This window comes from Cydia fagiglandana, chromosome 4 (assembly GCF_963556715.1).
Source record: "Cydia fagiglandana chromosome 4, ilCydFagi1.1, whole genome shotgun sequence".
In the NCBI taxonomy this organism is placed as follows: Eukaryota; Metazoa; Arthropoda; class Insecta; order Lepidoptera; family Tortricidae; genus Cydia; species Cydia fagiglandana.
This window is the reverse complement of record NC_085935.1, coordinates 18,073,206-18,649,921: the sequence shown is the minus strand read 5'-3', so window position 1 is coordinate 18,649,921 and position 576,716 is coordinate 18,073,206. Positions and strand designations below refer to the sequence as shown.

At 36.7% G+C, this 576,716-nt stretch overlaps 20 protein-coding genes across 21 annotated transcripts; 3 read left to right on the top strand and 17 right to left on the bottom strand.

Moving 5' to 3' along the window:
* Positions 1 to 175,024: 175,024 nt before the first annotated feature.
* On the bottom strand, positions 175,025 to 177,603 carry LOC134664179 (chymotrypsin-1-like). Its single transcript, XM_063520766.1, has 3 exons — positions 177,128 to 177,603; positions 175,540 to 175,682; positions 175,025 to 175,224 (listed from the first exon to the last, which is right to left on the bottom strand). The coding sequence occupies exons 1-3, from the start codon at positions 177,533 to 177,535 to the stop codon at positions 175,053 to 175,055; spliced, it is 723 nt and encodes a 240-aa protein (XP_063376836.1). The 5' UTR covers positions 177,536 to 177,603; the 3' UTR covers positions 175,025 to 175,052.
* Positions 177,604 to 189,859: 12,256 nt separating this feature from the next.
* On the top strand, positions 189,860 to 483,586 carry LOC134663993 (dual specificity calcium/calmodulin-dependent 3',5'-cyclic nucleotide phosphodiesterase 1). Of its 2 annotated transcripts, XM_063520554.1 has the most exons (13): positions 189,860 to 190,107; positions 192,059 to 192,523; positions 388,626 to 388,712; positions 395,431 to 395,587; positions 402,652 to 402,765; positions 436,954 to 437,203; positions 446,295 to 446,411; positions 452,505 to 452,645; positions 453,974 to 454,143; positions 474,684 to 474,909; positions 475,406 to 475,682; positions 476,193 to 476,285; positions 476,798 to 483,586. In XM_063520554.1, the coding sequence occupies exons 2-13, from the start codon at positions 192,307 to 192,309 to the stop codon at positions 476,866 to 476,868; spliced, it is 1,920 nt and encodes a 639-aa protein (XP_063376624.1). In that variant the 5' UTR covers positions 189,860 to 190,107; positions 192,059 to 192,306; the 3' UTR covers positions 476,869 to 483,586. The 2 variants fall into 2 exon arrangements, with proteins under 2 accessions (XP_063376624.1, XP_063376625.1); XM_063520555.1 differs by lacking the exon at positions 388,626 to 388,712 and having other exon boundaries at positions 189,862 to 190,107.
* On the bottom strand, positions 236,239 to 239,904 carry LOC134663978 (maltase A1-like). The gene is made up of 9 exons (XM_063520534.1): positions 239,692 to 239,904; positions 239,281 to 239,460; positions 238,940 to 239,097; positions 238,269 to 238,850; positions 238,083 to 238,190; positions 237,847 to 237,997; positions 237,433 to 237,628; positions 236,678 to 236,815; positions 236,239 to 236,365 (listed from the first exon to the last, which is right to left on the bottom strand). The coding sequence occupies exons 1-9, from the start codon at positions 239,837 to 239,839 to the stop codon at positions 236,296 to 236,298; spliced, it is 1,731 nt and encodes a 576-aa protein (XP_063376604.1). The 5' UTR covers positions 239,840 to 239,904; the 3' UTR covers positions 236,239 to 236,295.
* Positions 240,505 to 258,373, bottom strand: LOC134663977 (maltase A1-like). Its single transcript, XM_063520533.1, has 10 exons — positions 258,174 to 258,373; positions 256,862 to 257,041; positions 255,567 to 255,724; positions 255,057 to 255,182; positions 253,273 to 253,728; positions 252,926 to 253,033; positions 252,545 to 252,692; positions 251,695 to 251,890; positions 250,934 to 251,071; positions 240,505 to 240,670 (listed from the first exon to the last, which is right to left on the bottom strand). The coding sequence occupies exons 1-10, from the start codon at positions 258,328 to 258,330 to the stop codon at positions 240,514 to 240,516; spliced, it is 1,824 nt and encodes a 607-aa protein (XP_063376603.1). The 5' UTR covers positions 258,331 to 258,373; the 3' UTR covers positions 240,505 to 240,513.
* LOC134663362 (maltase A1-like) lies at positions 265,325 to 267,934 on the bottom strand. The gene is made up of 7 exons (XM_063519725.1): positions 267,898 to 267,934; positions 267,279 to 267,458; positions 267,002 to 267,159; positions 266,339 to 266,920; positions 266,162 to 266,269; positions 265,921 to 266,071; positions 265,325 to 265,537 (listed from the first exon to the last, which is right to left on the bottom strand). Exons 1-7 carry the CDS (start codon positions 267,932 to 267,934, stop codon positions 265,338 to 265,340), a joined length of 1,416 nt encoding a protein of 471 aa, XP_063375795.1. The 3' UTR covers positions 265,325 to 265,337.
* LOC134664178 (maltase A1-like) lies at positions 269,102 to 272,621 on the bottom strand. The gene is made up of 10 exons (XM_063520765.1): positions 272,414 to 272,621; positions 272,151 to 272,330; positions 271,885 to 272,042; positions 271,568 to 271,693; positions 271,034 to 271,489; positions 270,841 to 270,948; positions 270,616 to 270,766; positions 270,157 to 270,352; positions 269,809 to 269,946; positions 269,102 to 269,177 (listed from the first exon to the last, which is right to left on the bottom strand). The coding sequence occupies exons 1-10, from the start codon at positions 272,577 to 272,579 to the stop codon at positions 269,111 to 269,113; spliced, it is 1,746 nt and encodes a 581-aa protein (XP_063376835.1). The 5' UTR covers positions 272,580 to 272,621; the 3' UTR covers positions 269,102 to 269,110.
* On the bottom strand, positions 273,591 to 282,045 carry LOC134663996 (maltase 2-like). Its single transcript, XM_063520557.1, has 11 exons — positions 281,861 to 282,045; positions 281,454 to 281,633; positions 278,659 to 278,816; positions 277,687 to 277,812; positions 277,138 to 277,394; positions 275,955 to 276,141; positions 275,506 to 275,613; positions 275,274 to 275,424; positions 274,687 to 274,882; positions 274,142 to 274,279; positions 273,591 to 273,725 (listed from the first exon to the last, which is right to left on the bottom strand). Exons 1-11 carry the CDS (start codon positions 282,015 to 282,017, stop codon positions 273,656 to 273,658), a joined length of 1,728 nt encoding a protein of 575 aa, XP_063376627.1. The 5' UTR covers positions 282,018 to 282,045; the 3' UTR covers positions 273,591 to 273,655.
* On the bottom strand, positions 349,924 to 354,004 carry LOC134664177 (uncharacterized). The gene is made up of 2 exons (XM_063520764.1): positions 352,991 to 354,004; positions 349,924 to 352,628 (listed from the first exon to the last, which is right to left on the bottom strand). Exon 1 carries the CDS (start codon positions 354,002 to 354,004, stop codon positions 353,075 to 353,077), a length of 930 nt encoding a protein of 309 aa, XP_063376834.1. The 3' UTR covers positions 349,924 to 352,628; positions 352,991 to 353,074.
* A 195-nt stretch (positions 483,587 to 483,781) lies between the features above and the next one.
* LOC134663998 (protein arginine N-methyltransferase 1-like) lies at positions 483,782 to 485,533 on the bottom strand. Its single transcript, XM_063520560.1, has one exon. It carries the CDS (start codon positions 485,447 to 485,449, stop codon positions 483,890 to 483,892), a length of 1,560 nt encoding a protein of 519 aa, XP_063376630.1. The 5' UTR covers positions 485,450 to 485,533; the 3' UTR covers positions 483,782 to 483,889.
* Positions 485,534 to 485,646: 113 nt separating this feature from the next.
* On the top strand, positions 485,647 to 492,960 carry LOC134663992 (intraflagellar transport protein 80 homolog). The gene is made up of 14 exons (XM_063520553.1): positions 485,647 to 485,816; positions 486,986 to 487,153; positions 487,430 to 487,536; positions 487,815 to 487,993; positions 488,269 to 488,358; positions 488,541 to 488,678; positions 489,023 to 489,147; positions 489,415 to 489,663; positions 489,768 to 489,928; positions 490,406 to 490,615; positions 490,937 to 491,081; positions 491,869 to 492,022; positions 492,553 to 492,693; positions 492,884 to 492,960. The coding sequence occupies exons 1-14, from the start codon at positions 485,722 to 485,724 to the stop codon at positions 492,929 to 492,931; spliced, it is 2,010 nt and encodes a 669-aa protein (XP_063376623.1). The 5' UTR covers positions 485,647 to 485,721; the 3' UTR covers positions 492,932 to 492,960.
* Positions 492,961 to 493,595: 635 nt separating this feature from the next.
* LOC134664020 (carbohydrate sulfotransferase 11) lies at positions 493,596 to 505,363 on the top strand. The gene is made up of 4 exons (XM_063520584.1): positions 493,596 to 494,121; positions 494,734 to 494,991; positions 497,345 to 497,549; positions 505,031 to 505,363. The coding sequence occupies exons 1-4, from the start codon at positions 493,861 to 493,863 to the stop codon at positions 505,258 to 505,260; spliced, it is 954 nt and encodes a 317-aa protein (XP_063376654.1). The 5' UTR covers positions 493,596 to 493,860; the 3' UTR covers positions 505,261 to 505,363.
* A 6,071-nt stretch (positions 505,364 to 511,434) lies between these two features.
* On the bottom strand, positions 511,435 to 524,132 carry LOC134663988 (protein-glucosylgalactosylhydroxylysine glucosidase). The gene is made up of 14 exons (XM_063520546.1): positions 523,833 to 524,132; positions 520,325 to 520,656; positions 519,731 to 520,036; positions 519,207 to 519,307; positions 518,908 to 519,043; positions 518,415 to 518,562; positions 517,785 to 517,932; positions 516,735 to 516,825; positions 516,566 to 516,653; positions 516,059 to 516,256; positions 515,283 to 515,451; positions 514,342 to 514,513; positions 513,702 to 513,842; positions 511,435 to 513,106 (listed from the first exon to the last, which is right to left on the bottom strand). Exons 1-14 carry the CDS (start codon positions 524,006 to 524,008, stop codon positions 513,006 to 513,008), a joined length of 2,307 nt encoding a protein of 768 aa, XP_063376616.1. The 5' UTR covers positions 524,009 to 524,132; the 3' UTR covers positions 511,435 to 513,005.
* Positions 524,133 to 540,699: 16,567 nt separating this feature from the next.
* Positions 540,700 to 543,400, bottom strand: LOC134664175 (trypsin epsilon-like). The gene is made up of 3 exons (XM_063520763.1): positions 542,921 to 543,400; positions 541,689 to 541,831; positions 540,700 to 540,918 (listed from the first exon to the last, which is right to left on the bottom strand). Exons 1-3 carry the CDS (start codon positions 543,371 to 543,373, stop codon positions 540,759 to 540,761), a joined length of 756 nt encoding a protein of 251 aa, XP_063376833.1. The 5' UTR covers positions 543,374 to 543,400; the 3' UTR covers positions 540,700 to 540,758.
* Positions 543,401 to 548,074: 4,674 nt separating this feature from the next.
* Positions 548,075 to 551,058, bottom strand: LOC134663361 (hypodermin-B-like). The gene is made up of 4 exons (XM_063519724.1): positions 550,797 to 551,058; positions 549,656 to 549,852; positions 549,250 to 549,395; positions 548,075 to 548,234 (listed from the first exon to the last, which is right to left on the bottom strand). The coding sequence occupies exons 1-4, from the start codon at positions 551,056 to 551,058 to the stop codon at positions 548,075 to 548,077; spliced, it is 765 nt and encodes a 254-aa protein (XP_063375794.1).
* Positions 551,059 to 551,479: 421 nt separating this feature from the next.
* On the bottom strand, positions 551,480 to 555,227 carry LOC134664174 (hypodermin-B-like). The gene is made up of 3 exons (XM_063520762.1): positions 554,768 to 555,227; positions 552,708 to 552,853; positions 551,480 to 551,656 (listed from the first exon to the last, which is right to left on the bottom strand). Exons 1-3 carry the CDS (start codon positions 555,197 to 555,199, stop codon positions 551,491 to 551,493), a joined length of 744 nt encoding a protein of 247 aa, XP_063376832.1. The 5' UTR covers positions 555,200 to 555,227; the 3' UTR covers positions 551,480 to 551,490.
* Positions 555,228 to 557,394: 2,167 nt separating this feature from the next.
* On the bottom strand, positions 557,395 to 558,872 carry LOC134664173 (mite allergen Der f 3-like). The gene is made up of 3 exons (XM_063520761.1): positions 558,376 to 558,872; positions 557,897 to 558,042; positions 557,395 to 557,566 (listed from the first exon to the last, which is right to left on the bottom strand). The coding sequence occupies exons 1-3, from the start codon at positions 558,829 to 558,831 to the stop codon at positions 557,407 to 557,409; spliced, it is 762 nt and encodes a 253-aa protein (XP_063376831.1). The 5' UTR covers positions 558,832 to 558,872; the 3' UTR covers positions 557,395 to 557,406.
* A 1,103-nt stretch (positions 558,873 to 559,975) lies between these two features.
* On the bottom strand, positions 559,976 to 561,638 carry LOC134664172 (hypodermin-B-like). The gene is made up of 3 exons (XM_063520760.1): positions 561,120 to 561,638; positions 560,444 to 560,589; positions 559,976 to 560,205 (listed from the first exon to the last, which is right to left on the bottom strand). The coding sequence occupies exons 1-3, from the start codon at positions 561,573 to 561,575 to the stop codon at positions 560,046 to 560,048; spliced, it is 762 nt and encodes a 253-aa protein (XP_063376830.1). The 5' UTR covers positions 561,576 to 561,638; the 3' UTR covers positions 559,976 to 560,045.
* Positions 561,639 to 565,246: 3,608 nt separating this feature from the next.
* On the bottom strand, positions 565,247 to 567,788 carry LOC134664171 (trypsin epsilon-like). Its single transcript, XM_063520759.1, has 3 exons — positions 567,336 to 567,788; positions 566,871 to 567,016; positions 565,247 to 565,458 (listed from the first exon to the last, which is right to left on the bottom strand). The coding sequence occupies exons 1-3, from the start codon at positions 567,783 to 567,785 to the stop codon at positions 565,296 to 565,298; spliced, it is 759 nt and encodes a 252-aa protein (XP_063376829.1). The 5' UTR covers positions 567,786 to 567,788; the 3' UTR covers positions 565,247 to 565,295.
* An 873-nt stretch (positions 567,789 to 568,661) lies between these two features.
* On the bottom strand, positions 568,662 to 572,887 carry LOC134664170 (trypsin epsilon-like). The gene is made up of 3 exons (XM_063520758.1): positions 572,372 to 572,887; positions 570,249 to 570,394; positions 568,662 to 568,838 (listed from the first exon to the last, which is right to left on the bottom strand). The coding sequence occupies exons 1-3, from the start codon at positions 572,825 to 572,827 to the stop codon at positions 568,679 to 568,681; spliced, it is 762 nt and encodes a 253-aa protein (XP_063376828.1). The 5' UTR covers positions 572,828 to 572,887; the 3' UTR covers positions 568,662 to 568,678.
* A 523-nt stretch (positions 572,888 to 573,410) lies between these two features.
* Positions 573,411 to 576,356, bottom strand: LOC134663360 (trypsin epsilon-like). Its single transcript, XM_063519723.1, has 3 exons — positions 575,852 to 576,356; positions 574,549 to 574,694; positions 573,411 to 573,570 (listed from the first exon to the last, which is right to left on the bottom strand). Exons 1-3 carry the CDS (start codon positions 576,305 to 576,307, stop codon positions 573,411 to 573,413), a joined length of 762 nt encoding a protein of 253 aa, XP_063375793.1. The 5' UTR covers positions 576,308 to 576,356.
* Positions 576,357 to 576,716: the final 360 nt, after the last annotated feature.

Below are 576,716 nucleotides of genomic sequence, written 5' to 3'. Positions count from 1 at the left end.
GAAAGATTATTGTAGATGGTACACTATGTAGAAAAGGAGGTAAAACCACCCACTTTTCTACTAGCATTTCGCTTCTGTATAATGGCTCCTCTACAGGATGGGCCAACGCCGGCCACTCCAAGGGACGCAGCCATGCGGTAGAATGAGATAGCAATATCACTTGCTCCCTCTAACGCATAAATGCGTCCCTTGGAGTGGCCGGCGTTGGCCCATCGTGAAGAGGAGCCATGAGGGTCGTAGTTCTAGCCTAACCTAACCCACTCCTCAGATAGCAGTTCGGTTCTGTGCGGATCGCAGTTCGAACCTAATCAAACCCACTTTTCAAGTAGCATTTCGTTTCTGTAAGGCTCGCAGTTCTAACCTAACCTAATCCTTGTTCGGTTCTGTGAGGATCGCAGTTCAAACCTAACCTAACCCACTTAATGGCGCATGCCGTGCGGTGTACGGGGGTTTAAGCGGGAGGGGCTAGGAAGATTGGCATCATCGTACTTTATACCTAAATTAATTTTATGGTAGGTAATCATAGTTGTTTATTTAGTTAAGGTATCATAGTGGTTTTCTGGGTCAAGGTCCGGGTCCGAGTCCGGGTCCGTATCCGGGTCCGAGACCGGGTCCGAGTCCGGATCCGAGTCCGGTTCCGAGTCCGGGTCCGAATCCGGATCCGAGTCCAGGTCCGGGTCCGAACCGGATCCGGGTCCGAACCGGATCCGGGTATGACTCCGAGTCCGGGTCCCAGTCCAAGTCAAAATCGAAATTCGTAATCACCAAACGTGTACCATGCGTCATTGAAGAGTTCTGTTCTGGTCATCATCAGCAGTTCCACTTCATCAAATGCAACAGTTTTTAATGAAAATGCTTGATTTTCTGATGTAAATACAAAAATCTCTATACGCATGCCTTTAAGATTTGAGGAGTTCCCTTGATTCCTCATGGATCCCATCATCAGAACTCGAGCTTGACAAAAATGTGGCTTAAAAAATTAACTTGCTTAACAAACATAACGAAGAGGACAAATCGCCAACCGTGAACTATGCGTCGTTGAAGAGTTCCGTTCTGATCATCATCAGCAGTTCCACTTCATCAAATGCGACAGTTTTTAATGTAAATGCTTGATTTTATGATGAAAATACAAAAAAATCTATACGTATGCCTTTAATATTTGAGGACTCGATTCCTTATGGATCCCATCATCAGAACTCGGGCTTGACAAAACGGTGGCTTAAAAACTTAACTTGCTTAACGAACATAACGAAAAGGAAAAATCGCCAAACGTGAACTATGCGTCGTTTAAGAGTTCTGTTCTGATCATCATCAGCAGTTCCACTTCATCAAATGCAACAGTTTTTAATGAAAATGCTTGATTTTCTGGTGTAAATACAAAAATCTCTATACGCATGCCTTTAAGATTTGAGGAGTTCCCTTGATTCCTCATGGATCCCATCATCAGAACTCGAGCTTGACAAAAATATGGCTTAAAAACTTAACTTGCTTAACAAACATAACGAAGAGGACAAATCGCCAACCGTGAACTATGCGTCGTTAAAGAGTTCCGTTCTGATCATCATCAGCAGTTCCACTTCATCAAATGTCACTTTTTTGGGTGTATATGCTTCATTTGTTGATAAAAACCCAAAGATCACTATATGTATGCCTTTAAGATTTGAGGAGTTCCCTCGATTCCTCATGGATCCCATCATCACAACTGGGTTTTGACAAAAACGGGACCAATCTGTATGCATATACATTCAATCAAAAAAAGAATTTTCAAAATCGATCCAGTAATGACGGAGATATGGAGTAACAAACATAAAAAAAATAAAAAATAAATAAAAAAAATAAAAAAAAACATACAACCGAATTGATAACCTCCTTCTTTGAGATTTGGAAGTCGGTTAAAAAAAAGTGACCAATGCCTCTAATGCCCCGGGCTGGAATCGAACCAGCGTCCTCTGTTATCGCGGCAGGTCCCTGTGCCATTCGGTCACAGGGCCACAGCGGCATGGGTCGAATTTTTCCAAGCATTCGCTATGTGCACGACTGACGCTGCCCTCATTTTGTCGGAATTTCTACGTTAAATGTTATGGAGTAAAATTAGTTCAAGCGGCTGCCGCTAGTACTAATGTCGGACATTCCATAAGATTACCTGCGTTTGTGACAATCAGCGCCACTGACTTCGCACGTTCCCAATATGCACTTCTTACTGAAGGCTTATGGCGCCCCCTGGCCATCCCTTCGGTAGAATAGTATGGCTTGACCATCTAACTAGTCGTTTCGTAGTGTTATACATATATGTCTCTGGTAGTAGTTTCTTCTTATTTCAGTTCTTGTTCTGGATTGTCATTAAATCACATATATTATGATTATTTAAATTTACAGGAGAACAGCTGTATGAACAGCTACAAATGTACAGGAGTTTGTTATGAACAGCTGTATCTTTAAATATTATGCTGCATTTGCAAAATATATAAATCATAATTCTAGCCCTAAATTAGCCTGAGGCATTGTTCCCAGGACGCTGGCCAGGTTACGGAATCCTTGCAAAATACATATATCTACTAATATATTTTTATTTTGCTGGTTCTTAATTATTTCAAGTCAACAAGGTGATACATCACTATTACCCTCCACCCGGGATGTGTAGCAATTCATTTCAACATAAAGCTAAATTTCGGCACTTAACCGGTAAATGAGCGTTTTACCTCAAAGGAGTTTTAATCTCCTCTATAGTGTTCTAACATACAGCGTCGTAAATAACATTGTTACTGCGATTTTACGACGCGTTAGGCTTTTAGGTCGAGCCACTGTTGCACGTTTGTGTATAGCCAGCATTAGTCGTTACTAGATGGTCCTTTTATTACCTACTTCTTGATGATAGGTAATTTCTTATAGTCTACGCTAGAGCGGTGAAGATATCAGGCTACGGCACAGAATAAATAATAGTACTAGGTACAGAAGACTCACTCTCTAACAAAACGCGTCTGTCACGATCAGCACGGATATGGCCGCTAGGTGGCGACAGCGCCACGCGAGGCTTATGGCAATCCCCAAAATTGGGTCGAACGGATGTACTTTTAGCTACCTGTAGCAAAGCGACGAAATCGCGGAGTGAGCCACGCCTGGCTACGGGATGTCTCTGATTGGTAATGATTGATATTTTATTTATTTAAGGATCTATTAATCGATAAGAAAATTAATGATCTACATAGATACTATGACTTATGAAAGCAAAATTTCCAATCTACCTACACGTAATACTGAAACTTTCATGTCAGAAGTTGGATATTTGTCTTGCAACTTGGAGTAAGCGGATGTGAAAGGCAAACTTCTCAAAGTTGATGCCAGATGTATATGCCTCTGAGAAAGTAAACGTGGGACTTTAATAATTATAAGTTGCAACTGTCAGGCAGCCTTTTAGTGAAATTGAATTTGTTGACGCTTTATATATTGGTTGTTAGTTAGTTCATGTTTAGTTAGTGGAGTAAACTCGGACATTTGACTATTTCAGATCAGACTATACATTATAGCATTATGGCATTATATGTGTGAAGAGAAAAAAGTATAACACTATACTTGTAGGAGTAAGATTTAATTTTGTTAAATCCAACAAAACTCTGAGATCTCAATCTAAAACAAACAACAATATAAAACTGATATCGTTTTAATTTCTCTTTATAAAAAGTCCGTTATATGACTTCTCATGTTTCAGTATAAGTACACAAGACGGCGTCTAAACTAACAACCTTAAAAGCCCTTGTCAAATGCGATCCTCTCTTTCGAAAATTCCATTCGAAAGCGTAACGTGACGTACGCGTTTGCGTTAATTCTCATTTTATACAAATATCATAACTTTTTAGCTGTTTTTATGGGAAATTAAGTTTCCAAAACGTCCCGTTTGGCGCGCTATTTATCCCATACAAAGAGAGACTTGACGCAAACGCGTACGTCATGACACACTATCGCATGAAATGAAATTTACACTAGAGGTTATACCACCTAAATGGTACCTACTTAAGTTTTCGTATCAAAAAGGTGTCATTTTGTACATGTACAGTCGCCAACTAAATATCGGAGCGGCCAAGGTGCTCACAAATATCTGAACACGCCTCTATTGTCAAGGCGTTAGAGTGCGTGTTCTGATGTTTTTGAGCACCTTGGCCGCTCGGATATAATATGATAACGACTTTACCTACGAACAAGTACGAACGGAATGCACCCGCGAATGATAACAGAGCTGACATCAATTTAATATTGGAATGTAAGCTTGAAGCTTTGTATCTCCTACTTTACGTATCAGCTAAAGGTCATTTTAAAGGTCAACCCAAGAGTAACAAAATCGTCGATCATGCATGAAATATTGAAGTAAATGAAGTGAAAGATTTATGACTAAAATCATAGCAAGCTTGAAAATATCTCATCTGGAACGAGTTTGCATCAAAGAGGGCAAACAGGTTTAAAAATGTTTATATTCTCATGTTTGCAATTGCAACGTATCAAATACTTTTTTCTTTAGAGTTCGCTATTTTTCAGGGATATTTCCATACCTACACATGTTACAAGGATTTATTTACAAGTATTAAAAATTGTAAATAAATCCTTTTGTTTGGTCTGAAGGTATCAAATAATAGATGAGGGAATTTCATGCCAAAAACGTATCTTCCCCTGCCGTGATGTATATTATGTAGTCTCTTAAATTAAAATATATATATATATATAATAATTGTTTTATAAGCATTATTTCAGTATTTAATTAAATACAACAACAAACAATTCATACCTATGTCGCGCGTAGGGTATCGCTTAATTTAATCAAAAACAAGCTTCACAGTTTAATTAACAACGTTAATTTCTAAAATAAATTACAAAACAGTTACTCGTAGGTCGGTGACAGAAAATTTGTTTCAATTTAAAGCTTGTGTGTTTGTGTGTGATTTAAGCGGGGTTTAGTTGTGCCAGGCAAATTATAAACACACATACGATCAGTGATTTATATTTTACGTAACCTTTGATGGTGTTTACTATAGGAAAATATTATATTATTATAAGAATTAACTTTTTAATATTTAACTTTGTTATGTCCTTTCGCTTAACGAGGACATAGTTGGCTGCCTTTGTCCAACAGTTCCTTGCAATTGGACAAGATCATTTGTTCCCAAGTATTAGGCTTAGCACAGGAACGCCGCGACAGTGTCTCGCCCGCGAAATAGACTACGCGTCTCTCTATAATTAATACAGTTAGAAAAATACGTGTACTTTGTTTCGCAGGCGATATACAGTCGCGGAGGTCGTGTGCTAAGCTGGCAGTTGTTTCGATACGTAGTTTCCACTTTAAAGACTTTCTGCCTGGGCGGCCATCTGTTCTACAATCCGTCACAATCGTCACTTTCGAAAAATCGTAAATCGAATTAGTCTTAGTGTTCGATTTATCTGAACAGTTAAAAAAGTCTTAAGGCCGAAAGACGTAAATTGTAGTTAATATCTTCCGTAACAGACGTAAGATGGCAGGGGAAGTTCCAATTTTATACTTAACGACTCCTTTGCAACGTTTATTGTAATTGCCGGGCTGTAACAACTTTTTGGACGATAAAAATAAATTGGACCTAGCATGCGTGCAAGGACACGATGGAGAGTTGTTACCCAACAAAAGTAAAGACGGGTAATGTTTTTATATGTTATTGTGGTGTCATATTTCAACCCAAAAATCGAGATACTTATGTCACTGGTGTTTCTTATATTAAGAACAACTCCTAACCAACTCCAACAATGGACTTCCGTTCCCATGTACAAAAGCCTGAATCTGATGGCTCCTCTACACGATGGGCCAGCGCCGGCCATTCCAAGGAACGCAACCATGTGGTAGAATGAGATAGCTATATCACTTCTTCTAACGCATAAATGCGTCCCTTGGAGTGGCCGGCGTTGGCCCATCATATAGAGGAGCCATGAATTGAATAATATAATCTTAGGTTTAATTTTTTAACGAATTTTATTTTCGCATGAATTTCATAGGTAATTAAACTAATAAACAGAATATTCACCTTCTTTTAATTACCAAATATATTGCAAAATTGTTGTACCTGTATTCTTCTGTTGCCTTTGATGTGTTACGTCTGTGATATGAAGTCATTAGTAAAATGACGTTTTATTTTAATGGCCGTTTTACTCGTGAATTGATCGTTTCAACGTCAAAAACCTTTGTAAAGTTACAAACTGGAAGGCATGATTCAAACCAGCCATTTTAGGCCGAAAACATCATCGTTTGATGTTCTTGAAAAACCGGCTAAGTGCGAGTCGGATTCGCTCACAAAGGGTTCAACAAAAAACGGCAATATATCGCGTTTGTTGTATTCCCATACAACAAACGTGAACCACTTAGATATTTATTATATCCCGTTTTTAGTCTTTGTAGTTGTAGCGGCAACAGAAATACATCATCTATGAAAATTTCAACTGTCTAGCTATCACGGTTCATAAGATACAGCCTGGTGACAGACAGATAGACGAACAGTTAAAGTTAAGTCTTAGTAATAGGGTCCCGTTTTGACCCTTTGGGTACGGAACCCTAAGGTAATTTCTTCAAAATGTCGGATACGGAAGTTATCCCGGATCAGAGAAGCTTGTCTTCCGGTCTCATGAATGGAGCTTAAGCACAAAAGATGGCTTTAATTATAGACCTTAAACAAAACCTTTAAAGGGCATACTGTTTTGGCCCCGATTATTAAAGCGATACACCGGTTTTTGACAATATTATTACTGTCGAAGTAATGGGGTCGTTAAATTGTAGTTTTAACGCTAATTCAGTCACATCATTTCAGTTTTCGTTACCTAGATTATTTAATTTATGGGAAGAAAAAAACCTTAGAAAAAGCTTTTGTTTTTAAATATCACTGTGAATTTATATGTACGCGTATTTTAAAATTGTTCACCAAAATAGCTACATATTTCCTGTTCTAATTTTATTATACTATATCATTAAGTAATTCTCTTTGTGGCTCACCCTCAAACGTTTAAAGAGGTACTAAATAATTCTTGGCAAAAATGTGGTGTGTGTAGCACTCACGTGAAGGTACAGTTAGCAAATTAATTAAATGCGGGTACGCACATTTTATATTTTACCTATCAAGCTGTGGTTCAACTGGCGAGGCGGACATGGTGCAACCTTAATATCGTTGAGGCTGAGTAGACTTCCCTGCATGTCACTATGGTGCCGTGAAGCAGAGTAGGTATCCGATATATTTGTGGCGTCTCCTCTAGCTGTCACTGCCAACGCCGTGCTACAATAATCTAACAGATGGCGTTAGGGAGCTAGAACGCACAAAAAACTACTGAGAAGATACGATACTACGTCTAGAAGGCAATTAGTACGAGTATGTGAGACCTACATCGCGCTTACGGAGTTATAATGTCAGTTTCCATATATATAACTTCCGACCAACTCTCAATGGACTTCGGTCCCCAGGCATAACACCCGCCTGGAGAGAGTACTCTCTATTGCCTCTCTACCTTCTTCAGTGGAATTTGTAAATTTATGTAAATAATATTGTAAATATACTTGTACATACTTGTACATACCTTTTCTACATATTTTCTAAGAGTAAGAGTAACGAGGCCTCTCGAGAACCTTTATAAAACTTAACGACGAAGCTCTTAAGTGTTTTATGATTTATCTGTTACCTACCTAGGTTCTGTATGCTAACGCCATACGGTTAAATTAAGCATTGATTAGATGTGTTGAACATAATACTTGTTTCAAGAAACTCATTGGTAGCCAGGGGGCAGGGGCATCCAAACTGAAGGTATGGGGCTCAAATCTTGACTTAAACAATGTATTTCTCGGATAAAAGTGGCTAGCAATTTATTTTATAAATTTCATTTGCGTTACAAAATGAAAACGAGTTGTTGGATTTATGTGACTGACTGTACTCGTATTCTACGAAACAACGGGGCATTAATCAGATACAGGAATCTCTGCAGGATGTTTTATTCTGTAATGTGGGTATTTAAATAACGCTCCCTGTGGTTTAAATACGGCATTATGAATTAAAACAAATACATTTGAGGATATTTATTGTTTAACTGACAGTGATACATATTTGTAGACAAAAATAAATGATTTTCGTTAATCGTTCTATTTAATATTGTTAAATAACTTGTTCTAAAACTAGCCAATCTTAGCGGTTGTATGTACCTGTAAATATACTAGATTTAGTGTCAAGTAAGGAATAAACATACCTACTTAAAGGGTGACTCACGTTAGACCGGGCCGTGTACGGGCCGGAGCTTCCGGCGCTTACTTTTTTATGACATGACAGGCGATCATGTGATGCTTTCCATAGAAAACGGTGCGCCTAAAAGCATAACGGTATTATACAAGGAATATTTAAAAAGCTTCCGTTTAATCAATATACAACGCTTGTTTCCTTGAATCACATAATTATTATTAAAAAGTATTGAGATTTAAGCAGATTTAAAACTAAATTAAATTTGTCCCTTTCAAAAGCCCCAAAACCGAGGCAGGCAACAAATGTCAACGCTCACTAAATGTATTGGCGTAGTCAGAGGGCCTACCGCGAACCATGTTCGACGTGTTGCCTCCCTGTCACACTTACGAACAAATTTACACGTGCGACAGAGAGCCAACACGTCGAACGTGGTCCGCGGTAGGTCCTCAGTTCATTTAGTAGGCTCTAGCTGTGTAAAGGTACCCAAAGCGGGACTAGTTTCGCAATCAGTTTAGTTCGGGCGGAATCAAACTGAATGGGGACACAGTGGAACCCTGTAAATGGGAGCCTGAATTTTAGAGAAGAGAACTCTTTTTTTTTTTTCACGGAGTGGGAATGCGTTTACGCATGGTGTGTGGGACTCGCCGCTCCTTTCCCCTCTCCTGACAAGAGAGGGGGAGAATTTGGCCCTACCCACTAAACCCACTCCGGCGTTTCACCCTCTCTGCCGTTCGTGAGGGCATACTGGGATCGACTAGGATGACATTCCACCAGAGAAGAGAACTCCTGTGGAGTGTTAACGACTCTGGTACTTAGATGACAACAGTTGATATTTATGTTAATGTTTTTTTGTTACACTCAAAGCTGTGTCTAAGTTTTAAATAAGTATTTTGGTGGGCGGCATATTCACTTGTTCAATCTCTATGAAGTCATATGTCAAATGTACTTACTCTTTGGTTTATTTGATGGAATATAAACACAACTTTTTTGTCACTAAAGTCATGTTGTAAATACACGTTTTCTTTACAAAAATATCACAATAATATTACACAACAATAGATATATGTATATGTGTATTATATTCACAATAATAGAGCAAACATGGTACGGTGGCGTAAAAATTAGCTTTAGATTCCTTCGCTTCGCGATGTCTACGGGAAAGACACGAACGAGTCCAAACACCTTTTAGAAAAAGGTCACTTCTGTGGACAATATAATAAACGTCAACTCAGGTTGTCGGAAAAATTGCGGCTCTTCAACTCACTCAAAAGATAAATACGTGGGCCATACTGAAAGTTTCTGGGTTCTGATAATATACGTGGTGTGTCTGACCACGGGCCTTAAATCCAGGGCTTGATTTTACTCGCTAAACTGAGCTACTTTTACTATGGGACCAACCCTAAAATCGGGGAAATTTTTTTGTCTCTTCCATAGAAAACGTCGACATCTGATCAACCAAAATGTATGAAAAAGTAAAAAAAAAAATTCGGGATTTCGGGTTTGGTGCCATAATAAAAGTAGCTCAGTTTAGCAAGTAGAATCGAGCCCTGGATTTAAAGCCCCATGGCCAGACACACCCTGTATAAGAGACGACTTATTTTTTCTAAGTGGCTAGTCCAGGAATTTTTTGAATGACCTAAGTATATTGAAATTCCTAGACAACGGAAGATAACACTTGGCTCTTTGAGATTCCAAACCGGTGATTTCTACTGCAGTTGGCTCTTTTCCTCCATAGTTTGCCGACTCCTGATGATGCCGACATTGCCTCAGCTGCCACAAATGCCGGTCCTAATTGGTTTATACAGCCACGAGAGACGTTGTTCCTCGCTTGCGCTGCATAAATCATCTGTCAAGTTGTTAAAGGCCTGATGAATTGCCGATTCCTTAGAGATTCCATTTGTCTAGGTTTCACGCATTAAAAAAGATCGAACTATCGAAAGAGTCGATTTGTGCTCCCATTGTACTCGACATCCATTACATTGCCGTATCTTTGATGTGAAAGCGATAACGTCTCAGAAACGATCCTTTAAATTGAGGAACTTAATAGCGATAGGTACCTGATCCCATTTAGTTATATTGCAATCGGAAAATAACATACGACGCATTTTGGAGATTCTTAATCCCCTTATAGGCCCCAATTTGATTTTGAGAATATCATTTGATATTTGCCAGTCAATTTTCGGTGAAGGAAAACATCGTGAGGAAACCGGATTAATCCCAATAAGGCCTAGTTTCCCCTCTGGGTTGGAAGGTCAGACGGCAGTCGCTTTCGTAAAAACTAGTGCTTACGTCAAATCATGAGATTAGTTGTCAAGCGGACCCCAGGCTCCCATGAGCCGTGGCAAAATGCCGGGATAACGCCGGGAAGAAGTAAATTGATTTTCCATATTGACCAATCGTGATATGCTACCATATTCCTATGTCATGCTGTGTGGTGTCAACTTTTGATTTTCGTGGTCCCCGTAAACGAGAGTTAGAATATCAGAGACTCGTTTGCTCCTTAATAAATGAAACTGTACCGTAAAACGGGGTGAGTAGGTTTCGCGGAGAGAGTTGGGTTATGAACGGGGAGAGAAGGTTTGAGAGGGGGGTGAGAAGGGATTTTTAGGCTACTGCTACAAAAATAATGTATTCCAATTTAAAATGGGGCTATAGTTAATACGCATAATAAAAAAAATCGATCCAACAATCTTCCAAAATCACCTGGGTGGGTGAGAGGGTTTTTCATATAAAGAAAAACTCTCTCACCCCAAATACGAGGCACTACGGGGTGAGGTGGGTTTTCCTCTTTATCGTCAAAGTTATGAAATGGAACTACCCAAAATAAAATACAAAAGTCCGAACCACTTATTATATACACCATTCAGTTTCCCATGTAAAAATAAAGTTTTATCGAGGTTTGAAAGTCAAATTTCACCCAACTCACCCCATTTTACGGTATGCGGCGAGCAGCTATCGTGACCGCCACTTAATGCTCTGTTAGTACTTGAAAATAGAGGCTAAAGGCTCATTAAGACTGTGCCAGAACTCGCATGCGAGTTTCATTACATTGCGGTATTTGATTGGTCGGCTGAATTGGATGCAGGCAACCAATAGTCCTCAATGTAACTAAAAATACATAAGTTAAACCGTATAAATTAGATTAATGTTAGTATGACTCAGAATAATCTAAGTATAAAGTATCATTTCAATTGCTTTACTTTTCATGCAGACTTAACAATCTGGAAGAGAATGAAATAGGCTTGTGTCGTCCACCGGATTTTGATCGGCCTTTCACAGCTGAACAGCTCAACCCAGATACCAACTAGACTGTGTTGCTAAAGGAAGGACGCTTAGCTTGAAGAATTTCGTACATTGGCCCGCCTGTTCCTATCTCTATCGCATGCGCACAGTTAGTATGTTACTGTCCCGCCCATGATGGCGGCGGTCATGTGTGAGCGGTACAGTAATAATTATGTCAGTCAAAATGTCGTTTTATTGAGTGTGTCATCAAATGCCGTAATAGTCGTCGCAATCGTATAGAGCGTATAATATGTACACGTATGTGTGTAGATAAAGTAGTGTCTGTTGTAAGTACGTAATTGGGCATTAAAACACTCTTATAACACTCTATTTTAGCTCGTTTAATATCTTCTTCTTTAGGTGCCATATCCTCTACGGATGTCGTCTACCACAGTCCGAAACTCTTCTCTATTCGCAGCTTTTCTGCCTAGCGTGGCAGCGTCGATTCTCGTCCAACTCCTAAGGTTATCCATCCAAGTTGTTTTGTTGTTTTGTGTCGTTTAATATACCCACACTTGTATTGTGTAGGGCTGAGATGGTCAGCTCTTTATCATTTGTCACTATGCCTGTCACGTTCTAACAAATATGTAAGTACAAAAGTGTCGCATGGCTTGACAGGATATAAAAATGCGACCATGATACCACTTCTGATGTCACTTGATACCACTTCGTCTACAAGACGTCTGTCTAAGCCATTCCGTTGCACAGTTTAAGGAAGCTGGCCGACCGGCGGCGATCAGCAAGAAGTGGGGAATCAAGAGTGAGTATTTTCTCAGGAAAAATGTATCAGTATATTTATAGGTCAATTATATAAAAAAACTCACATATTTTTAAGTGGCACTTAACTACAAGAGCAGGCGGCTACCTCGCACAACGTATCGGCATTGCGATACAGCGAGGAAATGCCGCCAGCATCCTTGGTACAATGCCTCAAGGACCTATTTTAGATTTATTTTAGTAATGTTTTTTTTAATAACTATTTATAGACTTCTTCCCATATTGATACGGCAAAATGAAACATTTTTCTATTTCATTTCGTCCACCCTGCCACGCTTTGATTTATTTTGTGCTTCTACCAAAATTAAAAAAGGTGTACTAACCTAGTGAAAATAAATACCTATAATAAAACACTTGTTTCATACAAACTTTAAGGATTACTGTAATATTTATAAATAATATAAATTCAGATAGTAAAAATAGACTTTATATTGTCATCAATTACATTTTACTGCCAGGACCAACAACAAAGTATTTTATCAAGAATAATATTTACCGCTACTCTATCCGAGGCAAATACGGTGTTGGATTTCTGTTTGGGTCCATATTGCTAGCTAGATGTATCATACTTAGCCACTAGATTAGTCCCTTCATGTGTGAGACCTTCAAAAGAGGTGAAAGGACATAGTTTGACTGCGAAATTTGAGAATTATTATATGTGAAACTGCCCACCAGTGACCACCACCACCACTGGAAACTAAAAGGAACTGGTAAACTTGCGTGTCCGAAGGAAGGTTATTAGTTTTTAATGTTTATCTGTAGCAAAGTTCAAAGTTTTTATATAAGCACGCACAAATTCACTCTGATTTTTTTTTACGTATAATAATATCTCATAAATATAATGTTGACACTGATGTTAACATTCCTAGGCTTTTAAAAAAGTCCCTACAGCTCTGTACTTTGCGTTAGCCAGGACTCTGATTCAGGACTTTGTTGACTCGCTCAAAATTTGTTGCATTTTCCCATAACAGGAATACCGGCTGTTTCTGTCAAGCTAAATGCAGCGGACCAGTCGAGCGCTAAATCGAAGCCTCAAGACAAGTTAAACCAATTTGTGGGCCCGGGGCTATATTCACTACCTCCCATAGATAGCATTAAGCTGTTCCTGAGTGTCTTCGTAGTCAACTGTGAATCATTCAAAACTGTTAATGTCTTCGTAGTTAAAAATATACTTTTTCATTAAGGAAATTAAAATAATATATAATTATATTATATTTTCCTTTCCAACGAGGATACAGACCAAATTTTAAATCACTTTTAGAATTTTTTTCGTGAACAATATTTTCTGTTCTGCATAGCACAACCGAGGTTTTAAACCCATACATTTAGACCCCCACACATATATTTAAGGTTAAATCAGTATCAGTTGAAGTGAAAATAAAATTAAAATAAGCCACGAGATGTGGCGCGTCACACATACCCGTCGGGCAAGTCGGCTATAGTTTATCCTGATCATTCTTTGATACAGGGCTCGAATTTATATGTATAGGTAACTACTTATATATAAGTTGAACGAGTACAGTGAGAGTCATTAGTAAGCCGATAATGCATACAGCGAATGTGATACGGCGCTAATAGCGCAGCAATATCCGACGGACATCGCGCCTCGGATGAGATTGAGGGTCGAGCACGAATAGGGCCGCCCCTTCAAAATACTCGTACCTTGCACATAGTTATGTGACTTCGCAAGACACGCGTATTCGGGAAACGAGATAATCACAAGATCTAGAAACGATATAAAGATCGACTAGATTTACATTAGATATCGACTAGATGTGACTTGGATATCTAAGTCATAACTTGTCGAAATCGTTCAAGAGGACCTCCAGAATCGCGGAAACGTCAAATTTGACATATCTATCTTACAAATATCTTTAAATTATCCATATCGTAACTTGTTGACGTCTAGTAGAGATCTATTTCATTTTCTGAATCGAGCCGAGAGTCATTAATGGACCGTTAAGACATACGAATGTTATATGACTTTGCATGGAGGAATATCAACGGACATCCGGACCGGGATAAGGGCTGAAATTAATATGAATAGGGTTGTCACCATCAAGTCAATTTTGAAGTACAGTATATTATTTGAATAAAGAAAACCGATTCGGATATGCCGAAGATTTAAACAAAATATTTAAAATAACAAAATAAAAATGCCGTCATTGAACGTTGTCTAACTAGATTGGTATTGCCCAACTTATTTCTTTATTGCCTAACTTAATTGGACTATAAATTTCTGGACACTATTAAAGGGACACTAACTTTTTTACTAGATATGTTTTTTTGTATGTGGCTTTTTGGTGGTATTAAATAATGTTTGAATGCTAATTTAAATACCTATATTTTTGTTTCAGGTAAGCAAACAGTATAATACATGGGAAAACTCAGGTAGAAGAAATAATGGTTTAAGTAAGAATCTAATAACAACACTCGGTACGTACATTACCTACATAGCTGCGATGACGCAATTTAAATGGCTATTATAGCAAACATATTATAAGTCTGTATTTATATACAAAGACAAATAAATAACGTATGAACTAAATATATCTATGAATAAAACTAAGAACCCTGAATAAATATATCTAAAATTAAACAAGGAATATAAAAACTAGGTACTGAAAGAGGCCTCCCCGCGGTACCCCCGGCGCAAAGGTGCCCATCACACTCACTGCGTTACCGCGTTGAATTACGATGGTCAGCCTGTAGAGTCCGCTAAATATCTTCCGGCAAATATTTTTCTCATTAATTGTAAATAAATATTATACTTTCCTCTCACTCACTGATTCCAAAGACTTTACGATTCAGTCCCAATTAGCGTCGTATTCTAACACCGAGGCTCCAAGTAGTCTTCCGTATCATACAATGAGTCGTATCATACAATGCAGACCCAGCAGCGGTTGAAACTACATTGTATTGTGTAACCCGATTCGCTCTTTCTATTTTAAGACTAGATCAGCCTCCTGACCTTTATGGACGCAACAATAGCACAGGAGTTTTACAGTCAATTTGACCTATTAGTACTACCCCTGGATAACAATTAGGGAGTGCTCCCGGTACTGGTTTTACAAACACAGTACCGGAACCGGGAATTCCCGGTTCTCGCCATACAAACTCAGTACCGGGAGCATTCCCTAATAACAAAGGTAGGTTTGACCATCCTTTTTCGCTGATTCATAAAAAATGCTTAGGCCGCGTAGCCAACGTGTCAATCACTTACGCTCCGTAGCGAACGAAAAGCAACTGTCATTGTTGCACTAATATGGAACAGTCATAGAGAGATACAAAGTTTTTCTAATTGTCACCTTGGCTAGGCCGGTAGGGCAACTTCGTCCACAGTTCTATTTCATATCCTTCTGTTTTTGTAATGTCGTTGTGATTCATTCAGTCAGAAATGATCACAATTTTAATTCTTTGACCGTCGCGGACGTCAACAGACACTCGCGGCTTCAGCCCAATATCCACCTTAATGCATTTCGACAAGGTTGACAATGAGCGTGCCCTAAAAATACTAAGTTGCATTTCGTGTGCGGCTTACGTGCAATTAATGGTCGTATTTTTTGTTTGTTTTCGACAACAGTGTCGAAACCTACCTCACAAAATTGCTTTTCCTGATATGTATTTACCACAAGTATGAATCACTGCTGACAAAACTTAATATATTGTGGTAGGTATGGTTTATGATTTAGGGTCGATACAGAAGGACTGCAACCCGACTGTAATTTGCATGGGAACTGCATGCCAACTGCAACGTCGGCGTGTAGTTCCCATACAAGTTGCAGTCGGGTTGCAGTCCTTCTGTATCGGCCCTTAGCTACCCTGTATAATTTACCTATAATGACGCCGCTACGCTTGAAGGCGGTTTAATGAAATATTTAATTTATTTTCTAATTGAATTTATTTAGCGACAGTAGACAATTACTACGGGAACCGTTTCATTTTAATTTTAATTATATTTGCTCTAAAAGTACAATCGCGTTGAATTTAAAAAGCGTTCCTCGATATCAAAGGATTCCCTCGCGACCCTATACTGCCACGACCTTTTTCACTCTTAGTACAGCCACGTCATAAATATGTATACGGCTTCGCAAGCTATTGGAATAAATTCTAAAATGTACGGGTTACTTGGTATGTACCTATGCATAAAAGAAAACGAAACAAAAACTGGCACGGATTTTTTCGCAAATCGCGGGCATCGTTGAAGCTGTCACAGTTTAGGTTTTCGCGGTAGACTTTCAGACCACTTCGACTACTAGGTACTATAGAATGTGCTCGAGGGTCACCGGCACATTTTGAAATAGGATTCCTTTATTCAGTTACTCTTTGCACAAATTTTACAACATTTATTTTAAGAGTTCTTAAAAAAGTCATTAGGTCTAAAGCCAAGTCTTTAGTTAATTCACCAACCGGCTACCATGAAATTGGACAAAGATATTGTACAGATGGAATACTATCCTAAGCGAAGTTAACCAAAAGATGCAAAAAGAATTATAATGGTAGCCGGTTGGTGAATTAACTAAAGACTTGGCTACCTATAGACGCATTTAAGACCGCCTCAGCAGCCCCCGTTTTTTCATTTCATTCATTTCGAGGAGGCGGTGTATATAATTCAGCGTATTATGCAACACGGCGCATCATTTCGGCGAGAAGCTTCGCTGTACTATGCACAAAGCGGTGCTACAGTCAAATAATTTGCAGTAGTATTATTTTAATTCGAATGTTGAAGATAATAGACAAGATTACTAGGCGTAACGCTGCCTTTCCACTGTGACTTTTCGGTTGAGATGAGAGGAGACGTGAGGGAGTCAACAAATAGGATTGGTTGTCTTCTACGTTCATCTGGATTATAAACAATGCTATAGTCGCACCAATAAAAATCTGCAGTGGATTTTATAGCCCCCGCAGTGTAAGTGTTATCGTCATAATTTCATAGAAGTTTGACGTTGAAAATTACACTTGCACTGCGTGGGCTATCGAAATCACTGCAGATTTTTTAAGGTCTAACTCTATTATTCGGCCCCATTCGAACTTTAGGATACGTCAAATATATCGGCGAGATACGACATGGATTGGTAATGTCAGTGTCAAACATGACGTTTCTTCAAACAAAAACGGCACTTTTGACACTGACATATCTAATCCATATCGTACCCTAATATTTGACGTATCTTAAAGTGCGATTTGTGTGGTGTATATTAAATGATCTTGAGGTTAAATTTCTTGAATTATACACAGGGTCAGGAAATAATCGCGCTTAAGTGGGACTGAACAGGACTCGTCTACCCTATATCAAATTAATTGTGAGGAAAAACAATGACGAATTGTGTCTCGTAAAATCGAATCCGGGATCGCGAATACTTAGACAGCTATGGCGAGATAACCTCGATGCTGAAAGGAACTGATGATCGACGTGGAAAGGCTATTAAAAATGGATCTACATTTATTTTCTTGTGAAAATGGAACTGGGGAGAAAGATAAGATAAGAGAAATGAGAGACAATTTCAAGAGAAAGTCTGTAACTATACGACTACTGTTATTTTTATGCTGTGCTTTCGGTTATGCAGACTTTTTAATTCACCTAAGCCTTCTGAATTACGCCCCACCATTTGTATGCAAACCCCGTTTTTTGCTGACAGTAGAGTGTTTCTAGGCTATTGAAAATATAAATGTACAAACGTACAGAAGGTCAGTTGCAAATTTTATATTAAAGGAAAAAAAAATGGAAAAATTACGCTTCCGGCAAAAAAAAAATTGGAATATCGCTCGCAGTCGTATCTGCATGTTTAAAAAATGAAGAAGGTCAGTTGCTTGACGCATCCAAAGTTTGACAAAACTTATTTTTACCTCACGGTTTAGGAATGGTAGTGCATTTACCATGAACGATTACGATTCCCCGGGGCCACAATATCGCCGGATCTTGACAACCTTCGACCAAAACTCCTCAGTACCACGTTGTGTCGAGATTCCAACTTCGCGTCCCTGAGGACGAATCCGGACTTTTTTTTCAGAATATACCAGGAATAAGGTATATTAGGGTAATTAGGAATGTCGAAAACCGTTGGAAAATTCCGAAAACGGACTCTTATTATGATGGGATTCTGAGTCATTTTTATCTAATTTTCGGAATTATCCGACATTGGAAATTACCCGAATACACCTTATTCTACTGTTTTAGGCTGCATTACACTCGATTGGATTAGTAGTGAAGAATGAGACTCGTAATTTGTTGTGATGTTTTTTGTTGTCGTAGGTTTACCTGAACCTTTATTTAAAATGCTGAAAGTAACACTACAAAGGTTGGATTAAGCATATTATAGAACACAATCTAGTCCACGCATTTTCTCAGGAGTGGGTGTACTTTCATTTTTATAAGTATCATAGAAAAAAATAATATAATTCTGCAGGGATAGCAATAAATAGGTACTCATTAGTGATTCTGATTAAAGAATTGAATTTCATATTTGTACGGGTGCCTTAATCAAAAATTTAAAATGATTCAGAAAGAGAAAGTAAAAAGACAAACTACCAAATAAACGCTCAACAACCAAATATCCCTACTTATGTGAAGCGGAGATTCCTTATACCCTAAACATTTTTTTAGAAGAGTTAATTCCACCTGACATTTTCGTTGGTGTAATATCACCTTAAATATACCAAATTTATTTCCATAACTTATCTTCAAAAGCTTGATTTGAATTTTATCTTAAAAAATGTTTTGCTGTCATTTATTCCCGTTCAAGCCAGTCTTACTAATGGTCTGTCCAACGTAATGCTGCAGAATGTTTGCAAAATCGAAAGTCAACTTAACGGTCTGTAGCTCCATTAGTCATATTTTTGTTGAATGGATCACTTTCTCATTCTTTAGATAAACGCTTCAATAGTTCTTCCATATTGAGTAACTTCTATTTTTTGTTAGGAAGATTAATACGTTGAAGTCTGAAATACGCAATGACCTAGGAATGAAATCGCTGATAAAAGGGCCAGGCGAGACCGACCTTACCGAAAGCTATAATTTGGCATGGGTATATAAATCAATCATCATCATCAATCATTATCATCGTGGTGGCCTTTTGGTCATCGAATCTTGGATGTCGGCTTATTCCCTCTTCTTCCACTCCTGTCGATCTTGTGCCCGATACATCCAGTCCTAACCTCCGTGTCGTCGGATGTCGTCCACAGTGCTGTGCGGTGGTCTACCGTTCCCTCGGTACCTACCCTAAAAATAGCATTGATCTATTTTAGAATAGAATAGAATAGAATAGAATGTTTTTATTCGTGACAAAATTGACGAAAAGTATTTTAACAATCATCAATCACTACTAACGCTTGAAAAACCCGATATCCCGAAATGGATGCTCATATTGTTCACAAAATATATGTTTTATTGCAACCGTGTTTTTATTTCATCCATCGATCACATGAAAAATTATTCCCAAAATATTCCCATAAAGATTGAAACGGCTCTATTAAAAATAACAAACGACAAGTGATTGAGTCCATTTTTCCAAAAATGGGAAATAAGTATATTAATAAAGTAAGCTTAGTCGATAATAACAATCGTTTTGCCCCATCGCAACTTGCGTTCAACAAATGTAGGTCGTCAAATCAAATTGCCAGCATTTGCAAAACAAATGTGGATGGATGTGCAACACGGTGGAAAGATATTACTGGAATGAATTTTATTATCTTCATTATCAGAGATTTATGGCTCAAAATTTGGGCCTTTGTCTTTAAAAGTAACGTTCTCTCTTATTCTAAAATTTCCATTGTTGAAAAGTGACATTCTTATATTATTTACTAACCGTTTTCAGACTTGTTTTTTTTTGAGATTGAAGTAATTTGTACAATTTTGACAGTCACCAACATTATAGACAAATATAGAAATTGCATTTTGCCAAAACAATATGTTTGCAAAATAGGAGCTTCTTACCGTTCACTTGTAGGGGAGACCGAGGTGAGTTGTGACAGAGGAGAGTTGTGACATCGTCGATTTTTTGGAATCTATTACAACTCACGTCACAACTCCTCTGTCACAACTCCTCTGTCACAACTCACGTCGGTCTCCCCTACTAAGGACCTTATCAAAAATGTAACACATGTTTCTTTCCCGAAAGATTTTTAACTTGGCCGCACACCATCTCCGCAATTCCGTACCTCGTTGCCACTCGGAATTGCGAGACAAATGGTCCAGAAAGGTGTGCATCAGGGTCGCGTATTCGGCCGTGTTTTGTTCCGCGCAGTGTCACAGAATAAAAACACTCCGTATAAACCGCTGATGTACTGGTGATTTATGATATGACGACTGTGAGGGTAATTTAGGGTGAACGGACAAAGTGAAACCGTTTTGTGAGTTTTATGGACGTTCTGTGTGTGTGTCTTGGGCGTGTTTTAGGGACTCATATCTGTCATAATACTCTGAAGGTTGTTCCTATTAATGTTAGATTTGAATTTAATACGCTTGATGATATTTAATATTATGAGGTGTGCAAGGATTATTAATTAAGAAGTGTCACTCAATTTTATTTATATTCACTCATGCGTGTGCCACAATCATTACAGGCTATTAATGATATGAATAATAATTGACTAAACCAGTATTATTCATGCCTTACTACGACTACGTATATTAATTATATAAAAAAAACTAAATGTTAAAATTAAAACTAAACTATAACAAATTTTACATTAAACTTATAAGTAAAAAAATGCTCCTAAGGTCATTTTCATATGTTATGGTGCCCAGAAGGCTGGCAGCGTTACCTTTTTGGATGGCCAGATGCTGACCAAGGTAGCTAGACTAACCAAAGCTAGCTAACCAGTATTCTAAATAATAAGAGAAATAACTATCCAGATATTTAAATTATTTCCCTTATTGTATAATATTTTCCTGTTATTTTCCTCTCCTATCTATCCAGTCTATCCTTTTCGCGGAGAAAATGAATGGAGATAAATCACTGCATATATGAAAAAAGCGGCCAAGTGCGAGTCGGACTCGCCCATGAAGGGTTCCGCAGCAGCAAGTGAGTTTCAGTTCTAAGTATGGGGAACCACCAAAAATGATTGTTTTTTTTCATTTTTGTGTGAAAATCTTAATGCGGTTCACAGAATACATTTACTTGCCAAGTTTCAACAGTGTAGTTCTTATAGTTTCGGAAAAAAGTAGCTGTGACATACATGGACAGACCTATAAGGGTTCCGTTTTTTGCCATTTCGCTACGGAACCCTAAAAATCATTCATGTATCCAGTTTAAGTATTCCCCAGGTATTCTCCAGTCGGGATGAATGTACATAGAACCCCTTTAGTAAGCAAAGATCAAGTGATTTTTCTCACCCCTTTTTAACGGGCAAAGGGAAAAATTGGTCATTAAATTGCTTGGGTTGAAACATTTGCTTTTACGCAAATATTAATTAACTTAAAATAAAATTTTTATTAAGGTTTATGAAAGGAATAACAATACATTTGTGGTATTAATAAAAACAAACTTATATTTAAATAAAACTAAATTAATAACGAATAAATCTAAAATATTTCTAGTAAACGTGGCCTCTTCGGCATGACTCAACCGCTTAAGGTGCAGTGAGTTCAGAAAACGGAGTTTTTTAAAAGCCGTAGCTCTTTTTTGGATCACAATACGGCTGCCATACATTCAATTAGCAAACTTGAGGGCTTTTTCTAGTGAGTGGAGTGATTAGAATCCTAAGTTTTTGACTTTTGCTCGATAGAAAACGATCACGAACATAGGTCTAAAACGGACTTTAAAGATTCGTAACAATTTGTGCACAAAAGATAGAAATATGAAAACTGCTTCTATGTACGCGCAATTGTATGCTTGAACGACTACCAGGATTACTTTTTTTTTTAATTTCACATTCACTAAATAAGTTCGAAAATATGATATCAGCGGTTCCGTGCACGCAACTTCTTTGATCAGATGCCCGCTGGGCTCGGATCAAAGCACACGTATCGCGAATTTAATTAAAATGACAGTTGGTTTTCGCATTTATTTCGACATTAAGTCATATACATATACGAAAAAGTATACCAGTAGACAAATAGTATTTAAAAAAACAGGGTAAATAATTATCATCACATGGAGCTCGAGTCTGTACCCTCCCCCTCATATATATATCTAAATAAATAAATATCCCCTTAATAAACTACTCGTAATATTTGGCCTCGTAATCGTCTAGTTAACAGTTAGGACCCCTCGAAGTGGACCGCGGAAACCTAGATCCTTTAATGAGTAATGCTTATTTTGGACTCTGTTCTATTTTATTATTACCTAGTTCATAAAATAGAGATTTTATTACCGATAATATTTTTTATTATGTTATTAAAGAACATTTTCAGGAATATTTTATTAAGTTATTGTCGCAGCATATTCAACGTGTTCTAAGGTAAAATATAAATGGTATTGCTAAAAATATTAGAATGGTATGGTATGCAGTATATAAAATATTAAGAAAGTTATATATTCTTGATAAAATGAGTTTAAAAATTTTGTTGGTAAAAACCTGCCACACCTATTAAGCCTCCGGGATAACGTATAAGTAGCATTCCTGGGATAAGCCCATTTACACCCTAACTTTTCAAGATTATAATTAACTACCAGCTTCTTGCGAAAATGCTACTCATACGCCCGATGCAGGATTGGGGGCTCTTAGTCCAGTCAACAAGGTTAGTCGGAACACCTATCCTATCTTGTTAGCCAGACGGGCTTTGACCAACACTTCGGAACTTATGCGTATCTAGATGACTATGAAGAGAAGTGCCAAGTATTCATCAGTCATCAAAATTAATCTTTTTTACATTCAAAAGCTAAGGGATATTAATCCCATTTCCATTCCCCAAACTAAAATATAAGCTGCATTTCTGGTATCTTAGTAGTATAAACGAAGTACTAAATTTACTATGAAACTGAAAACGAATTATGAATATCAAAATGAGTATTATTTCACTCAAAGTATCCTTTGGTTTACTCTTGCCTGCCAAAGGTCCCCTAAAACAGCTATTCTTTGATATTCCATCTCAGAATAGACTGCATTTCCTAGCAACTCAATTTGATATTTTAGAATTTGTTTTATAAATACCTTGGAAACCTGATTATGTTACCCAGTACTTCATCTCTACTCCAGACGACCAGAATTTTAATAGATAAAATTAGAATAAGATGGAGAATACCCTTTTACCCAGATACATTATAAGTTCATTAGCAGTAACAGTTAACTCCGCATAATTTTATAATAAAGAAACCATATTCGAAGGTTTTAAACGAGGAAAAATATCAACCGTTTCAATCTTAGACCCTAAATCTCTAAAGAAACCCTAATTCCCTAGTAATAGTGTGCGATTCTACCCTATTAACCCTATCCTCTGTCCCTACTCTAGTATAACCAAAGCACAGTTCGTACTTACCATCGACCCTGGTACTTTGGAATATACGCAAGTGTGTCCCTATTAGATATAAGCTAAGCATTCGGCGAGTGACTCCGAGATTGCAACCTATCAACTCGAGTTATTGCCCCCCCCCATGGCGTTTTGCACAAAGGCAGGGATGCAACATGGATAGGGCAGGTCCCTATTGTGTATATAATTGGTATAAATAAATATATTTAAAATACAAAGCCTTCGAATACTGTAGATTTCAAGCAAGCCCAGGTTACCCCGGATGACGCGCACGTGACGTCCTTGCTATTCATCTACAGTTGGACATCGAAAAGCTAGGGAGGGAGACGTTTTAAGTCTGCTATGATGATAAAAAGCAGACCCCAAGACAACCCTCATCTTGGAACAAAATAGACCTCCTTCCATCCGCTGTTTGTCACCGTTAGGATAGCAGATGAAAGGCTAGACTAAACTGTATGTCTAGGCACTGATTTGGTTTTGAATCATATGAAAAATAAAAATTAGGAGTTTTCAGATTTAGGACAAGTAAACACTTTCCAAACAACTACATTTCTATTGAAAATCTCCTATAGAAAACTATTAGTAAAATGGGCACACTCTAACCAAAGATGCTTAAGTTTCAACAAAGCGGAAACTTATTTCCGCCATGCCAAAACAAAGACACAATTCCAAGTGCTACTCTATGAGATTTGGGACTTGCGTCTTAATCTCGATAAAGCCCAGCGACTCAGAAAAAATTGGACAGAGTATCCCCACCCTTCACCAATAATCTCCGCGTACTATACAAAAACCAAAGTCAGTTGTCGGTCCGGACGCTAGTAAAAGACTAACTCGCGTCCTTCCCCATCAATCCTTTTATACTTTTACCCATGTCGTCACTGAAGACATCCCATTGTTCTCGGACATTCCATCTGTCGTCAGTGAAGACAAAATTGACCTTGGCGAGCGCAACCCATTGACCTCAGACATTCCTTTTGTCGTCAGTGAAGACAAAATTGACCTTGGCGAGTGCAACCCATTGTCCTCAGACATTCCATTTGTCGTCAGTGAAGACAAACCATCGTCCCATATTATACCCACTTACTTTACCGAAACATAAGTCTTACATACTTTACTTAAAGCTTATTTTTGGTTGGATAATTTAATAAAGCCGTTTAATGCCGATTCTTGACATGCTTCGCATGTAGTCCCTATGCCTTGTACTTTAAGATTTACTCTTGATTAACCATGATGATTTTAATCTGAGCCACCTATGAATCTCTTACGTAACTACTTAAACCTTATATCCTACATGTTAAGGTCCATATTCTAATAATAAAATGCTGATGAGGGTAGTTTTAAATCGTATTTACGTACGCGCATGCACAACCAAAGTACGTTTGAGTTAACATTTTTCCCTTTATGATTCCAAATATTGCGTTCATACTAAAGTATTTCATGTTTACCTTTATAATAATGTTTTTTAAACATATAAAAGAAAATAATTATTTAATTATTGTAACCTTTTATCTACCTCACGCTTTTTGAATTTTACGGTTTAAAACAATACCTAAATGGCTCCTCGCCCATACCTGTCAAAGTCAACGTAAACAACCTCTCTTACTGTCAAATGTTTTCGTAAACAAATCCTTGTCGTTATTTTGTTTTTACTAAGTCAATTAGCAATTAATCTAATTGTGGTTACATGTGATAAAGACTGGACTATGAAATCAAGTGCTTTTAGTTTGTTTAATCAAAATCGCGAACGTAAACACACGACCGGCAAGAAAGCTCCCGGAAGCTTTCCTTCACCGCTAAAATGTAAGTTTTATATTGATAAATGAGCTTAATATTACGTAATAGGCATATGGCCAGTCACAAGTCTCATCTTAGATTTGATTTGTTGGGGCATAATGGTTGAAAAAGGCAGTAAACTATCTTAAAACAATACGATTCCAATATCATTTAAGTAATTTGCTCCTTGAAACCCGGCTTAGAATGAAAAAAGTTTGAAGACTCATACTTACTGATTGGAATTAATTTTCATTATGCTGGTATTAATATTGCATACCTATTTGACGTACTTTTGTACGTCAACGTCAATGAACTGTTATGACAATGTTGTGATCTTGTATTTATGTTAGAGAACTTTTGATCTTCAAATATTACCTATTAATACGGAACATTATGTAAATATTTCGTGTACTACTTGAAAATCGTGCAGTGGTAAACCTGTTTTGTTGCTGTGAGGTCCGTCTAAGATAGATGTATAATGCGGTTACGTACTGTTCTGCAAACCTTCATGAAATCAAGAATAAATAAACGGCTATGGTCTAGACTCAGTCCTAGCGAGTTTTTGCGGCTTGTGAGGCCGAGATATACCTACTGGCCTACGAGGCTTACAGCCCAAAATCGCTGCGGCCTGGATTGTGATTGCCTGTGTATCGAGTGTTATACTAATTTACTATAAAATAAAACAAAGTTTTTAATTCAATGATATTCTGTGCATATTTAATTTTATTTTTTATACCTCGTCGCTAAAAAACAAGCATACGGCCCGGCCCGTCTGATGATAAGCAATCTTCGTAGCCTTTGGACGCCTGCAACTCCATGCGCGTTGCCGAGTCTAACACTCCGCACCCCTCGTTGATAACTGGCAACCATACTCACCGGCAGGAAGGACACTATGAGTAGGGTCTAGTGCTAGTGTTATTTGGCTGCAGATTTCTGTAAGGTTGAGCTCTGCTCTAGATCTGGAATGACATCCGCTGTGCTGTGCCCTACCACACAAAGCGAGATGTCATTCTCAGTTCCCATTCCCATACCTCTCTTTGGACGTAGTTCAAGGACCAGAGGTATGTCCATATATCTTAAATATTTTCGTCTTAAATGACTATAGAGATTCAGAGTCTGAACATATAACCGTAAGTTTACCAAAAAATTGCCGTAATAGCCGTATTGTTGTACTATAGGTACAGTCAGATGCAGAGAGAAAGAATCCGCCAAAATGAAAGTTCCACCCTGCCAGGACTTAATTTATTGATAAAGATAACCATATATTTATTTGCAAAAAATACATATAGTGATGAACATAGGTGGACAGTAATTTTGGATGCGTAGGGTAGAGCGGGGAGAAACGTAACACTTTGTACTTTGACCTTAGTTTCTGGTTAACCCTTATTATTTTGATGAGTTTAATGTAGTCATATATAACGTCAGTGCATGTTCTGTACATTAACGTCTTGACTAACATTATAATTGTGTATTTTGTTTTAAAAAAATCGTCTTTTGTTACTAATCACCCCGTTGGCGTGCAGAAAGTAACACGTTGTGGGTCAAAAGTAACAAGACACAGTGGGCTGTAATTTAATATAATATGACATATCAAATCAAAATAAAAACCGGTCAAGTGCGAGTCGAACTCAAGTCCCAAGGGTTCCGTACTGCACACATTTTTGAACGAGCGAGCAAAGCGAAGTTCTTAAGTACATTCAACTGTTTATTCAATTTGTCCACACACAGCTGGCTATCTTAGGATAGTTAGTTACCCATTTTTTTTTTGTTCAAGTATTATGTTAAGCATAGTGCCTACATTTTTTTTTTCATTGTTAGGTGTATCTCTGTTAATTCAAGATAACAGGGCTATAACCGCGGAAATCGAAGCTCGAAGTTCGCAAATTGCTGGCATTTCTCTGTCACTCTAATTACCTACGGTTTCATTGGTGTAATAGAAAAATCCCCGCAATTTGCGAAATTCGATGGTCGCGATATACGGCAGTTCAGCCTTCTCACTTAGCTACTCGTACTTAAACCAGTTATTTGTTCTGTTTGAGCTCTAACCTCCTAAAGGTCATGCTTCGACCTTGCGTGGAGGTGCACCTCTCTCGGATGCGTCAGGCCTTTGGCCCAACGCAGAGCTTGGCCATCAACCTTCGCACTAGCTGTCCGCACCACGTTTCACGTAAACCATTACGGCTGTGTCCTTAAAACAGCCCAACCGCGTTTTCTTTCTTAAGTCCGACTCACGCTTGACTCTAGATTTCTAATAGGTTTTCCTGTCATCTAGAGGTAGAAGGTTGTGTATTTTTTTTTCAAAATTTTAGACCCTATATTATCGGAGATAAGGGGGGGGGGCGGTCATTTTTTGCCTATTTTCTTAAATAATTTCTTAACTGTTTTATATAAAATTATAAAAAAAATATATTTGAGATCCTCAAAATAAGCCCTTTTAATATGTAACACGATATGGTTTGCAAAACTTGGTTTTATAATTTTCTCATATTCCCCTTAAAATAGCCCCCTATACTTAAAATTTATTTGTTTATGTTACATGTCCGTCTTTGGGTAGCAGACTTCCATATGTGTACCAAATTTCAACTTAATTTGTCCAATAGTTTTGGAGAAAATTGGCTGTGACAGACGTATAGACAGACGCACGAGTAGGCGTCACAAACCCGGTTTCACCGAAATCGAAAAAACCGGAAAAACCGGGTTTACAGCCAATTGTCAAAACCGGGTTTTTACTTTAATAAAACCGGCTTTTTCGAGTTTTTCGATTTTACACTTTTGTAAACATAGTTTCATTATTTTGAAGAGCAAATTAAAAAAACAATACACTATACGCACTAATTGTATAAATGAACAGCTTTTTAGTCTCCAACGTTATATCTATTTGCCCAGTTTTGCAGATAGACTGCTTTGATGGTCCTTGAAGTTAAGGCTTCAATCCAGGATGCTTCGGAGATATTTAGGAAGGAAGTTGTGTCGGAGAAGATTGCCTCTGAATTTTAATATCAGCTCCGTGTTGGCTAGTTTGTTGCACTGGTGAACGCAGAACACCTCGGTCTTGGAAGGGCAGGGGCACAAACGCCACTGAGAGAAATAGTCATCTAATAGATCCAGGTCCTTTTCCAGGATATTTAGTTCAATTTTCAAGCTGTCTTTTTGTGTCACAAGGGCATCATCAGCATAAGCAAACTTCCGCGATGTGGTGTTAGGCAGGATACGACTCAGACCTTTTCAGACCTATGACAACTAATACTAGGCTGTGTTGAGAGTGTGGAAAATCCGCTAGCACGCTCACGGCCAGCTCGGCGGCCACTGGGGTACCGTCTATTGCTCTTGTTGTGAAGACTAGGTCCGGGTTCACTTCTCCATCGAGCTGATTTGAACGTTCCTTTGCCTTTGTGAGAAACGACTAAAACAGTGTTGTTTTGTTCCTATCTGCCCAGTCCATGATCGCCTTCTCGTTGGCGTCAGATTTCCTTTATTCCCAGCCGGTATGGTGGCTATTCAAGTCTCAAATGTAAAGGGATGGGTGTTCCAAGTAAGGAAGGCGTGGAGTATGCCAGCAGCTACGTGGAGGATTATATATGCTGCATATCCGCGTTCCGCCGATTTGAATAATCGTGGTGGCGATATTGTTGCCATCGATGTTATTTGAAATCACGTTGACCAGGGCAGTAAGAGAAGACCGGCCGCATGTCGAAGTTCTATATTAATTGTTTATGGTATTATAATGCCGCTACCAAATCAAATCCCGGTATTTTATCTCGTTTAGCGAGTTGGGCATCATCAGCGGTGTATTTCCAGAAGGAGGACTATGTCAACACCGTTGTCATATAATAGGTTGCTTAGGCAAACCGGTTTAGAATTACTGCTTAGTTAAAAACTTTATTGATGGATTTGGATTGATTTATTGATATGGTCTTGGTAAAGTAAATAGAAATGTCGTGGAAGACGTAATATCAAAACATTGAACCTAAAAATAATTGCTTATTTTACAAATTATACGTAAGATCGAAATCACCGAAAAAACCGAAAACCCGGTTTTGCAATCTCACAAAAACCGAAAAACCGGTTTTATAAAATACGCACGGTTTTGTGACCCCTACGCACGAGTGATCCTATAAGGGTTCCGTTTTTTCTTTTTGAGTTACGGAACCCTAAAAGTACCTACTAATCATGTAAATTATTATTGATAACACACTTTAATATTTGCATTTCAACTACATAAACATTAGTATTTTAAGAAAACAAATCAATATTAATTCCTCGTTAGAAATTGTTTTTATTTCAAGTGATGAGATAAACATGTTATCTCATCAGATAATTCAGGGGTCAGAGTTTTTTCACTTACAAATATGGCATACATCGTTTACTAATATGGCATAGATCCAATAGGTATATTGTATGGGATGTAAATGTTACTTTTGTATGGCTTTGTTACTTTTGTACCCGACCGCATTTTTCTGAAAACATGAAAGATATCTTTGAATTTGAAACGCAACGTGTGCGAGAAAAATAAATTGCAATCAATCTAATCAATATCCCTTCGGGTGGCAGGGCCTCCGGTTGAACGGTAGGAAAAATGGCGCGGCCATTTTTAAAACATGCCCCTGCGTGGCAGAGGCCGGGAGCCAGACACTCCCCAATTAGCGGTGAACCGGGAGACGGTTCCGTCACAACAAGCCCGTGTGTGGCAGAGACCGTCTCCCGGCCTCTGTGCGACGCCGTATTTTGCGCCTAAAATAAAACCATTAAAACTATGCCTTGCTTGCTCACTTTTGCAAGATGCATTCTTCATTAAACAAGGATGGTATTCCTTAAAGGTTGAATTCCCGCGTAAAATAATGTTTTTTAGAAATGGCGTGATGTTCATGCCCCACCAGACCTCGTAAGCAACGACCGTCGAGCCGCGAACATTCAGAAACCAGAAATTTATTTGCTAACAACATTGTCCTTACAAAGGTACACAAATGGAATACGCAGTGATAAAAAGTGAAATAAACTGTGTGAATCGTGTTAAATGTAATGTTTTGTCATAAAGACTGCTTTTTTTCAATCAATTGTTTTTTTTTCCTAATTATACATATTTTTATACACGAAAGAAAAAATAATTGGTAATATGAGATTTGATCAAGTCCAGCATAATTCATATAAATATAATGAAATTCATTGGTACCTATACAATCAAATAAGCTATTTTATGCTGAATTCAATTCAATCATACATATTTTTGAGAAATGGTCATATTTCTAGCACACGCCAAATTCGCGATGACCACCCATGGAGGCGCCGCCACTTGACGTATATTTTTCTAAAATGGCCGCACCACTCAACCTCAAGCCACCGTTAAATCTGAGGCGCCGCCATTCAACGGCATGTTATATCTGTCCATCTCCCGGCTCCCCACCACCATAGAGACCTAGCCAGACAATGCCACTCTAGGGGATATGCAAATATTCAGAAAATGTATGAATTTTAATACAACATAAACATCAAATAACTAAAAGTCAAAAAACGTACTTTTGATTCGAAAAATTTTGCGTCACGTTGCGTCCTCTCACACAACCTAATAGCACGTGGCGCTCGTTTCGACTGAATGCGCTGACTGAGTGAAGGGGGCACCACTGTCTATCACTTAATAGCAGCGGAGTGGTATTTTGTCTATTAGATAAACCTACAGAGCAATAGTTACTTTCCACCCGCAGTTACCTTTGTCCCCGCTCTCCCCTATATTTCACTTGAAGAAGCATGCAAATTTTGCTTAGTAGCTAGGTAGTATAACTAAATATATACAAATTGAAGCTAAGCTAAGGTAAGTTATATAATAATAACATCATCGGAATACACATATGATTTTAATGAAATTGTCATTGAATTGATTTGTGCCTTATCGAAAGCCCTATTAATTAGAGTAGTACCTAAATAATTTTTTTCATTTGACGACTTCTGTATTTATTCGGTTTATTTAGTTCGAGTATCTAATGAATTCGATTATTTAGTTAATTTACATTTAAGTACGTCACATGTGACATGAACAGACAAGGAGAGCAAGATAAAATATATTGTTTTGTCTTCCTTCTTTCAATGGAACTTTTTTAGAGTTTCTCTTCCTCAAAGGAGGCTAGTGGTTAAGACGAAACTCAAAATACTCTCTTTTGCATCTTAAAAAAAACAGGATGGGTCACTGACCTGTCCCGGTAAAGTGAGGTAGTGTGAGTGACGTTTGCTTGTGTGTGAAATGGGGTAATTTGACAGAATCTGAAAATTTTCCCCGGGCATACCTCACCTTAAGCACAATTAGAAATTAAGGAGCATTTTGATTCGGTTAAATTTGATATTTTAATTAATATGTGTGTTCCTTTTCGACATTCGCAATTAGTCTTAATTGGACGTAATTAAAAAGCTACGCGTATTAATTACTCATAAGGAAAGTAATAATTGATACGCCTGAGTTTACGCTTTACTCAAATTACGTATGTTAGTAAAATAATGTGTAAAGGGTGCATGTTTTAGATACTGCATGAAGGTGACTGTACTTATAAATGGTTTGTATGTTTTTTTTTAATTAAGTACCTACAACGACCGAACCGACCGAATGGGCACCTCAGATCACCAGAGGCAGAGGCAGACCAAAAATGAGACGGCGAAACGACCTGGACTCATTTTGTGGCGACTGACTGGAGCATGCACAAAGCCGTGACGAGTGGCGAAAGACGGGGGAAGCCTTTGCCCAGTAGTGGGACACAATATAGGCTATACAAAAAAAAGTACCTAAAAGATTTTATCAAACTTGCTATAGTTGTTAGTATTGTGTGTCTATTTGAACCAGTATCCCTAGTGTAAATTTCACTCGATAGCGTGACGTGACGAACGCGTATGCGTTAAGTCTCATTTGATATGGAATTTTGAGTTTCCAAAACGTTCCGCTTGGCGTTCAAAATCCCATACAAAAATAGACTTACTTAACGCAAACACGTACGTCTATCACGCTCTCTAGAACCATTTCCTAAAGTTAAATAGAGCGATTCAGCGAAGAAAGAGTAACTAAGTACCTGAAAATATCTATTTTTGAAGTGAAAACTTCTTTAGCGGCGCTGTGCACATTTTAAGGTGGGGAAAAAATGTCAAACTCGAGACAGCGTAAGGGCCCCCCCACATCTGGCGTCTTTCGAGCGTCGGCGTTTACAATTCTATGGCCGCTGCTCGACGCAACGTCGACGCAGCGTCAACGCAACTGCGCAGCGTCGTCATTTTCCATAGCGCTGACCAGACGCCGACAGACGCCGACGCTCGAAAGACGCTAGATGTGGGGGTGGGGGGCCCTAAGGCGTAAGACGTAAGGCGTAATGCGTAAAGCGTAACCCTCTCTTTCTACCGCGCGGCGAAAATATATGCCTAAGCCTGCTGTTTGGTTTAGGCGACGCAGGGCGCTTGCGTGACGTCATGTGTGACGGATAATGTCATTGTTTTTGGATTTAAATGCCGTCTAGTGAGTTTCCCTCAAACTGGTATTAATATAACTGTAGTAAATCAAGTCAACTAAGTCATACATAGTGCTGCAGACATTTTGCACTAGATGGTGCTGTTATTAATATTTAGAGTTACAATGTCGTTGAGTTTTTACTTCTGCTGGCATTCCCCGAGTGCAACCCGTTGTTTTTTTATTATATTTATACCTTTTATACCTACCTTACCTATACCTCTTTTATCTTCTTACAATTACTTAGTTGCTAGTTTGGGTGAAAGTTTGTGGTCAAAATTTTATCGACGTTTTTTCACAAAAAAACAATTTTTGGTGAATCTATCAAACTACTATGTCACTGTCCATCTTGACAGCACTGAATGGGCATACATTGATTAATGAATAGAAATAAGATGATAAAATGTTGGAAAAACGTGTCTAGACGCGAGATTTGAGTGTAGAGACAGATTAATGGTCACTCATTATATACAAGCATATGCTTGAATATGAATCCTAGCACTTATAGGCATAAAAAAAGTGTACCGTAAACTCGGGTTACTTTGACCCACATGAAAATCTCATTTAAAAGGGTGTTTAAAAAACATAAAAACGTCAAAGGTTAGCTAAAACCAATCTTATGGCATATTTCCATAATTATGGTGCAATAATACATATAACCTGAACCGAGTAAATCTCAATGGCCAAAGCTAAAGCCTAAATGGCTAAAGTAATCCGACTTCACTAAGCTTGAAATGCTCTATACAATATACATACCTCGATAAAAACTTTTTTATAATAATAAATGTGTAAATGTATTTTATTTCCAGGTAAATACTTTGGTGTTCGCTTCTCAACTTAAGTTACCTACAGCTACACTAATGAGGTAAACACAGATGCCCAGCTGGGCCCCATTTCTCGAACGATATTAGACTAATATTATTAGTCCACGAACTGTCAAATCGTATGGATTGCCATGACAACACACTAATAATATTAGACTAATATCGTTTGAGAAATGGGCCCCTGTACGCATAACAGCGGTAAATGATGTTATACAATCAATTTGAGCTTGACGTTTATGATATACGAATTAAGAGTTTTCATACCCCTTTACGGCCGGGAAAAATATTTTGCAAAAACTAATGAAAAATGCATGTAAATCGTTTTCATTTGTTATAAAATACACGTAAAAAATGATAAAAAAAATCCAACGACCCTTCATCATAAAAAAAATCGCAAGCACGAAAGTGACGTTCAGGATTTATCTGTAAATGCACGAACGTGCAAATTCATTTGGATTCGTAAAATGGTATGAAAAAATCGCAACATTTTACACAAGAATACACTAGTATAATAATTAATCTTTAATTTTACATAATCATCACAGTTCTCTATAAGAATCAATACCGAAACGATTACAGAATCATTGAAAACATTAATCAACAATTATAAAGTAATCTCAATTCAACTACCTACATCATATGGAAATCCTTGAAATAGTTCTCATAAAATGAATATTGATACATTCACAAGTAAAAAGAAAGTATTGACATGTGTTTAATATAGTTTATAACTAATTCTCGAGCTGTTACATCAACGATTTGAACGAATCTTTTTCTCTCATCTCTTTACAACCCTAATATTGATTGTGCCTGAACAGTTGAACTGTTAGAAGTCGGGGAACATAATTTACTGTCTTTCCACTTAACTAGAATGTTACTGAATCTATCATCATCAGCCGACTCTCTCCAAGTAACATATCATTGTCGTCTTTGAATGTCAAACTCGATCTGTCAGGAATTCGATTCACCACTACTTTACCCGTGCTGTGTATCTGCTATTATTGAGTTTTACAGCAAATAATATAGTTGTAAAGAATCTATGGCGATATAAACTAACTACCTTGGCATACACTTCGAGAAAAGATCGAGTATAGACCAACAGCTGGACCTAACCCCAGTGACATAATATCACAGCCAAACCGCTTTATATGCATGTACCGAATTCAAGCATAAATCCGGCAGAATTATAATCACGATACTTTTAGCCCTATTGGATGGGTTTTATAAACCATGACCTGACGCAGCGAAGCTATAACATCGTCTGATTTTTGGCTTTCATAGAGAATCCATTTCAAAAGCGAATAAGGAGAATAAGGTGGTCGTGAAATTCTTCAATATTTGATATCTATATCACCATAACATAAAATTCAAAGAATTTGTCTGGCTCCTAATGGACGTCTTAAAAAATACAAACCTAAGAAACGGAATATATTATAAAATGATCAAACGTATGCTATCTATTGTGATTTAAGTTTTTGCGCAAAAACCGGATACTCAAAAACTTGCAAATAGTAATTACGGGCTACGGCCGAACCCACAAATTCGTGCACTTATTTTTTACGAGCATGTAGTTTTCCGTAACTAATATATTTTTGATCTAATTTGTGCTAATTAACTCATTTAACTCTTTTACTGTAATAAATAGGTATTAAAGAGCAACTTCGATACCAAAATTATACGAAATTATGAACGTACGTGTGTCACTACTCACACCAAAATAGGCCACCATCTTTAACACTGTCTTGCGACCAACTGATGCCATTGACCTACGGTATTTAGTACTCAAACGTGACGCTAATATCTGCAGTATAGATCGGAATAGGTTTGAGCTCGAAAACACGATTTGCTTGCGGACAGGATTTTTTAAAAGTAGTTTGCAGGATTATATCGAACCGGTCGGAAAGGGATACGCCACCTGAGATTGTTACTCGTCTTGGGACAAATATTTTGCTCACATTATTTTTTTTTTGTATATTTTTGCAGTTTCTTCTATAAATAAAAATAATATTTTAGTAAACAATGCCTAGGTCTAGGCGATATTTCAAGTTTGGAAAAGTGAAATGGGTAAATTCAATTTGCATGAAAGTCAAATAAGTTTATTACCGAGAGTAAACTTTTTTTTTAATTTCACAAAGTTAGCCTATCAAAATGTACGTAATACGAGCTACGCCGACGTAGCAATGGCTACGAAACCCGTAGCTAAGGCTTCTACGCCACAGTGAAAAGTACTAGGGCCGTATAAATCCAAGAAATCCATGACCGGCGCTTGAAAGTAAAAGCGAGGGGTACTCGCGAATTTAGACTTAGTTGGGGCTTGATAAGGTTGAAATTTGATTATTCGTCAGATTTACATACCCCTATTATTGTGGGAAATATTAAGCTTGTAACATCTTTGAACCTTGTAGAACCCGCATAAAATATTTCGGACAGTGTTATGATTTTAGATAGTAATAAAGTGAGAAAGGTACTGCGTAAAGGAAAAGCGTTTCGGTAACTTTCGCAAGTTCGTTTGGTTTAAGGAGAAATACTAGGGAAAATTATTATGTCAAACTTGGTAAAACTTTAAAACTTCGCTACGCTCATGGTTCAGTTTTGAAATCTTTCGCTTGCTCACGTTTCAATTTTAACACACATTAGGGGTTAAACAACAACTTTGCCCTCGTAAAGCAAATAACTATTGTTGGGTACTTACTAACTTTATAAAAAAGATGCAATTTTGTAATTTAATTTCTCTCTCGATCCCACCTTGGTATGGTCGTAGAGCTATAGTGCGACATAAAAAAGTAGAGATTACTTAATGTACTTACATAAAAGGGAATTAAAAAAATCCATACTAAATTGTTGCCGTGTAAGCATTTTACGTCAAAAATGTTACAGTTACGTAAGAAGTGGCGCGCTCAAAAATTTTCTACAATTTCTTGTCGGCCTATACTCCTCTAAATACCGCTAAATCTTCCTGCCGACACTGCCGACTAACAAAATCCATTGATCTGACCAAAGAGATTGAATGATGTAGCACGATTGATGTTTGACACACTAAAGAGGTCGGTGCTCTTTGAGAAAAAGTGAAACAATATCCTGTTTGAAAGTATTTTGATTTGAATGAAACTTCTATCTTGCTTCTATCAGACAACAGACGTCAAACTTTGGCAAGTCTCCGAGGATGCCATTTTCATAATGAAATATTAATAAATACTAACTTACCAACTTCCACCAGAAAGACAGTAATTCATCAAGTATAGATATACATCTATACCTACTTCACCTATCTCACCTATCTAGGTGAGAAAATAATGTTGTGAATTTTTGAAATATCAGAGTTTTTAGTCAGTGAGTGAACCAGTTTTAAGAGCCCTTCAACGTACACACTAGCGCCACAGCTAAATAATCGTGATTATTTAAATTTAACGAAAGATATTGAAAAAAGGGGGCCGCTACGTACTGTATTGTGTATTTAAGTACCTTTTGAATACATCAGACTAGTTCTAATCTATGCGTCCAAAGTTAAAACGGCCGTTTTTGTTTTGAGTTCCTAGATCGACGAAACCAGCAACACAAAAACTAGTTTAATGTATTCAAAAGGTACTTAAATACACAATACAGTACGTAGCGGCCCCCTTTTTTCAATATCTTTCGTTAAATTTAAATAACCACGATTATTTATCTGTGGCGCTAGTGTGCACGTTGAAGGGCTCTTAAGGCGTTTTTGTCTTTGCAATAGTAATTAAAACATGTTTTGTAACAGTGTCAAACATAATTTTACTGCTACACGAATTGGACACAACCCGAAGTAAAATAAACATGTTTGAGGTCCGAAAACCGACTCCATTTTCCCAGATGACCCAAGGTAAGTAATTAAATCACTCTTACGGCTTCTATCTAGTTAAGAATGTTGCATTTACCTTTGTATAATAACAAATAAAATACTCAGGCTCACGGAAGTTATAATGTCCATCCCTTAAATAATTTTCGTTAGGTAACCAGAAGAAGCCTGCACAAATATCCCGAAATTTTGTTATTTTTGAATACCGTTAAAAAAAACGTTAGCGGTAGCGGCCTGAATCGTTTTGGCAAAAATAGAGTATGTAGTAAAACAAATACCCTTAACTATAGTTCGCTTTTTTAGCATTAGAAAGAACCTTAAAGAAGTTAAGCGATCTTGGCATGTATTTTAATTGAAAAACGCTTTTTAAAAATCAGTAACTATTACTTATGAAAGCAGAAGAATATAAATGATCGCACTAAAATCATAATTGTTACATATTGGCCGTAACTTATTTTTAGAATGTTGTTTTCAATTATAAGACACGTCAAGATTGTGTACCTTATTTCTAATGCTAAAAAAACCGGCCAAGTGCGAGTCGGACTCGCGTTCCAAGGGTTCCGTATATTACACAATTTTTAACAATGTATTTTTTATGTGAAACGTGAGTGATATCTCTTTAAAAAATCCGTAGGGGTCGGATCAAAAACTGTAATTAAGTCCGACTCACGCTTGACTGTACATTTCTAATAGGTTTTCCTGTCATCTATAGGTATAGACCTATTTTATGTATTTTTTTCAAAATTTTAGACCTAGTAGTTTCGGAGATAAAGGGGGGGGAATGGTCATTTTTTGCCTATTTTCTTGAATAACTTCTAAACTGTTAATTCGAAAATTATAAAAAAAATATATTTGAGATCCTTACAATAAGCTCTTTCATTTGATATGTAATAAAATTATACCAAACCATAAGTGTACCAAATTTCAACTTGATTGGTCCAGTAATTCCGGAGAAAATCGGCTGTGACACACGGACAGACAGACAGACGCACGAGTGATCCTATAAGGGTTCCGTTTTTTCCTTTTGAGGTACGGAACCCTAAAAAAACGAACTATAATACTACAGATATGAATGCAGTACGCCTAAGCCTAAGATTGAATGCCAGTACGTCAGATGCATAATCATGCAGCGGTTCAGCTCCCTGCTTAGTCACGCCAGTGCACACACCGATTGTAAAATTTGGAGCATTATTTCTAGAAGTGGAACTGAATTAGAGCTCATTTAGACGATCCGAGAACTCGCATGCGAGTTTCTTTACATTGCGGTTTTTGATCGGTCGGTTGAATTGGACGTAACCAACAGTCCGCAATGTAAAAAATACGAATTCGCGCGCCGTCTAAATCAGCCCTTAGTGTTGGTTAAGACCCCCTGAACTGACTGAAACCCGATTTTTTCTTAAATTATTAGAGGCCCTAGTCGTTTGTAGAGATTTGAGACCTTTACAGATATTTTTTGAAGTGAAAACTTCTTTAGCGGCGCCGTGCACTTTTTGAGGTGGGGAAAAAATGATAAACTCGAGACAGCGTAAGGCGTAACGCGTAAGGCGTCTCTCCTCTCTTTCTACCGCGCGGCGAAAATGTATGCTTGAGCCTGCTGTCTCATTTAGGCGGCGCAGGGCGCTTGCGCGATGTGTGACTGACAATGTCATTGTTTTTTTATTTAAATGCCATCTAGTGAGATTCCCTCAAACTGGTATTAATGTACCTAACTGTAGTACCAGTAGTATTTAATTTACAGTGATGTGCTTAGGGATTTCAAGTAATGCGAGGATACAATGCTAGATGGCGTGAACCTCAATTACACATAGTGCTGCAGACATTTTGCACTATATGTTATTAATATTTTGAGTTACAATGTCGTTGAGTTTTCACTTCTGCCGGCACTCCCGGAGTGCAACCTGTTTTTTTTTTTACATAAAATATTGTTATGCGTAAAATTCATGGCTTATTGGGTGCACAAATCAATACAATACACTTTTTCTTTGACGATATTTAGACGAAACCTAAAAAATAAAATTGTTGATGGAGTCGTTTATTTTGACGCGGAAGTCCTTTTGAGATGCCCTTAAAAAGACTAATTGAAGGACTCAACTTGAAACTTAAAGGGTTTGCAAGGCTTCACCTCTTGCATAGCGTAACTGTAATAAAATCGCTTTTGCTAAATTTGCTATGGTTCTGCTGAAAGTTATAGTTGCCAAAGAATAAATACCAGTTTAATATTAACTTTTGCAATCTTTGAAACAGTTTTTACATATTTTCTAAATTTCTTCTTCTTCTTCGTCGAAACCTCATGACTGAGGGTCGTGACCCACATAAATCGTTTTTTCTTGGATTGCTCTCCAACCTGGCCGATCTTCTGCCTTCCGCATAGAGCCCTGGAACTTGACGCGTGTGACTGTCTCTGCCTCTTCTGCCCTCAACCTGGCCACCGATCATCAACTTCTCTAGACTGTCGGGTTCCCGCCGGGAAGAAGCCAAAGAAGCCAAGGATTCTCCTGAGACAGATAGTAGAGAGACGGGTTTTTATGTTGAGCTCGTTCAGAATAGACACGTTGGTGCGATGCGCTGCCCATGAGATGCCCAACATTTTGCGTCAGCACCACATTTCGAACGCCTCTATTCTTGCCCTTGTGCGAGCTTTTAGGCTTTTCTAAATTTAGAAACCCAGTAAATTGTATCTCGCATTTTAAAATAAGATATGATAAAGTCAGTCATATTGAATCAAATTTAACTTTTCTAGAGATCTTTCTGAAAACTAAATACTAAGTCTTTTCTCCGTGTAAACTTCGTCGCTGGAATGAAATATAAACTAACGTTTCTTTCTACTTTTGACGTGTCTTGAATTGTTTCTTTTTAATCTAAAGCTATTTATATTCGTTGAGTATTTTAGTTTCAAAGTCAGTTTATTCAATTATATGATATTGTACAGAGATGCATAAAACAAATAAAGCTAAAACCATAAAGCTATAGTCGCACCAATAAAAGTCTACAGCGGATTTGATAGCCCACGCAGCGTAAGTGTTATTTATACGTCATAATTTCATAGAAGTTTGACGTTTAAAATGACACTTGCACTGCGTGGGCTATCAAAATCGCTGCAGACTTTTTACGATATGACTTTATTCAAATTTTCTATCTTCAACTAGAAAATGTCACTCTGACAGCTGTCAGATCATATCCATAACCGTTTCATAACAAGACTAGCGGCCTGATTCGAACTTTAGGATAGGTACGTCAAAAAATTGCTAAAGATACGACATGGATCGGCCATGTCAGTGTCAAAAGACAAAAACGTTTATTGTTTGAAGATACGTCACTTTTGACACTGACATATCCGATCCGTGTCGTATCTTCAGCAAACTTTTGACGTATTTTAAAGGTCAAATCAGGCCCCGTGACTGCGTGATAATATATGATTGATAAAAACTACTCCTTCCCGGGTCTCACTATAGACACAAAATTTCATCTAAATCAATTCAGTGCGCGTGTAGAGGCAATCGTCTGCCAGTTTTCCCATTCATAATATTACGAGTATATGTAAGTATTATGTTTGAAATTTGAATCGCGCTTGATGTCTGTTAGGTCTTTATTCTACTCACTCTTTCCAAACCAAACCATCTGGTTGTAAGCCTTAATGTTAATTTTTTTTTATAAGGTACAATATATATACAGTGGTACAACTAAACGAAATTAATAACTAGCTTAAATCTAAAATTTACAATTCATCGTTTTATTCAAATCATACAATGTTAATTTATAAAAACAATTTTGACTACAAACAGTTATCCCGAAAAGGAAACCAAATAGACCTCAATTACTTTTTGATCTCCAGTTCCTGGCCGCGGGCCAAACAATACCTCAAACAGCAGAACCAGAACGCCGGATGTCCATAATTAAGGACAAATATATACACCCATTCGGATTCTAATCTCAGGGCCGAAATTTTGTTTCGTTTTAATTTTCTATTATTTGCTGTAGCGATGATGATAATATTGACTACCTACTTTTGGAATATCGCATTGAATTAATAATGACATTAAAATCACAACCGTATTTCTTGAAAAATAGAGCTTTTATTTGAAAACAGCGGAAGATACAAGTGACGTTTTGTATGAAAGCGTTACAAATGGAATTTCATTCATGTCGATCGTCTTTGTTTACTGAATAAATCGTCAATGGAGTACAAAGAAATTATTATTTATTGGTGATTTTTTACAGTCACTTGGTATAAAACGGTAAGAGGATATTTCTTTTAGCCATGAATTATTTTTATAAAATGAAATAATAATGTGCTTTTATTTAACGGTACGCATCTCAGGAAGTTTTCTGGATTTTGGATTTTATTTGCTTTGGTTATCATTAGTAGCAACTAACTCAATATTATATTTATAACTTCCAATCTAACTAAATATAAATTCATTCATTATGAAATATGTTTTTAGAACACATTTTTTACTGTTTACCAAAAAAAAATTATTTTAAATATAACACATTAAATTGAAAAAAATAATATAAATTACAATTGTACCAACCTTCATAACCAACGCCATCTATTAATTTGAGTATAAACTAAGCGCCAGCTAACGTATTCCCTCTTCGTTGGTCTGTCGTATACGTAGTTCCAAACGATTCAAATAGATGGCACTGTTAGCATATGTTAATGTCCTTATATTTTATACTTGTGTAATTAACTTTTTCATGAAATAATTTTAAACATAATGAGTTTAAACTATTTTAATTTACTTTTTATAATACGATATCACACGATTATAAATTAATAAATTAACAAGTTTAGTTTTATAAGCACAAAGTTACCCCTGGTCACAACGGAGGGTGGATTCGCAGCATAGCGCGTGCGCGAACTTCCTTGTCTAACCCCTAACATTTTCTTTCTTTCTCTAAGACACCCCTTGCTTAGCTAACTCTCCGTACGTCATGATATCCTAGTACCAAGTAGACATTTTCCGCTCTAATCGGGATTTCCAGAACCTATTAGCCATAGGTGAGAATTAGATTTTCCCTTAATCCCAGCCCCTCGTCCAACGTCGAGTTTTCCACCATGTCTGAGGGTTGGTTGGACATATTCGGGTTTATGATCGCCTGGTACTTTTTCCCGTAACGCGGAAGCCTTTGCTACGAGTGGGCGCTACGAGCTCTCGTTGCCCGTAGTGCAGCTACGCTTGAGGCTACACGCCTTCTTGAGAGTGGCGGTATATTGGTTAAGTTTTAGAGCTTTACTAAGAATTGTATTATATTGTATATTTTTATACTTAAAATATCGAATATTAACTACCAAAGCTAATTGAAAAAAATACATATTCAAGAGTACATCCAATCAAATTAAATAAAAAAAACCGGGCAAGTGCGAGTCGGACTCGCGCATAAAGGTTTCCGTACTATAATGCAAAAAAGGCAAAAAAAAACAGGCAACGGTCACCCATCCAAGGACTGACCCGGCCCGACGTTGCTTAACTTCGGTCAAAAATTACGTTTGTTGTATGGGAGCCCCACTTAAATCTTTATTTTATTCTGTTTTTAGTATTTGTTGTTATAGCGGCAACAGAAATACATCATCTGTGAAAATTTCAACTGTCTAGCTATCACGGTTCGTGAGATACAGCCTGGTTACAGACGGATGGACGGACAGCACAGTCTTAGTAATAGGGTCGCGTTTTACCCTTTGGGTACGGAACCCTAAAAAGCGTTTTGAGGAATTAATTCCCAGCAAGCTAGAAATCATTTTAATACCTTCATAAGGTCCTAAATTCGTATAATCCAAGTTTGCTCCATCCCAGGAGGTGTGGATACATTTTGAGGGCCTTAGGATATACATTTTACCTTGGATTGACAAAACCACTCGATGTAGAAGGAACCCACCGTCGAAATCAATGTTACTACCAGTTAGGTTGTTGTGGATCAGACACTGCTAATAAAAAATAGGATTTTGATACAATTTTCCAAAATAAATTCAAAGTGGCGGCCATTTTTTACAATCTGTGCTTACGAACTCATATTAAGGTATCTTTGGGATCCTCAGATGTAATTTTTTATCATGATTAGAGCAAAGTTTCCGTTTTTGAACAACAAGCAAAAAACTGAAAAAAAGAGCAATTTTTTTTCCACAACCTCCTGGAATGGAGCAAACTTACGCTAATTTAGGACCAATGAAGGTATTAAGATGATTTCCAGCTTGCTGGGAATTAATTCCTGGAAAAAATCTTATTTGATATAAGAAAAATGATTTAACACAAAAGTCTAAATACCTAAAGTTCAAAACCTTCTTGGCGTTCAATATAAACAGTAAAATACAGTATGTGTCCGACCATCGGGCTTTAATTCCAGGGCTTGATTTTACTCGCTAAACTGAGCTACTTTTACTATGGGACCAACCCTAAAATCGGGGATTTTTTTTTGGCTTTTCCATAGAAAACGTCGACATCTGATCAGACAAAATGAATGAAAACGTAAAAAAAAATTCGGGATTTCGGGGATGGTGCCATAATAAAAGTAGCTCAGTTTAGCGAGTAGAATCGAGCCCTGGATTTAAAGCCCGAGGTCAGTAACACCCTGTATATTTGTCAACGTATTTTTAGGCCAATTTTCAGATAGACTAGTTCAAATCCTGTTTGTATTTCCAAGCTAATCTTAGCTATGTCTAATACAGTCGCCATCAGATATATCCGAGCGGCCGAGGTGCTCACAATATCTGAACACGCACTCTAACGCCTTGACAATAGAGGCGTGTTCACATATTTGTGAGCACCTTGGCCGCTTCGATATATCTGATGGCGAATGTACATCTTGTTTACAATATTGTTTATCAAAATTTCAAGTTAAAGCTAAGATCATCAATCATGGATGCAAATACTCGGGTCGGCCTTAAGCCCGCATTATCGACGCCAAATGAAGACGGATAGGCTGACGGGTAAATAAACAACCAACGGTGGATTATGTAGTAGACATTTAGGAAAACTTTAACAAAATCGTGGTAAAATAGAAGGGATGAGCATGGAACTATGGATTTACTTAATGGCTCCTCTACACGATGGGCCAGCGCCGGCCACTCCAAGGGACGCATTTATGCGTTAGAGGGAGCAAGTGATATTGCTATCTCATTCTACCGCATGGCTGCGTCCCTTGGAGTGGCCGGCGCTGGCCCATCGTGTAGTGGAGCCATAAACTACTCAAGTCAACTCAAACTCAAAATATACTTTGTTCATGTAGGCCTAGCAACAAGCTCTTAATTATGAATCGTAATTAATCTAATTATCAGAGCAATTTATTGATGTTAATATTATTACATATTAACATTGGATTTAATTTAGATCAAATTTAACACTAAGAATTTGACAAAAGGATCATCAAACATTAAAAAAATTGTATAAAAAAATACTACAAAGATATTAATAAGATTTATAAGCTAATTCCGATTAGTAATGATTTCGAACAGCTGCAATATACCCACCGCATTCATACCGTTATTATATTAAGGTTTAAAATAAGCCCTTAGAGTTATAGCCCAATTCGAACTATGCTTATAAGATATCACATACCGATAAGCCATTGTCAAAAGTGACGTTTTTGGTTGAAAAGAATGTCATCGTCATACGGCGCGATTCGGAAAGTGAATTAGAGATTAACTAGATACGATATAGTGAAGATATGTGACGTCCCATGGATAAAGGTACCGGTTGGTACCTATCTTTATTTATTTAGGTGGCGGTGGGCGCTTACGATTATTAACGTCGCTCCAATATTATTGCGGCGACGTAAGCGCCAGCCGCCACAAGGTACCTTTTGCCGTGGAACGTCACATAACTTTACTATTTCATATCTAGTGAATCTCTAATTAATTCCCCGAATCGCGGCGCCAGCCGCCATAAGGTACCTTTTGTCGTGGAACGTCACATATCTTTACTATTTCATATCTAATGCATCTCTTATTCATTTCCCGAATCGCGCCGATAGTTCCGAAAAAATGTTGTAAGAAAACATTGAACGACCACTGCTACCGACATAACTAACATTAATTTATTTAAACTTTATTGCACGGTAAAAAAATACCTACAGTTACAAAAGGAGGACTTAATGCCATACGATATTCTCTACCACTCAACCTTAGACGGTTCTTTTGTTGGACAAGGTGCAAACTCTTACAGTAAAAGTGACTTTATATTTATTTATTTATTTTGTTTCATTTTATTTGAATGTATATGTCGGCGGCCGATTGTAAGATCAGGCATGTAAAATTCCTAGGCATATCGTGAAACGTGAAAATCTTTGACTCATTTTCTGAATCGACGCCTATTTCTGGGCAGTTTGCCCTTCGAGCATATGAAGCAACCTAACGAACCTATCCTTGTATTACAGTTTATTATCGCAAATAAAGAATCACAAGCAGTTTTGTCTCTTGCGATACCGACTTTCTTTGAGGGGTGAGTCTTCTTATTAAATGTATGGGAGGGTTTGAAGTTAATGTTTGGGATATTTCTGATTTTATTAAAAAAAAGTTAATAATGTAATTTTACTTATTGGGTAACGCACTTATGATATCAATTTGAAGTTTTCTGATATCTGTTATATTTACGGAATTATAGCCTGGCTACACTTAACGATTACACCCTGTATATTCGTTTAATATGACTATCGTCAAAACATTACACAGGAACATTACGATCTGCCTAATCTTACGATCGGCCGCCGACATATACATCACATTTTTCCCTGCACCCCTCTGTCTCTTGAAGAGGCATGCGGCCCTGGTACATTTGTCCGGGATACGGAAGGCTTTGCTACGAGTTTCGTAGCAGGCGCTACGAGTTTTATAGCAGGCACTACGCTGCTACGTGGCCGAGACGTGGCAAGATTGCTACGGGCCGAGTCAGCCTGTACGCGTTGTACTGCCCGATTCGAACTTTAATATACGTCAACCAATAGATATACAAACGATATAGATTAGATATGTCAGTGTCAAAAATTATGTTTTTGTTTGAAGAAACGTCACATTTGACACTGACATATCCAATCCATATCGTTTCTATCTATTAATTGACTTATCTTAAAGTTCGACCAGAAAAAAAAAATAAGTTTAAACTTAGATTTATATCGTTAAATAGCAATTGGATTAAAATAGGTCTCAAAAATTAGATCTAAGCAAGAAATATTATTTAAGGGTAAATCTTCTCACCCCTGTACGAGTAACTACCCTTCACCTCTGAGGCCTTGGTACATTTGACCGGGTTGCGGAAGGCTTTTGCTACAAGTTTCGTAGCAGGGGCTACACCACAAGCAAGTCCCTACGGCCCGCTATACTGCATTTTAACTGCAACAACAGGCCGATTCGAACCTGCACTGACATTAAACCGATATCACGTCGGTTGAGAATATGTTTGAGCTTGAGCCATATCCATTTTTGGCAAAATCGTTTTTTAATGATTCCTAAAATAGCAAAACATATGCTATCATTGACAGTAATCAGTTTTTGAAAACAACTATTTTTGAAATATGTTGTGCCATATCCTCATTTGCTATAGGATAATTACACTCTTTTAACAGAAAATCATCACAAAAGTGTTACATATCCAAAACGTTTGTGTCATATCATATCATTATTAAAAATGCTTTTATTTTGTGATTACTACTATATATACAATAGTAAATATATGTGCCTAAATGATAAATAATTTCAACATTTCCTAAATGTAAAACTTTTCGATAAATTTTTTTTTTGCTTCGCTTTCGCTCTCCTGCAAACCAATGTAAGTGGCGTGTGGCACAAACGTATTCTCACCCGACGATTAGAATGATATTGGAATCATATGAGTTAACTGTCGGCCCTATTCGAACTTTAAGATACGTCAGCTAATAGATCTTGAAACGATATGGATTAGATATGTCAGTGTCAAATGTGACGTTTCTTCAAAGAAAAATGTCACTTTTGACACTGACACATCTAATCCATATCGTTTCAAGATCTATTAGCTGACGTATCTTAAAGTTGGAATAAGCCAGTGTCTTTCGGCGCGATTCGGGAAATGAATTAGATATTAACTAGATACTACATAGTAAAGATATGTGACGTCCTACGGAAAAAGGTACCTTATGGCGGTTGACGCTTACGCTATTATTAAAGCCGCTCCAATATTATTGCGGCGCTACGCGACGTAAGCGCCGGCCGCCATAAGATACCTTTTTCCATGGAACGTCACATATCTTCACTATTTCATATCTAGTGAATCTCTAATTCATTTCCTGAATCGCGGCGCCAGCCGCCATAACGTACCTTTTGCAGTGGAACGACACATATCTTTACTATTTCATATCTAGTGAGTCCCTAATTCATTTCCCGAATCGAGCCGTTTGTCACTAATACTTGGGCAGACACGTCTGAGCGAAATAAACATGCGAAATCTGTTTCATGTATTATGAAAAATTCTTAAACGAAATATTTTGGAGCACGTCACGCTTGCGCTTATGTAAAATTTTGAGCTAATATAACCTCTAGCCGCCCATACGTCAAACCTTGCCAAGCAAAATGAAATTTTATTTTCTCAACACAAAGTTCAAATTAGAATGGAACAATAGACCTTTTTATAGGCCTCTGGGCGGCTAGAGGATATTGAGATTAAATCAATTTGTTCTCGTAAAACTTGCCATACAATCGGCCATTCTCAAAAAATAAAAATCTTTGGTTTCATCTGAAGCACCCTTATAGCTTATTTCCATCATAAGGAAAGCCGCTCTTTTAAACCAAAGCTCTAAAGCCTCCTCTCGGTATCTGCGGCCCTGGTACATTTGACCGGGACGCGGAAGACTTTTGCCACGAGTTCCGTAGCAGGCGCTACGTGGGGAGCGCGACGAGGCTAAGGGCCCGACTCGGATTTTGAAATAGATATCTATTATATCTTTTAGACATTACCAAGATACAACAACGATATGTTTAAGATCTAACCTGTCAAATTTGACATTTGCGCGATTTTGGAGAAGGATTTTGGAAGTCTTGAACGATTTCCACAGGATATGACTTAGAGATCTAATTCACATCTAATAGATATCATAGGGCCCGATTTGGATTTTGAAATAGACATCTTTAGATATCACCAAGATACGATAACGATATGTTTAAGATCTAACCTGTCAAATTTGACATTTGCGCGATTCTGGAGATACTCTTGAACCATTTCCACAGGATATGACTTAGAGATCCAATTCACATCTAATAGATATCTTACTCTATCTAACGTAAAAGTGGTTGCCCGAATTGCGCTGCAAAAGAGAACTAACTAGTTGATATCTAAACTATAACGTATCTAGAATGGATCCAGTACGTGTCGTCTCTTGTGAATATCTTGAAGTTCGAATACGCCCCAATAAGTCAAGGGGTACGCAAACCGCGGCACCGCGGCTTAGGAACCGCTTGCGAGTCTTTTAGACTTCTCACATTGAATGATGGTCCTTGTGACAATTTTTTCAAGTAACTTTTGGTTGAGCTTAATTTAAAAACATATGTTGACGTAATATGTTTCTACCGTATTTATATCAGTTTTCTAAATGAATCAATCTGGCCGATTCGAATTACGTCAATTAATAGATCTAGAAGCGATGTATGGATTAGATGTGTCAGTGTCAAAAGTGACGTTTTGGTATCGTCTTGGGTCGTCCCATTCGTTTTTCGTCAAGTTCTTAAATTAGTCCTATTCTGCTTTCGTCACTCATGCTACATTCGTCACAATCGTCGGTGGCTTTCAATATAGAATGAGTGACGAAAGCAGAATAGGACTAATTTAAGAACTTGACGAAAAACGAATGGGACGACCCAAGACGATACCGACGTTTTTGTTTGAAGAAATGTCACATTTGACACTGACATATCCAATCCATATCGTTTCTAGATCTATTAGCTGATGTATCTTAAAGATCGAATTGGGCCTAATGTTCTTTACATTAAAAAAAATTACACCATCATTCAACGAAAGAGGTATAGAGGTGCACCTTTAAAGCTCCTTTACTACAGATTGATAAGTGAAACCATTCTGTTAAAGCAAATAATCTAATGCGGCCCTCTAAAGCTCCACCCGGTATCTGCGGCCCTGGTACATTTGACCGGGACTCGGAAGACTTTTGCCACGAGTTCCGTAGCAGGCGCCACGTTGCCACGTGCGGGGGTTATTCCCGCTAGTTACCACCAAGTTCTTACCAGTGGTAACTACTGGGAAAAAAAATCCCACCTTTTAGCAATGGTAACTACTCGGAAAAAAAATTCCCAGTAGTGTTGGTGTTAACTAGTGGGAATAACCTGTGCGGGCCGCTACGAGGCTACGCCAGGGGTCGGCAAGCCTCGGGTCTGCCGCCACTTGCGGGTCTTTTTCAGTTCAGTCAGTTCGCCGGACGATAACAGCCTGTCAGTTAAACGCAAAAGGTGACAGCTCCGAACAACTGACAGGCTGATGTCTTCCGGCGAACTGGTAATCTTTGGGCCCCTTAAGAGGTGCTCGCAAAGGACTGTTGACCCGGGTGAATAATATACTATTTTTTACAAGCGACATCACTAACGTGGGGTAGTTTTGCCAGAGTAGGTACAACTGAAGCCAAATCACTGATTTCAAAAAGTGTTACCTTTATATTGGTGCCTTAACACATTTAACTGCCAGTAACCCGCTAGACGGGCTCTGTTCGTAGGCGCTTTTCGCTGCATACGCCCCGTGTAAACAGCTACGAACGTAGCGCGTAGCTCGCGCAGGCAAGTAAAAGCCAGCAGACATCCTACTCGATTCTGGCGCCCTGGTACATATCGGCGGAACGCGGAAGCATTTTTGCCACGAGTTTCTTGACAGGCAATGCATTTTGGCGGGCTGGTTTACCCCAATGCCTGGCATCGTAGCTCTCAAACGGATGTGCCAATTTAGAACGGATTTTATTACGTGAAAGCGAGTTTCCTTGCGGTAGTTCTTAGGTCTGTTTGTTAAAAATTTGGCTAGCAGTTTGAAGAGTATCAGCTATATCAAAATGATTTAAGGATTTTTGGAACAAAATGCTTTTTTTTCGCATTAATGCGCATTAATAAAATGAATCAATAGTTATCTTTAGTTTTTCAAAATAAAAAAAGATAGATAGGGACAAATATTGTTCCGTTCTTAACGTTTAGTTTTTAAGTAATCAATCAAATTTCCTCGCGCTTCTACCGTTTATCGATGCAAAGCCAATACGCACTTCATAACGATACAATATTGACATTTTAGCCAATAGGATCGTCCGAAACTCTCGGGCGGCACGCTCAGGACGAGCCTCAGCAGCGCCTCTGTTGGCGGAAAACGAGAACTACCGAGACGCCGCGCCATGCGGATCGACCGCTATCGATTTAAAATCATATTATATGTATTAAGCCTCCAAAACTAAGTGTTTTAGTGTTATATCGTGCGTGACAAAAGACCTAAGACTGTTTAACGTACCGCCGGCCGGTGTGTGATAGAAGAAAAGGTGCTGAACGTAGAAAAAGAAGAACCAGTCGTATCCAGAGGATTCCGCCATTGCTGCAGTATCAGGTCAGTCCAGTGCGTGATATCCTTTGGTTATTTTATCGTGTTGTACCGTTTATTACCGGCGAGTATAGATATTTATGCTCGATCCTGAATGTTGTGAATTGGCATTGCATCTCTTTCCAAAACCGCGTCATTTTGCAACATCTTTTTGGTGCCGAAACACCGGGAACGACCTTTTGACCTCTATTCACACTCGGCCTACCAAGTACCAATTTCACTTCGTAACCTTTCTAACATTGTCGTTAATACTCGTTTAATATCCTTACCTACCGTGTAAACGAATTGCAACGTCAATCTATCGCGTAATTACGAAGTTAAAATCAAAGTCTTTGGTTCATGTTGTCTCGCTTACTCCACCGCCTACCGAATGTAAAAATTGCTTAATCATTTCACTAAAACTATCGAAATAAACCTAATCATTGTTGTCTAGTTAACAAAATCATTTAGCGTTTTATCATAAATAACCTAATTATTAAGTAATCCTATAATTTTGTAACGAAAACTACAACCTACAATATTTCATACCTACGGGTATTCTGAGAATTAAGTTCCCAGTGTAACGAGACCTCCGTCTTACGGAGTTTGTACGTAGTTTGATCACGCGTTTCGTTGGCCTTCTCCCTTTGTTCAAAGAACCACATAACTTGACCCCTCGTCCGAGGCGTAGCATACGGCGACTCGGGTCTTGAGCGTGTTTTGTACACAGGTGTTCGAAATTCGTATAACTCATTTCTTTATTTTGACCGCTCGACTTATCGTATTAAAAATTGTCATTATATTTTAAATTTTGAAATCCAACTTATCGTATTAAAGGGAGATAGGTATTGTAAACGTTTTAATTAGATTCATTTTGTTAGTTCCGGATTTCTCGAATTTATTTCGTGTTAAAAATTTTAATACGGGACTTTCTTTCATTTTTATTTTCTATCGACTTTACCGATTATCGATAACCGTACCGAGTGCCATTTGAGTTCATTTTCGTATAAATTGACTAAATTGATAAATTTTACTACATTAATTCCGCGAACTCGGGGTGCCGGTTTTAATAGTTGCCGCGTTATACAAACATCGAAGCTGTTTTTATTTGTGCTATCACTGATATCGTATAGTGTTTTTAAATACGAGCTTGTTGTTTTAGTGCATATTATTTGCGTATAAGTAAACATTGTTTTCTAACCTGACACAATGTCATACCTAACAAGGCGTAAATCTAAATCCAGTGTAGGTAAAAAAGGTACCGATATAGCTTACACTGTCAGCAACTTACCGAGTTTACGACGTAAACGTACTATAGCGTATAACCGTATAGCGAAGGCTTTGGAAATAGGGACCTTAGCCAATACCGATGATTCACAAGTTGAGTTGTTTCTTTCATATTGTCAGGAGATAAAAAATATCGCTGATAGTTTTCAAGAGTCGCATCTTATCATTTCGGATCTATTAGGGGATGATGTCGACGATAGTGAGAACGAGATTCAGGAACGATTCGACGAAGCGTATTTTAACGTAGTTGCCCTACAGCGTAAATTTTTACCGTGTTCGTCTCAACAACCGGGTATTTCGAGACAGGACACAACACCGGGTTCGCATAGTAGTAATATGCGGCTTCCAAAAATTACGCTACCGACCTTTTCGGGTACTATCAAGGAGTGGCCCGAGTTCATCGCGACTTATAATGCGCTTATTCACGAATCGACCCTTTTGAGTGAAATTGAGAAATTTCATTATTTAGTGTCCGTTTTACGCGGTGACCCTTTGTCGTTAATAAGAACGTTTCCTGTTGCAAGTGAACATTATCTAAGTGCATACGATGCTCTCAAGTCCCGTTACGAGGACAAACGCGACTTAGCTTTTACGTGTTGGCGTGACATTTTGGATGTCAGTTTTAAAACGGCTAGCGCTCAAGATTTTCGACACGCGCTCGATACAATCGATGAAAATCTAACTATTTTAAAACAGTTGAAGTTACCGACCGAACATTGGGACTTTGTCCTGTGTTATAATATTCTAGCCAAGTTAGATACAAAGCTACGACGCGAGTTTGAAGAGAAACATACCAACGTGGAGATGCCTCAGTACAAGCAGATTAGGGCATTTTTACATGCGAAAAGCGAAGCTTTGTTGCGCGATACGCACTTTACCGGCGTTACTTCTAAAAACGCGAACACTTCTAAAGAGGCAACGGGAACCATACAGAAACCGAAGCGACATAACGTCACTCATACACTACTCTCTCCTACCGTGAACCCCCTTCCAAAGGGTGGTGACAAACAAGAGGTGAAACCGAAAGTTTCGGGAACTCCAAAAGTTTCGGGAACTCCGACAGTTTCGGGAACTCCGAAAGTTGTCCGAAAATGTTCCTTCTGTGGTGAAGAGCACAACATATTAGCCTGCAAGGACTTTATAGCTAAATCGGTGGATGAACGAATGGCTATTACCACGGAGAGGAAATGGTGTTATAACTGTCTTAACGCGTCTCATTCAGTGCGACAATGCACATCGATATTTTCTTGTCAGAAATGCAAGCGGAAGCACCACACTCTGTTACACCGAGAGCAAGCTGCCAGCAATCCTGAACCTTCTGGTGAAAAATCAAGCTCAGTCGTCTTACTGGCTAAAGAACCGTTGACTCCGTCCAATTCACCTTCGAATACGACCGTGCTACTGGCAACTGCGCTCGTCCAAATTCGTGATGCTTCAGGCGAGTTTCAGACATTCCGGGCGTTATTGGACGCCGGAAGTCAAAACAATCTTCTCACTACACAAGCGGCTCAACGGCTCAAGTTGGAGCCTACACCGACTAGTGAAGGGCCATGCGGCCTAGGAGGTGCACCCGCAACAGTGACTGGCAAGGTCACATGCGATATAGGTGCCAAGGACACCGTACATTTCCGTCTGGAAATGTTCGTTTCACCACATATTTGTGATGAACAACCAATCGGAAGACTCAATACGAGTGGATGGGATGAACTCAAAACATTACCGTTAGCTGATCCTGGTTTTGATATTCCTGGTCCAATTGATGTCTTGCTCGCTGCCGATGTCTTTGCTGAGTCACTTCTCGACCAACGTTTTAAACGCTGCGTCAATAAACCGCGTGCTCTCAACTCTGTCTTCGGATGGCTGATTGTCGGTAGAATCCGACTAGCATCGTCGTCTTTATTAAGTGTACCTTCACCTAATAAAGATGAGAGCTTAAACAATATCGTTCAACGCTTCTGGGAAATCGATACCGTTCCACATTCTTCCCGATTAACCCCAGATGAACAGCTCTGTGAAAATAGTTTCACAAACGAGCATTACCGTGACGAGACTGGTAGGTACGTCGTCTGTCTCCCCTTCAAAGATAACGCTGAGCCTGTGTTTGAAGGCTCTCGGGAGATAGCGTTACGACGCTTCCATGCTATCGAAAAGCGCCTTTCTCGTGATCCAGACTTGAAACAACAATATGTTGATTTCATGACCGACTACATCGAAAGTGGTCACATGACTTTGGTGCCTGCTAAGCACATGGGTCAAGGCAAGTTTTATGTGCCGCATCACTGCATTTTGCGCCCTGACAGCGCCACAACGAAGCTTCGCGTTGTCTTTGACGCGTCAGCTAGAGATGCGCATTCCAAATCGCTTAACGACTCGCTATTAACAGGCCCAAAGTTACAATCCAACATTGCGGAGATTCTTCTTCACTACCGGGAGCACGAAGTGGTCTTTATGGCCGACGTGCGCCAAATGTACCGTCAAATTAACGTTGCTCCGCATCACCGGGATTACCAGCGTATTCTCTGGCGAGCTCACCCAGATGAGCCTCTTCAGGAATACATATTGAATACCGTAACGTACGGGGTCTCCTCGGCTCCGTTTCTTGCTTGCCGAACGATCCAGCAATTGGCCAACGATGAAGGTCATAAGAACCCGAAGGCCAAAACCGTTCTAACTTCCGATATTTACGTCGATGACGTCGTTACCGGAAGTTCTTCGCTGGATGACGCTTGTGACATCAAGTCACAGGTTATCGCACTTTTCAAGCTCGGAGCTTTCGAGCTAAGAAAATGGGTAAGCAACCAACCCGAACTTCTTAGGGATTTGCCCTCAGAAATGTGTCTTTCGGACGCCATCGCGTTTACCGAGGCCGAAGACACCACCGTTAAGGTCCTTGGCCTTAAATGGGAACCCGCTTCCGATTCGTTCGTTTTTAACGTCCAACCGTCCAATCAACCGTGTACCAAACGAACGATTCTAAGTGAGGTCGCCAGAATCTTCGACCCTTTGGGTTTTTTGTCTCCATTGACAATCCAAGCCAAAGCCTTGATCCAAAAACTTTGGATTCTCGGCTCTTCGTGGGATGAAACTCCTCCCCCGGAAATTGTGTCCCAATGGAGCAATTTCTCTCAGCAACTTCCTCAAGTTAGAGATCTGAAAATCCCTCGCAAATACACTATCGAAGGTGCTCAATCGTATCAGTTGCACGGGTTTTGTGACAGTTCTGAGGTAGCGTATGGCGCCGTCATATATCTACGTGTCACCGAGTCTGATGGCTCCGTTCGCGTCCACCTCGTTTGCGCAAAGGCGAGAGTTTGTCCACTTCGGAAACAATCTTTGCCCAGATTAGAATTGTGCGCAGCAATGCTGCTTGCTGACCTCATCAAGTTCGTCAAGGACACGCTACGGCTGCCTGTCGACGAAACCTACCTTTGGTGCGACTCAACCGTTACATTGGCTTGGTTGCGCGCTCCGTCCTCTCGTTGGGTGACATTCGTCGCAAATCGTGTTAGCCACGTGCAGGACATCGTTCCTACCGCTTGCTGGAGACACGTTCCCTCTGGAACGAATCCCGCAGATATCTGTTCACGAGGGCAGTTTCCTCAGGAACTTTTAACCAATACGCTATGGTGGGCGGGCCCAGCGTGGCTCTCTCAATCGCCGTCCGAATGGCCAACAGATCTATCGAAAGATCGCAACACCGATAACGTCGTACTTTCCGAACAGCGTCGTGTAACTCTCGTAACAAGCCAAACCGAACCAACCACACAAACGTCAATAATCGATCAGCTGTTAGAGAGATATTCGTCGTTGGACAAGGTCTGTCGCATTCTAGCTTACGTTCGTAGGTTTTGTACCAACGCGCGTGGCAGCGCTTCACGATCTGAAAGCCTGCTCATAACGGACATCGAGCGCCATCGCGCGCTACTAGAAATCGTCAAGCATTTCCAAGATCGACATTTTTCCGATGTCATATCGAAACTTAGGTTGCGAAAACAGCTACCTCGTAGTCTTCGCAAACTAAATCCGTTCCTTGACGACCAAGGCATTCTCAGGGTGGGCGGGCGACTCGCGCGCTCCGGCTTAGAATTCGAACATAAGCACCCTGCCTTGTTGCCTAGAAAGTGTGTACTTACGACACGCGTAATCGAATCCGTCCATCGGAAAACCTTTCACCCTGGTCTAAATACGACTCATTATTTAGTCCTGCAACAATTCTGGATCCTCGCGGCTAGGCGAGCGATACGCCACCAGCTTTCGAAATGCATCCGTTGCTATCGTCTTCATCCGCAGCCTCTGCAACCGTTCATGAGCGACCTTCCTGCCTTTCGAGTCAATCAGGCTAAACCGTTTTCTGAGGTCGGCGTTGATTTCGGTGGTCCATTTCGCATCAAACTCGGATCCCATCGCGGTGCGAAAATCGATAAGGCTTACTTATGCCTGTTTGTGTGCCTAAGCACAAAGGCCGTGCACTTGGAGGTAGTGTCAACGCTATCAACCGATGGCTTCATCGCAGCCTTACGTCGTTTCGTTTCCCGTCGTGGCCGTTGTAACGTCATACACTCGGATTGTGGTACAAATTTTGTCGGCGCGAGCTCACAACTAGCAGAATGTATGGAACGAGCCTCGCACGCAGAACATATCACTTTCAAACGCAACCCCCCGTCCGCTCCACACTTTGGAGGGATATGGGAGATCCAGATTAAGGCCGCCAAGACACATTTATATCGCATCGTTGGCGACCAGGTCTTAACTTTCGAACAATTATCGACATGTTTCACCCAAATAGAATCGATTATGAACTCGAGGCCTTTGTGTCCATTAAGTTCTGACCCTAACGACCTGAACGTCCTCACACCCGGTCACTTTCTGACATTAGAACCCCTGACAGCAGTCCCAGACTCTGACTATACGGACGTTAAACTTAATCGACTAAACCGGTGGCAACTCATCCAAGCGTTCCAACAGCAGTTCTGGAAACGCTGGCAAAATGAGTACCTACACGCCTTAACTCTGCGGGCAAAATGGACCAAAGACTCTACACCGTTAACCGTAAACTCAATCGTACTTATCAAAGATGAGAACCGACCTCCTCTTCATTGGCCGTTAGGACGAGTTGTCTCTCTCCATAACGGACCTGACGGAGTAGTTCGGGTGGCTACCGTGCGAACCGCGAAGGATAATTTAGTTAAAAGGCCCCTGGTCAAACTATGTCCCCTTCCATCCGAATAATCGCTCCCATTATCAGCGTTCCTTAGTTTTAAGATTAGTTTCGTAAATCGTAGTTTACTAATAATTAAGTAACATTTTCTTTTTCATTCGGGAAAATCCCATTGGTATTTTGGTGGGCGGAATGTTCCGTTCTTAACGTTTAGTTTTTAAGTAATCAATCAAATTTCCGCGCGCTTCTACCGTTTATCGATGCAAAGCCAATACGCACTTCATAACGATACAATATTGACATTTTAGCCAATAGGATCGTCCGAAACTCTCGGGCGGCACGCTCAGGACGAGCCTCAGCAGCGCCTCTGTTGGCGGAAAACGAGAACTACCGAGACGCCGCGCCATGCGGATCGACCGCTATCGATTTAAAATCATATTATATGTATTAAGCCTCCAAAACTAAGTGTTTTAGTGTTATATCGTGCGTGACAAAAGACCTAAGACTGTTTAACGTACCGCCGGCCGGTGTGTGATAGAAGAAAAGGTGCTGAACGTAGAAAAAGAAGAACCAGTCGTATCCAGAGGATTCCGCCATTGCTGCAGTATCAGGTCAGTCCAGTGCGTGATATCCTTTGGTTATTTTATCGTGTTGTACCGTTTATTACCGGCGAGTATAGATATTTATGCTCGATCCTGAATGTTGTGAATTGGCATTGCATCTCTTTCCAAAACCGCGTCATTTTGCAACAAATATAGTAAAAATATATAGCTTTAAAATTTTAAATTAACCTTAAATAAATATTTAAAATATAAACACTTTAGTTGAAAAAGAACATTAAATAACTTTATCAGATTATTTTTCTAAAAATATCCAATAATTAAAAATAGTTTGAAGTAAATATCACTAAGCTAAAACATTATTAATAATCGTTTTAACTTCTATGTTTGTGTATAATAATATTAATTATATACATGTGGTGATGCCAGAGTATACAACTATACTTATACATATCACACACGCTTACGAATCACACACTCTATTATATTTTCATAGTATTATTTACACTAATGTCAAATTTAATACGTAATATAAATAGGTAGGTAGAAATTTTAGCCTGAAGTGCCCCGTACAATCTGTCCTTACCTATGTAACCCTGGTAGTTTTCCCCGTAGCGCGAAAGCCTTCTGACTCAGCGGGTGGCACCGCTTTATAAAGTTCGGTAACACCCCGTATAGTGCAAATAATATCTAAACTTTGTGCTAGATGGCGCTGATATAAATATCTTTATTTTTTAATTTTATCAAGGTGTTTTTGAAATATCGAAATAAATTAATTTCACATTCACATAAATTAACATATCTAATCAAAACAAAAGAAAAGCAGTTTAAATTTACGCTAACATATCATTTCGGCATTTCGATATGGAGGTTTCAGTATGTCATTCCAGCAGGTTTTTTTTTTGTTTTTCAGGTCTATTTTTTATTTACATTTTGCGTTAAATGCAAGAATACTTCTCAAACAGCTGTCGCTCTGGTGCTAGTCGGCGCAACGCGGTAGCCGGCTCGCTACGCGTTGCCATACCGTAACTTTACCTTTTTGGGGGATTTTTACCTTTTAGTGACGAAAACTCATTCTTACGGTTTAATAAGTCTTTAGAGAATTTCGTCTTTGTCGGGTTTTTAAATTAAGGACAGCGAAGGGTGAAAAAAGTCAAATTTGGGCATTTTACTTCAATTCAAAATTTCACTTGATCGCTGGGAATATATGATTAGTTGTACATATTTTTATAGCACGCTGATGTTATAAAATTAACTTTCACATGATCGAATATTAAGGGTACCGTTAATGAATTTTAACACTATTTTGCTAAATACCTAAGATCCAAAGTGTTTAAGAATAATTTAAACTCGGAAAATATACAACTGCCAATGAAAGTGGCCAAAGTCGACCGGAGGGAACAAAAAGGAATGAAGATGAAGAAAACACGGTATGGTGGCTCTAACTGCTCAACGAAAGCCTGTTTATATATGTACGCTTCTTCCGTTTATGTTGTCTTAGTACACTGCCTGAAACGCTGAAGCCTGACGCTGAAAATCGGCTGGCTTTTACTGAAAACGGGCAAGGTAATTTCATAGACGTGTTGGTAAACTTTAGAAGTTCTCCTAACTTTTGTTGTTCGGTGCCAAATTCATACGAAGTTTGTGGCAATATTCGATGATATTATCTAGCTGCCCAGGGGCCTAAAAAAGGCCTCCCATTCCACATATTCATTATTTTTACGAATGAGAATTAATTTTGCCTTGGCAACTTTTGACGTGTGGGTGGGAAGAGGAATAGATATACTTTTTTTCTTTTACTTGGAAACTTTGAAGATTGAGTAAATTTTTGCTTCTTTAAGTTACATAATTTTAATTATATTATGGTATGTAAGTACATTTATATTTTCGATTGAACCTTGAACACTTTATACGAGTCTGGACAAGTGTATACGAGTATGTTGGAGTGCTTGTGCGCCTTTGTAGGGGTGAGTGCCTGTTAATTCCGAGCAAACTTTTCACATTTCTGTCACCCTGGTATCGTCGAGTAAAACGCGGAAGCCTGCTGCTTTGAGTGGATGCTATGGATCGCGCAGGCGGTAGGCGCACCTGGATCAAAAACAGGTTTTAAAAGTTTCCACTACCGTGGACAAAGGCGTATAATTATGTAGGTATAGTAAAGGGAAGAAAATTAAGCATAGCCCATAACGTTTGATATGTGTACAAGTTCTTTTCTCCTCCTAATGAATGTATGTAAGTAGTTAATTGAAAATTTGTATGAACGGAATCTTTTAGTCCAATCTTTGTTGCTACGTTGTTGTTATATAAAAAATACGCGTACGTTTAAAATAAAACAAAGTTATTTTCTCAAGAAATATAATTAAATTATATTTCTAAGTAAATTTCTTGTTCTCGTTTGGCGTTCAATGACCCGCGTTTGTATTTGTTAATTAAACAACTTATTTGCGACAAAATAATTTAATTAATTACGGACTCATGTTATTCCCACAAACGGGGCTTTAAAACCAGACAGCATTGAATTTAGTCTTATTTGGCTGTAAACCAAATTCTACTTTGTGGCTTTAGAAATACAGTTAATTTTTCCGCGGCTAGCTCAAACAGTGTGTGTGTCATAATCATCGTCGGCTCTGATCATCACTGATTTTTCGTCAACTTTATTGCAAATACATAAGGTGTAAAATTGGTAGGCAGCAAATATTGCTGTTAGTAATGTAAAAATATTTTTTTCCGCCAGTCATCTCTGGAGAGCTCTCATGGGGCTTATGCATGTGTTTCTTTTTACTTTTTGGTCGCGAGTAAGTGGACATGTGAAGTGACATGTAGATTTTGTTGGTGTAAAAAGAATGTATGGGTTAAAATAATTTACAAAATTACGTATAAAATGCGAAGAAACATTAATTAAATAAATGTTAGTGAAATAACGGAATGACTTTCAGTTTCAACTTAATATAAAAATATTTATATATTGATATTCTGTTTAACATTATCGTTGACAATTTAGGCTTCTGAATTAAATAAGAAAGTACTTATTCAAGCTCTGTAATATTTTATTTAAATTATTAAGTAAAACAGTTATCAAATAAATAAACTTTTCAGTAAACAATCGACGGTATTATAATATTATTTAAAATTTATAAGAGAGACTACATATCCGTATTATATCATCATTTTATAAAATAATTCGGAATAAATTTTAATCTTCGGTAAGGATTTCGTGCAGTCACACAACTAGAGTCTGTGCGGAAAGAGAAGAGCCGTGGCAGAAACGGGAACTAACATTTTAAATTTTATATGGCAATCAAACCTTTGACACCTGTCTTGTAAAAAGTAAACAAACTTCTGTCAATGTATATTTTTATTAACAAAAACCGCAAGATTTATGTATAAAATATTTTCAAAACACGATAAAACCGTACATAAAACCACAAGGAAAATTATATTTAACATTGTTCGGTTTTGTCAGCGGGAAGAAAACGGCTAAAAGCTGACTATCGACTTACAAAAAGTTGCGGTACGTGTTTCCGCTATTCGCGGGTATTGATGTTGTATTTAATATTAAATAATTACCTATTTAATATGCCCCCTAAGTAACTTGTCTCCGGTACATAATCGGTAAGTATATTCATTCAAAATATATTAACTTTCATAAATATGCAGGTCATTCATGATCTTTAAAATAACTGACAAATAGTCTTGATACTTGCCATTTTATGCATATTTATATGTAATTTCTTTTTCAGGATTGTGTAAAAGTACCTACGGTATCTCGAATATAAGACCGCTAAGTAGGTGATATGCAAGAATTCGTAATCTACGTGCCGGATTCAAGCACGTCCAGTTCAGATGAAGGTAGTTCTATGAGTGTCCCTGGTTGTTTTGAAGCTAGCTCAAAAATAAGTGACATTGAATATTTTAATTCAGACTTCGATTACAAAGAATGAAACTTTTTCTAATAAAATATTTCTTTATTTGTAAGTTCGTTTACTAAGTTCTGAATAAAACTTTTTCTAATAAAATATTTCTTTATTTGTAGGTTACGTTAGTTACGAAATTATATTTCATATTTAGCAGTGATTTTTCGTATCGTGATTGACGGCATAATATCGTGAGATGAGAGAACCGGACATATCCCAATAAGGCCTACCTACTTATGCACTATTTTTATTCATATTCATATTTATTATTAATAATGTACACATACATTACAAGACAAGTTTACAATGGGTGAAATATATCCCAGATAAAATTACAATTCTATTGCCCGATTTCTACCCGATCTACCCGGTTTAAATAACTGTTGGAATGCACAGATTAGGCAGTACATAAATGAGACTTATCTTGTTTGGTACTAAAATTACAGTTGTATTGGGCAGATTCTTAACTAGTTTTAGCAGTTTTGTCAATCGCAGTCACTTTTTAGTATCTGAGACATAAAAACAAGTGTGTTTTAAAAAGAAAACTAGTGCCTGCGCTAAATCAGAGGATTGAGTTGACGAGCCGACACCACCACCAGGCTCCGTTTAGTAAGCCGTGGTAAAAAACCGGAACAAAAGGGATTCAAGTATCATGACCTTTAGTGTCGTACTATAATCACGTGACCAGTGTTGTCAGCATAGCAAAAACCATAAAATAGCACTGGCGCGCCCTCAAATCCCACGACTCTTCTCTTTCCGCACAGAATCTTGAAATTCCTTAATGTATAAAACAAACTTTGTTAAACTTTGTAACTATTGTATAAAATACTACTATTTATTTGAGAACTATATAGATACTCTCATCACATTTTTTTTTCATTTCAAAATCTTACTGTGAATGAATAAAATCGCATTTTCTCGCATGACTACCTACATACTCCACCACTACAGCTAAAAAGACAAATGAATATTTCACCGGTTTACGGCTTAGAGCATTTAATAACTGGAGTCGCCTTTAAGAGCATACCCCTCTACCGAAAAACTTGCACAATTGTGCAAACTTTTGTATGGACTGACATGTAATGGCTATTTGTACGTTACGTACAAATCATGTAGAAACAGCAATACATTTGACTTCCCCTCCCCCGCAAAAATCGGCAAACTGTTTCGTACAGAAAATGATAGCCATGATGTCTCCAGTTACTAAAATGCTCTAAGGTTTACGGTGAAAGTTTCAACATAAACATAACTCTTCTTGAGCACTCACTATCACGCAACGCGTTTACACTGGTAGTAGATTCTCATTGATTAGCGAGCTTAAGCAAGTATCAATCTTAGAACTAGTGTAAGGTGAACTAAATTTTTTAAAGAAAGATAAGTAATTGGTGACTCTTTTATACTGGTCCATCTTAGCGTTCCAAATGCCTACATCACGTGTTTTCGATGGAGCCCTGTTGACAGCTCTACATTGTTGTGAATTTCATTGTAGGTATGTTGGAAACTAGGGTATAATGAATTTAATGTTGTCATGCAACATACGGCGCGATTCGGGAAATGAATTAGAGACTCACTAGATATGAAATAGTAAAGATATGTGACGTTACACGGCAAAAGGTACCTTATGGCGGCTGGCGTTTACGCTATTATTAACGCCGCTTCAATATTCAGCCGGGGCAATGGTTGCCGTGGAACGTCACATATCGTTACTATACTGGGTCAAGCAAATCATGTCAGTAGCAAACGGCGGCAAATTTGAAAAATCGCGGGTTAGCAACACTGTGTTCGAATAATTCGAAAATCGCGTGTCATCTGTGCTTTATCTGTGGAATGTGGATCGCGAATGACAGCCATCATCTTTGTTTACATTCTGAATCGATTCTATTTCAAGAGATATTTCTGCTGTGTCACCATTAAATACCAATATATTAAATAAGATTGTGCTTAATCAAAGCTAAGATGCCTACAATGTCTACGGTGGCAACTGAGAAATCTAATAAAATATTAAAATCCAGTAGTAGGACATCTACCTGCTGAAGCAATGATTTTATTCATACATTCTTGTTTAACGGCATAGTCCACTTCTAATTTTATTTTGAGATCTTCAAATTAGCTAATTTAATTTTCAATAGAGAATCCGCGAGTGACAATTTGAATTGACGGGCGCGCTCAGCGGAAAAAAAGTTTACATTGCTGCTTTTCTTAGCGCAATACTACTCTTTGAGTGTTGCCCTACTTTAGTTTGCTTTACATTGCTACTGACAAGATTTGCTTGACGCACTATAGTTCATATTTTATGAATCTCTAAATCATTTCCCGAATCGCGCCGGTAGTTTGTTAGCACTCGAAACAATTATTTTTATTTTCATTTGACAGTCATTGTTGTTATCAAATAATTAGCCGACGACGATAATTGTGATTATAATATCAGATAGAATATAAAGTGAGTACCTATTAGTGGCGGCGCGTCCATAAAAGTCGATCCCCACCGGCTTGCCTGTTTTTGGACATTTGAGCAGAGTTGTAAAGGAAATATGTAAGCCAAATTAGCCCCGTCTTGCCTATGGATGTGTTTGACGCGCCGCCTCTAGTACCTATATATAATTATTTTATTACAACAAAACCTGTGTCCGTAAATAAAAATACGTTTCTGCTACCCAAATAGAGCATTTACGGAAATAAATTTAAGAAAAATCTCAGCTTTAAAAATGATGGCTATTAAAAGTTATTTCAAAGTATCTTTTCAGTCTCCTTCAAGAATACTTTTCAGTTTTTCTTCCATTCTCTTTTACGTGTAGCTGAATTCTTAAGAAAAGTTTAAATTGTCAAACAGTAACTTCGTAGCCAAGTTTGTACATTAACTTTTTGTGAATGCCAACAAATACTAAAAACAGAATATAATAAATATTAAAGTGGGGCTTTTTTGCGGTTTTTTAGGTACCTAATGTTACGGAACCCTTCGTGCGCGAGTCAGATTCACACTTGGCTAGTTTTTCGTTGCCGAATGTGCCAAAGAAAAAGATATAAGTAAACACTTATATACCTACATTACCTCCAGTCGGATAAAAATACCGCAAAAATCAGTCTTCATTCCACACTTACCGCTAAATGTCCGTCGAACGAAACCTGCGCAGTTTACAAGAAAATTGAATGCCCGCCCGATGACCGATAAGATATAAAAATAAATTCCCCCGGGCACTCAATCCAATCCCGGGCTCCCGAGATAAGTTGCGGGTCGTGTTGTTCTAGTCCGGGTATACCGGGATAGAGGTGGCTTTAAACACAACCGCGGGGATTATCCCGGATTCCGGCCAGTGTGGAAATAACGGGGTGTGCTCGATTTTGCTTTAAACAAGTTATTGGTCAACAATTTAACACGGTCGAGAAAAAAATTTAATAAAAAAAAATTTCGGTCATTTTGCTTCTTTGAATAAGCATGTTAGCAGAGAAGCGCATACTATTTTTTTACATGCATATATCGTCTATGAAGGTCTAATGTGTCCGGAAATATTGGTACAGATTCTGACTGTGCATAGTTTTGATTATTTTAGCAAACTTTTGCGTTTTTGTATCAAAGCCAAAGACATTTTTAATGACATTATGTAAAAGCGGTCTAAGTTAGGAAAATACTTTCTTAATTCAGGTGCATTTTGGACAGCTTTGCGAGTATTACGACTGACAAGATTGGACCCAGTTTACCTTTTAAAATAATTATTTCAAAATATGATACGGGTTACTTTTCATTAAAACCTTTAAAATGTTTTATTTTGCAGGCTATATTCCACGTCAAATGTAAAACTCAAACATCACGATAGGTTTATAGTTGATAAAAATAAAATACGTTTCTTTAAGTCAGAAGGAAGATATATCGTCCGACAAAAGAGCCTCACAGTGTCGTATTTTTGTTTTTTCTTGGCACTTCTTGAAAGCACTTGCTTTCAGGATGCACTTTTTACTCCTTTCCGGCTTTCTTTCAAACGTTTGAGTGAGCGGGCATTTATTTACTCTTAGAAAAATCTTAGAAGACATATCTCAAATGCGCTTCTCATTATTTATTTTTAAATGACCTGTTAACTATTGCTACGATGAACATAAAATATAAATGCAGTGATGTATTCTGATTGTAATATAAGGTTACAGGTTGCAGATCAAACACTGACACATATCATAGCTACAACAAAACCAGATCAAATTCGTAACCTGTTATTACAAGAACAATACGCCTCATTGTCAAAGATTGGATCAATTTCGTGATAGCTGTTAACCATAATAGTTCTATTTTCATATATGTTATTTAAAGCGTTAATATGAAAATGTGCATACGAGTATATTTCTAATATTGCTACTTAATTGGATCAGTTACACTGATTTGCTTTAAACATTTGATATATTTAACCCCTGACGTAAACCTACGCGAGGTAACCTTTTGAAATTAACTCTCCGAAATGATTATGGGTTTGATAAGGGTTGTTTACCTTCAAAGGCTCATTGTAAATGTATGGATTTGATGCAAATTTTTGATTTACAATTCATGTTGTCTGAGTGAGCTAGTATATACCTAGTTAATTTTAAGCAGAAGCGAGAGATTGAGTCTGAGAAGGTAATGTTTATTTAGATTTTGTTTTAAGGTTATCCAGACAGCGTGACTGGTATTTTAGCTAGTAAATCACATAAGTTATCCCTTTCACATACAATCACACTCACACACACAAACTCCTAGGTACCTACAACACAAACAAAACTGTACTTTCGCGTATAATGGGCACGTATAAAACACCGCTAATATAAATATTTGCAAATTGGTTTCCATCCAGATATGTTGTACATAATGTGTCAACATCATTTTTTAACCCAAATGCAAACATAAAATTTTAACTATGTAAGTGTAGAATCTCAAGGCAGGACAGTTCCATATTGCCTGATGAATAGTTTCTTTACATTTCTATCCAAAAAAGTGTAAGTACCTACATACGGCCGTAGAAATAATTTTTCATTTCAGCCCTCGTAAAGGAACGTTCAAAGCAAGGCAATGTAGTGTAGGCACTCGCACGAGAAAGAGCACTCGACGTTTGAAACACGTATCCGATGTTTTGAGGGAAGTGGAAACGTTGCTTTGTTTTCCTGTTTACCCTTTTACCCAAAGTAAAGAGGATAGTAGGTATAATTTATTTACTTCAGCAGAAGCTGAGTCGACGATCTATCACCGCGGTTAATTAACCTTTAGAAATCCATCAGCTTTTAATGCGCTCTTAAGCTGATGTATAAGCTAACTGCTGACATCATTTTCTTTCGATATCCCTCAATAATTATTTTAAATAATAGGTAATTCAGCCTTTACGTCTCACTGCAAGGTACAGGCTTCCTCTCATGCGCAAGAGGGTTTGGGATATAGTCCCCACGTTGGCTTAGTGCGGATTGGGGACTTCACATAAACCTTTGAATTTTTTCACGGACGTATGCAGGTTTCCTCACGATGTTTTCCTTCAGTGAAAAGCTATTGGTACTTGAATGTAAAATATTCCGTACATAAGTTCGAAATAAACTCATTGGTACGAACCAGGATTAAAACTCGCAACCTCCGATTGAAAGTCGCACGTCAAATCCACTCGGCCGTCGCCTGTCACCTATATGAGAAAACTAAACCACTGCGAATAATAGTAAATATGTACTTACTGTTACTCGCACTCTTGACTAGATTGTTAGACATCTAAAAGTGCAAAATCCATTTGATATAGTAATTTTCTTCAGAAAACATATCACGTTGAAAGCATCATAACTTTACTAGGGTAGACTATCAGTCATATCTCCTGAGTGACCGGCCGTAAATGCTTTACTAGCTTTGAAGAAAAAATATATTGTTGTACAGTCGACGTCAAAGATATGTTTACATTTTTCGCCTTATTACAAAGGGGTAAGGTGCAAAAGTGTAAACATATTTTTGACGTCGACTATACAACTCTCAACCTCAGTTCACTTCGTTTATTTCGTCGGTCCAAATCGAAATTCATCCATCCCGGCCTCTGCGATAATGTACTATCAGTATCATTTCGATCACGATACCGTTAATAGTAAGGAGTGAAAGTAATAACAACAAAGCTTTGCCCGCATTACTTGTTACTTAAAGGGCCCACTGATTAACAGTCCGCCGGACGGTATCGGCCTATCAGTTGTTCGGAACTGTCAAACTGCTGTATTCTAACTTCACAAGAGACGACATGTACTAGATCCATTATAGATACGTTATAGTTTAGATATCAACTAGTTCTCTTTTGCAGCGCAATTCGGGCAACCAATGTCACTTTTACGTTAGATAGAGTAAGATATCTATTAGATGTGAATTGGATCTCTAAATTATATCCCGTGGAAATCGTTCAAGAGTATTTCCAGAATCGCGTACATGTCAAATTTGACAGGTTAGATCTTAAACATATCGTTATCGTATCTTGGTGATGCCTAAAAGATATCTAATAGATATCTATTTCAAAATCCGAATCGAGCCCAAAATTTTGTTCTAACTGACGGATTGTTGATCAGTGGGCCCCTTTACATGTAAAAGTTTGTAAATGCCCTTTACGGCCTAATTAAAAATATAATACCTATTTAGTCACTATTAGGTGACAGTTCTAAATTTATCCGTAAAGCAATAAGATGTATGAGTGTGAAAAATTTGAGATGAACGTGACTCAAGGGAGGAATAAAACTTTTGCCATTTGCTTTACCTACTCTCTGTGCGTATTTTTATAACATAAATTATTACTTCATACACTTAAGGACTTCGTCTTGAAATGGTAATTTAATATCTTTATAGAATATTGCAAACAATTCAAATAAAATAAAATAGCTTTTTACAAAACAGATTGATTACGTGTAGCTCTAAGCCTACGACTATCAGACCAAAAGCAGTTACGTTTAAAAGGCCATCAATATAATTGGGGTTGAGCGAAAACACCATTTAACTAAATTGTGACAAATAACACTTAGAATTGCCGTGTTTCCTGTAAATGGAATTACCACTTGAAAGGGGACGTGATTCTCACACAAAGGCAGCCTCGAGACACGGCCAAATTACGTTCAGTGCCAAAAGTTGTCGACCCATGACTTTCTTTGAAGCCGAAATAGAAGTGAGCTACTATAGCCAGCGGAAAACTGTGGGTAAATGTGTACTTTGCTTTAAACAACCAGCCAAGTGCGAGTCGAACGCGCCCCAAGGGTTCCGTGCTTCGCACATTTTTTACAAGCTTTTATTTACTTTCACCTGACCGTTGTCTGTCTGTAATCAAATCTTGCAAGTTAAATTTGATCCACTTCCCGGTTTCCGATTGAGCTGAAATTTTGCATGCATGTATAAATCGGATGACAATGCAATAATTTGGTACCATCGAGCTTATCTGATGATGGAGATAGGAGGTGGCCATAGGAACTCTGTGATGAAACAACGCAACGCAACCTAATTGTGTTAGGGGTTTTTAGAATTGTCTCGATGAGTATTAGTTGTCTGTCGTAAGAAAAGTACAGTCAGCGATAAAAGCTTGTACTAAAAATGAAATTTTTGCCAAAAACTTATTTATAATTATTTTTTTCTTAAATCTGACTAACCGTTCACTGCAGTAATCTATAAGTAAATAATATTTTTTCTCTATTTTTTCCAAAATTTTCAGGTTCAGCAGTATCGAAGATATGGAAGGTGGGGAATATATTTTTCCTTTTTTCTTAAATAACTTTTAAACTATTCATCTAAACATCCAAGATCAAAATAAAATTCCAACTTGATTTAGTCCAGCAGTTTTGTAGGAAATCGGCTGTGACAGACGGTAATACAGATCGACAGATGCACGAGTGATCCTATAAGGGTTCCGTTTATTTCTTTTTCAGGTGCGGAACCTTAAAAGTACATTATTCATGTCATGGCAAAGGTGCAATATGATTACTTGAAACGAGTATTTATATGTATTAAACTAAAGACGAGATTGAACATAATTTAGTAAGTAGGATCAGGCAGAAAGTACAACGAAATACAAGTTTTAATTTTGATTATGCTAACCACAAGCATGCATGAGCGTGACTGAAGTAAGCGCATATCAACACTAGTTCCAAAGTCTTAAATAAATTAATGTAATATTGACAATGCACCTTATTCTATATCGAATTAGGTACACATTTCAACTTAATAATGCGTGAAATACGGGTTGTGATGAGTGTTCAATATAGTCGATGTCACCGTTTGGGCTGTAGAAACTTTTTGCCTGTTTTATCGTTGGGGCGATAAATTTTGCCTGGCACGACCTTTTAATTTCATATCCACACGTGTCGACACATTTGCTTTTTTAGCAGAGTTATTAACTTTAAGTTGATATGATAAAAGTTTTTTTTTGTGATTTTTGTAGACACTTCCCATATTATATCAAATGTGAATTAATATTAATTCATTTATATTTTGCCTACATTCTTCCAATATTGGAGGTATTAGTTGCGATAGTAAGTAGGGTAAGCTGCATATCAATAACTAAGGTTATAAGTAATCAAATAATACATGTGAATAGAAGATTACTATGAGTATGTACATAAGTATGAGGATTTTATGCATGATATGAAAATGACCAGCGACATGTTTGACATTTTAAACACGTACTATATTACAATATTATCTTTATTGATATAGGTCTTACGTTAGGTCATTTAAAACTTAAGCTTTTTCTTCATCCAGAAAACAATCGTTTCAATTAAAAATATTTCTATAAATCAATCAACAACTGGAATCAGGTCTTAAATATAACAAACCATTTTTCATCAGATTTCTACAAAGCACTTCAATCACACACAACAAAGAAAACATTGCAGCTGCGGCTATAAAAATGTTTCACAAATACTAACCGGTCTGAGGGCCTACCGCGACCCACGTTCGACGTGTTGCCTCTCTGTCGCAATTGTAAAGTCGTACGTAAGTGTGACAGGGAGGCAACACGTCGAACGTATTTCGCGGTACACCCTCTGGTACAGTCAAGTGTAAAAATATGGGTGCACACATCATACTCAAAGTAGCTCTTATGTCAACGAATTAATTACTATGGGATATATTTTTAGTAAGTTATATGCATATTAACTTACATTTATAGACGAGTCTATCGCGAATTTATTTTTAATATGTGTTCAAAACGCGAAAGTTTTAAGGCCGAGCCACACCGGCTTGCGTGTGCGTGACGTGCGCGTGTGCGTGCGCTAAAATGTTGGAGCCGCACACGCACACGTCACGCAAGCGGTGTTCCATCTCTCATAAGGATCTGTATACTACAACGCCGCACGCGCACGTGCACGTCACGCACACGCAGCCGGTGTGCACAGGCCATTAATGTGCGTCCGTGCGTTTTTATACGCGTCCATATTTTTACTCTTGACTGTACAAGTGCAAAACTAAGCAACAAATATTTTTATCCTCGTCCTAGTCCGTGATCTTTTCTGGATAAAGCCATTCATGGGCGGATAAATTGTCTATATCGATTCGGTTGAATTGCCACCTTTACTGCAATGGGGGAGTCGGATAGTGGTGCTACTTATGGCGTGTGTAAATCACCAGTTGGCAATGTCTTTAGCCCAATCAGGATATGAAATCTAGTGTAGCCTTGGCAATAGTTTTGTCGCAGTGTATTGATCCACTTTTTTGGTTATTTATGAGAGTTTTGGGATCTTTTTTAATAATAAGTGATTTGAAAAGTCAAATGGCTAGCGTAAATGTCGTATCTTAATTTTCTTAGTTTTTTTTCTAGGAATGGGATTTTTATTTTATGTAAATATATTAATCTTTGCTCGATTATGAATTAAGTTGTTTTTTTTGCAATAAAGCTATTGACCACATGTGAAAACCCTTTAATATTAATTATAAAGGCTCATGGTTTTTTTAAGTACCCACTTAAAAATATATTTCGATCAAATAATAGGTAGTTGAAATTTTCGAAATAAAGTTAAGTACACGCGAGTAAAGAAACTGAATCTGTTTATATAATAATATAATTTGCAACAATCCAATTAACCAACCCATGGCATAAATATTGAAAAAAAAAAACATTTACCATTAGAAACATAGTCATAATTTGTTGCAACAATGACCAGAAATTAGTTAAACGCTCATTTAAAATCTTTTTTCGTCTACTTAAATAATAATAGCGCTCACGACATTCAGATTTCAAGCTCCAGGCTATTAAATTTGTTTAATCTCAAGTCTCGGGAGTGCAATGAGAGCATTCGATGCATGCGCGGCGCGCTCATTCTTTCTTCCGTGATAAAACATGATGCCGAACAATGGCCTGACGTCTCCGATACTACTCGGAATGAGGAGGCTGCGCTTGGAGATTCCGATTTTAACCGGTTAATAGCGAAGAAAGGTTAATAGGTTTTATTTGTATATGTTGTATATTTATATATATTTGACGGCCCTTATAAATATAATTATATGCATATTGTCTCGCCGTAAAATCCCGTTAAAAATTAAAGGACCCCGGTCCTAATGTATGGAAAATGTGGTTTCAGTTAAATATCATGAGATTTAGATTTCAGAGTCCTGAAAAAAAGTTTCTAGGGGTGCTACCACTGTTTCCGAGTCCCTTTCAGAGTTTCGACTGATTTTGTACTAGATAACAAAGTATTGTAATGAAAGAAAACGCGTTTTTATTAAAAACGGTGACGTGTAGGTACATATAAATACATTTCGATTTGGATCCGCAAAGTTCCAAAGCTAGTTTTTAAAAACTGGACCTTTTTTATATCTGAATATTTTTAAATTGTTTACTGGAGATCTTAGTGCCCTATCACTCGCACAATTTATATAAATATTTTATCTACCTAACACAATTACGCCTGTCTCATGTTTTAATGCCTAAATCGAGTTAGTTGCTTAACTGAATAAGCCTTCGTTTAAATATATGTACTTCTTTATGCTTATATAGAAGTATATTTAAACAAAGACTTTTTCAATTTCGCTTACAAATATAACAACCCTTTTTTTAAGTACAAGCATATCAATGAGCAGTTCACTGAATTATAAATACTCCTTTATCGCTAAAAAATAGAGTACCTAAATGTAAGTATAGTGTGTAGCTTTCAAATAGAGCTCGATGGCTAATCATATTGTCTATTTTTAAGTAAAACCGCTCGTGCCACGTGCCACAACCACCTGCATAAAAAATACGTACTTCGGTTACTGAGTGCCGGCGAGTCGAACGCTACAGAACCAGTCTAAAATGTGTCATCGAGATGAGTAACAAAGGCGCGTTATCGGAGAGCGCACCTACACTGGTTTTTTGAGCGTTGGACTAGCCCGCGCTCGGGTGCCAAATCGAATAATTAAATAGCACGCGCGGTTTTACTTAACAATAGACAAAAGGCTTAGCCGTCGAGCTCTATTTGAAAGCTACACACTATACAAGATCTCTTTCATTATTGATTACTTTATAAAAAGTCCAATTTACAGTAATGAAAGCTTTTGGAAAACTAACTGAATAAATAATGCTATATTTTATCATTCATTACTGTTGAAATGCCTTCATAAGTTATAAATTCTGGTTTATTTTATTATTCTCTCGTCATAATTTATTTATTCTTTGAATTTTATGAGAAATATAAAAATCTTATTCTATACTCAATGTGTTTATCTTCAAATTTCCATTTTTTTTTTATGGAAATATTGCGTACCGTGGTTTCAGTACAGTTTTAAGTACAGTACTTTTGAATAAGTAATAATTGCGCTTCGTTTCGTAGGTTAGACCGTATATTTTTGTGACTAATATCATAATTTATATTCAAATAATTTAATTCCTTTGACATAGTAGAAGTGCTGAAATTATACTGACTGCTGAAATAAATTAAGACATAAATACAAAATGACATAAGTTCTCAAAGTAAAGTAGTTCAAGAAAACAATTTGAAAGTACAACGACTGTCACAAACACCCGTCTCGTTATAACCAGTGACATTTTGAAATTCATTGACTCAGACAACTCGCTTTGTTCCCGTTGAATTGAATTGGTTATTCCTAACATTTGGCTGAGCATGTGAGGTTGAACTTTTTTTTTGCATTATTCCAAGTTTACAAACTTTCTCCATAGTTTTAGAATGTACCAAAAAGAAAGAATTATTCAGTGATAACAATTGAGAGAATTATTAATTTGAACCTTTAAATATATCCGTTATTTTGTACAAAGATATAGAGTTGAATATATAAATATCATGTTTTGTTGAGACAAACTTCTTTGCCAAAATATTTTGGCACGAGCGACTTACTGCTTCAGTGCTAAGTAAATGCGGTAAAATAAATAAGGCATATTTATTACTAGAGCTATTTAAAAGTTAAATCAATGATCAGTTTTATAACGACAATAATATTAGCGCTTATTGTTATGTAAAATTCATTTCATTTTTATAATAGATGTTTGTAGAGCAATGAAGCTAGAAACTGAATTTATATGCAAAAGCATAGGTACCCACTATTGCCTTACTTACGCCTTTCTACTTAAATAAGTGAAAGATTGAAATAAATACAGGCTTATTATAAAATTTGAAGTTGTCAAACAAATTGGAATAACGAAACATACGAAGCAAATAGTTAAAAACGTAAAAAAAATTAAAAAATAAAGTAGTAACGTTTTTCTAAATTTTTAATGCCTTGCGTTTCTTTTTTTACAAACGGAACTTCAGACATACCTTATTGATCAACCTAGACCCCACCTAGGTTTATAAAAAAAATACACCAAATAAAAACGTGTGTAATCTTTCAAATTCAGCCATTAAAGCACATTTAATGTAGTAAATCGACCTTTTTACACCTATTACAGCCCGCACTCCGCCCACATAAGACTAAGCCGTATATTGCCGAGAAACGCTGCCTCAGCGTAATTTATGCCTTCAGTATATTTTTGGGGATTTATAATCTTGTACTTGCGTACAGATATATTTTTAGCTTGAGACATATTTTAGCTTAATATTACAGTTAAATGTACGAGTACAGTCAACAACGGAGCTATGAATACAGGCAAAGTGCCAAAAATATGTATACACGAAAATGTGTAATGTACAGGCAATAAAGTACTGTATACATATTTTTGACACTTTGCCTGTATTCATAGCTCTGTTGTTGACTGTACGTGGAAAGATGTCTGAGTATTATTGGATAAAACGGTGTTATTTATTGAAATAGCGGTTCCGTGCTGTGGCCATTTATCCCTTTATAATTTTTAATGCCCAGGCTTACGAATTTTGCATTGCGTCTTATTAATTATGACAATTAATCTTACGCACACTATAAATATAAAATAAAATAATATTTTATTTGCAGTGCTATTTGTCCTTACAACTTAAAAAAACACTTCCGAAGACAATCACCATTTTCTCTGGTTACTGATCATCACTTAAAATGTTGTTGCATACTTATCAACCGAATAACCACTGAAAAACATAATTTCTACTAAGATTTGCATTAATAATCGTAGTAACGAACGGATCACCTCCAAAACATCTGACATTACGATGTCTAGATTTTCTATGGATTTGACGTTTATTTGTTTACATGATAAGACACGTAAATATGAATACTTTTATACGGCCCCGACACTATCATTAGCAATGACATGAAATTTCATAACGCTCCAGCGTTTGGTCCAGTCAGGTCATGACATTCCTAAATCTCCCCACACACTTATCAGTATTTCTATCAGTATTTTCATCATTACCTTTCACGGGGAATTTTAAGTTATTATTTTCCTAACCGTTCTTAGTTATGTTGTAGTGTACGTTTTGAAGAACACAAAACCAAGACATTATTCAATCATCGATTCAAATATTTCTAACCTGTCGTAATTATACTATGTATGTACTGTGGCAACTCTATGCCCGATGAGCCAGAAAAATGCAGAAAAAGAAATAGTTAATTGAAAAGAATATTTATTTGTTTCAACCTTTTCGTGCGTGCGTGCGCCATGACTGTGTGAAAGATTGGTAGTTAAAAAATGTATCCAAATATTTTTTTTTATTCTTACCACGAACCGAGAATCAAACTATTCTTAAAGTACGATCAGCATCATATAGTAGGTAGCATCCAAAGTACCTATTCAAATAGTTCGGTACGCCATACATACCTATTATATGGTGTATTGAACTATTTGAATACTTTGGATGCTACCTACTATACGACGCTGACTGTACCTACTGGATTCTTCTGTTATGTAAGAATGTATAATTTGGTTAAGAAAAAAGGTACCTGATATGTAGGGATTGCAATCCGGTCCGGCGGATCCGGTAATCCGGCCGGATCTGGCACATTTTTCAAGATACCGGATCCGGCAAAATTCACCGGATCCGGTCTCGGATCCGGTAAAGTGAATCAAAGCGCTAAAATATAAAATAACAGCTTAAAACACTGCTAAAATTTAAAAGTTCTAGCCAATATTCGAATTTTCTCGCTCGCAAACAGCAACACAACAACTTGTTTGTTGGTTGACGCCAGTCTTCTAGCCGACGAAATATGTGTAGTCGTAGCGTTGAGATTTCCGTGCACCGTAAGTACTGGATTGGTTTATATTCAATATATTGTGTAGTTTCATTGTAATTTAATGTACATATTCTTTCGTTTTATTTTGTACAAACCATTACGGCCCACTTTAAGACACAGGTTTTTGGGGTATCCGAAATACTAATACTTGTACATAATTATATTAATTATTAAAAAAGTGGTTAGGATTTTGCTGATTAAAACTAGTCGGGGTTTCTGCGGTTGACCTGACGTTTAGTAAAAACAATATCTGTGGAGGTTCGAAGTAAGGAGGTATAAAAAAAGAGTCCGTCATAAAGCAAGTTCGAACGGGATAGTCTTATATGTCAAAATGAGAGATAAAGACCAAAACGAGAAGATCAAAACTATTCATAGCTAATTCAGGTCAGTAACGCGTTTATAAATAATGCCATAAACCAGAGAGCTTACTTATAAGATAGATGCATACTTACAATATGTTATTATATAAGAATATACAAAATAGGTATGTTGACCATATTTTAAAAAATATATTGAACTCTATGCACGAAATAAAACGCAAAAGGGAATATTACGCAAAAGTCGGCGTAGGGTCCACTAGCAAATTCAGAGGGTCACTTCGAAATGCGAAAATCGAAATTTCGTTATCAGTTTCTAACGCTCGAATACGCAAGAGTGATAAAGAGGCAGAAAACGAAATTACGCGGTAAGCCCTCAGTATGTGCTAGAGGCGCCCCCTACGCAGAGTATTGCGTAATATTATTCTATTTCCCTGAATAGGGAATATTACTCGAAACTCTGCGTAGGGGGCGCCACTACCACAATCCATCACAATCTGGGGGTCTACCGCGAAACACGAAATTTCGTTATCTAACCTCTCTATCACTTTTCATCATCATCATCCTTACTTTTGCATATCCGAACGATAAAGAGGCAGATAACTAAATTTAGATTTTCGCGTTTCCCGGTAAAAATATAATTAAATTGTTGTAAACAACATAAAATAAAAGGTTTTTAATTTTTATTTCATGTATGGAAACTTTTAGAAAGGGACAGAGATTTTCTTTGTGCATCGTATTCTGCATGTTTTCCTTTTTTCTTAAAAGTCAAGTGAAAATAAACTTTAGAGCAATGATAATAGAGTAGGTATACTTCACTTATTGATTTAAATGCCAGTAATGACTCTTGTTAGTATAAAACCTTCTTCTAAAGTACTTTAAATGACGGAATGAGGGATTAGAGTGATGCGCTCCACTCACTATCAGTATAATGTCATTATTTTGACATTTCTTCAAAAATATTAAAAATGTTTAATAACTTCATTATCGTCCATCATTCTTTCTGTCATTTCTGATTCCATCATTCTAACCAATTCACTGTCAGTATAATGTCATTTCTAGTATCATTACTTTGACATTTAACTCCAATACTGACGGAAATTATTAAAATAAGCTTCATTACTTGCCGTCATTCCTTCATGACACTCCCTACACTATCACTAAAAACGTCATTCCGTCAAAGTAATGTCAGTATCCATGATAGTGTCGGGGCCGTATAACACTTGTAGTTCTTTCCTAATAACCTAGTTAGGTACAACAATTCTTTAACAATTTTGTTCCATTTATCTATTTTTTTAATGATTAATCTATCATTCCTAACCCTTGAAGTTTCTAATTATTTTAACGCCAGTTAAACTCACACCCATAAGTTTCATAACATAATTACTAGCTAACTTTTACTATAACAACTAGCTATAATACCTAAGAAAAACTAATTTCCGCAGTGACACGTGCCACACCTCGCTTTTACCTGCATAGCTAATTTAGTTATACTTTTTACTGTTCTCCATAACGTAGCTGTGCAGAACACTTTGCACTTAAAACAAATGAATTTTTCCACGTAACGATGTTATGCTGTTTCTACAGGAGTGTTGTGTCTGTCCACCTGCGCCAGCTCTCTTGTTTTTATTAGTATAAACAGCAACACTTTTAACTGTCCATCAGTGGACATTATTACAAAAGGCATATGGTCCACCGACCGACAGTTAAGAGTGTGGGCGACGGCATGTTCTGTGTTGTCAGAATTTTTATAAATAAAATTTAAATGCAGAAACTTTGGTTGCATTGGCAGATTATAATTTTACAAGGTAAGTATTAAAATTTAAAACATCGGACTGATAGTTTGCGCTAATACAAAAACCAAAGTAATTTTAATTTCGGAGCAAGTTGACTGTGACAGACGTACGGACAGACGAACGAGTGATACAAACGTTAATTTTCTTTGAAGTACGGAACCGTACTCTCACTCGCGTTAAAACATGCACGAACAAAGTTTGAGTAAAATGCACGCGCAAATGAAGTCGTTTAGTTTTTAAATGTACGTTCGAATTTGCCTGGTAATTGCAAAAGTCGTTGAACCATATATAGTACAGTCATTATATCCAAAAAACCGACCCTACCCGTGAATAATTAGTTCTTGGATTTTTTTTTCGTAGGTCCCTCGGGGGGGTCACTGGGAGTGTAAATTCAAAAAGTAGGCTTAATCAGGCTCCTGCGTATATTCGAAAAATGGTTTTTTTCCAAAGAAACGGTTTTTCTTCAATAACTCGGCCATTTTTGATTTTACAGTAAAACCGTAAGGACAAAAACTGTAGGAAATTTGATTCTCTACAAGTTAGTCCAGTCATTATATCCAAAAAACCGACCCTTCCCATAAATAATCAGTTCTTGGATTTTTTTTCGTACGTCCCTCGGGGGAATCACTGGGAGTGTAAATTCAAAAAGTAGACTGAATCAGGGTCCTGTGTATATTCGAAAAACGGTTTTTCTTGAATAACTCGGTCATTTTTGATTTTACAGTAAAACCGTGAGGACAAAAATTGTTCAGAATTTGATTCTCTACAACTTTGTTTTCCTTCATTTATGGCGTAAAGTTGAAAATAAACGAGATGTTGAAAATATTTTGAATTTGTCGCTTTTTTCAAATTTTATTTCCAAACTATCGATCCTAGAAGAAAAATTGTGAGGACCAAACTTGTAGAGAATCAAATTTTCTAAAATTTTTGTCCTCACGGTTTTACTGTAAAATCAAAAATGACCGAGTTATTCAAGAAAAACCGTTTTTGGAATATACACAGGACCCTGATTCAGTCTACTTTTTGAATTTACACTCCCAGTGATTCCCCCGAGGGACGTACGAAAAAAAATCCAAGAACTGATTATTCACGGGAAGGGTCGGTTTTTTGGATATAATGACTGGACTAACTTGTAGAGAATCAAATTTCCTACAATTTTTGTCCTTACGGTTTTACTGTAAAATCAAAAATGGCCGAGTTATTGAAGAAAAACCGTTTTTTTGGAAAAAAACCATTTTTTGAATATACGCAGGAGCCTGATTAAGCCTACTTTTTGAATTTACACTCCCAGTGACCCCCCCGAGGGACCTACGAAAAAAAAATCCAAGAACTAATTATTCACGGGTCAAAATCTATAATGACTGTACTAATAATACTAGTAATGACTAGGTATAAGCTCAGGTTTCTTTGTCTGAAATCCCGTTAAGACCGCGTCCACACAGTGGACATAAACTGTCGTTATCTGGCCATTGCAGTCTTAACTGAACTTTAGTTTGCTGGGTTGGACATTCTTTATTTTTATACCGAGCATTTTCTTTCAAACTATTGACGAGAAAATTGAAATTTAAGCTTCGCAACAGCTATTTCTATTGCATAAATGCTAAGGAAATATTTAAAGAATTTTCTGCTATCTAAATAAAAATAGGTGAGCAAAGATTAGCCGTGTTTCAATGGCTAAATTAATAGGACTTTTATATCAGAAAAAGCGAGAAAATAAGGTTTTTTTTTTAAACAAACAAAAGAGTTAATATACGAGTTAGAATTAATTTCATGACTTCTTTTACTTACCTACATGGCTTAAACAAAATTAAAACTATATTCCTTGAAATATACTCATATGAATGTTACTTAACCCTTAAACAGGCCTGACGAATTTTTTACTTTTGATTACAGATTCGGGTAGGTAATAGCTTTATAAGAAAAATAATTTCTTGATTTTTTTTATTATCACTAATTCATTAAAAAAAACTCGGTGGTTTTTATATGCCCACTGCCCGTTACCAATGGTGTTAAAATTTAAGGGGTAAGTCCCGAGCACATCACATTTACACTTGCGTTACAAAATGCACTAACTCCCAGCACTTCCACGGCTCGCGTGGATGTCGTGGCTCATAAGAATGACCGTTGAATAAATATTTCATTTAAAATTCAAAAGAAAATATACTTATTACTTTTGCCCTATGAGGGCTCATTCATACTAATAAATCTTACCCTTAAATTTCATGTAAACTCCCTCCAGGGCAGTGGTCACATAGAAACCACTTGAACGTGCCCCAGACGGGCAGAGGGTTCATACGAACCACAAACTTTTAAAGCGCATATTTTATCAGAAAACAATAACTAAGGTAAATTATGACTTACTACACATACATTATCTAATAATCTACCAAAAAAAATACAACACAAAATACGTACAGCATTTCTTTTTGGTGTAATAAACGTTTATAGCAGGGGAACTGCCATTTGTGGTCGATTTGAACTTGACAACTAAAATGTCAAAGAAATTTGTATTGACACCTCCCATTTTTTTACGTTCGGATATCACCCACTTTATAGACTTTACGACAATGCGCCAAAAAAAAATCATTTGCTATGTGGTACTTATAGATACACAACCTGTTTAAGGGTTAAAATATTTTCCTTTTAGCTGATACATAAACGCGTACATTTGTTCAAATGATCAACAATGTACCGAAGTAAAAAAAAAACCTATATTTTGGCCACCCTGTAATGTTTAGTAGCCAAGTAGAAATTTGTTAAATTTCAAAAAAGTTAAAGCATATAATGTATTAACGCCTACACCTGTGTAGACTACGCTTTCCTCGTCTAAATCCCGGTAAACCCATGATCACAATGTGGACATAAAGTGTCGTTATCTGGACACTGCAGTCCCACCAGGTGGACTTTAGGTTACTTAGTCTCTTTGAAATGTCAGATATGTGCTTTTAATACTTAATCGATTTTAATACCTAGCCGTTTCAAAGAGAACAAAGAATTAACTTGGCTTCTTTACCTAGTAATGAAAATTAAAGCTGGCTTTTTATGTAGAAGCGAAGAAGAATGAATGGATTTTAAAATCGTAAAGAAAAGGGCCTTCCAAAAATATATCGAATATAAATCTCAAATATTAAATACAGAGTTAAGGGGTTGGATATATGGATAATTTTCATTTGTAAAATGCCTGTACTTACTCGTATTTATGTTTAAAAAGTAGTTTAGCATAGAAAGTTTGAAGTTCGAGTAAGTGCCTATTTAAATAATGACCATAACTTACTACGTATAATCTCATATTTTTTCAATCTTCAGAGTCAGATGACTTTTGTTTCTAAAAAAGTCATTAATGTTCTCCTAATTAACTTTTCGTGTATAAGCTCGTACCGAAGTCGACACCGACTTCGTCAACTCAAATTATCAACGATCTTCTGTCAATTAAAAGTTTCGTGATCAGACACCAAGTTGATCACAATTATAATTTGGCTGAAATTCTGTTGGAATTTTCAATGTCCACTAAAGTTTTGCTTGTTTTGTTTGAGACTCGGGGCACGATTCGGATTTTGAAATAGACGTCTATTAGATATGTTTTAGACATCACCAAGATACGATAACGATATGTTTAAGATCTGACCTGTCAAATTTGACATATGCGCGATTCTGGAGATACTCTTGAACGATTTCCACAGGATATGACTTAGAGATCCAATTCACATTTTAATAGATATCTTAATCTATCTAACGTAAAAGTGACATTGGTTGTCGGAATTGCGCTGCAAAAGGGAACTAGTTGATATCTAAACTATAACATATCTAGAGTGGATCTAGTACGTGTCATCTCTTGTGATTATCTTGAAGTTCGAATACGGCAGTCGTATAAATTCAGGATTTAATAGTTTTGGCAAGGCTTGCCCATGTATCAGCAGGGACGTGTCCTTTAGGCATAGAATTACGATTATGATCTAGATTTAAATATTATGCTGAAACTTGGGCTCGAGATTCGAAATTGAGGTTAAGGGCTCCTCTTCACGTTGGGCCAACGCCAACGCCAACGAGGGACGCAGCCATGCGGTAGAATGAGATAGCAATATCACTTGCTCCCTCTAACGCATAAATGCGTCCGTCGTTGGCGTTGGCCCAACGTGAAGGGGAGCCTTAAGGTTGTACGCAAGTGTTGAGGAATTCATATTCATGATGTACCATCTACCAATATTTAGTTCCGTGGCCAAAGCGTCAATTTGTTACAAAAAGTTTATTTAGGCCGTGCATTCATAGTTTGTTAGGGTTCCGTACCCAAAGGGTAAAACGGGACTCTATTACTAAGACTTCGCTGTCCGTCCGTCTGTCCGTCTGTCTGTCACCAGGCTACATCTCACGAACCGTGATAGCTAGACAGTTGAAATTTTCACAGATGATGTATTTCTGTATCCGCTATAACAACAAATACTAAACAGAGAATAAAATAAAGATTTAAGTGGGGCTCCCATACAGCAAACGTGATTTTTGACCAAAGTAAAGCAACGTCGGGCGTGGTCAGTACTTGGATGGGTGACCGTTTTCTTATTGCATTTTTTTCCGTTTTTTTTGCTTTATGGTACGGAACCCTTCGTGCGCGAGTCCGACTCGCACTTGCCCGGTTTGTTTTTTAGCATTAGAGAAATACTACGCGATCTTGACGTACCTTTTAATTGAAAAACTCTTTCTAAAAATCAGTACCTAACTATTACTAATGAAAGCAAAAGAATGTAAACAATCGTACTAAATACTATTTATGATTCATAATTGTTACATATTTGCTGTGACTTATTTTTCCAATAATAAGACAAGTTAAGATTGTTTACCTTTTTTCTAATGCTATAAAACGAACTATAAGACAATAAAATTAATAAATACAATCTATATTTAGTATTTAACTTTAATTCTACTTCAAAAAAAAGTAGTTATTATTAACGCATGTGGAATACCTATCTAGCCATGATTGGCCATGAAACATTTTGACATCAAACATTTATTTTATTCAGCAAATATTTATGCCACAGAGGCACTTTTACATATCACATTTTTACAAGCAATAATAATAAGCAAAATTACAAAAAATAATTTGAAATATGGAATCAATGAGATATTTGATACTTTTTTAGAGATATATGCAGTCTGTAAATGTCGAAAACACAAAAAAAAACTATAATATGATTAATAAAACTAACAACAGCCAAACACTAAAATTCTTTAGAGATGTAAAAGTCTCTAAGTGTCAAGGTAAAATAGACATAAGTACAATAAAAACAACGATCATCAAATTAACTTTAGAGATGTAAAGGGTCTTCAAGACTTAGACTAGCCTAAGATAAGATATAAGATAAGCCATATCATAACAGGTATATTTTATGTTTTAGGTATAGTTCTAGTTTTAATTAGTTTTAGTAAATTATAGCATAACCGCCTCGTCGTCGAACGGCGTACGCCTGGGTTACAACGGAAGAACAGCGCTGGCTTTGCCAGCAACATGCTGAGTTGTGACCCTTTTATGACATTTTTCACTAAATGTTATACATTGTATATTTGTCAACATGTTTTTGTCATCTGTGTTTGTTTGTCATAAGTAAATGTATTTCTATTCTATTCTATATCTACCATATTGGCACCATATCTACGTATGCGTAATAAATCCGTACCTGCCCTGTTATGCACGTACCAAGGATAAGCTTCGACACGATTCGAATTTCACGTCCCAATTACAGGCTTTGTGCAGTTGTATGTGTGAGTGGATCATATGCCAAATTCAGTTTGGATCTCCCAGATTGCTTAACCCTTTACCAGGCTATGGGATACATATTTTCCGGGTCCATATCCCAATATGGACCCGGGAATAATAAGTTTCGCATAATAATTGATTATCCTAATGTAATGTTACGCATAAAACTCATTTCGCATAATTGTTATTGTGCTGGAAATATTAAAATTTCGGAAAAAATATAACACAAACCTAACCTTACCTACCCTATTCTACACAACCTATGCAAAATATTTTCGAAAATACTTTCTGTTTCAGCTGGAGAAAAAATATGCGAAAAGAGATTTATGCGTAACAATACATTATGACAATCAATTATTATGCGATGAGGTAGGATCCCATATTTCCCACATAAGGCACTTCAAACATGTGTTCTATTTTCGATGAATAAGACGTAAGACTGACATTCAATTGTGATTTTTGAAATGTCAGCCTGGTAAAGGGTAAACTTGAATAAATAGTTTGTGACAATGTACTATGGTGCGCGATAGAGATTAGTTAGAGTTTTCGTAAAACTTCAAGATAAATTTCAAACAGATGCATATATATTATTATGTTCCTAACACAACAATAACATTAGTTATGATATATTATCCTCTAAACCGGCGAGCGTGTATGAGGAATGTTATGAATGTGAAGGAAGCGAAAGAGGTATGTCAGGATCGTAGCAAGTGGAAATCCGTGATCTCTGCCTACCCCTCCGGGAAATAGGCGTGATTATATGTATGTATGTATATTATTATTATCCTCTACCCACCCACGGGCCTATAAAAAGTTATCCCGTTCCATCTAATTTGGATCATTATTTAAACAAATCAAAATTGCATTTGTCGTGACAAGTTTTGATGTCTGGTTAGTTAGAGGTTAAATATAAAAGTAAAATTTATTAATTGCTTTTCATAATACAGAAAATGAGTAAGGTCTATTACAATTCACAAGGAGACACTTATAATTAGAAAGCAAGCGAGCAAATTATTATACAAACACGTAGCAAGCGTTTGCCAAAACTACTAATAGTTGCCGAAATTACTACTGAAATAAGGAAATTATCAAAATACTACCTCATTGGTAAATTACCTACGTACATATACATACGTAATGCTGTACGTACCGACGATTGTTGTAACATAATATGGCCTCGGATCAACCAACATAAGCCTTGATAATTGATGTCTTAATAATTTGGCTGAGGTGCTACTCTCACTGAGTGAAATGAACTTTACAGCCTTGTATGTAAAGCAGTATTTGCGTCCTATTTTCACAAACATAAGGACGATATTTCTAAGCACGAGATAAAATTATCTCAGGGCTCATAATATCATAATACGACTACTAACCAAGTTATCTGCAAAACAACCGCGTAATCAAAGTCGCGATGAGAGTTACTGGGAAAGATAATCGCTTTGTTATTTCGCTATAAACTGTGTTGCAGAGGTTTCTGGAGTGAAGTTTAAGTGGATTAGAAGTGTTTTGTTTTCATGTTACAGGTGTTCTATTTAAGGGTAGAAAATACAGGGGATCCGGCTGTATTATAATAAAAATATTGGTGAAACTTTATTAGTTTTTCGGAAAAAACATACTACAATATTTTCATAACTACAATGTCTTACCTATTTCGACGTAAAAATGTATGAAATATGTTTTCAATGCTCTTTAAATTAATATTTTGCGTGGATTGCTGCAAGAATGTACCTGATATGGAATAATTTGTTACTTTGTATTACCCTATTGGACTAAGTCACACTACGAGTATTAGTGCGCAATTCGCGCAAATAATGAGCTTCTTTAAACTTAACTTCAGAAACTTCGAAAATGCAATTGTGTCAGTGCAATAAAACTACTTTGTCAACTCTTTGTTGCATTCAAATACAATTTAATAACTGAACTATTACGGCTTTGAGTCCAGCTATTGGCTAATTTTAACTTAGCATACAATTAAATACCTTATTTTTATCTTGTTAACCGTTATTGCAACCGCCGACCGATTCGTCGGAGTAGCCAAAGGTGATCAATAATATCTGAACCCGCATTTCCCATTTCTATTAGAGGCGTGTTTAGATATTTGTGAACATCTCGGCATTTGTCTAATGGCGGCTGTCCAAAACGTTATTCATATTTGAGAATCTCGGCAACTACTGGGTGAAATATCCTACCAAAAACATTTCATGTTAACTGCTGCCAAAACTAACAAGCGCGTCAATGATTTGCTTTGAAAGCGTACCGTTTTTAAATGTACTGCCGTACCGCCTATATACGTCCCACTGCTGGACATAGGCCTCCTCTCATGCGTGAGAGGGCATGGGCTGTTATCCCCACGCTGGCCCAATGCGGATTGGGGACTCCACAATTCACAATTCACACACTCCACAATTATATTTTTTAATTTTTATTTAATTATAATGTCTAAATGTGAATTTTGAATTTTAATAATTTAAATTTAATTTTATACGTAAAAACGTAAAATGTAAAAGTTCACGCATAATGCAACATTAGCAATAAGGTTTTCTCAATAAATTATTCTTATTATGACTTAAGTGTTAATTTAAGGAATTGGTGATAATTATTTATTTTTAGTTATTTTTGTAATTATTATGTATATGGACTGTTTGTCTGAAATAAACGTTACATTACCTACATTACAATTCCACATACACCTATTGCAATTTCTCCTCGGATGTGTGCAGGATTTTTCCTCACAATGTTGACCTTCGCCGAAATACTAGTGGTAAATATCAGATGACATTTCGTTCATAAAGTTCTCTAAGCTAGGATTTATGTAATGTACTATATAAAAAACAAACTTAAAATAAACGTATAGGTATAATTTTACTACAACCTTAATGTAGACTGCAATAATACTTCAATATTACATTGTTACGATTTTACGTCCTTAAAATCCAATCGGAAAAATGGCGAATTCGAGTGCTCCTCGTATCGAAACTCTATAAAACGTCGACAAAGTTTCAACGTGTCGTGTTCTGCGGGCGCAGCACGGTTCCATTTTTATCGACTATCACTATGCGCGTCCCTTTCGCACTAACATACTTGTTAGAACGTGACAGGCATGGTGACAAGGGATAAAAACGCGACCGTGCTACGCCGCCTGGACTCATAAATTATTTATATTCAATACATGTTGATAACGCTAGTGATGTGACGGGTAAAATCTGATCATAATTATGTTTTTCCATTGAATTGCGCGTTCAAGCGTACGTTGGACACACGCCTTCTTTCATTGTATGAGATGGTTTGGTCTATATACAGGCTTCTTGCCAAAGTATTTGGAACTTTACACAAATCTTTGATTTTTACACCATCTCGTTAGCAAACAAGCACAATTGCCCTCCTCATGGTAAGCTATGTCTATGGACACTCCTCCACCCCAGGGATGTTACATGCGCGTTGCCGACTATTTAAAAACCCCTGAGAAAACCTCGGTAGACAGCTCATTCCACAAACGAAGCGAGTGAGCAAGCGAGAAAAAATTCCTCTTAAACCGTACAGTGCGCGATCATTTTATTTAGTTTTTGTTTTTTATTTTTATTTAGTTTCTAGAGTATGAAGAGAAACACCTTGCCGACGGCGAGCGGTGCGGTGTTTCTTATGATTTCTTTTTCACCTATGAAGAAACTGATAAGTTGATAACTTAAATAATATTTACAAATCTAACTGGTTAGTGTTCAATTTAATAATAATAATAATCGATCTATCATCACTGACAGGACTATTGTAGCCAATAAGCCTGACATCGTGCTGATAGATCGATCGCAGCGCCGGGCCGTGCTCGTCGACGTCACCATCCCCCATGATGAGAATCTCGTGAAGGCCGAGAAGGACAAGTCCAGCAAGTACCTAGACTTAGCTCACGAGATAACCGCCATGTGGGATGTTGACTCGACGATCATTGTTCCTATAGTCGTGTCAGCGAACGGTCTCATAGCGAAGAGTCTCGACCAACACCTAGAGAGACTCTCGCTAGGTGGTTGGATCAAGGGTCAGATGCAGAAGGCGGTAATTTTGGACACGGCGCGTATAGTACGTCGATTCCTCACTCTGCGGCCCTGACCACCGGCAGCTTGGGCCCTGCCCCGCTGCCGGCGGCACCCTAGGTTAGGTTTTTTATAATGTGTTTATAATTTTCTTTTTTATTGTTTTGTAAGTGTTTTTATATTTTACTTTTATATGCATATTATAATTAACCTAACTTAAGAAGGAAAATAAATAAAGAAAATAATAATAATAATAAAATCATTTATTTCAGGCAAAGCCCATAAAAGTGTTAGTATCTGTACAAAGCAAGACTTAAGACTATTGTTAATAAAATACAGAGTCACAAAACACACACACAACCGGATGAGCATAAATTCATTAAAACAGTCAACAAAATACATGTAAAAATAAAATTAAATAATTGAATTGCGAATTACAGAAATAAATTAAATTAAAAGCATTAAAATAATAACAATAGAAGTTAAAAAATCGATCGACAATAAAAAGAATTAAATAAAAATTAAATTAAAAAAGGTTAAATAGTCATTATAATAAAAAAATGTCATCAATTAAAATTAAAAAATTACCAATTATAATTTACGAATGTCAAATGAAGGCCGATCCATCTTTTAAGCATGGGTGAATCCCACCTGTCGGCAAACACCCTTAGAAGGCTGCTGGGGCTCCCCCGCATCCTTTCTAACAATGAGGCGCAGCGCTTCCTCATGATCGCATGAAAGCCGTCAATCCCCGCCTCCGTAAACATGCCCGAAGCACTGCACCTCGGATGAAGCCCCAACAACGCCCTAAGTGCATTATTATATTGCACCCGGAGTGCGCTGTACGTTCTTAATGTTGTGTTGTTTAAATTTCAAATCAAATCAAAACAAAAGCGACTCAAAATGACTAGCGCGCTATCCTCGTCGAACTATACCCTACGATCATGTTCTGATCGTCGGTCCACTCTCTTTCCCATCTCTACATATAATACACAAAATGTCCCATCCACTGGCCATGAAATTTTATACGTCTATCAAAATCATAAAGGCTCGTGTGACAGGCGACCACATTCGGTCAGGTGACATCGGATATTTTCACATGAATACGGATTGCTATTTCAAATACAAATTACATTTTGATACTTTAGCCCTATCTGGATAAAGGTGTGCCGTTTACAACATGCGTCCGTCGTATAAAAAAGAGTTTCTTTTTTCATCCTGTTCTGTGGTATCCCAGCTTTTGACAGTACTATTCCTACTTGTCTTCCTCCACTTTGCCGCCATCATGTATCTCAGTGATCAATCTTGGCAACGTTCATATATAGCATTGTTTTATGTCCCAATAAAGTGACATACATACACTTACACTCCAGTTGGCCATGAACCTTTGACTGTGTTTTGAGGCAGTGTTAGTTAGATCGTAAACTAAGTCCAAGTATTCGTAATCAGAGGTTAGATATAATTGACATGTAATTATTGAGATTGATTATAGTTCCGCATAGTTCACCGTTAGTCAACGTTCGATTACACGATCTGTGGGCAGGGGAGGATATTGCGCGGTGACCGCTGCCCGCATCGTCCGCAGCGTATAGGCCTAGAACTAGTACTGATTTTTATTAAAAAAATATTATGATTGTAAATAACGCTGTGGTGCACCCATGATTTGTATGTGGTGAATGCTACCCGCATTACTAAAAAGCATAGGCTAAAAGATGGCAAGGTGGTGAATATTCTGCTCATTCACGTTATTCGCTAATGCCCGTTTAAATAATCATGCAATACCAGTCACTGAGCTAAATAGTAGACAGACAAAAGGTCATCTCAGAAATTTGTTGAGTTTCTTGTTATACGTAGATTTATATAAGAGCAGCGCGAGATTTGTTTTGAACTGTAAAAAAACTCATAAAATAAATATGAAATTCGCGCATACGACACGACACTACAGAATCTAAAAGTATATGATTTCTTTTTTATGTGTATTTTATCGCAATCTTACCAAACTTTACAGATGGGCAGACGGACAACCGGACTTGGCCAATTTATGGAGAGGTTCCTGTTGCTACGGAATTCATTTATTTATTTTTTAATTTATTGGTATGGAATTTTTACCTAGTCACTTATTAATACTGATTAACTGTAGATTACAATACAATTTTTATGGTTAAGTATCGTTTTTAGATTTAACCTCCGCTTCATTTTGTTCAAAAATGACTTCTAAATATTCGTCGAAAGCTCTTAGCCTACTTTACTGACGTTATCATCCGTCCCATTTGACGTCCGCTTGTATTGTCTCACCGTTGCCTGCTGCAGGCGTAGCTATTGCGATGGAAACGAGGCCTGGCAACAGACAGGGAAATCATTGTATTGCTTGCAGAGCACCGGTAAATTGATATTTTGCATAATTTAGGGTTAAATCATTTTTAATTCCATTAAAGCAGTTTCTAATCACACATAAGGAGTATTGGACTTATTCCTAAAACAGGGTGGTTACGTAATAAACGTCCTAAATTAATCGATACTGATATCATTAGTTGACATTAGTCTAGAATTCTAGATGTTTATATACGGTTGCTAGCTAGCTGTGCCTGTGTGCCAATGGTCAGGGTTCAGAGTCAAGTTCGGCATGTCTTGTCCAATGTGCGCCTTAATATTAAAACATACATTATTACAGCTTTTGGAAATACATACTTGTACCTACATAATAAACGCAGCTTTTTTTTAACCGGGAGTGGCAATTTTTGAACAGTACTTACAGTTATAAACTTGTGACTTTCTATTCCAAAAATTTAAGGCACCTTAGATTTCTCGGGTTACATTACGCTGGCGTTCCAAAAATTCGATTTGTCCTTTTGCTCTGTCTATAAGAATATACGGGCAGGTTATTTAACTTGTCCGGACGTCAGTGGTTTTCCATTATAATAGCTCAAATTGGTCAGATGAATCTGATTGGGACATTTGTATTTATTTTGATAAGCTTTTATTTTATTACCTTATCGTGTTTAGAACACAAGTTCTTCCAGTGCCCAGGATTAGAATAGAATACATAGTAGAAACAGATAGTTTCTCCTTAAAATAGCACAAATCGCCTAATAAATACGAATAAATAAATAAATATTACAAGGACATTCTTATACAAATTAACAGATATCAATCTGGTTGAAATATTTAAATAAATGAGCTTCTTTCTAAATTTTACACGTCGGTTACTGTTATTACTTTACTTATTAAATAATATGCTTTTTTTATTTTCAGGTAAAAAATTACATTTCAGGCAGACTGGGAAAATATTCGGGGCCAAACATTTCAGGTAATTTAATAAAAACACATTTATAAATATTTTGGCGGCTTATTACAGGGTCAAATTAAAATTAACTCCGGTACTCTTATTAAAAAAAACGATGAGTCGTGTAATTTTAAATTTAAATGAAATTTCAAACAAAATTTAGACTAATTGCGATAGCTTTTACAGAAAAAAAAACACTTGAATGAGATTGTGATATAGTTTTAAAGTATATAAATATCAAAACTGTTGGAGCACAATTACTCAGTGGGGAACAAAGTACGAGTAGGTATATTTTACAGTATTAATTGAAATAACACAGTTACGTAATGTGTGTGCGGAAAAAGGAGAGTCGTGGAATAAATGGAATCAACACATTTCACGATTCTTCTCTTTCCGCACAGTCTCTAAATCGAATTAATTCAATAAAAGGCAACACGCGAGTTTAAATTAAATGAACAAGCTAAAGGTAAACTTGGGCGGGCAGTCGGAAACCTATTATACCCCTGTTAGGTTGTTTTTATTAGTTTACCTATAAACTATTTTCCGCTTGTACTTTTGACCCTAAAGTTTCAACCATTTAAAATTATTGTTTTGTCTGAAGTAATTTTTGGAAAATTAATAAAACTATTAAAATAGTTACTTAAGACTTATGATATGAGATATGACTCATATGACATTTGAAACAAAAAGAACCGACGCCACAAGACATATCGAAATGCCATTGTTTTTTTATTTCATTAGCATTTCCACTTTACCAAGGATTCCGTCCACAGATTCTCACTCGATCACAGAATAATAAATAATATTACTAGGTACAGAATACTCACTCTCTAATAAAACGCGTCTGTTACTATCAGGACAGATATAACCGCTAGCCACCAAAATTGGTGTGGAATGGATGTACTTTTAGCTACCTGTAGCAAAGCGACGAAATCGCAGAGTGAGCCACGCCTGACTCGATCGAACTAGAAAGCAAGCTGTTCAAATGTAAAAGGATTTTCATAATCATTAATAGTCTCCGAGTAATCAGGGAATAAGTATAACTACATAAAAAAAATCTTATGAATAGGTACTGAATTTCCTCTTTTTTCGGTTAAGAACTAACTCGAATACTCCCTGTAAGTAACCCCTAAGTAAACACTATATATTTCCAGCCTTCAGCCGAAACATTTTCGCATCTCAGGTAAATGAGAGGCAATATCCTCAAACAAGTCAAACAACATGTCCATTAGTGGAAAAAAGCAAATTTTATGACGTTTTATTACGTTGTCAAGAGAATCAACTTCACTTGTGGAAAATTCTGATAAAAGCTCTTACATCGTTTTGGAATTTCATTACTTAAGATATCCATCTAAATTGAAAAATAAGGATAATGATGTTGGAAATGATTTCTTAGCGATCCACGTGGAAAAACTCGTAATGTGAGATTGTTAGCTATTTAATAAAATGACTTTTCAAATACTACTCGTATGGGTCTCTCTCAGTTACTTAAAGGTTAGCTGGAAGAGATCCTTTAAGGGGAGAAGTTCGCCTTTGTACAGATTTACTGTATTAGCTCTGTGTTATATAGGTACTTGTTTTGTGCAATACAGTGTTTACTACTACTACTTTTCTTTGTTTTTTTTTTGACAACGTACTTCTAAGTAGGTAACCAGTGGTTACAGTTAATTTTACAATGAACGTGTTTCTTTTTCACGCAGTCAAAACAGTTATTTATTATTTTTTATCGTTATTCTCTTTATAAATTTGGAAATGTTGTTCATTTATTTATTTTAGCTTAATTGCACAAACTTTTTTTACATTTTTTTGTGTCATAAGGGCGATTAATGAAAAAACAACGGCTCTAACGACTTCGTAATATTAAGTTATTCAAATACGTTGATTCTCATAAAAATATGTATATGTATTACCAATATAACATTACCCTTCCGATGTCCTTCCTGGCCCTTTCAAATTTCAATTTCCTTGTCATAATATGACCAATAAACCCTTCCATTAATGAGATCCAGAAATTACGACGTCCCAGATTTTTATGACATTTTTATGGTATTTGAAATGCAAAACTCATCTTTATTTATTTTGGTCATAAAAAGCTAAAAAATATTCATAAACATGAATGGAACGAGAAGTAAGTTTCAATTTCATCTATTTTTAATTTGTAATTTAAAGTGGTCAAAAAATTTAAATGTTCAAAAGCGTACTAATTATAAGTCAAATTTACATAACTAATTATTAAATAAATTCAAAACATTTTCGTTTTGTAACTGATAATAACTAGAAAAATATGCTGAATAGATAAACCTTAAAATTTATCAAAACTGAGGCGCATTCGCACTCATTTACAATATATTATATGTCATATGGTTTTATTTATTTGTATTATATAATAATTAAATGTTAATTGTTACCTATATTAAACTATGAAGTGAACAATTTAGCTAACATGTCGCTGATCGATCGGCCGCACGCGCGGGTCACGGCAGCCCATCATCAATCAGGAATTACGAGTACGTTCCCGGCTGGATAAACATATTTTTGGGAAAAATTCAATTTTTGCTGCACGGTTTTGAAAGAAAGTGTTAGTGTTGCGGCGTTACCCAACAATACAGAGTAAACAGCAATGCTATTATAGCTATAGCCTTCTGAAAAGTATAGGTACTTCCCCAGTTCAGCTGCTCCAGATTCGAGCTGGAATACATTTCACTGTGCTCTCTTTTTTATTGGACGAAGTTTAGGGATATGCATACAGCTTTGAAACCGCGAATTACACTCGTAAAGTAACGTTTTTTGAGTAAAGAAACCCTTTGTGGGTGAGTCTGACTCGCACTTGGCGGGTTTTTTTTAATAATCGGCAGTATCCATGCTCAGTAAAGTTGGAAGTCGGTTGATCTGGCACCATTCCATCCTGGGAGCGAAAAACATCCTTACTTTTTGTAGGCTCTATTATACATTTTCGTGTTTACCTTCCGTGTATGCATCGTTATCTTATATTCTGTCACAACACTCGAGCCAGCAAAATGTTTATTGATAAATTTTGAGTCACGCGTCATTGGGCACAGAGGAGCTACCTACAAATTGCGGGGATCTTTCTCTTTTACTCCAATGAAGACGTAATTAGAGTGACAGAGAAAAATGCCCGCAATTAGCGAACTTCGATTTTCGCGGTTGTAGCCCTGTTCTGGTAGGGTTTACCGCTCTCTTTGAGGGTATTAGATACGGAACTTTATAACAGATATACAAAAATGTATTCAAAACTCATAATCCAAACATTTATTCAGCAAATAGGCCACAGAGGCACAAGCACAAATTTTACAAGCAATAAACATAATCAGAAATTATAAAATACCTACGTTTACAAAAATTAAATCAATGATCAATTACATAATTTATTAGAGATACTCGTACTCTGTAAGATACTTGTAGTCTCTATATCTGTCGAATTACACAAAAAAGTATAAAAAATACATACAACACACAAATAATTAAACGTCTTAATAATATTGTGAACTTTACCATATCTAATAATGAAAAAAAGAGTATGTTTTCTTTTCTCGTTACGTTGAAAAATACTTCAATATCTACTCCAACGAAAAATGTACTTATCGTCAAGGAAGATATAGTACTCGTAACGAACCAAAAATGTATTGTGAACCTTACCATATCTAATAATGAAAACATACCCTACTATTGTTACGTCTGAAAATAAGCATAATGAGCCACTTCAATGAACAATATGTACTTATCGTCAATCAAGATGGAACTGACCTTTATAATGAAAATAAAGTTTATTTACCAATAACAAAATGATAATAAACACAACATTAAAATTAAAACTAAAATTTAACAGATCTTAAATTAACTTATAGGTAAAAAATGCTCCCCAGGTCACCTTCGTTTGTTATGGTGCCCAGGAGGCTGGCAGCGTTTCCTTTTTGGATGGCCAGGCTTACCTATTCTCTGGCCGAGGTAGCTGCCAGCCCTCTGGTCACCTGTGGTGTCGATGAGACGCTGGGACATTTCCTTAAATTTATAATGATAACATTACAAAGATTCCCGGAAATGCTCCCATAACTCTCCATCAAAATGTACTCGTAGACAAACAACGATTTTCAGTACCTACATCAACTCTACGACCTGGAGGCCAATTCAAACTTACATTGTGACATCAAAATGATATCTTAATAATATCCGTCGCACGTGCATTTCGCTCGTAGGCACTTGTCCGTACATATATGTGACGTCCCACGGATAAAGGTACCTTATGGCGGTTGGCGCTTATGCTATTATTAACGCCGATCCAATATTATTGCGGCGCTATGCGACGTAAGCGCCAGCCGCCATAAGGTACCTTTTGCCGTGGAACGTCACATATACAGTCAGTATCATAAGTACCTATTACAATTTAACAAAAACCATATAATATTAAAAATAAAATATACCTATATTGAAGGTACCTTTTTTTCATATTTCGAATATCTGTACGAATAGATAGATGATAGTAGATGATTATGGCGCGTTGTTTCATTCGCTACTATTGATGCTGACTTTACATGTATTTATTAGCGTATGGCGTGAGCGAGACACACGGGCGACTGACATTTTGTCACAATGTAAGTTTGAATAGGCCTCCTGGGCTCGTTTAAAGCATGACCCGAATGGCCCTGGTCCTGGTAGGTCGCCAAACGACCGGAATCCACAATAGCACAATCTGCATAATTATTTGTTTTGCGATAGCCTGTTTAAACCTGACTTGCTGGCATGAGCATTCTCACGCGCGACTCCATACTACAAGCGCGACTTCAAGATGGACTCACGCAACTTAAAGCTAGACCGCCTGATTAGTGTTAAGTGCGAGTTCATACATTTGCTACTTGCGATTACAGGTAGAGCCTCGTTAATCCGGAGCTTCTTTAATCCGGTGATCACTGTAATCCGAATGGTCACGGCCCGGGTGAATTGCCTTAATAATTATGTCGATTTTGGTGTTCACGATTTTTTGTTTCTTCCTTGTTAGTAAACAAACAATTTTTACATTTTCGGGTAGTTATAAGTTTTATTGGTATTGGATATACCAAATACAAAACCGTCTGGATCTGTCACAACTGAACGGACTGACTTTAACCTACATCATTTGATCATGTAATGTTTTCATCTACCCTTAAATACCTTAAGAAGACATTTGGGGGTAGATTTTGTTTACTTTTATTTAAACACCTAAAGATACTGTAAAATGTATAATCCCGCATTAAACACTAATCAATGTGTGAACAGGCCCTAAGGCAGGTAATTACTTCTGACCATCGTCGGGTGTTATGTCCTTGCAATAAGATTTAATCATTGTCAGTTAACAGGGAGGGCTGTAGTAGGTCGAATTTGGAACAAAACTAAATGTTATCTTTTGAGTAGAGATAGTCAGACATATTTGGGTTAACAGGTTAACGTCAGGCACGTTTCCTTGACCTGATTTACATGTTAATTATAAGAAGTTTGAGTAAAAATTATTATGAACGGATTTTTTTAAAATCGTTATGATGATAAAAGTACGAGTATGTTTATTGTTTACACCCCATAAATTCCATAGGTCTAATTCCATTATATTTTCTTTCTTACGTTTTTAAAACTAAGTGATCGGTTAAAAAGTGCTTTAAATACAAGATAAATAATTAATTTTATTAATGCCATTTTTACAGTAAACATTTAAGTATGAAAGTAACTTTCAATCAATTTCAACCGCTGCAAGTGATAAAAAAAAACAACGCAAGCGCCCTGCGCCGCCTAAACGAAACAGCAGGCTCAGAGGGTGTACCGCGAACCACGTTCGACGTGTTGCCACTCTGCCGCACTTGTAAATTCGTACGTAAGTTTGACAAGGAGGCAACACGTCGAACGTGGTTCGCGGTAGGCCCCCAGGCATACATTTTCGCCGCGCGGTAGAAAGAGGGTTACGCCTTACGCCTTGCGCCTTACGCATTACGCTTTACGCTGTCTCGAGTTTAAAATTTTTCCCCCACCTCAAAAAGTGCACAGCGCCGCTAAAGAAGTTTTCACTTCAAAAACACTTATAAAATTTAAGCATTTATCAACAAAAATATTACAGTTTATTTTTACTCAATCATTAAACTCCGCCAAACATTTCTAGTTCTTCAAACGCTCCGTAAACATCTTGAAAAGTTTCACACTTTTCAAAGAATATTCTACAAAGTTTTTCCACTAAGTTTATTTTCGTGATAAATTGCGCATCCCGGCTCACATTCACTACTTTTCGTTCTCAAATATCAAGCTCGTCTTCAACATAAATTTTTCACATAGAAAAATACTTTTTCACTTTCAATTTTTTTGTAAAGCGATGTAATGAAAACTTTGTGGTCTCGTAAAGACGTGCCTCTTTAGATAAAAACTCTTCGAGTGTCATTGTAATTTTCTATTGTTGCTTATAATTATAGAAATTTGTCAGCTTGGTTATTAGGGTGGTCTCTTTTTGTTCCTGTGAGAATTCTAATTATATAGTAATTAGAAATATCGTTTAAATAAAAGAGTAACATTAATGATTTATTATTGTCTAGTCTTGGTTCGAGTTTTTTTCTAAAGAAAACCCATCCTTGCGTTTATATAAGGTACTTATATCAGGCAGTATGTTAAAAATACCGTAATGTAATTAAGCAGTCTTCAATCTAAAAGCTCTTTTTATTCTAATGCCTAGATAATCTTAAACATTCATCCGAGTGATACTACTAGACGCTCCTAGCGTCTTAAATAAATTCACGAGATATACAAGCCATCACATTTTAAATATTTTTAATATCCCACCACTAAATCAAATATTTTCCACTCCCTATAAAATGGATGCCCGGGAATGGCTTCCAATGACTTTGTGACCCCAACTTTTTTTTTCAAAGTAAAAAGAAAATGCCTTCGCTCATATCGTGACGTAAAAGTTCCTGGTTTCATTGTCTGCGGCCAGAAAGTTTTTAAAGACGGGCCTAAGTCTACGATATTTCAAAATTTTACGAATATTTAATTCATTCAACTCCAAAAATTATTACAAATTGATTATTGATGCTTATTATTTATTGCCTATACAAATAGTATATGATGATGGAGTGGAGACCACGGACTAGCAAACGCAGCGTAGGACGTCCACCCACAAGATGGACGGACGACCTTGTTGTGTTTGACCGGAAGACGCTGGATGCGGATCGCTTCCAACCGATACGAGTGGAGGTCCAAGGGGGAGGCCTATGTTCAGCAGTGGACGTCTTGTGGCTGAGATGATGATGATGATACAAATAGTAATATTATTAATTTCATACACAAAGGTCAGGGGTCGGCAAACCACGGCTCTTTGAATGTACAATTTTATTGCGGCTCCCTAAAACTATTGATTTCAACTGTAGTTGGGTCTTCTTCTCAAAAGTTTGCCAACTTTTTGTATAGTTATCAATTATTTGTACCTATGTACTTTTCAATATTTCTTTTAGACTTTCAAGACCCAGAATAACCAATTTTTGCCACTTTGATGTATGTACACATCCAAAGGGACCGCTGTTTTCCAATTTATTTATTTAACTGACGTACTTAACCACCACAAACACCGAAAAAACATTAATTCACATTTATTTAACGTGCTTGCGAAGAAACTAAGATAAAAGGTCACGTGACGGGAGTGAAACGAGAAATGAGAAATAATGGTCTTAGAATGGCTGTAGGCCCAATTCATATTATGAAATAGACATCTATAAGACATCACCAAGATACGATAACGATATGTTTAAGATCTAACCTGTCAAATTTGACATTTGCGCGATTCTGGGGATACTCTTGAACGATTTCCACAGGATATGACTTAGAGATCTAATTCACATCTAATAGATATCTTACTCTATCTATCGTAAAAGTGACATTAGTTGCCCGAATTGCGCTGCAAAAGAGAACTAGTTGATATCTAAACTATAACGTATCTAGAATGGATCTAGAACGTGTCGTCTCTTGTGAATATCTTGAAGTTCGAATACGGCAGTGTGTGTTTAGGATCATGAAGTAATTCGGCCGTAATCCCTCATAAAATTAAAAAAGTTTGCTCAAAACCATAAGCATGTTTTAAAAGAGTTCAAGTTCCATTAACCAAAAGGTCTAAGGTTTGGAGGTAACTTTTGTTTACCTTATTGGATTTAACGTCGGAGGGTCATTTCAAACATTGGTATTTATTAAAGAAGAAACATAGCACATAATAACGAACATGAGAAATAAACATTACAAATGTATTAGGTATATATTTTGTTTTAGGTTACTTTATTCTTCTTATTTGCGGGATGCGTTTTCAGATGGTAATTTCTTTTTATCTATTTTTATGGGTATGCCCTGTCACCACTTTATATGAGACATTTCTTTAAGCAGAAATGTCACTGCTACAAATATTCAATGCAAATCTTAGATAGCATAAAATTACTAAATATAAATATGAATTAGATCTCCATTACCAAACAAAATATTCTTATTAGGATTCATTGTCTGTGATATTATGTTAACAAATAAATAAAGCAAACATCTTAGGCTGAACGTAAAACCCAATTAAACTAAAACAATTGCAAGGCAAGTGTGAGCTAAAACGTGGCTTTTCTTTCCATTTAGTCGGATTACAGCGTGTGTTGAACTTGCAGTTCGTTGATTAAAGGATGTCTTAAGTTACACCGTAAGCCATTTATTAATTCTATATGCATTCAATATTATTATGATTTAAAAACTGAAACGATACTTTATTGCATGCACTTAACACATTATATGGTTTTTCTAGTGCCCTGACTTTGTCTCTAGAACGCATTTAATCCTGGATATAGGTACATGTAATCAGACTGGCACAAAAGCAAATGTGAAACGATTTTATCGTCGAATGTACATTTTTACCAGAATCAGGGAATATCTCCTAACACCTTCTTCTCGTAGCAGCACGGGATCAGTTAGCTGTCTTCTGTGATTAATTTAAAAATTCCTCCTTGTAGGTACGTAATAGATATACCTATTATATTATACCTAGATATATTACATACCGGGACTAAAACCCGTGACCTCCAGTTTTTTTGTAGACAAGGTTATTAACATACATTACTATAAAAAATAGCAGCACGGGATCAGTTAACTGTATTCTGTGATTCATTTAAAAATTCCTCCTTGTAGGTACGTAATAGATATACCTATTATATTATACCTAGATATATTACATACCGGGACTAAAACCCGTGACCTCCAGTTTTTTTGTAGACAAGGTTATTAACATACATTACTATAAAAAATAATACTACTAATGTTGCGTTAGAAACTTGTGATAAAAATGATGACTTCCTCATTATTCATTTTCTTTGTCGTTTTCCAATTCCGTGTCACATCGAAAAGTGAAAGTGCAAAGAATTGAAGATAAAATTTATTATTTGCGTAACATTTTTGAATATAATCATGTGAGTATAATTTTTTCCCGCAGGTCTCATTATGCTTCGTTTCACTTTCTTTAAACAGTATTTGCGGAATCGTAATGGGCCACTTTTTATTCTGTTGTCGATTTCTTATTTTGTGATCGATGAAATTGGGTTGGTTTGAAAGCTGCTACAATAAATAGGAATTCACAACTTGTCTCAAACAAAAATATATGTAATTTTCCGTTGAGTTACGAATATTTCATATATTTTGTGAATCAGAAGAAGATTTTTTTGGATCTACGGTGAAATTGCCAAAAAATATTGTCAGAATAGGAAACTGTCTATCCACCAAATTTCGTCCGAATTCGTCGAAAAAAAAAACAAACAATTGTAGGCTTCTAAATGTAAACAAGAATTCATTTAGATTTACCATAATTAATATAATTATCCTTATGTTCTGCGTTTATCCGCGGTTTATTTCTGTGAACGAAGTTTTGAACAAGTCATACCTACGTGAATTATTGCATGTATGGACTAACATAACATAATTTGTAAAGTAAATAAAGATTAAAATATGTTTTAATCTTTAAATATATATAATACAATAATAGGTATTTAAAGATTAAAACAAGGCCAATAAAACAATCACTTGTCACCCGTTCTGCTTCAAAGCATCAATCTTCTCGATAAATGGGGTGCGCAAAGTTTAAAGCAAGCTATTCACTATAGTGGTTCCGAGGATATATATGACATTGACGTCCGACTTTCAATCCGGATGTCGCGGTTTCAAATCCTGGCTCGTACCAATGTCTTTTTCGGAACTTATGTAGGAACACTAATTTGATATGTACCACTAACTCTTCGGTGAAAGAAAATATTGTGAGAAAACCATACCTACATCTACGAAGAAATTTAAAATGTGTATGTGGCTGCAAAAAGAAAAATCTGTCACATAATTTCATATTGAAATCGTAGACTATTTAATCATTTATTCGTCGCAATCCATAGTTTATAGTTGTACTTAGTACCTACTGGAGTATTGGTTGGTTTAACGGTACTGAAAATCCAAATTTACGGCTGATTTACGTATATGACGGCGCGACGTCATCGTACCATTGTAAACACGTGCGGCAGGTCGAGTCAGGTATCGGCAAGGTTGAGTCAGGTGTCAGGTGTCACGCTACAGGTGCGCCACTATCCCCACCGCCCCTCCACCGGACTTGTTTGCGTTCCTCTATAAATGCAGGTGCAAAATGGAGTGGGGATTATTATTACTTGGTCCGTGGCTTCGACCTGACGCTCGTGTACCTAGTGTTTTGAAATTGTAAAAATAATTATTAAGGTGATTTGAAGTAAAGCAATAAAATCAGATTTAAAACGCAAGAGTATTTCCTTGACCGTCGCCATGTCTGGCACTTGGACGACATCAGAAGTGTCGGATCCCACGCCACAGCAAACTTCAAATAATACAGATGGAATTTCACTTCTTACCATGTTTTCCACTGGTGTTGAAGCAATCCTTCAAAAAATAGCCGATAATGTTGCTACCCCGGCAGTTGGCCCACGAACAATGTTGCTGCCTTTCGATCCGGAGACATCGGACGCCGATATTGAAAATTGGTGTTCGCTAAGTGAATTGATCATCGAGAAAAAAAAGCTAGACGGAGTGGACTTGATTCTGGCCCTTACGCACTCTCTTAAGGGCCGAGCTGCGACATGCCTTACAAAAGTACAACCGGATAAACTCTCCTGGGCTACCATTAAAGAAATGTTGATATCATCATTTTCTAAACCAATGATGATGCAGGATTACTTCGATCAAGTAATAAAATTTAGATTAAATGATAAGGAAAGTCCAGCCGAAGCGGGAATGCGTCTGTGGCAGCTTATAGAAAAAATTCCAGATGCCAATCTACCCGAAAACGTTATGACTGGATTTTCTATTTCTGTCCTTTCTCAGTGTGATGACAAAATCCGCCGGGAACTAAATTCAGTGGTTATAAACAACAAACATCAGCTGTTCCGCACACTCCGGAGTTTTACTTTGAAACGGAAACTGGAAGAACCTTCTAGTTCTGAAAACGACCCAAAGAAACAACGGTTGTCGACGTTTCGTGGAGCATGCCATTTCTGCGGAAAAATTGGCCACCGTGGTCAGGACTGCAGAGAAAAACAGCGTCTTACTTCAAAAAACCAGTCGTCTTTCACTAAAACGGAACAGACCAAACCTACCGGAGTCTGCTACGTATGCAACGACCCAGGGCATATTGCTAGCGCCTGCCCTATGCGTTGGAAGAAAAGAGAAGATACCACAGCCAGCACCAGCGGCACCAAACAAGTAAACCTGTGTTCGAGGTCTGCGCGAGGTGTGTTACAGATAAGTGATATTCAATTACCTTTTTTATTTGATTCGGGTTCAGAATGCAGTCTAATTAAACAAAGTTATGGCAATCTCATAAAGGGTGAAAGGTTGAATAAGAAATTTATTTTGAAAGGTTTAGGACCCAATAACGTGGTTTGCTCATCACAAATTAAATGTCCGACTACAGTAAATGATTGCCAATTTGATGTGACCTATCATGTTTTACCTGACGAATACTTGACTGATGATGTTATATTAGGGCGTGATATTGTCGAGGAGGGCATTAAGGTTGAAATTAGTGTCGATAATTTGGTCTTAATCACACATAAAGTTTCCAATACTTGTTCCAAATCAGATCTTTTTGATATGACAACTATTGATACGGATCTCTCAGGTCAGGAAAAAGAACAGCTTATAATGATACTCAGAAAATACGAAACTAATTTCATTCAGAAATTTCCCTCTTCCCGCGTAACGACTGGCGAACTTAAGATTGATTTGATAGACCCCAACAAAACCGTGCACAGGCGACCGTATAGATTGTCCCCCGCTGAATCAGATATTGTAAACAATAAAGTGCAAGAATTACTAGATGCAAACATAATTCGTGAGAGTTCTTCTCCATTTGCGAGCCCGATTTTATTAGTAAAAAAGAAGGACGGTTCAGAACGTATGGTAGTGGATTATAGGGAGCTCAATAGCAATACTCGTACAGATAACTACCCCTTACCACTTATTAACGATCAAATAGATAAATTGCATGGAGCTCACTATTTTTCAACCATAGACATGGCGTCTGGCTTTCATCAAATCAAAATGCACGAGGATTCTATAGAGAAAAGTTCGTTTGTGGTCCCATCAGGACAATATGAATGGTTAACAATGCCGTTCGGGCTTAAAAATGCTCCTAAGGTTTTTCAGAGGTCCATTAATGCTGCCCTTAAGCCCCTTAAAGATGATAAAATTTTAGTTTACATGGATGACGTGCTTGCTACATCAGAAACTGTTGAAGAAGGATTAGCCCGCCTTGATAAATTGCTCAGTACCTTGTCTAAAGCTGGGTTTTCGTTTAATTTCAAAAAATGCTCGTTTATGAAAAAGAAAGTAAACTATTTAGGCTATGTCGTTTCAGCTGGAGAAGTCCTTCCTAACCCTAGAAAAATTGAAGCTCTCAAAAATGTCCCCGCGCCAAAAACAGTAACCCAAGTCAGACAGTTTATTGGGTTAGCTACATACTTTCGCCGATTTATTCCGAACTTTTCAAAACTTATGAAACCTATATATCCTCTCACAGCAGCCGGTAAAGGTAAAATAACTTGGACAGATGAACATGACAAAATTCATAAGGAAATAGTTAATTACCTTGTATCTGAACCCGTTTTAAGGATTTTTGATCCATCCTTGCCCATCGAACTGCACACTGACGCAAGCAGTGAAGGGTATGGCGCAGTTCTTATTCAAAAAAATAACAATGTGCCCCATGTTGTCAGTTACTTTAGCCAAAAAACTACTGATGCAGAGAGTCGCTACCACTCCTACGAATTAGAGACATTGGCAGTTGTCAAATCAGTCGAATATTTTAGGCATTATTTATACGGCCGCAAGTTCACAGTTTTCACCGACTGTAACGCATTAAAATCATCGCACACAAAAAAGGATTTGACGCCGAGAGTCCACAGGTGGTGGGCTATATTACAATCATATGATTTCGATATAATTTATAAAGAAGGAAAATCTATGGCCCATGCAGACTTTCTTTCGCGAAACCCGATTGAAAATTGTGATGTCACGCCTTGTGCTACAAAATCAAGTCGTGTGAAAATTGTAAACTTGTCCGAATTAGAAACTGGCTGGCTGTCTGTTGAACAGTTACGTGATCCTGAGATAGCCGATATCATATCTAAGTTGCGGGCTAACGAGCTTCCCTCTGACGTGGCACACACCTACGACATCAGGCAAGGCATCCTCTTCCGGAAAATTGAGCGTGGAAAAGTTACAAAATGGCTACCTATTTTGCCGCGTTCATTGATTTGGTCTGCGATTAATCACGTTCACAATGAAATAAAACATCTTGGCTTTGAAAAAACACTTGACAAATTATATGACCTGTACTGGTTCCAAAACATGTCAAAATTTGTCAAAAAATTCATTGATTCATGCGTAGTATGCAAAGCTTCTAAGGGCGCGTCAGGCGCTCAACAAGTCCGTTTACACCCGATTCCAAAACTTACTATCCCATGGCATACTATTCATCTTGATTTAACTGGAAAACTTAGCGGAAAAAGTGAGCGTAAAGAGTATTGCTCTGTTATCATAGACGCCTTTACAAAATATGTCCTCCTGGAACACACTGTAACACTGAACTGTTCTGACGCGATAAATGCTGTTAAAAATGCAGTTAATCTATTTGGCGCACCAAAGCGAATAATTGCCGATAGGGGCCGATCGTATGACAACACTCATTTCAAGAACTTTTGTAAAGATAATAATATAGAACTCCATCTCATTGCAACTGGAGCTAGCAGGGCAAACGGACAAGTTGAACGCGTTATGCGAACTTTGAAAGGTCTACTAACCATAGTAGAGTGTGATTCACAAGTTCGGTGGCAGGACCAATTAGGAGACATTCAGTTAGCTTTGAATAGTACCCGTTGTAGAGTCACAGGTTACACACCTTTGGAATTAATGCTTGGTATACAAGGTAATTCATTAGAACTCTCAAAAATATCACCGAACATAAATGGCACCGAACGACTTGACCTTGAATCAATCAGATTAAATGCATCCAATAATATCCAAAAACAATCACAGTCAGACACCATTCGATTCAATAGAGGCAAAGCTCGAGTACGACCCTTTTTGGTAGGAGATTTTGTATTTGTAAAATGCGAAGAAAGGCACCAAACCAAATTGGACCGTAAATATAAGGGGCCTTTTAAAGTCATTGCTATTTTGGACAATGACCGGTACGAATTGACGCATGTAAATGGAACCAATAGAGTCTTTAAATATTCCCATGAAAAATTACGTGAAGTACCCCGTGGCCTGTCTGGCTTGATAGAAGTGGCAGAAAATCTTAGTCATGATGACGTGACGGCGACTGACAATAATAACGACATACAAGTCGATGAAGTATACCCGATTCAGGATAATGCATTACAAAGTCGTGATTCTCGTAAGTCCTCGGTAGAGTCACTTGAGTCCCAGCCTAGGCTTGTCGTTACTGATGCAATGGTACATAGAGAATATTAAAATAAAATAGTCACAAAAAAAAGGGAATTAAAAAAAAAAAGTAATAAGAATATCCGGCCCAGTTAAAACTGAAGGGGTACTGAAGGACCAATAACGGTCGGTCCAGTGACAATAGTAGTCCTGAAGGGTCCATAGACCGGTCCAGGCTTTTCATACACTGAAGGACAACAAAAGAAAAGTCGGTCCAGTGGAAAAAATAATAATAATAATAAAAAATTAGAGATTAGTTCATACTGAAGGGCCCAATGGGGCTGGACCAGTGGCGTTTCTGACTTGAATTATCACCCTCGATTGTTTCTTCTTCTTCACTTTATTAATTCCTAATTACTGGGTCAGGATGAGCGAGCATTCACTTTTACTTTTCTTTCCCAGATATTTGAAAGTGCTCGTACGAGGACGTACGCATGTCAGCATGGCCGTGACGGCGCGACGTCATCGTACCATTGTAAACACGTGCGGCAGGTCGAGTCAGGTATCGGCAAGGTTGAGTCAGGTGTCAGGTGTCACGCTACAGGTGCGCCACTATCCCCACCGCCCCTCCACCGGACTTGTTTGCGTTCCTCTATAAATGCAGGTGCAAAATGGAGTGGGGATTATTATTACTTGGTCCGTGGCTTCGACCTGACGCTCGTGTACCTAGTGTTTTGAAATTGTAAAAATAATTATTAAGGTGATTTGAAGTAAAGCAATAAAATCAGATTTAAAACGCAAGAGTATTTCCTTGACCGTCGCCATGTCTGGCACTTGGACGACATATATTTCATACATTTTGTCAATCAGAGGAAGATTTTTGACATCAAAAAAGATCAAATTGACATAAATTGTAACTTCGAATTGGCCCCCATATATTAACTACCTACTATATCTACTATCTACTATCTGGTAGACGTCCGGTCGGAAGGCCTAGGTACAAATGGATCGACGAGGTCCAGAAAGACCTATGTGGCATGCAAGCGGCTGAATAGCGTCAGATCGCACAGGAAAGGAACGAATGGCGCAATCTAGTGTCGGAGGCCAAGATCCACTTCGGGTCGCTGAGCCAGCGAAGTAAGTAAGTACTATATCTACAAAAGAAGTGATTCAAGTCCTCCACGCAATATCTTTTCCTAGTTCAGAAAAGTGAAAAGCGAGGAAGAAAGACAATGATATCAATTGGTATCATTGTTAACGTCTGAATATTACTCGTGAACACCAAGCTTTAAACACGAAGCTGTGCTACCTCGATTGTTTATAATAGCGTATTTTAGCTGAAATCTCGTCTCAGTTACGGTCTTCTTATTTCTATTTAGGTCAGTGTAGCCGTTCTATTGTCTAACGTGACAGTTTTAAATAGGAATCGCTTCCGAACCTGCTAAGGCATTCCAATATAAATGCTGAAGCTGAAAACGAATATTGCATAAAAATATTTCAGATGCCGGGTTCTTCTGCGCGTATGAGCTTTTTTTTGAAGTAACTTAAAGTAACTTAACACCGTAACTTGTATGGGTTGACGTGTTCACAGTAGTTATTTACGATACAAGTGTGGAAAAGAGGAAATTCGAAACGAGTGGCGATAAATTAAAACACGACCAAAGGGAGTGTTTAAAATCTCACGTGTATCGTACAACGTTTTACATTACCATATGGCTCTTTAAACTTTTGACATACAAACGGAAAGTGGTCTTTCCTATACCAGTGCGGGAAAGTACCACCATAATATGTACTGTAAAGTAATTATCATGATTCACTAACATTTTGTCAACGAGTTTAGCTAAAATCAGTAGTACGCAAAATATTTACAATAAGCAAGTAAGAATTGTTTCTACTTAAACAATTTTTGTTCCTTAAAATGTCAGATCTTTTTAAAGATCTCTTAAAATGATTTAAGAATTTAAATTTGGATAATAGTAAAGACGCTTTAAGATAAGAATTATTGTGACTTTATTTCAATTCATATTACTGTATTGAACATTAAAATAAATAGTACATAGAAAACACCCATGACACAGGAACAAATATCTGTATCATCATACAAATAGATACCCTTACTGGGATTCGAACCCAGGACCATCGGCTTCGCAGGCAGGGTCACTACCCACTAGGCCAGACCGGTCGTCAAACAAACCCAAACATTACCCAAAGTAATGACGGTATCGTGAACTAGAAATAATTTCCAGTAAGTAAATATATGTACTACAAACACAAACCCTCTACTCGTATATCTCATGTGATTTGCAAATTCAACACGAAAAATCTAGGTTAACATTACTTTAGATAAAGAACTTGGTCCAGAATATTTTCTTTTTTATTCAAACGTATCTCGCAAACTAGAATCCCCTGGCTTATCAGGGGCCCCAACACGAGATTGATCTTCAAATTTCGTCAACACAACTCAAACAAAACTCGTACGTGCTTAGATTGTTGAGGTAGCCCAGCTTTAGACTTGGAAATACCTAGAGGAACGCGTATTTTGAACAAGAGAAGAGATTAGTTATATTATTACGCAGATTTGGTAGAAAGTTATAATCCTGAATCAATCCTTAAGTGTGATAGATCATAAGTAAGAGGCATTGTAATTTTGAAAAAGGCATATATCTATAAAACCAAAACGGACGTTACTTCATAGGTAGGTACTATAGCAATACTAATCAAGGCATCCTGTTTACGTATTTGCAACAATAGAAAGAAGATATTACAATAAAAATTACAATAAAAACCTTAGCAACTTTTTGGAACAAACCATATTTTAAGAGAACAAGTATATTAGTTTCTTTTAGCCTTATATTTGTAAATATCTAAGTATATACCTTAGGTTTTACGTTAAAATACGATTTGAATACCATTGCGTTTTGAATTTGTATACTAGTATAGTAATGCCATAAGCTTATAAACGTCACAGCGATAAACTTAAATCTTACTGCATCTGCATCTGCTTCAGCATCTGCTTTTAGTTTAAAGATATTTTTTATAATAATATGTATGCTAGTTTTGAGGTACGTATCTATCTAGGCCATGAGTTGAATGAAAATAAATATTTTCATTTAATTTAATTTTCATTTAAACCGACGACAGGCACAAAGTTACCATTGAATAAATTAATTGAGAATAAAATATAAGATATAGATAACAAAACAAAACGCCTTCCCAAAATATTGTATTCGCGGATTTTATATTATTATTATCCACCTTCTACGTAAATGTGTACCTACCTACACAAGTTGTGTTGGTTGGGCTGTGAAAATGAATAGAGATAGCGATCCTAACTTTAATGGGAACGCACCTGCATGACTCGACTGGAATGACGATGAAAATGCGACTATTAACAAAATGGAGGAAGGATGTAACGAAATAAGTAAATATTCATTCTTTATCAGTTATGTTATGGACGGTGTTGCTTATGAGACAAGGCTTTTATGAGCTAAACTTTTTATAGACTTACTGAGCTTTTTCTTAATTTTGGTAACCTCGGTAAAAAAAGTTTGTGGTCGAAGGTCGAACTATCGTTTGATGAGCAATGTGTAAGTCATTGCAAATTCGTTCAGCTCAATAACATTTAAATGTTTTTTGCAAAGCGTAAAATTATCGAACCCTGCTGACAGAGAAGACAGTGTAACTTACATTTAAAATAAAACTTTAGTTGAAATAATCTTCAATCATTAATTTTTACTGATTTTTGATAAAAAAAAATTGTATAATAATTATTATTGTTTAGGGCAGGTATTAGATTATTAAGGAGCCCGATTCTGACTTTAATTTATTATTCTGAAACAGTAATAACTATATGTTTGATCTGTTAGCTGTCAATAGTGGCATTTCACTGGTAATTAATTGTTTTATTATAAATACTTATAGAACTTTATGAAATTTTATTTGTTTTTTGTAATTTTATTTTATTTGTTGTATATGTTTTTATTTTGAGTATGATAAATATGATAGAACTTCTTTTCTGTTGCATTAACATGTTTAATTATTAACAAAACAAAACGTAGGTAGTTGTCTCGAAGTAATTGCATCTCATTTGTTTACAAAACATCCCAGTTCGTACACTCCCATTCCTTCAAAGACTAAATACGCCGACTCTCAAACGCCTCTTTTCGTCACATGCGTGAACACTTTGATCACATCTATTTTTGGGGGTTATTAGGTATTTCATTTGCTTACACGAGTCGAACTCAGACACTGTAATTTAGATTCTGTTAATGTTCATGCTAATGTTGATGTTGGTTACTTTAACCTTATTGCTCTGGCAATACAATCTATAAAATTGTATCAACAATTCTTTCAAAACATTGACTTTATCCTCATACCAGCAAACGTACAGCTGTAAAATTGCATGGAGAAATTATGATAGAATTCATTGATACAGTCGCCATGTACTTTTACGGCTGATGGTACATACGTTACGTTATACATTTCTTCTGTATCGTTAAATGCAAAAATAGTCAAATTCAACCCAATTAATAAAACTAGATGCAATTTTGTATGTTAGGCGGATCGAGTTTAATCTGTTTATGAGAGTTTTTCATTAGTTAAAATGGTTTTTTAGTGGGCAAGTTTACTCGCGCTAAGATCGTTTATCCTCATCGATCGCTCTTTTTTATTGTCAACAAAGATGGCATTAGACGAATTTCGATTTTGAGAAGTTCGTTTTTAATCCCATTTGTACACCGGTTACCCAATCTTTCGACTCGCATTCGCTCAAGAAGCAATGAAAATGCACGGAGTATATACACAGTGAGCAAAGTTACATATGACTGAGGCCTTTGATATCACCCGCTTCCGTTGTTAAGCACATTTACGCTTTTTATGTATCTTCAAATGTAAATCTTATTAGTTAAGATTTAAGGTTACAATTGCTTTACACTTTCTGTGACAGATAGGAGTTTTAGAAGGTTGTTAGTTGATATTATCGACACACAACGGGTTGCCTACGCGAACACGCGATCGAGACAACCGACTGACACGTTTGTATTGAGTATGAAAATGATATTGACGAATGAATACATCGTTCCACGTCGTTAGAATCTAAGTAATATCTGATATGAGCATGAAATAAAGCTCTTTGCAATTAAAGCAAATATTGTTATTGTAGTTTATATGTATATATAAACTACAATAACAATTATTGTAGATATCTCTGTTTGGCCCTATGGTTGACTGGTAGAGCGTGCATGCAATTTGGCATTACGTCCGCCATTTGTGCATTGTTGTATACATTTTGTGCAATAAAGTTTAAATAAATAAATAAAGCTTTCAAATTCTGAACTTTAATAAACCTCGTGTATCCCTACGGCTCCGCCATTTTTGAAAATATTCCAAAAACTGAATTGGTAAATACGACCTGTGTAGAGGAGAATAGGGGATACCTATTAAGACGAAATCATTTTTGACCCATTTGAAACGAAGACCCTTCACTTGTGTTTTACGCTCGTTCATAAATTTCTTTCCGTATTTCTATGAAACGCTGCTTTAGAAAAAAATAATTTACATAATGAAGGCATTAGTTTAGCGTCTATTAGAAGGTAGGCAATAAGTAGATTAAATAAATAAATACTATAGGACATTTTTACACAAATGATTAACAACTTAAATAATTTAAAATTTTAGGAGAATCTATCGGCTCGATTCGAACTTTAAGATATGTCAATTTTGACACTGACATAAATAATCCATATCTTATATTTGTCGTATCTTTAAGGCCCCCCCCCACATCTGGCGTCTTTCGAGCGTCGGCGTCTACAATTCTATGGCCGCTGCTCGACGCAACGTCGACGCAGCGTCGACGCAACTGCACAGCGACGTCATTTTCCATAGCGCTGACCAGACGCCGACAGACGCCGACGCTCGAAAGACGCTAGATGTGGGGGGGCCCTAAGTTCGAATCGAGCCGTATCCCAAACGACTAAATCAAGTTCATAAACTTCAGACTTCACTGATGCGTCAGTTTCTTTTTCAGTTTCTTTCTCAATATCAATATCAACGTGATATCGTTTACCATAAAAAATTTTAAGCTTGGTTTTTATCTGTTAGCTTTATTATGACTGTACTAATAAATAGATTGTGAATCATTATGGATTGTGAATCAAAAGCTGGAGAACTGTCAAAAGATAATATTATGAATAATTTGATGCTATTTTTTTAATCCATTTATCTATCAGATCTCACGTGAATGTTGCCGACAGATTTATATTATGAAATTCTTTATTCTGATATTCTTTTGGATAGCTAAAAAAAAAGTTAGAATGTCTTGAAAAACTTGAGATAAAATGGTTTAAATGTTCCCAGAGGTAACATTACTGGCGTGTGGGGACGCGTTAAGATTTAATCGGGAATAAAATGTAACGAGGACAGTTAAATACAAGAACGCTTTAACCCGCACATATATAAACAGCGACGCTCACTGTCCATCGGCCTTTTGTAATAAGGTTTACGAACTGTCAGTTAACAGTTTGGGCGATGGTACATCTAAATATATGGTGTTACAAATGTAGTGCATAATTGTTTTCCAGCGCACTTTCTCGGAAATGTTCGTATTATAGGTTTAGGTAGTTTAATTTGTTAAGGTTCCACCCGTGCAAAGCCGGGGCGGTTCGCTTGTCATATAGGTACTAAAAAACCGGGCAAGTGCGAGTCGGACTCGCGCACGAAGGGTTCCGTACCATAATTAAAAAAAACAAACAAAAAAAAGCAAAAAAAACGGTCACCCATCCAAGTACTGACCACTCCCGACGTTGCTTAACTTTGGTCAAAAATCACGTTTGTTGTATGGGAGCCCCATTTAAATCTTTATTTTATTCTGTTTTTAGTATTTGTTGTTATAGCGGCAACAGAAATACATCATCTGTGAAAATTTCAACTGTCTAGCTATCACGGTTCGTGAGATACAGCCTGGTGACAGACGGACGGACGGACGGACGGACGGACGGACAGCGAAGTCTTAGTAATAGGGTCCCGTTTTACCCTTTGGGTACGGAACCCTAAAAAAGTAACCAAGCCCACCAGAGGCCAAGGCTGAAATCGATCACTTTATTATTATGACATCTAGGGTACATCGCCAATTATTAGCCAGTTTTCAATTACTGGCCACCTATACTAAAATGAATTCTGTGTATAGGTGAATAGAACTCATTTTTGTAAGAGGCGGCCAGTTATTGAACGAGTGGGTTGTGGATAAATTTCAGTTACTGGCCATTTTCCTTATACTGAAAATGAGTTTTATTTATCTGTAAATAGAATTCATTTTTGGAATAGGTGGCCAGTAATTGAAAACTGGCTAATAATTGGATTTTCGTACCTTATATACTAAAATGAACTTTGTTCACCTATAAATAGAAATCAAATTAAGTGGCCAGTAATTGGGGGGTGGCTAGTAATTGGCGATGTACCCTATTTCAATTTATAATTTAAGTATATTAAATTTGGTTGTATTCTAGTTGTAAAAGGATCCTGTTATGAACGTTTAAAAGTTTAAGTGTTCAATTACCTCAACAAAGGCTTAAGAGTTTGGATGAGTTTCCACCAAGTTACATAGAAGTTAATATGAACTTCCCTGGAATTAAAAGCACATTATCAAGTTTATATCGAAACCCGAGACGTGGACCGTCATTAACGGTGTAGTTAAGTCTTCTATCGATAATTCGTGTGGTCAAAGTTTTCCTCTAAAATTATTGTCTTATTTGCAATGATTAGTTTCGTATCTAATGAGTAATGATAGTTAATTTGAAAATTTTGGAAAAATGCTAAATTGCGAAATTTTATAGATTAATATTATGTACAACACCCTAACAATATCGTACAAAATTAAGTAAAAAATTAATTTAACCGATTTTCAAGACTGAAGTGATCCCACAAGAGTTTCGCTAATAGTTTTGTGCGGAGCTCTAAAAATATGATACAATTAATTACATATTATGAATTATGATACACCCTTTTAGCACTGCATAGCACTTAAACAAAGCATTACTAAACAAGTATTGTTACATGTGCCCGCCCTTTCTATTTAATTAAACGGCGGTATAACAATGAACGTAGTTTGTGTAAAACACCTGCAGCAGAACTTAGCTAATGAGCACCGTTTGAAAAATGACGTTTTAAAGAGTAAAAGGGCCTATTGTCTCAACTTCTTCTTCTTCCTCGCGTTATCCCGGCATTCCGCCACGGCTCATGAGAGCCTGGGGTCCGCTTGACAACTAATCCCATGATTTGACGTAGGCACTAGTTTTTACGAAAGCGACTGCCATCTGACCTTCCAACCCAAAGGGGGAACTAGGCCTTATTGGGATTAGTCCGGTTTCCTCACGATGTTTTCCTTCACCGAAAAGCGACTGGTAAATATCAAATGATATTTCGTACATAAGTTCCGAAAAACTCATTGGTACGAGCCGGGGTTTGAACCCGCGACCTCCAGATTGCAAGTCGCACGCTCTCACCGCTAGGCCACCAGCGCTCTTTGTCTCAACTAATGTAGTTAAATGGTCCCTTGTTCTTCTGATCCCTTTATGCCAGCGTTGCATGTTCTGCAGGTAAGACGGGGATACATCGAGGTTATTAATGATGTAGCTACACGGCGTCTAGTGCCGCACTGAAAGTCGTTATTTTTCGTGTCAAGCGCGTTAAGCAATCGTAATCGTGTCAAATTAAGCACGCGTCTAAACAATGTAGTTAGCCGTTATACGTGCTTTGATGTTTCGTACAATAAGATGCTGATTCAATAAATTATGTATAAAGCAAATTAAGTACTTACTTTTAATAAATACTTGATATTGAGCTTGGAAAACAATCAAATGTTTGTAATGAAATCACCAGGGGCCCGTTTTTCAAAAGCTTGTAACTTATAATACAAATGGAAGTGCTTTCCTAACAACAGCTGTCACAAAGTGACATCCGCTTGTATTACAAGTTACAAGCTTTTGAGAAACGGGCCGCAGATACGTATAAGATATTGATTAAACAGCGTGTCATGCACTCAGAGCCCCATTTCAAAAATCCAACCTGTATTAGTATTAATTTTGTTACACAGGTTAATGGGAAATGAGTAACCCATTATGGATATGAGGATATCTTTAACTTAGCGTATGTCCGTAGAAGAGGCGTGAATTTAATATCTGCGTATTACCCAGATATACCTACATTTCGTTTTTGTTGACCTAAAATCAGCAAATCGCATTATATTAATTGCTTTACACAGAAATGACGCTGCAATTTCAGTAAACAAAGAACTTAAAGCTAGACAAAGTCACAATATCACAGAGCTCCGAGTAAATGGATACAACCGTCCCGGGGGCGACTGCGAAGATCTAGTTACTAATAAAATTAACCCTAACTAGACGCGCTTTAATAAAAACCGGGCAAGTGCGAGTCGAACTCGCGCACGAAGTGTTCCGTACCATAATGCAAAAAAGGCAAAAAAAAAAAACGGTCACCCATCCAAGTACTGACCCCGCCCGACGTTGCTTAACTTCGGTCAAAAATCACGTTTATTGTATGGGAGCCCCACTTAAAGCTTTATTTTATTCTGTTTTTAGTATTTGTTGATATAGCGGCAACAGAAATACATCATCTGTGAAAATTTCAACTGTTTAGCTATCACGGTTCGTGAGATACAGCCTGGTGATAGACAGACAGCAGAGTCTTAGTAATTGGGTCCCGTTTTACCCTTTGGGTACGGAACCCTAAATAAGCGGGCATGAAATCAGTTTCAGATTTAAAATCTTTAAACCAGCCACGAGTTTTGAAAAGGGTTAGGCTGATATTTTAAAAAAGACAATCGAATGCCAGTCTTACCTACTCATCGAAAATAGAACACATATTTGAAGTGCCGATGCCGTATGTTGGAAATACATATCCCTTAGCTTGGTTAAGGGTTAATTTGGGCCTTATATTATTTAAAAAATCTGTGTTGATTCTTTTTCATTGTAAATACAAAATTCGTACAAGTTCGTACGTATATATAGACGGGAAGATATGGGAACAAATTCCGAGCATGTCCTTCAGTTAATATGTGACCCAATAGAAAGTCATTATATCAATATTTTAAAACTCCTATTATTCGTGAAAATTGTATTAGGAGTCCCGTTCAAATACACACTACTCTTCATTTTCAAAACGAATGTCACAACAAAATTATCGTCAGTGACTGTTTTACCACAAAATTTTACTGCAATAACAATTCCTCGTTGTACGAATTCAGATCACACCGTGACATTATTAAACACTTCAAATAGTAGCGTTATATTTAAAGGCGATATATCGTAATCGTAATCGACTATTGCAAACCATGATACATTTTATGTTGTTACAAATAATTACAAAAAATAGCCTATATACTTCCCTCTGCTGGGCACAAGCCTCCTTTCATACGCAAGAGGGCTTATAGTACCCACGATTGCGGTGACGATTTGGGGACTTCACATTCACCGTTGAATTTCTTCACAGATTTAAAGGCATACACTAAAATTTTTCTTCTTTACATTTATTATCTCTGTCAAATTGACAAATGGTCGATAATTATTTGGAGCCCATGTCAAACGTGTAGAACGCTGGTCATCAGATGATTCAGCACTTTGACTTTGACTTTGTAAATCTACTACACAACACCTCAGCCACATTTAGTCCACACATACCTACTACATAATATACTTATGACACCTAATCTACACGCAGTTTGTGTATCTCCCTGACCTTCAACCCTCATGTCGAACACGATGATAATCCCGACCGAACAGGGGTTTCACTTAATCGCTTGCCGAGCCAGGGGAATTCCCATATCCAACTCAAGGACAACCTCCTATTTATTAGATCTTGGGACTTCAGAGAGGGAATGATCTGATAATTTAACCAGCTTATTGTGGACAATGTTATTTTTAGTAACAATTATAGACATTACCGAATTATATACAAACCATGCTGTGCTAAATTTAAACCTTGTGAACTTTAAATAACGGTCGTCTTACTTTCAATAATAGCGGTGTTGCCTGTATTTAAAATAAATTGTGTTACACTGAGTAGAATAGATACAAACCTTTACACCAATTTGTTTCACTTTTAAGTAGGCAGCTATCGTATAGACAATACACTGTATGACTGTTATATTGTTTGTGTAAACTATTACATATTTATGGCGCAGTTTAAGGCCACACTCCGACTATGCTTCACTCTACAGCTGGCTCACAGAGCTCGCGCTATACCGTTTAGAATTGAGTGCAGTTCCAGAGCTATTGCCAACGATTATCTAGCATCCAAATAAGCCAAATCCAAATTCTTTGCTCTGGTTCCAAAGGCCAAATTATACTAGAACAAAGCAGAATAGGAATTATCACAGGATTATCAGGGACGCGGCGCTGTTGGACAACTTATTGATTTAATTAGTAAGTAAGCAATATGTTTGGCAATATTCCATTGATGCCGAGATGATAGATTAACATTGTTAAACAAACGGTTTAGGTATTGAGTTTAATTGGATTAAATCAGCGGTTTTGACGATTAAGACTCAGTAGACAAGGATTGTTAATAAATGTATTATTGTCGAAATACTACCATAATAATAACAACGCTTTGGCGTATTTATTTAATGTTTGAGAAATGACTTTACTTGTTAGGAAATGCAAATACTAAAGCAAATTAATGAATCATGAAATTTAAAAATATATTCTTAAAAAATTGTGAGTTGGTGCTAGTAATAACTATCATAATTATTAAGTATGTAGGCTCCAAATACTTACACCTATGTTCTCAAACGTTATTCCATAACATCATCAATTATTTTAATAATTTCTGATCTACAATCTACCTTAAATATATTGGGTTTATTAATAATGTTTAAGGCTTGATTGCACTACAGAGCTTTCTTGGGGTTTACAGTGTAATGACCTGATGATCTTTAAAAACGAAATAATAATATGAGGGTATAAAAATATATAATTATAAGGTTTTGCTACTCATCTTTGCGAATCGACTATACAACACATTACAATTTACTTTACTAGACAGCATTAAAGAAAATAGGCAATTTAGTCGTACTCTGAATTCAAAATTTCAACCCTCGCAAGCTGACTAATTTAAGTTGTGTTTGAGCAATCAATCAAGAGGCACAACTAGCAATGCACGCACGAGAACTTTCCAAAGTTGCGAAACTTTCCACATGAGAAATTCTCGGTAACTTCTGAGAATGTTCTCGAGAACGAGAATTTATTTATTTATCGTGGTTTATACCATGAATATTCACGATAGTTTAGGTGTAGTCCTTACCCCCAGAAAATTCCGACTTTTGGTCGTCCGCTTCCGGTCAGAAAAATGTATGACGGCCCGGCCAAACGGTCAGACTTAGGTGGAGGGTGCTCGACCAAATGTCATAGAGGGACCCCGGCAGATTTTGACGCGGCCATTTTTTTTCAATATGGCCGACTTTTTTTTAAAACTTTTTAATTTTGTCCTAGCGCGCTGAAATTTTGGTCACGGAATTTCGGGGTCCCCTAGATACCTATGAAAAATTTTTTTTTGGAAAAATGCTACAATTGCGGGAAAACTGGCCACTTTTATTTTGTATGGCAACTTTTAAACGGTGCGTGATAGGTGGGGGGTGCTCGACCAAATGTCATAGAGGGCCCCAAGACAAAACAAACTGCATTAAAAAAAATCAAAATGGCCGACTTTTTTTTTAATTTTTTCAATTTGGTCCGAGCGCGCTGAGATTTGGCATGGCGGGAGATAGAGGCCTCTGGAATCTAATGAAACAAAAAAATAATTTTGGAAAAAATTGTCGAAAGTCGAAATGTTCTCTGATATACAGTGAGAATTTAAGCAACTTATTGGTAAATTTATCACATCAACAAAATAGCTAACTGTAATAGACAATAATATATGCATAATAACATTTAGTTTTAAGTTATGCCTATTTAAACTTTATTTCAAGTATATTCTCTTGTTTAAACAATAATTTCCATGTTGCAGGAATGTTCTGAGAACATTCTCGAGAACGTTTCCGCTTTTTGGGAATGTTCTGCAATTTGTACATTGCTAGGCACAACTCAATCTAGTCAACATTTGTTTGAGCACACTCAATTAGGTTCATTGGTATCGTATTACAAAATAAAGACGCTGAGAAAAGAAAATAAAAAACGAGGAAAAAATTCCTTTGTTTGCGAGTTAAAACCTGTGTTTTGTTGGTAATGAGATGGAAAACGTAAATTTAGGGGTTATGTGCGTCTAGAACGAGGTTTTTTCTTGACACAGTTGAAGCCTCAAAGCCTAGCAAGTTATTTTGTGCCCTTTGCCTTTAAAATATTACGTGTTAAATATTTACGATTTTAGCCAATGTTTTTAATTTAAATAACATTATATTATTAGTTACTTATTCTGTGATTATATGACAATTCGAACGTACACTGACATCAGAAGGATATCTAAATGTTATTGTGCGTCTCGATCGCACCAATACATGTAAGGACAAGTACGAGCAAAATACACAATTAATAAATTACATATATTATCATTCTAATATTAATATACGTTCCAATTAGCCTGTTAAAATCGATTCATGCATGCCCCTCGGTGAAAAACCCTAGGAGTGGCTAAATAGGTACCTAATATTAATAAAATGCATCATATTTAACCTATAACAAATGACTAATGGGTAGCAGAAGTGTTTTGTGATTATGTCTAAAGGAAACTTAAAGGTGTAGAGGGCCTTTATAAGCTCGCGTTATGCCGTCCTATCCCCAGCAATCGCACTGGAGGGCATGTGAATCAGTGTGATAACTACGTGGTTACAAGGCTGGTGATGATGATGATGAACAATTGTAACCATTCGCTGAAGAGGGTCTGGCTGTGACTGTCACTTGCCCCAGGCGAGGCAGCATTGTAATTAAATCTGTACCCATGTTAATGTAAATCGTTTTAATTTTAGTGACAATAAATGCTTGAGACGTGTATTAAACAAAATAATCTCTTAGTATGTTTCCCAGAATATGCCACACACTTCATTCGAAATTGGCTCACTTTGATGTAGATATTCATGTTACTCACTTACTTAATCCTTTATAAGCTTGGTTTTCATCAAGTTACTTTGAAATAGGTAATCTTAGTTTCTACTTACATTCTAGTACTACTCCACTCACGAATCGGCACGGTTAAGTTTTCTTTGTGTAACTAAGAGATGACGCTCTAGGTTTTCTCCATATAATTTGGAAATTAAAGCCTCAAGGCGTTAAGTCCGCCAATTGTACTCTTTTTTTGTAAATTTGTGCAATAAAGTTTAAATAAATAAATAATAATAAAATAAACCTCTTTAGTTTTAACCATAACACAAAAACAAACACTTGGCAGATAACCTTCTGTATCATCTACTTTACTAATATTTTGTCTGAATATTTAACACACATGTAAATTTTTTTGATGGCGGCTAAAATCTTATTCTATATTTTACAACATTCGCGGCTCCCAATAAATTTATTAACGCGTGGAAAAATCAGCACCTGAGAAAATACTCCCATTACTCTTTGTCTGAAATATGCGAAATACGAGCCGGGCTATAAAGTAATGCCGCCCATAACTCTTCATTAGCGGAAGAACTCTTGAAAAAACATGGGCCAGAAACGATTAAATTACCACAAAAGGGAGAGTCGGCTATAAAACTACTCGGCGTGATGGCCACTCAAATCTCGGCCATTACGCGAAGAGACATATTAGTGTGGAGCGCTAAATATTAATATCTAACTTCAAAGTGCTTTTCAAATGTGTTTTCAACGTAAGGTACTTACGCTACGATTCTATTGCGATTATAAAGAAAAAAATAAAGATGTAAGATAATTACGTTAATTTGACATCTCGATTTATGCAACACTTGACGGTGAGCTTTTTAAAAAACTTGTACATTTGAATAATCTTGATTTTTAAATAATCATAAAATAAAATAATAATAATTCAGCCTATATACGTCCCACTGCTGGACACAGGCCTCATCTCAAGCGCGAGAAGGCTTGGGCTATAGTTCCCACGCTAGCCCAATGCGGATTGGGGACTTCACATTCACCTTTGAATTTCTTCGCCGATGTATGCAGGTTTCCTCACGACGTTTTCCTTCACCGAAAAGCTATTGGTAAATATCAAATGATATATCGTACATAAGTTCCGAAAAGCTCATATTTTATCATAATAAATCAAATTCAATTTAATTATAATAATATATAATTATATTTATATTATAATAAAGTTGGCTTTCAATAAGTAAGTATCTGATTAAACAACAGTGCGATTAGTGTCCATCATGTATATATTATTGATTATGTATGAAATATTTACCTAATATAAGATTTAAACTCTTAGAGCGTAGAAAAAATACTTAAATTTAGTGTCATAATAATTTCACCCAAAGATTTGCATTTTTTTAGAATACTCTTCATCTTAGAAAGCATCGAAAGGATTCATTAATCAGTCATTCACTCTATCGTTTTCTACAAAAATAATTTATCCTATAAGCTTTTTACGTACGGAGCGCAATGCAGTTAGACCGTAGGGGCCGGGCGCGAGCCGATTCGCCAGACGAGCGTTTAGCCTATCGGGGAAAGCACGGCTCGGAGCTACGTGAAACGAATCGTTTTGTGAGTGAAATCGTACTTCAAGATTAGTGACAGTGAGTAAAATTATAGTGTAGTGACTCAGTGGTAAAACAAAACTTTTTTATTGGTAAGTTATCAAACTTTTTTTGTGTTAATTAGCATTTGTTTGGACAGGGTGCGATAGTGGAATAAATTATGTTAATCGGGTAGTTCGAATGCAGTGAGTTATTTGAATTTACATGCATATCAAGCCGGCATTTGTAAATTAGTTTATGAGAAAATGTTTGGCGGTTTAATAAAATTACGTAAGAGAATGCGGTCGCCGGCCGGTCGGCAATTTTCTTCAGGAATCTGCATATTAAGTTTACTTGCAAACACATTTATACTATAAAATTTTAACGCTGAATAAACGGTTTTGTCTTACATAGGAGTGCATTCAGATGCGTTTTGAATGATAAATGTAGGGTATGAGTCAATTGCAAAAACATTGTACGTAAATAAGCGCAGTTAAGAAGCTGTAATTAGTCTTGTATTGTAAATTACATTGTACCTATTTTATTTATTTTACTTAAGTCGTACACATATGTCTCTAGCATACGCTAACACACTTTAACTTAAATAGAAATGGCTTAACTGTGGTAACACAATGGTATCAATTAACTTTAGACCAATTTACAGGTGCTTTAAATTATGTACAATTTTATTGCAATTCAGTCGTATACTTTGGTTTATTTTTCAAATTAACGGTTTACGGACCGCGTCGCTTATGCGTGTATTAATAACTTTTACGAGCAAGTGTGATGAAAAGATATAGGTATCGTATCATGAAATAAACACACGCTCATGCTTGACGAAGCACGTGGCAGATTACCTTTGTTTTTGATCATTAATAAATATACAGAGTGTGGCCTGTAACACGAGCAAATAATTAAAACATAGATTGAACTCCTCAAACGGTGACAGTTTTGTTCAACAACTTTTAAAATTTATGAAGTTTATAGACTTCCTATTTTTCATACAAACTAAATATTATCTTCAATGGACGCCATCGCCATGCCATATCATTTGTGATTGACGTTGCTTGTCATGCCTTAAACATAAAAAAATTCGCAATACATTGCGCCTTAGAATAAACTTGAAAGTGTATTATGTAGAAATCAAACCACAAGTTATTTTTAAAAGTTTCTGTACAAATGTTGGTCAGTATGAGGAGTACAGGCTACAGTTAAATTTTTTGCTCGTATTACAGACCACACCCGGTATATCCCCTTTGTTCAATTATACTAATAATTATGTTAATTACCTCATATGATATATGAGATCGAACCCATGTTGGCCTTGCATTACGCTTGCAATCTTATAGGTACGTCTTCGTCTAGTTCCTACCCAAAAAAAACAAGTTTTATTAAGCTTACTGTGGGACTGGTACTAGGTCGATCTATGTAAAATTGTATTGTAATATTTATTTTTAATACAGTTGCTCAAAAAGTGCTACTTTACGTAGCTGTTTAGCGTGCGGAAAGTTGGTTATCTCGAACTAGTGCTTTTTACTTTTCCAATTTGTTTAAATTTATACTTGTTCCAATTCACGACTACTTATTGATGAGTGTTAATATTTGTTTCCTTTAAACGTCGTAATCAGCATAAAAACCTACCGTTAATGTAAGAATACGAAAAATATTACATATTTCATATTTAATTACTTACCTCTTCATCATTATAACACGTTTATTTTTTAATATTCAATATTGAAAATTCCGTTCTTAATAAGTTGACTGAATGGAACGGAATAGCTGCCAAACGCCCATAGATATAATATACTTAAAGACGACGTCTAACCGAGCTGTCACTGTTACCACTTTTGTTTAGTGTACGATTAACAATGTTTTTCTTATTTTTTCGCAACTGTATTAAAAAACGTCGTTCGATACACGTGCGGAAATGTCATTCTTCACTCGTCCCGAGTCTTGCCACTCGCCTGCGGCTCGTGGCAAGATATCTCGGTACTCGTGGAGTAATGACATACCTTCCGCACTAGCCTCGAAATGTTCTATTACAGTACATACGGTGCAACTTTACCGCACTAGTGCGAAAATTAGCACATTACGTAACTATGTCGAAAATTAAAAGGGCCATAGGTACTGTAAAACGTTGTACGATAAATGTACGAATTCGCAACTAGTGTCAATTATTCGCCACTCGTTGCGTATTTCCTATTTTTCGCACTTGTATCGTTATGTAAGTACTATTAATGTTACACTTCGCCGAAACACTATCATGTTCTGTGTGATGCCTAAATGTCCAACATAAAGAATACTTTTAAGTTCAACGAAAAACAATCTATTTTGCCGTTGTCAAATAAGTAACACAAAAAAAAAACAATCTAGTTAAACGAAATCGCCGAACGGTTTTTTCAAGTTTTGAACTCTAAGTATTTGAGACTTTTTTCGTCCTAGGGTAGTTATAGCCCTTGATGGATGACAGACATGATGAGATGGCAAGATAGATCGTTCAGTGATGACCCCATGTTTAGTGATGTCCTGCTAGGTTGAATATTTCTGGTCCTGTAATATTTATTTATTTTTTATTTATTTATACTCCTCCAGAACATGGGTTGATGCATAAATATTATGATATGACTTTATTACGAAAGTGCACAGAACCAAACTTGTGAAATATTTTTCGGCGAACAAGTATATAAAACGAATGACAAAAAACGAACAAGATGAATAAGGAATGAGTGACAAATACAGAATGATACGAAGTAGGAAATAAACGGAAAACAAATGAGACGTGCGATGATGATATTTCTTTGCAGAATTCTTGTTATTTTTTTGCAAAATGGAAATATCGAGCATGGGAATAAGTATTTACTAAGCTCATCACTATTAATGACCCTAGTATTTGGAATTGGACGTTAGCATAACAATTACGCTGAATTTGAATCGTTTACAATTCAAGACGCCTGTATTTTGAAATGCCTTTAGGGAATCGATACTAATGATTGTATTTGAAATGCGGTATCAATAATTGAGTTATCAAATGGTTTTCTTTGGCGTCATCGAGATTAAAAGTTTTTAATTTATATCTGTCCTGACTGTTGAGGTTTTTAATATGTATAGTCAAGGAATTTAAATTCCGACCCATTTCGTACTTTGTCACAGTGACAATCAATATGAAAGCCGCTAGAGACCTCATACGGTTGTCACTGTGACAAAGTACGAAATGGGTCGGAATTTAAATTCCTTGACTGTACATACACATCTACATTGCGAGTTTACATGTAACATCGATTTTCGGTTTATTTCTACATGTTTTTATAATTATAGTACCTACATACAAATGTAATATATAATAATACTTTCTTTTTAAAACCTTCTCAAGAGAATTCATTGACATAATTATGTCTTTGGGATCATTTCGGGTTATAGAAATTTAATATTTATTTATGTGTACTTATAAGGGGTCACGTATATTTTATGCAATACTGTTTCTAATACTTCTTTTTGTGACTTCTACTTAAGCTTAGGTATTAGGTAATATTATATATTTATATATTTAATAAAATAACGACAATTAACAAAGACGCTCGCTTCAGCACGTTCTATAAATAACCTCTAGTTTAATTAGCATTCATTAAACAGACTTAATAGTTATCTACTAACTTTGAGTTCGATGTTTAATTAATCGCCTTAGAAACGATTACTGCAGCAGGTATTTATCATTAGACTCGCAGAAAGCTAAAATAACATTTTGCAACTAGTAGTTAATTAAATGTAGAAAATACAATACATCAACAAAATCCAAATGATGGACGATTTGTACACTCTATGAGTAGGATCGCATTTAAGAAAAAAAAACATATTTTTTTTAATGAGATACTAAATTGAAAATACATAATGGTATGTGTACACAATTTTATACACTGTGGCTAAAAAATGACTGCATCCCCGTTGCCAGGGAGGTTATGGGATTATACGGAGCAACTTTTACAATGAGACTATCCCCGAAATTGCGAAAAAAAAATTAGAATTCCATAGAAACTCGGCCAGCCAAAATGTACTTAACTTGTGATTGACTTAATTTTTATTAAGCTTGATCCTGAACCTGCAACACCCACATAAGTGGACCAGTGCGGATATGATGGTAGGTCTTGTCTACGTGACAGCGTGATAAAACGGTGTCCGTCACTTTCTATCCCACGGTGTAAAAAAGTGACACTTATTTTATCACGTGGATAAAGATGGATAACGCTATCCATAATACGCCGGCAGGTGTTTATAATATGAACACAACATTTTTTCAAATTTTAAAAGCATGTTCGCTTTAATACTAGCATCATAGGTGTACACTCAGACATAAGTATCACTTGATCCACGTTTTAAGTTTCCTTACTCGCTAAGCTAACCCATCACTCGCTTCGCCAAACTCGCTCCGCTTAAAAATGGAAGGCGCCGAAATTCCCGGCAAATTGAATTCGCCTCTAAACTTGAAACTAACTTCGTTTAATGGAGCTGACAGACGGTTCGATTCGGAAAATGAATTAGTGGTTAACTAGATACGATATAGTAAAAATATGTGACAGTCCACAGAAAAAGGTATCTTATGGCGGCTGGCGCCGCGATTCGGAAAATGAATTAGAGATTCACTAGATATAAAATAGTAAAGATATGTGACGTTCCACGGCAAAAGGTACCTATAGCGGCTGGCGCCATGATTCGCGAAATGAATAAGAGATTCACTAGATATGATATAGTAAAGATATGTGACGTTCCATGACAAAAAGTACCTTATGGCGGCTGGCGCTTACGCTATTATTAACGCCGCTCCAATATTAAGCGGGTCACATATCTTTCATCATCATCTCAGCCATAAGACGCCCACTGCTGAACATAGGCCTCCCCCTTTTTTGGGGGGTGAATGCCATAATCGCCACGCTCGGCAGGCGAGTTGGCGATCGCAGTCGAGTACACCGAATTCGAGGGATGCTGCTGCCCGTCCACCGGTGGTCTTGGACGTGGTTTAAGGACATACCCGGGTCCACATATCTTTACTGTTTCGTATCTAGTGAATCTCTAAATCGTTTCCCGAATCCCGCCGCTAGTTAACACCGTCTTGCTGCAAATATTTACTCCGAGTGAGAGATATTGAATGTTATAAAACTGCTTGTGTTTAACTTCACGCTGCAGCTTTTCGTTTTTCTTTCGAGTGGCGATTAAATTGAGATGAAATGCTTTTTGATTTTATCGTTTTAAACTGAACTCGCAGTGTTTTTAATAATATTATATGGCTAATTTAACGATTTCCTTGATAAATATAAACATGTGATTTCTAAACTTGTTTGGGCTCAGAGACCAAAAAGAAGAGCTATCTGTGAAAGAAATTATGATTAATAGACATTTCCTTTTTGATTCTCGAAAAATAAAGAGTTATTAAGTTTTGGTAGTTATGGCAGTTTATATTAAAATAGTTATATAATGGTCAAATTTTATTTATTTGTAAATAATGTAAATGGTTACGAAACTTCTTATCTGTTACGTATTTATCTTTATTTTCTTTCAATTTTGATTTCAATACTATATTTAGCTTAGCACAGAATGCTTTTGGCCCGTGTTCAGCACGAATATTGCTTTCATGGAGTTAGACCAAGACTGCTACGATTACGATAGCACACAGTGCAAGTGTTATTTATACGTCATAATGTCATAGAAGTTTGACGTTTAAATAACACTTGCACTGCGTGTGCTATCAAAATCGTTGCAGATTTTTCTTGGTCCAATTCTACCATCTCTCTCATTCCTGTATAAACTTAAAACCTTAAATCGTGAACCGAGCGGAACACAGCTTAACGGTTGGTTGCACAGACCGACAAGCCTCTAATAAAATGAATACGTAAGATAGAGCAACTTCATATTAGACTTTATACGGGCGCCGCACGAGCGGTCTAACCACAGATATATTATATCGATAGATATCGCGTCACAACTTATGAGAATTAAGGGTAGGTAGGTGACAATGTCTTATTGACGCATGCAGGTTCTCATTATCTCTCTTACCTTGCCTCTAAGTCTACCTTTTATGCAGTGATTTGTAGCCTAGGGTCAGTATCCACCTCAGAAAACGAAATATTACCTATTTGGCACATATTTCACTACTCGTAACGTCAAGTTAGCATTTACAGAGCTTTCCCATTGGAGCGATGTAATATGTTTTAGATGTATTTATATATCACTAATGGATCAGATATTCTATTCGACAAATAAAAACATTTAGCAGTCACATTTTCAACCATTTCTCCAAAGTTTCCTCTTTGATTTTTATCTCATAGCAATTTCTTTTTTTTTATAGAAAAGATCAGCTCGGGCGAAAAAAAAAAAAAGAAATCGAAAGTAATTGCATTTATTCGTTCATTTCAGAAAATGCCATAAAACAGGGTTATCCGCGAAAATCGAAATTCGAAAATAGCTGGCATCTTTCTCTGTCACTTTCTCAAGTCTTAATTGGAGAAGGTAAAAGAGAAATATCTCCACAATTTGCGAATTTCGGTTTTCGCGGTAGACCCTCAGACATTATACGCACACGCGCATCTCCCGTGGGTGTGACCGCAATCAAATGCTCGTGTCAGATACTACGCTTTGGCAGATATCAAACAAAGCAGTCCCGACTCCCGACGTGACTACAAACTTTGTTCATTTCGCAGTACAAAATAATATACTGCCGTATTCGAACTTCAAGATATTCACAAGAGACGACTAGATCTAGTCGTCTCTTGTGAATATCTTGAAGTTCGATTCATTCTAGATACGTTATAGTTTAGATATCAACTAGTTCTCTTTTGCAGCTCAATTCGGGCAACCAATGTCACTTTTGCGTTAGATAGAGTAAGATATCTATTATATGTGAATTGGATCTCTAAGTCATATCCTGTGGAAATCGTTCAAGAGTATCTCCAGAATCGCGCAAATGTCAAATTTGACAGGTTAGATCTTAAACATATCGTTATCGTATCTTGGTGATGTCTAAAAGATATCTAATAGATGTCTATATTTCAAAATCCGAATCGGGCCCACAATGTCGCGACACTGTTTGATAGCCCTAAGCCCATAAGGGAAGTTGGTATACATACTCGAGTTCAAATATGTACATTTGCCTTTATCTCCTTTATTTAAATTACTTTATAAATATCTGACACAATATGTATCGTTTCAGAAATAAACTCTTGACACCGCATAGACCTTTACGATAAGATGGTAATTTTGAAAATTTATTACGACATTTTGTGAGACCTGGGGATTTTCTTGCCATCCCTTGCTCACTTTGAATGGCATGTCAATGTGTGGCGATATAGACTTTTCCGGTGGAAATTTTATTTTTATTACTTAATATTAAACGTGTGGGTATAAAGCGTAATAAAAATAATAAAAAGGATCATGTTTATGATGCAAAGCCTGCCTTCGTCATGATTCTGAATCGTAAACTAGTCATACTGTAGGAATATTGCTTAAATATAATAATATATTATTCCCTTTTCCACTTTGACAAAGCAAAATGAGAAGGTAAAGCAAAATAAATATGTTTTGAGGCTTGACTTGTAAGTGGTTAATATATTGAGTACCTACTGCTTTAGCTGAATCCAAACGAGTATAATAGTTTTTATTACATATCAAAATAAGATGAATGTTTTATGATCTACTTGTAGAAAACATCGATGACAATCCAATTTTCATAGTCATGTATAATGTAATCACTGCTGTCTGTTAATGCATATCAAAAAATTGTTAAATCAAATAATTCTCTTTTATATACGGTGGATTAGTAATAAAAATAGCGGAAATTCGGAATATGTATTTAATTCCACAAACGGGTCTACCGCGACATAATTTCATTGTTTTTACCGGAATAAGTACCTGAATGAATTCGACTATTTTCCCAACATGCGGATCGCATGCGCCACACTAAAATCGCGAACGGAAAAGTATTGGATGTTTACCAGTAAAAGCCAGCATTATAAACACCTTTTCTTTACCAGGCTACCTTATTGATTCATGACTCTGTAATATCGGCCCCTGTCCCAATTTTTCGTGCCACAAATTGGCTTGACCAGCCAGCATTAAGGCCCTCTGTTAAAACCTCCATATTAATTTAATTGCGTCCTGGTTCCGTGTTACACGGCTCGTTTATTTTTAACGTCGACAAATGAAGCTATGTGGATGTAGAAATGTCACGATTTTATCACAACATTCGCAAGGTAAATTAATTAAACGCTGCCGAATAAAGTGACCTGAGGGACTACCGTGAACCACGTTCGACGTGTTGCCTCTCTGTCGCACTTGTAAATTAGTACGTAAGTGTGACAGGGAGGTAACACGTCGAACGTAGTTCGCGGTAGGCCCTCTGTCTCATGAATCGGATCCGGACGGGAGTGGATTTGTCAGGTTTTCCTTACTATTGTATTAGCAACGGCGAAACTTTACTGAATTGCTTCTATCTTTTTTGCTACGCCGTTATTAAAATCTGTCTTGTACTTTTAATCGTACTAAATGATGAATACCTAATATATGGAAAAGTGCAGGCAGAATATAAAAACAGAGAGGCAGAGGAAGACCGAGACGTGCGTATTTGGATCAGGCCAAAGAGAAAATCAACGTACCAGGAGGAGGACGTATCAGGAGCTCAAAACAGTGGCAGAGAGAAGAACGGAATGACGATTAAGTACTCCATCGACAAGAGCCAAGCTCTTAAGAATAATGATGATAGAAAAGTGTATATTTATATTAACTTTAGTCACAAACATGGCTAAGAGGCTTTAAAAGAAATTTATTACAATTATTACCTAGATACGAGTAATATATTTTTTTTCGTAAATTATCTCATAATAAAGTGAAATGGGCAGATGGTTGTGATGGTTGTGAACCGTTAAACAATTAAATAGTTATTTAATCTGCCTTTTTATATTTTACCAGTTTGCCTACCAGAGTTATTCTTTTAAATTTTGTCTTTCGCCATTGCCCTTGCATTTCTATTATTAGATTATTAAATCCTCTAAAAATGCAGCGTCTTCAAGCCAAATGCTAGAAACATTTCACAAAACACAGCATCTTCAGCTCAAATGTCAGAAATATTGGCACAGTTTGATAACTTGAACAGTTCGGATTTGGCACGCCACTTGGCACGCAGGGCTGGAGCGTACTCGATAAAACTGTCTAGTTAAGTTTCTCTTGCCACGGCTAAGTTTTCAGTGTTTCCTTTACCTTTGTTGTACAGTCAGCATCGAAGTTACAATACAATACAATATACAATACTCTTTATTGCACACCTCATACAGTATGTGTCTGACCATGGGGCTTTAATTCTAGGGCTTGATTTTACTCGCTAAACTGAGCTACTTTTACTATGGGACCAACCATAAAATCGGGGATTTTTTTTTGGCTTTTCCATAGAAAACGTCGACAGCAAATCAGCCAAAATGTATGAAAAAGTAAAAAAAATATTCGCGATTTCGGGGTTGGTGCCATAATAAAAGTAGCTCAGTTTAGCGAGTAGAATCGAGCCCTGGATTTAAAGCCCGATGGTCAGTAACACCGTATACTCGTAGTTTTTTTTATTTTTTATTATGAATGGGCTTACTCATGGCCACAGACTAGCCGAGACGTAGACGTGGCCTACGATGGAGCGAGCTCGCCCAGAAGGTGCCTGTTCACTCTTGATTTGAGTTTACAATAAATGTACAGTAGCATAAACAAAGAGCCTTTAAATCGTAAAAAAAAGAAGAAGAAGAGTTTCGGATGAAAGAAGCGCCTGGCGTCCGTTGGTTCGTTGGGTGGATGACATTCGGAAAATCGCTGGGCACTTTTTGATGAGACTAGCCCACGACCGGGATAAGTGGCGTACACGAATAGAGGCCGATGCTCAGCAGTGGGCGACTGTAGGCTAGAATGATGATGATAAGCATAAAATTATACGCGTTAAAAGTATCTACCGTTCTCTAAAATCTTAAAGAAAAGTTTTTCGGCGCGATTCTGGAAATGAATTAGAGAGATTAACTAGATACGATATAAAGGGTGAGTACTATTAAATTGTCGCTAACATATTCCGTTTTTTTTTCTAGACTCTCAACCTTTTTGGTAAAACTTATTATATATATCAAAATTAGAATGTATTGGCATCTTTTATTCTTAAAAAAAAACATTCACTTGTATTTGTCTTTCAAGATGTCGTCAAAAGAAAAAAGCGTGCGCGATTTAATTTTGCAAAAATTTACTATGAATCCCTATATATCTACTTTGGAACTTGCAAAATCGTGCAATACAACTCGGAGAACAGTGCAAAGGACCATAAAAAAGCTAAAACGAGGTAAAACTACTGAAAGAAAGCAGCGAGAGGGTCATCCGACAAGAAAACGGAACAAAAAGTTGGAATCAAAGGTGTGTAAGCTGTTTGATCAAAATCCGGCTATTTCGTCCCGAGATGTGTCCAAAAAAGTTGGAACAAGCCAAAGCAATGTACAAAAAATAAAAAAAAACTGCGGTATTGTTACATACAAAAAACAAAAAGCTCCGAAAAGAACGGTTGATCAGTATAATCGAGCAGTTCGACGTTCTAGATTATTGTACGCCTTGTTTGTTCAAAATACAGCAGGTTGCTTAATCATTGATGACGAAACGTATGTAAAGGCTGATTTCAATTCAATACCAGGCAATCAATACTTTTCTTCCCGCAACGTCTCGGGTCTGCCTGAATCAGAAAAAGTGATTCCAGTCGAGAAATTTGCCAAAAAGTTCCTCGTGTGGCAAGCGATATGCCAGTGCGGTATGAGAAGTTCGCCTTTTGTAACCACTGGCACAATTAACACAGATATTTATATATCCGAATGCCTAAAGAAAAGGTTGTTGCCACTTATTAAAAAGCACAATTGTTCGACATTATTTTGGCCGGATTTGGCAAGTTGCCATTATTCATCTAGAGCTATGGATTGGTATAATTTGAATTCTGTCGATGTTGTACCAAAGGGATTAAATCCGCCAAATTGCCCAGAATTACGGCCGATAGAAAAATACTGGGCAAATATAAAAACAAAATTGCGGAAAACATGCCAACCGGCCACATCATTGCCCGATTTCAAAAGGAAGTGGATTAAATGTACTAAACTTATCACAAATGATTCCGTGCAAAATTCTATGAGTCGGGTCAAGAGTAAAGTCCGAGAATTCTCACGTCGTGCTTTAGACAAACAATAAAACGGTTTTAGCTCGCCTATTTTATCATAAACTTACCAATAATAAACATTTTTGAATTTTATTGTATATTATTTTATTGTATAAAATTTTATTCAAATTGCGACAATTTAATAGTACTCACCCTTTAGTAAAGATATGAGTCAAATCACTTGGAGTAATTGTAGTAGGTACTTTAAGTGACAGAGGGCCTACCAAGAACACTGAATCTTTCTCTTTTATTCCTATTAACTCGTAACTAGAGTGACAGAGAAAGATGTCCGCAATTTGGGAACTTCGGTATTCGCGGTAGGCCCTCTGGAACTTCGTGGTCCGTCCTTAATTTATACCTACCTACCCTAAGTGACTCTCAAACTCAAATCTGTTTGCCTTTTAGTTAAATAATTTATGAAATGGACCAATTTTCATGTTTAAATCATATTTCAAAGCTCATTAATTATGCTAATTAATGTTACAAAACTTTATTCAAAAGGTTTTATGATTACGTTTGTCCTGAAATAAAGTAATGCTGCTAAATTAAATTGGGTAGGTAGGTAAGGCGACCAAAAAAATTGTTCCGACGAACCACCTGGGGCTTATTACTTTATCCTGTTCGAAAGTTTCTTTGATTTTTTATTTCTAGAGTTTATTTATTGAGATGGTTACTTAGGTAACTGAAATTACTATAGGATATTGAACGACTTTACAACACTTATTAAAATTGGAAAGAAAATAAAAGTAGATAGGTACCTAAGGTAACCGTTCTCTAAGCACCATACTGGCCTTGGCTGAGATGTAGGATCAGTATCGCCGTTATACGCGCCACCAGCATGTGTATCCGAGGCACACGCCACCGTTTTAAGTCCACCGCGGGTTCGACGACGGTGCCGCCCTTCCACACATCGATTGAAACGACTTTTCTACCCTACCCACATATGTATTACCTAACCCTTTGCCTATGTACTTATGATTGTTTTAATGTAATATTTTTTTGGAAAAAGAAGATAGGTACCTTATACTCTGAAGGAATTATATTTTATTAAACAACTTTTAAAATATGTTTGATATAGAATTAATAATTTATAAAAACGATAAAAATTTAAGAATATTCGTAAATTTGTATAAATATTTGTTTTTATAAGTAACCAATTCTTTTCTTTGTCACTTGATCGAAAAGAAGTGTTTCCTTTTTTAGCTGCTAAACTTACGAGTAAGCTACTTTTCCCAAATTACCTTTTGTAAAAGCATACCAGTGCATCGGGTTTTTACATTACCCGCCTGCATTTTTAAGTCACTTTAAATCTTTTTTCTCGTATTTTATTCAATAAAAATAACGTCAACCGTTATCTTCTTTTTATTAAGTTCACTTTCTGAAGCACTGGTAAAAGGAAATAAGAGTCTGAACAAACGAGGACTAGAAGTACAAAAAAAAACAACCAGGAAGCCGACCTCGTTAAACGACCATTAATTAGATTTGCAACCGGGAATCTCGGAGAAGAGACGAAAGAGTGATTAGTCTCATCTCTAACAATCGACGTCGGAAAAAACGTCTTTAAACGACTCAAGAAATGTATTTAAATTGCTCACGTGGTGAAAAACACTCAGACTACGAGCTCATTTCTACGATGCGTGAACTCGGGAATTGGAATTACATTGCGGGTTTTGATCGGTCGCTTGAATTGGACGTAACCAACAGTCCGCAATGTAACTAAAATCGCATGCGAGTTCGCGCGCCGTCTAATTCTGCCAGGCGGGGAACCATCATCATTATGCTTTTGTAAATTATGGGGGAAGCGGGGTGCTCAAGGTTCAAGTGGCCGGATGAAAAGGAGAGATGATAGCCGTCCTATTGTAACCAGTGTTGAAAGACTTGTATGCATGGGTTTTCCGTAGCTCTATGAATGTCTAATGTCATTTATATCATCAATAAATGTCATGTAGTTTGTATGAATAAATATGAATTAAAGACAAATTACAATTTTCGGTGACGTAAAGCATTAAGGTTCTCAGTTTTTGTTTGATAGGTCAGATTACAGTTGCTTTTGTAAAATTAGTGCCTGTGCCGATTCTTCGGAACAGATTGCCGAGTGAAATCCTGACTTGTAAGTTTTATTAGTACCTCAAATTTTAAGCCAGTAAATAAAAGATCAATGAAATTACATAAATAAATCATAAGAATTTTCTTTTCATTCCAAGTTTTGTACATATCTAATTACTTTTAATGTGACTTTATTAAAGGCAACAGACAGATTTTTCTTTGATGTTTTTGGATAAGCGGGTCTTCCTTTTCAAGTCGCATTATGAATGCTCTCATAACGATGAGTCCCGTAAATAGCATTGACAGGTAACATATATTTGTGTGATAAAAGGTACTTGAACAACTTGTTATAATGTCAAATGTGGTAACGTTTGCATGTGTGTTTTGTATGAATAAATGAATGATGCTTTTATACAAGACACACACAAAACATCGCCCACACTGTTAACTATCGATCGGTAGACCTTATGTCTTTTGTAATAAGGTCCACCGATGTGCAGTTCAATGTGTTGCTGTTTCTACACAACAACATTGAAAAGACTTAAATCTTGGTAAATTAGAAGTTACAATGGTGCGAATTTTTAATTGCTGTTGTGTCTTTCATATATCTTGAAACTCGCCTCTTTTGATTCCTTCCTTTACTTTCCTTACTCAGGGATTGCCTGTAAGATAGCTCTTTATCTGTTAGACTGCCTGTTATCTGCGTTAACATGTACTCATTATGTGTTCTTTTTTTTGAGTAATCAAAATATTATTAGACGGAAATCCTGTACGTAAATTCGGGCCGGCTGGTTTAAGCAACGCGAAAACCTAAAGTCCGCACGAGCGCTACGCTCTGATTAACGGATATATTGGAAATCTATTCGGATTAGGTCCATTAACCCAAACTAGCCTGGTCTAGAACATCTAAAGCTATTAACAACACTCTTAGGTATAACTGACCGTGACCAGTGAATAATCTTGTTTCCATTAATGTATTAGCAGTCTTGCACCTCAATCAGTGAGCTACATCTTAAGTTGCTTTTGATCAGGATCAATCGCATATCAATTCATTTTAATTAAAAACCTTAGTAAATTGTTTTAAAACGAAATTAACTCTGTCTTTCACTTTGTCTGTCAGTTACCTATTCACGCTTAACTTAGACCGGGAACGCACGATGACGGACAAGTAAAGAACAGAAGAAGCTTAGGTACATACATACCAGGTGTGGCTTGTAACATGAGCAAATAATTAAAACATAGATTGTACTCCTCAAACGGTGAAACTTTTGTTCAACAATTTTTAAAGATTATGAATTAGGTATTTAGACTCCCTATTTTTTATACAAAATAAATATTATCTTCAATGGACGCCATAGCCATGCCATATCATTGTGTTGCTTGTCACGCCTTAAACATAACAGAATTCACAATACATTGCGTCTTAGAATAAACTTTAATGTGTATAAAAAATAATATCACAAGTTATTTTTAAAAGTCGCTAAACAAATGTTGTTGAATCACTAATTAATTGTTTTGCTGGCTATACAGTCGAGTTCACAGACATCTTTACAAGCGAACGTTCCAAAAATAATCTAATATACTGACGATAAGGTCGTGTAAACATATTTTTAGAACACTGGCTAGTAAAGATGTTAGTGAATTCGATAATACTATTGATTGAGTAAGCAAAGTATACGCCCCAATTAAACACAAAATAGTCTGTTCGAGATCCTGAAAACGGTGAAAAATAGAGATACTACTCCTAAAAATACGTGTGATACCTCATTAGATTTGTCATGATGCCTAGAAAAATGTATTCGAAGCGAAGTGAATCTAAAGAGGTATCACACGTATTTTTAGGAGAAGTTATCTCTATTTTTCACCGTTTTTGGATCTCGAACATTTAAAATTCCAACAAAGTTGTGACTTTCAAATAACCCTTAACTCTTAGTGCTGTAGCCATTTGATTTCTGGTCAAATATTCATGATCTCAGAACTGAAATTCTCAACTTCCCAAAACTTATGTAATGAGGTTACATAAGTTACATAAGCCCTGCCCTGTAGCTCATACTAAAAAGCTATTAGTATATTAGCGGTACAGATCGTACGGATACAATTAAATTTTGGGTTAACGTGGTATGTATGGTCGAAAGTATTCATTGTCACTTGTCACAGTGATAATCAATATGAAAGTCGCTAGAGACCTCATATTTAATATTGTCACTGTGACAAGGTACAGACGACGTCAAAGATATGTTTACACTTTCCGCCTTATTACAAAGGAGTAAGGTGCAAAAGTGTAAACATATCTTTGACGTCGACTGTACAAAATGGGTCATAAATGAAAACTTTCGACTATACATTATAATCAAGAGGTCAATTCTAATTTAATAATTTGTTATTGTTTTGAGACGACCTTGACATCTTAGTGATCACGCATGACTTTCACTCAGTTTTGCATGCTCCAATCAGCGATCTTTAGGTCGTATCAAAATAATATCAAACCCGTAATATCAATTCTGAATCGGGCTCCCGAGAAAATGTAACGCAGTTAACATTTCGACCTTTGTTCGCAGGTGTACTAAATTGTCGATACACAATACAAGTGAAGATTGGTTCGGAACAAAAAATTGTTCTATAGTGGAATAATAATATAATTTTTCTCAAAAATGGACGGCAAAGTCGAGTCGTCTACAAAATAGGTCGCGAAACGCGTAGTTTATGGTCAATCAAAAATTAAAAAGTTAAAAACATTGCAGTCTCGATTTTGGGACTGCAATGTTGCATACAAATTCCATTATTTGTCGAGTTCCAAACTTTTTAAAAGTTAAAATGGCCATATCAAATGAGGGCACAGGCCCCTTAAACAGCCAAACAGATGATTAGTACCGCGACTATTTAACTGTCTCAGATAGATTGGCGTATTTTCGGCAGAAAAATACACTTCTACTTTTTTATTAAAAAAATAAAAAGGCGGCAAGGGCTTTTTCTGTGAAAATATATACGTAAGAACGTTGCTTTTGTAAAATATTTCAATGATATTTATATTTCTTGCACCATTTTTGAGAAAAGCACTATATATGACTCGGCTGGAAGGCTACTTGCTGGCTTCGGATTCAATTAAACGGACTCCCAAGGTCGTCCGTTTAAAACGAATCCTCAGCCTGCAAGTAGCTACTTCCGAGCCTCGACAATAATGTACTATTTCATCACACTTGCTCATACAAGGAGTTGTTACACGTAAGCGATGCGGTCGGTAAACCCTAAACATCGACCTAACGCTAGATTATATTTTTTCATCACACTTGCTAGGCGAAGGTCCGTAAAACCTTAATTTCGATCTAGGGCTACACGTACGAAACCAGGCAGTTTTATTTATAGGTATCCCTTTTTTTCCTTACAAGGGTGATGAAAAAGATTGTGTGTCGGACGGTTCAAGAATTACGAACTCGTCTTAATTAAGCCCTAGCTTTCGGCTTCGTCTATTGAACTAACCCGCAAAACGGACAAAGTAAGGCACTTGTCCCACCGCCGACGATGAGCGATAAGCGAGTAGAACGATAAACTAGAAACGAGTGGGCGAGCGGCGAGAAGCGAGTGTTAGCTCCAATAGTTTTGTCACTCGGCTATAGGCGAGTGTTCGAGTGCGACGGGCTATTACTCGCGTCACTCGCTCGGGCGGTGCAGCGTAGCCGAACACGCAGACGTCGCAGACTTGTTCAAACTACGAAGCGAGCATCGCCGAGCGAGTACCGCTGAGCTAGTTTTATCCTATCGCGGCGACAAACTAGTAGAGCGAGTATTCTCGCCGGCAGTGTGAACAGCCAGCGATGAACTATTAATATATGTGTCTCTTTTACTAACACAGAACCCTAATCTTTTGTTCGTTTCTTGGGCGAGAAAATCGCCGATAGTTAATCGCTTACTCGCTCTTGGTGGGACAAGTGCCTTAAACGGTTTATTGCACTACTCTGTTTCTGGACTTTCAATTACTGAACAGTTTGTTGAGAAATTATCATCTAAAACTTAACATTTTAAAGTCTAATAAAATTACTGATTTTATTTGATTTGAATTACATTCTTGAAATATTGACATCAACATCTTTTTTCGAACTAACCACTTGGTCTTGTTTATCAGCTTGAACGTTTTGCGCACTAGGGATGTTAATACTCTGTCGACACACAATAGTACAATTTAATAATGTGTAAAAATGGTGAAAGTTTAAATCAGTGTAGGTATATATTATTATTTCATAAAAATGTGTTTTGTTATAGTTTGTATTTCATTAGATTTTATTATAATAGAATTAAGAGTTATTGTTAAAATAAGAGAAGAGCAGTATCTCTTATCACAGGTAACAATTTACTTAAAAAGAGGCACTAAATACTATAATGTTATCTGTAACTTACTCTTGATTGAATAAATAATTTTGATTTGATTTGAGTGTAATAACTAATTTGTTGAGAAAATGACATAAAAAGTAACTTGATTATAATTAATTATCAGTGTACTATTCTGTTGATGAATGTGACAAGATAGTATCATTCCACAGCCTTTCCCCACTTGACATTACGCCAAAATTGTTTCGGCAATATGGTTAGCGCAGTTTCCGAGGATATTGCCGGGGTAATGTGACGTTATAGTGCTTCTCTTTTCCCTAATATGACGCTAATAACACTTGTATGGGTAAATGTATCATGAAAATCGTGGAAAAGGTTAGTTTTAATAATATGACACCCCGAAGACTGCCAATATAAATACTTAACGAGCGACATGAACTGAAAGGGATTTAAAAATGTTGTCATTATTTCACGAAATTTACTTATTACCATAATTTCCAATAAATTAATTGGTACAGATGTAGTGCATCATTATTTTCCATCGTATTTTCATGGAAAGGTGTCTTGCTATTTCAGTTAGTCTCAGTACAAAAAGTACTGAGATTGACTGAACTAGCATGACAAATACGAACGTTCCCGAGAAAATACGATGGAAAACAATTATGGACTACATCTGTATGAGCCGAGGTTCGAACTTACAGCCTTCGGTTTTATAGTTGCAAAGCCTCCCGATGTGCAAATACATATACAATAATCTTCGTATTAAAATGTATTTAAAGTGAGCGTAAACTATTACCTATTTAAGGTAACACGCTCATAATTTAAGCCTTTAGATAAGGCTGAGATTAATGTGCTAAGGTCAATATTCCACGATGAATCTTGATAGCGCGTTGTAGAATTTCCATTTTCATCATAAATTACCCAAAATGTGAATTTGAATATCACGATAAAACTTATATCGAATTGGCTCCTATGTTTGACTGACTTGACTGATGAATGGCTCTAAGGCCTGGGAGCCTACAGTGAAAACCGAAATTCGCAAATTGTGGGGATCTTTCTCTATTACTCCAATGAAGACGTGATTACAGTAACAGAGAAAGATGCCCGTAATTTGCGTACTTCTATTTTCGCGGTTAAGCCTCTCTGTTTACCTGTGATGTGGCTTTCAATCAATAAAAGTAAAGCGCTATTGACAATCCAGCCTTTAAGTCCCAGGTTGGGCTTTTAGGCGCTCCAAAGATCTAATATACATCGATTTATCATTTTCCTTTTCAATTGTTTCCACTCAAAAGACTCGAGCTTGAGAACGGACAAAGGGTTGCTCTTGTACTTTGTGCTTATTTTACAAAAGGCATATCTTAGTTCAAATCATTAGACAGTTGAGACTTTCATTACAAATGAATGAGTAGGTATTGGCCGTCTTCAATAAATTTTCTTTTATAATTGAGATTAAAGGCTGCTTTTTAGGGTTTCGTACATGAATCCGTTAAATAATAAATAGGGTTCTATTAAATAATAAGCCTCCGCTGTCCGTTCGCCTGACTGTCTGTTAATTAAGTTGTATCTCATCTATTGTAATAGGAAGACAGTTCATTTTTTCGCCGATTAAAAAACAATATTAAGATGAAAATCCCGACAGTAAAAAAATAAGACTACTCGGCGTTTTATGTTATTTCTTGTATCTTTAGATTTACGGAATAACTTGGTATAATCACTTCATGATGATAACAAATATGTAGGTAATAAGAATCATTCGTGAGTCGGTCAGGAGAAAAAAAAACCGGGCAAGTGCGACTCGGACTCGCGCACGAAGGGTTCCGTACCATAAAGAAAAAAAAAACGGAAAAAAATGCAAAAAGAAAACGGTCACCCATCCAAGTACTGACCACGCCCGACGGTGCTTAACTTTGCTCAAAAATCACGTTTGCTGTATGGGAGCCCCACTTAAATCTTTATTTTATTCTGTTTTTAGTATTTGTTGTTATAGCGGCAACAGAAATACATCATCTGTGAAAATTTCAACGGTTCGTGAGTTACAGCCTGGTGAGAGACAGACGGACGAACGGACGGACGGACAGCGAAGTCTTAGTAATAGGGTCCCGTTTTACCCTTTGGGTACGGAACACTAAAAACATAACATATAACAATACTTAACGGAATCCTTCGTGAGCGAGCCTGATTCCCTCTTAATCTTTTTTTACTTTTAATTTAAGGAACCTTTTGCTAAATCATCTCTTTTAAATAATTTGCTGTTTCACTACTGTTTTGATCAAAGATAAAAAAAACCATGCTTAGTTGAACCTTAAGATAGATAATTTTATTATTTTCCCTTGTATTCAGTTACCCAGTTTCCTCCTATTTTTTTATGAAATGCAGTGTGTTACGCAGTTATAAATTAGTGGAACTTGTTATGTTTTAAAAACATGACTTTCGTACATGAACCGAGGTTATTTTTTCACAATTTTTATCACTTATAAAAATCTCTTATTTTATCCTGTTTATTTTATATTTATAATACCTACTTATAACATTAGCTTGAAATCACATATTTTTTATAATGAAATATGTAGACACACTAGTGTAGTTCAGTGTCGTGTTTATCAAAAGCTTGTAACTTGTAATACAAGTGGAAGTCTTTTTCTAGCAAAAGCTTTCAAAAAGGGACTTCCGCTTGTATTACAAGTTACAAGCTTTTGATAAACAGGGCACAGGTCTACAATTTCCAAGGTTACGCTCACTAGAAAGATGAAAGCTATGATACTCTAGTGCCGTTTTAACTTTGCCGCCGACTCCAGCGCCACTTCCATATGTAACTCAAGATTTTAGTTCAAGAGTTTATTTAAGCAACAGCAAAAACAAGTTTGTCTTGCGACGGAAGATAGAGTGATGTCATTAAAATACTGTCTAGTATCGTGGCGTCGGATATGAGGGACGTTTCCTGCCCTCAAAGGAAAAACTAGAAACGACACTTTAGGGCCGCTTTGACATTTCGGGGAAAATGTCCTGTCGAGATAAAGATTTTATTAAATTTTGCGTGATATTATTATTTTGGAGCACATTATGTAACGTTCAGTATAAAATGAATGCCATGGCAATATATATATAGTCCCCGGCATCGTTTTCGATGACGGCGATCCTAAATAATCATTAAGGTAGACTTCCGAGCACAGCGGCTCCGGCGACACTAACGCAGCGACACTGACGCGGCGACAGAGCGACAGTATTATGCAGTATGGAAATGTATGAACTTACTTCCGAGCGCAGCGTCACTATCGCAGCGACAGTGTCGCTCGGCGATAGCGGCCGTGCTACGTCTGCGCAAGCACTGTCGCGCAGTCGCTGCGATCGTACGTGGTTTTGAGGCTATGTCAATATTTAAAATATCTAAAAAATGAATATTAAAGCGACAAAAGCTCCTGAATTTGAAAATATTTTCATAATTGATCGGTTTATCATAACTTCATAAGTATATCACGTCTGCACCGTATGGAATAACAACTGCGACTGTCGCCGCAGTCGCGCCGCTCGGAAGCGAATCTGCGTCAGTTAACGCTGCGACACTGACGCAGCGGCTCTAACGCTGCGGCCGTTGCGTCAGAGCCGCTTTGCTCGGAAGTCCAGCTTTATGGACATTGTCTAGCGTGGGCCCTTATGTGGCTGGCCAGGCCGAACTTGGTCTTAAATACTCTATGGGGCCGATTCGGATCTTGAAATATACATATTAGATATCTTTTAGACATTACCAAGATACGATAACGATATGTTTTAGATCTAACCTGTCAAATTTGACATTTGCGCGATTCTGGAGATACTCTTGAACGATTTCCACAGGATATGACTTAGAGATCCAATTCACATCTAATAGGTATCTTACTCTATCTAGCGTAAAAGTGACATTGGTTGCCCGAATTGCGCCGCAAAAGAGAACCAGTTGATATCTAAACTATAACGTATCTAGAATGGATCTAGTACGTGTCGTCTCTTGTGAATATCTTGAAGTTCTTTGTATCTTAAAGTTGGCTAGCTGCGTTGAGCGTGTACACGCAGGAGCGCGCAGTTTTATATTATGTGCAGTTACGAGGCGCTAATACTGATATCATATTGATAGCATATTCAATGTTGGTATGCATTCGAATTACAAACCAACTCTAAAAACATTGGAATCGCACGACGTGCAATGCTAGTAAGCACTTTGAAACAGTGTAATATACGGCCCCGACACTATCATTAGCAATGACATGAAATTTCATAACGCTCCAGCGTTTGGTCCAGTCAGGTCATGACATTCCTAAATCTCCCCACACACTTATCAGTATTTCTATCAGTATTTTCATCATTACCATTCACGGGGAATTTTAAGTTATTATTTTCCTAACCGTTCTTAGTTATGTTGTAGTGTACGTTTTGAAGAACACAAAACCAAGACATTATTCAATCATCGATTCAAATATTTCTAACCTGTACCGTAATTATACTATGTACCGTGGCAACTCTATGCCCGATGAGCCAGAAAAATGCAGAAAAAGAAATAGTTAATTAAAAAGAATATTTATTTGTTTCAACCTTTTCGTGCGTGCGTGCGCCATGACTGTGTGAAAGATTGGTAGTTAAAAAATGTATCCAAATATTTTTTTTTATACTTACCACGAACCGGGAATCAAACTATTCTTAAAGTACAATCAGCATCATATAGTAGGTAGCATCCAAAGTACCTATTCAAATAGTTCGGTACGCCATACATACCTATTATATGGTGTACCGAACTATTTGAATACTTTGGATGCTACCTACTATACGACGCTGACTGTACCTACTGGATTCTTCTGTTATGTAAGAATGTATAATTTGGTTAAGAAAAAAGGTACCTGATATGTAGGGATTGCAATCCGGTCCGGCGGATCCGGTAATCCGGCCGGATCTGGCACATTTTTCAAGATACCGGATCCGGCAAAATTCACCGGATCCGGTCTCGGATCCGGTAAAGTGAATCAAAGCGCTAAAATATAAAATAACAGCTTAAAACACTGCTAAAATTTAAAAGTTCTCGCCAATATTCGAATTTTCTCGCTCGCAAACAGCAACACAACAACATGTTTGTTAGTTGACGCCAGTCTTCTAGCCGACGAAATATGTGTAGTCGTAGCGTTGAGATTTCCGTGCACCGTAAGTACTGGATTGGTTTATATTCAATTTATTGTGTAGTTTCATTGTAATTTAATGTACATGTTCTTTCGTTTTATTTTGTACAAACCATTACAGCCCACTTTAAGACACAGGTTTTTGGGGTATCCGAAATACTAATACTTGTACATAGTTATATTAATTATTAAAAAAGTGGTTAGGATTTTGCTGATTAAAACTAGTCGGGGTTTCTGCGGTTGATCTGACGTTTAGTAAAAACAATATCTGTGGAGGTTCGAAGTAAGGAGGTATAAAAAAAGAGCCCGTCATAAAGCAAGTTCGAACGGGATAGTCTTATATGGAACATTCAACCATAAACACTAACTATTCATTCTCAATTAGTCATAAAACTTTTTAAGCTTTACAGGCCTGATTTAGTTAATATGTTTTATCCTTCTTACAAATACATAAGTCAAAATGAGAGATAAAGACCAAAACGAGAAGATCAAAACTATTCATAGCTAATTCAGGTCAGTAACGCGTTTATAAATAATGTCATAAACCAGAGAGTTTACTTATAAGATAGATGCATACTTACAACATGTTATTATATAAGAATATACAAAATAGGGATGTTGACCATATTTTAAAAAATATATTGAACTCTATGCACGAAATAAAACGCAAAAGGGAATATTACGCAAAAGTCGGCGTAGGGTCCACTAGCAAATTCAGAGGGTCACTTCGAAATGCGAAAATCGAAATTTCGTTATCAGTCTAACGCTCGAATACGCAAGAGTGATAAAGAGGCAGAAAACGAAATTACGCGGTAAGCCCTCAGTATGTGCTAGAGGCGCCCCCTACGCAGAGTATTGCGTAATATTATTCTATTTCCCTGAATAGGGAATATTAATATTACTCGAAACTCTGCGTAGGGGGCGCCGCTACTACAATCCATCACAATCTGGGGGTCTACCGCTAAACACGAAATTTCGTTATCTAACCTCTCTTTCACTTTTCATCATCATCATCCTCACTTTTGCATATTCGAACGATAAAGAGGCAGATAACTAAATTTAGATTTTCGCGTTTCCCGGTAAAAATATAATTAAATTGTTGTAAACAACATAAAATAAAAGGTTTTTAATTTTTATTTCATGTATGGAAACTTTTAGAAAGGGACAGAGATTTTCTTTGTGCATCGTATTCTGCATGTTTTTTTTTTTCTTAAGAGTCAAGTGAAAATAAACTTTAGTGCAATGATAATAGAGTAGGTATACTTCACTTATTGATTTAAATGCCAGTAATGACTCTTGTTAGTATAAAACCTTCTTCTAAAGTACTTTAAATGACGGAATGAGGGATTAGAGTGATGCGCTCCACTCACTATCAGTATAATGTCATTATTTTGACATTTCTTCAAAAATATTAAAAATGTTTAATAACTTCATTATCGTCCATCATTCTTTCTGTCATTTCTGATTCCATCATTCTAACCAATTCACTGTCAGTATAATGTCATTTCTAGTATCATTACTTTGACATAACTCCAATACTGACGGAAATTATTAAAATAAGCTTCATTACTTGCCGTCATTCCTTCATGACACTCCCTACACTATCACTAAAAACGTCATTCCGTCAAAGTAATGTCAGTATCCATGATAGTGTCGGGGCCGTAATAAGATTTAATTAAAAAGTTAACAAACTTAGATCATAAAGACTTACCTCCTTTCAGGCATCCAAAGTGCTGAAGCTTCAGGTTCGGAAAGATTCGTATCTACGATATGTCTAGATATTCTGGCTGGTGTTTAATTAATGCAAATGAGATATTGACTCGTTTGTGCGGTTAAGGAATGCTGGTATTTTTAAAGTAACATTGCCGACTGTACTTATAGTTCGTTTTTTTTAGCATTAGAAAAAAGGTAAGCTATCATGACATGTCTCTTAATCGAATAACGCTTTTTAAAAATCAGTAACTATTACTTATGAAAGCAGAAGAATATAAATGATCGTATTAGATTCATAATTGTTACATATTTGCCGTGACTTATTTTTAAAACGTGTTTTTCAATTAAAAGATACGTCAAGATTGTTTTGGTACCGTTTTTCTAATGCTTAAATAAACTATAGTCTTAGTGTTTATTTTAAATATTAAATCAATAACTGTTCATATAAAATTTTGTAGGCTCAAATCGAGCTAGCTCAATAAGGTTTCTGGTGATAGATGAACAAATTTAATATTCGACACCTAGAGATATTTACACCTCTAAATATTATAGATTTCTTTTTGTGTGTTTTGTATCTGTATTTTGTATGTAATTCGACATTAAGAGACCATATACATCTCTTAGTAATTGTAATACGTTAGATTGAACTGTTAGTTTTATTTTATAAAATTGTTGATGTTATTATTTTTGCTTTTATGTAAATTCAATGTTGACGTGTAACAGTACCCTTGTGGCCTATTTGCTGAATAAATGTTACTGTTGATTCATGATTAACACACATATTAATTATGAGTATAATGACCTGAGTTTCGTAGGAAGGGTTAGTATCAACTTAGTACTCCGTTTGTTAAATAAAAAAATCTTTAAATACTGATAAAATCGATTTACAATTAATAAGACTAATTATATCGAAATATTCGCTGTCAATGGGTAAGTCTCGGTAGCTCATTGGTAGAGCGGCGGTCTGGTATCCCGGAGTCCCGAGTTCGAATCTTAAGACATTGAGTTTTTCCACTTTTCCTTTACACAAACTATTAAGTCTATTGAATGTTGTTAACTTGTTCAACACGCTTCAACAATTTATCTCATCTCGCTGATAACAATCAAGACGAAGACAAGTAATTTATACGTCAAAAGCAGTTACTTCGTAACATTCCATGCGGGTGATAGCTTAAATTCCCTCGAAATCCCTTGCAATCTCGATTTGCACTTGTGGTCTACGTCGATTACAATGATAGCTTCATTTTGGCAAGGTCGTATGTCTTTGGATGAGGAATGTATGTTAGATTGCCTTGGAACTAGATTGGTTTTGCATTGAATCGGTATCAGGTTTATGTTAAATCGTAAATGGATGAAATTGCTGCAAATATCGATGCGTTTGAAATTAAGCGACTATTAGACAATTCAGTTTCATCAATTTCATAACCATGCGAAGTATTTAATGAAAGTTAATATTAAGTAGTAATATATTTTTAAGTATTTAAATATGGTTGAGACATACGCACTGGATATTAAATAGAAATAGAATAGAAGTATAAATATTTTTATTCGTGAGCACAAACACAGGAAAGAAAATTATAGGAGCAGAGAAACATAGAAAAAAGGAGAAAGTACCACGAAATGGTCTCACCTCAGCATGTTGCTGGCGACTTCCAGCGCTGATCTTCCGATCTTTTGATTATTTAAAAAGTAATAATTAACACCAACAGTTTATGTTTGTACAGTTTTAAGCTAAATTATTTAAAAAAGGATTTAAAATCTCTCAAAAGAGTGGTCAACCAAACTTTCAATGAGAGTGGTAAAAACAGACTGTAAATTCATAACTAAGTTGCCAAATTGTCGACATGACTTCGATTTGGAACCCAAACTGTCTGTAAACATTAACTAACGAGAGCAATCCAATTTAAATAGAAATCGCCAAAACGTTTTCGTTCACATTAGCGCTGTAAACTTTATATACAGGATAGCCCAAAAATACGTCGACAAAGATGTAGCTATGCATGTCATTTTATTACACATAAACTAGTTTACACACAAGGACAAAACAAAGTTAAAGATATTATATTATATTGCCTCATAAGTTATAACGGTTTCATAACTACGTTTGGAATATGTATAAAAAGTAAATTTAATATTACAGATATGTACTAACTGTAGAAGTAGGTGGCTAAAATATTTGAATATTCTTATCATTCAAAATAAATATTTTTGATGTACAATAAAATTCAAATAAGCTGATGGTTTAGCTCAACCATGTGTTGATAAAATTACTAATACGTAAAAACTTCTTCGCTTTCTGTTTTTTCTGTTTTTTTTAATACTTCGATATCTGATTTTTATTACTATTAAATGATAGTTAAAGCTGATTTACAGATTTTAGATACTTTACAAAAACAGGTAATTTATTAAATGTTTCATTATACATTTAATAAATTACCTGTTTTTGTAAACTAATACGAGCAATAGGCCATCAACACCTCATTCATGATGATGACATGTTCCCATTATACTATCTGCGGTTTAACCCTTTGACAGACGTGCCTCTAATATTGACATAATGAAATTGATACAGCTAAGTAATTGATGTCGGCATTGCCAGACACATTTTACGGCTGATAGCGTAATAAAATGATGACCAATAATCTGATGTAGACAAATATGGTCATTCGATGTGATATCAGTGTTATAGGATAGTAATCCTAGATTCGTTTTCGTTTATTTGACGCTTTAGAAATAAATGAGGTGGGTACCTATTAGATAAATAGTATTGGGTGAGATAAGTTTTTAAATATCTTTGAATATAGTTTGAGATTAGTTCTACTGCCTACGATCGAATTTAATATATTGTATTATGTACTGATTGACATAATAATCAACTGTTTTTGTTCATTCGTTTTGTTTGTAGACTAACTTATAATTTGCATTCTCGGACATTTAATTTTTTTTTCTTTAACCATTAATTTAAATAGAAAGGAGGAAAATAACGGATAAATATAATTATTATCTTTAGTGGGGACGCTTATTGGGTTCATGTTTCCAATCCCACTCGAACCGAACATTTGGCCATTTTCCTCGTAAGCGAATAAGTATATTTTATTTCTTATCTGCTTGATAATATGCCAAATATTGTTGTATGTAAAAATCCGACAATAACTACCCACGCTACTTTTTTAGTCGAAGTGATTGTAGGTGTTAGTCCTGGAGGCCAATTCGAAGATATTTTTAGACATATAATTTATGTAATTTAATTATCATTAGCACTTGCATTTTGCTCGTCCTTGCGTGAACAAGACACAGCATCAAATAATAACAAAATTCTATTTTGAAATGAAAATGTACGTTCCAATTGACGTATATATTCAGTTTCGTTTCTAGCCACCCGTTTAATTACCAACTGCCCTTTGTCATTAGGTCCCTTTTGTATAGTACAGACACATAATCTGTCTCTAGCGGTATCCACGCCCCGATGCGACCTATTTGAGTTTAGTTAGCTTTACCTGCATAACATTTGCATTGTTTAAACAGAAGATAACGGTGCCTGGAATTATCGAGATGTAATAATAATCCTTCCAAATACGCTCCAGAGACTAGGAGGAATAGCATCAATAATATTATTGCTGATAATCCTTCGTATTGTCATATTTATTATTTAATTTCAAACAGTGACATTAAATGATAAAAGATAATTTTCTGACAGGCACTATTTACCTAATACTAGGGATGATATGTGACGTCCCACGGGTAAAGGTACCTTATGGCGGTGGCGCTTACGCTAGTATTAACGCCGCTCCAATATTATAGCGGCGCTATGCGACGTAAGCGCCAGCCGCCATAAGGTACCTTTTTCCGTGGAACGTCACATATTTCGAGGGGCAATGTAGTGCTTAGGGATTTGTTAGCTATACGTCCAATAGGCAGTTCGTCCAAAGAATTATTGTAATAAAGCGAAGAAATATCATCATTTATGTCTTCCTTATTTTAGCGTCTGTTTCGCATAATGTTGAACACGGGAGATAAAGTTGTGATGCGACGACGTACGGATTATGGATACCTATACCTAATACTGTAATTTAGTTGTAGAATTTGTACGAGTTCATATGATCTAGGGTCCTATCTGACTCAAGGACCTCTTAGTTAGTCGCCTTTGGAAATTTGACAGTTTTGTTCACCACCAATATCAATAGTCAAGATACACATATAATTTTAGTAAATACTGTACTCGTAAGCTTAAGGTATAAATGGTATTATGTTGGCTGACATTTAATAACTGTGGTTACTTTTAACACTTTCACTGCTGGTAATTTTCTGTTTATGGTGTTATTACAAGTGTTGTTCCTGTTTTGTTACAGGTAAGTTTTTCTTCAGAGTACAACTCAAACTTTCGGGTAACTACTACTAAAATACCTATATCTATTATTGTTATTAGTATGGTAAGTAAATAGGTATAATTGTTTTTATTAAACAACATACCTACTAATTCGAGATCCGGAACGATCTTTTCTGCACAAACGAGGTTCGAACCCACGATTATTAAGAAAGATTAACATTTTGACGCCGTGTTAAACACAAAAGCTGTCACTCGTACGCCACGTCACCGAAGTGTCAAAACTGAAATTGAAATTTATGCTTATGCACGTAGGTCTGTGTTGCTCTGTGGTCTGAGACCGATTAATTGGTCTTTGGCGTTGGACCTGCGGTGCGTATATATCGGTCATTGGCGTCCAAAAGGTTAAATAACATTTACCACACTTACAGCAATGAAAGGTTGTTGTGTTATTGAAAGCCCTTACACATAGCTTTGACTATCTAAACAGACAAATAACTCAATACATAAGTAATAATGAGGAAGAGCCTATCCTACAAATTGCCCTCATACATGTTGGTCTTACGGCTCGATTCGGGAAATGAATTAGACACTCACTAGATATGAAATAGTAAAGATATGTGTCATTCCACTGCAAAAGGTACCTTATAGCGGCTGGCGCCGCGATTCGGGAAATGAATTAGAGAGTCACAAGATATGAAATAGTGAAGATATGTGACGTTCCACGAAAAAAGGTACCTTATGGTGGCCGGCGCATACGTCGCATAGCGCCGCAATAATATTGGAGCGGCGTTAATAATAGCGTAAGTGCCAAACGCCATAAGGTACCTTTACCCGTGGGACGGCACATATCTTTACTATATCGTATCTAGTTAATCTCTGATTCATTTCCAGAATCGCGCCGTTAGTCATTGATTATTCAATAGGTGATTGTTTTGCGCTTTTGGCGATAGAAAACATATGAAATAGCTTTTTGTTAGTGTAGAGGTCAAAGATATCTTTTCATTTTTTGCCTTATTACAATAGCTTTGACCTCGACTGTATAGTTAGTATCCGAAAGGGTAAGAATTTTTGTCATAGTACAGTCGTCAGCAATAGTATCTTACACAACTAGGGCCGCAAAAATATATGACGCGCTCTTATTGCGCTCCAAATAAGAACGTGTCACATAGTTTTGCAGCCTTCGTTGTTGAACATATTATTGCAGGTGACTGTACCTAAATGTTTTTATTAAACAACATACTTATTGGAGATCAGGAACGATCTTTTCTGCACAAACGAGGTTCGGACCCACGATTATTAAGAAAGATTAAATACATTTACCACAATTTCAGCAATGTAAAGTTGTTGTGTTATTGAAAGCCCTTACACATAGCATTGACTATCTAAACAGACAAATAACTCAATACATAAGTAATGAGGAAGAGCCTATCCTACAAATTGCCCTCATACATGTTGGTCTTACGGCTCGATTTAGGAAATGAATTAGACACTCACTAGATATGAAATAGTAAAGATATGTGTCATTCCACTGCAAAAGGTACCTTATAGCGGCTGGCGCCGCGATTCGGGAAATGAATTAGAGAGTCACGAGATATGAAATAGTGAAGATATGTGACGTTCCACGGAAAAAGGTACCTTATGGTGGCCGGCGCATACGTCGCATAGCGCCGCAATAATATTGGAGCGGCGTTAATAATAGCGTAAGTGCCAAACGCCATAAGGTACCTTTACCCGTGGGACGACACATATCTTTACTATATCGTATCTAGTTAATCTCTAATTCATTTCCAGAATCGCGCCGTTAGTCATTGATTATTCAATAGGTGATTGTTTTGCGCTTTTGGCGATAGAAAACATATGAAATAGCTTTTTGTTAGTGTAGAGGTCAAAGATATCTTTTCATTTTTTGCCTTATTACCAGGGGTCGTACAAAAAGTGCGGATGACGTCAAACCACTTGTAGGACGATTTCAAATAGTATTTTTGATTTTCATAAACAATTATCAACCTCTTTATTAAACGATATCGCCCCTTGAAATGAGTAAGTACGTTTTTGACTGACACATTGTCAAACAGGTGAACAATAAATTGACTTCGTTATTGTTTAGCTATTGTATCTTCACGATTATATTTAGCTAAAATTTATATTTACTAATGTATAAGAAAACGCTCTAAAATGTCATCTTTACTCGAATATTGTGGCAATTTTCCGTTTTTGGAGGTACGTGACACGGAAGTTTAAATACAAACTCAAACATCATCCTGTGTGCAAGATTACGTCATTTTTACGTCATCCGCACTTTTTGTCCGACCCCTGCTTATTACAATAGCTTTGACCTCGACTGTATAGTTAGTATCCGAATGGGTATGAATTTTTGTCATAGTACAGTCGTCAGCAACAGTATCTTACACAACTAGGGCCGCAAAAATATATGACGCGCTCTTATTGCGCTCCAAATAAGAACGTGTCACATAGTTTTGCGGCCCTAGTTGTGTAAGATACTATTGCTGATGACTGTACCTATTTGTGATAAAACAAAATCATTATTCATTATATAGCCAGATAGAGGTATGGTACTTATGTACAATTTGTACAAAAAACTATAGAAGTATGATATAGTCAGTGCAGAAAGAAAAGAGTAGTAGAATGTATGGGTTCCCTTATAATCCGCGACTCTTGTCTTTCCTCACTGACTCTATACACTTCTAAGAACATTTTTTTAAGTATTCAGAACAAAGTACTTACCTCATCATCATCATCTCAGCCATAAGACGTCCACTGCTGAACATAGGCCTCCCCGTTAAGGGGGGTGAATGCCATAATCGCCACGCTTGGCAGGAGGCGGGTTGGCGATCGCAGTCGAGTACACCGAATTTGAGGGACGCTGCTGCCCGTCCACCGGTGGTCTTGGACGTGGTTTAAGGACATACCCGGGTCCTGGACGTAGTTTAAGGACATACCGGGGTCCGTACTAAGTACTTACCTACTGGCGAATTATTTTAATACATTTCTAAACCTTAATATTGTAGTTATAATATCAAGAGCCCTTCAACGTGCATACTAGCGCCACTACTAAATATCGTGATTATTTAAACTATGCGTCCAAAGTATAAACGACCGTTATTGTTTTGAGTTGCTAGATCGAAGAATCCAGCAAAATAAAAACTAGTTTGATGTATTCAAAAGATACTTAAATACACAATACAGTCCGTAGCGGCCCCTATTTTTAAAGACCTGTCGTTAAATTTAAATTATCACGATTATTTAGCAGTGCCGCTAGTGTGCACGTTGAAGGGCTCTTAAATAGGATAAAGATCGACGCGATATTTCCTTTAATAAAATATAATCCGCGTCAATTTCATTCAAATCGCATTCAGCTTCGTGTAACTGCAGTTACCGGTAAATATAAAATTCCTCTTAGAAGTTTAAATTTCCGGGAAATATTAGAAGCTGCACCAGACCATGTCACACGCTTTGATAGTTTTATGCATATTTTAAAAGTTGAAATCTCTTTCTGGTTATGAAATTTAACACTTTAGTTCGCCGCCAATATTATATTATCATATTTTCGCTCGTATGGAATTTCATTTTGATATGTAGGTACCTACTACTGCGTGTTCTTTTATAATTGGGAAGTATGTGTCAACAAAAAATTAAAAAAAAGCTCTGCTGTATATTGAGCTTTTAGAGCGGTTTCGCACTACGTCCGATCTGAATCCGATCCGATCCCGTGAAAATATGGTTCGTAGTAGCCGTAGAACTGTTTATATGGTAAGTTACGCACCGCACACGTTAAATGACGGAGAGCGGATCTAGTGCGTAACTTACTTTTAATTTTATGTAAACGTGCGTAGTAGCGTAACTTAGAGGTATTTTAATCTCATGATGATTATATTTTACTAGGCTGGCGCGATATTTCTTCCGAATTGACAATATTCTTACATTGAGTCCGCTTCAGTTTTCCTGAATCAATCGCTACAAAAAAACAATATTTATATTCATTTATTCATGTACAAATACGATTTTTTCAATAAATATCCGGGACAAACATCGATGGACAAGAAAAATGCCAATAAATATATCAGATGACTATGAATGTCGGCGTCGGCAGTCGCAGCCGGCGTCGATCAAAACGCAATCTCTCCTAGGGGACTTACTTGTTTGGGATCTATTGAACTGGTAAATGAAAAAATATTTCCTGAATAATATAGCTATAGCTGTCGGGAATAATGAAAGAGTTGTCTTTGAGGCCTCGGAAATACGAGTACTGTCAAGTGAACAATATGGGTGCACAAATCATCTCAATAATATGTCCCATAGTTCGCTGACATAAGAGCTTGGGATATATTATTGAGATGATGTGTGTACCCATATTTTTAAACTTGACTGTACAAGGCTTCGTATGTTTACAACGTATGAGCAACTGCCGTATTCGAACTTCAATATATTCACAAGAGACGACACGTTCTAGATCCATTCTAGATACGTTATAGTTTAAATATCAACTAGTTCTCTTTTGCAGCGCAATTCGGGCTACTAATTTCACTTTTACGTTAGATAGAGTAAGATATCTATTAGATGTGAATTAGATCTCTAAGTCATATCCTGTGGAAATCGTTCAATAGTATCTGCAGAATCGCGCAAATGTCAAAATTGAGAGGTTAGATCATAAACATATCGTTATCGTATCTTGGTGATGTGTAAAAGATGTCTAATAGATGCCTATTTCATAATCCGAATCGGGCCCCTAGGCTTTGTGACGGGCATGTGTGCTGTTTGCTGTATATCTATATTTTCATTTTATTTTTAGGAATAATTTTTGCAATAAGCTAATTCAGTACTATACATAATTTTAAATAACCAGCTAAACAATGTACATATGTCGCTCTTTCGAAACTTTTGCCAAATGAAACAATGTCACTAATTGAACGATTCTGTAATTTTGTGTCACATCAAACGATTCACGTTTACCTTTTTGTACTAAAATCGTAGCTTTGCAAAAGCCAATAGTCGTAAAAAGGGGTATGTTATGTGACGGTAATAAAATTGCCACTTTTGTGTGTTGACCGCGGCCCGGAACTGATAGGCGATACCACATTTCACGCTTCCGCGTTGGCTGATCTAATTTTAGATGTGGAATGAGCTAATTTAGTGGTTTTTCACATGAAAAAAACTGCAGCTTTGGGTTTTGCTCGTTATTTTCCACTTATTTATAGTTTGAAAATCCGTTTATTTTCTAGGTACCTACTTATTTATTGATTACAATACCTACACGTTAGGGCTTCACGGGAAACTTGGGTCGTGTAGTGTGCCCTGCCTGTGTTATACTTAATTAGCTCAATCCCAAAGTGTTTAGTTTATGCTTTTTGTGGTCGCGATTTTAGTGCTTTTTTTATGTTACATTTTAATGAAAAGAAACTCACGCTTGAATTAAATGAATATGCTATGTTACTACAATTTTACTAATAGCAAACTCTTTTTCATTTAAAAAGTATCTACTCTTTGGTACTCAGTACACAATTTCCTTGTTAAACAAGAAGAAAATAACTCATTGTAGTCATTGTGCAAGTTTCATTCAAAAATTAATAGTAAGTATAATAGCCGGGCATGCCGACTAAATTAATATTGAAGTCCTAAAGTGATTTAAAAATGCAAGGAAATTATAACTCAAAGTCATAAAAAGTGACTAAAGATTTAAACCGCGGCTCGGAACTTGAGTACTTAATGATGAAATGACTTAATTATTCAGTCTGTAGGAATCCTTGAGCTCGTTTGAATTCGCCGAGGGCTGAAGAGAAAAGTGAAGAGAACTATTGTAAAAGGGTTTAAAAATAATTAACGTTAAAAAAATCCACACGATTAGTTTTGTTGAAAAATATGCAATTGATTTTTTTACGTAATTATAATATAATAAACGAAATAAACCCGTGATACGAACGAGAACGACGTGAACGAGATGGACTCGGGTATGTCCTTAAACCACGTCCGAGACCACCGGTAGACGGGCAGCAGCGTCCTCAAATTCGGTGTACTCGACTGCGATAGCCAACCCGCCTGCCAAGCGTGGCGATTATGGCATTCACCCCCCAAAAAAGGGGAGGCCTATGTTCAGCAGTGAACGTCTTATGGCTGAGATGATGATGATGATGATGAAACGAGATAAATATTTGCTTAATATTTTACAGTAATCTTCTTATGAATCGTAACCATGTTTTATCAAAGATTTGTTCTACCTTCTTGTTTTATCCCTTCGACAGGAACCTGTGATGTTTTATTCATAGACATATCTCGACGAGAATTATAGACCGGGCCGTCTCCCGTCCGGCAGTTCTTCGAGTTATACTTCAAAGTGATGAATGCTCAGTTCTAATATTCATGGCGGCTTCAGATATGCAAATGTAAGGGTTTGTGTCACACATACGCAGGTAGTTTATACAAAATTCTTTGTGTGGTTGTCATGTAAGTGTATTTGCATTTTTTTTTCGGTGTAAAAAAAATGCATTGATGAGAACGAATATACCGGGTATGGCATGTATAACGATCAAATAATTAAGACATAGATTGTACTCCTCAAACGGTGACACTTTTGTTCAACAACTTCTAAAAATTATGAAGTAGGTATTTAGACTCCCTATTTTTCGTACAAAATAAATATTATCTTCAATGGACGCCATCGCCACGCCATTTCATTGTGATTGACGTTGCTTGTCAAGCCTTAAACATAACAAAATTCGCAATTCATTACGCCTTTGAATAACCTTTAAAGTGTATTAAAAATCAAACTACAAGTTACTTTTTAAAGTCGCTGAACAATTGTTGATCAGTATGAGGAGTACAGCCTACAGTTAAATTTTTTGCTCATATTACAGGCCACACCCGGTATTATTATGTACATATTACATATCACGCAATTGTTTAAACATTTTCAATTATTAAATTTAAATAACATACATCTAGGCAAAACACTTTTTATTAATCTCTAGTAATATTTTAGAATCACAACACAAAATAATTTTATATGTATTCTGTAGAAATATTGGTACAAGACTGACAGATATATACCGGGTGTGGTCTGTAACACGAGCAAATAATTAAAACATAGATTGTACTCCTCAAACGGTGACACCTTTGTTCAACAACTTTTAAAAATTATGAAGTATTTTGACTCTCTATTTTTCATACAAAATAAGTATTATCTTCAATGGACGCCATCGCCACGCCATTATCATTGTGATTGACGTTGCTTGTCACGCCTTAAACATAACAACATTTGCAATACATTGCGTCTTAGAATAAACTTTAAAATGTATTAAAAATCAAACCACAAGTTATTTTTAAAAGTCGCCGAACAAATGTTGGTCAGTATGAGGAGTAAAGCCTACGGTTTAATTTTTTGCTCATATTATAGGCCACATCCGGTATGTAATCTGTACAACGAGGGTGATCCCTAAGTTAAGCTGATCCGAATTTCAGCGAGATAAAATGCGTCTTCTCTGTAGTAATAAAATATTTTGTATGAATAATAAAATACTCCCTTTATTGTTGAGGATGTGAGGATACTCCATTGTCATGTTTTTTATTATGAATGGTTCGTGTTAATCCACAAACTGCATGTAATAAATAACAAAACTGTCCCCCGTTTGCGCAATTCAATGAAAAATGGCGGTGACTGTCCGGATTACACTTTTCCACGTTTTCAATTATTTTACCGAGGTTCCGTTTTCGTAAAAATAGTATAAGTTTACTTATATTTTGGTGGCAAAATTACCTAAATTCATGTTACTTATATCGGTTATCAAAGTTCATCAAAGATATGATAGATAGGTCTGTCATATTTTTAATGAACCGTGACGTGATATTTCTGTAGCTGTTATATTAATTTAAAAATGAGGTATTTACGATTTACATTTTTTAAGGCCTTCGATTATTGTAATCCGACATTATAAAGAATTGTAATTTATTGAATCTCTTTAAGTTCTTTCGGTTCCACGCTTAGATATTTGTCAGCAATTATGATAATTGATAAGAGATGGTAATTTACATATTTTTAAGTGTAAAATATAGTACAAGCACTAGTGAACTATGCGCCTCTTACACAAATTAATTATAACAATAAATTATTGTACATGCCATATACCTGAAAAATTGTCAACTAAGTCATCATCATCATGATCATCATATCAGCCAGAGGACGTCCACTGCTGTCAACTAAGTACTTGAATAAATATTTTGCAGAAAATTTTGCTACTTCTTGCTATAAAGAATTACCATCAGCTCCAACTTGGGTTGTAATAGGCCATGAAATAGCATGTACACAACTATATGCTACAATTTTATGGAGCATTACAACCATGTGGATCCTATTAACTACTTTGAATACCTTCTAGCATTTACAGACAAAAATGATCGTTATGTCGTAAGTCATTGAGGTTAATTTAGTTTGGAAACTAGAAGCAGTTAGCGGGTTAACTGCTAATGATGTTTGTTTGGTGATAAAACTTACTAAGGTCTGTGGCTTTAGTAACTTAGAGTCCGTTCGTCGAAACTAACTTGGTTGGGTAACTGTTTAATAGTTATTTAGCAGGAACATTTTTTTTAATAACTAATAATGTTTTGAAAGGTAATAGGTAAAAGGCGTGACTTGGGTATGGTAAGTTGCTTCAATACATTTTTTATAATTTCATTCATTTGGTATAAGTCTACTCATATTTCGATTCAAAAGTAGGTAGAATTAGACAAAGCTAAGCCGCCAGTGATTTTGATAGCCCAGACTGTGCAAGTGTTATTTTGAACGTCAAACTTCTATGAAATTATGACATTTACATTTTGCACAGTCTGGGCAATACAAATGGCTGGATGCCAACTTAGCTTGTTTTAACTCGTTTTAAAAATACGTTAGGGACGACCAAAATTAGGTACGTTATGTTGTGCCAATTAGTATAAAAGTCATAAGCAAAACTGACAAACTTATATCTACCTAAGTAGTGTGTGTTTGAATAAAGAATAATAAAAATTCGCAAAATCTGGATAATAACGGATTTCCACAACCTTTTTTCGCATGAATGAATCTATATTCTGTATGGATGGGGCTGTGAAGCCATCTGGCTGGAAGAAATAATGCCTAAAATGTAATCTCTGAAATAATATAACGTGTGGAACGATTCGGAGATAGATTCACATGGAAAGCAAAGTCTTTACGTGCAGAAGCTGTGACTATTTGGAGTCCTTGTTTATAAAAATGTAATAAACGTTAATCATGTTTACATACATACCTCTGTTCTATGTAATATAGATGTGCCTCTAGTTTGACAGATGAAAAAGCATTGTACTGCGCCACTTTGATATGTAATTTTGGCATAATGTACGGCGCAATACGCCGCCATGTATATTAGCTGCAAGTACGATATTTTCTTAGATTTTACTTGCATCTCATAGTGTATAGACAGGTAATATCAAAACATTTTTGATATTACCCGCCTAATACGAATATTTAAATAATTACACAATAAAATTAACATCTCAGCACTCTAGAATTATGATTATGACCATCAATAATTCATTATTCATAAAAACTTCCTTAAATACTTATTCATATATTCATAAACGTCTGCTAAAGTTAACAAGCCGATAATAATCGTTTGTCCCTTTCCATCATACCAATACGATGGAAAGGGAGAAGCGATTATTATCGGCTTGTCAACTTTAGTAAACGTTTATGAATAAGGGGGTTAGTAATTCCAAGTACCTATCATAAATATTCCTTTTATACCATTCAAATCGTGACTAACTGAACTGGGCAGGCACTCAAAGAGATCTTGAAATGTACTCGGAGATGTTATGCAATCCTAAGCTTTGACATGGAGCATACGGAATATGTACGACTAAATAAAATGTGGAATATGTTGCTCGTCTGTGTTTCCAATTAACTTCGTGTAATGTACTTTAAAAATAATGGAAATATTTTCACATATTAGTATTATTTAGCTAATGTTGTATCCATGTCGGCGGCCGATCGTAAGATCAGGCATATCGTGAAATTCCTAGGCATATCGTGAAACGTGAAAACCTTGGACTCGTTCCCTGAGTCGACGCGTCTCTTATTTCTGGGCAGTTTGCCCTTCGGGCATCTGAAGCGACCTAACGATCCTATCCTGCCTATTTATTGGTTTAATGTGACTATCATCAAAACATTACACAGGAACATTACGATCTGTCTGATCTTACGATTACGACATCCACAGTAATAAATTTGGTTTACTTTAAATTTAACGTTGCACTTACTAATGAACATCTCTCTTAATCTAAGTACTATCCTGTATTCATAAATAGGCCCCTGTGGACCTTAAACTTCAGAGTTCTTTAAATACAGAGAGTCCTTGAATACAAAAATACATAAAAAACAAAACTACTAGCGGTTCCATTATCACTAACTTACATTTTTCTTACGGTCCGATACGAACTTTAAAAGGGCCCACTGATTATCAGTCCGCCGGACGGTATCGGCCTGTCAGTTGTTCGGAATTGTCAAAATTTTGTTCTAACTGACAGGCCGATACCGTCCGGCGGACTGATAATCAGTGGGTCCCTAGAAACGTCCAATATTAAGTCTAGATACGATATGGATTAGATATAGTCAGTGTCAAAAAAAGTGAGTTTACTTCACACAAAAACGTCACTTTTAGACACTGACATATATGGATATCTAATCCATACATAAAGTCGTAATATTTGACGTATCTTAAAGTTCAAATCCAGCCGTTAGACTAGTGTCTGTGTACTTAAAAAATTGAACGTCAAAACAGCTACAAAATAAGAAATCAACGAAAAAATAATGAGACGAGCGATGCTGATATCAAAAATACAGACGATCTATTCCTGTGCCAATTACCAGAAACTTTAACATTATTGGCTGTATCATACTTAATACCCAATCATAGTTCGGTTAACGAGAGTTGTTGGGAACTCATGACGTCATGAATTTTAAATGGCGGTACTTAAAAACTTAGGAACTGCCATACATGTCACTAGAACGGTCAAATTTGGTAGTTAATATTAATTGTATAGTACTTAAAGTCTACGTACAAAGCATCATATACTCGTATAACGAGCACATTATATTTTAACTTGACTACAATAAATCTAAACGAAAAGGATTTATGCGTCTAGTTTTAAGTGTCCCGTTGTATTTATTTTTATCAAAACTACTGAATTGATTTTAATTTTAACAGGCAGAAACGTCTGGAACGATGCATTTAAGCTTAGAATTAATTTAACTAATTTCTTCACAGGTTTCAAACGTGTACAAGATTATAAAAAGTGCGACCGAAATTGGAATAATATCAAGTGTCATTGGAAGTATTCAATTCAGAAGTAATGACAGCGTAAATTATATGTTTTGTAAAAGTATATTCCAAGATTAACGGCGCGATTCGGGAAATGAATTAGATATTCTCTAGATACGAAATAGTAAAGATATGTAACGTTCCACGGCAAGAGGTACCTTATGGCGGCTGGCGCTTAAGCTATTATTAATGCCGCTCCAATATTCCGCCGGGGCAAAGGTGCCTTTTGCCGTGGAACGTCACATATCTTTACTATTTCATATCTTGTGAATCTCTAATTCATTTCCCGAATCGAGCCGATTATCACCGACCGTATAACCTGAATACAGCTTTTCGTAGTTTCCAGTCCGCTAGCCACGTTTTGGTACATTCAATCAGCTGCTAATGGTGGTCACGTTATTTCATTTATATTCTTCCTCTTTTGCACTCATGTTTATACCGGGCGTGGCCTGTAACACGAGCAAATAATTAAAACATAGATTATACTCCTCAAAAGGTGACACTTTTGTTCAACAACTTTTAAAAATTATGAAGTATTTAGACTCCCTATTTTTCATACAAAATAAATATTATCTTCAATGGACGCCATTGCCACGCCATATCATTGTGATTGACGTTGCTTGTCACTTCTTAAACATAACAAAATTCGCAATACATTGCATCTTAGAATAAACTTTAAAGTGTATTAAAAATCAAAACACAAGTTATTTTTAAAAGTTGCTGAACAAATGTTGGTTAGTATGAGGAGTACAGCCTACTGTTTAATTTTTTGCTCGTATTACAGGCCACACCCGGTATACGTGATGGCTTCCCATTTCCACACTTAAATACTGCAAATTGTCATTTAGCGTCGTTAGCTTCATTCTGGATCTGTGGATTTATTTGAAAATTGTTGAAAGATATAATATACGCTACCTACTTACATTTCACTTTGAAAGAGGTTGGATACAGATCTATCAACATGACTTGTCAGGATATTATGACATTTTTAGTTTTATTTGATTTAACGATTTTTTGTGGCTTTTATGAAGCCCTATTAAATTTTAGTATGAAATTTTCATACTATTACTTAACACCCATCGGTAATCTACAGGAATAAAAAAAAAATCTGTGACTATATCAACCATTAGAATCAGGGCCCGATTCGGATTTTGAAATAGATATCTATTAGATATCTTTTAGACATCACCAAGATACGATAACGATATGTTTAATTCGGGCGATACTCTTGAACGATTTTCACAGGATATGACTTAGAGATCCAATTCACATCTAATAGATATCTTACTCTATCTAACGTAAAAGTGACATTGGTTGCCCGATTGCGCTGCAAAAGGGAACTAGTTGATATCTAAACTATAACGTATCTAGAATGGATCTAGTACGTGTCGTCTCTAGTGAATCTTGAATTTCGAATACAGCAGTCAGTTGACATTTAGTTTTGTAAACACCCCTCCATTAGAATAAAGATCACGTGCCATGCGTTGGCAAAATTCCTTGCCATAATATGCGAAAGTGATATGTGAACACTATGCATAAATAACGTGGGATGAGAAACGCCCTTCCGCGCACATTTTGAGTATATTTATTACATGATGTGGTTATAATTAAATCTAATTGATATTAATTATCTACGTCATGCTTGAATAACTCTTACACGACTCTCTGGTTTTTCGTTTTAAAGAAGAGGTTGAGATTAATAAGATTTAAAACATAATTAAACAGTACTGCTATTTATGTAGCTACATAAACAAACACCTACCTACGAGAAAATGTTATTCCCACTGAAATTATAAAAAAACTTTTCGAATTCTGGCGTCCAAGTGCTAAAGATGTGAATTAAATATCTTGGGCGTATATGGAAATTCCAAATATTGGTTTCATACCCGCCAGGCAGATGTCACTGTTGTGCATCTAGACAATACTTACGAGTAGATAGATGCCTACAGATGAATTGCATAATAGTTTTCCATCGTATTTTCTCGGAAATGTTCGTATTTGTCATGCTACTTCAGTCAACCTCAGTACTTTTTGTACTGAGACTGGCTGAAATAGCAAGACACGTTTGTACATTTCTGTGAAAATACGATGAAAAATAATTATGAACTACATCTATATCGATCGTAATGTTCCTGTGTATTGTTTTGAGGATAGTCACATTAAATCAATATATAGGTAAGATAGGTTCGTTAGGTTGCTTCAGATGCCTGAAGGGCAAACTGCCCCGAAATAGGAGCCCCGCGTAGCGGAGCTCCATCGAGTCAGGGAACGAGTCAAAAAATTTCACGTTTCACGATATGCCTAGGAATTTCATGATATGCCTGATCTTACTATCGGCCGCCCACATATACATCATCAATGAACGACAAAACGGTAGTTATTCAATAATATTCAATCTGAAATTCCATTCATAAAATCTTACTATGTCATTGGTTATTCGCATTATCAGTTTTCGATTCAAAGATCGCAAACAATAGTTGCATCGCGCTTGACTTGATATTTCACAGTGCATTTTCACATACAGAAGACACATAAGGTCACATAGTTGCTTATATTTCTTATTAAATGTGGATTGAATATTACTTGTGAAAGTTTTCAATCATCTTCTTTGAGTTTGGGATTTTTCCAGTGTACCTATATTAAGGCATGAGCTTGGGATTTTTAGCAGATAGGCAAAATATAATGATTTTAAAATGATTATATTTTTTCTATCTGGTAAAAAATTAAATACATAAAGCACCACCAGGTACGCAATATTATTATTGGAAACTTGATGGTCCTTTATGCAATAAACATTCAATAGATTAGGTAAAATATGAATATGATCAATTTGATAGGATTTTTGTTCTAACGCCTGTAGGTGTAGAAGAAACAATGTTCTAAATATGAAATACGTATGGTGTTTTAAAGTAGCATAGAGAATATCAACAAATATATAGTAATATAAGAAATTAAGATAATTTACACGCGTATTCGGGAAACGAGATAATCACAAGATCTAGAAACGATATAGAGATCAACTAGATTTACATTAGATATCGACTAGATGTAACTTGGATATCTAAGTCATAACTTGTCGAAATCGTTCAAGAGGAACTCCAGAATCGCGGAAACGTCAAATTTGACATATCTATCTTACAGATATCTTTAAATTATCCATATCGTAACTTGTTGAGGTCTAGTAGAGATCTAATTCATTTCCCGAATCGAGCCGTTAGTCTTGTCACGAGTACCTATATTATTTTGTGATTCGACAAATGGTAAAAATGGCTCTTTGATAATATTTTAAAATATCAATTACTTTATACAAGATTACCTACAACCCATGACCTTTACCAAGCCATTAACGTAAAAAGGAAACTCAGGACCGGTATTGAAACTCAGCCAATATAGCTTCATAATTCCAGTTTACCTAATCATTTTGTTCCACGAGGCTTAGCAGGACTAATGATTTGTGGCCACTGAAGCAGGCATTTTCAACTATTTACAATATCTTCAAGTTCGCTGGAATTTATGTAATCAACTGGCTACAATTTTAACCAGCCACTAGATTACAATTTTGGCGCTATAAGAGTAGACTGGGCCCTGTTGTGTTCAATAACAACATAGCCAGATCTATTCTATAATATATAATATATAGAATAGGCTATTTTTTTCTGTCGGATAAGGTAAATAAAATGATGCGGTTGGTTTCTAATTGACATAAAAATATTACAAAATGTACTGCTATAGTGAGCACGCATGAACTATAGGGGGCAGCACAGGAGCCCCTTATTTATTCTTGATAAATTTAATAAAATATCAACTGAAAGTGAAAGTGAAGTGAAAGTGTTCGATTTAAGTAAAAAGATGTCACTTTAACCTCTTGAAGTTTCATGCTAAGGCTAATAGTTCCTAGTACAAATTACCTCCAATGAAATTTAAATTTTAATTAAATGGGAGCGAGTTGCTTTTAAAGAAGAAACAATTTGATTTTGAAACCAAACAAATTTAACTCTATTTTCTAAAACCGTTGGTTCAAATTCGATTGCCATTAACTTTATATGGTGGGCCGACCGCTAGAGCTTAAAACGGGCAAAGGAACGTGTGTGAATAGTAGAAATAAGGGGGTTAGATGTAGAAGTTTAAATGTTAACTATTAAGTAGGTATTCATTTTATGTCCAACACGTAGGCTTCCTATTATTAATGTTGGTATTAAATAGGTGTTACTTAAAAAACTTCCATAAGCACGATACAATGTCTTTGTCATAATAATTCATTATATTCCTATAACATAAATCTTAATTTGTTTCATACATTGTACAGTACTTAGTACTCGTAGTAATTCCGTTTCATTCCATCAAACGACTTGCCCTGTTTAATGAAGATACGCAAAAACAAGTACCTACGTAACTACTGTTAATGTAAATAATCAAATGGAACTGGAGAGTTGCTTCGATCTGAACGGAGTTTATCCAAATAACGGACTTTAATGTACAGTCGCGAGGAAAATTGACGAACAGAATAAATTAAAATCATACCTGGGCCCATTATACTTTATCAGTGGGAACACGAAGATTGATATCCTGAACAGTTTGCTTTGGGCATCCGCATTCACAGCATCCCTGGTCTCTCCATCCCCGTTTTTTCCAAGGACACGTGCAGTGACCAATTCGTGATCTCAGGCGGTTAAGGTTAAGCATGCTCCAAACACAGCACGACTCATTCAACCCAGATGTGTGGCTTCGTGGATCTAGCTCAAATAGATTGGATGGAACGTCTGCTTGCGACCAATCTTCGGACCAGGCGTTATTCAGATTCCATTGAAGATGCGGTTGGTGAGCTGTGGGTTTCTGGTTAGAGCTAGCAGAGCCTCCCCATGCTATCCCCGTTAGTTTATGCACAATAACACGTAAGAATCAAGTCGCTCCTCCATCCCGCAAAACCCGCGGGATCCCGCTTAATTTACGAGCGGGATTAATCCCGCAAATTGCGTTCGGGATCCCGGTGTTTCGAGATCCTGGTATCCCGGTATTGCATTCCCTATGCACAATATTATTCCTGGTTTTTAGTATCGCTGCAGTTTTATTAAAAATTGCACGCCAGTGACAATGATAACATATTTTGTCATGGACATCCATTTGTAAGTTTTTATCGACATCTCAGTCGCCCTTCAATCTTATTGTATCCTCTTTCACTTCCGATTTTTGGGTTACCTATTAAAATTAATTTACTTTTTTCGTAAAATGTGATCTACTTTTGTGCGCGAGTGCGTGCACGCACGATTGAGCGCCGCCACGTCACGCAATGTTTACTCGATAGTGTGTTTGCGCGGACGTCTATTTCAGGATATCCTTTCGTACCTACAATACTTTATAAACTATTTTTCACTTTTGGTGTTTGATTTAAATGGTAAAAAATATGATAATTTAAATGAACTCTCAGGAAGGTTTTCCTGATGTATGTAAGTTATCCATTTCTGTTTTTGTATATTGTTGATGATCATTATTATAAAAATATTCGGGAAAAATATTAATTTTTACTTTTTATTCGCACTATTACAGAATAATTTAATTCACCATTAAATCTTGAATTGTAAAGACGGTTTATTAATTTAATAAAACCCCAAACAGGGTTAAAAGAAACCAGAAAATGACAATATAGTAATTACATAATACTAGGCCCAGAAGCATTTATAAACAGTTAACAGCGGAATGGCTCTCAAATATTCCATTTTGGACTTCGACGAACTGCTCATTTCATGTAGTCATGAATTAAATATACCACGGAAGCTGCCAAGAACTCGTTGTTCATTTATATCATCAAGCCTGGAGTTCCAAGTCGCATCATTACGACGGCGAAGTTACGTGAAAACGAACGCTAACTTTGATTTCTCATTCGACTTACAATTGTGTTCCAAATCAGATTATTCGTTTTTTTTTCATCACACTTTCTTGTAAAAGATGTTTTCTGTGTGTCTTTAAATAAGGCACTTAAGGAGTATTTCTGATATTTCTCGCAGGGTAGGTAAGTATGCAAGATTCCGTGATGGGTAAAAAAAATTATTTATTTATTTAAACTTTATTGCACAGTAAAAAATTGTACAAAAGGCGAACTTAATGCCAGAAGGCATTCTCTACCAGTTAACCCTCGGGCCAAACAGAGAACAAGTAGTAATAGGTGCAAGAAAAATTAAAAGTAGAACCTTAAAACACATCTGCGACGTTTCGAAGAGACATTTTCGGAGGCATATTGGATTAATATTAGTTCCTTCGAAATCTTAATTTAAAGCATTGATAACAGAAAACAAGTTGTGAGCATCCAAAGAACACTTGAAATAACTCAGAATCGCCAAGAAAAGCAGGAAGCAGAAAAGGTTTACTGGAAGAGATCCCTCAAAGAGATATCGCCTTTGTACTTCTTACTAATTGTATGTTATTTTTAATATATTAATTAAGTATGTCTTTTTGTACAATAAAGAGTTTACTACTACTTTACTACTAAAAGCTGCCAATATTCGTAGTTCAGACCAAATTTTATTTTCGAAATTCTTGTTTAATTGTTACAGAACGTTTAAATATTCATATCTTATATTATTCGCAGCGTCAAAACCCAAATTGGTTCATAAATAAATAAATAAATATGAAATACAAGGTGTAACATAAGGAAACCGAATAATTTTAACCACGCATTTCTGAGGTCAAAAGAAGGAAAAAATGTAATATGAGTTTAGGTCAATTTCGCCAAAAATACTTTTTTTTTGTTTTGTTTTTTTAATTTTTTGGATGTATTTGTACATAAAAAATAAATGTTATTGGTAAACTTGTCACTCAAAATTGATTTTTACATTTTTTTTTCGTAAGACCTACTTTTTGCAAAGTGTTACTTGTCCGTTTTTGACATCTATCAATAAGGATATTTAGACTACGTCCCATAGTAGCAACATTACCATCAAAAAGGCCTTTTACACTATGTAACAATAAAAACTTATTTTATTTTGAATTAATATTATCTCTGAAACTAGGCGAATTTCAAAAAAGTTTATAGGACATTTTTGTCTCTAAATATGATCAGGAATACGCTGTTAAAATTATTCGGTTTACTCATGTTACACCGTGTATATATTTAATAAGGGGGAGGCCTATGTTCAGCAGTGGACGTCTTATGGCTGAGATGATGATGATGATATATTTATTTAATATATTATATTTATTTATTATACAGTATCATTACTATATTCGTAAAACTGCTCCCCATCCCATTAATAGGTTTCATACTATATTTTTCCATCTCATTCGCCCCCATAGGGACTGAATCCTTTTAGAACATTAGCATGTCCTTTTCTATTTAAATGCCATATTTCACACAAATTTTAACGTGTAGAAGTAAATTAATAATAAGTATATAAGGTAAAATAAGTAGCAAAAGATTCTAGAATTCAATAAAACCAAACAGTGAAACACAATCATTTCCATCTTCACCACTTCTATGGTTGGCAGTCCTCAATTCTGCGTTTCTCCAGAAACGTCCTCCCTCACACAGCCAAACTGTGCAATAAACTGTCGCCCGCGGTATTTCCAGGCCGATAAGACCTTCAAACCTTCAATGAAAGAGCGTACTCCCATCTTAAATCCGGCAACACACTCACAACCCGATCAATGTTGCGGGTGTCCATGGACGACGGTAATTGATTACCATCAGGCGATTCATCTGCTCGTTAGCCTGCTAAGTATATCATAAAAAACGAAACATTTAAAAAGGGCGAGTTCCTGCAAGATTTCCCCGAACTTATTCCAAGCACGCCAAATAATTAATCGATCAAAGAACCCGTTTCGATTAAGCTCGAGTGTAGTTAATTTATCTTACGCCCGTTTTCTTTCTCTGTAAAATGTGGGGTTTTAATTAAATTTTAACGGACACTCCTTTACATTCAGGTTTTTTTTTGTAATACTTTGATACATATTTAAATGTAAAACAAAACTTTCTCTTCTTATCGTTAATATGGTTTGTCAAATAGATGCCCCTTTTCCAGATCCGTATCCAGGAAAACGCTCTATCGATCATTTTTATGATACCTAATTCTTTGAACCTATATGGAAGATTCAGCTTGCTACCAGCTTGATCTTCAATCTTCATGCTTAAAACTAAATTAATGATAATTTTTATGCCATAAATCTTCTTCCACACAGACAAAGACGCGGACATGACCTATTTTTTGTATTATACAAATGAAAAAAAAAAACACCTGATGTTTCACAGACAAAAATATTACAATTATGTATTTGCAATATTGCCATACGTTTATATGTGATAGTAATTTGGAAAATACCTAAGAGGGTTATATTGCATAGTAAGCATTTCATGTTAAATGTTCTGGATAAAATTTTGTTCACGTCCAAGGCAGCCGTCTAGGAAACAATAGAGACCACAAAGCGCCCTTTCATGCATTCCACATAATAATGTGGTCCTGGTATGTTGTCGGCTTGAGAGCGTAATTGAGTATTGATTATCAACTTTATTGCTAGATGCTGTTTTTAAAAATAAAACGACGTACCAAAATAATCCAACATCCCTATCTTTTTAAATAAACAAAAATTAATCTGTAAATAAGTTTGAATGTAAATATGCGTGGATGTACATAACAAAAGAAAATTAATCTACCCTTAAAACCTAGAACTTCTGAAAATTACCGAACATAAAACGCAGAAGGTAATGTAAAAAGTTTACCATCATATTTTTCATGAGTTTTTGGGATACGTCGTGGCTTGGATTTATTAGTCTTTGAGCTAATACCAAGCCAGGGCACATATATACCCCGTTCTATAAAGAATATACCTACTTAATTAGGGTATTTCCAACTATTTTGGCTCAGCGATCCAAAGAGAATTCTATTACTAAGATTCCGCTGTCCGTCTGTCTGTCACCAGGCTGTATATCAAGCTAAACACATGAAATATTCACAAATGATGTATTTCTGTTGCTGCCATAACAACAAATACTTCAAAGTACGCAATCCTTGGTGGGCGATTCTGACTCGCACTTGGCCGGTTTTTTTTAACGTAAACAAAACCAAAAATAAAATTAAACCACCGATAGCAAAATCGTTTGTCTCAAAGCAAGACAAATAGCCGGATAAGAGGCGCTCACTCCTAATGAGATAATAAATGGGCCTTCACGAAAATCGCGAAGGTGCAGAAAAACACGACGCTGTTCGCTCTTCATATAGTTGACAACTTGGGCGGGAGAAAGTTTTAATGTGGCTAATGATCGGATAGAAGTTGCTAATGTTTTGTAGTTATGAGTTTGGGAGTGTCCGTAATCCGCAAATGTGACGTTCCCAATAGAAAGGTATATATAAGTATCGATGTATTGTGGGGGATAGACTTTGCAGAGATTTAAAACGCAGTTAAACCAATATTAGAAATTTATTCAAACCTTTTATGAGTACTGTTATTGATCGACTGACAAATCTAAAGGTAAACAAACATTTCATGGAACCGTTGCTATCCAACTTGACTGGGTTCCACTTATTGCCAGTACTGTGTAACCTTAAAGTAGGCGCAACTGCAAATATCACATTATCATAATATTTCAATGTGTATTTGGTAAGAACGATTTGTACAGACTTCGATGCGTCACAAATAATGTTAAAATTTTAAGACATTTCTTAATCAAAATAATACACTTAACGCATTCACTGCCAGGGGGCGTGGCCTAGGAACAAACTTGTATGACGGTGAACGCACATGTGCGTTGGGGGCAGTGAATGTGTTCCCTACTTAATTGGAAATCTGAAACGTTACAAACTAATTACTTGGATTGTGTTTCGCAGCCTTCTCCAGTAACATAGAGATAACGTAGTAGTAAATTAATTTTGTAACTTTAAATAAAACAATTACTTAAATAATTTTCCCATATCGGTTGAGCTAAAACTTGGCGCAAATGTCATGTAATGCTATAATAGAGGCTGATCTGATAATGCCGTGAGAAGATGGCCAAAGCAAGCAACACACCCCATCAAGTTTGGGCTTAGATATTTATTAGACAGCTATTGGGGAAAAATTGATAAAATGTGTAATGGATATAAGGAAGTGCCAGCAATATAAGCATATTCAATAAAATGGCAGCAATTCTTTGTTTTAAACTTTGATTGCAATTAAAGTTTGATTGGTTCATTATTTTTCTTATCTTAATCTAAATGATGTAACACTAAACTGTGAGTTTAAGATTAAGCGTTGACTATTGTCGGATTTATTCCCTACCCTTTTTGGCAGCTGAAGGAGGGAAAATAAAGGATTTGATTGCGTACTCCGACCTACTGCAAAATTTATTTCTTCACCGCGGCGATGGCTCTATCCGAGGGTCGGGCACAGATGAGGCAGAACGGCTTCCTCAATACCAAATAGATTTATCTGTACTCTGGAATTATCTGCGGTTGTGCTATATTACCACATCTTACTGGAACCACGCCCTACCTATGGTTCGACTTAAGATTTTTTTTTGTATTTTGATGATAGCTTTTTGACAAGAGTATAAATTTTTATTTAATATCAGAAATATATTAACTAGTGTCAGATTTTTTTTAAATTGTCAAACGCTAAATACCAGTTGCCACGGTAACGGCGAGGCAAGGGGTGCTAAGAATCCCCGGGCTACGTTAGGCTGCCATTCATTACAAAATTTGACCCTGGCTACGTTTAACGGACGCACTCTGAGGCTTGACCACCATCTAGCGCAGTTGGAAGTGGAGTTAGAGAACATTAAATGGCATGTTCTAGGGTTATGTGAAATCCGTAGAGAGGGGGAGGATACCGTAACCCTAGAGTCGGGCCATCTTCTCTACTATCGTGAGGGTGATAAAACATCCCAGGGTGGCGTAGGTTTCCTCGTCAATAAGGCCCTCTCTAACAACGTTGAAGAAATCTCCAGTGTGTCGACCAGGGTAGCGTACCTGATCCTTCGGCTGTCCAAGCGCTACAGCATGAAGGTAATTCAGGTTTACGCACCGACCTCGGCACACTCTGATGATGAAGTGGAGGATATGTACGAAGACATATCCAAAGCCCTGCACAACACCACTAAGGCCCACTTCAATGTTGTTATGGGGGACTTTAACGGCAAGGTGGGAACCCAGACGGGCAACGAATCCCGGATAGGCCCGCATGGTTACGGAGTTAGGAATCACAGGGGGCAAATGCTTGTCAACTTTCTTGAGAAAGAGGGACTGTTCTTAATGAACTCCTTCTTTAAGAAACAGCCTCAAAGGAAGTGGACATGGCAAAGCCCCGACACTGTGACTAAAAATGAGATCGACTTCATCATGACGGATAGCAGGCACATATTCAGAGATGTCTCAGTGATCAACAGGTTCAATACCGGATCTGATCACCGACTCCTCCGAGGCTCTCTGAATATCAACTTAAGGCTTGAAAGAAACCGTCTGATGAAGTCCACGCTCCGCCCTAACCCAATCCAAATTATGGCGGGTACCGAGAAGTTCCAGCAGCTTCTCATGGATAGATTTGTTGCCTTGGAACCCACCAATGACGCTGACGAGACCCTACATAATCTGATCGAAACTAGCCTGATGATGATGATGATGAAATACCAGTTGTCTAATCATAATAAAATTGGTATTAGTGTGTTAAAACTCACAGAGCACGATTTTGTCAATGCTTCAGTTACATTATGATGTTTAATAAACATTGTTTTAGGTTCCGTTAAAATGTAAGACACCCTTACAGATTTTTTTTATCTTGTGTCGATCGTAGCTGATTCCTTTGGCATCCCAACAATCTTCTGTATTTTACAGAAATAACGCAGCTGTTCGTCTTGTCATGTGCATAGTTAGATGGAAGATGATTATGTGAAGAGACGCCTACAATTTTATCTCAACTGAGAGTTCCATTTAAAAAGATGGGTGTTTATGTACGAACGTGTTTTGCTTACATTACGCCTTAGATTATGAATTTATGGAAACCGTGACTTATGACTTTATTACAAATATGTCCGATAAATAGTTACCATATTTTTATAGGTTACATGAAATATGTTTGGTTGTATGTTTATGTCTTTTCTAGTTTAGGATTCGATATATAGATACTTAGATGGTGTTACTCTTATCTGATAGATGATCTTCTCCCGATACATATCCAATTATCCACCCTATTCGTTTGGAGATAAAATATACCTACCAAAAGTCGGAATCGGTTGGATGGCCGAACCCAATATCATCGGCGAAACGAAAGCCCACAGACTTCGCTGGTTCGGTCACATATTCAGATTGGGAGAGGATCGGGCTGTCAAGAGGGTGTTCTTAGGACGACCGACTGGTATCCGTCCGGTGGGTCAGCCCAGAGGGCCTACCGCGAACCACGTTTGACGTGTTGCCTCTCTATCGCACTTGTAAATTCGTACGTAAGTGTGACAGGGAGGCAATACGTCGAACATGGTTCACGGTAGGTTCTCAGGTATCGCTGGGAAGACAGTGTGATGGCGGCACTGCTTCAGCGTCGCGTCAGTACCTAACTGGCAGGAATTTGCGCAAGACCGGGGCAGGTGACACGCTCTCGTTTCGGAGGCTAAGATTTTTTTTGGAACACTGAGTTAGTTCGTTCCAAAATTCAATGATTTTAGATACCAATCAAAAGTGCCTATTTATATTTTCACAATTTATAATGATTTAACCCATCTATAAGTCTACAATGTTTCATCCCGTTCTCTTACTGCAATACAATTTTCTCGAGTTCTCTTTAATCCATTTGTAGAAGTAGCCCGTGTCTGTGTAGACCACGTTTGTTGTTGAGACGTCTGGTCTATTGTAAGACACAATTCCGATCTGAATGTATCCACGGACTACTAGAGCGCTACCTGAGTCACCCCTGAAAAAAAAATACAGATTATGTAAGATTGGATCAATCGTCCCAGATTTAGCCTCACATCAGTTGAAAAGCGTTGTTTTTGTTGTTGTTGCTTGTCCTAGGGCACTCCGGAGGTGCATAGGGCCTCAACAAGATCGTTTCACGCCTTTCTATTTTGAACAACCGTCTTGGCCTCGTTCTAGCTCAGTCTTACGGCTCTCAGCTCATTCTCTACGCTCTGCCTCCAGGTGTGTAAAATTGCGTATTTTTTTATTATCATTCTAAATTTCATTAATCATTCTAGTTAAAGTTAAACAGTTTTTATTATCAACTTACTGCTCTGGGTGCCCTTTTTTGTCTTTATGCTCTCCACAGATAGTGCCTCGAGGCACTTTTTTCACACCGATAAGGACACAGGCATTGCGCTTATAGACCTTCTGACTGGCATGCATGAGGCAATCGCTGATCATTCCATCTATCTGGAAAACGAAGAAACCGATGGTGTTAATCTTCAATGTACATTACTGCACTAGTGTGTTGTAGGTATTTTTAAAGAGACATGCCTACAATAAGAATGATAACAATTTTAATCAGGACTAACTCGATAATCATTGACAAAATTTGTACATAACGATACAAGTGCTAAAAGTAGGTAGCGAACAACCGAAGGGAGTGTTTTTAGTCGACACGAATTGAGAATTACCTATTCGTACGTGTATCGTACAACGTTTTACAATACATATCGCCGTGTGCCTGCTATACGGCCACAATTCAAAATTTTTAATTTTCTGGATTATTGCAGATTCGTATTCAAAATTGTTCAATTTACGACCTTATTTCGAGAGCCATAGCAAAAAAGGTCTTTAAGAGCCTTTTTCTCACAATGGCCTTATGGATTTGACCATAAATTGTCAGACGATTCCCTGCAATACAGCCACTTGTCAGTCTGCCGCCTGCTCCCGCGGTGTTCGCACGTGAACTGAGGGGCTACCGCGAACCACGTTCGACGTGTTGCCTTCCTGTCACACTTACTTACCAATTTACAAGTGCGACAAAGAGGAAACAAAGGTTCGCGGTAGGCCCTCAGACGGCCCTTTTGAGTTGTGGCTATATAGCACACGTTTTAAATGAAGCTTTTGAGTTGCGTCCTAGAAAATAATAATTAGTTGAGTTACACATATTATCGCGTACAGTGATCTTGTTCCTATCAAAATTGATAAAATAAAGGGATTTTAACTATTTTGGTGTTTTTATTTATATTTGCATGGTAGCCTTTATCCAACAATTTTGTGTTTAAATTTGGCCGCATCCCAAAATCTTTAAAAAACGTTTCTGCAATACGGCCACAACTCTAAATACCTGTCTTTTGGGCCTTGCGTCTTAAAAAATATACATTTCTTTTAAAAAGTGGCGTGATCATAAGGAGGGTTATATCATTCCGAGTAAAAAGAGCTAAATTTCAAATTCATAGATCTAAAACTAAAGGAGTAAGATCCTATTAAACACCCTGAACTATACTCTCACAAGTTCACAACTTTGAGACGCGATTTCTCGAAAAAACGGTTTTTTGAGATGTGGCAGTGTAGCAGGCTCACGGCGATAAGGCCCTTTGAATTTTAGACATAGGCACGTAAAGTGCTAATTACCACACTAGTGCAGTAAAGTAGCAACATATTTACTGCGAAATAATTATATTAATAAAGCATTCTTGGAGCTATAACCCAAAGTTCATCCTTGAGTCTGCAACATTTTGGCAACCAAGCCTAAATGTTTCAGGCAGGTCTTCACTCCATTTCACAAAAGGTAGTGTTCAGCTATTAGTGACGTTTGTGTCTGCAGTCTGCACTAGTATACTGGTACTGCTGGTACGCAAGGGACGCTTGTCATAACGTTACGAGTGATGTGTGCCAACTTTTAAGCTTACCTCTGTTACACCCCAACCAGCAACAAACGCCTCCTCATCGTAAGGCGGATCCGGCAATAAAATTACTCTAGCGACGTTCCTTCCAAATTTTAGATTTTTATTCAACCTCAATAAAGCTATGTCGTTCGTAATGAGCTTGCTGTCGAAATTTTCATGGACAGTTAATTTTAAAACTGCGTATTGACTACCTTTTTGTCTTATATTGTGTCCCACGAACGCAGTATATTTTTCTGGGTCCTTATTATCATAGACGCAATGCGCCGCAGTCAGTAGAAGTGCTTGATTCAATATGGACGCGCCGCATGTATAAATGTGTATAGATAGGAATGCCGAATGCGGAAATTGGGTGATCTTGGAATGTGCTCCTAAGACTATGTTGCCTGACATATTTGATTGCGTTGCAGCCATTGCATGGCCGATTACTGTAATCCACTCGCAGTCAATGATCTGAACAAAGTATTAGTTCATTACGATAAAACAGTAATGACGTTATTGCCAATGAGTTTTTAACGGTAATTGTAACTACTTTGTCTTACACGAGCTTGTCGTAAAATTTAGTGGGCATGCGTAGGTACTTAATAATTAATAGCAATGGAGCCAGGTGCAGTTCGATAACTTTTTATCCAAATTGCATTGTATTTTCTTTATTGCTTTTATTTATACACTTTAGTAGTAGTAGTAGTCAAGTACATAACACAGAGAGAATATAGTAAATGTGTGCAAACGCGAACTTGTCCCATTAAGGGATCTCTTAAGGTGGCCAGTTGGCCACTGACGAGCCATCTAACAGTCCAAATAGCGTTGCTGCAATCCAAAATCGGTCCGTGATTGTCAAAAACGTACAATGTTTAATATTAGGATGCCGTCCGTTTGGATGAATACATTGTAACGGCATCCATTTGGAAGGCTCGTCAGTGGCCTGCTTTAAGATAAGATAATCATTTATTGTATAATTATAGGTGTTACAGAAACCACTCCTGATAATCTTTAAGAAACTGAGAGAGATACATACGAAATGGTAGTCAAACCAAGATAATATATACATGATGACGAGACTCAGTCTCATCACTTTATATTTTTAACTAATCCGATATCTATATACATTTTAGGAGTAGAAAAACCTATTCAGAGTCTTAACGTAAAGTTCCTCGACAAGTTCTATCATGCCAAACATTGTCTGGCTTGAAAAAATAAATTTAGTATATTAATACCTAATCATATCAAAGTCTTCCTTAATTTCTAAAAGATAATGGGAGAAAGTTCACCATATTATCAATTTCAGAAATAATTAGTTGACGAAGGGTTAAATTTACTAAACGTATGTAATGAAAACTTAGCAATTCACCAAATAAATACCTACAAATAATTACATGCCCATGATAATGTAAGTAATTATGTTGCGAGCAAACCCTCGATTTCCATTTTTTGCCAAAAAAGTTTGTTCGGGCCCCTAGGGACGTCCATTAAGAGTCCCATTTTTTTCAAACAGAATCTATTTGATATTCGATGATTTTATTTCATATTCATATTCATATTTATTTATTGCAACCATGGTATTTCTATAGATATTACAATGTCTGGGTTGCTCCACATGGACCCTGTGAGGGCATAGCAATATTACATGCTTAGGATCTAATCTTAAATCTATGTGTATATGTATAATATGAAAGTAAGTCAATTTAGTTTTTTTGTTTTTAGATGAAAGTCGAATTGAATCAGTTAATTGTCAGTATGTGTATTCAATACAAATAGGCAACGAATTATTTATTAAGTAATGGCAAGTTAATGAGTATAAAAATACGAAGCATTTAGCCCATTTGGTTAGTTATCTTGATTTAATGATTCTTAACGTGGCCACCTAAAGTATTGTAATCCTAAATTTATGGATACAGTAGACTGTATCTATAAATTTAGACAAAAGTGGCCATAAATATGATGAGTTACCTAATAAAAAACCCCTTTTTTATTGGAGTATGTTTATTTTTACCGCTAGGTATCTTAGAAATTTTGTTTACCAGTAGTTTTGTTATTATTCAAAATCAGATATATTATCAATAATTTCATACATTTTAATGAATCTAGAATTTTATTTAAACTGCAGATTGATACAAATATGTACAGTCAAGTGTAAAAATATGGGTGCATACAACTTACTCAAAAATATGTCCCATAGTTCTTAATTCGCTGACATAAGAGCTATGGGACATATTTTTGAATATGATAGTGCATCCATATTTTTACACTTGACTGTACTTAAAACCACACAACTATAGTCCAAAAGCTCACAACTATGGTCCAAAATGAACTTAAAAATTTTCATAATAATTCAGATGTGACTATTATTTTAATGTTTCAGTTCTATGGCAAATTATTAATTGATGATATAGATAATGACGTATTAAATTTTGTGTTTTTCTTTGCATGTGCCTTAAACCTTAATTTTTTTTCTTGTTTCAGGTAAGACTGAAACCCGAACGAAAATGTAGACTCCATGCTGTAGTGTTTCTAGTGCTGTGAAAAAAAAAACAAAATGAACAAAAAGTCGGTCAGTTCGCCACCAGGCGACCAGACGTGCGGGCAAGTGAGCAGCAGTGAGGAGGCGACACCGGATTACTCGCCCGAGCTGTCGTTCGACGAGTTGAGAAACAAGTTCGACACTAGCGCCACGGTGGCGAGGCGGGACATTACTGCGAACCCTGCCTCGCATAACAGCGCGATGAGGCAGGTCGTGAGCGGAAAGCTGTTCAAGAAATGTAAGAGCGCGACCTTTCAGATAGATGGCGCTACGTACACTATCGGTGAGTTGGATGTAAGATTGGACAGTTGCTATTGCTAAAAGATAAGAGAAATCAGGTTTTGTAGGTAAATACGTTGTTTTAATACAAAAAAACATGATGGAGTAAATATTAGTAAATATATTATGGGTAAACCAAATTCAGAACCATAAATAATAAATCTCGCTCCAGGCTGAATTATACTATTATTTTTTTACTAGTTATTTATTAGGTATTTATTAGTTTTTTAGGGTTCCGTACCCAAAGGGTAAAACGGGACCCTATTACTAAGACTTCGCTGTCCGTCCGTCCGTCCGTCTGTCCGTCTGTCTGTCACCAGGCTGTATCTCACGAACCGTGATAGCTAGACAGTTGAAATTTTATATATTTACTAACGTTTACCCCATCATGCTTGTTGTACTTTAATTACTTCTTAACTTATTCAAACAAAAATGTCACTTTTGACACTGACATATCCGATCCATGTCTCCATGTCGTACCTTTAGCAAATTTTTGACATAGGTAAAGTTCGAATCAGGCTGTGAGTGTCAACTTCTTACAGCTAAGCATTATTTATTTCAAAACTGTTTCGTAAATGGAATTTAATTAATCTAGAATGTTTAATTAAGTAGAAAATCAGATCGTTCGTATTTTCGCACCTAATTGAATTTAAGCAAATCATAATATTAAATGAAAATAAGAGATTTCATTGAGTACTTACCTAAAATAATAGGTACTATTTATCGGGTGGAACATAACGAAGGCCTATAATGCAAACGGGGAATTATTGTTCAGGCTACGAACTTTAATTTTCACTTATTATTCACGTAAACATTTTTAATCGTTTGTGAAATACAGTTTGTCAAACATTAGTGCCAAAATCTATATGTTTCAACCCTAGCAAGAAGATCCTATTCAATGACATGACATGTGTCAATTGTTAATAATTTGTAGGGTTGTCACTGATACAACAATATTTCATTTTAATGATTTTATTTTAATTTTTAATCCAGCTTTACGATTATAATAACTCGAGTGTATATCACTTAGATAGCACAGCTCTAGAAATGTTCCACCCTGTATAATAAAAAAATACTTAATGGAAATATGAAGGCAATTTAAATAAAATAAAAATCCTAAAGTTATTAATAAAATCGCTTATTAATTACGAAGTTTATAATAACATACCAAAATATTTCAAGTAGCGGACGAGCCATAACTTTGTAACAAAATTAATTAACTTTCGAATATTCTGGATCGAAGGAAAAATTATTATCAAACTTTGAATCAAAAATAAACGACAGGAATTTTTCGTATGGAGGAAGAATTTTTAAGGTGGGTCAAACAGAAAACTGTGTTACGTCTTTCCTGTAGACATACACAAGAGAACAATGTACAGTTCGCGCCAACACACCAGTTTTCTCTCCTGTGGGCAATAGTTAACAGCTTGTGGGCATGTAAGTAATAATTTTATCATAGTTCTCTAAATAACAGGAAGACCTTTTCACGTGGATAAGGGTTAAATAAGAAAATTAACCTTTATCGTGGATAAGGGTTAAATAAGAAAATTAACCTTTATCGTGGATAAGGGTTAAATAAGAAAATTAACCTTTATAGCCCTTAACTCTTGTATATGTCTACAGGAAAGACGTAACACAGTTTTCTGTTTGACCCTAATACTGATTTTTTTCTATAATCTCAAAAAGGGGAATATGCCACATTTTCTTTTATAATCGCTATCCTTGACTCTTTCTGGTACTGCGTACACTTTTTTACACTCATATTAATCAAACTGATCTTGAGTAGGATTTTGTTTACAGAGTTGTATAATCTGACTAAGTATCTATATAATTTTTCAAAATGGCAGCGCCGAGCACCAAAACCTAGGCTAGTAAGTCGTTTTGCTTTTGAAATCGTTAGAGTTGTACACAAAATGTTTTATTTAACCAATGTCATTTTAAGCCGGGAGTCAACGAGCGTTGACCTAATTCCAAAACTAAACCATCTGAGCATTATATTAAGCCGGTCTATAGACCCTTTCATTTAATATTTGTTACCAAGGACTTTGTTATGACTAGTTATTAAATCTAATCTTTGGTCAGTTTTGTTTGGAGAAGTTCCACGGTAATCGTCTTACTTGCTTCTTCTCCTTAAGACGAAACAGGAGCTGAGTTTTAAATATTTTAGGTAAATATACCCGTCTCGCTAACGGAAGCGGCTCCTAAAACTAAGTGCGATAAGGACAAGGCGAAAAATCCGGCGTAAAAATCTCAGAAATCGAAGTTTCCTCCTCCAAAACTTAACCAATCGTAACCAAATTTAGAAATCTAAATGATTATGAAATTATCTGTGTCGGATCGTTTTGTTTTTTTGTATAATTGATATCAGTTTTGAATACTACGCCTCTCTTTGCGGCATAGTCAATTAGGCCATTTCGGCCATTTTTGAAGGGCTCTAGCGCCTTAAAAACAAAAATATCAAAAAAAGCAAAACATGATAATATTAATCTGTGTTGAAAAAATCATTGCTCTAGCATCAAAACCCACGGAGGAAACAGTCGAGTACGTTTGTATGCAGAAATGACCAATCCTGTTGGCTCTTAAAACAGTTGTTTACAATAAATAAATACATATATTCAAACTTATATCTAAAATTTACAAACTAACGTGAACCCTAACTTATATATATTTATTTTTATTTTTATATTGTAACATTTGTAAACGCAATTAGACATTTATTGTAAACAACTTTATTTATTAAGCTGATTAATATTAGAGATCCAGAAAGTGTTCAAATAGATAAAAAACTACAAAGTTTCCCCACAAAACTTGTCGCGAAAGTTCTGTCTGCATAATATCATATAATATCATTGAGAAAAACCATTACCACTTGTCTGAAATAATAATACCTACACTAGTCTCAAATTTATGTTCATACCGTCGACCCTCGTGTCTGGCTAAGCCAAAGGTACTCAGTATAAAGCACCGGACGTGTATATTCTTTGGTCGAGCAAGTCAATTGGTCATATCAAAATATTTAATGCGAGATGGAAACGCAAAGCTGTCACTGTAGCACTAATATGGAAGTGTGATAGAGAGACACAAAACGTTTCGTTGTCGTAGCGATAGCGATTGTCACCTTGGCTAGACTGGCATTAAAAACTACACGAAGTCAGAAAGCGCTCTTGTACTGGTTTGTCCAAGCGATCAAGACGCATAGCAAGCGATTAGAACAAATCCCCAGGTAAAGGAAAGAAAATAGAAATAAACGTAGGGAAATTCCACGTTCGCGAGTTTATCTAGTGTTACGATAAAACGAATTGCCTACACCAACGGCAGTTGTGACAGCAACAGCGGACTTAAAGGTTAAATCAAATTAGAATAGTACACCAGCGCAGTTTTGCTTGAAAGTAGAGACCGAAATATTATTTTAACGAACATTAAAAAAGATATATTTATATACGTCGAGGTTCTCGGAAACGGCTCGTAATTTTTCGGGGGCGAAAAATCGAGTAGCTAGATCTTATCTCCGGGAAAAAGCGCATATTTTAGTTTTAATATGCTTTCCGAGCAAAGCTCTGTCTCCCAGATATTTACAAAATTTGTACAAGACAGAATTAAGTTTTAATGCCTGGGCTTACAATGGTCTGAAGATTTCAATTAACATCCGCTTGGTCAAACAAATTAGTTAGATTTGAGTTATGGGACTTTCGGATCACTGTCACTATAACAATTTGTCGTAAGTGTCATAACTTTCGTGCTAATTGTCATTTTGATTAGGGTTCGTATTGTTCGTAATTAAATTTCAACCAGTATTCTGTGAATAGAAATTTAATAAAATTCAAAGGTATTTAGTGTAAAACAAAATGATTCTGTAAGTGGGTTGTTTTATCGCCTTCTTATATAAAATTATATTATTCCGAATTGTACTTAATTTTTTGAGGCTCAAACTCCTCAACTAATCATTTTTGCCGTGCCATGCTTCAGACATCTGGAATCGGCTTTGACAACGTAAGCCCAAGAAATGGCACAGGCAACAGGTTGTCTGCAAAAATTGCTATTGCCTCGTTCAGTGTGCACGGATTCTCTAGGTATTTGGTCCTGTTTACTTCCACCTGTTTATAGTCTAGGACTCTACTCAAATCTGAAAACTTTCCACAATGCCTGAAAACTCGCCTCTTTAATCAATGTGTCCTGCCCACCATGACATACGGTGCCGAGACATGGACGCTCACTAGGGGGCTGTGCATAAAATACGAGTAGCACAAAGAGCCATGGAGCGCTCCATGCTCGGCATTAAACTGCAAGACCGAGTGAGGAATGTCGAAATCCGACGCCGCACCAAGGTGCGAGACGTGGGTGACGTCATCTCCAAGCTTAAATGGAGTTGGGCGGGACATGTTGCTAGGCAGAGTGATGGCAGGTGGACCAAAAGGTTGACGGATTGGTGGCCACTTTCGGATGAAAGAAGCGCCTGGCGTCCGTTGGCTCGTTGGGTGGATGACATTCGGAAAATTGCCGGGCACTTTTGGATGAGACTAGCTCAGGACCGGGATAAGTGGCGTACACGAAGAGAGGCCTATGCTCAGCAGTGGGCGACTGAAGGCTAGAATGATGATGATGATGATGACAGTCTAGGAGAACATGTTTTATTGTTTCCTCTTCTTCCATGCACGCTCTGCACATGGGTTTACGTATAATGTGGTAGGTTTTTGGACTAATGGCGTAGCTTTCTTATACAGACCTGCTGTTATTTTCTCGTCTACATCCAGGTACAGACGAAATGTGTTACAGACACGCGAACTCTGTTGGCTTGCCGACGTTGATCCAATTAAATGAGGAAAGAATACAAAATGTGGAAAGCCACGGTATATTTACACGACCAACTTATCTTGGCCTCGTGTTCATATTCCTTTCAAACTGTAATAAGTGTCTATGTGTTTTGGGCGGTATACAGTGGTGTATCGATTTACTGTTGTCGGGAAATGCATTGGTTACGATAATGGAAACAGAAATGTCCACTGGCCATGTATGGATGATTAATGGTTTGTTTACGAAAACTTTATGACATCATTTTCCTGTATGGTGTATTGGGGTAGCTTCGATAACGGGGTACTTTTGAACATAACAAATATTCGACTTGACTACAAGCATTTTCTACTATGCCAGGCGTGGCTCACTCCGCGATTTCGTCGCTTTGCTACAGAAAGCTAAAAGTACATCCGTTCCACCCCAATTTTGGGGAAAGCCATAAGCCGCGCGTAGCGCTGTCGCCACCTAGCGGTCATATATGTGCTGATCCTAACAGACGCGTTTTATTAGAGAGTGAGTCTTCTGTACCTAGTACTATTATTTATTCTGTGACTAATGCCAACAGTAATGATGATATCCTGATGCCTTGGTAAGCGTTGCAGTAACGTAGGTAAGTGTTGCTGAGCTGAAGTTGAAGTGCTTTAAAACATTGATGCCTAATTATTTACCTCATGAAGACATCGCAAAGTTAAAGTAATCTAATGCTATATTAAATACATATTTTAATTTGGTTTAGTAGTCACCTTTCATAGTTTCTCAATTGACGGCCTGATTCGAACCTTAAGATAAGTCAAAAATTTGCTTAAGATACGATTTGATAAAGATATTTATATGGATCGGATATATTAGTGTCAAATTGTCAGTTTTTGGTTTTGAAGGAACGTCACTTTTGACACTGACATATCCGATCCATGTCGTCTTTTCTAGCAAATTTCGAATCTTAAAGTTCGTGTAAAGTTCGAATCAGGCCGTGAGTCGGCGTTCTAGTACCAATAAGAATAAATGTCCTGTTTCTCGTTAAGCGAACGTTTCGCGATCCTAACGACGCATTGTTGATCGCGTTTTTCCAACACTAAGAGAACCAACTTAAAAGCTATGATCGTGTTTATAACTGCAATTTGGAGCTAAGCGAGTGATCGCTAGTAGAAAGGAAAAGAAGTTCAGTGGAATCACGTGTAACGTCCCATTAATACAGAACTACTACTTACCTATATGGATAGGATATGTCAATGTCAAGAGCACCCTAAACCAGCGAGCGTGTATGAGGAATGTGATGTGATGTTGTGTGGAAAGAGGTATTTCAGGATCGTAGCAAGTGGAAATCCGTGGTCTCTGCCTACGCCTCCGTGAAATAGGCGTGATTATATGTATGTATGTATGTCAATGTCAAAAGTGACGTTTCTTCCAACAAAAACGTCACTTTTGACACTGACCTATTCGATCCATCTCGTATCTTTTGCAAATTTTTGACATATAATCAGGCCGTTAAGCCCCTTAGCACTGTTTTCCTGAGTTAAATACACATTTGTAATCCCAACAGCTATCAAATGCACTGACAATGAGATTTAACAGTAACATTATTACAAATTAGGTTAAGAGCAACTGAAATGAGTAATTATGCTGAAAGCACTCATTGCCATTATATAATTACGCGCCATTAACACTCTGTTAAATAACAATAAATAATTTATAATGCGCCGATTCACAATTTGGCATGGTCGCGAGCTCACGAGGCTATATCAATGTTGATGTCTTTGATATAGGTATTTTTTAATGCAACATTATGCACCTTAAAAATACATATATGATGTGTAAAACACCCACAGATTACCTGTTCCGGACCATAATATCAGCCTGTCTGTTAAGGGGCCCACAGATTACCTGTTCGCCGGACGATATCAGCCTGCCAATTGTTCGGAGCTCTCAAATTTTGCTTTTAACTAACAGGCCAATATCGTCAAGCGGACTGATAATCAGTGGGCCTCTTAAATACGATTTTTTTCTTCAGTGTCCGTGGTCCGTGGAGGTGCGGCAACACGATTAGTTTTTCGGTTTATGCTACTGTCGCTATTCAAACTTATTTCACAGAAAACCATATGTACAATACAAACCATTACTGTCACTGCGGTCAACCGCGACCGCAACCAGCATTGCTGCCACATTTCGTACGGCACCTTGATAAGATCGTTGGATTGGATCATCTCATAGACTAGGAATCCCCTAGACCGAGTTTAGAGCAATTATTTCATGCAACCGATGATGCCAAAAATGCGGGGGTGCGCGGGACGAAGTGAGCGAAGTCCCATGCCGTGATTGGTCCGTTCAAAGACACGGACGTCACACAAAGACACTTTCGACTCGAACATGGAGTAAAATTGCCGTATGCGTGGCAGAGGGGATAGCGCGACTATGCTCAGTCTGGAGGATGTTTTGTCTGTGGATCATCCCTACTAATATTTTAAACGAGAAAGTAATTTTGTCTGCCTGTTACCTCTTCTCGCTTAAACCCCTGAACCGATTTAGGTGAAATGATGCGACGAAAAGGTGTAATGTAGACTGTTTGAGGCCCTGGGAAGGACAAAGGATAGTTTTTATCAATCATCATCAGAACTCGGACATTTTATCGCAAAACAAATATAACACCGAAATAAAACAAGATAAACTAAATTCATATTCATATTATTATTATTTTGAAGTGAAAACTTCTTTAGCGGCGCTGTGCACTTTTTTTTAAATAATATATTCATAACCACAACCCAAAAGATTGTGTCCAAAAGTGTGCATCCTGTTCTATACAATATTTAATATTGCGATGAAATGTCTGAGCTCTGATCATCATCGTTATAACAAGCAGACGAAGTCACGGGCAGGTACTAGTATGAAATAAGCCTTATTGTCAAGCCAATCACAATACGGTTTAATATAATCGAGGAATAATTCATATGCATTATGCAATTGGAAATTAGTTTCGACAATTGCATTTCGGGAATTAGCGAGATAAAGGCATGAATTGGGTAATTAGGTCGCACAATGAAATAAATACGGGCTTATAACGGGTACCTACAGTCAGTATCAAAAGAATGCCTTATCTATTAGTCGGCGGTTAAAAGGTTAAAATACATTATTATATGCAAATATACTTTAATAACAAAACTTCCGTGAGATACAGACACATCTTAAGAACGGGTCACTCACGTATTTTAAGATACACGTTTTCACCTTCTAAAGATATGCAAATATAATTGTGTTATATTAATCAATCTCTATTAGAAAAGCATGATGCTGGCAGATACTTTTGGCGCGTTATTTCATACCCTATGATTGAAGCTGACTGTAAGATAATTTGAAACATAACTGGGTATACACTAGTCGGAGTTATGCCCAAGGGGTTTTGTACAGTTAGTGGTGAAATTACGCCTATATACGGTGCTCAAGTATTCATCAGTGCCTTACGAGTATGATACGGAATCTGTGATGGAAGTATATGAGGTAAAGTATGCTCGGATACGCCATAAATTCTAAATATTATTCAAGATTGCACGTCAGAGAAATATGATTTAATGTTTTCGCTGCTACTTTACCACAATGGAATGGAACACAAGAAGGGCGGTATTCTACATTGTTTTATGACAGCTTTCGCCATTGAATAAGTTGTGACATGATCGTCATATATGTACTTTCACTTTAGAGTAAAGAGATCGTGTAATGAAATATATTATGCATCACAGAGTGATTTCTATAAAACATACTTGACATCTTTGAAAAACATTCCTCGAAATATTTAAGAAGAAAATGTATCTTTAACACACTTTCCATGTTAAAAAGTATACCTATTTACATTATTTTTTATTGCAGAAGTGAGAAAGTAGATTTAATTACTTTATATCTAAACGTCACTGTAGTATAATTTCGGGAACAAATTATTTTAATCAAATAAACTTAAACATAATTTATTCAAAAACGAACCATGAAAATTAAAATAAATAAATATTTTGGTTGCCATACACGGGTACGCACACGATAATTTAAATTGTTTAAATATTATGTCATTCAGGAGGTGCAGACACGTACCTACTGCTCGCCCTTAGAGTTGGCCAAAGGTCGATATTGGGACAGGTTTCGTCGTGGCGAGGGTTTCATGGCTTTAGCCGCGATGCTAGACGCCGGTTCGAATCCGGCCTGCACCACTGGAGGACATCGTCAATTTTTCTTTAGTATTACATTTATTTTAGTTCACAGTTATTACTCGTAGTATTCATTTTTGAAATCACCGTCTCCGTATTCACTTTTTATCGAACTCAATTAACAATCGATAAAAATCAATCATCACAATTCAATCACAGACCTGAAAAAGATCGATCAATCACTTTTACATTAACAATACGGGTTCGAAAAGTTTTAAGAATAGACGTAGAAACTTGTGATCGATATGCTTTTTATACTTATGTTATGTAGACTGATTATTATTCAAATAAGATCGCATAAGTATATTAATGATCCCGATCCATCAATATGCCAACAGGCCTTATTTATACCTATTACTTACTTTAACTTGTGGAAAGGCGTATCTCAAAACAAGGTCAAATATTTAATATTGTATTCCAAATCTTGAAAATATAATTATTTTTACCTAAGAAAGACTTAATCTTCAACTTCAAATTCTTATTTTCCATTATGCACCTACCTACACAAGACAGATATAAAAATATATAATTTACAAAAGCCGAAAATTTACACAAATATTATTCATCAATTGAATATAGGAAATAAAAATAATTTTATCAACTTATTGTTTTTATTCTGGCATGTACTAACATATCAGAACAAAAATAATAATTTGATTGCATTTACGGTCCCTTTTTTGGGAATCTACAAAATATATTTAATTACACAAACGGATCTACCGCGATATAATTTCATTGTTTTTACCTTTAATTCCGAAGTTTCAGCCCCCGTACGTGCGAACTCGCATGTGATTTTAGTTACATTGGGGACTGTTGGTTACGTCCAATTGAACTGACTGATCAAACCCGCAACTTGTATGCGAGTTCTCGCATCGTCTAAATTAACCCTTAGTCTAGCATAAACCTATACGCATAATCAGATAATCACAGGCTTAATCCAAAAGCAAATTCAATTGAATATGTCGCAGCCAATAACACAAAACGTTTAGCTGGCTCGAGTTTCCCAACAGGGCATTAGCTAGCGGACGTTGGGCAACCCCCGTTTTGAATTCGGACCTTCGAATATCAGCGATCAGCAATCAGCTACCTGTGGCGGCAGGAACCATGTGTCCGAGGCGACAGTCGCGCGCAGCCTTCCACGCGAAACGGTCGCGTCGCGGTATGGCGGCGTAAAACGCCCCGAAAGCACCGGTCTCCGTCCGCTACAAGCGGTACGTTCCTGGCCGCGTAGCCAAGATGCCAATCGCTTACGCTCCGTAGCGATCGAAACGCAACTGTCACTGTCGCGCAAATATGGAAGAGTGATAGAGGGACATAATGCTTTTCGTTGTCGAAGCGATAGCGATTGTAACCTTGGCTAGGCCGGCTGGCTGGAAATTTAAATCTGGAGCGTTTCGAAAAAAAAAAACATTAAAAAAGAATAATCAAACGCGCGAAATTAAAACACGTACCTTGACAATTCACTCGAGCAGAAGGGACCACCTGTTGGTCCCGATTTGGCAAATTCCAGTGGACAACGTCACGATCTGTTTACAAATGGGGGGTCACCCCCCACCCCCGGCTAGCTATGACGCAATGTTTTATGGACGCCCGGCGTACGCGTAACTATGGCGGAAAAACAACACTCGTCGACTTGAAAATAGATTTCCGTGTTCCCACCTGTGTATGGCTGAATGCCCGTACCATAGTCAAGTGAATTACGAGCTGTTTGAAAAAAAGAACGTTCCCGGGCAAAGGAACGTTTGTTTTCGTTCGAATTTATGTTGCGTTGTTACCGAGAATATTCTCTTCTCCGTTTGAATTCGGCGCTAACCGATCTTAATTAGAGGGCAAATTAACGTGTGGTGTAATTGAGACGCCGCTAACATTGTCAAGACCTTGAGGAAATTACAAAGGATTCTTTTTATTTTAATGATCTAAAGTCCATTGACCATAACAAAAATGAGTAAGAATAAACAGCTTTCCCCTTTTTTTCATAGCTAATTTGCCGTGTTATCTACCCAGCATGCTAACGGCAGTTCTGTAGGCAGCACGGGTTCCACTTTTTGAAGTCTGTAAAAAATAAGCTTTAACATCGATATTTCAATAGGTACTCGCTTTACCATTTTTCTTTTGATCCCTTTCATGAAATTAATCCTTTGTCTGCTCTGACAGCCCGGTTCAAAACACAATCTTACTTACATTAAGTTCTCTAAGCTTTGTCTCCGTGGCATGTTTATTTTACGTTTTTATTTAATTACGCTCTGGCTTCTCTACAGTTTCGAACTCAAACAACATTGTTTACTACTATAAACAAAAGCATTTGAGCTTTATAGAAAAGCTTATTTAACAACAATAATATTTTTCTGAAAATTTTTGGTGTTTTTTATTAAAGCTTTTTTATTCAATTAATGCTTTAGTTTTCCCAACATTTGTTTCGATTATCCCACATGATTTAATGGATATGATGATAATTCAAGCGAGCTAAAGTCTCCCAATCTCTCACCATGGCCACACTATATTAACGAATTTGTGGAACATACTTATTTTAATCAGAATTTCTTATACTAGCAATTTGTACTCGTAGTAACTTATATTATCAGTTGTATCCACCATCATTAGAATAACCTATATAAATAGATTACCCAAAGACGATCAACGCGATTAAGTCCCGATCATCCATTTATAACGCTAATTCAATCGACTGATTAAACGACTCGTCCAAGCTCCGAAAGGGCTTGAAATGACATCGATTGGCACTCGATTAACTTGTCCCGTTTTTGACGGTGTCCCTTCCCGTTTGTGTCAAACAACACGGTCCTTCTTTTGATTTGACGCGTGAAAAGGCTGAAATGAAATGCTGAACTTGAAAAGCAATTTAAATGTTTTGGAATGACGGTTTCGTAATTACCAAACGTCAACCATCAAGTTTGTTATTAGATCTTTCTTCAATTAATAATACGTAATTAAGAATTAAAAGTTTGTGTTGAATATTACGAAAACCGGTTTGAATATCAGCAATTGCTGTTTAATTGCTGCTTAGTATTAAGTCACGATTTTAATCGAAAAATAATAAAACTCATTATCAATTAATAAACGCTCCATATTTATCTTTCGATGCTATTAAAAAAAAGTACACTATCACTTATAGCTAATAATTTCTTGATTTATGACCACCGGCAGCGAGGCAATGAAAATGTCGAAATTACCCGCGATATTTACGACGCCTAGCTGTTACATATCAAAACATACAGTGTCGAAACTCTAAACATATCCAAATCACTAGTTTGAGTGATTGATCATCAAAATACGGTTGTGTGGACCAGAGTTTGGTGACGAAGTAGCGTAGTGCAGTGCTGAATTCGGTGTAGTGAGATGTTTCTAAGTGAAAACGCCTAAGATGTTATTGAGTGGAGATAGCGTGTGATGTAATGATGCGCCGAGGTAAAGCGCTGCTAGAAGGCAGCAGGCAGGGCTCGGTCGACGGCGGGAGCGGTGTCAGTGACAAGGAGCTGGTTCATAAGTGCCACAGCGATCCAGGCGGGGGCAGAGCCCTAGGAGCAGCGCCTAGGACAGTCAGGCATCGATCCGCGTCGGGCGCGGCGAGGAAATGCGTCCTGACGCTCGACGGATACTCGTATGTCATTGGTAAGTGCTCGTCACACGGATTATGCGCGCATGTCAGATTAAATCAAAACACTGTTTAGATGATGGAGCTGATAACGTGGGCGTGTCTGACAAAACTGACCTTAATAGGGCCTAGAGATTACGAATGGTTTTAATTAAACAGTATAATTAGTTGTTTAGCAGCAACATTTACCAGTTATAAAAAAAAAACAGTTAAGTATAGTTCTGATATCTCCGACAAAATCAAATGAGAGTTTTACTATTTTTGTGACATACACCGTCAGTGATAACCAAAATATAGGTAAGTATGTATTGTTTTATTTAATTTAATCTTTATTGCACAATACATGAAGGTACAAATGGCGGACTGAATGGATGTTTTCATTTGAAAAGCATTAAAACATTAAAAATACGTAAGTAAACAAGGTAAAGCATAAATAAATAACGACGAAACGTGACAGCCTAAAATTAGAAGCATTAAAATTACGTATATAATTAAAAATCCAATGTATGTAAACCAGTAATTAGAACTCCATGCCAACAAGAAAATCAGGCCGAAGTCAACATCGATTGGTGTATCAAGGGAGTTTGGTGAACTTTAATGTGCTCAAATTATACAGTACCTAGTAGGTAATTCCCTGCATATATTGGCAGACCGCACTGAAATCAGCAAAGACGCCATTCGCTTTTGAGCCGTTGGACCGGGATCAGTGCATGGCATTTACAGGAATTAATTTCAGTCAATTATTAGAAAATTTTAGTGCACTGAATCCTTGGCTTGAATATTGTTACCTAAATCAGACATAGGTTAATTGCTGTTAGTTGGTTAATAGGTTGCCTTTGACTTCGTGTTTATTAATTTATTTTAAGTATTTAAATCATTTGAAGTACTTACTTATTGTATTATGCATTCGGTTGTTAACTGAACATAAAAAAGTGCGTTTTGAAATCAACTGAATATATACACGTGTATTTAAAATCCAAATCGTCGGCAGGTAAATAGAATATGTGTCCATCGTTATTCATAGTAAAATGTGTCGTTGTTAGTATGGAATTAGCTGTCGTAAAGACTAGATTCCCGTACACAAATAAATTACAATCCCCTCTCATCCCGTCGTAATTAAAACTTGTGTACATGCTTACTGGCTAAGATTCAATACACACGGATGCAAAACACGTCGTGCACTGCTGCGGCTTTCCCTGTTAGACGCCAGATGTAGGTACACTTATACAGTGGCAATGATGCCGCCATATCTAGCTTCCTGAATCTAAATCGAAATAAATAAGGTATTTTAGGGTGGTCTCAAATAGTCTAATGTCTAAATAGCATAAATTTGATATCATAAATCCAAAATAAAAACATAATTTATTGACGATCTGATTCTTGAAACCTGTACTCACTTAGTTCTTCGGTCAATTTTGTGATTACTCTATATGCAACAAATCAAGTGAAGAGTGAACTTGATTTTACCTCATTGTATTTTGTTTTCACTACGCTAGATCGGGCACGTCACAGAAAGAGACAAGTTTCCAGTTCGTGTGTTTTGCGTTTTAAGCGTCACATGGGTAGCGGAGTTTAAATTTCCTTAGCTCAAAGTATAATGGTTTAGAACCTCATTCGAGATACAACTTCATATCTATGAAGGTATTCAAAAACATTTTCTAACTTCTTTGCACCGACATTGACATGTTAAAGTGTGGAATTGACGCAATAAAAGTTTTACGGTTTTTTCATCCTCTCTACAGTTAGCTCTTCCAACTCTACAAACATATTTAAACTAATTAAAATTCACAGCTGTTTCCTTGTATACTTACATGTACCTACAAAATAAAACAGCCCGTATCTGTATTTTAGACTTCAATAAAAGAGCGTAGGTCCCATCTTAAAGGCCAGCGACGGTTGGCTCTCCGGTGTTGCAGGTGTATATGGGCAACGAACGCAACGGTAATTGCTTACCAACAGGCGATACGCCTGCTCTTTTGCCTCCGCACTAACCTTTTGGACGCCAATGACCGATATATCCGCACCGCAAGTTCAACGCCAAAGACCGATTAATCGGTCACAGACCACAGAGCAACATAGACCAACATGCATATGCATAAAGTTCAATTTCAGTTTTGACACTTTGGTGACGTGGCGTCCGAGTGACAGCTCTTGTGTTTGACACGGCGAACGACGGCGACGAAAAGGTAAAAAAAAATCGTTTCGTGTTGCTTTATAATCTTCAATAGATATACTGCGTTTCCGAAAAACAATGTAGGTAGAACATAAGAATTAATATAGAATGAAATAGGTACTTATTTACTCCATTTCGTATTAAGAAATCATTAAAATATGATAAGTGCATAGTATAGTGCAAAAGCAACGCAAAAATTTATAAATAAGTAAAAACCTACGGAATTAGTTTGACTCTGTGTTCCTGACGTTAATTAAAAGTTTTAAGTCATGTAAGCTAAGGCATAGTTTGTATGTAAACACGTTAATTGCAAGGTTTCTAAACTTAATTAAGGGGTAGGTAGAAAATCGGGCAAGTTTGGTCACAGAAAACATAATAGCAGAAGTGTGACCACAGAAATAGAAGCAACATAATGAGTATGAAATAGGCAACGTTTATATAAATATAAGGGCTCATTTAGACGATGCAAGAACTCGCATGCGAGTTTCATTGCGGTTTTTGATCGGTCGGTTGAATGACGTAACCAACAGTCCGCAATATAACTAAAATCGCATGCGAACTCGCGCGTCATCTCAATCACCTCTAATGAGGTGTTCACCAGTGTTTATTTTATTTTATTTTCTTTATTGGGGAAAAAAACAGACATAGGCAGATATATAATACAAAAGAGGACATAGATTTATACATTAGTAGGTGCAACCTACATCCTGAGACAATTCCCACTATGATTTGTAAACCTAGGATATTTAAGTGGCATTGTCATCGGATTGAGGTATAACAGGATAATTGTTGTTGTTTTTAAAAATATTATGTACAATTGTACACTAGTAAAAACATAAGATTGATCTTATCATGTAATTATCTAAACTAATTACTAAATACAGTAAAAGAAATGAATAACATAATGTGATTGGAGTGGTACAAATAGCAACACTCTTAACTGCCCACCGATGTATCTTATGCCCTTTGTAATAAGGTCCAACGTTGGACTGTTAACAGTGTGGGCGATGGTACCAACCGACGAAAAGTCCTCCCACCTGATTATAGATTTGTTGAAAAGTTTTTTTAATGAATAATTTTTAAGCTACTTTATAAATAGTCTCTAAATGATTTATTTCATGTTTACGTTTGAAACCGACAAAATATATTTTTTTAGTCGCAAATGTTCGTGCCATTTTTACGCTGACTGCGTATATTGTTTACAATTCCCATACGTAATTATAATTTATCTCTCTCAAGACGATTTTTTTTCGTAAACAAAGAAATGAAACCGACATATATTATATAGGTATACCTACCTCACCGGTAATTATAAACTTCCTCATATCAAACTTTAAATAGAGTTATTGACTACTTGTCTAATCTGTTTATTTTTTAGAACTGTCAAAACGATTCTGCTATACTATGGAATTTATATGAAGCACTGTTTATGTGACGTCACAATCAAATTACCTACTCTTTATAATTTTATACGGGTTATAATTGTTATAAAATAGAAATTGTGTCTAAAGATAACTGCTGTCTACGTTTCTCTATTAATCTTCTAGTGCTTTATTACACGCATAGTGTAAAATAATTTAATTTTAAATACAGTCAAATACCCTATTAAGGTCTTTATTCAAGTTAAACATCTGCACAAAGCATTGTCTGTACCATTGTTTACAGGTCTTAAGATAATTATCCGGGCAAACTCGTGCTACGGGCAAGTTTCGTATTGTTGAATCGAGAATTTCATCGGCCGAGGTAAAACTAAGAAGCCGATTCTGTAATAACAAATTGATATTGGTTTCTTATTTTGATACGATCTGAAGTCAGACACACTGCTGCATCAATCAGAGTGAGACGCCAATTCTGATTGGTGGTCACGAAATTCAATCAGGTGTTGTCTCATATCATTCCAGCGCGTGATATCGGTGAGATACTTCATCAGGCACGCGTACACATACGTCAGGTTATGTCATCACACGATTCAGTCGTATCATGGCCATTTTATTCGAAGTTGGACACCGTTAGGGATTTTTATGTTATTTCTTCAAAGTTCTTCAATTACTACCACACGTTTTCTTTTTCAATGCTAATAGGAGAAAAAATGTCGTAACATTTTTATTTCCGTTACCATTTTTCATAGACTTTGTATTTGTCTGGCGGTAACGGAATGGAAGGAACAAAAAATGTATGGAATATTTGGAACACTTTATTTCTCCTGTCAGGATCGAAAGAGTTCGTGATTCGAATAGAAAACGAAATCCTAAATATTGTCAACCTTAATTAAATAGCCCTATCAAAACTAAATAGAATTGTAAAATCAGAATAGGCTTCTGAGAATTTCATCGGCTGAGGTAGAACAAAGTTTGGCCAAACTTACGTCGGATACGGGTTGGGTTATCTTCGAGACGTGACAGGTTTGTTAGAGGGTTTTCGAAACAAATAGAAACTGCAATGAAGCCTTATAAACTTGCCGTTGTTTCGGTTAACGACGTGTCGACAGAATTGGGATAAATGGGTTATTCGCGGACGGTCTAGAACGCAAAATGACTAGTGTAACATTTTGCCTATATCGCTCGTAGTCTACATCGCGAATGGTCCAGAACGCAAAATGCCTACATCATTTTCCGTCGTTTTATATTTACGTTAGCGATATCGACAGAGCCCCGCTGCCGCGGGGCTCCTATTCTGTGTGGTTTGGCCTTCGGCCATTTGAAGATAACTAACGAACCTAACCTACCTGTGTGATATAATAAAGTGGATTTTGCGTACGAGACCGTTCGCGATGTAGACTAAAAGTGATAGGCAAAATATTACAGTAGTCATTTTGCGTTCTAGACCGTCCGCGACTATACCGGGTAAATTATTACCCACGGCTTCATAAAGCAGTATTTAGGTCGATATTAGGGTAGATCATGTAGGTACAAATGTATCTTAGACAAAAATGGAATTCATATTCCTCCAATTTTCCTCTTAAGTGAATGTCCCCTGAAAGTGCATAAGCGTTAAATCTGGATTCAGCAAGTATTTTAATTTTCAAATTGTAATTTTCAAAAGACCGGGATTTATAGGCCCGTGAATTTCAAGATGGAGTTAGAAATATTAGTAGTAGTAGTAGTAGTAAACTCTTTATAGTACAAAAAGACATATTAAAAATAACATACAATTAGCAAGAAGTATCCAAGTATCCACAACTAAGGATTTAAATTCATCACCCTCATCTGCTGTTACATTATTAAAAGAAAACGCTCCAGAGTGTTGTAGAGACCTTCATTTTGAACATGTTTATACCTCAGATGTAATAAAGGCGTTTAAATCAATTCATCATCATCTCAGCCATAAGACGTCCACTGCTGAACATAGGCCTCCCCCTTGGACCTCCATTCGTACCGGTTGGAAGCCACCCGCATCCAGCGTCTTCCGGCGGCTTTAACAAGGTCGTCCGTCCATCTTGTGGGTGGACGTCCTACGCTGCGTTTGCTAGTCCGTGGTCTCCACTCGAGCACTTTTCGACCCCATCGGCCATCTTCTCTGCGCGCAATGTGGCCTGCCCATTGCCACTTCAGCTTGCTAATCCGGTGAGCTATATCGGTGACTTTAGTTCGTCTACGGATCTCCTCATTTCTGATTCGATCACGCAGAGAAACTCCGAGCATAGCCCTCTCCATAGCTCGTTGAGCGACTTTGAATTTTGAGATGAGGCCGATAGTGAAAGACCACGTTTCGGAGCCGTAAGTCATCGCTGGTAACACACATTGATTAAAGACTTTCGTCTTGAGGCACTGAGGTATGTCGGACGAAAAGACATTACGTAGTTTCCCGAACGCTGCCCAACCGAGTTGGATTCGGCGGTTGACCTCCTTCTCGAAGTTGGACCTACCTATTGGACTACTTGTCCTAGGTAGATGTACGAGTCAACAACTTCGAGTACCGAGTTCCCAACAGAGACTGGGATGGGCACAACATTGGCATATGACATAAGTTTCGTCTTGTCCATGTTCATTTTCAAGCCCACCCGTTGTGAAACTCGGTTGAGGTCATCGAGCATCATGCTGAGTTCCTCCATCGACTTTGCCATGACTACGATATCGTCGGCAAACCGAAGGTGAGTGATGTATTCGCCGTTGATGTTGATGCCAAGTCCTTGCCATTCCAGGAGCTTGAAGGTGTCTTCCATTACGGCAGTAAACAGTTTCGGAGAGATAACGTCTCCCTGCCTTACGCCTCTTTGCAATGGAATCGCCTTCGTGCTCTGCTCCTGTACTCGGACCGACATGGTGGCGTTACTATACAAATACTTCAACACTTCGATGTACCGATAGTCAATATGGCATCGCTGAAGAGACTCAAGCACCGCCCATGTTTCCACCGAATCGAAGGCTTTCTCATAGTCCACAAACGCTAAGCATAATGGTAAGTTCGTCACTACTACAAATAGAACACCTTCAGGCAACAACACAACTCAAACTAAATAGCAATTAGCGCCTCCTCCTCGACGACAGCAATATAATACATGTGTAAAATATGATAGTAGTAAAAATCTCCCAATACGGGTGGTCGCCGAGGGAGAATCAGACCAAAACCCTCCAGCAATACAAAATTCTACACCAAACTCTACACCAAATATGAGAAATAAAAATAAAAAACCATATCTGAATATCTGCACACTTAATGTAAGATCTATAGTGTGCACCACGAGACAAACTCAACTATTACATGCATTAGAAAATATAAATTGTGATATCCTGGGCCTTTCCGAGACCAGATATAGAACCACTGAAATATTCGAAAAGGATGAACACATTTTTATGTACAGCGGAAGCGAAAGTGGCCACAGTGGCGTTGGTTTTATGCTGAAAAGTCATATGAAGCAATATATAGAAGAGTTTATACCAATTTCAGACCGAGTAGCCAGACTCGATATAAATATTCAAAACACAAAAATACACATTATTCAAGTCTACGCCCCGACAGAAAAATCGAAAGAGGATGCGACACAACTTTTCTACGACAACTTAAATACAGCTTTATTTAAAACAGGAGCCAATACGATCATCATGGGTGACTTTAACGCAAAGGTAGGCACGGCCAAAACCGAAGATAGATGTATAATGGGCAAGTGGGGCTACGACTCTAAAAGGAGCAAAAAAGGAGAAATATTAATAAGTTTTTGTATAGAAAAACGCTTCCACATTATGAACTCGTACTTTAAGAAAAATAAAAAATAAAAATGGACATGGTGTTCACCTAATAACAAAACATATAATGAAATTGACTATTTTTTAACTAATAATAAAAACAGAGTAAGGGATATTAACGTCATAAGCACCTCCCACCCCACCGATCACCGCATGATACGCGCAAAGTACTTAATTGATACCCAAACTAAATCAAGGAAGTCGTTTAAGGGTAGAATAAGTACCTTGACTCCACTGGAAAAACAAAATCTCATTAATAAATTTACCGAAATATCTACATCTCTTATCATAACAAACGATGTCCAAAAATCATACTGCAACATAACAAACTCCATAAAAATGGCAGAGTCATTAATAAAGAAAGATTGCAAGCAGCCTTTAAACAGAGTGAGTATTTGCCCCTATATTGCTGACCTCATGGAACGACGGACTTACTTAAGGGAAAAGAAAAATAAAACAAAAAATCAGAAAAAGGAACTGTCGAAGCTCTACAGAAAAATAAAGAGAAAGCTGAAAAAACAAGAATACAAGAATAAAATGAAAATCATTGAAGAAGAACTCGTGACACGTAGCTCTGTGAAGAAAGGACAAAAACGTTTAAGTGATGACCGAAAGTGGATTCCATCTTTAATCTCAAAAACAGGAGAAACTGTATCACAAAGGAGTGACTTAGTAGAGACTGCTACAGTATTCTACGAAGACCTCTATCGACACAGAAATCACCACACCCCTGAGACTATCACAACAAGACGATCCGAATATGAGTCTTTAGACGTTCCATTATTAATTGAAAGCGAAATAAGTCAAGCCATAAAATCGCTCAAGGCTTCAAAGAGCCCAGGAAGCGATGGAATTACTAATGACATCCTAAAAAGTCTAATAGAGCCTCTAACTCCGATAATAACAAATCTTTTTAACCACATTATAATAAGCGAGAAAATACCATCAGAATGGGAAACTTCAATCATTACACTGTTGTATAAAAAAGGAAATCCCAAAGATATTGGAAACTACAGGCCGATTAGTTTACTACAGACAACATATAAGTTATTTACACAAGTTCTCCAAAAAAGGATTATGCCTATGTTAAATGACAATCAACCGAAAGAACAAGCGGGTTTTCGCTCAGGATTTTCAACTACTGACCATATATTTACCGTAACACAGATCATAGAAAAGTTCCAGGAATACGGGAAAGAGCTTTATTTAGCTTTCGTGGACTATTCGAAAGCTTTTGACTCTATTTCACACGCAGCTCTTTGGAAAACTCTACAACAACAGGGAGTACCATCTAAATACATAAATATATTAGAAGAGATATATAGAAGAGGGCGAGCTAAAATAAAACTAGAGAGAGAAGGAAGGTCCTTCAAAATACAACGTGGAGTGAGACAAGGTGACCCGATATCCCCAAACTTATTTACCGCTCTCCTCGAAAATATATTTCGAAATTTAGATTGGGAAAAAATTGGCATAAACATCAACGGCGAACTGCTTAACCATTTGCGATTCGCCGATGATATCGTACTCGTTAGCGACAATCACAGTCATTTAGAATACATGCTAATAACGTTAGACAAAGAGAGTCGAAAATGCGGTTTACATATGAATATGGACAAAACCTGCATAATTACAAATAGTCAGAAAATAGACACAAATATTATGGGGAAAAGGATAGAGTACGTCGAAGAGTATGTTTATTTGGGACGGAAAATAACGTTTAAAGAACAAACTAAAGGAGAAGTAGAGCGTCGAATTAAAATCGCATGGAAAAGATACTGGTCGCTAAAAGACATCTTCAAATCTAACCTACCCATTACCCTAAAGAAGAAAGCTTTCGACACGGTCGTCTCTCCCACACTTCTCTACGGCTGTCAAAGCTGGACTCTAAATAAAGAAATAATACACAAATTACAAGTATTTCAACGGGCAGCAGAACGGAGTATGTTAGGACTAAAAATACGAGACAAGATTAGAAATACAGAAATAAGAAAAAAGACCAAGCTGGTAGACGTAGCTGACTTAGCCTGCAGGCTAAAATGGCGCTGGGCAGGTCACGTCGCCCGTGCACACGATGGACGCTGGAGCGAGCGCGTACTACACTGGTGGTTCGTGACAAACGATTCACGCCGCAGAGCCCGCAAGGGCCACCCGCGCCGACGCTGGAGAGACGACATTGAAGAGTTCGCCGGCGGCACCTGGACTAGACTCGCGCAAAATAGAAAATCGTGGTCATGCATGGAGGAGGCCTTTACCCAAAATTGGGTCCCCAAAAACTGATATTAAATTTATTTTAGATTTTAATGGAATTTGTACTTAATTGTGATAATTTATTTTAATTACTTTATAATTTTAACTTTATATACCTTAATGGAATTTATACTCAATTGTGATAATTTATTTAATTTGTATGTTTTTGTATGTATTTGTATGTTTTTGTGGGAATAAATGGCTTTATTATTATTATTATAATGGTAAGTTATACTCTTCGGTCTTCTGTATAACTTGCCGCAGCGTATGAATGTGGTCTATGGTACTATAGCCTTTTTTTCGAAACCCGGCTTGTTCGGGAGGCTGGAAGTCATCAAGTCTGTGTTCGAGACGGTTCGTGATGACCCTTGAAAACAGCTTATAGACATGGCTCAGAAGCGTGATGGGTCTGTAGTTCTTCAATAGGCTGTTATCACCTTTTTTGAAAAACAGCACCACCTCGCCTCTATTCCATGTTTCAGGCGTTTTGCCCTCGTACAAGACGGAATTAAAGAGCTTCTGGAGGACTTTAAGTACCGGTGTTCCACCCGCTCTCAGAAGCTCTGAAGTGATTCCGTCTTTACCCGGCGCCTTGTTGTTCTTAAGCTGCTTCAGGGCCATCCTAATCTCGTACAGACTGATGTCCGGGATATCTTCGGTATAATGTCGGGACAGCTTGGCTCTTGGATCTCCTACCAAGCTGTCGACGGGCTTTGCGATCGAAGTGTATAACTGTCCATAGAACCTCTCGATCTCGCCTAAAACCTCCGCTTTGCTCGACGCTATGCTGCCATCTTCCCGTTTCAGCTTCGTCAGCTGGCTTTGCCCAATAGACTTGTCCTTTGCGAACACTTTGGAGCTTTGGTTTCGCTCAATAGTCTCTTTAATACGGTTAGTATTAAAGAGACGCAGATCATGTCGCAAGGACTTAGATATACGTCTATTGAGTTGCCTATATGACTTCGCGTCATCGGGAGACTGCAACTGTAGCGAGCGTCGTTCAGCCATGAGGTTTAAGATTTGCTCGGTCAATTTCTGAGGTCTATCTTTACGGCGGGGTCTAAAAAACTTAGACCCTACTGTGTGGACAGTTTCCACTAGCCCGTCGTTGATTTCGTCCACTGAAGCCAAGTTCTCTAGGCAAGCAAAGCGGTTAGAGAGCTCGAGTTGAAAGCTTTCGGGGTTTTGAACATGGGCTCGAGTAGGTCGGAGCGTAGACTTCATCAGGCTGGACCTTTCAAGTTTAATATTGATATTCAGTGAGCCTCTTACGATTCGGTGATCACTACCGGTCTTTATTACCCTGTTGATCACAGAGACATCGCTGAATATCCGTTTCTTGTCGGTCATGATGAAGTCTATCTCGTTTCTCGTGGAACCGTCAGGACTCATCCAGGTCCATTTCCTGTGAGGCGGCTTCTGGAAGAAAGAGTTCATCACGAAGAGTTCCTCTCTCTCCAGAAAGTCGGCCAGCCTCTGACCCCTAGGGTTCCGTTGCCCATACCCAAATTGCCCCACTCTCAACTCATCACCGCTTCTCTTGCCCAACTTTGCGTTGAAGTCCCCCATAACAACAGTAAAGTAGGTTTTAGAAGTATGTATGGCCCTACTTACGTCCTCATACATAGCCTCTACTTCATCATCGGAGTGTGACGAGGTCGGTGCGTATACCTGAATGACCTTCAGCGAATATCTTTTGGATATTCTGAGTATTAGGTATACGACCCTGCTCGACACACTGTCGATGGTTATTATGTTGTTTATGAGGGACTTGTGAACGAGAAACCCGACACCACCTTGGGACTGTTGGTCGCCCTCCCGGTGGTAGAGCAAGTTACCAGACTTCAGGGTTGTCGTGTCCTCCCCCTCTCTACGGACTTCGCATAACCCTACAATATCCCAGTGTAACCTGCTCAGTTCCTCTTCCAGCTCGCAGATCTTTTCGTCAGTCCTCATAGTGCGTATGTTGTGTGTTACCAGGGCCAGTCGTCGTCGGGGTGGGTAGCCGGATCTTTGCCGGAGATTCTTAGCACCCCTGACCCCGCTAATGCCCTGACCGCTACCATACCCAGAGCACCGGGGGTCGCCGGAACCTCGGGGCCGTGGTTTGATTGTGCTCTGCATGATGGGGGGGTGAATGCCATAATCGCCACGCTTGGCAGGCGGGTTGGCGATCGCAGTCGAGTACACCGAATTTGAGGGACGCTGCTGCCCGTCCACCGGTGGTCTTGGACGTAGTTTCAGGACATATCCGGGTCCTGGACGTAGTTTAAGGACATACCCGGGTCGGTATTAAATCAATTAATGTCAAAAAAACGAATGACCTCTGGGGAGTCTCTGTCCATGCTGTCAAATCCTTAGTAGAAATTGTAGCGCCTGACTTGGTAGTTATAGACGGTCAAGCAAATCTTGTCAGTAGAAAAAGGCGCGAAATTCAAATTTACTATGAGACGATAACCCTTCGCGCCTACATTTTTCGAATTTGCCGCCTTTTTCTACTGACAAGATCTGCTTGACCAAGTATATATTTAACAACAGTGTCGATTGCGGCGAGTTTCCTGATTTAATGAAACGTAGTAAAATAACTCCTTTGTTTAAATCTGGTAGCAGCTCTGACCCCACTAACTTTAGACCGATATCTGTGCTACCAACATTCAGCAAGATTTTTGAAAAATTAGTTCTTTCACAATTAGTACGACATTTTAACGGCAATAATTTAATGCACAATAAGCAGTTTGGTTTCACACGGGGTCGCTCAACAACCGATGCTGGTGTTGAGCTAATTAAGCATATTTTCGATGCCTGGGAGGAGTCACGAGATGCTTTAGGTGTCTTCTGTGATTTGTCTAAGGCGTTCGACTGCGTTTGTCATGAAACATTGATCAGGAAACTACACTATTATGGAGTTAGAGGATCGGCACTGAATTTACTTAAGTCCTACTTAAATGGTAGAATACAAAGGGTCGATGTGAGTGAACAGCGATCACCGGGGTCATTAGTCTCTATGGGTGTACCACAGGGGTCAATATTGGGGCCTTTCCTGTTCCTTATCTACATAAATGACTTGCCATTCCTTGTAAAGACCCACCATGACATAGTATTGTTTGCAGACGACACCTCACTCATTTTCAAAGTCAAACGACAGCAACAAGCGTACAATGATGTAAACGATGCTATTTCAAAGGTAGTAAATTGGTTCAATGTTAATAATTTATTATTAAATGAGAAAAAGACTAAATGTATTCAGTTTGTCACTAGTAGTAACGTAAGGCATGTGCAAACAAGTGTCATTGTGAAGGATGAGGAATTGGAATTAGTTGATAGTACAGTTTTTCTTGGTATAACTTTAGATTCTAAACTTCATTGGGGTCCCCATATTGCTACTCTTTCGAGTAGACTGAGTTCTGCAGCTTTTGCAGTGAGCAAAATCCGTCAGTTAACTGATGTGAAAACAGCTCGATTAGTATATTTTAGTTACTTCCATAGCATTATGGCATATGGTATTTTACTGTGGGGCGGTGCTTCAGAGATAAATACCATTTTTGTTCTGCAGAAGCGGACTATTCGAGCAATATATAAATTGAACCATAGAGACTCACTTAAAGATAAATTCAAGGAAATTGACATAATGACAGTGCACTGTCAATATATTTATGAGAATATTCTGTATGTACATAAAAATATTGTTAATTTTAGGAAAAATTGTGACATTCATAATATTAATACTAGAAATAAACATAAGCTCGCAGTGCCCTTCACACGGCTCCATAAAATTAAAAAATCATTCATGGGTAATTGTGAAATCTTACACAATTCCCATTATAATAAACTTCCAAACCATATTACTGAATTATCAATTAATAAATTTAAAAATTATGTAAAGCGTAAACTTATTTCTAAAGCTTATTATACCACACAAGACTACATGAGTGATAAAACAACGTGGGATTAATGGTGACTCGAAATAGATAATTCAATGTATGTACTTCTTTGTTAAGTTTTATTGACATTTGTTATTGACATTTAGATTTTATTCTAGAAACATTCTAGACTAGTATTTTTTATACAATTTTTTTTTTATGTTTGACGATCTTTTTGTGAAATTCTAAGCAGTATTAAATTTGATCTGTAGAAGTATTAAATTTGATCTGTATAATAATCCAATATTACTATGGAATAATATTAACTTCAATAAATTGCTCTGATAATTAGCTTAAGAAAATATATTATTATGTAAAACGTTCATAAGTGCTTGTTACTAGGCCTACATGAGTAAAGTATTTTTGACTTTGACTTTTGACTTTGACTTTGAAGTACAAAGGCGAACTTATCCCTTTGAGGGATCTCTTCCAGTTCATATTAATATTTAAACTTTTTGAACTATCAATTATTTAGGTCTAAAGCGATTGTACAACAATACAATATAAACATGCCTATTCGTACGTAATACCGTCGGTAAGATAAGAACAAAGAAATAATATTCAATAAAATATAAATTTTATCGATAGTTAATAATATACAATATTACGACGGTATTATTGTGGGAACACCAAAGTCACCAAATATATATTTATTATTTATGTTGTATTGTCATGGTAGGGTTACGTTCATTTTTGACCTTAATAATTAATGGTTTGTTGATTTTTAAATTTATCACCGTAAATGAAGTACCTACCGCCGCCGAGCAAGTTAATAATAATTAGTCTTTTAGCTTATTGAAAAGCGCCCTGATTCCGGCTCTTTTTTGTGAGTTAACTCGGCAAGTAGTTAGAATAAGCCAGTAGAAGAGCCTTTAATCTTCCCCGATCATTTATTACTAAGGACACAGAATAAATAATAGTACTATGTACAGAATACTCACTCTCTAACAAAACGCGTCTGTTACGATCAGCACAGATATGGCCGCTAGGTGGCGACAGCGCCACGCGCGGCTTATGGAACGGATGTACTTTTAGCTACCTGTAGCAACGCGACGAAATCGCGGAGTGAGCCATGCCTGCTAAGGATTCGAGTCTTCATACCCAAGGCGGATGTTGCTTAAGGAAAAGAGTACTGGAATAATTTGTGGGTCATCCGAGTTACTTTAATTATACCTAGAGGTCGAGTCAAACTTACATTGTAACATCAAAATTATAATACCGGGTGTGGCCTGTAACACGAGCAAATAATTAAAAAATAGATTGCACTCCTCAAACGGTGACACTTTTGTTCAACAACTTCTAAAAATTGTGAAGTATTTAGACTCCCTGTTTTTCATACAAAAAATAAATATTATCTTCAATGAACGCCATCGCCACGCCATATCATTGTGATTGACGTTGCTTGTCACGCCTTAAACATAACAAAATTCGCAATACATTGCGTCTTAGAATAAACTTTAAAATGTATTAAAAATCAAACCACAACTCATGTTTAAAAGTCGCTGAACAAATGTTGTCAGTATGAGGAGTACAGCCTACAATTGAATTTTTTGCTCATATTACAGGCCACACCCGGTATATCTAAATTACTTTATGAACAGTTTCTAAATAATGTCAGTTGCCCGTGCGCGTTGATCGAGTGAATACATGCGTACAGGGCTATAACTGCGAAAATCGAAGTTCGCAAATTGCGTGCATCTTTCTCTGTCACTCGAATTAAGCCTTCATTGGACTAAAAGAAATAGATTGCCACAATTTGCGAATTTTGTTTTTCGCTGTAGCCTCCCAGGTTTGTTTATCACCACAATACATGACGAATTACCTGCTGTAAAATAGTATAGTAAACTCGAAACTATTTTACTATTTTATTGACTTATAATCTATTTTTACTGTTTTTAAATGGGCAATTGTGCCAATTGCCTACAATAAACTGTTCTATTTTATTTACTGCTAAACTAGGTAACTTTAGTGTTCGAAGAAAAATAATACGTTGAACCTATTATTTATTAAGCCCCATTTAGAGTATTTAAGAACTTGGATACAATATTCAACACATTGCCAATTACAGAGACCTAAACGACCTAATGCCGTAACGAAAATTGACAAGACAATCGTGTTAAACCAACGTGCGGTCCAACTATTGTTAAGTGGATTACACTAACTTACCTTACAAAACTAGTTCGACATAAAGCCTTATTCAGCTGTATATCAATCAAGGCTTTAGTCTTTAACTGAAGTGCAATAAAAACCACATATTTATGAAATTGACTGCAATTATAATATGTAAAGCATTTTGACAGTGATGCGTTGCTGTCAAATTAGAAGATGCAGGTATGAAGTTATTGATTAACATGCAAATAAATGACAACCTGTCGTTTTGCTCGTAATAATGACAGTGACTGTTTACGTTATACTTATGTTAAACTATGATTTTTGTTTTTTGAATTCACCTGCCATTATGTCAAACTGTCAGAGGGATTTCAATGAGAGCCTTTTCCGACAAAGTTCTGCGTGCAGTCTTGGAGGCGTATTCTGATTTTAATAACAGGTTATGAATACGATATGGATTTGTTATGGATATGATCAGCTAGTGTTAAAAGTAACCCAAGACAATATTTTTTTCACATTTAAATTTATTCTAAGCTCACTAGCATCATTAGCAGACGTTTCTGCTTGTTAAAAATTAAAATTAGTGTTAAAAGTGACATTTTAATACTTGAAGAAATGATCATCACAATCGTCGGTGGCTTTCAATATAGAATGAGTGACGAAAGCAGAACAGGACTTATTTAAGAACTTGACGAAAAACGAATGGGACGACCCAAGACGATACCGTAATTACCATTTCAATCCTAACCATGGCTCCGAATCTAGCCATACTTAGAATTGAATTAGCTAGCCATTCTTGCTGACAACAGCTGTTCGTGTTGACAACTGACAAATCATATTCATAACAGTTTCAGGACAAGAAACCAAAATCAGAATCGTGCTCCCGTGTATTTTTAGCTCGTCGTAAAAGTTCTATTATTGACACTACTAGTAAGTAATTACTCCGCGACATCGCTTATTCCGGGCGGGAACTATGACGTCATTGCGATAATGTTATCAGATAGCGTGATGAAGCATTAATCGAATGTGTTTGTAGCTCTGTGTCTGATACTGGCTGGTTGTCTGATCTTGTTTATTGATGTCAAAGGTCTTATGACAGTGACTCAAGGTTTAATATCGCTTGGCATGTGCCTACAACGAAGCTAACATTCATTACGGCTTGCAGCGTAATCGATTTTAGTCATATTAATGCTTCAATTAAAACGATAATCTCCCACTAAACGGCACTGAAATTAATAATTCATTTTGTATACAACTTAAGAGGCAAAATTAATTCAATTAATTCTATATTAATCAATTAAACTTATAATACATTAAAATTAAAATCCATGAAAATTAAATTAAAACTAATAACATATATATAACTTACAAATAACAATCTAAACTATATTATGATATCATTACAACTAAAATTAATTATATGTTTTCCACGAAATACAATGGGTATATTTACAATTTAGTATTTTAGGAAGAATGCTATTAGTTTATGAAAATGTAGTGTGGCACAGCGCCGGTAGCGAGGCTGACCTACGGGCTGAAGCTACCTGTAGGTAGTGTAGTAGGTACTTTAAAGCATTTTTCTGAGTAGGTATCCGCGGTCTTGACAGATGTATTTTATATTTTATTATTATGCAAATCATCATTCAACTACACATAAATTCACGTGTCCAAATTGAGTTTGACGAAATTGCCTTTTGTTCGAAATGTCAAACCCAGTACTATAGCAGCCTGTCCAAATATTTGTACATATATCATTCAATAACAACAAGTGCGAGTCGGACTCGCGCACGAAGGGTTCCGTACCGCAATGCAAAAAAAAAACAAAAAAAAAACAAAAAAAAAAACGGTCACCCATCCAAGTACTGACCACTCCCGACGTTGCTTAACTTTGGTCAAAAATCACGTTTTGTTGTATGGGAGCCCCATTTAAATCTTTATTTTATTCTGTTTTTAGTATTTGTTGTTATAGCGGCAACAGAAATACATCATCTGTGAAAATTTCAACTGTCTAGCTATCACGGTTCGTGAGATACAGCCTGGTGACAGACGGACGGACGGACGGACGGACGGACGGACGGACAGCGAAGTCTTAGTAATAGGGTCCCGTTTTTACCCTTTGGGTACGGAACCCTAAAAACGATATCAGGTAATTTAAATGATTGGCATTTTGATATATGAAAGATACCTATATTGTAAAATCATATTACCTATTCAACATATAATAAATTTCGCTCAGGTAAGCCTCTCGGAAGGATCACTCCAATGATCATTCATGCGCTGCCTACGGTTTTGTGCGATCTTGACCCTGATCGTTAATCCACCCTGTTTGGTGCTCAGGCTAACCCACTTTGCGTCTGTTGTTACAGCCGCCATCAGATATATCGGAGGGGCGTAAGTGCTCAAAAATATCTGCACATGCACACTAACACCTTGTCATAAAATCGAGTTCAGACATTTGTTAGCGCCTTGGCCGCTCCGCTCTCCGCTATATCTGATGGCTTCTCCACACGATGGGCCAACGCCGGCCACTCCAAGGAACGCATTTATGCGTTCGAGGGAGCAAGTGATATTGCTATCTCACTCTACCGCATGGCTGCATCCCTTGGAGTGGCCGTTGGCCCATCGTGTAGAGGGGCCATGATGGCGATTGTACGATCACCAGTCAAGAACAATAATTATATTCCCTGGGCCAAAGGTGCTACTGTCTACCCAACTAGCAAAATAGTCGTATAAGAATTGATTTACTCAGCCTGTAATCGTATAACAGCCGAGTTACGGTTGTTGAAACACCAATATATCGTATAATAGCGGTTAACTCGACTATTTAGCAATTTTCGCTAATTAGTGCTATAATCATGTCGTATAAACGTTTATAGCACTATCTTTTAGCACTTTTATTCCACCTTTTAATAAATGCTGAATTAGCGCTACTAAATCACTTTTATTCAGCATAATTGTTCTATTAAAATCATATAACAGCTATAGAATAGCTAATTGTCTGAATAAGGCGCTTTAATACAACTGTTACTCAACTCTCTTCTCTGTTGCTATAAAAGCCTATTAAAAGCAATCCAATAACCATTTGGCAACAATGCTGCTGTAACAGCGCGCTTATATCATAATTCGGGTAATGGGGCTCAAACCGCTGTTATAGGAGCTGAAGTGTATTTACAGGTTTTATTCAAAATGTATTCAGCTTAGAGTACTTTTAAAGAGTTTAGAACTACATTAACAGCACAAGTCAGCCATGTTGTACGTTTCAATATAGTCCGGTGGCCAACTGCATGAAACCCTACCTGATAAAAAAATAGAAAATCCTGCTCTGTAGGGGTAGCTGACTTTTAGTAGCATCAACTGCTCTTGGTCGGCCTCGGCTTAATTTCGCAAATTTTGCGTAAATGGCAAAATAGTGGCACAAAAATTCATCAAAAAAAAAACCCCATCGTATAATAGAATGAAACTTGCAGGGTAGGATAGCTGCCTTTGAGGACAGCAAAACAAAAGTGGTCAGCTACATCCTTTGTTGGCAGGTTCCTGTGTTCGACCGAATTTCTGGTACCACGTGACAACTACAATTTACCTCATCGAAAAATAGAATGAAAAAAACTGACTGTAATACCTACATTAAATTTGTTGACGTATGTCTTGGTCGGCCTCACCTTAGCCTGATAGCTTTTGCAGTCCGTCCGCATTAAAAAAAATGTGAATTGCAGCAATCCTACCATACAAGTGACATTCTATTTTTCGATGACGTAAATTGTAGCTCACGTGGTACCACAAATTCGGTCGGACACAGGAACCTGCCAACACAGGATGTAGCTGACCACTTTTGTTTTTTTGATGAATATTTGTACCACTTTTTTGCCATTTGCGCAAAATTTGCCAAGTTAAGCCACGGCCGACCAAGAGCAGTTGAAGCTGCTAAAAGTCAGCTACCCCCACAGAGTAGGATTATTCAATTTTTTTATCAGGTAGGGTTTCATGCAGTCGGCCACCGGACTATAAATCCATAAACATGGCGACAACATGTGCTATAAGTGTAGCAGTAAACGCAGTTACTCGACTTATAGTCGAATCAATGAGATATAACAGAAACTAGATCGTGTAAGCAAATTTTTACTTATTTTAATTAATATTTTTTTATTGAAATTTAAGAAAATAGGCGACCCATGAATATATATGAACCAGTGCCTTTGGTTTTATCAATAAAGTATTTTTCGCGCTAGGTTTTACTGTATTACGTGTACTTACAGACAGTAAAAACTTATGTACACAATCACGGTAAAAATAAATGTCATGGATGACAGCAGTAAAAAAATACTTAAGTACCTTTTTGTTTTATTAGATACGTGAAGACGATTAGGCCTCAAACTTATTAATCAAATAATTGAAATATAATCGCTTACCTGAGATCGTTTTTAGCACATATTAGTTGAATAAAAGCATTTACTGCACTCTTACACATTCAAAATGCCGAGTAAAAGCAATTCGGCTACTTTTACGAAACATTTTTGCTGAGAAAAAGCAGTGCGGTTGCTTTTATAGAACACTTTCACTGAGTAATAGTAAATTGCTAATGTTTATAGAACGAATAGTCGAATAAAAGCACTATCGTTGCTATTAAAACACTAGAATCGCTTTTATCCACTTTTACTCAACTCTTACAGCATCGATTTCCCAACTAGCAAAATAGTCGTATAAGAATTGATTTACTCAGCCTGTAATCGTATAACAGCCGAGTTACGGTTGTTGAAACACCAATATATCGTATAATAGCGGTTAACTCGACTATTTAGCAATTTTCGCTAATTAGTGCTATAATCATGTCGTATAAACGTTTATAGCACTATCTTTTAGCACTTTTATTCCACCTTTTAATAAATGCTGAATTAGCGCTACTAAATCACTTTTATTCAGCATAATTGTTCTATTAAAATCATATAACAGCTATAGAATAGCTAATTGTCTGAATAAGGCGCTTTAATACAACTGTTACTCAACTCTCTTCTCTGTTGGTATAAAAGCCTATTAAAAGCAATCCAATAACCATTTGGCAACAATGCTGCTGTAACAGCGCGCTTATATCATAATTCGGGTAATGGGGCTCAAACCGCTGTTATAGGAGCTGAAGTGTATTTACAGGTTTTATTCAAAATGTATTCAGCTTAGAGTACTTTTAAAGAGTTTAGAACTACATTAACAGCACAAGTCAGCCATGTTGTACGTTTCAATATAGTCCGGTGGCCAACTGCATGAAACCCTACCTGATAAAAAAATAGAAAATCCTGCTCTGTAGGGGTAGCTGACTTTTAGTAGCATCAACTGCTCTTGGTCGGCCTCGGCTTAATTTCGCAAATTTTGCGTAAATGGCAAAATAGTGGCACAAAAATTCATCAAAAAAAAACCCCATCGTATAATAGAATGAAACTTGCAGGGTAGGATAGCTGCCTTTGAGGACAGCAAAACAAAAGTGGTCAGCTACATCCTTTGTTGGCAGGTTCCTGTGTTCGACCGAATTTCTGGTACCACGTGACAACTACAATTTACCTCATCGAAAAATAGAATGAAAAAAACTGACTGTAATACCTACATTAAATTTGTTGACGTATGTCTTGGTCGGCCTCACCTTAGCCTGATAGCTTTTGCAGTCCGTCCGCATTAAAAAAAATGTGAATTGCAGCAATCCTACCATACAAGTGACATTCTATTTTTCGATGACGTAAATTGTAGCTCACGTGGTACCACAAATTCGGTCGGACACAGGAACCTGCCAACACAGGATGTAGCTGACCACTTTTGTTTTTTTGATGAATATTTGTACCACTTTTTTGCCATTTGCGCAAAATTTGCCAAGTTAAGCCACGGCCGACCAAGAGCAGTTGAAGCTGCTAAAAGTCAGCTACCCCCACAGAGTAGGATTATTCAATTTTTTTATCAGGTAGGGTTTCATGCAGTCGGCCACCGGACTATAAATCCATAAACATGGCGACAACATGTGCTATAAGTGTAGCAGTAAACGCAGTTACTCGACTTATAGTCGAATCAATGAGATATAACAGAAACTAGATCGTGTAAGCAAATTTTTACTTATTTTAATTAATATTTTTTTATTGAAATTTAAGAAAATAGGCGGCCCATGAATATATATGAACCAGTGCCTTTGGTTTTATCAATAAAGTATTTTTCGCGCTAGGTTTTACTGTATTACGTGTACTTACAGACAGTAAAAACTTATGTACACAATCACGGTAAAAATAAATGTCATGGATGACAGCAGTAAAAAAATACTTAAGTACCTTTTTGTTTTATTAGATACGTGAAGACGATTAGGCCTCAAACTTATTAATCAAATAATTGAAATATAATCGCTTACCTGAGATCGTTTTTAGCACATATTAGTTGAATAAAAGCATTTACTGCACTCTTACACATTCAAAATGCCGAGTAAAAGCAATTCGGCTACTTTTACGAAACATTTTTGCTGAGAAAAAGCAGTGCGGTTGCTTTTATAGAACACTTTCACTGAGTAATAGTAAATTGCTAATGTTTATAGAACGAATAGTCGAATAAAAGCACTATCGTTGCTATTAAAACACTAGAATCGCTTTTATCCACTATTACTCAACTCTTACAGCATCGATTTGCTTCTTATACAGCGCTTACTCGATTTTTATAACACTTTTAGTCTGTATAAGTGCGCCTTTTCGCGTTGAGTAAACGCTTACAGGACTTTTATTCGACTGTTTTTACATCGCTTATAGCACCAAAAAGCGAAAACAAAAACGTGCTCTCAACTTTTATAGCACATACATTTGCTAGTTGGGTAGTGTATTTAGTTCCCCCTACTGTTCTCTTAGGCTGGACTTAAAACTATATTAGACACGCACAACATTTATTTCGCTGCGTCGCTAATTTTGTGTTACGCCTAAAATAAATTTGAATTTGCGTGGGTGTCGAATTGGTTGTCTATTTGTACGTGAAAGAGTTATTATGTAAATTATTTTCATTTGCAATTTAAATATCATCAATACTTTGTTTAGGTGCCTACTATATATTCTTATTTTCTTTTTAAGTATAGACTTTTAAAGCAAAAATCTTGTTATAATATTCAAGGTTAAAAATATGAATCTGCTTTAGAATTACAAAGATAAAATTCACGACAAATGTCGAGATTCCTCGATTACCGAAATATAAATATTTCTTACTCACGATCAATCTATCAATTTCTAGATAAGCAGCCACCATACAAAAAAAATAAGTAAATTTTACATGCATTGACAGCAGTGTACAATTGTACATACTTATAGGTACATTTTCTCACATAAGGAGTGTATTTTTAAAAGGACCCATTTTTAGGGTTCCGTACCCAAAGGGTAAAACGGGACCCTATTACTGAGACTCTGCTGTCCGTCCGTCCGTCTGTCTGTCACCAGGCTGTATCTCATGAACCGTGATAGCTAGACAGTTGAAATTTTCACAGATGATGTATTTCTGTTGCCGCTATAACAACAAATACTAAAAACAGAATAAAATAAAGATTTAAGTGGGGCTCCCATACAACAAACGTGATTTATGACCAAAGTTGAGCAACGTCGGGCGTGGTCAGTACTTGGATGGGTGACCGTCTTATTTACATTTTTTCCCTTTTTTTTGCATTATGGTACGGAACCCTACGTGCGCGAGTCCGACTCGCACTTGCCTGGTTTTTGTATGATACTCATAGAGAAATAAGCCCTTTTGAAAAAACTTCTCACATGAGTAACTTCTCGGCTCAACAGCAAGACGTGAACTCCCTTGGGAAGAAGAACTATAACCGAGGTAATTTAATATCCTTTCCGCAGAGTTGAAAGATGGATGTAGGGTCGCTAATACGAAATTGAGATTCAACTATCTATTTGTCAAATCTGTGATAAGTTTCCAAGATTTTGGCAAAAAACTATCGATATAATTTTATGGTTATGTACAGACATCGTAAATTTTATAGTATTTTCGGTGTGTTGTTAACGGAATTATTATGAACAATTTCAACCCTAATGATTAATTAGCGTTAATAACGTTAATATTAATCTTAATTTACCAGTTCAGTTGAATTCATCTTTACCAATTCCGTTAACACCACTCCGCACATATCAATGGTTCTGGCGTCTAAACTATTGACATGACATAGTTAAATATACAGACATACGTCATAGGTATGTCTGTATTCAAATGGGGGTAGATAATATCTCAATCAATTAAAATAACATTAATGGTGTGTTAATTACCGTAATGGACATTCCTTCACATGTGACGTATTAGTCCATATTACCTTAATCAAGCAAATTATTATCTGTGTTTCCATGCATAAGCCTACAATTTTATAATTAACTAAAGTTAAAGCGACATTTACAGATGTAAGATCGAATTTAAACTTTTGTGAGACATACTGAGTAATTTTACGGTTTAGACTCACTTGTTTTTAGTCACTCGCGCGACATGTTTCGTGCGCGATACACGGCCGTCGTGAACGCTGCTAGCACTGTTAGTGCTTGAGAAAGGAGACCTAGGCTCTCCGAAACATGTCGCGCGAGTGACTAAAAACAAATGAGTCTAAACCGTAAAATTATTCAATGAGAGATGTAAGATTTGTGTATTTTTCAAGAGATATTACTTTAATATTTATACTAAATACAATTTTATTTATCAATCAAATTAAATGTTTTTTTTTGCCTCAGTGCATGTTAGTCCTTCTTTAACTTAAAAAAAACCATCAATCGATGTATAGCAGTGATATAAGATGTTCGGCATAGGTTAATGATTTTCATAGCCACAAAGGTTTCTAATAAAACTACTCTTTGAAAACACATAACATCAATCTAAGTTAACTATGATATATGCTTTACACGTGCCTATTATCCACGCAACAATGATGGTACACCAAGGTTCACCTGCAGTGTTGCCAACTTGGCATAATTTATGCCAGATCTGGCATATTTTCACTTGCTTTGGCACCAAAATTTTCCATTTAGCATCTGGCATATTTTTTAGCATAATTTAGTCTAAGCCAAGTTTGCACCAACTTGGCAGCAACAATTGCGCCATCGCCTTATGTGGTTCATATTTTCATATGAATTTTGACTTTTGTGGACGGATAGACGTCGACGGACTATATAAAGTTGGTCAAGCAAATCTTGTCAGTAGAAAAAGGCGGCAAATTTGAAAAATGTATGTGTTTTAAGTATCTAATTTCAAGTTGACATTTTAGCATTTTTTTTTAGCATATTTCAAAAAACTTAGGCATGATTTTGGCATAATCTAGACATTAGTCTAGCATTTTTTCAAAATCCGAGTTGGCAACACTGTTCACCTGTCAGATCATCTAAAGCTATTATTTTCGCTGCATGTATGAGATAAATGACATTAAATTGTAATGCCTCTGGTGAATTTCGCAACGCTACGTTGGCGTTAAATGGCACGAGTTTAGAGCGGCGAGCGGTCTGACATTTTAATTAAGTGGTACGCCGAAACACGTCCTTCATCCACGTAAAATCTATTTCATCGAGCTCTGGCAAGCATTGCCCCGGCTGAATATTGGAGCGGCGTTAATAATAGCGTAGACGCCAGCCGCCATAAGGCACCTTTTGCCATAGAACATCAGCAACATATCTTTACTATTTCATATCTAGCGAATCTCTAATTTATTTCCCGAATCGCGCCGTCAATCCGGTGAATTAACGTTCAGACTTATTACAGACATGTTACACACACACACTTCTTCGTTCTTACACGTTTTTACCTAGGTAGCCGTGTTTTGTTTCAAAGATAAAGAGTTGATGTTATGAACAACTTGGTAATTATAACAATAAGCTATATAGATGAGAGCACTAAACGAGACCATAGTGAGGAGTAATATGCTCTGAAATAAGAAGGGAAACAACTGAGCGGCTACCGCGAAAACCGAAATTCGCAAATTGCGGGGATCTTTCTCTTTTACTTCTATGAAGGCCTAATAAGAGTGACAGAGAAAAATGCCCGCAATTTGCCAACTTCGATTTCGCGGTAATAGCCCTGATCACAACTAGTTAAGGATAAACAGAGGGCCTACTACGAACCACGTTTTGCGTGTTGCCTCTCTGTGGCTCTTGTAAATTCGTACGTAAGTGTGACAAGGGGGCAACACGTCGAACGTGGTTCGCAGTAGGAACAGAATCGCAGTCAATATAAGCTAAGGCTTGTATACTCGCACAATATTTTATCACTTGTACCGCAGCACAAACAAGGCGCGGTCCCGCGATCAATTGCTATAATACCACTAAATCTAATGCCCCCTAACCCACGCGCTAGCAACCAACCGCATTGTACCACCGTATTCAGCCAGACTACCGGCTTAATGGTGTTGTGGTAGATTATTAGTGGATATGAAATATGTGTCAAGCGATATTTGTAATTATGAATAATGTCTTACGTCAAGATCAATTTTTTTTTTTTATTATTATGAATGGGCTTACTCATGGCCACAGACTAGCCGAGGCGTAGACGTGGCCTACGATGGAGCGAGCTCGCCCAGAAGGTGCCTGTTCACTCTACGCCTGTTCTGTCTATTAGCGCTTTACTAACAGTTAGTAATGATAGTATTAGAAATACCTTTTATACTTGGCCCTGCACTCAAAGTGATTTGACATGCACTTTCAATTTGTACGATATTAGAATCCAAATTTGACTTTTGTATAATTTTTGGTGGTAAAAAAGATATAAGAGAATAGAGAGTTAGAAACAAAATTTAATCAATGTCAACGATTTCGCGGAATGCTGCATCAATCAAAAATCTTCAAGAATGTCAATGCAAGCACTGATAGGCATTACTGCAAAATAACAAAACACAGTAACGTCCAAATAAATTCAATAAAATTAGAAAACGGGTGTTTGTATACATAAAAATCTGAAAAAAAACGACTTGTTATGGTTGTTTTTCTAAAGCAGGCCACTGACGAGCCTTCCAAATGGATGCCGTTACAATGGATTCATCCAAATGGACGGCATCCTAATACTAAACATTGTACGTTTTTGACATTCACGGACCGATTTTGGAATGTAGCCACGCTATTTGGACTGTTGGAAGGTTCGTCAGTGGCCACCTTAAGAATCTCATAAGCTCAAGACCGAATTAAATAGGCATCTTTGGAGGAGGCCTTCACCCAAACTGGGGTTCTTGCAGAAACAACAATTAATCATACCTACCTAAATATAAATACTAAATTACTAACATACTAGAAATTAAGATGTTTCCAAAATGTTATATAATAAGTTACCAATTAACTAAATAACCGCTACACTATTGTTTGATTTTATTTTGTTTTTTTTCATGCAAGAAATAATAAAGGCTTTTTTATTTATTTATTTATTTATTTATGGTTGTTTTTAGCACAATGCTTGAAGGATGACTCACGCTAGACCGGGCCGTGGCCGGACCGAGGCGTCAAACATGTCATTTTCTATGACGGCTGACCGGTGATCACGTGGTGCTTTCCATAGAAAACGAAGCGCCGGCCGCTCCGGCCCGGCCCCGGCCCAGTCTAGCATGAGTCACCCTTTTAAATACCTCTATTGAGTGATATCCTGACATCAACACCGCCAGCTTCGTTTTGTGCTCAGAAAAATAGACCTGATGAAAATAGAACATAAACAAATGTTATGCATACTAATTAGGAATATCCAAATGAACATAATTATTAGTATAAAATAGACAAATGTTTATTCTTTCTACAAAATTATTGTCTTCTACAATTTATGTTTCGGTATTGAAAACAAAATTTATAACGTTATGACCGACAAACGGCGGTATACCTATCGTAAACTTTGGCTAATATTGGCTCACATTCTGATTGGTCTCGCGTTAAAATCAGGAGTTAATTACGGATTCTAAATGTGTGAGCCTCACCTTATACCAACACTAATAATATTATTAGGTTAAAGACTTCGAGTTTGTTCTTTTCGGCATTTAATAAAATGTTTCTTGTTCGTAGGTAAGACTAGCTTTCGTTGATCTTACTTCGACTGTCGTTGAACTTACTATAAAAATGTTCCTAATGCTAGCTTATCGAACGATACCAAAGAGTCTGTGCGGAAAGAGTCGTAGAATGTATTGGATCCCATACATTTCTCGACTCTTCTCTTTCCGCACAGACTATTTTTTAATTTTGCTATAGTTAAATATCCCAGTCTAAAAATTAAAAATCATGAAAAATCTCTATTATGACGCGCATCTAAGTAAAACTAGACTTCTATCAAATAATATTATAAATAAAGCAGTACTTAAATAAACAAACCATTATATCTCGGGACGCACTGCCTCAATTGAACGAATGTCAAAGTAAAGAGTATTTCAAATTTTTGAATTTCATCAACAAATTTAATGACGAGTGAATATTTCTATGTTTTCAATGAATTTAAATTTCGAGCAAACATTTTACCCTTTGTTTGTTTGGTGCTTTATTTCATCAACTAAAGTGGTTTACGCTGTATTTTTGTACTTGTTTTATTATGTATGGCGTTATTGTTTTGCTATTTTAACGATCCAACATTTTGTAGGATCAGATTCATAAACGCTAGCGTAACCTGATACATACTTAGTTCCTGGAAACAGATACAGTCAGCAGCAGAAGTTGCTAAGCGGGCGAGGTGTTCAAAATTACCTTGACGGGCTCTTATCCTCTTAACAATAAAGTCGCGTCTAGATCATTTTGAACACCTCGTACACTTACCAACAATTGCTGCTGTCTGTGCATGCCAATCCGATGGATATAAATGAATAGTTGAAGCAAACTTGTGTGCTGCATACAAGTAACGGGCACTAGAGCGTAAAAGCTTAGTTTATCAGTTTTGGTTTAATGACTAGTCGCAAGAGCCAAATAAGGTTCTCGGAGGAGGAAGGTATCGGTAACATGACCTCCGGATCCTTAAACTACCTAAAACAATAACAGTGACCACTACTGAGTGTCTACCAAATTCAACTTTTCTTTTGGGTGGTGTAACTGATTTTCATGTAGATTTAAATAATTTTAAATACTATAGTTTTTGTTTAAGATGTATTAAAGTTGTTTATTTCTGGAATTATGAAATCATTGAGTCATAAAAGCTTCCCTCTTTTTCTTTACCTAAATCCAATATCGATGCTGTAATGTTCTGCTTTCCCTAAATGGGTTTAGGTAGTAGGTTTTTAAAAGGTTATGGGTAGCTATAGATGAGGTGCTGAGATGGTGACGCTGGATGCGGGTCGCTTCCAACCTGCACGTATGGAGGTCCAAGGGGGAGGCCTATGTTCAGCAGTGGACGTCTTATGGCTGAGATGATGATGATGATGATGATAGCTGAGATTTTTAAACAGTCGGTAATGCAAATGCACATAAACCCTGAAGTTGCAGGCGTCCATAGGCTCCATCAGGAGTGCCGTATGCTTGAATGTTTGCCACCGACGTGTTATAAAAAGGTTAATACTTTTTTTGTGGAAAAACTGAATACCTGACGAGTCCATTTACGATTATACTAGTACCTTAGCCCTTGACTCGCCCGTGCTCGGTATGCGATAATGAAACCTGCGCGGGCGCCGACGTATAATGTCTCGCGTAATTTATAGATCGCCTTCGCAATGGAATCGTTACCGAGTTGGTTCTAGTTTACGTAATGTCGAGTAACAGCAAAGGCAAAGGATAGACATTCTTTTGCAGTTATTTAAATTGGATATGGAGAATTTTTTAATTCTATGCGCCACTTGCACCTTTCCACTAACCCAGGATTAACCGGTTAAACACTGGGTTAATGGTTGGCCTTAGTAAAATGCTTTATACTTAGCAAAGTTAAATCACTTAATTCGCACAACAACTTTAAACTAAATTACCTACAACTTCGCAAATATGTTGTTATTGCAAAAGCTTTTGTTGTAGGTACCTAATTGAAAGGTTAATTTCAGATGACGACTACAGCAGCGGTCGTTACTGTTGCAGCGTTAACAGGGGCAATTTCACTATCAAATTTCTTGATGCATTATTACCTGTTGCTGTCCTTCATCATCAAGCTCATTTTATCAAGTATATTGACAGGATTAGTAACCTTGAAACGTTTTTTTTTGTCCGATATTTCACTTGCAGATTTTAATTTGACCGAATCTTGGCCTCCGAAACGAGAGTGTGCCACCTGTCACGATCCTGCGCAACTTCCTGCCAGTTACTAACGCGAAGCTAAAGCAGATCCGCCATCACACAAATTCGTATTTTTTTTCAATAACTGTCGTATTTTTATAAGCTAATCTAACATAACCTCCTACAGGATGCCGTTTTCAAAAATAAATTAGAAAACGCGTTCGGTCAAATCAAAAATTGCCAAAATGAATCAACGATTGAACATTTTACTACCTTCAAAAATGACATCGATAATATTGATAATATTATTTATGTATTTTATAAGTTGACAATACGTTAGTTTACTTTTTCTAAATATTACTGTACATCCCGTAAGTTTGTCTATCTGACCTGACTGGAGTTTTCCTCTCATCTAATCGAAGGTTAGCTGGAAGAGATCCCTTATAGGGATAAGTTCGCCTTTGTACTTCCATTACTGTAATTTATTTTTGTAAACCTGTTTTGTGTACAATAAAGTGATTACTACTACTACTACTACTACATCGACGTTGCTATCCGAATGCAACCTATACGCTTGCAAAAACTTCTAAGTTCTTACACATAAAATGGGAAATAGTTCTAGCGCATCTGTTCTTCAGTCTACCAACTTCAAAAGGAAATAAGTACTCGTTCGTACAGTTCCTCACACGAGAGTCCTATTAACTTTCAACACACTTGAGGAGCACTTGATACGGAAGTTTTAATGAGCTGGGAACTAGTAGAAACGTTCTCACTGGCGTGACCATGTGAGGAATAGTTGAACGATGTTGAGTTTTTTTTGCGTTTTCATGAAAATAGTTTGCAATGCGTACGATAATGATTTAATGAATCAGAATGATTTACTAAGATATATAAAATAACTTATGTCTCTGACCTATATTTGCTTGGAGATAAAACTATTAATAATTAAGCCCATTTACGATTTTTTTTACATTATAACTTCCTAACCTTCTATGTATTAAAATCGGGAGACAGCACGTCACCACTTCAATTATGTCACGCGCAAGGATTCCGAAAGATCTGGGATAGAAATCTTATAGACATAAATATATGTAAATAAATGGTAAATTGTAGTATTTATATAGCCTAGTTTTATCAATTAGTTCTTCTCACATATCGTCACCATAGTTCACAATCGTACTAATTACGGCGATAATTTTGTTGTAATTAAATAGTACTATAGTGCGCAAACAAAAGGTCTATATTACGACAAAATTTTCCGCGTAATTAGTATGATTGTGAACTAGGGTGACGATATTTAGTTTTGCCCCATATTAAATATCGGCGCGATTCGGGAAATGAATTAGAGATTAACTAGAAACGATATAGTAATGTGACGTCCCACGGGTAAAGGTACCTTATGGTTTACGCTATCATTAACGCCGCTCTAATAATATTGTGGGGCTATGCGACATAAGCGCCGGGCGCCATAAGGTACCTTTTTCTGTGGAACGTTACATATCTTCACTATTTCATATCTTGTGAATATCTAATTCATTTCCTGAACCACGGCGCCAGCCGCCATAAGGTACCTTTTGAAGTGGAACGTCACATATCTTTACTATTTCATATCTAGTGAGTCTCTAATTCATTTCCCGAATTTAGCCGTATGTAGGCGTTTCTTTCATACTTTCTTTGTTAGACAGAGACGTGAAAATTCCCTATACGTTGCATTAAAAACTCACTAAGAGGCTGATCGTACATTTTTAAAGTGCTCTGCATACATTCTACGTGTGTCTTGCCCCGTAACCAAACAATTAAAATATGCTTTTTCATTGTACTTTTACCCCGGCCTAGATGAAACTAAGTCGGCAGTCTTTGATGTGCGCTCCGCATAAAATTGTCGTAAATTATCATAATTTAGTAGTTCTTGCTTCGGTTGAAGAGAACTGTCTTGGGCAGGGCAAAAAAAGAAACATTAGGAAAACGGCGAAAAAGATAACATAAAAGAAAACCGTGAAGGAGTAGGTACTTGAACGATCTGATAGTTGGATGAGTATTTTTGAGGCTTAGTTTTACTTCGTGTAAAAGAAAAAGTATTTTTAACCCAACCTAGCGAGTATGCTAGGCATGAACGCTGAACAAAAATATTCAGAGTTAAATCCTAATTATAGTATATAAAATTCGTAGGTATTTTAATCTAAGAAACATAAACCAAGCGTAAAAATAAGCTCAGCTAAAGAAACGTTGCTGAGATACCTAACCTACTGCCGTATTCGAACTTCAAGATATTCACAAGAGACGACACGTCCTAGATCCATTCTAGATACGGTATAGTTTAGATACCAACTAGTTCTCTTTTGCAGCGCAATTCGGGCAACCAATGTCACTTTTACGTTAGATAGAGTAAGATATCTATTAGATGTGAATTGGATCTCTGAGTCATATCCTGAGGAAATCGTTCAAGAGTATCTCCAGAATCGCGCAAATGTCAAATTTGACAGGTTAGATCTTAAACATATCGTTATCGTATCTTGGTGATATCTAAAAGATATCTATTTCAAAACCGAATCGGGCCCCTAGAAACGTACCTATCTATCTCTTAAAATACGTGAGTTCATGACTTTATCTCGCTGCCCAATGTGAATCTCACTACCAATCTAGATATTTGTAAGTTTTGGTTACAAATAACAGTAAAATTGACGATCGACCGTATAAATAACAAGTAATTATTCAAAAAAATAAAAACCATTAGGTTTACAAAACAAACCCGATAACATCTAAAGTAATCCATAACTATTACAAAGCACTAATCACCGATCGGCACACCAAAGGACTTCCATATTAGACAGCTCTATTGCCACCGCTAGAGTGACAGACTACTCACGCGATCGCTTCAGGTTATCCATTTGTACGGCAGAACCGATCTTAACACCTTCGCTGGAATATGTAATTAAAGTCGTATTTATTAATAAACATGATACATGTTTGGGGATGCTCAACCTCCATGCTTTATAAAATAAATGCTTTTCCGATGTTCTCGTTAAAATTGTTGTTTTGATAAGTAACATACACCTATGTTCATTATTAAAGGTTGGTTTTAACCAATTAACACATTCACTGCCCCCAACGCACATATGCGTTCACCGTCATATAAGTTTGTTCCTAGGCCCCCTGGCAGTGAATGCGTTAATGTCATTATAGTCTACTCATTTTTATATGTAGTACACAACGGATTGAGTTGAGGATGCACTGCGCTGTGTTGATCGCAAGAAATACTACTCATTATAAACTGAAATACAGTGAAACCTGGTAAATTGGCACCTGGATAAATGGAAAACCTCAATAATTGCAACCAAAAGTCCGGTCCCGGTCCCTTGAGACCAAAAGGCCTCCATAATTGAAATTTTGGAACCTCTATAACTGCAATTTAGATTTTAGTGCTTTTCGTAATTTTGCCTCTGTAATTGACCACATCGCAACTTAAGACCTCTATAATTGACACTGTGCTAAAAAAGTCCGTTATTTTTGCTCTTGTTTTTACCTCTATTATTGAAACGAGTCTTACTTACATATTACCTCTGTAATTGAAATAATGTAGTAGTAAGTAATAATGTATATAAGTAGTAGACAGCAGAAATAATATTTTAATAGCAATGACCATTTTATTTATATCTCCATCCAGACTTTAATTTATTTACTGGGTATCTATCACAGCCTGTAGTAGGTGAAATAGTTTTGATCAATAAAAAACAAAGTATGCATTTTACATTCTAATAAAACTTTCTTCTACAATTGAAGGGATTTTTTTAACCCAAATGATAAGAAAATAAAGTGGTAATTAATGTAGTGTAAAAGTGCAAGTGAGAGAGCTGTGTAAATCTACTTGAAACGGTTATTTGCACCTCCATAAAAGAAATTTGTCAGAACGCAACCTCTATTAATGAAAACCTCTATAATTGACACAACGATTTTTTGAACCTCGTTAATTGACACGACCTGCTTAAATGAAAAACCTGGTTAATTGACAAAAACTGGCCGGTCCCTTGAGATTGCAATTATCCAGGTTCCACTGTATATATCATATATTAAAGAAAAAGTGACGCAGCCCTCCAGTCAATATTTAATAAAAAAAATAATTTGACTTCTTCCCAAGGTTATGTAAACACTACTCATATTGACATTCATTTCATTTATTTTTTATTCACTAACAATATACAACATGACATGAGTAATTGTTGCCACAATTTACTAAAGAGTACCTTACATACATAGGTATATAAAAGGATCGGCAACGGGCAATTTAACAAGACACCTCGACAAAAATTGCGAAAACTGTGACAGAAATTTTACGGATTTCTAGTTACAAGCTGGAGGCCGGTTAGCGCTAAGCTTTAGGAATTACAGCCTAGTGGAAAACGGCTGGTTACATCAAAGCGAGTAATTACTCTATCATGCCCCTGGAGCGGCAGTGACATCTGCTTAAACCAACGTTAATTAAATTCGTAGCTTTGTACAGAAACAACATTATTCGTTGTAAGTTTAATGTAGTTGAGTCATAAAGGGATTGTTTGCGTTGAGTTCTTTGAATGACCTCAGGTTTCATTCCAAGAACTCAAACTTTTGAGGTTTTACTCTAATTTAGTTTAGGTATAGATTTTTGAGGTGTGGATGGGGAAAAATGTGTATCCGGGGGTGAAGGAGCATGCGTGGCGCATGTATAATGCCTCCGATTCTACATCGTAAAATTATTATCCTTTTATATCCTTTAATAGCTGGCCATAGAGTAGAATTTATAACGGCTATATATAGAACAACATGTTGTAAAGGGTAAAAGGATCAAACAATAATATTTAATTAATTGCTGATATACCAATGGCAGATTTTTTTTATTAGTACTTGCGGTTAGCTAAATGAAAACCCTAATGTATTTATCAAGACCTGTACTGCACAGCGTCCCATGTACAGAAAGATAATTTTTTTATTAAAAATGACGTTTGACGTCGGTCACACCGACAGCTGACAATTCGTGAACCCGTGCAAAAAAAAAACACATTACAAAGCTCCAACGATGGTCGAAAGAGTCTTGCTCTTTGTACCAACCAAAGACATATCACTGCATCGATTGCGTCAAGTACCAGTGTGGTCCGTAATTACATCTAAACGGGCATTAAATAAATGCAAGTCACAAGCTACTCCCCTGTCAAGTTGTATGCGAGTTATTGTTAAGCGTCGCGGCAAGTGCCCCCGCGGCACAGGTATTGTTGGGCGGTGTTTGACGTGATCCGTCACACTATTGTGGACCGCCGACTTGTTCTGATGCAAGCGGGGCACAATAAATATTAGAAACAGTAGTCACACTGCAAAAGAACGAAAACTTAATGTAATTATGTATGTACATGTATTTTTCCTTTCTAATAGAACAAGTTTTATTTTTAGGCAGTAGTTCATTATAGTTGTCAACAAGGCACTTTGCAAAAACTAGTTTTGATACTTTTGATTAAGTACCTATACGTACCTAATTTTAACGATAGAGTCTGGCTAGCCAAAAATTGTTGACGGATATATCATTGTTGTATCACCAATTATCTATGATTTAAAAAAAAAGCTAAAAGTCAGTTGTCAATTTATGTCATCCATTCAAATTGTTTGCGGTTTATAAGGGGTTTATTTTAAATAATATTAATAATGTCTATACTGAGTGAGGTTCGCAAACTATTATTTAAGCTCGTAAATAATTACGGCAATGTGTGATGTCGACGTGCAGCGTTGTATAACGAAAAACTGCAATGTTTACAACTCCAAAACAAATGTAAACAAATTAGAAGGTTGGTGCTCTATAATTATTTTGATACTTAGCATTTAGCATATTTGGCATAGTACTTATGTATTTTTTTTATAGATTAATATTACGGTATTATCGAGCTAGGTCTTATTTATACTACATTTCATTTTTTGCCTTGTTACAATGGTATATGGTGAGAAAGTGTTAACATATGTGTTTATCGTTGACTGTACTTTACATAGTGGTAGAAATTATGTGAGCTGACTTTGTGTGCACGTCAACGTATATTTAACTTACTTTAAGTTATATCCTTAGGTACCTTACGTGTGCACAGAAAATCAAAAATATTTTCTAGTATCAAAACTATAATTCCTACTACACAAAGTGTGGCCAGCCGAAGATTTTTGAATTTCCCGCCAAACATTTGGGTAAAATTTCAGTAGCCAGACTCTATTGCTTAGGAGAACTAGTTTTAACTGTATTAATAAAAAAAACTGTTTCAACTAAATAACAGGTTTTAACGGCACGTATAGATACAGTTTAATTTACTTTTACTTGGTTATAAGTAGTACATATGTGATAAAACAACGCAACCTAATTATGTTTGGATTTGTAAGAATTGAGAAATTGAGTTGTAATTAGTCGCCTGTTGACAGATAAGTACCTACAGTCAGCGATAAAAGCTTGTGTCAAAAATAAAATTAATGACATAAATCTTATTGAATTTTTTTTATAAATCCCGTCGAGTCGCATATTCAATACACTGCATAATCTGCATAACATATTTATAATTTTTACATAAATGTAATAATTACGCTAATTGACTGACTTACTGATCTAAAATTCTACGACAACTTAGACCTACCTACTGTTTTAGAAACCCGATACTTTATTGACGTGTGGCATTTTGCCGCCCATTGCAACGACCGGTCTGACGGCCTGATTGTACAGTCAGCATCAGATATATCGGAGCGGCCAAAGTGCTCAAAAATATCTGAACACGCACTCTAACGCGTTGACAATGAGGCGTGTTCAGATATTTGTGAGCACCTTGGCCGCTCCGATATCTGATGGCGACTATACAGACTATACGGTCAAAGTAGCCAAATATATCGCAACACACCTTTGTTACCATAGGAATAAGGATGTGTACCGTTATATTTGGCCACTTCGGTTGTCTCTATCTCTTTGTACCTACTATGTCAAAAAAAATCAAATCAAAATCAAAATATACTTTATTCATGTAGGCATGTACTAGCAACAAGCTCTTATGAATCGTAATTAATCTTAATCTAATTATCAGAGCAATTTATTGATGTTAATTTTATTCCATAATAAAATTGGATTATTATACATGTCAAATTTAACACTAAGAATTTCACAAAAGGATCGTCAAACATTAAAAAAAAAATTGTATAAAAAAATACTAGTCTAGAATTTCTAGAATAAAATCTAAATGTCAAAAAAAAAGCATAAGTAACAAACAAGTAGATAATATACATCGGAATATCCATTTTCTCATCAATAATCAAATATACCTAATAAATAAATAATCATTTCGAATAACAATTAATCCCACGTTGTATTATCATTCATGTAGTCCTGTGTGGTATAATAAGCTTTGGAAATAAGTTTACGCTTTACATAATTCTTAAATTTATTAATAGATAATTCAATAATATGGTTTGGAAGTTTATTATAAAATCTTACACAATTACCCATGAATGATTTTTTAATTTTATGGAGCCGAGTGAAGGGCACTGCGAACTTATGTTTATTTCTAGTATTAATATTATGGATTTCACAATTTTTCCTTAAATTTACAATATTTTTATGTACATACAGAATATTCTCATAAATGTATTGACAGTGCACTGTCATTATGTCAATTTCCTTAAATTTATCTCTAAGTGAGTCTCTATGGTTCATTTTGTATATTGCTCGAATAGCCCTCTTCTGCAGAACAAAAATGGTATTTATCTCTGAAGCACCGCCCCACAGTAAAATACCATATGCCATAATGCTATGGAAGTAACTAAAATATACTAATCGAGCTGTTTTCACATCAGTTAACTGACGGATTTTGCTCACTGCAAAAGCTGCAGAGCTCAGTCTATTCGAAAGAGTAGCAATATGGGGACCCCACTGGAGTTTAGAATCTAAAGTTATACCAAGAAAAACTGTACTATCAACTAATTCCAATTTCTCATCCTTCACAATGACACTTGCTTGCACATGCCTTACGTTACTACTAGTGACAAACTTAATACATTTAGTTTTTTATGTTGAACAAAATGGCTCACTTTATTACAAACAAAATGGCTCAATTACTTATTAAACTATATATTTATTTATTTAAACTTTATTGCACAAAACATAAAAATAATGTACAAATGGCGAACTTAATGCATAATGCCTATATATATCAATTAATAGACCTAGAAACGATATGGATTAGATATGTCAGTGTCAAATGTAATTTTCTTCGAACAAAAACGTCACTTGACGTATCAAAGTTAAAATCGGGCAGTATGACACTTAAGTTATTCTTAAGGTTAACTAATTTTTCTTATAACCTGTTTTGATTAAGTGTCCTATCTGTGGAATTGAATTAAATCAATTAAGTCCATTTTAAAATAGAACTGAGTTCTTGTATGACTAAGACTCGTCTAACAAGCTTTTTAGGTGCGATTGAGACTCATTATGATTATCTTTGTTGTTATTACGATTTTTTGTTACGGTCTAGTGAAACCTGTTTTGGTGAATATATTTAAAGATATTGGGAGCTATTATATTTTTTATTGAATTTGTACATCAAATTTATATAACTACTTTAAATGTTTAAGTGACCAATTAATCAACAAAGAATGTTTATCAAATGCAGAAATAGATATTAGGAAAATTACTGCTCATGGTTTTATAAAAACACATATATTAAATTGACGTTATTAAAAGTTTTTTTTTTTGCAATTCCATCGCCATCGATTAAGAGATAAATACTTATTTATGCATTCTGCAATCAAAGTTAAACATTTCAAAAGTTGGACGATCGCTTCTCCGTACAAACGTAGTTCCCATTTTCCTCTCTAGATAATGTCAATAACAATTTATGGAAAATTGTATGCACAGTACATATTTTACACAATCTGATGCTTATTTTAAACATAACTAATATCCCTTCCCTTTATTTGACTATTATTATTACATACAGGGTGAAATTTAATTCACTGGCCAAATTGAAACAACCGAAAGAACTCGAAAAAATATTAAACACGTGTTTTTTCTTTTAATACCGCTCAGTACATTTTTTTCGAAATAACTCATCATCAAGTTATCCTAAAAACCTCGTACGTTATGGTGAACCGACAACTACCCACTACACCCGCTTCTCTCTTATCAGTTAAGGTCATTGACACCCCGCCCCTCCCGCTGTTTGCAATCGCGTCACCAATTATGAACCCTATTGCAGCGAGATTACCTACATAAGTTGCTAATTTTTCCTTTCATATTAACGGGCTTAGAACCGTCAAAATGCAAAGGCAACCCATTTTTAATCTAAAATGTTATTTCTGACTAATGATTATTAACAAAACGTCCGTGGCTTAAAAACAATGAGTAAAAACTAGGTCAGGAATCTTTGCATTCAGGCGTATTTAAAAAATTTAATCAACTTACGTACATTTGATTAAAAATCGACGCAATTAACAAAAGTCCCACGAGATGGTATTCTTGGATTCAATCCTTGTCTGCGAAGGCGTGGAACGGATTCCATTTCGTATAATCTTTGTGCACCACGTAAACACTCACCACTTAATAAATAACACCGTACCACTTCGTAATATTCCCGGTTCGAAAACATTTTTTTTAACCTTAGTACGCGCGCGATTATTATTTTAAGGTTGGCGAGTGACGAGTGACTAATCATTTATGCTTACCGTTATGTTTACCGCTAGCGCGGAATGGTTTAGTTTAGACTACCCTCGAAATTGATAAACCTGCCTACCATCGCCAACACTAACTGGGTGGACCCTATTGCAACGATTATAAGGTTTAGTGAAGGTCAGATAAGGGTTTTGCTTATGTTGTTGTTAAAACCTACTATTAGGTTTGTTTACATTTGTGGTAATAGGGTGACCACGACTCGTGGAAAATATTTAAAAATTGAAAAATGAAAATTAAAAAAAAGTGTACTAATTTTTTTCGCTAAATAGATTCCTTAAGTGTAACCTAGTGCCGGGAATGAATATGGCCAGTGATTTAAATTTCACCCTGTATAGGAGCGAAAAACAATACATACAAATTTTGAAAAGCTGTTGAAATCATAGTTGTGGGTAATAATTGGTACATGAAATCAAGTATAGTACACGTGCTCTATACTTAATGTTAATATCCAGAGAGGAAAATAGGAACTACGTTTGTATAAAGAAGCGGTCGTCCACTATCCTCGTAATGCAGTTTTTATATCGCAACCTTTGAGATGCAGGCAATAAAGAAACATTATTGCACGTGCAATAAGACAACAATGTCGGGATTGTGAAATTGTAAAAGGTTAATTTAGTTAATTGGTGCTATCAAAGTGAACTTTTGCGGGCCGACCGTCTGGCCACCCAGATCTTTATAACAGACTATAATTAATTTCTTTAATTTTAATTTTATTTGTTTTAAAAAGACTACCTTTAGCTCGCAACTATGTGTGGAATGATAATGCTGATTGATGAAAGCTATCCTATTTCCTCTCTTGAGCCTAAATCTATCTCCATAGCAAATTTTATCTCAATATGTTCAGCGGTTTAAGCGTGAAAACAGAAAAACAGAAAGACGTTAGAGGAGCAGAGGTTTTCTGGGCTATAACCGCGAAAATCGAAGTTCGAAAATTGCGGGGATTTTTCTCTGTCACTCTAATTACGCCTTCATTGGAGTAAAAGAGAAAGATTCCCGCAATTTGCAAATTTCGGTTTTCGCGGTAGCCGCTCTGTGCCCTGAATTTGAACAAGCGAATCTAGTATTCGCCGCTGATTCTATAAACCTTTAACGACGCTAATGTTTAGACGTTGCATACAATATTTAGAAACATGATATATTATAACTGCCCTAAAATTATTATATTTGCTATATTAGCTTTTAAATAATATACAAAAAACATGAGAACTTATAAGTATAGCCAATAACAGAACTCCAGTATTTATGCAAAATTAAAAATCGTCTGTGGGTAGACTTGTGATATTTTTTTTTATTACATCATGCCAATCTCGCAACAACAGACACACGTAAATAATATTACTTTTAAAAGCGTATTTTTCACTGTAAGAAGAAACACGGAGCGCTGCACAATTTAATTTAACAGCGGGTTTTTGTTATTAAATAACGCGAGGTGCGACCTCTGCTGGCATTTTCCAGTTTATCTCCTCGCAAAACATTTCATCTCGACTGTAAAGTTCACTTTTGGGGAAGTTGACCCCTGGATCCGTTGATCTGTATGATCTGTATCCGTAAAATATAATCAGAGAATGAGGTCAGCGAACTATAATTATGTACCTATGCTTTTGACAGGGGTGGGCATCGTATCTTTAAGAAATAATAATAATAATAATCATTGGAATAAAAAGATAATTGTTGGGAGGAACGCGCGGAGATGAGACCGGAGTGGCGTCGTAACCTGCGGGAAGACATGGCAAAGCATGACGAGCTCTGGTTGGACCAACTTAGTCAGAAACGAAATCGCAGAGCTGCTGGACCACCCCAGGAGTCAAAACACGTCTGTGATCGATGCGGCAAGAAGTGCCGATCGGCCATTAGTCATACAGTCATCGCAGTCGATGTAGGCTGTAGACTACCTATTTGAAATACCTTCTTTAGTCGCTGCAACTATCATCTGCAAAGATGCTGTGGCCAATGATGATGATGCAAAAATAAAGAGGATACATTTACAGTGGTTTATATAGGACCATGTACCAGGTACTTATGAATATACCCCAGTAAAGTTGTGGGTCAAAGTCGAGGCTGTTAAACTAGAACGCAGTACTTGACAGAGAGCTAAATGTTTTAGAAAAGTGTAATGGGAGCTTTTTATTTCTGTAGAGTTGGATTCCACTTGACTTCAGAAAAAGTTTTTAATCAGACGTTTTTATGCCCTGTGGGTTTAAAAGTAGTTTATAAATTATATGAATTTTGTGCTCTTATAGCTTTAATATTGATATTTCATAAGAGCTGTTAAATATGGTTATGGAACTTGGTTTTGGCAGCGTCCATTTTTTTTTTAATACCTCATCGGTGGCAAACAAGCATACGGTAAGCGATGGTAAGCAGTCACCGTAGCCTATGGACGCCATTCAGATTTTAGTTCAACTTTTAACTAAGTTGAAGTCAAATATTGTTATATGACTAACAAAAGTATTTTAATTGAAGAGCTATTAGATAAACAAGCTGCAAATTAAAAAATTTGTGATCATAAGGCCCTGGATTATGTCACTTTTTTGTTAAATTGCTAATAAATTCATATGGTGTCAGTTAGGTCCCCATTGAAAATCAGCGCTGCGGGCCGTAGCATTACGCTGAGTCCCCGGGTCCTTTTTAACGTCCATCTCATACATATATGTATTGTGCGTAATTAACTGGTTTGGTTTGATGTAAATAAATGTATCGTCTTTCTTTTTTTCTTCTTTCTTTCATGTGAATAAAAAATTGTAACACCCCCAACACGCAATGAACTGATTTCGATTAAACATTTCTAAGAACCACCGGGTGATAACCAAAATTTATAAAATCACACCGATAAAACACAGTCACATACACACATAGCGGTCAAACTAATAACACTTCTTTTTGCGGTGGGTAAAAACGAAATAATGACGATGTCAATCAAAGGACACGTGCTATGTTTTGACAGTCGACAGAAGGCCGCTGGATTGACAATCGCATCGTTTGCATTGTAACAAACGTAGCGCTGTGTGCATTGCACAGCCGTGGCGGGCTCGATTGGGCGGCTGTTGATGTATGCAATTCTGTTTGGGCCGCGTTGTTTATACCTACACACTCGGTTGTAGTGGTGGTAACATCACTTTATATGTCCTGAGCGGCAAGGGAAGTATCATCATCATCATCATATCAGCCAGAGGACGTCCACTGTTGGCCTGCCCCAAAGAGTTGCCCATACCGGTCTTGCTTGATGCTTGAAGCTTGAAGCTTGGCTTGGTTGGGATTGAAGTATATTTCCTTCAGATGAAGGGTTTTGAAAATTTCGGTATCTCCGCTTATTACATTTTGTAGTGGCATCACTTTTTTCAGCTCACTTTACCTACATGTATTTACTATTAAATGATGTCCGCCGCTGTCAACTGGCAACATCAATTTGTTCATCATCCAATATAAATTAGAGTCACACCAAGAAAAGTTGCAGCGATTTTTATTTATACGTCAAAATTTCATAGAAGTTCGCACTGCGTCGACTATCAAAATCGCTGCAGAATTTTCTTGGTCTAACTTTTTCAGGTCGCCGTGGAAATCGATACTTTTTAAATGATAGTTTCGATTGATTAGGTTTTATACGTCGCCAACTTACATTACCTTACATTCTATTCCTACCGGGATTATACATTCCGGTAACATACCTCTGTCTAATTGATTTTGCATTTTGTTTGACTTTGAAATACGGAACAGGTCTGGGTAATTCAATACTGAGTTATGCTCTTGACAGCTATGGGCTCACAACTAAGACCAATATCGATAAATTAAAGAATATGCAGATCAGATTTTTAAAATTACTTTGTTAACCATAAAATTAAACTCAAATGTAAAGGTAACTACAGACTTCTTTTCAAAATTTGCAATATATTATCGGTTAGTTTAAAACATAAATACTTACTTGCGATCAATAACCATAGTTATCAAGAGCTTAACTCAACTGATTCCTTAACACCAGTTAATCATATGTACATACATCACAAAGGCTGTGACTTCAGGCAGACTATCCGTTCCTAGAATTAATAATTACTACGAGGATACAAGCCTTAGGAAAAGAATTCCATACTTACTTAGTAGTTTGCCTGAAGCCATAAGACGTACGTAAATAAAAAAATGCAATTTAACCAAAATAAATATTTTAATGGATGAATATTTATTCGTGGTAATATTAGATTTATTTATTTTATTTTTCATATTTGTGTAGAAATGCTGCCTACAGCTGTAAGAGTTAAATAAAAGTCGTTAAATGTTAATAACTTTTTTTTTTAAACTTGGTTATACATATTATCCATTTTTATCAAGTTTTCTTGACGCGTTCATGCTTTAACTTTGATGACGAAAGATTCGCTGCCGACAACCTCCACCGCCGTTGCCTCTAGCACGTCCCTGTAAAATACATATTTTTGCTGTTAATTTGTAATCTTTAAATGTAAACAAATAGGCTTTATTTGATTCCGTAGTATTTTCATCCCCAAAACCCCCAAAAAATTATACTTCTGTTATGAAATAGTTAAGATTTTTTTTAGGGAAACAATTAATTATGTTAAGTTGTGTTAATGTTCTTAACTAATCAATTATTGTTATAATTACATATATATATACCTATATATATATAAGGCACATTTTATTACACTAATCCGTTGCCTTTTTTAAACCATTGATTTGGATTTGGAACTTTTATATGAAAACGAAACTTACCCAGTGTCCTTCGGTGACTGAATACTAGCAAGAACGACCTCCAATTCCCCGGTAACATTCTCGAAATAGCTTAAGTCAATAGTGTAAGATTCATCCCTGAAGTTGACGAGGATCACGTAGTTTTCGCCATTGTACCACCTGTTGAGATAGTTATAGATAAAGTATTTGTGATAAATATTGAAGTTGCTGGCTTAGTTTGTCAATGGCGAGCTTACTTCGTAGTATCTGAAGATATTGTTATGAAAAAGATAATAGTACCCCATAGTAACGGACGGCTTAGCAAATACAAATAACTTTATTTTACATGAAATAAGGCACAAAAGATGGTCAGACAATATAAATAACACGTATCTTAAGGGGACATGTATATCCAGGTGTCGCCAGCCATACAATAGGTTTTTAAAGGGGCCCACTGATTAACAGTCCGCCGGACGGTATCGGCCTGTCAGTTGTCGGAACTGTCAAAAATTTGTTCTAACTGACAGGCCGATACCGTCCGGCGGACTGTTAATCAGTGGGCCCCTTTAAAAACCTATTGTATGGCTGGCGACACCTGGATATGCATTCTTCAGAAGCCCGACGAGCATACCTACTGTTAAAATTACCAATGCCAATTTAAGCAAAATATTATATGATGATTGATGAATCTAGGCCCATTATGCCTAAGTTTAATCTAAATAATATTTTAGCTCGACTGCCTAAGGGTTCATGGCATCGTTTTACAAATATTGGAAGAATAAATAATTATAAAGTACCTTCGGAAAGCAAAGATGTCTCCATTCAGCGCGGCTGTCTCGTATCTGCCATATCTGAATGTAGGCTCCGTACGAAGTTGAGCCAACGCCTTGTAGACGTTCAAATGTGACCTGGTGATGTCACGCTGCACTTCCACATTCAAGGTTTCGTAGCCCTCAGCAACAGGCAGCCAGGTCTTGTCTGCCGTCGAAAATCCTATCGAAAGATATGATAACGTTACGTCTAAACAATTTATATTTTTATTTTATCACATATTTTTCTGGCCCTCGACATATATACCAAGAATATTAGAGATTACAATGCCGTTATCGATGCAACATCTCAGTCTGAATATTTATTTGTTTTGTCTGTCGTGACATGTCGTTTATTTTAGGCAAACAGCTTTCTGAAACCTTTTGTATTGACAAACATACCAGCATTTTTGTCAGAGCTCCATTGGAAAGGCGTCCTTTCGGGATCTCTTGACGCTTGCCAGTAGTTGATGGGATCATCAGTGTTGCATCCACTTGGATCTACTGTGTCCTCCCAGCTGACATAGCCGTCTACCATTCCAATTTCTTCACCCTGTTATTACAAAATATAGTTAAATTATGCAATACCAAATTTTATTATTAAAATCATTAATACATACATTTTTTTTAAATCTTACCATATAAGTCACGGCAACGCCTGGCAATAAGAGAACAAGCATGTTCATTCCATCTACTACCTTTGGGCTGTATCTGGAAGCTACTCTACTATTGTCGTGATTACCCGTCTGAAATTAAATGATTCATTGATTTTATTCTGTTTCATATAATAGTAAAAGAAAATTATAGATATCTGTCACACTTACCACCCAGTTGGCTAACTTGTCAAGGGGCTTAAAGGTCAAAAATTTATCAACAGCATACTTGATCTCAGCAGCCGTAGATTCACCGTTGACGTCAGAAATCAATGCAAAATTAAATGGCATATGTGCTCCTATGCGATCACCCTCTCCAAAGTACTTCATTGTTTTCTGAGGACTTGCGTAGATTTCAACCATCATTACTCTGGAAAAGTCATCTTTAGCCTTATATTCTTCATAAACATCACGCCACTGATAAACCATGTCGTAAGTTTCATCTTGGTCAGTTGTGTATATATGGTTCAAGTAACTGTAACTTAACGGGTCGTCCAAACTGTTTCCTGAAATAGGTTCATCTGGGTATTTGCCACCAAATTGTTCTTTGTCTACTTCAAAAAGATGCGCGATAGCGTCAATTCTAAATCCAGCAACGCCTTTGTCGAACCAGAACCGAATGACGTTTTTCATCTCCTCGACTACGTCAGGATTGCGGTAATTGAAATCTGGTTGACCGATGACAAACTGATGAAGATAATATTTTCCTACTTCTTCCCTGTACTCCCAGGCACTTTTACGGAAAACGCTCAGCTGTAAAAAAATAAAATCATAAAACATTTGTATAAAAATACTATATGTAAACTTCTAATAAATAATAAGCTAAATAAATAAACTTTTACCCAATTGTTCGGCGGCTGCAGATCACCATTTTCGTCAACTACTCCGTCCTCCCAAATAAAGTAATCAAAATATTTCTCGTCACCTTGAAGGGCTTTTTCAAACCATTCACTTTCGTTACTGCCATGGTTAGGCACCAAGTCCAAAATTATTTTAATATCTGTAAAACAAAATTCCTTAAAACACTTATTTGATGCTCCAGTATTATTTTCAGATATAATTCGCTTTCTGTTTGAATTGGAATTATAAAACAGTTAATTAAGTATAATAATTTAGCTACGTGTATTGTACGTGATTGTCTTAAATTCTAGAAAAAAAGTAAAGACGTCTATTATAATCTTACCTAATTCATTCGCCTTGGCGATCAGTCTTTCAAAATCCTCCATAGTTCCATACTCATCGTGGACATTGTAAAAGTCAGAGATATCATACCCGAAATCATACATTGGGGATGAAAACATAGGCGAGAGCCAAGTTGCACCGACACCTATTTCCTTCAAATATTCCAGTTTAGAGGTTATTCCTGAAAAAAGTATTAATTTAAGAAAATATAATATTAGCGTTTCTAAGCCCAAAGGTCATTGATCACTTTAGTAACAAAATTGTATTGGCTAGATATATGTAAATTATGTTTAAAATCATCAAGTCCATCTTATATTTTAGGACATCTAGCCTGATAGATAAGAGACACTAGCAAGTTATTCAAATTTACAAAAAAATTAGATAAATTCCACAATAAATAAAATCCACTTACCATTTAGATCTCCAATGCCATCCCCATCACTATCCATGAAAGATCTCGGATAGATCTGGTAGAAGATGGTCGTCTCCCACCATTCTCTCTCCTCTGTGCTCCCCTGAGCTAGAACCAAGAGTGAAGGGAAGAGAAACACCGACTTCATCTCAGCTTATTCTCCTTTAACTCCAGTAAGTTCAGACTTTATATACTCTTCCGATATCTTGCAGATAATGATTATTCTCAAGAGATTATAGCTATCAAGACACCTGCAGCTATGGGATTTACCAGTTGTTTTGAATTTTGTTAGTAATCTTTGTGTGACATGCAGCTGAATTATAGTTAGGTATTTTTTTGCGCTGCAGATTAAAAATAAGACGTCAACTTACATTACATTACATTAGTGTCATTCTTATTTTAGATACTTTTTTATGAAATTAAATAAATAGTTATTTGATTTCATTCCTTTAAGTACTAAAAAAGCTTAAGTATTTACTAAAATTGTATCATTGTCATTTTGACATAATAAACGATATCAAGTGCATCACAATAACAAGCTGCACAATTTATTAGATATGAAGTGCAATGCCACTTACTACCAATTATTTTGAATAGGTAACTTTAGGTGACCATCTTCATGAATTTATAAACGAAAAAGGAGAAGTTAAACCAAATTATATTATTAAATGTAAGTATTTAATTTATCATAAATAATTCAATATTAAATAAACTATAGTAAAATTTTATCTAATTAAGTACAACTGATTTATTTTATGGCATTTATATACACTTTTATACAATTACAAAGTTGAACCTGTTCAGCTAAGTATATTCAAATTACTAATTGTTAGCATTTGAATACAAATAGACTAGTAAATATACGAAGCACAATGAAACAATGCTAAGACTCTTCAGCTCCGTGGCACCACTGGTTTGTGCCTTCCACACCACAGCTTCATACCCAGCTAATGGGACCGAAGAGGCGGAGAATACCTCTCTGAAATCATTACAAAATATTGCATGAGATTTGACATATATATCCAAAACTGTACAATTAAGGTTCATCCACATATTACGTTACAGCAACAGGGGTAGGAGGGGTAATGCCAAGTGTAACAGTACGTGTTAACGACCTATCGTTTTTCCTATGATAAAGTGTGGCAAAATGGACGACCCCTTACAGGTGTTTTTGTTGCAATCGGACTTGGGAAGGAATATGGGGCAGAGGAAATTATTATCAGCAGTAAGGACGGAGATAAATAAATAACACTTATAAGACTACCAAGAGCTACTTGTAGAGTTTTGAGTGTTTACTGTGTATTATTGATACCTATACCTATCGTATTGAGTGAAGAGCAGTCATGATTATGTGTTTAGGTACACAGTTTTACTTGAAGTGAAGTAGGTGCAGATGTAGTGCATAATTGTTTTCCTTCGTGTTTTCTCGAAAACGTTCGTATTTGTCATGCTACAGCAGTCTGCCTCAGTACTTTTTGTACTGAGACTGATTGAAATAGCAAGACACGTGTCGTCAAGCTCACCACAGTTGTTAACCTATCGAATGAGATGATGCCTTTACTGAGATTGGTCAACGATATGTAATCATACGACATACCTATATGAGGCCTGGACGTTAGTGAGTTGACGATTCACTCATTGCTGGTGTCCTACTTTATTACCTGCATATAAAATTAGATTCACCTGATTATCCACCTGGTTTCCTGAACTTCGTAGTCGCCTCCAAACCTCCCCTTATAGCGACCCCATTCCTCACACTAGTTTACCATAAGTTCATATTAGCCATCAACAATTCCCTCGGATCACTGTTCACTCTGATTACTGATATACGCTGTTCACAATTTACAAGAGACACATCATTAATATAATAACACCATAAGAAACTCGTTGAATTGATCCAAAAGCAAAATTCTCCCTCCGTAGATTTGTTCGCACATAACCTCCTCTTATCCCTATCGTTCGGCGTCTACCCTCTTGTCTCCCCAAAAAATCACCATAACCTAGAAGCGGTTATTTTAACTTAAACGTGACTGCGAGCGCCATCTACCCCATGACGCTGGCAGCTATTAGCCGGTTCGCGATATGTTCGCGACACTCCCGCCCCGCAGGAAGAAGCTACTCTTTTAATTGGAATTAGATGTTCATAGGCAAACATGTAAATAAATCAACAATTAGATGATAAGAACACTAATGTGAATAATAATGTATTTGAGATTTTCATCCTCTGAATGCCTCTCTAGGCTTTGGCGCTGTGAATCGGCATGACCTGAGATTTCGTACAATTTCTGATGATGTTATAGATATGTGCTGAGGTACACCGTTTCTGAGACTGATCCGATTGTTCATCTGTATTTGTGCTGAGCTGATAAAGAACAAGATCCTGAGACTGGTCTGAGCATTCATCAATGTTTGTGCTGAGCTGATTAATAATTTGATCCTGAGATTGGTCTGAGCATTCATCAATGTTTGTGCTGAACTGATTAATAATATGATCTTTGATATGATAATTATATGATTAATTGATATCTGTGCTAAACTAACTGATCTCTGATCTGAGACTGAAAGCAGGATCCTGAGATTGGTGTGAGCGACTAAGCCATCGGATCATCAGACATCGTAAGCACGATGTCTGAGCTGAGCTGAGTAGGATCACGGCTGCGATTTGTCATCTCTGGTCCGTTACTGATCTCTCTGTCTACCTATGACTATTACTATTGTATTTCCCATAATCTCGCGCGTTCAGTTCCAAATTGCTCCAAGCAGTCCTTAATTACAACGTGGCAACACCGATTTCATACCAAACATCGGTGTTGTTAGACAGTGAAAACTCCATTCACGTTATATTTTATGTATGACTACCATATGTGATGTTATATACTGCTTTGCTCTTGTGATATCGTTAATAACTTGTTTCACTACTTCAAGGGTCACAACTTCTACTACAGCAGACGTATACATAATGTCCAGCATAATTTGCGTAATTAAACAACTGTAACTTTATTAAACACCGCGGCGACCGCGCGATCGAACGATAGTTATTACACAGACAAAAGCAACCGTCTTATCCGAACGTGACGTGTATATGTAACCTAAGGTCCCACTTCTCTTTACTTAATACTACTGGCAGTAATCTACTATGTGAAGTATTTTAATCTACCTGCTTATTCATTAAACCTACACTGCTGACATATCCATCCCTACGTGTATCTACTTCATGTCCGGCAGCCCTCCCCAGCCAAGGAAAAATTACGCTATTCTCATTTAATGACAAATCAAAATGTAAAAAAGAACTTTATCTACAACTCGAGAGAACATTTTTTTTTTCTTAAGCTAAGCTCAAATTAGGCACTTATTTCGAGTCAAGACACATTTTCTTGCAGTTCGTTCTGATTTATCAAATGGATATTGTGCCAAAAATTACTGCAGTTTTTAATTATCATTTTCTGATGCTGGCGTGAAATAATCTAGTTTAAATAAGTTGGGACAGTCGTGTCAGCCTCTCTATTAGGTCTGAAAGCCATCTATGGATTTAACCTGAGCTACACTCAAATAATATAAACTAAGCACTTTATTTTCATCTTGGTTAGTTACAAAACCTGTCAACAATTCTTTCTTACTGCGTTACATTTACTTTTCCGTGTTGTACATATATATCAGTCATGCTAACGATTGTAGAAACAGCAAAGCAAGCTGTACCGAGGTACCGATTCATTACAACTTTACAACTATTCTTGAATTGATGTAACTGATCAGATCTTCAAGTGTAATAATCGCCAGCTTCCCGTATTACGGTATTTTCACTGTTGTGTCTATCAAATTGACCCTCTCTGTTTCCTTTATTCACGAATTTCCACTTCACAGCTTTGAGAACCATGAGAGACATAGAAGAGTACTCACTCAGTAGCAAATACTCAATGTGGCAATTAATAGAAATTACAGTGGGCGCGGTGTCTGTCTGTATACTCTTTAAAGGCTTTCGCAAATACTTGATTTCCTTAACTGGAGTAAAATGTCAGGGTTATGAGAGAAATGGGGATAACACGTCGAGTTATCTTTTTAAAGTTGATCAAGGAGTGCAACTGTTCACTAACATCGGTGAATACATAATGACTCAAGCCTTCCAATGAAGGCTGTGAGGGTGGTGTCTGAGTTGGTAGACTTGGTAGCCAACGTATCAATAACCTCAGTTAAGCAAATGACATGACTATAATTAGATTAAGTGCCTGTGGAAAGTAACTTGCGGTTTTGCTTCTAAAATTGAGCATGTCAGATATGAGTCCTTAACTTCATCCTTCCAGACCAGATTCATACCCTAGGATCAAAAGAAATAAGACGGAGTTGATGTATGTCGATATTCCTGTTAAAATGAAGAGTACTAATGAATTGCACGATCTAGAGGCAAGTTGTTGGTTTACTTGGGATCTTAAATAAGCGACGATGGCGTTTTCGACCAAAGGGTGGTCATAAGAGTTCAGGTGACCAAAGGTACGGTGAAACGACTAGCCAGGGTATGCATATGGGAGAACATACAATAAAGATCACACTAATGCGGACGCCTTGTTTTCTCAAACTTTCTGTACATGTCCAAACCTAGACTATTAAACTGAAACCCACCATATGACAGATGCATTTGAGATGTGGTACTGGCGAAGAATGCTTGAACGCAGTAGGTGAAATTGCATCAAGTCTCGACGAACCCAACATGAAACCGAGGTTATCCACTATTTGTACTCATCGCGCACGTACTTTCTTCTGCTATCGAGGCAGAAGAGGACCCTATAGTCTGGAGAAGCTCATAATCACTGGCCACATGGCAAGGAAGCGTAGGGATAGGGATGAACGTATGGCCACACGGTGGGCGAACAGAAAAATATTAAAGACAAAGCCACATTACAGGCTAGCATATCTAGGTACTGATGGTGAGCACTGGTGAAGAACCACACAGGACAGGTGTCCAACTGTACACTGTGACTCAAGAGGATAGTGCAACGAATAAGGCTGATAACTGTATTAACTGTCTTGTGACTATTGCTCCTGTAGTAGTCGTACATAAAACAAATACCATTTCCTTAACACTCCGATATTTCACAGCAATATTAAAATTAATGAAGACAGATACCTATTGTACTTCATTATATGACATCTGATTTTAATTGTGATTCTGATTCTTGTGTAGCTGCAGCCTGCATTTTATATCTCAATATTCTGATTAAATCTGATAATCAAGCTAACAGTTGATGCCACGATCATAACTACACCAATAATTACTTGGCTCATGATTAATCTCTTCCTTTTACTATAACATAAAAAGTTTAATACTTAATTGAAGTTACCTATCACCCTTTCCTTCCTTCTTCACAGGTTTAAATCAACACATTTTGTGTTAAAAATAATGTTCACTCGCATCACAATGTCTGCTGTGATAGACGACAGACAACTATATACGTTCCAAAGGTAAGCCTTTGCAGTTTTCAATAACAGGCAATACAGGCATTATAACTACATAATATTACAATCACCGAATGTTGGTACACACTGTATTATCTATACTATTTTATTAACATCTAAGCAAAAGCTGTGTTGACAGACGAAATAAGATATTTAGCCAATACGCTGTTGAGCCTGGAATAGATACTATATGATATGATATAAAAAGCTAATTTCTAGCCTAGTGTTGAAATTTATAAAATTATTATTTATTATTAATGTTTCGTCTAGACCGTCTAGTATTATTACAGTTTACCACACAACATCTATCGTGGCCCATTTTTATTGTAAATATGATTTTTAAGGCAAAAGAAACGTGAACAAAATAACTGAAAAGTATGTGAATTGACAGAAACACTTGCTTGCAAACTTGTCATATTTAGCCACATCAAGCGCTGAGTTTGTTTCGGCTCCCCCCACCACTTGCTTTGCACGCAGCGAATACCTGCTATTCCTTTTCGTTACCTATACATAGGTAATATACTCTGTAACAAATGCTCTTGTGTTGACTTAGCGGCCTGCTTCGCAGGCGGAGGTAAGCAACTGAAAAAGGTTCGCCACATGTCTTTGTCATTATACCATCATTTAATTTTATAACTACTTGCACTGAGTGGGATAATGACTACTATCATTGTTAAAAATACTTTATTACATTTTTTTTTTAAATAACCGAATACTTGAGAATTCCTCTTATTCAGAAACCTATCCACCATGGTCTTACTACTGTCTCTATAATTATTATGAATATGTAGGGTCGTATACTTTAGTATTTAGTATCTCGATTGGGTAGGCGATATCAATTAATATGTGTTGCTTGATTCCAATTCATTTAACAAAATCATATTAGTTATGCATGGCTATTCATTAAATTATCTCCCACTCCCTTATCTATTTCTGTTTGAGTAAAAGTAAAGTATGTACTTAGAAGTATCTAAATCAGTTAGCAGATAATATAGAAACCAGTAGGCCATTCAATAAGTATGCCTTTTATTGGGAGTCTTTTCAATAATAATTTATTTTAGCATTTTTAACCCTTTAGGTTTGGGTCATCGTCTCATCGTATGTACATATATACACAATTCAGAAGTTTCGTTAATCTTTATCGAAGATTAGCTGGAAGAGATCCCTTATAGGGATAAGTTCGCCTTTGTACTTCCATTACTGTAATTTATTTTTGTAAACCTGTGTTGTGTACAATAAAGTGATTACTACTACTACTTTATCTAATCACTAATCTATGGACTTTCCACACTAAGAATCAATGGTTCAGTAATAATAGGAAGTCACTATATCTTAGGGTATTGCTCAAGTGCAAACGTATTGGTGGTGACTTATACTAAACAGTTTTGCCTTTGTCATTTACCGTTATCCAAGTAGATATTTACTGACTCTCTGATAACAATCTATATTGGAATGTTAATTGGGAATAAATTGAGATACTATACTTTGTTACATCAACAGACAAGTCTTTGGAACCTTAATGTAACGCTGATATACGCAATCCATAAGTAAAGTAAGTGAATATTGTTTAAATTAATTCGGCAGTTTTTTATTCGTTTACAATCATTTTACCCGTTTATCTTTCAGAACAGAAATATCATGCATGCCAATTGAGTATGTTACTATTGTTTAATCTAGCGAGTGGCATTTTTGGCACTTTGCTGGTACCATTGGAATGGCTGAGTGATTCTGATTGAGTTCCAATGATGTTCCTGGTCCTTTGAGTTTGAGTAGTATGTACATTGTACGATTACATATGACATCAAATTGTAATCTGATTTGAATTGCCTCCTGCATTTTCATCCAGGCACATTACAACTAAATTATATCGACTTCTAAGAAACCAATCCGTTACAATTCCTTACGATTGTAACAACAAACAACGACGAGGCAAGGAATTCCAAATTAACATCTTATGATATGAGTGGATCTAGTCCTTCAAACTAGGTGAGTGTAAAATTCGAGTTTTTAAATAAACTCAATGATTCTGATTAAAGCCCAGTGAAAATATGGATCCGCAAAACATACCATTATAATAGCCTGGTTTGCTTGTCTGGAAGATATCAATCTTTTAGCGATAAGACCGCCCGTTCTGCACAATAGTATAAGTGATGTGTTAAGTTCCTTTACATATGTAAAGAATATTGTGTTGTTGTAAAAATATTGATCATATAAGTATAAGGCTAATACGTTAAACATGATACATTCGTTTCATGAAAAGATACGCAGTATAAATTGTTGTCAATTCACCACGCTTGCGCTCACAACTAGTTTAATCATGGCTGAGCTGATAATTTGTGATGAAGCGGGTATTCTGCAAGCAATGCATGTTCTAGAAAAGCATGCAATCCAATAAGAATTAACTTGGCGTGGAACATCATGATCACAAAATATTGTTTATCACCAATTTAACTAGATACCGATGTAATAGAAAATACACAAGATCGGAGGTCAGACCTAAACTGGTTTGTAAGCAACAACAGTTGGTAAGCCATAATATCAACTACCCGCATTAAAATAAACTTTCAATTTGGTTCTAAAACTATTCGGCCACACAGAACAATGAATGTGAGATTATGATTATGATTATATGATTATTATTTTAATATTAAGATCTTAACTCCTGCAACGTTACAAACAAAATTGCAAAGGCATAGATGCCAAAAAAAATCGAGTTTAATTATTTTAACAGATCTAATCATTTATGCGATTTCTTTTATGTCTTACATTGAATTGTTTGAACATTACATTTAACATTGAAATATGAATTTATATATATATATTTTTTTTATAAATGTAAATATAAAATGTTTGTTTAGTTATAAGTACATCCTCTGTTTTATAAGCTGTGTTACTGACTATTATTATACCATGCTATGTACTATTCTGATCGCCTGCCGAGCGCGGGCAAGTTAATGGCGCACCCGAGCTAGCTCAGTAACCATGATCTCCAACACACATAGTCGCTACGCATTCCGCGATCTGTAGTACTGGTTAGCCTGAGACCTCGCGCCTGCGCTCGCGCATGGGAACTAATATAAAGCGTACTTACTTGTGTAAGTCGCTGCGGGCAAAATAAATAAAAAATGTATACCTACCTACATATATATTATTTTTGAGTCAATTTTGCAAGAACTTTTCACTTAATATTATGTAACAAATAAAAATGTACTCGGCAAGATAATTAATTCTTAATATAAGTATGTTAACTCATGTAAGTGAATTGTAATATTCTTATGAGTATTAAAATGTCTTTAAACCTAATTAAATTACGAAAAAGGTCCTAATCGTCACTTAAGACCCAATTTAAAAACAGATGTACTAATAATAATGCAGATGTAGTAATGTTAAAAATTTGAATCTTCTAGCTCAGGTGATAAAGTCGTTGTTTGAGAGGATCCATGCTGGTTCACAAATCGACCAGCAAACTTTAATTCAAAATGTATTTATATCGACCGGGATATGAACCGTGATTACCTTTCCCTTAATCGTGAATCATTTAAGACTTATTTGATCCAAAATGTCGTAAATTTTTATTAGTGCATGATTTTATCAAAGATTGGTCAGGTAACTAAATCTAAACAAGTAAAGCAACTTGTCAACTACATCATCAAACATAATAAATATCAAAATGAAACTATGTTCTTGTGAACATAATCATAACAGAAACCTAAATATAGATTACGATTAAACCTCCTGTTCAACTTAAACTTATTAGGCATGAGCGGGTATGGTAACGGTACCAATCATATGATATTTAAGAGAACAATGAGATTATTCACAACTTTGAGAAAAAATCAAGTTATGTTTATCAAATATTGGCTTCTTCACCTTTTCTTTGATACATGACATATATGTATTTCAGTTTCTATTGGATTATTACTGATACGTGTAAAGTTTCTACTGCTTAGGGCGTTCAAACTTGAGTTGAATGTCCATTTCGTCCCCCACGTTTTTAGACAACATGTTCAATGAAAAATGTACGTAATGGTTGGTTTCAAAGTAATGAAATCTGAGACTTAAGCAGTTCCATGGCTCTTGTTGAAGGTAGTGTTACTAAGCTAGTGTTTAAAAACTGATTACAAACACCTCTCTGACAGAATTTATAGTAAACATACCAATATTGTACTATCTTTTCTGATGTGACAATCTTTGCCACTCTCTCATTCTTATAACATAGAAATGTTGGAATACTGAGCGTTGCGACTGGTTCAAGGCACGTAGGTTAAAAACAAACTTTGCAGCCCTGGTGACACAAACATTTTTATCACATCAACCAGTGACAAATACTTGCTGTGAAACGTTAAATATATAACTTAATGCTTTCAAATACATATTTTTATCATTCCAAACCATCACTTGGAATTCCATTCTACTGCTTATCATGAGGAATCAACTCCAAATTTGCACTCTATAGGACTGATTAATTAACACACTGCTTTCAAAGATTAAAGCGAGCTTTTTAGTATTTTGTATTACAAGAAGAATTTTTGAAACTATATTATTGCATTTAAATAATATACCAAGGAAATTCATGTGTTTAGATACCTTTTTTTTTTTAAACTATGTATATATATTTACTGACATTTACAATCTCTTGTATATCAAAGAGCAAGAATGTTCAATAAAATGTAGGCACTTAATTGCATATGTGCTCCGCTGAAACACAAACATATTCGCCAGCTTAACGCCTTTTTGCAAAAATAGGATTACATAAATATGGGCTTCATTTCAAGCCTGAAAAAAAACATTAAATTGACCTGAACCAACAAAAAAATTAACTCTTAAGTTGTACGTGCATAATTACATAAATTGACTTTTCATATGTTACTTTTGATGATGATTATGCATGTGCATAAATAATCCCAGCATCTCCACCATGTCGTCAAGCTCACCACAGTTGTTAACCTATCGAATGAGATGATGCCTTTACTGAGATTGGTCAACGATATGTAATCATACGACATACCTATATGAGGCCTGGACGTTAGTGAGTTGACGATTCACTCATTGCTGGTGTCCTACTTTATTACCTGCATATAAAATTAGATTCACCTGATTATCCACCTGGTTTCCTGAACTTCGTAGTCGCCTCCAAACCTCCCCTTATAGCGACCCCATTCCTCACACTAGTTTACCATAAGTTCATATTAGCCATCAACAATTCCCTCGGATCACTGTTCACTCTGATTACTGATATACGCTGTTCACAATTTACAAGAGACACATCATTAATATAATAACACCATAAGAAACTCGTTGAATTGATCCAAAAGCAAAATTCTCCCTCCGTAGATTTGTTCGCACATAACCTCCTCTTATCCCTATCGTTCGGCGTCTACCCTCTTGTCTCCCCAAAAAATCACCATAACCTAGAAGCGGTTATTTTAACTTAAACGTGACTGCGAGCGCCATCTACCCCATGACGCTGGCAGCTATTAGCCGGTTCGCGATATGTTCGCGACAACACGTTCCTACGTTTCCGTGAAAATACGAAGGAAAATACTTACGCAATACATCTGTACTGTGATACCTATTATGTTTAAATATAGTGCTGATCGATCTGAAAGACGTTCAATCCAAACTTCAATAAATTTAAATTTTGAGTTTTTGGCTTATAAGAAATGTTTTAAAAAGGAATGAAATGCAATCAGAAAAAAGCGTTATTCTAGTAAACAAAAACATTGGCTTAATAAGACAATCCTGTCTGCAAATCACACTTTGATTTGATCAGTAAAAAAAAATAAACACCAACCCTTCGTTCTTCGTGGAATCCACGCTCCTTATCACAACTGTGACGTCACCCTCGACGTTTTCAAAGTGTGTCAGGTTCACGTCGTGCGCCGTGTCTCGCATGTTCACTACCACAAGGTAAACCTCTCCGTTGTACCACCTGTAAACATCGTTAGTGGTCACCATGCTATTCCAACCAATCGATATTGACCTTTATCGTCTTGCCCTAGAATTTCCTATTGGATCATTGGGTCGAGAATAACTTAGGTCATTTAGAAATATATATTTATTAGGTGCATAGTTATAAATTTTATCCAATTATAAACTGATCTAAGAGCATTGTGATGGTAAATCTGAGTCAGGTAATGTAATGAATAAATTTCTAATTAGTTATACAGAAAATACATTAAAAGCGAAGTTAACAAACTTTTTGGGCCAATACTCAGTGGAAGACTGTTTACAAAATTATCGAAACAACTAGAAATGAATAATAGTAAAAATAAGACAATCTTACACAAATCGACCTAGCTAGCACTACAGTAAGCTCAATAAGGCTTGTGTTTTGAACATTAGGCGGCAGTGTATATTATGTTATAGATACATATAGATAAATATGTACTTAAATAAATCCATAACTCAGGTTTGTACATCTGTGATAAACAAAGAAAAAAAATCCTCACCAGAATGCCAGCCCGAGAAAAAGAAGCACATTCAACTAACTCTGCGTGATTCTAATATCCTAAATAAATAAAATTGTAACAATTACATAAACGAAACGGTTACCTTTTAAAAGCAAATACATCTTCATTCAAAGCAAGTGACTCAAAGCGTCCAAGTCGGAAGACTCTGTCCAACCTAAGCTTTGCTAGAGCTTGGTAGTTCTTCAGATGTGACCTGGTGGCTGCCAATTGGGCTTCAACATTTAATGTTCTGTAGTTGCTGGCTACTGGCAACCAAGTCGTGCTGGCGTTAGAAAAACCTGATCAAGACAAATTTGGTTTCTAGAAAACTATATTATTTACGCTGTTGAAAAAGATAAAAGATAAATTTTGTGAACTATGTCAAAAAGCTTGGGGGAATGCTATTGAAGAATCAATCATCCACCAATTAGATATCATAGAGGCCTATTGCTACCGTGGCGTGAAGGCACGCCCAGTAGCATCCATACTAAAATTCGCAGGAGAGGAGGAAAAACGAAAATACAGTAACGCCTGTGAGAAACGTCAAGCAACATTCACCCCTCTCGTCACATCCGTCGCCGGAGTCTTCGCTCCACAAATGTAGAGTCAGACCAAGAATAGTCTGCAGCGGATTTGATAGCCCACGCTGTGCAAGTGTCATTTAAAACGTCAAACTTCTATGAAATTATGACGTATAAATAACACTTGCACTGGGTGGGCTATCAAATCCGCTGCAGACTTTTTTTGGTCCAACTCTACGAATTTATTAAACATGTCGGTGAAGCTATCGCCGCATAATTTCCTGTGCTTCCATGATGGGGCAACTATGCCCAACATTCATTTACCAATTATACATCAACCTACTGTCTGCCTGTCTTATTAAATTTACTATTTGTATTTATGTACTTATATTTCATTATTTTTACCTAAGATATCTTGTATCATTTAAGTACCTGCATTTGTCTGCGCATTCCATTGCATCGGTGTTCTCTCAGGATCTCTGGAGTATCTCATGTAGTTATCCGGATCGGTGTTACATCCAGCAGGATCAACTGTTTGTTCCCAGGTGACTTCACCATCCAAGAGTCCTATTTCTTCACCCTGTATTATCAATTAAAATAGTACCTATTATTATTATAACTCCATTGAGTTAAATTTCTTATTTCCTCGGTACAAGTAAAAGCATTACCGAACTTATTTTCCGATTACTACATGACAAACAAAACCTCTTCCCGCATTATTTTACTAAAATTCCGTCTAATACCTGACCAGCAAAAAGTCCCTGTGTAAACAATATTTTGCAATAATGAAAAATTGATAAGTATAAAACTTACCATATAAGTAACTCCGACTCCAGGAAGAAGCAACACAATCATGTTTATGCCATCAACAAGTGTGGCGCCGTATCTTGTTGCCATCCGATGGTTGTCGTGATTGCCAACCTGAAATACCAAATTTCATAAACAATACGGAACCCTAAAAAACTCATCACATTTTATTTTCGACCAGGTGCCAGTTTACTGCAAACACGGCTACTGTTTACAAATACTTCAGCAATAGTTATATTTAATGCTACGTCGATGGCAAACAAATATACCTACGGTCCGCCTGATGTTAAGCTGTCACCTTAGTCTATGGACACTGCAACTCGTACATTGTAAGCGTAAATTCTGGTACTTACCACCCAATTTGCATCTTGATCAAGAGGTTTATACGTCAAGAACTTGTCAATAGCCCTTTTAATATCAGGGGCGGACGAATCTGCATTTACATCAGTAATCAAATCAAAATTAAATGGCATCTGTGCACCGTTCCTTCCCCCTACTCCGAAATATTTGACAACATCCTGAATAGTGGCGTACACTTCTGTCATCATGGTTCTTGTCATGCCATCTTGGGCTTTAAACTCATCAAGAATATCTCTCCAACCATAGATAATATAGTAGGTTTCGTTTTGATTCTTGGTATAAATATGGTTCAACGAATCATGGTCGTCTAATGCCACACCCACAGCTCCGGACAAGGGTTCATCGGGATACGTTCCATTGAATAATTCCTTGTCGACTTCGAATAAAGTATTTGCTGCGTCTACTCTGAATCCGGCTACTCCTTTTCCTAACCAATGCCGGACAACATTCTGAAACGTAACGATAAAATATAAAACCGTTTTTAAATTTAACTAGTGAGCTTTTTCTTTTTTTGTACAGTACTTTTTTTATTTGAATAATAAATAATCTGTTCACTTTTATATTTTTCAGTTTAACCCATATAAGTAAAAAAATATATAATTATATATTGCTTTTCGTTTCAGGTAAGTACATGGATGTCAACTTCAGATGATTCGGTTCAAAAATCCCATTATGTACGAGTAAGTATTTATAAGTACCTATAATATGCCCAAAGAGACTGCAAATTCTTGGAATAAATTGGCTTGGTAGTATAATTTAAAGAACAATCCACAAGAGACGATTCCAGGTAGAAACGGCATATAAAACCAAACAGTACCTACATAATCAAAAACTTATATAAAATGGAATATTCAAGAGTTATTCGTCATTGACTCATCGGCATTAAACTCGGAGTAATTAACAATGGAGCCGCCATTAACAGGCGTTCCCCTCTGTCGAAAATAGGCGGCCAATGGTCAACCATATGTATGAACTGACGTTTATCTGACATGACGTACCTATACATTTTATGTGCCCCTCCCCCGCAAAAAACGGCAGACTATTTTGTACCGAAAATTTTAGACATGGCGTCTCCATTGTTAATTACTCCGAGGCATTAAAGGCACCCTGAGATCCAGGACCAATTGTTTTGTTTTTGAAATTGGAATCCTTAGTTACACAATGAAAGTTCAAAATAGATTTTGGAATATGTACAAAAAATTGTACGTAAGGACTTAGGAGGTTAATAGTACATTATTGTCGAGGCTCGGAAGTAGCTACTTGCAGGCTGAGGATTCGTTTTAAACGGACGACCTTGGGAGTCCGTTTAATTGAATCCGAAGCCAGCAAGTAGCCTTCCAGCCGAGTCATATATAGTGCTTTTCTCAAAAATGGTGCAAGAAATATAAATATCATAGAAATACTTTACAAAAGCAACATTCTTACGTATATTTTTTCACAGAAAAAAGCCCTTGCCGCCTTTTTATTATTTTTAATAAAAAAATAAAAGTGTATTTTTCTGCCGAAAATACGCCAACCTATTTGAGACAACTAAATAGTCGCGGTACTAATCATCTGTTTGGCTGTTTAATGGGCCTGTGCCTTCATTTGATATGGCCATTTCAACTTTTAAAAAGTTTGGAACTCGACAAATAATGGAATTTGTATGCAACATTGAGACTGCAATGTTTTTAGCTTTTTAATTTTTGACTGACCATAAACTACACGCTTCGCCACCTATTTTTTAGACGGCAAAGTCGACTTTGCCGTCCATTTTTGAGAAAAATAGTTTCCTTACGTTCATCTCTGCAACCAGTTCAGGGTTTCGGTAGTTAAGATCAGGCTGACCAATAACAAACTGATGTAAATAGTATTTGCCCGTTTCTTCTCTATATTCCCAGGCGCTACCGTGGAAATGGCTAAGCTGTAAAGAAATAATGATATTCCAATTAATCAGACAATGAAAATGTGGTTTTAATCAGTAAATGCTGCATATGTCACGCAATTGTTGTCTTGCAAATATTTTTTATGTAATTATTATTTAAATGTCCTGTAGATCGATTGACCGATTCCCCGGATTCTTGTTTCGCCGGATTCTTGTTTCGTCAGATTCTCTTATATTATTCGGATTGTGACGTCCTAAAGAAAATACGGCGAAAGAGGCATCCGACGAAACAAGAATCCGGCGAATCGGGAACTAACCGAATCGATTCGGTAACTTTAATCCAATATGGAAGATCCAAGAACAAGAATTCTGTATTTAAATTAAGTCTGAAGCTGCTTATTTTAACATAATCTAATTTCTTACCCAATTGTTGGGAGGTTGCCGATTTCCATTCTCATCGATGACCCCATCTTCCCAGACAAAATAATTGTAGTACTTTGTATCGTTTTCTAGTGCTTTTTTGAACCATTCACTTTCATTGGACGAATGATTAGGTACTAGATCTAATACCACCTTGATTCCTAAAAATAATGCTGTATTATTTGTTTCCGTTCGCTTCGATTAGTCATATTATAAATTTAATTTTTACTATTATATTCATAGAAACACTGATTCTGGTGTCCATTAGATTAATTAGCACTATCCAAAATTTTCGAATACCTTAGGCACTTGTCCCACCAAGAGCGAGTAAGCGATTAACTATCGGCGATTTTCTCGCCCAAGAAACGAACAAAACATTAGGATCCTGTGTTAGTAAAAGAGATGCATATATTAATAGTTCATCGCTGGCTGTTCACACTGCCAGCGAGAACACTCGCTCTACTAGTTTGTCGCCGCGATAAGATAAAACTAGCTCAGCGGTACTCGCTCGGCGAAGCTCGCTTCGTAGTTAGAACTCAAGCTGCGAGACCAGTCTGCGTGTTCGGCTACGCTGCACCGCCCGAGCGAGTGACGCGAGTAATAGCTATAATAATAACTCGAATACTCGCCTATAGCCGGGCGACAAAACTATTGGAGCTCACTCGCTTCTCGCCGCTCGCCCACTCGTTTCTAGTTTATCGTTCTACTCGCTTATCGCTCATCGTCGGCGGTGGGACAAGTGCCTTAGTAGGTATTCGAAAATTATACAGTTATATAGGTAGGTAGTTAGGGTCTGTGTGGAAAGAGTAGAGTCGTGAAATGTATGGGGCCCAATCGATTGTACGACTCTTCTCTTTCCGCACAGACCCTATAAGTAAAGTCGCTTGCTAAGAGCCACTTGCATCATTCCACTAACCCGGGTTGACCGCTTAAACCTGGAGTTACCATGGTTACGAGTACTATTTGACACATGGTTAACGGTTTAACCGGTTAACCTCGAGTTAGTCGGATGGTGCAAGTGGCGCTAAAGGTACTAAATACTTCTTCATAAAAAAGCATCTACTGGAGATGACTCCGCCACTAAATAAGCATAACATACGAAATAACAATCGTTAAGGTCAGCCCATAAAAACAATCATACTACATTATGGCTCTTCTACACGATGGGCCAGCGCCGGCCACTCCTAGTGACGCGTTTTTGCGTTAGAGGGAGCAAGTGATATCTCATTCTACCGCATGGCTGCGTCCCTTGGAGTGGCCGGCGTTGGCCCATCGTGTAGAGGAGCCGTAACACATACCGAGTTCTGCAGCCCTTGCTGTAAGGGCTTCGAAGTCAGCCATAGTGCCATACTCATCATGGATGGCGTAGAAATCCGCAATGTCGTAGCCAAAGTCATACATAGGCGACTGAAATATCGGCGAAAGCCAAATCGCGCCAACTCCAATTTCCTTGATGTATTCTAATTTGGATGTGATTCCTACATTTTAAATAAAATGTTGTAGGTTATTCAAAACTTAGACAAAAATTTTAGATCCATTTAATATGTGCTTTTTACTATTTTTAGAACTTGTTGGGTAGGTATTTCTTTCTCCTATATAAAGAATAAACCCCTTAGACATAAAACTTAACGGGCCTGATTTAGTTAAAATATGTTTTATCCCTTTCTTACAAATACATAAGTCAAAATGACTATTTAAAGTGACATTCCATTTCCAACTGCAGCTGCAATACTGTTCATTTTCTATGGAAATTGACAATGACAGCGACGCGTTTCCATAGTAAAATGAACAGTATTGCAGCTGCAGTTGGAAATGGAATGTCACTCTAAAGACAAACGATTATTGGCTAATTGAGTTTTGTAGCGCGTTTATGAATAATGGTAACATTCAATTTCTAACCGCAGCTGCACTCCTAGTACTGAACGCGTCGCTGTTACTGTCAATTTTCATAGTAATATGAACAGTAATGCAGCTGTCGTTGAAAATGGAGTGTCACCTTAAGGGGGTAAATGCGTATTTTGACTAATAAATTGATGACTAATAAAATTACAAATCAGCAAAAACAAACTCAAAAAAATTGATATCAAAATTGTGTCAGTTTGTTATCATTTGCGCGTGCCATTCACTCGTACTTGTTTGTATATGTATTGGCGCAAGCGAGACGCACTGGCTAATGATAACAAAATAACGTTATGTTGACATTGACATCAAAATAATTGGCCTCACGTAGGTAATCATAAAACTAGGAAGATTTAGGTATGTCGGAATAACTACTGCAACCTGCAGTGCTAAGGTTTGAAAAAACATAAAAACTTGAAATATTATGAACACGTTTAATAGGGATGTTTCCTATACTTAAAATAAATCATTTCAAACCGTGCATGAAATAAAGCACCAGATAATTATTAGAAAAAAAATAGATAGCAGCTATTTTTAAACACAATTTGTATTTAATAATCGGATTGAAATATAAAAAGTAGGTGAGTTTACCGTGACGTCACTACATTAGTTTTCATATAAATTCCATATTAGCAAATCGTTTTGACAGTTCTAAAAAAGAAGCTGATTTGACTAGTAGGAATGTAGCCTATTAAACTAAATTAAACATACCATTAAGATCACCAATGCCATCGCCGTTACTATCAGCGTACGACCGTGGATAAATCTGGTAGAAAATGGTACTCTGCCACCAATCCACCTCGCCCTCCTCAATGGGATCACTTAAACAAAACGCTACCAAGAATGGCAGCAGATATACCACTCTCATGGTGTCCTGTATATGCCAATCTTGTTTACAATAGGACCCGTCACTGACTACCGCTATCGAGTCAAGTAAGACATATTTATAATATGGCTGAGTGCAATTATACACAATCTATGCGTTATCTTTCTCTGACACTTGAACTGGGTAGAGTAGCTAGTAATTATCAAGGAAATTGTTGTTGAGGATCATTGTTACGTGCATAATACATAATAAATATATAATATATATGTGGTGTTCCGTATGGTGTTATTACTGTTATTAGGCATGGAACAGTACATATTGTTACATTTGTCGTTTAAATAATACTTCAACGTTTTAATTTTTAACAAGCGGAAACGTCAACTATTAAGCTTGGAATAAATTTAAAAGTGGAAACATTACTGTCTTGGGTGAGACTTGAACTCACGGCCTCGGGGTCGATACTCCAGCGCTCTGCCATCTGAGCCACCTCATCCATAGCCAGCAAATCTGTCCACCATATGGGTCAATTACAGTAATTTTACCACTTTTAAATTTATTCTAAGCTTAATACTTCAACGTGTTACTTTTTAGGAAACCGTTACTGAGTCGTGCTGTGGCTGATGTATTGAAAAATGTACAGGCCAGTTGTTTTAAATAGGTTTTTAGCAACGAACTTCGAACACGCTTTTCAAACTGTCTGTAAGTAGTTTACAAGGAATCATTACAAATTGAACTATAGATGTGTAAATAAAAAAAATTGAGTCTTTTCTTTTTCAATTTGCTTGTAAATTGGAGTAAGGTGGTCATTCAAATGAGAAAATTAACAACTTGTTATCTTCGATCCCAATCATAAACCTGGAGTTGCCATGGTTACCAGTACAATTTGACACTAGGTTAACGGTTTAACCGCATAACCCCGGGTTAGTGGGATGGTGAAAGTGGCGCAATAAACCTATCGTAATCAGAGATGTGACTTATTTGAAATACTTGTATTTAAAATGCAAATACAAAATGCAAAATACCTATTTTGTATTTTGTATTTAAATACCTTTTGAAGAAAACTATTTTGTATTTTATTTGAAATAGTTTTTGGGACCGATTTTCTATTTTCAAAATGCAAAATACTTTCTAGTAGGTGGGTAATGTAGGTAGGAGTTACAATCTCTTCTGATGTTACAATCCTGGCAACTCTCTCATTCTTTTAACATGGAACTGTTGAATCTGCTGTTTAGTAACGTCGCACATGACCACAAGCGTAGCAAGTGGTTAAAAAAGTGGAATCTTGAGTGTTGCGAGGGTTTCAAGGCACGAGAGGAGTACAAACTTTTTGCCCTGGTGAAACACAAACGAGACGTTTTCATCACACTAACGAGACGCATTGTAATAGCTGTAAAACATTACAAATAAATGCTTTAAAAGTTGGCCGTTAAAAACCATCATCCATACCTACATCCTACCGGTTAATATGAGCAAACAACTAGAAATTTGCACTTTAGACAGAGGACTGATTTCAAAGAATAAAGAGAGTCTTTTCAACCCGGAAATTCCGAGTAATACTTTTTAATTCAGACTAGGTAGTCACTACTCAGAGAACCTTTTATCGCAAAGTATGTATTTGTAAAAAGTATTTTGAAAATACCTATTTCGTATTTTGTATTTAAATACAAGTTCAAAAACTATTTTGTATTTTGCATTTGAAATAGTATTATCAAGGAAGTATTTGTATTTTGTATTTAAATACTTTTGATAAAGTATTTTTCACATCTCTGATCGTAATAACCCCAACGCGTCTTATAAAATTAAGCCTGAACCTTCGATTATAATTATAATGTTAATTACATTAAGAAAGTTACCAGTATCATAAATGTCAAGATCGATTGTAGAATGTGTAAATAAAACTGTTATAAGACATCCTTTGTAATTCCAAAGAGGATTAAACACTTAAATGCTCAATACGCCTGATAACTAGAGATTGGACAGATTGGCGTCATTGCTCGCAATAATGTGGACATGACTCCAAATTTGATTAAATAATTAATCATTTAATTATATTTTTACCTGAGTTTCAATTTTGTTCAGTCAATAAATAAATAGCACTTAAATATATTTTTGATATAAAAAATGAGTAGGTACCTACCGAAAAATTGGAAAACTTGCTGATTATTTTCTTTAATAAAACATTATAAGAAATCTTTGTGTTCTTTATTGATTATTAGGAATGAAAATTAAACCTCAGGTAAGATATAAATTAAATGATTAATTATTTAATCAATTTTGGAGTCATGTCCACATTATTGCGAGCAATGACGCCAATTTGTCCGATCTCTGCTGATAACTTACCTATAAGTAATATTGATATGTATGTAATCGAATTTAAACTGTTGCGAGAGACATAGGTACTAACATTGAATAATTTTACGGCGAGAGTGACTAAAACAAGTGAGTCCAAACCGTAAAATTACTCAATGATATGTATGTAACTAGAAGCATGCAACGATTTCTTAGATATCCTTGATAAGTTGTTTTATTATAAGTAAGTAATTCTTATTTTAAAGTATACTTTAGATGGTTTTTTATAAGTACCTATTTGTCTTTACATACAGGGTGAAACTGTTATCTCTGATCAAACTCTGAGGGGTAAATATGTAGGTGACACCAACTTAACAACTTTTACTATGGGCCCAACACCGAAATCGCGAAACAGAATGACGAACTAACTTAAGACTAAAATACTATTGGTTTCTTGAGAAGAAGTAAATCTAAATCTAACTATCTTACATACCGCTTTCAATATTGACCCTGTTATCGTATTCGTACGCTGATTCCATCAAAAAATATATTTTACAACAATAATATCAATAGTACAACTAATACGAGTAAAAGGTGTGGCGTATGTCCCTTCCACCCAGTGGTTTAATGAAATCAGTTTCTTTGGAAGCTTTGTGATGTAAAAACGTCGCAAATGGAATCCCTTTGAACATGGGACATATTTTGGTCAACCTTGGAAGGGAAGGGACGCGTTAATGTATTTCAAAGGTACTTATGGTTGAAGTATGTCTGCTAACCAAATACGGACGAATAGTATAGCTGTAAAGGGTTTTATTTAGAGGTATGCAAGTAAAGTATAGGTACAGTTTGTACAACTAATTCCTACTTCGACACCATGACGATAATGATTATCATAAAGTGGTGGCATCTATAGCTGTATTACATTCGGACGTTTTCAGTTGTGGGCGATTGTCGGCCACCCGCCGCGGACCGCGTCTGGTCAAGCAGACCACAGCCTAATAAAAAGAGTGCTATGATATATTATTTGGTGGTCATTATCTATTTTGATGATGACTGCAAACTTTCTGTTATTAGGTATTAACATAATTATTTCAACTGCAAACTCATGTAAGCTACAAATTGATTTCGTAGGTAAAAATAATAATTGGTGGGTGCTTGTAAAAATGAGATAGAAACAGACATAGAAATATTTATTAGCAAATAACACGTACATGATACATAAATGCCTATGGGTCCTGAGCTAGGATATGCTGAGCTGCTTTATATTAACGACTTGTGCTCCCTTGAACTGAAAAATTGTCGAATCATCACTTATGCTGATGATACAGCGTTGATAGTAAATGGTAAGGACTGGGAAGGTGCTAGAGTTGCTGCTGAAAATGCACTTCGATGTATCTCATCTTGGCTTACTGCAAATCTACTGACCCTTAATGTAGTCAAATCTAAATTTCTTACCTTTTCCCCAAATTCAACTTTACAACCAGAAGCTGGCTCAATGAAAATTGTGGCTCATAGCTGCTCGGACAATACCGCCCCTGGCATGACTTCTCTCTGCACGTGCACCCCTCTTACCCACTCCCAGTGTATTCAGTACTTGGGAATAATAATAGACTCCAACTTACGCTGGCATCATCACATCGAGTACCTAAACACAAAAATTAGAAAACTCATATACGTATTTAAGAATCTAAGATCTGTGGTCGGTCCTGAAACACTAAAAACTGTATATTTTGCTCTGGCGCAGTCCTTGTTATCTTATTGTGTTTGTGTATGGGGTGGGGCAGGTAAAACCTTACTTTTGAAAATAGAGCGGGCACAACGTGCTGTATTAAAGGTTATGACTAAAAAACCCTTTTTATATCCTACTTCTAAACTATATCGGGAATGCAATTTATTAACAGTAAGAGGTTTATTTATTCGACAGGTTATAATGAGGAAACACAATACCCTTGAATTTAAAGAGGATGGCAATTTAAATAGGCGTCGTACAGACTATGTCTGCGAGGTCCATAGCTTCCGCCTGGCACTAGCAGGACGGCTTTTTCACTACCTCAGCCCAAAACTATATAATAAAATAAATAGGCTACTTGGAATTTATAAATTGACATTTAGAGAATGCAAATTGAAAGTTACAAACTGGCTGGTTACATTGACATATGAAGAAATCGAGGATCTCCTTTCAGCGCATTCATACACACACACACACACACACACTCACACACACTCAGCACTCACATAACATACATATTATAAACTAAAATAGGCATGTGCACATTACTTTATTTTCTTATAACTATTTTTGTAAGCCCTTATCTTCTACTTTTAATGTACCTCATAAATTACCACTGTCACCACTTTAATTACTGTAACGTTATCACTGCAACTTGTATTTCCGGGGTGAGGGCCTGGAGATCTGTAATACAGGTCCAACCTAGTTCGGACTCCAGTCCCTCACAAAGGTTATTGTAAAAATAATATAAAACAAAAAAAATTGTTGTAAAATTATCCTTTGTGAGGTGAAATAAAAACATTTTTATTATTATTGTATCTCCTTTTTTGGAATCACGGGCCTGTAAATCCCGGTCTTTTGATAGGCTTGCGTGGGGATATAGATATTATTATTATTATTATTATATCCTGTATTTAAAAACCCAGTAGGATATCAAGTTTCACTGTATTAAAATAATAAACATCGCCTGATTATTTCAAATAGCAATTTCAGAAAATGAAACACTTGCAATACCGTTACTACTGTGTTGTACTAATAAATTCACATTGTACTTTCCCGATAGCGAAAGCCATAAAAGTTAAACTAGTCCATTAATATGAAAATCGGATTTATTCATAGTAATTTCAGATTAACATTGCAATGCAACTATTATTGGATTTACATGTGATGAAATTATTGCTGCTTCGGTTTTATGATTAAATAACATTGTACATTTTGAAATTAAATAACTGACAGTAGGTATGTATGTTGCATCAGAAATGCCATTTGAGACTTTGATCGCAAATATTTGAAATGGATTTGGATTTTCTTTTTATATAACTTTTAGCACCAACGATTCTCTTCCGACCACTCTCACGTTGGTTGCTTCTGTAATAGCACTGAAAGTAGCAAAAACAAATGAGCTAAATTTATTGACCGCATTAAAAAAATGTACAGTCAGCAACTAAAGCTGCTAAGCGGGCGAGGTGTTCAAAATTACCTTCACACGCTCTTAGTTATTATCTTAACAATAAAGTCGCGTCAAGATCAATTTGAATACCTGGCCAGCTTAGCAACGTCTTCTGCTGACTGTAGGACATGAAATATTTATTAAAAGCAAATAAACATATAGGTACATATCCGAAAACACATGATCGTTTCCTTATATTAAAATCAGTAACAGTGACGTTCTCGATTATATCATTTTTAGTGTTCCGTACAAAACTTTGTTTACGGAACACTTATGGGATCACTTCGGTCTTGCGAATCAGTTATTCTTAAATGAATTTACAAATTTTTGATTTTTAGTAATTACGATAATATAGCACTATCCCGTTGCTTCTTTGTGAGTGATCATTGGCTATCACAACCTCAAGATCACCAACGACGTTCTCGAAGTAACTTAAGTCAACAGAGTAAACTTCATCTCTAAAGTTGATCACAATTACGAAGGTCTCACCGTCGTGCCATCTAAAAAAAGGTTAATCAGAATAATTTATTTTGCCAATAATTTCATACAAGCTTTAAGTTGACTGTTATTTTCTTTCAACAGGCAACCAATACTCATCGAGACAGTTCAAGCCCAAAAGCAATTAGGTTGCGTTGTTTTATCAAAGAGTTCATATGTGTCGCTTAACTTCAAACTCGGGTAGATCCATTCGACCCTCTCAGCAAATAGCTACCCTGTTACCTTTTCTTAATACCAAAATCGCATAATCTGACACATGGATTTACCCGAGTTTGAAGTTAAGCGACTCATATGGCCACCTCGTGTCCATCAGATCAGCTCGATGGCGCTACATATCTGGGGGCAAGGCAGTTTACATGTAATGGGATTACATTTGTCACCCAACTAACATGCCCATGTATAAGAAGTTTCAGCTCAATCGAATAACGGGAAATGGGTTCACGTTATTCGATTGAGCTGAAACTAATTTAGCTTATAAGATTTGACCCCAACACACAAATACAAACATTGCAAGTTAAGTAAAACTTTGTAAAATTGACATCGCCGCTTGAGATAAAACGTAATGCAACTGTCAACGTAATCTTATCTGATGTTCGAGACACTACATAATAACAATAATATCAGAAATCATAACCTATCTCTGAATGTTACTTTGTTTGTTTGTTATGCGGTTTGTTTACATAGTTAACAAGTTCCATAGAATATATGACACTTTACTGCGAACCATATTGTCCATCTTCTTTAATATTATACTTTTGGTTTTCTATAATATTCGATTTTTTATTTAATTAGGTCCTTAAGTCACTAGATAAGTGTAACAATAGAATGAAACAAAGAGGTGGCCTATGTACCTATCACATAAACTTTTAAAACTATATATAGACAATTTATTGTGTGGAAACCATAATACTTTCTTTTTGAATTTACTTATTAAATAACTTTCACGGTTCATGAGATACAGCCTGGTGACAGACAGACAGACGGACAGTGAAGTTCTAGTACTGTTACTAAAACGGAATCCTGTGATTCCGTTTTTACCTTTTGGATACGGAACCCTAAAAAGATTCATTGAATACCGTAACATTACCTTCTGAATGCAAACACATCGTCGTTCAAAGCAATCGATTCAAATCTCCCAAATCTAAATGCGGGTTCTCTACGAAGACGAGCAAGTTTCTTGTAAATATTCAGATGTGACCGCTCAATTCCACGCTGCGCCTCGACGTTCAGGTTTTCATAGCCTTCTGCGACCGGTAACCATGTCTTGTTTGCAGTGGAGAAACCTTCAAAAGAGTTTCAATTCTTTAATATTGCTGACGAAGTCTGCGTAATAACTTAAGTTTACAGTACAATCGAACTCTTTATTCTATTTGTTTCGGTTTGCTGATGAACTTGTATATTTTCAAAAATATTAATGATATTTAGGTATATAAGCACAAAATATTTTTACGGTTAAGACTCTCTTATGTTCTGTTTGTGTTTGTTTTGTAAGTCTAAATCGTAAAATTATTTAATGTTAGTATGTCTCACAACAATTTAAAATGGACATTTATTTAAAGTCGAGGAAAACAAGGAGAGAACCCTTTGCGCAACCGTGGGACACCAGAATAGGCTAAAAACATAAATTTTCTTTAAATCTTAGTTATCATTATTTTTCTACACGTACCAGCATTTTTGTCAGAGTTCCACTGAAAGGGAGTTCTATTTGGATCCCGAGAATATCTCCAGTAATTTATTGGATCGTCAGAATTGCAGCCGCCTGGGTCCACTGTGTCTTCCCAGCTGACAAAACCGTCTATCATGCCGATTTCTTCACCCTTAAAAAATAGCGATTTTATTAAGTTTTATATCAAATTTTAATAATATTTGTATCGGTTTTATGTAACGCATAATAATAGTTGCCTTACCATATATGTTACACTTATTCCTGGGAGCAGCATTGATAGCATATTCATTGCGTCTACTAACTTTGGACTGTATCTAGACGCAACTCTACTTTGATCATGGTTTCCAGTCTAAAATTTCAGATTAACATTGTTATTTTATGATGGAAACATCTAAAAAGTTTTAATTCAAAAACTTACCACCCAGTTAGCCAATTTATCAATAGGTTTAAAAGTTAAATATTTATCAATTGCATATTTGATTTCATTTGCAGTAGATTGTCCATTGACATCCGTAATTAGTGCGAAATTGAAGGGAAGATGAGCTCCAGTGCGGCCACCTTCGCCGAAATACTTCATTGTATCCTGCGGCGTTGAATATACTTCAATCATCATTACTCTACTAAATCCATCTTTTGCTTGGTATTCGTCGTAAATATCACGCCATTGATAAACCATGTCATAAGACTCAGGCTGGTTCTTCGTATAAATGTGATTCAGATAAGCATGATTGAGTGGATCATCAAGGCTTTTACCAGACAAAGGTTCATCAGGATACTTCCCACCATGTTTCTCCTTGTCTACTTCAAACAGATGATTGATAGCCCCTACTCTTAATCCTGCTATACCCTTGTCGAGCCAGAAGCGAATAATATTCTTCATCTCCTCAACCACGTTAGGATTCCGGTAGTTAAAATCTGGCTGAGCAGTGGTGATCTGATGGAGGTAATATTTACCAGTTTCTTGTCTGTATTCCCAAGCACTTTTGCGAAATACACTAATCTGTGAAATTTTATAAAATAATACATACGTATGGTCTTAATCTGCATCTGTTTCATAGATTGTAACATATTGTACAGTTACCCAATTAGTTGGTGGATGCAGTTTTCCGTTTTCATCAACTACTCCATCTTCCCATATAAAGTAATCGAAATATTTCTTATCGCCTTCAAGAGCCTTTTGAAACCATAAACTTTCATTGCTACCGTGATTTGGTGCCAGGTCTAAGATTATTTTAATATCTTAAAAAAATTAAAATTATAAACGTTCATCCAGGGACAAAGTCAATTTCAACTAATAAAATGTTTTGAAGATGAGTGGCTACTACTTACATAATGTATGTAAATATATTGTTTCTTACCAAATTCTTTTGCTTTAATCATCAGTTTGTCAAAATCTTCCATAGTACCGTACTCATCATGGACGTTGTAGAAATCGGATATATCATATCCAAAATCGTACATAGGTGATTTAAAGAAAGGTGTAATCCATGCGGCATCAACTCCTAACTCCTTTATATACTCCAATTTAGATGTGATTCCTTCATTAGACAAACAATATGATTTAGGCACAACGAATTATGTTTATTATTTTATCAAAATTTTTGTTCTTATCAGATGAAAAAGTTTTTTGCAAAAATTTCTTTTTCGATACAAGCGTTTATCGCTGACTGTACTTTTCTTACGACAGACAACACTAATACTCATCGAGACAATTCTAGAAACCCCTAACACGATTAGGTTGCGTTGTTTCATCACAGAGTTCCTATGGCCACTTCCTGTCTCCATAATCAGATCAGCTCGATGGTACCATAATATTGCATTGTCATCCGATTTATATATGCATGCAAAATTTCTGCTTAATCGGAAACCGGGAAGTGGATCAAATTTAACTTGCAAGATTTGATTACAGACCAACAAACAGACAGACAACGGTCAGGTGAAACTAAATAAAAGCTTGTAAAAGAGTTAATGACATACCATTAAGATCGCCTATTCCGTCTCCATCACTATCCATAAACGATCTTGGGCAGATCTGGTAAAAAATAGTTTTCTCCCACCATTCTAACTCCTTTTTTGAACTTGTTCGATCAACAAATAATAACGGTATAAAGGTAACTAACAGTACAGGTAAAAAGAAAAATTCCTTCATCATAAAATTTTAAGGAGAAACGTGGTTACACTGAGTTTACTCTCATATCGTGACGATTTATATCTACTACGATACTAATCTAGGCAATATTGACGTTTATTATCAAGATTAAGATAATGTCAGTTGAATTCTTCAAGTATTGCAGGCAAACTTTGTTTGAGTGAAGAAAGATGAAATACTAGAGTCTACAAGAATCCATCTAAGCTAACTCTTTATCAACTTGGCAAGCGATATATTATGAAAGCACCACCATAATCTTTTGCCACACTTTTGCTGTTATATTTGTAAAAACTGAGACGGACGCTAGAACTTTTCTTATTAATCCAGTCAGCTGCAGAGAAAAGTGACGCCCCCTGCCTAGAAGTTTGTACGAAAAGGTGATAAGCAAATAGTATTTCTGTCTGTACTTATATATGTACCGATATCACTTATTAAAGCCTGCTTTTACAAAGTTTAATGACTAATTTTAGAATCAAAATTCTAGCCAACCTTATTATTTAAATATAGCAAATTCAACATTTCAGTTAATTTATAAAAAAATAACCCACCTGCCTAAATAACTCGCCACGTCATCCACTTGAGTCTAAACTAAAACTATAATAATTTGCTAATACCAAATTCATTCGTTATAATAATTAGTATTAACATTTAAATACTGATAGCTAATGAAGTGGACTGTAAATGGGATGATGGAAACAGGTTATATATTAAATTATTTTATTAATTAAATACAGCACAAATATGTTATCAGACGGGTGACAGGCAGACTGACTGTCAATCACAAATTGAAGGTTTCACAAACAATACATGTTCGAAGGAAGCCGCGTGCCAGCCAGTCTCCAACAAATACAATTGGCAAACAAATGCATTTTCTCCTTGAATAATATTATCGGGGATAAGGAATTCAGTAGGTACTTATGTTGAAACTTAAAGTAGTTTTTACATTTTACATTTCTCACTTTTATTATATTTTAACAATCAAGTAAATAAATAAAATCTTATTCTAAAAGTCGTTACCCTGTAGTCATGATCATAATTTATTTATTTCTTTCTGAGGACAAGCGCTTCGTAACCAGCAATAGGCACTGCATTAGCTTTAAATTTATCCCTGTAACAAAATTTATAGGAACTAATAAAATAAATGTATCATATATAAAATTAAAAGCAAATGTTTACGAATATAATATTTTTTTATAACAAGAGAATACAGACTGCCTAAATCTCTGGATTCCACTTCTAGCCAGTAACGAACATTAAAATGACTTTGAAACAATCTCGATCTCGCGTAATAACAATCAATTAATGAAGCTTTCCGAGACGAAAACTTTCAATAACAAAGTTTGAGGAGCGATGAACGAGTGATTACCATCGCATAAGTTGTCTACACGTGAATTTAATTATAACCACTCACAATAACTGAATTTTTAAGCATATTATGAAAGAAATGAAAGCTCATGTGTATTCCGTGTTAATTAGGTACGATAGGTTAGGTATCTTATCTACGAGTATGTAGGTAGTGAAAGGAAAAAAATATCATCGTCATAATCTAAATTATGTAGGTACGTGTCTAAACTCTAAATATCATGCATTTTTGCTTTGTTTGCATGTTTTTTTTTCATAGCAAAAGGTTATTCTTTTCATAATGTAATAATTTTTCCACGCAGTTAGCACACATGTATACACATTTTGCTTTGCTTATTTCCCTGCACATAATTTTTACGATGATATTTACTACTCACCCTTCTTTTTTCTCCGACTCTATGCTACTAAGCACAACTGCAAGGTCGTCTTCCACATCTTCAAAGTATGTCAAATCCAATACATAGTCTGAATCTTTCGTGTTCACGACTACTATGTAGATTTTATGGCTATACCATCTGCAAAATTACGTGTGTTATACAAACATACACAAAAATATAAAGACAAATATATCTTTGAATTATAATATTTCCATGTCTGATCAACTCCTATAAATTAGCGCATTATCAAGTTTTAAAGACTCGTAGGTTTTCTAATAAATCTCAGTAGGTATGAAGGCTTACTGCAGGCAGTAAAATTATTTTTGAAAGAGACATATTTTAAGTCACCTTCTGAAAGCTAAGACATCCTGGTTTAATGCCAGTGATTCGTAGCGTCCATATCTGAATACGTCCTCCTGTCGTAAAGCAGCCAGAGCCTTGTAGACCTTCAGATGAGACCTCTCAGCTGCTCTTTGCACTTCCACGTTCAACGTCTCATATCCTTCAGCTACTGGCAACCAGGTCTTGTCAGCAGTGGAAAAGCCTGATTAAATATAACAAGATTTCATTAAACAGCGTTCACGTCTGGACAAATATCACACTTGTTTTGCATGCACGGCTAGATAGAGTTAGAAGCAGATAAGTCTGCAATGATTTTGATAGCACACGCAGTGGAAGTGTTATTTATACGTCATAATTTCATAGACGTTTGAAGTTTAAAATAACACTTGCGCGTGCTATCAAAATCATTGTGAACTTTTCTTGGTCTAACTATATATGTATTCAATATGGAATCTCCACACTTACCTGCATTTTTCTCAGCGCTCCATTGGAATGGAGTCCTCTCAGGGTCCCTAGACCACTTTTCATAATTGATAGGATCATTAGGATTGCATCCAGCAGGATCAACGGTATCCTCCCAGCTAACATAGCCATCAACAAGACCAAGTTCTTCACCCTGCAACAGTTTGTGGTGTTGATGAAAAATATTTCAATAACTTTTATGCACGAAATCTTAAACGGACTTGTTACCATATATGTTACTCCCACTCCAGGCAGAAGCAAGATGATCATGTTAAGACCATCAACCAACTCAGGGTGGTATCTGCTTGCCACACGGTTGTTATCATGATTTCCAATCTGAAAAAAGTGCGATGAAGTTTAATTATCCAATAATGTTCAAATAATTTGTGCAAATTGTTTGAGTAGGTAAAGTTGAACTAACCACCCAGTTAGCATCTTTGTCAACAGGCTTGTATGTCAAAAACTTATCGATAGCTCTTTTGATATCATTTGCAGATGATGACCCATCAACATCCGTGATCAAATCAAAGTTAAAAGGTATTTGAGCTCCCTCTCTATCCCCTTCTCCGTAATACTTTACAACATCTTGAATTTTAGCGTACACTTCAGTCATCATTACTCTGGTCAATCCATCCTTAGCTTTATATTCATCAAGAATATCTCTCCAATCGTAAACAACGTAATAAGTTTCATTTTGGTCCTTTGTAAAGATATGTTCGAGCGAATCATGATCATTTAAAGCAACTCCAAGAGCTCCTGACAGTGGTTCATCGGGATACTTGCCACCCCATAAATTTTTATCCACCTCAAACAGGCAATTCACAGCATCAACTCTGAATCCGGCAACTCCTTTTTCGATCCAAAAACGAACAACGTTCTGAAATAAAAGTAACAGTTTTCTAATTGCTCTTTAGAATAAAATTACAGTGATTTTGTTTACTTATTTTTTTCTTACATTCATTTCTTCGACGACATCAGGGTTTCTGTAGTTGAGATCAGGTTGGCCTACTACGAATTGGTGCAGGTAATACTTTCCAACTTCTTCCTTGTATTCCCAGGCGCTATCGTGGAAGTGGCTCAGCTAAAATCGATGTTATATTTTAAATAAAACGTTATTTAGTCATTACATGTCATTTATAGATAAAAATATGATATGTTTACCTACTAGGGAATGCAAATCGGTTATTTTTTGTATGGAAATAATCGGTTTTTAACCGAAACCGCGGTTATTTCCATACAAAAAATAACCGATTTGCATTCCCTATTACCTACCCAATTATTTGGGGGTTGCATGTTTCCATCCTCGTCAATAACACCATCTTCCCAAACATAGTAATTATAGTATTTTTCATCACCTTGCAGAGCTTTTTGAAACCATTCACTTTCATTGGACGAGTGGTTAGGTACGAGATCTAATACAACTTTGATTCCTATAAAGAAGGATTAAAATTTTTAAACATTTTTTAAGAAATGAATGTTAGTATAGTAAGCTATATTTATGTATTAAATAATTAGCTAAAATGGAATTCGTCACATACCTACTTGTTCAGCTCTTGCAATCAAGGCTTCGAAGTCTTCCATGGTACCATATTCGTCGTGAACGGCGTAAAAGTCAGAGATATCGTATCCAAAGTCGTACATGGGTGACTGGAACATAGGTGATAACCAAATAGCTCCAACACCGATTTCCTTGATATATCCCAGTTTTGATGTGATACCTACAAAAAATAAATAAATTAAATAAAAAGCCAAAAGAGAAATCACAACTGATAAAGAATTCTTAAAACTTCAATCATCATACCGTTTAGATCACCGATGCCATCGCCATCGCTGTCAGCGAACGATCGAGGATAGATTTGATAAAAAATAGTTGTCTGCCACCAATCTAGTTTTGGTTTATGTTTTCTCTCAATAGCATTGCTAGCACAAAGAGCCACTAAAAGTGGCAGAAAAAATATTGTCCTCATTTTTTTAATACTTGTGCAAACAAATCGGATGATTAACTGTTTTGTATCTGGTTTGTGTGTGGCTTATATAGTTGTTCAAAAGTAGAACCCCCTTGAAGTGCTCCATAATCTCTGTTGTATCTTTTATCATTGACACCTTGAACTGTTTCATGATAACATTTTAAAAAGTCTGGCTTCGGTGAATTGAAAAAAAAATGTATCTACAAACATCTTATACCGGGTGTGGCCTGTAATAAGAGCAAAAAATTAAACTGTAGGCTGTAGGTACTCCTCACACTGACCAACATTTGTTAAGCGACTTTTAAAAATAACTTGCGGTTTGTTTTTTAATACACTTTAAAGTTTATTCTAAGACGCAATGTATTATCATTGTGATTGACGTTGCTTGTCACGCCTTAAACATAACAAAATTCGCAATAGATTGCGTCTTAGAATAAAATTTAAAGTGTATTAGAAATCAAACTATAAGTTATTTTTAAAAGTCGCTGAACAAATGTTGGTCAGTACCTATGAGGAGTACAGCCTACGGTTTAATTTTTTGCTCATAATTATAGGCCACACCCGGTATAACAGTTTTATCTTCACCGTTTAGGATAAATATTACAGAAGATTTTATTTTAACGTTTTTATAACTCGAAGTCTTAGAGAAAATAATAATACTAGTAGTAGTGGTAGAAGAAGCAGCTGTATATAGTCTTAACGCAAATAGTTGAAATTTAATGCTTTATTACTTATAATTAATAAGACCCCGGTCCCGAGCTTCGTTCTTGAATATCTTAGTGATACTCACAAAATACAATAATTTTAGATAATTTAAGGGTCGGCCTCTCCCATTTTAGAGAGGCCTTTACTCACAAGGAGATCCTGTCATTCAAATAAAAAGTATAGGTATAAATTGTATTATGTATATAAATATTAAAAAAGTTATATGTAGGTAACCTTAGTTTGTAAACATTAGTTAGTATTGAGTTGAAATAAAAGGCATTTTTATTATTTTTTTATTTATGATTTACTTTAAGGGTAAAAGTATTTTAATTAATTCTACATATATTTGGAATTATCATCTCTTAATAAATTTAAACCATCATCCGTAGAACCAAAGCTTCATCAGCAGCTAAATCCACGTGATTTGCATGAATATGGTCACTGAAATAAAATAAAAAATATTGATAACCTAAGATGATTTTATTAAAGTACAAACCTATTTCTTATCCTTGTATATATGTCGGCGGCCGATCGTAAGATCAGGCAGATCGTAATGTTCCTGTGTAATGTTTTGACGATAGTCACATTAAACCAATATATAGGTAGGATAGGTTCGTTAGGTTGCTTCAGATGCCCGAAGGGCAAACCGCCCAGAAATAGGAGCCCCGCGTAGCAGGGCTCCATCAACTCAGGGAACGAGTCAAAGATTTTCTCGTTTCACGATATGCCTAGGAATTTCACGATATGCCTGATCTTACGATCGGCCGCCGACATAAATACCAACTGGTGTTAAAGAGTATGCTAATTATCATCTGATAGACACTCGCTATTGATATTTTATAGACATATTTACTCACTTAATAGACCTGGATGAGAGTGTACTGCTGGCTTCGACCTCCATTTGTCCAAAAACCAGATCAAAACTTGTTAAATTGACAATATTGAGAGACCGTCCAAGATTCACGATTACAATATAAGTATCATCCTGGTACCATCTGTGAAAATAATATTCTATTCAATGCTTTAGGTCCTCCGAGAAGTTGTATCGATGACATAATATTGGCATATAAATTAAAATTTTGTCCGAAAACACAAAATCCAAAGAATGGGACATCACCTCAATTTTTACATGCAGGTTTAACGCTGGGATGGATAGTCATAATTAATTCAAGTGAAAGCCCCGACAAGCCACATCTAACTTTGGATAGTTTGGATTTCATGTCTTTAAAATCTGCTAAAGTCATGTACAATCATAGTGATGATTCATGAAACGAATGTTTATTACCATCCACTTAACAGATAACTGTCGACATTGTCGGGAAACTCCCCAAGCGTAGCTGTTAACATGAAGAGTATATCATGAGATTACCAAATATAATCACTTTGATAGCTGATAACTAACCTCTTGAATGCGAACACGTCGCGATTGAGTGCCTTGCTCTCAAAACGGCCTGCACGGAAGGCCGGGCGCTTACGAAGGTTTGAGAGTGTCCTGTAGACTAAGTAATGGGACTGGGCTGCCGATCGCTGATCTTCAGCGTTAAGGTTCTCATAACCTTCGCCTATTGGTAGCCAAGTCTCGTGGCCTTTGGTGAATCCTGTATCAAAAAAAAATCTATGAGACTACCAACCACCAACTATGTTTCATCATATTTCAATTTAGGCTGAACTTTACAAATATCTTCAATTTTATTATTAATAATAATTTATGTCACAAAAAAATAAGCGAGCTCATAACTATTTGACGTCCTTTTTAAAAGTAAGCGTGGAAGTTCAAAAAGACTGACTTGTTCATAACTTGAATTATTATAATTTCATAAAATATCATGTCATTATGGATTATCAATAGTTATGAGACGCGTATAGTCGTTAGTTTTCAAGCTGGCTCTTAAAGCTAACTCTTTGCCTATTGTAAGTAAAAAAAGGATTATACCTATTGTATGCAAAATTATTACTACTAGTGTTTAAAAAGATTTAACATAAAAGTACCAGCTTTACGCTCGGAGCTCCATTGGTACGGCGTGCGCGCACCATCTCTGTTAACTTCAACGAAGTTGATAGGATCGTCCGTATTGCAAGCAAGGGGATCCTTAGTTTGCACCCAGGCCACATTCCCATTCTGCATCCCTATTTCTTCTCCCTTAAAAGACAAAAGGTAAAATACAGTAGTATGAAGACATTCTCCACTCCTGAACTGAAAGTACCTTTTCTTTGTATTTACCATATATGATATCGCAACTCCAGGAAGCAAGAGAACAAGCATGTTAAAGGCATCAACTAGCTCCGGTCTCAAGCGCGTGGCTACTCTTGCCTTGTCCTGATTACCACTCTGAAATTAGTCGGTTTTACAATAAAAAATAATTTAAATAAAATCAGTAATATAACAAGGCTTCAAGATTAGGGAAGAAGCGTTACAAGTTGGTAGATTGATTTTGTTTGAAATGTTGACTTTCTTTGGATTTTATTGCAATAGCGAAAGCTTAATCCTACTTATAAAGTTTTGGGGAATTAAAAATCTTCACTTCTTTACCGGTTTTCGAATAGGTACTATCTCGGTATGAAAACTTCGCCATTTCGGTCCGAATTTGAAACCCCAATCGAGTCTGTAGGAAAGATAATCACCATGCTGATTCTTGATGGCTATACAACATTGAAGAAATATTAACTTACCATCCAGTTGGCTGGTTTGTCTTGCGGTTTGTACGTCATCCACCGGTCAATGATAAATTTCAAATCCCTTGCATCCGATTCTTTACGGAAATCGTCTATAAGTGCAAAGTTTACAGGAATCTGGGATTCTCCGTAATATCTCACCAAGTTCTTTATGTTTGACGGCGAGGATTCCGTCAACAGTAACCTGTATGCAAGCAAAATTGATTAAACTACGTTTTTTTAATTAATTGGATTTTCATTTCATGTTAATGGGTCTGGCTTATCTAAGGGTTTTCACTTATACACACTAGAGAAGGTCTGGGTTTGATTGACTAAGTTATTCCAACAATTGAGATACTCAGGCGCCTAGCCTGGTTATATGACATATTTTATCTTAAGGGGTCCACTGATTAACAGTCCGCCGGACGGTAACGGCCTGTCAGTTAGAACAAAATTTTGACAGTTCCGAACAACTGACAGGCCGATACCGTCCGGCGGACTGTTAATCAGTGGGCCCCTTTAGAGAAGATATTAGTAATAAGTAATATCGGTATATTTTTTAATAAATGTAACTTTTTAGTTTAGTTCTATAAGCATTTTGACTGTTAAAAATATTATACCCCAAGTATGTAAGCAAATTAATTCTAAAAGCACGTACTTTGATTGTTATTTTTGTACCAAAAATATTTAATGTTGTTTCAATCGTTAACTATGAGTTAACTTTTTTTTAAATCTCCGATATAGCCCAATATTTTAAATTATTTTATGCTCTTTTCGTAAGACTGAATCTAGTATTTAGGTAATTAGTTTGTATTGTTAGATTGTCCCAATAAAAGTGAAATAATAAACAAAAGAACGAAAAAGAACGAAATAATACCGGTATTTTTGTATGGAGCAAATACCGGTTTCCGACCCCTGGTTACATCGACAGGTGAATATAAGCCTAAAGGTGACAGTCCATTTCCAACGACAGCTGCATTACTGTTCATTTTACTATGGAAATTGACAATGACAGCGACGCGTTCAGTACCGGTAGTGCAGCTGCGGTTAGAAATGGAATGTTACCATTACACATGATCGTGATCGTTTGTAATCGCTCATCATCGCCGACGGTGTAGACGAGCCATGATCTACAAAACTTAACTCTGAAAATATGCCTTATCTGGGGTTAAAAAACAACTTTAATAATTAATTATATTACCTTGTAACATTATCCCTCAAAGCTATGCTGTCGAAAACCTCTCTGAACTGCGATACCACATCATATGATTCCTTCAAATCTTTAGTATAGATGTGGCTTAAATATTTATAGTCATGTTCTTCAAGCCCCACTTTGCCTGATCTGGGTTCGTCAGGAAAACGTCCACCAAAACTATCCTTGTCAACTTCCAACAAATGATTTACGGAACTCATTTTCATCCCGGCTACACCTTTCTCTAGCCAAAATTTTATTATAGTCTGTAAAAATCAGAAAAATTAGACACTTTTATAATGCTATAATATCCAAAAATCTAAATATTAGTATGACTACTCACTTTTAAAAAAATCTGTGGTTGTAAATTGTCAGTATATAAAGATCATTATTTATAAAAGTTAGTTTAACCCACATATTTAAAATATTGTCAAAATTCGTTCCATGTCATCCTGTCAGATTTAATTAAAAAAAAGAGTATATTTTACAAGAAGTTGCATTGTAGAAGAAACGAATTTAACTCGTTCAAGTTTAAATAGTTTTAGTTTAGTAAGTTACCTTCAACTCATCAACAACGACAGGGTTTCTGAAGTTCAGATCTGGCTGATGTTTCGCGAACTGATGCAGATAATACTGGCCTCGGTTTGCTTCATATTCCCAAGCACTTTTCCTGAACACGCTTATCTTAACAAACAATCAGAATGGAGTTAGACCAAATAAAATCTGCAATGATTTTGATAGCATACGCAGTGCAAGCTTATACGTCATAATTTCATAGAAGTTTGACGTTTAAAATAACACTTGCACTGCTTGTGCTATCAAAATTGTTAAAAACTTGTCTTGGTGTGACTCTAATTAAGAATTATCTGGCCATAGGTAAAGACTAGAAAAACAGGTATGTATCTTAACATAAAATTGTTAAAAACACACCAAGACAAGTTTGTAACAATTTTGATAGCACCAGAGTCACACCAAGCACACTCACACTCACTTAGAGTCACACATGCTTACATTAGGTAGCTTTTTATAACGAGACTGAGCAAAGACGTGAAATATTTTCATTAAGTAAAAACTGGTAACTGATTTTTTGATTTGTTGGGTCCACTTTGACCACTTAATACTCAAAAAGTATTAAGTGGTCAAAGTGAGGTCTTTATAAAGTTAAACATGGCTGCATATATTATGGTCATTCCTACACCAGATAAAATCATATTTCAAGTAAGTATAGGAATCATAATAATATACAGGGTCATTTTTGGACCGTTAGCTATATTTTGCGACGTAATTAGGTAGGCCATACTGAAAAACTTTTTCTATGAGACCAACTCCGAAATCACTAAAAAAATTTTTACCGTTTATAAATTTTGGTCGAGTGGATGTCGACGTTTTCTATGGGAAGGCCTCATTTTTTTTTGGGAGGTCGGGGTTGGTCCTATTGCAAAAGTTGTTCAGTATAACCTACCTAATCACCTCTTACAATATGGCTAACGGTCCAAAAATGACCCAGTATAGTCAAACAAAATATTATACCCAGTTGTTGGGAGGACGACGTTGGCCGGTGGTGTCTAAATAGCCTTCCCCCCAGACATACCAGTCGAAGTAATACTCGTCTCTGCTAACTGCTCTCCTGAACCAGTCACTTTCGTTGCTAGTGTGGTTAGGGACAAAGTCCAGGAGGACCTTAATATCTGGAAATTTTGTAATTATTGTACTATTAGAAGTATTAGAACATTTTAAATTATTTTAAGACAATATTTTAATTTGTTTTTATTTCAAGTAGAAACAGTACTATATAAATTATAAACTGAAATAAATGTCATACACTAAGAAAAAGTGACCAAGGCCTCCAGTGTCACAGGCTGGAATCGAAACAGCGTCCTCTGCTATCGCGGGAGGTGCCTGTGCCATTCGGCCACCGGGCCACAGAAAATTTTTCAAGTATATGCACTTATTAGTGAAGGCTTTTTTTCAGTTTTATTCAATTTAAAATTATGGTGTTTGTATAATTAATCACAAAAAAGGAGACCCTTAATTTGAGAACGAAACAATCCTATCTCAAGCGGTGGTCTTCTTTGAATTGTTAATATTCCGATCATGACATCGAATACATAATTAATTTTCCCGAAGGTCTACTCGGGGTATGAGGTCCTTCAAAAAATGAGTGTCTAGGTTTTTAAAGGGACGCTAAGGCATCCATAGAAAACGGTGACTGCTTAACACCAGGCGGGTCGTATGCTTGTTTACCACCGACGTTAGGGTGTTTCATCTTTGTATGGTGAAAATTTTTTTAAAATATTTTTTCAGACTTTGCTTTCCCCCTGAATTTCACTTATTTAAAAAGCTTATATACCAAATTTCAAGAAGATTGGGACACGTTTAGGGGTTGCACATAACGATCAGTAAATGAGAAATTGACTAAAACGCCCGAATGTATGTAAAAAAACTTTATTGAACATGCATTAATAGAAATACTATTTCAATTTTGGAGTTTTACATAAACCTTATTTACCTGTTGAATAACAGTAAACACCAATACAAAAACTAAGATGCTACATAACTAGAAATGGGTACGCCTGTACTGTGGTGTTCGACGACTCTCAGCAAGAATTGTTTCTGTTCTTCGTTTTTAACTGAATCGGTAAATTTTTTTATCAGAGCAATGCCTCGTTCTGCAGTATCATTAACTACCTTAAGATCATCAACGAAACCTTTAAGTGTATTGCCACAATATTCGGTTTCGGCCTGAACACCGAACAATGAAAAGAAAGTTCTTGTTTTACTGGAGGATTCTGAAATAAATTGGATTCTATTTCCTTAGCAATTTGACGTCGGTTTGTTAATCGAGCTCGGTGAACGGAAGACGCTGATATTGAAATCTGTGATACATCATGGCCGAGGCTTTTAGCGGTTGCAATGAACGATGTACTAGCTTGTCGATTTGAGAGTTTTTCTCGATCCCAGGTAAGGCTGTAAGTGTCTGGTCAAGAGGCTTGATTTTATGAACAGAGCGTGACTTTTTCTGAGGCGGCACGGTAACTTCGTCGTCTTCGTCGCTTGATGACGATGGAGAAGAATGGGCTGCTAGCTAGGGAATGCAAATCGGTTAATTTTTGTATGGAAATAATCGGTTTTTAACCGAAATCGCGGTTATTTCCATACAAAAAATAACCGATTTGCATTCCTTACTGCTAGCGTAACTACTGTATTATTTTCTGAAATCTTTTGATAGTGTTTTTTTCTTAAACGCATCAGTGTTTTCTCTTTTATTTGCTATTCTCGTCATTTTTGAGCCAAACAACTTGTCGATACCACTCATTGACGAACTCATGCGACCTTCTCTCTGTATCATAAGAAAGTCTTTATCACTTTGCAAAACGTCACTCCTTGTAAGGACATCTTGACACGCGATATCAAACAGGTCTTCCAGATCTCCTTTCCAGACTTGCCGTTTCATATTTGCCGTATCTAAGTTCCTACATTTTTCTTTAGCCAAAATTTGATATTCTTTTTTACAGTTTTTTTATTCCACCTCGGATATTTTCCTCACACTTAACATTAATATTAGCCTTCCGCCATACCTCCTTTAGCTTTATACTTGTTGATTTTGCACCATAGGAAAGTGTTTCTTTCATTTCTTTGTGATGATAAATAAACACTAATAACACTTGTCCCCTGGAGGGGAGCCGAGCTCCTAAAAATTCACCATAAGGAACTTTTTCAAGCAACCAGATTCCGCGTCTATTACTCATTTTTACAGTAAAATACCAACATAACCTATATCGAATACACTTTTAGCACTTATGTCTACCTATTATTAACATTAAATTACTGTAAGTAGTCAAATGACACTTAAGAACCCCTTATTAGCTTTCCTACCCTACACAGTAAAAAATAGGTGTTTGATAAGAAACGTATCAAAGTGTGCAACCTCTAAATATTTACCGATTTTAACGAAATTTGAAATATAAATCTTTTATGCAAATGAGATCGAAAAACCAAGCAAAGTGGAAAGAAAATTGAAAATTTGGAAAAATGAAACATCCTAACCGACGTGGTAGGTATTAAAAAAACACAGAGCGACGCACAGAGCTCGACATTAAGCGTGACGATCTAAAGGCCAGACCACCTGTGGCCATCACGTATTACGTCGGAGGGGTGCTGTTCTGCAGCGACTGTGGCCGCACTTTTGCTGCAAAGATTGGCTACGTCAGTGACCTGAGAGCGTACCAGCGATGCTCTCAGCGGTAAAAAAAGCACTGTAGCCGAAAATGGAGGAGATGATGAGAGAATGGTAAGAAAAACCGTGCAACTATAAAATAACTTACTCTTTTTTTGTGCTTCTCTTATAAGTTCCTCAAAGTCGAAGCTGGTTCCGAATTCGGAATGGATAGAGTAGTAATCGGATATGTCGAAACCAAAGTCGTTTTGTGGAGATTTGAAGATTGGGGACAGACATATCGCATCAATATTCAACTCGCTTAGCTGCGGCAAGCGGGATATAATGCCTGTAATTAATTTGTATTATATTCTGTATCTTTAGGTATTATAAATTTTTATTATAGTATAAAATATGTAGGCATGTAGATGACAAAAAATCGTGCTCCCGAATTTGACATCCATAATGTTTTTAAGGCATCTATTTTACAATAGCTGTCAAATTTAAAGTACAATTTTTTAGACTTACCGATGAATCTTTTGTAATAAGTAATAATAAGTTTTTTATTAGGAGTACCTCTTATATCACCAACCCCATCGCCATCTGTGTCGAGGAACGAACGGACGTAGATCTGGTATATGAGGGCACTCTCCCACCAGTCTTGCGTGAATGCTACTTCTTGACCGCCGTGAGCGACCGATACGGTCGCCACTATAGTCACCAGTTGCCACATGCTGCGTATTGGAATCAAGCTAAAAGGATTTCAAAATATTTCTTTTAAGAAACGAAAAACAGACGGTTTTCAAAACAGTAAGCATTTTTGTATTCTAGCTGAGTATAAACAAACTTGATTGGAAATATTAATCAATAATAGGCACCAAGTTAACTGTTCTAGTTTAATTTATCTGATGGTGTTTGTTGGCTTCTTCGTTTTATTGTTTTTCAAGAAAATCAGGTTAATAAACAAAGCCAGAGTTAAAAAAAACATATTTTACAAAGCATAAAATATAAAACTGTTCATAATTATAATAGTAAAAAGACGTTTATTGCACTACAATAAATAGCTCTTTATTCTGGCCAAACATTTAGAGTACACAATAAAAATAGCAGGTAAGAATTACAACTCTTTGTTAAAAAAATGCTCGTACCTATAGATAATTGAAAAAAAAGTAAACTCAAAACATTCCTGCTTGCAACCGTTTTCAGAAAAAAAAAGTTATTTCACAAAAAAAATTAAAACTAAGACTAATTTTAATATATCGCACTTGCACTTCCTTGCCACTGTGATTGATTTCTCAGTCCATCTCATCTTTATATAGACTGACATTGCTTGTTTTAATAACAATTATAAGTTTAATAACAGTCAAAATATCGCATTGTACTTTTGCTGGATGAAAACAATTGAAATTTAAATACGGCGATTCTCATAACTTGAACAATATTTGTATGGAGAGGCGGTTTCGAGGCGGTCGAGTTTCGTCCTTATTACATGGTCTTTCAAGTCATTAGTCCAGAAACTAAACGTACATAATTAAAAAGTACACCCTGAAAGTTTCTTAACTGTGCACCTTATCATTTAATATAATTAACGAATAATTTTGTTTCAGGTAAGCTGCTTTTGCCATTAATTTGTAAGGCGCTTGTAGGTAAGTACCTAATATAAAAATAGTATAAGTAGCGCATTGTAGCCGATGATGTTTAATTTATGTGTGAGTTAAGAGCCCTTCAACATGCACACTAGCGCCACAGCTAAATAATCGTAATTATTTAAATTTAACGAAAGATATTGAAAAAAGGCGGCCGCTACGGACTTTATTGTGTATTTAAGTAACTTTTGAATAAATCAAACTAGTTTTTATGTTGCTGGTTTCGTCAATCTAGGAACTCAAAACAAAAACGGCCGTTTTAATTTTGGACGCATAGTATTTAGCATTAGTAACCCTAAAGTTAAAGATTTATCATAAAATGATGATCATTCCACCGCTTGATATGTCAAATCTAATATTCAACATTACCATTTCAAGTTCATCCTTTGTAAAACCCCGCTTACACAATCTTCCGGACACCCCAAACCACATCAAACTACCCTTGGCTGATTACCATTCCGGACTACAAAGGGTCACGGACTCACGGAATGTAGCCCTTTTGTTTTTATAAAATATTTTGTACTTTTCCGCTAGGCTTTTTAGGGTGCTACATATATTACCCGCCTCTTTGCTAAATTGGATCTCTTCAACCCGATTCCGCTAAGGTGCTGGATTAAAATATTAAAGGATGTCTGTGTGGGTCATTTTTCTGAAGAATTTTTTGTTGGCCTTTACATTGATTATATTATTTCTCTCCGCAGAAATAATAGCGGTGTAATATTATGTCTGGAAGTGACTGATGATGTTTAGCGATAGTCGCCTATTGTATTTTACCTCTATTCTGTGTAATCTATTTCAATGATATCAGCTGTTGTTATTTGAAGTGGGCAATAAACTGTATTGTAAGACAATGGATGTTAAGACGAAACAGGAGCTGAGTTTTAAATATTTTAGGTAAATATACCCGTCTCGCTAACGGAAGCGGCTCGTAAAACTAGTGCGATAAGGAAAAAAAGGCGAAAAATCCCGCGTAAAAATCTCAAAAATCGAGGTTTCGTACTCGACTGTTTCCTCCTCCAAAACTTAACCAATCCTAACCAAACTTGGAAATCTAAATGATTATGAAATTATCTGTGTCGGACCGTTTTGCTTTTTTGGCTAGTTGATGAATACTGCGCCTCTAATTGCGGCATAGTCAATTAGGCCATTTTGGCCATTTTTGAAGGGCTCTAACGCCCTAAAAAACAAAAATATCAAAAAAGCAAAACAGTCCGACACAGATATTGACAATATTAATCTGTGTTGAAAAAAATCATTGCTCTAGCATCAAAACCCACGGAGGATACAGTCGAGTACGTTTGTATGGAGAAATGACCACTCCTGTTGGCTCTTAAGTGTAATAGGTACGTACATGCCTATATTAAATGATAGCCTTTTCTGTAAACATAGCTGACGTTCTTGTTAAGGTTGACGGAATATGTATGTCGGCGGCCGATCGTAAGATCACGCAGATCTAATGTTCCTGTGTAGGTAATGTTTTGACGATAGTCACATTAAACAAAAATATATAAGGTAGAAGCTAGCGTGGGGACGATAGCCCAAGCCCTCTCGTGCTCGAGAGGAGGCCTGTGCCCAGCAGTGGGACGTATATAGGCTGAGATGATGATATAAGGTAGAAGTACTAGTGCTCAACGCTGCACTAGTATTCGACATGGGCACTTTATGTCAAAGTGACAAGGATTAAATTTGAATACAGAAAAATCTTCGCCGTTCAAATAAAAACCTATATTACTTTGACATTAAGTGCCCATGTCGAATACTAGTGCAGCGTCGTGCACTAGTACTTCTACCTTAGGTAGGATAGGTTCGTTAAGTTGCTTCAGATGCCCGAAGGGCAAACTGCCCAGAAATAGGAGCCCCGATATCTCGAACAAGTTTGAACAACATCGCCTCACTTTATATTTTGTCAACTTTACCAGGAGCCCCGATCCCAGTGAAGTGAAGGTTTCCTTAAGATTATTGGAATAAACAACGAATTGCCCCTAAAACGTTTTTGTTAATTATTTTTCTACATGAAACTATTTCCTTTAAAGGGATGTCAATAACTCAATAGGCTACTTTCCTACTAGTTTTAACAGCTTCTTTTTTAAAACTGTCAAAACGATTTGCTAAAATGGAATTTATATGAAAACGAGTAGGAATAGTGACGTCACGGCCAACTCACCTACCTACTTTTTAGGGTTCCAGTAGCTCTACTATCAGTTTCGTGAATGACAGTGAGAAGTGAAGACAGTGAGAAAGTTAAGGAAAATGTATGGAGTAATTGTACAGAGCCTCTACCGGTCACGTAAAGAACTAAAAAATTCAATTGGTACCATGAGTTATAGACGTTTTTACGCGAGTTTTCCATACTTGCCTAACTTCACACCTAAAACGCTCTCTTTCTAATTATATAATGAAAACTGAGCCAGAATTATTCTGCGTAAATACTTTACGCGAGTAAACGTGACAGATGTTATGGAAAAATACGTGCGTTTCCAACGTGACATTTCTGTCAACTTGTAAACACAACAAATACGCAGATTTTTCACGAATATCAATGCAATTTTCAACGTAATATGTATAAATTTATAACAGTATGTGAACTTCAAGCAAAACTTTAAGGGATAAATCAATTAATAGTTCGATAAAAGGCTGATTTAGTACAAAGGTAATGAGTTATACTTGACATCATATTTTCCTATTTCTACTGCTACATTTGCGAAAATCACATTGCTTACGAGCAGTTTTTGGTTTTAGGCAAGAAGCTGATTGAAAACAACATTTCCATGAAAACCCGGATTGCATCATGTATGCATGTAGAAGTTACATATGTATTAAGAATTAAGGCTCAATACAAGGAGCGGTACATAGACATGTTGCTGTTTTTGTTGCTGGGTGCACATAACACATAGTAAGAATAAGACATACCATACCGCAAGACCTATTATAATATTTACACAAGAATTGCTACGTATTTTATTAAGCATTATTATCTTATATAAAATAAAACATACAAATGTTCTGTGGGTTTATTTATTTTTCTTTACTAAGTAAGTATTATTTTATTTTCCGTTGTTCAAATTATTGTGTTTGGTACCTAGGTAATCGTTTTTCATGTCAACTTGGTAACAGGAAATATAAAACTTTCTTCAAAAACTTTTGCTGGTGGTTCTGAATCTGAAAATTTAAATAAGATTTAAACACATTTATTGCCAAAAACCCGCTGCGTGGGTTCATTTTGTATTGGAAATGGGGCGCTTGGCACTGAAATATACTCGAGATCATATAGGTACTATAAAATTAAAATCGCTATTAAGGTCATACGTAGGGTCTGTGCGGAAAGAGAAGAGTCGTAGGTATAATGTATGGGCTCCCCTAAATTTCACGACTTTTCTCTTTCCGGACACTCTATTAGATAATGTTACTTAGCAGTAGGAGACGGCCGCTGTCATGATGCGGACTGAAGCGGACCATTATAATACATACCTATTTTAATATTTTAAGATTTCTTCTCATGTGTGTATTATTTTCATCATAGGTAATAAATATGTAGCCAAAAGTAGCCTGTATAATCGCGCCGTATACTTTGCTTCCTATTTTTTAACACGCAATGTCATAATTTTAACTCGATTATTAATGATGTTTACGTAATTATCATATTTTGCAATTTTTGTCTTGAATACAATTATATTTTAATTTATACACTGTTTACTAACATTGATGTGTTTATTATTTTCGTAACTATGGCAACGTCAAATCTTTAAAAATTTGTAGAATGAAGGTTGAGTCAGTAACAAAGTGACAAAACTGGTCTTAGAGCATTTAATAACTGGAGTGGCCATTGAGTGCTTACTGTTAGGATTTAGGATTAGGGTTCCAAGCAGGAAAGAAAAGCTTGTTTTAACACCATATAGGTAATGTTTATTAATCTCAAGCAAGACTACATAGTAATGGCGTCTCATACGAGAAGAAAGAACACCTACGTTTGTTTTATATTGACAACCGAATAAATCAAATATCATAGTCGTAGTAGTCTCGAAGGTATACTCTTTATTTTTTTGTTGACATTATTACTTACCCCTCTGCCGAAAAACTTGCACAATTGTGCAAACTTTTGTATGGACCGACATGGCTTTTTGTACGATACGTACAAATCATGTAGAAATAGCAATACATTTGACGTCCCCTCCCCCGCAAAAATCGGCGGACTGTTTTGTAAAGAAAATGACAGCGATGACATCTCCCTTCTAAATGCTCTTAGTGGATGGTAGAGGTAAGGAATACAATCTCCGTGTAATTAATAATGAAAAAGTGTCCGTCAAAAACCTTAAGAGGGAAGTATACTACGTAATCGTCCATACAAAAAGAGAAAACGTTTTTCCACTTGTATATAAATACGAGTATCTTCCATTCTCCATGATTTTTAGTACGGTATTGATACAATGAAAAACTAGGTTTATGGGTTTTCTTTTTTTCGCTACTCTGGAGAGATTTAGAAAAATTATAATAGCTGACAGCGTGCCCAGTTTTTGCAAATATTCTCCCTTAAAGGAGTTTTCTCATAAAGTCATAAAGGATTCTCCTTACCTCTAACCTCTATATTCACGGCTACCATCAGTATATGTAACATTACTTTCTGTGCATCTCACTTGCACTAATATGCGAGAGCGAGATGCATAGATAGTAAATTACGTAGACGTGAGAAAATTTGACAATTTTGTTATTTAGTTCATTAGGTGACTCCTAGAGGCGCTGTATAAAACTCCGATATACTCGTAACTCTTGCTCTGTTTTTTAGTATAGTTAGAAAGGGACAGTATCGTTTGGAGTGGAGTGAAGTTAGGTACATAAGACCGTAAAGAAACGTAAAACGTGACTCACGGCACGTTTATTCACCGAGTGTAAGTGAAAAATACTCTGCCAACTGATGGTAGAGGCTCAGGTCTGTCACCAGGCTGTATCTTATGAACCGTGATAGACATTTGAAATTTTCACAGATGACGTGTTTCTGTTGCCGCTATAACAACAAATACTAAAAGGTACGGATCCCTCGGTGGCAGAGTCCGACTCGCACTTGTTATATTTCTATCCGATTGATTAAATAGTAATTGTGTTTAAAAATATCTGCTATCTATGTTTTTCTAATAATTACTTGGTGCTTTGTTTCGTGCACGGTGTGAAATAATTTATTTTAATTAAAGGAAACTTCCCTATTATTCACAGATATTTAAAAATCAAGTCCGTGCCGTTAGTTTCTGACAATTTTATCAAAATAAATAAGTAAAGAAGAAACAAATAAGAAAAAGAAATAAAAATAAGAATAAGTAAGTAAATAAGTAAGTAGGCCGCCGGAAGACGCTGGATGCGGATCGCTTCCAACCGGTGCGAGTGGAGGTCCAAGGGGGAGGCCTATGTTCAGCAGTGGACGTCTTATGGCTGAGATGATGATGATGATGAAATAAGTAAACATTTTCCTTTTCTCAATGCAAATACAAACTGAAACAACCAAAGCTAACGACCGACTTCTAGTCTCAAAGACTAGAATATTTTATTCAATGCACTACCATTTTGCTGCACCTAAGTAATACAATTCGAGTATTCATCAGGGTTGTCACGTTTTTCTTGCTAGTATTTGCTAACTGGTTAGTCAATAAGTACTATGATTTTCTTTCCCGGCGAACAAACGGTCAAATATCAAATATTAATTCGTACTGAGGGACAAACATATTTGTCATACGCAACGCATGACAAGTATGTTTCTAAACATACAAATTTCAGGGTCCAGATTTCATAATGCATTGCATACGTTGCGTTGCGTGGGCTCAGTTTGGGCCAACACACATACCCACGATACGACATCGTATCGGGAGACGACGCGACATCGTCTCACGTTGCGACGTCATGTAACCTTACGACGTCGTATCGCGCCACGATACTACGCTGGTCAAGTTTGTATTAAGTTGTAGTTGCAATATTGTGATTATAGTTTGGGGCAGCCCTAAGCTTTACTTATCAGTGTTATTTTAGTATTTCCACCGTCGCTATAATGAGGGTTGGAGGAACAATAGTTATGCCAATAAAAGACTGTATTTTGAGAGGAAACTAGCAAAAGCCATCATAATAACTTGATTGTAAATATATTTTTTTTATTATTATATTTAGTATAATAGTAGGTACATATATCTTATATTTTATAACATATTATTCCAATCGCAATATCGTTCCGAACTCTATAAGTACCGCTACCATGAGTTTGTCACTGACCTGACGACACCTGTGGTTCTTAAGACTTAAGGAGATGAAGTACCTACTTAATATAATTATTTGAAATAAGCTGAAATATTTTCACCAATTAAAAAAAAATCAATTTCTTTTCCGAGACAAATCTGGACTGGATTTGGAAGATTATTTTTTAAGAAAATGTACTTCGCACCATCAAATCACGACGGTGGGACCCTGGAAGGATCGCGGGAACTCACTACATATTATAGACACACTTATAGTGATTTTGGTACGTATTTACTCTCGGAAAACACCATTACGAGTAAGTATAGGTAGACCTTGTAATACGTACCATAAAATAACCACAATTTAAACGTATGTGTTGTTGGGTCTTTTGTTGTCAAAGAATACTTTAGGTATTTTGTTTCTCGACTATAATGTACCAGGAATCCTTAGTTTTAGGTGTAAACACACTCGTTAAGAGTAGGCCTTAAGATGTCTTGCAAACGATGTCGGCGTCGTTACTGACGTCATACACTTCGAGCGACGTCATTGTGTTGCAAACAAGTCTTGATGACATTTATGGAAACATTTCAACGGCCGTAAAACCTACACTCGGGAATTGGAACGGCTCGTTATGAATTTTCATAGAAGTAAATTAAAAAAATAAAAATAGCCGACAGCGTAACTTAAATAGCTGACTTAATGTTAGTAGATAAAAAAGATATCTTTAAAGTTAAATTCGGATGGCAGGTGCAGACTGCAGCTGCTACTATGGTGATACTGCGATTATCAAGAATATTTATTTGGTCCTGAGTTACAGACGTAATAAAATGTATGTATATAAGTATGTATTTATCTATGTTAGGTACATATCCTTCGCCTAGTACCAATAATATAAGCTTTCGGGCTAGGCCGAGCTATATAACTTTGACCCCAAATATGTATAGGTATATTTATTGGTCTATAAAAAAAGCGGTATCGGGATGATGATCATTTTATGACAAAATTGAAGTCTAGTTTTTCGATGCCTCGCAACGGTTGGTGTTAGGACAGGTATAACATTAAATAGAAATGCCCAATACCCATTTCATACCTAAAGCGACACAATCATAGACCCGTATAAAAGTACATCGAAGTAGTATTACGTTACGTCCATCAATCCATTACGGGATGTCACACGATGGATTTAACGCCTTTGTACACGGGTTCACGAGCAAATTGAATGACGCTAAATGTGACCTCAGCTGAGGGCTTCGAGCGACATATGTAGAGAACGTCAAAAAATTTAGACTGTAAGTGTAGAGTAAGTGTAATACACGAGCAAGAGCATAGGCGTACCCAGCATTTTTTAATTGCCTTGTGCCTTAGTTGTTCCTAAAAATTTTTAGCTTCTCGTCAGACCACAGACCAGGGTGGGGCAAGTTGCCCCACTTGCTCCACCGTGCGTACGCCTATGAGCAAGAGAGTGTTGAAAGGATGAAGATTTGCAGATTGTGGTTCATCAAAATGAAAATGTCTCGCATAGTAAGTTGGCAATATTTAGTGAAAAGGGTATTTTTGTGGCGCGCAACTAACTAGCGTGATGCGATTGGTTGAGCCACATACACATTAGTTGATTTAAGAGTAGGCTAACGCAAAATTATAGTTTATAATATTGAACAGAACTGTTACACATTTTTACAAATGCAAATTAGGTACTGACAAAAAATACACGGAAACTAGATTTTATTTGCATGGGCATACTTCGACCAAAACTTATTTATGTTGAAATGGGCTCGACAGAAAAAAAATCGCGGTTCAATTGTCTAATTTTAATTAATTTTTAACACCCTGTAGACCATAACAATATTGAGATACGGGTATCAAAACGTATGATTTAATTATAGTCCGGGAGCCGGCTGCATGAAACAAACCTCATCAAAAAATAGAATATACCTACCCTGTAGAGGTACCTGACATTTAATAGATTCCAACGCACTTGGTCGGCCTAGGCTTAACCTGGCAGATTTTGTACAAATGGCAAAAACGTTGGACAAAAATTCATCAAAAAAAACCTCATCGAAAAATAGAATGAAACTTGTATGGTAGGATACCTGACCTTGAGGACAGTAAAAAAAAAGTGGTCGGCCTCACCTTAGCCTGGCAGTTTTTGCAGTCCGACCAGATTTATTGGGTCACTTGAGAGCTACAATTTACCTCATCGAAAAATAGAATGAAACAAACGGATTATAATAGCTAAAATAAGCCTGTCGACGTATGTCTTGGTCGGCCTCACCTTAACCTGGCAGTTTTTGCAGTCCGACCAGATTTATAAAAAAATCATCAAAAAATTTTTATCGATAAATCGTAGTAAACTTGTATGGTACGATAGCTGCCTTTGAGGACAGTAAAAAAAAAATGGTCGGCCAAATCCTGTGTTTGCAGGTTCCTGTGTCCGACCAATTTTGTGGTACCACGTGAGAGCTACAATTTACCTCATCGAAAAATAGAATGAAACAAACGGATTATAATAGCTTAAATAAGCCTGTTGACGTATGTCTTGGTCGGCCTCACCTTAACCTGGCAGATTTTGCAGTCCGGCCAAATTTATAAAAAAATCATCAAAAATTTTTTATCGAAAAATCGTGTGAAACTTGTACGGTACGATAGCTGCCTTTGAGGACAGTAATAAAAAAATGGTCGGCCAAATCCTGTGTTTGCAGGTTCCTGTGTCCGACCAATTTTGTGGTACCACGTGAGAGCTACAATTTACCTCATCGAAAAATAGAATGAAACAAACGGATTATAATAGCTAAAATAAGCCTGTCGACGTATGTCTTGGTCGGCCTCACCTTAACCTGGCAGTTTTTGCAGTCCGACCAGATTTATAAAAAAATCATCAAAAATTTTTTATCGAAAAATCTTATGAAACTTGTATGGTACGATAGCTGCCTTTGAGAACAGTAAAAAAAAAAGTGGTCGGCCAAATCCTGTGTTGGCAGGTTCCTGTGTCCGACCAATTTTATGGTACCACGTAAGAGCTACAATTTACCTCATCGAAAAATAGAATGAAACAAACGGATTATAATAGCTAAAATAAGCCTGTTGACGTATGTCTTGGTCGGCCTCACCTTAACCTGGCAGTTTTTGCAGTCCGACCAATTTTATGAAAAAATCATCAAAATTTTTTTATCGAAAAATCGTATGAAACTTGTATGGTACGATAGCTGCCTTTGAGGACAGTAATAAAAAAATGGTCGGCCAAATCCTGTGTTTGCAGGTTCCTGTGTTCGACCAATTTTGTGGTACCACGTGAGAGCTACAATTTACCTCATCGAAAAATAGAATGAAACAAACGGATTATAATAGCTAAAATAAGCCTGTTGACGTATGTCTTGGTCGGCCTTACCTTAACCTGGCAGTTTTTGCAGTCCGACCAAATTTATGAAAAAATCATCAAAAAATTTATATCGAAAAATCGTATGAAACTTGTATGGTACGATAGCTGCCTTTGAGGACAGTAAAAAGAAATGGTCGGCCAAATCCTGTGTTGGCAGGTTCCTGTCTCCGACCAATTTTGTGGTACCACGTGAGAGTTACAATTTACCACATCGAAAAATAGAATGAAACAAACGGATTATAATAGCTAAAATAACCCTGTTGACGTATGGCTTGTTACGGGCGGCTTTCATAAATTCAATGTGGCAGTGTGCGGCAGAATCCACTTGCATCAAATTTGATGCAACACATTGTGGCTGGACATTAAGAGATGAAATATATAAGATCAAATGGTTTGAAGGACACATAACGCCTTTGCGAGTCGAAGAAATAACAATAAGATAATCACTTAATATATGTGAGGTTATCTTGTGTATTTTTATTTATTTATACATTAAATAATATACAAAAAACATGAGAACTTATAGCATAGCCAATAACAGAACTTCCTGTAATTTATACATAATAAAAAATCATCTGTGGGTAGACTTGTAACTTGTGCTGTACAAGAATCGTAAATATAACTTAATTTGTAAGTCTTTAAGGTACAAGGAAAAAGAGAAAAAATTAATAATAACTGTAAACTGGAAAAAAAATCCTAAAATAGTAGGTATAGCTCTAATTTTGCGTAAACAATAAATAAAAAATAGTAAAATATAAATACATACAGTACCTACATAAACGAGCGAATCTATTAGTTTGTATGCATTTATTGGAATTTATGTGTTCGTGTGTGTGTGTGTGTGTGTGTGTGTGTGTGTGTGTGTGTGTGTGTGTGTGTGTGTGTGGTGTGTGGGTGTGGGTGGGTGGGTGTATGTGTGTAAGTGGGTGTGATAGTGCGTGACTACCAGGAAAGTTGCTTTGCAATTTGTGATTTGAAAACACGTCTGGAGGAGAAGAAAAGGTCAATGTTTTGGAACGATTTATTATAGGTACGTGCGATTCTACTCAGAATTTAATAGAATAGAATTTTTGCCATAATTGGTACGATGACAGGGAATATGGAATAGTGTGGTGTGACGAGTTCGGCGCGTGGGAGCGCGGAGCCCTAACTGTGACAGCAATCCAACGCAGTCTAGATGCCCGTTGAGAACATCGTGGAGGAACATTTTACAATTTATTTAAATTTTGGAAGGATCACGTGCAGTTTTTCCTCTTATATTACAAGTGTTCGATTGAAAACTAAGCTTTGGTGTATACCTGGATCACCTGCACGTACAAGAAGGCGTTTCATATACGCCCGCCCATCAGATAGGTACACAAAGAATACAGCATGTGTGGTCCTATTCTAGCTGTCACGTGGTATCACAAATTTGGTCGGACTGCAAAAACTGCCAGGCTACGGTGAGGCCGACCAAGCCATACGTCAACAGGTTTATTTTAGGTATTATAATCCGTTTGTTTCATTCTATTTTTCGATGAGGTAAATTGTAGCTCTCACGTGGTACCACAAAATTGGTCGGACACAGGAACCTGCAAACACAGGATTTGGCCGACCATTTTTTTTTTACTGTCCTCAAAGGCAGCTATCGTACCATACAAGTTTCATACGATTTTTCGATAAAAAAATTTTGATGATTTTTTCATAAATTTGGTCGGACTGCAAAAACTGCCAGGTTAAGGTGAGGCCGACCAAGACATACGTCAACAGGCTTATTTTAGCTATTATAATCCGTTTGTTTCATTCTATTTTTCGATGAGGTAAATTGTAGCTCTCACGTGGTACCACAAAATTGGTCGGACACAGGAACCTGCCAACAAAGGATTTGGCCGACCACTTTTTTTTACTGTCCTCAAAGGCAGCTATCTTACCATACAAGTTTCATACGATTTTTCGATAAAAATTTTTTGATGTTTTTTTTTATAAATTTGGTCGGACTGCAAAAACTGCCAGGTTAAGGTGAGGCCGACCAAGACATACGTCAACAGGCTTATTTTAGCTATTATAATCCGTTTGTTTCATTCTATTTTTCGATGAGGTAAATTGTAGCTCTTACGTGGTACCATAAAATTGGTCGGACACAGGAACCTGCCAACACAGGATTTGGCCGACCACTTTTTTTTTTACTGTTCTCAAAGGCAGCTATCGTACCATACAAGTTTCATACGATTTATCGATAAAAAATTTTTGATGATTTTTTTATAAATCTGGTCGGACTGCAAAAACTGCCAGGTTAAGGTGAGGCCGACCAAGACATACGTCGACAGGCTTATTTTAGCTATTATAATCCGTTTGTTTCATTCTATTTTTCGATGAGGTAAATTGTAGCTCTCACGTGACCCAATAAATCTGGTCGGACTGCAAAAACTGCCAGGCTAAGGTGAGGCCGACCACTTTTTTTTTACTGTCCTCAAGGTCAGGTATCCTACCATACAAGTTTCATTCTATTTTTCGATGAGGTTTTTTTTGATGAATTTTTGTCCAACGTTTTTGCCATTTGTACAAAATCTGCCAGGTTAAGCCTAGGCCGACCAAGTGCGTTGGAATCTATTAAATGTCAGGTACCTCTACAGGGTAGGTATATTCTATTTTTTGATGAGGTTTGTTTCATGCAGCCGGCTCCCGGACTATTACCAGTCTTCACGTTTTACTTGTCACCGGTTGAAGGGTTCGAGTTGTCTTTTACGGTTTGCTTATCCGGGTCACTGGGACACGAAATATGAGGATTATTTCCCTTTAAGATTTGGCTGAGAAAACTTGGTTTTAGCAATAAATATATAATACCTAGTCATTTTTGTCGATTTTTCCCTGTGATGTGAAAAGGAGCCTTTATTGGCGGTTATTAAGTTACACTCGTTTCAAGTTTTTGAAAAAAAATGTACCTATACTACGATCTCAAGCTAAAAATGGCCCTTAGGGCCACTTGCACCATCCCACTATCCCGGGATTAAGCGGTTAAACCGTTAACTTAGTGTCAAGTTGTAATGGTAACCATGTTAACTCCAGGTTTAACCGTTTAACCCCGGGCTAGTGGAATGGTGCAAGTGGCGCTTATGGGTTAGTTATTTTAAGTTTTTGCTCATCTTGTTGGATGTATTGCTGTCCTCCCAGATTAGTAACTTGGATTCTCAGTATTTCACGGCTTAAAGTGCTTGTACAGGTTCACTTTTTAGTTAAAGCAGCCAAAGAAAAAATACTTGAGAAAACAAACATCTATACTTAATGACAAAGTAAAGACAGTACAAACGTTTTGTCATTATTTGAGTATTCATGTTTGACATTAAAACCGCATGTTTTTGCACCGATTTTTAGCCCTTCTAAGGCAGGGCGTACTTTTAACGCGTATTATCGGTTATTTATTTATTTATTACGGTGATCACAACTACTTTTTACCATAAATCATATTTTGGTTTAATGAGTACTTGGAGGGTCATATATGTAAGTAGTAAAATATTTCTCAGATGCTTATATCTCTGCATCCGGGATACCCACCTGCGTCAATGCAATACCTAACGAAAACTGAGCATCAGGAGTTTTCACTTTCTCCACTGTAGTTACCTACCCTTTATGGAAATAGGCTACCTTTATAAATAACTTGGAGACTGGAGTGTACTGCAGGATTCTCATTACGGCAGCCGAAAGAACGCTCTTCACAGATAATGGCGTGTAAATGAATGGGTACGCTTGTTAGGCACCCGTCGCTAAACAAAAGACTGCCAAGACTTTGTGCGTTCGTAAATACTGAATTATGTCGCCTTGGGTATTTGGTAGATGCTAGAATATACGGATATTGATTGGTTGCTTTAGCTATCTAGTAAAATGGAATATGCGAGACAGGAATGCATATTAGTAATCAACAATATGTACCTACTACGATATATATCTCTGTTGCTGATTGTAAGGTGTACGATATGTATTTATAAGTCAAATGGAGAATTGTTAAATATCGTACCGCACCGGGATCTACATCTATATACAGTGTGGAAAGATAAGTCGGGCCCTGGAGGTAAACTACCTTAAATCCTTAACCTGGCTCATTTTACTTAAAGGAGACATTCCTTTATTTTTAAAAAGAAACAAAACTGCATTCCGAGATTTTCTAAAACTCCCTTGCCTCGCCCAGGACTCGAACCGACTAAAAATTCCAAAAAATAAATACTCGCAATTTTATTGTACTAGTCGATACAGTTAATGTTAATGATAACATTTCTCCAAGAAACATTAGGTCTTACACTCGTCTGTCGTACAAAATATCCATAAAATCTAATATTTAGTACTCAAGATTTTTTTAAACAAGCGAAATTGAAGAAAAAAAGATAAAATCTTTGAATGCAGTTTTGTTTCTTTTTAAAAATAAAGGAATGTTTCCTTTAAGTAAAATGAGCCAGCTTAAGGATTTAAGGTAGTTTCCCTCCAGGGCCCGACTTATCTTTCCACCCTGTATATAGGTACTGGGTCATCCTTTACAAATAGTATAGCAAGTAACAGTTACGTAATAATAACGAAGTGGTCGACCTAAGAGAAGAATCCGGAATGATCAGAGGCATTTCTCAACTAGTGGGCAGAAATTGCGTGTAATCGGGAGGATTAGAAATCTAGAAGGCATACCTTTTCCCAGCAATGGGACACTTTATAGGCCTTAAAAAATTCTAACCAGGTATTCGAAAGCACAGTGACTGTGATTAACTGACCAACACTAAGGGGCCGGACGGTGATGTTCTGATCAAAATCCCTGGCAACAATTAATAGACGGCACCACTGTCTTTGTAGAGGTCCTTAAAGGTGTTTTTCCGTAGCAGATTTTTGTAACAGCAATTTTCCATATACCAACGCTTTAGTACACAGGAAACCTTATAAGCCATATTCGTAATATTTACCATACTGCGTCAGAAGGAGGGTAATGTTTTTATTTTATTTCAACAAGTTCCAACGCTCATATCAAAGCATCACACACATGTGAAAAGCTAATGTAGCAGTCAAATTAACTTCTTATTTCAAGTGGTTACCACGTAATTACGTTAGAGCAGGGTCGCATTAACCGCAACTCCTGCCTTTGGGGATTACAGAGGTTCACTTTATGATAATTGAGTACGACCTTATGGAAAAGGATTAGAGGAGATTGTTGTTTGACTGACCGTAATCTACGGTGTGTTAGGGTTATCAGCTATCAACAGCAGCTGACCGATCCGATTGATCGATGTTTAAAAATATCATAGACAGCAAATGATATCATCAAAAGTAAGAGACCTGCCTAAATATCTTTTACCTGCAGAAGTGGGCGTACTCTGGAGTACCAAGTGGCCGAAGGCCGTCTGGACGCCCTAGGTACCGCTGGAGAGACGAAGTGCAGAAAGACCTTAGCGAACTCGGCGTCATCGACTGGACAGAAACAGCTTTGGACAGAGTAACATGGCGGTTATTAGTGTCGGAGGCCAAGATTCAGTTCGGGTTGTTGCACCACAGCAATACCTAAGTAAGTGAAGTCATGGGACAGACTTAGGTTTTAGCCTAATGGATTTATTGAAATAGAAAATGCTAATAGGCCGTCTTCAAAATGTCTTATTACGCATTTAGGGCCTAACTCGTATCTTGCCTTGGTAATTTGTGGTATATATCCCTGGGATCGCTGGAGCAACATGGTGGAGGCGGATTTGCGCAAACTCTAAGTCCAATTGGCGAGAACTAGCGCAAGACTTGGAAAAGTGGCGCTATCTTGCGTCAGGGGCTAGGTCTCATTTTGGGTCCCTGACCCATTGGAATGAGTAAATAAATAATTCATAAATGAGCAAGGTGTCTAGCGAAAAATCGTCAGCCTGCGTGAATCCTGAACAAAGGTCAGACGAGCTTTATACGGTAACGGTAACGCAGAGGTAATTTGAGGTAATTGTTAAACGTCCCAAGCGGTTCTCTACTTTTACCACGCCGGCCGTAGCATTATCGAGATTATATTTTTCGCGAGTTAGTTAAAACACAATTTGTTCGCTAATTTCGCTCGAGAAACCTTAGACAGTTTGTTAGTTTTAAGATATTTCTCAAATGTCTAAGTTTTTCCGATGTATAAGGTCTATAGTCTACTTATACATTGGGATAATATTGTGTTAGACTAGCTGCAGCATGCAGTGAATGTACAACTCTGCCTTCATTTAATCGGATGGGCAGCAATGGGTAGATTGGCAGCGATAAACGGTCCAGTACCCAAAAATTTGTAAGGTTATGTTTGTGTGGGCGACATCAAAATTGGCACCAACGTCGTCATTTCAGAGTTTGTTCAATTTATATATAATATCTAGAAAGCGATCCGAATCCTCTTGAATAGATTTGCAATTTCAAGAATTATCCAAAGGAAGCAATTTTAAAGCTCAAATACTTCAGAATGTTTTTTGCTACCATTAAATATTTCATACAAAGTATACAAAATAATCCCTGAAATTCTAAGAACATGCTTTCTCTCCATTTTAAAGCAGAACGATAAAAGGTTTCCAAGGTTCCCGGAAAAGAAAATTAGCATTGTTTTGCTATTAGGGACTTACGCTTGTAAACAATTTTCATAAACGACTGAGTGCTTTCAACGGGGTTTACTACATATTTTTATTGAATAAGACTTCCATTTTTTTAGTAAACTTCTTATGCAGCTATTCAATTTCTGAACAAACATGGGGATCAAATCGGTACCTCCGAAGACCTATCACCTATCATTCATTGGTCTTCGTTTGACCCGCTGAACGCGACACCCTGTAGAACTTTTTGGGTCCTTTTTAATCCGTCAGTAATATAAACATGTACTCACAACTGGCTCATATACCAACTGAACTTAGATACAAGTCAATCAATATGTTGATGTTGTTTAATACAAAAATAGCTTTCACTCACTGATTAAGAACTTACTTCTCTCAGTTTAACCCGGTTAAACCGCCAGAGTCTGATATATAACACATTACATATCCAGCTCATTTCGCCACAGTCTGATAAATAAGACAAAGATCTGATTTGGTTTTTACAGCACATTTATAACTCCCGTAACTATGCCAACCTTACTCTGCGTGGTACAATTACTCTGGCGACACGAGCACGCTCGATCAAAAATTGATGGCGGTTAAAAGGTTAATATGCTTTAACAAAAGTATGTCGCGTTGAGTACTGTAATGTTAAAGTGTCATTCTATGGAACATGCTATGTAAACAAACCGCCATATTGAAATTGTCTCTGAATTATGAATTTAGGTACTAGTGACTTTCGTTTATATAGTTAACAAGTTCCATAGAATGACACTTTAGATAGGCAAATTGTAACGGTATCTTTATAAGAAGAATCCCTTATCTTGGGTAATTTTATGTGAAAGGACAGTAAAGTGCCGTGCCGAGTCAAAAAGTGCTGCACGTAGTACAAGAATAGTAGACATATAACCGTTGGAAATCAGAATGATTAGACAACTCGGTCACGCTAACTCCATCGATTTAAAGTACCTACGTTAGTAGAATTAGAAATGTTGTGTACCCACATTAAATTAAGGGTTGAAATATTAATTCTTGGAGCAGTTCTATATTACGGGCAGGGGCTACAAAAACATGAGGGGTAGAACAGACAAGAACACGTGTAACTATATATCAGGATAGTTGGATACCAGGGTCTCGCTTACAATCCCTAATAACTGTTGCTCTAAAATCACACTCACACTGTTGTTCTATTGGGTATTGGCTAATGCTCAGTATTATTTTGACACTCATGTGTCATACTAAACTCTGCCCACGTCTTCTACCGCGTAGAAGTCCTTAAACTAAACTCCCAACGCCCTATTAATTCTATCATTCACGCGTGCATTTTGCTCGTACTTATTCAGACATGATTTGGCGCGAGCGAGACGCACGGGCGAAAAATAACAAAATAACATCATTAAAATATCACTTGACATCAAAATGTAAGGTTCAATTGGCCTCTTGATTTGTATCGTTAGCCTAAAGGGGTTGAAATGAGGGTTAAGATTAATAAGGAAGAAAGGGGGTCAGGATGTTTATTTAATGACGTCTATATGGAAGAAGAAGCAGGGCTTGGCAGTCTTGGCACTTTACTGACTTCCTAGAGAAGCTTGGGTTTATTTACTTGCAACTTAATTTTATAAAATCTCTTAATTTTTTATTGGAACCTGCGCCTAATTGGGATTCAATGAGAAAAACAAGTAATAAGCATAAAACGATATTTTTTGTGTAACTTTCAAGATGCTTTTTCGAGAAGGTCAAAGAAGCCGGAATTCTGAACCTAAGACCTTCTGTTTGGAAGCCGTACTCTTATTTTTTAGACCACCATCACTTCTTTTTGCTTAGTATTATTTATAATAAGTTATTCCCTTCGCCTAAAGCCTAAGCGCTGGTGGCCTAGCGGTAAGAGCGTGCGACTTTCAATCCGGAGGTCGCGGGTTCAAACCCCGGCTCGTACCAATAAGTTTTTCCGAACTTATGTACGAAATATCATTTGATATTTGCCAGTCGCTTTTCGGTGAAGGAAAACATCGTGAGGAAACCGGACTAATCCAATAAGGCCTAGTTTCCCCTCTGGGTTGGAAGGTCAGATGGCAGTCGCTTTCGTAAAAATTAGTGCCTACGTCAAATCATGGGATTAGTTGTCAAGCGGACCCCAGGCTCCCATGAGCCGTGGCAAAATGCCGGGATAACGCCAGGAAGAAGATTCCCTTCGCCTAAACTCCACACAAATAAACTTAGCTGTCTCATTGTCGGCTCTCTGCCGCGTCGAGTGGATGTTCGTGCCACTATCAACCCCTATCCCTCTATATTTAGCAACCCTCAGGGAATGTTAGCGATGGAACGAACTAAGTATTTCATCAACCTATTTTTGCTAAAAAGGTCGAAGTTCTCTGAACTTTCGAAAGTTATACAAGAATGTTCATGCTCATGCTTAAGACGAAACAGGAGCTGAGTTTTAAATATTTTAGGTAAATATACCCGTCTCGCTAACGGAAACGGCTCCTAAACTAGTGCGATAAGGACAAGGCGAAAAATCCTGCGTTATTCTCAAAAATCGAGGTTTCGCACTCGACTGTTTCCTCCTCCAAAACTTAACCAATCGTAACCAAATTTGGAAATCTAAATAATTATGAAATTATCTGTGTCGGACCGTTTTGCTTTTTTGGCTAATTGATATCAGTTTTGAATACTACGCCTCTCATTGCGGCATAGTCAATGAGGCCATTTTGACCATTTTTGAAGGGCTCTAGCGCCTTAAAAAACAAAAATATAAAAAAGCAAAACGATAAAGACTGCGTAATTTACACTATATGCTTCTCGTTCGCACTAATATGCGAGTACGAGCAAGATGCATAGAAAGTAAGTTACGCACACGCTAGCGTACATACGTCAGTGTCAACGTATGGTAGACATAAAGGTACCTATTACTCACTTAAAACTAGTTTTCCGAAATAACTTGCTTCGCTCACTCGTCGTCGCAGATCTTTTGTCTGTGGCAGAATACCGGGCATACTAATTTGAAGATTCTGGGTTAAAAACATAAAGAAAAATATAATTTAAAGCCAAGTGACCGTACGCAGCTTTCCCAAAATCCTTTCCTGCAATACAGCCAAAGATCAAATCAGGCCTTTTCATGAGTTTTTTTATTTTTGATTGATGGTTGTATTGCACAAATTTTTAAACAACTTAGAGTTGCGTCTTCATAGAATAAAGAAGTCTTGAATAAGTAAAATATATACTTAAAGTAAGAAATGAACGTCTTCATTCCCTTTATAAACCTTTGTGAAGGTAGCAAATAAATAATGCATGGAGCGAACACGCGCAGTAACTCATCGTTTGTTGTTCTTAATTATCTTTTGAAAGGCTTTTGACGTACATGACTTATATAGCCCTCGTATTGTGCAGTGGATTTTGAACCTACATCATAATATTATCCTTTTTCTTGAGTGGGGGTTTTCAGAGAAAAATGGTACCATATACTTTATTTACGAAAAATCATCATCAAATGTTAATGGATTTTCGAAAAAGGAAATGGTACACTTTTGAGTGAAAATGCCTAGGAAGTACCTGTTTAATATTATGCTGCAATAGCAAGTAGACTCAAAATTTAACAAACATTTGGCTAAAGTAGTTGATAAATGTTAAATTCGATAATTGTTAAGTTCTATGTGAATTCAAATAAGTCTGTTATAAAACTCTGGCCTCTTCTACGTATGGAACTAAAGAAAGTAAACTGTCAACTTTGACGACCGGTCTGGCTTAGTGGGTAGTGACCCTGCCTATGATGCCGATGGTCCCGGGCTCGAATCAGGTAAGGGCATTTATTTGTATGATGATACAGATATTTGTTCCTGAGTCAGAATGATTGTTTTCTATGTATTCCAGTATTTGTATTATTATATATATCATTATTTGATTACCCATAACACAAGCCTTCTTAAGCTTACCGTGTGGGGCTTAGTCAATTTGTGTAAAAAATATCCTATAATATTTATTTATTTAACTTACATTTACTTAAGTATCTATTTCATAACTAGACGCGGGTCTACAATAATTCAGATTATAATTTTTTACGGTGTTTACAGTGACGTGTATTGTACTAATTATTATATTAAAAAGCAGTAACAGTAAATCGGGTAAGGCGTTCCAAATGATCTACACACACTATTATTCTCTTAGAACCTTAACGCAACGCTACTACACTACTAACGAGCAATAATATGTATAATAACTATATTTAGATACGGCATAGGACATATAACAAATGAAAAAAATGCTTCCACCGTCACGGCAATTCATACTCATTATGTTTATTATATAGATACACCAAACTTACATTACATGCATACAAACGCAAAAGACGTAAAGAGACGACACAATTAGAAGAAAACATAAGTAAAAAAAACATAGCCCACAACATAATACAGAACCTGCTTCTTCTATGAAATCGAAGTCTGTTAAAAAAGAGAACTCTAGTGTTTGACACTTGTGCGTCATTATTAAAGTCCATCGACTAAGAGCAAACAATCGTCAATTTTGTAGCGCGTAATAACCTATTTAAAGTTATAATATCAGTTACTTATCACCGCTAACGAGAGGTTGAAATTGGCTTTTCAGTTTGCTAATTAGTATTGTTAATTAATTACCGGTGTATTAATTAGATAACACTGAAATGGTCGGAAATTAAACTTCCAGTTACAAATAATATGCTTTAAATATACATAGAATACCTACAACCAACAAAAATCAACAAAACGATATAAACGTGACCCATTAAATATGAAATTCTAAAGAGCATAATGTTGAGTTACTGGTCCTTGTGCATCCAACACCTATACTTTGAACTCAGATTAAAATAAAAATGTTAATTAGTATTAGGATCATAGTTGAAAATGGGTATACATCCCTTATTCATAAACGTTTACTAAAGTTGACAAGCCGATAATAATCGTTTGTCCCTTTCCGACGTATCGGCATGATGGCGTACGTAGCGACGTAGCGATATCGGCTTGTCAACTTTAGTAAACGTTTATGAATAAGGGGGTTACTCCATGAATCAACTTTTTAGGAGAAGATCCCACGTAGCAGCGTGGCGCGGCGTGAAGTTTTGTATCGCGATGTAGGTGATCTGCCTCGATGCTGCGGATTACCTTGCTAATAATAGGGCTATTAGGGTTCCGTACCCAAAGGGTAAAACGGGACCCTATTACTAAGACTTCGCTGTCCGTCCGTCCGTCTGTCACCAGGCTGTATCTCACGAACCGTGATAGCTAGACAGTTGAAATTTTCACAGATGATGTATTTCTGTTGCCGCTATAACAACAAATACTAAAAACAGAATAAAATAAAGATTTAAATGGGGCTCCCATACAACAAACGTGATGTTTGACCAAAGTTAAGCAACGTCGGGAGTGGTCAGTACTTGGATGGGTGACCGTTTTTTTTTGGCTTTTTTTTGTTTTTTTTTTTCATTATGGCACGGAACCCTTCGTGCGCGAGTCCAACTCGCACTTGCCCGGTTTTTTTTTATTACATTACACATCTAGTCAGGGTTGAATAAAGCCATGCAGAGTAAAACCAACAGAACTTTCGACTATTAACTACCAAATTTTGAACAGGATAATCCTGTCGTCTACATCCAAATGCCATCCAAAATCACAAACTCAAACTGAAAACAACAATTTATACAATAGAGTTTTCAAAACTTGCAGAAGCATAGCAGAACATTTTCAAGAAAGACAAAGGCTGTATTATGCATGAACTGCGCGAAGGGTGCGCTGTCTGGGATTTGGAGTGGTTTCGGGTAGCTTTCATGAAAGCCCGCATGTCACTTTACATTATTTCATGAAATGGATAGGTATGCAATAAGCGTCTGAAGTTCTTTTTCAAGCGAATTCTATTATTTTTGATACGTATGAAGTTTTTAGATGGATATGTTATGATTACTAATAATAGTTAATTTAATTTAACGACACTTTTAAGTAATGCCAAAGGAGCGCAATGTTTTTAAAGTATTTTAGCTTTATTTGTAATATTTTCATCATAAGAATATATCAGGTTGATAGAAAGCCTTGTCACAAAATTTAACTCATTCTTCTTAACAGGCTACCGTTTTATAACTATCGAACAAAAGATTTTCCACTGCCATTGTTAAATTATCATTTACGTCCTTGCATTCTGAAACCGTTCTTGGTTCTAGAAACGTCACGATTCGCTTCGTTACCGCAAACTAGCGCCGTTGTGTGAATAAAACATTCAATGGGCGGTATTGCGATTGCTTACATAGCAGATTCGGTATAATTTTGACCCTACTTACTACCTACCTACATTATAATGTTTGCGAAAAATTTTTGATCCTGCAGTTAGTTTTATACTTCTTCTTCCTCGCATTATCCCGCAATTTTGCCACGGCTCATGCTCCTGGATTCCGCTTGACAGCAAAACTAATCCTAATATTTAATTGACGTCGTGACTAGTTTTTACGAAAGCGACTGCCATCTGACCTTCCACTAGGGAAACTCCGCCTTATTGGGATTATTACGGTTTCCTCACGGTATTTTCTTTCACCGAAAAGCAACTGGTACCTAAATATGAAATGATATTTCGTACATACTTGTACATAATATAAGTTTAAAATGTACCATAGTTTTCTGAAAAAAAAAATATATATAAGTTTGCGAGTCAAAACCAAACACCGTTCGCGGTAGACCCGTTTATGTAATTAAATATGCAAACACCGTTATCAATATTTCAGTTCATTGAAAACACTCGTAAGGGTTGACAACTACTTATGCTAAATGCACCTTTAGTACTTACATAACTTCTTTTTTTTAATTTATTTTAAGCTTACATAACTTCGCTTTAAAACGTATTTTGTATAGCCAGGGAAATACGAAAGCAGCCATTGGCCACGGTTACACTAGTTTGCCTGTACATCCAAGTTACGTGCGCTCGCTAAGCAAGGGAAATAAAATTAAAGTGGACGCTTAAAACGGTAGGTTTCTGGAATAAGAAATTTTGTTATGACGCTCATGGGCCCGATTCGGATTTTGACATAGACATCTATTAGATAACTTTTAGACATCACCAAGATACGATAACGATATGTTTAAGATCTAACCTGTCAAATTTGACATTTGCGCGATTCTAGAGATTTCCACAGGATATGACTCAGAGATCCAATTCACATCTAATAGATATCTTACTCTATCTAACGTAAAAGTGACATTGGTTGCCCGAATTGCGCTGCAAAAGAGAACTAGTTGATATCTAAACTATAACGTATCTAGAAAGTATCTAATACGTGCCGTCTCTTGTGTATATCTTGAAGTTCGAATACGGCAGCATTTTTCGAGCATGTTGAGTTAGCAATCGCAACCACAGATCCGTATCGCATAAGAATAAGACATCACACACGCACTAATTTGTATAAAACATAAGCTGTGAAAATTTTTGAGTGAATCAGTGATCAAAGCGTTAAAGTGACTGATAATTGATAAATTTAGTTCATGCCTTTCTACGAGTATGTTTGTATCAGGTATTTTTATATTTACAGGTTTGAAATTTACTTACATATTAAATCTTGTCTTATTTTTACTTTTTCGCCGAGTTTCAATCATAAAGGTGGACTACTTAAATACAAAAGAGGGGACTGCGGGGTCACTCACACAATACTTTATATATACTACGAGTAGACTGACCTTTTTTTCTAAAGGAACTAATTTAACCTGTCACTCCGATCCCCTTTTGATAAAGCTAAATAAACTTTATCGATAAGTATAATCTACGGCGCCGTTAAGCTGTCCAGGCTTGCCCGCAATAGTTACTTGTTAGCAACTTATTGTTTAACTCTCCCCAGAAAAAATGTGGTTGGAAGTTTTCGAATAAAATAATGGAACAAGAACAGGCTGAAAAAAAAGCCAAGAATTTACTACAGTAAACCAACAAAAATATCTATTGATTTCAATGTTTAACAAAAGGATTTACATTCAACTAAAACTGCTTTCCAACTTTGAACTAGTTTTCTCACCTACCACATTTATTCTAACCTAACTGTTATATTAAATTGACGTGTCTTCCGTAGCCAGTTTTCCAGATATTGAAAAATAGATTTTTAGTATTGGTCCATCAGAAATTCTAAATTAAATTAAATAATTACATACAGAAGGATTATTTACAACATTCCATACTAATTATGAGAGTCTAATTCATATAAGCAACTCTAGTTTGTGCCCCGAAAATTCAACAACGAAAACGTACTCCAAACTTACCAACAGAATAGTAAATTAGTTTCCAGGTTACACGAGGATTAGGTATGCTGTAAGTTGTTACGTAATTCAAGCACAAGCTTTAAGTACAGTCAGCAGCAGAAGTCGCTATACACTCCAGGTGCTCAAAGAGAGGTAAACGTTTAAACTGTCAAAAAGTTGTTGACTGTCATGGTAGCATTTACTTGTGAGCGCTCAACATGTCACAAATATCTTAACAGTCACTATTCATTAATTTCTACACTTACAACAAATCATTGATACCTTAGCTGTCAAAAAACCACTGGTATCTAAGCGGTCAACGTGTCAAATATATCTGAACAATATGGAAAAATAGACGTTTAAATCATACATGTATGGTCGTATATTGAATGAATAATAGCTATGCTAATTTCAGGTAAAGCGTTTTGACAATCATCGAAAGCAGTACAGTCTTGTCATCACATACATCTATCTCACGTTTTGCCCTTCAACCATTGACAGGGGCCTGTCAGTCAACTTACTGCAAACTATTTCTTTTATTTATAATAGATTCATCAAAACGAATGAGTGACACATAGCGAAAGCTAACTGAAGCCGAATTTAGAGCCAATTGTCAAGGCACGTTGTGGTCTTATTACTAAGGCGTTTGCTTTTCAAAGCAGAGACCGCGGGTTCAAATCTCAGTCGGACGCACCTAGAGATTACAGCTTTTCTTTTGGGTTTCATTTCTATTATTAATTTGTGGTTTTATATTAATTTTGTGGTTTTACATTATATGTTTTTTGAAGATATGTCACATGTAGCGTATGTACGACTTTCTAACAGGACGTTGTAGGTTTGAACCCGCAGTGGGCGTTCCTTAGATTACTCCTGTGCGGAATGCCATTTGATGTTTACCTACTGGTAGGTTATAACAATAAGTTCAAAAGTATACAGTATGTATCTGAACGAAAGGCCAAGAAAAAGACCCATTAATGTTTAGGTCATACTGAACAACTTTTACTATGGGACCAACCCCGAAAACGCGGAAAAATTATTGGAAGTTTCATACATTTTGCTGGTCTGATGTTGAAATTTTCTATGGGAGAGTAAATTTTTTTCCGGGGTTTCGGGGTTGGTCCCATAGTAAAAGTTGCTCAGTATGATCTAAACATTAATGGGTCTCTTTCTTGGCCTATTGTTCTGATACATACTGTATATAACTTCGTATACTCTATCCTCTCTGCTAAGTTGTAAAAACAAAATTCGTCATTCCTATGGTCAACAGTTAGCATATTACGTAGGTAAATGCATGGCAGTGATGGTTTTATCGCATAGGTACATCTCTAGAAGAGGAAGCACCGTTCTTCCGGAGGAGTCATAGTTGGATATGCTTAACACCTTTACTGCCCGTGCTCCTCACGTGGGGCCACGGCTAGCCTCTATTACAAAGCCATAAGGTTTACATGTCAGATTAGGACAGAGAACGTGTTAAGTTTAAATTCTATTATTTTCTCCTTCGTTCTTTGATCGATTCGGAGCATCTTATTTTAGTACTATATAGTATATTTTAGTACATTAAGCGGGCTAAATAAATATATTAACATATAATATGCTCTACGGTTTGGAAGAACGGCCGCCTATGACAGTTAAAATAAAAAACCGATCATTCTCGTAGAACCTACTTATTTATTGTCTAAGTTTGACACTTGACGATAAAAGGAGGTGTCAATTCGTGGCTGCTACAGTATTTTTTTAAAAGTTAAACAGATAAAATGTTGATGCTTAGTTACCATTGAAATAACAACTGCTTAGCAACTGGTGGCACCCTGGCTGCTGACGTACGTGATTGGCAGTGCGTGTAGGTATTAATGACAGCAGCTTGAATTTGAGTGCTTAGTTACCACTGATTTTCTAACCGTTATTGTCATTGTGATTACATAAGGGTGTATGTGTTAAAGAAAAACTCAGAAGTTAAGATATATGTGACGAACTGGAAGCCTACGCTAAAATGACAACTTAGATGTCTTTATTTTTGTGACGATTGAAGTGTATATGTTTTCTTGGATACCTTGCGCGCTCAGGTATATCTGCTGCTGACTGTATAAGTGTTTCCTCACATCTATTTTACTTCTCCATTTCGTCTGACATTCCCTTAACATTTTATTTATGGGAATCGAACTATTAATGTTGAATTCCAGTAGGCAATTACAATTTGAATGGACTGCTGACGAAGGCGGATCTGTAAATTATGTATTTTCCGCGCGGAACTGAATATGGAATACTCGAGATTATGGTACCTTGTCACGGTAAAGGCAAAACTTCATCGCAATATTGTCGTAATGTAATGGGTGCACATTATGATGGTATGCAGATTTCCATATTATTTTAGCTGTACCAATTATCAACAAATGAGATGTGCTGCTGAATACTTTGACTAGTGTATTATAAGAAAATTGTCGTAGCCAATTAGTATGTCAACCCATACAACCATTTCCAGTCGCCGTTACGACGCGGTGTAGACACATCTTGTGTCGACACCGTCTGTTTCGGTCACAATTCCAGTCGCAGAGTCGTCGCCGTGTCGACACAGTTACCAGAAATGGGGAAGGGTCGACACATGACACAAAGTGACATAAAGTGTGGTCGCCGTGTGCACACATTGTTACTAGTTTGCGACTACTTTATGCCAAAATCATTCGTTCATTCGTTCATTTTGTTCCTGTCAAATGGAAACTGTCAGATGGAAAAATAGTTAAATAAAAATAAGTGACATTAATACGCCATCTCTAAAACGGATTACAAGACGTAATTATATATTGTTTGCATTTATATTACAATAGGACTTAAATTATTATGGGGAATTAAACTGCTCGAGTGATTTGATAAACTAAGTGTAATAATCAACGCGCCACCACATTGTTTTAGTTTAGCCGGAAATGAAATTGTTTACTTCTCAGTGCTTGTGTTCATAAATATATTATTTGATGCATTTTTAGTACTTCGATGCGTATACTATACTTAGATAATAGAAATAACGCTTTACATACTACGAAACTTGTTAATTATGATGTATAAATATGGTTTAAGGCTGAGAAATATTGCAGTCACAAAGTAGTCGCAAATGTTTCGACTTTGTGTCGACTCTGTGTAGACACATGACACGCGCTGTCAAAAGTAATAACAAAGTTACTCGATTTGCAAAATGGCTCCTTGTGTTCATTTGTTTTCAGATATTCTCAAAGTGTAAAAATGACGTGGTCAGAGATGGGACTTAATAGATTAACTGTTTATTCGACTAAGGCCCACTTGCACCGTCCCACTAACCCTGGGTTAAGCGGTTAAACCGTTAACCCAGTATCAAATTGTACTGGTAACCATGGTAACTCCAGGTTTAACCAGTTAACCCCGGGTTAGTGGAATGGTGCAAGTGGCGCTAATTAATGGAATAAAAAAAGTTAATCCTCAAATTTTAATCACGATTAGGTTAGTCGACCTAACACAGATTGAATTTGAATGAATCTGAACATTAATCGAATAAATTATCGATTAAATCTCGGTTGGAAGTTGACAGGGGGCCATTTTTGTACGTAAAAATAATAGAAATGTCTTGCATGCAGATGGTAGCCAAACACTTTGTCATAAAAGTCGAGATGGGTGTCGATTTATAGGTTTTAGGGAGTGCCGATTTCGAAAATGATGACCATTTTGGAATCCAAAATGGCGGCCATGCACTGTGTCATAAAAGTCGTCATGGATGTCGTTTTATACGTTTTAGGGGGCCCCAATTTTGAAAATGATGACCATTTTGGATTCCAAAATGGTGGCCATGCACTATGTCATAAAAGTCGTCATGGGTGTCGTTTTATAGGTTTTAGGGGGCGCAGATTTCGAAAACGATGACCATTTTGGATTCCAAGATGGCGGCCATGGACTATGTCATAAAAGTCGTCATGGGTGTCGTTTTATAGGTTTTAGGCGGCGCAGATTTCGAAAACGATGACCATTTTGGATTCCAAGATGGCGGCCATGCACTATGTCATAAAAATCGTCATGGATGTCGTTTTATAGGTTTTAGGGGACCCCGCTTTCGAAAATGATGACCATTTTGGAATCCAGAATGGCGGCCATGCACTATGTCATGAAAGTCATCATGGGTGTCGTTCTATAGGTTTTGGGGGGCGCAGATTTCGAAAACGATAACCATTTTCGATTCCAAAATGGCGGCCATGCACTATGTCATAAAAGTCGTCATGGATGTCGTTTTATGGGTTTTAGGGGGCCCCGATTTAGAAAATGATGACCATTTTGAAATCCAAAATCGCGGCCATGCACTATGTCATAAAAGTCGTCATGGGTGTCGTTTTATAGGTTTTGGGGGCCGCAGATTTCGAAAACGATAACCATTTTCGATTCCAAAATGGCGGCCATGCACTATGTCATAAAAGTCGTCATGGATGTCGTTTTAAGACACGCCGGAGACGGAGACCCTGACCGACTCTCGGGAGCACTCGGGTCCGTGGGGTCGTTACTCCCCAACAGCTCGCCACAAGCTGCCCTGCGGGCTTATTTATTTATTTATTATTAATATCACAAGAACGGTTACAGTAATACTTATACCAATTACACTTGCTACTACTTATACAAGTTATACAATTATATCAATAGAATTTAAAAAAAAAACTTAACCACATTATAACATCATTAAAAATTAAGTATACAATTATAACAATAAAATCTCACATTACAAGTTTTCCATTCATCATCTATTCATTCACTCTCACAATAAGCGAGGCACCTGGACATTAGTTTAGGCCACTTATCTATGAAAATATCCACTTGTGGATTCGTGCGCAGGAGCCCGTTGAGTGAGTTGATCATGTCGCACAGCGGCGAGTTGCGACGCGCAGCGGTTGCGCGCGGTCCTGTACCGTCCCACAGCTGTAGGTATGGTCGCCGGCGAGAGTTATTCGGAGGCACGACTATGCAGTTGAGAACATTGTGTAACTCCATGCTGTTAATTTTGTTACTAAGCACCTTACACACTGTTACCAACCGCTCGCATCCTCTACGAACCTCCAAAGAGTTAAGACCTAGAACGCCAAGTAAAAACTTAGTCGGATACATAAATGGGTAACATCCATAGAGCTTTTTGTAGAAAAAGCGCAGGAAAGCTTTTTGAACCTTTTCTAAAATAAGTTTATACTTGGCCTCACTAGGACTATGTCATAAAAGTCGTCATGGATGTCGTTTTATGGGTTTTAGGGGGCCCCGATTTAGAAAATGATGACCATTTTGAAATCCAAAATCGCGGCCATGCACTATGTCATAAAAGTCGTCATGGGTGTCGTTTTATAGGTTTTGGGGGGCGCAGATTTCGAAAACGATAACCATTTTCGATTCCAAAATGGCGGCCATGCACTATGTCATAAAAGTCGTCATGGATGTCGTTTTATAGGTTTTGGGGGGCGCAGATTTACAAAATGATGACCATTTTGGATTCCAAAATGGTGGCCATGCACTATGTCATAAAAGTCGTCATGGGTGTCGTTTTATAGGTTTTAGGGGGCGCAGATTTCGAAAACGATGACCATTTTGGATTCCAAGATGGCGGCCATGCACTATGTCATAAAAGTCGTCATGGGTGTCGTTTTATAGGTTTTAGGGGGCGCAGATTTCGAAAACGATGACCATTTTGGATTCCAAGATGGCGGCCATGCACTATGTCATAAAATCGTCATGGATGTCGTTTTATAGGTTTTAGGGGGCCCCGCTTTCGAAAATGATGACCATTTTGGAATCCAGAATGGCGGCCATGCACTATGTCATGAAAGTCATCATGGGTGTCGTTTTATAGGTTTTGGGGGGCGCAGATTTCGAAAACGATAACCATTTTCGATTCCAAAATGGCGGCCATGCACTATGTCATAAAAGTCGTCATGGATATCGTTTTATAGGTTTTAGGGGGCCCCGATTTAGAAAATGATGACCATTTTGAAATCTGAAATGGCGGCCATGCACTGTCATAAAAGTTGTCATGGGTATCGTTTTATAGGTTTTGGGGGGCGCAGATTTAGTAAATGATGACCATTTTGGATTCCAAAATGGTGGCCATGCACTATGTCATAAAAGTCGTCATGGGTGTCGTTTTATAGGTTTTAGAGGGCGCAGATTTCGAAAACAATGACCATTTTGGATTCCAAGATGGCGGCCATGCACTATGTCATAAAAGTCGTCATGGATGTCGTTTTATAGGTTTTAGGGGACGCAGATTTCGAAAATGATGGCCATTTTGGAATCCAAAATGGCGGCCATGCACTATGTCATAAAAGTTGTCATGGGTGTCGTTTTATAGGTTTTAGGGGGCCCTGATTTCGAAAATGATGACCATTTTGGAATCCAAAATGGCGGTCATGCACTATGTCATAAAAGTTGTCATGGGTGTCGTTTTATAGGTTTTAGGGGGCCCTGATTTCGAAAATGATGACCATTTTGGAATCCAAAATGGCGGCCATGCACTATGTTAAAAGTCGACAAAAGACGACAATGTCGTTTTGTTGGTCATGGTCATCATTTTCGAAATCTGCTCTTCCTAACACCTATAAACCAACATCTATGACGGCTTATATGACAAAGTGCACGGCAGACATCTTGGAATCCATAATGGTCATCATTTTCGAATTCTGCACTCCCTAAAACCTATAAAACGATATCCATGACGACTTTTATGACAAAGTGCACGGCACACATCTTGGATTCCAAACTGGTCATCATTTTCGAAATCGGCACTTCCTAAAACCTATAAAACGATATTCATGACGACTTTTATGACAAAATACGTAGCCGCCATCTTGGATTATAAAATGATCATCGTTTTCGAATTCTGCACTCCCTAAAACCTATAAATCGACATCCGTGACGACGCAAGTTATCTTTATTTTCAGATCTAACAAATTGCTACAGAATACAAAGGACAAAAAAAGAAGCGAGGAGGTAATGAAACAAGCAAAAATACAGATGATTCCTCGACGCAATGGGATGCTTCTTAAATTGTGTCCAGATTTTTTGTCATAAAAGTTTTTATTTTTCACATATTACTCTCACAAGTTCCGTGACATTTCGACCTTGTAATTTTTTAAGTAAATGTTTTTGTTTATCTGTGAGGATCTCACTAGAATAATATAATCAAGGTATGTTTATATTTGATGATTGAAATAGTAACGCAAAAAAAAAATTATATCTGTGTCTTATATTCCTGCCGAAGACTTTTATTTTTCCTTTTCCTTCTACACAAGTTTGGTCAAGTAATAAGAATTTAGGGCTCTCAATTTTATTTTGACTTCTACAACATTAAAGGTACGAGGCCATGTTTGGTATCGTTTTCGTATAAATTCGCAGTACCAAATTTAGTTATGGTATCACATTGACACCATTCCAAAGTAAAAACATATACTTTCTTTTAAACTCCTCTTCACGCTTAAACTGCTGAACAGTTTTAATTTAAATTTAGTACACATATATATTGAGTCCCGAGACAGGACATAATAAGTTATCTCAAAAATCATCCTTTAAAGGTGTGAAATGAGGTGTAGGGGGGAATTCAGAATTGACTTCTTGAAGTTAATACTGTTTAAGTTTAGGTTTGAAGTCATGTTTTTTTTATCATTTTTAACTAAATCAAAGATGTAGACCATCCCAAATTTAATATAAATCAGTTCAGCGGTTATTGATTTCCCGTACAAATTTCCACGCCACTTTTCACACCTTCAAAAGATGATTTTGGTTATAAGATCTATCCTATGTCCTGTTCCGGGACGCAAACTATTTCTATACCAAATTTCAACGAAATCGATTCAGCGGTTAAGCGGTTAAGCGTCAAGAGGAGTTTAAAATAAACCGGCCAAGTGCGAGTCGGACTCGCGTATTAAGGGTTCCGTACATTAAGTCCGACTCGCGCTTGACTGCACATTTCTAATAGGTTTTCCTGTCATCTATAGGTAAAGAACTATTTTGTGTATTCAGACAGACAGACATACAGACGCACGAGTGATCCTATAAGGATTCCGTTTTTTGCTTTTGAGGTACGGAACCCTAAAAAGATATTTTTTTATTTTGTGGAATGGTGTCAATGTGATACCTTAAATGGATTCAGCAACCCAGATTTATACGAAAACGATACCATACACGGCCTTGCACCTTCACTGATGTAGATATATCAAGATAAAATTGAGAGCCCTAAATAAACTTTCAAGAGCGGATATCTCAAAAACTATTCAACATATCGAAAAAATTGACTGAATAAACTTGTAAAAAATTAAATTAACTTGCATTTTGTATAAGTGGCCATGTCGCTAAGATGCATAGTTTCCGAGATATAATCGAAAAACCGGAAAATGGGACCTTCAAAGCCCCCTCTCTTCCCCCGCTCAAGGGCTACGGCCGGGGACTTTTGATATGTTCACCTCCTAACTTGTCCAAACCAAGTTACAGAGTCAAAAATTGTGTTCCGAGCATTTCCCTCTACAACTTTTTGGAGCATTCGTTGGCTGACCTAAGTAGCTTATTGCATTTCTTTAAAAACTTTCCTGTAAAAGGTTGACGGGTGTTGGGTGTTTATATGGTTTTGGTCGATTATTATCATTTGCATCGCCCATGATGACTTACTAGAATTACTTACGAGCACACGAGACACTAATAGTAGTTTGACAAACCTTGGTTTTCAAGAGGTATTTTATATTGACATTTGCTGTCACAAATTTGCTGTCAGATTTAGTCGCAAACCGCACGCAAAGTGCACACAAATGTGTCGACACCTTGTTACGGAAAAGTGTACACACGGCGACGACACTTTGTTTCGAAACAATTCTAGACACATTGTGTGGACTCTGTTACGACACATCTGACATTTAGTTACCACTTTGATGATTCTGCGACTGGAATGGTTATACGGGAAGGATCTAAATCGTAATTCACATACAGCCCGCGATTCTCGCGGAACGTTTCCAAGTTGTTTATGTCCCTAACCACTACTGTACCGATATAGGAATTAAAGTTTCCTTGATGTATACTTATTAAACAAGCTAAATATGATAATGTATTCATAATCCATAAAGGCGGGGAGGCCTATGTTCAGCAGTGGACGTCTTATGGCTGAGATGATGATGATGATTCATAATCCAAATTGGTTGGCTCATCTAAAGCTATCTTGAATTTAAATTGTTCATGTCACAATATTCTCAACGCCATCTATCCTGCTCACAGATGTTTCCAACTCTAAAGGGGCCCACTGATTACCAGTCCGCCTGCAGTCTCTGGCCTTATCGGGCGACCTGCCGTCCTAGACCAATAACGTCCACAAACATAAGCGATTATTGCCGGCCGGCAATGGTCTGCTGCCACCTCTGCGACTACAGACGAGTCGTCATTTTCCCACCGTACGGCCGCCTGCCGGCAATAGCCTGATATAATTTTGACAGATCCCTACAAATTGACAGTTCGCCGGACGATGTTAGCCTGTCAGTTAACCGCAGCAGGCCACACATTAACAGTTCTATTTCAGATTTTGGACTGACGGCTATTCGGACTACGGCTCTTCGATTCCGGTCAGCGTCGACAGATATCTGCCGGACAGTCCGTGGCCTGCAGGCCAATTTACACACACATCATCAGATAGCCGGCCGGTGGCCTGTTGGCCGTCATCTGTTGTCAGTCGAGAGCCTTCAGTTTCGTGTTTTTCAACTAGTTTAATTTTTTCCTCAAAATGGACTGTCGACGTCAAAGATAATGTTTACACTTTTGGGCTTTATTCCTTTGTAATAAGGCAAAAAATGTAAACCTATATTTTACTACTACAGTGAAACCTGGTTAATTGGTTACTTGGATAAATGGAAAACCTCAATAGTTGCAACCAAAGCTCTGGTTCTGGTCCATTGGAACCAAAGGTCCTCTATAATTGAAATTATGAAACTATTTTAGTTATTTTATTAGTTACCTACATGAAATTTGATTTTGATGTTTTTCTTATGTTTGCCTCCGTAATTAAACAGATTGCATAAAGTAGTTACCTACTCTATAATTGTAACAGTTCCATTGTTTGGTCCTATTTATTATTTCTACTAGTAAAATAGGATGTACTTTAAATATTTATTTATTTCATTATTTTATACTTTATATTGCACAAAACAAGTTAAAGGTACAAAAGGTGGACTTAATGTTTTAAGTTATTCTTTACCAGTCAATTACTGGCCCAACCAGAAACTATTTTACAAGCTTTTATTACCTAACTGACTTTCAAATCTGAGAAGGACGAAGGTTATCAATAGGGAATATTACGCGAAACTCTGCGTAGGGGGCGCCAGACCGTTACAGAAACGAAATACTACCAGAAAAAGGTGACGAAGTGGATTACTATATCTGGTGACGTACGTAATTTTTTTGTTTGATTTCTTGTAAATTATAAAAATCTATTACAAGGTATCAAACAAAAAAATCACTCGTAAACCGCCCAAGTGGACCTAATATTATGTAGAAAAGGTTTTAAAGAGTAGAATGAATAAAACAAAAACATAACAGTAAAGTATTTTCATTTCTTTCAATTTGGTATACAAAGATAGCACCTAAATAAGAGCCGGTGTAAGTAAAAGTAGGTTGAATCCACCGCTTGCAGCTTCTAACTCCATATCCTTTTTTTGTAATAATAGTCACATAGTAGGAGAATTGCAGGTAGGTAATATCGCCACGCCACGCTCTGTAACGCCGAACACAGTTTGCTCCAGATATTCTTTTAACTTAAAACGGAATGAATTAATGTTGTCATAATTCAGATCCAACTTGTAGCTGAAGAATTTCAGGCATAGATCTTATCTCTTGTCTAAGCAGGTACTTCGGTTAGGTTAGGTGAGGTATCTCCATACTTGCGCTAGTGTTCCTACCACGTGTCTTTATAGCGTACTTTATAGAATCAAATCGCACAATTTTTGCAGAATGTCAGTCATGAAAAAAATCAGAATTGTGATATTATGTTTTCGATTTTCTTATAAAGGTATTTTTCATAGCTAGTCTTTTCATTGCTAGCTGCCGTGAACGCCAACGATGGTATACCTCCCGGCGTTATCTTGAGAACTATTAAAATTTTAACCAGTGTTGTAGGTAATATTGGGAGGCTAATTTCCCTATTTGAATCTTTGAATGCTTGCTCCTTTTTTTCTCGGTTACACTTCCAGCAATCAATAATCATGTCTGTATTTTCGAATATATAAGCCACGCAAATACAATATGTCACATTTAAAATTAATAGAGAAAAAATAAGGTTTATGTTATAATTCTCTTTACGACATTTATTTTTGACTGACAGTAAACAACAGTTGCGAGGTAACAACATGATAAATAAAGAAAAGTCTTGACAAACTAGATACATGCAACCTTCGCATTGTTGTATTCAGGCCTTAAAATTGTATAAATTTTATACTGACATCTGGTGACGTAGTTTGCACATTCGGAATAATTTTATTTCAATTTGACAGAAGCCCTACCGTATTTAAGATTAATAAGGTCTACTGGCCGTAAATTGTGTATGAAATTACAAGCAAATATCAGCCTCAAAGAATTAAGTATTGGATCCGTGATGTTCGAAGACAAAAAGTCGTATGCTTATATTGCTTATTAGGGACTATGAACTCTTAAGTATTAGGAATAAAATAGAATTTACTAATGCTGTAACGTGTGTCGATCGCCGGCCGGCTACCTCATGATGTGTGTTTGACTGGACTCGAGGCCACGGACTGTCCGGCGGATATCTGTCGGCGCTGACTGGAATCGTCAGGCGGCCACACACGATCAGTTCGTGTAAGTCGTCAGGCCGAAAACTGACAGAAAACTGTTAGTGTGTGGCCTTTTGCGGTCAACTGACAGGCTGATATCGTCCGGCGGACTGGTAATCAGTGGGCCCCTTAACAGTAATTATCGGTCACCGATATCTTTGTAAGTTGAGCTAGCGGCGACGCAAACTGCCACAAATTATGGTTTGATTTTAATTACTCTTAGAAATACAAACAACAGTACCTATATTATTTAAAGACATTTTAAAAAGGAACATTTTATCACATTGCCATAACCTGTGATCGCTTGCCATAGTATACTTACATGCCTTAGTAGGTATCAACGCAAATATAGAACTTTGCTCGAGTATAAAGATCTTAATGATAAAAATATATAACCCCGGTTACTCCAAATATCGTAAGTAAAATCATTAAAGTATTAATATTCACAAAAACTGTCAGTAACAAAACTGACTTATTAAATATATTAAACGAGGGTAGTTTCTCGTCTCCTCTGCCGCCGCCGTCGTCCGCTCCGAGTAATTTGTCGTGGAGGGCTGCCGCCCGCAGTACGCGTCGGACCACCAACGCGTTCACTCTATGAAAATGCTCCTCCTTACGGAGCGAAACATGTTGACCAATTATCGATTTTATAAACGTGAGTGACCCAATATAATATATCTCAAACTTTGATTTTACGATAAATTTACATCCAATTTAACTTACATCTATTTTATTTCCAAGACATGTTTGCACTAACAATCCTACCCAAAGCACTTTCCAGTACGTGAATCTGACATTAAAATGTAATACTGTCACGTACAGGGTTCATAGCGTTATTGGATCTCGAAGCAGCTCCGATGAAAATTTTAAAAGCAAATCCAGTATATTGTCATTTTCTATGTTTTGATTCAGCTTTCTGCTACTTTAAATTTTATGTTTTTTGTATGGGGAGGAGTTCGGGCTTATAATTTTAGCTATTATTTTAACCATACTAGAATGTTCCTTCTTCAGCAAGAGTATTCTGATTTCTTCAATCAGAAACTCAGTTTTGAAAATGACAGATCATATCCATAACAAATCAAAATAATATCTTATCAAAATCATAATATGCTTGCAGGTTTAGTTGTATTTTGTTGTTATTTTTTTTACAATATGTGTGTGCTAATTATGACTAAATAAGTAAATATAAATTATCCAGCATGGTCCAATGACTTTGAAAATAATAAGTATTGAATATAGGCCTAAACGAAGTCTATTTGACAACTCAAACTATTGTTTTCCGACATCGGCACGGTGTTTCTGAATCGTCAAAGGTACCTGAAGTGTTTATCGAGTTTCAAATGCCTCTTGCGGCTGCCACAGCACTCTGGTAATTAATTAATAATTACCCTAGGGAAGACGATGAATACTTAGATTTCTAGATCATACTGTAAGGAGAGATGGAATGGAGGAATCTTGAGATTTGAGACTTTTAGCATGAGGTCTGCCTAATCAATGACGACGATGTAACTTATAAGCTAGGGTTACAATATTTAAAAGGCGTTTGTTTAAAAAACTATTTATTGCTTTGGTATACTAAGATAATTCAATCTTGGTTTGCCAACAGTTAATTATTTATGAGCTTGAAAATATCACGTATGTGATTTTCTCCTTGAGTTCAAACATGGATTTTACACTTAAGGCATAAATTTGAAAATACAGCGCAATGATGCAGTACCGTAGCTAATGTTTTTGTAAGCTTAGCTGCGGTGTAGTAAAGTTAACTTTCTGGCTTTCTTCCAAAACCTTAACTTAACTGTAATGTTAGACAAACCACTAATTTTAAAATGTATAAACCCATCTGGGTTTTGTAGTAATCTACCACAAAAGGCTGATGATAAAGGCGCTTTTTAAATGAGTTTTCTTATATCGTTCCAGAAAATATAGTTTATTGAAAATTTCAGGTTGATTTATCAATCAAGCAACTGCATTATTAACATAAATACGCCTATATTTTTTTTTAGAGCCTATATGGTGTCCCGCTACTGGGCAAAGACCTCCCCCTAGACTTCCAATCCTCCCGTTGAGGTAACTGCACCTTCCGTCCATATAATAATTTATTATTAATAATACTTAAAATAAAATAGTTTTAAGTAACAGAGTGCACCAAGGAAACAAGATAAATACAGTAGTCTTATTTACAAAATTATGTAAAGTTGGGCATCGTCTCGCCGTGACGATTTTCGTGGTACTCCCTGCAGACCGAATTTTTTCAAGTGAGTTAATAGATTGTTTAACCCTTGTAACTGATCTTCGTCTGAAAAAAAAACGAGAATTAACAGAACAAGATTCATTCATGTAGTTGCATTGATATATAAAGGTGGACTCACGCCAGACCGGGCTGTGACCAGGCCAGAGCATCCGGCGCTTCGTTATCGATGGAAAGCACCACGTGATCACCGATCAGCCGTAATAGAAAATGACATATCGGACGCCTCGGCCCGGGCACGGCCTGGTCTAACTAGGATGAGTCATCCTTAACACGAGCATGGAAATTATACCATCCACTTATGATTATTATAGGAACTGCATGTTACAAAATGTACTTAAATAAAAAACGTCTAAAAAAATTATGTGACGATACATTCATCAATATGAATATATTTAATAATATATGATGGTATGGTCATGTAGGTATGTCAAACAATTCGACAAAAAAAAGATAAAATCTAGTGCATAGTTGTATAACGTATGAAATGATTAAGTATAATACTTACCATCTTGTTTAATCATATCATCTGAGAATAAATAAAAAAAATACTAGTAAAACAAATAGGTAATTGCTCTTAAAATGAAAATAATGTTTCTTTTTGTATTTAAACATAATGCGTTTGTATATTCGGTATTTTTAATCTTACTACGAGTATAAAACACCAGGTGGCGGATTCAGTAACGTCTTCAACGTATGGAGTACTTCAATAAATATTATTTTTTACCAAGACAATCCCCAAAACCTGAGTTTGTCTTCATAAATCTAAATACAAATTTATCATCAAATATGTTTAGGTATATATTTAACTTACGGAATAGTATTTTAGCATCTTTAATCGTCGAGTCCTTTTCTGCAGAAGTAATGTTTATTTTAATACAATGTAATATGTAATTACCTATGTGTTTATTTGTCAAGTTATATTTCTTACCCATCTGCATAATGTTGTAATGTGCTATAGCTGCAAAGAATATTTTTCTTTAGATATAACTTTGTGATTTCAAGTAAAAATTTCAAGTGAAAATCTTGTTTTTGAGTTTATCGCTAACATACAAACAGACGGATATGTGTACTTTAAATTGTGCAACAGAATGGCAACCAAATATAATATACCTTGTTGAGTTTCCTCAGACTCATCCGATAAGTTAATGTCTTGAAGCATTTTCTTCAAATCCATTTCTTCCGATTCTGATTCTGAGGAAGCTGAAATTCAATAAGCTCTGCTTATTAAATCTTCTTTTATAATACACCGATGGCAAACAAGCCCGTAGCCCATTAAAACTCAGGGTATCACATTCGCGTTCCTGTGGGCCTAATAAGTGTAAATCGCTAATATAAAAGGCCAATCGAAAGTGAAAAAAAAGGAAATAAGCCCGTGAATTTGTATGTGTCATCCTGATGTCCTAATCAAAATCTATTTGCCAAACTTTCTTGTGTAACAAGACTAACAAGGACTTGTTCTGTGTTTGACGCCGTGCGTGTCTTTTTTTTTTAAAGAAGTAAATACCTTTTTTTTACACAAACCAAACCACGGTAAGCTCAAGAAGGCTTGTTTTGTGGGTACTCAGACAATATATATAAGTAATATATAAATACTTAAATACATAGAAAACAATCATGACTCAAGAACAAATATCTGTATCATAATACAAATATATTCCCTACCAGGATTCGAACCCGGGACCATCGGCTTCATAGGCAGGGTCACTCACTGGTAGATAAGAATCGGATCTGTCAGTGTCAAAAGTGACATTTCTTCAACTTTTGACAGATCCGATCCATATCTGATCCAGATATAAGTAATTCATAATCCTTAATTTAAAAATTGGAATACGCCTGTTTGTCCTAAAACTCACAACTGTCACTGCTGCTTGGCTTGGCTAATACAAAGTGCCAGGTGATCGATGTTATCTGCAACTAAAATATTTTAAGCTTGATAATATTTCGAATACTGTACGGTTGGGAGGAATACTAATGTACTTATCATATTATTCCGCAGTCAAAAAACGTGTCCTTCTTGTTTTTTTTTTATTTCTTAGAAGTTAACATTAGAAAAAAACTGATTAAAATCTGCAAAACACTAATAATTAACTATTTTTTTGGAACTTGACCTCCTAAGTTCCTGTGTACAATTTTTTGTACATATCCCAAAATCTATTTTGAACTTTTATTCTGTAACTAAGGGTTCCAATTTCAAAACCAAACAATTGGTTCTGGGTCTCAAAGGGATAAATATAAAAAAATATTATTAACCCTTATCTTGGCAAGACTCAAAATATCTTAAATAGAAACATTTTTTTAGTTTTTTGTCACCTATTGAGCATACTAGACTATTAAAAAATAAGGAAAAAAATCCAAGATTTTCCAGTTTCGGAAAATCATATGTATCATATTTGATACAGTGCCAATAACTCGACAAAATAGTTTCCCTACTTTTTAGAAGAAAAATGTAGATTTTCATAAAAATAAAACGTGTAATGCAACAGAAATGATCATTTATTGCTAGTAAAGCGCAATCTAAAGCATCAGATGACTATTAAACCTTTAAAAATAAATTGTATCGACAAATACCTGATCACATGGGCGGAAAATTTGATTCCGTAAAGTATCAAAAAAGTCGTCAGCAAAAAGTTGAGTAAAATATGAAAGTAAACAAATAAATTAAAGTAAAAAAAAAATATTTTTTTTTTACTTTAGGGGCATTTTTTGCCATACACATATTTTTCCGTGCTACGGGCTACGGCGTAGCAATAGTGCTACAGCGTACGAATATATACTTAAATAACATCTAGTACTTAAAACAATCAAAGTTTAATAACTAAATAATACGACAACTAATATTAAATAATTGAAACATGTTTTGTAACCCCATAAATATAAAGAAAATTAAAAAATCATGTAAAACTATTTTGACGAAAACTTGGCAATGTATTAAATGTAATACAATCCTTTCGATATGTTCATTTCTGAGTTCTTAGCAATGTATCAAATATAATACATAACAGTTTCATGTAAGGTTCTGTGTATTAAATGTTTTTAAATTCGAACGCATTGTAAATATGTACGCACTAAGAGATAGTAAATACATCAAAATGTAGATTATGGAAAAATATATACTAATCTAAGAAATAAATGCAAAACTTCCAGTACGAGCTGAAATCTATTGTTTCCGCAGCGCCATGTTGATTATTACTAATTAATTTACAATGACACTCGTGTCCATTATTTTTTTCTATAAGTAAGGAGGGTAGCTCGACATATTGAAGACAGAATTATTTTGTTAGGTAATAAACTGAACCTGCTAGATTTTTTAAAGTTCCATGTATCACGGGTGTTACGATGCCAAGATAAGGGTTAATATTGAATTACAAGATTAAATAATCTTAACTCAAATAAATATCAAGAAAAAGAGAATAATATTTAATTCAAAAGCATCCCCTGTACTCACTACGCAAAAGAGGTACGTCTTCAATATCATTTTCTGAGGTTTAATACCAAACGTTGATTAATATTGACGGCTCTTTGTGGGGATTAATTAAACCCTTATGGCGGTTACTTCTAATTAATTAAAAGTTGAATTGCTAACGCAGTAGAACGCTCTTATCACTGGAAAGCACAGTGTAGATAAATCAGTAGGGCAACATGAAAAGTTGAATTGCTAACGCAGTAAAATGGTTATAGATGGTCAAGCAAACCTTGTCAGTAGAAAAAGGCGCGAAATTCTCTATGAGATGCTATCCCTTCGCGCCTACATTTTTCAAATTTGCCGCCTTTTTCTTCTGACAAGATCTGCTTGACCAAGTATATATCACTGGACTGCACAGGGTAAATAAATCAGTAGGGCAATGTTACTCGTATATCGAAGGAACTAATCGCAGACTTCGCAGAAATACAATTATACAAAAACGATTTATACGCGAACGAAGTCGCGGACAAGTAGTAGCAGAATGAATACTATAAATGTATCACCTTTTAATATATTTAACTTAAGGAGCCCACTGGGTCCGCCGGACGGTATCGGCCTGTCAGTTGTTCGGAACTTTCAAAATTTTTTTCTAACTGACAGGCCGATACCGTCCGACGGACTGTTAATCAATGGGCCCCTTTAAAGATGAACATGTCGTAAATGTACTCAGGTCCTACCTATTACCGGTATAATTTTAAACCCCATTATTCTTTAAAGTTTACAAGCCTTAATACGTTAATTTATCTCTTTCTTTCAAATACGTAAGTCAAAATGACAAAATGTGGCTTTCCATCAGAGAAGGGTCCTTATGCTTCAAGTGCATAAGCTAGGTTTCTATCTGAAATTCTAACAGAACGCCAAAAGTCTGTAAACACCTTAACTTCATTCCGTGATGAAAAGTCTCCTACGTTTTCGTTTGAATATTAAATCCAACAAACTTTCAAACTTCTAAGCATACAAATTGTCATTTAAAATAATATAATTAAATAGCAGTGCGGCATAATAGTGCGGTAAAATGACTTAATGCTGATACTGATGGTAAAACTGCGCATTCTGAAGCAAGATAATAAAAACAGTTTTACTGCCATTTTATACTGTCGTTACTGCTTATAGCGACGCATAAAGCAATGAATGCTCATCTAGGTTATAAATAAGTATTAAAATAATGTACTTCACTCCTTTATTTTGGTTAAGAACGTATATTTTAAGTACTTATAGATTTGCAGTTTTGAATGATTCACGGATAGTTTCACTAGACTTATATTGCCGGGATATGATCCGTGATTACCTTTTGTATTGTTTTTGAGCTCGCGATATTTCAACGCAGTTACATGCATCTTATTCACGGGTAACTGATGACAATACAAAAGGTAATCATGGTGCATATCCTAGTCAATATAAGTCTAATTCTATTGATTGTTTTATTTTAGTATTCATTCTTCTGGTGAATTGGATCCTGGCCGAAATTTAGTCAACTTTTTAAATTTTTTAGGAATGTTTTCTTTTTAGGGTTCCGTACCCAAAGGGTAAAACGGGACCCTATTACTAAGACTTCGCTGTCCGTCCGTCCGCCCGTCCGTCCGTCTGTCACCAGGCTGTATCTCACGAACCGTGATAGCTAGACAGTTGAAATTTTCACAGATGATGTATTTCTGTTGCCGCTATAACAACAAATACTAAAAACAGAATAAAATAAAGATTTAAGTGGGGCTCCCATACAACAAACGTGATTTTTGACCAAAGTTAAGCAACGTCGGGCGTGGTCAGTACTTGGATGGGTGACCGTTTTTTTGCATTTTTTTCCTTTTTTTTTTTGCATTATGGTACGGAACCCTTCGTGCGCGAGTCCGACTCGCACTTGCCCGGTTTTTATTGCTCTACACAGCCACAACCTATACCCAAGATTTTCGACCAGAACTCATGAAAGGTTAAGACTTTTGATAACTGCACTTTGCTTAGTGCTTAAAAAACATTAATATAACAATGTTTTCCCCGTGTGTGAAATAGGGTAACGATATAGCTTTTGTCACTTGCCTCTGCAACCACAAAAGTCGCAGGTAAAAGCAAGAACTGAATAAATAAGAAAAACTGTAAGTTTTTGTAACAAATATGTCTTATTATGTGAGATATCACAGCACTCCAAACTGCATGTAGTCACCTACTGTGGACTATTTGCTATTACCAGGCGTGGCTCACTCCGCGATTTCGTCGCTTTGCTACAGGTAGCTAAAAGTACATTCGTTCCACCCCAATTTTGGGGAAAGTCATAAGCCGCGCGTGGCGCTGTCGTCACCTAGCGGCCATATCTGTGCTGATCGTAACAGACGCGTTTTGTTAGAGAGTGAGTCTTCTGTACCTAGTACTATTATTTATTCTGTGCTATTACGTCAGTGCTGCAGGTGGCCTAAAGGCAATTGGGCATGCCGTGATGCACACAATGACATGAGAATATGCCTTAGGCCAAGTGCAGTAATGGTATGGAAATCAGTTGCCATATATCACCTATATACAATTGAAGCCATGGTGACCGAGTGGATCTGACGTCCGACTTTCAATCCGGTAGTCACGGGTTTATCCAAATCCTGACTCAGACTATCGGTACTTTTGTACGGAATATCATTCAATATTTGCTCCTATCGGCGTTGGAATTTGCATCAATTTGAAGACTGCCTTGAATGCTGAGAATTACTGTAACCACACGTGCATTATATATCGAGAAACAAACAGAACAAAAGTTAGAGATGATGGAGTTTTGATTGGACTTTGAGCTTGTATGTATGTAGATTGGTATACGTATCCCTCTCGGCACAAACTTATAAACAATATGCCTTCCTTCGCTAGTAATCCAACAATTGAAAATGCCAGTTAATCCGATATCAGCTCCATTCCTCAAGCTATAAGGTTGAAAACTGTCCGCCCATGCCATTGAGACTGGCTGCTAATTGTAGAGATGCCGAAGCTACGTATTTACATTTCCATTCGCCGTTTCCCGGCTCCGGGACAACAGGTGACATCTATCGGGAATCGTGAACGTACGTAAATAACACTGTGTTTACATGTGACCGTAGTGATTTACTTATTAGCTGTGCAAGCTAATTTCGTGAACGTAATACTAAATTGGAGTTTCTCTAATTAATTAGAAAGCAGGTCCGCCATTTTGAATTCGTTTCGGTATAGCTTTAAATGATAATAGATAAATTATTATCGTTTCATATGTGTGTGGTGGTCAAAAAACCTTGCATGGGTCCAAACCTCGGTTGTGTTGTATTGTATAGATAGAGCAAAATAAATCTTTCTAAAAAAATGGAGAGTTAAAAATTCTGTCAGTCTCCTCCTTATAGACTTGTTTAACTACCGTTTTTATTTCTTGAGGTTAATTGTCATTTGTTACAACCGCTATAAGTTGTAGGAAACCTGTTCTTGGCGTTAAAATAATATCAATACCTAAAGTGCGTAACTCAAAATGTAAATAAATACGAAAGTAAGTCAACTTTCATCCCGACTTATAAAATCATCGTCGATAACTTAGTAACAAACTCGCTCACCTCCTCAAAACTCGATTAAGGTACACGTATTGGTATGCGAATAGGATAAAATATGGCACTCTACGGACCCGTTGTAAGATAGGGCTGAGCGTAAATATTATTCAGTACCGTAATACCGCTACTCACACAACGATATTTCTTTATTCTAAACAATAATTATTGTGTCCAATGTTACGGTTAGGATCTAAACTACTAACTAAAAGAGAGAAATAAGTACCTCTAGATTTTTGCAAGAAAAAAAATTAAATTTAATTAAAAAAAAAATGAGACAAAAGGGTCGCAGGTTGGTTTTATAACTTCACACAATGAATCCTATTCACTTTGCGGTTAGGTACTCTCGCCTTAGATTGTGACGTCGGTGGTGAGCGCGGGCGCTGCAACTGTGGCCGACTGTACTCAGAAAGGCTGCGCAAGCCCTGAGGAAATGATCGTCTTCCGACCGTGTGTGAATGTGATAGTCCAAAATCTCCCAAGTATGCTACGACATTAACTTGAATATCAAGTCCAAGTGTGACTATTACTATTACTTACATATAATTATTGTGCAAATTGTTAGCTATTGATTCTCCGTTTTTATTCCATTTAAAATCCGTGCAAATTTACCTGGTTTTTATGCCAATGTGAAACGTTTATGGTTTCACATATTTAAAATTTGGTAGAGCGGCCCTAAAGTAAGATGTGAATTCGAACCAATATTTACACGTACCTAGTCGGCCGGCAACATGCTGGATGAATTTATATCCCTTATTAAAATGTATACATCGTACATGTGTGAATGAGTATGGATGAAATATTTATTTACAGATTGAAATAACTCTTTGATGAATGTATTAATGTACTGATTGAATACATTGTGAATTTTTATTATGAAAGTACTTCAGTATCCCTACACAGTTACTATGTATAGGTACCTACACAGTGGACAATAAAAACTTTCTTATTCTTATTCTTATCAAAAGGTTTGGGGATGGAGGAAACTGTTACAAGTTTTATGGGTACACCATTTGAAAATTAACATAATTTGTAAACTATTATATTATATTATGTAATTACTGGCATCTAAAACCCGCAACCCGCGACTTCGTCTCCGTGAAATGATGATGATGATTGATAAAAACTACTGTCCTGTGTCCTTCCCCGGGATTCAAACTAACACCATACCCAATTTTATCTAAATCGGTTCAGCGGTTTAAGCGGCTTAGAGGAATATATATACATATTAATATAATATATCTTGTACCTATGGATTATGTAGGTGATACAAATATCAATTTATTGTAAAAAAAATTTTTTAACCTGAATACAGAGTAAAAAGGCTACAAAAAACATTTTCCACGCTTTACTTGATAGTCTTTTTACAAAATTTGTTATTGTTCTCTCTTAGAAAAACAATTATAATGCGTCAACCCCCGTCAATTTTCTTTTTGAGCACGCGCTTAGCATAATAATTAAGCTTTCAAGAACTTTGTGTGGAAGTAAATAAAACGAGCAGGCTTAACCGAAATTGTGGATGTGCTGATACGAAACAAATCGAATTAACATTGGAATGTAGGTTAGTTTCATTTCCAGGCGGGTAAGCGATTCGAAGCTCAGAGTTTATTGTTCAGTTTCTAACAGTTGATTTTAAGTTATACGTTTACAAAAAGTCTAATTAAGAGATTAAATTCATCGTATCTTGCTAAGAATTTAGAATGTATTTAGTCTTACAATAAGAGCTAATTCCAATTAGCATCAAACGAATGAAAGATAAATCCAGAAATAGTTTTATTGTTTATTTTTGACTCGAAAATTAACATACATATTTATACAGCAAAGCAGCTTAGTTTTTATTGCACATAAATTTATCAAATGAATGTCGATAACCACAATGAATGTGAACAACAACAAACATTACATTAGATTACCCCATTGACGATGTCAACACCATCATTCATTTTCATGTAACCGCCTACCACTCAACTGTATTGCAACAAAACTAATCTAAAAATATTGGATAATGCGAACACGATACAATTTTGCATTACATTTTACGTAATGTTGAAGTATCATTATGGAAGTTGAAAAACAATTTAAGTATATACGCGGAGCGCGGTTATCGTGACTGCTACTCATCCACTGCTAGTGCTTGAAAATTGAGACCTAGACTCTCTGAAAGATGTCAAACGTGTGACTAAAAATACGTGAGTTAAATCGTAAAACCAGTTCTGTTAGTATAACTCACGACAGTCTATATTTGATTTAAATGAATGGTGATACGCATAGGCCGTTACAATTTGGTGCCGTGACCAGGATCGATACGGGGCTTTGCACTCTGTGCGTCGGCATGCACTTGTTTTGTAATGCGGTGACATGTCAACATAGTGTCGCGGCTGGGTATTAAAATGATATAATGTTATGACGTAACCTAGTTTTATTTAATTGGTTTGCCAGCGGGTTTTCTAGTAAACATAATGAATTGCGGTCGATCAAAATAAACAACGTTGTTGATATTAAATAGCAATGAGTTTATTTTGTGACCACATACTCGTAACGTATCATTATGTATATGCTAAAACCTGTCTGTACTTATTATGTTAATAGTACGCCCTACAGCTAAAACGGCTGGACTAAGTGGTCTAAGTGATCCTGTCGGTAGGTATATTTTAGTAATTGAAGTTTAAGCTTTATTTTATGTACCTTATCAACTGACGTACATGTTACATAGTTTCATTTTAACTTAAATACCTACATACTTTTTAGCCTTGTAAAAACGAATTCACAAATACAGCTTATGAAACTGATTTTCTTGTCGTGAAATAGCATTGTATTATAATAGAAACATCCTTTTATTATTGGATCACATTGTCACTCAGCAGTGTTCAAAAATAAATCAACGTCCAAGTCTAGACGACCAGAGTAGATCGAACGACTTTTTCAGTCCCAAGTGGTTATTGTGAATGGAACGTCTTTTACAGCATATCGAGTTCTCTGGATTATAAAAAGACAGTCGTTACATTATCGTCGGTATCGGTTTTCACTGTATAAATCGGTGTTATTGCATAGTAAACATTTACTTTAATAACAAATACCTAGTAATCTATGTTAGTCAACTAAATCTACTGGACTCTTCACATTTTGTTTATTTGGACGTAACAATATGTATGTATTACTTAATCATACGTATAACGATAAGCAGATTTGGTTATAATTATGCAGCTTCTACTCTCAAATAATCAACAATCTATAATTTAAATAATTTATAATTTAGAAGTGGTTTTGCAAAAGGGCTTATTTCTTTATAAATTCCTTATAAAATAAGCATTTTTCAAAAACCCTCCTCAATATACGAGTATATAGAATCATCTTTTACTCGTATGGGGGGTGAGGTAAAACAACCTGCTTTTAAATTGGTATATGAAAGCAGCGGCTATAAAAAAATAAGATAGGAAAGAAGAGATTTTATCGTCCGCAGATTATTATCAGAACCATACGAAAGCTACAATATCCTCACAAAATAATAACAGGACAGATTCGCTCAACCCCAATCCATAAAAGACTTTCGCAATGTGTGTCACCTGTAGCTAGCGACCGTAACCGGAGGCGAACCCGGGACGCGTGACACCGATACAAAACGCGTCGGGATCGACCCGCGCTTACTTCGTAATTGACTTTTGCAATTGTTTCTAATGAGGTTGACGGAAACTTTGTTAGGGGAAAGTGGGGTGTCTGGGGTCAATATGTAATTCCACGTGTATTTGAGAAGGTTTTATTGTAAAGGTAAAGGTATTTAGGTACTGATTAAGTGTAGCGAGCCTTTATATCATAATCATAATACTAGCGACCCGCTTCGACTTCGCACGGGTTACACAAAACGTTAACAAATTATACACCTAAACCTTTCTCAAGAATCACTCTATTGATAGGTGAAAACCGCATGAAAATCCGTTACGTAGTTTTTGAGTTTACCACGAACTTACACACAAACAGACAGACGCGGCGGAGGACTTTGTTTTATAAGGTGTGATGATAATTACGATGGCAATGTAGAACGTTGTTGAGGCTTGAACGTTTGTCTATAAACTTTGCCCATAATTTACAGGCAAAGAAAGTGTAGATTTTTTTGTATCAAAGAACATAAAGATAATCGAAGCGTACAATTTAATTTGATACATTCCAAGCTAACCATCCTAAATATTCCGTCAGGAGCAAATTACTCCCAAAACCGAGAAATTCATGGCACGGAATTTCCACGGCAGCTAATTATGCCGCTTTACCGCTTCCGACACTTTCATATACGTAACCAGCCGTACCAACATGGTTAGACTTTATTACTTTATTAGATGAACTCATTTGGTAGACAGACAGAGATCTTCTATTATTTTGTTCCGAAAACATCAAAGAATACGTTTTATTTTACGGTCTAGCCTATAGTCAGTGAAAGTGCCTAATACGAAGCAGGAGGTCCCGAGTTCGAATCCTTGTTAGGAAATTTATTTGTGTGTGACACAGATATTTTTTCTGAGTTATGCATATTTCTATGTATTTATCTCTATAGTTGCTTACTACTTATAGTAGAAGTGTTGCTTAGTTTAGGACTAGGTCCCCAAATATTTTATATTTATAGGTGTGCAATATTTTATGGATTTGTAAACCATTACCACCGGAACTTATCTGTGACCATAACATTTCATGACTGCACACGGATACCACATTAGTCACCATTAACTGCACCACAATAGCCACAGTTTATTGTTTTTATCTGTTTATTAAACATTAATGTGGTAAACGTTCACAAAAGATTTGCGATTTCGTTCACTGCAAAATGTTTCTTATACATGATATATTATAAGTTTTTGGCAAAAATCTCATTTTTGGTTTCATTTCATTCAAATAAAAGCTTGTAGAACAAAAACGCCAGCAAACTATACATTATACAAGAATGCCTACACTATGCTGGGCGCTTTTCTTAAGACGAAACGGGAGCTGAGCTAAAAGTCAATTTTGAGATTTCAAGCTGAATATACCCGTCGCTCTGACGGGGCGTAACCGCGGCGTGAGAGACTGTATTTGTATGTGTAATGCACGCACACAGACGCGTGCGGTGCGCCCGTACTCGCGCTGGCGCGCACCTCACTGATTGCAATTTGCATTGTCAGTTTTTGTTACTGCTACTACTAAGTAGGGTAATTCGCCAGTAACTGGCCACTTTTAATAACTGGCCGCCCTAAACTAAAAATGAATCCTATTCACCTATAAACAGAATTCATATTAGTATAAGGTTTCAATAACTTCAATAACTGGCCACCTTATACTAAAATTAATTCTATTTATAGGTGAATATAATTCATTTTTGGTTTGGGGTGGCCACTGACGAATTACCCTATTGCGATTGAACTTTTTTACTTACCCGGCTTACGTTTACGGAACTCGATATCGAATAGGGTAATTCGCCAGTAACTGGCCGCCCTAAACTAAAAATGAATTCTATTCACCTCTATACAGAATTCATTTTAGTAGGTATAAGGTTTCAATAACTGGCCACCTTATAATAAAATGAATTCTATTTATAGGTGAATAGAATTCATTTTTGGTTTGGCGTGGCCAGTTACTAATAGTGGTCTGTTACTGGCGAATTACCCTATTTATGTACTTAGTGGTTAATACTAGTATCAAGTAAGTTTTTTTTTTTCAATAATGCTCAGAAACGAAGTATAGACATGACAAATATAAATATTAACGTCTTTGTAAGGCCGGATTGGATATTCTATAGAGTAAGAGTAAGTGTATGAAACAATTTAGCTAGGACTAGGGAATGCAATCTAGATCTCGCAATTTCGAGATCTCGCTAGATCTCGCACGTATTTTCGAAATTTAACCTAGTTGACAGGAAATCTCGATATATGCAATCTCGGTCGAGATCTCGATTATTATTTTCGAGATCTCGAACAAGACTGAAAGTGAAATACTTTGTTTTAAGTAATATATGACCTTAGATTCATGTTGTTCAGGCAGTGCTATTATGTGTCCGGCTTTAGCTCTATTATTGTTACGCAGTTTCTAAGTAAAGGCGAATAGTGGTTTAACATCGATAGCATTTCATAGAAGTAAAGTAAAAATTAAAATTGATTTTATGTTAAATGTCAATTTAATTTGTTGTTGTTATTTTCAAAATATAACATGAGGTACCTTAAATAAGTAGTATGTCGGCGGCATATCGTAAAATCGTAATCCTAGGCGTATCATGAAACGCCACCATTTCTTGATCTAATATTAACCCAGGCATATCACGATCTTCCTTATGAAAGAGACGGCAGATCCATCAGAGCAATGCATTCTTTGATATTCCTAGCTTCATAGCGGGCGCATTGTAAAATAATTGATCGAGATATCATATATTTTCAATGATTTTGTAAATGACTACAGTTATGACTACGGTTATTAGAAACCAATTGTAGTATGTTTAATATTCTTCCTAATGGTATGCATCACCAATTGATCAGTTAAATAGAACCCGAGAAATAATGATCAGTTGAGGTCGGTCGCCCGCCATTTACGTGGCGGAACAAAATTCATCATTACTTTGTTATATAATATCATACAGCAATAAAACTTCTGTTTTTGGAAAGCTAATGAAATTTTTCGTATATTTTATAATAACATTAATTTTGCGGTAAAGTTATAATTTATTGAGTTAGACGCATGTTTTGTCAGTACTTATGCCATCCATGCACGGTAAAAAATCATATATTTTAAATATTTTGTAAATTACTACAGTTATGACTACGGTTATTATAAAACAATAATTGCACGTTTAATACTCTTTCAAACGACATCTCACACGAACCGATCGGTCCCATAGGACTAAAGACGTGAACAAATATCAATGCTGGTCGGCCGCCCACTTTTTCCTTTTTTTCGACACGTCCTCCCCCCCCCCTCCATAAAATAAAAACCGGTCTATTCATATTCTGGAGACCACGAGGAACACGTCCATACCAGTTTTAGGTATTTAGAAGAGATGTCGACGAAAATCGTGAAGGAGACGACTTTTGTTTAATTTGCATATAGACTATAGGAATATCAGAATATCACACCTTGAGGTTTACACAAAATGGCTGGTGTTCGCTAGGCAGATCATGAAATGTCGGCGTTTCATTATATTCCTAGGAATATCTCGATACGCCCAATTTTACGATGTCTATATGTATGGAATTCTTAGAGATTTTTGATTAAAGTAACACATTTTTAGTTACTTTGTCAAATTCGATCTCGTCGAGATATTAATCTCGATCCCGAAAATCTGACTGTCGAGATCTCGAAACACCCAATTTCGATTCGGATTTTTCGTGCGAGATCTCGAATCGCCAATCTTGGTGCGAGATTGCATTCCCTAGCTAGGACCTTAAATTGCTCGACAATTACGGAGCGTGACTGTACCTTTTTACGTTACCTAAAAATTTTGTAAACCCATAACCATGCAATAAAATATTTTTGATTTTGATTTCTAATTTGAAATATTAGAATCAAAAAGTTCAAAATAGATTGTACCTATGTAACTACAAAAATGTGTTCCCTCTCAACGCAAAACCCCTTGTGTCTTAGGAGGATCTAGATATTTTCACACAAGACGGTTTATCGATAAATTCTTATCACTAGATTATCGACATTAAATGTCGACTATTGCCCATCACTTTTCTGGCTGTGTACGTATTTAGAAACTTGACTCCGCCCCTAAAATTAGTGCGATAGGGACAACTGCAGCTGAGGCGAAAAATCCTGCGTAAAAATGACAAAAATCGAGGTTTCGTAGTCCTCTTTTTCCTCCTCCAAATCTTAACCAATCGTAACCAAATTTGGAAATCTAAATGATTATGAAATTATCTGTGTCGGACCGTTTTGATTTTTTGGCTAATTGATATCAGTCTTGAATACCACGCCTCTCATTGCGGCATAGTCAATTAGGCCATTTTGGCCATTTTTGAAGGGCTCTAGCGCCTTAAAAAACAAAAATATCACAAAAAGCAAAACGGTCCGACACAGATACTGACAATATTAATCTGTGTTGAAAAAATCATTGCTCTAGCTTCAAAAACCACGGAGGAAAACGAGGAGTACGTTTGTATGGAGGAATGACCACTCCTGTTGGCTCTTAAGGCACATCTGAATGATTATGATGATGGTTGAAATATTCGCTGTCGGGTAAGTCTCAGTTAGTATAGCGGCAAGCTGGAATTTCGGAGTCGCAGGTACTAGTACCGCCCGAGACAGTATTTTCTCCACTTTTCGTTTATTTCCAAGCATTGCAGTCCTTATGTATGTACGTACAGTCAGCAGCAGAAGTCGCTAAGCGTATGAGGTGTTCAAAATTACCTTGAAGCGCTCTTATTTATTCTCTTAAAAAATAAAGTTGCGTCAAGATCATTTTGAACACCTCGCCCGCTTAGCAACTGTTGCTGCTGACTGCACTAAGATTTTACTTTATGTACTGAATATCACTATTAATATAATCATTATTTGTTTCAGGTAAGTTGAACTAAACGAGTATCTTACGTCTCGTGTAAGTGTGGCAGAAATTGTACAGTTTAGACCAATCCACTACTTTATAAAAATTGGTATTAGGTAAATAAGTTGCGTGGGGATTTTGTCGTAGTAAATAACTGAGTATGTGACTAAACTAGTTTGTATATTATTCTTACACTTGTTTTACATAATACATATTAATAAGCTACATGCAGCCATACCTTCAACCAAAACTGGCATTTGTCAATTACGTTAGCGACTGCGTGAACTCGATCGCATTCCCTCTCTATCGCACCAATAAATCAGTGCGAGCGAGATGTACTGCGATAGAGTTTACGCAGTCGTTTACGTTAACTTCAAGTGCCAACTCGTGGTAAGGCTATCTAAACAGAATGAAGCGATATACATATACATACCTTTCCCCAACAATAATTACGAGTAGGTAAGAATAAAAATAAGCAGCAGATATTACCCAACTTCATTATACTTATTGCTATTTCCGTAAATAGGAATTCTGGGAAAGCTCCGAACCTATTGAGATGATATATCAAGTACGCACTCACGTATCACGCCCAATACCCGTATGCTATCTCGAGACGAGAGGTTAATCAGGAGAAGATTCCATTTTTAGGTTGGCAAAAAAAAAACGAATAATGAAATTCGACGATTTGCGTCTCGCAATTGGTTAGACCTAAATATATTATAATCTCAACTTGTTTTGTTATTGTTATGATGCGACCCTTTACCAGGCTGACAATCATGAAAAAAAAAGACAATCGAATGTCAGTCTTACTAATTGAAAATAGAACACGTGCTTGAAGTGCCGTATGTGGGAACTATACTATATATCCCTTAGCCTTCAACACGACTTGCAGTGCAATTCATGTGCAGAAATACTTACATAAGCACGTACAATCTTATCATATTAATTTCAAATGTCATTCATTCTGTTAAGGTGGATACATCCGTAGAGCTATATCGTAGCCGACATCATGGATTTTCCGGTACGTAGCCATGGTTTGTAGAGGTGAAATGAAAATATGGTGCGATTAGCGCTGTGCTACAATATTGGCTGAATGAGTTAATAAATCCAATCCAAATATATTCATTCAACGAAAAGAACATAGGTACAAAATAAACAATACAGTGATCCACACTAAGCATAGCCTGTCAATCTAGATTTCAGAGAAATATTGAAATGATGCAGCTCTTGAATTAACAGTTTCTAGTTTTACTTTAATAGGTTTAGAAAATATAGTTATTAAAGTTTATATTAAAGTTTAAATAGTCGTCCCACTGTACGAGTATAGCCAGAGTCTTTGTAGGTATCGCAGCGATACTGATAATTTTCAGTATAAGCTCAGACCATTGTTAACAATTTTCAAGTGAGCGTGAGATGGAAAATAAGCTAATGCTTTACCCCCACCACCCCAATTATCTAGTGTTATTATAACTGCAAAGTGCCTTTCGAATAATTTCCAATTTCGAAGACAATTATGGCTGCCATTCTCTATTCAAAACTCGAGCGTTGTTAGCGAGTACAGACAAAACATCCTCCAGACTGCTCCTCCTCTGCCACGCATACGGTAATTTTACTCCATGTTCGAGTCAAAATTGTCTTTGTGTGACGTCCGTGTCTTTGAACGGACCAATCACAGCACGGGACTTCGCTCACCTCGTCCCGCGCACCCCGCATTTTTGGCATCATCGGTTGCATGAAATAATTGCTCTAAACTTGGTCTAGAGGATTCCTAGTCTATGTTAGCGAGTAACTGAAAGTTGTCCAATTTATGTTGCCACATTATTTTAGAGCGGCGAGCTGGCGTGTCATTTATCCGTGGCCCCGGGGACTGCGGATTACGCGCCACTATGTAGGTAGCATGCGGATGCGTGATGATTTTATATTATACGTTGGTGGTGTGACAGCGCACTCGTGTGGTTCGAGCATATCAATTTTACGCCATAAAACAAATATCGAACATAGGTAAAACTGTTAGACATTTTGTGAAACCACGGCAGACGCCTTTACTTTATAGTACATTGTTGAAGTGTAGTGAGATAGGCGAGTTGGTTGATCCATAGAGACGAGTCGATCTATTGCGCTTCCGGCCGGGCTATATAAATAAATATATAAATGACAATATATGACTATTACTGAGTAAATGATATTTGCGCGCAATGGAGTTGTCCAGTCGAGTTGCGGGTGTATGTGTAAATAGAAGGACTTAGGTACCGTCTTTCCGGATACGGCAAGGAAGGAGAAGAAGAAATGATATTTATCATATGAATTGCTTCTCACGACTACTACAAGGAGAAAAATACTTGTCTTTCTCAGTCTTCTTTAGACGAGAATTAAGCAAATAAACGACTTTTATAGATAACACATAATGATATACATGATACAGTCAATCCATATATTCCTACCTTATAGACGGAGAAACATTATAATACCAATAATGTGTTTTACAAGTTCCCATTAAGCTTAACAACTGTTTTTTCCTTCTAATAATGATATGTACATGTTATTCCGCCAATGTGACACACAATTTTCTCGGATGTTCCCGCCACGCACCGAGCGCCCCGACGTGAATAACAATCACTTTTGGCCGTTATTCTGAAACGCACCGACTTATACGTTAGATTGCCTGCATATTCCTCGTCGTATATATTTTCTAGCAGACAAGCTAAGGTATCATCGGTGAGAGCAAGATCGAAATGAAATTCATATTATATTAGGATTCTATTTGCATTGCTGAATGCAGGCTGCGGTTGTGACCGGCGTCGAGATTTTATCAAACACTAAGTATTTATTTTTATTAAGTACAGACGCTTAATAAAAATAAATGGTGTTTGATAAAATCTCGTGTATTTTTCGCAATATTGATTCGATGTTTAGTGACCCTTCAGTTAAGCTCTCGATTTTATAAAAGATACTTCCATCATCAGACCTTTTTACCTAAGCATCAAAATATAGTAAACCTACCTTCGATCGATTATATAACCTCCTCCATATTTGAAGTCGGTAAAAAATTATAAAGAGAATAAAGGTAAAAGCAATAAAAGGAAACTTTATAAAGCCCGCCGCTAATTAAGCGGACTTAATAAATACACGGCATTTTGGGTTAAAATTTTTGGGATGTAATGAATTCAACAAAAATTTATTACATTAAAACAATCATAAGTACATAATTGTAAATGAAATTGATGATTGATGTAATTGAAATTATCCACGTTATTTGGCGAAAGGTTTTCCAAATAAAAAATCTGTGAACGATACTACTTAAATCTTTTTCTCTTTTAAACAGTATCGTACGAAAAGTACCTAAAGTAAAATTAAAAATATCCCGCCGATGGCCCATCCATACATATTAATAAATGTAATGATAACGTATAGGTACTAACATTGTTAAAATGGCAGGTGTCCGGACGTTTTTGCAATAACTCAGTCTCATTGTCCACACTACGTATTCACTTTTTCTACAATAGTCGCATCAATGCCTGCTGAGACCGGTTCATGGGTGTCTATTGTTGCACCTATGAACGGGTTCCAGCAGGCGTTCTACATGACATTAAAGCTCTCCAAAGGGCATCTACGTGTTGGGTCTATATCCCCACGCAAGCTTATTTAGACCAGGATTTATAGACGCGTGAAATCCAGAATGTAATGAAATAAATAACAATTACAACGGACAGCAAACAGCTCTATTTTAGTAATTATAGTTCTTCGCATCAACAACGCCATTTTTCTTGGCCTTGGGCTCTCGATATCCCGTTTTTTTTAACCACTTTGGGAGCATTCCATGAAATTGTCTAACCGTTGTCCCGTACAAACGCAAAGTTTCTGAAGATTTAAAGGTATAAGAGTTTCCTTTTGACAAATGGTCAAAAATATGCACAGAAAAATAATCGCCTGCTTTAAATGCCGAGAAAAAGTCGCAACACAGGAAATAAAATGCGTTTGTACGGGACAGCCCGTGGAATGCTCCTTTGGCGATATTGTACCCCGTTTCCCGAATTGTAAAAACACAGTTTCAACTAACTCATTCTCTACTGGATTGACTATTAATTACATAATCTATCTTAATATAACTTAGGTATATGTTAACTATCTTAAATCGCATGATTCGCATGCTTAAACATCAGCCCAACGTAATCACATTACTCTTGTCTCACATATCACACAGCTCTCTTGTCACGTAAGATCGTAACAGCCGCAAAGTCCTCCTAAGATGGGCTCTTATGCATTTGAATATACGAAGACAATGATATCTCCGAGCATGCATCATACCATTCATCCTTACTATGCTATGTGCAGCCACCATCGCATGATATCAGGCTTATACTAGTATGAACTCGATATCCATAGAAATTGTACGCCATTGAAGATGACACTTATTCTGGTACAGTAGTGGTGCACTAGATGTCGCACGTGAGAAATTATGGGAATAACAGCTGTGATTCTACTGATATCACTGATAGTGATATGAGGTATTTTCGTTACCCTGGAATAACATTCGAACGTCAACCAGTCTTAGGCTGTCCTCAACAAACGGTTTCCTATAGTTTTGACCAGGGGCCAATTGCATAACAAACTACAACTAATATTACAAGCGGAACTCCTTTTCTAATTTCACTTATTAAATAAGGAGTTCCGCTTGTAATATTAGTTGTAGTTTGTTATGCAATAGGGCCCAGACGGTAGATATTTACCTTGATGGGAACCTTCCCACAAAGCATCACCCCACTTTCTGTCCAGCGAGTACCTAATAAGTAAGTTGATTAACAAGTATTCGCCTGCATTTATACTTATTCGGAAACTTTATTAATGTCAGCTATTTCGGTAATAAGTAGTAATCTTTTCAATCCTAATTCGGAAAAAGAAACCCCAAAACATAACTCGCTCCATTGCTCTCTGAGCGAACTGAAAATACAGAGAGTTTATTATTCTTTTATTGTGAACAGGTATCCCACTTATTTATATTCGGGTTTAAACCAGAAACAGATTAAATGAAATCTGCGTTGTTATTTTCATTTCATTATCCTTGAAGGTAAATCATGTTAAATAAACCCACCACCGGACTATTGACCCAAAATATAAAAACTTTACCTTTCATTTCAAGTATTTGAATAAGGCTAAAATACAGAAAGAGGAGAACAAAACCTAATTAACCTAATAATATAGCCAAGAACAATGAAAATGAATTATTGCTTTGTGTAGAGTGTTTCGATGGGTGAGCGGTAAACCCGATAAGTCGAGAAAATGGGTTTTTGAAATTGTAACTATGTGTGGTATGTGTAGAGTTCAAATTAAAATGAAAAAATCTGGACTTATAGGGTTTGACCGATCACCCCTCGGTTTGCTGTCAGATGTACTCGCTGAATGAAAATATTTTTTTCTTATTACAATCAACTGTGTGTATTGTGTCAAGCAGGTGATCGAGTGATACAGTAGAATTATTTTAAACAAAAGGTAATAAACTCATGCTCATGCAGCATATAGTTAGATATTTAATCGTGCACTTCGTAAGGAAACTGGAATGAGGATTATTTGTGTTTTGAGTTAAAAATAAAACAACAGTCGCTTTCCCTGAAACTAGTACCCACTGCAGGGCTCCTTAGATATGCTACCGTACATAATAAAAAACAAAAATTAAGTGCTTCCAACGATTTACCGTTGATGAAGGGTAGAAGACAGATAAATAATAAAAATGTACTTTTATTTTCTTCTTGAGAGGCAGATAAGTTGACACCTGGACGTAGCTTAGTGTAGTGCCTCGAAGTAGATACTAATTGATAAAACACGCGGTATACACAAAACCTTAATAAATTATGCAGAAACCTTCCTCAAGAATCACTCTATTGATAGGTGAAAACCGCATGAAAATCCGTTTCGTAGATTTTGAGTTTATCGTGAACATAACACATACACACAAACAGATAGACGCGCCAAGGGACTTTGTTTTATAAGGTGTAGACCACTAAGCAAGCAAGTCTCCCGGGCTATTTTGTACCTATGTAATATTGACAAACGTCAAAGTCACAAATATTACCTACCAAAGTTCGGCCCGCGTCAATTTCGTTAACTACTATGTGGCCCTTGGCTGCTAAAAGGTTGCCGAACCCTGGTGTAGAGAAATTAGAGTACTTTATCCCATCTTACAAATTGGAAAATCCAAACATTGCATTTAGAATAGGTAGATAATAATATGTATACGTACTAGAATAGGTAGTACAATAATTTAAACATTTTATTAAATTTTTCATTAAACACACAAAAAAAAATTAAAACAGTAAGACAGTTAGCGATTTTTTTACGCTTTTCTTTCAGACAATCTTTTAAATATAATTCCATGAGCAAATGCATTACATTAGCATTAGAAGTCTATTTATTTATATTCTATAAAACCAATATGTCATTTGTTTGCGTCTTGGGACGACATCGAAATATCTCCATTTCTACACTCATTACTCAATTATTTCGATATATTTGCAAAATATTTGACATCTTTATAAAATATAGGTATATTTTTGCTGAAATGATAGCTGATTAGGTAGGTACGCAAAACGAAAAACATTTTCAAAACGAATATCGTGATTGATTATGAATATGCGGGGCTGCCATTTTGAATTCCAGAATACCTAAAAATAATTAGCCCTACCGCAACTTGAACTCGGATTCAAATTAAAATTACCTAATCTAAGCCCGGATCTAAAAAAACTAAAAATAGATACATAATGCTGACTTTAATTAATGAGGATAAAATCAATGGAGATTGACTTTCAAGATTATTGTGAATGATTTGAACAATTTGAATATATTTTAAATAGACTTATACTGGCCTACCAACACTTGTTAAGGTGCAGGGAGGCAATTTAGGCTGCGGGGTAATTTAAACTAATCCAAATATCTTCCATGTTTTACATTATTAACTAGACACATACAACACATCTTTTTCGCTATTTGAACAAGTGAACATAGTGTCATTCTATATGGAACTTGCTAACTATGTAAACAAACCGCCATATTGAAATCATCATTCAGTGACAATTTCAATATGGCGGTTTGTTTACATAGTTAGCAAGTTCCAAATAATGATACTTCAGTACACTCATGCCTTTTGTCCACCGATGTACGGTTAGGAGTGTTGTTGATTGAATGGCTATTATCATATTATGCAAATGAAACACAAATTATAATTGATGAGATTTTGGTTTAAAATAATATTAATTTTGTTTTTATGCAAAATTTGTAGTAAAAGTTAGTAGTAGGTAGTTTTGTAACATGCTAAGTACTCTGCCCTGGAGCCAATGTACGACTTTATGCCAGTTGCAGTCGACACTGCTGGACCTTGGGCTTTGGAGGCCAAGGAATTCGTAGGGGATTTGGGCCGGCGGCTGAGGGGCAGTCGAGACTGCTGGACCTTGGGCTTTGGAGGCCAAGGAATTCGTAAGGGATTTGGGCCGGCGGCTGAGGGGCAGGGGATGTGACCCTCGGTCCGGATCGTACCTGATTCAACAAATCTCATTGGCCATTCAACGTGGTAACGCTGCCAGTGTGATGGGGACTTTTGAGCCAGGTACGATTCGTGACAATTGCTTTGTTTAACTTTGCATTATTGTTTAGAAATTGATGAAGCCTGTTGCGGATATCATCATTGGTTTGTTTTGGATGAAGCATGTTGCGGATTTGCATTTGTGGCCACCTGACGAAGCCTGCGTTGTGGATATCCTAACTAAAAATTTGATCATTATTTTTATAGATGTTAAATAAAGAGTAAAAGTTATCAAGTTATCTCCCCAATCTATCACAAAGATACTTAATTTACCTGCTTTAAGTAATAATACAAAATGTAGACGGGAGTTTATTTGAACGATAATTGTTTGGAAAAAGCTGCTACTACAGAGGCTTTCCCGAGCACTTCAAAGTAATTTAAAAGTAATTTCCCTGCCTTGTGTTTTAAAAATACAATAATGTGAGGGAAAATGTCACAACTCTGAAGAAAGTTAGAGAAGACATTTGAGCATTATGAAATGCGATACAATAAGGTTTTTTTTTAAATAAGTATATATATTATTTTTCTTAATCGATCTTCTTAACAAGTAATCTTCCAAAAATAAAGACAATTGAACACCAATTATGCCTAAGAATCTTATATAGGGGGTGTCCGAGAGACTTGCCCAGGTATATTAAAACAGTGCCAAATTTTTAATATTTATATGTTCATGGCTTATTCTCAAGTAAAGTAAGCCTTCCGGATTCCCCAAGTTCTAAGTAATTTACGGAATAAGTACCTACGCTTATTTAAGAAAATTTTCTAACATTGGCCAAACGTAAGCCACTTCCATGACCTATATTCCCAAGACGTCCGTCGCTTCGACGTGATGTCACCGTTATGATGCATTCATCCATTTATTGCTTTTAATAATATTTTTATGAAGAATGCTCAAAGGGAACGCATCTGGATTTTACTTTTCAGTGTGTGCGAGTTTGAATAGTCGAGTTTCTGTATTTGCAATTCTGTCTAATGGCAGTGTAAAAGAGATTTCGATCATACGCATTTTATTGTACGCTTAGCTGGTTCGCGTTTTTCCTGTAGACATCGCAAAATTAAGAAAGACAAAAGCTATGTTTTGAACTGCATCCTTACAAGTGGGATAATATTATCAGTAGTTGAGACTCACATACTTAAGAAAAACGTAATTATATGTCAGGTTATGTTAGGTCGTTAACTTTGATGTTTTTTCTAAAAAGCGTAACAAATGGGTCAATACATTTACACAAACTATTAGGTATTAAATCATTTTCTCTAAACAGAAATCGGCCCTAATGTCAATTTAATAATTTAAAAATATAAATAACTAAAGAACATTTCCTTGTACTCGTTTGATCATTTCATGGAAAGGGAAAAAATAATTAGAAAAGACTCAAACAAAGGAAACTAACAAGAAAATCCCATTTTACAGCTCTGAGAATATTTCTCCATTTCCACACCAGTTTTCCACTACGATTAGCAGTAATTTAAAAGAACTAGACAGCCTGAGAGCAATCCCAGGTCGCCTTCTATTTCAATTCCAAGTTACCGATAGAAACAATACAATGTTCTAGCGTATCTATAATACCTAGATCCTGTAAAGTTACTTGCACACCGGCACGATAGAAATTGTAAGAAATTGTAAGAAATTGTAATTGGTTTGGCAATGTCCCTGAACTCCCTGAGTAAATAAAGAAGTCAAGGAACTCTTATAATTCCGCGAAGTCTATCCGTCTATTCGTCTATTCACGACTTAGCTCTGTCATGTGACCCTTAGTACTAGAAAAAAAAGGAGTAGTACGTTAAAAAAGATTAATAAAAAAAAGACACAGGGGATACGTAACAAATATCTCTATCTTCAGACGATTATTTTATTTTTTCTATCCTTAACAACTTAAGAGTTAAATCATCCTTTTTTCTCTTTTTCGTATTGATTTAGTCTCTCTTTATCTCACGTGATTTTTCCGATCCTTTCGTTATCCTGTAAAAAATAGGTTATTAGGTACCTACGTATGCAGTGACCTTTAACCCTATTACGCTCAACTGGTTTTCTTTTCTTTCATTTTAAGGCCCTCCTTTTAAGACCCCTTATATAATAGTCGGTATAGAGAGCGATTGTATAATGTATTTAGAAAAAAAAGATGTTTGATGTAATCCGGGTTGTATTGATGATTTTAATCACTAAGCTTAAGTCAGGGCAGTCAATTCAAATTCAAAGTTGTCAATTCTGGAGGCCTAGCCAAAATGCCAATAGTTTGCGCCGTAACGAACAAAACGCTAAACGATTGTCATTTTGGCTAGGGTCTCTGATTTTCATTTGATATTTATGTAATACAAAATTTACCTAAGCGCAAGCTGAATTCACGACCATTACACCGATGTAATTATGATTGGTGTAGACACTCCTTTACTTCCACTCGGGCACAAAACTGCAATAAAAACTAACTATTGTTGCCACAGAAATAATAGAACTTCCGAGTTTAGTTTGAAAGTTGTTCGACAATAGAATATAAGTTTTCACAATAGAACGCGTTAACTCTGTTACTACGGCATCTAGTACTCGTATATAGATTAAAAATATCAAGAACGAGGTCTGAAATAACTTGTAGAAGATTGAAATGAATTACAATGACATATAGAGAAAGATACATAGATAATAATAATAATGTATCTCTTCCACAGGATCTCTTCAGCAAAGTATCGTCCACATTGACGATTATAAGTATAATTTAGCTAGCTGTAGACCATAAAAATATTATGAGTGTTAACCATCATCATCATCATCATATCAGCCAGAGGACGTCCACTGCTGGACATAGGCCTCCCCCAAAGAGTGCCACAATTACCGGTCTTGCGCCACCCGCATCCAGCGGACTTTTACCAAGTCATCAGTTCACCACGCTGCGCCTTGTAGTAAAAGTAAAATATGCCCAAAAATTTGCGAACTTCGGTGTTCACGGTAGGCACTCTGCTCTCCAATAGTTATCTTACTGTTTCCTCCGGTTCGTATCCACTCAAGAACATTTTTTGCCCCAGCGGCCTACGGTTCTACTAAAGTCTATTTCAATAAAACTTGCTAACTATGTAAACAAACAACGTAAGTTTGTTTTATCACTGTTTCTCTTTGAATTTTCACAACACCTCATCAAACACTATTGAAACCATACACATATACACTATTGAAACGGTTAGTTCCGTAAAAGATATAAATATATAACTGTATCTTGGATATTTAATTAAAAGTTTAAAATGGTTTCATAAGTTGATCTGATGGAATGACGGTTTTGTTTCTTTTAAATTCTACAATTGTCTATGATGGGTAGTGTTGTGACTAAAGTTTGTGACATGAACCCGCTACACACTACCCAACCCACGCTCTGTACCTACCGCGCGGTTATAAAATACATCAATTCATCATTCTTAAGTACTAATTTGTCTTCTGATCGTGATTAAACAAATTAAAAATAAGTAACTACTTGTTTTTTATTTTAGGTATTTTATTATTCGATGTGGTTTGACATTAGTAAATAAAAGTAGTAAGTAGGAGTCTTGCCCGTCACTAGTAAATTCATCATTCAGAGACAATTTCAATATGGCGGTTTGTTTACATAGTTAGCAAGTTCTATTGAAATAGACTAGCATTGTGCCACCCACTGAAACATTTCGACAACCTTGCTCTCATTTCATTCCATTAAGCGTACTCGCTACAAATTTTGGGGTCATATGTCCCTGGTTAAGTGGTTACCCTGAAGTTCGAGTACTTGTTAGGTACGTATACACGCACAAACAGTAAGAACATAGGGTAGACCGGGTCACGGGGAAACCTCGTAATTTGACCCCCGATCACGTTCAGCCTCGGCACGTGACTCGCCCTATCTCTTTATTGCCCTGTAAACATTAGTTGGAAAGATTAATACATGTGTAAGGTAGCTATTATTTTGGTTATTGCGTGCTGTATGATTGAACAACACACCGATTATGGTGGGAACACGGACTTAAAGAATCGACGAAATCACTTTAAAAATAAAGGCCTTTTTTATCAGTCCCAGTTACATGGTTGACAGGATTTGCTACCCTTCTGTCGACTGGTTGTTGAAATTTACCAGCTTAAATTTAACCCTGTCAAATTAACAAAGAGACAACTTAATTCGGGCCTTGTAAATATTAGGTACGTAAGGATGCCGGTCGTCAGGATAATTTTAATGAACTCACGTTGCACGTTGTTACGCGTAGTTGGATTCCCTTACGTCTGTAAATATGTATCTATCGACTACCTACTTAACTGCAGTCTGTCTAGTCTAGACTGCAGTTAAGTAGGCAGTTATTAATATATATTTACATTGTATAATTAAGGTCGTTTTGTCCAATTTACATATAAGCCGACAAAGTTCTTCAGATCAATAAGAAAACAAACTGTTATTTTAGTTTTATTCACATTTATAAAATAATAAAGGCTGATATTTAGCTAGAAGACTAAATGACCCGTCTAAATTGATTTTCTATGTAATCTGTATTAGAGTAACCAATTAAACTGGACAGGTCAGCGCGTTCAATTTGTGCCAAGTTATAATTGCATTAAACCAAACGGGCAGGCTTGAGATGAAAACTAATCAGACTAATAATATACCAATGGCGTAGCCATTAAGGTACGAATTTGATTAATCTCATTGGTTGGATTGATCATTTTAATAACTGTAAAATGATTTCGATGAAGCTATGTATTTCTTGAAGGGTGACAAGACAATTAAAACCCAATTGAAAATTGCAATTGGGTTAGAACCGGGATTATTTAACATCAGTACAATATCTACTTGTTTTCGTTATGAATGTACAGTCACCTGCAACAATATGTTACACAACGAAGGCCCCAAAAATATCTGACGCGATCTTATTTGTATATAATAGCCATTAGAGCGTGTCAAATATTTTAGCGGCCTTTGAAGAGTAACATATTATTGCAGGTGACTGTACCATACCGTACCGACACAGGTATAAGTATTTATCTGTATAGCAGCAGTACTAATGCGTTTATATTACGAAACCTAAATACAACCGTGACACTTAGTTTAAATGCTATAAAATGGGCATAACAATAGTTTTACATCAATAAAAGCAAAACAATTAAACGTCAAATAACTTTCTAAAATTGGCGGGATCTTGCTCAGCACAGGGAGGACTGGAAAGGGAGAGGGGAAGCCTTTGCCCAGCAGTGGGACACACACATAACTATTTAAAAAAAAAACTTCAAAAAATGCCTCAAAGTGAAAGACACGTGAACGCATCGCCAGCTGAAACAATTTACTCCATTCCTCCCAATTTGTTTTTATCGTCAACAATTTGACTAAACGACCCGCGAGTACAATCGGAACTCAATTCGCGTGAGGTCTAATTCGAGTATGTACAGTTGGATGCAAACGTTTTGTGGAATTGATTTTTTTTCGTTTGAATAAAAAAGTTGCATCCGATTAAACGCTAGCCTCCAGCGTCTATACGAGTAATAGGTTAGGCGCTAGATTTAGACCAAGAAAAGTCAGCAACGATTTAAATAGCTCATATAAATAATAAATAAATAAAAAAGCCTTTATTTCTAGTCATTTGGAGAGAAATGTAAGAAGGTTCATCGATTACATAATCTTATCTAGTTTTTTAGTATTACATTGCATTGTTTCTTATGTCAAAGTTATAATTAAGTACAAGGTGTATGTCAAGAAAAGCTTACATTTTATTTAGGTATTTACACTGATATAGTTAGTCGGACCAGAACCCCTCATCGGGTGAAGGCCTCCTCCAAGGACTTCCAGGTTTCCCTATTTAATGCAGTATGTTTCCAATTTATACCGGCTATTTTCTTAATGTCATCCGCCCAGCGGCTATTTGGTTTGCCTTTACGGCGTTTTCCTGTGGGCCCCTTCCAGGTAGTAGCTGTTAAGGTCCATCGAGAGTCTGATAGCCTGGCAACGTGTCCAGCCCATCTCCATTTTTGAGTTTTGGCATGCTTTAAAGCGTATATTAATTTTGTTATTGCTCTTATATTTATGTGCGGTATTTTTTGCACTCTTCTAATGTTTGTTAGGCTTCTTTCCATTGCTCTTTGACATGTAATTATTTTTGATTTTATTTTTGTAGTAAGCACCCAGGTTGGACTAGCATACGTCAATGAAGGCAAAATGCACATATCCATAACTTGTTTTTTTACTTTCATGTCCATATTACTTTTTAAAATTTCTTTTAGGCTCCAGAACTTATTCCAAGCAATTTTTATTCTACGGTCAACTTCCTGTTCATGCCGTTCACTGTTGAAAGATATCTGTTTGCCTAGGTAAGTAAAACTGTCGACGTACTCCAGAGGTGTGTTGTCGACTGTTATAGCCTTTTGTATGCTGTTGGTCATAAGCTTGGTTTTTAGGAAGTTCATTTTTAAACCTACTTTGGCACTAGCTTCGTGTAAAGTCTGTATCATGTGTTCCAGTTGGACTCCTTTTTCTGAAAATAATATTAAATCGTCGGCGAATCTCAGGTGGTTTAGATAATTACCATTTATATTTATCCCTAACTTTTTCCAATTAATGCTGCTTAATACGGTCTCAAGTACGGCTAGAAATAACTTTGGAGACAGCGGGTCGCCTTGCCTAACACCTCTCTTTATTGGTATGTATTGCCCAAGTTTGTCTAATTGAACTTTACTAGTGCTATTTTCATAAATATGTTTTATTATTTTTATATATGCTGGTTCTATATTGCACTGACTCAGAGCTTTCCATATAGATGTATGTGATATTGTATCGAATGCTTTTGCATAGTCTATAAATGCTGTATATAAAGGTTGACGGTGTTCCTGATATTTTTCAATAAGCTGTTCCAGAGTGTGGATGTGATCCATAGTTGAGTAACCGCTCCTGAATCCGGCTTGTTCGCAAGGTTGATGTTTGTCAATTTTTTCACTTATTCGGGATAATATGATTGATGAGAATAGTTTATATATGCAAGACATCAGACTGATGGGCCTATAGTTTCCTATGTCCTTTGGGTCTCCTTTTTTGTATAGCAGAATTATATTTGACTGTGCCCATTCTTTAGGTGTAATTCCAGTTTTTAAAATAAGGTTAAATAGGTGTGCCAATGGTGTAGCTATCAAAGAAGCGGCAGTCTTTAGCATTTCATTAGTGATATTATCGGGCCCTGGACTTTTGCCAGTCTTTAAGTTTTTGATGTGGTTCAGTATAGCTATTTCGTCTATTACTGGGACTTCACTGGTACTTATGTTTGTCAAGTCTATTTGTGGTGTTTCTGGGTCTTGACAGCTGTATAATTTTTTATAGTAGGTTGTAGCTATTTCCAGTATTTGATCTCGAGATTGTGCAGTTTTTTCTGATCTTTGTAGTTCTGGTATCCAATTTTTATGTGTTCTAAGTTCTTTATAGGCTTTTTTCAAACTACCAGCTGCATGAAGGTGGCTTTCTATTTTTAACTCTCTGTGTTTTTTATAATCTTCTTTTATGCTTTTACTGACTTTTTTGTAGATATAACTTAGCTCAGATCTTGTCTCCTTTGTTCTGGGTTTTATGCTCTGTAGTTCAGTTCTCTTTATTATTAGTTGCCTTGTAGCTTCTGATAGTATACTTTTGGGATTAGTGTTGGTATTTTTCTGAGAGTGCCTTATAGAGGTTTGGATACAGCTGATCAGTTTGTCATGGAATATTTGTGTTGAATCCTCTTGTGTTAGGGTCATCAGCGGTCCTCTCTGTTCTTCAAGGCAGGTTAAGTAGTCTTGTATTTCAGTTTCAGTCTGTAAGCTATTTTCAATTTTTTTTCTATAGTTGTGTCTGCTTTTTTTTGGCTGATTAAGTATCCATGTTGCTCTTACAAATCGGTGGTCAGATGAAAACTTAACACTGTTGAGTATTTCAATATTGTTTATATTTTTCTTATGGTTTGTTAGGATAAAATCAACTTCATTTTTTATGGAGCTATCAGGTGAAATCCACGTCCATCTACGATTCTGATTTTTCATGAAATATGGGTTCATAATATTTAATTTTTTTTCATAGCAATAGTCTATTAGTAGTTCGCCTCGTTGGTTCCGTGAGCCGTAGCCATGCTTTCCCATAATCAGGTATTCCTCTGGTCTAGGCTGTCCAATTTTGGCATTGAAATCACCCATAATGATCACTTGCTTGTCTGCCTGATCATATGCTTTGTTGACAGTTTCGTAGAAAATCTTTATTTGTTCATCGGAGGCATTTTCAGTTGGGGCATAGACCTGAATAATAGAAAGTTTGAGATTGTTAATCAACATTCTTAATAGAGCTACTCTTTCTGATAGTCCCTGAAAGCTTACTATGTTGCCTTTCAAATATTTCTTTATTATAAATCCTATTCCATAGAGTCCTGGTGTCTGGCCTGTGTAACAGAATATAAACTCACTGTGTTCTTCAATCTCAGTGCCTAGTCGACGGACTTCTGATAAGCCTATAATGTCATATTTTATAATTTTTAGCGCTTCAGAAAGTTCTAGCAATCTCTCGTATGTCCTAAGTGTCCTGACATTGTATGTTCCTATATGGAGTAAATTTTGCTTTTTGTTTTGAGTAGTGTTCTTAGTAGATGGTTTGGAAGTCTTACTTGTTTGGGTAAGTGTCCTTGGAGGGTGGCGGTCTAGCTCTCCCTCGGTGACCAACCGTGGTGGGAGGCGGAGAGGGGTTCTAGTTATAAGTTTTTTCGTTCGCTGTTGTTGTTATACACTGGTGTTGGCAGTTTTTGCGCTGGTGTTAGCGGCATCTGCACTGGTGGTGGTCTTTGTGCTGATGTTGTGCTAGCTGCGTTGGCTGGGGCTGATCCAATAGGTGATGTCATGTAGTCTGTGATTGTGTATTTGTTTTTCTTGGGGGCTTGCGGGTTGACGCTTAGTGTATCGGGAACATTAATTTCATTCTCTTTGTCAGAACTCTGGCTTGGAGGCCTTGGAGGTGAGTATACGGAGTTAATATTTCGTTTCTTCAGGTTGTGTTCTGTATTGTTATAATGTTTCTCACTACGCTGGCTGGGGTTGTCCTTATTTTTCAATATAATTAGCTTGTCTTGCCTAATAATCACCTTGTTACCCTTTTCACGTTCTTGTTTCGCCTCTTCTTGAAGCCCTTTTCTCTTTTCCAATACTTTTTCTGTGAAATCTTCTTTTATATGCCAATTTGTTCCTTCTAGATTTTTCTTTTTCCATAAAACTTGAATTTTCCTGCTGAGCGTTGTGAATGTGATAATAACCGGCCTGGTTTTGTTTCCCTTCTTGCCTATCCTTCTCACTGCTTCTATATCTATTTCATAGCATTGTACTCGCATCGTGTTGTTAATGAATTGGAGGACGTTTTTTTCTAAATCAAAATAACTTCGTTCGTTTTCCGTTAAGCCGAACAAGATGATATTTCTCTGCCGGAGACGACGTTCTAGGTTTTCTATATGATTTTCTTGGAGTACTAGTTTATTTTCGAGGTCTAATTGTTTTTGTTCGATTGCGACTAATCTGTGGTCTAACTTTTCTATCACTTTTTGCGCGACCGTGTCTCCTAAGCATTTTATTTCATCGCTTTGCTTTTGTTGTTGATCTTGAATCGACTGTAATATCTTTTTCATTTCGTCCATGATTAAAGAAAGATATATCGATCTATAAATATTATCAATTAATTACTAAATTCTTATAAATGTCAAGTTTGTACAATGTCAATGTCTTTGCTCTGTTTTGCCGACAGAGTTCGTTAGTTTGTGCGAATTTCCGTGTAGGTAGCGCTGTCCGGTAAGGGCCCAATTTTGCCTGCTTTGTCGTGTGAGTTGCCGTATGGCCGTGAAGCGGTTCTTGATTGGTTTGAAGTAAGTAAAACAGGTGGCGCTGCCCGGTATGAGCTTGTTTTCTTTAGTGGGTGTTGTTAGATGGCGCTGTATTTTCACTTTGTCGATTAAATTATATTTAAGTTATTACTATCCGATAATTTGTCAGAGTTCATGATTAATTATTGTCTAGTAATTATATATAACTTCGTCACTATTGATTTTCTTAACTCAGTATCACTGCAGTAAAATATTGTTTTTTGGGTGTGGGTACCTAGTCCTCTACTTCTAAAATTTTTTCACTGTATTTTGATCGCTTTGTCCAGTTTTATTGCGCATAACACCACTTATAATTCCTATTTTTGCACTTGAGTTCGGATAAGTATAACACTAGTTTAGTCAAGATCACTATATACGTCTATTCGGTTGAACTTTGAAGATTTACCGTTAGTCCTTTGTCTTCACTGTTTTCGTTTGAAACACTGTTGATTATAACACTGGCATTGAGTTTTTATAGTAATTCAGTCTCTTTCTTCGATCTGGATCAAATGGTCACATTTTTCGGCACTTTTGATAATAATTTTCATTTTTTCTGGCTATAAAAATAAAAATCACGAGCACAAATATAGAACGTCATGGCGGTGCGACACCAGCGCCCTCTGCCCTCTCTCTAAATAGCTCATATACTGCCGTATAAATAACACTTGCACTGCGTGTGCTATCAAAATCGTTGCAGACTTCGGTCTAACTTTAGTTATGCTCGGTTAAAATGAGTTGAGAGAAACTATGGGGCAAGAATAACACTTGTAACTAGAGGAAATAAACAGTTAGAGATAGGTAGGTACTTCCAAATATTAAAAACTAAATTCAATGATAATACTAAAAATAAAACTAATGCATTTATAAAATTAACTTAAAAATACTAACGTTTGGACTTTCTTCATTTCTCTTGCCTCGAGCAAAATATACTATGTTTCTCTTGCCTCACATAATTGTAATGCTCAAAAATACCTATAGCTACAATGTAGTATCCGAAAGGAACATATGTAGAGACACTGACTTGTATTTTGATACCATAAAAGAACGATTGATTGTATTTTTGAACGTAGATCGAACATTTTTAATGAACCCGTGGAGCGTCCTACTGTCACACGTGTGCTGGTAACTAGTATAGAATAGAATAGAATAGAATAGGATTATATATAGGAGTATATAAATATAGGAGTTCCATACTACGGTAATTCTGGGGCGCTCCACGGTTTAGCCGGATTCACTTAGTTATGCTTAACATAACTAAGTGTACCGGACGCTAAAGCCTTGTCCAACGGTTTTAGGCAGGTACGAGAAAACTTAAAAAAAAAACACTTACATAACCGCTGCTTTCTCGTCTGAGTGTACAACGCACGCCGCACCTCCCTTATCGGGTGTCCAGCTGATAGGCCACGCCCTTATTACGTTGACTGTACCGCGCCCGACATCAGACAACGGTAATCTTATTATGGAAATTGAACACTACAACAATGTTTATGTTGTTACTTACGTAAGGGCATTACGTGGCTTTGTATTTAACTATAATTGAAGTTTACTTAGGAAAATGACTGCATTTACTTTTTTAATATAACGATGACAAACAAGCTAAATAGCTGCCTGAAGTAAACAACACAGCCTTAGTCAGCCTTAAGGGCCCCCCCACATCTAGCGTCTTTCGAGCGTCGGCGTCTGGTCAGCGCTATGGAAAATGACATTGCTTTCCAGTTGTAGACGCCAACGCTCAAAAGACGCTAGATGTGGGGGGGGGGGGGGGGGGGTAAAGACGCTTGCAACTTAAAAACTGTCCCGAGCGGCTTCCCTTTATCTTGCATAATATCGATTGTCCGAAATACACTTCGCATAGCAGGTTTCGCAGAAACATTTTTAACCGAATGTTACTTTTGCATAATTGTATAATTAGCATAACTGTCATGTCGCATAACATTCATTTGGCAGAATTTTGAATAGCAGAATACTACTATCGTCGATTTTACATACGCAGAATTGTATGTAGCATAAATTAAATTCCACCGAATTTCTTATGGCATATTGCTCATATTGTAGACTTGAATTTCGCAGAATGTTATGCAGCAGAATAAAAGTTTTGCCGAAATTGTTACCGCATAATACTCATGTCGCTGACTGAACCTACACAAAAGGAATTGCTGCCAGAACTACAGGTTAAGTTAGGTTAGAACTGCGACCCCTACATAAAAGGAATTGCTGCCAGAACTATAGGTTAGGTTAGGTTACAATTGCGACCCCTACACAAAAGAAATTGTTGCCAGAACTGTAGGTTAGGTTAGGTTAGAACTGCGACCCCTACTCAAAAGAGGGTGCGTAACGGTCCATATAACAACTTTTGATATATTTTAGTCGATATAACGATTGAGGGACATAATGCACTTTTGCTATAACAATACATGGTATATTCTTAAATAGTCTAACTATCGTCAAGTATAATGAACTTGTAATATAACAACTTCTAATCTAACATTAACAGCGTATATAATTAAGTTCGATATAACGCTCAGTTGGCATAATGTAGTACTGGCATAATTTGTAATATTTACTACTATTATAACAACCTACGTATTCGAACTTAAGGCAGGTCTCAGTTAGGTACGACGACGAGCGAAGCGAGGAGGAGTGTTAGGTAGAACTGCGACCCTACAGCGCGCGAGCCGAGCGAGCGAAGCGAGCGTGCCGCGGTAGCGGCCGGCGAAGCGCCAGAACCGACTTTTTTTATTATAACCTCAACTTATTATTATTATTGATTTAATATCTGTATGCGATACCTATTTCGGCGAGAAACTAACTATCCATCAAAATATTATTCTCATCAACATATTATATGCCAATATGCCAATATATTATGCCAATGAATTATTCTGCCTAAGGAAATTGTGCGAAAAGACAGTATGCCAAGTACATATTATGCGACGCAATTTTCGGCAAAACAATTATTCGATTATAGTATTATTCTTCAAATTGAGATTATGCCATTGCATTATTCTGCTTTACAAAATTGTGCGAAACAACAGTATGCCATGAAACTTATGCAAAAAGTAATTCTGCGAAATGATGATTCTGCCAAGGGTTGCTATGCGAAAGTAAAATATGACAATAAATTTTATGCAACATATTAGTAATCCGTCCCGAGCTTGTTGGCAACATTTTACAAATAATAATAGTAGTTTATGTGACTGCTACATAATGAAAGGCATTAAAATACGAGTGTGGGTTTATGAAACGAATGAAATGAGTTTCATAATAGTATCACACGAGTGTTTTAATGCCTAATTATGTACAGTTACATACACTGCTTTATCTACACACATATTATAAACTTCCTATGATATATTCACTAACTTCATATTACAGCCGACTTTGCTCTCTGGCGGAACTCGCGGATATGAGATGGCGTCTCCGAAATATCTTTATACGAAAAGATACGAAACTTTTGTTATAGTTCCTTTAAAAACAACAAAACAAATTATTTTTTACTTATAAACTAATTAGAAGATAAACTGTACGTCAAATGGCGGCAAATGAAAACTTTTTTCACGCGCGTCATGCATCCGTAGTTTTTTTAAATTCAGAGACAAACTAGAGTCGGGGTCGATTACCATAACGTCCGATACCAACTTACATGCGAGATTTGTCAATATTGTATGCAATTGTCATTTGATTTCGAATAAAACGTCATCTCAACTGATATTAGAATAGGGCTCAAATCAAATTGCTTTTTTTTCAGAGATGTTCGAAATTTGAAATGCATTACCAAATCGATTTTGATATAGTAATGAAGCTATTAGTTACCACATTTTCACAGATAAGAAATTTGCTGTAACAAAACAGTTTATCGTAATGTGGGCCATTATTTACGAATTTTGAAGGCATCATAGACAGTTTATGATATGTGTGTAGATAAAAGTGTTTAACATTTTTTGAGCTTTGGAAACCAAAAGTGTGTTTAGAACATTTTTATTATTAGCGTAATTTTGTGTCCCACTGCTGGGCAAAGGGCTCCCCTCGTTTCTTCCACTCGACCCTGTTATTTCCTTCTTGGCCCGCATGACAATATGTGGCTTTCCACGAGAGAAGGATCCTTATAGTTGAGATGCATAAGGGTCCTTCTCTGATGGAAAGCCACATATGTATATAATATTAAAATATTTTCATAGAAACAAACGCAAAACTTCAAACAAAATTTTCATATTACATTACCCTTAGGACTGTGCATAATATAACGGTTGAAATTTTCCACAAGTGTTCGTCTAGTTGAAACAGCCCATCATTTTTGAGCGAAATAACAGTAGAGAATTTTTAATTAATGTAGACTAATATAATTTCATGTCAACTTTGCCCTCTTGCGGAACAAGTAACTATTATTCGATTGATCAGTGATTCTCCACGCAAATAACTCCAACAAGAAACTCTGAGAGCGACAGTAATTCGTTAATTGCCATAACGAAGGACGCCAGGCGACAGCCACCTGTAGAATCTATTTGTTATGAAAAGTTAATGGGGGGCGTGACAAATTGAGACAACTTCCCTGGTGGGGCGACGATGCCAGGGCAGACGGGCGGAAAAACGCCTAAATAAACTTTCTTTACAGTTTACACATTCGCTTTCACTCTCGGTACCTAAGTTCTGCATTGATTTTCTATACTCTGTATCTTTAAGTATTTAAATAAAAGTAAACAATTTGTACATTTTCGGGTAGCTATAACATTTATTGGTTAACCAACCAAATGCAAAAGCGCCTGGATCTGTCACTGAACGACCTGACTTTAACCTACATTATTTAATCATGTAAAGTTTTCATCTACCCTTAAATGACTTAAGACATTTGAGGGTAGATTTTGTTTACATTTATTTAAATACCTATTTATTTATTTAAATACACAAATACCACTTACAGTTTATTTTTAATTATTGTTCTAATACTAATTTTTTTTAAATTTTACTGACTTGTAACAGAACCCATCCGGTGCCTATTTTTTTCTAACAACGCGCTACTCGTAGTAGTAAAAATTAGAACCTCCGGTTTAAAAGCAGTTTAAAAATAGTCATTCTGAAAAACAAAAGACCGTGAGAACAAATACAACACTAGACGATTTTAATCGCTCTAAAGTACTCTAAACCTCCAGCCTACTCTGCCCGGGTCCCGTTACCACGTAATCAAGTCGAGCCCGGCGGAGATTAATTTTTAAACGCGCCTAATCCGATGTCAGCTTTAAATTTCACGTCCGACTTACTTGTCGCTGGAAAAACGCCTTTGCCTTTCATTTGAATTTGGAACTAAACTTTTTTAATCGGGTATTGTGATGGCCAGTTCGATTTGTCTAATTGGTTTTTTATCAGCGTATGGTATTACTCGTAGTTATTAGTGTTGTGAAAGACGTATATGCCATTGAATTTTGTTTGGATTTTAAACCTTAATTTTTATAGTCGTACGTTTTAGTTTTATTACCTATAATTTATAACTACACGTACGAAAAAATCTTTGTTTTGTATCAAAGTACCACTTTGCTAATGCGATTTGTTAATTATAATTAGTCCTTTTTTGTGGTGTAGTTAATAGACAGCTAGTTCAATTTAATTCGCATATTTTGTAACCGTGAGTGTGAGTTGCGGATGTCTTGGATCAAACTTAATAGGCAGCTGTCAAATACTTCCTGTGATACGATCAGAAGTTAAATCAATGCGCTAAAAGCTTGATGTTATCTGTGGTGTCGAATATGTCGGAATGAGCAATGTATTAAAACTTGGACATGTTGGGTGCAAAGTCACCTTGTTTTATAGTTCGTTTTATTAGCATTAGTAAGAACTTGGAAGAAGGTAAGCGATCATGACATGTCTTTTAATTGAAAACCCTTTTTAAAAATCAATAACTAAGGTAAGTACCCCTATTAACGAGGGGGTTAAGCAAGTTTCCCAAAAAGAGCCAAAAATTAAGCATAAACCGGTGGTGTATGGACCAAGACATATTTTTTATGTTAGTTTGTTAATTAAAGTTTATATTATTTTAGTTTCTGGCCTTGATTTAGAAAATTATAAAGGAAAAAATAATTATCAAAACCAAAATGTCGAAATCGCCTATTACCGTGGTAATGGACCACTGTTACCCAAACACCGCGGATGTGGGTTCCTTTTTACGAGCGTAGATAATTCGTTGCATTTTTAGTTCCATAATTATGATAAATATTATTTATTTCACAATAATGGATAAAATATGGTATATTCAATACCTACGCTTTTCATATTATAAGACTTATTTAATTATTGATTTTAAAATAGAAATAGTTGGTTCCTTTAACGCTAAAAACATCGTGGGCGAATTACGAGCAAGTGTGATGCTGTCGAAATTCTTGTTTAATTTATTACCTACCTCTACGTTAAATAAATAGGTACTTAATTATTTCAACCGGACGTAGAGGGCAAATTGCGCCAAAACGTTCAAGCTATCACAATTATATTCTACACAATGCATATAGGTACAAGATCTGTGTAAGTTAATGTTAATGTTGTATGTTTGTGTTGTGTGTCTATTTTATATTATATAACATAAAATATATTTTTCTACTCCAGCACTTCTATTTGTCGATTAAATGACTGCCAGTGATATCTAAAGCAGCTACATTTGAAGCGCGGTGCGTAGGCGGCCGTGTCTTTTGTCTATATGATCACAAATATCACAATAGCCAAGAGTTGTATTAAAAAAAATCTATTTTCTAGGCAAAGATCTAAAAACCAATATTTACTTTGACTTTATATAATTATCATTTTATGTTTGCTGCCTTATAAAAAATATTGTGTGCAACGGTACAACATTAGGTCTGAAAATTCTCGGGCCTGTCTTCGGCCCTTGAATTTTAAGAACCCTTTTATTATGTACTTGGTATACAAAAGAGTATCAAACTTACCTATTAGGTATTTTAAGAACCTATTAATCTCGAAGCCATGAAAGTTTTGGGTGGGTCTGTATTAGGTTCTCATACAGCTTATTACCGAGTGATGTCTTTTCTAACCATCGTTAAACGGTTCAATTCAAATAATTTTAAAACTCATTTACGACTAATCAAAATAAATAGTTATCTTGTATTTTTTTCAAACGATCAATATGGATGATTCCAAATATTACAAAACAATGGTTAAAATAAACTTTATCACCATACTTCTGTTCTTATATCAATACTTGAACGAGTTTCTCATATAAGGGTTTCTAAGGAAACGTCTGAGAAGGTGTCTAAAATTGTATTCAAAATTAAGAGTTCTTGCTTAGATTTTATACCACGTTTATAGCTCTTTAGTTTTATAGGTGGTTAAATAATTCAATAACATCAAAAGTCAAGGAAATGTGCATTTATATATGAATATAAGATCGCTCGAATCTAAAATACCGTTTCCGTTATTACCGAGGTATACCTCGAAATTAGGTGTCACACAAAGAAAATGGAACCTAACACCGAGGTTTTTAATTTCCTATTTTTTCCCTATTGGCGAGCAAATATCGCAAATAAAGTATTTGGGAATCATAAAGATAATAACTAAGAATCAATCTCAAGTCTTAGTCTTCCCATAATATTTACCATTATTACGCTATTCACTAAATAGAATACGCGTTTACTTACTTGAGGTGTTGCGTGTTAGTATGGAGCAACCAAATCTTGCGCTCTTGATACGCTAGTTTACGTTTTTCAATTTGTTTGTGTGATGTTTTCGTAGTAGTGTTATACTTATTCGACAGTCAAAAGATAAGGCTTTATTTCTGTGTTCTTAGATTGAAAGAAAGTTAATAAGCTTTCTTATTAAACGCTATTTTGTACATACCGCGGTAATGAATACCAATTTTAATGGGGTCGTTAATAGGGGTACTTACCTTATTACTGAAGAAAGCAGTAGAATATAAATGATCGTATTACATTCATAATTGTTACATATTTGCCGTAACTTATTTTTTAAATGTGTTTTTCAATTAAAAGACACATCAAGATTGCTAAAAAAAACGAACTCGGTGACATATCCGCCATTTCAAAATTATCCATTTATATGTCCATGACTGGAGTAGCGTCTATAATAGGTATCTTGATTCATATCGACTTGTCACAAATCAAGATTTAGAAGTAGTATAAGAGTACTTCAAAAATAAATAAGATTCTAAAGTAAAAAATATGAATACTTACACTTGTAAGGACAATTTTATTTTGCTTGTTAGCCAATTTTACGCACTGGTGCTACCGACAACAAGTGTCTTTTGAAAGCAGTTTTTATCTGTTCTTAGATATCTTAGAAATCTCAGAGCATACTATAAAAATACGTTCAAACATCAAAATATTATTTTTGACGTGATAACGTCTTATAAATCGATGAACAGCGGTAGTAAGCACGAAAAAGTGTCACGTTGTGGACAGATCTCCATCGTAACGTTACAGCCATAGTATGCAATTTTTCATCAATGTTTTCTTAATTTTTTTTTTTATTATTATGAATGGGCTTACTCATGGCCACAGACTAGCCGAGGCGTAGACGTGGCCTACGATGGAGCGAGCGAGATGGATGGATTAATGACGTTATCACGCAAAATTATCGTCCGTAAACCGACTTTACAGACAAACATATTTTTTTACTGAAAAAAAAACAACATCAAGGTACCAGGCAATCATGAAAAGCACGTAGTATTGTGTTTCAAACAAATGACGAGTAGCCTAGAGAGCGCTCCGGTAAAGGTCTGCGCACTTGACCCGCCGTCTGTCAGGTCGATTGCGGTAAACATCGCGCGCCGCCGCGCTGCGCTAACTCTTTGTGCTTAATTAGAGTACCAGCGGTGTTTGGGCGATTAGTGTTTTACTTCATTAGTTAATTTATTATGTTGCTTTCCAATTTCAGATTAAAATGAAATTCTAATCAACTTAGTTTAGCGTCAGACCCTTATATACTTAATAAGTTATTGTTTGACCGTTTGTTTCATAACATAAATTCCGTGAGACCCAGACAGTAAATATTATTATATTTATTATGTAAAAACAACAAATTTCAACTTGGTTACCTTAAAGCTCGTTATAATAATATTTAACATTGGGGCTTAGTTTGGGGTTATTCTGTGTAACATTGTCCCCAAATATTTATTTATGATATAAAATGTTTGTAACAGGTACTTAATCTTATTTTGAGATGAAACAATAAAATGGATGTCAATTTATCTATACGTCTAGCGGCGAATGATTGACCAAATAGGCCCGATTCGGATTTTGAAATAGACATCTATTAGATATGTTTTAGACATCACCAAGATACGATAACGATATGTTTAAGATCTAACCTGTCAAATTTGACATTTGCGCGATTCTGGAACGATTTCCACAGGATATGACTTAGAGATCCAATTCACATCTAATAGATATCTTACTCTATCTAACGTAAAAGTGACATTGGTTGCCCGAATTGCACTGCAAAAGAGAACTAGTTGATATCTAAGCTATAACGTATCTAGAATGGATCTAGTACGTGTCGTCTTGTGAATATCTTGAAGTTCGAATACGGCAGTTAGTATGACAGATTTTATATGGAATAGCTGTCATGTAGAATGTTTGTAGGCATTGTTTGAAAACTTAGCGCATTCATTATTTTCAAAATGTAACATTTAGATAATAAAAATGCGGTAGGTAATACAATTTTTTCCTCAATATTTTTTTTAATCAAGCATAATAGGGACTTAGGGACCATTAAACGGCGCGAGTTGTTTAATTTCCATACAATTTCAACATTTCCATGATTATGTATTTTATTTATTTATTACTATTTAATTATGTAAGGTATGTATTATCTAATTGAAGTTGTAAATTAAGGATATTGTAATTAAAATTATAGTAAAGCTCAACCTTCGAAACAGCAAATTAGGTACATCAAGTTGCGCTGTGAAAAATGTTTCCATTTTACCAAGCGGATAAAAAAGTATAACTAAATTAAATTACAGCTGTCCTCATTTTAATTAACTTCACTAAGTTCTCCAAACGCAGTAATTAGTTAGTATAACTTTTTGAAAGCAAAGAGATTTATAGAAATAAGCATTGTATCTTAGTTTTTTTATACCTATTAAAGTAAGAAAGCTGGTCGTCATTGTTTATATTTCCAGTCATAAATAGTCGTCATTACTCAAAACTAGAACGTATTCATTAGTGATACGATGAAAAGTATTTTTACAGTGACGAATTCGAACACAAAAAAAAAGCAGCTAGAAGCAATTTTCATGTTAATAGCTTTTGTGCTAAAATAGTAAAAAATTAATGGAGCGTTTTAGACCCATGATCGTGATTTTTTTTCTATCGTACGAAAGTTGTTTAAATCAGAGACCTTTTTACAGGCCGTGTGGCTAGAGGTTAAGATACACTTTAGACCTATGTTTTAGACCTGTGTATTTTTGTGATTTATTCTACCGAGAGAGAGTCAAGAAATCGGGTTCAAATCGATAAAGTTACTAGTGAAAGGTCTCAAGGCGGCTTGTCATATTGCAATCGTACCTAATGCAAAGAATGAAAGCGCTACGATTTTTCGAAAATTCTCCTGTCTGATATTGATTATTTAGTCTCGAAAAAAATGTTTATTTCAATTAAATACTTCGGCTAATTGGTATGTAAGGTAAGTTAATTACCAACTCTATTTGTTTTCCAATATTCGTTCATAAATAACCTTGTTTACTTGTTGTCCTTTAAATAGATTGTTTACCCGAGAAATAAGTTCTAGACTAATTATTATTGAAGTTCATTCTTGCCATCGAATTAGTTTACTTTCTTTAGGTAAATAATTATTTTTTTATTGGATTGTCTTCACAATCTATTTATTTGTCATTTTAATTGGCGTCTTTGGCTTTTGCATAAAATTTACAGTTGACCTTTGTCAACCCTAACCTTACCCTAGGTACCCTTTGTACTTACAAATTGCTGGTTTACTATGGCTATTAACACTTTTGAATGATTCACGGTTAGTTTCGCTAGACTTATATCGGCGGTGGGATATATTATTTGTTGTATGGCAATATATAGGATTATTTGTTTCACGGCAAAAGGTACCTTATGGCGGCTGGCGCTTACGTCGCATAGCGCCGCAATAATATTGGAGCGGCGTTAATAATAGCATAAGCGCCAACCGCCATAAGGTACCTTTACCCGTAGGACGTCACATATGTATCTGGTCTATTCTCATATATGCAAATATTTTATTCTGTTGCACTTTTATCTACTAGCAATCTACACTAATCCATCACAAGATAAGTGGCGTTTGTGATCAAATTATAGTTACTTTTTTCGTGTTTATATTAATTGCTATTTATTATATTTTTGTGACTCCTGTTATTTTACTCTATCTAGTTCTGTATATTACTATAAATACTTTTATCATTTATGTATACAACACACGTTGAAAGCTCGAACCATTCCATTTCCGCCACTCCGAGCGATCTGTGTTCCGGCCCACAATTCACCTTTGTGTTATTTTAGGCTGAGGGCTATTATGTGAGATAACAACAACTTTTGTCCCCGTACTTCGTATGTGAATTTAGCTGATAAATCTGATAATATCTGTGTGTAATAATGGGTGGTATGATTTTAGCTGTTACTGATGGTATAGTACATACATACATACATATAATCACGCCTATTTCCCGGAGGGGTAGGCAGAGACCACGGATTTTTACTTGCTACGATCCTGACATACCTCTTTCTTAACATTCCTCATACACGCTCGCCGGTTTAGGGTGCTCTTGACCCGGCCTTTCTTCGGGATTTCCCCTATCTGATCAAAGAAAGTCCGCCGAGGTCTATCCCTTCCAACTCCAACCTCCACTTCTCCCTTATACATTCTCTTTGTTAGCCTTCTTTCACTCATTCTTTTCCACGATATGATATACGATTTATACCATCATTAAGGCCCTCGCCCCCCCCCCCCCCCTCACATCTAGCGTCTTTCGAGCGTCGGCGTCTACATTTCTATGGCCGCTGCTCGACGCAACGTCGACGCAACTGCGCAGCGACGTCATTTTCCATAGCGCTGACCAGACGCCGACGCTCGAAAGACGCTAGATATGGGGGGGGGGGGGCCTAAGGCGCAAGGGCACTGTTAATTCGCCGGCGTCATTCCTACGTTTCACAAAAGCTGCCATCCAGCCATATTGTCGCAGTGTCATGATACATAATTAAAACAACTCTAATTTACCTCCGCCTCCAAGTTGATTAAGAATTGATATTCGCCAGTCTAGTCGTGTGTGTGCTTAACATGAACTTTACTATGTAGCCACTGTGTATTTGTAACACGGAATAGTTAATAGTACCTACAGTTAATATATGTATTACTTTAATATCCAGACATATTAACAAGTATGATTTTCACCGTATTTAAATTCGGAAGACCTGGCCCCAATTTCACATCGGTGACAGGTGCGTCGAATTGTAAAATCACTGTTGCTGACGTCACAGGCATCCATGGGCTACGATTACCACTTACCATAGGGCGGGCCGTATTCCTGTTTGCCACCATCATTGTATTATTTAAAAAAACTTTATTATATCGGAAAAAACAGATATTTCTCCTCCGAAGTTTCTGACAATTGTCAAAGATTTAGAAGAATTGTAGGTAATTCTTGACAGGTAATGAGTTATATGTCGGAATTTCGTGACAATTGTAGTGTTTCTTGTGACAATTGTCATAGACTTAGCAAGAGAAATATCTGTTTTTTTCCGATATCATAAAGTTTATTTAATAATACAATGATGGTGGCAAACAGGAATACGGCCAGCCCAATGGTAAGCGGTAACCGTAGCCCATGGATGCCTGTGACGTCAGCAACAGTGATTTTACAATTCGTCGCACCTGTCACGTTGGTGAAACAGGGGCCGGCCAAACCAGTACGCACTTTCTGATTGACGCAAAGGCGCGCGCGGTGCCAGAGGGCCTACCGCGAACCACGTTCGATGTGTTGCCTCCCTCGGGTGCTCTACTCATCCGCGCCTAAGGAGTAACAGTTCTAGGGACCTAGCCAAAAGTCTATAGAAAACATTAAACGAAACAAATATTGTATGCTTTTCTATTTTACTAGTACTGGGACAAATACTGGGGCTGTATATCGACTCCCGATACATTGTGAAAACATAAAAACCAACGCCAAAAGTCAGACCTAATACTGAATACAAGTTACGATCTCCTTAAAACATGAAACATTCTTCACAACCCTTTTAAGGTCGCGACGAACATCTTAGGTCTTGTGTCAGTCGTAAATATCGAGTGGCTACTTTCTATAACGCGTATCTATAACACACTGATCTCAAAATTGAACTTTATTTCACTCAGAATAAGATTGGAAGTACAATTATACAAAATTATATGTATATGATCTTGTGAAAGTGTTTCGGGTGTTCTTGCAAGGCCGATTGGCTACTTTATCTCGTCGAGATGGCTCCATTACGAGGTTGAAATCGAGACGGACCCAGCTTCAGCAATCTAGGCTTTTTTTGAGAAATTCTTTGTTCGTTACAACAAAAGTGAGTGAGGAATAAGGTAAATTAGGTTTTTTACAAGTGTTTTGTCTGAAAAAAGTTTAATAAAGTCAGAGTGCCTTCCATGTTCTACGTTTATTTAGCTTTATTACATTTTTAGTAACAAGATTTTTTTACTTTTAGTAACAAGATCGGCTACGTCAGCCACTTGCGAGCACATCAGAGACAGCAACGGAGTTGATAGCAGTCGCCGTGGCCGAATCGGCCGTGGAGAGTTATTTATGTTGTTAAGTTTTCATGTCTTTCGAGACTTATTTTAATGCCTTTTCAAGGTGCTTTTTCGTTTTTGTTCTTCGTTTAAAATATAATGAAATAGTCTAACAGTTACAGTTAATTGTTGTCAGAATGACACTTTACTGATTTTGGAAGGCCAGGAGCTTGATTACCGATGAAATAATTTCGATTAAGTATTGAACAGAAGCAGATTTTTTCTAATGTTATCAGTTTATTTTCAAGATCGGTGATCGGTCTATTTAGGTATATCTAACTACTAGTGACTAGAACATACAAAAGAGTTTTTTCCTAAGCTAAAGCGAAGACCTTCGCTTTCCCTCGGTTTGTAATGTTTGCACAGTAAATTTTCAACGTACAATCCATATAGCCTCTTTGTATAGAATATTAATTTAAAGTGAGCCTTTTTCATTGCTTGAAACCGTATTTCCTGAATTCGCTTACCGTAGAAGCAAAATATTTCATAAGTTAGACATATATAACACAAATACGGCAAGTTGACGTCAGTTTCATAACGCAGCTAGTGAGTTTAAGCACGAATGCATTTGATATGAAACCTAATTCGACTATGCACAAAATTGTGTAGTTCCACTAGTTTCTAAGCACTTCTGGGATTTCCAGTGAATATTATTAACCTAGCGCAATTTTATAATTGCACCTAGAGTAATTTCAAAATTAGTTCAACTTTTTTTACGTTCCTCTTAATTTGTACATGGGTGTATGAAACGGGTTATTGCGGATTGCCATAAAACAATCCTAACCTAACCTAATCTATCTAAAAGATAATCTTACGAATATCTTGAAAAGTTAACGATTTCAGAATTATGACTAATGATAGTATAACAAACAATAAATTATGACATAAAACTTTATGTCAAACAAAGGAACAAACTCAAATTTGAAATCGAAATCAAAACATTCAAATCTCGTTTTTTCTTGTCGAATATTGTCAGGTGACAAGCAAAAGTCACTAATTACTAAAAGAAAATTAAACAAAAATCAACCTTCTGTTAGTACTAATATGGTTCATTATGGCTATGTACTAAGTGATTTTTGCTTGTCACCCGACGATATGAAGCTTTTTTCGCTACCTGAAATTCAACTTCTAGGTACCTATGTATTTTTTTCCCTACTAGTATTTTTAGAATTTAGAAGCTTATAGTATCTTAGAAGGAAAATCACGTCAGCTACCGCCATAAGGGCGATGGGCTTAATAGAATTTGTAAGGCAACGGCCCCTCGCACCAAAATGGTCCATTTGGCTGGAACCTTCTAAAAATGTAATCTCACACGCCCGCGGTGCGAGCAGGAGCACGATTCAGACTTTACGACTTGTTACAGTTTTGACCTTATTTTGATATGATCTTGAAGACTTCTCATGCGAATTGAAGTGAAAATCGTGGGTGAGTTGCGAGAATCACCAGTGGGGAGACACTCCTGACTTCGGGCAAACTCGGCTCCGTTCGGCTCAGCATTGCTCCGATCAATTATTAGGGATGACACAACTTGACGTCCCTTTGCATGCACCACCACAGATAAGATAATAACTTGAATTTTGACAACCCTAAATAGTCGATGCTATAAGTTAGAAAGGGATATCATGATTCGAACCTGAACCACTGTCAAACTTCGGTTTTGTAGGAAGTGTCCTTTCTGTACGGTAATATTTATTACTTATTCTGTGGAATCACAAAGACGATTGTTAAGGTTGTACGAAAACCAGTTCAAAGGCATAAAAAAATATAAACAAAATTTCGACTTCCAGGTTGCGTGTTCATGTTGTTTACGGGTTTCAAGCAAGGGATTAAAGATACCTACATGAGATCTAGAGTAAATTCTTCTAATTCAATTATTTCATTGAGCTAATACTAGAAACATGACAAATACGCTGATAGATTGCTAATAAGATAAGTAAACTATAGATTATAAAGCTTTGTGTCATACACTTCTCGAAGAAAAAAATATTAAGAGCCGTCTCCGTCTGTAATATGCATTAGGCAGATTCCTATTAGGGACAGTCGCCATTACATATATCGGAGCTGCTACGGTGCTCAAAACTATCTGGACATGGTGTTTAACATCTTTATAAATGGCAAACTAGAAAATCTTTTTCAGATATTTGTAAACACCTTGGCCGCTCCGTTATATCTGATGCCGACTGAACTCGCCCGCGCTCGCTACCGTCAAGAATACTGCGAGTTTACTCCATCCTTTTTGTATGATATTCGACCTTTGACCTCTTGGTAATTGTTTCTGAATTTTTGTAGAAACATTTGGCATTCTCTTTGATGAAGTCTAAAGAAAATATTTTAAGAAACGTGTATATGTTTGCAGTCGGGTTCATGTTTCATATTTTTCTTCCTCTAGAATTAGGCAACAATCATCCAGATAATATTTATGAAACAACAGCTGAAATTGCCATTGGACATAACTCAAACTATAAAATTTCAGATGGTACAACCCTCATAAAATACAACTGTTTCCAATGCGCCATTGGTACCAAACAAAATTATTTATTATTGTAATATGTTAAACTTCGATAGTACGAATCTCAAGAGAAATTCCAAAGTTACGTTTTAACGAGCTTTTGTCTCACCTCTATAAAAGGTGTGGACTTAGAGAGGTCCCTCCGGGTTTTTGTTTATCTTAAAGAGGTCTCGAGTAACAGCAGCAAAACGAATGAAAAATTCAAACTAGAGAGGCAAATTATACAAACGTGTAATGTTTATAGCCTTCTTATTTTCTTCGAATAACAGAGGTTTGTTAATGAATAACTTGGAGATTTTTTCGAGTTAGGTTAGGTTCGATACAGGTATGTAGGTCAAATTAAATTTTTCAAGATATGGGGGTAAGAATTGCACTAGATAACCGTGAAGAGAATGTTTACTTCGTCTTGATGAGGTTAAATTTAAGGCTTTGGCGGGAAGAAAATAGCATTTTTTTTCGTGTTAGCGAAGATTTCGTCTAGAGCGAGGTTCGAAATATCGAGATTACACTGTGGTACCCTGTGAATGGCTACTATTCTAAAAATTTTGAACTCACACACGGAAAATTTTAAGTAGACCCAATTCAAACTATATTCAGGCTACTGCGGTAGCAAATGTTGGTTGCAATGACATTTACTAGGGTCTGTGTATCGATAATATTTTATTACTACAGTCGGCAAACGATGTACCATTGAACCAAATGGAGTAAACAAATGTATACTTTTATAGGTCTCATGCTGGACTGCATTGTATATATACCTAAAGGTGACAGTCCATTTCTACGGACGGCAGCTCCACTACCATTCATTTTACTATGAAAATTGACAATAACACCGACGCTTTCGTACTAGTACGAGTAGTGCAGCTGCGGTCAGAAATGGAATATTACCCTAATACAGGTACTATACCTACTATCTCTTTATTTAATTTTAATTATGTCAAATGCCCATCCGAATAAGGCCCCAGAAATATAAAATTCCCGCTCCTGTCAGCGATCCGGGGAACACCGCCGATAACGACTTTGAACCAATTTACGATCTTTCTACCGTCACAGATCACTTAGACACTGGATGGAGCATACCTATTAGGGCTTTAGGGCCACTTGCACCATCCCACTTAACTCGGGGTTAACCGGTTAAACCTTCAGTTACCATGGACACCAGTACAATTTGACACTGGGTTAACGGTTTAACCGGTTAACCCCGGGTGGACTGGTGCAAGCGACGCTTAGACGTCTTGCGCCCAGTACGTAATAATAAATGGGTATGAAAGCGTAACCAATCATTTTAATTGAGTCCACATGTACCTACTTACGATATGTTCGCGCGTATGTTAAAAATTAAATGGAAAACAGAATTCCAATGTAAACTAGTGTAACTCGTGGCGTTAAAAATGACTATTTTGTAACTTTGAGTCATTTTTTTATAGCCGCCAATACTTTTTGAGCAGAAAAATCATTCTAAAATACTTGTGATGTTATAAATTATATTTTTTGTTTTGCATTTGGCCTTATTACGACATTATTAAAAATAATATAGGTAACTTTATCACTGGTCATATAAAACAACACGATATTGTTCGGGAGATAGTCTGTGTCCGCGGTTTAACGGGTCCTCGTAAAGTCGAGATTCGCGTCGCACGTTCGGGTCATTAAGTCATTTTACAGCTAGATGACAGCCAGAGATTTTGTCAGCAATGTAATCTGGATGCGACCATTCGTGGTGATGAATTTGATCAGATTAGATTACCTATTAGTACCTATGAATAATATTTTTCTTTGACTTATGATATGATACCTAAACATATATACCTAAAGTCCCGCTAGCATTTGCGGGTGTATAGTATGTAAATAACTTGGCATTGTCTTTATTTTATGTTTAGGTACCTCGTAGTATTCATCATAAGTAAAATTATATGTAAGTTGGCATGATTAATAAAACTTAGCTAAGCGAATGTGTGTGCAAATATTCGTTATGTATTCATTACTACAAGCCAAAAGGACTTTACTTAACTTTTTACCTATACTTACCGATATGAATGTAATATAACTCGGATTCAAAACCTTTTTCCGAGTGAGCCTCAAACCAATTCAACTTTCAAATTGAAAACTAATGGAAATTTCATCGTAACTCCTTTTGACAGATATCTACATATTCTAGTGAGTTTGATAAGCTCTCTCACGTTTGCATAAAATATTTTCAGGGTATATTTTATCTTTTAAATATATTTATCAGCCGGGCTAGCACATGATTGGCGCGACAGTATCTCGCGGCAAGATAGGGTAGTCTATCTCGCCGCGAGATACTTTTTATAGTTAGCGAGTTATTTTGAACTACCTAACTCAAAACCCATGTCTTATATATAGGTGACCGTAGGCCGAGCACATGATTGGCGCGGCAGTATCTCGTGGCGAGATAGACTACCCGTCTTTTTCTATGTTAATAATAGAGGGACGGGTAGTCTATCTCGCCGCGAGATACTGTCGCGCCAATCATGTGCTAGCCCGGCTGGTCGCATAAATTTCGCCCGCTCACTATAAGTTACACGAGCCATTTAAGTAGTAATTTACATTTAAAAATTTAAAGAAGTTGTTTAGGTAAATAATGAGGTCTCTATAATTATTATTGTGGAAGTAACGTGTGCAGATATTGTGAATACCTTGCCCGCTCAGATGTATCTGAGACTGTACTGTATAATAGCTTAATCCAACTCGCCTATAACCTCTGGTCGCGGGTCGCATAAATCTCGCCCGCTCGTTACGGGCTATACGAGCCGAGTAACAACGGCTTGTGTTCTGATACACAGGCGATCATTCGAACCAGTGATAATGTGACCCCAGAGAGATTAATCTGGCTCCAAAGAGCCAAACCAAGTTACAATCTATGACGTGATTTTTCTTCGCATCTTTTTTTTTAAAGTGCCACGAAATGGCCCCATCTTAGCATGTTCCTGGTGGCTTCCAGCGCTGATCTGCCGATGAGACCATCAAGTGAGAAGAATCACGGAAGGTAACAGACAAGAAGGAAAAAGACATAGAAATAACATACAGTAAAAAAATAGTTAAATAAGAAAAAAAAGTTACACAGCAAGAAGATACTAACGACTATTTACAATTTCCTCATCTGTATATTTGCATCTGTAATCCATCTATGACTAATGATTATCTAGGATTGTCACTTTGCGTACACGTGATTTGCCTGGCCGATCCCAGCGTTTTCTCGCTATGTAGAAGAAAGCGACTAAGAATAGAGAACCCGCCGAGCTCTCACAGGCCAATTCAACTTTTGGTTATTCGATATGTTTCCAATATGACACTGATCTATCAGTCTCAAAGTGACATTTTTGGTAGAATACCTACTGTTTCAGTTTGGTGGGCAAGCCGTCACTTTTGCGTGGCAATCAACTGGAATGGCAACCCGCGTAACAACGGATTCTGGGTCATACAGTCAGCCAAGAAAGTGGTTTACCTGTTTTCGATTCTATCATCTGATTGATAGAGTCGAAAATTGGTAGACCACTTTCTTTGCTGACCGTACCACTCGATTTTATAGGAATTGTGCGTTTTCCTACTCTATAAAGGACTGCTATTGTTAAATAGGATTTGATTTGGGATTCAAAAGTTGACTTTTTTGTAACTGACATAAAATTCGTTAGATACAGGAAAATAAATTAAAAATTAGGACAATGTACAACCATAACACGATTACTTTTTAATAATCATTAGAAAATAAGCACACAATATTGTTTATTTCAAAAGGAAAAGCAGCCAAAGCTAATTGACATTTATTGCTATCTGTCTGCTTAAAAGACAATCAAGCTTTTTTTAACTTAGTCTTCGCCTTAAATATATCACGATAAAAGAAGTACTAAGTAATTGAAGGGAAGAATCTACTCATAGTAGACACATACATACATTACATTTACATTTTATTTAATATCTCATTCGTTCCCTTTATACAAGTTGTATATGTCGCAGTAAGATAGATAAAGCCGTTATATAGTTATAACCCTAGGGATATAATTATATGACGTAACATAGTTATATGAAAGCGATTCATTACTATCTTACTAGGTATATAACTATAATACGGCTTTAGTTTAGTGATATAGTTATATTACTGGATTAAGTTTAGTGATATAGTTATATTACTGGATTAAGTTTAGTGAAATAATTTTAGGTAGGAGTGCAGCGGTGCGGCGGAGGTATAGTTATATCCCTAGGGATATAGTTATATGCTGTATAATACTTTTTAGCAATATTACGTACAAGTACAGGTCGATTCACGAAAGCTGGCGCGAGATTTCTACTGAGTGACAGCTATTTTCATTGAAATTCTGTCAAATCTCGCGCCAGCTTTCGTGAATCGATCGCAATGCCTCATAAACCCTTAAAAATAGCAGCATGAAAATATATATAATAGTTGTCTTACTAGGAATATGATTATAATACGGCATATAACTATATCCCTAGGGATATAACTAAACCTCCGCCACACTGCCGCACTCCTAATACCTACAATTACTATCTTACTAGGAATATGATTATAATACGTAGTTATGTACTATACGGCATATAACTATATCCCTAGGGATATAACTATACCTCCGCCGCACCACTGCACTCCTACTTACAATTATTTCACTAAACATAATCCAGTAATATAACTATATCACTAAACTAAAGCCGTATTATAGTTATATACCTCGTAAGATAGTAATGAATCGCTTTCGTATAACTATGTTACGTCATATAATTATATCCCTAGGGTTATAACTATATAACGGCTATATCTATCTTACTGCGACATATACAAACTATCCTTTATGCAAGTTAAGCCAGCTGACATCCTTTGGAAACGTCCAATTATCCAATTAGTACGCACAAACAAATTGTAATTAAGTTACACTAGAGCAAACATGATTAACTAAGACGTAGCTCTTATGTTATTTGAATATTAGAAATCAAATAAGGATGAGAACGTGAGATAAAGAGATGATAAACACAAAATAATAAATTATTTCTGTAGTTAATGTACCGGCTTAGCACTTAGCTAAGCTGGTTTGGTGAGACAGTTACGCCGTCATATTATTCTATTATAAACTTACGACTTAATATTTCAGTATTTATTTTTACTGAGAACAACACATTTTTTTCGCATGCAGTAAATTTTTGCCGCCAGTCTCTAAACAAACCTTATCCGTCCTTAGTAATTTCTCACAACTCCTATTTAGGTATAATAGCCTTATAGCTATTAGCTTAAATGTTTTTCATTGCACTTTATTTACCTACTACAAAATGTGAGAATTGTAATTACTTTAGAAAAAAATAGTGACTCACTTGCAAGTGAAAGTTTCGTATCACATTAAAAATTATAAAATAGAGTGACAGTGACTATCATTACCCTCCCTTCTACAGCAATCGGCTTAAAAACCCCCACTAGCACTCCACAATAAAATTGCATTACTTATCAATAAATCCTCCTCAATTCCCAACAGTAATAATTGCAATAAATACTGATTTACCGTACAGAACAAATGACACGCGGAACATATTTAATAAAGTTTATTGATAATGTGCGGTAGATGGCGGTAGTAATAAATATCGCGCACGCAGATGGGATGGTACTCATAAAGCTTCGCGCTGAGAATCGATCCTTGCGGAACTCTGAGGACGCAAGAAATAAGCTTCAGGTATAATACCTGAAATTAATAACCTCCGTGAAACAGAGACATGTTAAATATATTAAGAACGGGTCACTCACGTACGTACGGGTGAGTGACCTGTTCTTAATATATTTAATAATTATAGGTACTTTATACGAAGACAGTACCATTAGTAATGAAATAACATTACCTTTAAGAAGTGTCAGTATTGGAATAGTAGTGATTGGAATAAAAGATAAAGTTATCGTCATTACGTTTAATAATTAAGTTTGTAATATTTTGCTTCATTATTGGAGTTAATCAGTGTAATGACAGTTTGGTATCATTGACACTGTAATGTTTGGAATTATATAAATACGTATTACATTAAAATGTACTCTATTACTATAACCTTACACTTTGTTTTGATCCGACAGGGAAAGAAGAACGTGCCAAGCAAGAAAGTCAAGTCTTCTTCTGACCAAATAAAAGACGCCATTAAAAAAAGCAAAAATATTTCAGGACTTATCCATACAGTAGACACATTTTAGCTTACCTTCATAAATTATTTTATGAGCTTCACACGCTGCCTTTTGTCCTCCAGGCCCTATTGTTAGATTGTTATTGCCACTTTTATAGTCACGAAGCAATCGTGCGACGAGAAGCATAAACCTAGTCTAGCTCTCCCGTTAACATCCTGAAATCTGAGGGCCTACCGCGAACTACGTTCGACGTGTTGCCTCTCTGTCGCACTCGTAAATTCTTACTTAAGGGGCTACCCGAGGTTTTCAACGATTTTTGACAAGTTTTGAACCGTATCTTCTTTTTTTGCACTACAGATAGAATTATAAGGCAAACGGTTATCGGTTCTTCAATCTTTTATCTCCGGTTTTGTCCACCGTATTTTGAAAAAAATTAATACTTATTTTTTTATGAATTTTTTAAACATAGTCTAAAAAAACACTTTTTTCGTATCTAGTTTGCAGTGTACGATCTTACATGTACGAAATCCACATATTTGGGTTCGTCTTTGAAGTCTCGAAAATCGTGTCCAAGGTTTTAATTTTAAACTAATTAACACAAAAGTTATGGCCAGAAAACCAGTTTTTTAGCCTAAAATTGTTCAATTTTGATGTTAAATATCTCGAAAACAATGAACTTTACAGTAAATATGGGATACTATATTGCTTAAAGCCGTTGCTGTTAATATGATAAGCTACAAAAAACATTAGAAAACTAAAGGATTCAGATCGAAGGTCATTGGCGTGGGGGACCCCCTTAAGTATGACAGAGGCAACACGTCGAACGTGGTTCGCGGTAGGCCCTCTGAGCTGTGTTCGGAGCGTTATTGAGTACTTATTCATTTCATAATATATAGGTATACTTACGAATAAATATGTTGGAATCAAATCTTAGCTTGGAAATGGGAAACTGCATAAGTTAGATGAGTTTCTTAGACGTATTTTAACTTTTGCGGTAGCCGGTTTAGAACTTCCTAAATAAACGGTTTCTGTAGATGAGGTTTTGATAGGATAGGATTCGATTTTATAGATAGACGCTAGCGGCCAATGTATCACTTTCGTGCTTACGTCTCCGGTTTATTTAACAGTATCTTAAGGCGAATTGCATAATTATTATAAGTTCAAAAGAGTCATGAGTTTTTGCGACTTAATTTGTAAAAACTGGAAAAGAAAATAGTTTTGCCCGATTGCCAAGCCCCTATTTTGTATTCTTGTCGGAGTTTTGTCCTACTTCAGGTACCTTAAAATCAATTACTTACTAAAAATGGATATAACGTTGAAGTGTGTCATTAACTACCAAGAAAATATGAAGACCTTCGTCAAACATACATTACCTACGTCGATAATATTTGTATTAACTAGGTAGTATTCCGATCGCAGGTTGATCCAAGAAAGTTGATCGCTCAAGCGTACCAATATTCGATTTTTATCAGGCAATAGTGACAGATTTTTTTGCAACATTATTTACTTTATACCGTTAAGTTTTTATCACACACATTATAAACCCTTTATGATGCGTTCGTTAACCCCAAGCTACGACCAGCACAATGATAAACTATTTTGTTACAACAAATTTCTGTGCAAATGTTAAAATTGCGTAATAATAACGCTGGTATCGATTTAATAATGACATTCAAATTTCGAACATCTCTGCAAAACAAAAGGAATTGGATTTGTCCCCATTTCTAGTATCAGTTGAGGTGACGTTTTACTTAGTGTGTGACCGATGTCCGCAATGGCTTACACTCGTCATTGTGTGTAGAAAAAGCAGTGAAATAATTAGGCATTAAAACACTCGTGTCATGCGTTCACGGAAGAGTCTTGCTATTAACCTTTTAACCGCCGTAGACTGATATATTAAGACATACAAAATCGGGCTCTATTCGCCGCGGACTGATAAATAAGACAAAACTTCGAGTAACTTCATACCGCCGGTAACACGAGCACGCTTGATGAAAAATTCTATGGCGGTTAAAAGGTTAAGACGAAACACTGGTTTACCCAAGAGACCGACATACTGCCGTATTCGAACTTCAAGATATTCACAAGATAATCACTTTTACGTTAGATAGAGTAAGATATCTATTAGATGTGATCTCTAAGTCATATCCTGTGGAAATCGTTCAAGAGTATCTCCAGAATCGAGCAAATGTCAAATTTGACAGGTTAGATCTTAAACATATCGTTATCGTATCTTTGTGATGTCTAAAAGATGTCTAATGTCTATTTCATAATCCGAATCGGGCCCTTACTCTCCAACCAATCTGAACACGAGGCCATAATGTATAGTTGGTTCAGCGAAGCTCGGCTGCTTCGTAAATTATTCCCCACTGAATCAACGTATGTTTTCCTCAAAGGTAATTCTTTTCCACTTCCTTGTAGATCAAATACATGGTTTGGATGGAACTACTTAATTCTTCGTCATTTGTAAAGTTTTTGGGCAGACGTTTTTGATTATCGATAAGGGTAATATCCAGCCATCGTAAATTTTATAGCATTATTGGTGCAACGGAATGGTGTTAACGGAATTGGTATAGATATTTAATTCCAACTGAAATGGTAAATTAAGGTTAATATTAACGTAATTAACGCTAACTAATTTGGGTTGAAATTGTTTATACCAATTCCGTTAACACCACTCCGCTGCCCCGAAAATGCTATGAAATTTTTGATGTCTGATAATCACTACAACTTATAAAACAAAGTCCTCCGCCGCGTCTGTCTGCGTTCGTTTGTATGTTCGCGATAAACTCAAAAACTACTGAACGGATTTTCGTGCGGTTTTCACTTATCAGTAAAGTGATTCTTGAGGAAGGTTTAAGTGTATAATTTGTTAACCCATGCGCAGCAGGGGCGGGTCACTAGTTTATTATGAATAAACCCTACGGCAGTAACGCCTTATAACCTCCGACACGAATGCAATACGTAAACGAGCTTTAAATAGATTGGCTCACGTTCATTAATAAGTATTATGTAGCGTGTAATTACCGCTTATTATAGGTAAGAAAATCCTTTCTAACATGCATGCAATGCATAATTAATATTATAAATAGGTACCTTAGTAACGCGTAACTTGGGAATGACAACTGTGTTAGTATATTTAATCTTCATGTAATTAAATTATAAGTAGGCAGAATTATTCAAATTTATATAATGTAGGTACCTAGAAAGGATGAGTAATGTAGTCTTCAAACCGTAGGTATGTTATATTACAGAAATATGAAAGGTCTATTTGAACACTTGACTACTACAATGTAAGAGAAGTACATATTAGCTAATGGTCTAGCTACTAGAAGGATTTAGTTGCTTTATAAATCGCAAACCTATTTCCGTAGCTAGCTCTCCGTCTATAAGCGTTTACCTAAATCAGACAGCGCTCGATCAGCAGAGAAGGTGCAGTCGGTATTCCAGTCGAAGATTCTCTAAAATGCAGTTTTATTAGACTTACTTACCCGTTGAAAATAATTGTAATATGTTCAAGTCTCACGGGACTTTTATGGTTTAAAAAGCTTTTATCCCTATCGCTTTAACGTTTCTATATCTCACTCACATCCCATTAACATTTGGCATAAAATTTGGCGAAATCACTTATATTCTACACGGGTATTTGTGCCTTCAATCATATCTAACCTTCCACTCCAGAATGTACCTACCTAAATGAACCTTTAACTCAAAGTAATAATATTCAAATTTGAATTCCATTTATACTTAAAAATTCAAGCTTGCTCTCAGCTATTTCAGTTTGGCCGTTTACGTACAAGAGGTATTAATTAGAGATGCACCGGATATCCGGTTATTATCCGGTATCCGGCCTATCTGGCCATTATTTTACTATACGGCCGGATACCGAATAGTGACCTTCTATCCGGCCGGATACCGGATAGTAACAGTTCTTGATTTTGGAGTAAACAAATTGGATTTAAGAAACAGACACGGTCATAATCGTACTTGTTTATTATTTTAAGGGGCTACCCCACGCCAATGACCTTCGATCTAAATCCCTTAGTTTTCCAATGTTATTTGTAGCTTATCATATTAACAGCAACGGCTTTAAGCAATATAGTATCCCATATTTACTTTAAAGTTCATTGTCTTCGAGATATTTGGCATCAAAGTTGAACAATTTTAGGCTAAAAAACTGGTTTTCTGGCCATAACTTTTGTGTTAATTAGTTTAAAATTAAAACCTTGGATACGATTTTCGAGACTTCAAAGACGAACCCAAATATGTAGATTTCATACATGTAAGATCCTTCACTGCAAACTAGATACGAAAAAAGTGCTTTTTTAGACAATGTTTAAAAAATTCATAAAAAAATAAGTATTCACATTTTTCAAAATCCGGTGGACAAAACCGGAGATAAAAGATTGAAGAACCGATAACCGTTTGTCTTATAATTCTATCTGTAGTGCAAAAAAAGAAGATACGATTCAAAACTTATCAAAAATCGATGAAAACCTCGGGTAGCCCCTTAAAACAATTTATTCATTCCACTGACTTGCACGCGCAGTCATTTCGAACCTAGAAATGAGTCCGCGCGAACGTTTACTAGGAAACAGGTCAAACCTGCAGAATGCGCACCTGAAAAACCGAAATGTAGGTATAGTTCCGCCGGCCGAATATCCGGTATCCGGCCAAACAACTATCCGTTGCATCTCTAGTATTAATTAACCCCTAGTTTACAGAGGCAGTGAGGTTCATAAACACGCCCGGTAAATGTTTGCACTGGACTCGAAAGTCTTTGAGGTACAACTAAAATGAAAGCCTGTAAGATAGCGGCTTGGTCGGTTTATTTTGGACGTCATTTTACTTACAAATAGGATACAATTGCAGCTATTTTATGGAATATTTTTATGATTTGTGTTTTTTAATTAGTCACACTACTATATGTACTGCTCGGTCTTCAAAGATTGCATAATATGCAATCTATCCTATTTGTAAGTACAATGTACCTATATGCAATGCATATAGGTACATTAAGTATATGTATGCCGGTCCCGCATTCGCTTATACAGCCACGAGAGACGTTGTTCCTCGCCTACAGACGCTGCATAAATCATCTGTCAAGATCTTAAAGGCCTGATGATGAAGTACTAAATAGAGAATATCGCTCCGATTAGAACTTTAAGATACGTCACATATTACGTCCAGATACGATATGGATTAGATATCACATTATCAAAAATGACGTTTTTGTTTGAAGAAAATAATATTTTTTCTTCTCACAATCTTGACTGTCGCTTGAGGCCTCATTTCCCAACATACATCAAAAGTTGAGAGCTTAATAATACCGAGATCTAATGGAAGACGGTGGATTACATCAAAATCAATATTCCCACAAGATTACCAGCCGTCCAATTTAATCTGACACCTACCTCCATTCTTATTACTAAGTGGGAGAGGCTATTTTTCACTGGCAGTCTGCTGGCAGTGTATTGGATATCAATGAAGATTAGACCTGATAAGCCGTTGAGACGCTGTTAAGTTTGAACATTATTTTCATAAGTATGACACACCCTCAATATTTAAATTTATTAATAATATTTTTCACACGGATAGGAGTTGTTTCAGTACAATTTTACGTTTTAAGAGCCCTTCAACGTGCACACTAGCGCCACAGCCTAATAATCGTGATTATTTAAATTTAACGAAAGATATTGAAAAAAAGGGGCCGCTACGTACTGTATTGAGTATTTAAGTACCTTTTGAATACATCAAACTAGTTTTTATGTTGCTGGTTTCGTCGATCTAGGCACTCAAAACAAAACCGGCCGTTTTAACTTTGGACGTATAGATTGACGAATCCAGGAATATAAAAACTAGTCTGATGTATTCAAAAGGTACTTAAATACATAATACAGTACGTAGCGGCCCCCTTTTTTCAATATCTTTCGTTAAATTTAAATAATCACGATTATTTTGCTGTGGCGCTAGTGTGCACGTTGAAGGGCTCTTATGTTATAAATTTTATGAAGATGACAGCTGCTATCATCGTACCCAAGGGTCGTGGAATGTATGGGCCCCAATACATTCCACGACTCTTTTCTTTCCGAACAGTCTCTAAGTACTAATATGTCAGTTTAATTAAGTACAATTTCATTTCAGAATGAAGATATAATTTGGATTATTTTCATGTCAGACATTAGAGTAATCACGGATGCTTTGATTTAGAATTAATGTTTAATTCCGTTTGTAATTACATTTGATTGGAACGTGCATACCCTTCAAAAGTTACGTGATCACCCTGCGGATTGAGCTTGATACGGGTTTGCCCTTTATATTTTACACGTACTTATATGGGCAAAATGTTGATGGACGGAGAGCGTATGGTAGACCCAAAAAACGATGGATGGATTGTGTGAAAGAGGATAGGAGAAAGAAAGGAGTGAGTGCTGAGGACACGAAAGACAGATAAGGGCAGGGGAAAGAAGATGGGCAAAATGTTGGTACACATATAATACATATATAATATAAGTAGTAGAAACCTCTTACCAAAATGTCACCTAAATTGAGAAAATCAAAATCTTCTGTATATCTTTCAATATTCCAAAATTTGGAAGTAGAAGGTTTTAACATGCAATATAAGAAAATTAGCGTTTAGGTAATTTATACCTAATGTCCACAGGAATGGTTATGAAACCTTAACTCATACTAAAAAGTTTTTGACCCATATTCGATGGTATTGGGTCCTCTAGGACTATTTAAAATTTTCTTTTCAATGCTAATTTAAATATTTTTTGTTACAGGTAAACACCAGATTCACACAACAAACACTTTCCTTTCTTTCTTGTAAGTAAACAAGACCCATTCTTCATCTTCTCCATTTATGTTTTACTGAGAATTCTTTCTTAACTTGAGAAGAAATGAGATCAAACTCTCTTAAATACGTACCCATTGCTTTTCAAGGTAAATATTTGTATGATTATTGTTGAATGTTAAAATCGTATACTTTGTGAGAGACAAGTTTATTCAGTAACGTAAAGTATTATCCTAAATCGATTTTAATGTCACTAAAGGACGCTCTATATGAAATTCTAGACATTCTAGTTAGTGCGAAAAACAGCATAACTTGAAATGTATAAAACCGATGGCCTTAATCATTTTTAGAGGTAGCATTTTCTGTTACCTAATTATCAACACATTTGCAATTTCTTTGTAATTGATTTTTTTTTACTGATCGACGTTACTAGTTATATATTGAGTATACACTTTTAAGTATGCACTTTTAAGACCTCGATCCTCATTGCCTGCACACCGCGTACTGTAGTGCAAATGGCTTGTCTCAGTATACAGTCCTCCTGTTTATAAAATGATGTTAGTTGTAGCCATACATATGGCACTTTATTTCTAATAAAAATATGAATTTTAGCATGAAATATCATTGACAAGTAAATATGGATATTTTAATCATAAATAAGTAAGTAAAACACAGTAAATCGGAAAATAATCACTTGTCTCAGTATAACAGAAATAGATAGAACGCTATCAATTTCTGTTCGTAAAATCAAAATGGGTGAAAATCGTAATGTTCGTATTTGTAACTTCTGACCTGCTAGCATGAGTTGCGCTCTCGTGCGTGACTCCATAGGTACAGTCAAGGAATTTAAATTCCGACCCATTTCGTACTTTGTCACAGTGACAACCGTATGAGGTCTCTAGCGGCTTTCATATTGATTGTCACTGTGACAAAGTACGAAATGGGTCGGAATTTAAATTCCTTGACTGTACATCTTGCGCGACTTAAAGTATAGACTTTCGCGCGCGAGAACGCAACTTGTGGTGGACCGCCTGGTGGCTAGATCAAGAGAGAAAGACAAGGAGAAAGAGAAAATATAACTTGTGTTATATTTACCTATCTAAATAATCCTTTAGTCTCTAGAATAATCCTTTCCAAAGTTGTCCGAGATACAAATTCGTATTTGCTTTTCCACTGCTTGCATTATTGCTCAAAAGTCAGTCGCCTGCTGGTGACTCTTATGCGTATAGCTGAAGCTTCAATGATATTTCATAGGAACTAGCAACGTTTGTAAATGCCTTGTTAAGAATACAAAATATAATAATAGACACTTTCAAAACTTTTAACATTTAAAACATAATAAAATCACTTGCAGCTTTAAAACCGCCAATCACGAGTGATTGTAACACATACCAATACCCATAACTTGGGATAAGGCCACCCGTATCGTTGCGGGGAACTGGCCCAACAAACACTACTAAGTCACAACAAAACACAACAAATATAGCTTTTATTAAACAAAGAACAACCGCCGCCAGTGTCTCTAGCGAGGACCGATTGACTGACATCAACGACTCTAAATTAAAAAAATAAATATCTTACTAGTAAACGTTTTTTCTTACTGACTAGATCCATTACAAAACTATAACTATCAATATTTTGCGACTATCCAGTGGCACAGAATACCTATTTTGGATTTCAGGGGGCCAACTTTAATGACAGGTTGGTAAGTAGTGCCTATACCAATGAAGTCACTAATCGATACTTTTTCCAAATATATATAAGAACCTTAAACCAATCATTCAACTTTTCCCCAAAATTACACGATACGTATACAGACATGTCATGCGCACTATAATGATTTCCGTAGTAAGTACCTACGGCGTGTCTACTCTGTGCCAGTTTGCAATAATTGCTCAAAAATTCTCATTGTTACTGTGACATCGTAACAAATTCTTTCCAATATAAAATTTCAATCATGTTCTCTATACATCCATCCAATTCTTTTATATGAAATATTGTTTTCCCAATTCTGATATGAAACGTATCAGATCAAACCGACAACGTCGGAGGCAGGCAATTGTTTCGTATCGGTGGTCCAATGTTTCAATAAAATTGGGTTTCGTTTTGTCGGTCTGAAACTATACCTACGAGTGTCTAAAGACATTTTGAGCACCTAACCCGCTTAGCACTTCTGCTGCTAGAGTAGATATCTCTTCAGGTTCCGGTAATAGTATCGAGTCAGGGGGCCCAATTTGCTGTAGTTTTGATACGACTGAAGGGAAAATCATTTTGTGAATGGTCCAATTTCCTTACGATATTTGTTTCATACATAAGTTCGAACGAGCCACTAATAAGAGCCACTAATTAATAAAATAAAGAATAATTATTGACTATTTATTTTTATATTTTATCCTTTTTTATAATTAATGTTCTAGTTATTGTTCGTTGTTTCCGTTTTAATTGTTGGCATTAAGGCGGTAATGCTAGAGAAGGTCTGCCTTTTACAGTTTGCGGCAGCAAACTAGTATAGGTACAACTTGTGTCACGGAAGGGGTTTACCTATATAGGTACTAACTGAGTTTTTGTTTTATAATTTTATTTTGGCATAAGTAAACAGAATGTTATGGAAACCTTCTCAACTCAATCTATTCAAAAGTTATGTTTATTTTATGTCTCAAAACACAATAGAAAACGAATTTGATAGTAGCTGGACACCTCATACCACAGCCTCATACTATTCTTACTGTGACAAGGCACTCAATGAGACGAAAAAAAATATAATTAGAATGAAACTAGAAACTGTAAAGAAACTTTTTTGTTGACTTACGAAAAAGATCTTTGTGAATTTTATGAAATAACGTAACTTTCCAAAACGAATATTAAAATTTTAATATCCTTATAAAAAAGTTACAATGTCAACTTTCCACGAATTTCAAAGAGATGTAACTTTTTATATCTTAGCCTGACTTGTTTGGTTCAATTTTCAAGGGCCAAGAATCATGTCAATGAGTATCGTCAAAAGACTTACGTCCTTATTATTACCGTAACAGAGTTCAAGATTCTACTCTAAAGCAACCCAACGGATCACAAAGTTTGCCATTCTTTAGGTTTTGAATATTAAAAAGTTCTATAGATCATCGCGCGCAGATGTAATTTGAGTCTAATGTGAAATATCATACAGTTGAAATTCCTATTAAATCTTAATCGTATATACAATACGTACCATACGTTTGGGACTTCCAAGTTTTCACACTTGAGAATTGGGTACAGAGTAGTTCAGAGTACCTACATATTGAGTATGTTTTAATTTGGTAAATGTGCTTTAGCTCGTCGTGTATGTACTTACATGAAATTGCTGATCACATTATGATTTCATGATACGGCGTGATCAGATTGATTATTAATTTATGTTTAACAATAAAAACATAAAAGTTCATACGCACTGATCAGTACGTCCTTTTTGCGAATCAACATAGGTAGCTTGTTAATTACTGTCATAGGTATTTATCTTATAATTTTAGTACCTACCTATAGCTTAATTAAAAACATATGACCAAACGTTCCTGGGCATATCTTGAAAGTTGACGTTTTTTAACTGATATGTATGGCCAATTCAAATAAAACTTAAAACAAATATCTCAATTCCCGCTTCTGACGTAGTTTCTATTAGTTTCAAATTAAACTTTCTCCATTTTGCCGACTGTTTGAACAGGGATTTAGCAACTCTTTTGTGGGGAGTGTCGAACTTAAAACTAGTTTAAATAAATCCCGCCTAAAAGGAGTCAGGAACTACTGTTTTTTTTTTATTATTGATAACAAATTGAATGGTCCTTGATAGTTTTAGATAAATGTATTTAAAATTAAAGCTCATAAGAACGCAAGTAATGGTATTTCTGTAAAAATCACACACATAAAAATACCACTAAAATCACAATCATTGAGTTTATCGAAATCAGTTAAAAATAAACGTATTTTTCTTTCAAATATTTAGGTATTAGGGACTGTTGAAAGATATTTTTAATTATAGTCATTTAGCAAAATATTAAATAAATATTTACTATTTTTTGTCTGAAAATGACACATTTACAACTGAGCAAAAGCCACCGATTCATTTTATCAGTAACATTTCCATGACGCAATTTTCGGATCTTTTATTGTTGTTGTTTCATTACAAGTAAGTTTATGAGCCTGGGCTTCAAGTTTTATACAAAATACAAATACAAATACAAATTATCATTTATTATCATTATATTATACAATATAATTTTTCATCAATATCAAATCTTAAAAAATAATAATTACAAACCTTAATAATGATTGTAGTCTGTTTTTTAGGTATCAAAAAAAATAGGTATAAAAAAGTACGACGCCATACATAGTCTATGAAATATATTTCATATGGGTAGGACTGTATAGTTATATTAGGTATCTACGTCAAACGGTCTCTGAGAAAAACGCATTTAACTGATTTGCAAGACCGAAGTGATCCCATAAGTGTTCCGTGAACAAAGTTTTGTACGGAACACTAAAAAACAGACACAGATCGCCATGTTAAAAGTTAAAATGGATGAATATCTAAAACTATACTCTGTGGGAAAATGTTAATTTTAAGTGATCCGTTTTCATTTCTCTTGGGTGTATTCGAGCTAAAATGACACGTGTAGGACTGTAGGTTGTTCCTACGATATGCGATATTATGTGTGCTCTCAGGAGGCTTTAGATTCAACTGAGAAAGTTTAATAGTTTTAAAGGCAAAGTTTGAGAGACTGAGATTTATCTTATAAAATGAAATTTAAATGGTAGATAACGATTTATCTACTGTTTTAACCTATATTCGCCGAGGGGCCTATAAAAAGGCTTCATTTTAACTCTTATCTTTACTTGCTAGTTTTGATGTCTAGGTGGTTAGAGGGTAAGTATACCGTCAACCTTAGTATAGGCAGTTGTTTGACTGCCAACAACAAGGGAGTGTTTAATTTACGGGCTCTTAGAATAAATCTCGCTGTCAGAACGAATAGTCAACGATCATCTATCAATATACTTATGTATCTTACATATCTACATATTTCTAGGGCGTATATAGAGGAGTAATGACTTATTTTATAATATACTTACCAATTAAGGTACCACAAGTATCACAACCCACCTCTATAACACTCCTGAAAGTGTGACCTTTACCTCCCACACCCAATCCAATATGTACCCTGTGTTAATGTCCATATGGTTGGTGTTGCAGTGGCGAGTCCGCCGGGCGGCGCGGGCGCACCGCGGGAGGAGGCGCCGCGCCCCCCTCCGCCCCCCGCACCGCGCAACGGCACCCCTAGTAAGCACGGTCTTTTAGGAACTGGTGGTTATCATGATGTATTGTTGTCAAAGTTGGTCAGCAATATGTGAAAAAAATTATCAAACTAGCAAGCAATAGACCTCAATCGCAAATATGTAATGTGAGGTCGAGAATGAACAGCTTTCTATCTCTCTCCCTCCCTCGCTCTCACTCTCTTTCTCTCTCTCTCTCTCTCACACACACACACACACATACTCTCACTCTCTCTCTCTCTCTCATACATACACTCTCTCTCTATCGATTTGAAAATATTCTCAGAATAAGTTATTAAACCTGATGGCTACCTAGTATACCGTTACTCCGTTATTCCTTTTAGAATTCTATTGTTCATATACAGTGTGTGTCTGGCCATGGGGCTTTAAATCCAGGGCTCGATTCTACTCGCTAAACTGAGCTACTTTTACTATGGCACCAACCCCGAAATCCTGTTATGTTTTTTTACTTTTTCATACATTTTGGCTGATCAGATGTCGACGTTTTCTATAGAAAAGCCAAAATTTTTTCCTTGATTTGAGGGTTGGTCCCATATTCCGTCCCATGAGTGACAGCTTAGTTTAGCGAGTAAAATCAAGCCCTGGATTTAAAGCCCCATGGTCAGACACACCATGTATACTTTTTAGGAGATTTAATTGCGAAACTTTTCTGGAATGCCCCCTTAAAAATGTCCATAAATTTTCTAAAGCTTTTTTTTAAGTACCGCAGAACTAGTTTTATTAGTAGACCAAGTCAGAAAATCATTCTAAACCCAAAATCATGATAGCCACCTACTACGTGCACGTTATGTACTGCCGCATACCTCCTCTCCGATCTTGCACTTTTGCATTCGCAAGTTACCAACCTTATAATTTCGTGTATTTTTATATTTTTTCGATTGTGAACTATATGTTTTTTTAAGTTCTATGGCAGATTTTGATGTTTTGATGGGAGTGAATAAAATTAAACATATTTTTATCAATAAAGTTTTGGTATCCAAAAAAACATTGTCTTGACCTGAACTGTCCTGTAAAGACATGGAATATTTAGATTATTAGCTAAGCAATACAATAACTTTGATAGAACTTTTATCAAAAAATATTTAAATGTTATTAAGCTAAATATTATCTCTTGGATGGAACACGTAAACTATATTTTTATTTATAATATTACAAATGAATTAGGTGTCAAGCGGACCTCATGCTGCCATGAGCCGTGGCAAAAATGCCGGGATAACACGAGGAAGATGATGAATAGGTATTGCAAATGAAAATTATTCATATTCAGGGTATGAATTATTTATAGCTACAAACAATTTCGTAACGATTATATAATAATACAAGAAGACGTAGCCTTTTTAGTCCCATCAAGATCTGCAAAGTCTGAGAATATCTGATTTGACTATGCTTCACCGTAGCATGGCCATTTTTAAATTATCGATGTTGTCTTCTATATATTGTTGCAGCAATTGCAGCGTTTTATCAGTCGTTTATTGGCATGTTGATATTTTTTTGTGTAACTTTACTGTTGAAGACTGGCACTTGATTCTCAAATACGTGATTCTATTTGATGCTCGAATACCGCTCGGGATGACGAATGAACGAACGAAGCCTTGATATATTTATATATATATTATTATTTGTTTCTCCATTTTGGAATTCACGGGCCTACAAATCCCGGTCTTTTGATAGGCTTGCGTGGGGATATAGATCCAACACGTAGAGGCCCCTTGGAGAGCTTTAATGTCATGTAGAACGCCTGCTGGAACCCGTTCACAGGCGCAACAATAAACACCCATGAACCGGTCGCAACAGGCATTGGGACTATTGCAGAAAAAATGAATCCCACCAAAAACATTCTGTAAAAAACTAGCCAAGTCTCGATGGAGCTGCTTGTTTATCTCTAAAAAGTAATGAAATCTAGACAAAGTCGTGCCAAGTCTAAGGTTCCTTACTGCGATTTCTTTATTATTATAGTTAATGTTGTGTGACTTGGCCGTTGAAGGGTACACAAGGGTACAAAACCAGGTGCTCCATGACACCATTGCACCAATCTGTCGCCAGCACCGCTACCCATTGACGATGGAAAATTGCCACTTGGAAAACGTTAATTCAATAACCAGTCAATTGTAGGCTTGATAAAGCTGCGTATTTCAATAATACTTATGTATGGGCGAGCCTGAAACAAACACTTCTTTTTGGTGCAATGGCAGATTGGTGCAATGGTGTCATGGAGCACCTGGTTTTGTACCCTTGTGTACCCTTCAACGGCCAAGTCACACAACATTAACTATAATAATAAAGAAATCGCAGTAAGGAACCTTAGACTTGGCACGACTTTGTCTAGATTTCATTACTTTTTAGAGATAAACAAGCAGCTCCATCGAGACTTGGCTAGTTTTTTACAGAATGTTTTTGGTGGGATTTCACTTCTTTTTGTAGAAACCCCCTGGCACTGATTAAAATAACCGACTTGGTTTCACATTACATCTCAAAACTTTTTTGTAGTAAAAGCGTTGCGAGACTTGCACCTTTTTACATGTAATGTTTTTGATGGGATCTCATCTCTTTTTGTAGACGGTCCTTCTTTTCGGGTACTCATACCCATACTATGTATACACATATCATAACTAAACATATCTTCATTCATACTCACATCGTACATCGTAGTGTACCTTTACTTTACCTACTATTTGTAGGAACTGCAACAGTAACTTTGTAATATCATATATTTATATGGGATTACAAACTTACTTATGCAGTTCTTAGATCTTTAAAACGTGACTGATATTGCAATATTTTTAGGTTTTCCCTTTATGTGGCCATTAAACCCTAACTCTGTACCAAATTTCAGCTCTCTGAGTTTATGGGAAGTACTAGTTCTATTCTGATGATCATGAGTGAGTTTCATAAATGCGAAACTTTGCTTTCGCTTAACTTCGGAACTAAATGACCTACAGACTTGAAATTTTGGATTTTAAGTATGTGATTATAGCTTACTGGATGACCAAAATTTCTGCGTTCTGGTCTTATCCAGAGGTTCTCAAATAGGGGCCTGAAAATGCGGCGAAATGGTTCCAGTAAAGGATGGTACGGCAGTGTTTGCTTCGCGCTCGACTTGGCGGGGGCACTGCCGTGCCCCCCGATAGTATACCGGTCTATGGATTGAAGTTTGGATGGACAATGAGACTGGGCTATTGTAGAGAAGTCCGGACACCTGCCATAACAATGCTAAAACACGTTATCGAGGCAGGTGGTGACTTGCCGCTGACTAGATGGGCCCCTGAAACTGCCGTCGCGAAGACGACCAGGAGCAACATCGGTGTGAGCGGCTCAGGGGTGTCGAGAGGTGTGCGCCGCTTTCTACCCAGTGGCTGTTAACAGCCACTGTGCCAACTCGCGTCTTATGCATCTTTCACTTCCACCCCTGGAGCATATAGCTCTAACGACTCCTCTCTGGACGGCCAATGAAGGCAAGCCAGAGCTGAGAGTCCTGCGGGACCCCCCTTGGGGTCCACTCCGACCGACGAAGACACGCCGGAGACGGAGACCCTGACCGACTCTCGGGAGCACTCGGGTCCGTGGGGTCGTAACTCCCCAACAGCTCGCCACAAGCTGCCCTGCCCAATATATATATATTATTATTATTTAATTTAACTACTATTATTATATTAGGTTCTATTTTGTTTTAACGAGGTGCGTTTATAGATGATTAGATATTCCACGCCTTTTCAAAAGATAGTCTTATGTGTATAAAATATACTTACATTGTATTTTGCATACGTCGATTTCGCTTCATAATGCATTTAGAATAATAGCAAGTTTCATATCAATTACTTGCAATTCTAAAAATTCCTCCTACCTATTTATGTGCGATTTATTGATTGTCCATTACGGACTTATGTGCCTTCCTTGTGTGTACGACTTCAAAAATGACTTCCAAATCAACCGTTACATTTACCTACTCCTCACAACATGAAAAAAAAATAGGTTTTATAATATTAGCACAAGATATGTTAGTGAACAAACTAGACTGAGTCTGTATCTTGGCCATCTGCATGTAAGATTTACAATTGACACTGAGTAGGTATTTAACAGAAAAGGAAACAGTCACTTGAAGTATTGAGAGAAGTAGAAAAACAAACATCATAAATCCACATCCCTTGTTTATTTAGAAAATGTCTAAAAATCTCAAAACTCTTCGGATTCATTTTCCTATTATTTTTCCCAGCATAATCCGATCTCGAAAATTAACAATCAGTCCTTAATCTGCCGAGAGACAAAGATACATTTTAACCGCGGGCTGAAAGCCTTTTGACTAGCAGAGATTATAATTTTGACAAGCTCTACATAAATACGGTCCAGGGGCAAAACTGCCTAGGCACAGCCTAAATACTTTACGAATATTGTTATGTAATACCTATAAGCTAATCTGTTACGTGAAATAAATAATTTCTTACATAGGGTTGCGCATAATTACAAATAGTATATTCTACATTATTACATCTTCCGGTTATATTAGAGCGCATTTGCTAATGGCCTTAATAGCAAAATCATTACTATTATAAACTTGATACATATTACTTTCTCTAATAAAAGCAAGAATCTTCAATTCTGCTCGGATGTTTTCGTATGTTCTCCTCTGCAGGTCGCAATTCTCTACTGATACTCGTAAAATTTTGTGAGCAGGTTCGATAGTTAAAGATGTAGTTTTTTTGTCGATTTTTTTTTAAATGGCAGATCCATGATAAATTAATATATGATGAATCAACATAGGTATAAACTGTTAACGGTCAAACATTTCTCTCTAAACCTTAAATCAATCATAAATCGGCATTTTACATCCTATTAATTCTATAGAATACTTAAAAGTTGTGTCCGTAGCCTATCAGCAAAGAAAATGAAAAGAATACACGGCTTCCCACCCGATTGAAGCATACTAGAGCATCAATAGGACAGTGTACAGTTCCACTTATCAAATCATTTTCAAACTTATGTCTATGTAGCAAGATTCCAATTTGCGTACTCTCAAGTGGACCGTACTAGGACGTCAATAGAAAGTAAACGAGTAGCAATCTGCAACGGACGCAAAAAGGCAAGTGTCGTGCTCAAAGAGTGAATGGCGGGCCGGCCTGAATGGGTACAGCAGGGATTGAAAGCTCCATCGATGGACTGTTCAGGAAGCCTATTAGATTATTACAAATTGGTCTTGTTTTGATCTCTTTTTACCATCTCTCGCAGTGCATCTCACTCGAATAATGTGATGATAAGGTAATCTAAATTAACACACTTTATAAAGTTTGAATGCCTGCTAAGATTTGTACTATGTATTCAGTCAAATTTTTTAAAAGGCTTTGTTACATTATGGAATGTAGTTGTTAAGATTAGAATTACTATTCTTTTAGGTATTAATTTTTATTTCTGTATAAAGCAATAACGTTTTTATTTTAAGTTTTAAGTATTTTCCGTCGTCCTCCCTATTTTGAATTCTATTATTTTATATCCAATTTGGGATATTTAGTTCTAGGCTTTATCGGCGATGATGCCAACAGCGTCTCATGTATTAGGAGTTTCGATAGATTTTTTACGAACGCATTATACGTAGGTAACGTAAACACAGTGTCAACCAAACACCTATAAGGTCTTTGAATTCAATTCAATCAAAAATGTATTAAATTCGATTATCTGAGAAATATTTATTTCGCGTTTTGGTAGCGACATATTTTATTTATTATGAAACTGTAAAAATAATAATAACACGGGAATAATTATAGCCATGGATAAAACTTTTGCAAATTTCTTTTGTTTTATGTTGCGACAAGACCTGTATTGCTAAAATTTCACCTATTTATACACCCGCTCTATTCTCATAACTCTTGAAATTTATTTTGACGTATATTAGTTGTTCGTCAATCGCATGTTGCACGAAACAGAGGTAACAATAAAAGAAACAGCTTATAAAATCGTAATACAAAAGCAGAATACATTTTTTCGTTTGCCTTTATCGTTTGTAGCTTTAGTACAGTTTTACACTTATTTCCTGCAATATATCTACGTGTTTTATATATGTTACAAACTTTATTTATGAAAAAAGTTAATCCCGTGTAGTGGTGCCTAAGCCGTTACCTAACTATATTCACATGCCTGATGCCATGTTCTTTTCTAAATTATGCTTATCTTAAGTGGGGAGCTTTAACACATTCATTGCCACTAAGTGCTACGGGTTACGCTCGTAGCGGGTAGCCACGTCTTTGCTGTATGGAGCGCGTAGCCGCTATGAACAGTTTACCTGACAGTCGGGGTCTTGGCGCTGAATGTGTTAATGTAGGTGTGCCTAAGCTAGCTAAGCAAAATCATAACTCTTTGTCACGACCGATCACTAATCACAAGTAAATAGTCAAACCGAAACAGTTTTTTTGCCGAAACCGAAAACTCAACCGAAACATGCTTTTTTGCCATAACTGAAACCTTGGTCGGACACTACCGAAAATACAGTTTTGTGAGTTTCAGCGCGACCGAAATGTTCGGTAGTTTTTTGGCCGAAATCCAAACTTCGGCTGAACCTTGATTATGCCGAAACCGAAACCGGAACCTTCGGTCGGAGACTAAAGATCCAAAAAATAATCGCGTCTCAATTCGCGCAATATGAATTCAAATGAACTGGCCAATAGCAATACACTAATTAAAAAAAGAGTCAGCTAACATTGTGTTCCTTTTGTCAACAGAACAAGGTGGCCTGACGATAGTGCGGCGCTCCTCAAGCCGCCACAAGAGCGAAAGCTGCCCCACGCCCACTGACGAACAGTTAGACCAACTGAGTCTCGACACTGATCACTTGCCCGCCGTCGACACGCCTGACGCATGCGACAAGGCCGCACTTAGGTAAGCCAGTCATTCTCTTTCTTACTAATTAACTTTTATATCTACTAACTAACCTCTCTCGCTGCCACTGACGGACATGATGTACTTAAGGACCATGAGTACTTTGTTGCCGTCGACACGCCTGACGCATGCGACAAGGCTGCACTTAGGTAAGTCAGTCATTCTCTTTCTTACTAATAATTAACTTTTATATCTACTAACTGACCTCTCTCACTGCCACTGACGGACATGATGTGAGGTAGAAGTACTAGTGCTCGACACTGCAGTAGTATTCAAACTTTATGTCAAAGTGACAAAGATTTTTGAATACAGAAAAATCTTTGCCGATCAAATTTAACATATATTACTTTGACATAAAGTGTCCATGTCGAATAATAGTGCAGGATCGAGCACTAGTACTTCTACCTTACGGACCATGAGTACTTGGTTACCGTCTACACACCTAACGTATGCGACAAGGCCGCACTTAGCTAAGTCAGCCCTTCGCTTTCTTACTCATGTTCTTTCAAACTCACTAATTAACCGGTTCCCGTGTCACTCACATCGAAAAAGTTGACCAAGTTGACTAGTCGAGTCTCGACCATCATCATCATCTTCTTCCTCGCGTTTTCCCGGCATTTTTGTCACGACTCATGGGAGACAACTAATCCCGAGAACAGACGTAGACACTAGTTTTTACGAAAGCGACTACCATCTGAGCTTCCAACCCAGAGGGTAAACTAGACCTTATTGGGATTAGTCCGGTTTCCTCACGTTGTTTTCCTTCACCATAAAACGACCAACCTTGACCATGAGCACTTTGCTATCTTCGACTCACCTGACGCATGCGACAGTCCTTCTCTTTTGCACTGGTGCTATTTCACATCTACATAGAAACTAAATTGCCCAATCTTAATACCTCCGGCGCATGTGACAATGTTAGGTCTTCTTCTCTGTCGTATCGCTCTTGACAGAGCGGTCGTGGTCACGTTGAGGCGTCCGCATCGGTAGTAGAGGCGGACACAGCTCTTCGCACGATCTCCCGCCATCTCTCCCTGTTGGCAGACTGTCTGGCACAGTCAGATACGCGGTTTCCCACTGCGGATTTTATTTGGTCAGTCCAGCGCATAGGTGATCTGCCGCGCGATCTGGTTTCCTCCACTCTTCCTTGTACGACCAGTCGCTCTATGGAGTCGTTAATGTTAGGTGCCTGACCCTTTATGACAATATTTATGTATATTTTTGAAATAAATAAATTACACACTCCCCACTTCTATACTTCTTCTTCATATATCTTTTGAGTACTGATCATAATCCTTTATATGAATTTAATAAAAACTCCGTTTACACTCCTACATAATATTATAGAAAAAAACCAGCAAGCCGAGATGTCACAAATCATACGCCAGGATATTGGGGTGATGAAAAATTCCACGGATATCGGTTTACACTTGTTCAGGCTGAAGGGTGCCGGATATTTTTTTTCGAATCAATTGCTTCCGAGTCAATTATTCCGATTGATTTGATAGGAAGGCGAGATGTTTCCGGCTAGGGTGGTAACTTATTGGACGGAAATCATTATGTTGAGGTTCTAATATATTAAATTAACCATAGCAACGCCACGGCGCCTCATTAGGAAGCTTATCGGAATGCATGTTGATATTGGTCCGTAGCCATGCACGTTTGTTGATGAGTTTGGTGGTCAACGGGTTAAAAAGAAGTCAGGCAAAGAAAATTAGAGCTAAGGGGGTTAGGTTAAACAAATTATTTATAAAAATATATACCCTATAGAAATGGGCTTCAAAAAGCATGTACATTGAGAGTGCTCAAATGTTGATGTTTTCGTTCAGTGCTATGTTTCTTTCATGCTATGATTTACACAAAGTTATTTCTCTATTAAGTACCCAAATCCTGTTTATTTTAGTTTTTTTTATATCTATTAAAAATTGGATCGATTGGCAGCTAGCCTTAGCAAAAACGATCCTTTTTCTCATAAATCCTATTATATTTATCTGAATTTCAACAAAAACATTAACGAATGTCTTCAAAGATCGATTTATTTATGAAATACGCCTTATTTATATGTATCATCTGACAAACTAAACTATTCTATCACACAAAAACGATTATCTATCCGCTCACCCAGTCCATTCTCAGATAAATTATATCATTTAGTAATCAAATTGGTCTAGTTGTATCTAGACACTCTAGTATATTGCCTACGGACCGGTTTCCAATTATTTTAAGTACTGTAATTCCCTTTCTCTCAATTACGCTGTAATTTCCCTACAATTCCACAGACAAATTTACTGTTCCTAGTTAGTCCCTTCAATAAAACATAATAGAACATTTCCACGAAAATTACCTCCGTAATAAATTTACTGGGAATATTTTTGATTAAAATTTCTTCGTTGAGCAGTACGAGTAGGTATAAAGGCTCGTTTTGTTTAGTAGTCAATCAGTTTAAGGTACCGTTTATGTTCAGACTTCACCGTCATTACTGCCGCTGCCGACTGCATTGCTGCCGCGAATGTTACAAATCTGGGCAGTTATATCGATTTTGATATTTGTGGCAACAAAAGAGTAGGCAGAAATAATATCGCGCCGCATTCATGTCGCGTCCATTTCCAACGACATCTGCATTACTGTTAATTTTACTATGGAAATTGACAATGACAGCGACGCGTTCAGTACCGGTAGTGCAGCTGCGGTTAGAAATGGAATGTTACCATTACGGATTTTTGGGTGATGTGCACGGATAGATTTTATACTTAACAGAAAGACATCTGTAAGCGATATTACAATATTTTAAATCAGGTATAGGTAAAATAAAAAAGTCGCCTTCACACGGGTCTGGCAAACTTCGGCAGCTCAGTTATTATAGCAATCCCGAAAGGAGACTATTATGCGGACGAAGTCGAAGTTAAAAAGTTGCATGAACCAAACCCCAACTGGCTAGGTCCACGCATCTGTACTAAGAGTATCATCATTTATTATCATATAAGGTTTATTCGGGTAATTTCGTATGTCGGATAATTGCGAAAATCAGATGAAAATGATCCAAAATGCCATCATAATAAGAGTCCGTTTTCGGAATTTTCCAACGGTTTTCGACTTTCGTAATTACCCGAATATACCTTACATACTAAACTCGTTCAGAAGTATTTCATATATTGTTTACTATTAAAATTATTTCATATTAATCTAATTTGATTAAATGGTATCCGCTTGTATCAATTGCAATTACCTGCATTATTCTATCCAGGAATGATTGAAGTCATTATGTTGATGACATAATCGGCTCGCTTCAATTTGAATTAATGATCAGGATGATTATCAAACCCGAAAGATGATGATGAATTTAAACGATAATTGATGGTGATGAGATCCCTCAACCATGATGATGAGAGGATAAATATCAAAACGATGTAGCGAAATAAATTTAAATTAAAAATATACACATTTTAAAGTACGCTAACGTCCGCCAATGAACCGTCCCCAACTTCGCCAAAAAAATTGTTTAATATGAAAATTATACTAAAACATAATCCTATATGTTGAATACACTCATAAATCCCGTGATACAATTTATAGCAGAATTATGAGTTAACGCGAAGTAATGTACTAAAGGCGAATTTAGGGCAACGTACTCGTATTTTTGGCAACCCTTAAATGTTCAATGAACTGCAACGTTAATAACGGGGTTTGATCTTAACTTCAATCCAATACAAATATGTATGCTAGATTTCTTGAAGATATCATTATGGGCGAAGAGTGTTAGGTAAAAAAACATACTTGTTGTAATACATTATATAATAATAATTCAGCCTATATACGTCCCACTGCTGGGCACAGGCCTCCTCTCGAGCGCGAGAGGGCTTTGGGCTATAGTCCCCACGCTAGCCCAATGCGGATTGGGGACTTCACATACACCTTTGAACTTCTTCGCAGATGTATGCAGGTTTCCTCACGATGTTTTCCTTCACCGAAAAGCGACTGGTAAATATCAAATGATATTTCGTACATAAGTTCCGAAAAACTCATTGGTACGAGCCGGGGTTTGAACCCGCGACCTCCGGATTGCAAGTCGCACGCTCTTACCGCTAGGCCACCAGCGCTCTTAACACATTAGGTCAAATTAATAACAACACCTTTATATGTACCGGCAATGCACTCACAACCTCTATGGCGTTGCGGGTGTCCATGGGCGACGCTAATCGCTTACCAACAGGCGGTTTGTCAGCTCGTTTGCCTATCATATAAAAAAGCGTGCAAATATGAGTAGCAGAAGTGGCAAAACATTAATTTGGCAACCAGGTACTCAAGTTCAAGCTATTTTTCGAACGCTATGTTACCATAAATGAGCGTCCCCCAATATACGTGAAAGTCTGTGTACAAGTCATCAAAGTAATTCAACAATAAGAGGGATTTCCTTTTATCGTAGGCGTCTCATATGGCAGAACATTTGTTCACGGCCAAGGCCCGCGTGGATCCAAATTAACCGCTGTCCAGAAAACAATAGGGCCCGCAAACCGCCTTCGTGCATTCCAACTATTAGTGATGTGCCCTAACGGGACGGGACTGTGTGGATAAAGGGAATTTTGAGAATTCATTTGGTATACAGGCACTATAATTGTTATATCTATCTTCCTAATATATAAAACAAATTATGACGAAATAAAATTATGGAAGAAATAGTGGTTTGTGTTACAAGGGATCAAAATGATACATTTCCGCCAAGGGCGTACATTGAATCCTAAATGAAGCGATGGATTCCACAATAGAATCCCGAACGTAGTGAGGGATTCTAAAGTAGAATCCTGAGCATAATGAGGGATTCAAGTGTTAACGCCCAAGACGAAATAATTTTGATACCATGTGACACATACTGCTTTTCACGTCAACTATGAGGAAAATAAAAAAATAAATAAAATAAAAAATCTTAGTGTTGACACAATATGATGCTTAAACAGATCTAAGCTAAAAAAATAATGTGCAAAAAAAATAGTGTGCTAGAACAGAAAAGTGTTACTTTGATAGCAGGGAAGAAAAGTGCCACTTTGATCCCTCCTAGCAGGGAAGAAAAAGCCTTTTTCCGAAAATGTGATGTGAAAATAATTTTCCCAGACAAAGCTAAATAAACCAAGCCCAGCTGAACCGAGCCGAGCCGAGCGGAGCCGAGACAGATGAGATAATAATATGAGTTGCGTTGAGTTGATACGAGTTGTGTTAAGTTGAGTTGATATGAGTTGAGTTGAGTCTAGTCGAGTCGATTGAGTTGCGTTTAGATGGTACATTTATTCGTCACAATCACAAACATATACGCTACCCAAATTAATAATTCCACGCCTCACATAAGGTGGCCACTGACGTGCCTTCCAACAGTCCATATTTATAGCGTGGCTGCAATCCAAAATCGGTCCAATGTCAAAAACGTACAATGTTTAATATTAGGATACCGTCCATTTGGATGAATCCATTGTAATGGTATCCATTTGGAAGGCTCGTCAGTGGCCTCACTTAGAGCACCTTCCCGGGATCAGCTGTACTCGTACATCACTAATTCCTCCAGATCGATTGAGTCCCGCAAATGAAAACGAATAGTACGGATTGTTTTTTTCTCGGTTTTATTACTGGCCTGGTTTTATTACACAATTCAAGTTTATTACCGTTTGCGGTTCTTTTTGAATAAGGGCTTTGACTCGATGGAATATTTTTACAGCGTTTACTATGTTCGGGTATGGTCTGGTGTTGTATTGCTTTTTAATTCATAAGCCATTCGTTGTGAAGCAGGGAAACCAAGTTATGGTAAGCAAAATGGCTAAATACTCAATACAGGGTGTTTGGTACATCGTTTGCCAAATTAAAACGGCAAATAGGTTGAGTCATTTGCTATCTTCCCAGGCCTAGAAATTTTTAATTTTGCGCACATTTTTTTTGGTTCTATGGCAGGTTTTTGTAAATTTCAAATTTTTACTTGAGCAGTAGTAAAAAGAAAACATGGCCAATTTTTTTTCTAGACAGGAGCAGATAGCAAATGACTCAACCTATCTGCCGTTTTAATTTGGCAAACGATGTACCAAACACCCTGTATTTTTTTTACATGGCTTGTTGCCAGTTGTCATCTGCATACAATGTTATAAGCTTGAAACGCAAAATTGTACTGAGATGTCAGCTGTCACCGCACCCAAGCATACAATAGTACCTATGTGAAAAATGCGAGAGCCAAATATAGGAAGGTATAGCGCGTAAGTTAGACTTAGGTACATACATTTATTTTTCTAACTACATAAATAGGTACATCTACCTAATGATATTTATTGTAAATTTATTCAACACTGTCAACCGTGCCAAATACTGGTTCTCTACTAAGTAGTAATATATTTCTTAATAATAGGAGCGAGTACGTTCGCTGCGAATCCCCCCGATAGATTCGTTGCATGTATGCTTAATTGATTGCGATGTTAACTAATTGCCTCAGCCTAAACACCTAGCAGATGAGGGTGGAAAGTCACGACGGTGCCGCCCTTCCACACATCGATTGAAACCCCTTTTATACCCTAAATTTTTCAATGTATATGCCTATGTATCATTATACCAAATCATCAAATGTTAATAAACCGTTTAAACCTTCTAGGAAAGTCACATTATAACGGATTTCCTACTGTGAAGCTGGCTTTCCATTGAGGTGGAGAGGAGACGTGCAGTAATCAACCATTAGCATTGGTTGTACTATACAAACGATGACATGAATTATAACATGACTTGCAGGCCTATTCGGATTTCGAGATAATCACAAGATCTTGAGATCAACTAGATCTACATTAGATATCGACTAGATGTGACTTGGATATCTAAGTCATAACTTGTCGAAATCGTTCAAGAGGACCTCCAGAATCGCGGAAACGTCAAATTTAACATATCTATCTTACAAATATCTTTAAATTATCCGTATCGTAACTTGTTGAAGTCTAGTAGAAATCTAATTCATTTTCCGAATCGAGCCGTTACTTTTTAGTGTTAAAGAATACTTACCGAATAACGAGCTGAATTTTACTAACTTTTTGTATTTTCTTTGTCCACAGATTACGCTATCTCCTTAGACAATTAAATAGAGGCGAAATATCAGCAGAAACACTACAAAAAAACCTACAGTATGCGGCCAGAGTTCTCGAAGCAGTATACATAGATGAAACCAAGTACGTATAACTTCGCTTTTTTCTTTTAATTGTTATAGGCATACATTTTGATCTACTGTGCCCTGAAAAGTCTAAGAACGAGGAATAATACAAATAAAACTACAAATGAAAAAGTTGTTCACATATTTTAAACGCAGCTTTTTAACATAATTGCGTTAAAATTCATTCACTTTGAGCAATGCGATGATACACTGGTTAAAAAGGTATTATTAATAATAATTTAGTCTGTATATTTCTATACGATATGGCTTGATTTTATTGCTCTTCAGTGTAGTAAACCTTAAAGTCGAGGCACAAGTCAGTGGTTTTTGGCTTATCTTAACCAGTAAAGCCTTTTTGGTTTTCTCCTGATGACGGTCAGGTTTGACTTGACACCCATCACGCGTAGGATTTTTTAACAAGCACTAGAATAATTTTATTGACCATGAATAGACTTTCTAAGAATTGTTATATCTTTTTAATGATCTATAACTTAGACATTTGTATTAATACTTCTGGTTCTTGAACAAGCATAAATATACATAACCGTGTGGACGACTTATTTATTGAAACGTAAATCAAAAAAATCTTAGGACATTTACAGGGCACAGTAATAAAAGCAGTTATAAATTGAGAATCCCTCTCATATGTTTTATGTTTCAGATGTGTACCCGTCTACATATATAAAACATCGATATGCTAACAATGCTATTTATATATGTACATTTCAATCTCACCCACACTGTCACGCCAATTGCATTTACCTTCTGATATTTGACGTAAAAAATGTCTGAACATTTTTATTTCTTCGACATCTGCCTGATTCTATCGAGCCTACACTCATGCTTACAACCTTCTGTCAATGGAATGCCCAGTATTTTCATTTTATAGAGTCTGTGCGGAAAGAGAAGAGTCGTGGCAGAATCGGGAACTAACATTTTAAATTTTATATGGCAATCAAACCTTTGACACCTGTCTTGTAAAAAGTAAACAAACTTCTGTCATTGTATATTATATTAACAAAAACCGCAAGTTTTATGTATAAAATATTTTCAAAACACGATGAAACCGTACATAAAACCACAAGAAAAATTATATTTAACATTGTTCGGTTTTGTCAGCGGGAAGAAAACGGCTAAAAGCCGACTATTGACTTACAAAAAGTCGCGGAACGTGTTTCCGCTATTCACGGGTATTGATGTTGTATTTAATATTAAATAATTACCTATTTAATAAGCCCCCTAAGTAACTTGTCTCCGGTACATAATCGGTAAGTATATTCATTCAAAATATATAAATTTTCATAAATATGCAGGTCATTCATGATCTTTAAAATAACTGACAAATAGTCTTGATAATACTTACCATTTTATGCATATTTATACAGTGAAACCTGGTTAAGTGGGACCTGGATAAGTGAGAAACCTCTATAGCTGGGACTCATGGTGCGGTCCCGACACTTTAGCACTGAATTACCTCTGTTACTGAGAAAAAACGAACCTCTATAACTGAGATTCGTTGTTGTGATTTTATAGTCACATTTACCTCTATAATTGAGATAGAGTGTATTTTACCTCTTTTACTGAGACTATATTTATAAGATTACATTTTCCTAATTGTTTTTTAGAATTTTATAGGGAATTGACTTCTGTATCTGAGATAACGTCAATCTATGACCTTTCTAACTTGGACCTCATTGAACAATTTCCGTATTCTTACTAACTCTTAGTTTATCCACAAATTCCGCATTTGCCTAATTGTGTCTAAACAACTTCAAGTTTGATTTAGTTAATTTAATTAGTCAAAACTATCGAAACGAAAGCTGAAATTTTGATAAGTAACACGATAAAATAAATTTTAATTTATTAAATTTCTAATACGCAATGAAGTCCGTATCAAATTTAATTTAATTTTGAAATATATATCCTTTGGAGAATCATTCTCCAAAGGATAGATATCCTTTGGAGAATCATTCAAAATAAATTCAAAAGATAATTACTAAATACCTTATTAACCACCTCTATAACTGAAAAATACTTTATTTTCACCTCTATTAATGGAACCCTCTGTAAATGAGACAGATATTTATTTTTACCTGGCTAACTGGGAGCCTGTGTAAGTGGAAAACCTCTTTAAGTGAGACAAATTTGCTCGTCCCTTGAGATCCCACTTATCCAGGTTTCACTGTATGTAATTTTTTTTCAGGATTGTATAAAAGTACCTACGGTATCTTGAATAAAAGACCGCTAAGTAGGTGATATGCAAGAATTCGTAATCTACGTGCCGGATTCAAGCACATCCAGTTCCTCACATCAGTCTCTGGTTGTTCTGATCTGAAGCTAGCTCAAACATAAGTGACATTGAATATTTTAATTCAGACTTCGATTACAAAGAATAAAACTTTTTCATAAAAATATTTCTTTATTTGTAAGTTCGTTTACTGGGTTCTGTTAGTTACGAAATTATAAGTATTTCATATTTAGCAGACTTTTCGGCGAAGTAAAATATCGTGAGATGAGAGAACCGGACATATCCCAATAAGGCCTACCTATTTATGCACTATTTTTATTCATATTCATATTTATTATTAATAATGTACACATACATTACAAGTCAAGTTTACAATGGGTGAAATATATCCCAGATAGTAAAATTACAGTTCTAATGCCCAATTTCTACCCGATCTACCCGGTTTTGTATTAAAATAACTGTTGGACTGCACAGATTAGGTAGTACATAAATGAGACTCTATCTTGTTTGGTACTAAAATTACAGTTGTATTGGGCAGAATCTTAACTAGTTTTAGCAGTTTTGTCAATCGCACTGTCACTTTATAGTATCTGAGACATAAAAACAAGAGTGTGTTTTAAAAAGAAAACTAGTGCCTGCGCTAAATCAGAGGATTGATTTGACGAGCCGACACCACCACCAGGCTCCGTTTAGTAAGCCGTGGTAAAAAACCGGAACAAAAGGGATACAAGTATCATGACCTTTAGTGTCGTACTATAATCACGTGACCAGTGTTGTCAGCATAGCAAAAACCATAAAATAGCACTGGCGCGCCCTCAAATCCCACGACTCTTCTCTTTCCGCACAGACTCTATGAAGGACGGTTGCCTTTGGGCATCTTTGGATCGCAAGGGCGAGTGGGAATAATTGGGATAAAAACTCGTCCCGCGTTCAATAGGTTTTTGCGACGTCTTTTTAATATATTCTTATTGTTGAAGATATTCCTGTGGCCTCGAGATTGCACGGTATTGTGTAATGAAACAGATATATGGGTTATTTGCGAGTAATACGAAAACACCTCGATAACAAGACAAAGTGCGACATAAATAAATAGTAGAAATTAAATAAAATGGAACTGAAATATTTCCATACTAAAACAATTTAGCCATTATTTAAGCATTTTTCGTCAAAAATGTGACAGTTACGTAGGAAGTATTTTACTATATTTTTTTTTTTGTTTTATTTTTTAACAAGCAGAAACGTTTGCGAACGATGCTGTTAAGCTTCGAATACATTTAAAAGTGGAAAAATTTGGTGATTAGGCTGTCCTGGGTGAGACTTGAACTCAGAGACCGTGAAACTCTGGATCGATATTTATTTAGACATGAAAACGAAAGCGGTACAGGGAAAAGTAAGCCCATGGCGGTAAGTTGTTCGTAAACCACACGTCCATGATAGAGGCTGTTCTAAAACCGGCGATATAATAGCTTTCGCGGCGCGGCATCTCCCATATCCGACGGAAAGTGCTTCCTCTGTAGGTACTGTACAGTCGTTTTCGTACATAACAAGTTTTATGTCAAATATAACATAAGTACGAACCAAGACCTTGCCCGATAATGCGCAAAGAGGCACAATCTACCTGATGATGTCGACATGGCTCCCAGATTCAGCTGCCATAAATGCGGTCGCGAATGCCGGTCCCGCATTGGCTTATACCTACTACATCCACGAAAAACGTTCCTCGCTTAGAGACGCTGCATAAATCATCTGTCAAGATGTTAAAGACCGGAATGATGAGATAACCGTCTCCGTCTGTTGGGAAAATTAGAAAAAAATATTGGGCTATTTTATGAAAAGTGGTTTTTAACTGTTCAGCTTTTTCGATTGTTATCATTAGAGAAAAAGGCCCTGGTTATATGACGGTAACCAAATAAACAATTCGTATTATACGAAAAACTAAGTTTGACTGGAAAATAATGCCTTGTAGTAGCAATAAGCCCGCCTTCTGTACTGTAAGGTTTCTTTCTTCAAATTAATATAAAGAAAAACAATTAGCCTAAATATTTATACTACATATTTGTCAGATGCACAGACAAAACATCCTGTAGACTGAGCATAGTCGCTACCCCCTCTGCCACGCATACGGTAATTTTACTCCATGTTCGAGTCGAAAGTGTCTTTGTGTGACGTCCGTGTCTTTGAACGGACCAATCACGGCACGGGACTTCGCTCACCTCGTCCCGCGCACCCCCGCATTTTTGGCATCATCGGTTGCATGAAATAATTGCTCTAAACTCGCTCTAGTTTCCTAGTCTATGGTCAGATGTCAATCACGTTGACAAATAGAGTCCGTCTAAGCTACTTTTGCACCAACTTGAACAGAACATATTATAGTAATCCCTCACTGTCACAATGACGTGTCATTATGAACGTCATGTTTTCATATAAATTTTTGTCATAATATATGAAGTGATTGCCACACTTTCGGCCCTATTGGAACTTTAAGATACATAAAATAAATCAGATACGATATGAATTAGATATGTCAGTATCTTAAATGACGTTGCTTCAAACAAAAACTCTACTTTTGACACTGACATATCTAATTTATATATGACGCTCCATGGTAAAAGGTACCTTATGGCGGCTGGCACTTACGTCGCATAGCGCCGCAATAATATTGGAGCGGCGTTAATAATAGCGTAAGCGCCAACCGCCATAAGGCATCTTTACCCGTGGAACGTCAAATATGGTATCTAGCCGTAACATTTGATGTAAGTATCTTAAAGTTCGAATAGGGTCATTTGTTATTGGTTCTATATCAGCTAAGGGTTCCCCCAAATATGTCAACGCGGAATCGGCAAAATCCGATGGAAAAAAGCTTTATGTCTGCGCAATAAGAGCGAAAAAGTCGTCGTTCGGCTCGGCTCGCATTGGCCGGCGCCTGCCGACGCGTCGACGGCTTATTCGCTCTTATTGCGTGGACATAAAGCTTTTTCCTATCGGCTTTTGCCGAATGCGCGTCGATATATCTGGGGAGACCCTAAGTGGGCGCCAAACTCGTGCACAAAGCCAAAGCAGTAGGCAATTGTTTTTGAGAATTCTATTTATGGACACTACCGTCCGTCAGAACTTTTTACAGCTTTTTAGTTTCTCCCACTTTTCACGTAAAGTTTTGTGACAAAAATAAACTTTTTTTACGGCTCCTTTTAGCCTGGACTCAACTCGCTTTTATTTATGCAGACTGTACCTGGAAAATCATTTTATCCAGTACGCCACAGCTTCGTCGGTCGCGGTATCCTTTCACGTCTAGATCTAGATCTATTTTCAGACCACACCTAAAACCTAACGTCTAGCGCAAGATTTATTGCTACAAGACATAAATTCAGACAAAAACTAGATTAATTAATTGTACGTTTGCATTAATCCAAATATATTAAATTGAGGAATTCATATTTAAAAATACCATAAATTATATTATGAGTAATTTGAGAATATGTATGAAATCTACGTAATTAAATGTAATTAGACGAGAAATGTTAAGATTAATTACGGCGCGATTCGGGAAATGAATTAGAGATTAACTAGATACGATATAGTAAAGATATGTGACGTCCCACGGATAAAGGTACCTTATGGCGGTTGGCGCTTACGCTATTATTAGCGCCCCTTCAATATTATTGCGGCGCTATGCGACGTCGTAAGCGCCGGCCGCCATGAGGTACCTTTTTCCGTGGAACGTCACATATTTTCACTATTTCATATCTAGTGAATCTCTAATTAATTTCCCGAATCGCGGCGCCAGTCACCATAAGGTACCTTTTGCAGTGGAACGTCACATATCTTTACTATTTTCATATCTAGTGAGTCTCTAATTCATTTCCCGAATCGAGCAGTTAATTTAAAAAATCAAACACATATATACAGCCATAATGTATGGGTGTGCGGATGACGGTACGCATCTCCTGTATTATTCATATTGCTACGACGTAGAGCCTCTACATCTACAGGCTACGGCGCGGCGTAGAGATTCACTACGTAGTCAGAAGGCCTACCGCGAAACGTTTTGCCTCACTGACGCACTCGTGAATTCGTACGTAAGTGCGACAGAGAGGCAAAACTTGGGGCATTCCATGAGCTTTTTTCATATCCATTGTAACAGAAAAGCCTGTAAATCTTACGACAACGGTAGACAATTACATAGAAATCTTAGAATGCTCCAATTCAAGCTTACATTTTGAAGAATATTCAAAATTATATTTAAATGATGTCATTTACTTATCTCGTGCGTCTCACTCGCATCTGTATATGTATTTAGATGTAATTTTTACGTCAGAATGCAAATATGAATTGCTTTCCTGTTGTTTCTGCTTCGTATAAACGAAATTTTGGAAAAACGGGTGGACAGAAATAAGTGTTAAAATTTTGTTTTATGTAAGTATTTTTTTATTTTTTTACCCACAAGATGGACAGACGATCTTGTTAAGGTCGCCGGAAGACGCTGGATGCGGGTCGCTTCCAACCGCCACGTATGGAGGTCCAAGGGGGAGGCCTATGTTCAGCAGTGGACGTCTTATGGCTGAGATGATGATGATGATGATTTTTTTATTTCTTTTGCACGTGAAAAATTTGTTCTAAATGATCCTTGAAAAATTTTTCTACTATGTTTTACAGAAAAAAACTAAATGAGTAATTTTTCTATCAGTTTTCTGTTTAATGACTATTTTATATTTGACTAATGAACACCAGATGCTAATAATTACTGAGTCTCTTTAACGTCATATAAAAGCGTCCATTAAAAACTAATTTCTGATTCAGGCTTTTCAATATTACTTTTCGATAAGAATAAAAAATAAGTTCAAAAACTAAAACCCGACTACTGCAAATCGCGCTCTAAAAAGTATGAAACAAGATAGAATTCTTATCTAATTATCAAGCAGGAAATATTATAAATGTTACCATTTTTTTATAAATAAATACAACGTAATATAATTTACTGATTTTTTTATATATTTACAGAGATTCAGAGGATAGCCGTGGTCGTATGCCACGATTATAAACTTAAAAGTAATGTGGCATACGACCACGGCTATCCTCTGAATCTCTGTAAATATATAAAAAAATCAGTAAATTATATTACGTAGTATTTATTTATAAAAAAAATGGTAACATTTATAATATTTCCTGCTTGATAATTAGATAAGAATTCTATCTTGTTTCATACTTTTTAGAGCGCGATTTGCAGTAGTCGGGTTTTAGTTTTTGAACTTATTTTTTATTTAATTAATTTTGGGGTCATGATTTCGTTACTAACTTTTTGAAGTCACTTTAAATATTACTTTTGCGAGGGCGTCCTCAGTACAGAAATGCACGCAGAGCGCCGCCTATATCGGGCTACGCCCTTTAGTGCCTATGAGGGCGCCGAAGGCGCCCGGTTTTGGAACGCGTACGTCGGGCTACGCCCGACTCTTTTAGTATGACGGCGCCGAAGCCGCCCGGATTTGGAACGCGTACGTCGGGCTAAGCCCGACTCTTTTATTACGAGGGCGCCGAAGGCGCCCGGCTTTGGAACGCGTACGTCGGGCTACGCCCGACTCTTTTAGTATGAGGGCGCCGAAGGCGCCCGGCTTTGGAACGCGTATGTCGGGCTACGCCCGACTCTTTTAGTATGAGGGCGCCGCAGGCGCCCGGCTTTGGAACGCGTATGTCGGGCTACGCCCGACTCTTTTAGTATGAGGGCGCCGCAGGCGCCCGGCTTTAGAACGCGTATGTCGGGCTACGCCCGACTCTTTTAGTATGAGGGCGCCGCAGGCGCCCGGCTTTGGAACGCGTATGTCGGGCTACGCCCGACTCTTTTAGTATGAGGGCGCCGAAGGCGCCCAGCTTTGGAACGCGTATGTCGGGCTACGCCCGACTCTTTTAGTATGAGGGCGCCGACGGCGCCCGGCTTTGGAACGCGTATGTCGGGCTACGCCCGACTCTTCGTATGAGGGCGCCGAAAGCGCCCGGCTTTCGAACGCGTACGTCGGGCTACGCCCGACACTTTTAGTATGAGGGCGCCGAAGGCGCCCGGCTTTGCAACGTGTACGTCGGGCTCCGCCCGACTCTTTTAGTATGAGGGCGCCCGGCTTTGCAACGCGTACATCGGGCTCCGCCCAACTCTTTTAGTATGAGGGCGCCGAAGGCGCCCGGCTTTGGAACGCCCACGTCGGGCTACTCCAACATGTCAGCGGCTTCCTTCCATGTTAACATTATATGTCAACATAGTATTGTTCTATTTTTAAGTCGGTTAAATTTCAATATTGTGTCCCACGGTAATATTTCTTCTCATATCTCAAGTAGGCCATTTCTTCTGAAATTCTAGATATAGTTTTGGAGAGCTTGGTGATTAATAGTAAACCAAAATATTAAGATACTTATTCATAAAATGATTTGAACTTTATTTCAGTGTCATAAAGCTTTTGTAGTATAAGATTCTGTTAAAAATTAGTTCGGTTTCTTAAGTTTCAAGTGTTTAGACTCCGATTACAGACGTCATCGTAAAATTGAATGAATAATGTTTGTTGTGGATAAAATATTCTATGCAAATTTGAACCATATTATAAAGAATTAACAAAAGGGCGGGGCTCTACAATATGTGTCATATAGAAAAACAAAGGTGGTTAGAATAAAAAACTGTAGTGTCAATCCCATAGGCGTAAAGAAATAGTTTAAACCACACCCAAAAGTAGGTCAATTTGGACCTTATTTTAATTAGGAAATAAGGTGTAATTAGTGAAAGGATTGTACGAAATTATGAAATTCAGTATTGGTTATGGAAAATACCAATCAGGAGCAAGGAAGTGGGATTTCAGGATCATAGTAGGGATCCAGAAAAACCCATGGGATTCATTCTTGGTCGCCTTCCGCGGACCGTCGGACGTGTTTCTCTAGCCTCTAGCTTAGGGAGCTAGGTCTATCTAGGTTGCCTATATTGTGTCCTAGTCTGAACTTTGCTAGTTTCTCATGATGCTGGTAGAGTTTGGATTGGAGCATAATATAGTGTAATTTGTTGTGGGGTTTTACTTGAATAATTTTAGAGAAGTAAATTTAAATTGTGTTAATTTTAGTGGGTTTAATTCTTTTTGTGTTGTTTATTGATTTGTGGTTCAGACAAGTGCTAGTATTTAATATTGTACTAGTAAAGTTTAAATTATAAATCAATAGACTTCTTAATATTGTAAAGTTAATTTTGTTCATAGAGTTTTCTTAATTATTTATTGATTTGTGCTCAGACAAGCGCTAGTGTGTTACAATATACTAAGTGAAGTCTAGGTTACAAATCAATAGAGTCTTAAATATTGTATAGTCTTGAGTTGTTTCCAGTGAACATTAATTAGTTTGTGTATTAATTGTGTTTAATATGTGTAGTGTTTTGGCCTGGTTTATTTTAGTGATATTAAGCATTGAAATGAACTTGGTTGGAATACTCTATATATTAATTTTAATTTAGTTTAGTGAGTTATTTCGTTCATACTTATGGGATAGAGAGAACTAGTTCCGATCCAACATAGTGTTGGGGGGTTAGTAAGTTGTGCAGGTAACCTAACGGTGGCAACTACAGCGCAGATTACTAACTTGCGGTGTTTTGGATAAAAACCAGGTGGGGGCCTGGCAGTTCCTGCTTTTATTAAGACAGGTTCACCCCCTAGGATCTGGAAGATTTGGGTTGTCATCTAGACTTCTTAAAGAAGCCAGGTTCTAGTCCAATTATCCCGTATCTATTTACTTATATATTCACTTTTATATATTACTCCTTTCCGGCCTTATTTCCACTGTCCCAACCCACTGTGTGGAAATATGGCTAGCACACGAGGAATAGGGTCTAGACGAAATCGAGTTTCCTCACTCGTCTTAGTTAGCTATAGCATAGAAATTACTCATTGCACATCGAGTAATTGCGCGAGTAAATTAAATGTGCATCCCGGGATGCTAGTTTGCAAACATTTCGGTAGAATAGTTGGATAGTATAGCTGTTAGGGCTAGGTTTTTATTTGTTTGGTCTAGGGTTTTGTAGAATTGATCTAGATTTATAAATTTAATATATCAAAGCCATTAGATATTTACAGTAGATAGCTAGGTTCCCTTTCGATACAATTATGGCTATATTATTGCATTTGTTGTTCATTTTTATGGGTTTTTGGGTTAGATTCAGTTAGAGTTAACTAGGATGTAGTTTGGGGTTAGGGATAGTTAGGACTTTATTACATATACTTAATTATGACTTATTGACAAACTTGACTTACTTATGACATGACTGCATATATTTGTACCCTTGCAACGCTACTGGTAGAAATATATTGTGGGAAAAACTAAAGTTAATAACCGCAATATAATGTAGTATTGTAGAATCAATTTGCTTACAAAGAAATATTTGTTTTGCCTGTCCCTTAGCAGTTTGTATGACGATTACATTCTGTTTTCTGCAGATTATCTGTGATTTTCACACTTGACCTTAAAATATAGGGTCATATATTATTGAAATTATATCAGTGAGTGATTTATCCAGGCTAGATCGAGGCAGATGCAAGATCCGTGGTTTATTTTGGTCCGAAAGTGTGATTCAAAATGACTACAATTATAGTTTGGTTAATATTACTTCATTGATTACTAAAATATATTACAAAATTGCAGAGTTCTGGAGAATTGGAGTGGATCAAATACTGCTGCTCTACTACCAGTATTTTGTTGGGTTAAATTGTCCCTTTTGAATTTATTATTCCTCCCATTAATGAATGAAATGAAGATTGATCTGGTAAAGTACATATTACATAGTGCTCAGAAATACCTATTAAAAATAAAATAAAATAAAATAGGTATATTTTAGACTAGGGACCTGACTCCATCCGTCCGTGACTGTAGATAAGTAAGTTTGTACATACAATAATAGAAAAAAAACTAAATATTTTGCCATGACGATAATATAATTATTTTCCTTTAGCTAGCTAGGTTAGTAAGCAAATACATAAAAGGAAAATATAAAGTACAAACAAAAAGGACTTTCTACTTTCATGGTAACTGGTCACGGTAGGTTCGGTGGGAGATAAATTAAATAATATATAATTTATTTTTATTCATCAAATTGACTTAATGATTACAATGTATTTCTGATTTCATTTGAATAAGATTTACTTACATTATTTGTTTATAAATATGCAATGATCTTTCTTTCAACTCTGACATATTTTGCTTTAACATAGATCAAGTTTAATAATTATTTGACATTATTAGGATTTATAGGAATTTATTTATTTATTAATTATTATTTATTCATAACTCTTTTCTATTATGCGAAAAGGATTTCGGTTACTATTAACGGTTACGACGAAGGGTTCTACATAAACACTAAACGATCATTTGGCCAATCTACTGATCCAATTCAAGATATTAACTTATTTAATTACAATTTATTTAGGTTATTTGCATTATTTTACAATAACTAATACAGGTAATTACGGTTTACGGTATTTTAAAAGTTTTTAGATTTTAGATTTTCTTATTGGAATTTTTAGTATTTTAGGCAGGTCTAGGTCTAGCTGAGTAGAGGTAGTTAGGGTTAGTTTTAAAGAGAGGGGGGAGAATGTTACAATTGGTGCCGTGACCAGGATAAAATTATTATAATATATATTTTATAATAATTCATATTTTTGTACTATTGGTTCGCATGACCAGGATTAAGTTTATTATTTTATAATAATTCGTATATTTATTCAAATTGTTGCCTGAGTCCAGGATAAAGTTTAATTTATTATGTATATTTTATAATAATTCATATTTTTCTGTAATTGTACCGCGAGTCTCTTTAACTTGGTTTTTATTATTTTGATTAATGTTACTAGTTTCATTGTGAGTTACATGTCTTGTTTTGGATCATAGTTGTTGTTATAGTTGATTTGTGTAAACGGTCGATTATAGCAACACAATTGTTGTCGTGAAAACGGATAGCATATTTTGGAATAGAGTTATTTAGTTAATTAAGAACGTCTTTATGATTTTATTTTTAAAACAATTTTTATGCGTATGCCATGTTAGTCATAGCTTTTACCAGTTTTTTTTTACGTAATGAAATACTTGAGTTTATAAAAAATATATTTAGTAATATTTAAAGAATTGTTGTTTTAAAGTTAGCTAAAATTATTAAAGTTATATACATGGGGAGGCGTACATAGTAATGTTCTTAATGTAATTTCATACTGGTTAGCTAAAATTATTAAAGTTGTATACATGGGGAGGCGTACGTAGTTATGCTTAACATGGTCTAAAATTGTTATTTTGTTGTTTTTAGATTTCGATTTGAACTCTATATGTACTATGTAGATTTTAGAAAGTAGAGACACAAGTCTATATACTTGTATATTAGTTCGTCTGACATAAATGAAACATAAAAGGTTCACTTAGCTTACAATGATCCCATGTTAAGTTTAGTCTTTAGTTTGTATAATAATAGCTCAAACTAATTGCACAATACGTTTTACGTTCGTTTATATTACATATAATATGTCTTAGTTTGTGTTGAATTTGTGTTGAAGTCGGTTGTGTAATTACAATAAGTAAAATCTGGGTTCGACTCCTGGATTCCGTAGCTTAAAATAGGGATGATCAAAATTAGAAACGTTTTAGTACGTATATTTTAGTATAATTAACTAATCACAAAACATTATCATTGCCAACTGATAAGGCTAGTTGAGTTTTGTAGTTTACGGGATATGTGTTCAATATTACAGTTTCATTAGGACAATATTGACATCTTTGTACTTTCAGTTAGTTACTAAAAGTTGAAAAAAATACGGGTAAATTTGTTGCGATAGTATTGCGATTGAACATATGTAGATAATATGAATTACCTGTTTTGTAGCAAATTTTTAAACGTCATCATTTTATCATTTTATTTGTTTTCATAAATAAAAGTTAATAACTGTTAAAATTCGGTCATAAACTATACATAATATTATTAATTACCTATCAAAATTGTACAACTAGGGAGATTATTATTCAGGGATAAGTTCATTTTGTTGCATTAATTTACTTTGTAACTTTGTATCTCGTATTTCTGTTTCTATAAATCATAAACATACATACATACAGTATTAGTACACTCTCATTAATGCGTTGTTTGGCATAATTACTCAATTATGATACTAGAGTTAGTCATTCAGAGGTATTACTATGTTACCTACCTATCATATAATTAATTTTAGCTTATTAGGAGACCAAAGGTTAGGTTAGTGTGGTACGAAACTGATAATGTAAAAACAGCAAAGTACGTAAAATAGTCACTTTGAAATAAGTTAATACATTATTTTAACTCTGTTTGTGTACGGTTAATTTGTTATCGGCGTCACTCGAGACATTCTTAAAAGTTATCGAGAATAGTTAGACTGTTAACAAAAACACGTCGCGCCGGCCACTTGACTGAAAGTTGAGTTTAAAGTTTAAGTCATTCGAAGAAATTACAAAAAGTGTTGTGCCAACCACTTGAGTGCTATATGATAGGAGTGTGCTTTGTCGCTCAAAGTTAAAGTTTGAATGTTTTTATTTTTTATCATGTAAGGAATAGCGTTTGGTATGAATTCAAATAAATTTTATAATTTACATATTTATAGGTTGGGTTTATGCTTAGTGCTTTAGGTTAACATTAATTTAATAGATTCACTACATTTGGTTACGATAACAGTCTAATTCATCAAGGTATATTAATTAATTCCTTATATACATAATTGAACATTAATTATATATTTCACTAATATAATAGGATGTTACTTTCAATCTTGTTAACACTGCGTTATTAAACAAACTTTTTTGACAAAGTTGGTAGGATAGATTCATTGACTTATAGATAACTTCGTATAGACGGGTTTTATGAACATAACGGAGTGGGCTAGTTTATTGGTACGCAAATGGAGTTTGTGCACATTACATTATGGTGCATATTTGCTCGGCATTATATGAATGGGTCTATCTATTTATTTTCGAAATCTTTGAGTAGGTATAGGAATGCGAGAGTTACTCGGTCACGATTAATCTATTGCTTTATTTTATCTATTAGTGTTTATTGAAGTGGCTTATAACTTTTGTTATTATTGTTCTTATGTGTAACCATAGGTTGTTAATAGTATTATAATTTCTGAGCTATAATTGATATCGAATAAATTAAAATATAAAATGACAATAAGTATTTTGAAGTTTAACTGTTTTACGGTACCTATATAAGAATCGGGTTACATTGTATTTATACGTTCAATTACTTTGAGACTTTAATTTTTCAGGTTACATAATTTATATATTCATGTATATTCTCAGAATTATTATGAGTAGGTAAATAATACAGTAAAATATTTTTCTATAAGCCACAATTTTGCGTTTGATTTAAATAGCTTCATATCCACGACATTCAAACAATTAGGTATTTGCTGAAGCTTGTGACACATATAATAAGGTCCGGTTTTGCAGTGAGTAACAAGTTTAGTTTAGGTAACCTGGGTTTGGATTTAGATATAATTACGTGTGATTTAATAAATTTAGACTAAAATTAAGATAAATAATTAGATTTCAATATGTACGATATATTGGTCAATGAGTGGGTGCGGTTAAAATAAAAATAAAATATATTTTAATAGCTTCTTCATTTTTATTTACGTTTTGAATTTTTAGTAATTCCTAAATATAGTTTAAAGTTTATTTATTTTTATATTTGGTTATCCAATTGGTTCTTTTCAGAAATATTTTAAATAAATAATTTTAAATCAATTCAAAGCTTAATATGTTTATTATTATTTTGCTTGGCTCTCCATAGTTATATTTTATAGCAAGTAGATGTAGTTTAGTTTTTTTTTCACAAGATGGTATAAACTTTGACTATGTAGTATATTGCTTTAGTATTTTCAAATGAGTAATAGAGAAAAAAAAAACCTTTTTATAGATGTATTGATTGTATGTTTGCTAACAGTAAATTTTCATAAAAAGATTACATATTATTAACATTTCTTTGATTTTAATTATTTTACTAGCGAAAGTTTTGTTAGATTTTCAGGGGCGTGTGAAAGTAAGAATGTTGAAGCATAAATATGACGAATGTTTGATGAAACAAAAAAAAAATGTATGTAGGGCCCTGAGAAAATAGCAAAACTAAAATCAAAATACTTTCTTTTGACATTCTGACTGGAACACTACACTATACAAGGGAGGTAACACGGTAGTTTGGAGTTAGGTTAGGCTCGCTAAAAAAAAAGAGCATACTTGCAGATTTTAAACTGCCTCCGTGTTATCTCTACACTACACACAACATCAGATCTAGAACTCACACACCCATCATTAATGTGACGTCATAGTACTTTCTTCATATGGAAAAGCATAATGCGAAGTGAGCTCAGATTCTATTTAACGACGATATGTATTATTATGTAGCTCATTTCGAATCAGTTTATTGATTAGTTGTGCTTTTTTATTGGTCAGTACTATTTAGGAATTTTAACAAATTATAATAATTCAATTTATTTAGCGCTTCATTGTAGAAGCGAAAGGTTAAACAATAGTTTAATCTTTTATTTTAACGTCCCGTTATTGATGTACATGCTCCAATCTGGGAAAGGCTTTTTGAGGATTTAAGTCATGAGTTACGGTGTTGGAATTAAATCTTTTAAAGAATAGTGATCCCTCGAGTGGCAAAGTGTGCTCCTTGGTAAAAGGTTCAATCTTGTCTTAAAAAGAGATACGTCTGTTCCTTTCTTGGTCGCTAAAATATAGACATAAAGTCGGAAACGTCGTATGTATCATTAGGATCGATAGAAGGTTAGGACAAATGTCCTACAAGCACAACTTCTATTTTCTTGTTGAGGCAAGCTGAACTGGTTGCGTTTTTTAATTATTTATTTCTAACATGTCTGAACTTAGAAACTTATTCTTTCAGAAATGTCCATTCTTTAGTTTGGTTTAAACACACACCACACACAGCCGCAACAAAAAAAAAAGGCACACACAGAAGGGAAGAATGTTAAAAGGGTTCTTATTATATTCAAATTGCATCATTTTTTAATTTATATTATTTTTATTGTTTTGTTTTGTTTCGAAAATTTACTTTCGCAAATATATAGTTAATATATTTAAGCTACAGCAAATTTTGGGAGGCGATTGTAACATGTCAGCGGCTTCCTTCCATGTTAACATTATATGTCAACATAGTATTGTTCTATTTTTAAGTCGGTTAAATTTCAATATTGTGTCCCACGGTAATATTTCTTCTCATATCTCAAGTAGGCCATTTCTTCTGAAATTCTAGATATAGTTTTGGAGAGCTTGGTGATTAATAGTAAACCAAAATATTAAGATACTTATTCATAAAATGATTTGAACTTTATTTCAGTGTCATAAAGCTTTTGTAGTATAAGATTCTGTTAAAAATTAGTTCGGTTTCTTAAGTTTCAAGTGTTTAGACTCCGATTACAGACGTCATCGTAAAATTGAATGAATAATGTTTGTTGTGGATAAAATATTCTATGCAAATTTGAACCATATTATAAAGAATTAACAAAAGGGCGGGGCTCTACAATATGTGTCATATAGAAAAACAAAGGTGGTTAGAATAAAAAACTGTAGTGTCAATCCCATAGGCGTAAAGAAATAGTTTAAACCACACCCAAAAGTAGGTCAATTTGGACCTTATTTTAATTAGGAAATAAGGTGTAATTAGTGAAAGGATTGTACGAAATTATGAAATTCAGTATTGGTTATGGAAAATACCAATCAGGAGCAAGGAAGTGGGATTTCAGGATCATAGTAGGGATCCAGAAAAACCCATGGGATTCATTCTTGGTCGCCTTCCGCGGACCGTCGGACGTGTTTCTCTAGCCTCTAGCTTAGGGAGCTAGGTCTATCTAGGTTGCCTATATTGTGTCCTAGTCTGAACTTTGCTAGTTTCTCATGATGCTGGTAGAGTTTGGATTGGAGCATAATATAGTGTAATTTGTTGTGGGGTTTTACTTGAATAATTTTAGAGAAGTAAATTTAAATTGTGTTAATTTTAGTGGGTTTAATTCTTTTTGTGTTGTTTATTGATTTGTGGTTCAGACAAGTGCTAGTATTTAATATTGTACTAGTAAAGTTTAAATTATAAATCAATAGACTTCTTAATATTGTAAAGTTAATTTTGTTCATAGAGTTTTCTTAATTATTTATTGATTTGTGCTCAGACAAGCGCTAGTGTGTTACAATATACTAAGTGAAGTCTAGGTTACAAATCAATAGAGTCTTAAATATTGTATAGTCTTGAGTTGTTTCCAGTGAACATTAATTAGTTTGTGTATTAATTGTGTTTAATATGTGTAGTGTTTTGGCCTGGTTTATTTTAGTGATATTAAGCATTGAAATGAACTTGGTTGGAATACTCTATATATTAATTTTAATTTAGTTTAGTGAGTTATTTCGTTCATACTTATGGGATAGAGAGAACTAGTTCCGATCCAACATAGTGTTGGGGGGTTAGTAAGTTGTGCAGGTAACCTAACGGTGGCAACTACAGCGCAGATTACTAACTTGCGGTGTTTTGGATAAAAACCAGGTGGGGGCCTGGCAGTTCCTGCTTTTATTAAGACAGGTTCACCCCCTAGGATCTGGAAGATTTGGGTTGTCATCTAGACTTCTTAAAGAAGCCAGGTTCTAGTCCAATTATCCCGTATCTATTTACTTATATATTCACTTTTATATATTACTCCTTTCCGGCCTTATTTCCACTGTCCCAACCCACTGTGTGGAAATATGGCTAGCACACGAGGAATAGGGTCTAGACGAAATCGAGTTTCCTCACTCGTCTTAGTTAGCTATAGCATAGAAATTACTCATTGCACATCGAGTAATTGCGCGAGTAAATTAAATGTGCATCCCGGGATGCTAGTTTGCAAACATTTCGGTAGAATAGTTGGATAGTATAGCTGTTAGGGCTAGGTTTTTATTTGTTTGGTCTAGGGTTTTGTAGAATTGATCTAGATTTATAAATTTAATATATCAAAGCCATTAGATATTTACAGTAGATAGCTAGGTTCCCTTTCGATACAATTATGGCTATATTATTGCATTTGTTGTTCATTTTTATGGGTTTTTGGGTTAGATTCAGTTAGAGTTAACTAGGATGTAGTTTGGGGTTAGGGATAGTTAGGACTTTATTACATATACTTAATTATGACTTATTGACAAACTTGACTTACTTATGACATGACTGCATATATTTGTACCCTTGCAACGCTACTGGTAGAAATATATTGTGGGAAAAACTAAAGTTAATAACCGCAATATAATGTAGTATTGTAGAATCAATTTGCTTACAAAGAAATATTTGTTTTGCCTGTCCCTTAGCAGTTTGTATGACGATTACATTCTGTTTTCTGCAGATTATCTGTGATTTTCACACTTGACCTTAAAATATAGGGTCATATATTATTGAAATTATATCAGTGAGTGATTTATCCAGGCTAGATCGAGGCAGATGCAAGATCCGTGGTTTATTTTGGTCCGAAAGTGTGATTCAAAATGACTACAATTATAGTTTGGTTAATATTACTTCATTGATTACTAAAATATATTACAAAATTGCAGAGTTCTGGAGAATTGGAGTGGATCAAATACTGCTGCTCTACTACCAGTATTTTGTTGGGTTAAATTGTCCCTTTTGAATTTATTATTCCTCCCATTAATGAATGAAATGAAGATTGATCTGGTAAAGTACATATTACATAGTGCTCAGAAATACCTATTAAAAATAAAATAAAATAAAATAGGTATATTTTAGACTAGGGACCTGACTCCATCCGTCCGTGACTGTAGATAAGTAAGTTTGTACATACAATAATAGAAAAAAAACTAAATATTTTGCCATGACGATAATATAATTATTTTCCTTTAGCTAGCTAGGTTAGTAAGCAAATACATAAAAGGAAAATATAAAGTACAAACAAAAAGGACTTTCTACTTTCATGGTAACTGGTCACGGTAGGCTCGGTGGGAGATAAATTAAATAATATATAATTTATTTTTATTCATCAAATTGACTTAATGATTACAATGTATTTCTGATTTCATTTGAATAAGATTTACTTACATTATTTGTTTATAAATATGCAATGATCTTTCTTTCAACTCTGACATATTTTGCTTTAACATAGATCAAGTTTAATAATTATTTGACATTATTAGGATTTATAGGAATTTATTTATTTATTAATTATTATTTATTCATAACTCTTTTCTATTATGCGAAAAGGATTTCGGTTACTATTAACGGTTACGACGAAGGGTTCTACATAAACACTAAACGATCATTTGGCCAATCTACTGATCCAATTCAAGATATTAACTTATTTAATTACAATTTATTTAGGTTATTTGCATTATTTTACAATAACTAATACAGGTAATTACGGTTTACGGTATTTTAAAAGTTTTTAGATTTTAGATTTTCTTATTGGAATTTTTAGTATTTTAGGCAGGTCTAGGTCTAGCTGAGTAGAGGTAGTTAGGGTTAGTTTTAAAGAGAGGGGGGAGAATGTTACACCGACACTTTTAGTATGAGGGCGCCGAAGGCGCCCGGTTTTGGAACGCGTTTGTCGGGCTACGCCCGACTCTTTTAGTATGGGGGCGCCGAAGGCGCCCGGCTTTGGAACGCGTACGTCGGGCTACGCCCGACACTTTTAATATGAGGGCGCCGAAGGCGCCCGGCTTTGTAACGCGTACGTCGGGCTACGCCCGACACTTTTAATATGAGGGCGCCGAAGGCGCCCGGCTTTGGAACGCGTATATCGGGCTACGCCCCACTCTTTTAGTATGAGGGCGCCGAAGGCGCCCGGCTTTCGAACGCGTACGTCGGGTCACGCCCGACACGTTTAGTATGAGGGCGCCGAAGGCGCCCTGCTTCGGAACGCGTACCGCGTACGTATCTTGTAAAAAATTGACCGTTTCATACTCGTACATTTTGGCTGATATGGACTTCTATACCTATTCACGTTATAAAATGTTGCAGGACATTAAAAAAACACCATGTACCTATAGCAGCCAAACAAATTTCTTTTGCAAAAACCTTCTTGTATCGCCGTAGTCGCGTAACACGCGGATAGAATCCAGAGCGCTTGTAGATTCATAGTTCGAATCACCTAACCGATAAATTAATGTTTTATCTGGCGCATGCAAGCAAAGCCGGGTGCAAAAGCTAACAATATTTATATATTTGAAATGTGCTAATTGAGCTCTTTCCAATGATGTATAACACATCATCAGGGGTCGGACAAAAAGTGCGGATGACGTAAAAATGACGTAATCTTGCACACAGGATGATGTTTGAGTTTGTATTTAAACTTCCGTGTCACGTACCTCCAAAAACGGAAAATTGCCAAAATATTCGAGTAAAGATGACATTTTAGAGCGTTTTCTTATACATTAGTAAATATAAATTTTAGCTAAATATAATCGTGAAGATACAATAGCTAAACAATAACGAAGTCTATTTATTGTTCATCTGATTGACAATGTGTCAGTCAAAAACGTACTTACTCATTTCAAGTGGCGATATTGTTTAATAAAGAGGTTGATAAATGATAAGTGATAATTGTTTATGAAAATCAAAAATACTATTTGAAATCATCCTATAAGTGGTTTGACGTCATCCGCACTTTTTGTACGACCCCTGCACATCATCATTACTTAATTTTAGTTTTTTGGTTCGTGACTTTATGACCTCTAGAGGGCGCATTGTTCATTTTTTTGTGACGCCATATAGCCTATAACCAGCGGACGATTAAGATGATTCGAATGACACATCGTTTGTTAAAATATAATAAGTACTTTAGAAGTTATGAGGGAACAGATGAACATACATACATACATACATACATACATACATACATACCCACATACATACCGGTCAAAATCATAACCCTCCTTTTGCGTTGCCGTAGTCGGGTAAAAAGCCATAAAGATGGTTCGTACGACAAGATAAACAAAAGAATTCCGTGATTCGAAAAGAGTATAAATCAACTGCTTGCTTTCATTTGGTCTTATAACTATTTTCCATTATTAGGAATTTTTAACTCTGTATGTTACACCATAAGATTGATTTTAAATTGTCAAGGGAAGTGAGATACGGGTAAAAAGGGTGATTAGTTGAAATTGGAGTGGGAAATGGTAATACTGAGGTAAATGAATGAGCCTGGTCATTTGCCTGATTAACAACGGCCTTGAGAAGGTCAATGCCAACACAATTTTGTTAAAAGGACACTCATCATCATCATATCAGCCTTTTATCGCCACTGCTGAGCATAGGCCTCTCTTCGAGTACGCCACTTATCCCGGACACTGGAAAGGACGCTGTCACACGGCGCGATTCGGGAAATGAATTAGAGATTAACTATAGATACGATATAGTGACGTCCCACGTGTAAAGGTACCTTTTTTAATTATTAATTAATTAATTTTAATTATTTGTAGAGCCATACGAGCGTGTTTCATATTTGTGCGGCCTTCGAAGACTAACATACTATTGCAGGTGACTGTACATACCAATGTGGGTATGTGAATGTAGTTTCCAACGTAAGCGAAACTTTTTCATTATTTAAAATTAAGGATTTACTAGTACCTGAAAAATAAGTGCTGATTTTGCTCATCGTTAGTAGAAAAAATTGACCTTAAGCAATATCACTGCGCTAGTCATAACTTCAAAGAAAAAGTAATTTTTCCATCTTCATTTCGTGATATTTTTATCGTTTTTATCTTGAATTATATCGAGAAACGTCAAAAGGAAGCGTCGCGCTCAACCTTCTTTGTACACGTTACGTGGGTACACAATTTGTTGCCCGGCAACCGGCTTAATAGGTAAAATCAAAGAGAACAGAGTTATAGAGACGGATTGTCAAAGTTGATTATGTAGCCGCTGTAAAGGACTATGCGTCAAAATTGCCCCAAAAACCAACAGACTTGAGAGTTCGGTCATTAGATAGGTATTTCTCTGCACTTCATTTCGTTCTATGGGCACCAAGCAGAATTCCATTGCAGAACTGAGATACTGGTATTTTAGTCAAAATGTCGTCACCCTTATTACCTAGGCAATAGAGTCCACCGCCGGGCGAGCGCGGCAAATCATTCAGTGTGCTCGCAGAACCAGGCGTGTCTCAGTCCGCGATTTCGTCACTTTGCTACAGGTAGCTAAAAGTACATCCGTTCCACCCCAATTTTGGGGAAAGCCATAAGCCGCGCGTGGCGCTGTCGCCACCTAGCGGCCATATCTGTGCTGATCGTAAGCGTAACAGACGCGTTTTGTTAGAGAGTGAGTCTTCTGTACCTAGTACCATTATTTATTCTGTTACAGAACATAAAAGTGTTAGAACGTCATTTGACTTTGTTCCTTATTCTTTCACTGATATGTGTTAACTTATTAAATATGTATTAATATTATGCCATTTACTCAACTATAGGCCAAAGGTATGGTGCAAACTTTTCGAGCGATGGCGCCATAACCTTCAGCCTATTCTCGAGTAGATGGCGTTAATATTAATATTTAACAAGTTAACACATATTAGTGAAAGAATAATGATGAAAGTCAAATGGCGTTCTAAAGGGACCCACTGATTAACAGTCCGCCGGACGGTATCGGCCTGTCAATTGTTCGGAACTGTCAAAATTTTGTTTTAAATGACAGGCTGATACCGTTCGGCGGACTGTTAATCAGTGGGCCCTTAACAGTTTTAATCGTCTGTCGAAAGAGGGCATTAAATGTTCTAGCTACATAATTTACCATAACAATAACTCTCTATTTCAAATTCTCTTTGGTAAAATGTTTGTTAAATTACCTCACGAGAGCTTAATAAAGGTTTTGCGTACCTAATGCATACCTTGCCCTCTCTTTCATATACGCTGCGAGTGAACGAAACGAAAATAGAAATTAGAATTTATAATTGCTTACAACAATTTGTGTTCGTGTTACGATAAAGTGGAGCATTATAGGAAGTTATTACATAATTAAAATACCATTAAACGACTGAATTATTATAAAATAACTGATCTTAGCTTAGCTATCTTTTAGGAGTCACGTGAACCTAGATTCATGGTATAGTCTCGGATAGTCTCGGACGATCTAGAACTTAAAATTACTTATTTTGCCTGTATCGCTTTTAGTCTACATCGTGAACGGTCTAGAACGCAAATTGACCACTTTTTTATATCACTAGATAGGTTAGGTTCGTTAGTTATGACCAACCGAAGACCGAAGGCCAAACCGCACGGAATAGTCGACATCACAAACGTTAAGATAAAACAAAGAAAATGATGTAGGCATTTTGCGTTCTCGACCGTTTGCGATGTAGACTAAAAAGCGATATAGGAGCATTCCATGAAATTGTCTACCATTGTCCCGTACAAACGCGAAGTTTCTGAAGATTTAAAGGTATAAGAGATTCCTTTTCTATGACAAATGGTCAAAAATATGCACAGAAAAATAATCGCCTGCTTTAAATGCCGAGAAAAAAGTCGCAACACAGGAAATAAAATGCGTTTGTACGGGACAGCCCCGTGGAATGCTCCTATAGGCAAAATATTACACTAGTCATTTTGTGTTCTAGACCGTCCGCAAATAACCCGACTCCACAATACAATCTAAGTTACGCTTTTATTTAAAAAAAACGACAGTTTGAAATAACACGAAATTTTACATGAACAATATGAATATTCAAGTATTTAAAGTACTAGTTTTCGTTGCTATAAATCGTAGGTATACCTATATAAAGAAATTAGCATAATATCATTTTACAATGAGAGCGTAACTTATACATATGAAACTCAGAACAAATGACATCACGATTAGTTATAAATATAATATAGGACTCATTATACTTCTACGAGCTTCTACCTTATCTATTAAATATAAGTTTTATCAAAAAATAACTGTGGTCTATTTTTTTCTAATAGCACAACGCGCTACTGTATAAGGCTATTTATTAAGGGCATAGCTTTGAATCAGTATGATAAGATTGAGATTATAAAAAAAGTATAAGTAATCGAAAATCCCTACTTACATGTACAGTCGAGTTCATAAAAATGTATAAATTTCTTCGCCTTAATCCATTGTAGTAAGTTTTAAAAATGTTTAATAAATACTGTAAAATTTCCATTGTTTTATATGAAATGTTTCATGCGAAATTTGAATTATTCGTTCCTTATTCGGTCAACCATTCATTCGGCCATATATTGCGGCGAATGAATGCAAATGTACGTTGTTAAATTAAGACCAAAATTGGAATTCCAAACCTAATGGTACCAACTTAACATATTAAAATCAGCCGCTTAAAGTAATTTGAGTGCCTCATCATGCAAAAACAACCTTTAAATAATAACGAGAATATGCGAATCGCGGCATTAAGGCACTTGTCCCACCAAGAGCGAGTAAGCGATTAACTATCGGCGATGTTCTCGCCCAAGAAACGAACAAAGGATTAGGATCCTGTGTTAGTAAAAGAGACACATATATTAATAGTTGATCGCTGGCTGTTCATACTGCCGGCGAGAACACTCGCTCTACTAGTTTGTCGCCGCGATAAGATGTAACTAGCTCAGCGGTACTCGCTCGGCGATGCTCGCTTCGTAGTTTGAACAAGTCTGCGACGTCTGCGTGTTCGGCTACGCTGCACCGCCCGAGCGAGTGACGCGAGTAATAGCCCGTCGCACTCGAACACTCGCCTATAGCCGAGCGACAAAACTATTGGAGCTAACACTCGGTTCTCGCCGCTCGCCCACTCGTTTCTAGTTTATCGTTCTACTCGCTTATCGCTCATCGTCGGCAGTGAGACAAGTGCCTAAAAGTAAAGTAGGATCCCGATTTAAGGTGGTATTCCACCTGTCCATTTTTTTGTCTGTTCATATTTGTTTCTGAGTCAGGTGTTTTCTAGGTATTGTAGAATATGTATATATGTATTGTTATCTGAATATCCACAACAAAAGCCTTCTTCAGCTTGTTGGGCATTGACTTGTGTATGGATGTCTTATAATATTAATTAAATCAATTTTTTCAATCGATATTTTGTTTTCCGAGACTTTATTCATTCAATTCTTAGAGCATTTAATAACTGGAGTGGCCATTAAGAGCTTACCCCTCTGCCGAAAAACTTGCACAATTGTGCAAACTTTTGTATGGGCTGACATAGCTATTTGTACGTTACGCACAAATCATGTAGAAATAGCGATACATTTGACGTCCCCTCCCCCGCAAAAATTGGCAGACTGTTTCGCAAAGAAAATGACAGCGATGACATCTCCAGTTTCTAAATGATCTAAGTTTCAATTACGTACTGCAGTCACTGCAGTATTATTTTCTATGTAAACGAACCAGCAATGGAATCCCCATTCCATGAATTTATGGTCGTACAATTTCATGCATAGAACGGAGTGCGGTGCCCATATTAGCATATGAATGCTTCTGAGCGTGAACTCAATAGTGGCCTGATTCAAAACTGCGGCAGGACGTGCTAGACATTGCTAGCACCTTATCAGGGTACCGACTACACGTAGACCTTATTTGTAAAGACCTAAGGTTCAACAATGATCAGTTAAAAGTTTTGCAGTAAGTAATTAATCGCGACGGTATCGTCATGGTCGCAGTTTTACCACTTGTCATGTTATACGTCATTTTCGCACTGTTAGAACGTGACAGGTATGATGACAGATGATATACCGGGTGTGGCCTGTAATATGAGCAAAAAAATTAACTGTGGGCTGTACTCCTCATACTGATCAACATTTGTACAGCGACTTTTGAAAATAACATGTACTTTGATTTTTAATACACTTTAAAGGTTATTCAAAAACGCAATGTATTGCGAATTTTGTTATGTTTAAGGCTTGACAAGCAACGTCAATCACAATGATATGGCGTGGCGATGGCGTCCATTGAAGATAATATTTATTCTGTATGAAAAATAGGGAGTATAATTACTTTATAATTTTTAAAAGTTGTTGAACAAAAGTGTCACCGTTTGAGGAGTACAATCTATGTTTTAATTATTTGCTCATGTTACAGGCCACACCCGGTAAAAAACCTACCATCTTAGCCCTACTGTGTCGACTAATCGTATATGTATCGGCGCCGATTATCAATCCGCCAGATCATGAAATTCGTAGGAATATTCATGAAACGCCGCCATTTCGTGATTTGACTAGAAACCACACGCCATATATTTCAAACATCAACGTTCGACGATTAAAATTTGGTCAGCGACGGCTAGGTAATGAAAACAAGTGATAAACATTTGGTAAAAAAAATACCTAATCAAGTTAAATAAAAAAAATACTTATACTGCCGTATTCGAACTTCAAGATATTCAAGAGACGACACGTACTAGATCTATTCTAGATACGTTATAGTTTAGATATCAACTAGTTCTCTTTTGCAGTGCAATTCGGGCAACTAATGTCACTTTTACGTTAGATAGAGTAAGATATCTATTAGATGTGAATTGGATCTCTAAGTCATATCCTGTGGAAATCGTTCAAGAGTATCTCCAGAATCGCGCAAATGTCAAATTTGACAGGTTTAGATCTTAAACATATCGTTACTTATCGTATCTTGGTGATGTCTAAAAGATATCTAATAGATATCTATTTCAAAATCCGAATCCGGCCCATATTCTTAATCGAATATACCTCACGCCCGCGACGTATTTTTTAATCCTCCTTTGTTGTAAATAATCAAGGCTGTTTTTTTTTTTAAACAAGCCTTAGAACGCAGGTATATGCCTGTATAAATTACATTTCTCTTGACTACGATACGAGCATAAACGACAGAATGTTAAAATGCCCGATGCCCGGGAATCCTGAAATACTCGCTTAATTTTGTGCACATAGAGAGACATTTGGTGACCTAGTTCGTATACAGGTATCATTCGTTTCACAGAAACTATAGTACAGTCATTATATCCAAAAAACCGACCCTACCCGTGATTAATTAGTTCTTGGATTTTTTTTTCGTAGGTCCCTCAGGGGGGTCACTGGGAGTGTAAATTCAAAAAGTAGGCTTAATCAGGCTCCTGCGTATATTCGAAAAATGGTTTTTTTTCCAAAGAAACGGTTTTTCTTCAATAATTCGGCCATTTTTGATTTTACAGTAAAACCGTAAGGACAAAAACTGTAGGAAATTTGATTCTCTACAAGTTAGTCCAGTCATTATATCCAAAAAACCGACCTTTCCCATGAATAATCAGTTCTTGGATGTTTTTTTCGTACGTCCCTCGGGGGAATCACTGGGAGTGTAAATTCAAAAAGTAGACTGAATCAGGGTCCTGTGTACATTCGAAAAACGGTTTTTCTTTAATAAGTCGGTCATTTTTGATTTTACAGTAAAACCGTGAGGACAAAAATTGTTCAGAATTTGATTCTCTACAACTTCGTTTCCCTTCATTTATGCCGTAAAGCGTGGAACATAGGAGATAATGATAATATTTTGAATTTGTCGCGTTTTTCAGGTTTAATTTCTAAAATATCGATTTTGGGGGAAAGAAGGTGGGAACCAAAATTGTTCAGAATTTGATTCTCTACAAGCTTAGTCCTCTTCATTTATGTCGTAAAGTTGAAAATAAACGGGATGTTGAAAATATTTTGAATTTGTCGCTTTTTTCAAATTTTATTTCCAAACTATCGATCCTAGAAGAAAAATTGTGAGGACCCAACTTGTAGAGAATCAAATTTTCTAAAATTTTTGTCCTCGCGGTTTTACTTTAAAATCAAAAATGACCGAGTTATTCAAGAAAAACCGTTTTTGGAATATACACAGGACCCTGATTCAGTCTACTCTTTGAATTTACACTCCCAGTGATTCCCCCGAGGGACGTACAAAAAAAAAATCCAAGAACTGATTATTCACGGGAAGGGTCGGTTTTTTTGATATAATGACTGGACTAACTTGTAGAGAATCAAATTTCCTACAGTTTTTGTCCTTACGGTTTTACTTTAAAATCAAAAATGGCCGAGTTATTGAAGAAAAACCGTTTTTTTGGAAAAAAAACCATTTTTTGAATATACGCAGGAGCTTGATTAAGCCTACTTTTTGAATTTACACTCCCAGTGACCCCCCCGAGGGACCTACGAAAAAAAAATCCAAGAACTAATTATTCACGGGTCAAAATCTATAATGACTGTACATGAGTACAAAGCGTAAAACACAAATTCAAATTTTAAAGCAAATTGTGAATATTATTATTAGTGATATTATGAATGTTTATGGATACGCCTGTATTAAGTATAAAATTAGGTATTGTTAATAAAAACTTGTTCATCTAAACTACGAGGGTTGCACTGAAAATGTCGGGAATAGAGAAAACTGTCGCATCTAGACAGTCAATCTTTATTTTAATGCATACTTAAACTCAAACTGACCACGCATATAAATTTTCTTTTGAAAGTAATCATTCTGTAATGCACACGGCTCATAATCCCAAAGTCCTTTTTGTATGGCGATTTTGGGGCCTTAGTGGTTTTGTATGAAATTCGTAGAGTAGCCAACGGAATTGAAGTTTTTTTTACATATATCTATATATAAAAGATTTTTTTACTGTTGTCATATGAATATTTAGGAATGTCGAAATCTGCCGATATGCAACTTTTTTGGCAGTCTTTTTAATTAACAGCACAAATGCGATCTTAAATTTTGACGTCGCTTTGGAATGACATGCTTCTTTAAGATCACCCATGGGATAAAATGAAAGTGACTTTCATATATAATTTTAACTGCAAACGAGCGTACGATGAACTCTAGTTCATAAAAAAATAACAGAAGCCCATTGTAACTTTTATTTGTTCGCTGAGGGCATATTGAAAACCGTTTAAAAATGTGATCCGAAAAATCACTTGGCCAAAAATTCAAATAATGTTCGACATACAATTTTCAAATTGTCAGTAAATTTTAAATATAAATGACAACCAAATGGAATATACCTTAAAAGTTTTATAAAGAGTTACATTTTTATAAATTATATGCCTCATTCTATTATGTTATTTCTAAGTGTCCCATTCCCGAATATTTCAGTGCGACCCTCGTACCTATCATATAAAGGTGGCCACTGACGAGCCTTCCAACAGTCCAAATAGCGAGGCTGCAATCCAAAATTGGTCTGTGAATGTCAAAAACGTACAATGTTTAATATTAGGATGCCGCCCATTTGGATGAATCCATTGTAACGGCATCCATTTAGAAGGCTCGTCAGTGGCCTGCTTAAAAGAAGCCTATAGATAATATTGCCAAGAAGTAAAAATATTATAAATACCTAACACATATTATCTGATTATACCTAAATGAAATTATTTCAGAATGTACCAGAACACATTTCTTATAAAACTTGTGCATGTGATATATTATTTACCGGTACCGTTATTGGCAGGAAAAAATGTTTTTCACGGCGAAAAGTCCATCCGACCATCAGCAATACCAATACCTACGTTACGTTAGCTACCTTAACAAGGCTTCCATTGACAAAGGAAGCCTGCATTACCTTGTTATTTAATAGAGTCACCAAAGCAGCTAGCATTTACGTTTCACCCTTTGTACCACGTCCTTTGCAATTTTGTTCAGACTACAGACCTGGCACAAAACAGGCTGGACTCTAATCAAGCAGTTGTTGATTAATACTAACCAAAACACTGGCACTATGCTTGGACATTCAATACGTTTCATCGCTTCATCAAATCGTATCATTCCTTTGTAAATATGGCCGACAGTTCACGCGTTCACGCATAGGGTGTAATAATAGTTTGCACGGCGCACGCGCGCGTCGCTAGTGATGATGTGTAACGCAGGGATAGGAGAGGAGAGGAGCAGCCGCGCGCGCAGCCTGCCCCCCTCCACACGCGCCGCCTGAGGACCCCCTGCTGGGCCAGATGCTCAGTAGAGAAACCGAACGAAGCAAAGTTAATACTGATACAGCGCCTACAACGGCCAAGTAGTCGCGCCTCCCTTCTGTCCACTCTGTGCGATTAGGTCTTTCTGTTATGTTCAAGCTTCAGTATTTTCGAACTGTCTCAGCCTCCTGACCTGTTAGTTTAGACCGTCTTCCCAATTTTTCAAGCCGATTTGGAGTTGTTCCAAGTTGGTGGTTCTGTTGCGTTTTTTTTCATAGGTTATTTTTTAATTCACTGTCATGGAATTTGAGGATGGGTTGAACCAAGAGAATTTATCAACTGACTTTACTTGGGTCTCTGGTTTTTGCTCATTCTCAAGTAGATATAGAGAGTTGTTTCTGTTAGATTAGACTAAGAACCTTCGTGTGTCGTCTTGGAACTTACTTGACTTGTCTGACTACGTCTACTTCTTGAAACTCATCCTCCTCCGGCATGTCTCCTCCTTAACAGTCTAGGTGATGACGCATCCTAGAACTGTAGCTTTTAATGGTTGTGTTCGAAGGGAATCCTTACATACCTATGCATTCCTACATACTTCACCTGGTTCTCAGCTTCTTTTTTTTCTAGACGCATCCTTGCTTTCATTTAGTAACATATTATTATTAATCTAACTAACACAATATTATTATAATCTATTCATTTCTTTCAAGTATTACCTACAACTATGGAAATTAAAAGAATTATTGTACATTTTTTTAATACTTACTTCCTCCATTTTAATGATTAATTAGTACGGAAAATAAGATTTCTCAAAATTTTAAGCGACGCTATCAATTTTAATTTGAAATTGGATAAAATTTTTCGTTTTGTGAATATGTTTTAAAAGAGACGCATTTTTGTGTTATAAAGTTCATGATGCCATTTGCCTTGATCACTTCCACGCTTTGTTTTTGCCATTGCCATCGATATTTTTTTTAATTAATGTTGTATACTCAAACTACGCAAGTTTGCCCCAACTTGACACCCTTGTTCGTGACAGCCTATGGCCGTGACTTAGCGTGGAGACTAAGTGATAGGCAGGTGGTTGATGAATACTCGTCACTGTCCCGTCCCGGTGTGCTCCCGACTGTCCCATTGACGCCATGTTTTATTTTAGACCGGCCGTGGCGAGGCAGCAGTCGGCCCCAACCCTGGTGTTTAGGTGTGTCGATGTTTCCTCATACTACTGCTCCACCGCTTCTTAAAAAAATACACTTCTTACATTTAGATTTTCAGTATTTTAAAATTTAAGACGCGGTGGGAATAACCCTGTAAATAATCCTTGAGCATCCTCTATAAAGTGCTTGGTTTGTTGTTTCGTTCGTGTGAGACGTTGCTTTCCGTTGTTCATTAATAGCCAGCTTAATTAGCATACTAACTTGAACAATAACAGCTTTATAAATTAAATAAAAACTTTAAAAGATTACTCACGCTATAGAACGGTCTATAGAAAAAATCAAGTGATCACCCATCATACATAGAAAACGAAGTGTCGGCTGCCTAGGCCCCGACCCGGATCGTTCTAGCGTGAGTTGTCATTAATTTAAAAATGTTTTTAGGAGATGCAGAGAAGACTGGAAATCTGATAAAATCGAGTCCGTTCGCCAGTCGATTTTTCCTTTTACCTAACAAAACCATGAGAGCCTCTTTCCATTTCAATTGTGCCTGCCTTATTCAATGACTCCTTTGTGAACTTTATTCTGATCGGATTTTGTAATTTTAATCCGAAAGTTGTTGAATGTCCACGAGTTTCGATATTTAAACTAATCAGAAATTAATATAATTAAAAAAAAACTATGACAGACTTACCTTCAAACGAAATGGTATGGTATGTATGATTATATTTCTAATCTGCAATTCTATATGTAATTAATCGATTGTCAAAGTCAATGTCAAGACGAAGCAGCTTAATAAATAATCGAACTGTGTATCCGTGGGACATGGCACAAATTCAAACCCATCCAATATTTCTTCGGTCTCAATGACGGTGCAGCCCTACCTGGGTCAAAAACTTTATTGTGTTCGCGTCTTTCCTGTAGACATACATAAGAGTTAAGGGCTATAAAGGTTAATTTTCTTATTTAACCCTTATCCACGTGAAAAGGTCCTCCTTTTATATAGAGAAAAATGTACAGTTCGCGCGAACACACTAGTTTTCTCTCCTGTGGGCAATAGTTAACAGCTTTTGGGCATGTAAGTAATGATTTTATCATAGTTCTCCAAATAAAAGGAGGACCTTTTCACGTGGATAAGGCTCTTGTGTATGTCTACAGGAAAGACGCGAACACAATAAAGTTTTTGACCCACCTAACCCGCCTAGGTACCTCCACTCTGCACTAGCGTCATGATTTTGTTATTGCTCATTCTGTTTTTTTTTTTAATTTTACATTTTTGATAAGTAAAGTTGAATATGGGTTGAAATAATCGAATAACGCATAGATAAATTAAACTGTCTTTTTCTAGTAATTCAAATAGGTAAATATGTTAGGTTTTACAATGGAAAGCAATGTAAATATGCGATATTCTTGAGCACGCTGCATGTCCTCCTAGAAAAGCAAGTCTGAAACTCGCATGTCCTTATATTTACTCTGAACTTGACTCTTCTCTCACTTTTACTGAAACTTTGCATAATGCAGCTGAAGATTTGAGCTCCGAAGAGCTCCCTGTCGATCTTACAGGTTTATACTCTGGTAAAAATGGAACTTAGGATGTCACGGGTCCAGAGAAATTGGAAAAGTTACCTTTTATAATGGAAGGAAGCAGTCTACTGTGGATTTTTATCTACGGTTTTCATCTGCCTAATTAATTAATTGCTTTATAAAAATGGAGTGAAATTGACACATAAATTGATTGATAATCACATACTTATATTAAACTATAACTAAAATATATTGCTAACAGGTTTTATCTTTCTTAGTATTTAATATACTTATATCCTATTAGTCGCTTACAATCCATTTTATCAGCATTATATTTTTTACCAATAATAAAATTAGTAAAGATTAAAAATAGAAGTAGCCAACTTTTTTTATTAAAATAACTAGTGACCAATAAAATTAGTGTACGGTTTGAAGTATATTATGCACTCGTAATTTATTCCTTATTGCAATAAAAACTGTTTTGTAAAAACATTTAAAAACGTAAGTACAAGACTATAGTCTTATCTGCTAATGTTGTATTCCAATGCCGTTTGCAACTTGAAGCTTAGTAAATTAATCAAATATTGAAGCAACGCGACGGGCAAAGGCCAGTAATTTCCCAATATTAATTATGTAGTTGAAAGCGGCGTTAATACCTAGCCATGTATCGGCTGCAAATCCCCGTGTTAATGGATTACTGGGATCCAATGCCTACAGTTGATTTATGACGCTCGGTTCTGTTTTGTCAGAATCTAATAGGGAATATTACGCAAAACTCTACGTAGAGGGCGTCACTAGCACAATCACAGGGCCTACCGCGAAACACGAAAATCAAAAGTTCAGTTTCTGCCTCTCGGTCGGTAGAGAGGCAGATAACGAAATTTCGATATTAGTGCGCGGTAGGCCACCTGTAAAGAAACCGCCTTGATGCATCAATGTCATAGTGAAAACGGGTTATTCGCTGATGGTCTAGAACGCGAAAGGACTACTGTAATATTTTGTCTATATCGCTATTAGTCTACATCGCAAACAGTCTAGAACGCAAAATGCCCACATTATTTTTTCCGTTTTATCTTAACTTTATAGCGATGCTATTCTGTGGTGTTTGCCCTTCGGCCATTTGAAGATACCTAACAAACCTAACCTACTAAAATGTGGTGATATAAAAAGTGGTCATTTTGCGTTCTAGACCGTTTGCGATGTAGACTAATAGCGATATAGACAAAATATTACAGTAGTCATTTTGCGTTCTAGACCGTCCGCGATTGACCCGTGAAAACTTGTCATAAAACTGCCTTATAGTATGTATAAGTTACACTATGGTTTACTACTAGTGCTGCACTCTGCCGGCAGAACATTGCAGTAATACTCCCTATTCAGTTTTACTTGTTCTGATTATGAATTATGTGCGCAGGAGATTGGCGGACGAAGATGACGAGTTATCGGAGGTGCAGCCTGACGCCGTGCCGCCAGAGGTCCGGGAGTGGCTGGCGTCGACGTTCACGCGGCAGCTGGCGACGGCCAAGCGGAAGTCGGACGAGAAGCCGAAGTTCCGGTCGGTGGCGCACGCGATCCGCGCCGGGATATTCGTGGACAGGATATACAGGCGGGTGACGAGCACCGCGCTTATGCAGTTTCCGCAGGACGTCGTCAGAGTGCTGAAGGTGAGATTTACATGTTATTAAAAAAAAAACAACGGGTTGCACTCTGGGAGGGGTGCGTAACGGTCCATATAACAACTTTTGATATATTTGTAGTCGATATAACGATTAAGGGACATAATGCACTTTTGCTATATCAATACATGGTATATTCTTAGAGAGTCTAACTATCGTCAAGTATAATGAACTTGTAATATAACAACTTCTAATCTAACATTACGAGTAACAGCGCATAACGTATATGTGATATAATTATGTTCGATATAACGCTTAGTTGGCATAATGTAGTACTGGTATAATTTGTAATATTTACTACTATTATAACAACATACGTATTCGAACTTAAGGCAGGTGTCAGTTAGGTACGACGACGAGCGAAGCGAGGAGGAGTGTTAGGTAGAACTGCGACCCTACAGCGCGTGAGCCGAGCGAGCGAAGCGAGCGTGCCACGGTAGCGGCCGGCGAAGCACCAGAGCCGACTTTTTTATTATAACCTCAACTTATTTTATACATTTGAAAACATTATAGCATAAATACTTATAACAAATATTCATTATATCCAGTAAACGTTATATCGAATAGCTTTTGTATCGATTAAGCATTATACCCCATGACAATAGTTATTTTGTTGTTATATTAAAAGTTCATTATACCGCTTAAGTGATTATACACCATGAAATTATATCTTTTGAAAATATATCAAAAAAATTTATACGGATCATTACACACCCCTCTGGGAGTGCCGGCATAAGGGAAAACTCAATGACATTGTAACAGTTTTTCGATCAGATCACGTGTCGGTCTAACGAATATTCAATCTGTCGAATCTGTCGGTCACGTGACCTGTCGCGAGTTTAACACTTTTTCCCCATCACAAAAAGTGTACAGCGCCGCCAAAGAAGTTTTCACTTCAAAAACTTTTCAGAAATCCAGACATATTATTAAAAAACTGGCCAAGTGCGAATCGGACTCGCGCACGAAGGATTCCGTACCATTATACAAAAACCGACATAAATCACGTTTGTTGCATGGGAGCCACACTTGAATATTTATTTTATTTTGTTTTTAGTAATTGTTGTTATAGCGGCAACAGAAATACAACATCTGTGAAAACTTCAACTGTCTAAGAGATAACTGATGGTTCTCGAGTTACAGCCTGGTGACAAACAGACGGACAGACGGACAGCGGAGTCTTAGTAATAAAATACTTGCCGCTATGACAACAAATACTAAAAACAGATAATAAATATTTAAGTGGAGCTCCTATACAATAAACGTGATTTTTTTGCCGTTTTTTGCTTAATGGTACGGAACCCTTCGTGCGCGTTCCTCTTAACACGATGAGCGTTGTTCGACCTTACATCTCAGGGCTGTACATAATTTAGCATCCTAACCCAATAACAACCGCGATTAAGATGAATGTATCCCTCGGGTTATGTGGTTAATATTATATGTTCGGGATTTTACCTAGCTATTTGTTAGTTCAGTAAACTTGGCCTTAATTCTGACAAAGATTTAGTAAGAGTAAAAGATATGGACTCACAGTTCTACCTTGAGATTGCCATGGTCATTATGTAGGTAATCTTCTTCTTCGTGGTCGTGACCTCATGTCTGAGGGACGTGACTCCTATGGATTATTCTTCCTACCACTGCTCTCCAGGCCTCTCGATCTTCGGCCATCTGCATTGTTGCCTGGAGCAAAGTCTGGGTAATATTTTGGACCACATATGACCATCTACTGTGTGCACGCCCTCTATACCTTCGTCAGTCGACACTCCCGGTAATAATGCGCCTTTGTAGCGTGTCCGTGGCGCGTCTAGGTACATCGTAAATTTTATAGCATTTTTGGTGTAGCGGAGTGGTATTAACGGAATTGGTAAGTATAAATAATTCCAACTGAAATGGTAAATTAAGACCTATTTAATTATAATAAAATTATATCGCGGTAGACCCGTTTGTGTAATTAAATATGTGGTAAATTAAGGTTAATATTAACGTAATTAACGTTAATTAATCATTAGGGCTGAAATTGTTAACCTATACCAATTCCGGTTACACCAATCCGCTGCACGGAAAATGCTATAAAATTTACAATGTACCGCACATACCAGTAACCCTACAGTATTATGTTAAGAAGCCATAGATCAAAAACCGGGCAAGTGCGAGTCGGACTCGCGCACGAAGGGTTCCGTTCCGTACCATAATGCAAAAAAGGGCCAAAAAAACGGTCACCCATCCAAGTACTGACCCCGCCCGACGTTGCTTAACTTCGGTCAAAAATCACGTTTGTTGTATGGGAGCCCCACTGAAATCTTTATTTTATTCTGTTTTTAGTATTTGTTGTTATAGCGGCAACAGAAATACATCATCTGTGAAAATTTCAACTGTCTAGCTATCACGGTTCGTGAGATACAGCCTGGTGACAGACGGACGGACGGACGGACGGACGGACGGACGGACGGACGGACAGCAGAGTCTTAGTAATAACCGTTTTACCCTTTGGGTACGGAACCCTAAAAACCCTCATTTTACTTTATAACAATCTAAGATCTAAGATCATTCTAGAAAGACGGCTTACCATAAACAAGTGCGAGTCGGACTCGCGCACGAAGGGTTCCGTACCATAATAAAAAAAAAACGGAAAAAATGCAAAAAAAAAACGGTCACCCATCCAAGTCCTGACCACGCCCGACGTTGCTTAACTTTGGTCAAAAATCACGTTTGTTGTATGGGAGCCCCATTTAAATCTTTATTTTATTCTGTTTTTAGTATTTGTTGTTATAGCGGCAACAGAAATACATCATCTGTGAAAATTTCAACTGTCTAGCTATCACGGTTCGTGAGATACAGCCTGGTGACAGACGGACGGACGGACGGACGGACAGCGAAGTCTTAGTAATAGGGTCCCGTTTTACCTTTTGGGTACGGAACCCTAAAAATAGGTAATAGAAGTATGATGCTACATATATTAACCTCTTTCGCACAACATATTCTAATTTCAAATCTCATCTCAGAAACGATGTAATATAATTTTTAAGAAAAAAAAACCGACTTCTATGGGGCCCGGTGAAAGATTATGGTAGATGGTGCACTATGTAGAAAAGGAGGTAAAACCAGTACCTACTTTCTAGTAGCATTTCGTTTCCGTAAGGGTCGTAGTTATCTAGCCTAACCTTTAACCCACTTCTCTGATAGCAGTTCGGTTCTGTGAGGATCGCAGTTCTAACCAAACCTAACCCACTTTTGTTCGGTTCTGTGAGGATCGCAGTTCAAACCTAACCTAACCCACTTAACGGCGCATGCGGTGCGGTGTACGGGAGTTTGAGCGGGAGGGGTTTGGCATCATCATACCCACATTTTATGGTAGGTAATCATAGTGGTTTAGTTAGTTTAGGTATCATAGTGGTTTTCCGGGTCAAGGTCCGGGTCTCTGAGTCAGAGTCCGGGTCCGAGTCCCGGTCCAAGTTCGGGTCCGGGTCCGAGTCCGGGTCCGAGTCCGGGTCCGAGTCCGGGTCCGAGTCCGGGTCCGAGTCCGGGTCCGAGTCCGAATCCCAGTCCAAGTCAAAATCGAAATTCGAAATCACCAAACATGTACTATGCGTCGTTGAAGAGTTCTGTTCTGATCATTATCAGCAGTTCCACTTCATCAAATGCGACAGTTTTTAATGTCAATGCTTGATTTTATGATGAAAATACAAAAAATTATATACGTATGCCTTTAAGATTTGAGGAGTTCCCTCGATTCCTTATGGATCCCATCATCAGAACTCGAGCTTGACAGAAATGTGGCTTAAAAACTAAACTTGCTTAACAAACATAACGAAGAGGACAAATCGCCAAAGGTGAACTATGCGTCGTTGAAGAGTTCCGTTCTGATCATCATCAGCAGTTCCACTTCATCAAATGTCACGTTTTTGAATGTATATGCTTGATTTGTTGATAAAAACACAAAAATCACCATATGTATGCCTTTAAGATTTGAGGAGTTCCTCGTGAACTATGCGTCGTTGAAGAGTTCCGTTCTGATCATCATCAGCAGTTCCACTTCATCAAATGCGACAGTTTTTAATGAAAATGCTTGATTTTCTGATGAAAATACAAAAATCTCTATACGCATGCCTTTAAAATTTGAGGAGTTCCCTCGATTTCTCATGGATCCCATCATCAGAACTCAAGCTTGATAAAATTGTGGCTTAAAAACTTAACTTGCTTAACAAACATAACGAAGAGGACAAATCGCCAAAGGTGAACTATGCGTCGTTGAAGAGTTCCGTTCTGATCATCATCAGCAGTTCCACTTCATCAAATGTCACGTTTTTGAATGTATATGCTTGATTTGTTGATAAAAACACAAAAATCACCATATGTATGCCTTTAAGATTTGAGGAGTTCCGTCGATTCCTCATGGATCCCATCATCAGAACTGGATTTTGACAAAAACGGGACCAATCTGTATGCATATACATACAATCAAAAAAATAATTTTCAAAATCGGTCCAGTAATGACGGAGATATGGAGTAACAAACATAAAAAATAAAATAAAAAATAAAAAAAATAAAAAACATACAACCGAATTGATAACCTCCTCCTTTGGGATTTGGAAGTCGGTTAAAAATGTAAACACGCTACTTTATGTCTCAAAGTGGCAGAGATGCGATTATCGGTAAAGCCAAGACCGAAAATTTTACTTTGCCGCACGATTTACATTAGCTTTATTCGTGAACACGCCAAATGAAGGACTGAAATTAGATTGTAATCGTAGCGGTGTGCTATTTTATGATTTACTTAGGGGATCCTATCTCATCGCATAATAATTGATTGTCATAATGTAATGTTACGCATAAATCTCTTTTCGCATATTTTTTCTCCAGCTGAAACAGAAAGTATTATCGAAAATATTTTGCATAGGTTGTGTAGAATAGGGTAGGTAGGTTAGGTTAGGTTTGTGTTATAATTTTTCAGAAATGTTAATATTTCCAGCACAATAACAATTATGCGAAATGAGTTTTATGCGTAACATTAGGTACATTAGGACAATCAATTATTATGCGACCCAATAACAACACTGGCCGCGTAGCCAAGATGCCAATCGCTAACGCTCTGTAGCGATCGAAACGCAACTGTCACTGTCACACTAATATGGAAGAGTGATAGAGAGACATCATGCTTTTCGTTGTCGAAGCGATAGCGATTGTAACCTTGGCTAGGCCGGCTGGAGTCACACGCTTTACAGACCACACCTAGGCCCCTGTTTCACCAACTGAAAGTGACAGTTCAGTTGCGTATATTAGGTACTAGCCCAACAAGTAAATATTAACACCACTTATCGTTATCTACCACTAACTATCGTTATTTACCAACCAATAAATGTAAAGGAAATTGACAGTGTCAGGTCAGATGTCAATTGTCAATGTTAGTGAAATAGGCGCCAGACCAGACCGACCAGTAATGCGAAGAAATGTGCGAGAGAACGACCCATTTAATAACGATATACTTAACATTGCGATTATATTATTTTATGTTGAATCAGGCCAAGCCGACTTTATTGCATACTTGAGTGTTATTTTTTCGCTGAAGGAAAATGTTTATTAAGTACCGAAGGGACCGAATATTGCACATAAGAATTTTTATATTTATAATTTAGATTCAGGTCAGGTTTTATGGTTTGTAATACAAGCTAGAAAACTACTATCTACCATAAACAATATGTTGTAATTCTACATTACTAAGACGTTTTTCACTAACTAAATCTTATGCTAACACGTAAAATTACAATTTGATATCGATCGGTAAAATATATTCTAAGTTTATAGGTTATTTTTTTTGTATTGCAAATTTTGAAAATAGGAAGACCTATAAACCTAGTTTTTTCGGTAAATAGTGAATGAATTATCGAATGTATGTTTAGGATACCACTGTAGTGAATGGTGGAGCAATGTAGTTCCATAATGTCCAGGATATCTTGTTCACTCGTCATTTTTACTAGCTCTAGCTTAATACATATATTGAAACAAACTGTCCTATGGAATGAAGAAATTATATTAAGCATACTGTGACCCTTTAAAGTAGAATTTTTCATAATCGTCCCCTAAAACGCACAAGTCTTCAACGCCTCTTGGCATTCGCAAAACGCATCGCGATTAGAAACGTGCGCCGAATCCGGGCGCTGGCAGAATATTCAATTAGGAGCCAGAGTTGGATTTAATTACAGCAAATCATTAATATCTAGCCTGTATACATTAATACCCTTTAAGAAATTTAGGTGAAACCATAAGGTTGTAAGGCCAAAGTTATTTTTGATATTGGAAATCATTTGCAGGGAATATTAAACTTCACTTTAAGAGTCCTTAAATTGGCTTACTTTATATATTTATAAAGATATATTTATCTGCATACAAAATGACCCTTGTTCTTAATATTTAGCTATGGCGGTGGGTTTACGCTTTTGAGATAAATGGCACTGGAAGAAATTTTATAAAAAAATGTCATTAGAATAAGCCAACGACTACTTGTACTATAATTCGTTTTAGCATTAGAAAAAACCTACGTGATCTTGACTTGTCTCTTTATTCAAAAATACTTAGGTAGTGCTCTTTTCTAACACCAAAAAAACGAGATGAAATACCTATACGTAATTTCTAAAAATTCTAATCTATCTAAGAGAACTTTAATCAAATCTTGGCCAGTCCACAGTCAACATAGGCAATGTCTAAGATGTATTATTTCTTTATTCATAATACTTTACAAGGCTCAATTAGTTAATATAAATTATCCCTTTCTTACAAATACAAATACATAAGGCAAAATGATAGATTAAGATGGAATATTTGTTTAAATCACTCACAAATTTGCAAATACATAGCACATATTTACTTACACTTCCACATTTAAACCTAGAAACCTCAAAGCCTCCGTACAAACATCGTTATATTTACAAACCTTTTTGTCCAACTTGTTCGAGGGTCCCTCGGCGTATTGTTTCTGACCTAAACATTACTAAGCCTCGGGGATGTTCACTGTGTTTTCTACACGTGTTAGTAAAAGCGGCATTTAGAGTCTTAAATACAGTACTTTCTGTTATTGTGTTCGTACTTCAATACCTATGTTAATTCATGATATTATTTACTCTCTATTTGTTAATAAAAACAAATACGTAATTTACAAAACATTCATAAGACTCAAACATAAGTCATCATCATCATCATTATCTCAGCCATAAGACGTCCACCGCTGAACATAGGCCTCCCCCTTATGGAGGGTGAATGCCATAATCGCCACGCTTGGCAGGCGGGTTGGCGATCGCAGTCGAGTACACCGAATTTGAGGGACGCTGCTGCCCGTCCACCGGTGGTCTTGGACGTAGTTTAAGGACATACCCGGGTCCATCAAACAACGGGTCGTCAAACATAAGTATTAAAATGGAATACTCAAGTTTATTAAATAAATAAATATGAGGGGACATCTTACACAGATCGACCTATCCCCAAACTAAGCAAAGCTTGTACTATGGGTGCTAGGCGACGATATACATACTTATATAGATAAATACATACTTAAATACATAGGAACCACCCATGACTCAGGAACAAATATTTGTGTTCATCAAACAAATAAATGCCCTTACCGGGATTCGAAGCCAGGGCCATCACAGGCAGGGCCACTACCCACTAGGCCGGGCGGTCATCGTATTAAATCGAAGAGTCTAGAATCTAGCTAGACTCTAGCTAGACTCTAGACTCTAGCATTCTTCGATTGTTCGCTCTGTAATGAGCCGCTTTATCAGGAGCCACTCGCGTTGGTTATGATATGAGCAGTAGTGCAGCTGCGGTCGAAAGTACGTTAAAATCACCATTATAGTCAGCGTATCGTCATTTTTATTATGGAAATTGACAATCCGACGCGTTCGGGCCGCTGCAGTAGCGTCGGAGCCGTATTGCAGCTGCGGTTGGAAATGGAATGTTAGCTTTATCTTGTCCCCTGTTTTTAGGTTTCATGTAAACGTCACAGACGCATACACACGGCGTGACCGCACACTTGCATCATTATTCACACAAATGTTTGGCTCATTCGCGTCGCTCCCAACTCCTAACTCCTTTGTTCCTCCGAGCTGACTTTTGTTGAAGTTGCCTTTTGTTTAACGATTAATGAAATTATAATCGCGACTCGACAATGAGCGTTCATTAAAACTGAGTAAATGTTCGCGAAGACTAATTAATGCCTACGGGTATTTATTTGTTGTGTCAGTGTGTTTTAATTGACTTGGTAACGAGACGAGCCTCATGAATATGTTCTACTGTGGTTCTACTACTATATGGGTATTATTTCAGTGTTTTAGATTAAATATCCCTTAAAACTTAAAATTGTCTATAGTTCCCACTTAACGCTCGACTTTTTCTGACTTTTCTTTTACTTCTTATTGCTGCCACCCAGATCAAAATTATCTATCCTTCTCCTTCCGTAGAAAATGCAGAAGCTCCGTAGAAAAGTAGCGTCGTAGAATCTATGGGGTATATAAGTATAAGTGCAGATAAAATTACTAGACGGAGACATCTGAATGTTGACTGACAAACATTAATTACAGAAAATTATAAAATTATTTAGCCAGAAGCAAGAAGCGATTAGCAATTTACGGGAAACAAGGCCTACTTACTTCCCAACATTTGTAAGACAACTTAGAATGTTATATTTGGAAAATGGTTACGAATAACATCATGTCATGAAGAAATAAAATAACATGGTATATTGAGAAAAAAATGGGTTCAAACTAAACCGTTCTCCATTTGTCATTACTCATATTGTTACTCAATAGACCTAGAAGGTTAAAGCCACTATCCAGACGAGCTGGGCGAATCGACCGATTCGATCAGGAAAATAATTGGCGCCAATCTCATCTAGCGTCCACACGTACACAATTTAATCACCAATTTGCATTCCATATACTAACTTCCAAAATTGGCATTTTTGTGTCCGCACCTGTTGATTTGATCGGGGAATCAAATTGGCGTTTGCGTGCGCACGGCCTGATTCGATCGGACAATTTCATCAGATTGACGAAAAATTGTCTCCACTTAAATGTACTTTCCTTGGTCGCAGACGCTAGACGAGTGGTCATTCGACGTGTTCGCGCTGTTCGAGGCGGCCGCGGGGGCGCCGCTCAAGTACCTGGGCTACGAGCTACTCAACCGGTACGGGATGATACACAAGTTTAAGGTAAGTAAGAGGTGCGAGACGTGGGTGACGTCATCTCCAAGCTTAAATGGAGTTGGGCGGCACATGTTGCTACGCAGAGTGATGGCAGGTGGACCAAAAGGTTGAAGGATTGGTGGCCGCTTTCGGATGAAAGAAGCGCCTGCCGTCCATTAGCTCGTTGGGTGGATGACATTCGTAAAATTGCGGGGCACTTTTGGGTGAGACTAGCCCAGGACCGGGATAAGTGGCGTACACGAAGACAGGCCTATGCCCAGCAGTGGGCGACTGAAGGCTAGAATGATGACGATGATGAAGGTAAGTTAATAAGGACCACTATACTTTGCTTCACTCCTGTCAAAACAAAAGAATTTTATTTGATGTGTCACGACACGGAGTAGGTACAGGGAAACAACGAAATTGAGTACAGATTGGTTTTGTCGCGCTCCATTCGAGGAGAACACAGAGCCGAGCCAGAAAGGGGAATTGTCGAAATAAAGTACAGAGAAAGAAACTACAATAACTCGCGCAAATAAGTGGAAAGTGTTAGAGTATGAGGAGGTGAAGAGCACGAAATCACCATCAAAAATCTATGTCAATCGAGAATTACCTATTGCTGATAAAGGTCGCATAAACAGCCTGTCGTGCAGTCCTCTTTGAGGTGCAACTTTGAACAACTCCACGCAATAAGTATGTGACTTATCATCTTACTTGGTCGCAACTGACTGACCGTCCCACCGAAAAAAAAAACATTCCTGCTATCATTGCTGGGCTGTTCCGTCATATTCTGGCATTCCATCAGTAGCCTACATTAGCCTACAAAAACCGACCCGACTGACCTATTAATTTGATTAACGAAAAATAATTTAAAAAATACTTTATACTCAAAAGACTTTCAAATGATCCAATTTCTTCCAAAGGTTCTTGCGAGTTAAACCAATACTCCGTTTTATTTAAGTCAGACATGAGTCTTCAATTTAATCAGCGCACTCCCGAGGCTTCTCATTGGTCCACCGTGATATTTAAAAAGTTTTTGTCGTCGTTACGTCTTGCTGAAGTTAAATAAAACTAAGAAGGAGAATTTCGGTTTTCGCTAACGAATACTTGGGCACGTATTGAGTTCATGACTAAGCAAAGAGTACTTACAGTGTAATCTGGAATCTTGCGGTAGATATATTTTACTAGCTGTTGCCCGCGACTTCGTCCGCGTGGAATTTTATCTTCAACATTTTACATCTTTAGTACCTATAATTTTCTATAATTTTCATATCCAAGCAATGTTGAAATTAAGTACTTTTCTTTTTTAGCAAGTTGTATGAAGTTTTAAGTCAAGTGGATTTTGATGTTGGTTGCTGAAATTACTTTTCTTGTATTCTCATAATGCCCTTATACAAAGATTCAAGTTCCGCACTCACGAATTATCTGATCTCCATAAAAACTTTCAACCCCTTTCTCACCACCTTGGGGGATGATTTTCAAAAATGCTTGAATTAGTTTTCATGTTTTTTAATTTAATACTTTTGCAAAAAGTTCAAGTTCCTAGCTTAAAATTTAATTTACACCCCAAGACGAACTTTCATCTCCTTTTTAACCCCCTTAGGGGTTGAATTTCCAAAAACGTTGCAATTACTTTTTTTGTAATCGGCTATTATGTCTTTCTAAGTCGTTTCAAAGCATTTGTAATGGATTCAAACTTGGAACCCCATTTTAACCCTATTAGGGGATACATTTTATAAAACGCTGAAATTACTTTTCCTGTCTTCTAATAATATTTCTAAATACAAAGATTCAAGTCCCACACTCGAAAAAATTTTTGATATCCATATAAACTTTCAACCCCTTTTTCACCACCTTAGGGGATGAATTTTCAAAAACGCTGAAATTAGTTTTCTTGTATTTTAATAATATATCTTTTAAAGAAGTTTCAAATTCCTAGCTTAAAAGAAAACTTTAACCCCATACAAACTTTCATCCCCTTTTTAACCCTGTTAGGGGATGAATTTTACAAAACGCTGAAATTACTTTTATTGTCTTCTAATAATATCCCCAAATATAAAGATTCAAGTCCCGCGCTCGAAAAAAATTTTGATTTCCATACAAACTTTCAACCCCTTTTTCACCACCTTGGGGGATGAATTTTCTAAAACGCTGAAATTAGTTTTCTTATATTTGAATTTGATACTTTTTTACAAACTTTCAAGTTCCTAGCTTAAAATAAAATTTGCACCCGAAGACGAACTTTCATCCCCTTTTTAACCCCCTTAGGGGTTGAATTTCCAAAAACGTTGCAATCACTTTTTTTGTAATCGGCTATTATGCCTTTCTAAGAAGTTTCAAAGCATTTGTAATGGATTAAAATTTTCAACCCCTTTTTATCCCTGTTAGGGGATGAATTTTACAAAACGCTGAAATTATTTTTCATGTCTTCTAATAATATTCCTAAATGCAAAGATTCAAGTCCACCACTCGAAAAATTTTTTGATATCCATACAAACTTTCAACCCCTTTTTCACCACCTTAGAGGATGAATTTTCAAAAACGCTGAAATTAGTTTTCTTGTATTTTAATAATTTATCTTTTTACGAAGTTTCAAATTCCTAGCTTAAAAGAAAACTTACACCCCATACAAACTTTCATCCCCTTTTTAACCCCCTTAGGGGTTGAATTTCTCAAAATCGCTTCTTATCTCTTGTAAACTTTATAAATGCAATCTGGTGTGCAAATTTCAACTTTCTGGCTTTTGTAGTTTCGGCTCTGCGTTGATGAATCAGTCAGTCAGTCAGTCAGTCAGTCAGTCAGTCAGGACACTTGCATTTATATATATATATATATATATAGATAGATAGATAGATTACCATGCCTCAATTATTAATTTAATTACCTACTTCGAGACTTTTTAATAATTAATATCCGTAGGATAGAAAATGAGCAATTGAAGTTAGGTAACGATTATATATACGTAATGCAATAAAAAATTAAACAACGACCTTAACAAACGTTGAATATTTGATAACCCTTAGACACATCGTTTATCAGCACCAACTGATTAGGGATTTCCCTACATTCTTAAGAGGGAATACCTCATTTGCCCGTATATTAGAGTGACTTTGCCGTTGCCCATTTGTCTAAATTATCTCAGCTTCGAGGACCTTTTTATTTCCTTATCCTTAATGGATAAATAGGCGGTGTTAGTTGCGAATTTCCTTTTTTTCTTTTGTTGCTACGTCAGGTCAGATAGATTGCCTTATATATTTTATAAGTGTGGATGATATATTTGTAGGTACATACCATGCCTAATAAAATTCCTTGAAAATCATTTAAGTGAAATTAATTTCTTTTATTTTTGCCAAATGTTACTCGTATTTTTAAACGCGCCTTGCCTATATGTAAATCTGTAAAAAACCAATAAATTACCCAAAGCGGCAATTTGCATGTAAAAATAACTTTTCGAAACTCTAAAGACTTACATGTAGGCTGAACGAGTATCTAGGTACATAACGTCGTATCCAACATGTTCTTTTTGTATACTTTCGTCATTTTGAAACAGGAGTTTGAAATTCCCATCACCGACGTACTCTCAAACTTTTAATAAGACCAAGATAACTTAAGGTCTTCGGATTCTTTAGAAGTCCGGACTGTCGGTACGTGCGCTTGTCTAAGGATATTTTGCAAAGACAACAAATAAGTTAATAACAGGTGGACGTGATCCACGAAGTTTTGAGCTATAATTATTTTTGCTTTGGGAAAGAAAATTAGTTTGGGAACTTTAGTGGAAGTATGATTGGTAAAAATGTTAAGTGCGTGAGAAGAAAGACGAATAGGTGTGTGGGTGGGATAGGTTTACCCGCGGGAAGTAAAGGTATTTCACTCTTAAACTTACTCGGGTCTGAACAATTTTTATCTATATTATAAAAGATATAGTATTTGCATACCGAGTGAAGTGAATATTTCCGTTTCGGTTAGGGAAAAAATGTTTTCGTATATGTATCGTATATGACAAAATGCAATCTGTAGAGGATGACAGATATGTCATCCTCTACAGATTGCATTTTGTCAAACGTTTGTGATTATTTTTCAAAAGTGCGGAGACACGGTGGAAAAAAAAACTACTTTATCTGATAAATCTTGTATGCCAATTTAGTCTAATGCATCGTCGAAATCCAATAATCCAGCCATCTGCATTGAGCTATTAGGTTAAGCTCCGTAAATTTATTTTATTAATACCTACTTTGTCTGTCTAGCAGAAGATAGGGTTTTTAACCTTAAAATTAGCTTGTGATACCAAATTTATCAATGCGCGTATTTAATTTATGTTACAAAGACACACATTTATATATATATACATATTGCATAAGTAGATAGGTACCTATTCAATTCGCATAGTTTGGTATATTCGTTTTCTTTTATAAATTGTTACTCTAACAGAACGATGTGAGAAAGCAAAAAAGTATATGTGTAAATAGACGGCAAAATTCTTCAATGTCATATAATAATATATATTATACTATTTCAACAATTTCGACGTAGTATTTATACTGACGACCTGGACGCATTTCTCAGCAACTACGAGTAGACGGATACTGCAGTTAATCGGGAAGATTGGAAGTCTAGAAGCCTTTGCCTATATATAGGCTATTAAAAAAATATATAGTTGCGCAAATTTTAATGGTATTTACTACTAGCATAAACAGCTTTCTGTATTCTTGCACTCTTGTACAATGAAAGGTGACAAGCAGTGGAATGTATGTTCTTAACACGTTCACTGCGGCTCAAAATATTGCTAACTTTCAACTAGTGCTGTAAGAGGTCTTTACGCCTTAACTGTACCATTTCACCGGTGCGGTTAGGGGCCTTAAGACCACTCAAGAAACAAGAATATTAAAATCCTTTTTTTCTCATGAAATTCACAAATTTGTGAATGATATTTATATAATGCTGTTGCTAAAGGACTGTTTTGTCTTGTTTTGGCTTCGCCCGAAGTTCTGATGTCAGAATATGGAATAATCACTAAAAATAATTAGGAGGCCTTTAGACCTCTTACAGCACTGAATTTGAGGTACATTTGTATTTACTTCTAGTGATGTTCCTAATAAAAATGCATTTTATCGATAAATCAAAAAACTTTATATACTGTAAGTGAATCACATATGACGTTATAGAACCATTTAAGACACAGCCGGCCTAGCCAAGGTTACAATCGCTATCGCTTCGACAACGAAAAGCATTATGTCTCTCTATCACTCTTCCATATTAGCGCGACAGTGACAGTTGCGTTTCGATCGCTACGGAGCGTAAGCGATTGACATCTTGGCTACGCGGCCAGAGGCTTGTTACAATCACGGCAGGAAGATTTAATTTCTACTAGAAGACGGCTCACTTACTGTGTTCGCTTTTGCAGTAACTTTTTGGTAAATTCGCGATATTTTGGCACAGAGGTTGCGTCTTGCACTTCATTCTGATTCTGTGCTAATTGTAGAATTCTCCGACATCTCTTGTTTACACGACCAATGATTCATCACATTCAATACTTAATGACGATAGTATGTTGTGTTTTTATTGCTGTACTGACCAACAGCACTTCTTGGGTATTTAACTTAAACACTGAACACAATTGACGCTTACTACTTAGAATGTACGTATTTTGTCCCACGAGCAAATGCAATACATTACGTAGGTACATTGCTCATCGACGCGTGCACATCACTGGGTCATTGTTCGATTATCATAGACACAGACAGGTGCGGGAGGGGGCGGATAAGCCCGTACGACCTATATTAGGTCTTTAGACCCCCTATCCGCACTGGACGCACACTTTTCACTCTCAGTGCGATGAGAGGCCTTAAGACCTCCTGCGTATTTTAAAGTGTCAAAAAATTCTACGTTTTAATAGAAATCGAATCATATATTGGACTCTTTTCTACCTATACAATTCTATAAGCTACGAGGTCCGCACCAGAGCGAAACCACAATATTTTTGCCCGCACAGCACGGGAGTACTAGCAGGGGGTCTTTAGACCTTCTATCGCAGTGAACGTGTTAATTTGGCAATCATTGTATGAATATGATTTAATTTAACTTAATGTTACTGTATTTTAACATAAAATGTTTATTCCCCAGGTCCCTCCAACGATCCTAGAAAGCTTCCTGAGCAGGATAGAAGAAGGCTACTGCAAGTTTAACAACCCCTACCACAACAACCTGCATGCGGCGGACGTCGCGCAAACCGTACACTACATGCTTTGCCAGACAGGGCTTATGGTATGGACCTCTAAATTCAATAGCACAATACAATTTGAGGACCGGTCTGGCCTAGTGGGTAGTGACCCTGCCTGTGAAGCCGATGGTCCTGGGTTCGAATCCCAGTAAGGGCATTTATTTGTGTGATAACACAGATATTCTTAGTGGGTAGTGTTCCTGAGTCATGGTTGTTATCTATGTATGTAAGTATTTATATACATTTTATGTATATTGTTGTCTGAGTACCCACAACACAAGCCTTCTTGAGTTTACTGTGGGACTTAATCAATCTGTGTCAGAATGTCCTATAATATTTATTTATTTAATTACACGGTGCAGGCCGGGGTTCAGGTAGACCGAAAAGATGGCGGGACAACTTGGACGCATTCTACCCCAAATGGTGGGAAAATCCCGATGACAGGGTCGAGTGGAGAAAACGAGGGGAGGCCTTTGCCCGGCAGTGGGACATTAAAGTAGGCTAATATAAAATAAAATTCAATAGCAGCTTTGGCCTTTGGCTGCATTCCCACTGAGATGGAGATGAGAGATGTGCAGAAAATGGCATTTTTTCTATTCCACATCTCTTTTCCGCCCCGCTGGATCGTCTCATCTCCGTTCATCTCCGCCTCAGTGGCAAGGCAGCCTTAGGCGGCGGCGAGCCTCATTGTTGCAGCCTCAGCTGTATTCTTGCAATGGTCCATTGCTTAGGGCCACCTCTCCTCAATAGTGAGATGTTACCACGTGACTCGTAAAGGCGAGAAAAACTATCAGCTTCTTTCTTAACACATTAAACTTTCTAGAACGAAACTAAACTAAATTGATAAACTCGTCTTAGAAGTTGGCTAACTTGAAACAAAAAAGTATCCGCGACTCCTTCGTTCCTCTACAACTAAACACATTGTCGCTTGTAGTTAAGGGTAAAGAACGAAATAAATCAAAGCCTGGAACAATAATATATTTTATTAACATATCCCAGTCAATAATTTCATCTTTATCGGTTCACAAATCGCAATGATAAATCAGGATCGAGTTGGTTACGAGTGTAAACCCGCGAAATTCATTTTTGAAATTAATCTATTTTATACTTTAATTTAATATCTATCAAAGTAGGTTCAAAATTCTCTGTTTTCGAAAATAGATTTAGTGGTATCGTCTTGGATCGTCCCATTTGTTTTTCGTCAAGTTCTTAAATTAGTTCTATTCTAATATAGAATGAGTGACGAAAGAAGAATAGGACTAATTTAAGAACTTGACGAAAAACGAATGGGACGACCCAAGACGATACCGATTTAGCAGGTTTACACTCTTCTGTAGACCGCTTTACGATTGATAGAACTCGTATTTTCCAGAACTGGCTATCAGACCTGGAAATCTTCGCCACGCTGGTCGCGGCGGTGATCCACGACTTCGAGCACACCGGCACCACGAATAACTTCCACGTGATGTCCGGCTCCGACACGGCGCTGTTGTACAACGACCGTGCCGTGCTTGAGAACCACCACATCAGCGCTGCCTTCAGGTACATATTACTGTTTTACCTGATCATCATCATCTCGTAGCCGTTTCGGCTACAGCGACTGCTTTTCTACCGCTGTGAGCGTCGGTGGTGCGCTGTCAGGTGACAGACGTAGCCAATCTTTGCAGCAAATGTGCGGCCACACTCCCTACAGATGAGAAACCCTCCGGCGTAATTATACGTAATGGCCACAGGTGGCCTCACCTTTAGCTCGTCACCTGATAAAGAATACTAAGGTATGCAAGCCGAAAGATGTCGCATACTTGATATTAGTTCCCCTCCAGAATTTCTGCAGCAACTGACCGTGCCATACAGTTCTCTCCAGTCTTAAGGGTTCTTTTTCACCTGATAGGTAGGTACCTTAAATGGACCCAGAGACGGGGTGGGACGAGACATAAAAAAATATCGATTTCCAATATTTCCAGTTTCCAAGAATGAAGCCATTTAATAACACGTCAATGTGGAATGTAGGTACATTATATTTATTCAACATATACTCGTAATGGATCTAAAATGCTTGATTCAACCTAATTCTGGCCGATTTATTTTACGAATTATAACGGAGTATTTTTTCCAACGTTTTTCTGGATTTTTAGCAATCCTCGCTTCAGACCTCATTTCAATAAGTACTTAATCTCGTAACTTAGGATGACCGATTATGTGGCTTTCACGAATGCAGCCCTAGTGTATTTGTTGCATTACAAACCATTAAAGCGTTGTCTAAATTGACAGATGAGCAGTAACAAGGTACAAGTCAATATGTAAAAAAACTATTCCTTCATTATTTCTCGAATACGCTCCGATGGAAATAGACATGGAGTAATCACGTGGAGATATCGGTTCGTTAGGGTGGAGTTATCTTTTGTCATACCGCAAACGTTCATAAATATTATAGCTGTACCTTTTTGGTTGATAACATGCAATATGTATAAAGTGTGGCCTATCTAATTTACTTGGGTAATTTTTCTAAGATGTTGTGAGTGTAAGCAACACAGTTGCTTAGCAAAAGATTTGTTAAAATTGGTGGTAGATACCACAAACTACTACTAACTACTACTATAACTAGATAGTTTCGTTTTGTAATAGTTCGCTTGCTTGGATATCAATATGACCAACAACAAAGCTTAGCCCTTTGGGAGGCGAGCTCCACCCTGATTAGAATATCTTAACTAATCACCTTAAGTATACTTATGAATACGAATTTATACCTTTATTGATACAATAATAGTTCCCCCACGCCACGCAGTCTCGTCACCTTTAACATTAGGATCTATTTTCGTATTAATTGATGAAGTTAAAATTAGGACACTGTGGCGAAGGTCAAATACTGGGAATCTAGTGTCTATAGTAACCTAATCTAGTGTCTATAGTAACCTAAAACTATGTTACCCTTACTGTGACCTCTCTCATCTCGATCCCAAAATAGTTATTTATGCCTTTGATGTAAAGATATTATGAATGTTTTTTCCATAATTATTTATATTTAAGTTTATGTTACGTAATATTAATAATTCAATTGTAACTTACGTACCTACTTAATTTGCAGTGCCCTTGCAGGGTTCATAGCTTGTTCAACATTCTAATGTAAGATCTTATTGTATGTACCTATTGATTACCGATTTATTCATATACGGATCATAGAAAGATTTTAGGGGTAATGATTTTTAGGTTCCAAATAAACTTTGGTTCAGTTCAATTCTGATTTATTTCACAACTAATATTAAAGTGTATTTTGCCTAAATTAATTGAATATGTTTCTTTTTCACTTATATATTGCTGTACTAGCGTGAAAGAGTAATAAAAATGTGTGTTAAATGTTGAATTACTTTTTCACGGCAGCGTCTGCTGCGGATTTTACAAATCAAAATGTTTATTTTAGGCAATAATACCCATAGAAGAAACACAAAATAACTATGTCACAATAAATAAAAAAAAATAACTTAAAAATAATTTAAATAAATTTTATTATAAAATATAAAACTACTTACATAAAATTTTTAAATAGGATATCCACAACGCAGGCTTCGTCAGGTGGCCACAAATGCAAATCCGCAACATGCTTCGTCCAAAACAAACCAATGATGATATCCGCAACAGGCTTCATCATTTTTTTTTTTTACTTAAAAATACATGTCAACATTTTAAAATTTAAACATTTTGTCAATATTTTTGCTCAAAGATCTTGAGATCCAAGCTAGTGCGATGAAAATTATATTGTCATTGCATCCAAGCTGCAGAGAATGTCGTTTTTTCCCGCCTCGCCTGTCTTGAAGCAATCTCGTTTCACGTTAAATAAAAACTGAACTATCCTGTCGTTGAAATTTACATTTTAATCAAACCCCGCCAGTAAGAACGGGTGCAGAATGCATTTCTTATTTGAATTTTTGTGAGGGCTCTAATTAATTTTTGGTGAAGTATGCTGGGTGCCAAATAAAAAGATTTTGTGTATGCATTAAGCATTTATTTTCAATATCTGTAGCTGTATCTGTGAGCTGTCAAATGCTCAGTCTCAACTAATTTCAATAATGTTAAATCTCATTTTAATTAAATAATATAAGCATTTATAACCGTACTACGACAACACTGTTCGCGAGCAGTTTAATACATTTTCACTTTAAGTGCCTAGTGTTTAATTTTTAATTTACACAAGGTACTTACTTATAGTAAGTAAGTAGTGATTTGACCATTGAGTCTCCAGCTCATCACGAGTTTTTTTAGTCACATCTAATATTCATTGAATAGTTACCGTATTACATTTACTAAGCTAGCTAGTAACTTATACATACTATGCCTTAAACTGTTTTTGATTTGATATGACATTGATGCATCAAGGCGGTTTGTTAACAAGGGCCTACCGGAAAACGCGAAAACCGAAATTTAGTTATCTGCCTCTTTATCGCTCGAATATGCTAGAGTGATAGAGGTTAGATAAGGAAATTTCGATTCTCATGTTTCGTTTTGATCGATAGTGGTAGTGGCGCCCTCTACTCAGAGTTTTGCGTAATATTCCCTATAGGATACGGACGTATACATATAATATGCAAACTTATACTAGAAGTGTTTGTAATTAGCTAACGTGGCCCGGAGAGCGGTCGTAACTAATTACTTACCTGCCGGCATTAAGTGGCGAATATACGTATAGTCTTAGCGTGCGCCTGTTTGAAATTAAATTGGTGTGTTTGTGTACACGTATCCCTACATATTAAGGGGCATACTTATTAACAGTCCGCCGGTCGGTATCGGCCTGTCAGTTGTTCGGAACTGTCAAAATTTTGTTCTAACTGACAGTTAGGCCGATACCGTCCGGCGTACTATTAATCAGTTAGTACCCATAGATTTATATAGACCGTGATTATTTTTTGTTTATATGTATAGTCCAACTATGTGAAGTCCAACTATGTTTTAACGTTGATTCTTACCGAACCTTCATGGTTTGTACTCGTTACATTTATTTTGGAGCTTAGATACACTAATGATCTTTCTATATTATATACTCAACATAATTTGATAAATACTTATACATATTTTACTGGAACTTGAATTTGAAACATAGCTGTAATACCTAAGTTGTGGACTAAAGTTACCTGATTTTACGGTAGGTACATTAAATCATCTAGTAAACTCAACTTTTGCACCCGAAAATTATTATTGCAATGTTTCCATAGGCAAAGGCTATTAAAATATCATTACCTATAACACTACCAACGTAAAAGTACGACCACTGGTTCGCTTTTCTTTCTGTAAGTTGAAGATTCTCTTGTCATTTGTCATAAAACTTATCGTATAAATCCTGAAAAATCAATAAAGACATAAATTTTTCATTTCAAACTTTTTTATCTCTAACCATTTGATTCTAGGTCACTCTTCAATACATATCAGCAGCAACGACCCGAAACGATCATTCTTGTTGTGTATCTCCAAATTACATTCGTTCAGTACATTACCACTAGTCTGACACTTCGATATATCAGAGTAAATGATAGGCTCGCCTATGTAACTCGTAGTATCACAGATGACCTTTTAAGCGGTTACATGTTAGTTACAGTCAGCAGCAAAAGTTGCTAAGCGGGTGTGATGTTCAAAATGATCTTGACGCGACTTTATTGTAAAGACAATAAGAGCGCGTCAGAGAAATTTTGAACACCTCGCCCGCTTAGCAACTTCTGCTGCTGACTGTACCACGAATATAGGCATATTCGAAAACTTAAAGGTCGTGTACGCCAGACCTAACTATAATAAGTCTAGAGGGCGAACCTTTACTATTCTACTTAATAACTATGAATATTTGAAGATGCAAACTTAAACAATTGTAAATGGTAGGACCTTATGCGCGGTTAGTCCAATACAATTCTACAGCTCTACAAACTTGCCCCTATTCATGAAACTTATCAAATGTCGGTTTAACTTTGTCTCATTTTATTAACAACTACAGTCGTCACAATGAAAGGTCATATTATACTATAGGGATAAATGATTATTAATCACTACATTATATAAAACAAAATCCCCCGCCGTGTCGTCCTCTGTGTATGTATATTCGCGATAAACTCGAAAACTCCTGACCGGATTTTCATGCGGTTTGCACCTATCAATAGAGTGATTCTTGAGGAAGGTTTAGGTATTTGTTAAGGTTTTGTGTAACCCGTGCGAAGCCGGGGCGCGTCGCTACATGTATAACCTAAGTACCATTGTAGGCGTCTTTAAGGAGCACGCATTAGCCTAATTGCATTCTCATCGATTGATGCTTCCCATAATACGTTGTGAATACGATTATGCCTGTACAAGTAGGTGCCTTTGAATCGCCGGAGCTTAATAACGACTTGTGATGGTTTGTTAGTTACGAGTATATCACGATATCATATTTTTTAACACTTTAAACTCTCGCGTTTTGTACACATATTTAATTACACAAACGGGTCTACCGCGATATAATTTCATTGTTTTTACCTTTCATTCCGACGTTTCAGCTGAGTTGCACCAGCTGTGGTCACGGAAAGACTGGACGTCCCAACAAATGTCAACGGAGATATTAATAAAAACACCACGTGACCACAGCTGGTGCAACTCAGCTGAAACGTCGGAATTAAAGGTAAAAACAATGAAATTATATCGCGGTAGACCCGTTTGTGTAATTAAATATATCATATTTTGTTGTACTTTCAATAATATAAATGATATATTTTATCGAGGACCACGACTAACAAAGTAACAAATCCCTGTGATTTGTGATTGTACTGTAAATGAATATAGATTATTCGTTTGTCTGAAAATAAATTTTTATTCATCCAGTGGTCTAACTTAGCAAATCATTGGTAGATTGAACTCAACATGTGAACGTTATATTTGCGGTATGGATTTTAATCATATTTCTTTACATGCAATATATATATATATATATATACAGTGGTACTACTTAACGAAATTAATAACTAGCTTAAATCTTAAATTTGCGGTATTAATATTTGATTTCATTTTATTAAAGTTCAATGTGTTTATGAATAATAAAAGCGTCTACTCTAATATTTTATTGCTTTTCAAGTCGAATAACTCTTATCTCAAAACCTGAAGAGTAAGCGAATGCCTTCATTTTTACGCCATTTTCTCTCCAATGTAAATTTAATGCCACTTTAACAACTTTCTGATTTGATCAGCACAAAATTCTGACGACTATAGCGCGCGTAAATAACGCTGCCTTGACACTTCATTTGAGTGGAGACGCAGGCAATTTATATTATAATTCGAGATTCGTAGTAAAAGATAGGGCCAGTGCACACTGACATTTCTATCTGACATTGTGACGTCATTTCAGCAGAAGAGAAAATCCTTTGCCGGCGAGGTAGCTGCTCGTTACTAACCATTTTCTTGGTCGATGTAGATTCTGAGTCTTCATCCAGAAGAAGCGGTAAATATTTAATCTTTGAATGTTGACTGATAATAATCTGGCTAGAACTATCTCTATGAGCTATCAATAGTACATTGTGCAACGTGGGGGGTAAGTGAAATATTGTACGAGAGTATATTATATTCACGACAGCCGTAGGCTAACACATAGGTGTTCGAGTAACAATATTCTTTCCCCCGGAGCTACACACAATGCTTTTCATCACACTTGCTAGAAAAATACCTTATTTCATGAAGGTGTACTGAAGGATATTGTTCCCACGGGAGTAATGGATTGTGAAAAATAAATATGTTTTAAAATACGAAAACTGGCTGGCGCGATGGCTCAAAATGAGTCTTGGCCTCCAACACAAGAGAACGCCATTCTCGGTTCTGAGCGGATTCAAGCCAGCTTTCGCTTTACTTGCTTTCGCTAATAATCACCAGTATCTCTCTAAGCCCGACGCTTTGCAATAGCCAATTTTCTATGAAACCGCCATCGGCGAACGGGCCGGTGCGAGGAGGCCCTAATTTACCCGAAGGATTGATAGATGGTGACAGCGGGGCAAACTCAAGGAGATAGGGCACTGGGGCGTTCGAGTATCGTATTAGCACGTAATAAGTAGAAGACCGTCATAATTATAATGTCCTACTTATCACTAAAGACATGCGGCCCGATTCGAACTTTAAGATACGTCAATTACTAGATCTAGACCAGGGCTCGGAACCGGTATTGATATACCGGTTAATATCGTTCATAAACCGTTATATTATTTCGTTCATTAATAAACCGGTTAATTGATGGAACGCGAACTTTAAAATTTAGTTCTCTCTTCTAACCGGTTAGTTGAGAGAACGAAATGTTTTCGTTCTCGAGGAACGATATAATACCGGTTAATCTCAGCCGTCTACAATATTAATACATTACCCGGCTACCCGCTCTAACGGCTCTAAGTACTCGATCTCGATGTTGACTTGACGGTGCTGCTTGCTGACTGAATTATTTATTTTTTATACTTTTTGGGCGTGTGAGTTTTGACTGTTGGTGTTGGTGGTGTTTTGTAACATTTAAAATTGATTCACAAAGTTGTAAATATGTTCCGGACAGTGAACCATTTTTCAATGAAGAAGAGACCGATAATTTCGATCCTGACAACTGTAAGTAAAATAAGTGGGTACACATTTTTTTTGATGATCCTAGTCTGAAGGGATATAACGCTCTGAATTGTATTAGCAGCTTCTCCTCCTCTCCTCCTTGCATTTTGTATGCAAATAAAAAAGAATATTAAATGTTGGTGGACGTCATTAAGCAAACAATGCTGACACGCTGGCGTGCAAATTATTTATTGTCTATAGATATTCATTTTGAATTTTGTTAATCCTTTTTTATGACCAATTAGGATAGATTTATATTATAAATTCCAGATGTTCCATTGAAAAGAAAAATGGAAGATCATTTTGTGACCCAAAGACGGACATGTACTGTAAACAAACGAAATTTAAACATGGGGCCACTTTTAGGGGGTCAATGAGAAAAATAAAAATAAAAAAGTTCAAACTAAATCGTGTTGATATCGACGCCCGAAAGCAAACACGTAGTAACCCACAAAACCCAAATTGTTTACCAGAGACGAAAAACTATTCGAGTTTTGAAAAAAAAATCATAACTACGTTGTTTATTAAAATAACTAACTCAAAATTGGGTGCAATATTCTAAATTTTTTTGAAAAATTCATTTAAATAAATTTAGCCGAAAGTTGTTACAAGACCATATTTTGTGGGTTACTACGTTTTGATCTTTTTTACACAGTGCGCAAACTCGTAGTAAATGCCAGTACCAAATGCATGGGATAGCATTTCCTTAAAATTTGTATGGACAGAAAAAACGAGGTAATCCTCCTGAATATGACAAAAGATATCCGTAATAAAGTCGGAAACGTTGTGGTTTAAAAATTTTGGGTGAACAAAATGCTGTAACAGTATTTTTTTTCTTTTTGTAAGCAATTTAGAATGCATTTAATGTATTGCCAAAAATTTTACCACACCCTTAAACATGACTTTAATGGCATCTTAAAGTAAATTGCACGACATTTCCAATGACTAACTAACTAACTATCTATTTTGGCTCAGCGATCCAAAGAGAATCTTGGCCTCCGAAACGAGAGCGTGCCACCTGTCCCGATCCTGCGCAACTTCCTGCCAGTTACTGACGCGAAGCTGAAGCAGATCCGCCGCCACACTGTCTTCCCAGCGATACCTGGGCCGACCCACTGGACCCAATTTCCAATGTATACTTATAAAATGTGAAGATGTTTTCGGGATTCATAAAAGAACATAACACATCTATTATGATGATTTGAACTTTTAAAATCAATATAAGCATTCTTAAGACCAAACAAAACACATAACTTTTGTTTAATTTTCAAGAACATAATTAAATCTTATAATGTTATTGTAGAACCAACTAAAAAATAAGAAGTCCACTTTGGAAAAGACATAACGTAATGGGAGATCAAAATCTAACCAAAGTATAACAACGACGTTTGATTAAAAAAAAAGTGGTTTCTACATCCTCTTATAAAATAAAAGTCCACTTTAGACAAAACAAACTTCCATCAGATACCATAAGACCAAATTTTATTTAAGTCACATAAAACCATAACCGACAGATACCAAGAGAGCAGGCAGGCTTCGTGAAGGGCAGAGGAACGCGGGAACAAATACTAAACGTTCGACAAATCATAGAGAAGAGCAGGGAATTCAACAGCCCCTTGGTTCTGTGCTTTATTGACTACAAGAAAGCCTTCGACTGCGTGTAATGGGACAAACTGTGGAATGTTCTACCCGAAATGGGAGCCCCTGAGCACCTCGTTGCTTTGATCAAGAGTCTGTACGCTGAAAACCGTTCGTTCATTAGAATAGGCACTGAATGCTCCAATATATTCCAAGCAAAAAAGGGACTGAGACAGGGGTGCATCTTGTCTCCTGCACTTTTTAACATATATGGAGAATACATCATTCGGAAAACCATCGAAAATTGGGACAAGGGTTTCCCTATTGGTGGGAAAAGGTTATCGAATCTCCGATATGCAGACGACACCATTCTTTTGGCAACATCAATGGAAGACATGAGTGAATTATTTCAAAGACTCGAATTAGAAAGTGGCAACGTAGGTCTCGCTGTGAACAGAGCGAAAACCAAAGTGATGGTGGTGGATCGAGCCGGAAAGTTAGCAAATGTCACCTGCAACATTCCTGGCATTGATATAGTCGACCGCTATATTTACCTGGGTTCCCAAATCTGCAATGATGGCAAATGTGTGTCCGAGATAAGAAGGCGAATCGGGATGGCAAAGGATGCTATGACCCGTTTAAATAACATTTGGAAGAAAAGGGGAATTGGTATCAAAACCAAGATCAGATTGATACGAGCACTAGTATTCCCTATCTTCCTGTATGGAGTGGAAACGTGGACTATCCTGGCCAGAGAGAGAAAAAGGATTGATGCATTTGAGATGTGGTGCTGGAGACGAATGTTACGAATACCTTGGACGGCAAGACGTACTAATGCATCAATCCTAACCCAGCTCCGAGTGAAAACTCGTCTATCCACCATATGCCAACAGCGTATACTATCATATTTCGGACACACAGTGCGCAGAGGTGACGAAAGTTTGGAAAAACTGATAGTGATTGGACACACCGAAGGCAGGAGATCACGCGGTCGTTCACCAATAAGATGGACCGATCAAGTTAAAGACTCGTCATCCTCTGCTTTCTACACGGTCGTCGGAGACGCGTTGGACAGAAACCGGTGGAGACAGATCATCCGCTCTAGATGCAACCCTGATACTGACCACGATCCTCAGACATGAGGGACCGACCAAAGAAGAAGAAGAGAAAACCATAAAATCGATACACACACCAATTGCAATTTTACATGCTTACAACTGAAAAAAACTTCCTTTCTTAAATAAAAATAATCACTTTATCCAAAATCCCCGTAATATTTTACTTGACTACAAACACGTCGACTCACTTTCACCCCCCGAACCACACTGAGCGACGGCGCAAACGTTCCAGTAATGGCCGCGATAGCCGCGTTAAAACGAAATAAGGTGCAGAAGTTTAAACCTTACGCCCTACAACAGTGAAGTAATTATTATGTGGTTAGTTTTACTTGATCCTTGTAAACGTAGTAAAAGACATGTCTCTCATATTTTAATAGTGTGTGAATTTGTGTTAAACCACTAATCGACTAAACATTATTTCCCACCAAATAGCGTAACTGCAAGACATTCACATTCATGAGCGGCAAACACGTAGTAACCTACACTTGCGTCAGACCAACGGAGGTTGTAAATGACAAAAGTATAAATTATATGGAATTAAAAATGCTGTAAATACAATGATTTAAATTATTGAGTTTTTTTGCTATTTACTGCGTGTTTGCTGAGTACATTTCAAGAAAAAGGAGAACTTTTTGTGTTCCTATTTTCCCCATTTTTCATCGTATTGGCACGTGGATTCGACTTATCGACGCAGAAAAAAATGGCGATTCCAAAAATGCTATAATTTTTTTTGGCTTATTATTAACCGGACAACTAAAATATTAAACAGGAACTTTCATTGGGCATATAATAGTATAATTTGGCTGTGCATTAATATTTTAGCGCCATAAAAAATATATTAGCCTCAAATATAAGCATCATATTATTAAAAAACTGGCAGCAAAATCTTGATTTTTTTGGGTAGCTTGCCACCCAAAAAATTATGGGGAACTTAAAGTGGTAGGTTGGCGACTAAAATAATAAATTGGCAACTAATATGGTAAAGCGATTATAAAATTTAGCTTTCATCTAGTTTTTCACACCTAAGTAATCAACTATAGTCATAACTGAGCATGTCGTTTCAGCTAGGTAGTATTTTAACACGAAAGCAGTGAAGCAGTTAATTAATGTTGGTCACATTTTACACAAAACACCTCAAATTAATTTACCAATACGTAATGGTCAGTGTACTTATAGTCGAAATTACTAATCATGAAACGCCTAATGGCCGTTATACCACCAGATCTTTAAATTTTTAATTACTAATTTCAATAGTTACCACTGTCTTCTGCTAGAGTCAACAGATAGGTGCGACGAAGAGCGAAGCGAGGAGGAGCGTGTTAGGTTGACCGTGTAATGACCAAACAAAATATTTTAAAAGAACTTCATTTTTGAATGAATAGATAGCCGTTTTCTTTTTAAAATATGCTTCACAAATGGTCTTCAATATAATAATTCGGTCGCCAAATAAATACTTGGTACCTGCCTAAAAATAATCAAAAGCTGTAACTGCATTAAAATACAAATCATATTGATATATTTTAAGGCTCCGTTTTTGTTGCCAAACTATTAATTTTAGTACCCATTTCTATTTTTTTAAACTACCCAAATTCAATTATTTAGTTGACCGGTTAAATACGTGCCAAAAATTTTTTGACCTTCTGTGGGTTACTACGTGTTTGCTTTCGGGCGTCGATATGTATCAAATAAAAGAGCTCATTGTGAGAATCCAAATATAATTTTAGGATAAACATTTTAGAAATGTGCAGTCAAGCGTGAGTCGGACTTAATTACTTCGTTTTTGATCCGACCCTACGGGTTTTTCACTCACGTTTCACCTAAAAATACATTGTTAAAAATTGTGTAATTGAATCTGACTCGCACTTGGCCGGTTTTTTTTAATTTTCAAGCAGATGGGTTAATTGATGGTGGCAAATATAAAACTGATTCGTTTTCTTGTATAAATAAATAATTGGTTGATTTTAATAAATAATAAAAGTAATTAATAATACCTTTTTCTATAATCATTCTAAAGCTGCTATAAAAAATATTAAATTAAAATTATAAAATAAAACATCGGAAACTATTTATTAACAAACAGGAAAAAACATGTAACAAACATACACTAATTAATTAATAAGTAGAAAAGTAATAAAAAGCAATAAACTAAAAAAACATATTTCGGCGCACACAGCGTACTGCAGGACGCAAGATGATTCCTACGCAGCGATACGCTTCGCTTTTTCGAGGAAAGCACTGATATTCTGCCGGTTACAAATAATAATACTCATTTTATCTTGCTGCGACGTTTTCAATTTAACCGGTTTATTTCGTTCTTCAAGAACGAAACGAGAACGTAATTGGTGTAAACCGTTATTTCAAAAGAAAAGTTCTTTAACCGGTAACCGCAAACGGAAACGAAATCCATTTCGTTCCCGGGCAAATGAACGAAACCGGTTTGAGCGTTGAGAACGGTTTCCGAGCCCTGATCTAGACACGATATGAATTAGATATGTCAGTGAAGTTAAAATTCGAATCGGGCAGATGAGCTCAAAACTTTAAGTGCTCTGTCAATTTAATATATCTCAAACTAATGTTATATGTGAAAAGCTGTTAGTTTTAAAATAAATAATCGTATTATAAATAGCTGAGAATTTGAGACTGAGACTGGATAAACTGGGAGACATTGGCTTCCATAATTTCCATATCCTTTCATTTAGTGTCTAAAATAGGAACCATATTAAAACATCATACTTTTATCATTTCAGTTATGTAAAACTGTCGACGAAAAGGTCGACTAAAATCAATTTAAAAATGGCCTTTGAAACACGTTTGCTTTCGTATAGTTCCTTAGCACTCTTTATTTCTCAGCAAAAAGCTTTTTCAGGGAAATAGGTAGTAAACTGTCTGATTCCATTAGGTAAAATTACAACGTTGAAGAGTCTACGAATACTGCTACTTATCGTCACAATAAAGTGTCCTAAGTTGCCATAAAATGGGCTGGTAGAAATTGAGACCTGTTTAGGATTTGAAGAAAAGTATCCTACTTCGTACTGGATCTGCTGTTTGTTTTCTTATGACAATAGAAATTCGCTATAATTTTGTCTCAAGTTTGACGGTAATTGACCGAGCGAAAGCGAAGGTCTCTGTTACAGCTTGTGCGAAAATTCTTTCATAAGTCCGAATATTCTCCTCTATAAGTCGCATTTCTCAACCAATTCTTGTGAAATTTGGTGAGAATGTACCTAATTATATTGATTTTTTGTCTCGATTCTATTTTTGGATTTTTTTCAAAATGACGTAGCCTTGGATATTGGTTAGGTCTACACTCACATCTGTAACCGCTGTTTGGGCGATTTTCTCATAGCAGAGTCGCATCTTACGTACTTATTCATAAATACTTGTATCCATTAACTGCCTGTTTGCCTCTCTTTCTGTCGGGTGCGTCTCATAATGAATATGCACTTTTGGCATAATTTCAGTTTATAAACGTTCAAAAAGTATAATCATCTTATGTATAATGCACTAAATGTATATTTTCAATTAGTATAACATAAAAATAATATAACATTCTATATACATATCGTTGTTTGGTATACTATACATATAAACTAACTATATTTAATATAACATTTATTACGCATATAAATTAAAATAATTAATAAAATTTCATATAATTATCTGAACAAAACATTGGTAAAATTATTTGGATAGGATAGCTCAGAATTTCAAAGTTTATAGTACTTAACTAATAATAACTGTCAGAAAAGTAGGTTAGGTTAGGTTTGAACTGTGACCTTTAGAGAAAAAAACTGCTACCAGTAAAGTGGGTTAGGTTAGGTTAGAACTGTGACCCCACAGAGAAAAAAAACTGCTACCAGAAAAGTGGGTTAGGTTAGGTTTGAACTGTGACCCCTCAGAGAAAAAAAACTGCTACCAGAAAAGTGGGTTAGGTTAGGTTAGAACTTTGACCCCCTCAGAGAAAAAAAACTGCTACCAGAAAAGTGGATTAGGTTAGGTTTGAACTGTGACCCCTCAGAGAAAAAAAAACTGCTACCAGAAAAGTGGGTTAGGTTAGGTTTGAACTGTGACCCCTCAGAGAAAAAAAACTGCTACCAGAAAAGTGGGTTAGGTTAGGTTTGAACTGCGACCCCTCAGAGAAAAAAAACTGCTACCAGAAAAATGGGTTAGGTTAGGTTAGGTTATGGAAAACACGTAATTACGTACTAATCACGGCAAACTCAAAGTATATGGTTTATACAAAAAAATTTTAAGAGTGAATATAATTTCTCTTCTTACCCACACATAATTAGAAAAACATTTTATGGAGCAACTATCCGTGCTATCGTCGTAATTGCATCTCTTATATTTATTGTGTGATATTCCGTTTTGTATATTATATTATTTCAATGTTATACATTTTCCTACTTATCATAAACGATATTATATGTAAAGTACATTATACAATAAAAAATTATAGAATTCATTGTTATACGTATCACACGTTATACTAATTGCACGTTATGCCATTCAAAATTATACTAATTGAATTTATATATTCTGAGCAATATATTATAGGTTTGTATACGTTCTATTACTTACCCCTTTCTGTCGAGTAAAGAGGTTAATAGCGATCAGAAGTTTTTATTAAACACCGCCGAGAATTTCAGCAATAACTAATGAATAATATAACAATTTAACATTTAATTTTACCATTTCTTACGTTGATTTACAAAGAGTTGTTCCCATCTAATAGAATTTGAGGTGTTCATATTTGTAGAGAGTTATAACTCTCTAGTCTAAAAACATTATCTGTAAATACAAAGTAAAATATGAATTCCCCTTTTTAATACTGCCTTTTCACCTTGATGTACAGTATTATTTTTATATAGGTATCCTCCAGAGACTCCGCGTACAATTTTTTGTACATGTACCGCAATATATTTTGATTTTTTATTGAATTACTGAGGGTTCAAAAACAAAACAAGAGTTTCTTGGTCTCAGGAGGGTAGTACCTACTTAGGTACAACTGTATCCCCAAATATGAGGATGCGAGGCCTACATCCGTAAAAGTGTAATTGTGGATGTGATAAGGGACTAGTGATTTGTAATTGTGTTATTTGTAATTGTTTGTTTGTACCTGATTGTTATATGTACCTTTGGTATATGTTAATGTTAAGTTTCATGGCGCATTGGATCTGTCTGTAAGGTCATGTAAACATTTTTTTAAATAAAATAAAATAAAAAAATAAAAAAAGTGAGCTTTAATCCCGAGATATTATCTTATGCAAAGTTAAATCCAAAGTTTTGGGTTTAACTGAGTCAAAGATATATTTGTATTAAGTATATGTGTAAGTTTATCAACATAGTTTATATTCATATAGAGTCTTGTTTACAAATTCTTTTACTTTAAAGACACTGCACCTACTTAATCTTTCTGGTTTGACCCATTGGTTGACTGGTAGAGAATGCCTTAAGGCATTAAGTCCGCCATTTGTACCTTCATGTATTGTGCAATAAAGATTAAAATAAATAATAATAAATAAAGATATTCTCGCAGGAATTCATTATGGAGATTAAAGTGTTATTTGTAATGCTAACACAAAGTTTGTAAGATTAAGGTGAGGAAATGTAGTTGGGGTAATTGCATACAATTTAGATTTTTGGCAGAGATTTCGTTGTTTTTGTTCAGGTTTTATGAATGATATTTTTAAGATACTTACCCATCTCTTATAAATTCAAATGTGAACTTTGATATTTTTCACATTTCGGTGAGTAAGATCGATGTGGGAAAGACCAGCTTATAGATTATTCTATAAGCTGGTTTTCATTTCCAGGAATTTTAAGAGAAAAAATATTGTACCATAACATAACATGACAGTGAAATAACTATTACCTGGGTAGTGATTTCTCTTCCGGGTCGGAACACTAGCCAAGGTATATCGCCGTGTGCCTGCTATACGGCCACAATTCAAAATTTTTAATTTTCTGGGTTATTGCAAATTCGTATTCAAAATTGTTCAGTTTACGACCTTATTTCGAGAGCCATAGCAAAAAAGGTCTTTAAGAGCCTTTTTCTCACAAGTGGCCTTATGGATTTGACCATAAATTGTCAGACGATTCCCTGCAATACAGCCACTTGCCAGTCTGCCGCCTGCTCCCGCGGCGTTCGCACGTGAACTGAGGGACTACCGTGAACCACGTTCGACGTATTGCCTTCCTGTCACACTTACCTACGAATTTACAAGTGCGACAAAGAGGCAACACGTCGAACGTGGTTCGCGGTAGGCCCTTTTGAGTTGTGGCTATATAGCACACGTTTTAAATGAAGCTTTTGAGTTGCGTCCTAGAAAATAATAATTAGTTGAGTTACACATATTATCGCGTACAGTGATCTTGTTCCTATCAAAATTGATAAAATAAAGGGATTTTAACTATTTTGGTGTTTTTATTTATATTTGCATGGTAACCTTTATCCAATAATTTTGTGTTTAAATTTGGCCGCATCCCAAAATCTTTAAAAAAACGTTTCTGCAATACGGCCACAACTCTAAATACCTGTCTTTCGGGCCTTGTGTCTTAAAAAATATATATTTCTTTTAAAAAGTGGCGTGGTCATAAGGAGGGTTATATCATTCCAAGTAAAAAACGCTAAAGTTTAAATTCATAGACCTAAAACTAAAGGAGTAAGATCCTATTAATCACAACTTTGAGACGCGATTTCTCGAAAAAACGGTTTTTTGAGATGTGGCAGTGTAGCAGGCACACGGCGATATGTACACTTTTCTTATAAAATTCCGAGAAGCAAAGTCAGTAACAGCCACTTTTCTGTGAACATATTTTGGGAACTTTGTTGAACCAATAAGGCCCCCTAAAATGATGGCTATTTGTTAATAGGTATAGGTAAATCGTAAATCACCCTTTCTCGATAAAAACCAACCCTTACCCTTATTTGCCTGAAGATTTTGAAATTAACTTAAGAGTATACGGAAAAAGACACGGAAATCAGACCCCGCCGGCTGGAAACTATCCAGAACCAAGTTGATCATTTATGTAAACAATCTCAGCTGTTTCTAAGTGGCAAGTTGCTCTCGGCGGGATACAGCGACCTACTTAGTTGCTGTGGTATATTCAGTTGGCACACTATTTGTTATTATTGGTACTTTAGTAAGGGCTGATTTAGACGGCGCGTGAACTCGCATGTGATTTTAGTTACATTGCGGACTATTGGTTACGTCCAATTCAACCGACCGATCAAAACCCGCAATCTAATGAAACTTGCATGCGAGTTCTCGCATCGTCTAAATCAGCCCTTAATATTTACTGGTAATACGTTGACAAACAAAGCTCCTTAAAGCCTTCCAAATCTAGTATCTCAGTACTGTAACCAACATACAAAGTATTATTATTTAATGACACCTATATTGGGTCGGATCAAGCTGATATTACTCGTACACATAGTTTTCTAGGAATCTAGGACAAAGTGTGGAAGTGTACAATTACTATTAAAATAGATTGTGGCTTTTCGACACTGCCACGACAGCGACAGAGTCGGTTTTGAGATAGATTAGACGGACTAGTAATTTTCCGAGCTCTGTCTTAACCTTTTGGCCGCCGGACCTAGTCCGCAAAGACGCTCACTCACACGCCAGAGTAAATTCTAAGTAAACAACTAATAAAAAGTTTAGGGATTGCAAAATGTGATATCGATATTTACAATTTATGGTAAAAATCTTCTCAATTTGGCTTTGTTCTTAACCAACTTTAATTTATTTCGAGAATGCCAAAAATTAACATATTTTTTACACACGACAATGTTAAAAATAAAGGTCTTTATCATTAAAAACAACCACTAAACAATATCGATTCATGACGTAATATCACCGCACTAGGCTCTACGAGAAGTCTTGTATACATGACAACGGCGCGCATGGACTGCCCGCAGTGCAGACCGACAAGGACCGTTTCCGCGCGGATTAAGTAATAATAGTCTCTAGGTCAACGGCGTAAGCGCTTGTCGGTACGTAAACTTTATTAGCGTATGGTTAGAGCCGCGCATCGTGTGTCGATAATATAAATGTACCGGAACTGCATTGGGGAAAATGACACGTGGGTTGAATTGTCAATGAGTGAAGAACAATAATATTGGAAAAGGGTGGGGATCAGAAATGTTCGGGAATGCATGTTTCACATTCGACATGTTCCTTAGAAGAGCTTGTCAGTTCTAGACGTGTGCGCCGCGCCGGCGCGCCGCCGCCGCCGGGCTTTTTGACCACGCCGCCGCCGCCGATAAATGATCGGCGTGACCTTGAGTGTTGTTAATTAGCTATTTCAAGCTGGTTTTTGGATTACAATATGATTTTTTTGTATTATTTATGTCACTGTTGTCAAATATACGTCGATTATTAATTGAATGAAACTGAATAGCCAGTTGCAGAAACTATTTGACACACCAATTAAAGTAACTGAGTTATCCTATAGTTCGTTTTTTTAGCATTAGAAATAAGGTAAACAATCTTGATGTGTCTTTTATTTGAAAAACACCTTTTTAAAATAAGTTACGGCAAATATGTAACAATTATGCATCTAATACGATCATTTATATTCTTCTTCTTTCATAAAGCCCCACATTCACACTCCTACCGTGTAGGCCGCCTCGTTGGGTAGGATTGTGTATGGAGGTTGCGGACTACGAGCCGTGCTACCGTTTAGCCGTTTGTAGAACGGCTCGTAGTCCGCAACCCCCATACACAATCCTACCCAACGAGGCGGACTACGAGGCGGCCTACACGGTAGGAGTGTGAATGTGGGGCTTAAGTAATAGTTTTTGATTTTTTAAAAGCGTTTTTCAATTAAAAGACATGTCAAGATCGCTTACCTTCTTGCAAGTTCTTTCTAATGCTAAAAAAAACGAACTATAAGTATTCACCGTCAACTGTTAACGAACGAACGAAGACTGCTGCTAGTGCTGCTTGGACAGCTAGAAGTACAAACCCCTCCATTATCAAAGAGCTCTATATCGCCACTCATCTCTTCCCAACATGCCATGGGTTCTTCGGACATATTATCCAACGCATGATGTGGAGAAACACATGAGTTTAAGCCGAATGAATGACAAACGTGCTCGAGTTAGAGCATGTGTGAGATGGTCGAACGTTATGTTCGAATGAAGAGGTAGGCTTGCGGCAGTCTGCACCGTGCAGTCCATACGGCTTATGACAGCACGAAATTAAGACAAATTACATGTGGTCGAGAGCCTCAGCAATGAGAACACGAGAAAGAAGATATGTCTCAGAGAGCCTGGTGCTTGTACGACAAAAAAACCATTAAAAAGAAGCCATAGGAGTCCACTATGTCTAGCAAATGTCAAGGATATGTGGAGTTCTGTTTTGTTAAAGTACGTCATTTTTAATAGGATAAGTCATGGAAAGCTTGAGAATACGGAGAGTTACAGATCGGATCGAAGGTCATTGGGACCAGGTAACCTCTCAATGCAAGCCAATTACTAGGGAAATCAAGTGATTATACCTATCCTATATTCATTTACAAACCCTATTTTACTCACAGCATATTCAAACGATACGTAGTTTGACTGAACAGCAACCTGCATTGATCAAATTTTCAAGAAAGATAACAAATTAATGATTTTTCTTAAGAAACCTGAAAGTCAAGGTCACGCCGATTTCACGCCGAAAACACGCCGCCGCCGCCGATTTTTTGGCAAACGCCGCCGCCGATCATTTTTTAATCGGCGCACACGTCTACTCCCCACTACACTATCATCTCAAAATGAATCATTTGTTCTGCAAATAGACCACAAGGACAGATTTACTTGTCTGACTCTACTATGGACAGCTGAACAAGTTCCCTGAACTCCAGCTATAGTTATGCCTGTCTCTCTCTCGTTTAACGTATTCTAGTTACTAGTTATCACCAATTGGCATTTAACAGGTGTTCAAATGCTTAAATAAAACCAGATTGGCCACTTGATATTTATTTTGAATATTCTCTAGAGATGCACCGGATATTCGGTTACTATCCGGTATCCGCCCTATCCGGCCAGTATTTTAATATCCGGCCGGATACCGGATAGTGCCCTACTATCCGGCCGAATACCGGATAGTACCATTGTTTGATTTTGGAGTAAACAAATTGGATTTAAGAAACAGTCACGGTCATAATCGTACTTGTTTATTATTTTAAAACAATTTAGAGATTCAACTAACTTGCACGCGCACTCATTTCGAACCTAGAAATGTGTCCGCGCGAACGTTCACTTAGAAACAGGTCAAAACTGCAGAATGCGCACCTGAAAAACCGAAATGTAGGTGCAGCTCTGCTGGCCGATATTCGGCGGCCGGATACCGGATATTCGGCCGATGGTCAGGCCGAATATCCAGTATCCGGCCAAACAACTATCCGTTGCATCTCTAATATTCTCATATCGAATTAACATTCCCATCCCTAGCTGTCTTGTATACAAGACAACGGCGACGAGGAACATGAAAAACGTTGAAAACTGGAGCAATTTTTTTGATTGCCTTATTATAAAAGAATGGATTTATTTATCTGCTTTAAATGCAATTATTTAAAAAATCAAAGGCCTAAAACATTAACACGAGTGTAAAAATATACTACAATTGATGTTTTTTCACATTTACCGAGCGGTTGAATTTGTGTCTTGTATACAAGACAGCGGCGCCAGTGTATCGTTCTATCGTTGTCTTGTATACATGCCAACGGCGGTCAAAGGGTTAAACTTGCAGACCTTTGTACCTGCAGCGTTAAAACCTTCCAAGCTGCATATTTGACAGTATTCATTGCTCCTTCCAGGCTAATAAAAGACGAGGAATGCAACATTCTTCAGAACCTGTCCCGCGACGAGTTCCGCGAGTTCCGCACCCTCGTCATCGACATGGTGCTGGCAACCGACATGAGCTTCCACTTCCAGCAGCTGAAGAATATGCGGTCATTACTGACGCTGGCTGAGCCTACCGTAGACAAGTCTAAGGCGGCGTCGCTGGTGTTGCATTGCTGTGATATTTCCCATCCTGCCAAGGTATTTACACCTAGATTATACTTTCATATTCAATATTTGAACAGCATGCTCTGATTGCTGATGTTGTCCGAGCCTACTGTGGACAAGTCGTAGACGGTATCTCTGGTGTTGCATTGGCTGTGTTATATTCTCATCCTGCCAAGGTATTTACATTTTTTGGGATATGAGTATTCATAACCACAAGCAAAAAAATAAAAACGCTCCCTATTCCCGCGGACCGGCCTTGTTATTATACGCATCATCTTTTTCTGACAATTGAGGAACTTGCCCTCAGTTTCAACAGCATTTTTGCTGGTTTTAGCTGATCTTGGTCTGGCATTCGCTCGACGTCTCGACCTGACTTTGCTTACGAGTAAAGCCTACCCAAGCCTGCCCTTAGAATTAATCTCTAAAAGATCTCAAGAAACTAATAACTGCAACCAAGATTCGTAGATTTCTTCAAACTATGAGCATTTCTGCATTGACCGAACTAATCATAATCAATAACAATTTCCAGAGATGGGACCTCCACCACCGATGGACGATGAGCCTCCTCGACGAGTTCTTCCTCCAAGGCGACAAGGAACGCGAGCTAGGGCTGCCCTTTAGCCCCCTTTGTGACCGGAACAACACATTGGTCGCGGAATCCCAGATCGGGTTCATAGAGTTTATTGTAGAGCCCAGCATGGGGGTGTGTGCTGATATGTTGGAATGCATCCTTGGGCCTCTGCACTCTAGCAGCAAGACTGGCGCTAGTCAAGAACCGATTAGTGAAGACGCTCCGGGGAAAATCGGTAAGTCGAAAACACTAACCAATATAACAACGTAGGATCATACGGCCTAGGGATTTTGTGATCAGGACAACACATAAGTGGCTTCTGCCACTTCCCGATAACAAGCGAAGAGATTCTTCATAGAGTTTATTGTTGAGCCAAGCATGGAGGTGTGTGCTGCAAGACTGGTGCTAGTCAGGAACCGATTAGTGAGGATGCTCCGGAGGAAATCGGTAATTCTATAACATTAAGTTATATAACAACGGAGGCTAGATCCTATTGTCTAGGGATTTAGTGATCAGGACAACACTTAAGTGGCAGAATCCCAGATTGGCTTCATAAAATGTACTATCAAGCCCAGTATGGCGGTAGGTGCTGACATGTTGGGCCTCTGTACTGTAGCAGCAAGACTGGCAAGTCAAGAATAATCTCTTCACATTATTATTAAAAGAGACGCAAATCAAATATCGCATTGATGAGTATTATTTTTCTGTATTTGTACGTGTAACATTTATACGTTAATCTTTTCAGCTAACGAGACCAGCACAAAATTCAAGATCCGAAAGCCGTGGGTCGCCTGTCTCAGTGACAACAAGAAAATCTGGAAGGAGCAAGCTGCTAAAGGTAATTTCTAAAATAACTCTTGGTCTAGGTATTCCAAAAATGAATAGGTATCGAAAGACCTCAAGAAAATTATTAACAAATTAATCAATAATAACAGATGTTGAACTAGGAACTCCCCTCAAAAACCTAAGCTGGAGAGCAAATTATTCAATAATTCTGGTTTGAATTGATGTACTCCAGGATATAACTAGAGAAAATACTGGTGCCGCCTCAACAGAATCCGCCCAGCTGGGCTAGCACATGATTGGCGCGACAGTATCTCGCGGCGAGATAAGTCTATCTACTCATCCCTCTTTAATTAACATTGTTAGAAAAAGACGGTTAGTCTATCTCGCCGCGTATACTGTCGCGCCAATCATGTGCAGGTCATGGCAGGTGCAATTATATGCCACACAAATGGGGATGAAACGAGAGTCCGTTGCGTGTGACTGAGTCCTTAAAGAACATACTACCCACCGCATTGGTGCACGAGTCTTAGTCGAAAAAATTAATGGCGTTGTAAATATTTCCAGATGCAGAGGCCCGAGCCAAGGCCGAAGAGGAAGCCAACAGCCCCCCAGCTCCTGCGCCGACAGAAGAATAATATTTAGCCACATTTGTAAATAGCGTTAAATCTAACTGTTACAACATGTTCTCTTCGCTCATGAAGAAAACTTAAATTTCCGTTATTTGTGTGTAAATGCTTGCAGTAATTAAACGTCGCTTCGTTCGAAATTTAAATAAATATCCTGGCAACATTTTCGCTTGGACGTACTAGCTCGCGTTTTCATGCATTTAAAATCCAAGGCTAGTCATGCGTCCCTCATCATCATATGCGTCCACAACATAGCACCTTAATAATATCAATGTATCTCTTTCTATGAAGTGACTGAAAATGCGCGATTACACGCGCGATACGTTGCATATTGTTAGCCAAACTGTTAAAACTATCTACACCATTGGCTCAAAAATAAAATAATGTTGCCAACATAAAAGCGATGGATATTCATTTAAAATTCGAATTATATATGTTAACGTGTTTTGTTACGCACAAATTTTGAATTGAAAGCACAATGTGAAAAGCCTGAGTGTACATTCAATTTGGAAGACACCATAGTGAGCCAAATTCGATACGGCGGGCCGAATGGCGCTAGCCTGTAGTAGTTTATAAATTCATTATTAATTATTCGCGGTTAAGATTTTCTTCAGATTTAGCCTTTTTGAAGTTTCCTAATGTCAAGTGCCCATTGTGACTTAGTAGTGTTTCTAACACTTCTACGATAACGGTTTTTAAATACATGAATTGCTTTCAATATTTTAACAAACTAAAGTGTCATTCTATGGAACTTGCCAACTATGTAAACAAACCGCCATATTGAAATTTTCACTGATTGATGATTTCAATATGGCGGTTTGTTTACATAGTTAGCAAGTTCCATAGAATTACATTTTAGTAGGTAATGATGATTGATGTTGATATTCCTGTGCTATGGGTGGCCACAATTGGTGACAGATTAGCCGGCCTAGCCAAGGTGTCAATCGCTTCGACAGCGAAACGTTAATCTGTCACCGTTTAAGGAATTCTGGTCTATCATTAACCTTTTAATAATTGTGTGTGTCAAAGATCGTGAGTTCAAACCTCAGTTCTGCTTTATAGAGCAGAAAATTCGGTCGGGATCCTTATCACACACACTCAAGAGGTTAGGTATAGGGTCGGTAACGCGTTCATAATAACACATCTGAAGTTGCATACCTCCCTAGCATAGTGTATATACGGTGTCCACTATCTGGGGAACCGTACGTTTGTTTACCACCGTCTTGGTGTAAAACAAACAGATTCTAATATGCTTTTATCTAATTTTACGTAAACGAACCAATAGGATCTATAGAAACGATACTATCAGGAATTATGATAAAGGAACCACCCCTATATGTATTTTCGAATTTAACTAACCACCCATTTATGTCATTTCGATATACAGTTCTTGCTTGGTTTCAATGAGGACTTGATATTATAAAATTCTGTCGTTAAACCTTTTAATTTAACATGGATAGGCCAATAGAACAAGTTATCCATTCATGAATAATTATTGTAAAGTAGTCATAGCTAAATGTTTAATGGACTGATCGTACTGAAATAATATCCAATAAAACAACGAAGACGCCCTTATAATTTAAGGCTTAAATTAGTTATCATTAAGCCAGCGCCACACTCAATACGCAAACTGCGCTGCGACTGGAAGCTGCGAACACAGGTGTCGTGCTAATAATATTGCGATTTGAAGATTCGCAAATCTTCATTACTGTGTCGCAAAAAATGCCTATAACATTCGAGTATATTTTTTGCAGGGTTTACTCTATTTACGAGGTTCTCAAAAAATATGTTGTTTTATTGGGTATTACGGAATGTAGCCAAATTACGAGCAGTCTCCTATAGATATAAAACACCTTCACATTCCAACAAGTTCGATTAGTTTCCTTGCATTTATACAGATTTTGTTCACAATTTTCCATTTAAGTACAAAACAATTTATTAAACAAAACATTAGTTAGCAATTAATATATATACTGTATATGTATAAAAAATGCTGGTACAGGAGCAACTCATTCCTTTTTAGAATTTTACTGTCGCGTGTACAGGCGATGATGATGATGACGTATTGAAATCGTCGCGACATCATTAGAACTATAGTCATAATGATAACAAGAAATCGGAAGGTCAAATCTATATTTAGGACAAGTGGATTAACGGCCCAATGACATTTGGTCAGTGTCCTAAAAACAGGACTCTAATAAAAGTAATAAATTTTTTAGGACTCAAAAAGGGCTTAAATTTTGCTGTCCTAAAAATAGATTGGCATTAAGAGGATAAGATATAAATCATGTCTATATAATATATACTTATTATAATATATGTAGCTTAACTAGTATAATCTTATCCCATAATATATGAAAAATACGCTTATTAATTTTAACGTTTCCGATTAAATTGGAGAATTGATATTCCTGACCAAATGTTATTTAAAAAGAAATCATTTTTTTAAATAATATTAACTTTCTCAATAGATATTTATATAGGTAGATAATATATGTAGATAGTATATTATTTAGTTAAATAATAATTGTTCCCGTTAGTCACAAGTTCACAATCATTTATCCTGATTTTCATATGTATAATGTATAATGTAGGTATTAGACAAATTTGTAAGTCTAAATCGCATTCCAGCAGTGGACGTAACTGTGTTGTTTCTAAAAAGTTGAAAGCCCTTCCACTGCCGTGACTAATTTGTCCGTTTTCTTACTGGGAAATGAAATGCTTGTATTTGCTTAACAATATGTACAGAAACAGTGCGGTATCGATGGAAGGGCCTATATAACCTTCTGATTATCGCACTGAGGCGACTACAATGTTCCACTTAAAGAGCACACTGGACGCGACTGACCGAATGTAGCGAAAATTAGTCGTAACAGTTTATGAATCGCATATACAATGAAAGAGTTTTAAAATGAACTTACATATGAAAATCTGGATAATAACAGTGACATCCAGAATCCAATTTTGGTCAGCTTTTGAGATCCCTTCGTATTTATTAAATGTAGACATCTCGCTCCAGGGCTGATATTCATAAGTACAAGTGTGATGTTGAATTGCATAATATAGCTGTAATTGGTTTCGAGTCAAAGTATAGGTACTGGGAACGAGCTCACAAACCCAAACCATCCCAAACAAAAGATTTCGGGAATTAAATAGCAACTCAACTGTCATTATTATCCGTTTATCCCCGTGTTCAGTTCCCCTTGAAATGTGAATTGGATTAACATACTGTTGTAAATAATCCGGTATTTCCTTATAATGTATAAATCTCAAGACGAAATGGATAAACGGACTTGAATTCTTATAGATTTAATGATGTTATTGCCAATAATTCCGGTCATTTAAATCCTTGAAGTGGATTCTCGGTATTTTTATAAGTATCTAAATGATTTCTATATTGTAGATACCTATATTAACTGGTTGCTAGGGAGCTAATTAAAATATCAAAATAAAATGGTCCACATTTCTAAAATTGCACGACTTAAGTTTGTCATCTAAAGTCATCTTATTTATATGGCGAGTTTGACGTCATTTTCATCCCGATAATATTCAGATGGAGCGCCCGGTATTACTACAAATTATAATAAAGTTAAGACAGAGTATAATTAATTATACAATACATCCGAGAATTCACTTCTATTCTGACCACTTAGCATAACCTGCGTTGGCCTTTGGCGCGCGCCACTCTTAATACTTACTGAAAATCGCGCTTGACATAATTTTATTATGGACTCGCGCGCAACAACGCAAGTCGTGGTAAGCGGTCTAGAGGATACACAGAGTAAGTAGTCACTTATGCATAATGAAATGAATGAATTAGACTGAATGGCACAAGGTTTACGCGATTAGGCGGCCACGGCGTAGGTAGACAAACTTGAATTTAAAATGATAACTTTAAGGAGGACCCAGAGTAAATGTACCGTCCTTCTATTAGTCTCTCTAAAGGCATGGGATAAGTCGTGTTGTTTGATATTTTGTTTTTATAAGCACTCCACATTCTTTCGTAAAATTGGGTGCGAAATCTAAACCCATGAAAGGCTTCTATGGTATAAAGTCACAAGTCAGCGGAACTTTGATAAATGGCAGCACCGCACTTGTCATCGTGACAACCCTGCTCTTTCTAACTGCGCCTATGCAAATTAATTAACTAAGAATCACTATCCCATTGCGACTTAAATTAAATAAAAAGCTTGTAGAAAGGACTTGATATCTATGAAATATTGAGCCATATTTGCATGGGATTCTTAACAAGGTTTTTCCTTTCTATATGCCGTTGTGGATTGCATTTATATTCTTTTAAAAACAAATTCTTAATGTTTTGATTCAGCGGTTTCCTAAACATAACGCACCAGCATTTCTGTTAAAACGGCAAATAGCAACAGAAGGCCAGCGTTTTCACGCGCGAATGTGGAGGCAGCATTAAAGCATTTGTATTCATCATCCCACTCACAGATGCCAAAATATCACGATTCAAAATTCCTTTTATCAAAATTTGAACTTATACCTAAAGTTAGTTAGGTTTATCTATTATCAGAGGCCTAGTTTTTCAGGTACATGGGACCACTCTCATTGAAATATCAAGTCAAAAAACCATAATCAGAATACATTTTAGGTCCCTAAAGTTAGAATAATGATTGCAAGAATGGTAAGGATTTAGATTTAACCAACTGGTGACGCTTATTGTAGTAAATTATTAACAATAGATCTTTTATATATTTATTATCTAAAAAGATTTAGATTTATCAAAAATCTGTATATTGTGTACGGTAGTGTACTTATAGTATTTACTTAAAGTAAGATTAATCAAATATTACTTAGAATGTGGTTTATTAACGCCATTCTGATTGGGAATATAGCTTTATGAAAATGTAGTTTAGAATATTGAGCCTTATGGACATACCTAATAGATGAATGTTGTTTCTGTAAAAAATAGCTTGCGACCGATATTACTCGGAGTTTACCGAAAAACTTGAAGAATTTGTTTTCTCTAAAATACCTAATGTTTATTGAAAAATATTATAATGATTTATTTTTAGATATAATTACTAAATCTTCTGCAAAGCAATTTATGAGATTATAATAGAGAAACATTATTTTTAGAAATAAACTTAAAAGCCCGTCCAGACTTAGAGCGCGAATCGCTCACACAATCCACGAACCAATGAGAGGATGATAACAGTAAAATTTCCGCTCTCGATAAAAACAAAATCAGAGTAGGGGCGCGAAAATCAATGAAAATTTCTTTATCTACCTCTATATCACTCTGCATATTCGAGCGATAAAGAGGCAGACAACGAAGTTTAGATTTTCACAGCAGGCAGACCTCTGCGCGAAATAATGGTGCGATAAATAACTGTGTGTACAGGGGTCTACCGCGAAAACCGAAATTCGCAAATTGCGGGGATCTTTCTCTCTTTTACTCTCATTAAGACGTAATTAGAGTGAGGGAGACAAATGCCCGCAATCGACGAACTTCGATTTTGGCGGTTATAGCCCTGGCCACGCTAGTGCATTAATCAAATAATCAAGTATCTTCTTAGTAGTTTGTGGCGTTAATCGCGTGATTCACCCGCTAAGTGTGAAACGGTCTTGTCAAAAACAAGAAAAGGGTTAGCGAATTCGATGAGTAACTATTTAAGTTCTCTTAAGAGGCCCACTGATTACCAGTTCAGATATCAGCCTGTCAGTTAAACGCAAAATTTGACAGCTCCGAACAACTGACAGGCTGAGTTGATATCGTCCGGCGAACTGGTAATCTGTGGGCCCCTTTAGATACTTAGATAACTCTCAGTCCAAGAAATTGTTCACAAGTTATTTATGGAGTTCGAAAAGATATTTAAATTGGAATATAAAATTCACCTGTATATAAGAACGCCTTTGTGAAATGCAATTTTAACTTTACCGGACAGTATATAAGACTTAACAATTCATTCAGCCTGATAGCCTTTCGCACAGCTTATTGAATGTAACTACTATTATCTATAAAAATTCTGTTAAGGAACACTCACATTCGCAATTTCGCATGTCACGTTTAATCTCAGAGCAACAAAACGCGAATGTGTGGAAGACAAGATACAATACAATAGGGAATATTACGCAAAGCTCTGCGTAGGGGGCGCCTCTAGCACAAACAGTAAACAACCGTCTTGATGCATCAAATATCATATTTATTCGTAACAAATAACCTGTGAAAACGTATCAAAAATTTGTTTAAGTCATATTTAGTATATATGTCGGCAGCCGATCGTAATGTTCCTGTGTATTGTTTTGAGGATTGTCACATGAAACCAATATATATGTAAAATAGGTTCGTTAGGTTGCTACATAAAGTTACTTCTATGGTTCACGGTTTGTGCTAGTGCTGCACTTTGGCGGCACAACATTGCCGTTATTCCTTATTCTTAAAAAAACTATCTCGAAAGTGGACAACATGATAATTTCGATGTTGAAAATGGGTGTCAAAAAATGTTATTTAATATTGCTTTTGATTTCTCTTGACGCACTTTAAAGCTCCTAACATTTGCATAATTGCACATAAAACGTGCATTAAATGTTGATAAAACAATATATTATACCTGACAGTCTTATAAAATTACCTATTAACTATTTGTCTACTGTAGCACCTCTATGTACATTTTATGTGAAATCTCAATTTATGTGTGATTATTTTCCTAAATAATTCTTTTTCTACATTTATGTAAATAGGAATAAAACACCTGTATGTGTATAATATATGTAAAATAAAAATAAAGAATTTCGTAGAAAATGACTATATTTCATTCATAATCATACATCTAGTTGGCAGGAGTTATAAATTTTAATTGCAACAAAATGATCAGCAACGGCATTTCATTTCACTTAAAACAATATTTGCAAGCATCAAAATGCGTTTATAATTTCTTTTTAAACATTGATATTAAAAAAATTCACTTTCTTTAAATACAGGATCTGATGTTTAAGAATTATAATCAGATAATAAACATTTTATACTTAAAAGTAATTGTTATAGCAATATAACACAAAAAATGGTCTAGCTTAAAATATACTTATGGGTTTTACCAAATATATCTATTTGTACAGACAAAGCTCTGACATCAGTTTTTTGCCGGTTACAAATAATTGTGCCTTCAATAACGTCTCCTTGTTTAACTTCTTTACAATCTCTAAAGTAGAAGACTGTTTGTTTCCAATGTGTGGCCGTTGTATGCGGCCCGGTAGAAAATGAAACTTTACTGGGAAGATCAAAGAAAGTATCAAAATAACCGACAAGAGACGTCAATGACCCATCCTTTGTGATTGGAAGTTTAAATGTTGAGGTGAAATCCATGACATCTGTATTACATGTGTTTATATCAATATCTTTGACCACACATGGCTCTGATAATATGTTTTTAGATCCAACAACATCAACGCTGGCTTCCCGGACTACTTCAGACTTCATACAATTCATTTTATATCCATACACATCTGACCAGAAATCTATCAACTTTTTATGTGTGTCCACATCTCCATTAGCTACAAGACTAATGTTACATCTGTTAGGTAATAATAAACCTCCAGGTTTAAGGCAGTTATCTCTTGCATATATAACACTATCTAACATGCCTTCGAAAAGCAGGAAATAACCCATCCATTCAGAAACAATTATATCAACCTTTTCATCAAGCTTTGTGTTCTCCAATCTTCCTTTCACTACTTTTATTGTTTCATGTAAATTATTTTCTCTTATAATATCCATCGCATGATACACAACTTCGGATTGATCTAATGCATACACTTTCTTTGCACCGGCTGTCGCTGAAAACATAGAGAGAATACCCGTGCCGCATCCCAAGTCAAGAACTACCTTATCCTTCAATGTTTCTTTATTGTTTAATATTGCATCTCTATAGCTTTCAGTTCGTACTTTGTCTGAGAGCATATCATAGTGAATACCGAAGTGTGCATATGTGTTAAAATAACCTTCGTCATCTTCCAAAGGGACTTTAGAAACACAGTCAACAATCATAGCACTTTCTCCGTTAGAATTAGTTGAGCCCACATCCACAATGGTTTTCATTGACGCCTGCATCTTACCGATGTCTTCTTTTGCCATTTGCAAATGGGTTTTACTTTCGTTGAGTTGTTGAGTCAAAACTTGTATTGTTTTTTGAAGCTCTAGGAAATGGCTTTGGGTTAGTGTAACTAAGCCGTTTTCGACGTTCGCGTGGTAGGATCGGGGAGAACTAGGGGCATCGGCCAGCGATTCGAAGTCAAACATCAACCAATCGTCGTTGTCTACCGGTTTAAGATATTTCTCGTCGTCCCACAAAGCTTTGGCCGCATTCATTACAGCATCAGCTGTCGGCTTGTGCGTCTTGATATAGTTAATTAACTTGATGTAAGAATAGCAATCCATGTTGAATTTTGCTTTCAATGTGTTTAAATTGAAGTTATGTGCACTCTCACAGTGTTTTACGGCGTCTTCGATGGACGCAGAAACATTGGCACAATATAAACAAGTTACCGAAGCGCCGCTCGTTTCCATCTCCTGCCATTCATCTTCTTCGAAGTGCTCTTCATCACTACTTAAATCTGGTACGTCAGTCATGGTGATTTTAATAAAGAATCGGCTCTAACACGGATTATAATTATTTTATTAACATAAAAGTAGCGTGGAAACCATGTGCTATATTGACATTGACATTCTGACATTGACAGTTGACAGCTGGGTAGGCGTTTTTTGCAAGAGGCTAACCTCAAACATGTACATTGGTACGGATCTACGGATGAACATTCTCGTAACCATAGTTACTAAATAGACTTAAAAGCATAACAAAGATTTCTCATTTTCGTGATAAGCGATAACTATCAGTTATCAAAATGAAATTAAAACTTTCTTCGTTTAAAGAACCTAAACATGTTGGAGTTGTAGTCAGTGTTAGTTGGAATAACACAGAAGACGTATTTTCCTGCGGGTAAGTAATTACCTTGTACCTAAAAAAATAATTGCAATTATTTTTATGACTATGTACTTATATAATATCTACTTATATTATTTACATACCATCTACAACAATTTAAAAGATAAAAAAGGTAAAGATGTGCCTATGCATAGAACAAAACCTTATTAACCCTTTCAATGTCAGTGACCCCCAGTGATTAGGGAGCGTGCATGGCCTGTACTTGTAGGGGCTGTAGAGGGTAGCACTGGAGCATCGCACCAATGTAAGAAGTGTGAAGGTCAAGTTTACGTTTTTGATTGAAGGCTACAAGACGACAGATCAGACCAAAGAGTAGTATAATGTCAAAGAGAATAGATAGTATAGAGGGCTATTGCCAAAGTAAATTTTGTAGTCACGGTACATTTACTGCCATCTATTGACACACGATTAAAACTTAAAATAAAATTAAAAATGTATAAATGATTCAAAATATGTTTACGGATAAATGATTTTTAATTTTTATTGTTCCATACTGACCCATGTTCTTTCACTGATGTGTTAAAATTGGTTAATATCAAACGGTGTCGTCAACGCCATCTAGCCGAGAATAGGCCAAAAGTGTGTGCGCCATCTATTCGAGAATGACTTTTTCTTGATTCCCGAGGCACGTTTTTTTCTTAGACTTTATTTATCTTATACGGAGTTATATATATCTCTGATAATGTATAGGACAGAACAGACTCACGCGTGAAATATAGAGGGCAGCACCAGAGGGCCTACCGCGAACCACATTGTTGTCTCTCTGTCAAAATTACGTACGAAAATTCGTAAATACAAATGCGACAGAGAGGTAACACGTCGAACGTGGTTCGCGGTAGGCCCTCTGCTGATTAGTGTGAAGAGACAATGACATGTTAGGTCACAAGGTGGCGCGCACGGTCCCCATAGACTCAACACGTCTTGTAATGATTTTCATCATCTAATATGAACATTAGGAACGTTAGAAAGTGTAAAATATGTTCAAAACAATTTGTCGCGTCAGATTACTAACACAAATGACACTATTGTTAATCTGCAATCTCACGATTACGATTCTTCTTTATTTAAGAATAAAAACTGTTAAAAGGCGATGACCGAAAATGATTGCTTTGTACTCGGTTATTATAGCGGTTTCTAAAGCATTAACGTAATTATGGTTCTAGGGACGACCACAAACTATTGAAATGGAATTTAGTGAACAGCGAATGCATGGTGGTCACGACGTTCCCAGACGATTTCTACCCAACTGGCATGCATTTGTTTCCAAAAATCAACCAAGGGGCAAATAAGCATCAACACGATGTTATACTAGTCGGTTCTGCTGACGGAAAGTAAGTAGCCTAGGTACTAAAAAAGTATCGAAATCGAAAAAAATATGTTTACGTTATCATTTTATTTAATTATCTCCTTATAAAAATAGGTAATTTATAAACTTAAGTTCAATATGCAATAAACCAATTTTGTGCATAGTGATAATCGTATAACATTAAAAGATTTTCGTCCCTATTTTCGCTTTGTCTGCCAACGCTACGTTAATATATTTACTGTCGAATCTGTCATCGAAATTTTCGATCAAGTCAATAATTATGGTTTGATTTGATTGCTAGATTCCACATAGTAAATCATAACGGCCGCATAGAAAAAAGTGTCACCGCCCATCAAGGCGCCTGCCTTGTCGCACAGTGGAGCCCCGACGGAGCCAGCCTTTTGACGGGTAAGCACCTGTTAAATGATATTGCCTTAATGAGGCATTCCCTTTATAGTAGGATTCAATTGACCATCAGGTTTTACTGAATTATAATCGAATAATCAGCAATTAAGAGTCAAGCCTCTAAGTAGGGAAATCCTAAGGTACAAGAAAAATCATCAATGTAAATACCAAACAGAAGATTTATTTATAGTTGTATAAAATATGTTATTTCGCTTTTTTAGATACAAGTAGGATTGACTTAAAATAACCTATTTCTAAAACTCTAAGAATATTTTTTTTAGCCGGCGAAGATGGTTTTGTCAAAATATGGTCTCGCAACGGGCTTCTCCGGTCAACTTTGGTGCAGTCGGATGTGTCATGTTACAGCGCAGTCTGGAGCCCTGATAGTGGCGCTGTTTTACATACTAAAGGAGATTTCCTCGCTATAAAATATTTGAACTCAGGCTCGAAGGTGACAAAGGTAAAATCTTCTCAATTTGTAAGTTATTTACACTCTGGGGACTTCGTATCCTTTATGCATTCTTAAAAGAGTTTTAAACTATGATTGATGCAATTTGTAGAAAATATTTTAAAAGTTCATTTACAATGGTTACTGACTACTGAGCTGTTAATAATGTATTTGATCTTTCTTGTTTAAATACTTCAATTCAAGGGACAATTCAATAACAATTAACTAATGAAATTAATAAATTAATTCATTTGTTCTCGTCTACTCATGTATGTATTGTGTTGCAGTGGAAAGCACATGAGGGCATCGTATTATGCGTTACATGGAATGCTAATAACAACCTCATCATATCTGGTGGAGAAGACGGATTTTTCAAGGTGATTAAGTTTATACAATGTGTTTTTTTTTTAATAGGAACAATTACTGGACTCTATGAAAGACAAGAATTTTATTAAAACTACAAAAAACTATAGCTGATTTGGTTTTTGCCAGCCGAACTTTGGCTATTGCCTGTTTTCAGGAAAACTACCCAAAATTCATGTTTAAATTTTTATTTCAGATTTGGGACACGTTTGGCCAGCAGATTTCAGTCAGTGTAAAACATGATCAGCCCATAACGAGCGTCAGTTGGGCCCCGGCGGGAGACCTTTTTGTGATTGGTAGCTACAACCTGATAAGGCTATGTAATGCTAATGGGGTAAGTTGAATATGTGTGCCTATTGCACTACTGAACTCGTCGATTTGTAATGTAAATGAAAAGTCCACTCCAGAATTAGAACAGTTCCAAACACCTTAATAGGCTCCATGCAAAATGCTTTAATTTCTTCGTAGGTTCAAGAAAATTACTTCAATCACTTCTATTGACTTCGGTAGATAGTTTCTTATCTATGACTTGTGGAGATATAGGTCGTATGTGGCACTGGACTGTGAAGGTGTTAAAGTCTCAAAGAGGTTGTAATCCTCTTAGCTTTGCAATTTTTTTATTTGATCTCAAAAAGCAATTGAATAATATTATAACAAAAATTGTGTTATTGGTTGCAGTGGTCCCATTGCCTAGATCGTCCATCGACGGGTAGTATTTATAGCATCGCCTGGTCATCCGATGGCACGCAATTAGCAGCTGCTTGTGCTAATAGCCAAGTGCTTTTTGCACATATTATTGACAGGTACGATTAGTGACGTAAAATTATATTAAAATGGTTTGTTTTGCCATGTTTGTCTTTAAGTACAGTGGATATAGCAATATACTCTGAAATGACTACATTCATTAAGAATATTCTGCTGAGAAGTGCCGTTACATAAATATTAATAATTATGATAATATTCAGGAATATCACTTTAAATTTAAATAATAACGGTCAATTGTTCAAATCATAGATTATGAAATGTATAAATTACCTTATTAAAACTCAATCTTTTTTTTTCCTGTTTAGAGAATACACGTGGAAGACTTATGCCTGCACACAAACCGGTCGCAAAGTCATCGCCATCAAAGACATCACAACCGACCAGAGTGATCAGCTCGACTACCCCGACAGAGTGATACAGATTGCTCTAGGCTTCAACCATCTTGTGATTGCGACAGTCAAGCAATGCTTCATACACAAACTGACCTCGTGGAATACACCAGTGACGTTCGATTTAAAAGAAGGCACTATTAGCATGATTTTGCTGGCGGAAAAGTAAATTATTAAATGCTATAGATTTTTTTTGTTGTACTGAGAATGTTCAATCAAATTACGCTCAAATTAATTATATTATATATAATTATGTTCATCTATTACAGATGTTTATGCATAGTTGAGCGTACGGGAGTGTCTATCTACAGCTACATGGGACGACTATTAGCCAGCCCGCGATGGGGTGCCCGTCCTGATACTTTAGGGCGCTCTGCCCTATCGTTGGGTCCTGATGCTCTTGCAGCTATTGATCAGACTGACAGGAAATGTAAGAATGCAGCACTTTCTGTCAATTCGCAATCTCATGTCTCGTAACTTATACTGTACCTACTGCGTCATCCAGATGTCATACAGTCGCTATCTGATATATTGGAGCGGCGGACACATGTACAGATATTTTCGAGTAGTTAGTACTTTAGCCGCTTCAATTTATCTAATGACAACTGTACAAAACAGTATATGATGATAATAATGATACTAATTATTATTATATATTGGCCTCTATGTATGAAACCTAATTCTCATTATGGGTTTACAAAGCATATAATTGTGAGGATCTGAGTGCATAAGGGGCCATAATCTTCATAACTTTAAATCGGCAAAAGTATAGCGTGTACGGAGTGCTCCTAGGTAATCCTTTAGTTGTTGTAGTTGTAGCAGTCCTTACTTGAAGAAAACGGTTTAGTTAATTTACCATTACCACCTCTTCTCAGATCTCGGGTCACTTCAGCTGTTTTCTTTTCAGTGATTCACGTTTTCGATCTGCCAACTGGGCTTATCGTACGCAGTTCTACGGACAATACTGTCACGAAGCTGACCCATAAAATGACGGTGTCAACCATAGCTCTCAGTCAAACGGGACCTATTTCTGAGAGGCAGTTGGCATTGTTAGACTACAACAGAGACCTGTACGTCGCTACTGTTAAAGATAACAAACCTAAGTTTGTTAAATTGGGTAAGACACCAAGGGATTCAAATTAGATATTTAATCGAGTAATTAGATTCCAACTTAATGCTAAAATATGTACTTATCCTTTTCTAGACAACAATCATGTGTCGTTAAACTGCTAATGATCTATTCTGTCAGAGCTATAAATATTCAGCTGTCTACCCATCTAGTCTGGCTGGTTCATCAGGTTTTCCTACTAGGTAGTCTCAAAGTTCAATACCCACCTATAAATTTAACGAGATATTTGACATAATTGAGATTTGCAAATTTATTCAACTGTCTTAAGCTTAACTGTCATAAAATAATCAGTAAATATTTTTTTGATAGGGTCTCAGATCCTAAGTATAGCGTGGAGTGCTGAGACGGAACTACTGGTTGGGCTACGAGCCAGCACTGCCGTAGCCTGGTGCTGTCCCAAGGCCGCCACTCAGCCAGATTGGCTAGCATTGACCACAGTCAGTAAGGAGATCTCGTAAGTGTTACATTTGGATAGGTTTACTAATGAAGGTTTTAGTTAAAAATGCAAATAACGCTTCTACCACCACATTTTTGCATTTAAGTAAGTATAATGCTGGACTACATAAAAGCTAAATAGTTTTATACGTCTAATTACATTAATACTTCTACTGGCGCGCGTTTCATTGAAACTGGTTTCAGGGTTACTAACAATTTACACTTGGTTTTAATGTTTGTAGAGCGTGTACTGTCATGCATAATGCGTTGGCTACTTCCTTCCTAATTAAATTCCGTAACATAATAAGTTTTTCTTTTGTTTGCAATCTCATGAGTTCTATTAATTACTATTCAAAAGATCCAGTGTTATTTCCTATCACTCAATTAGTAACCTGACTAGGGATGTACCTCCCTTGTATTGTATGTGATATTATACTACTGGTGAGTTAAATCACCAGAACTCTTGGACTGAGGACGCACTATGTCGAGGACCAGGGTCTTATAAAACTTCACATCAATATCAATAATCCTTGCGTTACAGTCTATCGATAGGCCGCGACAACCGGTAACCCTGTCTTACTGTACGAAAATGATGGTTAAACACATTTCGATATAGAAAATATCCTATTAATGTCATGGCTCCTCTATACGATGGGCCAACGCCGGCCACTCCAAGGGACGCAGCCATGCGGTAGAATGAGATAGCAATATCACTTGCTCCCTCTAACGCATAAATGCGTCCTTTGGAGTGGCCGGCGTTGGCCAATCGTGTAGAGGAGCCATCATATTTTACACTTTGTCTACAGTGATCTGGGTCGCAACCCGACGGTAATGAGCGTAGAGGACGGCGTCGCACGGATCTGTCGCGGCAACGGCTCGCTACTGCACGTTTCTTTAGCAACTTTCCCGGAAAAGTTGCTCAAACACGTCGCTGCTAATATGTGGCAAGCGGCTTTACAGGTAAATTGCTGTTAGGTTTACTATACAGTTTATTATGTTGTAAGTTCCTATAAATAAGTATTTTTTATCATAATAATCATACGACAGTTTAGATTATATTACTAGCTTATTAAACTTTTAGTCAGGCTGAAGCTTCAATCACGGATAAAATGGACTCTTGCCTATACCTACCTACTTGCACTTCTAAGAACGTGACGATTGCGATGATAGGCAATGAAAGCATGGACAACATAGGGTGATCAACTGATCATTATTAAATTGAAAACATTTGCTGATTTTACCAAAAACAATAAAAACATTGAGAATTTGGTATAATTTCTACTTTAAAACTTTTAAAATAACGTGCTTAACGCTTGTGCACAGTTTAATTACAAGGCTTAACATATTAATTTCTATGTAGAGACAAAACTAAACTATTATATATATATACTGGCAGTATTCTGGATCGAGTAGTTAATGTATATAATGTATAACCAGTAGTGCAATAACAATAACATAGCAATCTCCAATAAAACCGTTTTATTTTAAAGCTGTGCCGGACGGTGGAAGATGACACTTTATGGGCGTGCCTTGCTGTACTGGCTTGGCAACATCACCAACTGAGCGTAGCCGAAGAAGCCTTTTCGCTTATAAGACAGTATCATCAAGTGTGCTATATACAACATCTAAGGGTAAAGAAAACTTTATTTATCTTTTAATCTAGGCGACGGCAAGTTTTACATACAACTAGTCGTATCTAGCTCAGTGACATCTGTGAGCACTATAGGTAACTCGTCACTTATGCCCACCTTGACTTCAAAGGGTTAAAATGCAAAGATAAATTAGTTAATTAATAAATAATACATATTAATTTTGTTACAGAACACAATCCCGGAGCGATTGACATCCAATGAAATATCGGCAAAGTAATAAAATAATATGCAATTCGTTAGATATTATTATTAAATAAACAATGAATGCAAAAACTATGTTTTTTATGGGAATCTATTTTTAGTTGACCCTTTATTGAAAAACGCTTCAAACAGTTCGAAGTTTGAAACCACCCTTGATTACCATATTCGCATCATTCTATCTCTGTTTGGTAAGGCGTACTACTAATTTTATATCCTGCTCTGTGAAGCCGGTTGTTTCCTCCCACCTCACGGCGCTGCGCGGCACGCAGTGTTGCGAACTTGGCATAAATGATGCCAGATCTGGCATATTTTCACTCGTTTTGGCACCAAAATTTCACATTTAGCATCTCGCATATTTTTTAGCATAATTTAGTTTAAGCCAAGTTTGAACCAAGTTGGCAGCAACAATATGCGCCATTGCCTTAATGTGGTTCATATTTTCATATGAATTTTGACTTTTGTGGACGGATGGACGTCGAGGGGCTATAAAGCTGGTCAAATAGATCTTGTCAGTAGAAAAAGGTAGCAAATTTGAAAAATGTATGTATTTTTTGTGTCTAATTTTATTTCAAGTGACATTTTAGCATATTTCAAAAAACTTTAGTATAATTTGGGCATATTCTTCACATCAGTCTAGCATTTTTTCTAAATCCGAGTTGGCAACACTGGCGGCACGCTTCTTCATTCAGTAAAACTGTCAAAGCTGCAAGTTGTGGATGTGTGGCCGTCAGTAACATAGAAACATTTCGTAAAAATAAACTAAAATGAAACTTCTGAATCGAGCTGGTTTTATAACAAAAACAGTGTCTGACTATTCGTCGCAAACCTAAAACTAGTGCCATTCTATCGGTTTCTATCACTAGAGTGCGTGTCCCACATTTTAAAACGACGAAAGTTGTAATTTAGAAAGAAAAGTGTGATGTTCATTTTAATTTGTTGTGAAAAATGCGTGCCGTGAATAGTTTGTTGTTGATAAACTTTTTCTTGTGTGTGTGCGGGGATGATAATGAGATTTCGAATGAGATTGAGACGAAAAATCATTCGTTAGAGTTGACCCAATCCTTGAACTTGGCACGGCAGGAGTTAATACAAGATACATGTTCGCGTTTCCCTCCTCGATGGAGCTTAGATGACTTGCCACCGAGCCGTTTGGAACACATTTTAGTCGACGAACATCGAAAACTTCTCTATTGCTACGTCCCAAAGGTGAGTTCAAGGCAAACTTGTCTAGTATTTACTTATTCTGATTCATCTTAAAAGTTCTAAGGGGTTTTGGACATAACTGACGTAGGTACCGTTGCCCTTGGGGACATTTCCATGGAATCTAAAGTCATAAATAGATGACTCATAAACTGCTACATTAAATTAATGTACCTAATTAATATTCTTATCTATTAATAGTAAATAAAAATATTTCAGTTATCATTTTCAACCTTGTATTAAACTTGACCTCTGAACAACAATACTGAAAACATATTTAGGACTGGCATTTGGACTCTGTGTATACAAATGTTAAGGTTCAAAATTGCTTGAAAATCTTGAAAACAGCCAGTTCCAATAAAGCTTAATAAAAAAAACCATTTATACTTGGTCAAGCAGATCTTGTCAGTAGAAAAAGGCGGCAAATTTGAAATATGTAGGCCCGAAGGGATATCGTCCCATAGAAAATTTGAATTCCGCGCCTTTTTTTACTGACAAGATTTGCTTGACCAGCTATATTTCCTTTTAAATTTACTATTAACTTTTGTAGGACTATGTTTTCACACTTTCTGTGCCAAAAAATATTTAAAAAAAAACTTCCAAAACTTTTTTTTACAGGTGGCCTGTACAAATTGGAAGAGAGTGCTAATGATACTGGCCGGCAAATGGAACAATACTAATGTCCTCTCTATACCGGGCAGTCTGGCCCACTCTCCGGGCATGTTCAGAAACCTCAGCTCCGTATCAAAACGGGACAGAGATTACATGCTAGAAAATTATCACAAGATGATTATAGTCCGGAACCCCTTTGAGCGGTTGCTGTCAGCTTACAGGAATAAGTTGGAAGGAGACACGCCTAGTGCTAAATATTTTCAGGTGAGTTTTATTTTGTTATTAGTTTTATTTATTTCTTTCTTAACTTTAGTTATAGTCAGGGTATTTATGCCAAAAGTTAATTACAGGTTTATTTTTTCATTGATTGTTTTTATAATTTTTTTTTTATTTAGTGCAACACATGATTTAAGTCTACTTTCATAGGTACCGAATTCCTCCAGTAGTTTGTATGATTCTTGCAATGTATACGCTTTATTTTAATTGTAATAAAGAACAAGAAGAAAGAGATTACTTACTCCTATACAAACACATTACATTTAAAATAATTTGGAGATACCTATTTTATAAAAGTCCAAAACTTCCCAAAAGGCCAATTCGAACGTGTACCTGTCTTCAAACCGATATTTGAATGATATTGGTTAGCTGTCATTCGCGCGGGCGTCTCGCTCGCATTATGTACGGATAAATCAGCGAAATGAACGAGCGAGTGACAGCTATATACCTATTATGAGCTCTCATAATCCTAAACTATACTATCAACTATAACTGATATGATATATGATTCAAATATCGGTTTGATGTCAGGTGCAAGTCCGAATTGGCCTGCAAGTAAAGAATGATAACCGATTTGAAAATAGATCACTTAAAAGTCTTAAAACTAATTTAACTATGCCTCAAACTTATATACAGCTACGTAACTTGTATGATTACTTAATTTAAATTGATAAGCGCCTATTGTCTCCAAATGAGCCGGCCTTGTCGCCAGTAACGATGATTGATAACCATTTGTTGTCCAAACACAAGTGTCTGACAGGATTAACGAGTAAGAATTTATTATTGACACTATTGGAGATAACAATTTTGGTACGTTTCATAAATATAAATGGCCCATTTTATTTTGTTGCCGAATTTTATTTTCGTCTTTGGGGCTATTCATAAATTACGTCATTTCAAATTAGGGGGGGGTCTGAACTGAACATCGGATGACGGTAGCATGAAGTAGGAGGAAATGGGGTCATTTGAAGCATGATTTTTGGATGATTATAGGGGGGGGGGGGGGTCAAAAATCGTCAAAAATCGATGACGTAATTTATGGACAGCCCCTTTGGTTGATAAAGTTCAGTTTTGTGTATAAACATGTGGGAGACCGAGCTTTGGTCAGAAAACATATAAGAACTCAAAAAGCGCGTTTTCCCAGAGCTAAGACCTAGCTAGATCGATTTATCGCCCCCGAAAACCTCCACATTCCATATAGCAAATTTCATCGAAATCGTTATATACAAAAATTGCTCATTTAAAGGTATAAGATAAGAAAATCTGAGATAACAGCAATATGTACAATTGTAGACATAATTATAGCAATCTTCACACTTTTACGATCACAATTGCGTAGCTTATTAAAACTTTCACTGGCTATCTGCTATCTACCTCTGTAAGTAAAATTATTAAAGGTATAATGCATTCTAAACCTAGTTAGAGGCCGTTGCATAGTAACATTGCTCTCTCTCTGCTCCGGCATCGAATCAAAATAAAACAGAGGGCATACCACAAACACCGAAGATCGCAAATTGCGGGCATCTATTTTACTCCAATTAAGCCGTAATTAGATTGACATTCACCTTGCGGTCATATCTTTCGTAATAGACGCCGTTTGTTAGTGAACCTTCTGTAGTACCTAGTACTATTAATCTTCTTCTTCCTGGCGTTATCCCGGCATTTTGCCACGGCTCATGGGAGCCTGGGGTCCGCTTGACAACTAATCCCATGATTTGACGTAGCACTAGTTTTTACGAAAGCGACTGCCATCTGACCTTCCAACCCAGAGGGGAAACTAGGCCTTATTGGGATTAGCCCGGTTTCCTCACGATGTTTTCCTTCACCGAAAAGCGACTGGCAAATATCAAATGATATTTCGTACATAAGTCCGAAAAACTCATTGGTACCTAGTACTATAAATACTGTTATTTAATCTGTGCCATCAGATATTATATTAGAGAGGGCAAGGTATTAACATACTCGTATATCTGAACAAAACCTTTAGTTATTACTAAAGCGTTAAAGTTTATGTTGGCGACTTAACCTATACCTTAGGTACAACTTTATGCTAACAATAAGTATAGGAATAATAGTTTAAATTGTGAGATTAGTATCATGACGTCTAGTTTATTACTTATGTTGTTTACGTTCCAAACGGAAATACGCCAGGTACGTAGTATTGTCTATCAACGTATCTATTTGCGTTAGTGACGTAGTATCGCTGTAGGCAAAATTACTGTTTTTCCTTTTAATGGGTATTTTACCATTTATTGTATCCTAGAAGTACTCGGTGAACTCGATCACGTTTTACCTACTAAATTAATTTTGAGCATCATTTTCAACAATCTCTCTCTTCCAGGATCGCGTTGGCCGTCGCATCATCAGGACCTACCGCCAGAATCCAAGCAACGAGTCCCTAGAGCTTGGGAATGACGTCACGTTTAAGGAGTTCGCTCTGTTCCTGACCAACCGGTCAGAGGAGCTTGCGGATGTGGTTAACAATGAGCACTGGCAACCCATCACTAGCCTGTGCCATCCGTGTCTCATCAAATATACTTTAGTTGGTGAGTTTTAACATTTGCATGTAAGCGTAGCGGTAAAGTCAGCTTAGACGGTCAGAGAGTGGCAGACGTGAATGCGTCACTATTAGAGCCTGACAGTGGCGTCACGTTTAAGGAGTTCGCTCTGTTCCTGACCAACCGGTCAGAGGAGCTTGCGGATGTGGTCAACAACGAGCACTGGCAACCCATCACTAGCCTGTGCCATCCGTGTCTCATCAAATATACTTTAGTTGGTGAGTTCTAACATTTGCATGTAAGCGTAGCGGTAAAGTCAGCTTAGACGGTCAGAGAGTGGCAGACGTGAATGCGTCACTATTAGAGCCTGACAGTGGCGTCACGTTTAAGGAGTTCGCTCTGTTCCTGACCAACCGGTCAGAGGAGCTTGCGGATGTGGTCAACAACGAGCACTGGCAACCCATCACTAGCCTGTGCCATCCGTGCCTCATCAAATATACTTTAGTTGGTGAGTTATAACATTTGCATGTAAGCGTAGCGATAAAGTCAGCTTAGACGGTCAGAGAGTGGCAGACGAGACGTGAATGCGTCACTATTAGAGCCTGACAGTGGCGTCACGTTTAAGGAGTTCGCTCTGTTCCTGACCAACCGGTCAGACGAGTTTGCGGATGTGGTCAACAATGAGCATTGGCAACCCATCACTAGCCTGTGCCATCCGTGTCTCATCAAATATTCTTTAGTTGGTAAGTTTCTTATAATTTTTTGTCAAGCAGATACGATACTATAAATTAAAAAAAAAATGGAAATAGAATGGGATGGCCGGAATTGGAAAAAAAAAAACCACTTCGGGCAAGATTCGAACTGGCGACCTATTTGCACACCGGTCTAATCGCTCTTGACCAACTGAGCTACAAGCTTAGGTATTAGGTACCAGAAGCGTGCGGAGTAACGTAAGTTGTAAACGTAAATAATACATCATTTCAAAAGTAATGACCATGACTACTGAATTCACTATAAGTACACAACGCTCAGTGTTCTAAGGTTTATTGGCTTTATTGCCTGCTTATTATCCAAACTGTCAAGTATTGATGATTTAGCTGTTAAATACTTTAATGTCACAAGTCACAAATAAGTGAATTATCTATTTTCTTACCAATAAACATGTAAATGAGACTTCAAGCCCGCTTGCGAAGTAAATATTTGTAATTTGACACCCGGGGTCCCGTTGCCGAGACAATCATAACATTCATAACTGACACTTGTGAAAGTACAAAATGTGCATTGTCCATTGGACTCGCAATGATGTCACGTGTTTTAATACGAAGTCCGATCCAGACGCTATTACTAAGCTAAAAATATATATTTGTAACTGGAGAACTAATGACTTTGACCACGTGAATGTGTATGTTTAGAAGAAAAAAAAACTAGAAACTGAATAACAAAAAAACATTGAATACTATACTTGCTCACGAAATTTCACGAGAATCGTTTGAGAATAGGCCATGTGGATGAGGGCAGTTTGACAGAAAGCAAAACAAAAATACAAAAGCACAACCCTAGCTGAAAAGAAGGCGCTGAAGGCGATGAACGTGCAGATTTTTTCTGACTAAAGACGGTATTCCCTAGGTTTTTGATGGTCCGCACAAATCTGCCCAAATATCTGTTTTATAACATTTTGTAATCGAAATTCTTCGAAGACGATTTATTATCCTTTATCTCTTTATAACCATTGACACCATTTTTTCACGCGTTTTTCGTAATCGCTCCTCTACTTGCGTCACACACGACGTATTGCTTACCTGACCCTATATTCACATGTAAGCCCACGACTCAGCAAAACCAACGTATTGTGACCACGAGATACGTAATAATAATGCTTATTCGGAAGCCACACTTACAGTAGGTAGTTGCTAGGCAACTATGGATCGGTGAGCGATTTGAATATAGTGACCTTTCGATGTAAATCTCCGAATGACTTGTTTACATTTTACGACCAACGTGAAATATATGTTTACACGTTTGCACCTTATTCCATCGTAATAGGGCGTATAATGTGTACAAAGTTTTGAAGACGTATGTAGGGTTAAATGTATTTTTACCCGATTTATTTTACCGTTTGTCAATGATACAAGTAGATGTGTGACCCAATTATCGCAGTCGATTTGGTAATTAGTTTCAATTGAGTTGAGTCCAATAGAGACGTTTGTTTGGTCATTTTGAGAGACAGCCAATCATAAATATAGTAAGTAACAAATACTCATATAAACATATGGGACGATTTTCCAAAATAAATATACGAACCTACAAAATTAAATGAGAAATGCTGTAATACCTACTTAATTTTAGGGCAATGCCTACACACAGCACACACGGACACGCGAACGGGTCTCAGCACTCTCAGTACCTGAAAAGTATCCAGGCTCTCCGGATTATGTCAGGCTAAGTGACTAAAACCACAAAACAGATAGGTACAGAAATCAATCTACATACAAAGCGCGCTCGAGCAACGCACACATAGACACTGCTCATGGACACGATATCTCGGACCGGTTGGGACCACTGCGAGCGCGAGTGCCATCCGCTTGAAACACGCGTTTGTGTCGTCTGTGAACTTTTTTGTGCAATAATGGAGAAACAAAAAAAGTTATTATAACTGTTCAGTACTTAAATGTTTGTTTAAATTCAACATTAAACGGTGAATTATCGTTTTCAAACTACCAGTTTAACAAAGACATTAAAATAAAAATATTTTAGTTATTATTAAATTATATTTCTATTCTTCCCGTTCCATCCTCAACAATAAATCAAACAACTAGATACGAGCTGATACGAGTGCTACTACCACGATAGTTTTTTGTGCATATAAGCTATAGTTATCGACCCTAGAGCGACCGCCGAGCGTAGGTATGAAAAGTGAAGTACATACATGTAATTGACTTCTGTACCTATCTGTTTTGTGCTAAAACCGTGAAATTGTCAGGCTAAGGCCCACTTGCACCATTCCACTAACCCGGGGTTAACCGGTTAAACCTGGAGTTGCCATGGATACAAGTACCTACAATTTGACACTAAGTTAACTTTTTAACCGCTTAACCCCGGGTTAGTGGGATGGTGCAAGTGGGCCTTAGTGACTAAAACCGTGATATTATTATAGCGCGTACTCTTGAAACCTGATAATGTAGACATAATTAAAACAAGTAATTTGCATGTATATAATTACAAGAAGACATAAAAGCGCCCATTTTATGTTTACCAAACTGAAATCCTCACATCAAATAAACCAATCCGTCCATGTCGAACAGAACTTGATTTACTGCTTGCGGCGCGCGTCAACGGCACTGACGTAATATCGCCTGATGCCATTGCTTAAAAAACCGGGCAAGTGCGAGTCGGACTCGCGCACGAAGGGTTCCGTACCATAATGGAAAAACCCTAAAAAAGGCAAAAAAAAAAACGGTCAACCATCCAAATACTGACCCCGCCCGACGTTGCTTTGTTGTATGGGAGCCCCACTTAAATCTTTATTTTATTCTGTTTTTAGTATCTGCTGTTATAGCGTTCTAGCTATCACGGTTCGTGAGATACAGCCTGGTGACAGACGGACGGACGGACGGACAGCAGAGTCTTAGTAATAGGGTCCCGTTTTATCCTTTGGGTACGGAACCCTAAAAATAACTAGCCTTTACGACTTTACCATACGCTTTGAGCTGTGACTGTTGTCTTAATAAGCACGTTGTTCCTCGTCAAAAAATATATTCATTAAATGTTACAAAAGACATATCGGGACTCGTAAATAATAACACACTTTCCAAATGTACTATTATTGTGTAAAAAAATGTTAAGATAGACGGTTTTAGAATTCTTAGGGCGTAAATGTAATTTGGTATTAAGAGGGAGAAGAATTGTAAACGCGTTTAATAAACTATTCAATATTTTGCTTTAACAAATATCTATAGGTATGTTATCCAAGGCGAATTAAATCTATAGGTATTCATCAATTTAACCTCCTAAGTCCCTGCGTACAATTTTTTGTACATATTCCAAAATCTATTTTGAACTTTTATTGTGTAATTAAGGGTTCCAATTTCAAAAACATAACAATTGCTTCTGGGTCTCAGGAGGTTAAATAAAATGTACATGTAAATGTACAGTCGGTAAAAAAACGCATTTAAATGAAATCCAATCCCTTTTAGGTACTTTACCTACCTACCTACTTACTTAATGTAAGTATAAGTACGTATTCTTTCTTTTTATGTATGTGTATCATATAGTCAACAGAATCATTTACATTTTGCCAATGTATAGGTAAGTTGCATGAAAGAGATCTGCTTTATGCAAATTGCAACTGATGATCCTGACCCCATGACACCATTAAGAGCATAAAGACTTAATTCTTAATCCTTGCGACGAGATCGGTTGATACTAATCAAGCCATTAATATTTAGTTACCTACCTATTTAACTTACTTATATATGTGAAAAAACTTATGTGTGTGTACCTATCATTTGATATTTACTTGTCGCTTTTCGGTGAAGGAAAACATCGTGAGGGAACCGGACTAATCCCAATAAGACCTAGCTTACCCTCTGAGTTGGAAAGTGAGATAGCAGTCGTTTTCGTAAAAACTAGTGTCTACGCCTATTCTCGGGATTAGTTACCAAGCGGACCCCAGGCTCTCATGAGCCGTGGCAAAATGCCGGGATAACGCGACGAAGATGATGATGATGACGTATGTGAATAAATGTTTATGATTCCGATAAGTTATTTACTTAAGTGCTTACTATTACCAAAATCATCTTTCTGATAACTTATTATCAATGTTTTTGTTCACCTTTACTAGTAATTTTGTTCAGTCCAGTTTGTAATTACGTATCTATTCACGCGTTCTGGATTCTAGGTTATAGGATATTTTAATAATCTTAAAAATGACCAAGCATATTTCTAGAATTATTTCAAAGAGTCATCAGTATATAAAAATAATACCTATAAAGAGCTCATAGGCTGTCTAGATTATAATGTGTCGCTTAACTTCAAAATCGGGTAAATCCATTCGACCCTCTCAGCAAATATCTACCCTAATAGGGTAGATATTTGCTGAGTCCTTTTCTTAGTACCAAAATCGCATAATCTGACAGATGGATTACCCGAGTTTGAAGTTAAGCGACTCATATGTATAAAAAAATCTTTAAACACCGGTAAATGCGTGAGAATACTGAGAATTCTTGGAGCCTAAGAGATTTCGGAATAGGTCTGTAATATATTCCAGTAGATTGCAAGGTTATTTGACCTACTTGTGTAATATTAATAGTAGACTATATAAGTACAATAAAGTATGTGCAATGAATAATTATATGTAATGTAGACAGGTACAGTCGACGTCAAATATATGTTTACAATTTTGCACCTTACTCCTTTGTAATAAAGCGAAAATTAAACATATATTTGACGTCGATTTTACAGATAGACAGGTTATTTGCTGAACATACGCACCACACGTAACATAAACACTCACTAAGTGTGTACAGAATGCCGAAAGCGATATTAAGAGCCCTTCAACGTGCACACCAGCGGTACTGCTAAATAATCGTGATTATTTAAATTTAACGACAGGTATTTAAAAATGGGGCCGCTACGGACTGTATTGTGTATTTAAGTTTCTTTTGAATACATAAAACTAGTTTTTATGTTGCTGGATTCGTCGATCTAGGAACTCAAAACAATAACGGCCGTTTTTACTTTGGACGCATAGATTGACAAATCCAGCAACATAAAAACTAGTTTGACGATGTATTCAAAAGGTACTTAAATACACAATACAGTCCGTAGCGGCTTCCTTTTTTAAATATCTTTCGTGAAATTTAAATAATCACGATAATTTAGTAGTGGCGCTAGTGTGCACGTTGAAGGGCTCTTAATCAATAAGGTTCATTCATATTTTAAAACCAGTAGCTTGAACTTATCAGTCATTATATTTTTATATTTAGGTAAGTACATAAGTGAGGTTATAGCTACAAGAAGGTAAATTCAAACGTACATTTTGATGTCAAAACAAGGTTATTTTATTATCATCTGCCCATCCATCTCGCTCGTGCCAATACTGTATGTCATTTTGATATCAAAACGTAAGTTCGAAATTGGCCCCTAGGGCAAAGAATTTTACAGAAAAATAGGTAGGTACCTAATGCTAGCTAATGCTAATTTCCTGTGACGAGATTTTTATTCGAACCACGTGTATGTACGAAAAGTATCCGGACGACGAATTCCTGTTTTGTCAGTGACATCATCACATCACCTCTCGGTTCATTCGTTAACGATAACGACCAATCCCGATGCTATGGAGACATTTTTTAGGGTTCCGTGCACAAAGAGTAAAAACGTAACCTATTACTGACTCCGCTGTCCGTCCGTCCGTCTGTCACCAGGCTGTATCTCACGAACAGTGATAGCTCGAACAGTTGAAATTTTCACAGATGTTGTATTTCTGTTGCCGCTATAACAACAAATACTAAAAACAGAATAAAATAAAGATTTAAGTGGGGCTCCCATACAACAAACGAGATTTTTGACCGAAGTTAAGCAACGTCGGGCGGGGTCAGTACTTGAATGGGTGACCGTTTTTTTTGCCGTTTTTGCATTGTGGTACGGAACCCTTCGTGCGCGAATCCGACTCGCACTTGCCAGGTTTTTAGGGTTCCGTACCCAAAGGGTAAAACGGGACCCTATTACTAAGACTTCGCTGTCCGTCCGTCCGTCCGTCCGTCCATCCGTCCGTCCGTCCGTCCGTCCGTCCGTCCGTCTGTCACCAGGCTGTATCTCACGAACCGTGATAGCTAGACAGTTGAAATTTTCACAGATGATGTATTTCTGTTGCCGCTATAACAACAAATACTTAAAACAGAATAAAATAAAGATTTAAATGGGGCTCCCATACAACAAACGTGATTTTTGACCAAAGTTAAGCAACGTCGGGAGGGGTCAGTACTTGGATGGGTGACCGTTTTTTTTTTGCTTTTTTTTGTTTTTTTTTTTTTGCATTATGGTACGGAACCCTTCGTGCGCGAGTCCGACTCGCACTTGCCCAGTTTTTTTTTGTTTTTTGGACTTTAGTTTCTCTAGCCACAGGCAGTTCTAGGAAATTATTTTTTGTACACCTTCAAGGACCTAAGCCTTTACAGCATCTACTTTAACCCGTTCGGTCGAGCAACGTCTATAGACTTCCCCCCTTATTCATAAACGTTTACTAAAGTTGACAAGCCGATAATAACCGTTTGTCCCTTTCCGACGTATTGGTATTATGGATATACATATATAATTATGCATTACCAGGCGTGGCTCACTCCGTGATTTCGTCCCTTTGCACAGGTAGCTAAAAAAGTACATCCGCCCCACACCAATTTTGTCACTGTCACTAGCGGTCATATCTGTCCTAATCGTAACAGACGCGTTTTGTTAGAGTTATTCTTTTCTGTACTTAGTACGTACTATTATTTATTCTGTGGCATTACATCTGTATTTGTTGTTATTTCCAGGTAAATACGAGACGTTGTTAGACGACTCGCTCCTAGCCCTTCACACTATCAACGCGGCCGAAGTGGAGTTCCCTCGCCTCGCCCGCACCTCCGGCACGGCCGATAAACTACGCAAGTACTTCTCACAGCTGGACTTGCCACTCATTAGGAAGCTGTACAAATTGTACAAGTACGACTATAAGATATTCGACTACGATTTGGACAGTATAGTCGGGTTTGATTTAGGGTAGATTGAATTTACTCTCGGAGTAATTAACAACGGAGACGCCATGTCTAAAATTTTCGGTACAAAATAGTCTGCCGTTTTTTGCGGGGGAGGGGCACATCAAATGTATAGGTACGTCATGTCAGACAAACGTCATACATATGGTTGACATGTGGTTGACCATTGGCCGCCTATTTTCGACAGAGGGGAACGCCTGTTAATGGCGGCTCCATTGTTAATTACTCCGAGAATTTACTCGTAGTCTAAGTGCAATGTGTCAAAATATTTGCTTATGTACAGTAAGCGCCCCAACTTGAAGAGTCTCACGAACCCTCCACCAAAAAGCCGCTCCCATACAATCGAAGTTACGCTCTTATTAGGCGAAATAACGAGACGTTAGACGACTCGCTCCTCGCCCTCCACACCATCAACGCGGCCGAAGTGGAGTTCCCTCGCCTCGCCCGCACCTCCGGCACGGCCGATAAACTACGCAAGTACTTCTCACAGCTAGACTTGCCACTCATTAGGAAGCTGTACAAATTGTACAAGTACGACTATAAGATATTCGACTACGATTTGGATAGTATAGTCGGGTTTGATTTAGGATAAGGTGAATTTAGTCTGCGTTTAATGGTTTAAGTGCAATGTGTCAAAGTCTTACAAAATATTTGCTTATATGTACAATCTGTACAGCTGCCCTGGCCAAGGTGACAATCGCTATCGCCCCGTAGCGAACGAAACGCAACTGTCACTGTCACACCAATATGGATGAGTGATAGAGAGACACAAAGCGATTCGATGGCGAAGCGATAGCGATTGTCACCTTGGCTAGGTCGGCAGGTACGACTATAAAGTAAGAAATGTCTCAGATTGTTCTGAGGTTTTCTTATTTACTATCCGAGGTGTGTCTATTTTTCTGTTCGACGGAGCTCGTTAAGCTCGGTGGCCCGAAAGTTGACGACTTTCCGGCCGGAGGGCAGAAAAATATTCAAAATATCGTTGATGGCTTTTATATATTAGTCAGGTTTGGTTTTAAGCTATAGGTTGAAACCGTTCGTGTTTTTTGAATGGCTCTTAAAACTTATCCTTATTTAGGAATCTGTACAAACTTTACAAGTAAGTATATCTGTAATTAGGCTGCCAATTATAATTATCACCACGAAATCTCTATTGTTTATTTAATGTAATTCAACTGTAGTCCACTGCTGCTGTAGTCTTTAACTAATCCTACCTTTTTTCTAGGCAACAAACATGACAATGCAGGATAGTATTAATATGTGTGTCACATAGTTAATGTTGTTACATTCTTATAGGAATAATTTGGGAACAATGTCTCAGTTACATCCATAGATTTATTAATAATAATTTTAAGCTCAATTGAATACTTATAGGGAGTGTTATTTCCTAGTATATACAGTGTGGAAAGATAAGTCGGGCCCTGGAGGGAAACTACCTTAAATCCTTAAGCTGGCTCATTTTACTTAAAGGAGACATTCCTTTATTTTTAAAAAGAAACAAAACTGCATTAAAAGTTTTTATCTTTTTTTCTTTAATTTGGCTTGTCTAAAAAAATCTTGAGTACTAAATATTAGATTTTATGGATATTTTGTACGACAGACGAGTGTAAGACATAATGTTTCTTGGAGAAATGTTATCATTAACATTAACTGTATTGACTAGTAGAATAAAATTGCGAGATTTTTTTTTTAATTTTTAGTCGGTTCGAGTCCCGGGCGAAGCAAGCGAGTTTTAGAAAATCTTTGAATGCAGTTTTGTTTCTTTTTTTAAAAATAAAGGAATGTCTCCTTTAAGTAAAATGAGCCAGCTTAAGGATTTAAGGTAGTTTCCCTCAAAGGCCCGACTTATCTTTCCACACTGTATATTAACCTAACAACCCTCTATTTGTATTCAAATGTTAAGAATTACCAGTTTATTAGATTCACTTTCTTTTCCTTGTCCATATATAATTAATCATACTTACATCAGATACGCACGAATACATCTACGAGCCCCGATGCAAATTATTTCGTCTAGCTCCACGCAACAATTTTGTTTATTTTAATAAATTTTACACATGAACATAAAATGATCCAGTAATGGGAACCATAATAGTAATGTTTAATGTAATTTATTTTGATCGTATAATAAAATTGCATGAGACTTTTATTGCTGAAAAAACGTACTTTTCAAAAACGTTGTCCAAATCATATTGTCCTCTCCTACAGCACTGCTCCAAGCATGGGCTCGAAACAAAATTGTCAGTACATTGGCAGAGCCCTGTTGCTTTCCCTAGTAATAGCCCTTTTCACATATGTTGTAATCCTACCCGTCAATAAAAAAATAAAAAATCGTAATTTTTTTCTTTCAGTACAAACGGTATTTCTTGTATTTGGATTTAATTATTGCAGAGTATTACCATATAAAATTAAATTACATTAGTATAAGCATTAAATATTAGTAATTTTTAAACTAAAACATTATTTTTGAACAAACGCGAGAACCTCAAAAAATGGTCTCACTAGACGAAAACATGTGCATCGGGGCTCGTACGAGTAAATATGTATAATTAACTTTCATAAACATATATTTTTTCACTTGAAACTGCATGTTGTATGCGTCAGTTATTCAGCCTAGATTCCATTCAATCATGCTTTTATTGAATCTGATCGATACAGTACGAGTAGTCTACCATTGCCAGCAATTAGAATCACTTTAGTTCATTAGTTGTCTAATAGTTGTACTTATAAATTTGATTTGATTCTAAAGAGCTGGGGCCTATCTCACCACTTTAATTTTAAGTATGTTTATGTACGAGTATAATCTATTTCGTGGGCAATGGTTCGCTGTTCGCACATTTTATAGTGTTGTAAAGTAACCAAAACATTTCGGTTCACGGCTGTGTTGCTAAGTAGTTTATAGAAATAATTTAGTTAAGATTTTTTTGGTAGTTTTTTTTTCAGTATGCCTATTTGACACGATTTGTAGATACTTTTAATATTATTTATACAGAACCTTAATTTTTGTAACCTTTATGGCCAAACTACTGATGTACTGTCGAGTTTCCAAAACTACGAAATTTCCACTTGGAAAAAGTTTTCATGTTTGTCTGGGAATCGTAATTTTCCGTTTCCAGAATGAAAGTATCCTGTGAAATTTTCTACAATGTTTCCGTTTTTAGGGTTCCGTACCCAAAGGATAAAACGGGACCCTATTACTAAGACTTCGCTGTCCGTCCGTCCGTCCGTCCGTCCGTCTGTCTGTCACCAGGCTGTATCTCACGAACCGTGATAGCTAGACAGTTGAAATTTTCACAGATGATGTATTTCTGTTGCCGCTATAACAACAAATACTAAAAACAGAATAAAATAAAGATTTAAGTGGGGCTCCCATACAGCAAACGTGATTTTTGACCAAAGTTAAGCAACGTCGGGCGTGGTCAGTACTTGGATGGGTGACCGTTTTCTTTTTGCATTTTTTCCGTTTTTTTTTTGCTTTATGGTACGGAACCCTTCGTGCGCGAGTCGACTCGCACTTGCCCGGTTTTTTTAACTTTCCTCAACTTGTATAGATGTACATATGTTGGCCAAAACAAAATATTCACATTATAACACAGAGCTTTGTCAGGTTTAGTCCATCTATAGTTTTAGATATTAAGTTTCCATGTGGTTTTCACAGATATAAGTACACCTATGGTTGTATAATATAATGTAAACAACATATTGTTAAGTACATTTTACATCTCAATTGTAAACAAATATAATCTAGTCCAGATTTAGAACTAGGATGAACTTTAGCATACCACGAGAGTGGCGGGAAGTGGTTGTTTTATAAATATTATTAAACTAATGAATAATATAAAGTATTCATAGATCAATACGTTTTTCGTTAAAATACAACAATGTATTTTGTTGAATAGAATTGGATTTTGTAGTTCCTAGAATCTGTCTAAACTAACTGCACCGGTTTGGCCAGCGACGAAGTGTGACAGCGTCCAATGTGATGACATATTTTTATATGAATTTAACGTTAACCACACTTGCCAAGTCGGTTTAGTTAGACTGACCTTAGGGGGGTTATCCATCTGTCCAATATCTTGGTTCAATGTCATTGCGTCTCACTTTCTCATTAAGCAAAATATTAGACAAATATACACATTGGACAGGTGGAATACCACCCTTAGACTTGTTATTGAGTAAAAGTTATGTATACTTGATTAAATATTTTCAGTGCCTCGAAGCAGTAGGTACAAAAATCTACCTATAGCGGAAGCAGTTATAAAGTTGATCCAAAAAATTTTTATTAAGCTCTGAGCTTCATCACATATGTTCCTTGAGTAATTCTAAGCATTTCAACCCTGGGAGGCAATAAGAAATGTGCGTCTACTCGGATTTGTAATGGATTCAAACTTTCAACCCCTTTTTAACCCTGTTAGGGGATGAATTTTCAAAAACGCTGAATTTAGTTTTCTTGTATTTTAATAATATATCTTTTCTACTAAGTTTCAAATTCCTATCTTAAAATAAAACTTTAACCCCATACAAACTTTCATCTCCTTTTTAACCCCCTTAGGGGTTGAATTTCTCAAAATTGCTTCTTATCTCTTATACAATTTATAAATGTAAGCTAGAGTGCAAGTTTCAACTTTCTATCTTTTATAGTTTCGGCTCTGCGTTGATGAATCAGTCAGTCAGTCAGGACACTTGCATTGTACCCCACCCTCCCCGACTAGACGCACGCTTCTTTTTGCCTCCCAGGCTAGAAATGCTTAGAATTACTCAAATATCAGATGTAATGAAGCTCATAGCTTAATAAAAAAAATTTGGGTCATGTATGGCAGCGATACATAACTGATTCCAGTACTACTGAGTTAGTGATTAATAGGTTCATAGTGAATATAATATTCAAATTAGGTTAAAAATATAAGATTATCTCTTAGTACATTGTAATTGTTATTGTTAACAAAAGTTATCTCTGTTTGCATATTGATGAAGCGTAAACTATGTACGGAAAGTTTGGGATATTTTCGGTACTGTTTATATTTAACCCGTCATTTTTGACACTTTAAAAGCATATCGCTATCGCTTTGGCATTGGGGCATTCCGATAATATAATTTATATTATGATTTAATTAAAAAGGAATATAATGAATACGTATAGTTCGTTTTTTTAGCATTAGAAATAAGGTAAACAATCTTGATGTGTCTTTTAATTGAAAAACACATTTCAAAAATAAGTTACGGCAAATATGTAACAGTTATGATTCTAATACGATCATTTATATTCTTCTGCTTTCATAAGTAATAGTTTAGATTCATAATTGTTACATATTTGCCGTAACTTATTTTTAAAATGTGTTTTTCAATTAAAAGACACATCAAGATTGTTTACCTAATTTCTAATGCTAAAAAAAACGAAGTATAATTATTTTTATTAATTTCAACAGTTTCGATCGATCCAATGATGACGTAGTATCGAAGGCGGTTTCATACTAGCGTTGTTTTCGTTTCGCTACAATTGGCCTGTACGTGCCTGCACGCGCTTAAAACGCCCTAGTCTAGCCCTAGTCTGAAACCACCCTAAAAGTGAAAAGGTTTCACAGTGGGTCAAGAATTAAGTTGTTCGATAGTACTTAAGAGCCAACAGGAGTGGTCATTTCTCCATACAAACGTACTCCTCGTTTTCCTCCGTGGTTTTTGAAGCTAGAGCAATGATTTTTTCAACACAGATTAATATTGTCAATATCTGTGTCGGACCGTTTTGCTTTTTTTTGATATTTTTGTTTTTTAAGGCGCTAGAGCCCTTCAAAAATTGCCAAAATGGCCTAATTGACTATGCCGCAATGAGAGGCGTGGCATTCAAAACTGATATCAATTAGCCTAAAAAACAAAACGGTCCGACACAGATAATTTCATAATCATTTACATTTCCAAATTTGGTTACGATTGGTTAAGTTTTGGAGGAGGAAACAGAGGAGTACGAAACCTCGATTTTTGAGATTTTTACGCAGGATTTTTCGCCTTGTCCTTATCGCACTACTTTTAGGTGCCGCTTCCGTTAGCGAGACGGGTATATTTACCTAAAATATTTAAAACTCAGCTCCTGTTTCGTCTTAAGTACAACTAAATTGAAGTCTGCTGATTGACACACATCGAGAAGTGCAAATTGCACTCTTAACTAATTTGGTACCTAACTTTCTTAATATAATTATCAATGGTATGCTCTTTGCACATCTGACCTTGCATTTGCTGATACACCTGTTATTGGACTCGTTTTAAGTATTTCGTAACTGCACACGTGTGCTCTGGTTTATCTATCGATGTGATGTAATATCGTACCTGTTTGTACAATTTTGATGGTAGGTAGTAGGTATCATTTGGGGATTTGATGATAGATATTTTAGATCTAACAATTACCTACGTGAATTTTCGTTTCATTCCTTTACATATTAAATAAATATCAGGGACATTTTACACAGATATTATTTCATTTATAATAATTATTCTTACAAAATCATGCTGCCAAGTTTCACATTTTGTACGTAGTCAAGATATTAAATATTGTTACTATTTTTTTTAAGCCAAAAACAATTTAAAAATGTCCTAATTAAGTTAGGTATGCCAACGTGAGAAATATCACAATATTTATTATACTCCGGTGTTCCTTTAAAGAAGACGGTTATTAAAAATGATTTTAATAGACAAAAAATTGTTATTGAAATTGGATTTGTATATTGTGAATATCTGTGAAGTTGTTCAGTACTACTGTACAGTCAGCAGCTGAAGTAGCTAAGCGGGTAAGGATATCAAAATGATCTATACGCGACTTTATTGTTAGGAGAATAAGGCACTGGTCCCACCGCGAGCTAGTAAGCTATGAGCTATCGGCTATAAACACGAACAAAAGATAAGCACTCCCGTGTAAATAAAAGAGACACGGCGATAGTTATAGTTACTCGCCCAGCGGTGAGCTATAAATATATTAAATAATTAAAAAACTTTACCCGCTTAGATACTTCTCATGCTGACTGTAATGAGTAAGTCGGTAGTTATGTTGGTACTTTGTGTGTGGTATAAAGTTGATGTAAATGTGTTATATGAATGAATAGTATTTAGCTTATGTAATTATCATCTAAGTACTCATTAAAATGGTGCTAATTGTTATATATATTTAATTGTAATTGCAATGTTTGTAATTTAAATATACTTAATTGATCATTAGTGATCCAAGGGTGATAGACATTAATGATGTTATTATATGTTAATTATTTTAATCTCGCACGAGACTGTGCGCAATGAGATTGTAAATATTTTTTGATAAAATGTACATTCGGATTAAAAAATATTATTACAATCGAAATAAAACAAACATTTTATTTGATATTATTTAATTTAAAACCTCTTCCATGTTTTTTACAATTTGGTATTTGGTGGACGGACACCACAAAATTGGTCTTCTATGTATCAAATGATAAAATAAATCTCAATAAAAATTCTAGCAACACGTGAATACTTTTTACAATAAGCAATTTAAAGCACGTATGCTAGCAACAGACACCTATAGTTACAATTTTCTGAAAAATTTCACTATCTCCAACCAAACAAAGAATACATAAAATATATCTTGGCGGTCTTTTTCCTTACAGCTTTCAGAACCGCTGGTTCAAGCCAAAGATTTACATATTGGACTTCATGTATTGTATTACGTTTTTTAACTTGTGCCGCTCTTAAACTTATACTGTTCCTCACACTTAATTAAAATAGCCTAATTAATCTATGGTCTCAGGTGGTTTCTACCGATGACGTCAGCCGGCAGTTTACAGTCCTTCCACGGCACAGAGCGGATCGTGAACGGACCGTCTCCAATTAATGTTACTGAAAATACCAGGCATGTTAATTTGTTATTGATTATTTAGATATTAGATTGACTGGGACTGGGCTGGCCATGTCTGCCGCATGCCGAATGACTTGGGTTAAGATAACCACGGAGTGCCCCACGAGTCAAACCGAGGATCCGGCAGACCTCGTTGGCGATGGCGAGATAACTTGGACTCCTTTTCGAGAGACTGGCCAGACGTAGCTCAAAACCGGGACGTGGATGAAGAGGGGGAGGCCTTTGCCCAGCAGTGGGACACAATAAGCTAACAATAATAAAATAATAGACTTAAATAAATGTTATGTATAAACGAATTGACATGTTCCTTGCATATTAAAAAGGCAAGATCTACTATCGTACAGCAAGGTTTTACATACGAACTTCAGAAGCCGTAGCCAAGATAGCAATCGTCGATAAACGAACCGACAAAAAATAATTCTGGGAATATAATGGGACCCTGGGTTAAGATTACCTGCACCTCCAATTGCTTAAGCCATATCTCAAACGAACGGTAAATGTAGGTACTTAATACTTAGGTATACAAGAAGGCAGCTGTATTGATCGGATACCTAGTTTACGTTATGTAATACTTACAGGTCATTTTCGCAGCTAAAGTGATGTTGTTCTTTCCATCATCGTACTTAAGTGGCCAGTTGTCATCGACAGAAGCAACGAACAACGTCGTCTGCGACTCTTGAGTGTCCAGAGTTAGGCTGGCGCCGAGGTATTTAAGACCTGGAAAACAGAAATATCTGATCATTAACTCCATAATGAACGTACACCTACGTATACCTACTTATAGCGGATTGCCGCTATAAGTAGGTGTACGTCTAAGAATTGGCACTACTGGTCCGACTAAGGGCCAGTTGCACCAACCACATTTGACAGACTGATCAACGTCAGCTGGCGCGCCCCAGCGCTTTACTATGAAACTTTCCATACATAAAAATTTAGCGAACTCTTTAAACGATACGAACAATTTGGTGCAACCGACCCTAAGAATTGTCTTACCACGGACCAGTAGTGTTAGACGTTTGGCATCAAAACACATCTTGATCTAATAAATGTTTGATTTGGTAGTGGAACTCGAGTGGGGACCTCTATTGCTACCCAGCAATGTCCACTCCAAGGTAAGCTACGTGCATAATTTGGAGTGTCTAATGTTCTCATATTTCTCATAAGTTAATGGATCTTAGCTAAAGACCCTTCCAGGTACCTTTATGCTAAACATTACCTCTTATTCTCAATCTTGTGGAATCAGGTGGCAACTGAGGCTTGTAGATGACCAGCCTATCGAGGTGTATGCTCACGCCGCCGTACCCAAACGCGAGCGCCTGCAGAAACCCGCCCATGCCAGTGAAGAAATTTGTTGCACCGATTTTTGGACGCCGGTTCTCGCTCCACACCTGGAAGATATTAAAAGTGATTAGCTCATATCATCGGCGTAGAAAAGCATTTTTGAATTTTTGCTAGTTACCAATTTTTTTCTAACTTCGATTAATTTTCCGCCACTTCGAATTTAGATAGGACTGCATTAATGCCTACTTGAAGTTGGAGCTGAATCATTTTTAAAATATTATTATGCGACTTTATCTAGGAGATTTTGCTAGCGTAAGCCTTGTAAAGTTTCATTGAAAAATTATCCCAGCCGTTTCAAATCAATTTCAGTTAAGTAAATACTTTCTCATTTTATACGGCTCTCTCACATACTTACCTCATCTTCACAGCTTCGTGATTCGTATGTATTTTGAAACTCATACAGAGTGGCTTAATTCAACAATAGTAGATTGTTAACCAAGGGTGGAAAGTGAACTAGTTACTTTTACCCGAGTTAAACACTCTACCTTTCATTTCGACTATGAGGAAAGTTAAACACGAGAAATGTAGGTTTATTATTGGTCAGTATAATTCTTTAGAACAAATTATTAACAGATATATAGGCAAACTACATAACTAGAAATCACTCGCATCACTTGAAAATGTAAACGGCGCCAATTTCAGTCATGCGGAACCTGATATGAGAGCTTATAATATGGCATATATTGCTGTTAGCCGTAGCTCGAAGTAAAAATTAAAAATAAATTACTGTCCACCCTAGGGTGGGAAATGCAATTTTCCAATCGGTTATCAGCTTATGAAAGGTAAACTTTCCGAGCAGGAGAGATGAAAAAGTACCTTGAAAGGCTCTCTAACGTAATCCTCATAGCTCTTGTTGAACATCGTCGCAGCCTTCCGTATGTCCCCTAGTCGCAGAAGCCCTATCGCATGCATGCTCCAGGTCATTGCCGGTCCGCTCTCTCGTGTCACCGATTCGTAGTATGAGAGGTCGTTTGCTCGTGTTGTCCTGAAAGATAATTATGAGTAGGCTCTATGACGTGAAATGGAAATGTGACGATTTTTTTGGAGTTTTTGTACTTTAGCCAGTAGTCGATGGAAAAGGTCTTTGGCTAATAAACTTCTGGTAGGTATAGTATGAATTATCTCAGGTGATTTTTTCGGGCTCGGACCCTAATCTGTTAAACAAAAGGTATTGTTTCCTTTATTCAGTGGTTATAATGCTTACTGCTAATAGCCCCGACGTAAATAACGGGAACAAGCCCGTTTAAAAAGCAAATTTGCCGTTCTAATTATATGGTTCTAAATATATTAATGAAACAGCCCATTTGGAGATAACACATTTTTGTTATCTCCAAAAACAAGACCACCCTGATTGTTCTCTGAACAAGCTATCATATGAATTTGAACCTTAATACTATCACGATAGTTGCTTTTTAAACGACATGGTTGCTTTGGCACGTGCTGTAGACCGCTCTTAAAAGAAACAAAGGCTTTTGTTAACGGATTAGCACCGGAACTCGAGAAAATCACCTGAGATATTTCATACTATACAACATCTCTTGCCACTGTGAGGTAGATAGGACTATTATTATAAAAAAAAAATATGTATCTACCTGTTCATTGGATATTGTAGCGGGAATCCCAGCAGCACAGCGTCTGCCTGTTTAATACTTTCTCCTCTTTTATAGCCCTCGTATTGCGGATGGTAGTCATGCTCTGGGTCGTAGGGCAGAGCCAGACTCCAAGCGATGTCTGCCCACTTTTCTGCATGGTCTGTGATGAAGTAAGACTTGCAGAGACAAGAAACATATCTGGAAAAATGGAGGTGTAGATAAGTACTTATTGCTCTCATCAACTTTCCAAAAATCTTGCCTTGACAATAAAAAGGCGATGGAGTCTAATATATTTATTTGTTAGCCTGTTGTGTCCCACTGCTGGGCAAAGGCCTCCATCTCTTTCTTCCACGCGTCTCGTACGTAGAAGGAGATGGCGGCACGATCTTGACGTCTTTCGGAAAGGTTGGCCTAATATTGCCATATAATCTAATATAGCGCCAAGAAAATGAAAGTAGTGATGTGTGAAAATATAATTTTGTCAGTGACCATATCATAAGTACTTACTGTGCTAAATAAAGTGAGTAACCAGCAACGACATTAGTGAAAACTGAGTTTCTAACATCAGCGTGGTCTTCATCCGGCCCCATCACATCTGTAAAACGATTTTAAGGATTAATCACCAAATCACCTTGGTATCGAAGGACATTAATTAAGAGTGGGACTATGGTCTTACTCGAAATATCGAAGAGCCCCGTGGTAAAGTTTATCACAGCCCGAGATGCCCAAAAGTCAGCGATGCGGGTCACGATATCGCATCCGCCATGCTGAAAAATATAAAAATACCTCATTTCTTCTGAGCCACTTGTCAGTGAAAACTCACGGCAATTTTGGCTTTAGGCAGGGTTGGGCAAAATACTGGCTTCCACGTATTTCAAATACAAATTACAAAATACATTTTTAAAAGTATTTGAAATACCAAATACAAACTACTTTGGTGACTGGTATTTGAAATACAAAATACAAATTACAGTGTTTAAAATAATGTATTTCAAATACAAAATACAAAATACTTTTAATTCTTTTTGTCTAATCGTTTAGTTTGTTTAACGAATATCCTTTCCTAAAAACGTATAGGGTCATTGCGCTTGTTTTCGTCCAGCTCTAGTTTTCATCCACTTGACGAAATTTGAATATAAACCTACATTGCTGCAAATAGTAAATTAAAAATGAAATATATTATTTGCCTATCTGTCAAGTGGTCGAAAACTAGAGCATGGACGGAAACTACTGTAATGACTCTATCCCCTGGCTGTTGACGAAAAGTTCCGCGCAGAATAACTCGCGCATGGTACATATTTGCCCTCGTACAAGTTGTACATTATATTTAAAAAAAAAACGTTCCATTTTAGGATCATAGAATTTAATAAAATGTATTTTGTAGAAATGTATTTTGAAGCTTGAAGTATTTGAAATACAAAATACAAAATAGATGTGAGTGCAGTATTTGAAATACCAAATACAAAATACTTTTCCAGGTAGTATTTGAAATACAAATACAAAATACTACAATGTATTTCAAATACGTATTTCAAATACATGTAATTGAAATACTGCCCAACCCTGGCTTTAGGATTACCTATATAGCAGTGTTTTATCTTTATTAAATCTTGCTCAGATCAAGTCTCCTGCAATGACCTGGCTACCATTGGAGGAAACTCAGTCAAGTCACAGCTAAGCCAAGCCCCAAAATCCAGCAGAAGGTAATGTAATAAAAACAAGACACCTTCAACCAATGCTCGTCCCGTGTGACGGCGAGATATTGTCGCGCTGCAAAAGCGATGCACCCCGAGACGTGCTGTTCAAACTCTGCCACTGCGGGGCAGCATGGCTGCGTCACTTCGCTGCCCGTGTACGCACTCTCCCACGGGTATCTGGAGGAAAAATCAGTTTTGGGATATTTAACTATCATCAGTTTTTAGTTACCTAGGTATCATTCTTAAACATGATGCTAGCCACAATTAGTAGCTGTAAATAGGCATCATGTTGTTATTATGTTATATACTCAAATGGTATTAAAATAGAGTTGTTCATAGCCATTCCAAATCGATAGCTTCAGTAGTTCTCGAGATATTTAGCGATGTGACAGACGGACAGAGTCGCACCATAAGGGTTCCTTTTGTACCTTTTTGGTACGGAACCCTAAAAACACACGAGAGCACAATTGCATATGCATTCGATTGCACCACATCACATTTCGTTTTACTTTAGAAACTTTTTTAACGATATTGCATCCAGGTACGATGGTCCAAAGATTGTGGCTGTTCTCAAACTAGTAAGTAGCTAAAATTATTTAGTCTGAAGCATTTCTGCAGCCATTTAGAAGAAGGTATTTAGCAAGAAAGATATTGGGTACCTGTAACCCTTATGACCAGTTTCATGTGCGAGGCGCTCGGCGACGGGAGCAGTGTCTAGCCGGTACTGCAGCAGTAAATTTGCATATCGAGGGTACAGGAGCAGGATGGTTGGAAACATCCACGTTTCCGTGTCCCAGAAGTTGTGGCCTGTAATTTTATATGTACCATAAAATAAGCTATATTATCGTTGAAATCATATTTAATAAATTTTATGAAACGTTCTAGCTTTTAGCTGACTTGATTATCATTTTGCCCAATCTTCCCCGAGAGCAGGACGGGAGGATGTTTGACACCGTTACCTATATGATAACGACTTGGGAGAAAACGTTTACTCTATGACACCTTAACCTGTAATTATCATGACGATGAATTCTGTCCATCATATCATTTCTACGAACTAGACGAGCGGGTACTCTAACTATCAAGTATTTGCCGAAGAATTTTAAATAACTAATTAAACTTCACTTTACTGTTTCACAGGTTCTCCTTTACCTTCATAGTCTTCAAATGTGCCGCCTCGAGAAAGGCCAGTGGGGCTGAGACCGAAGAACCGATCTTGCGGATGGCTGGTGGACTCGGAAGGCAGAGCGCTCAGGAAATAGTACCAGATGCCGCTTACTATCTTCGACTGTAAAAGTGAAATGTAAGTAAGGTAAAGTACTTTTAAGCAAAACGCTTCGTCAATTTTTTTTTATTATCTTACGTATACCTACAGTCTAAGCCCTGGGAGCCTCGGTTGCCCCCACACTCCATCAGCTCTAGATGGCAGAGTAAATCGTAACACAACTTACCAACTGCAGGTTTCCCTCGATATCCATACCCGCTTGTGTGTACAGCTCATGCCACGCATCCACGTGCCTCTGGTACAGAACCTTCGTGTCTTCCTGTAATACTATGCAGACTTTACTATTTGAGCTCTTTGTAATTAAACATTTAGATGTCATAAACTAAAAGATCGGTCAAGTCTTTATAGTAAATATAACCATAGAACTTTCATGTTCAAGCAATCAATTTTTGTAAGTAGGTACACATTTTTTACGCATTATTTTTACGCGAAACTTATTCCATCCATGGAACTCATCTTATTGATATTGATTTGGGTATTCTTAGCGTACAGTCATCAAGTATAAAAATATGGGTAATTACATTACGTAAGAGCTATAGGGCTTATTTTTGAGTAAGATGTATTGTGTGCACCAATAGTCAAAAACGTTTACAAAATGTGTGCACCATGACGTGAAAATGTTTGGTATCTGCATGACTGACTTGAACGCTCAAAAACCGATAAAAACAAAAGGAAACCATTTACACCAACCTTTAAATAGCTCTTCTCTAGCCACAGTCCTGTTCTTATCTACAGTCATCGCAAACGTAAACACCTTGGATCCGAGCTGAGGAACAACCAAATGATCCGGCACTGACGTCCAATACACGCACACATTTACAGGTAGAGGCTGATACTCCAGGTCCTCTGATTCCCTGGTCTTCCCGCAGCTAGACTTGATTGTTCGTCCGTGGAATACCTCCGGAACGGGGGGTTCGAAATTGATGTCATCACTGGTTTCGGAGCCTGGCATTAGTTTTACGGCAATCCATATGTCGCGATGTGGCCGATTTGGATCTGAAATAAGCGCCTGGTGAAATAAAATAGCATGAGTGTTTATGGGATATATCTCTAAATTGACTAGGAGCCTGATATATTCGGCTTACAATCATTGATTTAAAAATGGTATTTTACTTATGCTGCACATTAGACACCAAGAACGCCTAAAGTCATCGCAAGTACTACCTACTCGTGTATACTCGTATAGCGCCAAGAATCAGAAATCTTCATACTTTCGGACAAAGATTGAAAATAGCTACTTAGCTAACTTTTTCATGAATTAAACTTGCAATTGGCGTTACTTACCAGCATACGTCTTAGACGTAACTTCAATCTGATTAACAATAGCTCTAGTGTAAAACCTATGCGCGAATATCCTCTGCGTTACCACGGACCGGTCCCTGTCGACTCTCACAGTAAACACGCCGTCTCTTGTGTTCAAACTATACACAGGGGCGAATGGTCGGTGAGTCAGCGTCGAGTTGAGTCGCACGTTCGCCCAAGCGGGGATCCGGGCTCTGTGGCTCTCGCCTTTGTGGCCATTGTAGAGGCCGTTGAGATAGACGGTGTCGGAGAATATGTTGGTGGCTATGTGCCCGTTGCCGATGGAGGGCATGAAGCGGTCTTCGGATGGGAGGCTGTGAAATAAACGTGGTTTTGCGATAAATGCACCGGTAAAAACTTACTAGAATACGACTTGGACTAAGACAAGCCACTTAAATGTTTGAAAATGTAAGTAAAATAAGTATTGTATTGTCTCTAGGTACCTCTTACTAGGTCCTTTCTCAAATATGTTTGACCCTATTACAGGGTGCAAGATACTTTTGGCGTTGACTGTAACATGTTACTGTAAACGGTAATTCTACCCATTAAGAATATTCTCAGAAGACATTATAACATATAACTATAAATTAAATATTACTATACAATTACGTGCAAATGTACATAGCTTAGTTACCTACTGTGCGAATAAAATACAGTTATTAGACCTAAGATCTGCAAAAGTTGCGATTTACAGTAGAAAGCCGGAACGGTATGGGTGTTTGCTACTATTTTATTTAAAGGCGCCGCAAATAAATAAGTTTATTTAAATCTGCAATACTTAATAAATGTGTGTGATATTAAAGTAATTAAACAGGACGACCCGGTTAAGCTTATTTCCCGAAAAAACTTTTCGTATTAATGTTATTTTCATATTCCTCTACACCTTTATTAGATTAAACCTTCTGAACGCGCGTAGTCCGCTGACTACGCGTCCGAAATATATTTACAAAAAGCGACAGTTATGTTTTTTTTTATATGTGAAACAATTACAATGTGTAGATAATTCTGAACGTGAACTTTTATTATCTCTAGGTACTTATGTAGATATGTAAAACTTTACACTAACGTCAACTTATCATTTATTAACACATTCTTTCAATATTTTTTGGCAATTCTAACAGTTTAAAAACAATTGATGACGGGGAGTCCCCAGCTCAATAACTATGTATATGTATAATAACTATGATAGTGTGTCGATATCAAGTAAAATAGACTGTGACACACGGGAAGATGTACCTAACTACGACTTGCACTTATTTATTAAAAAAAAAAATTTTTGTTTATATTCTAATAAAAAATATTTGCACAGCGAATAATCATGTAAAGTACAATTAATACTTATAATAACCAACGTCTGTGACGCAAAAGGTATCTTATTGTAAAAGCCCGAAGATTTTGCCTAAAGCATTAGGTATAGGATCATCCATAAACATATTAATCACATGGGCCGGATCTTCAAATAAAAAAGTAGTGCCTATCTATTTAATGAGCATATACCTACATTTTTTAGACCGTTATAGGGCAAACCTCTCATATGATATCTGTATACGTACTTCGCTCAAACACAGTCAGAAAGGAAGAGCTTCACTCCTGCTCTACCGTCTTTCTGTGCACAAACGCCAGAGTTAAAAGCGCTTGTAGAATCTTACCTGATACTTATGGCTCTGCTGCACTATGGGCTAACGCCGGCCACTCCAAGGGACGCATTTATGCGTTAGAGGGAGCAAGTGATATTGCTATCTCATTCTATCGCATGGCTGCGTCCCTTGGAGTGGCCGGCGATGGCCCATCGTGTAGAGGAGCCATTAGACGGTCTTCGCCACATTGACTTTAAGTACTTTAGAGCCTGTAGATTAGATTAGCCTTCTAGAACGTTTGAGTGGTGAATTGGTGACTCGTAATAGCCTCACCTGCATTTGAAGTCTAAGGGCCTACCGCAGACCAAGTTCAACGTGTTGTCTCTCTGTCTTACTTGTAAGTTCGTACGTAAGTGTGACAGGGAAACAACATGTCGAAACGTGACGTGGTTCGTGGTAGGCCCTCTGAGCTACAAGAGTTTGACTAATCTAGGTTATTGAGGAAGTCTAATTTAAGCCTTAGATGGGATCGACCCATGCCATAAAAATTTCTGATGGAGATAAATGTGTCTAATACCTACTATAAACCCAGTAGAACGACATTAGATGATATAGTCTGCAGACCCATCAAGTCTAAGTTTATAATTAAAGTTCGGTCTGTAGCCTTTATGTAGCCAGAGGTAGTGCATAATTATTTTCCATCGTATTTTCACGGAAACTTACGAACGTGTCTTGCTATTTCTGTCAGTCTCGGTACAAAAAGTATTGATTTTGACTGAAGTAGCATGACAAATAGGTAAGAACGTTTTGAAAAAATACGATGGAAAATAATTAGAGTTAGACCAAGAAAAGCCTGCAGCGATTTTGATAGCCCCCGCAGTGCAAGTTTTATTCATAAGTACATCATAATTTCATAAAAGTTTGACTACGTTTGACTATGCACTACATTACACGCTTATTGTAGTTTGCGTTCCATCATTATGTGTAGAAAATCGCAATTATAATCTTTTCTTCGAAAATACAAATTATATAAATACGAATAATTTTTGACGCGCCGCCTCCAATATCTACAAAACAATTTTAAACGAACTCGATGCAAACTCTAAATAGGTATAAAATTATATGATAAATAAATTCCAGCACGTGACTCACTTTGTCCATCATCATTATAGGTATTCATTATCTTTGCTCATTTTAATGTGCTACGGCCATTTTGATTCTAATGTCACATTACTTTAAGTGGACGAAGAGATTCAAATGATCTTAATTTGACGTTATTTCTTATATAGCAACATTAAAGTAACTTGAAATTTAAAAACATATTGCCTGCCATTGAAATTAATTAGTAAAGAAAGATAAAACATTTGCCGCTATTTTTTTTTTATAATATGAAAGGACTAAGATATTAAACAGTCATTCAGCTTTATTGGATTCTGCAAACTGTAAATAATCCTAATGTGTAGGTATTTTGAGTGAAATTCTTCAAATCACTTGGGCCTGTGGCCACTCCCACTCAGGTAAGACTACTTAGGGTCAATCGCTGGTCAATTTGTAATTAATAACATGCAAACGGGAGTACCTATCTTCGCAACGTCTGGCTACACCTGGAGAAGGGGCCTTTATTTTCTTACTTGAGCGATTATTTCCAAAAGATATCCACTAAATCAAAAAATGCTTTTAAGACCTTTAGCTTTAGGCATTCATTTTATATGACCTATCGGACTACATCCCACACCATAGAATTAAAGCATATAGAAATTCATACTCTTTATTTTTATTTCACCATTTTTTCGGCGTGAACCCGCGGACAGATAGACAGACAGACATAGACAGGGCAAAACTATAAGGCTTCCTAGTTGTTGGCTACCTATTTATATCATTTTTAAAGAGTAATGACTATCGAAATAACGTACCTATGAGTAGAAAAAATATGCGGGTCATCACTAACATCCTCTGCTTCCTCCGGGCCTTTTTCCTCCATACTAGAGCCGGCGCCTTTCGTGGTCAATACTACCACCACAACCGCCGCTAAAGCCAAAACGCCCAGCATCGCCGCCACCTGCTTGTTACGCGCCAAAAAGCTCCACATCCAAACGTAAAAAACGCCACAGATTAGAAAAAAAAAACACTTGAATTAGCGGCAGTTTGTTTTTAAATTACTTTTTTAATTTATCCAGGCGATGGACCGCGGAGCGCTCTCGTGTGTCACCGGCCGAGAGCGCAGCGATATTATGCGACCTGTATGACATGACACACTTTGATTCTATTAAAAAGATAACATAGTGTATTTAACAGGGTCGTCGCTTATAACGGAACTGACATTATCCTGCGGTAATGAGGATGTTTGTATTCTTCAAATACCAAAAAAACGCCCAATCGATTAAATTGAGAAAATAATAAATCTATCTTAAAACTTTTTTGCGTAACGTAAATTATATTATAAATTTCAAAATAGATTTCAAGCTTTTTAATTCGTGCTATATCGAAACGTCTCTTTACAGCAAGGCCTCCTCACAGAATTAATAATGAATTTTAATATTTGTATTATTTATTGAGGTGCAATACCTACCTACTCGTATACTCTGAGAAAATACCTTCCAGCTCTTGAGTATCAAAGTTAAAGTTTTCTATTCAATAATGGCCTCTCCAAACATCACCGATAATCGCATGCGATTTGCGATACATTGCGGCATTTAATCGATCGATTGAAATTGTTGCTCCGACTATTATCTAAAACCGCATGCCTTTTGTTGAAAGGTCTTTAGGAACCTTAAGGTAACCTCATTTTATCTTATTGGTTTATTTTTGTCTACGATCGACAACCCTCGACGGTGTGGTCTCATCTAGCCACATAATCCAATTGTCGTTTCCTGATTGCATTAACTGGACCATCTTATTTGACCGGTGGTCAAAAATTGAACTAATTCATCTCCATATTAATTTAACAATTACGTATACACGACAGCGCCACACGTAACTGTTTGGGGAAGATGGGAAGAAATTGTAAGAAATATTTTATGCATATGGCAATGGAACGTGCTGAGATCAATGACCTTTTTAATTAGGTAGATACTCTTACGTTAATTCGGCGATATCTTATACCAAACTACAGTTAGGTAGTATTGTGATATTACAGCACCAGATATTCGAGTAAGTAACAGTACGACAACATAACATAGAGTATGTAGGTATAGGTTTTATAGGTAAAGTATATATATTATATTACAAAGAGAAGTTATTATTAATTATTAGACTTTATTTTCAGTACCAGTAGATACTTTCATTATGAACACTGATTTTACAGATTAATATTTACAGGTGCCTTTTTCCAAATATTTTAGTTTAGTTTAGTTTTCGTATAAATAGCTTATACCATAATAGGTACCATTACTCATTATTTACTTAGTAGAAAGGTCTCTCCATTTTTTGGGTTAGATTAAGTACCTCTGCAACATTTCTTTAAAAATTATCTAGTCTTTCCATATTTTAGATTATGTATCGTTTGAGTGTAAGGAACTTCCTCATGATAATTTAGATTTTTCATATTCTTTGACAGATAAGATGCCAATTGTTCGCTCCGTAGCGAACAATACGCTATCGTCTCTCTGTCGCACTAATATGGAAGGGTGATCTTAGAGAGAGTGAGATTACCGTTTCGTTCGTATATATTCCAATATTGTTCTAATATCGGTTTGATGTCAGGTGCACGTTCCAATTGGCCTGCGACTCTAAAACAAATCAATTTGGAATTATAACCAGTGCAAGTCGGACTCGCTCACCGAGGGTTCCGTACTTTTTAGTATTTGTTGTTATGTAAGTACTTATAGCGGCAACACTCAACTGAAATACATCATCTGTCAAAATTTCAACTGCCTAGCTATCGCGGTTCATGAGATACAGCCTGCCATAGTGGCAGACAGACGGAAAGTGGAGTCTTAGTAATAGGGTCCCGTTTATACCCTTTGGGTACGAAACCCTAAAAACAACTTTAGCCAACCCACGAAGCTCGTTAAATCATCATCATCATCATCATCTCAGCCATAAGACGTCCACTGCTGAACATAGTATATAGTATAGTATATAGTAGTACGTTAAAATGCAGCTACCTAACAATCTGGAACATCACACCTATCACTGCCTGTGTTTAATTCAAAATTGATCGATGTTCGATGGCGGAGCCGGCGCGTGGCTGCGCGACTTGCGCGAGCGCACCAGACCGTCTAGTTACGCTCTGCTACCTCTGTTTCAATGAATTTCGACTGCCTAAACATAAATGTGTTTGAACTAGAGATGCCCCGAATAGAGGTTTTGGCCGAATACCGAATATTCGGCACCTCTCCCGGCCGAAGCGCCGATTATTCGGCATGACATGCGAACATTTTGTGTCACAATTAATATGAAAACTGTTCGCCAACGTTTGATAAGATATGTTTTATGTTGAACAGAATTGATGAATGCAGTTAGAGTCAATAAAATCAGATCCATGATAAAAAAAATATTTTGTATTCAACAAATGTTTAAAAGAAAGAGTCTTCGTACTTAAGAACTTTCCAAGAATACATTTTAAATACTAAATTTACCAAATTTTTCGTAATTTTATTGTGTGATTTTTGTTTTTAGGTAGGTGCAACAGATATTCAGTATTCGGTCGCAAAGTAGGCAACATTCGGCCGAATACCGAATATTCGGCAAAGTGGCCGAATACCGAGTAGTTGCCGAATATCCGTGGCATCTCTAGTTTAAACATAGGTACACAACTTGTCGACTAACGACCTGTCCCGTAATTTGGACTGAAGTGACTGATGATTCAGTGCGCAGACATGAAATTAATAAATAAATTTCAAATAGTATAATGTTTAAATGCCACGTCGGATGTAAACCTGTTCTAAGTACTAATATGTATATATATATACTAATAGGGGAAATAAGTACATAAATATATATGGAGCAGTACCTATGTACTTTTTTCTCAGGCGACACTGCTCAGCACGATTTTACCTTTGCAGCGATTTTGATTGCACAGACTGTGCAAGTGTTATTTTAAACGTCATAATTTCAAGAAGAAGAAGATGAATTTCATAGATGTCTGTACTATCAACATAGCTGCAGAGCAAAGTTAGCTTGGACTCTAATTTTTTTTCTAAAAAAATATTATTGTTTTGTATGAAAAGGTAAAACAATTATTTCACAACAAAATACCTCGTCCTTAATTAGTAATTAAAAACATGCTGTAATGCATGTTCTATGCATTTTTGCCCTGATGTGCCGTGATTTCATCAACAAAATGTAGAAATCAATAAACATTTAACACACACACCATAGCATTTACATTACGTAATTTATAATAAAAATCAATTTACAAAAAAGTAAAAATTACCTAGTAAAAATCTATTAAATCAGACTTTTTGCAATCTAACCCATCCTATTTCTTATTTAAAAAGTCACTGAAGGAACTAAGAACGTTCTAATTGTCGAGCAGTGAGATATGATTGCTCAAAAAACAATGTCATTATCCCGCATGCGCGGCGAAGCGAGGCGCCCTCGCTACCATCGCCAAGCCATCGCCTACACACCAGCATAACTTGAACTTCGAGTGTCATAACAAGTGTAGGTCTCGTCTCCGAGACGTTTTCAGCCACGGCGACTGCGTTCTACCGCTGAGAGCGTCGCTGGCCCGCTCTGAGGTGACTGACATAGTCAATTATCGCAGCGAATGTGCGGCCACAACCGCTTCGTATGTATTATGACCAATGATCGTACATTTTCCAGCATTTTTGGTGCAGCTGAGTGGTGTTAACGGAATTGGTATAAATCATTTCAACCCTAATGATTAATTAGCGTTAATTACGTTAATGTTCACCTTAATTTATCATTTCAGTTGAAATTATCTATACAAATTCCGTTAAAACAACTCTGCTGCACCAAAAATGCTGGAAAATGTACGATCACTGATTATGACCAAAGGTGGTCTGGGGTTTAGCTCGTCGCGCTTAGCGTCGAGTTCTGTGCGCCGCCCGGCTTCAAACTGCCTCACAAAACACAATATGCCCAATATGTGCAATGTCTGCACAATATGCCTTCCACGTGGAAGTATAGGTGAAGTAAGAGTCAGTGTATACTGGTTAGAGTATGAATGGGAATGCAGGCGCAGCGAAGCGAGGCGCCCTCCCCGTTCCGCCGTCCGCGTCGGTCATACACCTTGCAAGACGATGAGCGAATGTTGGGACCAACGTTGGGGACCAATGTTGGCGGATGTGTGGTAAGGTTTAATTGGGGATCTTGGACTAGTCTGATTATTTAGGGCTAGTTGCACCAACCTTAAGGGATTGATCAACGTCAGTCAGTAGTGTACTATGAACGTCACTTAATTCAATAGTGATGGACTGTTTGGTGTAGGTAACCAATTTAAGGCGACATTTTGAAAGCATTCAATTACATAGACCGTAGACTTCCTCCGTCCGTCGACCGTCCTGAATCAACTCAAAACTTCCTGACCTTTTTTCTGACTCCGCCTTGTAGAGCAGCGCCGCAGGATCACTATCAGCATTCGACTGCGCAATGAAGCCTTAAGGTGACAGTCCATTTCCAACGACAGCAGCACTACCATTCATTTTAGGAAATTGACAATAACCGACGCGTTCGTACTAGTAGTGCAGCTGCGGTCAGAAATGGTATGTTACCCTAACCTGCCTAAAGCCTCGTATGCGGCCTGTCAAATATGATCATTGAAAAAGTGGCCTTGACATTTAAAACAATAGATTTAAATTCACACGCACGGATCCGTACGAGGTCCGTACGAGGGGTTAACCAACATTGGCCCAAACACTGGCCAACGCCGTAAGTTCCTGTGATTAAACATAACAATTCCGTGGGCGCTCATATAATAATAACTGTGGTCAAATGAGCGCATGCTCGCAATTAAACATGATTGATGCTACCGAGAGTTACCTAGAAAACACTTTTTATTTAATTGTGCTTGCTTTCTGGCTGAAGTAACATGGAGGGAACGAATCGGTCGAGAGATAACGGGGTATCTAATTATTTATTTTATTTAAACTTCAGTCATTCAAAACTCATCATCTTCCTCGCGTTATCCCGGTATTACGCCACGGCTCATGGGAGCCTGAGGTCCGCTTGGCAACTAATCCCAAGAATTGGCGTAAGCACTTTAGTAGTAGTCAGTCATTCAAAACTACCAGTCAAATAAAGATCCTCTTTACTCCTTTCTTTTCTTTACCACAAAGAATATGATAGAGTTTTAATGTTACTAGAACACAAATGAAACTATATTTATGAAAATTAGACCCAAACCGCCGTGACCCGGGTGGCCGAGAGGTGTAGGCATCTGCCGAGAATGCAGAGGACGCTGATTTGATCCCAGCCATGGACACTGAAGGCTTCGATCACTTTTTCTTTCGTAAGTATCTATATATTTCAGTTTGGAGTAAATTATATGGTCTAGGGTTTGATATAAGTATTTAGGCAAAATATATGGCTTTGGCTTTCTCTGCCGAGCTTCTTATCAGTCTAAATGGTATCGTCTTGGGTCGTCCCATTCGTTTTTCGTCAAGTTCTTAAATTAGTCCTATTCTGCTTTCGTCACTCATTCTACATTCGTTCCAATCGTCGGTGGCTTTCAATGTAGGATGAGTGACGAAAGCAGAATAGGACTAATTTAAGAACTTGACGAAAAACGAATGAGACGACCCAAGACGATACCGTCTAAATAATTACTGGACATTCTTACACAAATTGACTAAGTTCCACAGCAAGCTCAAAAAGGCTTATGTAGTGGGTACTCAGACAAACAGCATTTAATGCAATAAATGAGATCCTTTCAGTAGGAGAACAAAATCTAAGTTGTAAGCAACTACAGGTTGGTTTTAACAGAGAAAGCTAGCCAAAGAGAAACTGCAGGTTCTCGGCCAAAACGAAACAATTGAGCATCTCGCATAATTACTTACAACCGCAATCTAAATTCAAAATTCGAATGCCGTTACCACCGGCCCGTTAGGCAAATTGCGGCGCCACAAGCTACGAGATATTAACAGACTCGTTGCATCATGCATCACATGAGATACATTACATGAACACCATTTGGACCGATTTTCATATTGTTGTCGAACTTTATTTTCGTCAGATTTCGATAGAATTTGGTTGATACATAGGGATTATAGGGAACCCTATAACATTCACTGTATGTCCTAAGTCCTAAAACATCTTCCTCTAAATTATGAAAACATTAGTATTTTCGTAACTCAACGGAAAATTATATAGGAAAAATATAATCCCATAATGAGGAACTCTTCAAACCTACCGAACTTTATTCAAATGTAGTAAAAAAAAACTTACAACAAAATTATAAAGCCCTTTTTCGAGAACGGAGGTGTAGTGTTATTCTGATACAGCTTAAGCATGGATTCCTTGAGAGACACTAACGGGAAATAAACTATTCCCATCTGTCGAAGACGGTCACAGATGGAAATGACTTTTCTCATCTGTCACGTGGTACATAGAAAAATGTTTATATAGGTAGTGAGCAGTGGTGGCCGAGTGGATATGACGTCTGACTTTCAATCCGGGGGTCGCGGGTTCAAATCCTGGCTCGTACCAATGAGTTTTTCGGAACTTATGTACGAAATATCATTTGATATTTACCACTAGCTTTTCGGTGAAGGAAAACATCGTGAGGAAACCTGCATACATCTGCGAAGAAATTCAAAGGTGTATGTGAAGTCCCCAATCCGCATTGGGCTAGCGTGGGGACTATAGCCCAAACCCTCTCGCGCATCAGAGGAGGCCTGTGCTCAGCAGTGGGACGTATATAGGCTGAAATGATGAATGATGAGGTAGTCTAAAACTTTATTTCGATGAATCAAGTGCATATTGCAAATGCACACCAAGTTCACGTTGCGTTCATATGTATCATATGTGATTCATGGGATATTCAACCTGTTAAGTGCGTAAATTACTGCTAGGTCTTAATAATTGTTCTGAAATATCACCCATTATTCACCAGGCATATAACGAAAGGGCCTAGAGTTAACAATATCGTTCTGATGAGGATTTAGGAGTGCGCTGGCGGGTCGTGGTAGTATATTAGATAAATATCTCGATCTAATCACTAAGATCTTAGATTACCTATTTCAGAATTGGTAATCTAAGATCGCGCTTAAATTGTGGTTACCTAGCAGAAGAGGAGTTTTGTATGCTGGCTTTTGAAAAAAGCACGGTAGAGCTCAAATATACACGGTGGCTAAAAAATAAATGCATTTCCATTGCCAGGGAGGTTTTGGGATTATACTGAGCAACTTTTACTCTAGGACCAACCCCGAAATCGAAATTTTTAACCAACCTGTATATTTGTATCTACCTTATCAATAAACTTATCTACCTGTATATTATTTTTTGTCAGTGTGAGAACAATACAAACCTTAATTAATACTAAAATCAAGCCGTCAAGTTGAAAGTTGGACCAATATGCCTGATATTTTAGTGTGAGAAATATGTGTCAGGTTTTAAAAGTCAGATGAACCCTCCGCCAAAAATCTCACGCTACGCTGTCTCAATAAAACTTTTGATCGGCTAAAAACTCTTGCGTGGCATTAATATTTGGCATTGTGTAGGTACAGTTGAGTCGCTCGCGGCACAATACACGTGGGGTCATTTTAAGGGTTCCGTAGGGTTAGCTTTTGGGTTAAAAACGGGATCCCATTACTAAAACTCCGCTGTCCGTTTGTCCGTCTGTCCGTCAGTCTGTCCATCTGTCCGTCTGTCCGTCTGTCACCAGGCTATCTGTAACTCATGATCCGTGATAGCTCTTGCCGCTATAACAACAAATATTAAAAACAAAATAAAATAAATATTTGAGTGGGGCTCCCATACAACAAACATGATTTTTTTGCCGTTCTTTGCGTTTGCGTACTTCTATAGTTATTCTGGTTCGTTGACTCGAAGCTTATATAGCAGGTGTCACAGTAACAACGGGCACAGTAACCTATCATAGCCGAAGATCGTAAACCACATAAAACAATTGAAGCTCGGCAGCTGCCACAAAACTGAGCAATCCTTAAGGACAAGCTTCCGGGAGCGATCAAATTAATATTCCAGGCAATTAAGGACCGACCTCACTGGAATAGTGAACTCCTTGTGTCTATGGTCATAAGGATTATTTTGCGTTATCTGTGGAGTTTTGCTTGTAAGTTGGTATTGCACCTGTATGCCACGCTCCGTGGAGCGCGACCGAGCGGCGAGGCGTGGCCGGATCCGAAGAAGCAGCTTGTAAATTGGAGACAGGGAAATAATAGACTGTCGATCTTACTACATACTCTTAATCACGTCTCGCCGTTGTTGTAGATGGCACTTGGCAAGGGCTCAGGTGCAATGTATTTTTGTGGTAGGTAATTCTGCACCGACCGACTTTGCAAAGACGGAGTGCGAAGCGTCACTATAAAGTCTATAAACGTCATATTTTTATGTAGAAATTTGATCAGAAACGAAAATTAGTACTTACCTACCTACACATTTAACTCAGACTGACTTTTAGGCCAATTCGATTGTGCACTTGTTATTAAACCGATATTAGAATGGTAATGGAATTTAGAATCATATCAGTCAGCTCAGCTGTCATTCGCGCATTCATTTCGCTCTGACTTGTCAGGTGGTGTGAAATGTCAGGTCGGGAGCTACATTTTCATATAGCATATAGCATAGGGTTTTTGAAAATATGGCATCAAGGTTGAAGTGCAAAAGTTACTGAAACTTAACCATCATTAAATGAATGACGAAGAGTACAGTACGTTGTATGAAAACTACCAGCCCTTATAATTTAGCTGTCTCTACTGCTTATAAATAAAATAGATTTGAAATCGGAACATTTCGTAACGCTAGTGCTGCTAATGTTGGTTAAGGCTCGAGTTCTTTGAAACCTCTGTGTTTAAGTCTCGACTGGGTTTTTCAGACTCATAATATGATTAAGTCGAAACTCGAAGTTTAATAAAGTCAAACAACGCGGGTGGCCTAGCGGTAAGAGCGTGCGACTTTCAATCCGGAGGTCGCGGGTTCAAACTCCGGCTCATATCAATGATATCAATGAGTTTTTCAGAACTTATGTACCTACCCTACCTACCTACGAAATACAAAAAAAACGTTTGTTTTTCAAACTAAAACATCACTTTTGACACTGACACATCTAATCCATATCGTTTCTAGATCTGTTAATTGACCGACCGGGCCGTAGACAATGATGCTTCAGGAAGACGGACTCAGTTTTAGCTGCTCTGACGCAACACAAATTGAAGTTAATGTTGTAGTGGGCGAGTGTGAGTAATCGGTTACTCGTGTAATCGGCCAAACGTGTCAGGTGACACTTTTTACTAACGCTTGTAAATGCCTAGTGGCATTTGTTTACTCAATTGTCTGAGAGATGGCGCTGCTAGCCTGCTACGTGCGGAGTGATTTCTAGATTGCGCTAACGTTTGCTTAACTTTAACTTAAATATGACTTAAAGATTTGTTTTCGCTCTCCTGATTCAACACAAACCAAAGTCCATAATCGAGCATGAGCGAGTGTGAGTACCAGATCAATTAACCTTGGTGTTACTTGTTTGGCTTTCTTAAGTTCACGTTTCTCTTTTTAAGTTACGACTAGACTTCATTTATATCTCTCACTGCTGCTGCTATACATGTCTCACTGCTAATCGCAAGCTCTCTAAAGCTTCTTTAGCAATCATAGACCCTTCGGATGTGACATTTTCCCATTATCAAAATGAGGGCAGACTCAAAACCTAAGCTGACAATTGCTTGTGTATTCTGTTCTCAACAGGGGGTGTTTAATGTGCTGTCACTCACACCGAATGGTAACGGGAAGCCTTCCTTGGTCAATCCATTGATGAATTACATTTCCTGCTTAGAGTGCAGTGGCAGTCACAAAAGCGGACCAAAGATATTTAATAATACCTCACCTAATTTTTGTCTTGACTACCCACTTTAAAAAATTCCGGGTTATTTTTCCAGTTTTACCACTAATTCATGATAAAAAAGAACTATTTAGAAAGGCATCACTCAAACTTCACTTCACCACACCACCACTTCACAAAAAAGGGAAAAATAAATGTTTCCTCTGCTTAATCTAAGTATCGTTAAAGTCTAAAATATCTATACAGATCAAAAGCCAAAAAGATTTAAGCATTAACATAATTATATAGGTAGGCAAAAAGGTCGTGTACACATTTTGGACCCGGGTATGTCCTTAAACTACGTTCAAAACCACCGGTGGACGGGCAGCAGCGTCCCTCAAATTCGGTGTACTCGACTGCGATCGCCAACCCGCCTGCCAAGCGTGACGATTATGGCATTCACCCCCCATCCGGCACGTATGGAGGTCCAAGGGGGAGGTGTATGTTCAGCGTGGACGTCTTATGGCTGAGATGATGATGATGATGAATACACATTTTCGAAGTTGACTGTACAAAAATGTATTACAGTTGGGTGTAAGTCCCACCCGGCTGTGAGTACAATGTAATGTACAGTGTACAGATTCGCGCGCAGCGCTCGTTAGGCTCGTAATGAGGCGGCCATATTTACGACCCCACCTAACGCTTGTCGGGATTCGATCCACATTACCCACCTTGTAATTTACTGGGTAAGTAACGTTTATTATACTGCGACAACTTAACAACGGCCTCTGGCTTGCGCGTAGGTATTAGCTGATAAGTAGGTACATATTCCATCCCGGGTTAGAATCCCGGTAAAGGGTGGCTCACGCTAAACCGGGCAGAGACCGGGCCGGGGCTTTCAGCGCTTCGTTTTCTACGGAAAGCACCTGATCACCGATTATAGTCGTCATAGAAAATGACATGTCGGACACCTTGGTCCGGTCTAGTCAGTCATCCTTAAGGGTATTTATTTTGAGTGTGTATTTAAAGTATTTGTTCTCAGTCATGTAAGTATATATCAATATTTATTTATCTAATATATGTTGTTGTCATCGTCAGTGGCGTATTTGCAGTCTTTGCCGCCCTAGGCCCCAGGCCTTGCTCCCATTTCTCAGCACCCATCATATTGACAATATTTTGGTTATTTCTTGTTATCATCAGTGATTTCTTTGTCATAATTTGCCGCCCCTAATATCTAGGCCCGGGCCTACTTGGCCTTAGGGCAAATCCGCCACTGATCGTTTCGTTTCTTTGCGAACGATTGTCATGTTGGCTAGACGGCTAGACCCCCTGAGGGCCTACCGCGAAGGCGCGAACCACGTTCGACGTGTTGCCTCACTATCGCACTTGTAAATTCGTACGTAAGTGTGACAGGGAGGCAACACGTCAAATGTGGTTCGCGGTAGACCCTCTGAGCTCTGCGGCTTCAAAATCTCTAATGCTTTATGTATGCAAACTGCATACATACTTCTGTTAGTACGGCCAGCAACGATAATGCCTGTACATCATGTTTACCTGCTAGTAATTATGTTTTTACCTCACTTCATTTGCCTTTATTACCTGTCACGATACGCTCTATTACGCCCAAGATAACGATTTATGGCTAAAAAACTTACGAGGACATTATCGATAATGCACTCTAAATATTCTGCTTCTTAATCGTCAAGTTGAGTGGATCATTTGTATACTTAATAGTCACGCGATTGATCTGTGTTTCTCTGTAAAACATGGTAAAACTGAATCAGAGGTGAAAAATGCCTTAGGAGAACTAAGGAATCTTCCAGAGAGTCGTGAAATTTAAGAGACATTGCTAGAACTGAAAGCACATCAGAAATCAGAAAGTGCCGCAATAGCTGTTGTATCCGAATCAGAGAAGGAAAAATCCTCATGAGAAGAAAGATCTCTTAGAGAGTTGCCTTTAGGTGCTAGAACTGAAAGCCGCTGGCACAGAATATCGGAAAGCGCTGCCTTAGAGCTTTTTGACAAGCGGGATAGCCCTAAAGAAGGGACAACGATCTGATTAAGATCAATGGAAAAGTTGCGTTTCGTTGTCGTAGCGCAAACATTTGTCACCTTGGCTATTAGTCCCGAGCAGTGGACGTCTTTCGGCTTATATGCCGAATTTTGCCCGCGCTGTGTTAAAAACGACAGCATATTATCATATGAAATTTAAACGATGTAAGGTTTAAACCCCAGAGTTTTTAAGAACGTGTGTACGTATGAAATTTGATTTGGTATTGACCCGAAGATAATACTAAAGAAAACATCCAGAAATCTTGTATGAGGAGTCCTCAATCCTCTATGCATATGGACTAAAGGCAAAACAAAACACTTTTGCTGATATAGTGAAAGGAGAACTGTTCGTTACGATAGGTGTATATAAGTGTAAGGTGTGCTTGCAAAAGTTTGTGACACTAAAAACGATTTTGTAGAATTTGGATCAAAGACATATGTAACTTCGTATAAGATGAATAAAGTCTAAGGAAAAAACGTGCCTCGGAAATCAAGAAAAAGTAATTCTCGGATAGGTGCCGCACACACCTTTAGCCTATGCTTGGCTAGATGGCGTAACGACACAGTTCCATATTTAACAATTTTAACACATAGATATGAGTGAATTAACATGGATCAAAATTATATAAAAATAATAAAATCATTTATCCATATATATACATTTTTTTGATAATTTTATACGTTTTCATTTTGAGTTTTAGTCGTGTGTCGCTAGATGGCAGTAAATTTACTGTGACTACAAAATTCACAATGGCAGGGACCCCTCTATACTATCTATTCTTTTTGATTAGGATGAAGCACCTAGTTACGTTACGTACATCAATAATATTTCTATAAAACACGGCGCTGTAAGTAGCGTCTAGTGTCAAGCAAATAACAAACATATCACTGATTTGCACTTAAGATGCTACACACCAGTAAATTGACATAAACAAACACGTGCCAATCCCAGAAGATCCTAAACCAACGCAAGCGCACGAGTCTATTGTATTCGAGCTTTAGATTTAACATCGGCCATTATAGACAAGACTGAGAGTCACCATTCCCAACGAATCGGACGAGTATTTGTTGGATCATGAAATAACTGCCTGTCTGAAGACACTTTTCATAGTAACAAACTTTTAGTTAGCTCGGGATGTTAGTTAGTAACTATGTTAGTATATACAGTGAAACCTGGTTAATTGGCACCTGGATAAATGGGAAACCTCAATAATTGCAACCAAAAGTCCGGTCCCGGTCCTTGAGACCAAAAGGCCTCTATAATTGCAATTTTGGAACCTCTATAATTGCAATTTAGATTTTAGTGCTTTTCGTAATTTTGCCTCTCTAATTGACCACATCGCAACTTAAGACCTCTATAATTGACACTGTGCTAAAAAAATCCGTTATTTTTGCTCTTGTTTTTACCTCTATTATTGAACCGAGTCTTACTTATTACCTCTGTAATTGAAATAATGTAGTTGTAGACAGCAGAAACAATGTTTTAATAGCTATGATCATTTTATTTATATCTCCATCCAGAATTCACTTTATTTATTGGGTATCTATCACAGTCTGTAGTAGGTGAAATAGTTTTGATCAATAAAAAACAAAGTATGCTTTTTACATTCTAATAAAACTTTCTTCTACAATTCAAGGGAATTTTTTAAACCCAAATGATAAGAAAATAAAGTGGTAATTAATGTAGTGTAAAAGTGCAAGTATAGACAGAAGCAATATATAGACCAGAAACCCAGAACGTAAGCGTGTAAATCTACTTTAAATGGTTATTTGCACCTCCATAAAAGAAATTTGTCAGAACGCAACCTCTATTAATGAAAACCTCTATAATTGACACAACGATTTTTTGAACCTCGTTAATTGACACGACCTGCTTAAATGAAAAACCTGGTTAATTGACAAAAACTGGCCGGTCCCTTGAGATTGCAATTATCCAGGTTCCACTGTACCTATGTGTAGTTTAAAACTTGGAAGCCAAATTAGAATAACTTCCTAATATTCATTGGTTCCTTCACGTCGAATTCTAAGTCGTGCATTTTGAGCGGTTCCTCTTTATTATTTTTTTAGGAACCAGCATAAGCCTGACATGTGACAACTCAAAGTCGTTAGGAAACTTGAGGTCATATTATATTGGATACCTAATTTGCCTGTGCTCGCGGATTGGCGTGCCAGAGTTTGTTTCACGTTAAAGTATTATTCCGCCTACAGACCACTTACCTACCTAACAATTTTTTATCAAGATGCTACTGCATGTGTATATGTAAACGGTACTATTTTTTTCGTGAGAAAAAAATTGGAAATAATCGCCTTTTCGGGCTAGATTCGAACTTGTTTCGCTATGCCCTAACCTAAGCTAATAAGGCACCCTAAGTTATAATAATTATAGTAGGTAGGTAGTTAGTATTGCTATGTATTTTCCGCAAATCAGTGTGCCTATTTTGCGTAAAAAACCAGGTAGCGCTACTATTATACTTACATAAATATATTCTTATAGAGATAGTCTTTGAAAGAAAACTACCTAGTTGAGTTCCAATAGTAACAACAGAGTGGTAGGCAGGTCAAAATTAGCTGTCGCATGGTGAACGCTTCATAAAACCGATTCTATGAGAGTACGTCTGTAATTCCGCCATAACCATACGAAATATGGTATCTAATCTCACAAGCAATGTTCCCTATGAAAATTACGAACAATATTACCCACGGACAATATTGTTTTATGGCCCCGCCCACAGTTATGTGTTCTATTAAGACTGCGTGTTTTTGTGTACGTACTATGGATGTTACTCAATAATGGGCCCCCCGAGTAGCCATTTGAATGGACAAATTGTATTCTTGTTTCTTAGTAAATAGGGAAATGTATGGGTTAGTCGTAAATATTGAACTACAATTATGTAGAGGAAGAGCTTACAATAACTACTTACATTACATGGGAGTGGTATGCCACACAGCAGTGTATCAACCAATTTTACAAATCAAAAAAATGACACCTATCTCATGTGATAATAGCCTGATATTTCATGTCTAATAAGATTATTTACATAATTATAATACCCGAGAGACACAAATGATTAGTAGGTACAATCGAATCAGTAGATTCGACTCTATTGTTTAACACACGACCAATAAGGTACCTATATTTATAATATTATATAGACTGCTAAAATACCTTATGGAAAATATCTGAATAATGTAGGTCATAATTTAGTACATTGTACAACATGGGGCGTAAGTTGAATATTGCAAACGAGAGTAAGTTAAATCGCGACGGCTTGCCGGAGCGATTTATAGACGAGTTTTCACATTTACTGAGTGAGTGTGATGAAATAGTAGATTGTTAACCAAGGGTTGAAAGGCACCCATTTCTGTCGAGGTAGTTTGGCGCTCGAACGCAGTGAGAGCGCCAATAGTCCGAGACAGAAATGGTGCCTTTCACCCGAGTTAAACACTCTACTTTTCATATCGAATGCGAGGAAACCAAACAAGACAAGGCAATTTCGCAAAATCAGTAATGGAAGTACCTAATAGATCTACGGCCCTGATTTATTTTCCTTAGGACTTACTTGCAATCCGAGACTTTACATGTGTGGAGATTAATTAACCCCTAGCGAAAATCATTTAGATTGCAATATTTACGAAAACACATTTTTTAACAAACTACAGTAATTTTAAAAGGATTTGTTCATTATAGTATGAAAATCAGCGGGATTGCCTCTTACTTTTTAATTTTATACTTTTTCGTTCTAAAAGCCGCAACAGACTGCCGGGACCGCACCGCGACCTTTGTGCGCCGCACCACGTAATTACATAATAAAAGTATTTTAAATATTAAATAACTATTTAATTAATAATATAAAGTAATTTTTATCTTGTATTTTATTTTCATGAATATAGTGCTAATTAACTTTAAAAATCAATTTAATATCGTACAAACGTTTAACTGTGGCTGTATAAGATTCTGCCTTTGCTCATTTAAGCAAGTGTAAGGTTTAAAAAAATATTTCTGGTGTATTCCTTTTGGTTCCCGCCTTATGAAATCGAGTAAATAGAATTCAACGAAAGAAATCAAGAATAATTTGTTTTTAACGATTCACTTACATTTTTTTTTTTTAATGGATCAACGTGGGATTAGTAAAATTAAACAATTACCAATTGTTCCAGGCGAGGAAATAAAGACACTATTTTTCCATTTTGTTTCCACCCAGTTGTTCGTGGGACGGGGACGCAGAGGAGTACACCACTTTTCTGCACTAGAGCATAAACGTATCACTTTCTGCGCACTTTTTAGAACAACAACGACCCACTTTCAGAGCATGAGATATGAAAAAAACTTTTCATTTCTCATGCTCTGAAAGAGAGTCATTGTTGTTCTAAAAGGTGTGCAGAAAATGATACGATTCTGCACTAGAGCATTTGAGGTACCAAGTACGATTTTATAATTTTTTTTATGATAAGCAATTGAAATTTGGGTATAAAAGAATTTGTTATACAATTTCAATTCTGATATTTGACTCCCCATTCCATAAATAAATTGTTAATTGAAAGTACCCTAAAAAAATACCATAAAAATTTATACTTAGTCATATTTTAAAAAAAAAACACTGCGTTCGAACGCCAAAGTACCTCGGCAGAAATGAGTACATTTCATCCCTTGATTGACAATCTACTATTGCTGTATTGTGTTTGTATTTACGTCGGCGACCCACAATCCGATCCGATTTTCTATATTCTTTATGCAGTTTCAGGGTTCGTCCATAGTAAAAGTTGTCTAGTAAGCCTAAAAGAAGTACATATTCATATGGTCAAACATAGGTAACATAGACCGTTAGTAGTGTGACTAACATGTGACTAATAAAACAAAACAAATCAAAATAGAAAATAATGTGATTTCTTCCTAGTCGCACTTTAATTGTCTCGAGCTGCGTTTAATCCAATCGTAGAAATATGAGACGTTGGTGTAGACTCCCAGACTGCGCGACACCCGAATGTCTTTGTACGAGTACACCCCAACGATTATTAGTCGCCTAATTACGAGGCCGCTGCCTGTATCTCCACTGCGAACAAAAACACAATAAAAAGAATTATTCACATAACAGTTAAGCCTAAAGGATGACTCACGTACTCACGTTAGACCGGGCCGTGTCCGGGCCGGAGCTTCCGGCGCATCGTTTTCAATGGAAAGCATCACGTGATCGCCAGTCATGTCATAGAAAAGTAAGCGCACAAATCTCCGGCCAGGACACGGCCCGGTCTAACGTGAGTCATCCTTATTCTCTGTATGGTTTTCATCAACAGTCCGACTCCACCACAACACTATGCGATACGTAGGTGTCCTGTTGAAGAAATAATCCAAGTTCCGCCATGTGCAGAGTGCCTGGCACGGCACATGCGCATATAGGATTCCTCCCTCCCTATGCGATGTAGGTACTTTCTAAAGCACCCAGAGGAAAGAATTGAGAGAGGCCTACTTCCTCTAGATATCGAACGAGACGGTCAGCTAAAACTTTCTCAAGCACTTTATATAAAGTATGTAAGCGTCCGGAATACATTTATTTTCTTTCTTCTTTCTTTCTTTCTATACCTCGGCCAATAGCAGATGGTTGAACTAGAGGATGGCCCTCCTTGGGCATCACAGGACAATATTTGCAGACAGCAGACGCTTCAGGAACTGTCCAGTGCGAAGACATTTGATGAAAACTTCTTTGACCCACCCATAACTCTGCAGCAACTAACAGTATCCGTCACGCTGTCTGGTTCTGAGGCTGCACGTCTCTGACTATGGCTTTAATAGACCTAGGCTTATGTTGACGGAGAGAAAATTTACCTAGAAGGGAAGTCACTACCATTTTCTTCCCCTCCGCAAATAGTTCCTTCGGGTAATTCGTATAAGACTTCTTTGCATTTTTCTCGAGTCCACAATTTCTGGTATACGGTTTTTATCAGTTTTGTATCCTTGAATCTAATTTCCTGAGAAAAAAAATACTACTTAATATACATATAATAAGGTAGAAGGTAAGATAGGTAGGTAGGTGGAGTACTCGTCACCGGCCCAATTTCCAAATACATTTAATATTTACTCCGGTACAAAAGTTTATAATTAAATGTCACCCTTCTGTCACCGGCTAATGACGTCATTAGTAATAGAGGTGACAGAAGGGTGACATTTATTGAGCATTAGCATGTCGAGCACTGGGACCTTAATCTACAAGGTGTAACATGAGGAAACCGAATAATTTTAACCACGCATTTCTGAGGTCAAAAGAAGGAAAAAATGTAATATGAGTTTAGGTCAATTTCGCTAAAAAAAAATTTTTTTTTTGTTTTGTTTATTCAATTTTTTGATGTATAATAAAAAATAAATGTTATCGGTAAACTTATTGTTACTAAAAATTGAATTTTACATTTTTTTTCGTAAAACCTTCTTTTTGCAAAGTGTTACTTGTCACTTTTTTACATCTATCAATAAGGATATTTAGACTACGTCCCATAGCAGCAACATTACCATCAAAAAAAGCCTTTTACATCATGAAACAACAAAAACTTGTTTATTTTTAAATTAATATTATCTCTAAAACTAGGCGTTTTTAAAAAAAAGTTTATAGGACTATTTTGCCTCTAAATATGATCAGGAATACGCTGTTAAAATTATTCGGTTTACTCATGTTACACCGTGTATATATTTACTCGTTTATGAAAATGTGGTTATATATCATGAGTTTAGTATTAACTAGCGCCCCGGCTTCGAGGATCACTCTATTGATAGGTGAAAATCGCATGAAAATCCGTTCAGTAGTTTTTGAGTTTATCGCGAACAAACACACAAACAGACAGACGCGGCGGAGATTTTCGGCGCGATTCGGGAAAAGAATTAGAGATTCACTAGATATGAAATAGCAAAAATAGTCTTTACTATTTCATATCTAGTTAATCTCTAATTCATTTCCCGAATCGCGCCGTTAGTTTCATAAGGTGTTGTTAAGTTGAATTAGTATTTCAAAAATAAAAATAAATTAAAATGTATTGTGTTGTTGTAGAATACTCATCATCTATACGTACTTCGATTGCGCCCCATCCGACCAGTTCAGCTGTCTTTTCCTTCGGTGGACGCACCATAAGAATCAATCTCTTCACATAATGTCTTAAATACAGTTTTTTTTTCAGTTTGCACAGAGCTATGTCGTGGCTCATGGTGAATATATCCCATTCGCTGTGGAGCTTGTATGCTTCGACGCGGTAAACATATCCTTGATACTTATCCTTGTGACCAACGGTAGCTGTTATCTCGAAAAAATCATTAAATGTGAAACAGTTCGCGGCTGTTATCAATATATCTTGGTTTAAAATAGATGAGCCGCATCCATAGGACTCGTCGTAGCCATTAAACAACAGAAATCCCGCCCAAGGAAAATATGTCAAATTTCGTACATAGTCACCCCCGACTATAAACCCTTCGCGTTTCCCCATTACACATTTAAAACTATATATCAAAACGAATAGTCCGGCGGCCATTGTTACCAGTAATCTAGATTTATTGGTTGCTTATCAGCCAACGAAAAGTTGAAAACTAATTAGTCGCGTGAATTGAAAATTGTGTAGATACGCGTGGTTAAGAAAATGTAATTAGTCTTAAAAGATGTCTCACGCTAGACCGGGCCGTGCCCAGGCCGAGGCGTCCGACATGTCATTTTCTATGACGGCTGAATGGTGATCAGATCACGTGGTGCTTTCCATAGGAAACGAAGCTCCGGAAGCTCCGGCCCGGCCACGGCCCGGTCTAAAGTGAGTCGCGCGCTGTACCCCTGTAAATTTCAATCGATAGCGTGACGTGACGTACGCGTTTGCATTAAGTATCATTTCGTATGAGATTTTGAGCTTCAAAAACGTCCCGCTGGGCGTTCAAAATCCCATACAAAAATAGACGTAGGTAACGTAAACGCGCACGCTCGTCACGCCATCGAATGAAACTTACACTAGGGTTTCTGGCTCCGTAGACAACATAATGTCAATCGCTAACGCTCCGTAGCGACTGTAACGCAACTGTCACTGTCATACTAATATGGAAGAGCGTTTCGATGGCGAAGCGCAAGCGATTGTCACCTTGGCTAGGCCGCCCATGCGAATTAGTACGTCGCTCCGATGCATGAGTGACATGAGCGTGACAGCACTATGATGACCCGCTCGCACACCGGAGCGGTCGGTGTACGAATCCGCATCCAATGTGAAGACTGCCTTAAGTTAATTGATACTTGATTGTTACGAAAATTAAGCACTTATTACACGTTTTATTTTATAAGTGAGTTGACTACGTTATTTTACGATACTCTATGTAATTTGTTCCAACGGCACTTACTATTTATGTTAAATGCTTGTGTTTAAAAAGTACAATGAAAAAGTACCTAAGTACAATGAAATACAAAGCAGTTAGTAGCCACACCGCTCTATTTATTTTAAAATTTTATAGCCATAAGGTAAATTTTATAAATAATTTTTAAGAAAAAAAAACCGACTTCCATGGGGGCCGATGAAAGATTATTGTAGATGGTACACTATGTAGAAAAGGAGGTAAAACCACCCACTTTTCTACTAGCATTTCGCTTCTGTATAATGGCTCCTCTACAGGATGGGCCAACGCCGCCCACTCCAAGGGACGCAGCCATGCGGTAGAATGAGATAGCAATATCACTTGCTCCCTCTAACGCATAAATGCGTCCCTTGGAGTGGCCGGCGTTGGCCCATCGTGAAGAGGAGCCATGAGGGTCGTAGTTCTAGCCTAACCTAACCCACTCCTCAGACAGCAGTTCGGTTCTGTGCGGATCGCAGTTCGAACCTAATCAAACCCACTTTTCAAGTAGCATTTCGTTTCTGTAAGGCTCGCAGTTCTAACCTAACCTAATCCTTGTTCGGTTCTGTGAGGATCGCAGTTCAAACCTAACCTAACCCACTTAATGGCGCATGCCGTACGGTGTACGGGGGTTTAAGCGGGAGGAGCTAGTAAGATTGGCATCATCGTACTTTATACCTACATTAATTTTATGGTAGGTAATCATAGTTGTTTATTTAGTTAAGGTATCATAGTGGTTTTCTGGGTCAAGGTCCGGGTCCGAGTCCGGGTCCGAGTCCGGGTCCGAGTCCGGGTCCGAGTCCGGGTCCGAGTCCGGGTCCGAGTCCGGGTCCGAGTCCGGGTCCGAGTCCGGGTCCGAGTCCGGGTCCGAGTCCGGGTCCGAGTCCGGGTCCGAGTCCGGGTCCGAGTCCGGGTCCGAGTCCGGGTCCGAGTCCGGGTCCGAGTCCGGGTCCGAGTCCGGATCCGAGTCCGGGTCCGTGTCCGGGTCCGAGACCGGGTCCGAGTCCGGATCCGAGTCCGGGTCCGAGTCCGATTCCGAATGCGGGTCCGAATCCGGATCCGAGTCCAGGTCCGCGTCCAAACCGGATCCGGGTCCGAACCGGATCCGGGTATGAGTCCGAGTCCGGGTCCCAGTCCAAGTCAAAATCGAAATTCGTAATCACCAAACGTGTACCATGCGTCATTGAAGAGTTCTGTTCTGGTTATCATCAGCAGTTCCACTTCATCAAATGCGACAGTTTTTAATGTAAATACTTGATTTTCTGATGTAAATACAAAAATCTCTATACGCATGCCTTTAAGATTTGAGGAGTTCCCTTGATTCCTCATGGATCCCATCATCAGAACTCGAGCTTGACAAAAATGTGGCTTAAAAACTTAACTTGCTTAACAAACATAACGAAGAGGACAAATCGCCAACCGTGAACTATGCGTCGTTAAAGAGTTCCGTTCTGATCATCATCAGCAGTTCCACTTCATCAAATGTTACTTTTTTGAGTGTATATGCTTGATTTGTTGATAAAAACCCAAAAATCACTATATGTATGCCTTTAAGATTTGAGGAGTTCCCTCGATTCCTCATGGATCCCAACATCAGAACTGGGTTTTGACAAAAACGGGACCAATCTGTAAGCATATACATTCAATCAAAAAAAGAATTTTCAAAATCGATCTAGTAATGACGGAGATATGGAGTAACAAACATAAAAAAAAAATAAAAAAAAAAAAATTTTAAGAAAAAAAAACCGACTTCTATGGGGCCCGGTGAAAGATTTTATGGCAGATGGTGCACTATGTAGAAAAGGAGGTAAAACCAGTACTTTATAGTAGCATTTCGTTTCCGTAAGGGTCGTAGTTCTAGCCTAACCTAACCCACTTCTCTGATAGCAGTTCGGTTCTGTGAGGATCGCAGTTCGAACCTAATCAAACTCACTTTTCTAGTAGCATTTCGTTTCTGTAAGACTCGCAGTTCTAACCAAACCTAACCCACTTTTGTTCGGTTCTGTGAGGATCGCAGTTCAAACCTAACCTAACCCACTTAACGGCGCATGCGGTGCGGTGTAAGGGAGTTTGAGCGGGAGGGGTTTGGCATCATCATACCCACATTTTATGGTAGGTAATCATAGTGGTTTATTTAGTTTAGGTATCATAGTGGTTTTCCGGGTCAAGGTCCGGGTCTCTGAGTGAGAGTCCGGGTCCGAGTCCCGGTCCGAGTCCGGGTCCGGGTCCGGGTCCGAGTCCGGGTCCGAGTCCGAGTCCGGGTCCGAGTCCGGGTCCGGGTCCGAGTCCGAGTCCGAGTCCGGGTCCGAGTCCGGGTCCGAGTCCGGGTCCGAGTCCGAGTCCGAGTCCGGGTCCGAACCGGATCCGGGTATTTATGAGTCCGGGTCCCAGTCCAAGTCAAAATCGAAATTCGAAATCACCAAACATGTACTATGCGTCGTTGAAGAGTTCTGTTCTGATCATCATCAGCAGTTCCACTTCATCAAATGCGACAGTTTTTAATGTAAATGCTTGATTTTATGATGAAAATAAAAAAAATTCTATACGTATGCCTTTAAGATTTGAGGAGTTCCCTCGATTCCTTATGGGTCCCATTATCAGAACTCGAGCTTGACAGAAATGTGGCTTAAAAACTAAACTTGCTTAACAAACATAACGAAGAGGACAAATCGCCAAACGTGAACTATGTCACTTCATCAAATGTCACGTTTTTGAATGTATATGCTTGATTTGTTGATAAAAACTAAAAAATCACCATATGTATGCCTTTAAGATTTGAGGAGTTCCGTCGATTCCTCATAGATCCCATCATCAGAACTGGATTTTGACAAAAACGGGACCAATCTGTATGCATATACATACAATCAAAAAAATAATTTTCAAAATCGGTCCAGTAATGACGGAGATATGGAGTAACAAACATAAAAAAAAAAAAAAATAAAAAAAAAAATACATACAACCGAATTGATAACCTCCTCCTTTGGGATTTGGAAGTCGGTTAAAAAAACATACAACCGAATTGATAACCTCCTTCTTTGAGATTTGGAAGTCGGTTAAAAAATAAAACTGCATGGTAACGGCACCAATGAGAAAACGCTTAACAGAACTGAAGTAATATTTCTACCTCGGTGTGTTAAAAGTTTAGTAATTTGAATGTCCTTTTCGTTTTCTTTATGTTTTCGACGTATGAACATCGCAACCGCAATTGGTGTCAACATTTTTATTTCCTCTTTTAAAACAGACGAATTAATATATAATTTTAACTTGAGCAGTGCCCTGTTGAACAGGGCACTGCTCTATGACTCTTGTTTCTGGTAAAATGTGTAAAAACTGATGTAAAATAAATACTTATCGTACAGGATTTGTGATGTTTTGCCGCGTCCATCATAAGGAGGTTCACCACAGGTATTAAAATGTTTCCTTACTTAAAATTGGTCGACAGCCTACACCATGCGGACCTTGATTCAGACCTTAAGATAGGTCTTTAAGTATTAGTCTGAAGTTAAGTAATTCTATTGTGTTAAGAATATTAATCTCTTTATATTTCATTTACATGCATTTAATGATGACATTTAAGGCTGCTATAAACTTGTGTAATTGTGAAATAAAGTACTTACAATAAAATACAGAACATCAAATTGTGTAACGCAATGAAATAAGTTAACATAATACTAATTACCGTCGGCCTAAGTCGCAAACCTCGTAACTCCATTTCAAGGAAATTTATTAATATAAATTTATTAAAATTATTATTGCTACCTTGTAATACTAAACTTATAGTCGCAAACATCGTAACTCCCCCGGAGGAGTTACGAGGTTTGCGAATTAGGCCGACGCCACATGTCCTTAACTACGCTTAACTATGTATTTTATTCACATAATAATCGTTTTGATTCGCTCACAATCCAATCGTAGTAGTAAGCGACGTCCGTATAGACCACTACGCTGCGAGAGAATTTCACGTTTTTGAAGGACACCAGCCCAATGATTATATTGCTGTTAACTAGGAGACCACTGCCTGAGTCTCCTCTGCGGCAAAAAGAAAATAATAAGATAAATAATATAGGTAAGTGTGGATGCGGTATAAGTAGGTATGGCAGGCCCCAATTTCACCACGGTGACAGGTGCGACAATTGTAAAACGTCACTGTTGCTGACGTCACAGGCATCCATGGGCTACGGTTACCGCTTACCATCGGGCGGGCCGTATTGCTGTTTGCCACCATCATTGTATTATTAAAAAAAAACTTTATTATATCGGGTAAAACAGATATTTCTCTTGCTAAGTTTATGACAATTGTCACAAGAAACACTACAATTGTCACGAAATTTCGACATATAATATAACTCATTTCCTGTCAAGATTCACCGACAATTCTACAAATATGTCGACTAGAAAAAATAATTCTTGTATCACAACATAATTGTAATACATACAATTGTAGCAAAATGCCTGTCATGTTTGTAAGTATTTCTATATAAAATATTTATTAATTTTTTTTATTATTATTATGAATGGGCTTACTCATGGCCACAGACTAGCCGAGGCGTAGACGTGGCCTACGATGGAGCGAGCTCGCCCAGAAGGTGCCTGGTATTGTAATATGTCACCTGTCGCTTGACAATTGTCGCTCGATATATATGTCACTGACAATTGTAGCCGTGGCGAAATTGGGGCCTTCTTCACATTGTCAATAGCCTTGTGTTTATTACGAGTTCATACATTAAGGATGTTGTCCGTTTTATTTGATTGTAGACTGTGTATAAGCACTTTATGTGTTTAGGGGAGAACGAGGTGAGTTGTGACAAAGGAGAGTTGTGACATCGTCGATTTTTGGAATCTATTAACTAGAAACTAGGTCGCAATAGCGCGCGTTTTTTAGTTCAAGTTACGAGCTAACAAACGCACACCGTTGCGACCTAGTTTCTAGTTAATAGATTCCAAAAATCGACGATGTATCAACTTTCCTCTGTCACAACTCACCTCGGTCTCCCCTACTTCGATTCTGTTCACAAAGACATACAAATGATGGTTATATACTTACCTAGAAGCAAAATTTCCTTTATCTTTAAGGTCACCTCCACAAATAGTGCCATGGGGTGCAGTTTTGACGATTTTTTTGCACGTGCTATATGTCCAAACCTTCTGTCTCAAACGTTTGAGCTGAACTGATTCTAAGTAGTCGATTTCCTAAAAAATAATAATGTAAGTATGTTTTACAAACTAACTATGAATTGTACATTATGTATATACTTAGTTACTATATATTATAATATACTAAATTTAAGTATGTACCTAACTTGTCACTAACATAACTACAATTAGTTATCTTAATTGTAGTTAATTTTAGTTTTATATTTATTTTATAACACTTATTATATAATAAATGAGTTTTGACAATAGAAAAAGTTAATATCAATAAATAATAATTGATGTAGGTAGGCACTTACTTCATATGCGCCCCAACCAGTCAAGACAGCTGTATGTGTTCTCGGTGGCTGCCTCATCAGTAGCACCCGCTGTACTGTCTCCCCCAGTGACAGTGGTTTCTCCAACCCACACAAAGCTATGTCGTGAGCGATAGAGGGCAGTTTCCATTTTTCATGCAGCCTGAATTCGACGACACGATACAGTTCGCCTTGCTCAACTATAAATAAATAATACCTTAAAATGGTTCTAGATTGTGTTGTGCCCCTGTGGAGAATTAGGTATGCTCCAATTCTGTAAAATTATTTAATTTTTAATATATTCAAATATTACCTATATCTCAGTAAGGCCTAGTTTCCTCTCTGGGTTGGAAGGTCAGATGGCAGTCGCTTTAGTAAAAACTAGTGCCTATTTCAAATCATGGGGATTAGTTATCAAGCGGACCCCAGGCTCCCATGAGCCGTGGCAAAATGCCGGGATAACGCGAGGAAGAAGGAGATTACCTATATTTCTATGTTATTACCGAACATACATATATATTAGAAAGTAAATACATATATTTATGGGCGGCTACTTGGCACAACATAATATCAGTATTGCGATACAGAGGGAAATGCCGCCAGCATCCTTGGTACAATGCCTCAGGGGCCTATTTTAGATTTAAGCTAGTTATTAATTTCGTTTAGTTGTACTACTGTATATATATTGTATTTAAATAAATGATTTAAAAAAAATGCTGTATTGGTTATTAACTATTTTCTCTTTATTGAGTGTGTCTAATAATTTGGCGACGATGAGTATAACTTTGCGTCACTAATTTAGTTATACACATACAAGGTTAGAGCAAAAATACCACAAAAATGGGTATTTTTGCCCCTTATAGTTTAAGATCATCTCCTCGCGCTATCCCGGCTTTTTTGCCACGGCTCATGGGAGCCTGGGGTCCGCTTGACAACTAATCCCAATGATTTGACGTAGACACTAGTTTTTACGAAAGCGACTGCCATCTGACCTTCCAACCTAGAGGCGAAACTAGGTCTTATTGAGGCCCGATTGACAAATAAGCAGCAAATATTGGAGCAAAGTACGACCATTTTACGGTCAATAAATTTCGTTTCATTCGGACATCAGCCATAATTAAACACAATAAATTAAATTTAATACCTATCACGCTACCCACAGAAGCTATTACTTCCTGAGACTTATCCAAACAGTGCGCGGCAGTTATTAAAATCACTTGGTTTAATATAGATGACCCACATATAGTATAATCGTTGTCCGATACAGTTATCGCCAAAGAAGCGACATGAGGGTATTCTGTTATGGATTCAACATAATCACCACCGACTATAAAACCTTCGAGGCCTCCTATTACAGATTTGAAAGTGCATAGTAGAACGCAAACACCTATTGCCAATAATGCCATTATTACTATAAGAAAAGTTGTTTTCCAATTGGTTTAATTAAACAAGCAATCGTGTTTGTCACAGATCATAGCCTATGGCGATTATGGTTAAATTAAAAATCAGCTTTTGATGTTAATGCGTTTAATTTCCCGTATTGTTATCATAGTTTCACCATGCATATCTGTCAGGCTGTTTAACAGCATTGCCCAAAGACCATCTGCTAGGAAACTATAATTATATAGTCACAATTATTATGAATATTGAAAGTTTTAATCATGCCTACAAAGTGGTACCTAATGTATATTTTTTTCAAAAAGATAATCTTCTCATCGCTCTTAAACTAGGGAAGATTTTTTATTATGCTATATAGGACGGAGGATCAGACAATAAACATAATAATTATGATGACAATATAATAAAATAAAACTGTACACGTTTTTTTTCTTGTATATTCAATAAAAAGAGCATGCTAATCGTTCCGATGTGCGTACGATCCAATCGTAGTAGTATGGGACATCCGTACAAATCACCAGACTACGCGAGACGCTGACGTCTTTGTACGAGACCAGCCCAACGATTATTTTATTGTCAATTAGAAGCCCGCTGCCCGAGTCCCCTCTGTAAAAGAATATATACTTTTGTAAGAAAACTGGCCTCAAACTGTCTTGCAGTTTGGCAGTAGGTACTGTTTGAATGCTACTCGTATATTTTGTCTTATAAAATAAATGGTTAGTACCTAATACTTACTGTGCGTTCATGTCTTCATTTTTATATCTAATAACAGCCACGCTACACTAGCTTCTCCCGAGCGTCGGCGGCGTCTAACTATTCAACTGATTTGAACTTTAAGATACGTCAAATAATAGATCTAGAAGCGATATGCATTAGATGTGTCAGTGTCAAAAGCGACGTTTTTGTTTGAAGAAACGTCGCTTTTGACACTGACATATCTAATCCATATCGTTTCTCGATCTATGTATTAACTGACCTACCTTAAAGTTCGAATTGGGCCGCTGCTGTTCGACGCAACGTTAACGCAACTGCGCTACGATGCCATTTTCCATAGCGCTACGCTCAAAAGACGCTAGTGGGAGGGGCCTAAAATATTAGGCATGTTTTTAAATAACTTGTAACTAACATAATAAATTATGAAAGAAAAGTGACCAAGGCTGCCAGAGCCCGGGGCTGGAATCGAATCAGCGTCCTCTGCATTCGGGTTACTGTGGCAATAATACTTTTACCAGAACTAAAACATGTACCTAAACCTACCTACATTGCAAATATTGCTATTCTTACCTGAGTGAATTACAAAAAAATGTACAGTATAGTTAAGCACCTCCTGTAATTAGTCTAAAGTTAATTGATCCCACAGTTAAGCCATTTATATTTAAGTTAGATGCATGAAAGTGTGTTAGCGTATGCTATATAGACTTATATGTGTACGAATTAAGTACGATACAATACAATTTACATAGTTAATTTTCGCAACACAAATGAATCAATTAAGTTAAGATTAGTCTTAACACAGCTTCTTAACTGCGCTTAATTGCAATTCACTCACCTTAGTATAGAAAGGCAGAAAATAGAGTATTAGATTTAAAAACATCGATCTAGGCAGAATAGGTCACTTTCTGAGTACTGGTTTACAAAAACGTTAGAAACAATTTACTTGGAAGCAAAATTTTGTCTCGCACGACTTTCGCCTCCACAAATAGCTCCTTTGGGTAGCTGACGTAAGATTTCCCTGCACTGTTTATGAGTCCATAGCTTCTGTTTTGTGTGCTTAAGCTGTATTGATTCAGTAAAGAACTTTTCCTGAAAATGAAGTACCTATATAAGATATTCGGAAACAAGTAATCAATTAAAAACGACGGCGTAATTTTATGACTAAACAAAATGGCGACTAAGTATCCCGATAGTCGCCATTTTGTTTAGTTTTTACTATCATATCTTTAGTGACATTCGGACAATTAAGAGAAATTTATTGACATAAGAATCAACAAAATTGACACACCTGTTCAGCCGCTATACTCGATATATCTTTAGGTATTTAAATAAAAGTAAACAAATAATTTGTACATTTTCGGGTAGTTATAAAAGTATAGACGATCTTTCTTCATTGATTACTCAAAACAACCTTGATTTGGAATCCATACGGGACTGGGCGTGCAAATTTGGTTTGAAAATCAATGCTAGGAAGTCGCAGGCGATTATTATTGGTAGTCCTTATTATGTAAGCAAGCTTTCGGACATGGTGGTACCCGACATTTTGTTTGATGGGACTAATATCCCTCTCTCCTCTACTGTCCGAAATTTGGGTATCACCATGGATCAGACGCTTTCTTGGTCTCCCCATGTTGCTGAGGTGAGTAAAAAAGTTTTTGAATCCCTCCACTCTCTTCGACGGCTGCAGAATTTTCTCCCTCTTCATACTAAACTGACTCTTGCCCGTTCGCTCTTGCTCCCTCTGCTAGACTATGGTGACGTTGCGTATCTGGACCTTAATGAGGAATTGCTGGATAAACTTGAGCGTTTACAAAATGTTTGCATCAAGTATATATGTGGCCTCCGTAAATATGATCACGTCTCCAACTTTCGCTCCCAGCTCGAATGGTTACCGATCCGCCGACGCAGAGATGTGCATGTCGTGTCGTTGCTGTTCAATATACTCTTCAACCCCCGTTCCCCATCTTACCTAACGGAAAGATTTAGCTATCTGGCTGAAGGAAGTGATCACCGTTTACGATCTAGCTGTAATCTCACGCTTACTATTCCGCCTAATAAGACGCGAACATATGCAAATTCTTTTACGGTGCGCGCTGTGAAGTTGTGGAACGAGTTGCCCCTGTCGCTCAGGCGGTCCCAGTCTGTGGCGTCACTCAAGGCTAATCTGAAGAAGCTTTGGCTTTCCAATCAGCGTGATCTGTTTAAGTACTAACCTTTATTTCTACTTTAAACTTGTATTTATATATATATATATTGTATTGTATGTATGTATTTTATTCGATAATATTATTTATGTATTTTATGAGTTGACAATACGTTAGTTTACTTTTTCTAAATATTACTGTACATCCCGTAAGTTTGTCTGTCTGACCTGACTGGAGTTTTCCTCTCATCTAATCGAAGGTTAGCTGGAAGAGATCCCTTATAGGGATAAGTTCGCCTTTGTACTTCCATTACTGTAATTTATTTTTGTAAACCTGTGTTGTGTACAATAAAGTGATTACTACTACTACTACTATAAAATTTATTTGTTAACCAAACCAATACAATACCACCTGGATCTGTCACTAAACGACCTGACTTTAACTTACATTATTTGATCATGTAATGTTTTTATCTACCCTCAACTAGGTTAAGGAGCCATTTGAGGGTGGATTTTTTTATATTTATTTAAATACCTAAAGATGCAGACTTTTATAGAGTTCCACAAAGAAACAGACATATGTACATATGTAGACTGCTAAACACATTATCTTTCTTTGCGTCGAGTAATTAAATATCCAGGGAAAAAACCATAAGATCCATTTGAAAAATGTGTCCCAATCTCATGTCGTGCCTTTAACGGTTATGCTTATATGCTTTGTCGGTCAGTTATGTATGTAACGAGACTGTTTTATATTCGATAGATATCATGCAAAATATACTGTCATCGTTGTTAAGCGGAACTCTTCTGTTATATTAGTTTTTATGATGTGAAAAATATGTAATAAACATGTAACTTACGTCGGTGGCACCCCAACCAGCCAAGTCAGCTGTCCCTGCTCTCGGTGGGTCCTTCATCAGCACCACCCTTTTCACGTTAGATCCTAATGTTAGTGGTTTCTTCAATTTGCACAAAGCTATGTCGTTTTTATTTTTTTCTAAATCATTAGAGTCCCATTGGTCGTGTAACCTGAAGCTTGCAATACGGTACAGCGTTCCATTCTCCCTGTTCACGTTACCCACAGAGGCTGTACCTTTTTTAATGCCATCTAAACAGTGCGCAGCAGTGAGCAAAATCAATTGATTCAATATAGACGACCCACATATAAATTCTTGTTTCGAGTCCGCGACTTCCAAATTCAAAAAAGCGACATGAGGAAATTTTTTAATAGATTCGACCTGGTCACCCCCGACTATGAAACCCTCAAGTTTTCCCTTTACTAATTGAAGCATATTTATTAAGATAAAAAGTCCTACTGCCGTCATTTCTTGACGTAAAATATTCATTCGAATGGCTTATGGATTAATCGTTAACTGTCACAGATCGTTGCTCGTAACAATCATTAGGTTAAATTAAAAAAAGGCCACGGAAGTGTACAGGAAAAAGGCTCTAAAGCACGATATTTTTAATGGCTACAAATATAATGACCACCAAAAAATACATTGGTACCCTAAATAAAAAAATCATGCTTACCAAAAAAAATTACTGAACACCAAAAAAATAAGGCCTAAAATTACAAATGTACCACCATTTTAATTACGACTGCACTTCAAATTGTATTCGAATACCAAATATATTGAATGATTACCAAAAATCATTAATGATCACCAAATCTTGAAGACCAAATAAATGAGATATTTTCACCTAAATAAACCACTATGATACCAAAAAATTTATACATATTACCAAATAAAGTAAAATGATGCCAAAATTACTAGCCCCTCCCGCTCAACCCCCGTACCCCGCACCGAATAACTTAGGTAGGCATACTGAAATGCTACTAGAAAAGTATGTTAGGTTAGGTTTGTACTGCTATCAGTTAAGTGGGCTAGGTTAACACTGCGACCCTTACAGAAACGAATTGCTACTAGAAAAATGGGTTAGGTTAGGTTTGAACTGCGACCCTTACAGAAAAGAAATGCTACTAGAAAAGTGGGTTAGGTTAGGTTTGAACTGCGACCCTTACAGAAACGAAATGCTACTAGAAAAGTGGGTTAGGTTAGGTTTGAACTGTGACCCTTACAGAAACGAAATGCTACTAGAAAAGTGGGTTAGGTTAGGTTTGAACTCCGACCCACACAGAAACGAAATTCTACTAGAAAAGTGGGTTAGGTTAGGTTTGAACTGCGACCCTTCCAGATAAGAAATGCTACTAGAAAAGTGGGTTAGGTTAGGTTTGAACTGCGGACCTTACAGAAACGAAATGTTACTAGAAAAGTGGGTTAGGTTAGGTTTGAACTGCAACCCATACAGAAACGAAATGCTACTAGAAAATTTTGCTTTGCTTTAATAGGATAGCAAGATTTAAAAATTTGGTTATAATTTTACATTAAAATGGAGTTCTAATTTTGGTGGTCATTTACTATTTTTGGGTTTACAATTATTATTTTGGTGTCATTTTATTTAATACTTAGGATAGCACGATGTAAAAATTTGGTTATCAATTGACATTAATTGGGGTTTGAAATTTGGTAATTATTTACAATTTTTGGGTTAATAATGATTAATTTGGTGTCATTTCCTTTAATAGGATAGTAAAATGTAATAAAATTGGTAATCATTTCACATTAAAATGGTGTTATAATTTTGGTGATCATTCATTATTTTAGGGTGGTAAAGTAGATTTTTTTGGTATTAAATTTTATTAAATCTGGTGATCAGTTAAATAGCAGCCATTTTTAATTATCTGTAATAGATTTAAGTCATGCAGTTCTTCAATTTGTTTTTCATGATTAAATAAAGATAATATAGGTCTGCGGGAGCCATTTTTAGATCCAAGAGCATTTTGCGAAATATATAAAAATATATATATAGAAATATTAGGCCTTAGGTGGTATTCGGGTGCAATGCAACAGGATTGAGGATGACTCACGTTGGACCGGGCCGTGTCCGGGCCGGAGCTCCGGCGCTTACTTTTCTATGACATGACAGGCGATCATGTGATGCGATCATGTGATGCTCTCCATAGAAAACGATGCGCCGGAAACTCCGGCCCGGACACGGCCCGGTCTAACGACATCCTTTACAGCAGTGGTCGGCAACCTTTTAGCAGCCAAGGGCCATATAGTTAACGAAGATGACGCGGGCCGCACTCTGGTAATATTTGTGCCTTTAGCAGACATTGTCGTTCGTCAGTATTACATACAAAATAGCCAGGGAGGCTCGCGGGCCGCGGGTTGCCGACCGCTGCTTTACAGCAATAGTAAAGTTACTACTACAGCGTTGCCGTGGGCAACATCGCTGTCAATTTCCATGATAAAATATTTTTGAAGCACAATAACAATAACATTGCCAATAACGCTGTAGCAGTAACAAATTTTCTTTAAAGTCAAGATATGAGGTAACGGAGGGTAGAGGTAATATGAGGTCGATGATGAGATGGTGACAAATGTCAAAGTTAAACTACATAATGGTACCAGTATTATTTTATTTTTATAGGTCAAGAGCACCTTAGACGTTTCGCTGTACGTTTAACCCAATCGTAGAAGTATGGGACGTCCGTGTAGATCACCAGACTGCGTGAGACGGAGGGGTCTTTGAAGGAGACTAACCCGATGATTATTTTGTTGTCTACTAGGAGCCCGCTACCCGAGTCTCCTCTGTAGGAGAAAATATTAGAAATTACTGTAGTAAAATCAGTATGTTTAAATATAAGCACACTCTCTCTGACATAATCAGATGTAGTGCATCTGCATCATACGAACGTGTGTATTTCAGTCAGTCTCTGTACAAAAAGTAGGTAGTGAGGTTGACTGAAGTAGCATGACAAATACGAACGTTTCCGAGGAAATACGATGGAAAACAATTATGCATTACATTCGCTAACGTCTACGCAATTTATAAGTCTCACTCGCACTAATATGCGAGTTATCAAGATACAGTGGTAAACGAAATTAAAAACTAGCTTAGATCTAAAATAATTAATTTACTTTGAAGCGTAATTTCCTTTGGCACGAGCTTCGCCCCCACAAATAGTACCTTTGGGTGCCCGGCTAAAGACTTTTCTGCACTGTTTATGATTCCACAGCTTCTGTCTTGTGTGTTTCAGCTGTATAGTGTCTGTATAGTCATCTTCCTAAATAATAAAATAAATTAAATGAAAAATCTTTATTCTTAAAACTAGCATACATATTATGTATTATAAAAATATATCTTAAAACTACAGAACATGATGTATGCGATAATTGCGATGCAATAAGCAACCTCGCAGTAGCAGGGACCTTAAAAATATATAGATAAGATGATTTTAAAGCACAGTATGTATAAGTTACTCCATCGATCGTTTACTAGCTAGCTGCACTCAGACGGCAGAACAATGCAGTAATACTCCTACATTGCAGGTCCTTGACAAATGTACCAGATACTTTATAATATGAATTATATCAATAAGTATTGAATACGTGCTTACCTCGGTCGCGCCCCATCCAGCCAAGTCAGCTACCCTAGCTTTCGGTGGGTGCTTCACCATCACCACTCTTTTCGCCATATGTCCTAACGCAACCGGTTTCTTCAGCCTACACAAAGCTATGTCGTGTATGACTCTAACTGTATCCCAACTTTCGTGTTGCTTAAAACTCGCTACACGATGGAGCCTTCCAATCTCCCTATTCACGTTACCCACAGAAGCTGTAGCTTTCTCAGTGTCATCCAAACAGTGAGCGGCGGTTATCAAAATGAATTGATTCAGTATAGATGATCCACATATGTATTCATAGTCTGAATTAGCCTTGGACATAGTCAAAAAAGCAACATGAGGGAATTTTCCTATAGCGTGAACATAATTACCCCCGACTATGAAGCCTTCCTGGTTCCCTAATACTAGTTTAAAGGTATATATAAAAACAAAAAGAGCTATTGGTGTCATTTCATGTCTTTAAATGGTTTTCCAGTTTGCTTATCGGTTTTTCGATGTTGGTCATGAATGATTGCCTATAGCGATCATAATTTTAAATTAAAAATTCTAACCGACACTTTTGCCTATTATTTAAGAGAGTGCAAATTAAAGTAGTTAAGTCTAAATAAGTATTATACGCTACACTAAGCTAAAATAAATTTGACATTCGTGAAGACGTATTCATATATGTATCAGTTACAATAGTCGTTATTATTCTAGATAACTTAGGATGGATTATGCGATCAATAACACAAACGCAATTCTTCCTTACAAAAGTTACCAGGAAATCAAGAAGGTCCATACCTTATGATATCGAAATGGTGGCCTCTCCATCCATGGTGCGGTGTAGGTACCTCTACTAATAGAGGTTTTGCTCAAGGGTGTCCACTTTCCTCTTTTTGGTTATCAGACATGCAGTGACATAATAATATTTTAAATTGTCCGTGTGTGTGTAGTAGTAGGCATATGGATGATTTTTGGAAGTAGTGGTCAGGCGGAAGAATTTAAAAGACGCAAAAATCATGATGCAAAAATCTGACACGCGTATTCGGGAAACGAGATAATCACAAGATCTAGAGACGATATAGAGATCAACTAGATTTACATTAGATATCGACTAGATGTGACTTGGATATCTAAGTCGTAACTTGTCGAAATCGTTCAAGAGGGCCTCCAGAATCGCGGAAACGTTAAATTTGACATATCTATCTTACAAATATCTTTAAATTATCCATATCGTAACTTGTTGAGGTCTAGTAGAGATCTAATACATTTTCCGAATCGAGCCGTGAGCCTAATTTTGAACATATTGGTCAATTTAGAAATAGAATTCTCAGCTAGTAAAACAAAACCACCAAATAATGTTCATATAAAATGTTGCCAAGACGAGTAGAGACCATATGGCTCGCACTGTTAAAAAGCCATCACACCCTAAAGATGACAAGCGCTAACTAACAAACTCGACACCTTAGTCAAAATTATGTAGCTTGGCCATTTCGTTACTGCAAGAACTATTGTATAACAGAAAAGTAATGAACAGGATTACATTGGGGTATGTTGTTGATACTAGCTGAACAACAATTTCATATTTATAATAACAAGTATACAAATTTCAATGTTATTTTATTTTCCTTTCTGTACTGTCATTACCTTTTTGGCAATATAGGTATTTACATTATAAATAATTAAGAGCAGGTTAATCGTTTCGCTGTGTTCATAATCCAATCGTAGAAATATGAGACGTCCGTGTAGATCACAAGACTGCGCGAAACGCTGGTGTCCTTGTAGGAGACAAGCCCAACGATTATTTTGTTGTCAACTAGGAGGCCGCTACCAGAGTCTCCGCTGTAGAAAGAAAATGGCGGCCATGTTGGTAAACTAATTCTCAAAAACATAATTAAACTTGTAATACGTTAGTTTTAATTGGTAGTTGCAGTGAGTTGTATTTTATAAAATTGTTGATGTATTGTTATTATTTTTACTTGTACCTACTTCTGTAAATTCAATGTTGACAACGAGTGAAAGTGCCGTTGTGGCCTATTTGCTTAATAAATGTTGAAGTTTTGAAGTTTAGGAAATTTACCTAGAAGCGAAATCTGATTTTGCTTTACTTTCACCACCACAGATAGTTCCTTTGGGTGAATTGTGTAAGATTTTTCGGCACTGTTCATGAGTCCATAGCTTCTGTCTTGTGTGCTTAAGCATAACTGTATCAGAATACATTTCTTCCTAAAAAAAATCATACTCTGAATTATTTCATAGTATTTATAAACATGTCATTAAGGATAAACACCAGGTATGTACACCAGAGTGCCTACCGCGAACCACGTTCGACGTGTTGCCTCCATGTCACACTTACGTACGAATTTACAAGTGCGACATAGAGGCAAGACTTCGAACGTGGTTCGCGGTAGCCCCTCAGAAGACCGGTGACACGTTGAGGGTGTTCCAGCTTCGATCGTGCCACTACGTGCATTCCAACTAGTTTGTGGTGCGCGTGCCGCGACCGCTGCGGGGGACCATCGAGTGCGCCGACTTCTGGCCGATAGGCGTCGTGTTTCGGAGGTTACGGGGCAAACTGCCGAATCCGACACAAGAGTAGCCGATGCAACGGAGCCACGCCGTTTTGTCGACTAAATAGTGTTCAGTTTTAAGTTTATAAAATACATATGTTTTTATGTTAGTCTGTAAGGTATTTGTCATATGGGCCTTGTTGCCTGATTTACATTTCTAAATAGAATAATAAAATGTAAACTCACGTCGGTAACGCCCCACCCAGCTAAGTCAGCTATTCTCGCTTTCGGAGGCTTCTTCATCAGCACCACCCTCTTCACCGTCGGTCCCAACTTTAATGGTTTCTGCAGTCTACACAGAGCTACGTCGTGATTAATGTTAACCGTATCCCACTTCTCGTGTTGCTGGAACTTTGCTACACGGTACATCTTTCCCTTTTCCCTGTCCACATTACCTACAGAGGCAGTCGCTATCCCGATGTTATCCAAACAGTGCGCGGCAGTTACTAAAACCAATTGATTTAATACTGAAGATCCACATATATATTCATCGTCTGAGTCAGCTACTTGCAAAGTCAGGAAAGCAACATGAGGGAATTTTCGTATGTTTTTAACATAATCGCCCCCGACGATAAATCCTTCCTCTTCTCCCAGTATTAATCTAAAGCTAGATATTAAAACGAAAAGTCCTACAGCCATCATTTCTGTGCGTGAAGTAATTGTTCAGTATGCTTATCGATTAATTATACTTCATTGCCTATAACGATCATTGATGTAAATTAAAATTTTGCTTTACCAAACTGTATACCAAAATTAGGACGCGCAAGTTGAGGGTTCTTCAAATAAGTTCGAAAATGTTTGTCTTATTCTAGCAAATTAGATTATGGACAAGCTTAGAATAAAATACATTATTGTACTATTCTAGCGCACGACGAAGTTCCATTATAAAACCGAATTAAGGAAAATCTGTTATTGTATGTAAATACATTCATATTATTGTAAACATTACGGGGCAAATTATAAACATAGTTCTGTCTCTTATATCAAAGTTCTGTATTTTATAACAAAGATCATGCTCTGGAAGAGGGTCATTGTTGTTCTAAAAGGTGTGCAGAAAATGATACGTCTCTGCACTAGAGCATTTTAGGTTCCAAGTACGATTTTATTATTTTGTTTGCAGTTTATTATTTTGTAAGCAATTGAAATTTTTTATACAATTTCTATTCTGATGTTTGACTCCCAACCCATAAATAACAATAGTTTTGCCTGCATTTTACTTTCCACGATTCGAAATTAAAATTAACCCTTAACATGGCAAGACATGAAATAATGTATCCACCTATTTCATGGAATGTTTTTGGGGATAGTAATGAGTAAAAAAGTACTAAATTTAAGAAAAAAAAATTAAAAGCATTGTCATTGTCATTTATTTATTTGCAGATAAAACATGGTAGGTACAATGCATGCAAATACAATTATATTAACATTACATCACCGGTAATGTCAAAATTAAAATTAATTACAAAAATCAAAAGAATTAAAATCCATTACAATTAAAATCATACTAAGAAATAAATTATATATATATTAAATGTCAGTTAATTAGTTTACCAATAAAATTAAGAAAATAAGTTAAAACAGAAGAAGTACAAAAAGAGAATACATAATCAGAGTAAAAATATAAAAACAAATATTAATTTAATCTAAAGCTCTAGCAAAGTATTCTTTAATGGAATAATAGGGCTTACTAATAAAATATTGTTTCAGTTTTCTTTCAAATGTTTTAAAATCCTGGCATTCCTTTATATCCCTATCTAATTGATTATACACCCTTACTGCGGTGTTGTTTAAACTCTTCTGTAAGTAGGGTTTTCAGGACGTCCGTTAAAACGGACATTGCCACGAACCTTATAGATTGATTGCTCTCAAGGTGGTCCTAAAAAACGGACAATGCCGTTATACAGTTTCACAAAATATAAAATATTAAAGAATTACAGGGCAAGAAAATTTATAATTATTTCAATAACACACTAGTGAATGTTTGGAAAAAATGTTTAATTATATTATTAAGATGAAAAAAGTAATGAGAAACATAATAATACTATATTTACTTCTAGTGTTTATATGTAAAACGACCCACGTACAGATATAATAAACAAAAAATATACATTATAAAGCTACGTATACAGGCAAAATAGGCTCATAAAGATAGTTACACATTCCAATTATTGTAAGTAACATTACTTTACTTAAATGACCACACCATTTATCACTATGGTCTCACAGTTCTATGTATTGCTTGTTTTCTTATTACCCGGAGTATCTGGAACCTAAGCTGGTGGTAAAGAATAGCTGTAGTTCCTGTAAAAGTTTAGATATTTTTCAGTCTCAATGGCCTCTGGAAACATTCTGGGAATATATAGCTCCTCCTTGGCGAGAACCAGAGTCTTATCCATGTCATGCTCCCAGACCGCAGACTTTAGTTGGCGGTGCTTGACATCAGCTATGTCATATGTTCTTGTACCCGAGTAGAAATGCTTTGCTTCGTCTGCCCGACATATGAAAGACTAGATTCTATTCTAGACTAGAGAAATTAGCTATTTACTCTCCTGAAATTTGTAGAGATTACATTTTACAGGCCTCAGGAATTGCAGCATCTTCATCATCGACTTGAAATAGGTTCTAACCGTAGGACATTTCAAGAAGTGCCAATAATTTGGATACTGAAGCGAGTTATGCGTTTAATGGCGAGGAATTAAGTTTTGTGGATGGAGTACTAGAGGACAGGTCGTGTTTAGGTCATCAGGTCGAATATTATGAACAACTTTTTTCCCACAATGACTACGTTAGATTTCAAAATTACATTTAAATACAGATAGTGCCATTCACAATGAGGCGCACTAAACTTTAATAGCATGACAATAAGAATAAAAGCACGCGTGTTCGTAAATGAACATATATTTGTCCATCATATTTGACATCCTCGTAGAAAGTGACCTGGCTGAAAAAGAGTCAGATTGGGGCAAGGCAGATGTACAATCTGTCTCTAGTAAAATTTCGTCATCGTCGTTTTTTTTGCTATCGCACTCTTCTGAGTCAGATGGTGGAACCACCTGAAACTAAAATATAAATAAATGTATACATATACTTATGTATAACATAACCCCAATGCAACAATAGCCTATAAAATGACGATAAATGAAAAAAAAGCATATACCCTAAGTATGGCAATGTCCGTTTTCTGTCACAATCTTGTCTCCGCACAAGTCGGCACTGTCCGTTTTTTAGGACGTGCTAAATGGTACCTTGTTACCAGTACTATCGACAATGTCACAAAAATGGGACAAGATATATTTCGCAATTTTTGATTTACAATTAATCTATGATTTAATGAGCTTTATATAGAATAACAATGTTTAACTCATCTAGTAATAATATCAATACAAAGAAAACAATTTGGCTATTAACTTTATATTCTATGACCTCAGGAACACACACCGTCGCAAATTCAGCGAATTTCAAATTTCAACTGCCGCCTGCGCATAAACCGAATTTTGTCTGATATTTTCTTAAACTAGGAAAAAAAGTACAATTCTCGCACTTTCTTTAACGTACTTCCTTTTCTAGCCTGCACTTAGTGTTTAAACTTGGCGCCACATTTAGTACCTGTACTAAAAAAATGACAGAAACGTTTTAAGGGTTAAAGTGTTTGACTCGGGTGAAAGGCATCATTTCAGCCTCGGATTATTGGCGTTCGAACGCAGTGAGAACCTACCTCCTACCTCGGCAGAAATGAGTGCCTTTCATCCCTTGGTGAACAATCTAGTATTCCCACCCTAGGGTGGAAATTAATTTCATTTTAGTTTGTATTTCGGGCTGACAGATGACAATTTTTATTTAAGTGTTCTATGCTTGATTAAAAAAAAAAATTGATACATTATACTGTAAGTACCGTAAAACGGGGTAAGTAGGTTTCGCGGGGAGAGGTGGGTTATGAATGGGGAGAGAAGGTTTGAGAGTGGGATGAGAAGCGATTTTAAGACTACTGCTACAAAAATAATGTATTCCAATTTAAAATGGAGCTATAGTAATACGCATAATAAAAAAAAATTGATCCAACAATCTTCCAAAATCGCCTTTGTATGAAAAACCCTCTCACCCCAAATACGAGGCACTACGGAGTGAGGTGGGTTTTCCTCTTTATCGTCAAAGTTATGAAGTGGAACTACCCAAAATAAAATACAAACGTCCAAACAGTTTTCACATGTAAAAATAACTTTATCGAGGTTTGAAAGTCAAATTCCACCCAACTCACCCCATTTTACGGTACATTATGGATCGGCAAGGTTTAATATAAATAGCATTTTTTACTGAATTTTATTTATTAAAGCTTTAAATAAATACACCCACATCTTTGTTTCTTTAATCAGAGCATGTTAATCGTCTCGATTCGACCAAAATCCAATCGTAGAAGTATGGGGCGTTCGTGTAGACCACCAGACTGCGTGACACTTCTGTGATTTTGTAGGAGACTATTCCGACAATTATTTTTTTGTTAATGACGAGGCCACTGCCGGAATCTCCACTGCCGAAAACAAATTATGATTATTCGAAGATTTAGTACCTAACTAATTACTGTATCATATTCTAACTAGTATTCTAAAACTATGGAAATGGAACTTCGTTCCATTGCGCTGCGCTGGGGTGCTCACTCCCTTTTTAAAGAGCTATCTATACTGCAAAACGTAATTCAAGACCAAAAAAAGTAAGAAAATGTTGCCATTGCAATAATTTGTTTGTAAAATAGTAAATTCATTTTGATAAATAAACACGCTAAGATAATTTTATTCATAGTAATTTTACTCCTACTATTAAAAAAGTACTTTTGTTTACTTATTTGTACTTAAATACAAGACGCTCTAGTAAAAAAGTGGCAACATTTCTTACTTGTTGAATTACGTTTTGCAGTTTAAAGGGGCCCACAGATTACCAGTTCGTCGGACGATACCAGCCTGTCAGTTGTTCCTTTTGCGTGACAGGCTGATATCGTCCGGCGAACATGGTAATCCGTGGGTCCCTTTAAAGTGACATACGGATGTCAACTGCAGTTGCAATACCTTAAAAAAAAGAGTGATCGGATGAACGTCACAATCACAGCAGTAATGCGGCAGTAAACATCACTGCAACGTTAACATATATGTGCACATGTACATTGCCAAAGCAAGTGCTAACATCTACCGTTCTCGTCGGTACCTACGTTTCTTTGTGCATAGTAGGTTCTGCCATCTTGTGGGCTACATCGGAAGCATAAACAACAAACACATTAACGCTAAAAATCTGACGGCTCCTATATGCTGCCCCCTATAGTAACCGTTCTTGAGCTTACCGTGGGACTTAGGGCCCGATTCGGATTTTGAAATAGACATCTATTAGATATCTTTTAGACATCACCAAGATACGATAACGATATGTTTAAGATCTAACCTGTCAAATTTGACATTTGCGCGATTCTGGAGATACTCTTGAACGATTTCCACAGGATATGATTTAGGCCCACTTGCACCATTCCACTAACCCGGGGTTAACCCTGGTGTTTCCATGGTTACCAGTACAAGTTGACACTGAGTAAACGGTTTAAACGCATAACCCCGGGTTAGTGGGATGGTGCAAGTGGGCCTTAGAGATCTAATTCACATTTAATAGATATCTTACTCTATCTAACGTAAAAGTGACAATAGTTGCCCGAATTGCGCTGCAAAAGAGAACTAGTTGATATCTAAACTATAACGTATCTAGAATGGATCTAGTGTCGTCTCTTGTGAATATCTTGAAGTTCGAATACGGCACATTTAGTCAATTTGTGTAAGAATGTCTCTATAATATTTATTTATGCACGAGGCTTATAGTAATGCACCTGCAGTTGACATCTAAGGTTATCTTATGACGTTCTACTTGGATGGAGGTATTTAATGACGTAAAATATTACAAGTTTCGTACTTAGAAGCGAAATCTTTCTTTGATTTTATCTCGCCGCCGCAAATAGTTCCTTTGGGTGCTCTGGGTAAGACTTTTCTGCACTCATTAAGAGTCCACAGCTTCTGTTTGGTATGCTTAAGTAGATCTGTTTCACTGTAGTCATCTTCCTAAGAAATAAAATCGTGTATATTATAACCATTTATGATATATTTATATAATATATAACTTTGCCTAGGCCGTTTTCGTTTTGTCCGATTTTTTCGCTTCTAACTTGTATATTATATTATGATATTAAAAAATCCAAAATAGTCAAACGAAGGGGCTATGTGGTCTAAGGTGTGTAGAAATGTGTAACACTAAGTTAATATCTGGGAAGGAAAATGATGACCACATTTGTTTGAAGATGCGGCCGTCTTCTATCCTTTTAAGTATGTGAAATCGAATCAGTATAGCGTTCCCTATATAACAAGTGTGAGGGTGACGTACGTCAGTTATACCCCAACCGGCCACTTCTGCTGATTTTGCTTGTGGCGGTTTCCGCATTAATATCACTCTCTGCACTGTCTTCCCGAATGACCACTGTTTCTTCAGCCTAGCTAAGGCTATGTCATTAGTGACAGTTCTCCTGTCCCATTGCTTATGTTGCCTGTAGCGGTCAATACGGTGTAGTTTTCCTTTCTGTCTATGTAAGCTCCCCGCAAGTGCTGTTACTTTCGTTACCTCATCAAAACAGTGGGCGGCAGTTAACAAAATCTTTTGGTTCAATATGGACGATCCACAAAAACAATCATAACCGTCAGTTTTAACTATCCACAGAACAGCGACATGAGGGAATTCTGTAACAGAATCAACATAATCACCTCCGACTATGAAACCTTCACGTTTTCCAATAACTAATTTCAAGCCACATATCATGATTAATAGTCTTAATGCCATTATATCTTGACGTAAAATAGTTGGCTAGCTTTTGCTTGTCGATTAATCAGGGTTTTTCACAGACCATTGCTAATAACGATTATTGGCATAAATTAAAAAAAAATGGCGAAGACCATATCCGACTTTGCTCAGTGCCGGGTTCCATTCCATTGTTGGCCGTCCGTCACAACAGGCAGACAATAAAGGATTTTTTTATATATTACGTGCAAACAAGCAAAAGATATTGAGGGCTGATGGGTGGGGGCGGGCGGGGCATGATTTTGAACTTAAATTAGTAATTATGTCTATAATCTTATAATCTTAAAAATGGGTTTCTAGACCCTTACGTAGTCTGATTTTTACTTTTAGGAACTTGTACCAACCATGGGTTGGCCACTAACCCGGAGTTAACCTTTAACACAGGTTTTAATTGTACCCTGGTAACTCCCGGTTTAACTGGTTAACCTCTAGTTATTGGCTAATCCCGGATGGGACCAGTGGCCATGAGTGTTTTATCAAAAGGGATAATATTCTACTATAGGTAAACTTTTTTTGTGAAATCAACAATAATCGTCATTACAGTAATTCCCCGTATAAATCGAAAGAGCCCCATGATCCGCTCGGCAGTCCCATCCTAAGAATAAGGTTACGCGTCACCGTTATTGTCAATCTCCATAGTAAAATGAACAGTAGTGCAGCTGTCGTTAGAAATGGACTGTCACCTTAACTTCTTACTTCAACAATAGCTGACAGATGACAGGCTTTATTTATCTGTTTCTTCATACATATTTTCTTGATTTAATAAATTAATATTGATTTATAATAAATCAGGAAGGTTTAATATATATATAGATTTTTTTCTTAATTTAATTTATTAAGACCATAAATAAACACACCAACAGTTTTCTTCTTTATTAAGAGCATGCTAATCGTGTCGATTCGACCAAAATCCAGTCGTAGAAGTATGCGACGTCCGTGTAGACCAACAGACTGGTTGTAATTTCGACGACTTTGAAGGAGGCAATCCCAATAATTATATTTTTGTTAACTATGAGGCCACTGCCGGAATCTCCACTGCCGAAAAAAAAGATACGCAAAGATTATATTTATTTTCATCACACTTGTTCGTAAACGGTAGTAGGTAGTAATAGTTTTTAAAAAAACGGAAATGTATTTGTAACATGATATAACGGCAAAAAAACATCCGAAAAACAATATTTTTTTTAAATATAAACTTCATGCATGAGGCTTATTTTATTATCATTATCACCCTCGTTTACAATATCTCATTTACCCCCCTCGTTGCACAATGTAGAATTTATTATTATCATAAAAAACCGGGCAAGTGCGAGTCGGACTCGCGCACGAAGGGTTCCGTACCAAAAAGCAAAAAAAAAAAAAACAAAAAAAGCAAAAAAAAAACGGTCACCCATCCAAGTACTGACCACTCCCGACGTTGCTTAACTTTGGACAAAAATCACGTTTGTTGTATGGGAGCCCCATTTAAATCTTTATTTTATTCTGTTTTTAGTATTTGTTGTTATAGCGGCAACAGAAATACATCATCTGTGAAAATTTCAACTGTCTAGCTATCACGGTTCGTGAGATACAGCCTGGTGACAGACGGACGGACGGACGGACGGACGGACGGACGGACGGACGGGCGGACGGACGGACGGACAGACGGACGGACGGACGGACGGACGGACAGCGAAGTCTTAGTAATAGGGTCCCGTTTTACCCTTTGGGTACGGAACCCTAAAAAAGATGAAAATTATTACTATCCCGCCATTGCCTTGTAATCAATAAATATTAAATTAACTACCTAAGAATATGCAAAATATACTATAGTAGTTTGTGTTACATTACAAGGGATCAAAATGATATATTTCCGTCAAGGGCGTACATTGAATCATGAATGAAGCGATGGATTCTAAAGTAAAATCGTGAGCGTAATGAGGGATCCAAGTGTTAACGCCCAAGACGAGACAATTTTGATACCGTGTGACACATACTGCTTTTCACGACAACTATGAGGAAAATAAAAAAATCTTAGTGTTGACACAATCTGATGCTTAAACAGATTACTTAAGCTAAAAAAATAATGTGCAAAAAAAATTAAAAATTGTGTGCTATAACAGAAAAGTGTTACTTTGATCCCTCCTAGCAGGGAGGAAAAGTACCACTTTGATCCCTCCTAGCAGGGAAGAAAAAGCTCTTTTCCGAATAGGTGGTGTGAAAAAATATTTTGTTGTACTACACATGAACTATTTAAATCAGAAATAGCAATTGCGTTATGTGCAATATTCGTGCGTATATATTGAAACTAAGCGAGCATAAGCCAGTGTCAATCGTTCATACGTTGACAACCAAAAAGATTATTAGCCAAATCTGACGAAAATATTAGAAATATTTCCTCCTATTTTGGTACTAAATTGATACACGACTTTATGATATAAAATAATAATATTTTTAGTGACGTACTACGATGCAAAATTTTTCTTGGCGTTTATCCTGCCACCGCAAATGGTTCCGTCGGGTGCGTCTTTCAAGACTTTTCTGCACTCTTTAAGAGTCCACAGCTTTTGTTTTGTGTACTTAAGTATATTGGAAGCAATGATGGTTACTTCCTATGAAAAAAAAAAGTGTAAATGACAACCGTTTAACTTTTTATTTATTTAGATAACTAAACAGTCACATAAACATATCAAAAATGCAATACAAAAGATGTACCGCGACAAAAGACACAACAAAAAGACCTGGAGGTTCAAAAAAATTATATACAGGGCGAAATCTGGGTCGTGATTCAAACCTATTGTACTTAACTCGGTAAATTAACGCGATGTTAGGTATAAAGTTAATTTTTAAATAATTGCAGCTATTAATTAATTAATCAACAATTTAAGTATCCCAGTTAAAAACACAAATTATGGTTACCTTACAATTACTGTTAAAACCTATTTAATAAACAACTGATTAGATGAGTAAGAAATGTCAACCGTCACTGTTATGACAAAGTCAAAACTTTAAAATAAATAAAATCATTCAAAGATTGTACATTGAGTTCATTAATTCTGGTAATTTTAAAGATAATTAAGCAGAAAGATGCCCGCGGCATATCCGTTTTCAAATGTTGAGCGGTCTGACATGGTAATGTTTTATTACCAAGCACGTCGTGCTACCACTGTTCGGGATTTATTTCACCAACGTTATCGATTGACATGTTGAGAAAAGTGGTGCCTGAATTACTGCGAGAAGTGCCGGAACATTACTTGCATAACCTACACTATCAACACGATGGTGCTCCGGCTCATTTTGAACACCGAGTACGCAATTACCTCGATGAACAGTTCCCCGGGACGTTGGATTGGCCGAGGCGGCGGCGGACCCGTGGCAAGGCCTCCTCGTAGTCCCGACCTGACGCCCTTGGATTTTTTTCTCTGGGGCGAAATCAAAAGATTGGTGTACCATCGAAGAGCTTTGTCAGCGAGATATTGGAGCATTTGAAAGTGTGAAAATGGATCACTTTGCTCTCGGCAGATTAAATGATAACCTAAGAGGACGAGCCGAATTGTGTCGACAGCAAAACGGATCACACTTTGAGCAGCTCCTGAAGTATGTTTAAGTTGTGATCGTATTTGTTAAAAGCTTGTGGAGTCTCCGTCCCAGTGCTTGTAAATAATTTTAATAAAGTTTTTAAATTATTTTTAAACTTTTAATTGCTTTTACACTGAATGTAAAACCGAAGATAAGTGTTATCAGTTAATTATCGTAAGTTACCACTACTTTCTTTTCGAGATTCTAGATGTTTGTCTTGTCAAGTTGTAGGGTGACCATGACCCTAAATAAGAAATTATTTTGTATTTTATTTTTGTATGTGCAAAAAAAATACAAATTAATGCACTCTAATCTACAGTGTTGTGTTCCTAATAAAGTGGCAAGTCTTATTTTTCTTTCTTGCTACACGACCCAGATTTCACCCTGTATAGTATATTGACTGCTCGGGGTTCAGAAAGGTAAAGATGGATAAAATAGAGTACTTTTGCACATACACAGCCGTTTTATGGAATTTGTGGGAACAGCAAAAAAAAACATTTAAAATACTTAATAACCAGATAAGCTCTAGCTTTCCTGAAGGGCAACATTTAAAATTGGATTATTTTTTGAAAAAGAAATATGTATTCTTAAGTGATTGACTAAACCTATAAAAATGGAATTTAATTTAATAAATAATGGTAGCAGATCCTCCTTTCAGCAGGTCTCCTTTGAGCCATCGCTCTCAACATGTTTTTTGGAGGCCTATAGAAGATTTTTTTATGTAGGTATCTTGCCTGTACGTGCGACGTGCGCAATAGCGCATCATAATGAAATAAAATGATCTCTTAAAATTTGTTTTAAGAAAGAAATGAATATTAAATCTGAAATTACTTATCGATGACTGGCTATCTCTCCCATATGTATAGTCGCCATCAGATATATGGGAGCGGCTAAGGCGCTCACAAATATCTGAACACGCCTCTATTGTCAAGGCGTTAGCATGCGTTTTCAGATATTGTGAACACCTTGGCCGCTCCGATATATCTGATGGCGACTGAAGGGAGACGTACGTCAACTGTTCCCCAACCAGCCACTTCCGCTACTTTAACTTTTGGCGGTGTCTTCATTAATATCACTCTCTTCACTGTCTCATCGAATAACAACGGTGTCTTCAGCCTAACTAAGGCTATGTCGTTGCTGTCAGTGGGTATATCCCATCGTTCGTGCTGCACGTATCTGTCAATGCGGTGTAGTTTTCCATTCCCCCTATCTAAGCTCCCCACAAATGCTGTGACTTTCACGACATCATTAACCACACAGTGCGCAGCAGTTAACAAAATATATTGGTTCAATATGGACGATCCACAAAAATTGTCTCCCTCTCGATCACTATGATATACATATAAAGCAGCGACATGAGGGAAATCATTGATAGAATCAACATAGTCACCTCCGACTATGAAACCTTCATGTTTCCCAAAAACTAATTTCAAGCCACATATCATGATTAATAGTCTTACTGCCATTATTTCTTGATGTAAAATAGTTGTCCGGTTCCTTATCGATTAATCAATGTTTTTCACAGATCATTGCTTATAACGATGATTGTCATAAATTAAAAAAATGGCCAAGACCATGTCTGACCTTGCTCAGTGTAGGGTTCCATTCCATTGTTGGCCGTCCGTCACAATAGGCAGATTATAAAGGATTTTTTAGATATTAAGTGCATAACTATCAAAATATTACCCTGATAATTCCGGATTTAACCGGTTAACCCCGAGTTAGAGGCTAATCCTGGATGGTGCAAGTGGCCCTGAGTGTCTCTTCAAAAGGGTTTATATCTACTATAAACTTTTATGGTGAAAGCAACAATAATCGTCACAGAATAATGTTCCGTTTAAATCGAAAGAGCCCCATGACCGTCTCGGCAATCCGATCTTACGAATAACTTCTTACTTCATCAAAAGCTGACAGATGACATGCTTTATTTATCTGTTTCTGTATTAAAAAAATATATTGATTTATAATGGATCAGGAAGGTTTAATATAAATAGCATTTATTTACCTAATTTAATTTAATAAGACTATAAATAACAGTTTTTTTCTGTGTTAAGAGCATGCTAATCGTGTCGATTCGACAAAAATCCAGTCGTAGAAGTAGGCGACGTCCGTGTAGACCAACAGACTGGTTGTAATTTCGGGGACTTTGAAGGAGCCTACCCCGATAATTATATTTTTGTTAACTATGAGGCCACTGCCGGAATCTCCACTGCCGAAAAAAAATTATGGTTACTCAAAGATTATATTTATTTTCGTCACACTTGACGTAAACGGTGTTATAAGAGTAATAGGTTTTTTTTATTAACAGAAATGTATTTGTAACATGATATAACGGCAAGAAACATCCGAAATATTTACGATACAAGTGCGGAAAGAGTTTTAAATCGACACGAGTTTCGAATTACTTATTCGCACGTGTATCGTACTACGTTTTACAGTACATTATGGACCTTTAAACTTTTGACATGCGCACGGAAAGTGCTGTTTCCCGCACCAGCGCGGGAAAGTAGGACCATATGTATGTACTGTAAAAATATTTTTCACCTCAGAAGCTCGAACAAGGGTACTTTGCTTCTTAAAAACAGTGAGCAAAATGCGATTTTGCTCACTGAGTGAGACAAAATGAGTGAGCAAAATCGCATTTTGCTCACTGAGTGAGACAAAATGTCATTCAAGTGACCTTTATAGTCAAATGTCATTTCAACATGCGGGGTCTAATACTAGTTCGATATACTTGGGTTCTATTATCTCTGTCCCTCTAGGTATGTTCTCACTGCTTAGGGTGAAAAATTTTGTGTACTACACGAGATCAAAGTTATTTACATCTCGTACGCTTTTGAATCCCTTACTACGCTCAAGATTCTAAATTAGATTATAGAATCTTTCGCTTGCACGGGACTCAAAATAAGCACTCGAAGAAATATCTAACTTTATCTCTTGTTGTACAAATAACTATTGTTGTACTACGCATGGTCTATTTAAATCACAAATAGCAATTGGGTTATGTTATGTCCCATATTCGTGCGTATTGAAATTGAGCGAGCATAAGCCGATCAGTGTCAATCGTTCATACGTTGATAACCAAAACATTATTAGCCAAATATGACGAAAGTATTAGAAATATTTCTTAGTATTTTGGTACTAAATTGATACACGACTTTATGATATAATATTATTAGTGACGTACTACGATGCGAAATTTTTCTTGGCCTTATTCTTGCCGCCGCAAATGGTTCCGTCGGGTGCGTCTTTTAAAACTATTCTGCAGCTTTTAAGAGTCCACAGCTTTTGTTTTGTGTACTTAAGTATATTTGAATCGGTGTTGGTTACTTCCTATGAAAAAAAAGTGTAACAGTTTAATTTTTTGTAAACCAAACAGTCACATAAACTTATCAAAAATGCAATACAAAAGATGTACCGCGACAAAAGATACAACAAAAAATACTTAGAGGTTCATAAAATAGATAGATATTTGTAGATAGTTAATATTGTTATTTTTAAGCTTAATTAATGTTTAATTAATTGTGTTTCATTGTCATAAAAAATATACATATATATATAAATAATATTAACTGTTCGGGGTTCAGAAGGATAAAGATGGATAAAATAGAGGATTTTTTGGATCATTTAAAAATGAATCAAAGTGTTCACACATGTGTTTTATGGAATCTGTGGGCACAGCTATAAGTGGGAGTTAAAAACATATTAAAGTGTATTAAATATATTCCTACACCTACGTTTTTCTTTCATTGCATTCAAAATATTCACGAGTAACAACCAGATATTTAAGCTCTAGATTTCCTGAAGTGCAACACTTAAAATGAGATTATTTTTTTGCAAAGGGAATATTCTTAAGAGTTTGATTATTTAAACCTATAAAAATGGAATTTAATTTAATAAATAATTAGAGGTGTTCCTTGAGCTATCGCTCTCAGCATGTTTGTTGGATGCAAGAGCGCAGTCTATAGAAGATATTTTTTTTATGTATCTCGGCTGTACCACAGAATAAATAATAGTACCAGGTACAGGAGACTCACTCTCTAACAAAACGCGTCTGTCACGATCAGCACAGATATGGCCGCTAGGTGGCGACAGCGCCACGCGCGGCTTATGGCAAACCCCAACATTGGGGTCGAACGGATGGAGTTTTAGCTACCTGTAGCAAAGCGACGAAATCGCGGAGTGAGCCACGCCTGGCTGTACGTAAGTATTACGCGACGTGCGCAATAGCGCAGGCGCATCATGATGAAATAAAATGATCTCTTAAAATTTGTTTTAAGAAAGAAATGAATATAATCTGAAATTACTTATCGATGACTGGCTATCTCTCCCACATGTACAGTCGCCATCAGATATATCGGAGCGGCTAAGGCGCTCACAAATATCTGAACACGCCTTTATTGTCAGGGCGTTGGCATGCGTGTTCAGATATTGTGAACACCTTGGCTGCTCTGATGTATCTGATGTCGACTGCAGGGAGACGTACTTACGTCAACTGTTCCCCAACCAGCCACTTCCGCTACTTTAACTTTTGGCGGTGTCTTCATTAATATCACTCTCTTCACTGTCTCATCGAATAACAACGGTGTCTTCAGCCTAACTAAGGCTATGTCGTTGCTGTCAGTGGGTACATCCCATCGTTCGTGCTGCACGTATCTGTCAATGCGGTGTAGTTTTCCATTCCCCCTATCTAAGCTTCCCACAAATGCTGTTATTTTCACGACATCATTAATCACACAGTGCGCAGCAGTCAACAAAATATATTGGTTCAATATGGACGATCCACAAAAATTGTCTCCCTCTCGATCACTATGATATACATATAAAGCAGCGACATGAGGGAAATCATTAATAGAATCAACATAATCACCTCCGACTATGAAACCTTCATGTTTCCCAAAAACTAATTTCAAGCCACATATCATGATTAATAGTCTTACTGCCATTATTTCTTGATGTAAAATAGTTGTCCGGTTCCTTATCGATTAATCAATGTTTTTCACAGGTCATTGCTTATAACGATTATTGGATTAAGTTTAAAAGCCGGCCAAAACCATGCCAGATTATGCTAAGTGTAGAGTTCCATTGTTGGTTATTCGTCATAATATGCAGACCATAAAGGATTTTGTAGAATCTTAGAGGCGGGCGCGCAGGAGAAGGCCCGTTTCATGCTGTCTATGAACATTTTTCGCAATTGTATTAAAAAACGTTGTTCGACACACGTGCGGAAGTGTCATTTTCACTCGTCCCGAGTCTTGACCCTCGACTCTCGGCTCGGGTCAAGAAACCTCGGTACTCGTGCAAAATGACATACTTCTCGCACTTATATCGAAAACTACTATTGTGAGTTAATAA

Bases quoted from the DNA above. Each gene is read 5' to 3' on its own strand.
- LOC134664174 (XM_063520762.1), bottom strand. From the start codon at position 555,199: ATGCTTCAATTAGTAAAGGGAAAACTTGAGGGTTTCATAGTCGGGGGT. The intron at 552,854-554,767 runs GTAAGTTACATG...CTTCATTTTCAG, and splicing joins CTGGTTGGGGTGCCACCGAC to GAAAAGTTCTTTACTGAATC. The intron at 551,657-552,707 runs GTAAATTGTTTC...ATTCTTTTACAG, and splicing joins AGACAAAATTTTGCTTCCAA to AGGGGACTCGGGCAGCGGGC.
- LOC134664020 (XM_063520584.1), top strand. From the start codon at position 493,861: ATGCGTGCCGTGAATAGTTTGTTGTTGATAAACTTTTTCTTGTGTGTG. The intron at 494,122-494,733 runs GTGAGTTCAAGG...TTTTTTTTACAG, and splicing joins TCTATTGCTACGTCCCAAAG to GTGGCCTGTACAAATTGGAA. The intron at 497,550-505,030 runs GTGAGTTTTAAC...TGTTATTTCCAG, and splicing joins CATCAAATATACTTTAGTTG to GTAAATACGAGACGTTGTTA.
- LOC134663361 (XM_063519724.1), bottom strand. From the start codon at position 551,058: ATGGCATTATTGGCAATAGGTGTTTGCGTTCTACTATGCACTTTCAAA. The intron at 549,853-550,796 runs GTATTAAATTTA...ATTTATTTATAG, and splicing joins TTCTGTGGGTAGCGTGATAG to TTGAGCAAGGCGAACTGTAT. The intron at 549,396-549,655 runs GTAAGTGCCTAC...ATTATTTTTTAG, and splicing joins CTGGTTGGGGCGCATATGAA to GAAATCGACTACTTAGAATC.
- LOC134663992 (XM_063520553.1), top strand. From the start codon at position 485,722: ATGAAATTAAAACTTTCTTCGTTTAAAGAACCTAAACATGTTGGAGTT. The intron at 488,679-489,022 runs GTAAGTTGAATA...TATTGGTTGCAG, and splicing joins GGCTATGTAATGCTAATGGG to TGGTCCCATTGCCTAGATCG. The intron at 489,929-490,405 runs GTAAGAATGCAG...TTTTCTTTTCAG, and splicing joins TGATCAGACTGACAGGAAAT to TGATTCACGTTTTCGATCTG.
- LOC134663978 (XM_063520534.1), bottom strand. From the start codon at position 239,839: ATGAAGTCGGTGTTTCTCTTCCCTTCACTCTTGGTTCTAGCTCAGGGG. The intron at 239,461-239,691 runs GTAAGTGGATTT...TACTTTTTTCAG, and splicing joins TGGCATTGGAGATCTAAATG to GAATAACCTCTAAACTGGAA. The intron at 236,366-236,677 runs GTAAGTTTCGTT...TGTATTTTACAG, and splicing joins CAGTCACCGAAGGACACTGG to GGACGTGCTAGAGGCAACGG.
- LOC134664179 (XM_063520766.1), bottom strand. From the start codon at position 177,535: ATGGCTGCAACGCAATCAAATATGTCAGGCAACATAGTCTTAGGAGCA. The intron at 175,683-177,127 runs GTAAGCTTAAAA...TTCGTTTTCCAG, and splicing joins CTGGTTGGGGTGTAACAGAG to ATAGATGGAATGATCAGCGA. The intron at 175,225-175,539 runs GTAAGTTGATAA...TTTTTTTTTCAG, and splicing joins AAAAAAGGGCACCCAGAGCA to GGGTGACTCAGGTAGCGCTC.
- LOC134663998 (XM_063520560.1), bottom strand. From the start codon at position 485,449: ATGACTGACGTACCAGATTTAAGTAGTGATGAAGAGCACTTCGAAGAA.
- LOC134664171 (XM_063520759.1), bottom strand. From the start codon at position 567,785: ATGGCATTAAGACTATTAATCATGATATGTGGCTTGAAATTAGTTATT. The intron at 567,017-567,335 runs GTACGTCACCCT...TTTATTTCTTAG, and splicing joins CCGGTTGGGGTATAACTGAC to GAAGATGACTACAGTGAAAC. The intron at 565,459-566,870 runs GTACGAAACTTG...TGTTTTCGGCAG, and splicing joins AAGAAAGATTTCGCTTCTAA to TGGAGATTCCGGCAGTGGCC.
- LOC134664178 (XM_063520765.1), bottom strand. From the start codon at position 272,579: ATGAGGACAATATTTTTTCTGCCACTTTTAGTGGCTCTTTGTGCTAGC. The intron at 271,490-271,567 runs GTAAGAAAAAAA...CTTTTATTTCAG, and splicing joins ATGTCGTCGAAGAAATGAAT to AACGTTGTTCGTTTTTGGAT. The intron at 270,353-270,615 runs GTAAGTGTGGAG...ATATTTAATCAG, and splicing joins GAGCGCTGAGAAAAATGCAG to GCTTTTCCACTGCTGACAAG.
- LOC134663362 (XM_063519725.1), bottom strand. From the start codon at position 267,934: ATGGATAGTGATGGAGACGGAATAGGCGATCTTAATG. The intron at 266,072-266,161 runs GTAAGGCAACTA...CTATTTTTTAAG, and splicing joins GAATAAGTGTAACATATATG to GGTGAAGAAATCGGCATGAT. The intron at 265,538-265,920 runs GTACGTGTAGAA...ACTCTTTTGAAG, and splicing joins GAACTCTGACAAAAATGCTG to GTTTCTCCACTGCAAACAAG.
- LOC134663993 (XM_063520554.1), top strand. From the start codon at position 192,307: ATGATGCGCCGAGGTAAAGCGCTGCTAGAAGGCAGCAGGCAGGGCTCG. The intron at 395,588-402,651 runs GTAAGCCAGTCA...CTTTGTCCACAG, and splicing joins TGCGACAAGGCCGCACTTAG to ATTACGCTATCTCCTTAGAC. The intron at 475,683-476,192 runs GTAAGTCGAAAA...TAATCTTTTCAG, and splicing joins AGACGCTCCGGGGAAAATCG to CTAACGAGACCAGCACAAAA.
- LOC134664175 (XM_063520763.1), bottom strand. From the start codon at position 543,373: ATGGCCGCCGGACTATTCGTTTTGATATATAGTTTTAAATGTGTAATG. The intron at 541,832-542,920 runs GTACGTATAGAT...TTTTTTTCTCAG, and splicing joins TCGGATGGGGCGCAATCGAA to GAAATTAGATTCAAGGATAC. The intron at 540,919-541,688 runs GTAAATTTTCTC...TTTTGTTCGCAG, and splicing joins GGTAGTGACTTCCCTTCTAG to TGGAGATACAGGCAGCGGCC.
- LOC134664170 (XM_063520758.1), bottom strand. From the start codon at position 572,827: ATGGCAGTAAGACTATTAATCATGATATGTGGCTTGAAATTAGTTTTT. The intron at 570,395-572,371 runs GTACGTCTCCCT...TTTTTTTCATAG, and splicing joins CTGGTTGGGGAACAGTTGAC to GAAGTAACCATCATTGCTTC. The intron at 568,839-570,248 runs GTACGTCACTAA...TTTTTTCGGCAG, and splicing joins AAGAAAAATTTTGCATCGTA to TGGAGATTCCGGCAGTGGCC.
- LOC134663977 (XM_063520533.1), bottom strand. From the start codon at position 258,330: ATGAGAGTGGTATATCTGCTGCCATTCTTGGTAGCGTTTTGTTTAAGT. The intron at 253,034-253,272 runs GTAAGTACCAGA...TTGGTATTTCAG, and splicing joins ATCAAGATGCAAATTGGGTG to GTTGGCAATCACGACAACCA. The intron at 240,671-250,933 runs GTTGGTGTTTAT...TAATGATTTCAG, and splicing joins GATTCCACGAAGAACGAAGG to AGAGGTATTCTCCGCCTCTT.
- LOC134664177 (XM_063520764.1), bottom strand. From the start codon at position 354,004: ATGGACGAAATGAAAAAGATATTACAGTCGATTCAAGATCAACAACAA.
- LOC134663996 (XM_063520557.1), bottom strand. From the start codon at position 282,017: ATGTGGCAACTGGTGACTATAGTGGCGACCGTATCGGTCGCTCACGGC. The intron at 278,817-281,453 runs GTAAGTTATTTT...CAAAATTTCCAG, and splicing joins AAGAGAAGCACAAAAAAAGA to ATATTAAGGTCCTCCTGGAC. The intron at 277,395-277,686 runs GTAACTTACTAA...TGATTTTTACAG, and splicing joins TCGTTGTTGATGAGTTGAAG to ACTATAATAAAATTTTGGCT.
- LOC134664172 (XM_063520760.1), bottom strand. From the start codon at position 561,575: ATGATGGCTGTAGGACTTTTCGTTTTAATATCTAGCTTTAGATTAATA. The intron at 560,590-561,119 runs GTGAGTTTACAT...GATTTTTTTTAG, and splicing joins CTGGGTGGGGCGTTACCGAC to GAAGAAATGTATTCTGATAC. The intron at 560,206-560,443 runs GTAAATTTCCTA...TTCTTTCTACAG, and splicing joins AAATCAGATTTCGCTTCTAG to CGGAGACTCTGGTAGCGGCC.
- LOC134663988 (XM_063520546.1), bottom strand. From the start codon at position 524,008: ATGTGGAGCTTTTTGGCGCGTAACAAGCAGGTGGCGGCGATGCTGGGC. The intron at 517,933-518,414 runs GTACCCAATATC...TTTTTCCTCCAG, and splicing joins ACTGGTCATAAGGGTTACAG to ATACCCGTGGGAGAGTGCGT. The intron at 516,257-516,565 runs GTAAGTACTTAT...CCATTTTTCCAG, and splicing joins TACTCACTTTATTTAGCACA to ATATGTTTCTTGTCTCTGCA.
- LOC134663360 (XM_063519723.1), bottom strand. From the start codon at position 576,307: ATGGCAGTAAGACTATTAATCATGATATGTGGCTTGAAATTAGTTTTT. The intron at 574,695-575,851 runs GTAAGTACGTCT...TTTTTTTCATAG, and splicing joins CTGGTTGGGGAACAGTTGAC to GAAGTAACCAACACCGATTC. The intron at 573,571-574,548 runs GTACGTCACTAA...TTTTTTCGGCAG, and splicing joins AAGAAAAATTTCGCATCGTA to TGGAGATTCCGGCAGTGGCC.
- LOC134664173 (XM_063520761.1), bottom strand. From the start codon at position 558,831: ATGACACCAATAGCTCTTTTTGTTTTTATATATACCTTTAAACTAGTA. The intron at 558,043-558,375 runs GTAAGCACGTAT...TTTATTATTTAG, and splicing joins CTGGATGGGGCGCGACCGAG to GAAGATGACTATACAGACAC. The intron at 557,567-557,896 runs GTAAATTAATTA...TTTCTCCTACAG, and splicing joins AAAGGAAATTACGCTTCAAA to AGGAGACTCGGGTAGCGGGC.